The sequence below is a fragment of the Neovison vison genome, chromosome 3 (assembly GCF_020171115.1).
Source record: "Neovison vison isolate M4711 chromosome 3, ASM_NN_V1, whole genome shotgun sequence".
Lineage (NCBI taxonomy): Eukaryota > Metazoa > Chordata > Mammalia > Carnivora > Mustelidae > Neogale > Neogale vison.
Genome location: NC_058093.1, coordinates 170,550,360 through 171,127,075, shown reverse-complemented (window position 1 = coordinate 171,127,075; position 576,716 = coordinate 170,550,360). Strand labels below are relative to the sequence as shown.

Sequence of the window (576,716 nt, the reverse complement as noted above, 5' to 3'; positions counted from 1 at the left end):
AAGTTCAGTGGACCACTCTGAGATCTCTTCGGTAGAACCATTGGTTTCTGAGCCTTCTCTACTTTCTTTTGTTTCCACTGCCAGCCCTAGCAGTTACCATGGAAGGCATTTTCTCTCTCTTTATGTCTCTCTCTCTCTCTCTCTCTCACACACACACACTCACACAGACTCACCAAAGTTCTACCACTTCACAAAAGTCACTGCTGAAGACGGGATGAGTAGCAGCCAATGATGCCTGACGGAGAGGTAGACTCTGGGCAGGGGGCTAGCCCGACTTGCCCACTAAGTGACTTGTACTCCAACCTCACCAGGTGTGAGGTTCAAATTCATGCCTCATCAAAGAGGAAGAACATTCAAAATTCGGAATGATAACACCTGTTCATGTCAAGGGTCCAATCCACTTCCAGTTCTACCGTGGAACAAATAGAAGCCAGTTGTAGCTAAGGGGTCATGGCTGGGTGCCAAGTGTCCTACACGTGGTCACTTAGGGGCAGGATCTGAGAAGTAGAAGGGACTCTCCAAGATCACAGATGGGGGAAACTGTGACCTAGCGATGGAGGCTCCAGGGGCCTGGGACCCTCAGGAGTAAGGAGTAGAACCAAAGCTTTGTCTCCCAGGTCAGCCTTCCCTCATAGCCAGAAACTCAAGAAAGGGCCCCCACCAGCTCCATAAAGCTTATTATTTTTTTTTTTTTAAAAAAGACTTTGTCTTTCAAATAATTGCTACACCCAACGTGGGGCTTGAACTTAAAACCCTGAGATCAAGAGTCGCATGTTCTACTGACTGAGCCAGCCAAGCACCCGTCCATATGGCTTCTTCTGGGGGGAATAAAATCCACCAAAAGCAGGGATTCAAACAGATATTTGCAAACCCGTGTTCATAGCAGCATTATTCACATTAGCCCAAATCTGGAAGCAACCCAAGTATCCATCAATGGATGAATGGAGAAGAAAAATGTGTTGCATACACAATTACGCAGTCTTTGCAAGGAAGGCAAATCAGACCCATGCTGCAACACGGATGGACCTGAAAGACATGACAGTGGGTGAAATAAACCAGATACAGAAAGACAAATAGTGTAAGATTCTACTTTCATCAGGTACCTAGAGTCATCACATTCGTAGAGACAGAAACTAGAATGGAAGCTGCCAGGGATTGTGGGGAATTGGGAGGGGGAGTCGGTGTGAACAGGGATGGAGTTTCAGCGTCAGATGATGAAAAAGTTCCGGTGACAAATGTTAGTGAATGCGTAAACTTTTTTTTTTTTTTTAAAAGCTGTTAAAATGGCTAAAATGTGCTCAAGAAATCGACTTTGAGTTCCTCTTGGAACGTGCCCTTCAAGAGACTTCAGTAGCAGCCCTGCCTAGCAACTGTTGTTCTTGCTTTCCGAAAGCAAGTTTAAAAATACAAATTTTTCCCCCAGAAGAAAGAGTCCTGCGGTCTGAGGAATGTCTCCGTCGCACACACAGATCTGAACAACAAACACCAGGACCAGCCTTGGGCTGAGGGAGGCCAACAACAGCAGAGCTCGGTGCGTCTTGCCGGGCAGCGGGCCTTTGAACTTCCTGGCTTTGTCAGCGGATGTCACAACCTCTGTGTTATTGAAGCAGATTTTGGTATTTAAAGCAGATCAGGCTTGTTTTTTAAACATTCATTCCAATCCTAAGACACATTTTCTGTTTGTCCGAGGGAAGGAGAAAGGGGAATGGTGGGTGGTGGGAACCGGACAGTTGTGCACTGGCGGTGGGGGGAGGGGAGTGGTTGGAGTTGGGCTTATGGTTTGTTACTGCTTTGTGGTTATTGTTGACACACAGACGCCTGAAGAAGAAAGGGAGCGACTACAGCACAGAGAAAAGACCGTGCACTGTTGCTATCCCAGCGACAGCTCACGTCCCTCACTTAAAGGCGCTGTAGTGTCTCTAACACGGTTTCATACCATCTCATTTGCTCAGCAAAGTCCCTCTGCCTGGAACTTCACACAAGTGGCCTCCCCCTACCATTCCTGCTCACTTTGTGAAAATCCACTTCTAGAAAACTTGTACAGCTTTAAAATATAGTTATTTATTTTAGAGAGAGGGATAGTGTGCGCAAATGTGAGGGGGACAGGGTTTGAGGGAGAGGGAGAGAGACTCCTCAGGCAGACTCCCCCTGAGCACGGAGCGGGCACGGGGCTCCATCCCAGGACCCCGAGATCCTGATCTGAGATCAAGAGTCGGACGCTTAACTGACTGAGCCACCCAGGCGCCCCTAGAAAACTATTATGAACCTGAGCCCGCCACCCCAGCCACACATCTGGGTGGATCAGGCACCTCTTCCAGAGGCAGTGCCAAACTACGGAAGTGTGATCTCCCCAAGCAGGACGTCTGTCGTCCCTCTTTGTATGTTCAGGATCTACCGACAGAGACCCACATGCAGTCAGCAGCTGACACACTTTCTAGAACCACACTAGTCATTGGAGCTGGCAAGTCACAATCTTGTTTCTTCTTAAACCCCTTTTCATACATTAGGGGCAGTTGGAAGCCACACTGGAGAACAACAGAGACCCTCTCAGCTCATCTCCTCCTTCCCTCCGCAGGGAGGATTCATGGTTGGCTCACTCCAAGTTTCAAGTTTCAAGTCCAAAAATGTTTCAAGTCCAAAAACATTTCAAGTCCAAAATGTCAGGAAAGATTCTGATTATCTCTTGGACCAAATGACCATGCTGGGAGGGGCAAGGGAGAGAGGGGAGGGGGCAGTGGCCAGAATAATGGAAGAATGTGGACGTTCATCCTTGAACTTCATGGTTGGAATGAAGGAAGAGGCACATTTCCCTGGAGGAAGGAGGGAATGTGCTGGGCAGACAGAAGAACAGATGTCTTGCACGCCCCTGCCATCAACACCACCTGGGAGCCTGCAGAATATGCCCCCCCCCAGATCTATGGAACAACATCTACATTTGAACAGACAGCCAGGTGACTGCTCTCGTATTCACATATGAGGAGCTCTGCTCTACCCCCTCCTACTCCAGCACTATCTCAAGAACTACTCTGTCGGGCAGATATGGGAGGGCTTGGCGGGCCGCATCCCCAAGGAAGGGCAGGCTGCAACTCCTTCCTGGGCCACAGAACAGGAGGCATATGTCAGAGTGTCTTGGAGTCTGTCTGTGTTGTAGACTCACCTATGGATGTTACTAATAGGCCTTTTTAGGGTAAAGAGTAAAACAATAAAAATTTATAAACCGAGAGCAGATTATCTCTTTTTCGCCCAGGACTCATCACTGTAACGGTCACTTATTGCACCATCTTACATTCCCCCCAGCAGAGGGTGGGGATTCCCATTTCTTTGCAAGCTTGATCTGTTTTGGGGGGAGGGGGGCCAGAAGTAGCCAACTTTTATTTCATTTTTAAAAAGATTTATTATTTATTTGAGAGAGAGAGCATGTGTGCGTGTGAGCGAGCGAGTGGGCAGAGGGCGGGGCCAGACAGAGGATCTCAAGGAGACTCCATGCTGAGTGAGGAGCCTGACGTGAGGCTTGATCCCACAACCCATGAGATCATGACTTGAGCTGAAATCACGAGTCCAGTCACATGCTCGATCTTTTTTTTTTTTTTTAAATAGCCATCCTAGTGGGTATAAAGTGGTATCTCCTTGTGGTTTCATTTGCATTTCCCTGAGGGCTATTGATATGCGGTATCTTTCCATGGGGCTTATTCTGTGTCTTCTCTGAAGAATTGTCTATTGGGATCTTTTGCCTCCTTTTAAATTGAGCAATCTGTCTTTTTACTATTGATTGATAAGAGTTCTTTCTATATTCTAGACACAAGTCCCTTATCAGATATGTAATTTATCATGGGTTGTTTTTTCATTTTTTTAAAAAGATTTTATTTATTTATTTCACAGACAGAGATCACAAGTACACAGAGAGGCAGGCAGAGAGAGAGAGGAGGAAGCAAGCTCCCCGCTGAGCAGAGAGCCCGATGTGGGGCTCCATCCCAGGACCCTTGGATCCTGACCTGAGCCGAAGGTAGAGGCTTTAACCCACTGAGCCACCCAGGCACCCCTGTGGTTTCCTTCTTATAGACTCTTTTATTTATTTTACCTTCAAATATTTATATTTTACTTTAGAACATGGTCTATCCAAATTATGTACTACTTTCCTTGATCCATAATGAGTTTTAAATGTGATTTTATGGGGCACCTGGGTGTTTCAGTTGGTAAAGCATGCAACTTCTTCTTTTTTTTTTTTTTAATTTTATTTATTTATTTGAGAGAGGGAGGGAGGGAGAAGCAGATTCCCTGCTGAACAGAGACCCTGACTCAGGGCTCGATCCTAGAACCCCGAGATCAGGACCCAAGAAGAAGGCAGATGCTTAACTGTCTGAGCCACCCAGGCGCCCCAAGCATGCCACTCTTGATCTCAGGGTTGTTGAGTGCAGGCCCCATGCTGGGCACAGAGATTACTTAAAAATAAATAAATAAATGTGATTTTAGAAAAGTTTTGGAGATCAAATAAGCACATACATTTAGTAAGGGTCTAGAAAACTCCACACAGTAAATCTCCAAATACACTCAGTAATTTTGAACAGCTTGGTGATCAGTTCTTTAACAGGAATAGAGGAACAGGACTGCTGAGATTACCATGTCTCTCCCGTAAATTCTGGCACTTTAAAGATGTTATTCCATTGTCTGTTGGCATTCCTAGTATCAGGGGAAATGTCACTTATTTTAAGGTAATGTCTTTTTTTCTGTGGTTGATTTTAAGATTTTCCCTTCACCTCTGGTTATCAACAGTTTGACTAGGATATCCGTAAATATGGTTTTCTTTGTATTTTTTGTTTGAGGTTCGGTGAGCTTCTTGAGGCTCTGATTGATATCTTTTGGCAATTATGGAAACTTCTCAGCCATTACCCTTTCAAATACTGTGTTTGCTCGATCTCTCTCTTCTAGAACTCCAGTGACACATACTTTGAATTTTTTGACAATTTCCATGTCTCTCATGCTTTCTTCTGTTCTCTCCATTTTTTTTTTAAAGATTTTATTTATTTATTTGACAGAGAGAGATCACAAGTAGGCAGAGAGGCAGGCAGAGAGAGAGAGGAGGAAGCAGGCTCCCCGCGGAGCAGAGAGCCCGATGTGGGACTTGATCCCAGGCCCCTGAGATCATGACCTGAGCCGAAGGCAGCGGCTTAACCCACTGAGCCACCCAGGCGCCCCTGTTCTCTCCATTTTTTTAAAAAAAGATTTTATTTATTTATTTGACAGAGAGATCACAAGTAGAAAGAGCTGCAAGCAAAGAGGGAGTGGGAAGCAGACTGCCCGCTGAGCAGACAGCCTGATGCAGGGCTCAATACCAAATCCCTGAAATAATGACCTGAGCCCAAGGCAGAGGCTTAACCCACTGGGCCACCTAGGCACCCTGTTTTCTCTTTTCTTTTCCTCCCTTTATGCCTCACTAATCCTGCTACACTGTGTCCTGTCTGCTCTTCTTGGGCTAGCCAGATCCTTAGGATCTGTAATTATCTATATAATAAATGGAAACCTTTTACTTCAGAGTACAGTGTTGTATGTTGTGACAGGTCAACATTCAACTGAAACAACTAGGGGGAAAAGCAATTAAATTGCAAAATTTGTATTTTTAAAGAAATCAGAGGGGTGCCTAGGTGGCTTAGTCATTTAAGCATCTGACTCTTGATCTCAGCTCAGGTCTTGATCTCAGGGTCATGAATTTAAGTCCTGTGTTGGGTTCCATGCCAGGTGTGGAGTCTACTTAAAAAAAAAAAAAAAAAAAGAAAAGAAAAGAAAAGAAAAAGAAAAATCAGAGACTGGTGAAAGCAATGAGAACCACATAAATAATTTCCAGAGAAGGAATGACCCTTCCTACGTATACTGAGTAACACAAGGTCTTTTCTTTAAGATGGCTGGGGGTGGGAGGAACTTGCTGATTTGGGGTGGGGACTAAGGATCTGGTGCCTCTGGGGGGCGTCTTCCTTTTCTTTCTCTCTGTGGGCATTCCACTTCAGCTCATCCTAAAATACCCGATCAGTCTGACTTTCTATCATATACTATGTTTTTTAAGGAAAAAGGCTATAAAGATGCCAAGCATTGCTTCTTTGCCAAGCAGTATAAAGAGCAAAATACTGTTGTCATCCTTAGAACATCCAGTTGTTGAGATGAACAGGGAATTTGGGATTACCCTACCTTTCTCTCAAACTCCATTCAAAGACCGCCTGCTGTGAAGCCAATAGAGTCTTCATTCTGATACTTTTTCTCAACTTTCTCCATTCCATTGTATTCAGTAAATGTTCTCATCTACTGACAGGCTTACTTTCAAAAAATGATTGGTTTCTGCCAAAGTGATTTTTAAAATTTTGTCCTGCTGACTGAAAAGTTCTATCAGTCTCCCAAGCTAAACAGGGTTCTGTGCTTCTGGAAAGGAAGGGCATGTGGCTAAGGTGTTTAATTTTCTGAGTTGTTTCGATTCACTCAAAGGATAGATCTAATCTCTGCAGTTTATTTTTAGAAATGAAATAAATTTCAGCTCAAAGGAGCTTTTAAATAAAAGCACCACAGTTATATTTACTCGAAGGCCTGAAGATTTTTTTTCATCTCCTTTTTTTCTTTTTTAACTTTTTAAAAGACCTTTAATGCGCTGGTGTTTTAACGAATTCCCATATTTGAGCATTGTCTCTAGGTCTAAGCTTTTTTCAGAAAAAAAACAAAGAAACGCATCCATAATATTTTAAGGTCTCCCACCCAAATTTTCCAAGAAACCTGGGTACTTATTTATTTCAAAGGAGTCAATCCTGCTTCCAAATGAAGAAAGAAAAAGAACCGGATGTCTACCATGTCCAGTTGCCATTGTTTTGCTGTTACCACTTAATCTAATGAGTTTTTATTCATGGCTGTCCCCTTCACTGGTTAGGCAGAGTAACACACTCATGACTTATTAAGCTATGGCTGTGTTTAGCTTACGTGCCTGAGCCTAGCCATTTCATCTCCTTTTGATAGAAGTTCAATTCATGCCATTGTTATCCTGAGTAATAATGGAGGGAAAAGGACAGCTTTGCCAAAAGATATACATCCAACCTCCTGGCAGTGTTTAAGGAAACATAGTGCTCATTTGGTAAAAACCCTTTTGCTGCTTTAAACCTGCCTCTTTCCTTAATCCCAACAATTTCTGGAGAAATAACAGGTGGGAGAAGTTAGGCCATGACGTCAGGGGCTGTGCCTTCTCCAGGTCTGGTCACAGTGGGTTCTGAACAATCTGGGGGTGAGAACTCCTGAGCAAGCTTGCGAGAGCTTCATCCCGACCGCTCAGTTCTGCTTGAGGGATTTACACAAACCATGAAGGCTTTCAGCTCTTGCTCTACAGTTCGGTGCACTCTGCAAAATGTCAGTGAGTCTTCTGCTGTGGACACCCCCTTGCCCCTCCCACCCCCCACCCCCGTCCCCAGTTCATATGTTGAAGCCCTAATGCCCACTGTGATGGTACAGGGAGACGGCACCTTTGGAAGGCAACTGGGGTTAGATGGGGTCATTGGGGGGGGGGGTCCTCACGATGTGCTTTGTGACCTTGTAAGAAGAGAACAAAGAGCTCTCTCTCTCTCTCTGCCATGTGAACAGCTAGAAGGCAGCCATCTGCCACCCAAGGAGAGAGCTCCCTCCAGAAACCAGCCCTGCCAGCAGCTTCCCCATAGACTTGCAGCCTCTAGAACTGAGAGGAATAAATGTCTGTTGCTCCAGCCGCCCAGTGTGTGGTATTTTGTAATGGCAGCACAAGCTAAGACATTATTCCTTGCTCTTTTGGAGAGTTTTTAAAAAGTGAAAGTTAAAAAAAAAAACAACAACAATGACTAACTGTTTCAGAAGAAGCTTTTACCGAATTAGAAGAAAAAGGAAAAAGGGCTTTGAGCTATGGCTAGAATGAAGCAGAGGCCAAATGACATGCACCTCGTACTTCACCAGGTACCAGAGAGGAGAACACGACAGGCCAGCACCTGCCCTCACAGCGCCCTGTGCCGGCTCACTGCTTCTAGAGGCCATCAAGCAAGTCGTTTCCATGGAACATGTTAAGTGCTGAGATTACAGGTATATTCTGGATATTACGAGAATAAGCTCTCCATTAAGATGATGCCCATGTTAATCTTGAACAAATAAGTACTACCAAGTGAGGAAGCTGGGGAAGGGATTTCTAGGTACAAGGAATAAGACCAACAAGTCAGCAAAGTCGAAGCCACTGGGTCTCAACTGGGGAGCACCACACGAGGTGAGTGGCAGCCCATCGTTAACACTGAGAGAAAACTGGGAGACGGAAAACAAAACAATAGTGGGAACCCCTTTTTCCTAGCAAGGTACTGAGAAAAGTCCTATAAGGATTCTATCCCTTAAGGACAGTGGGCAGCTGGTTCCAGGATGACTGGGCACGCGGTGTGATCAGATGCCAGAGGTGGGCCTGCCCTCCGATTCACACGAGCCCAATCTCGTGAGCATCCGCTCTCATGCCCGTGTCTGTGGGAGAGCCGGGCCAGCAGTGTCCTGGGGGTCCTGGGGGTTCCAGATTCCCTGACGGACCTCAGATGGGCCAGTTCCCCTCTCTGGATTTGAGCTTTCCCCTCCATAAGAAAAAAAGAAATCATCTACAAAGTATTTCTCAGGGATTAAATTTTAGTCTCTCACTTAAAAAAATTTTTTTTAAGGGGATGGGAGATTTTATTCATTCCCTGACTTATTCCAGTGAGAATTTTCAAGAAGCTTAAAAAGACAGTGGTTACAGACAAAACATAGGGATTACAAGGAGATGAGAGGAAATGTACACGTGTGTATCTGCCTTCGTTTCTCTTGGGTACTTGCCTGGAGTGGGACCTTGTTTAGCAGCAGTGTTTTCTCACAGACCTCGTCTAGTTGTAGTGTTTTCTAAGCCAGAAATGCTATTCTTTGTCCTCGCCAACACTCGGTATTGTCAGTCTCTACAGTTTTGGCAGCTCTGGTGCGTGTGTGGTTCCACATGAGATTTGATACCACTTCTGTCTCAATGCCCCATTCCCTTACCACTAACTAGTCCAGGCTGAAAGCCGCCGTTTCCCTCTTGAACACCCAGTCAACAATCTTTATTTCATGCCATGGTTGATATCTTTCTTTCTTTTCTTTTTTTCTTTCTTCTTTATATTTTTTAATCAACACCTGTGTAGAACTTCCATGGTAACTTAGATACTCTGAATTCTTTAAAAAATTTAAAAAAGCACTTTGAAACCAGTGGCAGTATCGTAGCCAATGAGGTTTATCCGAGGCGCGATTATTGCTAATTGAAACCTAGGGTGTCACTTGGATCTGGTCATTTTAGATCTCTCTTGACACTAGAGTAGCAAAATGGAACAAACTGGAAGCGAAGGCTCTCAACCCATATCAGCAGCTCTGAAATTGTAGCTGAACCCAAAATGCAAACAACACATCCAACATTTCTCCATCTGCGAAGGAAAAGCTCATTCTTTTCAAGTAATACTATACTAGCCAATGTAAAATACTCAACACACATTATTTCATACAATCCCTGCAACATCTACATGATTCCCATTTTACAGAGAAGAAAGCTGATACATATGGAAGTGAAATAATCTTTCCAAGGTGACACTGCTAGAGGGGAATTCTGATCCACAGCTGGGCTACCAGTCTGTCTTCTCTACTGTCTCCTCACTCTACAAATCTCTGCTGAATGTAACATGTTCCAACAGAGCAACTTGAAAAAAACTGTCAGGAAAAACAAAAACCCCCTAAGAAGCATGAGTATGGAAACCGAGGTAGCCTTACATAATCCGTAGAGCGAACAGTCAATCGCCCCAGTACAAGTCAAGAAAAAGAAGAATAACCATTACTGACCTCACAGAAGATACACCAGGACTTACGGAGATCCCAATGGCTCACGCAGCTGTAGCTCAACTCCAATACCGGGTGGGGGGCGGGAAATACTTTCATGAAGAAGTATGTACTGATCACAGACTATAGCCTCAGCTGTGGGGGACAGAAGACGACACCTAGTCCCACAGTTCCCTGGAGTGAACTCCTTTTCTAACTTCTCGAGCATTCTAGCCATCCATGAAAGATAAAACCGAGGGGCGTCTGGGTGGCTCAGTCGGTGAGGCGTCTGCCTTCGGCTTGGGTCATGATCTCAGGGTCCTGGGATTGAGCCCCACATCAGGCTCCCTGCTCAGTGGGGAGTCTGCTTCTCCCTCTCCCACTCCCCCTGCTGGTGCTCTGGCTCTCTCTCTCTCAAATAAATAAAATCTTAAAAAAAAAAAAAAAAAAAAGACAAAACCAATAAAGCCTACTCTAATGAGAGGTGACACCTTCCCTCCCAAATCCTAACCTTTTAAGGGCATACAGAGAGACGAGGCTCTGAATGTCACAAACACTTGGCAATTTGGGGCAGTAGTGTCACTGATGCTCACAGTACGATTTGTAAGGTGAGGGTTTGTAAGAACACAGGGCCCAACGTCATGAGAACACTCTTACTCACACCTGAAGAAAAGCATTTGTTTTCCCAGGTGAAAATCCCTTGCCGGGGAGAAAGGGCAGTGCAGGGATAACAACCGGTGACGGGATCCTTGCAACCAAAGTGCTCTAACTCCAAGAAGACAAATCGAACAGACTGTGAAAAAAAGAGTAAAACTGTGTTTCTTCTTTTGAGGGGATAGGGTAATCACCGTACAGAAGATGAATTGAGATCTGAAAACAGTGGTCCCTAATTTCATTGTCACTAAAAAAGGTAAGAGGCACTTTCCCAGTGACCAAATCCTTTGCAGTTCAACACCTGTGTCTGGGAACTCATCGACCCTTGAGCATCACTCAGGCCTGTTTATGGGGAGCTGGGCACGCCAGCAGGTGTCGAGGCTATAACCTTGAATAAGATGTCCCTGCCTCCCCTGGGCTCGCAGGCTGACACCCAGGTGGCTGGCTGGGAAGGAGAGACCCAATTATTATGATTTTTCTAATCAGCCTGATCCTTGCTCATATTTTTCTTCTCCTGACATGGAGGTGAGAGGAAGTGGAGGGTATCTTATTTATCAACTCCTGACCAATCACCTACCACGTTCTGGGCCAAACATGGCACGCGCCTGGAAAACTGTGCAGGAAACACACAAAGCCCCAACAAGGGAATAATGAATGGCCCGAGGTGAGGCAGGGAAGAAACAAGATAGAACTTCCCTCGGAGACAGGGGTGGATGGGAGCTGCAACGGGAGCCTGCCCCCAAGCTCCCAGAAGTCACAGGACGAGATGACAGACGTGAGATGTCACCAGGGAGATCGTGTTCCCCTCACCACCTCCCCCCATCAACACCCCTCAGAGAGGCGCAGAAACGATAAAATGAACACACACAGTCTAACGCTCCTTGTGTTTATAAGGTACCAGGAGATTTCTTTGACTGAAAAAAACCGTTCCTTGCCGCTATTTCACTGACTGGCTGGCTCTTCTAGAGTAGTCAAAACACACACAACCTGCTTGTACTTAGCTGCCTGGCCTGGCCGTACAGTCGGTCACACTTGCTTGCGTGTAAGCAAAACATCACTAAATGTCTTTCACATCCACGGCTCATTCCTTTCCATCATGTGTCAAACCTCAGCAACCCCATAATGAATGTCTGCTCCTTGGGATTTCCCAAGATCAGTTTCATTTGATCAGCTCTGATTATGGCAGCTCATTCTCCCTCGGTACAGGCCACTCACTTCTGTCCCCCGCCTGCCCTCTGGTTTGCTCTGGGCAAGGACCGGGTCTGGGGAGCTCTTTGCGGATGACCCTGGGCTTGGCCACACCTTGTGGAACCTGGTTTTAGTGATACAGAGAGAGAGTCTCTGGAGGGCAACAACAAAGACAGATGTGTACCACAAGAATGTTACTGGGGGCGATGGGAGGTACTTGAGAGATACCTGCAGATTTCTATCATTCTCTATGTCTGACGGGGGTGCAGAGACCTGCAAAGATGTGTACAAGATCAGCATACTGAGGCATTCGCTCGGCACTCATTTTCGCGTTTACTATCTTACAGTGAACTAAGCACACATCAGTCTATCCTCCGACAGGCGCCTTGTCAATGTCCCCAGCTAACTGGCCTTTGTGTTGCAAAAATCACTTAATTTTAGTTATTTTAAATTACATATAAGCCTTGGAGCCAGGAAATTTATAGAAATTCAGGGTATTTCCTTAGTAAATGAACTGCTGCAAATTCATTCAGGTCAGAAGTTGTTAAAGCCAGCATTGTTATCATATTTTTGCAGCAGAGAACATTGTGGTGGTCAATGGCACTAAAAATAGCCCAGAAAAGAATTAGGAGTGCTTAATTGGAAACAAGAAAAGAACAAACTTATCCAAAATAGCACAATGTCCGATAGCATCACTCCCTCCCCTATGAATTATTTTGACAATGGGAAATGGAATTTAATTTTTTTTCTTTAATCCACAACTGTAATTCCCCTCCCATGTGCCCTCTGGGAAAACCTTATTCATAAACGAAGAATTCCCAGATAACTAAATTCTTCGCTGACTGTTTCCATACAGCTCAACAATAACAAGGCAGCTCCCGAACTTGCCACTTCAAGTTCCTGTCGCTTCGACAGTGATGTCATGGAAAGACATCCACAGGCTGTTTTTGTTGCCTGGCTAGAGACTGTAAAGGAAATCAGGCGCTGCCCCTAGGTTTTAATTTTCCATGAGAAGCTATTCTCATTGCCATAGTGGCTTAAACTGTGGAAAAGAAAAAGGATTTAATTAGGTCATAGCCATAATTAGACTTTTAAGCACACTCTTTCCACATAAAAGTCACTTTAGAGCAGAGCTTCATTGGGTTTAATCGTTTATTTTCATTGGACCATTCCTGAGGCGTTATGGTGCTGAATAACCACCGAAGAAGGAGGACACAAGGAATACCAACAACCACATGGAAAGTGACCCCTCCACGTGATCTTTCCAAGGTTATGGGAAGACGGGGAGTCTTAGGCTGAGGAGAGAGAAGAAATTCCAATGGTGAACTGAGGGGGTCATGGGGGAGCCTCCACTCCCCCAGATTCCCTTTCCCCAAGCACAAGTGGGAGAAAACAGTGATGGGCTCTCCACGCCCAACAGACAGTGAGGATGACAAGAATGATGAGGATAATAAAGGCAAGGGAGTAACTGTGCCTACTTTGGCAGCATATACACTAAAATTAGAACAATACTGAGGAAATTAGCATGCCCCCCCCCACACAAGGATGTCATGCAAATTCATGAGGCACTCCTTACTTGGCTGTAACTATGTGAGGTGGTGGATGTTAACTGAACTTAATAGAGTGATTGTTTCACAATATATACAAATATCAAATCATTATGCGGTGAGCCTTAAGCTAATTCAATGTTATATGTCAATTACATCTCAATAAAACTGGGGTAGGGGGGAGTAACAGTAGCAACAGAGTAGGAAGGAGAAGGAGGAAGAGAATTAACATCTTGTTCAGCACAGGCGACCTAGTGAGAGCAAAACATGATGGGCACAGTAACTCTACTCCCAGGACTTTCTCATGGTCTGTTCTGTGTGTGTGTGTGTGTGTGTGTGTGTATACACATGCATACCAGACATAGAACCTAGGAAGTCTTGATTCCTGAACCTGAAAGATGTATTCACTTGTTACCTCCTCAGAAGCTCAAGACAGGATTCAGAGCAAGCCTTGAAACTTCTGTACAAACACATCTAAACAATTTAAGTGAAGAATAAAAAAAAATTATGTTATTTAGAAGACATAAAATTTTCATGATTTCATTTTAAAAGACACTAAGGTGCTCCTTCTTCTTTAAAAAAAAAAAAAATTATACCAGAAACAGCAAGAGTTTCATCAACAGTCTTAGAGACGTTTTAAAATTCTAAACATTGAACCCCAACGGTATCTGTTGACAACGCTTTTACAAAATCATCCTCTACGTAAAACAGGCTTAATTTTATCTATTAAACTGACATAGCCAAGACTCCTTGGTTCAGTATCTTGATCAAGAGAAATGTTGACATGTCATCAAAGAAAGAAAGACATTAGGGCGTGCCCCCAAGATCTGGCAAAACAGCCAGAAAGATAGGCAGTCAAGGGGCACCTGGGCAGCTCTGCTGGTTAAGTGTCTGCCTTTGGCTCAGGTCATGATCCCAGGGTCCTGGAATCGAGTTCTGCATCAGGCTCTCTGCTCAGTGGGGAGTCTGCTGCTCCCTCTCTCTCTGCTGCTCCCCCTGCTTGTGCTCTCTCACTAATACTCTCTCAAATAAATAAAATCTTTAAAAAAAGAAAAAGGCAGTCAGAAATCAGAAAACGTCCTACCCGGGGCACCTGGGTGGCTCACTGGTTAAGCCGCTGCCTTCGGCTCAGGTCATGATCTCAGGGTCCTGGGATCGAGCCCCGCATCGGGCTCTCTGCTCGGCGGGGAGCCTGCTTTCTCCTCTCTCTCTGCCTGCTTGTGATCTCTCTCTGTCAAATAAATAAATAAAATCTTAAAAAAAAAAAAAAAAGAAAACGTCCTACCCACTTAAAGAGACCTTCGCAAGGCTAAATCAACTGGAGACCGAAAGTTACCAGCAGAGTCTTCTCACCTCTTTTAAGAGCAACTCTGATGTGGGAAACACAGTTCAGGATGGTGGTCGTGTTACTGCACAAGGAGATGTTGTTTCAGAGACAGCTGTGAAGGCTCCCTGGCAATCCCACCGTATAATTAAGGCGCCATCAGTGAACAGCCAGCACGGTGGTCTCCATGGAAACCAACAAACACACATTTTCACAGGCCTAGCAACTGTTCTGAATCAATGACTCTTTATATAGGTTTAAAAACATTGTGAATGGTGCATCCATTGCTTCTTTTGTTAGACAGTGTCTGATTAAACATGTGTGAGAGGCCCTGTTGTCCTGCCTGCTGAATCCCCAGGAGCGTCTACAGTGGGCTGCCCCCAGCTAAATTCACTTACCTACAACGGCAGAATACAAACGACAGACTCAGACTCCAAAAATCACTGGTTAAGTTGGGGGAAGAATTAAACGAGTAGTTGACAGTGCCAGGGAGGACCTGCCCATGGCCGGCACTCACTCTTTTAGGGCTGTGTCAATATTATTCAGTCCTCTCAGTACAGCACACATTATTATTACATGTGCTTACAGATGAGAAAACGAAGCACTCGTCTAGAAGCTGGCAGACCTGCGCCTCAAAGCTACATCAAAATGAAGTCTTGGTCCAGGTTCATATCACTCTACGTAAAAATGCTCTGTGTTTGCACAGCACATTGTCACTCCCCAGCTACCTTCACATACATTATCTCATATATTCTGTTTTTATCTCAAAACGCTGAGTGTAGTTCTAGAATTTTCTAACTTTGCAATATATTCTTCCTTGATCTTTGTCTGCCTGCCTCACTCTGTGCCCACTACACACTCTAGGCTTCAAGACTTACCTGGGACCATGTCCCTACCCAAACTGGGAAAGAAGCATCTTCCTAAGCAGCAATGGGAAAGGAAACCCCATTGTAGACGCATGGATTTTGACTCAAAACTCTAAACAAAAATGGGGACAAACATTCCAATTAACTATCAGTAGCATTTACACATCATCTTCCATGAGAGAGGCCAGACTTTGCAATGAGGATGGAAGGTCTGATTGCTAAGTGGTTTCCTACTTTATTTTGAATGGATTCCATTAAGGACTAGTAAATGCTTTATTAAGAAGGCATGTTTAATCAATGATCTGGCTCCTGGCACATCATCATTACATATAACCCTACAATTGAATACACATGTCATCAGCATTGAGTCTTTTTTTTTTTTTAAGATTTTATTTATTTATTAGACACACAGAGAGAGAACACAAGTAGGCAGAGAGGCTGCCAGAGAGAGAGGGGGAAGCAGGCCCCCTGCAAGCAGAAAGCTCGATTCGGGCTCAATCCCAGGACCCTGGGATCACGACCTGAGCCGAAGGCAGAGGCTTAACCCACTGAGCCACCCATGCGCCCCAGCATTTAGTCTTAAATATTAGATACACCAACACTGTCAGAACTCACTTGAGTCATAGTATTTCTCATCAACTGGACAAAGCCAAACAGTGAGCGGTCTTTTCTTGTTGCTCTGAAATTCCAATCCCCTACCACACATCTCTTGGGAAAGCCTCATTCCGATCTATCACAGCCCTTCTAACTGCGGCTCCGGAAAAAGGCTGTTTTCTCTGAAGCTAGTCCCTGTCCCCCTCCCATCTCCCACTGAAGCCTGTTCTCCCAACTTCCCTCGTTCTTCAGCATTTCCAAATTTCTGCATATGGTGTGTTCTTTTCTGGTTTCAAGCATGCCTAAGTCCTTGTTTCCCCAGAAAAGAAATTACTTTCACTAAATCTGGTCATCCCCCTGACCACCACCAGTCACAAGCTCCTTCCTGTGTCTTGTGTGTTCTTGGATACTTAGGATCCATTTTCTACCCCGCCCACCCTGCCCTTCTACTAAAGGCTAGTGATGTCCTTGGTCTAGTCTTTTCTCGATCTGGATCTTTCTGATTTCTTGGTGGTGTTTTGTTTTACTCCTTTAAACTCTTCCTGAGACTTCCCCACATGGAACTTTTGGGGCTCCCCTCGGCTATCACTTCTCTCCCCTGGGCTATCACTTCTCTCCCCTGCACATTATTGATCTCTGGCATTTAAGTGTCTCCCAAGCAAAGTCCTAGCCCTTTGCTCTGCTCCACCCAAACCCTCTCACTCCCTCAGTGAGCTCAGCTACTTCTTCAAGCTCCTGATGCCAACTCCACTGCTCTAGGTGAAGCCCAACCAGACACACGAAGCCCTGAGTTCTCCCCTGCATTTCACCTGTTTCCAACGCACAACAGCTGCACTTAGATGTTTTCTCTCCATACCTATCTAAAACACATTTCGCCAGCTTTCCTCCCCAACCATGCTCTTTCATAACCCACCCCACCACCCATTCCTGTCTGTGATGCCATGGATTTCTCATGTCCTGAGCCACAAACTTTGGAGCCGTTTGTGATCGTCCCTAGACCCAGACAATTGTCACACACCCGTCACTGCTTTAACAGATCTGAGTCTTTGTTATCTAATTCCTTAACCAAATCACACATTTATATGATAGATTAAATAATTACAATTTATTTTGCTTCAGACGATCAGTCATCAGTCAAGTTGACCTTTCTTTCACCTTTATTGCCATCACTCATGACCTTGATTCGCCTCCCTTCTAAATGCTTGGAACTCATTTCCAATGTGATTTGCCTTTCATCGTTCTCATTGAGAAGTTCACAGTGGTCTCTGGGGCCTGGCTTTTAGGGCTCCCTAATCCATCTCTTCGAGGCCCAATTTCTCCTCACACCTCTACACCCTCCTCCTCCTCTGGTCAAATGTATTTCCTCACAGTTTCCCTCCTGCATATTCCACCTCGGGGCCCCTGCCATTCGACCTGGAAGGCCATCCCTCCATCTTCCCTTCTCCCAGGCAAGATGGGCTTATAGGGGCCCATCTGATCTCTCCACTGCATCAGTCCACACACAGCTTCCCTTTTCCCAGCTCCTGAAGTCATACCACCCTGTCAGCAATGTCCTCGTAGTCTTATCCTTGTCACTCTTACCTCCTCCTCTGGATCGTAAGATGCCTTTGGCAAGCACGACATATACACTATATACTACATACATACACTACACATACACTAATGTCCTTCTTCCACCCCAGGCTCCAAAGGTTTCTGTAATCAATGTTGACTGGTAGAATCATGTCCAGAAAGAAGGCCAAAGAGAGACCATGCACTTTGATATAAGGCACTCTTCATACCACCCAGAGGGAGATGGCTGACTTGGTCAGTAGCACATGCAACTCTCAATCAAGTATCACCTGAGCTCAAGTCTGACATTGTGTGCAGAGATTAATTAAAAAAAAATTTTTAAAGTTTTCCATTTAGGGGCACCTGGCTGGCTCCGTCCATGGAACATGTGACTCTTCATCTCAGGGTTGTGTTTGAGCCCCATGTTAGGTATAGAGATTGCTTAAAAATAAAATCTTAAAAAACAATACCACCTAAACTCTTTTAAGAATCTAGTGTACCTTAATATCCCATGGAATTAACAGCTGTTTTAGGCAGGCAGTAAATCATGACATGGTGTCAGGGAAGGGACCAGGGGAGGCAAGCAAGGCACCTAGGATGCAACAGGTAAGGAGGCATGTGTTATTCTCGGATGCCGACCCCACACTGCATGGCCTTGAGCGAGGGCTGCCCTCATCCCAGCCCTTGCACATGAAAGCTGAGATTCTGTCAATCAGAAAACCAAACCAATTCAAGAGACACATCCTAGGCAAGTTATAGAAAAATCTTTCCCAGGGCCAGCAGGAGAACAAACTAAGTAAGACTTGGCTTGCTGGTCTACCACTGACTCAGGACAAAATGGCGGCAGCAACTATGGCATTAGCTTAAAGGAAAAAAGCAGTCTTATGGAGGCAGCTTTGAATTGGGGAGTAAACACTGATTCTAAGGACCCTAGAGGGCCAGAGCTGCTATCTGGGAATGTCTCTCCTCTTCTGGCTCATCCTCAACATAAACTCACACTGGCCTCAACCACTTCTTCCCAATGGTTGCTGACAACACCAGCCAGCTTGAAGTTAACAAGGGTGAGACAAGACACTATTTGATCAAGAAAAAATTCTCACACAAGAACTTAAGTTTGTTAGAAAAACCCATTAGCATACCACACCTTCCTTGTATATGTAAACATTTCATTGCTTTCCTCTTAAATTCACTCACTTTTTCTTATACCAATGGCTCACAAGTGGGAAGGGATTCCAAGATTTTATGAAGATGAAGTTAGATTTCACACACCCAAATTTATCAAACTGAAGGGAGGAATATAAAAAGTTGCTAAATATTCTGTTATTTTTAGCTTTTTAGAATGTTTCTTAAATTCACAGATTAAAAAAAAAAAACACAAACAATAATAACAGTGGTAACAATATAAAGTGACTCAGGGGCACTTTTTTCCCACGCTGAGCTTTCTCAAAGAAGATACTAAGATAAGGACTGGAGAGAAGCATGGATGCCTTGGAAGTGATGGAAGTTCATGTGACAACTCCCAAGAAAATACCAGAGAATGGATCCATCTGGAGCAAGGAAGAAGGTACCCTTCTGAATGACCTCTCTTTCTGAGTATCTTTGAGTTTTTCCACGGAATCCAAATTCTCCTCTGGGGCCAATGGAACATCCTTCTGAGTCACTTTCCGAATATGCTGGCACTCAGTAGAGTCACAATGACATCATGGGGAAATGTATTGTATTGCTAAGTACAATTATGTTGTATTTCAAATGTCAGCACATTTTGATGTGTAGGTGGCCCAAGGAAGGGGTAAATATTCTGCCACTGAGGATAACAGACTTATTTTCAAACAGAAAAGAAAAAGGAGAAGGAGGGGAGGGAGAAAAAGAGAGAGAGTGCCTGATATACTGGGGCTGGAAAAGACCTTAGTGGCTCATCTAATCCAATCTTCCACATTTAAGGAAGATTAGCATCAAACCACAGCAGTCAATTAAAAATCTTTCCACTTTTGAATCAACTACAGAGCCATCCGAGTTTAAGAGGAAAAGAAAAAATAAAATAAATAAAAAGGAGGCTCATGAAAGTAGTGGCCAAACAGGCAAAGCCATACACATAGAAAAAATATCCTCCCTAGTCCTAAAAGACAGGATTTAAGCCCTATTCTTTGAGTACTTTGTAGCTTTGAGGGATGGTTCACATGAGGGATGGTTCACATGTCACTGTAAATGTAAAATTCAATGATCTTTAATGAACACATTAAAGAAATTAATTTAAATGATGGTGCAACCATCACCACAACTCAGTTTTACAATATTTCCATTACCTAAAAAAAAACTTCCTTGAGCCTATTTTAGTCAATCTCTGCTCCAAGAAACCATCATTGTGCTCTCTCTCTACATTTGCCTTTTTTGGAAATTTCACAGAAATGGTATCATACTATATGTATTTTTTTGTGACCTGCTTCTTTCATTGGCCATAACGTTCTTGAGATTCATCCGTGGCATACGAATGTATTAACAGCCCATTCCTCTTTATCACCAAATAGTATCCCATTACATGTATGCAGCAAATCCTCTGCACACATTCCCCAGCTAATGGACACTAAGATTGTGTCCAGTTTGGAGCTACTATGAACAAGGCCATTCTGAGTGTTCGTGTTAAAGTCTCTTTGTTTTCATTTCTCTTGGGTAGATTTCTAGGAACAGAACTGCTGAGTTGTAGAGTTGGTTTATGTTTAACATTGTAAGAAACTAGCAAGATGGTTTTCTAAAGTGGCTATACCATTTTACATCCTGATCAGTAATTTGTGAGGGTCCCAGTTTCCCCACATCCTTGTCAGCACTGGATGTCATCTATATTTTTTTATTATAGCCATCCGAGTGAGTATATCGTGGTATCTCGTCATGGTTTTTTAATCTGCATTTTCCTGATAACTAATGACAACAAGCTCCTTTTCATGGACTTGATGAACTGATCAAATATCTTCTTTGGTGAAATGTCTACTCACATCTTTTTTCCTTTTTTTTCTTAAATTTAAGCTTTTTTTAAAGATTCCAATTAGTTACTGTAGAGTGTAATGTTAGTTTCAGATATACAATATAGTGACTCAGCACTTCCGTACATCACCTGGTGCTGATCACAGCACGTTCACTCCTTAATCTCCATCACCTAGTTCACCCAATCCCCTTTCACCTCGCCCCTAGTAACCATCAGTGTGTTCTCTATAGGTAAGAGTCTGTTTCTTGGTTTGCCTTTCTCTCTATTTTCCCATTTTCTCATTTGTTTTCTTAAATTTCATGTATGTGTGAAATCATAAAGATTTCATAGATAATAATCATAGATAAATCATATTGTATCTGTCTTCCTCTTCAGCATCATACTCTCCAGCTCCAACCACATTATTGTAAGTGGCAAGATATCATTTTTTATGCCTGAGTAATATCCCATTACATACATACATACATACATATATATATATATAACAAAAAAGTGGTCAAAGGAGTCAACCTCTTTTGACCATTTTTTTGTTTTTTATTTTTTAAAAAAGATTTATTTATTTGAGAGAGAGAGAAAGAGAATGTGCAGGGAAGAGGGGCAGTGGGAGAAAGGGACTGAGTCTTAAGCAGACTCCAAAATGAGCCTGGTAAGGGGCTCGATCTCATGATCCTGAGATCACAACCTGAGCCGAAACAAAGAACTGGACGTCTAACCAAATGTGCCACCAAGGTGCCCCTGATCATTTTTTAATTGGGTTTTATGTAGTCTCATTAAAGTGTAAAAATTCCTTAGACAGGGGCGCCTGCATGGCTCAGTGGGTTAAAGCCTCTGCCTTCGGCCCGGGTCATGGTTCCAGGGTCCTGGGATTGAGCCCCGCATTGGGCTCTCTGCTCAGCAGGGAGCCTGCTTCCTCGCCTCTCTGCCTGCTTGTGATTTCTGTCAAATGAATAAATAAAATCTTAAAAAAAAAAAAGAATTCTTTAAACATTTCAGAAACAAGTCCTTAATCAGATATATAATTTATAAATCTTTTCTCCTAGGCTATGTCTTTTCATTTTCTTAACAGTGTCTTTTGACCATTAATTTGATTGTAAAATATTTTAATTTCAAAGAAGTCGAATTTATCAATTACTTTGTGGCTTATGCTGTTGGTGTCATATCTAAGAAGTCTTGGCTTAACCCAAGGTCAGTTACATTTCCTGTGTTTTCTTCTAAGAGTTTTCTAGTTTTAGTGCCTACATTTAGGTTCACGATCCATGGCTGAGTTGATGATGTGAGATGAGGGTCTAAGTACCTTTTATTGGCATATAGATATTTGATTTTTCCAGCACCATTTGTTGTAAAGAAAATCCTTTCCCTGTTCAATTGCCTTGGCACCTATATTGAAAGTCAACAGACTGTAAATTCCTCTCCTTATACCAATACCATAATGTCTGGATGATTCTAGCTTTACAGTGAGTTTTCCACCCCAGCTTTTTCTTTTTCAGAACTGTTTTGGCTATTGCATCTCCTAATACACTTTAGGATCAGTTTGTGAATTCATAAAAAAGTGATTTCTGGGATTTTGATAGGAATTACATTGAATCTATTGATCGACTTGGGAAGAACTTCCATCTTACCAGCATTGAGTCTCTCCATTTATTGAGATCTTCTTACATTTCTCTTAGAGATTTTACAGTTTTCAATCTTGAACTTCTTTGTTAAGTCCCTATGTATTATTTGTAATGCTATTATAAGTGGACTTGTTTTCCTAATTCCATTTTTACGAACATGACTGTTCATTACTAATACATAAAACTACAACTGATTTTTGTACATTGATCTTGTATCCTGAGACCTTGATAAATTTTTTATTAGTTCAACTAATGTTTTTCGAATTTCTTAGGATTTTCTACATACAGGAGAATGTCATCTGTAAATATAATTTAATTTCTTTCTTTCTAACCTGGCTGCCCCCCCCCTTTTTTTTTTTGGTCTTATTGCCCTGCTCAATAGAAGTGGTAAGCCCAAACATTCTTGTGCTGTTCCCAATCTTAGAGGGAAAGTCTTTCACCATTTGCTATAATGTTAACTATAGGTTTTTCACATATGCCTTTTATCAGGTTAAGAACATTCCCTTCTATTACTAGTGTGTTCCAAGTTTTTATCATAAATGGACATAGGATTTTATTAAGTGATTTCTCTGCACCTATTGATGTGGCTGCATTTTTAAATCTTTATTCTATAATGTATTATATTAATTTTTATTTGTTAAACCAACTTTGTATTCCTGATAAGTATCACTTGATCATGGTATAAAATTATTTTTATATGTTGTCATATTTGGCTTGTTACTATTTTGTTCAAGATCTGTGTTCATGAAGAATATTGGTCTATAGTTTTCTTATTATTTTCTTTTGTCTGACTTTAGTATCCAGGTAACTCACCTTATAGAATAAATTGGGTGATACTCTCTTTCCTCTGCTTTCTAAAAGAATTTGTAAAGAAAAAATATTTCATAGAATTCATCAGTAAAGCCTATTGGGTCCGAGCTTTTCTTTGTGGAAAGATTTTTAATTCCTACTTACATTTATTTACTTGTTAGAGGAGTTTATTTGGATTTTCTATTTATTCTTGAGTCAATTTTCCTAGTTTGTACCTTTCTAGGAATTTGTCCATTTCTCTAAATTGTCTGATTTGCTGGCATATTGTGAATGAAGAAAGTTACTCATAATAAATAATAAATAATCAATTTTGTTGCTGTTTTCAGGGAACCAACACTGATTTTCCATGTTTTTCAGTTTTGTATTTCAATTATTTCTACTTTTTAATTTTTTTTAAATATTTTTATTTGTTTATTTGACACAGAGAGAGAAATCACAAATAGGCAGAAAGGCAGGCAGAGAGAGGGGGAAGCAGGCTCCCTACTGAGCAGAGAGCCCGATGCGAGGTTCGATCCCAGGACCCTGAGATCATGACCCGAGCCAAAGGCAGAGGCTTAACCCACTGAGCCACACAAGTGTCCCTAATTTCTACTTTAAACTTCCATATATCCTTCCTACTGCTTGCTATGGGTTTAATTTGCTCTTTTTCTAGTTTCTTAAGGTAGAAGCTCAGATTACAATTTGCGACTTTTCTTTTTTCTGATAGGGGTGTTTATAGCTATGAATTTCCCTCTGAGTACTACTTTATAATTGTAGCCCAAAAATTTTGACATATTGTGTGGTTTTATTTTCATTTGGTTCAAAATACTTTTATTTTCCCTTGTGATGTCATCTTTGCCCCATGAGGTATTTAGAGGTATGTTATTTAATTTAATAACATAAATAAATAGGGTATTTTCCTAGATTTTTATTCTGTTGTAAATTTCTGATGTAATTCTACTGTGGCCAAAGAACACAGTCTACATGATTTCAGTCTTTTTAAATTTACTGAGGCTTGTTCTGTGACCCAGCATAACATCTATCCTGAAGAAAGTGTCACATGTGTTTGAGAAGAATGTTCTCTGCAGTCAATGGGTAGAGTAGCATATGTTCGTTATGACAAGCTGGTTGATAGTATTGTTCAAGTCATCTGTAGCTTCTATATCCTTGCTTTTCTACCACCTTTGACAGTGCAGGATTGGCATCTCTATTGTTGTTGAATAATTTATTTCTCCTATCTATTTTGTCATTTTTTGCTTCACATATGTAGGGTGCTGTTAGGTGCATACATTTAGAACTGTCATTTCTTTCTAGTGTACCAATGCTTTTATCATTAATAAATGTCTTTGTTTTTCCCTAGTAATATTTCTTGTCATAAAGTCTATTTTGTCTGATTTTAATATAGTCACTCCAGCTAGCTTGCTAATAAGCTACTGTTTGCATGGTTATGATTTTTTAGCCTTTTACTTTTATCCTATTTATGTCTTTGAATCTAAGGTGTGTCTTTGGCAGACAGCATACAGGTGCATCTTGCTTTTTTAATAAGTCTGACAATCTTCGCTTTTTTGAGTGGGATATTTAGTCTGCTCACATTTAATATAACTACTGATACAGCAGCTAGCAATAAATCTCTTAGTCTTTACCTGGGAATGTCTTTATTTCTCATTCATATTTGTTGTTTTTTTTTAAAGATTTTATTTATTTGACAGACAGAGATTACAAGTAGGCAGAGAGGCAGGCAAAGAGAGAGGAGAAAGCAGGCTCTCCAAGGAGTGAAGAGCCCAATGTGGGGCTCGATCCCGGGACCCTGGGATCATGACCTGAGCTGAAGGCAGAGGCTTTAACCCACTGAGCCACCCAGACCCCCTCTCATTCATATTTGAAGGACAGTTTTGCTGTATGTAGAATTCCTGGTTGACAGATTTTTTCTTTCAGCGTATTGGATATGTTATCCTATTGCCTTTGAGCTTCCATAGTTTTTGATAAGTCAACCACTGATCATATTTTTTTTTCTACATCAGTTTTCTCTTCCTCTGGAACTCTCATAACACATATGTTGATAGGCTTGATGTTGTCTCACACGTCTCTGAACTTCTGTTCGTAATTCTTCAATTACTAAAAAATCTTTGCTCTTAGATTGAAAATTTATTTTGCTCCACATATTCTTGCTTCACATATTTTTCCTTCTGCCATTTAAATCTGTTATTGAGGGTGCCTGGGTGACTCAGTTGTTTAAGCAACTGCCTTTAGCTCAGGTCATGATCCCAGAGTTCCAGGATCAAGTCCCGCATCAGGCTCCCAGCTCCGCAGGGAGTCTGCTTCTCCCTCTGACCTTCTCCCGTCTCATGTTCTCTGTCTCTCTCAAATAAATAAATAAAATATTTAAAAATATATATATTTAAAAAATAAATAAATCTGTTATTGAGTACCTCCACGGACTTTTTCATTTCATTTCATTTTAGTTATTGTATTTCTCAACTCCAGAATTTCTACTTGGGGCTCTCTCTCTCCTTTTTTTTAAAAAATCATCTCTAGCTCTTTATTGAGAGCCTGTATTCATTGAGTCTTTCTTTTAATTTAGATTTCTAAGTGTAAATAATCTGCTTTGCAGTCTTTTTCTGCTAAGTCCTACATCGGAGGACACTTAGACATAGGTCCTATTAACTGCTTTTTTCCTGTGTATGGATCATGCTTTCTTGTTTCTTTGAATGCACCTAACTTTTTTGCTTTTGAATATTGGACATTTTAGATAATACAGGATAGCAACTTTGGATTCTGACTTTTCTCAGTGTATTGTCATTGGTATTATTATTTTGCTTGTTTAGTAATTTCCCTGGACTAAGTCTATGAAATTCGTCTCCCATATAAGGTAGAGTTGCTAATGTCCTTTACTCAGTTTTTTTCCCCTTCTTTTTCTTTTTAAGCTTTTTCTGGCTTTCTAGAAGTCATCCCCATGTCTGCATAGCTTAGTGTTCGAGCAAAGACTAGTCGGAGGTTTTGTTCAAACACTTTCAGCCAGAAAGGCTTCTTCTCTCTGCTTCTGACTGTGTGTGGGCTGGGGAGCACACTCAAACTTCAGGCTGAAGTTTTTCACGTCTGCCCCAGCTTTTGCTGGCTCTCTCCCATCTCCTGCGTGTGCATGCAGGCTCTGCTGGCCAGGGACATGTGGGTGTTTTGGGCACACTCCATCTCTGCCGCTCGTGCACACAGACTACGGTCAATCTGGTACACATGGAGAGCTATCAAACCCCTGCTGGCTGTCTCACCTCTCCCACCTACCTTTTAGTCCTCAGCTAGACCACTGGTCCATTGCTTGCCCCCAAGAGGACTGGAAACTCAAGATGGTGGAGTTACTGGCTCTTCTTACTGAGTTACCACTGACAATGGCAGATTTAACTAAAAATATGCCAAATAGAGTATTCTGGAAGCAGCAGCAGGCTGCTGGTTTTCACAGCCTGCCCCATCTGGTTGAAATATCACACTGACAGAGCTGGGGAGGAGCGAACGGGAGCGACCTGAGAGAAGACCACCACAGGCTCATGTTGTTCCTACCCAAAGTTTTGCAGTTTTCATGAACAAATGCTTGCTTTCTCAGTTTGTTGTATGCCTTTTGTCAATTTTTAGAGAGCTGAAATGGATATTTTTACAATCTTTTTCCAGCTGTCCAGTTACTTTTGGGGAGGAGGATTTGTCAACCTCCTCATTCCGTCATGCTGGAAGTCAGTCTCTCAACCACTCTTAACACTTTACTATAATTAGAATTATTACTGCAGTTAAAAAGCAGATCTATGGAGGTGAGAATATTACTGTGAAATGTTGTTTTTGAAGAAAAATGTTTGGTTTTGTTTTCTGAGGAGAAAAAAAATCAACCAACAAACAGAGATGACTAAAGGTATGACCTTAAATGATTATTTCATTAGGTTAAATTAAGAAATCTCCTTTCTTGGGACACCTGGGTGGCTCAGTCAGTTAAGAGTCTGCCTTTGGCTCAGGTCACGATCCCAGGGTCCTGGGGTGCAGTCCTGCTTCTCTCTCTCCCTCTGCCTTCTGCTCCCCCGGCTTGTGTGTTCTCTCTCTCTCTCCAACAAATAAATAAATTAAATTTAAAAAAAAAAAAAAAAGAAGAAATCTCATTTCTCAGAAGCAGCACATAGGGCTTTGCAACTCAACTCCTTCACAGACATGAGAGAAATGAAATGCTCCGCTAGAAAAAAGTTAGTCCCAAAGCATTTCAGTCACGATTGAGCATCCCACAGGTGCTTTTTCTGCTCCTTATTTTCCCACCTCTCTATCTTATGTCTCAGCCATAATCATCAGATATGCCGCGGGCATTCTTATAATAGTCTGCTGTCCAAAGGCTTCATCAAAGTCCTCCTACCTGGCCATGTGTCTGTTTTCCTTTCTCTACCACCCCTGACAGACTGAGACCTATCAAGCAAACCATATGGGCTCTGGACACCCTCATGGCCCCGAGAAGACCTACCTCATGTATCCAGGAATCCAGTCTCGTAAGAATTGGAGAAGACTTAGAGATTTCTGGGGGCAAAACCTCTCATGTTCAGATGGGGGAAATTAAGGCTCAGGGAAGATAAGGGGATTATCGCTTCCAGGTGTGCAATAAAGATTATGCTGATATAATAGGCAGAGGACCTTGGAAATTGTCATCAGAATGACTAAAGGTTCAGGCTCAGGGCCCATGACTGGAAGTGACTTCACGAAGATCACACATGATGTCACACATGCTCCAAGAACACTGGACATCAAGGCTCCTGAGATCAATCCCCTCCCTCCCCTTCCCTCTTTCTTACCTTAGCAAAGAAAATCCAGGCTGCACACTGCCCTGGGGCCATAAGGCTTTTCAGCTTCACTGTGCTGAGCATGAGAAAGAATCCTAACAATCCACTGGAAGGAGAAAATATTCTTTTGTTAGTGAGACTTGTCTTCCTGTAGCCAACAGCTATTTTCTCTTACATTTTACCAGTTTCTAATTACTACAGAACCTGTATTTCATCTGGGTTTTCTAGTGATCTCTGCATTTAAAAACCCAGGAAGCTCTAATTTTTTAAGGAGCTATGATAAGAGAGTTCCACTGGGTAGTGGGCAGTGGGGGAGGGAGGGAGAGAGTACAGAAACTTGGGAAGTCTCTGACTAAATCATGAAAGAAGAAAAGCGTGGTGGACGATACCTCCTGCTCCTTCCATATTATTTCTGGAGCACAGTGCTTGCCAAGGTAGAGCTTCAACTTTTTTCAAGCAAAGCAAACTGCCAGAAAAAGACTTCCAAAGCGAAACTCACCATATGGGGACAGAGGGTCTGGACTGACTCCTGGGTTCAAGGTAAGAATCTGAAGGGGAGGGCTGGCTCCAGGAGCAAATGTCCCCCAAACCAGGCTAAGCTATGCAGATGTTCTTTTGGGAATGATGCCTAAGCCCATGTGTGTGACCTGAGAGACCATGCCCCATGGGGTGTTCTAGAGATCGGGAGCAGCAAGGCATTGGCGCAGCAGTGGACCAGGAAGTAGTGGCCTGTGCTGGAACCTCTGAATGCATCACTGTGTAGTCAAGGACAAAGCGAAGGGCACTCTAACAGAATGGTCACTCTTCCTTGCATTTGGAGGCTGGGCAATTGGGGAATAGAGTGCAACAGAGAGACACCATGATAGACGTTGACTTCCTGTAAATATATGTACACGGAGGTTTGAGTGTGACTTACTAGAAATCGAAAAGCAAGAGATATGACTGCAGTTGTACCCCAAACCATAGAGGCAGGTCCTATGAGCTATAGGTCATTTGTATCTCAGGGTCTCAAACACCACCCTGTTATCTCACGTTTATTATAGAAACAGCTGTGGGGCCCCACTCAGGTCATAAGCTCTGAGAGGGCAGGACCCAATCTTGGGCTTCTCTGTGTTTTCCCCAACAGAGCCAAACATGGTGCCTTGGCCACAGATGTTTGACATGGTGCCTAGGACACAGATGTTTGGCAGTTGTACTCAGAAGCAGGCTGGATGGAATTAAACACCTGTAAGATCAAATTTCATGGAAATGTGTGCCTTCTCTTCATTACATTAGATTAGTTCATAGCCACATTCCTGGGGCAGGACCAAGGACAGGGATGAGGGCTCCTTTGTGTAAATTTCAGCCTGTTGGGCCCTGATGACCTACAAAGTTGGTTCAGATTTGTGTCTGCCATCATGGGAGGCTGGGCAGCTATGCGCGAAGATGGTCAGTCATTCACACCCGACAGGCAAGGAGGTCTAGTGGGTAAGCAGCAGGCTAAAAACTGAGTAACCTGGACTGTGCCCACTGACCCTCATGACCTTGACTCATCCCTCCCTTCTCCCTTTTTTCTTGCCTCAGGTTCTGTGTTGAAGTAGGAATAAGCAAAGTGGTCCTCATCCTATCTGAGGGAAATCAGACTTTTCAGAACAGAAAGCCTCCCTAGCCTATCAGCATTCAGGTTTCCTGGCTCTTTCAAAGGTTCTCCATGGTGAGAAGGTCCAAACTTCACCGTAAAGATCCGTTCTTGACCCAAAGACAGAGAGTGATGCTGAAGGTGCCCACGGCCACTGGGAGGCTGGCAGTGGAAAATAAGGTGGGCAGCACAGGGCTGCTCCTGCTGGCATCACCCCTGCCCCAAGGAAGGAAACAACTTTGCAGGAAAAGGGATGTGGAATCTTGCCAGAGGAAGGGCAAAATTCCATGTCCCTTTTCCCCTTAGCATAGACTCTGCTAGAACAGAGTCACTCCCATGCCCAACACGCTTGGGAAAGTATCCACGACCCCTTCCCATCCTTTGACTGGTATGTCTGTGAATGATTTCCAAATTACTCAAGGGTCCCTCTCTGTCTCTTTCCACACTCAGCTCTTCTACACCTCACCCAGAGGGCGACCTTAAGAGCAATGGGAGGATCCCAGAAGTAAAAGATTGTGGGCTCCCCATTAATGTATCTCTGGGTCATGGCTACCACCATCCCCCCAGGCCTCCATGACTCCTTCTGAGTTCCTCCAGGGCCTCTGAAGGTGACAACACTTAGTCTGAGATATGGAAGTAGATGAATCATAAGATGACAGGAAAACGGATACATTGTGCAACCGGGTGGGAGTGGGGAGAACATAATAGTTTCATATCAACTCAAGCAAAGATTCCCAAATCTTTTAAGTAAAACCCTGATTGTTCATGCTGGGTTGTAAGGAAGATGCAGATTAAAAGAGGCAGAAATGGGGCCAGACTATCACCCCACAAAGCCAGCATCAACGGCCTAGGAACCGTGTTGCTGTTTCAACGAACCGCATGGCAGTTGCCCTCCTCTCCGTGCTGTGTTTGCTGGAGCTGCCAGAAGACCGGACCCAGATAGAAACAAGTCCACGGACATGGGGGCAGCACGAACACTCACGCCACCTGATTCCAGCTAACAGGCAGCTGACAAGGTCTGACCAACTGATAGCAACTGGGAAGATGAATTGTCAGTATATTCCTGAAAGTTAGCTGAGGATGACAAGTCATTCTGAGGCTCAAAGGCAAAAGCAAACTGTACAATATTGATTTTTGTTACTGTTGTTCTAACACACCCCTATCAGAAACAGGATGCAGCCGCACACCAGCTCCTGGTCTCTGCAAGGAATCACTGTCTCACAAGGTACAGCCTTTTACATGTCAAGTGGTCTAGCTTAGCCGTTGCTCATGGTCTATGGATACTTGAGCTAATTACAGCCAAGCTGAACAGGACAGTAAAAGCCATTGTCTCCCGGGCCAGGCGAGGTGCTGAGGGCTTACTCACCTTATTTAGTATATGTGATCACCTGGAGTGGTACTATCTTTCCACTTTACAGATGAGGAAACTCAGCCAAGGATTCGAAGAATGACAAGCAAACACACTAGCAAGCAGCAAGGCTGGCATCCAACCCAACACTGGGCTTCCCACCCCAGCAGAACCCACACCGCGTGGCTATCCAGCCTTTCCATTTCTCAGCAGGAGAAAGTCAAGCAATATGGGACTCGTGGCAAGAAAGTAGGGAGAGGGCGGGTCTGAACTCCATCTATACGTACCCATCCCACCGGGATATACCTCCCAAGGCCATGTGGTAAGGGTCACTTTGTCGTCTAGATGTCTCCTAGTCACTGGCTTCCAAAACCTGTTCCTCAGGGTCTTAGGATTCAGTCGTTTTGGGGAGGCCGCCCTTTAGGGACAAGGCAAGGGCCACAAAGGAAGCTGAGCGGGTGTAATTCTGGCCCCAAATCCTCCCTTGAACTGAATCTGATGCATCATTTTATACACTGAAGTGCTGTTTAGGAATGGCTTGTGGAGAGAAAAACAGTGCAGGGTTCTCAGCTCTTCTGCAAGTTTGGAAAGCATTGCTCTGGCCAAGGAACTTCCACAGAACACAGGTCCTCCAGGCCCCAATCCGGCCCTGAGCACCTAAGGACGTTGATGACAACCCGTGCATGACTGAGGGGGCTGCTTCCTGCCTGGCCACTGCTCTCTTCTGCCCCTCATCTGGATTACTGGCTGTGACCCTGGACTTGACAAAGATACCACTAGTACAGCCCCTAATTTGTAATTAGACAAATTAACAGGGTCAGGGGGTTATGCGTTAAGCTTACCTGGCACAGCAGCTGCCATGGAATCTGTAGAAATACAGGAACGGGAAGTCTGGGACGCTGAAGAGGTCACCTGAGGGTCACAGCAAGGGTGAGACAATGGCCCCCACACACCCTGCCCCCACTTGCCCCAGGACACACAGGTGAGGTCTTTAGCACAGCAGCCATCGGAGCACTGAGCCGCCCGGCACTGAATTCCCTCTGCCATTCCCAGTGTTTCTGTGTTAATGGCTTAAATCATCTTAAAATAAGAGAATGATGATTGTAATGCCTGTTTAGCATGAGTCTGCCCTGCGTGGGCCCGTACGCTAAAGGCTCTACATACAACATCTTTCAGTCCTTGCAATAACTCTCTGGTGTTCCAGGCTCCCCATTCAGTTGGTGGTCAGAGAAGTTAAGGATGTGTCTAGGACTGCACAACTCTTGAACCGGGAAGCCAGAACGTGCACCCGGTCACTCCCTAGTCTTTGCTAGGGAGTCAAACCCTAGTCTTTGCTCATCACCTGGTGGCCATCCCTGCCCAAGGCAGAGCGTAGGACGGAAAGAATCTTTAAAAAAAAAAAAAAAAAAAAAATTTGGTCTATTCTTTTCTGCCTTATGTCTAAAAAAAGATTAGGAATGCATGCCTCTGACATCTTTTTCTCATTCTGTGTTTAATTACTGCACAGACGGCGGAGGGGCCAGACCAACCGTGCTTACTCATTCGGGTTTAAGGTCTAAAGGGTACATTTATTTCTAGTGAAGTAAGTTCATTCTTTTAGTTCCACTTGGTGCAAGAGGAAATAATCACACATTTTGGCCGCTTCCCTCTCTGGAATGTGAACTTGGTCACAAACAAGAAGTCAGGAGATTAAAAAAGCAGAAAGCCTTCCAAAAATGTCCAGAGAAAAGGAATTAAGCCTTTCCACAGCAGAGAGCCTCATCCTCCCGAAGCTGGAGTTTCTGAGACTCGAGAGGAGCCAGACCTTCAGACCCCCCGTCGTTCAGATTTGGATGGAGCGGAGCAAGAAAGGCGATCTTCCTAAGGACACAGCGCGTTAGGTGCTCAGTGTAACAACTTAGAGACTGTCATTCGTTCCCTGCTGCACTTAAATCAAGAGTTTCAGAACAAGACACAAGGGGCTGCTTCACTTCCTTAGAGACTGAACCGATTTCAAATAATTCAACCACTGCTTGGGAAGGAAAGTCCTGAATTCCGTTTCCCTAGAGGGTTTTGTTTTTGTTTTTGTTTTTTATCACAACTATGGTTTGGTTTGGTTTTGTTTCGTTTGTACATATGTGTGTGTCCTTAACAACAAAGGGGAGGGTCTCCTGGGATCTGGTTTTCGTGCAGCCCAACAAGAGGTTCAGAGCACTCGCTTTCTTCCTGCCACGGCTCCCCTGAAGGCTTCCATGGTCCCCGTGGCTGGCGCTGGTGGAGGGGCTTTGCAAATGACATCATCAGGCTCGGGGCGTGAAGAGCATGATTTCTGTGGGGGTCCTTTTCCACTCAAAAGCGACAGCGAGGCAACTGGGGGTACCCCAGCCCCAGAGGGCGGCCAGAGCATCCCCGTGCAGGCGGGCAAAGGGACAGTCCATGCAGAGCTTCGCTCTCTCTGGCAGCTATGGTTCTTGGCCCCCTTCCAGCTTCCCTTTCAGTGTGAGGGACATGGCAGTGCAGTCGTGTGGTGATGAGGAAGGGCAGAGAGGAGATAAGCTGAGTGCAGGGCCTCAAGACTCCTCGGGGGCTGCTCCTCTTGGCACCCAGGCTCCCATCGGCACAGGGTTCGCTGCGCACTGGCAGCCTGCCCAGCCCCTACTCCCCTCATACCTGTGGTGTTAGGACCAACCCCGGCCTCGGCTGAGTGCTACTGAACCAGCAGCTCATGAAAGCACCCAACTCCCCTTGCTTCCTCTGCAGAGAACGCTCCCCTTTCTAATTGGCTCTGCTGGTCCTTAATTTCAAATGTGCCCCAAATGCTTCCCCTCTGATGCCGTCAGCCTGGCTCCTCCTTTCCCCCAATTCTTCAAAAAGCAGGAGACACACCACCTCCACCCGGCAGAGGTTAATGACCGCGCTACAGAGGCCCTGACGATGAGGCAGTGTGGGGCTGGCCAGCCCAAACTCACGACAACGACCGCCAGGGACCGGGAAAATTGGTAAAGGTGCTCAAAAGACAATGCCCCTGCACCAGCTATCGTGGAAGGCACAATTACAGCATAAATTATGTAGCATATTCATTTCAGGTGGACAGATATTGACCAAACACTTCCAGACACTGCCTGGTGCTCGTCACGGCATGACCCAGTGCTTTTGTGGGCCACGGTTAAAATTCTACTGACCTCAGACTGAGGGAGTGAATTCAATTTCTCTGACGATCAGAGCATGGAACAGCCACAGGGAAAAGTGTGGCCCCATCTTACCACATTCAAGACTAACAGATATTTGAACATCAAGATAACTTCCTCTCACCAGATTTTAGCCCTGGGAACCAGCAGGAAAATGGAAGGTCGGGTCCAAGAAGTAATCAGCACTACTTGCTTTGTCTCGCACATAAGCAATAGGCACACCAGGCAGCAAGATCATTTCTGGGTCCAGTTCCTGTGGGTCTCTCTGCTCTCTGGGCCCTTGAAATCCTCCCTCTTGAACACACAACAGAGGGGGCCTGATACAAAGACGAAATGCAAACTTTCAAACAGAAGAAGAATTTCTCTTCTCCACTAGTGCTTAAAATGGTCCAAGGGGAAGCAAGGATCTTGAAGCCTCTGCGTGAATCATGAGGTTGAATGACAGGAGGGGAAGGTGGATTCCATCCACCAAGGAGCAAACGTAGTACCCGAAGGGGGCAATGTGGCAGGGTCTGCACTGCAGATAAAGAAAACCATCTACCTGATCCTTACCACCGTCTCCCAGTGCACTCGTAAATATGACCCAAATGGCCATCTCTGCAACTACAGAAGCACTTCTCTTTCCAGGCACTCGGGAATGAGTGAGAAGGGCAGCTCGGTCAAGGGCATTATCAAGAGAGCAAGCAGACTAGCTAAAATAAGACTAAACACCAAACATCAGTGACAATGTGGAGGAACTGGAACTCTCCAACACTGCTGAGTAGGAGTGTAAAATGGTAGAAACACTTCAGAAAACTGGCACTCTCTTAAAAGTTAAATGTACATCTATTCTAAGATACAGAAATTCTATTCCTAGGTATTTATCAAAGAGACATGAAAACATAAGTCCACAAAAAAGTCTTGTATAAGAACGTCCATGGGGGAAGGCACCTGGCTGGCTCGGTCGGGAGAATGTGTGACTTGATCTCAGGGTTGTAGGTTCGAGTCCCACGTTGGGTGTACAGATTACTTAAAAATAAAATCTTTAAAAAGAAATTGAAACAAGAATGTTCATGGAAGCTTTATTCATAATAGCCCAAAACTGGAAACTGTGCAAGCGAGCATCAGCAGATAGATGGATAAACAAAAGGCATGCTGTTCACACACTAGCGCCCTCCTCAGTAATAAAAGGGAATCAGTTAGTGAAACGTATACAACCTAGATAAATCTCAGAATGCTACACAGAAGAAAGAGCCAGACACAAAGGAACACTCTCTGTGTGTTTCCATTTATATGAGGCTCCGGGATAAACAGAAATCAGATCCGTGGTGGCTTGGGTGGTGGTAATGAGGAAGGGGCAGGAGGAAACTTTCTATAGTGACAGAAATGCTCTATATCTTCATGGGAGTGTAAGCTACACAGGTGTATACCTTTGTCAAAGTTGATCGACATGAGATAGGTGCATTTCATATACATAAATTATACCTCAATATTTTTTTGAGAGAGACAGTGTGCACATGCAAGCGGGGTGGGGGTTGGGCACAGGAAGAGGTAGAAAGAGAATCTGAAGCTGACTCCATGCTCAGTGTGGAGCCTGACACGGAACTCAATCTCACGACCCTGAGATCATGACCTGAGCTGAAACCAAGAGCTGGACACTTAACCAGCTGAGCCACCCTGGCGCCCCTATACCTCAATTTTTTAATGCTTCAAAAGTACCACTAAATAATTAAGATACAAGTGAAAAAAAGAAGAGGTGAAAAGAAATGGAAAGGAACAAAGCCCTGCTTTAAAATATTAGCAACTGTGGGGCACCAGGCAGGCTCAGAGCATGTAACTCCTGATCTCGGGGTTGTGAACTTGAACTCCACATTGGGTGCAGAGATTACTTAAATAAATAAAACTTTAAAAATTTTTTAAAAATAAAAGTGCCACCAACTGTTAACAGATCCTTCTTAAAAACACTGCACCCACGAGCCCTGAGGGCTTACTGTATCTTAACTGGTGCGGGTGTGGGGACTCAGGGATATGCTTTCCCTGATACTCAGGCCCTGCTGGGGACATTTTAGATGGATAGTGTAATAAGCAAGTGGGAAAGAATAAAGGATCACTCTAACTTAAAAACAGGCCAGACTACCATGGGTCCAATGAGAAAGGTAACAAATTAGAAGGAACTAGAGCTGTCCCACCACAGCAGTCCTTGAGTACTTCTGGAGGCGAGAGGTTTTCCTCCAGTGTTTTATTTGCTTAAACTTTGTAATCAGTTGTATACTGTTATGAGAAAACATTATCAGGACCCATCAAAGAGTTGAGGGTAACTGACCTAGGTTTATAAAGCTGAGAAAATGGACTCCCCAGTACTCTTCTAGATTCTGAGAGTCCATCATCTCAAATTTCTACCTTAATTATCTATCTGCCTTAGTGATCCACTCTACCCAACAAATACAACCATTTTACTATTCCTGAGTGCTTTTTGAAGCAAAAAGCCACTGCTTACAGTTGCTCAGGTTGGGCACTGCACAACCTCAAAGCAGAGCACTATTTAGCTAGACCAAAATTGTTATGTGGCAGCCCTGAGATTTTCTAAAAGTTAAAGTTAATCAAAATCTAGACAGTCTCTTTTCAGGTGGATTTCACAAGTAGCTTCCCTATTCTAGTCAGGATTGTTTTGCTACTCAACATTCCTGATCCAAGCAAGCCCATAAGGACCAGCCCGTTGATAGTAAGGTTTCAAGTCAGTGGCACCCCAATGACCAGAGGCAAAAAGAAAAACACTGATCTATGTCTTTAAGTCCCCTTGGCGTACAATTTCTAGAAGTTCTAAGAAAGCAACAAACGAGATCACAGTGACCACTCGCAGAACACCTTCAAACACAAAAAATAGGTGAAATTTTACAGTGTTTCCTTGGGATCCTCATGGGTTAGAAGCTGGACTTAGTGCTGGGATAGATGGAAATCTTCAGCTTCTTCTGGAAGGCAGACACCAGCTTGTACAGAACCCCACACCCACCTTCACCAGGGCCTCCACTGGACCCTGCTATTGAGGCCTGAAGGCCTCCTGAATCCTCAGCTTTGGGGCATCCTTTCACTGGGAAGCCTCAGCCACCTACAGCAAGAGGCCAAGCAAGAAGCCAAGACCACCTTATCTGTGGCCACCAGAATCACAGCTGGTCTTTCAGGCCAGCAAGATCCTTCTCAGGAGCCCGGCTTTCTTCACCTGCCTGGCCTCTTCAGAGACAATCCCCTCAGCCACCTGAAAAACTGCAACACAGCAAACATCCACATCTAGAAGTCCCTCCAGAGAAGTGTGCCCGGTCTCTCTGATGAATCCCACAGGATTTACAACTCCCTGAGCTGCCCACCACAGACCCATCAATCATTCACCAGACAAGCGACTAAAGCCTGCAGAAGGAACGGGACTAAGCATCTGATGTCCATTTTTTTTTTTTTTTAAATATAATCTGGAGGAAAATTAATCTTTGTAAATATCTTTTTCTGGTATAACTGAATTTCAAACAGGTTCTCAAAATAAGAGTGATTTGTTTTTTAGCCCCTATACATTTTTTTTCTTTTTTTTTTTTTGGAGAGAGAGAAAGAGTGAAGAGGGAGCAGAGAGAGAGAGAAGGAAAGAGAGAATCTTAAGCAGGATCCATGTTCAGCTTGGAGGGCAATGCAGAACTCAATCTCACAACTCTGTGATCATGACCTGAGCCAAAATCAAGAATCAGATCCCTAACCAACAAGTCACACAGGAGCCCCATAACCCACATACATTTTAAAAAATTCAGTGGTTTGGGGGCACCTGGGTGGCTCAGTTGTTGAGGAGCTGCCTTCAGCTCAGGTCATGATCTCAGGGTCCTAGGATCGAGCCCCCCATCAGGCTCCCTACTCAGTGGGAAGCCTGCGTCTCCCTCTCCCACCCTACTGCTTGTCCTTTCTCATGCTGTGTCTCTGTCAAATAAAGAAATAAAATCTTTTTAAAAAATTCAGTAGATTTTAGCATGTTATCCAAGTTGTACAACCATCACCACTACCGAATTCCAGAACATTTCATCACTTCAAAAAGAATCCGGGGCCTATCTTAAATCACTCTTCTGCCCAGGCCATTCTACGACCATAAGCTGTTGACCACTTTGTGTGCCCAGAGAGTATATCCTTGCACTAACCTAAAAGTTCAGCAGTAACTCAAGGTGAAATGTGGAAATGCTGGCCAAACTGTATAAACTATTACTAGCATCCCTACGCTCAGAAACTGGTGGACAAACGCCCCTCAAACCAAGAGAAGCCTGGGGTGGCTCAGTCGGTTAAGTGTCTGATTCTTGATTTCCACTCAGGTTGTGATCTCAGGGTTGTGAGTTCAAGCCCCACACTGGGCTCTGCGCTGAGCCTGGAGCCTGCTTAAGATTCTCTCTCTCCTTCTCCCTCTGCTCCCTGGCCCCTCGCATGTGTGCATGCACAGACATTCTCTCTCTCTCTCAAAAACAGAACAAAGTAAAAACAAAATCCAAGAGAAGCTCTCACAGGAAATTGTTAAAAATCGTATTTAAGTATTCACTCACTCAGGAGACTTTCTAATAAACCACAGGATCCCTGAAAAAAGAAGCATTTAAAAAGAAAAACCTGGGAGAAGGGTCAGGACCTAAATTCCAGCCTTTCTCGGCTACTCGCCTCCCCTGCTCCACCTTGGCCACATCCCTTAACTGCTCCGGGCTCCAAGTTCCCAATTTGCAAAAGAAGGTGGCAACGCAGATAATCACTTAGACTCCTTCCAGCTCTGAGAATCGTGAGTAACAAATGAACGAGCATCACCTCTTAGTCGAAGGGCAGAGTGATTTCTTTAGGTGAGAATTAGTCACCCAAGTCCACCACTAATTCCACAGGGAGCAAACGTGCATGCAGCTCGAGGAGAACCAGCGAACCTTCCAAAGGCTTTGACTAAAACCTCTTTGCAAGGGGGAGGGTCCTCGGGGGCTCATGAGTATCTCTTGGATGGCGAACTCTTGACGGCATGAAAGAATGACAGGAGGCACGCGCCAAGGCATAGAAGCTGTGGCACAGGTGAGGGGAAACGGGTAGCGTTCACATCATGGGTTTCATATGATTTTTGTTTTGCTAAGGATAGGTTTTCAACACGAGTGTGCAGAGGGCACTCAACAGCAAACCTCATAGTCGGGAGACAGCCCCAGGCTGGGCAAATGGGCAGAAAACAGCAGGTGTGCATCACAGTGGGAAAGTATGGAGTAAGGCTCTGAGAAAAGAAATTCAAGGTATCCTCATGAGACACGGGTTCGGATGGGTCAGATACGACCAAGAAACACTGTGTCGCTACTGACAGTTTCCTTGGGAGACTAGCTCAAATAATCTGAAACAGCTAAAGGCACCAGCAGAAAGCTGTCATCGTTTTGGGCACAGCGGGAGCTAGAAAGGGCTTTAGAAATAAGCCAGTTCACCTTTCTCATTTTAACTGAGACTCTGAGAGCTTGGGAAATGCCTTAAGCCCAGCAAACGGCCAACAAACATGGGTTGAAGGAGCCTGACTGATGAAATGTGCATTTCCAGCCATACCGCACGCGGATACTATTTTGTGACATTTGGCATCAACTTCAAAACCTTTCAGAGTAAAAAACCACAATGGAACAGAGTACTGCAGGCGATTCCTGAATCCGGGAAACAATTATAAAATAACCAAGGCAGCCAACAGGGCAAAGGTAAGCTTTAAAATCTGACTTCCTTCATCTGCAATGATGAATATCGTATGATCGCATATGATGAAAATGTACGAAAGGGTGTCAGTCGGCAGTAGGGTGAATCTGAACTTTTCCACCAAATCCTTTCCCACTAGGACTGAGGCAATTCTGGATGTTTGAAGAAGGAACTTTAGAAAAAGAGAACGTGAGCACTAGTTTATCCAGCAGATAACAAGCCTGTCTGGACAGCTGAGGCCGCACCAGATGAAAACACAGACTACAAAATTCAAGAAGGGGTAAGAATAAATTCACGGGTGATGGATCCACAAGGGGTCATTGAGACCAGTTTCCAGCACGTGGGCCATGCCTAACCCCGGGGCTCCCATCCTGGCAGGCAAACCACGCTCTCTCACAGAATCTCCCTCAGAGATACAACCGGGTCACAGCGCTGGGTTGAATGGGCCACAGAAAACAAACAGACTTACCTGTGGGATGAGACGCAAGTCCCAGAAGCACCACGCTGAAAACGGAAGAGCAGAGCAGTAAGAAGTCTCCCCCGAGCACCGAGAAAACAGTAACACACATTTCTGCCCATTCTGCTCAGAAAGAGTGAAATCTGCCTAAAAGCTGATTATCCGCAGAGAATGGTCTCCCTCATCAGTGAGAGGGTGAGATCTCCTGAGATGCCTCGGTTTTGGGCAAGGTGACTGACCGTACCCCGTGATGGGCCAAGGACCCACACCCCACTCCGAGGCCAGCCTTGGGCCGTTATCACCATGCTCACCTAATCTGCCAAGAGTATGTGTAAGCTCAACAAAGCAGACTCTCAATTACAGATTGGCTGCAATGGAAAAACTAGCTGTTGAGCATGAGGTATGTGTGTTTACCATAAAATTAGTTCTGTAGAAGGTAAGCTAGATTTCCCACAGAATGATCCATCCCACCCACCATGTGCCTAGAAACTAACTGGACTGATGGGCAATAGAAGCCGAAAAGGATGAAGAGGAGGAGGAGTGTTCCTCTGACACTGGCCCTATTGGTCCTTGGTATTCTCCCTTCTTCCTCTCTGGAAGCTTCTCCTGTCTCCCAGGAAGGACCTGCCCTCTGCACCTTCACACTTCCCCAGGTCGGGGGGTCACCTTCTTCCATCACAATTCCATGCTGCCCAGCCAGCTATCTGGTTAGAGGTTAGGATTACAACTTTTTATCCAAGGATAGGAGGGAATTTTTAAAAATTTTAATGCCAGATAGCCTACGCTGGTCCTTATGCTGGCTGGACATCAGAATAACCAACACCCTGGCTAGGCTCTCTAAGGGCAAGATCCGGGCATCAGCTGTTTTTCTCCCTGGGTGGAAACTTACCACCTGGGTGCACACAAAGGCACCAGGATGGAGAACCATCAAAGTCTCTAGCTGGTGACATTATAGGCAGTGTGGAGGAAAGTTTGAACAGGGAAGCCACTGTTAGTGTGACAGGGCTGACCCCTCTCTACCCCGGGTTTAACTCCTTGCACCATTTCAGTTTTTCTCAATTTCTTCCTTTGCTCTGCCCCTAAAGTGCAGGTTCTCTGATGGCTCAGAGGAGGGGCGCCATGCGAAGAAGCAGGAGGAGAGGAGGGTCAGGAGAAAGGCAGTGAGAATGCTGGGTCATTCAGAAGTCGTGGGTTTGTTAGACAGGCCTTACACGTAGCTGCAAAAAACACACACACTACAAACAAGACTAGAGACGTTCCGTCCTTCGCTGGCCATCTCTTCTTTCTTTGGCAAACATGGACCCTGTACATACATACTCCGTTATTTTATCTCACTGGATCCCCTTTTGGTTAGAACTCCTATAGCAGGACAGAGGAGGCCCCTTTCCATCCCCAAGTAACTCCCAGGGCTTGCTCTGGTATCCCAAATCCCATCACTGGCATCATCACAAAGGATGTCCCCAAAGTAAAATATTAGGGGACAAAAGTAAGAAGAAATAATTAAATGAAAGAGTTGATCCTCTCATTCCTGTTGGAGTTTGGCAAATCTACTGTCAAACCACTCCTAATTCCTACACTGTGACCTCCTATGGGAAAGAACCACATTTTATTCCTTCTGGATCCCAAGTGCCTAGCAGGACGAGACATACTGCGTATGTTTTTGGAATTGTAGTTATTCACCTTAGGAGTATTCATGGTGGGCATAGGTTATACCTTGAAGCTCCCTATATTTCTAAGACTATATGTGACATGTAAACCTTAAGAAGAAATTATAATCCTGTAAAAGGCATATCATGACAGACAGCAGACTTTTAAAATGCATTCAACAGCTATTTATTGACTGTCCAGTCAGTGCCGGCTACTGTTCTAATTTGGGGATATGGCAATGAGCAAAACAGAAAACCTTCCTCTCTTTCCCATATAGGAAATATAATGGGGAAAGAGGAGAAAAATGTGTTCTCTACAGGTTGAAGTCCAACCAAAGTCATAGCCTGACAGAACCCTTGTCTATTTCCCTCTGACACACACACACACACACACCCAGTTTCATCTGCAAAATGGTGCTTGGCGTGGGGGGGAGTAGAAACAGGGAACATATGATAATTTTATATTTAACATTTAATAATGTTTGTGAAAATGGTGTTGGGCATGCATTCCATAATATTCATTCCTTATAAATTACCTAAATTTCTTAAAATTTCTAGACATTCTGTTTATTTTCAGCCTCAGATCCAACCTCCTCCTTTATTCCTTCCTTCATCCATATGCCATACGGCGGCATGGATAGCTCCAACCTCTGGCTTCTGGCTCGTGGTGAGCTCCCTTCTGTCTCCACCTCAGGCCCATCCCACACACTAGGACACGTACTCGGGTGTGGACAGGTGAGCCTGCAAGTCCACCCTCCACACATACCCTGTCCCCCCACTAATACCCTGTCTTTGGACACTTCTTGGGTCTAGGAATGCGCTGGGAAGATAGAAGGCCTGGGAATCAAGCCCAGCACCACTTGAGCAGGGAATTCTAGGTCCCAGGCTAGAAGGGAGGATGTGGGCCCTAGGAAGAAATGTCCCCTTAGCCTTACAGACTTCAGCACCCATGGGGAAAGGCATGGCCTTCTGAAATCTGGAGCCAGAAAGAGGTACCTCTTGCCTGGTCTACGGATAGAACTACAATTTGGTTTTCTCAACTTCTAGTCATCTCACAAATTATTTAGCTTGCCTCTCTGGTAGGCACCCTGGCTCAGAACTCTCTCATCAAAATATTATTGGGAACTAAAAATACATTAGCTCTAGAAAGACAGGAGTTGTTTCTTGAAAACGTAAGTTATATTTTACCTGAACATATAGTTTAAGTACTGCTGGTCAATGTCGCTAAGGAGTTAGAAAAAAAAAAGAGAGAAAGAGAGATAAGACATGTAAAATAACAGAAGTGTTTTGCATACACAAAAGAGGCATTATATTCTAGTAAATTATATCTATGGTTAAGTTTCTACATTTAAAAATTGTCAATAAATTGTATGAAGTATACTTTATATTCAAAACTTGTTCCTGGCTTGTTTTTAAAAAAACACTTCCTAGTTAATAGTTATCACAAACATTTTCACCTGTGACAGATTATCTCTTACAAGTACATTTTCCACTGCGAAAGGAGAGTCAAGTATCTCAGGCCATTGGGCTGGCTCCCAGGGCCACCATATTTGACTGATAAAAATACAGGGCACCCAAATAAATCTGAATCTCATATAAGGAATCCTGTTCAAGTATACTCCAAATATTGCATGGGCCATAATTACACTAAAAAAAGGACTCACTACTTCCCTGAAATTCAAATTTAACTGGGCATTCTATATTTTATCTGGCAACTTTGCTGGCTTTTTGCTGCAGAAGCCCTTCACTAAAAGAACAAAAGGTGTTCTAAAGACTGAAAGTCACAACCTCTGAGAGTATAATCTTCTCCCAGGGATCCTCTGGTGGCCCCAAAAACCCAGAGACCAGGGGGCCAGTCCGGGGCCTCTGAATCTCCCAGCTGCAGGCCGACCCATGCCAAGACTCCTCTCTCTTTCATTGACATTTGTCTGTTGTCTGCTGTGTTGACTGAGCAACAAAGCTCTCATTTTACCCCAGCACAGAGCTCAGGACTGGGGGAACTTCTGGGTCTGAACGAAGTCAAGCTAGGAAGGGGCTGATGAAACAAGAAAAAAGAGCTGGCCTCTGAGCTGGAAGAAGTAAACTGGGGCCCCAAAGCAGCGGATCACGTAATTTTTATAAAAATGTCATCTGAACAGCTGCCCCTGCAGGAAGAGGCCAGGGGCTCTCCTGCTCTTCACCTACTGATGACGGTGGGTAGGATCAGGTGCTGGTGGTGCCCGCATGCAAGGGCCCAACAGCAGGAGAAATGGCCCTGGGGGCCCCCGACTGCCGTGCAGAGTCCCCAGCTGAACAGAATAGGCTCAGGACACCGTAGGTCTCACCCCCTTTGCTTGAACCGAACAACGCACCACACTGGAAAAGGTTTACCTTAGCGCGCTGGGTTTCCGGACCTTCTGCAATATCTTATATGCCCCTGAAAACGAAGCGGTGCGTGTTACTGGCACAGGACATTCTGCGTAAGGGGCTGCCCGCCCCTGCGGGGAAGCAGGAAAACCACAAGGGCTAGCGAGGGCAGCTCTTCCCGAGAGGGTCACCCCCCACCCCACCGACAGGGGGCGGCACCACCGCTCTGTTGGGGGGAGCCCAGGATGCCAGTACAGTAATCCCCTGTGATGACCGCTCAGTACAGAGAGGGCTGGGCAGGGAGGGCTTGTGATCAGCAGAAGGACACAGTTCACAGGCAGGTTTCAGCTTCCTTTGCAAGGTGCACGGGAGGAAGGGACACGTGGTATTTCTGAACCGTGTGTAGCCAAAGCAGGGCCCTGCTCCCCCTAAGACTCCAGATGGGAAAAGCTGAACGGATGACTAGAAATGAAGTCAGATGGCCCTCTTAGTTCCCCCGCTTCCCTCTCCTCTCCTTGGGTATGCTGCTGAAGGACAGCGTTTCTGACACAAACTTCTGGATCTCTTCTCACCATTTTTAAAGACCAACCGGCGTTTCTCAAGTAGACGTGAGCAAGCAGGCCAGAGCCATGGTGAGTTAATTAACGTTTGTCAAGAAAAAGAGGGGACTATATCAGAAATGGGAACATTTGAGGAAAACTCCCAAACAGGAAAATCAGATAAGAAAATGCCCATTTAAGTTTAACCTTGACGCCTTGTCTGTAATCCTCCTATCGTTCAAGGTCTCCGAAAGTGGGTATATCATAAGGTCTAAATAATAAGCCTCAATGATTTAAGTAAGCGTTCTTTTAAAACTTACCTACGCAGATTAAGTGAATTACAGCCCAGAAATATCCACCGGGATCAAACTGTAACACAGGATTTAAAAAATAATAATAATAAAATGGCTACAAGTAGGGACAAACGGGACCCAGAGTGGCCATCAGAAACCCTAAATGTCAGTGAATGGTGCCAAGCAAGGGTGCCATGATAGGACTCTGGGGCCTTTGGCCAGTCCATCTTCATTTCTCACCTCGATGCCTATGATATCTTCCTAATAGGGCTCTCTGCCTCCAGCACCCCTTTTCCTGTTCTCCACACTGCCTTCACACGGTGTCTCTACAAGGCTAATCAGATGGTGTCACCTACTGCTTAAAATCATTCAGTAGTCCTCCAGTGACTTCAGGATAAAATCCAAACTCATGGCACCCAAGGATCTCTAGGACAAGCCCCTGTCAACCCCACCAGTCCCATCTACTACACACCCTCCAGAGGAAGAACTTGCACCTCCCCGAGCCTGAATGCTTCCCCTACCAACTCAGCTGAGGGGCACTCCCTCTCTTCTTCCCCTCCTTATTTTTCTCTGTCGAAGTTTATCTCACTTACTACACTCTGTTTCACGTATCATCTCTCTCTTTCCCCACCACCCACTAGCCTGTATATTTCAGAAGGGCAGGAATTTACACAGGGGCATGCACATAGTGCTCACTAAAGCTGAATCCTAGAAAGGCAGGACACCCCCACAACGGTGCCCACACCTGATTTCTTCTTCTGGCCATCTGCTCCTCGCCCTCCAAGATTGAGGTCCAGAGAGTAGAGTCCGGCTCTAGCATCAGAAAGATCCCCACTTACTCACTAGCTGGTGACTTGGGGGCCTCGTTACTTTTTAGCTATGCAATGGAGACAGTAAGAGTCCTCCTTGGGCAACTGCGAGATTTTGAATAAAATAAAGCACATGAAGCACTGGCCCACAGCCTGGCACATAGCTGGCTTCCTGTAATCATTAGTTCTTCCCACTTCTCTGGTCCCCCGAGTCTTCTTAGGTGCCGCATGGCATCCCTATCTCCCCACGACAGACCCCTGGCCTCCCCATGCTATAATTATCTGTTTCTTGTCTGTCCTCCTCTCCTTTGCTCTGACTAGACTCTGACTTCTGCCTGGATGAGGACAATTCTTCTTTGTGTCCCCAGAGCCTGGCTCAGTGCCTGACACTTGATGGGGACTTAATAACTGCTGGGGCAGAAAAGAGAGAAGACAGACCCACCACAAGACGACTACCAGGGGGGTGAGGAGGTGGGTCCTCAGGGCCTAATAAGGAAAAATTCGGGGTAACAAAGTGAAAATCACTCTGCAGATGAGGCCCTTGGGATGAAAGGGAAAATCAACATCGCCTCAGAGCACGAGGCTAGGGCAATTTGGGCTAGGACTTGTGGGTCCTCCAAGCACATACAGAGGGCCAGTGGCACCCGCCATGGTCCCCGGAGCCCAGAGCTCCGCCGAGCTGCCACAGCCCTGAAGAAAAGGCGAAGGCCTGCGGAAAAGGTGTTGACCTGGCCTAGAGGCACCTAGCCTTTGCAGAGGCTGGGTTCTTCTGATTCCCCAAGGAAGGACTAGGAAGTTCTGCTCATACCCGGAAGCTTCAGACCATAAAAAAGACACCTGGAAGGCAAAATGAGTGCCCTTGAACTTACCTGGGGGTCATTGAAGGGAAGGCATCCTGCGGCAGCCAGGAGGAAGAGGGCACTGTACAAAGAGAGATGAAACAGGCAGCTTCACTTTTCAGTATCAAAGGGTTGCCCAGAGAGCTTGGGGGCTGAAACACATGGAGTGGAGCAAGCCTGGAGCCGAGCCCCTGTGAGGCTCCGCCCCGTGCCCTTAACTCCTCTGAGAACCCCATTACTTGTGCAGTTTTCCACTGCGTGCCCCCCTGAGGACCAGACAGTTCCCTCCCTGGGGTTCAGCTGGCCTCATCCCCAGACATGGGCACTTAACTTGCAGGACATTTGCAAAACCACAGCTGACTCACTCGAGAAAAACAGGATGCCCGTGAACCAGGTAATAAGAAATTTTCTAAGCCACAGGTCCCCCCCAAATACACAAAAACTGGGTAATCAGACTGCAGTTCTGCCACTTAGGAAAAAGGAAACACCGTGGAATGCATGTTAAAATCTTTTGCGCTTTACCTTCCCCACATGATCAACCTGAACATCTCCAGTGATGGGACGGGTGTGTGCCATATGCCTCCTGATACGACATACCAAGATGGCCACATCACTCCCGTGGCATTCCTGCCAAATATGCAGAATCCACCGCGTGTGGCCAGCGGCCTGGGGCAGGGGAACCAATATGGGGAATCCTCAGAGCTGGGACCTCACGGCCCTGGAAGATGAGCACAACACGGGACACCCTGGAATACAAGGAGGTCCTCCACTCTGGGCTGCCCTCCTTCTACAGGCTCGCCAGCTTTGACGGCTCACACACAAAGGGCCTCCAGAAGACTCCAAGGCAGCAGACTGCCAAGGGACTCTCAGGCAAACGGTGGGATGAATGGAGGGAGGCGGCTGGAAGGGTTTCTGGGACTTCACAGAATTAGGCAGGTTTTAGGTGGGGAGAGGATTGGAGAACTGTAATGGGTTTGGTGTCTACCTACAGCAGAAGGCTTTATAGACTACAGGAAGCTACAGGTTTCCCCATCCACAGGCAATGCATGTTAGAGGTCCCCTTACACAGACAGCCCCTCGGGGCTGAGAGGAGATGGGGAACAGCCAGGTGGAAGACATTGCTTGGTTTCCCACCAAACCTGGCCTTGAGCAACATCTGATTATATCAGATATTAGTGGGTTTTAATGCCTCTCTTTAACACCTGCTAATCTTTTAAACGAGAGGATGAGTCCTGACAGTGTTGTGTTTTTCTTTTTCCAAGTAGCAGCCTGTAATAAAGGCAAAATAAGAGACTGGATGAAAGCCCAGAAATACTTGAAATAAAAAAGTCCTAAATCCATGTGTCAAAGCATTTCTGTTGGTTTTCTATCCTCAGAACTGAGCTTTGGAGCTATAGCCGAGGAGGCCGGAAGCAGTTAGAGAACAGGGTTACAGGTTAGCACATAGCAGGGTGTGGGGACTGGCCCGAGAGTCCAGCCCAGCTCGCGTTTCAGCGGAGGGAACGAGGCACAAAGGGCCATGAAGTCTGCCCTTGGTCGCCTTGCTGTGGCCCAAGACCACGACCCAGATCCCTGATCCTGCAGCCAATGCTTGTCCCACCAAGGGAATCATAAAAACCCAATAAAGTGCAAACATGATTGTAAGCATTTTAAGTCATTTTCCATGTTTTCCATTTTCCTTCTCCCATCAGTATTGCACAACTCTTAGTGAAGTTTTGGGCATCAGTGACTGAAATCAAGCATGGGTTATTTTCCCCTTAGGAACAGAATATTACAAAAAAACCCAAAACAAAACAACAAAAACAGAGAAAGAAAGAGGTAGTAAAATTTAGCATAAGACACAAAACAGGGCTATTTAACTGTTTATAATAAACAGTCAGCTCTCAAAAAGGAATCTCTAATCATTTATCATCATTTAAAATCAGGTTAAATCGTCTACTTTAGAGGGCTGTGGGCTGTTGTTGTTGTGTTAACTTACCTGCAGATCTTTGCAGGAGAAGTTTTCTGTATGAAAATAAAAGAGACATATTTAGTCCGTATAAATCCTCTTTTTCCCCTTAAAAGAAAATATTTAGATCAAGAGGCAAATAAATGTTGAGTAAGCTTAATGGGGGCTTAAGAAATGGCTGCACCGTGGTATTTCTGGTGGCTTTTTCTGCTTGGACCACACAAAGGATGACTCAGAGGTCCAGAGCTGAGTCACTTGGGCAAAGAACTCTGGGTGTGTGGTTTTTCTACCCTCACCCCTGGAACTGGGTTTACTCACAAAACCCCAAAACAAGGCCAGGGCCACGCCTTCAGATACCTTACACACCAAGAAAGGGAGAGAGAGAAATCGATGGAGACCTGTGGAAGAAGAGAAATCAAGCTCTCGTTCAGTTTCTATTCCAGTCTGCCTCCTTACGTTTGCTTTTCATTGATCCAGCCCTGACTCTGAGCAGTGCTGTGAGTTCTCTGGGATGATGTATAAATGAAGAAACAAGAAAAGGGAGAAGGGATAGTTGGCTCCGTCCCTAGAGAGAGAGAAAGGGCAGATTGGGGAAATCTAAACCTGAAGAAATGAAGAAATTCTAATGCAGGCCCTACCTTCATTCTCTCCTTTTTATTAGTCTTTTTAAAAAAATATTTTATTTATTTAGAGAGTGAGAGCATGAGCAGCAGGCGAGGCGGGTGGCAGAGGGAGAGGGAGAGAGAGAATCTCAAGCTGACTCCAAGCCCCGTCCAGAGCCCCATGCAGGGCTCAATCTCACGACCCTGAGATCATGACCTGAGCTGAAACTGAGAGTTGGATCCTCAATCGACTGAATCGCCTAGGCAGTCCATCGTTTTTATTAGTCATTTTATGGGAATTAGTTCTTTGCACTCAGGTATAAAGTTATAGCACGAAGAAGCATAGATGTTTCTATATTTGGTAGAGGAAATAACATTAATTCTGGATTTCCAAAGGATTACTTTGCTAGTTGGGGACAAACTACAGCTTTTTTTTTTTTTTTTTAAGATTTTATTTATGTGACAGAGAGAGATCACAAGTAGGCAGTGAGACAGGCAGAAAGAGAGAGAGGAGGAAGCAGGCTCCCTGCCTAGCAGACAGCCCAACTCGGGACTTGATCCCAGGACCCTGAGATCATGACCTGAGCCGAAGGCAGAGGCTTAACCCACTGAGCCATGCAGGCACCCCCAAACTACAGCTTTTTGACTCTAATTCTTGAAAGGGAAGTATGAATGGGTGGCTCAGTCGTTAAGTGTCTGCCTTCAGCTCAGGTCATGATCCCAGGGTCCTGGGATCGAGCCCTGCATCGGGCTCCCTGCTCCACCGGAAGCCTACTTCTCCCTCTCCCACTCCTCCTGCTTGTGTTCCCTCTCTCACTGTGTCTCTGTCAAGTAAATAAAATCTTTAAAAAAAAAAATAAAAGTGAGGTATGAATATAGTGTTTAAAAATGAAGCAGTCAAAGGATACCTGGGTGGCTCAGTTGATTAAGCATCTGCCTTCAGCTCAGGTCGTGATCCCAGAGTTCTGGGATCAAGTCCCATGTTGGGCTCCTTGCTCAGCAGGGAGCCTGCTTCTCCCTCGGCCTCTACTCCCCCTGCTTGTGCTCTCACTCTCTAACAAATAAATAAAATAAAATCTTTTAAAAAAATAAAAATGAAGCACTCCAAAGGTAAAAACTTCCAGTTACAAAAGACATGCCCCAGTCTTGGGGATGTCATGTACAGCACAGGGACTAGAGTTACTAATACCATACTGCAGATTCACAAGTTGCTAAGAGAGTAGATCTTGAAAGTACTCACCAGAAGAAAACAATTTTTGTAACTACATATGGTGATGGATGCTAACTAGACTTATGGTGATCATGTGCTTATATAAATATCAAGCCATTATGTTGACACCTGAAACAAATATGATGTTATAGGTCAATCGTTATCTTCATTTAAAAAAAAATGCGGAGACTGAAAAGGTAACTTGGTTTGCTATGAAGCCCATATTGTTTCCATGCATTACTAAATAATCCCATTTGCACTGTTTTCATAAATAGATCCCGTTTGTGTGCAAAGCAGTGGCTTGCAGCTCTAACTCCTTTCCTCTCATCGCTGTGGAACCTGCCTCAGCTGGCGGTGCCAACCTTGACTCCACTGCCACCTGGTGGGAGCCCATCCCTACAGTACAGAAAGGATGACCCAAAAGGGTGATCTGGCTCAGGGCACCTGGAGAAGTGCCCCATGGTGGGAAAATGTGTCACTAAAAGATTCTGGGCTAATTTGCGACAACGTGGATGGAACTAGAGGGTATTATGCTGAGCGAAATAAGTCAATCAGAGAAAGACAATTATCATATGATCTCCCTGATATGAGGAAGCTGAGAGGCAACGTGGGGGGCTTGGGGGTAGGAAAGGAATAAATGAAACAAGATGGGATCGGGAGGGAGACAAACCATAAGAGACTCTTAATCTCACAAAACAAACTGAGGGCTGCTGGGGGGAGGGGGGTAGGGAGAGGGTGGGGAGGTTATGGACATCGGGGAAGACATGTGCTATGGTGAGTGCTATGAAGTGTGTAAACCTGGCGATTCACAGACCTGTACCCCTGGGGCTAATAATACATTATATGTTAATTTAAAAATTAAAAATTAAAAAAAATTTAAAAAAATAAAGAATTCTGGGCTAAAGGCAATCAGTATCTCAAGAGCTAGGCAGAAAAGCAGGAACAGACAGGACAGAGCTAAAGAGCAATTCTAGCTGGTCCGTGAGTAGTAACAGGTGCACCCAGCAACCGTCTGGGGGCTTCCGACACCGGGCAGCAGATCAAACAGTGCCCCGTGTGGAAGAGTTCACCCGTTCCACAGAGGAAGGCTGCTTTTTTATTGTAAACACCTCCAGAACCTGAGATACGGAGATGAGAACAAGCATTAAACGCATTACTGAGCTTCACTTCCCGGAGCTCTGAAAACAACTCAGGAGTTAACATGAGGCGTTCACCTTTTGAGGCTCCTCAGTCTGAAAGTCACCCAGGGATAAGTCCTAGTGATATGTCAGTGTTCTGAAGGGTCAGTATAACTTCTCAAGTCACATCAACAAAAATAACAATAAATAACATTCCAGGGAGGTCAGCTAACTTCCTCTGAGGATGACATACTCTGTGCCAGGGTTGTTCTAGGCCCCAACCTGTACTGACTTATTTCATTATGGGTTATTTACGTCTCAGGTTCTATGATACAGAGGCAGACACCAAGGCCAGGGAAGTTTGCAAAGTTGCCCAAGCTCCCAGGGTCTGAGCTTCGGTGATCTAGCCCCAGAGCCTGACCTTTTATGACACTATTCTGCCACTGCCAGCCCGCCAGTCCGGCAGGGACACCCGCCAGCCCTTTCAGACACCTACCTTCACCTGCTGCTTCCTCTGCTTGCCTCGTGCCCTTTCTCCCTGCACTTTGAAAATTCCTACCAGCCGCCGGACTGGGTTCAAATCCTGCCCCTGGCCCTTCTAAGCAGACTTACCCCGGTCCACCCACACCCCTGTTCCAGCCCATTTGGCATTCTATGGACATCACAGTATGTGTTTACGTGTTGGCTCCTCCATTCAGCTGAGTCCTGTGAAGGTGATCAGTGTGCCCTGCAGAGCTCCACAGCCGCAGGCCTAGCCAGAGCCCTGCATCATCTACATAGAGTAGACTTAATAAATGGAGAACAAACGAACAAAAAGATGAACAGCAGCATTCTGATGTTCAGCTGTGACAAGTCTATTTGCAAGGTAGCGAGACTAATTCTATAAGCCCCATATTACCTTAGAGTCAGACCACATGTGCGAGTGTTTGCGCGTGCAAGCACAGAGAGCCATGGATGGTGACCACGAATCACAGCCCCAGACAGAGCTTATCCTTATAACCTGGGAACAAGGTCCCGAGAAGGCCAACCTTACTCTCTGGAGAGGAGCCTGGTGAAACTGACACACCCTGGACAAAACAGGCCAGAAGGTGAGTCACAGGTGAAGTCTAAGAGATGTCAGACAGCTGTGCTCCTGGTAACATCTGGTCACTTTGTTGAGGCTCCAGGCTAAATGATCAGGAACGTGAATCCTATGGGAACAGGTCACAGCCAATCTTCCATCGTCATCACAGAGCAGATTTTAATGCCAAGCTACTAGAAACCACGGGCCAGTCTAGAAACAGGGATTGGCCAACACATCATGTTCCATGTGGAGTGGAATGAGGACATGAATAGAGATTCCTGAGAAATTGATCAGTGGAAAATAGGATATGTTATATCATTTGTGGCAGTATGTCTACCTATGTATGTTGGAAAAAAGTCTGACAGAATAGAGTAGGAAAGAAAGGTGTGTTTTTTAAATTACTAAATAAGTACATAAGAAATGATATTGTTTATAAAGGAAATAACCAACAAAACTAAAAGACAATCTACACAATAGGAGAAGATATTTGCAAGTGACACATCTGACAAAGGGTTAGTATCCAAAATATATAAAGAACTTTTACAACTCAACACCCAAAAAACAAATAATCTGATTAAAAATGGGCAGAAGTCATGGACAGACATTTCTCAAAGAAGACACAGAGATGGCATGAAAAGATGCCCAATGTTCTTGGTATCAGGGAAATGCAAATTAAAACCGTAATAAGATACACCTCACACCTGTCAGAATGACTAGAATCAAGAACACAAGAAACAAGTGCTCGCAAGGATGAGAAAAAGGAGCCCTCATGCTTCTCTGGTGGGAATGCAAACTGGTGCAGCCACTGTGTAAAACAGTACGGAGGTTCCTCAAAACATTAAAAATAGAATTACCGTATGATCCAGTAATTATACTACTGACTATTTACCCAAAGAATATGAAAACATCAACTTGAAAAATATATATTTGCACCTTCATGGTTATTGCAGCATTTTTTTACATTTACATTTATATTGGCATTTACAACAGCCAAATTATGAATGCAGCCCAATATCCATCAACAGACGAATGGATAAAGAAGTGGTGTACGGGCGTCTGGGTGGCTCAGTGGGTTAAAGCCTCTGCCTTCGGCTCAGGTCATGATCTCAGGGTCCTGGGATTGAGCGCCGCATCAGGCTCTCTGCTCAGCAGGGAGCCTGCTTCCTCCTCTCTCTCTCTGCCTGTCTCTCTGCCTACTTGTGATCTGTCAAATAAATAAAATCTTAAAAAAAAAAAAAAGAAGTGGTGTATATACTTACAACTGAATATTACTCAGCCAAAGAGAAGAATGAAATCTTGTCATTTGTGACAGCGTGGATGGAGCTAGAGAGTGCAATTCTAAGTGAAATCCGTCAGAGAAAGACAACTTCCACACGTGTAACTTAAGAAATAAACAAACAAAAACAGAAAAAAAGATAAAGAAAAAACAGACTCTCAGCTATAGAGAACAAACTGGTGGTTACCAGAGGGGAGGGAGGTGGAGGACGGGGGAAATAAGTAAAGGGGATTAAGGTGCACTTATCATAATGAGCCCCGAGTAATGTATAGAATTGCTGAATCACTGTATTGTACACCTGAAACTAATATAACACTGTATGTTAACGGTACTGGAATTAAAATTTTTTTTAAAAAGTGATGTTGTTTAGTGTTAGGGGTGAAATGGAGATGAAGATTCAAAATATTCTGGTTTATCCAGTTTCTTCCAAGGACAGGTCCTCTCAACCTGGAAGACTGGCCCCTGGTCTCTGCCTAATGGAAACACCCCTGAGGACGCTCTGACCTGTCTCCTACACCCAAACTCGCCTATGTGATCTGACTGGTCCATCGGGAAGCGACATCCTGCAGAGATGCCTGGATCTTTTCCCCAGACCAGGTAAATCTTCATTTTCAATTCACAACAAAAGTATTCACTTTGTAGACAGGAAGCATGAGTCCCTCTCCCAGAAGCTGAGCATCTTGGTCAGAAACTCAAGCTGAGTGGCTTGTTCGTGAATGTTCAGCTCGGCAGCGATCCTGGGGCTGGACTCGAGGGCTACAAAGACAACAACCATGTGGTCCCTGCAGAGGAGGGGACTCAGAGGAAGCAGGCAGAGACCCAGGGAAACTCCGACCTCATTGCACTGAACCTCAGATGCCCCGAGTGTAAAATTCCCCATTCTTTATATATTACTAAGAAAGCATTTGACCTGGGCACACCACTGATTGTAGAAGCATCCCGACTGCAGATAGTATTTTTTTAACGTGAGAAAAAGTAGCACATGTTAGAATTAATGAAATACGGAAATCACAAGATGGTGTGATAAGTCAAGTGTTGGAGAGAGGTGCTCATGCTCCTTAAGGTGTCCGAAGTGTCAGGCTCCAACTGCACGCACACCTCAAATACTGAGGGCCTCCCCCGTGAGAACTCGAGAGTTGCCACCGCGCCCCCTCTCACCTCCTGCGGTCCTGCCTCCCCCACCGTAAATCTGATCAGTCCGTCTGGCCTTTCACACCCAACCCCAGTCTCCCACTGCAGGCAGCATATACCCCAAATTCCTTGCTCAGCATCGAAGGCTCGTCTAAGTCTCCAGCCTCATCCTCAGCCCTCCTCTCTCTCTTATCAAACGCCAGCTGCACTGGCCCAGAGTGGCTCCTGCAGAGTCCCTTCCGACATCTGGTCCTCTGCATCTGCCGCTTCCTCTTCCTGGGAGCCCTCCCCTTCGCCCCACCTGCCCGAACTCCTGCTCAGCTTTTGTCCGAGTTTAAATGTCACTTCCCCGTAGGGGACTCTGTGGCCGTACAATCCGGCAGGTGGGTGTCACAATGTGCTCAGCTGATGTTCCCTAAGAACAGCCCAGAGCAGCGAGACCATGCCCCTTGGTCACTACTGGAGACCCAGAGCCTGGCACAGTGGGCGTGTACACAGATATGTAAATATAATTGCAATGAATGAGCAGGTGCTTGAAGAGGTTCTCTGACAGATCACAGAAAAGAACACATCATGACACAGTCTAGGAAAAATGAGAAGTTTTGTTGTGGCTGGATGTTCTAAAACCTGAGAGGTGTATGGAATCTTTGCATGCTTCCATGCAGGTCAGGGGCAGCTCCCACGTACACGGGGGGACATGATCAGATCTGTTTCAGAAGGTCACTTGGGTGCAGTGTGGAGGAAGGGGAGCATGGGGAGAGCAGGGAAACCGGCCAGGCACACAGCACATCCAGCTGGCGAAGGCAGGTGATGGCGTGCACAGAACACAATTAGATAACCATCTAAGCCAGGACCGCTTGCCCCGGGCCCTACTTGGCTGCTCGAGGGCTCAGGGGAGCAAGATCTCATTTGGCCCCTAGCCAGGTAGCCCTAAAATACAGATGAGTGCCTGACCCAAGGTGGGAGCAGAGTGGGAATGGAGATGAGGGGACAGATTCAGAAACAGAGTGTAGGGGGAAGGATGATGAGACCAGGACTCAAAGGGGACCCCTATGTTTCTGACTTGGGCGGTGATGACCAGGATCAAGATCACTAAGAAAGAAGCAGGTCGTGAAAACAGAGCAGTTCCAGTTTGGTCCCTCTGCACTTCCTATGCCCGGGAGACAGCTGCAGGGAGAGCCAGAGGTGGCAGCCATGGGGGTCTGAACTCAAGAGAGGTCTGGGCTAGACATGGGACACAGGAGTCACCAGTGAACTGAGAGGGAGGCTTCCGTGGGTGTGGATGAGGCTGTCCAGAAAGTGTGTTCGTGGGAACAAAGGGCTCCTGACCCCAGCCCTGGGAGACCCTGTAGGGCAGACGAAGGAAGGAGGAGGAGGAGCCATAGACTGGGGGAGAGAACCAGCAGGTCACAGGGGCCTAGAGACTCAAAGGAAGGCAGCAGTGAACCTGGTGATGAACGGTGTAAAAGGCCAACAGAGTCGCAGCAATGCAGGCATCAGGGACATCGGCCAGAGAACTTCAGGGTAATGGTGTGGACAGAATCAGGAGCAGGCTGGAGGCGAGAAGGACACAAGGCCGTAAACAGCTCTGAACCCAACCCTCCCTTGGGCGCTGTGCTAGGGGTGGGCAAGGAAGTGGCAGGGCAGAGGTGGAGGGGTACACAGGCAAGGGAGCCCACTGGTAGGGTTCTAAAAAGAGCCTTCCAGAGCTGGGCTACTGTGAGCGGGTCTCCCAGGGCCTGCTCTGTCCTTGGGGGCCAGAGAACACAGAGTGTCTCGGGGCTGAGGGAAGAAAGGCAGCAGAGAGAGAGAGGTTAGCTCTCAGGGACAGAAGGGGTAGTCCATCCACAGAGCTGCCTGCAAGGAGCAGGCAGGGGCGACAGCGTACATGGGCGTGTGGAGGGGCCTCAGCCATGAGAAGGACACCTCTCTCCCCTGCACACCTGTGAGAAGTGAGCTGCCTGAATGGCCAACTAGCCTCTCTAGGTGAAAAGTTCCAGATCTGTGGGCAAAACCATTTCGAAAGGGCAGATGTTACAAAGAAAGAACTCCCAAAAGAGGAACCAAATTAAAACCACTACTAATAATGTTAATAAATACAGCAAACATGTACAGAGCAGCTACCGCGGGCCAGAAACTGTTGGACGCACTTAACACGGGTGCCTTGCTGTGTCCTCCCAACAACCCTGGGAGCTGGGTGTCACCTGGGAAGCAAAGGGGACTCCCCCAGGGTGGGCCGATGCTCCCAGCACCCTTTGCGAGGAGGCTCTGCCATGTATTTCCTGGCGGCCCTGGGATGCACTGTGGCAGGAAGGCTGCCCTCTGCCCCCACTCCTCCTCCGTCCACAGTAAACTCCTCCTTGCATCCCAGGGTGCTCGCTCTACCACGCAGTGAGTGACACTCAGATCCACAAGCTCCCCACATACATCTGATGAACCAAAGGGATGTCAAAAATGAGGGACAACTGCCAAGCAGACTTGACCACCATCAGGAAACAAATGGCAGGAAAAGGTAGACACTAATTTGGGCCTTAAGAAAAGGTGCATCTTTGGAAAGTTAAAGCAAAGGAAGCGAAACTAGCATTCTGCATTACCATTTACCTCTTTCCGAAAACACTTCTGGTGCCCACAGAGGATAACTTCAGCTACATTATGCAAAGTGAGAAACACAGGAATGGCCTGAAAGAAAACAGAATGTAATAAGCATGAAAATGTTTTCTTTGATCCCATAATTACATAATACTTGATTTCTGCTTAAAAATAACAATCCGTGGGAACTTTTGGCATTTGCATACACAATCCTCCCCAGCGAAAACTCTCTGGCGCAGATTAGGGCTCTCTGTTAATAGTATTACTCTTGGCAAGCTAAGAGGCTCAACGCCTATTTATTAAGCACCTACTATGTGTCAGGCACTGTGCCAGGTGCAGGAAACACCCAGGGTGCATATGTGATCAGGAGACTGTCCCTATCAAGGTCAGAGTTCTCATGGGATACACAAAAGGCATACCAATCCCGCTTGGGGAGAGGAAGCGAAGTCCTTTGGAGAAATGAGAATGGAATGTCAATTGGAGTGAGCCACTCAACAAGAGGCAGAGAGAGGGGCCACCCAGGTGGGAGTGAACCCGCTCCTCCAGGAACACACGTGGGGGTTGGGGTTGCATGGTGGGACATGAAGGGGGAAGCTGGGGAGAAGAACCTAGAGAGGTCGTCAGGCCGTCAAGAGCCAAGGAGCTGCTGAGAGTTTCAAGGCAGTCACAGGATTCGGTCTGCATGGTTAAAGGAACTTGGGCTCCCAGCAGAGGACAAAAGGGATGGGAAAGTCTAGAGGTGTGGCAGACTGGAAAATGGACAACAACAAGGAGTCTTTGCAATTGTGATTAAGTTCGGAACCTTGAGATGGGGAGTTCGCCCTTGGTTATCTGGGGAGGCCTTAAATGCGAACGCACGTTCTTGTAAGAGAAAGAGATTTGACGCACACAGAGGGAGAGACGCTGTGACCACAGAGCCAGGGACTGGAGTGATGCAGTCCCAAGCCAAGAAATGCCAGCAGCTGCCAGAAGCTGCAGGAGCCAAGGCATGGATTCTCCCCCAGAGCCTTTGGACCGTACAGCGGCCCTGCTCCCACACCTTGATTTGGGCACAACAACACTGATTTCGGATGTCTGGCCTCCACAACTGGAAAGAGTAAGTTTCTGCTGTTTTAAGCCACCTGGTATGTGGTCATTTGTTACAGGCATCATAAGAAACTAATATAAGGAATGACAAGATGGCGGCCTGAACTTGGTAGTGGCAGTGACAATGGCGAGTGTCCACATTAAGGGAATATTTAGGAGACTGAGCTGAGGTAAATATTTGAATAACCAGGATCAACTTTGCACCAAAAAAAAAAAAAAGAGGAAGGGAAAACGAAAAAAACCTAACACTCTGGACAGTTATTAAGGTACACAGAGCACCCACTATGTGTTTATAATCGCTGGGCTGTTTGCTAAGAATGGCTATCTCTCCTAATTTGGTGGCTAATCTTAACCCAGTGAGCAAGAAGAATTAAAGGGCATGGGATTTTGTTATTGTCTCTGTTGTTGATGATGATAGCAATATTTCCTGAAAGGCAGAAAAAGACCGAGCATAGGTGAAACCGAGCCTAGGCTAACCTTAGTTTGCTCCTCTGTTTGGGGATAACAATACCTACAACACAGAGCACCTGGGAGGAATGATAGACATAGGTAAACACCCAGATGAGTGGCTCGGGAGCACTGAGTGAAAGGTGGTCAGTATTAACAGGTAGCCTGCCCTCAGCAGCCTCGACAGAGAACCCTGAGCAGGGACATCATTCCAGCTTGGAAAACCCACTTAAGATCATGCCGCTCGCCTACTTCCAGATGGATCTAGTCTTTATCTTTTTGGAGGATATATTTTTACCTTGTTTTTAAAACTCTTATAACTTTGTAGCTCTGCCCTATTTTAGTATTTTGTTCTAACTTGCACTATTTTATTTCTTTTGGAGTTCTGGCCTTCTATTTCCTGCCTTTGTAACATTTCTACTCTTAATTTATCTTTCATTAAAAGTGCAACTCAATCTAGTTTTTTTTCCTTTTAAAATTATACTTTATAAAATTAAAAAACTAATAAAGTCATACTTCAACAATTAAACAATCCAATTAAAAATGGGCAGAAGACATAAACAGACATTTCTCTAAAGAAGATCTACAGATGGCAAAGAGACACATGAAAAGACGCTCGACGTCACTCATCATCAGGGAAATGCAAATCAAAACTACAATGAGATCTCACCTCACACCTGTCAGAATGGCTAAACTCAAGAAGACAAGAAACAACAGGTGTTGGTAAGGAAATGGAGAAAAAGGAACCCTCGTGCACCATTGGTGGGAATGCAGACTGGTGTAGCCACCCTGGTAAACAGTATGTAGGTTCCTCAAAAAGTTAAAAATAGAATTACTCTATGATCCAGCAATCACACTACTGGGTATTTACCCCCAAAATACCAAAACACTAATTCAAAGAGACACATGCACCCCAAATTATAATATCTAAATTATGGAAGCAGTCCAAGTACAGATGAACAGATAAAGAAGAGATGGTACACACACACACACACACACACACACACACACACAAACACACACTGGAATATTACTCAGCCATCAAAAAGAATGAAATCTTGTCATTTTCAACAACATGGGTGGAGCTAGAGAGTAAAATGCTAAGAGAGGTAAGTCAGTCAGAGAAATAAATACCATATGATTTTGCTCACATGCAGAATTTAAGAAACAAAAAAAAGGGAAAATAAGAGACAAATGTAGAAACAGACACTTAAGTACAGAGAACAAACTGACCAGAGGGCACATGGGAATGGGGTAGGGGGTAAGGGAGATAGATGATGGGGATTAAGGAGTGCACCTGTGAGGAGCACCAGGTGATGTAGGAGACTGCTGAATCACTATATTGTCCACCAGAAACAAATGCAACACAGTATGTTGACCACACTGGAATTAAATTTTTTTTTAAAGTGAAGTTAAAAAAAATAATACTTTATTTTTATTATTTCCTAATTTTTCATTTGTTCTTTTGTGCTTCTTTTTATTCCTCTTAAGTTTTTATATTCTGAATTAACTTTTATGCGTTTTAAAGATGGTAAGAGAGATTTTTTTTTAACTGGCTCAATGCATTAGCCCTATGTTTGGCAAACTTAGGGCTTGGTCTTCCAGTTCTTGGCTTTAGAAGATAGAAAAGAAAATCTTGGATGGGCTAATTATGTGTACATGAAAATGAATACAAAAGGGCGACATGGATGCTATTTATTTAAAATTAAACCTTTTAAAAAATCCTTTTGGGGGCGCCTGGGTAGCTCAGTGGGTTAAGCCTCTGCCTTCAGCTCAGGTCACGATTTCCCCCCTCTCTCAGGGAGCCTACCTACTTGTGACCTCTCTGTCAAATAAATAAATACAATCTTTTTAAAAAATGCTTTTGCCTCCTTGACTATAAAACCAGTAAGAAAACGAGATTTAGGAACTCTAGACCCTAACTCTAGACCTCAAGGAGGCTAATTTTCTGAATTTTAATAAACTGTGACTAGGTTTTTCAATCTCCCCAGGCCCTGCTCTCATCACATTCTGGAAAAGGATCTATTGCTACACACAGAATTGATTTTCAAGTACACTAATGAGAGCTACCAACAATGTGTTGGACACAGTGCTAATTATTTTAATTGCATTCTGTTATTTAAATCTCCTTCCAACAACGCAGTTACTGGGTGCTGGTACCTTGATTTATAGACAAGGAAACGAACGCTGTGAAGACGAGCCAACTTGCTGAACGCTCACGGCCGGTTTAGGGCTCCCGTGCAGGCTTCTCTAACCGCAGACCCCATGCTCCTAACCTCAGTGCTATGATACCCGAATGACGGCAAGCCCACCAGGGCAGCCTTCTAGCCCTACAACTGTCTACCAAGTCCAGGAGGACTGGTGGGTTCTAAATCCCACCAGTCTGCTTCCTCCAGTAAGAATCCTGGTATGATCTAAAATTGGTGAACTCAGAGTAAACTCTGTGACAGGTTTTAAAGGATAGCTTCCATTTCTACTTTTTTTTTTTAAGATTTTATTTATTTATTTGACAGAGAGAAATCACAAGTAGATGGAGAGGCAGGCAGAGAGAGAGAGAGGGAAGCAGGCTCCCTGCTGAGCAGAGAGCCCGATGGGGTACTCGATCCCAGGACCCTGAGATCATGACCTGAGCCGAAGGCAGAGACTTAACCCACTGAGCCACCCAGGCGCCCCTTCCATTTCTACTTTAACAAATTTAAATCTGGATTTCTTAAGCCATTTTTCTACTGAGAAGCTAGCAGGCTTTAGAAACAGTCATTCTTCAACTGACCATCTCAGCCTCCATAAAGTTCTATGAAAAACAACGATTAATGCAGTTTGCAAACTTTAATTACTGATTTTCCTTGGCCTCTAACTCTGTACAAGTCCCTGTCTATAAACTGTGCCATCCATTCATGACACCCCAGAGTGAGTGATTCTTTAAGGAAACCTGCCCTTTAAAAACAAAAACAAAAACAAAACAAAACAAAAAAACAAAGAAAGAATGGGGCACCTGGGTGGCTCAGTGGGTTGAGGCCTCTGCCTTCGGCTTGGGTCGTGATTCCAGGGTCCTGGGATTGAGCCCCACATCGGGCTCTCTGCTCAGGAGGGAGCCTGCTTCCCCCTCTCTCTCTGCCTGCCTCTCTGCCTACTTGTGATCTCTCTGTCAAATAAATAAATAAAATCTTAAAAAAAAAAAAAGAAAGAAAGAAAACCTGCCCTTTATTATCTTACTAAGTGAGGTTCAGCAGAACTTATGTTAAATCAGACCAAAGTTCTGAGAAGTTAGGCTAGCCATAATAATAGCTAAGATATACTGAGTGCTTATTATGTGCTAGCTGTTATTCTAACTGCTTCTGCATACTTAGTTGTCATAAGAACTCTACGAGGTAGATACTATTAACATTCCCATTATACAGATGAGAAAATGGAGGAATATACTTCAGTTCTCTTTTTTAACCTGCCTCTTAATAATCTGAAAACCAGGGGCGCCTGGGTGGATCAGTGGGTTAGAGCCTCTGCCTTCAGCTCAGGTAATGATCCCAGGGTCCTGGGATAGAGCCCCACATCGAGCCCCGCATCGGGCTCTCTGCTTGGCAGGGAGTCTGCTTCGCTTCCTCTCTCTCTCTCTGGGTGCTTCTCTGCCTACTTGTGATCTCTATCAAATAAATAAATAAAATCTTTTTTTAAAAATCTGAAAACCACTTTTAGAAAATCTATATACTTGTTTGCTGCTTAAAGAGAACAGAAACGTAAGTATGTTCTTCCATGTTGTATACCCTAAACCACAAAAGGTCCTACCATCTTTCATCAGGAAAAATGGCCAAGATCAACTACTGTAAAGCCCATATCATCATTACAAAATGTAATTAATCAAATTCAACTACACTGCAAGCCAATCATTTAGTTACTTAGGGGCACAGTTTGCAACTAATTTTAGATTCCATTAGCTTAAAATTCAACATCTTATCCATGTCCCATTGGACATTTTTCTCTGGCTGGGAAGAGAAATTGGCATCTATTACTTACAATTTTTCATCATTCCCATGCTTTCCAGAATGGAAAATTCTGAGGCCTTGATTATTATTTGTTCAGGTGTTCGGCCTGAGAACAGTTTTCTATGGAAAATCGTGACCCTGTGCACAGGCACAGCCATAGGTCACTGCAGACGCCGACACCCGCCCCCACCCTTTTCCAAGCAGAGTCCTGGGACTGGCTTCTTAATTTTTGTAAAAGAATGTCAATCCTATCTTCTCTTTGGGTGATTTTTAGATATGTAGGTGTGGGCTTAATCTACAAGCAGAATAACTGCACTCCAGGCAGGGAGTCGTTGGCTACCCAATTTTTATCAGAAGCATGCCACAGGAAACGAGGTTCCCGGAGGGTTGCCTGAGGGCAGTCTGCAAAGGGAGCCAGATAAGCAGGGTATCTGTTTTAGCCCCACACAACTGCTCCTACTGAACTTTTCTATTTCATCATGCACCCAGAAATGCTCTAAGAAACCAGGCAGTCACTGTGTTTTCTTATAAGGGTGTTATCAGAGACCCCGCCTCACTAAGTGGCCCAGCCCACCTTTTTTGAGGACTCAGAACCTGAGAGCAAGGAAGCTTTGCTCTTCTTCAGCAATGACCTCACCCTTGTTTTTCTTGAAACTTTTTAAATCTGAAGATTGTTGACACACAATGTTACATTAGTTTTGGGTGTACAACACAGTGAATCAACACTGCTGTATGTTACACTCTGCATGACAGGTGTAGCGATGACCTCCGCTCTTAGAAGCACTGATGAGAGTCTTGGAACTTTTTTATTTTTTAGTTTTAAAAAGATTTCATTTATTTATTTGAGAGAGACAGAGAGAACATGAGCAGGGGGAGGGGCAGAGGGAGAAGCAGTCTTGTAACTTTATGATTTGGCTAGAGAACGCTGAAAATTGAATTCAGACCCCATCTGCATTTATTTTGTAGGATATTACACCATAAATTTCTATGTGCTAAGTCTCTCCGTGGCCTCATCTAGTTCTTCTATTATTCTGTACCTAGATTTCTTGTAAATTTCTGTTCTTAAAAAATGTCTATTTTGGGGACGTCTGGGTGGCTCAGTCGCTGGGCATAGGCCTTCAGCTCAGGATCAAGCCCCACATCCAGCTCCCTGCTTGGCGGAGAGTTCTCCCTCTCCTGTTCCCCCTGCTTGTGTTCCCTCTCTCACTGTGTCTCTCTCTCTCTGTCAAATAAATTTAAAAAATCTTTTAAAAAATTATCTATTATGGGGTGCCTGGGTGGCTCAGTCAGTCAAGCATCGGCATCTTGATCTCAGCTCAAGTCTTGATCTTGGGGGTGGAGGGCAGTTCAGGCCCTATGTTGGGCTCCATGCTGGGTGTGGGGTCTACATAAAAAAAATGTCTATCTTATTTTAATTTTTCAAGTCACCACCCATCCTTTTTGGAGGATGGTGAGGTATTCAAATAAGTACACCTACGTATCCATGAATATATTCTAAGTTTACTTGTGTGAGTTAAATTTAAGTGTTTATTTACATTAATCTTAGGACTGTCTAAAGGCAAAGCCCCTGAGCGCAGAGGACCAGCCTCCCCTCCTGGCAGTCTATCTCCTGTATGAGTTTGGAGGCCATCTCTGTCGTCATTTGTTCATCACCTCAAGTAGCTGGTCTGTGTCTGATGGGCCTTTACCGTGCAAGAAATTTACATCGTGGGGCACCTGGGTGGCTCAGTGAGTTAAAGCCCCTGCTTAGTGGGTTAAAGTCCTGGGATCGAGCCCCACATCGGGCTCTCTACTCAGCAGGTAGCCTGCTTCCTCCTCTCTCTCTCTGCCTGCCTTTCTGCCTACTTGAGATCTCTGTCAAATAAATAAATAAAATCTATAAAAAAGAAAGAAAGAAACGACATCGTAAATTACCAAGGATTCTTCCACCTTGGTGAGATGCCTGGGGGTAAGAAAAGGCTGAAGGGATGGCAGCGTGTTCCAGCTCATTCACTTGGGGGCACAAACGTACAGGCCAGAACAGAGGGCAGACTCGCCTGCTCTCAGTGAATTGTTATTTTTCTCATACTTTTTACCCGAGTGCATAGAACTGAACGAGTTAAGCCAAATGTGCACATCCTATGGCACCCAAAGGAATTCTGAGCAAAGCAAGTGAGAACCTGCTATCATCCCCTCCTCTTCATATAATCCTTTAAACTGAGGTAAAATTTACACATAAAATGTACTATTTTCAGCATTTTGGGGTACAGGGTTCAGGGGTATTAAGTACATTCACAGTGCTGTGCAATCATCACCGCTCTCTAGCTCCAGAACTCTTTCAACTTGTAAAACTCAAACTCTGTCCCCATTAAATAGTAACCCCTCATTCTCTCCTCCCTCCTGGGCAAGCACCATTCTACTTTTGGTCTCTACGATGTGACCATTCTAAGCACCTCAGAAGAGGGATCATTTAGTATTTGTCCTGTCGTGACTGGCTCGTTTCATTTCACATAATGTCCTCGAAGTTCATCCGCAGTGTTACATGGGTCAGAATCTCCTTCCTTCTTAAGGTTAAATAGTATTCCACGGTCCGCATCGTTCCCACATCCGTGGTCACTTGGGTTGCTTCCAGCTTTTGGCTATTGTAAATAATGCTGCCATTAACACGGGGGTACAAATACCTGTTCAACTCCCTGCTTTCAATTTTTTAGAGTATGAACTCAGAAGTGAAATTGCTGGATCATAGAATAAGTCCATTTTTAATTTTTTGAGGACCATCCTCGTGTTTTCCTGAGCAGCTGTGCCAGTGTACATTCCCAGCAGTGCCCAAGGGTTCCACTTTCTCCACATCTTTCCCAACACCGGTTATTTTCTGGGTTTTTGACGACAGCCATCCTAATGGGTGTGAAGTAGTACCTCATTATCGTTTTGATTTGCATTTCCCTAATGATTAATGACGCTAAGCATCTTTTCCTGGGCTTATTAGCCATCTGTACATCTTCTCTGGGAAAATGTCTATTTAAGTCCTTTGGCCATTTTTGAACTGGGTTGGTTTTCATTGGTGAGTTGAGGACTTCTCTATATTCTGGATAGTAATCCCTGTCAAATGACAGAACTAAAACAATTTAGTAATAAGTCTGATGTCCCTCATTCAAGGGAAAACAATCCTTGAATTAGGGGAGTATGGCACCTCAGAACAAGTGGAGCCCTCTTCCCAAGGGGGGCTGGGAAAGAATGAGCTTTATGAAGCATGAGAAGTGGCAACGGGGAAATGCCATGAATGGCTGGGATGGGGCATCTACTTTATTTAGGACGATCAGGGAACAAGGAGGTATAAAACCCAGAGCTGCCTTGGCGTTTTGGGGACTGGTTGTTTGGATGTATTGTGTTTCCGGTCAAGCGGAGCATTTCCAGGAATGCTGAAGTCTGCTTTGCTGACTTAGCACCCCAGAAAGGAGGAGCTCCACCTTCGGCCTAAAATTTTATTTCCACATCCCTTGGCAGATGATTTGCAAATACTTTCTTCCATTCAGTGCGTTGCCTTTTTAACTCCGCTGACAGTGGCCTTTGACGCACCAAAGTTTTTAATTTTGACGAAGTCCAATGTGTCTATTTTTTCTTTTGTTGCCTGTGTCTTTGGTGCTATACCTGAGAAATCATTGCCAAATCTAAGTTTCCCCCCTCGGAGCCCTGTTTTAGTAAGTGATTTAATATAGGTTACGGAAAACATCATCTTTAAAATTTTATTTATTTATTTATTTATTTAAGAGAAAGAGAGAGAGCGGGGGCGGGGGGGTGGCTGAGGGAGAGAATCCCAAGAGAACTCTCCACTGAGGAACCTCAGTCTCACGACCCTGAGATCATGACCTGAGCCAAAATCAAGAGTCAGATACTTAACTGACTAAACCACCCGGGCACCCTGAGACCATCTCCTTTAGATGGAGCAAGAAGATAACTGAAATCCAGATGGAGCATTTACTATTTTGCCACTGAGCCTACCCCTTAAAAAGTAATCCTTGCAAACGGACTCTGGTGAGTCTGGGAAGAAAACAACAGGAAAGCGAAGGAGAGCTGCCTCAAATGAGCAGTACCAGCGAACGTTAGCAGAAGACTCCATTTTACATCGACAGTGACATTCTTTTCCTTTGCAGATCCAAGTTCCTTCATGTAATTTTCGAGCCAAACAAATGCAGCGGGGACGCACGGGCTCCAGTTTGCTTAACTGATTTGCTCCATATCTGGGTTTATTATCTGTGTGTGTTTCCTCACCAACACCCCAGCCCATCTCCATCACGATGCGTGGGGCGAGCCTCGTGCTCATGGAAGGCAAACCTTGACAACAGTTAGGGAAGGACCAAGATCAAAGGGCTGGGTGAGAACTAAGAGCAGTCCTGTCAAGATGTCTTAACTCAGATTTGCTGAGTCCTGCACTACGGACCCTGGCTTCTCTGAAGCAAGAAAATGACACGGTTCAAACTGCCGGATCACCACCACCAGGATGGCCTCCCGCTGGCAACCTCACTAATGTCTGACTTTGCACATCTGTTCTAAAAAACACTCACCAGCACAGGCTTTGAGGCAATCCTGTCTAGCTGACCTGGCTTTGACTGGGAAATTACAACAAGAGTGTTAATGACTGGTCGAGGTCATACTGACCCTCCGAAGACTGACACTCATGTCATCAGAGCCATCAATCACTGGGACCTTTTTTAGCATAGGACGGCTGGAGAAGCCGACCCAAATGAGCCCAAGTAGAAGGGACAGCCAATACACGGTTCCTCTTCACTCCCCCCAGCCCAGTCCTCATGGGCTGACCTCCCCCAGTGGATATGATTTGGAGGGAGAAGAGGGTAACTTTTGGAAATGAACGGTTGCAATTGGACAGGCTTGGGTTGGCACCTCCGTTTTAACATTTATGTGCTGTTGACCTTTGCCAAATAATTTGGATCTCAGTTTTCTCATCTGTAAGGGGAAGTGATGAAGTCTGACTTCATACATCATGAAGAGGAGCGATGGAAAGTGCCCGGGACATACTAACACCTCAAGGTCAGGAAGCATCTCTTATTTGTCGTTAAGCACCTGGCACACAGTAGATCCCTGATAAATATCTCCTGAATGGATAGCCCCAAGACTAGGCCCCTTCCCTTAACTCGTATGCCATTCGGTTGTGAGACGGAAAAATCAGTAAAGAATTTTCCCTGCTGTGTCTTTCCAGAGTTAAACCTGTTTCCTCTTAGGAGTTGCACATCAGAAGAAAGCTTCAAAATCTTGTCAGATAAAGGAGGGCTTTATGGAGCAGAACTCCCGAGAAAGTGTTCTGCATAACAATACACCCACGGCCTTTAACGGAGCACTTTCCTCCAATTCCTTGTAGATTCATTAAACTGACAGATTGCACCGGCATATTGATGCCTGTTTTTTATCTAACACAAGCTGTATGAGTGCCTTGTGTTTAACCCACTCTATAAATTTGTAAGCAACTATATAAAAACAAAAAACTCAGAAAACAAAGGAAAGATGCTGGGCTGTTATTTCACTCAAAAACAATGACTACCTCTTTTCTGTACTCCTCCCACTCTAATTGGGTATATTGGGGTTTGGGTTGTTTTCCCTTTGCTCAAAGAGTTAGAATTGCAGCAGCTTCTTCTCACCTTTTTTTTTTTTTTTTTAAAGATTTTCTTTATTTATTTGAGAGAGAGCATGAGAGGGGAGAGGGTCAGAGGGAGAAGCAGACACCCCGTGGAGCTGGGAGCCCGACACGTGACTTGATCCCGGATTCAAGGATCGTGACCTAGGCCAAAGGCAGTCGCTTAACCAACTGAGCCACCCAGGTGCCCTTCTTCTCACCCTTTAAAGAGGGCTGTGCCTTAGGCCAGGGTCACTGATGGTACCAGTCCTCCCCCAAAATAAGGAGCTTGAGCCAAAAGGTAAATCAGTGCGCTGCTGCTTCCTTCTTCAAAAAGTCTGGCTATGAAAAAAAAAAATGTCAGCTCAACTACATAGTGTGTTTAGTGCCAAAGCTGATGTACATTCTGGCACAATCTCCTTACGGACAGCTAACAGAGCTCCCAGACTGACACCATGAGTGCATCACATTTCAAGAAGCATAGTTCTTGGTTACAGAACATCCCATCTGCCCGACAATGTACTGGACGGACCTTTACAATGGACTTCTGAGGGATTTTAGGCCACCTAGTATCCTAATCCCTTTTTTGGTGAAGCATCCTGATATCAAGGATCTGCCAGCCCCACTCTCAGGCTATGGGATCCAGGCAGGACCCTGTCGAGCAGGGCTGGCCAAACAGTGCTGTGAGTCTCTGAAGCCACAGTGAGTGGTCCAGGAACACAGGGATCCAGAGCCGACCAATCAGCATAATTCCATCTTCCTGGTGAGCTTTCAGACCTGGGAAGGACTGATGTGTTCAGAGTGAATCCTGAGATTCCTGCAAGAGCTACGAGAAGAGTCTCCTGCCGTCAGACTTCATGTTGTGAGGATGTGAGCCTAGAGTCAACAACACCCGTGAGGGGAGAGCCTGGGTGCGGAATGGAGCAAAGATAGCGCAGAACTGAAAGACAGAGAGACAGGGCGCCTGGGTGGCTCAGTTGGTTGAGCAACTGCCTTCGGCTCAGGTCACGGTCCTGGAGTCCTGGGATCGAGTCCTGCATCGGGATCCCAGCTCTATGGGGAGTCTGCTTCTCCCTCTGACCTTCTCGCCTCTCATGTTCTCTCTCACTGTCTCTCTCTCAAATAAATAAATAAAATCTTTAAAAAAAAAAAAAAGAAAGAAAGAAAGAGAGACAAAACTGGGTTCTGAGAGCGTCACTGGACCCCCTGGATCAAGCCTTGCCTGGTTTACAGCTTTTCAATTCTAGGAACCAGTTCATTTCCTTTTTGCTTAGAATAGTTTATGAGCTTTCTATAACTTGTAACTAAAAGAGTCTAAAGTTACGCCTGACTGCTCTACCATGGGCTATTCTAAAATCCACATACGCTGGCCCTAAAGAGACAAATCTGAAAAGGCAAAAGGTCTGGAGTCAGGGGAGCTGCCACAAGCTGGGGCTAGAGGCAGGTTACCAAGACTTTCCACACCTGAGTTCTTCCTCTGTCAGGTGATTAGCGTCTGCCTCTTCCGCTGCCTGTCAGGTGACTGAGAATCACATAAAAAGGTACAGAGGAAATCACTATGGAAACATACAAAAAAGCACTGTACAAACAAAAAATACTGTTATTATTAGCACAACAATAGTTATTCAAACTTCAAAATTCTGGCATCTGTAACTCTCAGATCCCATATTCAAAGCCTTTGAACAAGAACACATTGTTTTTCAAGTGAACGAACATAGCGGGTGAAAAGAAGAGAGGCAAACCAAGAAACACTCTTCACTATAAAGAAGGCACTGCTGCTTACCCGAGGGGAGGAGCCTGGGGGGACGGGTTATATTGGTGATGGGGATTAAGTAGCGCATCTGTTGTGACGAGCACCAGGCTGTTGTATGAAGTGCTGAATCACTAAATTCTTCACCTGAAACTACTACTACTCTGGATGTTAACTAAGTGGGATTTAAATTAAAACTTTGAAAAAACGCATTGTTTTTATCAACACCTGTGTTCTGCTCTACGAGGGGGTGCGCCCTCTGCAGGCTAGAGGGTGTAAAGCGAGGCCGCAGACAGGGAAGTGGACAGAAAAGAAGGGGCAGCCCAGGCCTCTGGCTCTGGGCTGAGCACAGTTATGTGCCGTGGGTCATTTCTGGGGCCCACCCAGGACGTTTCCCCCCCATGGGATACATCATCCGATGACTCAAGCTTATGAATCACAAAAGAAAAATTATGATTTAATCACCACTAGTCACTCGTTAACCACTATTTTGCAAACTTCGGGGTTGTCCTAACAATAATACTGTTGTGCAGGTAGGCGGATTTGGTGTTTGTTTTAATGTTTCCATATATGAGACCTAAGGGTCCAACATAACAACAGACTTTGCATAAAAAGACTATTGCACAAATTTTGCATTTTTCCAAAAGTCAGAACCCAGTCATTTTCTGATAAAGACAGTATGAGCAGTCAGGGTACAAGACAGAAAGAGGCATTACCGGCTTTTAAACCTCATTCTGAGTCTCTGGTCAATGGCAGTATCAACAGATTCTCTTTTGATAGAAAAAATAACCCAATTTTTGTATTTTCATATAAGGTAACTGGAAGAAGTTTATTCTTTTTTTTAAAATTTTATTTATTTATTTGACAGAGAGAGATCATAAGTAGGCAGAGAGACAGGCAGAGAGAGAGAGGGGGAAGCAGGCTCCCCGCTGAGCAGAGAGCCTGATGTGGGACTCGATCCCAGGACCCTGAGATCATGACCTGAGCTGAAGGCAGAGGCTTAACCTACTGAGCCACCCAGGTGCCCTGGAAGAAGTTGATTCTTTACAGTTCCCTCCCTTGAGGAGCTCAAACCTGGGCAGCTGAGGTGGGAGAACAGGTGGACAGTTGTTTTAATAGTGTCCCCATGGACTGGGTACCAACGCCGTGCCAGGCATGTACAGGGCTACTGAGCCCAGCTCTCTCCAGTCCACGTCACCAGTGGGCAGGGTTACAGTTCCTCAGAAGCAGGGAGCAGGCTGAGCCCACTCTCCCTGCTCCTGAGGACAGCCTGCATCAAGGCAGAGCGGGCTGGCCCTGTGTCAGGCTCCATCAAAATCACCTTCTCTCTCCCTGTGTCTCCATCTACACCTCCTTGTCTTATAAAACAAGTTGGCCCAAGCCTGTTATCTGGTCATCCTCAATTCAGGGAGAGGGGTAAAAGGCCCCACACTGTTCTCCAATCTAGATGTACAATTATGAAAGCTGTTTTGTCCCCTATTGATCCAAGCTGCAAAAAGTTAAAAAGCAAAGGGAAGGAGGAAAGAGAAACTGTCTCTCTAAAAAGTCTCTAACACTTACCAGTTTGGATAGTGCCCTGGAACCAGCATAGATTATACCCACAAACAACACGGAAGCAGGAAGCCACGTCCAAACATCAGATCTGGGAAGAGGGAAAGAGGCCGTCAGATTTCTGTCACTTCCTGTCCGAAAGACCTAGTTGCAAGGCATGACCCTTCGGATGCACCAAATATGACAACGGTCCTTGTCTTAACATCGCTGGGCAACCTGGGAAGTGTGACCCATCCGTGTCCCCTGCGAGTGAGGGAGGCTGACAGAGCTACCCAGCTACCGCATCTGCTTTCCAGCCCCCAACAGGACACAGACAAGCTGGAGATAGAAGATGGCTTCCGGCAGTTTGGGAGAGAGAATAGATCTGATTTTTTTTTTTTTTAAGGGGCAGTGAACATTATTCTTTGGATTTTAAGAAGCTAGAGGCTTTGAACTCATGCCAAAGTATTAAGAATGTAAAAAGACTATTTACCTAGGCAATATACCAAACAGCTCCATGGAACCACAACAAAAGGAAGAAAGTGTCAAAGGACAGAATTCTAAAAATCAAATGCTAGGCCTCAAGCTGGGTGCCCACATGCTGACGCTTTCCACCATTAACCTGGAATCTCTAAGGACCTCTGAAGGGTGCATTTCTTTGATTCAATTGTGGCCACACCCAACACTGCTTTTCTCAGTACAGTTTAGAATCATGCATTCTTCCAAAAAAGCAAAATCCCGGTTTTTGCATAAAGCACCGATCACTTGCTGCCCCCATCCGTCACCAACACGTTCGGTCCGCTAATGCTAGCTCCGTAGTTATTCTAATAATAGAAATAAATGAGACCGATCCAGCAGAATTTAACATAATAACCCCAGGTAACTCAATGAACTGCTCTCCTAGGATGGTCCCTGCTCAAGAAATGTTCTTTGTTAACTTTATTAGCACGGACAGGCACTCTATCTGTGATCAGACCCACTTTTGTATGCTTCCCAGTCAACCTGGTGTTCAAATGTCTCTAGTCTCTAGTGAGGCTTCTGAACCCTACTTCCTGAATATATTCATTCAGCAAATATTGACAGCAACTTGCAAGGTGCTAACAGCACCAGAATTATTGTGAACAGCAGGATCACAGGTAATATTTTTGATCACTTGTTACAAACGAGGCACTACGCTGAGTGTTTTCTATGCTGTGTCTTTAAAAAACCCGCACAACATGGGGTGCCTGGGCGGCTCAGCCAGTTAAGCATCCAACTCATGATCTCAGCTCAGGTCTTGATCTCAGGGTTGTGAGTTCAAGCCTCGTGTTGGGCTCCACAATGGGCGTGGAGCCTACATTAAAATAAATAAATAAATAAAATCTGCACAACCACCTTAGGAAGAAAATGTTGTTATTATTATCCCCCTTGTGCAAATGAGAAAACTGAAGCATAAATAATTTAAATAACGTGCCTGTGGTCAGAAGAGCTGGTAATGGCAAAGACAGAATTTGAAATCAGGTCATCTGACTCTAAAGACCTAGCTTTAAGCCACCCTTTCATTCTCTGCCCTCGAGGAGCTCATAATCTCATGGGAGACACTGACCTATAAATAAATAAGCTGCAAACACAGCATGATTTTGCAGACTGAGCAGCTAATTCCCGAGGAATATTCTCTGTTCTTCCTGGTCCTGCTGCAATAAGAGAGTTCTGCACTTGTACCCAAAAGGGGAACAGAGAAAGGAAGATGCCATTCTCCATCCTCATGTGTCAAGCAGAACATCAAACCAATTGCTATTCTTCTAGGAAATGGCTTTCCCGTTAGATATTAAGATCACAAGGGTCAAGGGAGACAGGTTCCAGGCCCCCGGCCTGTAGTACACCAGAAGGCAGCCCACAGTACACACCGCAGGGAGCACAGGGGAGGTGGGGAAGGGGGCAGTGTGTGACACAGTGGGGTGCCCAGCAGCCACAGGCCCAGTACTCTGGGACCTGAGCTCAGTGACGCCCCAGGTAGTGCTCTGTTCCCTCTTAAAAAAAGAAAATGCCTCCCCAGTCATATGCTCCAAGAGACATCTGGGTATCTGAATGACCATGAATGTGAAAAAGAAAGCACAGCTAGTAGACATCTTATATTTTAACCCTCTATCCTAAAAACAAAGAAATGACTTTAACTGGGGCCCATCGGTGGTTCGGTCAGTTAAGAGTCTGCCTCCACTTCAGGTCATGTTCTCAGGGTCCTGGGATCAAGTCCCACATCGGGCTCTTTGCTCAGTGGGGAGCTTCTCCCTCTGCCTGCCGCTCCCCTGCTTGTGCTCTCTCTCTCTCTCTTGCTCTCTCACAAATAAATAAAATATTAAAAAGAAAGAAATGACTTTAACTATAAAAAATAAACACAGATCTCGTTGGACCAAAGAGACTTCTGGGAAATGTTACAGAGCAGCTGTGTGAGCATTTGGATAGAAGCCTGGCACTGTGACCCAGGCGCTGGGGCTTATGTTCTCCACAGTCCTCTCACTCGGGGCCCACCTCCTAGGTGGACAGAGCCAAAGCAACGTGCACTGATGGCGGAAATTTGGAGACCTGCAGAAGCAGCTGGTTGCCTGACCCTGTCTTGGCCCCCATGAGCTCTTTTCAGAGACAGCTGCCTCCCTCCTCCGCATACCAACAAAAAAGCATAGCTGCTGTAGAGAAGAATGAATACAAATCACTGGGGACGGTGCTGTCGAAACAGACACAGGCAAAACCAGTGTGAAAGGACGGGGTGGTGGGAGAAAAAGAATTAAAAATCGAGAAGAATTCTGCATTCACATTGTTCCAAAGTATCAAAGTTCTCATTCCACTGAAAATCATAGGGTGTACACTGAGTGCAGTTTATACAAGAAAACACTCAAGGGAACCCAGCAGACAATCTCATACACCAAGCAAAAGCCTTCCCATGAGATTAGCAAATGAACGAACATTTATACATCTTAAGTCAAAATAGATTGTTTCATCCAAAAATGTTTTCTTGACTTATCTTTCAATTAACCCATTAATGATCAGAGTCAGATAATATATAACATATACATTATTAACGTGTCTCTCACCTCTCAAATAAACTGCAAGTTTCACAAAGGTGGGAGCCATAAATGTTTTGCTCATATAAATAAACGTCAAATATTACACGGATGAAGGTTTTAAGGAAACTAAAGGACTAAGCTGCACCATACGGGCACCTGATTCAGTGTCATGAGGACAGGGAATCCTTTCTCTAATAAGTGACATTTGAGGTAAAACTCAGAGTTAAAGTGGGCGCAAGGGGTGGGGCAGAGAAGCAGAAGGGATCCAACATTCCCCCCTTGGTCTGTTACTCACAGCAATAAAAGTCTCTTAAGGTTTCGGTTAGGCTTCGTCACAAGTTTGTTCTTCCCTAACTCTTCATTCCCAAATTCTTTGCAACACTGATCTCACTTAATTTACACACCAGCAGGAGAACCAGACAGACTGGCAGTCAAAGACGTGCACACTGCCTCCCTCCCAGAGAGAACCTGCTGAAAGGAGTCTAGGCCGCTGACAGTGAACATCACTTGAAGAACTGTTTGCACTTGCTGCTTCAGAAATCAGACCTGGGCTCTCGGGCTTACAGGGTTCTCCAGGACTAACCACTACTGTGCTACTCTAAGATGGACAGGTCAGACCTTTCAACAGTTACCTGGGGCAAATAAAAGGCAAGGCAACTGAGTTTTCCATGCTTTTCCAAGATGTGCAGAAACAAGGTGGGAACAAGGACTGCAAGGGTGGTGCTTTTTTGTGCTTTTGCCATCTCTTGAAATATTTCTTTTTTAAAGACTTATTTGACAGAGAGAGAGCGTGAGTGCAAGCACAAGAGGGGCAGAAGGAGAATCCCAAGCAGACTCCCAGTGGAGCCCAATGTGGGGCGGGATCCCAGGACCCTGAGATCATGACCTGAGCCAAAATGAAGAGTTGGTCACTCAACTGACTGAGCCACCCAGGGGCCCCTTGAAATAATTTTTTAAAAAAAATATTTCTTCAGGACAAAATTAAACTATAATTTTAAAATCCTAGTTAATGCTGCTAAAATGGAGGACTATTTTCCAGGGAAATAAAGCAGTAAGGATGAAAATCATACCTGGTTCTGGGCACTGAAGAGTATAACCCCGTAACATGCACATGGTAACCCAAATCTTTGGGAATTATAATCAGCTCTCTTTACTGCCAAGGAATGTTCCTGCAGTTAGCTAACATTAGCCAAGAGTTCTAAGGGAGGGACAAACTTCACACATTTCCCTGGGCTGTGCCCTTTCTTCTAGGTGAGGTCCTCTAGGGCTGGACGTATCTTGGGCTTACTAGGTTGACTAGATGTGGGGGCAGAGGAAGGGTGCACAAGTCCATGGCACAACGACACTCAATAAATGTTCTGGATCTTTCTACACATAACCCCAAAGACAGAAACCACTAGGGAAGATTGACAGATCCACCTGCATAAAATGCACTGGTCAGAAATCACTGTAAAGAAAACCAAGAGATGATGAATGACCTAGGAAAAACTCCTGGCAGCATATAAAACAGGCTGGAATTTCATATTCTTAATATGTATAATGAGTGTTCACAATTCAATAAAAAAAATCACAAAAGAAAAATAGTGAGCAAAACCAGGTATTTGGGTGTGTGTGAGTGTGTGTTACACATAAGAAATACAAATAGCTAATTAACATATGAAAAGTTACACATATATACACATATACACTACTTGGCTAAACTTATCAAAAGCTTTAAAAATATGTGTACTAGGGACGCCTGAGTGGCTCAGTTGGTTAAGCGGCTGCCTTTGGCTCAGGTCATGATCCCAGCATCGTGGGATGGAGTCCCACATCGCGTTCCTTGCTCGGCAGGGAGGCTGCTTCTCCCTCTGCCTCTGCCTGCCACTCTGTCTGCTTGTGCTCACTCTCACTCCTCTCTCTCTCTGACAAATAAATAAATAAAATCTTTAAAAAGGAAAATAAAAAATAAAAAAGATAAAAATATGCATACTCTATACAACAGTTAAAATTAGTTAAAGTTACCCACAATGACCTTTTCATTTACAAGGAATATAAAGCTGCATTCTGGCCTCGTTGGTTGTCAAGTGTGCCAAGCACCTCACGGCTGACTATTGCCTCCCGGCCGGGCTCCAGAACCCTGCATGGCTCACTCTCTCTTATACTCAGATCTATGCTCACAAGTCATCTTATCCATGAGTCAAAGAACAACCCCCATTCCCGCCCACTAGAACACACTGAGGCACACACATCCATGCCCACTCCCCCGCCTGGCCTGCCATCTGACACATCAAATACTTCTATTTTCCTTTGTTCCTCATCCGTCTATCTCAACGAGAAGGTAAGCTCTATGAGGGCAAAGATTTTTGTCTGTTTTGTTCATTGGGCACCTACCCCCCTAACCAAGAACAATATCTGATATATATGCTAGACATTCAAATATTTGCTGAAGGAATCATCATGTATTACTCTGTAACTTAAAAAAAAAAGATTTTCCCTCCTTTCTCTAGATGGGTACAAGGCAAAAAACAACAGCCACAAAACAAACCAGGAAACTCCAGACATGACCCTAACTCCCATTTCTTCCCATGTTTTTATGAAGCCCTTCAAAGACTTTGCTCTGAACTGGATTGCTGGTGCTTACAGCTACTAGGTTTTTAAGGGCAGGGATGAAAGTGAAAAATACCTATATATTGCCATTTGCCTCTTTGAAACGGCCCTAATGGGAACTTCTTTTTTTTTTTTTTTTTTAAGATTTTATTTATTTTTGACAGACAGAGATCACAAGTAGGCAGAGAGGCAGGCAGAGAGAGAGAGGGAAACAGGCTCGCCGCCAAGCAGAGAGCCCCATGCGGGGCTCGATCCCAGGACCCTGGGATCATGACCGGAGCCCAAGGCGAGGCTTAACCCACTGAGCCACCCAGGCGACCCCTAATGGGCACTTCTAACAATAAACAGTAAATACCGCTAATAATCAGTTCTAATCTCAAACTGGGACAATGGAAAACTAACTGCAATGAAAAACAAATATGTTTTCTTCAAAAGACATGAACTCCGAAACTTGGCATGGAAGCAGTCATTTTGTTTCCTATAATAATATATCTTGTTTTCTTATTAAAAAGTCGTACTGGGGCACCTGGGTGGCTCAGTCGTTAAGCGTCTGCCTTCGGCTCAGGTCATGATCTCAGGGTCCTGGGATAGAGCCTGCATTGGGCTCTCTACTCAGCGGGAAGCCTGCTTCTCCTTCTCCCACTCCCCCTGCTTGTTTTTCCTCTCTTGCTATCTCTCTCTGTCAAACAAATAAATAAAATCTTTAAAAAAAAAAAAAGTCACACCTATCCATGCTAGAAAATTTTCAAAATACAGATAATCAAGAAAAACATTACAATGACCATCCCACTATTCAAAGATAACCAGTATTACTACCTCGCTAGGTCTCCCTCCAAACAGTGCCCATATGCATGTATATGAACACTGCAGTGAAGACGGGATCCTACTATACGAGTTGTTCCATCATCTGCCTAACATCTTTCCAAAAAATCATCACTAATTGAGTAATATCACTAACTGAATGATAGGCCATTGCTGGAGGTAAAAGTTAATCTTCTTTTTACTATCCTAATGCTGTAATAGTTATCCTTGAATACACTGCCTTTCAGTATTTATCTTTTTGCAGTATCGGGATAAATTTCCTGAAGTGGAATTGCTGTTCAAAGATCCATGCACCCAGGTGCAGGACTGGTTACAAAACTATCTGCCAGAGAACTTACCCTGGCTCTACCCTCTGCTATGGGCTACATGCTCGTGTCTCCCCCGCCCCCAAATTCAGAGGTTGACATCTTAACCCCAGCGTGATGTATTTACAGGTGGGTCTTCTGGGAGGTAATAAGTTCATGAAGGTGGAACCCTCATGATAGGATTAGTGCCCTTTAAGAGACAGACCTTGCTTTTTTTCTCTCTCTCTTTCTCCCTTCCTTCCTCCCTCTTCTCCATCTGAAGGATACAACAAGATAAACAAGAAGAGGTCCTCACCAGAACCTAACCATGCTGGCAACCTGATCTCGGACCTCCCAGCATCTAGAACTGTGAAAAAATCAATGTTTGCTGTTTAAGCCACCCAATCTTCGGTATTTTTGTTATAGCAGCTAAAGGTAAGATTATATATATATTTTTATATTTATATTTATATAAATATATATCTGTATAGAATATGTATTATTGATTATTGATATATGATTGATATCAATATTATTGATATATGACATATATAATCTCCCACTACAACTCTAAGATTCTATAATAGTCAAATACCTGCACATTAGGAACAAACCAAGCACATTTTCTCCATCTACAATTTATAAGGTGGCATCCTCTGGGCCTCCCATGCTGGCTTATTCTTTCCTTATCCTATGTGCCAATAAAGGAGGCAAGATGGAATTAAATCCTGAGGTGGTGCTGGAAGAATCCCAGGTCTCTGTGGTACGGGGACCACTGCAGAGCCAGTGAGCATGTGTATCTGTGCTTGTAGGGAGGGATTGCTGAGCAACTCCTGGGGGAAAGGACTATTTGCCATGGGGTCTGGTTTGAAAACTGTGGTGCTAACATAGTTTTTCTTATATGATTTGTATGCACAAGTATCGCATCTTGTTTGAGTCTTGGGCTTGTTTTTTTTTTTTTTTTTTTTTTTGCTTGTGCACACTCTCTTGTCCCTAAGAAACTTGATGAATATAGCATTTTATAAGAAGCTAACAATAGTCTGTTGCCATGAATTATAAAACTGCTGTTACGGAGATGAAGGCTAATTAAATTAAATCACTTGTTTTTCAAATAGAGCATGCATTATGGAAGGAACATCTGCTCCTTCAAAACACTCAGAAGTTTATCTGTTCATGAGTAACTGAAGGGCTCCTTGAGCCAAGTTCTTGAAAATTCTCTGCATTATGCTGACACCTAGTGGAACTAAAGACATTTTCCAAACATGAAAATACCAAGCCACCCAGGTAGCAACAGGGTTCATGAATTGCCTTAAACCATAATACCTCACAACTATAGTCAATATTTGCTTCATAGTTTACAAGGACTTCTGCATATATTCTACTGCTCCTCTTCTTTTTTCTTCTCCCTCCTCTTCCTCTTTTTCCTCTTCTTCTTCTTTTGACTTCTACATATACTACCTACCTACTTACAGCAGATGCCTAGATGTCATTTTTCGGGTCCATTATTGGTGAATATGGTCATTCAAGAATCTTATTCACTATTCTTCCTCTTTCCTACTATTCTTAGACATTTCCTCCTTCATTCTTATTCTTTCTCTGACTCACAGAGGGTCAATTCCCTTGACAAAGTTCAGCCCTAACATTACTTGAACTCAGGAACTCCACGATGATACTGTTTTTCACAAAGCATAACTCAGAACAGGAGTCCTCGAACTATGGCCCACAGGCCAAATCCCACCTGTACCATATTACCATAATGTATGCTTTAAACATCGTACAATCTTATTGGACAACTATACCTCAATAAAGCTGAAAAAAAAAATCCTGTCATCTACCATCCCTAACCTCGTGGACTCTTGCTGAACTACCATAATCACCACACCAAGACCAATCAGATTTTATTCAATATTATGTCCCTTCAGTAGTTCTCCATGTTTCCTGAGAACCCTTTGAAAGCTGGTTTTGTGATTCCCCAAAACTAATTCCTACATATATATCTAAAGCATTCCCTAGACAACAGGGGGGAAATATCAAAAATACAAAAATTTGAGTGTTAACTTTCCTCAGAGAGCAAAGGCAACTGTTCATAAAACTGTAAGAGTCCCTCAAAATGAAATACGAACACATTAAAACATACTTGAGAAATTCCAACCACCAGAAATTCCAACCACAAGGCAACCAAGATAGCTTACCTTGATGAAGGCAAGCTATCTCACTGAAAAACAAATAATCAAAAATTAAAATTTTTTTAAATTAAAAAAAAATAAAAATAAAAACAAATAATCATAAAAAGAACTATATCCTAAGTGGTTCATAACTGCTCATTTCTCTAGTTAATTTGGAGTTAATTTGGAGGTTTGGGGTGTGTTTTTTTTCAATTTTTTTTTTTTTTTTAGATTTTAAAAAAAATGTATTTATTTGTCAGAGAGAGAGAGAAAGAGCAAGTGAGCACAAACAGGGAGAGCAGCAGAAAGAGAGGGAGGGAGAAGCAGGCTCCCTGCCAAGCAGGGAGCCCGATGTGGGGCTCGGTCCCAGGACCTTGGGATCATGACCTGAGCTGAAGGCAGCCGCTTAACCAACTGAGTCACCCAGGCATCCCTAATTTGGAGGTTTTATCAAAAAAAATTTTTTTTATGGTTCTCCAGCAAAGATTCTCAATGGAAAATAAAGGAGTGAGGCTTTCTTCTTCATCTGTTATAAACCTCTGGTCAGGAACACCTGGGTGGCTCAGTTCGTTAAGTGTCTGCTTTTGGCTCAAGTCATGATCCCAGGGATTCTGGGATTGAGCCCCACATCAGACTCCCTGCTCATCAGGAAGCCTGCTTCTCCCTCCCTCTCTACCTCTTCCCTCTGCTTGTGCTTACTCTCTCTCTCTCTCTCGTCCACACTCTTTCTCAAATAAATAAATCTTTTTTAAAAAACACTTCAAAAATTAAAAAAAAAAAAAGAAACCTCTGGTCACAAAGATATTGCGACATAGAATTATTAACTTAGAACGTCTCATAGTTGGAAAATTGGGAGTTAAAAATTTGCTGTCTTAGGCATAGTGAACAAAAAGTAGTAAGTACATTAAAAAGTACTTTCCAAATGTTTCTATTTAAACGTGTAGTTTGGTAATTAAGGAACCAGAGGCTGGTGTGTAAAGTCTCCAGTGAAATCACACCTGATTCTAGAAGCAATGATTCCAGAATCTAGTAAAGAATGCCATGGTTTCACTGCCAGATGTCCGGTCACAGTGTTCTGGATTACATTTTGGAAACAAAACAGCCTACAGCACAGGACTTCAACAGCTGCTAGAAAAATCACTTCGACATTCTGCAATGGTTTGGCAGTGACAGTAGCTACCATAAAAGGACAGGCTAATGCCTAAAAACCAGTGCTATCTTCCCCAAGACAGAACTCCTCAGGGCATCGTCCAACACTTTGTAATAACTGGTTGCTGAGTAAAACTCCTGAAGAAGATGTATCCCATCGGGTCACTCAATGTAGTCAATATATGATGTGGCCAGGGACTGACCAACACAGCAAATGTGGCATCTCTGCCAAGCAGGAAATATGGTGCCAGTTTCTGTGACTTGTTTTAAGAGGGAATCTGGGAGTCTGCCATGCTCCAGGCTATAAGGAGGCTAAACAAGCTCTCATGGCATATGTTATTAAATACCGATTTGGGGGAGCACCCACCAGCCCCACTGGTACATTCCCGACTCCACGATGATCTCGGCATCTCCAAGCTGTCTGCCTGCTGCTGTTTTCATCTTTAATGGAGTCCAACCTCTGCTATCCCTACCCAAGTGCACAGTCACAGAGCAAAGCTGGTCTTCGGTTCTCTATGAATACAATCAGAAAGCTGAGCCCAGTAGGAAACAGCAACCAGGGCAAACACAAACCTAGCTCAGGTTTGTGGGCTGAGACCATGACCTGAGCAGAAGGCAGAGGCATAACCCACTGAGCCACCTAGGCGCCCTCCACAGAAATTTTTTTAAGTATAAACCAATAACATAGCTTTTAAGAAAACATGGCTAAAGTAATGTATTAGGGGTTTGTTGCTGTTGTTGTTTTAGAGAGACTATTATTAATTTCACAGGCAGAGTTCAGCAATTCATCAGTCTTATATAACACCCAGTGCTCATTATATCATGTGCCCTTCTTTTTTTTTTTTTTAAATATTTTATTTATTTATCTGACAGAGAGAGAGATCACAAGTAGGCAGAGTGGCAGGCAGAGTCAGGAGGAAGCAGGCTCCCCGCCGAGCAGAGAGCCCGACAAGGGCTCGATCCCAGGACCCTGAGATCATGACCCAGTGCCCAACCCACTGAGCCACACAGGTGCCCCTCATGTGCCCTTCTTAATGTCCTCTCCCAGTTACCCCAGTCTCCCAGCTCCTTCCCCTCCAGCAACCCTCAGTTTGTTTCCTATGATTAAGAGTCTCTTATGGCTTGTTTCCCTCTGTGATTTCATCTTGTTTTATTTTTTCCCTCCCTTCCCCTATGATCCTCTGTTTTGTTTCTTAAATTCCACATATCAGGGAAATCATATGACAATTGACTTTCTCTGATTGACTTACTTCACTTAGCATAATACCCTCTAGTTCCATCCATGTCGTGACAAATGGCAAGATTTCATTTTTTTTTTGATGGCTCAGTAGTATTTCATTGAATATATATTCCACATCTTCTTTATCCATTCATCTGTTTAAGGACATCTGGATTCTTTCCATAGTTTGGCTATTGTGGACGTTGCTACTATAAACATGGGGGTGCATGTGTCCCTTTAGATCACTACATTTGTATTAAAGTAATGTTTAAAGTACTATTTTAGGGGCAGATGGGTGGCTCAGTGGGTTAAAGCCTCTGCCTTCAGCTCAGATCATGATCTCAGGGTCCTGGGATCAAGCCCTGCATTGGGCTCTCTGCTCAGCAGGGAGCCTGCTCCCCCCTCTCTCTGCCTGCCTCTCTGCCTGCTTGTGATCTTTCTCTCTCTGTCAAATAAGTAAATAAAATCTTCAAAAAAAATTAAAGACTATTTTATGAAGTATAATTCACATCATAAATTATAAGAAAATTATCAGGAATACTGTAAACAGAGTAGAGGACCCATGTTGATGAGCACCAGTGGACTTCAGTCCCCAATCTGACAGTTCCTTCATTCTAGTCCAGTCTCGTGCCTCTGTGAAGGAATAAATGGAACCATCTGGAATCAGGATGCTTCATTATTTAACTAAATATTAGAACAATCACAGGCCTTGTGAAATCAGGGTACTGTTTTGTTTTGTTTTGTTTTGTTTTGTTTTTTAATTTTTTCAATTTATTTATTTTCAGAAAACAGTATTCATTATTTGTTTAAATGAAGACCCAGTTCCCACTGAACCATTTACCATAACAATGGAGTATAAAGTAAGCCCTCTGCTTAATATCAGATATAAAATCCCAAAAGTATCTTTATTTTATGAAGGTGAGGATGTTATTCCAGTGAAGGTGACTGACCTGATCACTTAGTAGGGCTGTTTGCCTTGTCCATATAAACCTTGACTTTATTTGCTTTTCATTTTGTGCATCATTTCAGGGGAAGTATAATGCTCTGGAAGAATTCTGAGAATTTATCTAGGTGAGGCACGAATGCATAGCCAATTCAGATTTTAATTTTGGCTGAAAAATGATGCCATGGTCTTTGAGATTTCTTTTAAATCTATTCAACAAGTTGTCTTAATAGATTCATAACAACTAATTAAATGTGTGATGTGAAATGGACCCTAGATCAGAATAGCAGGGGGAGGGACATAATAAAGGACATTATTGAGAAAACTGGAAAAATATGAATTTGGTCTGGAGATGAGATACTAGTATGGCATCAATATTAATTTCCTCATTTTGATTACTAAGCTGTAGTCACATAAGAAAACGTCCTTGCTCTTGGAAAATACACATGAAAGGGGCGCCTGGTGGGGGTGCAGTTGGTTGGGTAACACTCCTGGTTTGGCTCAGGTGGTGATCTCGGGTGGTGAGATCAAGCTCCACATTGGGCTTTGCTCTCAGCATGGAGTCTGCTTGGGATTCTCCGTCTCCCTCTCCCTCTGCCTCTCCCCCTTGTGTGCTCATGTGCTCTCTCTCTCTCAAGTAAACAAATCTTTTTTAAAAAAATAAAATACACACTAAAGAATTCAGAAGAAAAGAGGCATTTTACTCTTGAATCTGTAATTTACTCTCCTATAGTTCAGGAAAAAAATATATATATACATATTTCTCTCAAGAGCAAATGGTGGGAGAGGTGAGGTAAAATAATAATTGAGAGACATGAGTAAAGGATACAGACGTTCTTTGTGGCATTTCTTTTTTTCTTTTTTAAGATTTTATTTAATTATTTGACAGAGAGAGAGAGATCACAAGTAGGCAGAGAGGCAGGCAGAGAGAGAGGGGGAAGCAGGCTCCCCGCTGAGCAGAGAGCCCGATGCGGGGCTCGATCCCAGGACCCTGAGATCATGACCCGAGCAAAGGCAGAGGCTTAACCCACTGAGCCACCCAGGCCTCTGTAGTATTTTCTAACTGTTCTGTTAAGTAGTAAATAATTTCAAAATTAAAAATTTACCAAAAAAATTTTAAGTTGATTTAGAAGCTCATTTCCTCACACTCATGATCTACAACAAAGCCCAATTAATACAGTGTTATAAAGTGTGTCTTGATTAATTTTAGTATTATTTAAGTAACTGACCAGGAAAACACTCCTTGAGTTCTATAGGATTATAAAAGCACTAAAATCTCAAGGTTAGATGGGAACTAAGAGATCAAGTAGCTCAAATAAACATACCTGTTTCCCAATGTAACACCAGAAGAAATTAAATAATGTGAAAAGAAGCAGCGTATGAATCATGAATCAAGCAAGAAAAGGTTGTTCTACCTTGAGCTGCTGTTGATCTCGGCCCAGCCCAGCTTCCATGACACATGAAGCAGAAGTCCACCAACTAAGGTCTGCCACCTGAAAAGGATATGAACCCATGTGCATCTGAGAGACTGCTACGGCCTCAAACACAATCCAGCCTCAGCAGACCCATTGGTTCACACAAATACACACACCAAGCCTCCCTCCAACTCTTTTCTCCCACTGTCCCCAACTGGCATCCCAGTTCCCAGACCCCTCCTTCTCAACTTGTTCTACTCTCGAGTCCAGCTGTACCGTTCCGTGCTGACACTGATATTCTTCTTTCTTATTCTAGACTAGTCCCTGACGGATCTCACCCACAGTCCCTGCTTCCTCCATTGCCCTGCACTGATGATTCCCAAATCCCTGTGCTCCCCCGAAGACCACCACCCTGACACCCCAATGATAACCTGCCTATAACATTACCTTGAACTTCCCTCCCCCACCCTGGTCTACCGCCCCTGTCCCTAATCAGCCACACCAAAGCCCAGAAAATCCTGTTGCACGTAATCCCCATCACAGCTCTCAAGGGCCACGCCTTCCCCTCCCCATCCCTTCCGCCTCTGCCTAATGCAGACTCCCATCATGGCACACCCGAACCTAGCATCAGTCCGCTAACAGTGTCCCTATCCCCAGGAATATCCCGCAACACCCATTCTACCCCAAGGCTTGTTCTAGAATGCAAACTTAATGTTGCCACTCGCTCATTTTCAAAACAGTTGATTCTTCCCAGGTGGCTGGCAGCACTCCCAATCTCTTTTCTGACATGACACACAGGGGCCCACAGAGCTCACAGGAGACACACTTCCTCAGCATGCAGAGCCCAGGGGGAGCCCAGGCTGTAAATGACACACCCCTGCCCCTCCCATGACACAAAGCACAGCAAAGTTCAAAATGAGCAAGAGGGTACTAGTGGCGTAACTTCCCCTTGTTTCACTCTATCTTTAGATAAGCTCTCTAGCTGATCTCCTGCTAGCTGAGGTAGTCTCAGCCTGCTACTTCTCCGCCATCTTGACTCCTCCCTCCCTTGTTTCACTCTAATTGCTTTATTTTAGGTGAGTCATTCAAAGACCTCAAAACCTCATTTATGACTTGAGACACCTCACCTCGGAAGTGATTACAACACACCCGTGTCTTATGACGTAATGCGGGAGAATGGCTGGCCTCTAAGATAAAGTCAATTGTGTGTGATACACAAGCCTTCCCAGACTTGCAGCCCCCCCTTTCCAGGACCAGCTTGTCCTGCTACAGGCAGTGACATTCCAGCCATCGGGAAGAGCCCACAGCCTCGGAAATGTGCCAGGCCTTGCCATACTTCTAAGAACTTCCATGTGCTGTCCTCTTGACCCATCAAACGCTCCCATCTCCTTGTGTGTGGGCGAACACCTGTTCATCCTGTAAGATCCCGTTTTTACGCCTCCTTTGTAAAACCTTCACTGACCCAGCCAAGCAGGGCAGACAGTTGTGGGTCATGCCCTCCAACAACGTTATCTAGAGCAGTGGCACTCAACCATATGGTTCTCCCTCCAGGGGACACTCAGCAGTATCTAGAGACATTTTTGGTTGTCACAACTGGGGGTGGGGGAAGGGATGGGTTGCTACTGGGATCTGGTGAGTCATAGCCAGCGATGTTGCCAAACCTCCTACAGCATATGGGACAGCCCCATAACAAAGGATTACCCAGTTCAAAATGTCAAGAGTAATTTGAGAGATGACAGTGGCCTGGGAAGGGGCAATTTGGATGAAGAAGGCAGACAGATTCTAAAGATGTTTAGGAGGTCCTGGTGGTTAATTAGATGTTGGGGATGAAGGAGACAAGGGAATCGACTCCCAGGTTTCTGGGAGTTCTTCAGTCAGGCAACTCGGATGGAATGAACCATCCACTGCAGTAAATTTAAGGGATAGGCAGGAGAGAAAAGAAAGCTGCATGAAGGCGGGGATCTTTGCTTTCCCCACTGAAGTACCTCCTGTGTCTAAAACAGGGCCGGGCACGTAGTATGTACCCAATAAAGATTTGTAGAATGAGTTAGTCCACCCTACGGCGCACCTCCTACATGCCAGGCGTTGTTGTGAGCACTGGGGATACTCCGGTGACAAAAGAGATTTAAAAAAAAATTCTTCCATTTGTAGACCTTACAATCTGTCAGAGGAGGACATTCAGTCGGACCCATCCAGAGATAGGCAAGGGAAAAGGCAATCCAGAGACAGACATCCTCCCTTCCCACCTAAGTTGCCTAAGTCTCTTTTCCTGGAAAGAACTGTCAGACAGGCAGGACCAGAAACTGATTCCCATTCACTAAAAGAGAAAACAACATCCCAGCTTTATTGACTGAAATGCAGTGGCTCCCCTCCCCCCTGACTAGTGGGGGATGCATTTTAAGATCCCCAGAGGATGCCTGGGGATCTTAAACTGCAGATAGAGCTGAACCAAATATGTATTGTGCTTTTTCCTACACATGCGTGCCTATGATGAAGTTTAACTTATAAATTAGGCCCCGTAGGAGATTAACAACAATAACCAATAATAAACTAGAACAATTATAACAATATGCTATAATAAAAGTTATGTGAATGTGGTTTCTCTCTCAAAATCTCCATATTCACCCTTCTCATGATGCTGCAAGAGGATAAATGACTAGATGGTGAGGTGACATGAGGTGAATGATGTAGGCATTCTGATGTACCTGTAGGCTACCATCCACCTCTGACAGCAAGTCAGGGGAGAATCATCTACTTCCAGACAGAACTGACCGTGGGTGACCGAAACTGCAGAAAGAGGAACCATGGATAAGGGGGCTACGGTGTGTGTAATCATAAACAATATTTTTTAAACTTTTATTATGAAATATTTGAGAGAAACCTGACAAAATCATTCTGAAGTTTACCCAAAATAATATATTGGTGAAACCATAAAGAACAAAAATCCAAAAGTATACAAAAACAAGTGTTTGAAAGTCTTCTTCCCTTGCCTGTCCACTCTCTGCACTGTTTCTACCTTTTCCTATGGGTAACTGCCCTGGGTAGTTTCTTCACTTTTTTTTTTTTTTTTTAGGATTTTATTTATTTATTTGACATGGAAAGGAGATCACAAGTAGGCAGAGAGGCAGGCAGAGGGAGAGAGAGGAGGAAGCAGGCTCCCCATTGAGCAGAGAGCCCAACACAGGGCTCCATCCCAGGACCGTGGGATCACGACCTGAGCCGAAGGCAGAGGCTTTAACCCACTGAGCCACCCAGGCGCCTCACTTCACCTATTTTTAAATAAGGAAAACATACACACACACTTCTACACGATGCTATTGTGCTACCCTGTTACAGACTTGCTTCTGTCCCCCATTAAATGTATTTCGAAAATCTTTTCAATACCTGAGTGTCCTTATTATTTTTATCATTTGAGTAGTATTCCATTAAGGATATAATATATTTAATGGGTTCTATAGAGATGAAAATCAGGTTGTTTAAAAAATGCTTGCAGTCGGGGCGCCTGGGTGGCTCAGTGGGTAAAAGCCTCTGCCTTCGGCTCAGGTCATGATCTCAGGTCCTGGGATCGAGCCCCACATCGGGCTCTCTGCTCCGCAGGGATCCTGCTTCCTCCCCTCTCTCTCTCTGCCTACTTGTGATTTCTCTCTCTCTGTCAAATAAAATCTTTAAAAAAAAAAAAAAATGCTTGCAGTCACAGAGCTGCGTATTTCATTTCATACATATTTCATTTACAGAAGTGCAAACAAACCTCTCAGATAAATTCCTGGAAGTAGAACCGTGGAACTGAAAAATTCGGACTGTTGGCAACAGTGTTACACAGTGCCAGAGTGTCACTCACAGATACTGTACCAATTTGCTGTCCCAGATCCATGTAGTAGAGCACCTGTTTTCTACATCTTCATCAGGGCTGTGTTACCAAATTTTGAAATTGTATTTTGCAAATCTTATAGGCAAAATATGATTTTTCAATAGTGTTTTAATTATGTCTTTCTTTTGAGTGAAGAATCATTTATAAATAGAGATTTTTGGTTTCGATATTAAATTCCAGCGTTAGGGGCCCCCAGATGGCTCAGTCAGCTAAACATCTGCCATCAGCTTAGGTCATGATCTTGGGGTCCTGGGATCAAGCCCCGCCTCGGGTTCCCTGCTCAGCAGGGAGTTTGCTTCCCCCACTCCCTCTGCTTCCCCCACTCCCTCTACCCGTCCACACCACTTGTTCTCTCTCTCTCTCTGTCTCTCTCTCTCTCATTCACTCTCTCTCAAATAAATAAATAAAATTTTTAAAAAGAGGGGTACCTGGGTGGCTCTGTGGTTTAAAGCCTCTGCCTTCAGCTCAGGTTATGATCCCAGTGTCCTGGGATTGAGCCCCACATCGGGCTCTCTGCTCAGTAAGGAGTCTGCTTCCCCATCTCTCTCTCTCTCTGTCTGCCTCTCTGCCTGCTTGTGATCTCTGTCTGTCAAATAAGTAAATAAAATCTTTAAACAAAACAAAAAAAATCTTTAAAAAGATAAAATAAAATCTAGCTTTAGGGCACTAAGATTGTATAAGTGTTACTTTGGGCAAGTTATTGCTTGTTTTATTCATAGTGAATATTCCCTGGACATTTGAGAAGAAGGTATAGTCTCTATTTTAAAGATACAGCCTTTGATATTTACCTATTAATTGTATTATTTAGGTTATATATATACATACATACATACGCATGCATGAACACTAGTTTTTTGTTTTTTCAATTGAACTATTATGGGAAAATAGTGGCAAATTTGTTTCCTATTATTTGCATGTTTCTATGTATTCCTGATATTCCTGCCTCATTGTCTGGCTCATAGATATTCATCACTGTTTTATTTTTGTTTTGAACCCCACACTCCTACATGTCTTTTCATGACATCTATAACATGTCTTTTCATTTTGAACTGCATGCTTTAGCATCCAAACACATCTTTAGCATCCTAAAACATCTTCATATGGTTAGTGCTTTTTGTCCTGAACCTTGTCTGGCAAATATCATGACCCCTGTTTTCTTGTTCACATTTGTATAATTTTTTTTTAAAAGAAGAATGAGGGATGTCCTGCTCTATGACATATCTAAATGCTATAATAATTAAAACAATTTAGTACTAGCCCCTTTTCATAAGAATTGACAAATACTCAAAGACAGACCCTAGGAAAATAACTTCAAATATATTAATAACCCAAAGGCAAAAGGAAGGATTATATAATGAAATATAAACTATAGGGCTAGTATATGGGGCTCTTGGCTGGTTCAGTCAGTGGAGTGTGCAACTCTTGATCTTGGGGTTATGAGTTCAAGCCCTCCATCGGCTCCAAGCTGAGCAGAGTCTGCTTGAGATTCTCCCTCCCTCACCCTCTGCTCCTCCCACTCATGCTCTCTATCTCTCTCAAATAAATAAATAAACCTTTTTAAAAATATATTTTATTTATTTATCTGACAGAGAGAGACAGCTATACAAGGAACACAAGCTGGGGAAGACGGGGAAGGAGAAGCAGACTTCCCTCCAAGCAGGGAGACCAATGCGGGGCTTGATCTCAGGACTCTGGGATCATGAGCTGAGCTGAAGGCAGCCACATAATGACTGACCCACCCAGATGTCCCAATAAATAAAATTTTTAAAAAATATAGAGAGCTAACATAAGCAAAAGTAGGGGAGGAATGATTTCCTCACATTATACCACACATTTAAATAAATGAATAATGATTAAAAACTGAATAAAGCTGTAATGAAATGTAGGTAAATATCTACATGAGCTTGAGATGGAGAAAAATAAACATGAAAGTAGTGGTACCAATCAATCACCAATATTTGTCCACTATAAAAATTTAAAAATTTTTAAAAGATTTCATTTATTTATATGGGAGAGAGAGAAAAAGAAAGCAAGCATAAGCAGGGGGAGAGGCAGAGGGAGAGAGAGAAGCAGGCTCCCTACTGAGAAGGGAACCCGATGCGGGGCTCCATCCAAGGACCCTGGGATCATGACCTGAGCCGAGGGCAGATGCTTAACTGACTGAGCTCCCCAGGCACCCTTAGACAATTTCTTTTTAAAGCTTGAGTGGAGGGTGGCACTCCACTAGGTGTGGGTGGCACAGTCAGTTGAGCCTCCAACTCTTGGTTTCAGCTCAGGTCATGATCTCGGGGTTGTAAGATCGAGCCCCGCATCAGGTTTGCCCTCAGCACAGAGTCGGCTTGAGTTTCTCTCTTCTTTTCTCTCCCTCGGTTCCTCTCTCCCAAGCTCACGCTTTCTCTCTCTCTCTCTAAAATAAATAAATCTTAACTAACTAAATTAATTACTTAAAAATCTTGAGTGGGGATGAGGTAAGGAAGGGAAACTTGAGTATCAGAGCACTCCATGCTGCTTCTACCACATCTCCACTGTTGACCTATGTCCACACCCCTTTTTCCTTCTATCTTTTTTCTAAGAATGGCATTCTTCAATCATAAGACCACACACTAGACTTATCTGTAGTTCATTGTTGCTTCCTTCTTATGTCTTTTTTTTTTTAAGATTTTATTTATTTATTTGACAGACAGAGATCACAAGTAGGCAGAGACACAGGCAGAGAGGAGGCAGAGAGGAGGAAGCAGGCCCCCCGCCGAGCAGAGAGCCCGATGCGGGGCTCGATCCCAGGACCCTGAGATCATGACCTGAGCCGAAGGCAGAGAATTAACCCACTGAGCCACCCAGGCGCCCCTCCTTCTTATGTCTTAGCAATAAATTTTCTATGATGGCACTCAAAAATATATTTGAATAATCAAAATAAGTATGAACAAAATGAAAAGCCAAAAGATAAACTGCAAAAAAATGAAATTTATAATAAACATGATGGACAAGTGGTTAGCATTCTTAAAATAAGAAGTCATTAAATTAATAAGAAAAATACTAAAACCCCAGTAAAAACAAAAAGGCAAAAGCACAAATGGACAATTCACTGATAAAAGCGGTACAAGTGGGTAACACACATAAGAAAATGGTCCAATTTGGGGGCACCTGGGTGGCTCAGTGGGTTAAGCCTCTGCCTTCATCTCAGGTCATGATTTCAGGGTCCTGGGATTGAGTCCCTTCATCGGGCTCTCTGCTCAGCAGGGAGTCTGCTTCCCCCATGCCCACCCCCGCTCTCTCTGCCTGCCTCTCTGCCTACCTGTGATCTCTGTCTCTCAAATAAATAAAATCTTAAAAGAAAAGAAAAGAAAATGGTCCAACTTCATGAAAAATGATAAGACAAAACAATGTGATACCATTTGCGGTTCACAAAATCATCAGAGGAGAAAAAAAGTCATGGTTTAAATACAATATTATAGAAACTCCCACAGACAATGCAAATTGGTAACTCATTTCTGGAAAAGAATTTAATATTCAGGAGAGATACTAATAAAGTTCATATTCTTTAACCCAAATTTCTTATATAGGAATGCATCCCAAAGAAATAGCTAGAAATTTGACAGACTGAATATAAAAATCTCTGATAACATTGTTGATTTTATCCCCCCTGAAATAGGACACAATTTAAATGCCCATTAATAGAACAGCTAAACAAATTACAGTATGTCTATTTCATTTAAAAAATCTATGTACTTATTAAGATTTATATCCTTATTTGAGAGAGAGAGAGCATAGGAGCAGGGGAAGGGGGAGTGGGAGAGAAAGAATCTCAAGAAGACTCCCTGCTGAGCATGAAGCCTGCAGTAGGGCTCAATCTCACAATTCTGAGATAATGACCTGGGCAGAAATCAAGAGTCAGAAGCTTAATCTACTGAGCCACAAAGCACTCCTAAAAGTATTTTAAAGAACAGCTAATGATGCTGGTTGGATATGTCCCACAAATGTGTATAAAGAGCACAAAAGATACTCACCCTTGGAATAATGTAGGGTAGGTAAATTTCAAGACAGACAGGACATACTGAAAAAAAAAAAACCAGATTAATGGACATTTTCAAATTATCGAGAGTTGATTGTATAACCAAAGAAATCCCTATTGAAGAAATACAAATATACTCAAGTTTCAAAAAGGCTTTTAACTCCTCCCTCCCCCCGCAAATCACACACTGGGCAAAAATTTTTAAAAAGAAAGACCTTCCAAGCTATAGTAAAAAGACTGGGTCTGTTTTTCCCCAGTATTGTCAGAACCCTGACCACCTCTTGGTGGAGAAATGGAACTGGGACCATCAGCAGATTGGGATGAACAGCAGTTGGGTCTCTGTTGTGGAGGCCCAACCACACAGCCTCTTCCCAGACCTCAGAAGTGCCATGTTGGAATTGCACCAACTGGAGAACACTGGCCGTGTCTCTTTTCTCGGTATCCACGTTATTTACTGTTCAATTTATCTAAAAATCCAAACCCCTTCTCTGTTTCTCTTCAAGCAAGAACTGCATCTTAGTAGTCTTTACTTCCTTCATTTTTCTTTCATTTGGGGGGATTTGGCTTTTGCATTCTAAAGATCTTTTTTTTTTTTTTAAAGTAATTCTGCATCATAATTTTTTCTGTGCTCTCGCATTTTAAGGATTTTGTAAAACCAACCCAACTAAGGTCAACATGTATTTCAATTATGTCTTTTACAATACTTCATGAATGAGGGGGCTGCGTTTTGTTTTCTGGGTATCTCTTCCTATTTTTTCCTACTATTGAACACTAAGAATTTTTGTAAGGTTTAAAAGTCATTAAAGGCTGTAGACAGAGACTCTACTGATTTTTCACATGATCTAGAAAACAGAATGCACTGGTATTGGGCAAATTTACATGCTTATTTTTTCCCATGAATTAACCTACACATAGGCCTCCTCATATGAGCTCCTAAAATGTCACAATCACAGCTAACTGCTGAGCTCTGATCTATATTCACTAGACATGGACTTCCTTCTTCTCTGAAATCAATTTACTCACATAATTCCATATGCTCTGCCCCACCTTTCCCTGAGATTTTCATTTCAAAACAGAGATAGAGAAAGGATAAAGGGACTGTCGAGGCCCTGGGCTCCTCACCCTTGACAACCATCAGGAAGATAGTAAATATTTATTTAGCTTATTGTCTGCTGAGCTTTGTTGTAGATACTGGGGAGTAGATGGGAAAAGGCTGAAGCTCTCACCTCACCTGGCTAAGAAGGAGTGAAGAAAGAAATCTCTGACAAATGGAATCTAAGTCCTAGTATTTATTCATCCAGCAATTCTTCATGTCACTGAAAAGTGTTGCTCAGAAAAACATGCTCTTTGGTGGAATAGCACTGAGCACACCTCCAGGAAAAAGGAGCAATTTGGGAGCCTTTGAAAGGAGAACAGACGTGCACTTTGTCTCCAGGCTGAAGGCTTAATAGCTGTAAGGGGAAGAAGGACCAGCTGCTGCCTGGGCCCTGAACCTGGTTATTGCCAGAACCTCCCAGAGGCCAGAACAACAGGCCACTCAGACTAGGTCAACACTTGCTGTTCAAACTAAAATCAACCATTCATTTAACACTAGAATCGATAAAACTAAAATTGACAAGATTTTTTTGAAAGAATTTTCTTTTTTTAAAGATTTTTATTTATTCATTTGACAGAGAGAGATTACAAGTGGGCAGAGAAGCAGGCAGAGAGAAAGAGAAGGGGGGAAACAGGCTCCCCGCTGAGCAGAGAGCCCGATGCGGGACTTGATCCCAGGACCCTGAGATCATGACCTGAACCGAAGGCAGAGGCTTAACCCACTGAGCCACCCAGGCGTCCCTGAATGAATATTCTTTTTACAGCCACAGAGGGAAATAGTTTGAGAAGGAAACTATACTGAGAAATAGGGAAAACAAAAAACAAAAAACAAACAAAAACACCCCCTAGCATAGAGTCTTCTAAAAACTGGAAGAGGATCCTGTCCTGTAAACACAAAATGATCTACACTAATTCAGAAGAAAATTCATTTGGCAGAGGCTATAGGCTGGGGGTCCACAGCACAGCTGTTTTCTCATTTGGCCCCGACTTGGTCCAAGCCAACCTGCAATGGAGGCCAGAAAGAAGCATGACTGTCCTGGTTGAGACAATGGCATAATCTAAGAGTTACAAACTCCCTACCTGAGTCCCATTGTGAAGGACTACATCTCCACCCCCCACCTGGGCCTCACATCTGCTTTCCTCTACTCTGATTCCACTTCCCTTTTCCCTTTTATACAACCTTACCTCCTCTTCTCTCTCTCTGCCTTCTGCCATTATTCTTCTGCTTTCCATCTACTCAGGCACTCCCAAGAGCTCTGAACCAAAGCACTCCAAACCATCGTGGAAAATGGAGTAGGGTTTACTGTTTAAATTCTGAGGGTCCTTGGGAATCTATGATTTCTATTACTCAGATTAGATATTTCTAGAAACATGACAGTTTGGTTTCTTTTTATCTAGCACCTTGAGGCATGACGCACATGGAAGGTACTGTCTTTATTACACTGATCAGAAAATGGTGCAGGACCCCAATAAATACAAAAATAATGCCACAGATGCAAATGTGAGAGGGTTTACATTTCAGTGAACTAAATGTTGTCTGCCTGCTTAGATACTTTGTTTGACTGTTTGTTGACCAATAATGCCACTGCTCCTGCTCGTGGATTTGCATGAAAGACCTGTCACTCTTTCCCTTCTGATTATAGAGAGATAAAAGAAAGGTCATTCTGTTTTTAAATGAAACATTACCAATACACTCATCAGGTTTACTAGACAGAATAGTTAAATGAAAAGGCCAGGATTTCACAAATTCACTTATTCCAGAACAGGTGCCACAATAAATCTTTTAGTTTAGCTACCTGTCCAATGAGGAAAAGACAAATCCATTAAAAGCTAATAATTAAAAAAAAATTTTAAAAAAAGCTAATAATTATTGTGCCGTATTATAAGCAAAAGATTGTCTCTCCTTCCTTCCGTTTCTCCTAGACTAATTACCACTTACCTTATTTACCATGATTTGAGGCACTTGTCCAACTACCTAACATCATTTCGATTAATCCTCAGAACAACTCTTTGAAGAGGACTTGCTAATCCTTTCTTAAAGGTAAAAAACTTAGGTTTAGAGAAATTAAGGCCTCAAAGACCAGGTTAAGTGAAGTCAGGATGCAAACCCATCACTCCTTCTCAGGAAGGTACTATGTATGGATCTTCAAAGGCCCATCACCAGAACTAAAAATCAATTGGACATGGGGAAGAAGGGTTCTGGCACCTCCTCTGAGTATACTGAAGACAGCCGCTCACATTAAGAGAGAAGGTATTAGGAAATGCTATTTGTTAAGTTTGTTGCTTTTTTTTCCAGGAGCAAGAGGGGTTTGGTGTTTGGGAGACGGTGGAGATCCCACAGTGGGAAAAGGTAGTCCTGGGCCTGGTATTAGCACTTTGTCTTGGTTTCAAGCCCAGTGTCCAGGAGAGGAGGGGATGCCCCACTCTAGCTTACAGGGGTCCAACATTTCCCTGCATGGTACCAAATCCAAGGCCAGTTTGCCCCTCCTAACAAAATAAAAAACATGGTACCGCTGCTTTTCTGCCTTTTCATAAAAAGGGTTTCATAACATTACTTTAAATAAAATTAGCTTTACATTTTACTTTCAAAAATAATTCCACAGAATACTCTTGAATATACTGGAATTGTCTGAGAGATACTGGAAATGTCATTTTTAAAAAGGGTTGGGAATTAGTGGTGTAAGGGAAAGATGGAGATGTAAATGGACTTATCTTTTCTATGTAAAAGCTTCTGGAATCTTGTGGGTTTCTGGGGGCAGGGGTGTGTTTCAGAAAGGAAAACAGGGTTTGTCAGATTTCCTCTACTCTTCCTTCCCCCAGAGAACAAGAGCCAATTGCTCTCTTTCCCTTAAAAGTAGTGTGCACAACCCAAAATTAAGTTCCTGGGAATTTGCCAATCCAAAAAGTCGGTGTCCCAGGAGATGTAAGGGATGCTTTCCAGTGCGGGAAACGGGGCCAGTATAGTCCAGCGAATCCTATTTCTGAACAAGGATTCCATACAGAGTCAGCTTCCTCTCCACCACCATCAGGAAAAATCAGATTCACAGCTGGAGGCTGCATCTGTTCCACGTCCCAAGTGCGCTCATCGCCTCCCCGCGCCCGCCCCCCTCACCTTGTTCGTGAGGTAAGAAGCCAGGTAGCAGGTGCAAAAGGTGAGGCCCACCAGGCACCTCCTCACGGACATCGGTCAGCCCGCGGCCCTTCTAGGGGACCCGCGGGGAAAGCTCGGCGACAGCCTCCGGGAGCCGGGCCACCGCTTCTGCTGCCAGGAGAGCCACGTGGCTCCAAGCTCGGCCAATCCGCGCGGGGACCGCCCCCCCTCCCCGCGCCTGCCTCTTAAAGGGACCCGGCCTGCTGCCCCTCAGCGGCTCTGGGCTGGCCGGAGGAGGTCCAAGGAGACGTAAGGTCAACCAGCGGCAGCAGCGACTGCCCGTGGAGAAAGGGCGGACAGTAAACACCGTAAAAAAAAGTCGAAAATGGTAAACGAGGGAAAATTGCCGTTTACAAAACAGTTCACGACACTCCACCGCCGTTTAAAGAAAAATGTTCATCGCTCTCTGTAAACGGTGGGACCAAAATGATGTTCATGCCCCACTGAATTTTCCCCATGTTCTACAATGAGTCTGTATTACTTTTGCAAACGACACCAAAAAGTTAATGAAAACTATTATTTTAAAAGAAGGAACACTGAGGAGCTAGAATGAGTATAGTTTGTTTGTTTAAGAGAAGTCATTCCCTTGTGTTGAAATTTACATAAAATAAGAAATCCTCCCAAAAGTAGAGTTTCAAGCACTGCCCCTTTGCCCCAGTATATTGGGTGGAAAATTTACCCGGTTAGGCTTCTGGCAAACAGGAGTTAACATACCTGAAACATGTTGATGGACTTTGTCAGGAACTAGAGGTACAAGTGTTCACCACCAGCAGAAACATAGATTTTGGAAATGCACCACATACCCTGAAAACTTCATTTCTTAAATTTTGTATTCCCTGTGTAAAATTGTTTATCAAACTATAATATCCAAGCAAACACTAGATGTATTGCCTCTACATAAAAGATAAATAAACTGGGGCGCCTGGGTGGCTCAGGTCATGATCCCAGGGTCCAGGGATCAAGTGCCACAAGGGCTCCCTGCTCCAGGGGAAGCCTGCTTCTCCCGCTCCCACTTCCCCTGCTTGTGTTCCTTCTTTCACTGACACTCTGCGGAATAGCTAAATAAAATCTTTAAAAAATAAAATAAAATGCAGAAAAACTAAGAAGTAATCTTCCCTTTACATTATTTTAGGAAGCCTATTTCAGAGCTAATAAGAAAGCCTGGGTGGCTCAGTGGGTTGAGCCGCTGCCTTCGGCTCAGGTCATGATCTCGGGGTCCTGGGATCAAGTCCCGCATCGGGCTCTCTGCTCAGCGGGGAGCCTGCTTCCCTCTCTCTCTCTCTGCCTGCCTCTCTGTCTACTTGTAATCTCTCTCTGTCAAATAAATAAATAAAATCTTTAAAAAAAAATTAAAAAAAAAAAAAAAAGAAATAGTCTTACAAAGAAATGTTTTGCCTGGTAGAATTTCTTTGAACTCAATAGCTGGTACTTACTTGATGTTCTCTGAGCAGTTTTAGCACATAAACAAGTTTGGGCCCTATTATTTCCTAGTTATTACCTAACTTATTTTTTTGACAGAATTTGCTTAACAAGCAGGAACAACCAGAACAGTAAAGAACCATGCAAATAAAGCTGTAGCTTTTTTTTTTTTTTGTAGCAAAAGTGCTGATAGATCGTTCCAGAGCCATTGATCGTTCCAGAGCCATTGATTTTTCCAAAGCTGTATTATTCTGTTTCACAAAACAAACTAAACTAAGACTGAATGAAATAAAATCATCAGGTCTTACACTGTCAAACTGTTTGATGTACATGAGATTGAGTTAGACCTAAACACACAAAAAGATTTAACTACCCATGTTGTTAATTGAGATCTTTGAGACCAAAAGATCATAGTTATCAATTTGTTTCTTGATAATGGAGCCAAAAGTGCTAAATACCCGTGGGGGGGGGGAAGCTCAGATATAACAATGCCTTTGGGGGTTTTCCCCCAACAAATCTCTCTTTCTTTCTTTCTTTCTTTTTTTTTTTTTAGCTGTTATTTATTTGACAGAAAGAGAGAGAGAGTGCGAGAGGGAACACAAGCAAGAGGAGTGTGAGAAGGCGAAGGAAGCTCCCCACTGAGCAAGGAGTGTGATGCAGGGCTCCATGCCAGGACCCTGGGATCATGACCTGAGCTGAAAGCAGAGGCTTTAACCCACTGAGCCACCCAGGCGCCCCAACAAATCTTTTTAATAATGAATTTTTTTGACAGCACACATGGAGAATTCTCAAAAGGTGGCAGAAGCAGCAGCATGCTTTTGGAAACACTATAAAACCCACTTTAAGAGTAGACAAGCGGGACACCTGGGTGGCCCAGTTGGCTGAGCAACTGGCTCTTGATTTTGACTCAGGTCGTAATCTCAGGATTGTGGAATTAAGCCCTGCATTGGACTCAGGGCTGGGGATAGAGCCCATTTAGGATTCTCTCTGCCCCTTCCCTACCCTCTCTCTCTTTCTCTAAAAAAAAAAAAGATAATAATAACTAAATAAAAAACAGACAAACACCAATATTGCTTATGAAAATAGATGCAAAATCTTCAACAAACTCTAGGGAAAGGAATCCAGCAACATGTGAAAAAAGTACGCACACCAAGACCAGTGCAATTTTCCCCAGGAATGCAAGATTGGTTTACCACGCAAAAATCAATTCATGTAATACATCATTATCAATAAAATGAAGCCACCACTTAGCCACATTTTCATATTTAAATTCATATTTTGATTGCAATTAAAAAACATAACAAATTCACTATTTTAACCTTTTTAAAAGATTTACTTATTTACTTTAGAGAGAGAGAGCACAAGGGGGAGGAACAGAGGAAGAGGGAGAAAGAATGTCAAGTAGACTCCTCGCTGAGTGTGGGGCCTTCTGGGGTGGGGGGGTGTCTCCTGAGCTGAAACCAAGAGTCAGATGCTTAACCAGCTGTGCCACTGAGGCAACCTGAACCTTTTTTTTTTTTTTAAAGATTTTATTTATTTGTCAGAGAGAGAGACAGAGAGGGTGAGCACACAAGCAGGCAGAGGCAGAGAGAAGCAGGCTCCCTGCAGAGCAAGGAGCCCGATGCAGGACTAGATCTCAGGACCCTGGGATCATGACTTTAGCTGAAGGCGGCAGCTTAACTGACTCAGCCACCCAGGTGTCCCCAACCTTAACCATTTTTAAATGCACACTACAGTAGTGTTAAGTATATGTTGTGCAACATATCTCTAGAACTTTACATGTTGCTAAACTGAAACTCTGTGTCTATTGAATAACTCCTCTTTGCCAGTTTCCCCCCATCCCCCAACAACTACCATTCTACTTTCTGTGTCTAAGAATTTGACCACCTTAGATACCTCTTGTAAATAGAATCAAATACATATTTTTTATTAAATATTATTCTCCTTTCATTGCTCCTTTACAGTCAGAGTACTATACCAATTTTTTATATATTGCGCAGTAAAGGAAGCAAAACAAAGAACTTGTCATTAAAAAGTGCCAGTGGGTGCTCGCTTCGGCAGCACATATACTAAAAAAAAAAGTGCCAGTGGATTGCATAGGGATCAGAATCATTGAGTCCCAGCCAAACCCCACTGAACCATATCTGTAACATTGCATTCTAGCCACCTTTTTTTTTTCTTAAGATTTTATTTTTAGGTAATCTTTATACCTAACATGGAGCTCGAACTCACAACTCCAAGATCAAGAATCTCATGCTCTACTGACTGAGCCAGTCAAGTGCCCCAAGTAATCTTATGAAAATATTGAGTCGTTGCTAAATACACCACAGACTTTCCTGCCCCTCTGCCTTGTCTTACAGCATTCCTTCTCCTGAAGCTAGTGTATAGCTTCTCTCCAAGCTTCACGGCATAATTTGGAGGCACCTCCCTCCTCCATGCATCCTTTCCACATTTCATTAACTGGCTGTGAGTCCTGAAACATCCTGTTCTTCAGCAATGAATCATGCACTCTTTTGAAATAGAAGTGTAGGGCCCCTGGGTGGCTCAGTGGGTTAAAGCCTCTGCCTTCAGCTCAGGTCATGGTCTCAGGGTCCTGGGATCGAGCCCCGCATCGGGCTCTCTGCTTGACAGAGAGCTTGCTTCCTCCCTCTCTCTGCCTGCCTCTCTGCTTACTTGTGATCTCTGTCAGATAAATAAACAAAACCTAAAAAAAAAAGAAAGAAAGAAAAGAAAGTGTTACTGTGTTATTCTGTAATGTCATGTGAATACATTATCTCTCCAGCTGTATCTGACAGTTCTTTGTTTCTCCCACAGGCCTTCAGGAGTATTCTAGGCAGTTAATAAATATTTGTTGATTGTATGAAACAACTATTTGTAAATAGACTCAATCAGTTTCAGTATTAAAGACTAAAGAGTTTTATATCTGTTCTCTTTATTTTTTTAATTATTTTTTTTAAGTAGGCTTCATGCCAACATGGGGCTTGAACTCATGACCTCAACAGTTGCATGCTCTACCAGCTGAGCCAGCCAGATGCCCCTGTTCTCTTTAAAGACCAGAATCTGCTGATTCCATGTGTTTAAGCAGTGCAAATTCTAGAACAGCTTTGTCTCTGTTGAGCACCAGTGAGTTTATCAAGAAATAAATCTGGAGTAAATCTGGAGCTAAATTCATTAAGCATTGTGCTTACTCCATTTCACAGCGATATGGCGGTCACACCACTCAAGGACTGACTAGTAAATAACATAGGACTACATGCCATTGTTTGAAAACCATATTTTTAATATTAATAATACTTATAAATGTGACCTGTGAACTTTTTCAATATTGTAAATTTCATTCTGTCTTCCTTTTAAAGAAGTATACGGTTGGTGGCAACAGGGATATACCTTAAATCATTAAAATCACTTAAATTTTTAAACCACAGGCTGTAGTCTAACCTCGAACTCCATCCCATAGTGAAAAATCTTCCCTTATGACTACAGCCTGCCTTCTCTAAAACTTGAGCTCCCTCCGAGACTGTTCGTCTCGCTTTGGAATAAGGGTCAAAGAATAGGGTCAGCATTCTTTGCTATCTCCAGAAGAACTCCCATGTAATCCTGCATCCAACCCCTCAGGAAAATGGCTCTCCTCTGGCATCTCTGGCCATCCCTCCCTCACTCTGTCTAAGCTTCCTTACCAGCATCTTCTGCAAACCTCTGGGGTATAATCTGCACGTATTTGAGGCTCTGACAGCTGCTTACACTCACCGCACTCCACCCCAAGCCCTGCTGGATCTTGCTGGATAATTTTAAGGTCCATGTGGATCACCCATCCAACATGTTGACCTTTTACTCTGTTCCCTTAAGCTTCTGAACCTTCTCCTCACCATTGCTTCTCCGTGGCTTCGTCTGCACTACCTCTGAAACTCTTAAATAGCGCTCTCTCTCACTTGCTCTCTTTCTGTCTCCTCTGAGGTGAAATTCATCTAACATAAAGTTAACCATTTTATTTTTTTAAGATTCATTTATTCATTTTGGAGAGAAAAAGAGAGAATGAGAATATGAGCAAGTGTGCAAGGGAAGGGTAGGGCCAGAGGGGTAGAGAGAATCTCTCCAGGACCATGAACTGAACCAAAGGCAGACACCTAACAGCCTAACAGAGTGAGTCACCTACGTGCCCAGGTGGTTTCCTTTAAACGCTACTCTCCTTGGCTTATAAGTTGGCCGCCCTCTTGCTGACCCTTCACATGGATGTCTGTCTGTGAGCAGGTACCCTAGATGTCTCTTTCCCATAGGAACACCAATCACACTGGGGGCGCCTGGGTGGCTCAGTGGGTTGGAGCCTCTGCCTTCGGCTCAGGTCGTGATCCCACGGTCCTGGGATCGAGCCCCACGTCGGGCTCTCTGCTCAGCGGGGAGCCTGCTTCCTCCTCTCTCTCTGCCTCTCTCTCTGCCTGTCTCTCTGCCTCCTTGTGATCTCTGTCAGATAAATAAATAAAATCTTTAAAAAAAAAAAAAGAACACCAATCACACTGGATTAGGGCCCCACCTTACTATCATTATTTTACCTTAGTCACCTTGTTGGGACCTTATCTCCAAATAGTCTTACATTCTGAGATACTGGAGGTTGAGATTTCAATGTGTGAGTTTGGGGGGGACATGATTCAATCCATAAAAGTTGATTTTCGTGGCTGAATAATATTCTATTGGGTGTATATACCACATTTTGTTTATCCATTCATCCACTGATGGACATTTCAATTGTTTCTACCTTTTGGCTATCGTGAACAATGGTTTCATGAACATTCAGGTACAAGTATTTGCTGAGTACCTGTTTTTAATTCCCTTGGGTATATACCTAGGAGTGGAATTGGTAGATCATATAATTCTATGTTTAACTTTTTGAGGAACTGCCAAGTTGTTTTCCACAGTAACAGCACCATTTTACATTCCCACCAGCCACATGGGAGAATTCTCCACATCTTCACCAACTCTTGCTATTGAGCCCACTACCTCTTCACTCTTCAGCTCCATTAGGGCATCTCTCCTACCAAATTTCTTCACTCAACTTCATCCACATCTCTTGTCCCTTAACTCCTTACATTCCCCCTAAAAGCTATCTCCATTTTCATTTCTTTCCACAGTTAATATAAACCACATAATTCATCATGTGTGACATTGGCTCCCCAGGTGTCAGTTTTCCAATCTATAAAATGATGATGATAATATTCCTCAGAATTGTTTTAGGAATGAGATGAGCTAGGGGACACCTGGGTGGTTCATCGGTTAAGTGTCTGACTCTTGATTTCAGCTCAGATCATGATCTCAGGATTCTAAGATGGAGCCTTGCTTTGGTCACTGTGTTCAGCAGGGAGTCTCTAGAAATTCTCTCTCTGTCTCTTTCTCCCCCTCTCCCTCTCGTCTTCCCCCCACTTATGTGTGTACACACTCTTTCTCTCTCTCTCTCTCTCTCCCTCTCTCCCAAATAAGCAAATAACTCTAAAAAAAAATAAAATAAAAAAGAACCAAATGAGCTAACTGCTTGAAGTGCTTATTTCAACACATAGTAAGCATTCACTAAATGGTAGCTATGAGAGTGACTATCAGATTTCTTTTTTTTTTTTTCCAATTTATTTATTTTCAGAAAAACAGTATTCATTATTTTTTCACCACACCCAGTGCTCCATGCAAGCTGTGCCCTCTATAATACCCACCACCTGGTACCCCAACCTCCCACCCCCCCACCACTTCAAACCCCTCAGATTGTTTTTCAGAGTCCATAAGTGACTATCAGATTTCTAATTTTGACTTTTACCCTTTCTCATAAACTCCAGGCTGCCCCTGGTCATTTTCAACTGCATCCATTCAGTTCATTTCATTCACAGATATTTATCCGGGCACCCTACTAGGCAATGTTTACAACAGTTAACATAATAAACATGGTCTCTTCTCTCAAAGAGTAAAAAGGAAATAGGCAAATAAGTGTGTGTTTATACATTTGATAGCTGCTATTTTCATAGGCAACTCAAGTTTAACATCAAAATTAACATTATCTGGGGTGCCTGGTTGGCTCAGTGGGTTAAAGTCTCTGCCTTCAGTTCAGGTCATGATCCCAGGTCCTGGGATTGAGCCCCGAATCAGGCTCTCTGCTTAGCAGGGAGCCTGCTTCCTCTTTTATCTCTCTTTGCCTGCCTCTCTGTCTACTTGTGATCTCTGTCAAATAAATAAATAAAATCTTTAAAAATATTAACATTATTTTCCCTCCAAACCAGATGTTCAGACTCCACCATCTACCCAATTAACCAGCTGAAAAATCAGAAATCATTTCAGCTCTTGGAACTTCATTGAGATGCCTTATCTCCCATTCCACGGCTACTCCTATTTGGTACTTACTACCAACATCAAGCACCAAAACCCAAGAATAATATCTTGGGAATAGGAGCAATGAGATAAAAGTTGGGATATTCCAAGTCTCCTTATAGAAATAAATTTCTGAGACCTGAATTAGTCTCAAACTATTAACACATTTAAAGAACGTGTTAGTGGAAGTCCAGGCAACCCTCATCATTAATCACCCCGCAGGTTTTCCAGTCGCCAGCCTCACCTCTCCCCATCCCACCCATCAGACAGCTGTCAGAATTATCTTCCTAGTTAACAAATCTAAAAACATTATTCTTCCCATTTAAAATCTTTTAACGACTATGGTCTAAACTCTGAAGTTCTCAGCATTAAAATCTCTTTGACCTGGCCCTTCCCGCATTCTCCAACCCCATATTTTACTTTGTCCTTTCTGAACTCTGCATTCAAGCTACATCAAACCACTTGCCCTTTTCCAGTGCATGTTGTATATAGTTCCTCCTTCTGTGGAAGCTGTCACTTGCCCTACAGGTTATCTTAGTGGTGCAGGCTTATCTTGCAAGACTGAGTTCAGTGTCATAAACTCTAAGGAATCATTCCTGAATGTCTGAGTAGATCTGACCTCTTTCCTTTATGTCATCCCTGTGTATACTTTGATCATACCATCTTTAACAGTTAATTGTACTGTGTTTATGACTTCAAGGTTCATGAGGATGGCACATATTTTTATTCATATGTCACATCAGTGGTAGGCACTAAAGAGAACACTCAATAAAAATGTGTTGAATAAAGTAATCTAAAACAAATATCCAGATTCTTAGTTCTACTTTTTACTTCTTGTCCTTTTCTGATACGTCCCCCAAAGGCCCCTCACTGGCACATTTTTGTCATGCACTGTGCCTCAGCCTTTCTTTCTGATCTGCTCTTTTCCCTTTCATCTTTTTCTTTAAAAATTCTTGGCTAATTTAATAGGAAACTCCAATAACTTCTCTTGGTTGATTCTCCCTCCTGTTTCTTTCTTATCCAAAATTGAAAGATCCATTTAGTTTTTGGTTACATCCATTTTTCTTCAACCATAATACCCTAGTTATAATTCTTTGAACCTTAAGAGGGAACGTGATTTCTACACACATTCACATATATGAGCAACATTTGCCAAGCATAAATCTGTATCCTACCATATAGTTATAATTTCACTTTATTTTAATTTGAAGTTTTTGGAAGATTCAGAACATGTTCGGATCTGGAATGGCAAACTGTGTGCTAAGGGAAACCATCAAGGTGGATATCCTAGGGATCTGAAGCATAGACAGTCAGGGATCCTGGTTCGGAACTGCAATTTAAGGAGAACAAGGTTATTCAGTGTTTATTACTAGAATGTCTGAAAAGTCAACATGTACATATAGAGCTAGTCCCCTAGCCCAGGATGCCTGGGTTCACCACTCCTTTCTTTTGCCACTCAGCCGTGTGACCTCTAGCCAGGTTACTTCAGCTGTGTGTGCCTACATTCCAGTAAAATTGAGATCATGCTAGAAATAGAATGCCCCTCAGTGAGAATTAATACAGTACTTTGGACAATGCACCAATATAGTAAGTGAAATGTAATGCTTAGCTATTTTTATCTGGTCACTTTATCAGAATCTACAAAACAGCTCATCAAAACATTTATTACGCAGTCCTATTTTTGCTCAATGTTCTGTAACACATTTTACAAATTTTCATTTTCGTGCCCCGCTCCCTAACGACAAACTGCAGTAACAACAAAATCCGACCTCTCCACACCAGCTATTTTCTGCTCCCCGTACCATCCCAGCTCAGAATTAACCCAGAAAATAAAGAATGAAAAGAAGCAGCCTCGTTTGTTTGTTGTTACAAACTGAATAACACGCAGCCTAAGTCAGTTTAACTAGATCCAGATGCTGTCTCGGGCAGCGAGGTAGGGAAGGAAGGGGAAGGCGATGCGGCTACAGGGTACCGCCCGGCCAGAGGAAGCCACACCCGACGCCAGCTTCGCTGGGCACGGGCGACTCCGATCATAACTCTGAGCCAGAGGCCCGGGCAGCCCGGGCCGGGGGCAGCGCCGGAAGTAGGGGGGCGGGGAAAGGAGGCAAAATCGGGAACCCCCGGCGGGCGGCCTATCAGAAGCCACGGTCCCAGCGGGGTGGGCGGAAGAGAAGAGATGTAGTTCCGGACGCTGCCGCGCCGCCATCTGTCACCTTAGCTCCGGCACCAGCAGCTCGTCGCCCCAGCCCCGCCGCCTGTCTCCTCGGCGGAGGCTGCTTCCCGGTCCTGCCACTTGTCTGCCCTGTGTTCGTCGCTGTCTTCTTTTCCAACATGGATCTGGTCGGAGTGGCATCGCCTGAGCCCGGGCCCGCAGCGCCCTGGGGACCCAGCAAGGTGAGTGGTGGTCGGAGCTGACGCACCTGTCTTGATCACCCGGGTTGGTCCTCCCGGAAAGCCCGGAGAAGGTGGCAGGCGCCGAGGCGTCTTCGCAGGCGACTTGGGGGAAGTTCTGAGCGGGACTTTGGCGACCTCGGAAGGTGGGGACAGGTGGCAGGGTTGCCCGGGGTGGGATGGGAAAGGTGGGGAGGGCGGCCGGAGCTGCCAGTGGCCACTCCTGGCGGGTTGGGCTCTCTGCGCCTTGATTTCTGAACCTCCGTAGCAGATATTGGGCAGGGCTGGCTTAGAGACGTTGACGTTTGAGGGAAATCAAGCACGATCTTGTTTTTCACGGGCCAAGTGAGTCAGCCGAATGGAGCCCGACGGGAAGGTCGTTTTGGCAGCTGTTTCCTTAACTTGACAAATGCAGTTATCCGAATGAGGCAGTTTCTTGTTTTTGAAACGGTAAAAGGTAAGTCCAGGCGCACTTTTCTCCCCCAGGCTAATACTCGGGGATACGCTACATATTGTAAAAACAAACAAACAAACAAACCAAAAACGGTTATGAATTCTCATTATCTGCTTGGCTTTAACGTTTAAGCTTTTTCCTGTAATGACCAACTGTTAGGTTTATTTTACATTTGGTTTCTGGTTTTCAGGCTGCTCCTTTGCATGATACTTTCATCAGAAGGATGAAAAGACTTCTGCCGCTGTAGCAAGGGTTTGCTTGAAAGCAAGAGTGCTTCAAGTGGGATGTTGTGTTCCTCAAATTAAGGTTGGAAAGAATCCAACTTTTATGGCTTTCTAATTGTTTTTCACATGCTGTCACGGAACATTTGTTCCGTTTAAAGGATCACTCATTTTATTAGATCTTTAAGCTAGGCCTTAACAGGGAAGAGAGAAATATTTGACTACTAAAAAGGAATTTATGAAAGTTTAATTAAAGTTAATTTTATGAAAGTTCTCATACAACTGTAGGGAGAACTTAAGATAATCCGTTGGGAAATATGGTTATGTCTTCATGTTATTTTGTGTTATTTCTTCTATTAAGCCTTGTTTACAAGGCCAAGATCAGTAGACATAAAAAGACAAAGTCAGTAGCCAGATATTAATAAATGTATGCTTTACATGTTAAATTCCTCCAGTTAAGCACCCCAAAGGATGGTAAAAATGTCAAATGAGACAAACATTGGTCAGAATACCTAATGTCAGAACAAATTTCACTTACAAAGCTAATTCAGTAATAAAATGCTTGTTATTAGTCATATTTTCATTTTAAGTATGCATCATCAGAAATGAAAATGGCATTTTCATCATTCAGCAACAACAACAGAAAATACTGGGGTTTATTGATGTTCTGCTGGGAAGACAGCATTTTCACAGTCCAGACAATTAGATTCTACAAGTATCTCTTAATGTTTTCCTCCTCTAACCTCTTGGAAGACCTAAGTGTTTATCAGAGACTTCATGGATGAGGTGATTTGAAGAAGACCTTGAAAAATGGAAAGAATGTTAAAAGTCCAGCGATTCTTAAAACTTTTTGGTCAGGACTGTTTTAAATTCTTAAAAAAATAATTGAGGACCCCAAATTGTTTATATTGGTTACATCTGTTGATATTTGTCATATCAGAAATTAAAACTGAGCTATTGAAACATTTTTATTTAAGTGATTTAAAAGTCATTATGTGTTAATATAAATAACATTTTCATTTTTAAAGATTTTATTTATATATTTGACAGAGATCACAGGTAGGCAGAGAGGCAGGCAGAGAGAGGAAGGGAAGCAGGTTCCCTGCTGAGCAGAGAGATCCTGACCTGAGCCGAAGGCAGAGGCTTTAACCCACTGAGCCACCCAGGCGCCCCTAAAAAACATTTTTATATGTTAAACATCCCCCATTTTCCAGAATAAAAAAATTAGTGGTGCAGTTTTGTGTTTTTGCAACTGTCTTTAATGTCTGATTTCTTTTAAGATTTACTTTTTTTTTTTTAAATAAACATATAATGTGTTATTTGCCCCAGGGGTACAGGTCTGTGAATCACCAGGTCTACACACTTCACAGCACTCACCATAGCACATACCCTCCCCAATGTCCATAACCCCACCACCCTCTCCCAACCAAGATTTACTTTTTTTGAGAGAGATGAGAGAGAGAGAGAGAGCAAGTGAGAGAGAGCGAGAGCCCACCGCCGCACACAGGAGCGCGTATGAGCCGGGGGAGGGAGAGAGTAGGAGGGAGAAACAAGCTTGGGGATCCATCCCAGGACACCAGGATCATGACCTGAACCAAAGGCAAACACTTAACTCACTGAGCCACCCAGACGCCCCTAATGTCTGATTTAATAGAAGACCTTTTTTCAGCCTGTCGTGGTATGTTTTATTTGAAGTGTATGAAGAAAATCCATCCTCATGGATGCATAGATTATAGCAGATATAATCAAAGATGGCTAATAAAGGCATGGTAGATGTACTGAGAACAAACTGAACTAATCTCTGAGAATGAACATTTATACCCTAAAACTATGACCTTAGAAAATTTTGGAAAATGCGAGAATATTCAAATACACATTCCACAAGCCATCAGAGTGCTGTTATCAGATCTGTTGTAGACTGGAAAACTCCACTCTACACTCTTGAGAGAGCAAGACTGGAAAAGACAGAGACTGTCTTAGTACAAAATAATTTTGGTCTCACAGACACCCTGAAAGGGTTTTGGGGACCCCTTCCCAGAGTCATGGGGTACCAGTTATAAAATGCCAAACTGCTGTTATGGACAAAGAATTTTAGTGGATATTCCAGGAATGGAGGATTGGCAAATTGTGGAAGTGAGGGAATGTGTAGCTCTTTTGGCAAGAGAACTGTAAAAAAATGAATGCGGGGCGCCTGGGTGGCTCAGTGGGTTAAGCCGCTGCCTTCGGCTCGGGTCATGATCTCAGGGTCCTGGGATCGAGTCCCGCATCGGGCTCTCTGCTCAGCGGGGAGCCTGCTTCCTTCTCTCTCTCTGCCTGCCTCTCCATCTACTTGTGATTTCTCTCTGTCAAATAAATAAATAAAATCTTAAAAAAAAAATGAATGCATAGTACTCCTCAAAACTGTCAAGGTCATCACAAAAAAAGTCTGAGAAACTCACAGCCAGAAGGGGCCTAAAGTGGCATGATGACTACAAGTTATATGGTATGCTGGATACATATGATCTAGAAGTAGGGAAAGGACATTGCAGAAAAACCAAGGAAATCTGAATAAAATATGGACTTCGGTTAATAAGAATACTGTATAAATACTGGTTCATTAATTATGGCAAATGTACAGTACCAACACAGGGGAAACTGAGTATAGGATATTTGGGAACTCCGTTACTTTTGCAATTTTTTTTATAAATCTAAAACCAACATTAAAAGTTTTTAAAAAAAAAGATTAGTGTTGTAGACCCAATAGACCCAAATGATGTTTTCCAGAGACCCTTGTCTTGAGAAGTGAAATTACGCACTTAAATATTTTACCCAAAATTATATCTTTTAGTTGTGTGGGCAGAAAAGAGACCTTCCTGTGGGTTGTGATTCTCTTGACTTGCTTCAAGTTGAGGACTGAATTTTTATTATTTTGTGCCTCCTTCATATTTACTGTTTTTTATTTACTTGATTCTTCCCCACAGTTGTTTGCACAATGAGTAGCTAGAGGTGCATCTTTAGGAAATACGAGGAAAGGGAGACAATATCCCTCTAATCTGTAGCCAGCCTGGTGTTGAAGAATGTGGTCGTAGTAAAGAACTCCAAGGAGCAGAGTTCAGTGGTGGATTTTCCAGAGGAGAGAAAAACAAGTCTGATCTCAGACGTCTTCAGCAAACAGGAAAGAAACAATCAGGGAGCTGGCTATGGGCTTCATAGACTTCATTTAAAGCAGAATAACTAACTGGGTAGGACTGTGTTGGGCTTCCCATCAGATCTTGATGACGTGGGGAGTTTATGCTGATGAAGGGAATAGTGGGGAATGACACTGGATAGTGAAGATTATGGAGGGCTTTTTTCCCTATCTCCTTAAATTTATTATTATTGTTTTAACATTTAACAAAGAGTGTTTTTGGTTTATTGAGAAGTTACATGATGATGACAGAGGATTCCTCTATGTGTGTCTTCTGGTGCCCATTCATAGGAAGAGCTCCCAATAAATTTTCTAAGGCCCCCTTGGGATGGTGAACCAGTCATGCCCATAGAGGATTGCACCCTGTCTGGCAGCTGTCTCTCATGTGGCCCAAAAATTTTTATGGAGGGCCTTTGACTGCTATTTTGAGGAATTTATATTTGACTTAGAAGTTTGGAAGTTGGCAGCCTTTGTTACCTTATTTACCTTTACCCATGCAAGTTGCCCTGGTGTGAGTTGGCCCAGCTAAACTGGTCAGCAGAGGTACAAGGTACAGCTCTGGAGTACAAGGCTCCGAGGAGCAAGATCAGTAGGAGCGGATGATGAGGATGTCTTGGACCTCTCTGGTGGTCTCTATGTGTTTCCCTTTCTGGCTCAGTCTGTCTTGGATGTAGGTCAGTCTCTGCCTCAAAAGAACAGTCACTGCTTGTCAATTTTGCCTCTTCTGAGAAGTTGCCAGCTAATACTTTATTTAACATCTTAGTAAAATTGACTGCTAGCAAACAACTAGAAGCAGCATAAGTAGCTGGACAAAGGGGCCGACTTCAAGATAGAGAAAGGGGTGTTAGAATAGTAGGGGTGTAGAAAGGCATCAGACCTCTGCAGCCTGGGAACAGCCTGGCAGTTCCACGAACTATTTCCGGTATTTCTTTTTAGCACATGTTATTCAGTGCCTCTTTATGTCTGAAGCTCTATACTGGGCTCTGAGAATGAGAAGACCTGGCCCTTCAAGGGGCTCATGTTGTATTATAGCTGGTACATTAACTCTAATAGAGTCACTGGTCCCACATGTAAATATATTTGCACAGTGGTTTGGGAGCACAAAGGCAAGGTTCTGATTTCGTCTGATGAAATTGAGAGAGCCTTGGGGAATTGGCAATGCTTAATTGGAGGAAATAGAGGAGGAAGAAAATCCAGAGAGTAAAGCATGTGTAAAGGCATGGAGGGGTGAAAGCATGCCACAATTAGCATATAATTTTTGTTATTAGAGCATAGGGTATGTATGGGCTGAGACTAGAAAGATAAAGTAGGGCAAATTGTGAAAGGCGTTCATTGTTGAAGAATTTGGATTTCATACTGCAGGCAGTGTAAAGGTTTGCTTCTCATGTTCCAGGACAAGATGATTAGGGAAGAAGTATAGCAAAATGCTGAGGGCAGTCCCTAAGTTCTACTGCCTTTGTTCAAATCTAGGCACTACCATCTACAGTGTTATCTTGAGTTAAAAAACCTCTCTGTGTCTCAGTTTCTAAGTCTATAAAATGAGGATGATATTGTACCTATGCAGTGGTTATGGGTCTCAAATAATTTATGTAAATTATCCGTATTAGGCAAATGATTAAAATACAGTGACCCAGTGTTGTCTGTTACTCTGTTGTCATTACAAAATGTGGTTGACATATCTGAGTTAGAGAACACAGCAATTTGCCTTTTGGAACCTGGACTTTGAAACTGATCAGACCAGACATTTCTAGGTAAGGGGTTAGTAATTTGTATTCTACCTAGAGGATTCAGAGGGAAGTCAGCAGAAGTCATTGGCCAAGGGATAGCTGTATTCTCCAGATTACGGAGAACTTCAGGCTTCTAGACCTCAAAATCCTCATCAGGAGAATACTCAGTTGCACTTGAAGATCTAAGTGAATGAAAGTCATACCAGACCTTGAGAAAGCCTGCCTTGTTTTCTCCACATCTGGCTTTCTGTGAGGCTTGAATAATTGTGCAGTAGGCTAGTATAGGTATGTACTGGGGACTGGGTGCATTTCATTAATCTCAGGATGAGACTAGATAAAACTTGATTCTGATTCACTTAGGCATAAATATAGTTATCATTTGTCACCCTTCAGAGTTTCATCCTAACAACCTGAACCAAGTAAATTCCTGAGCCTCAGTGCTGTGGAACCTGAGCAAGGGTGGTAGGCTAGCTAGAGGATCTAAACTTGACTCAAAAGTTTTGTGACTAAAACAGACATCATCATATGCTATATTCTAGATTCTAAATTAGACACTCAGCAATGGTTAAGGAATGAGTTTGAACTTTATCCTAAAGTCAGTGGGAAACATTGAAACAAGCTGTAGGTAAGGAAACCGAACTAATCAAATCTGCATATTATAAAAGCTCTTGTGCTATGGTGTGGAAAATGGAAACAAGCAGAACTAGAAACAGAAAGATTAGTTAGGACTCTCTTATTAGAGTATCCCAGTGATAGGAGGGTGATACCTTGGGGTAGAATCTTAGGAGGGAGAGAGAGAAGGCTGGGTCAGTTCAAGAGAGATTGAGACATATTATTCAATACTAGTGGTCTTAATCACTAAACTATCAAATGTAGTTATTTGCTGCTGCTAAGTAAAGTTTGCCCTCTCAAAAATTAGGAATTGTGAAATTTACAGTTTGTATTTCAAGAGGGCTGAGATCGTGTTGTCATTGAGGAAGGCCAACTGGCCTATCATCCAAGAAGCGTCTCACAGAATATTGCTTTGTTATAGTGGTATTGTTTCAAGACTGTTTCTCAGCTTCTAAAATTCAGAAATGCAGTTTTTGTTGTCATTGTTATTTTTGTTTTAACATATCCCGGATGTCTTGAGAGTGGCTGACATATACTTTACACGTGTAGAAGACTTACTCCTTAAATTAGAATGAGGTGTAAGTTTTAAGTGTGTTTTGAATTGTGCTAGTTGGTGTGATCTGTTCCTAAAAGAGAATCTACAGGGGCATCTGTTGGTGGGGCATGCAACTGGCTCTGTCTGTAGAGCATGCAACTCTTGGTCTCAGGGTGTGAGTTCCAGACCCACATTGGGTAGAGAGATTACTTAGAAATAAAGCATTTGAAAAAAGAAAAAGAATCTACATGGGAAGCCAGATTAAAAGCAGATTATTTTATGAGCATGGAATCAGAACAAGGGTATTACGTGAACTAATCAGGCAGTGGGGTGATGCTGTATATGCACGAGCCTGATGTTCCTCCTCAACTAAGAGACACATCTATCAAACGGGTTATCAGGTTATCAAATGGGTTAGAATGTGCTTTTGACAAATTCAGTGATTTAGTTTACATTTATCTTTGATTAGATGTGAGCTGGGAGATGTTTTTTACTTTTTTTTTAATTTAGAGAATTATTTTTTTATTAGAGAGAGCACAGGAGCACCTGTGTGAGCTGGGATATGGGTGTGGGAGGAAGGAGAGGGAGAGAAATCTCAAGCAGACTCCCCTGCTGAGCATGATGTGGGGCTCAGTCCCATGACCCTGAGATCACAACTTGAGCCGAAATCCGGAGTCAGATGCTTAACTGACTGAGTATTTTTACTTTTCAGTATTTTTACTTCTCAGATAATTTCTCTAAGTTGATAATTATTTATTTGGGGTTGATTTTTTTAATTCTCAAAAGATAGCCTGTTTTCAAGTTTGGAAGGTACTTTAATTTCACGATTATGAATTAACCCCTCCCTTTTCTTTAAATAGTGTCCCTGGGCTACCCCTCAGAACACAGTATCTTGTTCCTTGGCTGATGTGATGAGTGAACAGCTGGCTAAAGAACTGCAGCTAGAAGAGGAAGCTGCCGCTTTCCCTGAAGTTGCGTAAGTAAAATTCGTGAAGAATCGAACAGCATTTTATGAAAGTTTTAGGATCTGATTAGCGATTGTCCTGGCCAATTTTTGATTTTTGATTAAGAAACACATTTTGAGAAATGATGCAGTAGAAAGAGCGCTATACTGGGAGCTCACTGATATTTGAGTTTTGGTCCTGATTCTGTGATTAGTTGTCAGTACTGTCTTGGGAAGACCACTCTGTTCCTCTGGGTTTTAATCACTACAACAGTTGTATCACATGATCCCCAAATTAGCAAATAGTGAAGTAGGATACAGTTTTGAGCAAATGTTTATATTTTATCTTTTCATCCATGTTATCTTTCCAGAACATACAACAAATGAGGTTGAGTCTTAGTTTAGATTAGAGACCCTTTAGCTTTCTTGTGCAGCTCTCTCAATCCTAGTTGGTGCTCTCACAGGTGCCTGACATTGGTCACAGAGCAGCTGGACAGAAGGTAAAGGACATGATCAGGTTTTTCCCATTGCTTCTTCAGCATAATTTGTAACAGTGAAAAGGCACTCCTCTCTCATGGTAGGTAGCATCTGTTTATACAAGAACATTATTTTGGTTGATGTTGCCTTATTTTGAATAGTGTCACTGAAGGACCATTTATTACTGGAGAAAACGTTGACACTTCCAGTGACCTAATGCTGGCTCAGATGCTACAGATGGAATTTGACAGAGAATATGATGCACAGCTTAGGCGTGAAGAAAAAAAATTCAATGGAGATAGCAAAGGTACTATGACCTTATTATGACACCTTCACTGGGTGGCAGGAAATGCTTGTAACATGCTCCTAAATAAATCTTCACCTATCTTTGCCTTTTAAGTTTCCATTTCCTTTGAAAATTATCGCAAAGTGCATCCTTACGAAGATAGTGATAGCTCTGAGGATGAGGTTGACTGGCAAGACACTCGTGACGATCCCTACATACCAGGTATCGGCGCTTTTATTTTCTGGGGTTTGGGGTAGGATAGGGACAGAGGAAGACTAAGTTTTCCAAATGCATCCTTGTATTTTATATTTATCTTTGAATCTCATTTGGTAATTTACTGTTAGGTTCAGATATCTTTTCAGACAATATTGAATGCAGCAGTTTAGTCTTTGCTACTTTTACATTAACTTGTCTTGTCTTGATTGCCTTTAGCAAAACCAGTTCCTACTCCCAAAAAGGGTTTTATTGGAAAAGGAAAAGACATCACCACCAAACATGATGAAGTAGTATGTGGGAGAAAGAATACAGCCAGAATGGAAAATGTAAGTTACAGGATGTATTATCTCCGAATCAAGAGTTTTATTGATATAAGTTAAAAACATGGGATTCTAAATATATCTTACCAACTCTACTTCTGTAAAAAAAAAAAAACTTTAACTAATTAAAAAAATAAATACAATATCTTAAATTTCTAAAAATACCCTTCATAAGGATAGATCTAAAGTTCTTTTAGATGATAATATAACAATAGCATGAAAACTCAGCCACTAATGAGAATGTACTTCAGAATAAAAATCTACAACAGTATTAAGATTTTATTTGGTTTGATTGGTTTGATTTGCATGGATTCTAAAAATTAAATTGTTCTTATGAAAGGTAGAGTATTTATTTTTCAGTATATTACTTTCTTGGGTAGCACCCCTACCCAAGAAACAGATCAGTGGTGACTAGGGGAAAAGAATGGGAGAGAGAAGTACTTTCTACTATATACCTTTTTATATTTGTTGAGGTTTTTAATTCAACAAATTCAAATCTTGTACCTTACCTACTCCTGCAAAATCAGAAATAAAATGTAATTTTAAAAAATTTTTAAAAAGAAAAATTAGCATTCTTCTCCTTTATAAAGCTTGTGGTTAATAGAAAACATTTAGACTTTAGAACACAAATACTTGTTAAGTAAACTTATTTATTTATTTATAATTTTTTTTTTTAATGCTTTATTTTTTAAAGCAGTCTCTACACTCATTGTGGGGCTTGAACTCGTGACCCCAAGATCAAGAGTCATGTGCTCCACTGACTGAGCCAGCCAGGTGTCCCGTAAACTTATTATTAAATTCTAGAAATAGTCGAGATCTGACTCTAGAACAACCTCTCCAGTAGAACTTTGTGTGATAATAGAAATGTTCTGTATTCCATGTTAATTAATAATGACTGTATTTGGCAATTGAGCCCTTGAAATTTGAGTGATGCAATCAAGGAGCTGAATTTTTAATTTGATTTTAATTTATTTAACTTGAAATATCTACATGTGGCTAGTGTCTACCATATTGGACAGTCAGCTCTAGAACGTAATTGTCATGGTGTGGACATAGCTTGTTACATTATTCCACTCCTCAAAAATAATTATAAAATTGTATTTCTTTGGTAAGATTTGGGGTAGTCTTCAAAATATAATGTGTCCTTTGTCTAATGTAAAAGCAAGGTGCAGAGCATATGCTGAAATACCTTAGTTTTTAGATGTGATTCAGTATTTTCTGTGCTTTTCTTAAATAGCCTCGCTCTCCTGTTTGTTTTTTTAGTGAATTATTTTATTTTTTTCTCTGTAATACCTATGGGTTCTGCTTTTGTAGCCTAATCATTGAGTAAAAAACCTGTTCCAAGTTAAGACTGATCTGGTTTTTGTTATTACCATCCCCATTTTAAAGTATTCAGATGCTAATTTTTTTTCTTCTTTTTGGCAGTTTGCACCTGAGTTTCAGGTAGGAGATGGGATCGGAATGGATTTAAAACTATCAAACCACGTCTTCAATGCTTTAAAACAACATGCCTACTCAGAAGAACGTCGAAGTGCCCGCCTCCATGAGAAAAAGGAGCATTCTACTGCAGTAAGTATTCTTACATTTTTTTCTTTGATGGAAAGTTCATATTAGAAAACTTCATATTTGGGCAAAAAACAAAACTTGATGTCAAAACTGACATTTTAGTGGTCATAATTAATATGAATATGAATGTTTTAAGATTTTTAAAAATCATTTCTTGTTACATTACGACATTTATAATAACTTAATTTCTAATGTCTTAAATTAGTAAAGATAGTACTAATATCTTGAGAATAAAGTAATTTTTTAAACTTTAAGAAAAAAAGTCTAATAGTAACTACAGTAGCAAAGCTATTTAAAGTTTGAAGATAAAATAAGATTTTGACTAAGAGCCTGATTTTTAATAGTTCTTTTAGATATTCACTTTCATAGGCATTGGAGTTAGTTATAGAAATGAAATCTATTTTGACAGCAGTCTTTTAAGAGCCTGTTATATATACATCTAGGTAAATTAAATGATAAAGGTAAAAAGTATATATTTTGAATATACTAGATACTAGAAATAGCTAAAAAATTTTTTTGTTATTACCAGTCATTTTCATTTATAGTGCTTTATCTTTTGCAGGAAAAAGCAGTTGATCCTAAAACACGTTTACTTATGTATAAAATGGTCAACTCTGGAATGTTGGAGACAATCACTGGCTGTATTAGTACGGGAAAGGAATCTGTTGTCTTTCATGCATATGGCGGGAGGTAAATGAGCAAAATGCAATACCATTGTGTCAATAATATCTTAACCCCTTCTCCCCATATAAATGGGTTTATGCAGAATCAGTGCTACCTGGCAAGCAGAGTAATTTAAAAAGTGTTGAAGAAAGTCTAGACCGTATAAGGACATATGAAGAAAAACAATCCTCCTAATCTCATCATCCAGAGATAATGATTAATCAATTTGTGTAGACTCCTTCAGTCTTTTTTCTATGCATATATTATTTTCTACATTATTGTAATCCTGTATCATACAGGCTGCTGTGACAGAGCAAAATTTGCAGTTGCGTTTGTCTCAAAACCCATGGTCTTTACACTTTGGGGTCCTTTAGCACGAGGTTGAGGGGGATATGCTTAGATCAGTTACTGATTCTTGTCCTCGTAACTGATCCTTTAAAAAGTACTAACTAAATAATGCTTGCATCATTTATGGAGCATCTTGTAAAGATCTTACGCTGTTTAGATCTTACCTGCTTCATTTTTTTGAAGAGGAGCCTGTTTAGAGAATATGCATAAGCCAGGAATGTGAAATCATCTGGTCATTTGCTATTGAGGTCAACCAGCAAGGCTTACTACCTCAGAGATTCCTTTACCTCAATAATGTTTACAGACAAAAATGTTAAAGTAGATTCCAGAATTATTCTAGCTCTTTTTAGGTTCAGAAGGTATTTACTGTATACTTAAGGGGATTTAGACAATTATTGGTTAAGTTCTTGCCTTTGGTTTTCTTTCTTTTTTTTTTTTTTTAGCCTCTGGTTTTCTTAATTATTTAGTTTCCCTTTCTAAAGCTTTTTTTTTTTTTTTTTTTTTTTTAAGATTTTATTTATTTATTTGAGGGAGAGAATGAGAGAAAGCAAACATGAGAGGGGGAAGGTCAGAGGGAGAAGCAGACCTCCTGCCAAGCAGGCCCTGATGCAGTACTCAATCCCGGGACTCCAGGATCATGACCCGAGCTGAAGGCAGTCACTCAAGCAACTGAGCCACCCAGGCACCGTAGTCTCCCTTTCTAGATGAGACATACATGTGTAAACATATATCGAATTAGACTGTTAAGTTTCTGAAATGAAAAGGATATGAATGTTAGTATAAAATAGGTGAACATTTTTCAAGTTGTGTCATCTGGAGCAATTTACTAAACTTTTTTAAAAAAACTGACCCTTATTACTTCATAGGATTTTGTGGTGATAAATGAGATCATATTTGATAATGACTGGTATATGGAATTTTTTTTTGTATATGGAAATTTTAATAAATATTTATTTTTCCCTTTAAGCTTTAACCTTTTTCCCTTTAACCTTTAAACTCTTCCCAAATTTCTTTTAAGGGTTCCCTAAGACCAGGCAAATATAACTCAGTAGCGCAAATTAAAATGAGAGATTACTCATGGTAGAAATTAAAACTCTACAGAGGGGATTAAAATGGAAAGTAGCCTTTTTATCAACTCTCATCTCACAGATCTTTTCTTCAAAGATAACCACTGTTAACAGTTTTTAGTTTAGTCTCCCCGGGAATTTTTATGCACATATCCCTAAATTTGTTTATACAAAAGAAATGATTCTCTCTGTTCAGCATCTTAGTTTTTCAGTTAATAGATCTTTCCAAGCTTATAGCATCCCATTTTTATAGTAGCATATTATGTTACTGGGCTTATGGCATAGCCAGGAGGAGAACATTATAGCAATAACTGTTATGGTTGATAAAAGATAATTACATAATAGAGTATGCAGCTAAGAATATCCTTGTACATCTACTTTGGTGTGCTTTTGCAAACATACCCTTAAGCTGAATTCTAGCTTTGAAATTACTGGGGCACAGACTCTATATACTCTTTTTCCTTTTTGTTAAACAGTAGAAGGCCTCAATGAATGGAGAGTACCAGCTGGCTGTTGTAGCAAGCAGCATATCTTGTTTTCTTTTATTTATTAAAAATTTGAAAAAAATTTCTTATGTGTCACACCAAAGCTCAAAATCTTTAATTCGTGTTTATCTTTTAATTATAATGGTAGGGCAAATGCAATTTCTCTAGGAGCTAGTCAGATCTCCAGGTTGTTGTGCATTCTATAAATGTCAGTAGATACTGACAAATTGCCCTGTGAGATCTAATTTATGCAGCAGTATGAACCTATTTCCCTCATCCTCATTAATACTTATTAGTATTATCAAACTTAATTTTTTTTTGGTCAGTGTAAAAGGTGAAAAATAACCATTTTGATATTTTGGTGTGTATTTATTTGTGATTAAGGTTTTACATTTTTTTTTATTGGCCATTTGTATTCCTTTTTCTTGTCAACTGCCTTGTTTATCCTTTGTCTATTTCCTGTTAAGCTTAATGTTACTTTGATATAGTGAATGATCTCTCTTTCTTTCTGGTGGAATTGGTATTGTAATCCATACTTGGACATTTGTAATTTAACAAAACTAGAGAGCACTCGGTTTTCTACAAGTTTTTTAAAAGTAAATACTTTAAAAACTTTGCTAGTTTTCTATGCTATATAACAAATTACCACAGACTTAGCAGCTTAAAACAACACTCATTTATTATCTCACAGTTTCTGTTGATTGGAAGTTGTAGTGGGCATTGCTTAGCTTGGCTCTCTGCTCAGGGTCACATGGCTATAGTCTGGGTGTCGTCTGGGTTGCATTCCTTATGGAACTGTCTCTGCTTTCTTGTCGGCTGTCAGGTGGGGCCTGCTCTCAACTTCTAGAGGTCCCTGCAGGTGTTGGTCATGCTGCCCTTTCACACAACAGGTCACTTCAAAACTGGCAGGAGACTCTCTCCCTCCAGTCTGCTAAGACTGAGTCTTAGACATTGGAATATAATCCTGGGAATGACTATACCATCACCTTTGCCATACAGTGTCAGCTACTCGAGGGAGTGTCTGTTCCACCCACACTTGAGGGGAGGGAACTATGCAGAGTGTACATACCAGGGACTGGGACCTTGGGAGCCATCTTGGGACTCTGCCCACCTTAACACTGTCTGGTTTCTATCACTTTCAGGCTGGCCAGGTAATCAACAATTACTGGAATAGTAACTTGTGCTTTATCCCTGAGCTCATAGAATGTACTTCCTCCCCACCCCAGCCACCTTCCAAGACAGTAATAAATAAGCAAAAAACATCAGATATGTGTTATGGTAGTTAAAATATGGTGATGTCATAGCAGCTGGTTCACTGCTTTTTATTAGTAGGACAGGAAAACTTCTCTGAGAAAGTGACATTTAAACTAATATTTGAATGACACATCTAGGGTACAGTGTAAAGATCAGGTGGAACATTCTAGACCAGAAAACAGCTAGTGCTAATGCCTTAAGACAGGCACAAACTTGGTATCTCTGAGAGCCTATAAGAAAGGCAGTACACTGAGAGCACAGTTGTGAAAGGGAGAGAGGAGGCTGGAGAAGTAAGCGGAGCTTAGATCAGTTAGGACTTTAAGCCAGGGTAAGGAACCTGCTTTTTTAACAGTAGTGGGAACCAAAGCTGTGATTTGATTTTTGCTTTGCAAGATTATTCAAACTGCTGTGTGAAAAATGAATTATAGATAAGAGGGATAAGAGAAAAAGCAGTAAAGGTCTATTAAAAAGTTATTGTAGTAGTTTAAATAAGAGAGAACAGTGGCTTGGAATAAGGAGATGTGTGCAAGTGAAGAATAGGAAAGATCATAGGGAAGCAATTTGAAGGTAAGAGTCAACAGTGTGTGCTGTTGGATTGAATGAGTGTGAGAAGTTAACATTCTGGCTAGAGCACCTGGGTGGTGCCATTTACTGAGATGAAAGTGTGAAGAAAGGCAGGTTTAGGGTGCAATTAAAAAGACTTGTTTTGACATGTTAACTTTGAGATGCCTGCTAGGCATCCAAGTGATGTCATGTTAGGGATCAGGTAAATGGGCCTGAAGTTCTGGAATGTTGGGACTGAGGGTAGAAATGTAGGAGTTATCTGTATATAGAGGATACAATTTTTGAAGATTTATTTATTTATTTGAGCAGAGCAGAGAGTGAGTGAGTGTGAGAGAGCATGGGAGGGTGGAGCAGCAGAGGGAGAAGCAGGCTCCCCACTTTAGCCAGGAGCCCAAAGCGGGGCTCGAACCCAGAACCCTGGGATCATGAGCTGAGCTGAAGGCAGACGCTTAACTGACTGAGCCACCTAGGCACCCCTGTATACAAATGATATGTAAAGCCATGGGACTGTGGGGCACCTGGGTATCTCGGTTGATTGAGTGTGCCTTCAGCTCAAGTCATGATCCCGAGTCCTAGGATCAAGCCCCACTTTGGGCTCCTTGCTCACCAGGGATCCTGCTTCTCCCTCTTCCCACCTTCTCATGCTCTTTCTTGCTATCTTTCTCTCTCAAATAAATTCTTTTAAAAAAGTAAATAAGTAAAACCATAGGGCGAAATGAAATTTCCCAGCTAGAGAAGACCCAATAGATTGGAATACTCCAACCTCCTGAGATGAACTGGCAGAAAGTGAAAATATGGTACAGAAGGAAGGGGTTGAGAGTTTGAGTCATATTTTGTCTTCTGGAAATAGAGTTCTTTTCTTTGCCAGACTAACATCCTTTCACATATTTAAAGGGAAATACTTATTCACACTCTCTCCACCATGTTTCAGGCCTTTTCAGTGGCTCACTATTGAGGGAGCATTACATTAGCATCCCAAGTTTGCCCCATACCTCTGAGCTCTTCTGCCCCCTTCTATCCTGATACTATCATTGACTTGATCCTCGTGCTATGTGTCAAGCCCATGATGATTCCTACCACCTTTAGGAATACATCGAGGCTTCTATTCATGTATCTGCCTCCGTCCTGTCCCTTAGCTCTGATTTCTTTCATTTCCCCTTTCCAGCTAGGTCTTAACTATAGTGTTTGTTATTCCTCAGACGTGTCCTGTGGTTTCCAACTCTGCTTTTGTTAATACTGTGCCTGTACTTGTTCATGGCCTACCCATTGTTCTGGCTCTGGTTCAGTTGCCACCTACATCATGAAGCCTTGTCTGGCCTTCCCAATCCAAAGGGACCTGTCCTATTCATGTACTTCTATTCTCTCCTGCCCCTCCTTGCATAAGGGGTCCCTCCTTGACTCACCTTTTTTTTTTTTTTTTAAAGATTTTATTTATTTATTTGACAGAGAGAGAGAGAGAGATCACAAGTAGGCAGAGAGGCAGGCAGAGAGAGGGAGAAGCAGGCTCCCTGTGGAGCAGAGAGCCCGATGCGGGGCTCAATCCCAGGACCCTGGGATCACGACCTGAGCCGAAGGCAGAGGCTTTAACCCACTGAGACACCCAGACACCCCTTTACTCACCTTTTTATCTGTTAGAAGTGAAAGAGACATTTTAAAAAGCTGTTCTATTTTTTGCTTTTATTGAATTTTGCCCATAAACCATCCCAGGTAGATTGTAGCCTATTTTAAAGTATGTGTGTCTTCATTGTTCCTCAGGTTTGATTTGATTGATAGTCATTAAGTGAAGATTATATTATGGATTATTGAAAACTCGTTGACAATTTATTTGAAAGTATTTTATTTAAAAAAACAAATCCTAAGGTTTTATTAAGACCCAAAATTTAAATCTTAAAAAACCACTAAAGCTTGACATTCTTAGAGAAGATAAATCTACTTTTGTATCATAGAAGTTTTATTTTGAAATTGTTTTATTTATAAGCTGGCAACTTACACTGACTTAATTTTCTTTCTTCCACTTAGCATGGAGGATGAAAAGGAAGATAGTAAAGTTATACCTACAGAATGTGCCATCAAGGTATTTAAAACAACACTTAATGAGTTTAAGAATCGTGACAAATATATTAAAGATGATTTCAGGTTTAAAGATCGCTTCAGTAAACTAAATCCACGTAAGATCATCCGCATGTGGGCAGAAAAAGAAATGCACAATCTCACAAGGTAAAGAAAATCATTGTGCTAGAAGTTATCTAGGGTTAAAAAAAAAAAAAGAAAAAGAAGTAATTATTGAGGGTAATTACCTTCTTGTATCTGGCCTACTAGCCAGGCAGAAAAATCCATGCTTTCTTTTAAATTCATTTGTGGAAATTATGGAAGGCCTCGAAATTCTAGTTCAATGAGGCTTTCTATAAGAAAATATTTCCTGGGTATAACGTGAATTTATACCTTTAGGATGAATAAGTCAGTTTCTTTTTTCTTCCCTCAGTAAAGTTTGAGGGTAGCAAAGTCATTTTCTGCCGGAGACATTTTGTCATATGTCTACATGCTGTCATTGTTCAGCTTCCTGTTAAGCTTATTGTAAATTATGATTTGCTTTTTTTGTTTTAGAAAATGTTTATTACATCTTGTGTTGTTAATTTGGTGGGGCAGTCTGACCAGTCAAATTGCATTTTGCTCTAATTCATTAGACTAGGGTCTCAATTCTCTAAGCAGAATTTATCAAGGAATTTATCAACCAAGTAATACAGTATTAATCTTTCTCAATAAACCTTCTGTATCTTAATCTATTAAATGCTTAATTTTTGTTTGTTCTAAAGATGTTTGCTTTCAAATGTAATTATCCATATTTATTAGTTGCAAAATTCTTCTAATTAGTAGGACTTGTAAGTAGAATAGTTTCCTGAGAGGTCTTGCTGCCCTTCAGTCTCTTTTCTGTGCTTTTGAGATTTCATCCCTGCCTTTCTTAAAATTCTTCAACAGCTTCTATAGTCTTTAGTGTGAAGTTCAAAGGCCTTCTCTGATGTGGAGCCCACCTGTCTCTAACCTCAACCTACACTGCCCTTCCTCCAATTTAAGATCCAGCTATGTTAACTGACATACATTTCCCAAATGGACACTCTTGAATGCCTCTGTCCATTTCACAGGCTGCTTCCAGCCCTAGACCAGCATTTCCCCACACTGTCTTAATGTGGCTAATTCCTCTTCACCCTCTTTTTATACTAAGCCTTCCTTGATGCTGTGTGCTCCTGTAGCTCCTGCCCACACCCCTGCCAGTGGGTGTGCCACACCGTGACTGTCTCCTCACCTGTCTGTGCCTACCAGCAGTCCATGGCTCTGTGAGGGCAGAGGCTGGGTTCTACCGGCTCTGCCTCTCCCACCCCCTGGGCGGAACACGGTGCCAGCTCATAGAAGGCGCTTGTTAGCTATTTGTTGAATAAGTGAAATATTCTCTCCTTCTGATTTTTACGTTCTTAATTATTTCTTTCTGTGTAGAATGCAGAGAGCTGGAATTCCTTGTCCAACAGTTGTACTACTCAAGAAACACATTTTAGTTATGTCTTTTATTGGCCATGATCAAGTTCCAGCTCCGAAGTTGAAAGAAGTAAAGCTCAGTAGTGAAGAAATGAAAGAAGCCTACTACCAAACTCTTCATGTAAGTTGCTTTTTAAAGCATTTGTGTACCAACTTTTAAAAAATATGTTGTCTATAAACCTTTTAAAAAAGTCCTAAAATAGTACTATTTTAAGTTAATAAAACAAGGACAAACTGAAGTTGTGACAGAATGTTAACATTGAAGAGTTGTCTTTATATCAATGTGCTACTGTCCTCCGTCACTTAAGAAAAATCATAGAGCTAAGGAGCTCGTGAGGCCTCATTGGTTAGCATTAGTGACATGAAAGCATGAAGCTCTTACTCATGAAACAATCTGTTAAATAAAAATTGACATTTCCACATATGGCAGATGTCCTGCCTCATTAGTTTGTATGCCTTATTGAATGTCCTAGCTCTTAACAGCTAAGAAAATGCCTTTCGTTAGGAAGTTGGTGGGAGCAGATTTAGTCCCATTGTAAGAGTGATGGTAAAAGCTGAAGATGGGAGGGAGTGGTCTCTTGTATGTGCACAGGTCTTAGAGCATGTCAGGAGTCTTGAAGCCATTTATGCTTCGGGACAGCAACTGAATTGCATCTGAGGTCCTTCCAGCTTAAGAAAATGTTTCTAAAACTGTCCTTCTTCTGTAGTTTTGTTTTTGTTTTTTTTTGGGGGGGGTGTTGTTTAAGTAAACTGTACCCCCAACATGGGGCTTGAACTCATGAGCCCAAGATCAAGGGTCACACAGTCACCAAGTGAGCCAGCCAGGGCCCCGCCTCTCTAGTTGTTTTGATTGAATAGCGGAGAAGCCTCTGTATTTTTTACGTGGTCTCTTCATAAAGTGCTCACATTCTGCAGTAGCTTATATGAATATGAAAGTGTTATCCAAATAATTTTTAAAGACATTGCTAGGGAAGTAATCCAACTTCCTCTGCTTCCAATAGGAAAACACTGAAAGGAAAATCAAGTTCATTTTTCTGGCTTCATTGGCCAGTGGGGTGACTGGGGAAGAGATGAAGTAGTGCTGCACTTTTCCGATTTGAGTCTATTTAGGCTGAGAAATAAAACATTAATGCTGATTTCAGCCATAAGAAATCAATAATGAGTATATAATGCCACATAATTTGTAAGACTGTCTTCCCCACTATGTTTGGCAGGAAGTACTTTTTACCTTATATGAAAAGATGAAAAAAATTTTTTCACCCACTTTTATTAAGGGAGAGTGGCTTTTAGATCCTCTGGTGAGTGACCGTAATATGGCTGCTTTCTTACTCTGTGGGGAACCAGGTCTGCCCTTTGGTCTCCTGACCTCACTGTGGTCACATAGACAAAGAAATAGAGTGTCATACTCATCCCCTCCATTGCCTCAGTGTTCCCCCACCCTGCCTGAAAACAAAAAACAAAAAAGAGCTCAGTCTTAGACTGTCCAAAGTAAAGAGGAAATATGTTCTTTAACCTACTTTTGCTTTTTCTGAGAAGTATTGGTGGGCATAGACATTTCAGCTGCATAGGTAAATTGGAATGGTTGCTCACGTCCTAACTGTCTGCCTTGCCTCCTCACAGTTGATGCAGCAGTTATACAATGAATGCACGCTTGTCCATGCCGACCTCAGTGAGTATAACATGCTGTGGCATGCCGGGAAGGTGAGGAGCACATTTTGTTAATGTTCACACACAAAATGACTTGATGTAGATTACTGAATGTATACTGAACGTATGCTCTGTGTTTAAATAGGTCTGGTTGATTGACGTGAGTCAATCTGTAGAACCAACCCATCCTCATGGCCTGGAGTTCTTGTTCCGTGACTGTAGGAATGTCTCCCAGGTGGGCATGTAAACTAATACATTTTTTTTAATAGGATATAACAGATTCAAATATTTTTCTCATCCCTAAGAAAAATAAGATGGTTATATTCTTAGAAATTGAAGGAAGGGTTTGGTTATCAACTGCTTTTGAGATAAAGATACAGAGATCAGTTAGTCAGATTTCATTTTCAACAATAATTTGATTGCATGCCTCACATTTGGGCTATTGAATTTAATTGACAAGGGAGTGAGTTTTTGGCTGCAGATATTTAAGCAGTCAAGTAGACATTTGATACATGCACAGTGCTTCGAGTGAAGCTGGCATTAGCAAGCCGGTGTGCTCACTGCCATTGTTATTACAAATAGTCTTTTAGTGGTGCTGTCTCTGATCACTGATTTCTGTGAGGTAAACAGATGAGGAAAGGTGAAACACATAATCACTGAGTAGGGTCACATTTATTTGTTATTTCTAAATGAAATTGATTGTTTGCAGTAGATTCAGATAAGAATGTTTCTTCTAATGATTGAATAACTTCATATTGGAAATAATTTATGAACCTACTTGAAGATTTTAATTCATGGGATTTAGTGAATATTTGAGTATATATATTCAAAGCAATGCCACCCAGTTTTATAGATACCACTCATTTATAGCTATGGAAGGTGCGTTGTGAGAAATTAAATCCAGAAGGCAGCACACATGTGGACATCTGAAGAAGACAAATAGCAAGTAGAACTTGAGCAGCATAGTTAAACTTGAAATGAGAAAATCTGTGGCTTAAAAATCATGGAAGGAATTCACTGGTATCTTATAACTATACTATTCTCTGTTTTTTTGTTTTCAAGAGAACCTTGCTATAATATCTCCTACTGACTTATATTTCTTTGCTAGTTTTTCCAGAAAGGTGGAGTAAAGGAAGCCCTTGGTGAACGAGAACTCTTTAATGCTGTTTCAGGCTTAAACATTTCAGCAGATAATGAGGCTGATTTCTTAGCTGAGGTAAATTTTATGTGCATTTTACTCACCTTGCTAATGGAGAGCTGGATGGAGTAGTTAGCTGATAACAAAGCGATCACACACGTTCCATGCCTTTCGGTGAACAGAGAAAGTTGGCCGTGGTCATCCTTACAAATGCCTAGTCATTATAATATGGATCTACAGAACCATAAAAAAAAATCTTCCAACAGAAGAGTTCTCTTAAAATTGAACAAAAACGAAAAAGTGAAATAGCAGCTAGTTATTCACAACAGTATACCAAAGCAGAGAATGATTATAGAGTCTGTTCCAGAACTCCTCAGTATGATTTGAATTTGGCCAAGCTGTGGTGGAACCTAAGGGCAGAGGAGAAGTTATAGGAAGATGGTAAATCTGATCTCTAGCACAGTACAGTTGCTCTGTGGGTAAGTGTTACTACTGTTGTTGAACCAATGTTAGAATCTGCTTTTTCTTGTTTCCTGAAAGCTTTATAGGTACATAGTAGGACATGTGATCCTAGTTGCTAGATCAATAAAGGCACTAAATATTGACCTTGATAATACAGTCAAGTAAAAAACATACACGTATGCATCACCTGTAGTACATGTCTGTGAGACACTGTAATGTGTGTCACACACTGTAATTCTAATTTCAGGCCAGCGTCCTTAGGATTGACCTAGTTTTAAGAGCGTAAAAATGCCGGTTCAATCTAAAGTATGGTTTCTATGAACTAAGATTTGGCAAATGGATTCAATGTATTAATTTTATAGATAGAAGCTTTGGAGAAAATGAATGAAGATCATGTTCAGAAGAATGGAAGGAAAGCTGCTTCATTTTTAAAAGATGATGGAGGTCCGCCAGTCCTGTATGATGAATAGCACCAACACCCACTGCTTTCATTGTTAACACAGTGGTGACTGTCAGCTGCCAATGGCAAGTGAAGTTGTGGGAGACTTGAAATACCAAAACAGAAGGAGTGTTCAATGGTGCTTCTGTGCTTTTTTTCCCCTTGTAACCCATATGCCAGATGTGTGGAATTTGTAGCTCAGCGTTGGGAGAATAAAATGTCACTACCTCTCATCTTATGAACAGGATAATATAATTCTTTAACAGCTATAGGTTATCTACCTGAAATCAACCTGGTTTTATAGAATTCGTGGTATAAATTGTTTTGATGAGAATTTTTAAAACTTAGGTAACATTTCCAAACATGGGAGGAAAGGATGGGTGTGTTTACAAGGAAGGCTTTTATTACAACATAGTTGCTTTTTTTCACCTCCCTGTTTTGTGTTACAGCTTTCCTCAAATATTTTATTAGCCTAAAATTAGCCCTTCCTAGTTTTTTTTTTCAGGTTGTGATCATGATTCTAAAGGAAAATCTCTTCTCTTCAGTAGGTGACATAAATGGAAATTTGGTTTTAAAATGACTGACAGAAATAGAAGTTTATTGGTAAATCATGAATATGAAATGAATTTTTCTTTTCCATACTCATATCCAAGACAGGGCATCACAGATCTTTGAAAGAGAGAAATATATAAGAACTTCTTAACTATTGGGGCGCCTGGGTGGCTCAGTGGGTTAAGCCGCTGCCTTCGGCTCAGGTCATGATCTCAGGGTCCTGGGATCGAGTCCCGCATCGGGTTCTCTGCTCAGCAGGGAGCCTGCTTCCCTCTCTCTCTCTGCCTGCCTCTCCATCTACTTGTGATTTCTCTCTGTCAAATAAATACATAAAATCTTTAAAAAAAAAAAAAAAAAAGAACTTCTTAACTATTCAAAGTTTTTAAATTTAACTTTCAGGTTTTCAACATTTAGGTGAAATGGTTAGGATAGAACTCATGGTGCAGCTGCCCTGCATTTATAATGAAAATGTAAATTATCTGGAAGGATGGAATATAATAATCGACCATGTTTGACATATTTTAATGAAGTGAGTGAAGCAAAGTTCAGTTTACATTTCATTCAAACTGTACATTTAATTGATTTTGAGAGAAATAGAACAAGCTAATTAGAAATATTAAATCATCACATGATGAAAAGTATGTATAAAACAACTTGCGTACCAGATGAACCAAGTAATTGGAACTCCTGGCCTCCCTACATAATTTTTAGTACTGGCTGGATATCAGTTCCTTAATAAATCAAGCACTGTAGTGGAAAAGTACATTGGCTTTATTAGGGTTGAAGTTCATCAACAACAATGTAATCATTCCTCCTGTTACTGAAATCAGATGGACGCTAGAGACCCAGGCTTTCTGCGACTAATAACCCATACTTTCTGTCTGGTACTGGAATGTAACAAGCTAAAATCATTTACACTTGAAAGCTTCTTGAACATTATTTTAAAATGCCAAATATGTTCTTTCTAGAAAAATATTTATTTTTGTTTCTGTTATATAGCTTTTAACCGCATTTCAGAGAAGTGTGATTTTGGATAGATACTCATTACATTTCTGAAATGTTTACTACTCTGAAACAAGAATTTAGATGACTGGTGATTATTGGATTTACAGAAATTTCAGAGAACTGATTTTAAAACCATGAACCATTTAAAAAAATTTTTGTTTTGGTTTCTGACATACTCTGTTTGACCAAGAGCAGCAAACCATTGCTGTGTGGCATTCTTGGAGTGTGCTGTGAACATGCTTTTTAAAATATTAAATATGAAGAGAGCATTTTGGAATTAGTTCTTTGTGTGGTTTCTTACTGTTCTTTATGATAACTTACATCCTGGCACCAAGTTACCCTTCTGTATAAAATTAAGTCGTGCTAACTTAAGCAGTTTTTTCCCCATTAAACTTCTCATAGTTAGATTTTAATAAATGACCAGTATATTTCACATTACAAATAGGTTTTTCTCTGTGTATCAGAGAGTAAATATTTCACTTTGGGAAAAAAGTAGGAAGTGTTGGTTTGGTAAGTAAAGATTCAAATAGGAATGAGACAAAACCACAATTTGGAAATAAGGATATTTTGTTTCACTTTATTGGAAGTAGATACATGAATATCTCTAAGTTACAGAAATAAGGATGACTGTAAAGTATTTTTATATCTACAAAATAAGTCTCTGCATTTCCTTCTTATAAAAAATCAAGTTTTCTGCTAAAAAAAGTAAAAGACATGCATGCTCATTTGAATTTATTAGAAATTCAGAAATGCTAAAGTAGAAATCCCTTGTATTCCAGAAAACATTGTTTATAGTGTGACATGCATCCCTGCCAAATTTTTCTCCTTCAATGTATGTTAATATTTTAAAATATCTGAACAGGAAGCAGGATGCAGTGAGGCAGCTGATGGTAAAATGTTGGTCATGGTAGACCCCTAAGGAAGATGAAGGACATGCAGTCCCCAAGATGTTAGAGGCAGGACATTTTTTGCTGCTCAAAAGAGATTGGTGTCGGGCGCCTGGGTGGCTCAGTGGGTTAAGCCGCTGCCTTCGGCTCAGGTCATGATCTCAGGGTCCTGGGATCGAGTCCCGCATCTGGCTTTCTGCTCAGCGGGGAGCCTGCTTCCTCCTCTCTCTCTCTCTCTCTGCCTACTTGTGATCTCTCTCTGTCAAATAAATAAATAAAATCTTTAATAAATAAATAAATAAATAAAGAGATTGGTGTCTGTACCTTCTGAGATTCTGGGCAGTTTTCCAGCATTTTAGAAGTTGGCGGGGGCGTGGAGGGCACCTGGCTGGCTCAGTTGGTAGAGGATGCAGCCATTGATCTCAGTGTCGTGAATTCTTAAAAAGATTGCTTAAAAAAACTTCAAAAAATTTGAGAGTGAAAGCTCATCTGATTGTATTTTCAAATCTTAATACTTATATTTTGAGGATAGCTATTTTTCTGTTGGAGTTTTGTATGGATTACATACAAAATTAAGATTGATTTAAATTTTTTAAGTTTATTTTATGCTTGGAAACCTCAGTTTACTCTTGTTAAAAAAAATTTTTTTTTTAATTTCCTATGTGTTTCTCAATTAAGGAATATTAAAAGGGTACATTTGGGGATAGCATTACTTTTGCTGTCCTAGTCTTTCCAGCTTTTCCCAAACATAGCTAGCTTTTCGAGGATTTAAGATCAAATATAGTAGAAAGATAAAGTAGCAGAAGGAGGGGGAAGGTGGGATATTCATCACAGAATAAAGAATGAGCTACTACTTACAGCTCTGAACTTAATCTTTCTAATGCCTTCTGGGACAGAAAGAACACATAGTCAATAGAATACTTGACACAGAATCATAGGAACAGTATCTGGGTAAAGCATCAAATGAGTCAAAATTTATGAAAACTCTGGAAAACATCAAAAAGCATTTAAAGTTGAATTTGAAGAAGAAACAAGTCCATTGCTCATATTATTAGTATATTGTTACTAACAGAAGCAATCTCAATTACTCATCAACTTCATTTATTTGAATTGTATCATATTTGGAAAATGGTAAAAGAAACATTGGACAGAGGACCCCCCAATTCATATGTTGCCTCCTTAACCCCTAATGTGATAGCTGTCTTTAGAAATAGGGCTTTTCAGGAGATTAAATGAGGCGTTTTAAGGAGGCTTTTAATTCAGTTCAGTGAAGTCATCAAGGTGAGGCTTTAATCCAATAGGACTGATCTCCTTAGAAGAAAGGGAGAGGCACCAGAGATTTCTCCCAACACAAGAAGAGAAGAAAAGCCATGTGAGGACGCTCAGAAGGCAGCTGTCTGCACCCCAAGGAGAGAGGCCTCATCAGACACCCAGCTGTGCTAACATTTTGATCTTGGACTTCCATCCTCCAGAATTGTGAGAAAATTCGTTTCTGTTTTCAGATCATCCAGTCTGTGGTATTTTGTTACGATAGTACAAGTAGGCTGATACAAACTTAAGGTAGATATAAAGATTTTTTTTTAGTGGGCATCCTACTCCTTAAGCTGATATAAAAATTTTGCTTGGACAACAAATACTTGGGAAAATTTCAGGTGAGATTGTGGACACATTGCCTGTGATCAAGGAGGAATCATGGAGAATGGGACGCTATTGGAAATATTGCAGGGGCCACTCCAGGACCACTTTCGAAAAGAAGAAGCTATAAAAAAGTGAGTTGCATATATAGAATTAATTATTAAAACTTTACTATCGCTTGAGCATGCGTGAATTTCTAAAAATCTGTTAAGCAGGCTTCTTTTTTTAAAAGATTTTATTTATTTATTTGACAGAGGTCACAAGTGGGCAGAGCAGCAGGTGGTGGGAGTTGGGGGGTGGGGGGACAGAAGCAGTCTCCCTGCTGAGCAGAGAGACTGATGCAGGGCTCAGTCCCAGGACCCTGAGATCATGACCTGAGCCGAAGGTAGAGGCTTCGGCTGAGCCACCCAGGCGCCCCAAGCAGGCTTACTAAGAATAGGCAAATAGAAGAGGTAGGATTTTGGACTTGTGCTATTCCCTCCCACCCTTACCCAATAAACTAGAAGAATGTAGACAATTGGGGTAACTTTAGATAAGATTAGCTTTTGAGACCTAGTAGCCAATCGTTGTCAAAGATTCAGGTGACTCAAAGACTTTCCAATCAACCCTTGTTTTTTCATTGTTTTTGACAAGAGACTTGATTGATGATATAAAGGATCATCAATATATATATAGATATAGATATAAAGGATCCAGTTATCAGATTTTTGAAATGACAGGAATCTGCAAGTGAATGATGCCAGAGTTTGTTCAGCCGTTCACCCACTAAGAGACATTTGGGGGGTTTCTAGTATCAGGTTGTTGTGAATAAAGCTGCCATGAACATGTGTATCCACAGTTTTGCATGAAGGAAATAGTGCAATTGCTATATGCTAAATGCGTGTTTAATTTTATAGGAAACAAACTGTTTCTTAGAGTGGGCATATCATTTTACACTCCCATCTTCAATGTATGAGTTTCTCCACATTCTTTCTAGCATTTTGTATAATCACTATTTTTCTTTTAATTTTAGCCATTCTAAATAGGTGTGTAGTGATACTTAGTGAGATCAGTAGTAATATTGACATGTGATTTTTTTTTGAAAATACAATGAAATTATCAACGTTTAAAATATCCTTTTAACTCAGTGAACAAATACTTTCCCAATGACCAGTGCATGATGTTACAAAATCATGAGTATTCTCGTTTTTAAAAATAAGTCCACAAATTCTTTGATACCTCTTCTTTCAAAAGATGGAAGCTAATTCCCTTCCGCTTGAATGTGGCCTTGATTCAGTGACTCTAATGAAGAGAACATAGCAGAAGTGCTGATGTGTGACTTCTGTTTAGTTCATAAAAGATATTGTAGCTCTGTCTTGTTCTCTCTGGGATCCCTGGCTCTCAGGGAAGCCAACTGCCATGTATTGAGGACACTCAAGAAGCCTATGGAGTGACTCACTCGTGTGAGGAACGAAGGCCTGATAATAGCCACTGAATGAGGTTAGAAGCAGATCCTCTGTCTTCAAACCTTCAGAGGATGGCAACCCTGGGCGACATCATAACTGCTACTCCTGAGAGACCCCGAGTGAAAACTACCCAGGGAAGTCATGCTCACAGGCACAGAAACTGTTAAAAAAGAAATGTTTGTGATTATAAGCCATTAAGTTGGGGGGGGGAGTAATTTGTATTAGAGCAATAGATAACAAATAAGATCCATTCAAAGTTCAAGAAAGACTAAAAAATTTATTGATAGTTTCAGATGCGACATTGCTACTAACCTTTAAGAGACTACCACTTGGGGGCGCTGGGTGGCTCAGTCAGTTAAGTGTCTGCCTTGGCTCAGGTCCTGCTGGGATGAAGGCTACTTCTCCCTCCCCTCTCCCTCTGCCTGCTGCTCCTCCTGCTTGTGCTTTCTTTCTCCCTCTCTTTCTCTGGCAAACAAATAAATAAAATCTTAAAAAAAAATAAAAATAAAAGGGAGGAGTATTGATACATTTTGAAAACCAAAAGGAATTTTAAAAGTTCTAAGAAGAAAGTGAAAGTCACATGAAAACCTGCCAACCAGTGAGAGCCACTATAAAAAGTGTTGGTGGGGCGCCTGGGTGGCTCAGCGGGCTAAAGCCTCTGCTTTCGGCTCAGGTCATGATCCCAGGGTCCTGGGATCGAGCCCCACATCGGGCTCTCTGCTCCATGAGGAGCCTGCGTCCTCCGCTCTCTCTGCCTGCCTCTCTGCCTACTTGTGATCTCTGTCAAATAAATAAATAAAATCTTTAAAAAAAAAAAAAGTGTTGGTACCAGTCCTTCCAGACATCTGTTATAAAGTCTGAAAAAGAATTAAAAACAAAAAAGAAACACAGAAAACCAGAAAAGCCTGTGTGTGTGTTTAGATTTTAGAAACTGCCAGAAACACTTTTTCAGCCACTGTAGAAGTAAAATAAGCCGGTAAAGTTGGTTATCTAAAACACCAGGAGTTACCCTGGGCTTTGGTGGCTCTGGAAAATGCAGGTCCATAGTAAAACCAGAGGGAAGAAAACTGATTAATGAACTTAGCTACCGACTCACTAACTTTACAGCCAGGAACAGTCAGGGTGGGGCAGGTGACCGCATCTCATCTCATCACCTGGAGTTTCACAGGCTGGAACCTGCACTGCCTTTTTTAATTTCCTTATTCCCAGTAGGGTGCCCTTAAGGAACCCCCTGATGGCCTGGTGGTTCCAGGACTGCTTTCCCAGAGCAGCCCTGAGTGTATCTAAACATACATTTTGCTCAGCTTTTCAGTGTCTCTGATCTTTCCCTTTTCTGCTCAATGTCTCATCCCCCAGTCTTCACTTTCAAAGCAGCAAAATTCATTGTGGAACAAAGTGACAGCAAATGTCAGACTTTGAGGATTGTGGCTTTTCCGGTTCCAGCCGCCTTGGTAGCTCTCCAGCACTTTCATGAAAAGTACAAAAACTGCTTTCACAAAAGAATGAAAACAGGGTGGTTTTTTTTGCTAATTGTTGTCCCAATTTTTAGTGTTTCTAGTCTCAAGAGGAACCAAAAATGTTTGAGGAACCATAAGAAAACCTTTATTTTAATAATTTTAGAGTTCACATTCAGACAGCAATACCATGCATGACTTGCTCTTCCGGTGTCAAACCCAGGGGGCCGTGTGGCGGACTCTGCCACCACATACACAGCCTCGCCAGCTGCCACACTCATTGTCCCCAGCCTCCTGGGTCCCAGACTCAGCTGTGGAAGTGGCACACATATTGCGCAAACAGGCTAACTGTGCAGTAGCTCTTTTATCCATGACATGCAGAAACTAGCCAAGGAAGGTTCCCGTCCACCCTGGATCTGCAGAGTTTTCTAAGTTCGCTCTTACACAAATATAACACACAACTGACAGAGCTGCTACGCCTACCTATCACCCAATATGTCACATTAATAAAAACAACAGGGGCACCTGGGTGGCTCAGTGGGTTAAATCCTCTGCCTTCGGCTCAGGTCATGATCCCAGGGTCCTGGGATCGAGCCGCATGGGGCTTTCTGCTCGGTGGGGAGCCTGCTTCCTCCTCTTTCTCTCTACCTGCCTACTTGTGATCTCTGTCTGTCAAATAAATAAATAAAAATCTTAAAAACAACAACAACATGCAAGCGTTATTTTACCTAAACACTTTAAAACTGAGCGAATTCTAGGACACACCTTGCTTGCACTATTTTATTTTATCTTATTTTATTTAGATTTTATTTATTTGAGAGAGCATGAGTGGGGGAGGGGTAGAGGAGAGGCAGACTACCTGTTGAGCAGGCCCTCAGGATCATGACCTGTGTAGGAGGCAGACCCTTAACCCACCGAGCCATCCAGATGCCCCCCAGTACTTTATTTTTTAAAATGCTATTGGACACCCATAGCAGTTTTAATATGAGTATTTTGACTCAAATGTTAACTCTGAAGAGATCAGACACTGTTCTATGCAAAGCTATTAAGTCACCAAAAGTTATGACATGGCAATAATGTAGCAGTCCTTTCCCATTACCTTTCAATTGTATCCTGAAATACTGCATAGGCAAGCCTGTTTCTTGCTTCCCTACTGTTAGGGTGTACCTGTTGCCACGTGTTCTTCCTGCCTTCATCCCCTGCCTCTGCGCCCTCCAAAATGGCCCCCTCCCGTGTTTGACCACACTGGTCTTCAAGGCAGAGCGAGGCCAATAAGCCCCTGTGGCCTTCTTAGCTCTATTACAGTATTCTATTCCATAGGTTTTTTTGTGTATCACGTATGTGGCATTATAATGCACTTTTTTGGAGCCAGGGTAATAAATGACAAGTTCTCCAAAGAGCTTAAGGAAATGCTGATACAAAGTAGGAGCTTCAGAAATAGGTATTGAAGGGTGTCCGGGTGGCTCAGTCATTAAGCATCTGCCTTTGGCTCAGGTCATGATTCCAGGGTCCTGGGATCGAGCCCTGCATTGGGCTTCTTGCTCCGTGGGAAACCTGCTTCTCCCTCTTCTACTCCCTCTGCTTGTGTTTCCTCATGCTGTGTCTCTCTCTGTCAAATAAATATATAAAGTCTTAAAAAAAGAAATAGGGGTTTATTAAATAATCCCTACAGGAAAAAAAGTTCATATGCAGCTTTGACCTTCACAACTAAATAGTGGTCCCCTCATGTTTGTTTGTGAACAGGTGAAAATCTGCATGCAGATGTTCACTTGAGGAGGTTTACTAAGACAAAGTAACAGTCCTAATGGAGATGGTGTTGGGGGTGCGAATGGTGGAACCTGGGAATCTGAATTTTAAGAAACTGCACAACTAACCTTGGAATGCAATTTTAAAAAAACCTCATTGCTAGTTGCTAATCCAGTACTTATTTACACCACCCCCCCTTACTAAAAACTTACTTTCTACAGGGCATAATGTACCCAGCTGCAAACTACATTTCCCAGACTTGCAGTTAGAGCTGATATCAGAGTTTTGACCAATAAGATGTAAGTAGAAGTTGCTGGGTGTGATCCTCTGGGAAAACTTTTTTTTCAAAGATTTTATTTATTAATTTATTTGAGAGAGAGAAAACGTGTGTGTGTGTGCATGAAAGAGAGCACGAGCAGGGAGGGGGAAGGCAGGGGGCAAGGGAGAGAGAGAATCCCAAGCAGACTCTGTAATGAGCATAGAATCCCGACTTGGGGCCCAATCCCACGACCCTGAGATCCCCACCCTAGCCAAAATCCAGAGTTGGATGTCCAACTGACTGAGACACCCAGGAGCCCCACCTCTGGGAAAACTCTTTTTTTTTTTTTTTAAAGATTTTATTTATTTATTTGACAGAGAGAAATCACAAGTAGGCAGAGAGGCAGGCAGAGAGAGAGAGAGGGAAGCAGGCTCCCTGCTGAGCAGAAAGCCCGATGTGGGACTCGATCCCAGGACCCCGAGATCATGACCTGAGCCGAAGGCAGCGGCTTAACCCACTGAGCCACCCAGGGGCCTCAGTTTTTGGTTTTTTAAAGATTTTTAAATTTATTCATTGCAGAGAGGGAGAGCACAAGCAGGGGGGTGGAGGTCAGAGGGAGAAGCAGACTCCCTGTCGTGGGGCTCGATCCCAGGACCTCAGGATGATGACTTGAGCTGAAGGCTGAGGCCTAACAGACTGAGCCACCCAGGCACCCCTGGGACATTCTTTTTAAGTGCCCAAGTGTAGGGACCAACAATTACATTTACTTTTCTATAGATCCAGTAATTCCACATGGTTCTATGGTAAATATCATGTTTTTTAAAATAATGGTAGTATTTTAATGCTATTACTTTTCAACATTTTGATATAATCCATAGGCTGAATTTATAGTTACAGAATGTAAATGCCTAAAACCTTGACAATAGAAGTTTGGACTCAGGAGCGGAAGCAGAGGAGAGGGGTTGGTATAAACGCCTTCATCTCCCCATCTTCTGGAGTGTAAAGCCACTGGAAACTTCCTAACATTGATGGATCAAAAATGGAGGTCTGGGTATATCATATGAAGTTATGTGAGTAAATACGAGAAGAACTAAAAATAGTATGGGCAACAAAAATTGAGAAGTATTGGGCAGGGGAGTTGAGAGGCGGATCAGTGTGCTAAATTCCTCATGGTTTCATAGCAGAGAAACATGTACTACCTGAAGCTCATAAAATGAGGTAAGTATATGTTATAATGTTATTGTCCCAGGTACAAATAGAATTTGGTAACAGTGGTTTCCTCTGGGTGGTGGCCTTGAGGATTTGGGAGGAGGAGGGATAAGAGAGCTCCTTTGCACATATCTTTCTGTATTATTGAAATTATATTGATTTCCATGTGTGTGTTCTTCCATAATTACAATATAGCATGTTTTTATTTTTAAAAACTTTTTTAAAGATTTTATTTATTTGACAGAGAGAGAGACATGGTGAGAAAGCAAACACAAGCAGGGGGAAGTAGGAGAGGGAGAAGCAGGCTTCTTGCTGAGCAGGGAGCCTGATGAAGGGCTCGATCCCAGGACCCCAGGATCATGACCTGAGCTGAAGGCAGCTCGCTGCTTAATGACTGAGCCACCCAGGTGCCCCTAAAACCTTTTGATTCTGACAACCAACTGGTTTGTGGAACCATTGAATCTTGGGAAATGTCTGAGTTCAAACACCCCTGTGAACTTTTATTCCAATATAGTCATGGGAAAGGATGAGCAAGGTGCCTACTGGTCTATCCTTGGGTTTCAATCTAAAAACAGGCTTTTTGAAAAATTTTGCTCAAATTATTTTCCAAAACAACAAAATTCAGTTAAAAGAACAGTGTTTTGAGATTGTTTAATGAATCATTTAAAAAATGAAACTTTTTAGTCCCAATAAAAGTGAATTTTAAATATAAAACATTTGCATTCCTCTGATCTGTATATAAACTTTTGTCTCTGAAAATCAAATCTAGAGCCGACAAAAAGTGTGGCAGCAAAAAAAGACACTAAAATAGAGGTATAGCTTTGCAACCTTTTGCCAATTTAATGTTAAAGAAGGTGCAGAGATAGGAACTATGAACAGAAATAACTGAAATGAGGAAGGAAACATCTACCTAAGCAACAAAGGGAACCCACAGAAAGAACCTTCTGATAAATGAATTATCAGACTGGATGAGGACACAATGGAAAGAAAATTCTCACCTAATTGTAATTCTGGTCTGTCATTTATGGTGATTCCCAAGCTGGTATCAGGTACTTATGAATTTGAGTCCTGGTAATATTTGTAAACTCAAAATTCTAGAAATTACTGTTGATCCATTTGTATGAACGAGTTTCAGAGTCTTGATGATTACCAAGGAGAAGATAATTCTTTTAAATCTGGGAAGAATAGGGAATTCTACATGGGCATGGGGCGAACAATCAATGTCTTTAGTTGAGCAACTATACAGAAACAAATATGTTTGTGACTAGAAGAGATGGACCATGGAGAGGCAAAGATTTGGTCTGTCCAAGGTAGTTCCAGATCCTCTGGATCCTGTGTGGCTTACAGTGGCTTCTCAGATGCTCTGCATTCCCTGAGCCACAGCCACTGTAAATCTTCGGGGACCTCTCATCAATCACCAGACAGATCTTAATGATGCTTGCAGACCCAAGGCGAGGTGCACAAAAAGTTAGCCGGGCTTTGTTAGGAGCAAAACTTTGCCATAGTTGACTGAACCTAACTCTCTGGGAAGAGGGATAAGATGCCCAGCATCGAAGGAAGCCAAGTTTTTCCTGAACACCTCATCTCATTCCCCCCACCAACAGTGTCCTACTGTCTCACTGCTCTTGGCCAACATTCTTGTGAGGCTCTTGTTCCAGATATGTTTTTCTGTCACCTTGGGTACTCCTCAAGTCTCCAGACTCCCCTTATTGACGACCTATTGGTGTTTGGGCATAGGGGAAGGCTAAGAGAGTGAGAAATGTCCAGGATGACTCCAGCTTCTTGATTTGTGCATTTGGGTGGATGGAGGTGCCATATACAAGGATAGGGGACCCTGGCAGAGGACCTGGGTGGTGAAGGTTAGTAGTGCTGTTTTAGAGATGCTGGTTTCCAAGTGTTCTAAAGTACCCTCGTAGAGGTGAGAAGCAACCCAACTGGAGATAAGGGCCGAGGGACAGACATGAGTACAAAGACAGCACTCCCCTGGATCTCACGTGCAACAGGAACAGATTTAGTTAAGGAATGACAAACATAAATATCAACAAAGTTTCATGAGAATGAAGGAGGGATTAAAAGGTACTGAGTCCTTCTGGGAAATCCATAAAATGACTGAAAAATTTTCATGAACACAGTGATATGGAGCTCCCTGGGGACCTTCATGAGAGCTCTTCTGTTTCCAGCGATGGAGTCAAAGCCAGTCAGGAGTGGGGTAAGGTTGCAGAAGTGAGGGCAGAGCACAACTCCTCGAAGTGTGCTGGGAAGGAGAGAAAGGAGGTCATAGCTGGACACACACAACCGTTTCAAGAAAGTTTTTTGTGTTTGTTTTCAGCTCAGTGGTTGTGTTAATGAGAAGAAGGAGAGCGGCAAAGTGAAAGACCATTTCTAGGTGCCAGGATGTGAGGGGACGTGTGGTAATCCACACCCTAACTTCTCTGAGAAAGTGAGAAATGGCATCCAAAGAGTTCTTGGGCAGGACAGGCATTCTTCTAACACCATGGAGGCTAGGAAGGGTGGAGGGGGCAGCAACGGTGGTCTGGACCATGCATTATGGTCTGACGGCTTTACTTTTCTTAAACAGAGGCCGGGTGTCTGCGAGGAAGGCTTGGCAGTGTCTTTGCAGGGGATGGGAGGAGAGCCAGGCAGGACCAAGGGCCGTCTGTGCTTCTACTGGTGCCAGCTGCCAGGCTGTGTGGCTCCTCCCACCGTGGCAGGTGCAGAGAACCCAGGTGGAGTGCACCTGGACTGAGGCTCTGTCACATGAGTGTGACAAGGACAGAGGAGCAAAGATGTTGAGCGTAACTGGGATAGAGGAAAACGGAATTGCAGCTGGATGAGGAGGGAAGGGAAGGAGGGGCACTAGACTGGGCAGATACAGCAGGACAAAGGTGGGTCTTGGAGGTGGTAAAGAATGGTCATAAGGGAGCCTCTGGAGGGACAGCACTGAGTGGGATGGGTCATCCACAGGTAAGCTCATAGGTGATGGCAGGACATGGGTGGAGGGATTCTTTAATCCTGGACTGGTATGGCCAATGGTAGGAGCCTTACAGGAATAGATTTTTTCTTCTTTTTCATTTTTCTTCCTCCCTCCCTCTCTTCCTTCCTTCCCATTCTTTCTTTTTACTAGAGAAAGGGGAGGAAGGTCCTCAGTTTCCTACACAGAAATCTCCTAGCCTCCTTTCCTGTGGTTACAGAAAAGACCAGCCCCTCCATGTGCACTCTGGGTCCTGCCCCATCTCATCTCACTCGGATATCTGGTCCTCTCTCTATTCCATCGTTACCTCTCTGCTAAACCATTCTCACTCACAAAGATGCCTCGGTCTGCTGTTCTTTATGAATACAATCCTCCAACTCTGTGTCTGAGGTCCCTGGCCTCTGCTGATCCCTGGGCTCCGCAAGATACTTGCAATGCTCTCATGTTCAGTAAAGTATGCCCAGCTGTGCTGCTGCTTCCATTTGAAAAACCTAACTTATTCCTACTTCCTCCCATCCCGGGTCACCTCCATGTCCACTCCTCCCCAGCTCTCAGGGACAAGCTTCTCCAGATCAGTTACTATGGATCTCTTCCTCACCTCCCTTTTTTTTTTTTTTTTAAGATTTTATTTATTTACTTGACAGAGATCATAGGTAGGCAGAGAGGCAGGCGGAGAGAGGAGGAAGCAGGCTCCCCGCTGAGCAGAGCCCGATGTGGGGCTTGATCCCAGGACCCTGAGATCATGACCTGAGCCGAAGGCAAAAGCTTTAACCCACTGAGCCACTCAGGCGTCCCCTCACGTCCCATTCTTACTTCTAACCGGCTGCCTGCCCTGTAGCTCTGCCTCCCAGTCCCTGAGGTAATGGTCCTCCCACGGAAGGATTAGTGTCTTCCCTGGGGTAAAAGCGGGGGACACCTTTCAGCACTCTTGACTTCTCAGCAGGTTTTGTCAAAGCAGACCACACCCCACCTTGGGAAACAGTTCTTCCCTCAGCCCCCAAGACATTCCCCACCCGGAGTTCTGTGTACTTCTCTGGCCGGCTCTGCCCCTTGTCCTTTACTGATTTCTCCGCCTCTACACTTGATTCTTTCTCTACGGCTCTCTGCGAGGCAGTGCCATCCAACTCCATGGCTTCAAACACCATCAGACGTCCAACAACTCGCAGTTACTACCTCCAGCCTTGTCACTCTTGGTGAGCTTCACCCCACCTAACCCATCCATGCGGAGGTCACTTCTCCTCGGATTCACATGTCTAAGGCGCAGCTCGTGATCTTCACCACTTCCCTGCCAAACTTCTCAAGCCTCTTTGTCTTAGAGAACGGTGCTCGAAACCACCCGCTCGAAACCATCCGGCTGAGAATGGCCACCTCGGGGTCATCCGTGATCCCTTCCTTCCTCCGTCCCAACTCCCTTGAATGAGTTCTGCCCACCCCGCCTCAAATGTCAAAGCCACTCAAAAGAGGCTTTCTGACTGCAGTCTAAACTGGGGGCCCCTGTTCCACGCCCACAGCATCCAGGCGCTGGCCGCAGCTCTCCCCTCCTTTGCTAAGTCCCACAGGCAGGTTCAATAAACCTGCCGGAGCGACAGGGTAAACCTTCCCTGGACCAGGGGCAGCCTTGCCCCAGGCGGGCTCCCGGCTGGGCTTAAACCTCCCGGAATGACCTGGGAGCCGGGGCCCGCACTCGCTCGGGAAGACGCAGACACCAGCCGCGGTGCCAACAACCGCCCTCGGCTCCACGCGGCTTCCGGGTCACGCCCCCGCCCCGCGACCCGCGCTGGGACTCCGCCCCCCAAGAAAGGGGAGGAGCCTCTCGCGCCAGGCTGGGCGCGGTCGCGGTCGCTAGGCCCCACAGTTGCCTGTCCGCCGTCGCCGGTTTAAACGCGGAGGCCCGTGGGTCACGTGCCGGACGGGGTGGGGGCGTGGCACCAGGAAGCAGCCTCCGCGCCCGCTCCGATCGCGGTCGCCACCGCCCGGCCCGACTCGCCGCGTCCCGGTGCCGGCGCCGCTTGCCTCGCTCCACGCTGGCGGCCGCCCCCGGACTCCCCGCCGCAGCGGCGGCGCCCGCTATGGGCGAGGAGGACTACTACCTGGAGCTCTGCGACCGGCCGGTGCACTTCGAGAAGGCGAACCCGGTCAACTGCGTCTTTTTCGATGAGGCCAACAAGCAGGTCCGGGCCGGCCCGTGCCCTCCTCCTCGGCGCGGCCTCGACGCGCCCCGCCCGGCGTCCCCGGCGCCTCGGGGGCGTCCCGCGCGCACCCAAGCGGGGTGCCGGGGTGGGGGCCAGGCCTGGGGCCTCCCCTCGGGTCCCGGCGCAGGAGTGGCGCCAGCTCCGGGCTCTTGGGTGGGCCGAGGGACCGGGCGCTACCTCGGCGGGGGCTTTCTTCTCCAAAGTGACAGCTGGGTGGACCCCGAACCTGCGCCGCCCACCCAGCACGCCCTTTGGCCGGTGGGATCAGCTGTTAGCTCGCCAGCCCTTTCGCGGTGCCTTTGTTGTCTTTATATGTCACCAGTTACCCTTGCAGTCGAGGATTTAGACGTTGAGATTACTCTTACTCTCGGAATTTTGGAAAGGGGGGGAAAGCAGTGTGAGGAGTAGCAGGGGGAACTCAAGTGCATCAGGGGCGCCTTTGCCGTTCCGGATTAAAGTGTGTAGCCGCGTGGACCCCTGCCCACTCTCGCACAGTGGACTGCACTGGGAAGGGTATATAACCTTTTTGGTCTCTAAGCTCTTGTCCTTTAAAATTGAGGTGAACACCAGGCATCTGCAGTTTGATAGATACCACGTTAGTTGAGCTGAGCCAGGAGTGGGTGTAGTAGAAGTAATCGCCTGGAGGTGGGTGAATGTGTCTAAAAGTCTTTCAAAGTTCAGGCCATTAACGTTGCTTCTTTTCCCTCCCAGGTTTTTGCAGTTCGATCCGGTGGAGCTACAGGGGTGGTAGTTAAAGGCCCAGATGACAGGAATCCCATCTCATTTCGGTAACTGTTGACATTCACAGAATAATGGTCACACATGCCCATAATGATGTGTTTCTGTTTCTCATTCAGAAGGTGGTTTTAAAAACTTTGTTCCTTGGCTAAAGTGTATACACTCTTGCAAATCCCTGTGTGTAGAGAGATGCAAGCAGACACCTGCTGTGCAGTGTTGCTGGGACCTGTCAGTACTTAGTGTCAAAGTGAGGTGTGTAGAGTAGTTCTCTCTTGATTTGGGAATTAGATGCTCCAACATAGGGAACCCACTTCCTGGCACTTGAAATTAGCAAGTCAATTTACTGATTGCGCTCATTTCTGGCATCCTGACCAAGGAGGGCCTTCATTTCCTCCTCTCACCCCAGTCTTTTCAGGCTGTGTGGGAGGTGGAGGAGATTCCTGGTTAGTGTTTCCTATATAATAATCTATATTAAGGAAATCCCAGCTTCCACTAAAGGTGATTGGCTGTCCCGGTTTATGCAAGTTGAGCCAGTATAATAATGAATCGCACTTCCTTTCACTTTCAGAAGTATCTCGATTTGGTTGATAAATTATCTGGTCTTTAACTCCTGTGATTACGAAAGGGGAAAGTACAGTGTGGGCCCTCAGTTCAGTGGTGACTTACATTTTTTTGCAGGTGGCCTGTGCTAATAGAAAACAGTTTTTGAAGTAGAAAACAGATCACTCATTTGTTGGACAAACACTGATTGTAGCCTGTGTGCTAGGCACCGGGCATGTGCTGCCCGGTGCCCTTTTGCAGAACTCCTCAGTTTAGTGTGGGAGACAAGTGTGTGGACACATTCTGTTGATTGTGCAAAGTGCTGTAATGGCACTCTATTCAGAATTTGGGCGCACAAAAGAGATGAGACATTTATCTTGGGGTAGGCCAGTAAACAGATGGGGAAAGGCCTCCGAGAGGAGGGAGCCTTTGAGCAAAACTTTAAAGCTTGAATGGGATGATTCTACATGGGGAAGAGAGTAGGCCTTCCAGGTGGAAAGAACACTGAGTGTAAAAGCGAGCAAGCATGGTGTCTGGGGGAATTCCAGGTCTGTGTAACTGACATCAGGTGGCCTTGCAGGGAAGAGGAGGTGGCGGTTTGGCCCCTGGCAGGAGTCACCTTGAACCTTATGTATTCTACTATGGAATTAGGGCTTTATTTTCTTACTGAAAATTTGTAAGATGGGGCATGGCATGATCTCAGCAGTGCTTGGAAGGATCATGCTGTTCACAGCATTGAAGCTTTATTATTCGGGAGCATATCAACGTCAGGGATACCACTGAGCAATGATTGCAGTGGTCTGAGCCAGGCATATCAAAGACCAGACTGAAGACAGAGTAGACTGGTATCTCATGGGCACTCAGGAGATGCCTAGGAAAGTCTTGGGTAAGTTTTGATGGTTCTTTGGGTGTGGAAAATGAGAGACTGTGATGATCCAGATTTGGGGTGTTAGTAGAGTTCGAGGAGGAAGATACTGGATTTACCCTCTTTTAAAATTTAATTTTATTGGCAAAAATTTTAGGAATTTTGTGTATATTTAGAAGTTTTATCGTGGTAGAATTAACCGCATATATTTAACATATATAGTTGATGAGTCCTGACATGCATAACCGTCTCCACAATCAAAAGTTGGCTGGCGCTGCTCTGTAATCCATCCCTTGACTTCCCTTTGTAAGGTCTGTTTGAGGTCCTGTAGGTTGGGAAGTAAACAGGAAAGCTTACACTGCTTCTCACACACCGCTCTGGTGGGGTGGGGGGCGGGGGAAGGCGGTAGTGTCTGGAGAAGGTTGCTGTGAGGGTATTATTTATGTCTCAGATGATTCTCCTCAGAGAATCATCTGTTCTCAATTTGTCAGTCCCTTGTTAACCACAAAGCTGTAAAGTTCATCAGCAACTTGTTGCCAGTTGGGTTTTGTTGTTTGAAGACAAGTCCTGGTAGTTTCAGAAACATAATTTTCAACTTAAGATTTGCTGCTTCCTTTGAGTATACAGCTTTGCTCACAGAATGCTAGATGCTAGAATTTGGTTATTAGCTTTAATTCATAACATTTTTTTCCCCCTTAAAGAATGGAAGACAAAGGAGAAGTGAAGTGCATTAAGTTTTCCTTAGAAAATAAGATATTGGCTGTTCAGAGGACCTCAAAGACCGTGGTAAGACATATTTTTACTTACTTATTTCAAGTTTTATTTATTTAAGCAATCTCTACACCCAGCATGGGGCTCGAACCTCTGACTCCGGGATCAAGCCTCACATGCTCTTCCAGCTGAGCCAGCCAGGTGCCCCAGGACATACCTTTAAAGGTAGCACAGAGGAAAGGACATTAGAAGTACATTAGGAAGAGAATGAATTGCAAAAAACAGTGTTAAAGAAAGCCTTTATTATTTTAATGCCATGAAAGTTGTAGTTCCGTTGTATTATATTTCAGTTTAGAATTCTTGAAGAAGGACATTTTAAGGGATAAATACTTATGACCCTAGTTTGTCCTTTTTGACTTCAAAGTTTTTTTTAAAGTAATTTGGAGCCTCAGGCGTCTTTTGTTTTGATAGCTAGCTGCGCAGATGATGTGAGGTGCGAGGTGCGTTTTTGGCAACTTGGTGAATTAGCTTTACCTGGAATAGCTCCATTTACTCACTTCCTGCATCTTTGAATGGCTTGACCCCCAGGAGCAGACGATCAAAGTTGGAGCGCCGTTTGGCCTTTTTGCCTTTATAGGTATTCACCATCGTCATTTGTAAAGTAGAGTAGAAGCTGTTGGGAAGAGGCAGAATCTGATTTTCTTCTGCCAGGTTTCATTGCTGCAAGTTTTGGAAAGCATCTTAGAAGATGCAGCAACACATTTCTCTGAAATCAATTGATTTTCAGTATCAGTTTCTAAACTGATATATTCTAACTGAATATATATATATATATATATATTTTTTTTTTAATTGAGTTGTAAGGAGACGATTGTCCACATTGGTCCTCTTAGTTTTCTTGTCTTCTGTCTTATTTTTTGATGACTTTAAATTTGCCTTTTGGAAAAAAAAAAGAATTTGTCTTTTGTCTTGTTGTCTATCAACGTAGGTTGGCAGTATGCTGCTTGATCTAAATTTTCTCCTTTGTTTTTTTTTCTTTTCCTTCCCCCTTTTTTTTTTTTTTTAAAACTTTTCAGGATTTTTCTAATTTTATCCCGGATAGTTCTCAGCTGGAGTACACTCAGGAGTGCAAGGTATGGGCCTGGATCCTTTCTTGGCTGCCGGCCATTGCCCTGCCCTGTGCCGGTCCCATGGTGGAGAGGCCGCGGGGCGGGGGAATTGCTAGCGCAGGCTTGGAGGCGGGCCATCTGTCACCCTGAGACTTGCTGTGTGTGGGCTCTGGTCTCCGGGTTACAAGCCTATTTCTTCTATGAGATGGAATCGGGAGGACTCAGTGGGTGATGGGATGTTCTGCTCTTCTTGAGGCCCGTGCCCTTCTCCCGGTGCTGGCTGCGCCTCTGGCCAAGACCCTGGATTCCTCTTGGGAGGTTTTAAGAAGAGGAGTTTTCCCCTCTCCTGATGTTTCCTTTCCTTGATTTGGTGTCCCTGTTGTGTCCGTCCTGTTCAGCATTTGCTGAGAACCTTTAGGCCTTTATTCTTTCCCAGTGCCTGTTCTGCTGCGGTTAAGAGAAAGCCAGCTGTCCTTTGATTGCTTAAGGTAGAAGCTGCGGTTGGTTACTGTTTTCCGAAATTTAGTCTTTTCCCTCTGTTCTTGACCGAAGTAATCCAGATCCCGGGGCTTCAGTGAGGTGTTCCAGGTGGAAATCTGGGAACATTGTATTGCTCAAAAGAAAATTTGATTTGTTAGTAATAATCAAATCCGGGTAACTTTTAGTTAAGTGCTAGAGTATTTTAAGCTTTTGAAGAGAGTTACACAAACATTTTTTTATTGAGAAAATTTTTCGTAATCCCTTTTCAGACCAAGAACGCCAACATACTAGGATTCTGTTGGACCAGTTCTACTGAAATTGTCTTCATAACGGATCAAGGAATTGAATTTTACCAGGTATTAGGTTGATTGCTTATGCTCATGGCATGGGAGGTGCCGGGGAAGGTCTGTGATGGCAGTTTGGCAGCCTTTTGAATTCAGTTCTGAATAGATTGAGATTCTAGAGGTTTAGTCTCTTGTTTATTAGGTTTTTATTCTTTTTTTCTAATTACAAGAAATACATGTTTTTTTACGAAACAGTTAAACATTACCAGGATATATGGAAGGTAAAAGTCCCCCCCCATAATCCCTAGAAATAACTGGTATGAAAAGTTCAATATATATTTCTTTTCATACATATGTACAAACTTTTCTATTTTACAAAAACAGGAATGTTGTATGTAAACTTTTGTGGCTGGCTTTTTTTTGCATAGTAGTATGTCTTGGACACGTTGTCCATATTTTATCATTATTTTTTTTAAACAATCTTTGAAGTTTTATTTAAGTAATCTCTCCACCCACCCAACAGGGGGTTGAATTCACGACCTTGGATCAAGAATCACGTGCTTCCCACACTGAGCCAGCTAGGCGCCCTGTCCATATTTTATTCTGACTGAATAGTATCTGGTTGTGTGGGTGTCCTACAGTTTAGTTTATTCCATGTTGATGAACCTCTGGCTTGTTTTTATGTTTTTGTGATTATAAATTCTGCAACAAACATGTTTGCAAACATTTCTTTATGTTCTTGGTTGGGTGAGGCAGTTCTTGGAATTACAGCATAGGCACGAACTTCCAAAAATCTGAACAGATATTGCTAAATTTTTTTTTTTTAATTAAAAACATTTTTTTTAGCCTTTACTTTAAGTAAGCTCGACACTCCCCGGGTGGCTTGAGCTCACAACGCGGAGATCAGGAGTTGCTCCCTCCTTTGAGCCAGCCAGGTGCCCCCATACTTTCAGTTTCAATGTAGGAATCTCCATTTCCCATATTTTTGCCAGAACTGCATATTATCAGTCCATAGACGTATATTCTGGGTATTAACCCTTTATCAGATCGATGGTTTGCAGATGTTTCCCCATTCCTTTTCACTCTGTTGGCTTGACTTTGCAGCTGCTTCATCAGCTCGTAATATGTTCCAACTGCCTGACCTTGAGAAATGCATGAGAGCTTTCAGTGGAGCTAATCTGGAGGGTGTTGGGATTTTCGCGGGGTTGAATTTTGTCGACCTCGTGAATACAGAATAATTTAGAATATAGGGCTGGAGAAAATATGCCTGTGTAAGCAAACTGTGAGATGTTAATGCCACAGGACTTTGCTGTGGGCCCTCATCAGAGCCTTTGTAATGAGCACGGGTCAGAAACCACACAGAGCTGCACACGGGGCTGTATGTATATGGTAGCGCGGAGAGGACAGTCACACGGCTTTCTGTTCTCTGTGGTGGGAGAGTGTATGTTCACATCATCTAGACAGTCTTCAGTTCTTTTTTTTTTTAAGGATTTTATTTATTTATTTGACAGAGAGAGATTACAAGTAGGCAGAGAGGCAGGCAGAGAGAGAGAGAGGAGGAAGCAGGCTCCCTGCAGAGCAGAGAGCCTGATGCGGGACTCGATCCCAGGACCCTGAGATCATGACCTGAGCCGAAGGCAGCGGCTTAACCCACTGAGCCACCCAGGCGCCCTAGACAGTCTTCAGTTCTTTAAGAAATAAGTTAAAAAGAAAGAGGACGCTAGCTCATCCTTATTTTGTTCTACCCAAACTGTCAAGATAGCCGGGCCTGCCGACACTGACTTCCATGTCCGTTCTCGAGCGCAGTGTTCTAGGAGCATTAACGTCTTGGGTCTCTACACCATCTTCCTTAATGTATCAGAATATTTACAGTATATTTGAAACATGCCTTGACTATAAAATATTAGGTTTGCATGCAGCTTCTCACGAACATGATCATTAGCAAAAGGGAGCTGCTTCCGGGCTCAGTGCTAACTGCTAGGTGGAGGCCAGGAGGAAGTCTGGTGCTGCGGGCTGGGCGGTGGCTGATTCCACACGTGGGGCTCTGGGGCCGGTGGGTAGGGGTGGGGGTGGTGGCACGTCTACTCCTTGCCCATTGGTGGATGGCGCCAGAGAGCGAGAGCGTGGAGTCTCGGAATGGTCCTTGTGGTGACCTGGCCTGCCTGGGCTGTAACTGCAGTAACTGGTGTCTGAGCCTCCTTTTCTCCTCGGTCAGGTGTCCGTGGTGCCCATGTCTCAGGGGCATGCTGTGAGTAGATGAGCCAAGATTTGTAAAGCACTGAGCACCTGGATCAATAGCTGTAACAAAATAATAAATAATAATAGCTATTATTTGTTTATTTTAGAGAGAGTGTGAGCTTGGGGGGGGGTAGGGGCAGAGGGAGAGGAGAAGTGGACTCCCCACGGGGCCTGCAGCCCCCACCACTTGCGGCAGAACTCAAGACCCTGAGATCACCACCTGATCAGAAACTGGGAGTTGGACGCTCAGCTGACTGAGCCACCCAGGCGCCCCTGCTTTATATTGTTTTTTTAATTTCCTGTCAGTTGACTTCCATTTTACTGTTTTAAACTACTCTGTTCCCTGAACTTTGCTTCAGGTGTTACCAGAGAAACGAAATCTGAAACTCCTGAAGAGCCAGAATATCAATGTGAATTGGTACATGTACTGCCCCGAGGGGGCTGTGATCCTTCTGTCTACCACAGTGCTCGGGAATGTGCTGCAGCCCTTTTATTTTCGGGTAAGAGAGAGCCTCTCTTTAGGGAAAGTCCCTCCCTCTCCCCACCCCCTTCCTCTAACCTCCTGAGGTGTCAAGTACTTCCAAGGGGCAAGTTCCTCCAACCGGTGAGCTCACCACTTCTGACCACTAGAGGGCACACTCTACCCTCCCGTACCCCAAGAAGGACTCCTTGTGTGGGGAAGGTCCCAGGGAGTAAAGGCCATGGCAGGACTTTGGAAAGGATGGAGAGGCATAGTGTGTGCATAGCCTCACTGGTGTTATGGAAGGAATGCTAGAGCATCAGAGGGGTTTAATCGGCTTTTCCTGATACTTTTATCACCTAAACAGGCTGGCACTATGTCGAAGCTGCCCAAGTTTGAGATTGAATTACCAGCTGTGCCCAAGTCAACCAAGCTGAACCTTTCTGAGAGAGACATCGCGATGGCAACCATGTATGTCTTTTGAGATAATTTCTTCTTGAAATTGCTTTTGGTGATGGAAGTAGTAGAAGTGCATCGTAAGCCCTGTGGGACTGGCCTTTGACACATGCCCAACAGGCCCTCTTGCCCTTTTAGTGCCTAGATTTTATGAATATAGAAAACCTGCCATGGGCCTGGCATTCTTTGCTGATTTTACTAGGTTTGTGATCTTAGGGAAGTTTTTCCACCATCCTAGCCTGATAAAATGAAGACATTGGGCCAGTCTATTTCTTAGGTGTCTTAGTTCTAGAATTTTTTTTTTTTAATTTTGTGAGTAGCTGAAGCTTATCAAGGACTTTCTTTTAGCTGACATATATCCTACTTGCTCTAAAGAAGAACATACTTTTTTTATCTAACAAACATGGAACTGAATTACTTAGGTCAGAAGGTATATCTTCATTTGTAAATGCAGGTTATCTCAATTTTTATACTTCATTATGGAAGTTTTAAACACACAGTTATGGAAACTGATACAAAGAATATCGTATGTACCCCTAACCCTATTCAAAGAGGTCAAAATTTTGTTCCTAAATAACTTCCTAAATAACTTTCTTTGGCCTAAAAGAGTGGCTTTGAAGTTTAACATTTTTTAGCAGTTAGAATGCTTTTTTTTCTTTAAGGCAATCTTCTGTGGCCTTTTAGTTTGGAGAGTAGGTACAATGAGAACAGGCCTTGCCCATGAGCAGCAGGGACCCACTCCCTCCCCTTTGGTCTCATCCCGGTGGCAGACCTAGTGCAGTGCCGGCCTCCGGAATAGTGGTGCGCATGTGGGAACTGCTCGCAGCAGCGGTCGGGCTGTGAGGCTTGCAAATGAAGATGATTCTGTTGCCCTAGTATCAAGGAACATATTTACTACATAAACCTTGGAAGATACTGAAAGTTAGAGAAAACGAAAATGGCCTGAGTTTGTTACTCAAGAATAGCTATTAACACCGTATTGCTTTCTAGTGGTTTTGGACTTTGTGTTTGTATTTCCTTATAAAGGGTTGTGATTGAGTTATATTTCGTTTTGCATTCTCCCATTTTGCTTTATAATTGGCTTTGTTTTCTTCTTTTTTTTTTTAAACTAACTGCACTTTGTAAATATTTTTGTTGGCTGTGAAATACTCCATTAGTGAATTTGTCATAATTAATTCTGATGGCCTCCTACTTCAGCATCTAGAATGGAGGCATTTCAAGTGGCCCGATGTGACATCTGTCTCTCTGTTCTCTAGATATGGACAGCTTTACGTTCTCTTCTTGAGGCATCATTCCCGGACCTCCAATAGTACAGGAGCGGAGGTAGTCCTCTACCACCTACCACGGTATATTTAATGCTGTCCTCGTTCTCCGATTTTAAAATATGAACTAAAGCTTGCCGATCTATTTTTTGACCTTTGTGTTATCCAACAGAGAAGGTGCCTGTAAAAAGATGCACATCTTAAAGTTAAATCGGACGGGGAAGTTTGCCCTCAACGTGGTGGATAACCTGGTGGTGGTTCATCATCAGGACACAGAGGTGAGAGTGGTGTGTGCATTTCTCATCCGTCAAGGTTGCCGAAAAGAGTTGTGAAAATTGACAAAACATTCAGAACGAAGATTAGAAAATGCTTTTCGCGCTAAAGCTTTGGTCTTCCGGATGCAAATGGGTTTTGTATTCTAGATGGTTTAGGAAAAAACAGTGATTCCCTCTCTGTTGATTACAGTGAGTGAAAGACTATTCCAGAAAGTAGCACGTGTGGATATTCGAGTCTGGCCCAGTTATTTGGCTGACTCAGCTAAGCCAGGAACTTACTGCAGATCCACAGTCTTACATGAGCGTGTGAGCTTGGTGCTTCCTGTGTGAGGATAGATGATAATGCTGAGAGATCATAGTTTTGAGGCTCTGTGGCCCAAGAGAAAGACTGGGACCGGTCCTGCTATTTTCTGTGAGGTTGGCTGGATATCTGGTCATAGGCGACTTCTGTCCCACACCTCCTGCAGGTGGTGACCCCCTTCTTTTGACTAGCGAAGGTGTCATGAGTTAAAGTGAAAAAGATCTGGAATCATTTCGAGCTCTTCAGGTTCTGCCTGTCGTCAGCCCCAGGAGTGGGTGTCCGCGAGAGTGTGGGGAGCAGGGTCCCAGAGTAGTGATACCCCAGCGCACCCCCCCATCCTCAGAACCAGCCGGTAGGGGTGTGTTGCGCACAGACTCTACACTGATGGGAATGGCAGGATGCGAGAGAATGGAAGGGGCAGGCTGGGCCCATTGTGGCCCATTTCGGCGTCTTGAGTCTTTCTTTTCTCTCCACTGTAGACATCGGTGATATTTGACATCAAGTTAAGGGGCGAGTTTGACGGCACCGTCACCTTCCATCACCCGGTTCTCCCAGCACGCTCCATTCAGCCCTACCAGATCCCCGTGGCAGGTAAGGCCACCCCCGCCAGGTGGTTGGAATGAGGTGGGCAAGTGAGGGTTCCCAGGTCCGGGTGTTCTGGGGAGGGGTGATTTTATTTTTGTTTTTGTTTTTTTAAAATGAAAATCCTAATAATCATACCAGTAAAATTGTGCTGTTGTGAAAAGCATTTTGTAAGATACATGAATCTTCTTTTGAAGAAAACGGAATGATCTCCCTGAGTTGGTGCCCACTGAGCCAGCCAGGAGCCTACTTGACTCTTTGGGGTCTCGAGTTTGAGCCCTATGTTGGACCTGGCGCCTACTTGAAAAATAAGTAACTAAAACAGTTAGGATTACCTTCTGAAGCTGAGAGATTTTTTTAGTTGTTTAATGATTGAATACGCCCTCCATTTTTCGTTTGCCTGTGCTCTGTAACCCTGAGATTAGAAGTGGCTGCTTCTGGCTTTATTTGAATGTGGGATCACTTTTCCTTGCCTTTCTCCCACATTGTGTGTCATGGCTACCTAGTAAATACGCGTTTTCTTCTCACTGGTTGACCCCGGAAGAGGTTAAGGCTGTGCTGCTTTGAGATCTGCCCTACACGAGGTGGGAGGAGAAGGAAGTCAGGGAAGAGAGGAGGTCAGGATTTCTGTGAAGGGGAAAGAAACAGTTGGGCTCTTATTTTGCCTTTCCCAGTGTAATTGATTTCAAGCTAGATTTCACAGGAATAACATTCAGCTCTCTTTTAAAGGAGATTGGAGGGTAGAGTAAGCTGGTTGAAATTTCAGTGCGCACAGCTAGTCAGAAGGGCACACGTTTGGAGCTTCGGTAGCAATGTTTTCTCCTTAAAAGGGATTTCTTTCAGATAGTATTGTGGGCTTGGGCCCGAGGTGCCTGCAGTCAGGAGGGGCTCACACCTGTCAGGAAGATTCCGGTCTGGCTGCGGCTCAGAGGCCAGCAAGAGCTCCGCTTCCAGTCTGCCTGCCTTGACTTGTGGATCAGCTGGAAGCTTGATAGCTCTCTGGCAGCACTGGGGGAGGAAGAAGCGAGTTCTTATGTTTGATTAAGTCTTTTGGCTCTCTGTATTCCTTCCAGCATCTTCCTTTTCTTGGGTTCATAGTGTTAGCATTAAAAGAGTAGGTTGTATCCAGGCACCTGGATGGCTCAGTTGGTTAAGTGTCCCACCGTTTGGTTTTGGTTCAGGTCATGATCTCAGGGTGGTAAGGGCCAGTCCTGAATTGGGCTCTGAGCTGGGCGTGGAGCCTGCTTAAGATAACCCCCATCCACCCAGCCCCATGCACTCGCTGTCTCTCAAAAAAAAGAAAGAAAATGGGTTGTGTCAGATGTTTATCTTGTATTTGCCGCTTACCTGGCATGAAGGTAACACTGGTGAATTGGAGGGAAGACCACCTCCAGCCATTAAAAACCTCCTGCTCTGTTCAGTGGTTTGGGACCAGTCAGAAGACAGGCAGGTTCTAACTGGCTAGTTACAATCAAATGCCAGGTGTGCTCAAAATAATAGTCCTGACAAAGGTTAATAATTCAAAGGTCCATTGAGTCTTGGGCCTCCGGAGTGTGGGTTGGTAAAGCATCTTTTACAGTTATTGACTGTCTTGTTTTTCCTGCTAGACTGTAAGCCCCTTGCAGGCTTGTAGCATCTTTGTATCTTGCCCGCCCTGTGCGGTTGCAGGGCGTGCTGGCAGGAAGAGCTTGTTAGGCTGTTTTGAAAGAGGACACCGGCAAATTGGGGATGAGCCAGCTGCTGTCATTTCCCGTTCTGTTTTGTTCCACCAGTGGTCTTGTTCCACCAGTGTTGTGGAGCTGACTACACGTTAGGATCACCTGGTTGTGGGGGGCGGTGCTTTAAAAACCAAGGGCATCTGGCTCTCACATGGGAGCAGTTAAGTCCGCATGATTGGAGGCCAACGTTGAGGCCCACATGTAAGACCTTCACCCTCGGGTGCTAGATGCAGGTGTTCTTTGTCTTGGCTTATCTGACCCATGGGCCCTTTCCTCTTTTGGGTGGTCTCTTCCAGGCTGCTGATTAAAACCTATCTTCTGATTGTCCCTGGGTGGTGGGAACAGAACTGGGAATGATGTTTAGTTTGCTGGGCTTTGTGTCTCCGGTTCACCGACGGCTGCCTGCCTGATGCACAGGCAGTGTACCTGGTCGTCATGAGTCCTTGTCATGTGGGATTTGATTTGGAATCATCCAGGGACGTTTCTCAGTTCTTTACTGTGCGTGTGTAAATGATGATGAATCATCTTTAGTTATTACAGAAGAATTATGAAATCTGAATTGTTGATACTTTTCCCCTTCTTGGGAGACATTTTCATGGATTGTTCTCGACTTCTTTCTTCTTCCTTATAGGGGTTATCAGTGGGACAAGAGCGTTCATTCCTTTGTCATTTAACCACAGCTGAATAAACACTTACCGGTGGCTTTAGAAAGTACTGCATTTCACATCCTAAGCACGGGTGTTGACATGATTTTCTGATGGCATCGTTCTTGCCCACTTGTGTTTTTTCCATTTGCAGGTCCTGCTCCTGTGACCAGCCAGTCTCCTGTCCCTTGCAAACTCTGTATCTTTTACAAAGGCTTTGCTGCTGGGCATGGAAGGGAAGCTCTTGCCCCCTTTTATACTGGTGTCTGAGAGAGGTCCTATGGCCTTGGCCTTTTCAGCTGTGGATGATCTAAAGGCTTGGGAGCCCCCAGGGGAGCTTTCCTCACCACCCAGGGCCAAGGAGCCTCTGCAAGTAGGGGGCGGGTGGGCAGTGCCGATCAGAACGGGGGCTTGTCTTTTGTTTTCATCTCTTCCTGGTTTACCATTTCCTATAACACGTAGATTCTTCATCCTGGATTGTCTTTCAACCCGACATCATCATCAGTGCAAGCCAAGGTGGGTCAGAGGGGCGGTCGCTAAGTTAGACAGTACTTGTTGGCTTGGGATGACAGAAGTAGCCAGTGCTGTTTTCGAGGTGAATCTGAGAGATGACCACTCCCTTCAACCCCGAAGTGGGAGAATTTGTCACTTTATACTCTTTATTATTGTTTTATCCTGAGCCTATTGTTTTTAAAATTAATAGCTAAGAATGGCCATTCCCCTGCTTTTGGCCCATTCCACTCTGTCCATTCTGAAAAGCCAAACCCCATAGCATGGTGCACAAGACCCTCCCTGCCCTGTCCTGACCCTCCACCTCCACCTCCACACCCGCGTGTGCCTGAGCCCTTTTCTGTTCTGGCTGCACAGAGAGGTGTGCTCCTGCTTCCCACGGTGCTGGGGAGGCTTCTTTGGGATGCTAGTGGTCTTCCTGGTAGCCCCCGAGCCCCTGTATCTACCATTAGAGGACGTCCTATATCCGTCTTCAGTCATCCGTGAACTCTCCTGTCTCAGCTCCTGGGATTCTCAGGGCGAGAATTAGCCCTGGTGCCCCCGAGAGCCACTTCTCTCGTCTCCCTCTAGCTCTGAGCAGCTGTGGGAGAATCGAGAAGGGGATCGCTCAGATCATATTTAATGCAGTGTTAAATTCTCTCGTGGAACCCCAGTTGAGAAAGGCTGTGTGGATATTTGGGAAAGTCATGGATCGGTGAATGATGAGTTACAAAATTCCCTTGGGAGCCTCCGGAGTTAACTTTTTTTTTTTTTTCCCAATTTATTTATTTTCAGAAAAACAGTATTCATTATTTTTTCACCACACCCAGTGCTCCATGCAAGCTGTGCCCTCTATAATACCCACCACCTGGTACCCCAACCTCCCACCCCCCCGCCACTTCAAACCCCCGGAGTTAACTTTTGACTGAAGAACCACTGTGGGAGGAACCAAAGTGTAGGACCCAGGTTCATGCCACATGTTAACATCTTTTTAAATCTTCAAGGCTAAAAAGGGGGTTAGGTATAGGGATGGAACTGCTCTGAGTCACCCCCACCATTGCCCCCCCACCTCCGTTTTGGGAGCTACACCAGTGATGTGTCAGTGATCAGAGAGGGTCACCTCAGTGTAAGAAGCCATTGAGCATGCAGCTGTAGCGTGGCTGTCAGTCCTTCCGTCAGGTGCAGCCAGTGTCGTAACAGTGCTGTGCAGGATGCCCCCACCCCCGCCATGAATGTTTCAGGGGAACCACTTTTTGGGCTTTTGTTCCGATTTGCATCCTGTATGAACTTTGCTGCCTCTTCCACCCAGGCTACCTCTGGAACCTCCAAGTGAAGCTTCAGCCCATTGTAAACCTCTTACCAGATAAAGGAAGACTGATGGACTTTCTTCTCCAGAGAAAGGAGTGTAAGATGGTCATCCTGTCTGTCTGTTCGCAGAGTAAGTAGACCAGTCCTCCCGCTTAGTCTGGATTTCAGGGATGGGACTGTGCTGCCCACACCTTTCCTTGGGAGCTGGGCCACATTTTTGTGTCTTGTGCACAGCCTGGTCCTTCACTTGAAGGGTGGATCATTTAACCCCCTGGAAAGGTGATGAAATAGCAACGGGACTTATAGTTACTTGGGGATGAAAGCTAGATAGGATGGTGCCAGGTGAGAGCAACCCAGACGCCGCGGGGCATCTGAGGGTTAGGGCTCTGCCATCCCCAGCCTAAAAACAGACATTTTCCAGAATCCAAATCCCTCACTACAGAGATCTCTGAGCACTTTCTGCTGAAACCGTCCATAGCTACTTTTTCTAATCCCTGGGAAGGGCTGGTGAGTGAATTCTAGGCTTCAGGTCTCCGAACAATTCCATTTCTCTGGATGCCCACTGGAGGTAGGTTTGCCCTGGTGGCCCTTTGAGGTTAGTTCTTTCTGTCCCAGCAGCACGTTTGTGTTCCGAGTGGACGTAAACTCGGCTGACCTGTGTGAACGTTCTTTCCAGTGCTGAGTGAGTCCGACAGAGCCACATTACCTGTGATCGCCACGGTTTTTGACAAGCTCAATCACGAGTATAAGAAGTACCTGGATGCGGAGCAGAGCTACACAACGGTAAGCTGTGTGGGCTCCTCTCCGCCCTTCCCCCGTGTTTCCTGAGGAGGAGGCAGGACACCACTGAGGCCTGCGTGCTGAGGGGGCATGTGGCCGCAGTTGGGGGGCAGCTGCTGGTCTGCACGGCTGTGGGAAGCAGGAGAGCTGCTCCCCGTGGGTTTCTGTGCACCCCTGCTCTGGCTCCCAGGCTTCTTCAGCCCTGGCCCTTGCTAGTTGGAGCGTCTCAGGGCCTGCTATAGCTCCACATGACCTGCGCTGGGCAGACTGCCTTAGAGTCAGGTGAAGCAGTGCAGCGTGTCACAAAGCTCTCCCCGTCTGTGGCATTCAGGGAGGGCTTATCACTCGGACATCCAAACAGTTTTATACGTGGTCTTCACGTATAAAGGATCAGGATTTTATTAAAAAAAAAGCAGGACGCCATTCTGTTTTTATTAGGTAACAAACATCAGAAAGTCTGTGATTTGTATAGGGATTTTAGGGTTAAGAAAATGTGTCTCAAGAGGAAGCAGACTTACGCCTTCGCCTTTTAGTTCCATTCACGAACAGTAGCCGGTTTTCAAGACGACCACCTCTGCCTTCCCAAACCCTGCCTTAGCCTGCACGGGAGAAATTGTTTTGTCCAAGTACCATGTGCCACCTTCTGCTCCCATTTGAGGCGCACGGGGTCTAGAAATCGAGGCTTCTGGGCTTATTGAGAAGATGGTTCAGGTCACATTTGCCAATGTGTCCTTCAGGCACTAGAAGCCGGGCAGAGCCGGAGCAGTCCGCTTCTCAGGAGGCCGGTGCGGACGCAGGCGGTGATCGATCAGTCCGACATGTACACCCACGTCCTGTCTGTGTTCACGGAGAAGAAGGTGAGCGACGGGGCCTCTGGAGAGCTTGTTTTGCGGGGAGCTGAGTAAAGGAGTAGAACTCAGAATGCCATTAGACCAACTGGAGGTATCTCCGGTGAAGACCTAGTGCTAGTAGTTTGACTTCCAATACGGCCAGAACGTGACCATGGACGGGGAAGGTTCTGGATCTCTGCAAAACCAGCAAAACAGAACCATGGGCCAGATTCATGTGGAAACGAGGAGTGGAGAAATAAGCTGCAGGCGACCCCCTCGCGAGTCCTCCCTGTTTTTAAGACTTTTTTCTTTTCCTCCGTAGGACATGCCTCATAAGTTCGTGATCGCTGTCCTCATGGAGTATATTCGCTCGCTCAACCAGTTTCAGATCACAGTACAGGTACCTTCCAGTCAGCAGGTGTGGTCCCAAGTTAGAGGAGCAGGGGCCGCACACCAGACCCAGGATGCGGAGTGACTTTCCCGACACTACCGTCTTGTCCTGAGGTGGGAGGAGGGCATTCCGTCAGGTGTCCTGTGGACACACAGGGGACAGAAATCTGTCCCCTTCCTCGTGGAAACACGTACTCAGTCCTTAGAACAGCTCGGGTCCTGGGCCCCGTAGCCTCTCCTCTGGTGCAGGTGGGGGATTGGGAAATGTGCTGTCCTCCCGTCTGTCCTCAGCACTACTTACACGAGCTGGTCATCAAGACGCTGGTCCAGCACAACCTCTTCTACATGCTGCATCAGTTCCTGCAGTACCACGTCCTCAGTGACTCCAAGCCTTTGGTATGCAGCCCCTGTTTCTGTTCGTGGGCTTCAGGACTTCACGTTTAACCTCCTAACGTTTGATGCTGAAGCCGGTTTGAAAATGTGTCTTTCAGGCTTGTTTGCTCTTATCCCTAGAAAGTTTCTACCCTCCTGCCCACCAGCTGTCTCTGGACATGCTGAAGGTAACTCTTGCCACAGCCGTGTTCGGAACCGTGTGCCTATCTGTTCCTGGCTCGGCACTTACAGGTTCTCTCTCCCTCCCTCCCAGCGACTGTCCACCGCCAACGACGAAATCGTGGAGGTGCTTCTTTCCAAACACCAGGTGTTGGCCGCCTTGCGGTTCATCCGGGGCATTGGCGGCCACGACAACATTTCTGCACGAAAATTTTTAGATGCCGCGAAGCAGACTGAAGACAACATGCTTTTCTATACTATATTTCGGTTTTTTGAACAGCGAAACCAGCGTTTGCGAGGGAACCCTAACTTCACACCAGGTGAGGCTGTGGTGGCCGTGAGAGCAGGGAGTGAACAGACTGGCGGTAGCAGGAGCAGGCTGGCGGCCGGGACTTTCTGGGGGCCCTTCTAAGAACTCCTGGGTTAGCTTTCTTAGAAACAAAATGCCATCTGCCCGTGGAATCTGAATCCTGCTCTGGAACTTGCAGCTAATGCACTTCTGGTGTGGCCCATGCCACTGATCTGGGAATGCTGCTTTCTGAGGAAGCAGGGATAAGACAGGAAATGATGACAGGAAACCATGACTAAGGCATGTCACATGGCCTGGGGCTTACCACTGTTGGTCTTAGGAAGCCTAGGCTAATCTTAGCTCTCTGTCTCCCAAGTTATGAAACCTCAGGCATCTAGCTTCTTTAGGATGGGGAAGGAGCATGTGAGGTTGCGTCAGGCCCCCCGGTAACCCGTGTGGGGTGGCACTGCCAGGACAGGCAAGCCACTCGTGTCTCAAAGCAGGTGGCAGTTTGCTGGGGTTGTGAAGGTGCCGAACAGCCCTGGCAGAAGCTGTATAAATAAAAAGGACAACTCAGCAGCTTAGGAAAACAAGTGTTTTATGAAAGAAAATAAGTTAAAACCCCACCGTCCGTATCTATGAGCTGTGAAGCGTTCATTCTCTTGTTTTCCTTTTTGTGCCACATCTGATGAAATCTGTATTTCCTTTATAGGAGAACACTGTGAAGAACATGTTGCTTTTTTCAAACAGGTTTTTGGAGACCAAGCTCTAATGAGGCCTACAACATTCTGAAATCACTTGCTAGTTTTTTTTTTATATATATATATAAAAATGTGTACAAAGTTAATTTATTGCATTAATAAAGCTCTTTAAACTATAAAATGTTATAGTAAAATGTATCTACAACATCCTCAAGTGTTACTAAAAATATGATATAGAACTTGTGTGATGGCTTACTCCAAAAACAAAGGAAAAACATTGCATTGATTGGCCTTTAAAAAGTGTCAGGGAGCAGATCCCACTCAGCCTCACTAGCATCCCCTCCGTCTGCCCAGATGAGGGCTCGTTCCCCGAGACCGTGGAGGGCCCTTTGGCGTCTTGGAGCTGCCTTCGATTAGGTAATACTGCTTCACGTGTCAGCTTGTGGTCCGGAGTTGAAAGCACTAGGGCCGAAGCTGCTGCTGTTAGAGCCTGCTCTCCGCATCCGCCCTGACGACATGGTAACTGTCCCGCAGTAAGCCCACCGACGCACACAGTTCAAAGTCCCCAGGCCTCGCAAGAGGCTAGAAATTCAGGAGCTGTTCTCGCTCTGTACCTTTGTATCGCTCTTGAGTGGCCAAACTTTTGGCTTTATTTATGGATGGGCCTGTGAGGGATTTAAAAAAAAAAAAAAAAGCAAAAACAAACTTCAGAATCGTTTCTTCAGGAGAAACGGCAATCAGGTCGTTGTATTACAGTACAAACTTCCTATCCCCCAGAGATTAATACCCCCTCCCTGCAAATGCCTCAGCTTCTTACAAAGCTCTGAGACAGCCAGTTGGTCCTGCACTCTCCTTCCAGCCCCACCTCATTTACGGAAGCTGAAATGGCCAGAGAAGTAAAAAAATCTTAAGGGCAGTCTTGAAACAAGAGAGAAGCATGGGCAGCCCTCAGCGAGGCCCGAGGGAATGAGAGCTGCTCTACGGCACTGCTGGGGCTTGCCCGGCGGCCGAGTCACTCCGGCCACCCCTCTCCGGCAGCGGGGAGCCCCCAGGGCCGCGGCCATGCAAGCGCCTTCCCCGTCTGACTTCGGGGCCTTGTGCAGCAGCCAAGTGGCGCCTCCAGAAAAAGCATTAGCAGCTTACTAATGAAGCTGTTTGGACCACCATGAAATCCCTAGTCCAGATTTTTTTCCTTTCACATTTTTTTTTTAAGTACCATTTAAGAATGCTTCTAGATCTCTTTTCCTTTAGTCACATGCTTCCTCCATCCACTTATCTCAGAACAAGAATGCTTACCTATGTAGCTGAGTAAGACAGGGAGGAATATCAAGCCATGGGTGGCTCCCAGTAAGACCATAGCCAGATACATCCTGAAGTAGAATATCTGGAAGATCTGAGACTTGGCAAACGCCAGCACCACAATCCCTCCAAATTTTGTTAGTGTGATTCCACTGAACACCTGAAAGAAGAGACAGCATTGGAAAGCGCTTACCAACCTGCTCTAATTCAACACATCCTCACGGCGATTTCTTGATGGGCAAGGCCCAAAGCAATGGGTTGAACCCCCGCTTTTAGTTACTGACAAGCAGGACTACATTCTACCTAAAATTGATTTGCTGTTTACAGACCCGGGGAAAAAAAAGTAGAAGGGTAAAAGCTGTGTATTCTGCATGGACAATGGACTCTGTCTTTAAACAGCTTTCCATACACTTAGATGAAAACTATTAAGGACTTTCTAGAGCAGCAAAAAACTGGCTGAGAGGTGGAAGCAGGCTATGGAGTTGAACTAAGAAGATTCTCCCGGCTCTGAGGGCCCCAGCTCCCTGGGTGCCAACACGTGTGCTCAAATTGAACCTCTCCGTTCTCTTCCTGCTTCACGGTCTGTAAAGGTTTCACTGAAGAGAACGGTTCTAAAGAACTTCAGGATTTAGCTATTCATGAAATGCCTGAAGACGTGTCACTCTTGCGAGCGGCTAAGTAACTCAAATTCTCTTTTCCCTACGGACTTTTCCAGTCCCTGAGAAGTTGACGAGCTGGGCACCCCGTGCAGAAATCTCTGGCCAGGCTACTTACGGAACTGCCCATGTGAGAGAGCGCCTCCTCGGCCCGTTCCACGCGGCTGCCCTTCGTGCTCACTGTGAACGCTCTCGTGATGTGGCTGCAGAACTCCACGGAAATGCCACAGCTCTGAAAGAGAGTCTCCGGTTACGACTGCCCTCTTGTGGCTGAAAATCCTAGCAGCAGGCACTCCTCTCCCAGGATCTGGTATGCCGGGCACAAGTAGCCCAGGAACCCTAAGCATCCCTTTTACCTTGTAACACCGAGCACCCCAGCAGTGCACGCCCACGGAAGGTGCACGGGCAACTTGTGGGACCCTTGAGCACCCAGACGCCACTTCTCTAGAGCAGATCTGCTTGTTTTAGGGGGACTCGTGGAACCCTCATGAGGTTACCCCTACCCCTCAAGAGTCAGCACCCCTCAGATTTGCTTTCGCTGGGCCTCCCTGCCGCTTCCCCCAAAACAGTGTTCATATTGTAAGTACAGACACGCTGCTATTTTAGTAGTTTTTCAAATGCTCCTATCTTCAAGACTATCAAAAAGCACCTGGCAATTGCATGAGAAGTGAAAGGTACTGGTAGTGAATTCCACTGGGAAGAAGCATCTTCTCATTGGGCTACATGTTTTTGCAGACCCTTTGGGACAGAAGTTCCAGGCAAAATACCCCCGTAACACCACGGAGTCACACTTCCATTGTTCTATGTACTATCCAGGTCCCCACTCCATTAGCACTCATCCCACCTTTCCACAAGCAAGAGCTGGCCTTGGTCTTTCACCCCAAGAAACAGTTCACAGAAGTGACACGGGAGGCAGGAGCCAACTGAGCAGGCCAGGACTCACCATAACCAAATTGACCAAGGAAACTGCATTCAGACTGATGCCCCAGAGCCACATGACGCCAAACATGTTGACCAAGATCATGGCGATGGTGACACACATGATCACTGCAGACCACAGTTCACAGCCCAGGAGAACCAGGGTCACCAAGAAGATGGCTCCCAGGGACACGCTGAGGTTAAAGATCGTGTCATCGATAATGGTCAGGTACTGTTCATAGAAGACATAGAACACACTGGAGAAAAGAGCAGAAGGTTCTGTTATAGATCGTACTTGCTTCTGGAAGCTTTTTTTCATCCTGCCACTACTGCAGAATCAACTACTCTGAGTCATCCCTTGCATAAAAACTCCCTGTTTTTGTGAGACTCCTCTATGGTAATTCAAATGAACCTCTGACCACTGACACCCACAAAAGGGCCTAACAATGATCCAAAATGTGTATTTTATATAAAGTTTTTGTTCATAAGCTCAACCTCTTCACTTCATAGGCATTTACAGAGTATTTCATGGAATGTTGAAAATACAAGTCCTGATCTATCCTGAGAATTACCTCAGACCAAATGAGATCTGTGTGGGGCCTGAGGAGAAAAATGCTTTTTTGGCAAAGTTAGTCAGCTCTTCTCAGGAATTAGGACATCCATTCTGAGAACTTCTTCCCCCAAAAAACAGGCTGTCCTCCTGTCAAGAATGGGTCAGAACCCCTCTGAGCAAGATCATAGGGGTGGGGAAAAACCACCTGTTTCTTCTACTTTTTAATAGTTTCCAAATTCGATATCTCCTGAAATACTTTATAGGAGAAAAACCCCAACAAACAAAAATGAAAAACCTCCATAAAGACACCATGTCCCAGGTAACTGGAAGTCAGGGGTGGCGAGCAGCTACTGGCCAGGAACGTCCGCTCTGCCCTCTCAGTGAAGCCTGGTCCCCCGGTACCGCGCCCTCCCACCCAGGGTGCTGCTTTGAAGTGTGTCTTTCTTCGGATGGTGAGCTCTAGCTAGCTCACAGATCAGATTTTGTGCGTGCAGCACTCAGACCTTGGGGGGTGCTGCAGACCCTGGCCTTCCTTGCCCAGATGCTACTTCCCCTGATATTCTTTGCTTCTGCTCATGATGGAGAAGGTGTCAGAATGAAAGCCAAGGATCAGCTTCCCATCAGGAGAGCCCTCAGGCTGTGGGTCCTAACCCAAGACACCTCGTTTATAAAATTCAAACTACCTGTACGGGAACACACGGTAACCGCTTCCTTCGAGGCCCATGGTTTTGGTGATGTTGCCGGCGATAAGGATGGCTTTTCTCATGGCATCAGTAAAGTCAGCAGAGGTCTGAAGCACAGTGTGGTAGGTCATGAAGTAAGTGGCACCGACAGCCGTGTCATTGCCGAGGATGTTAACGGCTGAACTGTAAGCAGCATGTCCCCTATGGGAAGACTCAGTGGTGTCAGGGAGGCCACAGAAAGTCCCTGCAGACCCCGAGCATGCAAGGCGAACTGGAATCACCTGACCCTGGGCTCAGAGGTCAGACCAGCTCTAGATTTCAGGGACAGGGAAGGAAGGCCCCGTGCAAGGGACAGTGAAGGTTTTAGCTTATTCTCTCACTTTTGGTTGTTTTGGTGCAGGGGTGCTCTTGTTTGGGTATCTGTGTTCTGCTCCGGTGTTTGCTCGGCAGTGTTGTGTAACGGGGCGGGAAAGGACAAGGGCCCTGGAGTCCATGGCCGTGGGGCGGGTCTCAGCCCCGCCCCGTATTAGCCATGGAACCCTGGGCGGCGGGACTGAATCTGGGCTGCGGTGTCCTTTGCCACCTCCTCACAAGCTGTGTGGTAAGGGCGGCGACGTGGGTGAGGAGCCTGGCGCACGATGGCACGTAGGAGGCTCCCCGTCAGTGCTGGCTGTTGCTTTCCTACAAGCTGGATATACCTGGTTGGTATTACCCGGGTTTGTTTTATGTAGGCCAAAGCGTTCAGTGGGCAAGCAGACCACGCTGCAAGATTCGCTTTTATCTTTAGGCACAGTCTTTCCTCTGTACCAAGTACAGGTCTCCAAGCACAGCCACGATACACAGGACTGACTGATAGGAGTTTGGTTGAATTACGTGTTAGGAAAAACAGGGAAGTCCAGGGTTTGCCTAACATACATGTGGACACTCTTCTTGCTCCTACAAAAGGTTCTGAATCCTCCCAGCCCCGACTCCCAGCCTTCTTCCCTATTTCTGGGCCCAGATGCCCTGCCTCCACACGGCTAATCAGCTGCCCGGCTAGATGGGGGCGTGCGGCAGCCCTGAACCTCAGAGCCAGACAGGCTGGCAAGATCGGCTGGGCTGCAAGAATCTGAGCCTCGGTCCAGGATGGCGTGACCGAGCAGAGAAGCTGTCCCTGCCCCCAGGACAGATGTGAACACATTCTGAAATGCCACACGTCCCTGCTCCCCTCCTGTCCTGCTAGACGCTGGCACAGCCCTCGGCAGCCATTCATGCAGCCAGGAGAGTCAGGACAGGAGGCCAAGAGGGAGAGACAGACGCTCAAGCCAGGATGAGATCAGCTGGAGAGGCTGAGAAGATCTCCTTATGGGTGTATGAGGTTTTTCCCTTCTCACAGAAGACCCGGTAGTGGGGCGGGTAGGGAGGGGAAGAAAGGGACCCTCCCCATACAGCTGCCCCCACCCCAGCCCTCGGCTAGCTGTCCCGCACAAAATAACCAGAAGTGGGCACGTCTCTGAGCGGCTCCACAGCACTTACCCTTTGCCGCACTTGGGGTTCGGGTTATCAGAAAGGAACATGGGCAGGAATCTCATGAAGTCTTCCCCTTGAGGCCTCTGTTTGCCCTCTGGGGTTAGAGGTCTGCAGCGGCCACAGGCAGGGTCAACCACTAGCACAGATACAGAGGGGCCCAGATGAGAAGAACGAGGTTCCACATGTTATTTGAAAACACTTAAGGATCTAAGGGGAATTTTCCTTGATCTTTTTCCTGACCCTGAAGCTCCAGAGCTTCCAACACACGGGATTTTCAGGGTCTAATCCGTCTGACATTCCATCTTCATCTGAGGCAGGCTGTATAAACTTTCTTCCCTGAAATTGGTGGCCTGCTTGGAGGATGACCCTGGTTGGTATTATCAGAGTCCAAGGCTTCCATGATTTTACCAAGAAAACTCGAGGACAACCTCAACACTCCTAACAAAACTGCAGGGCAACGGTGATAACAATGGGAAGCTCTCCGTGAGATGCAGCCAGATCCCAACCAAGAGATGCTATTAGTGGTGTCGGGAGAAGAGAACCCGGAAGACTCTGAAAACCAGAGTCCCCTGACCGGGGTTCTGTTTGGCCTGCAGCCCTGCGGTGGGGGTCGGAGGGAGGCCGAACAACACGACACCCTTCAGAGAACATGGCGGAGCAGAGAGATGGCAACCAAGGAAGAGGGACTGGTGCCGGTATAAACTGAGGTGAAATGCAAAGGAGTTATAAATTATAATGCCACAAGTCTTCAGAGAAAGGGGAAAAAATCTGGAAAAGGAGATGAAAGTACCTGAGGCATTGCAGAAGCGATCCGTGCCGTTGTAGACTCTACAGCAAGAAGACTGAGGCTTGACCCAATCAAAATAATCATCGATCCAGGACGAGGGGGCAAAGCCTATTCGGGTACTGGTGAGAAGGAGGGAGAAGTTACTGACTTGCTCCGCAGGGGGGAGGTCTCAGATTCAGTCCTTTTTCTCGAAACCTAACTTCGCTTTCTAGATGTTACACTGCTGCCCAAAGGACAGACTTCATCACCGCTTAACGGAAAACCCTTCCAGATAGGAGCTGCTCAATTAGTCCTTTTAAAGCTTTTGCTGAGGTAAAGCTAGAGTTAGCATGATTCTGAGCAACACATTTTCTAAGCAAATCTATCCTGAGTGAGCCATGTCAGGCCCAGGCGGCCGGCGGCCGGGGGCCCCTTCCGGCTGCTTCTGCGGCAGGACCAGAACGCCGGGTGGTACTGACTAGTTGTCCAGCTGAGCCGCGGTGAAGATCTGCTGCACCAGGGAGTCGTTGTTGCAGCCCATGCCCCCGCACACCATGTTCTGCCCTTTCAGGGAGCTGTAGTCGTGCCCTTCCTCCAGGACGAAGTACACAGGTGGGCCCGCATGCAGGTATCTGAGCGACCTGAAGTAACCCAGCACGTAGGAGTCCTGCACGAGCGATCAGAGAACGGGACACAGTGGGAATGTGCTGACGAGCTCAGGTGACGGGACGGCTAAGGATGGAGACAGCACTGGGATGCTGCTGGCTGAGACGGCCCCAACCCGGATGCGGACCATCCCCCCAACCCGAGCCAGCTCCTGGCTTCTCACCCTCCCCGCACCCAAGGTGCTTCTCTGTACCCTCCTCACCCCGAGAGTTCCACATGCTAAGATGGGCCCCATGCGGGCTCCATGGTGGTTCTTGTAACCTGGGGAACCAGCTGCCACATGCATTTAGAAGCAGGCATTCAGCCGGCACAACTGCATGTAAGTTTTGGAAAATGTTATTTGTACCTTTGGCTAAACAAGGTAAAAGAGAAAGCAGCTTACATCGGGCATGGAGAGAGACTGATCCAATCCAATTTCCACTTTATTCAGCACCGCGATACTAAAGGACAGGACACCCACAAATACCGCTATCTGGAATAAAAAGTGAGCTGTAAGGCAGGGACTGCTTCGTGCATGGCAGCTTAAGAACACAAATAAGATCTTCCACACGTGAAACACCGGACTGTCCCCAACCGAAAAGTTTACACGCCATGTTAACGTAGAGAGCAGGGGTCCTGGCTCAGAGGACAGCATCTAGTCAAACTCCCTGGGTTTAAATCCTGGCTCCAGGATTTGAGTGACCCTGGGGAAGTCACTTAACCTCTCTCAGCTTCTACTTCCTCATCAGTAACACAGGAAAAATAAAAGATGTATAACATAAGACGGTTTTGTGGGTTAGGTGAGAAAATCCGCGGACGATCCAGATTCAGCACTGTACCCAATATTCAGTGTTTGTTAAATGTCAAGTGTTACTATTACTGGAGACGAAGTCATGTTCTTTTATTAGAGCAGTGATCGGTCATCGCTGCTGGCTATCCCCAGTGGATCACCTCAGAAAGCTCTCACACTCTTGCTGGGGACTCGGGATGGTGGGTGGTGTGCGGGGGAGGCTTGTGGCACTGTAATGGGGCAGCGTGAGGAGAGAGTTGTGGCAGGACAGCTCCGTGTATCAACTGCCGTGGTGGTCACTGCCACTCTGCATGGGATGAGGGCACTCAGAACTCGACACACACGTGCCCATGTCAAATTCCTGGTTTTGACGCTGAACTATAGTTGCGTAAGACCACAGGAAGAAGCTGGGTTGATGGGTACCTGGGTCATTTCTGTACGATCTTCTTGATTTTCTATGAATCTATAATTACTTCAAAATAAAAACTTGCTTATACTGACTACTAAAAGCTAGCTAGAAAAATATTTTATGTACTTGTATATATTTGCTTTTGCATTTTGTATATATACTTAACAACTGTCAGACTCTCCTTCCCACGCCGGTTTCTTTCTTTTTTGAAGATTTTATTTATTTACTTTAGAAAGAAGCATGTGTGCAAGCAGGGGGGAGGAGTGGAGGGAGAGGGATGAGCAGAATCCGCTCTGAGCACAGAGCCCAACACGGCTCAAACCCATGACCCTGAGATCATGACCCGAGCTGAAATCAAGAGTTGGGTGTTTAACCAGCTGAGCCATGCAGGTGCTTCAACGAAGCTCCTTTCTTAGAAGGCATGTGATAAAACTGTTATTGGAGAAAAATGAGGAAAACCACAGACAAACTCCTACCACAATAGGTCGCATCCAATCCTTAAGCAGAAGTGGAGAATAGGAGTTTTTGAAGAACCGAAACAAGCAGCTTTCTGAGGCCTGGACGCTAGTTCCATCTTCCGAGCCTCTGACACAGCAAAGGACATCCAGACGATGTTTCTGAGAGGACAAAGAGGGACAAAGGTCACACCCTCCTGCTGCTTCACTTGGATTCTAGGCAGTAAACAGACTGCCATCCCGACAATAACTTACCTCTTGACGCTTGATGTCTAACCCCAAGAGACTCACAAAACATGTAATCTGAAGAAGGAAGTCAATGAGGACGGCCATCCCGGCGAACAGGGAGAAAGTGTGAACGGCCGGCATCTTTGACAGCGCCCCTGCAGGGGGAGAGAAGCCGCCCCGTCACGTCCACTTACAGCAGGGGACTCCCTGCGGGTCTCACACTCACGTGTACACACGAACGCAAGGAGCTAGAACAGACTGAAGCCACGAGAAGACCCACGCTTCCCACAACCCCCCGAGGAATGCCACAGAAATATTTTCTCTCTGCTATTAGATCAACACTATTAGTCTCCCACTTCTGACACAGTTAGATGAGGGCGCTCCCAGTCAGAAGTATTGGGTTAACACCCAGAGACTGCAAACTAGCAGCCCACAGGCCAGATTATATCCTGTATGGTCCACATGAGATCAATTCATTTTAGGATGAAAACACATTTCTTTTTTTTTAAAAAAGAAGCCAATGAGACCCAACACAAAAATCTAGATTCACAGCTTCACTTAAAAAAAGAAACTGGACCTAGCAGCACTGGGCCAGCAACACGTAACTGTCCTTTCTAGACCTTTGCCTTCTGCTCCGACAGTTCCCCCAGAGTCACTCCAATCTTGAGGCACAGTGTCAGCTGCTATTATCACCACATTTTCTGATGAGAAAACAAGAGAAAGTAACTTTCTCTGCACCTGTACCCATCAAAAGGAAGTGTAAGGACCACAGGCTTGAAAGCACAGTGCTCTGTGGAAATGAAGACGGCATCCTGGGTCTGTTCTGAAAGACCGCAGCCTTCATGAGCCTACAGCAGCCCCGTGTGAACAGCTCATGGAGGCATTTCCATCTGTGGCCCACGGATCCCATTTCTAATCCAGCTTCCTGCTCTGAAGACGCACTCGGTTGTCTCATCCCACACAGCAGACAAGGGGGCAGACAGCCCTGTGAGTAAGGCTGCATGGTGATTTCTCCACAGGAAAGAAACACAGAAAGCGCTGGTTTTTGTTCCAGCTCATTCTGGCTCCTTGTAGCGAGGGGAGGTCCAAGGACCTCTGCTCATTAACGAGGCTGCTTCCCCGATGGTTTGTGCGGACAAAGAGGAATGTCTACGCCTGTGGATTTTGCTCAGAGTGTGGTGTTGGCCAGGCTCCTGTGGGACGCAGGAATGTCATTTTCAAAGATCCACATTTGCCACAGGTGCCAAAAAGGGGAAGCAGCAGAGAAGTTCAAGGTTATCTGTCTGTCTGGACCCCAACATCAACACTATCGTGAAACAACATGAGAAAGTGTAGGGGTGCTGAGCGGCTCAGCTAGTTAAGCAGCTGACTCTTGATTTCTGCTCAGGTCATGATCTCAGGGTCATGAGATCAGGTGCCGCAACGGGCTCTGCGCTGGGCGTGGAGCCTGAAGATTCAATCTCTCTCCCTCTGCCCCTCCCCCCAACCCCCCAAAAGAAAAGAGGACACTTCCAAAATGATATCCAAGATACTGCCACTGATTTTCCCTGTGGTCCACTCTGATACTTTGATTACAGAATAAGCTTAAACAAGGAACTAACATGATGGGACATAGTCAGATACCCAGCTTCTTCTACCTCCAGGCTCAGAAAACAGTGGGGCTGGTAGAACTCAAAGAGTAATTACCTAAGAAAAACGCTACAGCCTCTGAAAAGGAGGACAGGAACATACTAGGAGCCACTTCTCCTAGGACCCTGCCCAGCTGCTGATCCAGAGTTTCTCCTTGAAGACGTTCATCTCGCTTAAAAAAAAACAGAACACAATACATAGGCCATTAACATTTCTAAATCACAATGCCATCTCTTTGCTTCTTTGTTGCTTTGTGTTAACAGTAAAGACAAATGATTAGGAGCTTCTACTTATTGTAGATAAACTTTGATGGGGGGCCTGCAACTTGCCCCAGCAATCCATTCAGGGTATCACTAAACCCCTGTGCTAGGTAACAAGTGGAAAGCTCAAGGGAAGACTGGATCACCTTATCAGGAAAACACACGGAATGCAGCCTGCAGGTGGCTGGACCATTAAGGGACACTCTTACATGCCACTGAGTCCCCAAGTAAGGCGACCAGGAAAGAAAAATATCATGATTGAGACCATATTCTACATCAGCAGGTCCTATGCTGCCCTATCTTCAGTGGCAGCTCTGACAAGTCTCTGATTCTTCTACACTACTGGAGACTCATTTTAGTAACAGTTGTATCCAAGGGGTGCCTGGGTGGCTCAGTGGGTTAAAGCCTCTGCCTTCAGCTTGGGCCATGATCTCAGTGTCCTAGGATCGAGCCCCATATTGGGATCTCTGCTCAGCGGCAAGCCCGCTTCCTCCTCTCTCCCTCTCTGCCTGCCTATCTGCCTACTTGTGGTCTGTCTGTCAAATAAATAAATAAAATCTTAAAAAAAAAAAAAAAAGAAAAAGCAAAAAAAATAAGAGTTGTATCCAAAATGTTTTCCGCAAGCATGCAAGCCCTTCTTGCACACATATTTAAAACTGAATTCTTAGGACGCCTGGGTTGCTCAGTCAGTTAAATGTGCAATTCCTGGTTTCAGCTCAGGTCATGATCTCAGGGTCCTGGGATATAGCCCTGGGTCTGCCTCTCTCCCTCTGCTCCTCTCCTATGACCTTGCTCTCCCTCTCTCAAATTTAAAAAAAAAAAAAAATCTTTAAAATTCAAGTCTCACTTTATTCCTCCAACCAAGGAGAAGACTGAGCAAGTTATGGACCCCAATCAGCAACACAGAGAACAGGAAACACAGCTACCCCACTTCCATGCTTGCAAGTACTCGGCATGGAGCGGGACAACCATTAACGGAGCTCACTACTTGGTCCGACGGCAAGCTCTGTCAGGCTATGAAAACGCACCTGGTAGGTCTGGACCAGAATGAAGATGTTGTCCACCCCGACAGCCAGCACCAGGAATGGGATGACTTCGATCACAATGAGGGTGAGGGGGATCCCAACGTAGCTGAAGATGCCCAGTGAGCACGCCACTGAGCTCAACACGATGAGGATCCCAGCGATGCCAAGGGAGATTTTAGAATCCACCTGAACCATGCAACAAAGATAAAGAGTCAGACTATCGTCTGTCCTATGACTAAAAGGACCTCATTTTACCTCTTTCTTGGAGTTAAAGGTGCTCTCCGAGAGAAAGATAAAAAAAGATAAAAGATAAGAAATATGTTCTAGATCTTCCCTTAGTAGCATGCTTTACGGGCTTCAATTCTTAGGTGATGGTGTAGTCAAATTAGGAAAAACTAGATTATGAGAAATAAATTGTAAGTTTTAAAATAAACCAAAAATTTGGAACTGAAGAAAATATATGCAGGAAACAGAAAATACTACATACAATGAAAATGGGAATGTAAACCAATTTTGAACATGACTTAGGATTAAGTAAGTAGAAACAGGGGCACCTGGGTCGCTCAGATGGTTAAGCATCTGACTCTTGATTTTGGCTCAGATCATGGTCTCAGGGTCATGAGATCCAATGTCAGGCTCCGGCTGGGCGTGGAGCCTGCTTAGGATTTTCTTTCTCTCTCCCTCTGCCCACCCCCGCTCCAAAAAGTAGAGGCAAAAATAGGACATGATGCTGTGCATCATCATTTTTCTCCAACACACACACACACACACACACTACACACATCCCACTTACTAGAAACCTGCTCCAGCTTTTGATGTGGCCCAAGGCTATGGAAATGTACAGAAACATGACGGCATAGCTGATCAGGACAGTAAAGACATCGCCGTTACTCTCACGATTCAGTTCATCCTCGATGCTTCGCTCAGTCGTGAAAGAAATGGTCAGATTCGGATTCTCGTAGTTTTTCACAAAATTAATAAACCTAAAGGAGAGAACACATTTTATATTTTCAGTTGAAATTTAGTGACAGCTAAGGGAGAAACTTCTTCCCAACCTCTAGGACACAAAAGCCATGTTTATTCAACCTGTACCTTACATGAGGATTTTTTTTTTTAAGGTTTTATTTATTTATTTGACAGAGAGAAATCACAGGTAGATGGAAAGGCAGACAGAGAGAGAGAGAGGGAAGCAGGTTCCCTGCCAAGCAGAGAGCCCGATGCGGGACTCGATCCCAGGACCCCGAGATCATGACCTGAGCCGAAGGCAGCGGCTTAACCCACTGAGCCACCCAGGCGCCCCTACATGAGGATTCTTGATACTGGAGACCAGAAGGGCAACACCCCCAGATTACAAAGTTCCAGACACGCTCATGTTTCTATCACTTGGAACAAGTTTAGGACAAGTTTAAAAGTTGGCTCACAGTGCTGGCTTCAGCAGCACATATACTAAAATCGGAATGATACGGAGATTAGAATGGCTCCTGCGTTAAAGAGGATATGCAAATTCATGAAGCATTCCATTAAAAAAAAGCCTGGCTCATGGTCTCATCTTCTTTTTTTTTACTAAAAAGTATCTCTAACTGAAGCATATCATAACAAAGATATATGCTCATGGAACAAACTTAAAAGTTGATCTACAAATGCAATGCAATCCCTATCAGAATCCCAGCTGACCTCTTCCTTCATAGAAAGAGAACGCTGATTCTAAAATTCACATTTGCAATCAAAAGGGTCCCAAAAGAGCCAAACCCTTCTTTCTCAAGAAGAACAAAGGAAGAGGACACACACTTCTCAATTTCACACTTTCTACAAAATGACCGTAATCAAGAGAGTGTGGTACCAGCATAAGGATGGGCAAAATCAAAGAACACAAGAGTCTTGAAAGAAACCATGTATCTGTGGTCACCTAATTTTCGACAAGCTGGCAAGACTGTCCAATGAAAGAGTGAGTCCCCTTCTCAACAAATGGCCTGGGGTCATCTGGATAGCACACAACATGAAAATAATGAATTCAAGTGGATCAAAGACCTAAACTTGAGAGCTGGAACTCTAAAACCCTCCAAAGATGACACAGTCATAAATCGCCATGTCCTTGGATCAGGCCATAGTTTCACAGACAGGACACTAAAAGTTTGAGCAACAAAAGAAAAAACTAAAAAATTGGACTTTAAAACTACAAACTTGTGCTTCAGCGGGCAGCAGCAAGAAAAACAAAGCAAACATAACAAAGAAACTGGGAGCGAATACCTAGAAATCACGTAGCTGACAGCAGACATGTAGCACACATAAGAAGTCTTATAATTTAATAGTAAAAATACAAATAATCCAGTTAAAAATGCACAAAGGATAGGAAGAGTTATATGGATGGCCAGCACGCCCAAGGAAAGATGCTGGAGATCAGCAGCCATCAGGGAAATGCAAATCAAAACCATAATAAGACACCACATCCCATGCACTAGGATGGCCAGAGCCAAAAGGTCACATAACAAGCGTTCACGAGGTTATGGAGAACTAAGACCCCCCATACAGGCTGGTGGGAATGCACGATGCTGCAGCCATCGTGGAAAACAACCTGGCAGTTCTTCAGAGAGTCACGTATGACCCAGCAATCCTACTCCTAGGTAGATAGCCAAGAGAAATGAAAACATACTTAAATTCACACAAAAACTTGTATGTGAATGTCTACAGAAGCATAATTCGTGATGGCCAAAAGGCTAGAACCACTCAAATGTGCATCAGCTGAAGACTGGATAAAAACGTGGCACAGCCACAGGATGAAACATTATGCAGCCATAAAAAGGAATGAGGCCCTGATAGACGCCGTAACTTGGATGAGCCTTGGAAACATGCCAAGTGAAAGAAGCCAGACACGGAAGTCCCTGTCCGTGCTTTCATTCATGTCAACGGCCAGAATACGGTAACACACGGAGACAGAAAGCAGATGAATAGTTGTGCAGGGCTGGGAGGTGGGAGGATGAGGATGGGGTGTAACAGCTAAAGGAGATTAATCCTTTTGAGATTAAAAAACAAAAAAGATCTCAAATTCACTGTGGTGACAGCTGCATAGCCGCAAATACTCTACAAGCTACTGGATCACACACTTTAATTGGGTGCAATGTCCAGGATGGGATTTATATTCCAACAAAGCTGTCAAAACAAAAAGCAATGAAAGGTATAAAGGGTCAAAATGCCCTGCCCTCCTCGGCCCTCTGTCCTGCTCTCTAGGCTTTACAAACAGTTAACCATCTCCCGGGTCCCGTGCCTAAGATTTTTTCTAGGATGAACAGCATGTACACGAACTTCCCTAGCTGTGTCGATGGCAGCTTTTATGTCCTACATCTGGAGCCATCTGACCATCCATTCCCCTCTCTTTAGTCCCTGCAGGGTTTCCTACTGTGCGTGTCCCTTATTAATGTGCATCCACCTTGCTCCTGGTGGCCTGCTGGGAGAGGTGGGTGCACAGAACATTTCCGCACGTCCGGAGACTTGGGCGTCCCTGTGCAGGGCTATCTACTCACACAATGTTTGTGGATGAACTGCCTTACAGACTCTTTTCTTTGCATTATTAGTACCAAGTGGGGGGAAAAAAATGATTTAGATCTGCTATTGGTTAATTTAGCTGAACAAGGTTTTAGTGCCTTCTATTCGCGCCCAGCTTCCCCCAGAACAAAGAGCAACTCACTCTTTCTCCCAGGCCTGGGCCCTCTGGAGCTTCTCTGTATCATTGTAGTAATTATTGACAGGAAAGGTAATCACAAGGGCTGTAGCGTTATTGTAGTTTTGATCTAGAATGGAAAAAAAAAAATGGGACATCCAGAAGATGAGAAGCATGCAGAAAATTAGACAAACACAAGGGAAAAATCACGAGACAGTAAGGTGACTGATTTTTCATGGGGCTGTAGACTGCTCTAAGAACAAAAACCAGTTTATGGACATCGTGTCTATGCAGCTCAGTTAATGAATAAAAAGGATGCTCTATCTGACATAGGCAGTTTCATTCAGGATGAGTAAATTCTTTTTTTTTTTGGTTTTAACTACAGAGCATGTGCACGGTAAAAATTTCAAGCAGAAAGATCTGTGCAGTCTCTCCTTCCCCAGGCCTCGTTCTATGCTTAGTTCTCATCCCCACCATCTGAAATATTTCCAGAGACACTCCAGGCATGCTCAAGCAAACACCTATATTCTTGCCCTTTCCTTTGTTTTTTTAAAAATATATATACATATATATTAAAAGATTTTATTCATTTATTTGTGAGAGAATGAACGAGCACGCGTGCACAAGCAGGGGGAGCAGCGGGCAGAGGGAGAAGCAGGCTCCCTGCTGAGCAAGGAGCCCAGTACGGGATTCGATTCTGAGATTATGACCTGAGCCAAAGGTAGACGCCCAACCGACTAAGCCACCCGGGCATCCCAACCTTTCTTCTTAATGACACAAATCGCAACACACTGTTCTGCACATTACATTTTTTCATTTATATATTGGAAAGGACTCCATTTTAGGACATAAAGAGCTTCTTTCTTTTTTTCTGCTGTATTGTATTTTCTTGCATAATTTAACCAATCTCCAGTTGATGGACATTTCTGCAATTTTTAGGATTATAAACAAAAGAAAAATCTGATAAATATTTTTCATGTGTAAAGTAGATAGGTGGAGAATCAATTATTACAAGTATAAGCACTGAATCAAAAAGTATGTGCAACTGCAATTTTGATAAATTCGCCTAAACTGCCCTTCAAAGAGGCTATCCTTTTTTTCATTTCTTTAATTTAACAAGACATCTACTGAGACCCTGCTTCATGCCAGGCATTATTTTAGGTACTCTGGATATGTATCAGTGAACACAAGAGAGGAAAATCCCTGCCTGCCTTGAGTTTACATTCTAGGAACCACTTACACTCCCCTAACAATGGGGTCCTACACAGGGTTTATCAGACTCTTAGGTCTTTGACCCTGTGTTGGATAGAAAGACTGAAGTGAGGTACATTTTACTATCCAGGAGTGAGGTTGGGCATTTTCCCCATGTAATGAACAGCCCCATGTATTTTTTCTTTTGCTAAATTTCATATAGCTTTGCCTACTTTTCTCCTGCGTTGCTGATCTTTTCTTTTTTTCATAAGAGACCTTTATATATTAAGGATACACTGTCCATTATGTGTGCTGCTTTTCTTCCCCCTCTTGTTTACTTGCCCTTTTTAATGTTTTTTAACTTTATGATGCTTGTTTTCCACATAGGAATTTAAAATTCTTACGTAGTCAAATTCATCAATGTTTTCTTTTGTGGCTTCTGGGTTTTGTGTCTCACGTAGAAATGTCTTCCCTGTTTTAAAATTATTTAAAAAAATATTCCTCCCATACTTTCTTCTAGATCTTAAATAGCTTCATTTCTTATACATCTGTTTTTGACAAATCTGGAGTTTATGTGGATGGAAGGAATAAGGTAGAAATCAAATTTAATTTTGATGGCTGTGGCTTGCCAGTGGGTGACACCATCTCCACCCATCAGAAGTGCCGCTTTATGAGGCAGAGTAAAATTTAAATATAGATAGGACTTCTCCCCTCCTATAGGGTGAGGAGAACAACATCTAATTGGCCTCTTCCTTGGACTGCAGAAAAACCTGTTGAGCTGCCTATAATCCGGCTTCGGATGCCAAAGGTGTCACCTGAATCATGACCCCGTCATACCTGATACAGTCTGTTCCAGGTGCTATAGGAACCAACCAGCAAAGGGCAAACCCACTGCTCCTTCCTCTAGAGAAGTGTCTCAATTCCTAACCAACTGGTTTGGGAGGAAAACACAGAACAACTTTGTTTCTTCTTCCCTGTATCTCACATATCATCTCTCTCCCATTTTCTTTTTTTAAAGATTTTATTTGAGAGAGAGTAAGAGAGCACATGCAGGGTGAGTAGCAAGCAGAGGGAGAGGGAGAAGCAGGCTCCCCACTGAGCTGGGAGCAGGATGTGGGGCTCAATCCCAGGACCCTGGGATCATGACCTGAGCCGAAGGCAGGCACTTAACAATTGAGCCACCCAGGCACCCCCACAGATATTCCTAACCTGATGTCCACAGACTCCCTAAAGGTTCCTTGAAGTCCTTGAAACTAAACAATGAATTGTGTGGAGGTGTACCATTGCACTATTCCGGGGGAAAGCCCTTGGCTTGTGACAGCTTCCCAAAGTGTGAGATTAAGAAGGCGAACACCATTCACTTCTTTTATGCCCAGAAGACACCCCAAAGCCAAAGCCCAAAGCAAACCCACACTTGGGAGTTAAGAGATGGGGAACTAGGGCGCCTGGGTTGCTCAGTGGGTTAAGCCGCTGCCTTCGGCTCAGGTCATGATCTCAGGATCCTGGGATCGAGTCCCACATCAGGCTCTCTGCTCAGCAGGGAGCCTGCTTCCCTTCCTCTCTCTCTGCCTGCCTCTCTGCTTACTTGTGATCCCTCTCTGTCAAATAAATAAATAAAATCTTAAAAAAAAAAAAAAAAAGAGATGGGGAACTAGAACGACAGCTCACTCCAGGCCATCTCTGTAATTACCACGGACTCTTACTGACAGAACCAAGACTACTTCACCCAGTAGGAAAAGTAGAAGCATCTCTTACTTACCATCATAGCCTCCTAACACAAGCCACGGGAACACTGGCCCACCAAACGTACCCAGGCAAGGGTCATGGAGCAAACTGGTATCATTCAGAGAGGCAGGAGCCCTGCAAAGGAGTGTAGAAAACACCTCCCAGTTAGAACAAGCCCCAAAACATCACAGAGACCTAAACATTTATTTTTTCTCAAGATTTTATTTATTGATCTGAGAGAGAGAATGAGAAAGAGAGGGAGAGCAAGCACAAGAAGGGAAGGTCAGAGAGAGAAGCAGATTCCCCGCCGAGCAAGGACAAGGAGCCCGACGAGGGATTCGATCCCAGGACTCCAGGATCACGACCTGAGCTGAAGGTAGTCGCCTAACCAACTGAGCCACCCAGGCGCCCGAGACCTAAACATTTACACAACAAACATTTGAAGACACCGATGATATCCTAGGTACCATATGGGCCCTGTGGTTCCTTAGGTAATGGGGTACTTGCCTCTGGGAGCTCAGAATCAGCGAGCGAGAGGCAGGCGAACCCAGCATGAGGCAGTCAGTACGGCATGGTGCACACGGGAGGACCCACGCGGTGCATGCCACGGAGCAGGGAGCAGCTAATACACGGGGAAGACTGCCGCCAGAAAGAGGAGGCCTGTACAGAAGCGGGTCTCTGAGGCCAAGGGACGATTCCCCTGATGAGGGGGCTAAGGGTGCTCCCACTACCGCCACATGGGAAGAGTGAGAATGGATGAAGGAGAAGAAAGGAACAAGACAGCCATGTCTGAAGCCACGCAAGTCCTGTTTAGAGCCTGGGGTGCCCACAAACGGGAGGACTTCTGAGGGAAGGGCCAGGGCTGGAAAGGGAAAGGGACAGTGAAAAAAAAGATTAAGTGGCCTGCTGCATGGTTCGGACTATTACACTGCAGGCACTGGGGAATGAGAGGCCCGGGGAAGAAGGATGCCATGAGCTGTTCTAGAAAGGTAACGGAAGGGGGTCTAGAAGTGGAAAGGAAAGGGGCAAAAAGGCCCCCCACAGCCCATCAGGTTTGTGCAAGGGTCCAGGCAAGGATGGTGCCGTGAAGACAGCCAGTGGGGGGACCAGCATTCCAGGACGCATCCTGAGCCAGACCTCTGCCGGGCACTCAGGAAGCTTCTCACTGATGATCCTAAGCTCGGCCCTTCAGAGCCCGTGGCTGATGGGCTCCGGCTGGAGGTCAGGCCACCTGCTTGGGGCAAACAGGCTACAGGGACGAGTCCCTGCCAAGTCCCAGCAGCCCCCACACACGGGACCCTGCCACATCGTGGATCTGAGAGCCCGTCCAGAGGCTAAAATCCATAAGGGAGGGAGGTAAGGATGAGGAAGGATGCGAGACAGAGCCTCAAGGTGGAGTAAGTGGTCGAGGTGGTGCCATCACACCGCATGGGGTGTGCATGGGAAGGAGATCTGTGCTTGGTTCTGGGTACGCCGGGATGGCCATTCCCATAGGACCTCAGGGCTGGGGGGAGGCCCACGAAAAGCTGGGGAGGGAGGTGAGAGCTAGAGACACAGAGGAGCAAAGATCCGCGGGTGGGAGTGACGCGGCCCACCGCACCGTTTCTGCACCGACTGAACTACATTCCCGCCGTGGAAAAAACACTAGTCTCCTGCATTCCTAACTGCCACAATTTTGTTGACCTACATTTTACAAGACAGGAAGCAAATAGCTTTTTCCTTTAAATATGAAAACTAAAGAATATTTCATTTTTGTCAATATTCAAATCTACCCATGGCTGTCCTGTTCCATCTATTCCGTGGAGAATGCTGCTGTAGTCTACACAAGCATGCACTCAGTGTTTTATGGGGAGAGCTCAGATTTTTAGAGGGGGCCTCCTTGAAATAGAGCAACCATAGCCTAACTACCTCAAGATCACGTCCCAGGAATAAAAACAGAACAGAGCTTAAGGCCACCAGGCCAGACCCGACGTCAAGAGTGGCTGTCTCCAGAGACGTGGTTAGCTGACAGCACACTCGAACATGACAAGGCATGGGGCGCTGGGGTGGCTCAGGCAGTTGGGCATCCGACTCTTGGTTTCGGCTCAGGTCATGGTCTCAGGGTCGTGAGATTGCACCCCATGTCTCTCTCCCTCTGCACCTCCCCCGACTCTCGTGCACGCTCTTGCCCTCTCTAAAATAAACAGATCTTTTAAAAAAGTGACAAGAAATAATTTCTCTGTCCCCAAGGTGACCCAACAGCCAGGGTGGTTGTTTGGCTGGCTGAACAATGGTCTCGAGGCCACGTGAGGGCATTCAGGGACAGCAGCCTCCAAGGGCAGGCGGCTCTCCCTGCTACAGGCACAGGCCTGAAGATCACCCCGCAGGTCACCAAGCACTGTGACTAATGTGCATGGTAAGTGCAGCCTGCCCCGCTGGACAGGCCTCCAATGGGAAGCAGCTTCACTGCCCTCCAGTCTAAACTGTGCACCAGTCCTACCCCCACTTCTCAAGGGGACGCCACACATTGTATTTCATTTTATTCTGAGAGAGCAATAGTGAGTGTGCACACACATGCACTGAGGGGGTAGAGGGGAAGGGGAGGGAAAGGAAGAGAATCTCCAGCAGACTCCATGCCTCAGCTGAGATCAAGAGTTGGATGCTTAACCAACTGAGCCACCAAATGCCCCAACATTTTAAAAATAATTTGATATCATGGTATAAATTCTTATCTGAAAGACAAGAAAAAGCACTACAAGCCTCTGTTTTTGTTACTGTGATAGCACTGGTGGTGTGGCAGATGCAACTATGCGTTATCATTCCAGGCATGAGTTAAATGCTGAGTGGTACCTGCCATTCCTTGCTTATATGCCATGAACACTCCCACCCCAGGACCTTTGTATTTGCTGCCCATGTCACTGGAACACGTTCCCCTCCGATATTCACAGGCTCCCTCCTCTCCTCTCCGTGTGAGCCGGTGGCCACCCATCTAAAGCAGCACACCCCACTGCACTCGTCTCCTTGCCGGGCTTAATTTCTCCAAAGCTCTCATCTCTACCCAGCATCAGAGCATCTGTCCTATTTATTTGGTGTTGGCCTCCCTCCACTAGAGCGTGCGCTTCACAGGGAGGGCCATGCTGTGTGCTTGCTGCCTGATCTCTGGCACCAACAACAGCGTGTAGTAAAAGCAAGTGCCCCTAGGTCAGGGGGATGAAGGAATGACCATCTCCCACCACGTACCGTACGCAGTACAGCAAGTGCGTGTGGTAATCTGCGTACACGTAGAAGTCATCGCCTACTTCGTGGTCCAGCATGGAATGGCTGTTCTGGAAGTAATTCAACACGCTCATGATGGTGCAGTTCTTGTTATAGGGTGAAAGCGGGGCTACGCAGATGTCCTGAAGTGTCACTGTCTCGTTGTTGTAAAAGGCAGTGATGTTTTCAATGGCGGTTTGTAAGTCAAGAACCTGAAAGATTTTAAAAACAAAGCCAGAAGCACATCAGATTTCTCTCAGATGGTGACTAATGCCATGACAGGTCAGAAGGTAAAAAGCATTTGGGGAAAATGCTTCCTCATGCAAGGGAGAGGACTAAGACATGCTGTGGGAACATATGTGACGGCACCTGGGGCCCCCTCTTAAAGACGGCCAGCTGGGACAGAAACCCTGCTGAAAGGCGTCCTGAGAGGCGGGAGGGGACACCATCACCAGGACAGAACTCAGTGCCGGACACACAAACAGCCCCCCTTCCACCTCCCTGCAGAGGTCAACCACAGGGCCACAGAGGGAAGATGGGGACAATGCGCCCTGTTCTCCTGACACACTACCCCTTACCGACAAAATGTCCCTACTGCCTCGCTCTGTGCCACCTTCATTCATGTACATTCCCGTACTTTCTAACAGAGAATGCGTTCCTGGAGGTAAACGACTACACTACACATCTTTTGCAACAAGCTGGGGAAAAGCAACAGATAGTCACTGGGCAGAGAAAAGACTGTTCAAGTCTTGAGACCATTCTGATGTTCTTTCCAGATACCACACTTTCTGTTGGCAAGAACCGTATTTAAAGGGAAGATCACGTGATTGTGCAACGTTCATTAAAAAAAAAAAATCTGCAGGATGCCAGTTGTTCAGAGATGGAGTTCTCCTAGGCAAGCGCAACCAGGGGAAGTGGGAAGTTTTGCAGGCGTCTGTGAGAGAGCAGGATGGATCTTGATCCGAGTGCAGCTCTTACCAAATGCAGGCTGGGGCCCACATTCAGGCAAGGATAACTTATTTCCTGCCGGGGGGCTCAGCATAGCTCCTCCCTGGGCCCCCGGCACAGCATAAGAGGCTTCACTCCTTGGGGTCCTGGCATGTTCCTTTTCACTTACCAAGGAAAAAATTTACTAAGGTGAATTATAAATACACTCTGCATCTTGATTTCAAGAAAGAACCCAGCCCTGCTACGTGAAGGAAATACAAAAGCCGTCTACAGTCAAGCTCTCATTAAATTCAACATCCACCATTTGCTTTCTTGAGAAGTAAATGAAAAGCCCCTTTCCTTCCCACTGTTGGGTCTTCAAGCTCTCCCACTATGTTCAGCCCCAACCCCACAGCAGGTGGACCCCTCCGACACAGTCCACGTGGAAAAGCCGGTCAGCACAACCTCGGGCTCCCGGGACTGAAGAGCACGTTACCTGGTGCAAGATCCCTCTGTCGAGCGGGGGTCCAAAGGGCACATCGGAGCCAGAGGGGTACGGCTGGTACGTGTGCGCGCTGGTGTGGGGGGCCTGGATGATGAGCTGCTCCGTGCGGAAGAAGGGCCCAAAATGCGTGTCAAAGTACTCTTTCTCCAGGCGCGCCCGGCTGCCGGGGGCCGACCACAGGTCCACCGGGTTGGTCGTGACCCGGACGAACACCAGGCCTGACGAGCAGGCGGCGATAAAGGCCAGGGAGAAGACGACGATGCAGCCTGGGTTTCGTACGCAGAAGGAGCCCCAGTGGGAGAAGAGCCGCCTCAGCCAGCCCTCGAATGCCGCCCCAAGCGCATCACAGCAGGACGCCTCCCCTGCAAGAGCGGACAGGAAGGGAGGCAGGAGGTTAAGAGCCAAGTGATTCCTGAGAGTAGGAACGACACGGGGACGGGCACTGAGCCTGCACCAGGGGGTGGCAGGAGATCCTGCGCTGCTCCCGACCCCGACCCTCAGCACCTCCCCGTGCAGGAAGCCACCCTCCTGGCCTGCCCATGGTGACAGCCATCCCCACACAGGGGTACGTGCTCTGAGCTCTCTGTCCACAGCGGGGTCCATCTAGCTCTGCGGTTGCCCCTGCACTCCGCACTCTGCCCGCTACGCCAGCTCCTCCAGCTCTTGCCCCGGTACCTAATTACCCTCCTGTAGGTACTCGGTACTTGGTTCCCGTCTGCCAGCCCGACCAGACGGCTACTGCCGCAGAGGCAAGGACTGGTCTGTCGGGATCTCAGCCGTGTCCTTGACACAAGCACAGGGCCTGGCCCAGACCCGATGCATAAATGCTTGCAGGAGACCCCAACGCCCGAGCCCACACGATCCTATCCGTGTAAGTACAGAGCTGCCTACCTTTGTCACTGGCATTTACGGAGAAAGCAATATTGCTGTCAATGGGGGTGTACTCGGAGACAAAATAGCGTTTTCTGAAAAATAAAAGCATGTGAGCAGTATTAGGGGACCTTCATCATATGAGGCTATTTTTCTGACAGTCCTGTAACCCCATTAGAAGCTAACTTCCTCATTCTGTTTTCTTCTTCCCTAACTGCTGGCTTCCCCCACCTGCCGTCCTGCTTCCCTGGTTCTAAGTCCTGCTCACCAGTCTCAGGAGAAAATTTAAGGTTTTTTTTTAGGATTTATTTATTTGAGATAGAGTGGGAGAGCAAAAACACAGAGATGGGGGTGGGGTGGGGGAGGCAGAGGGAGTGAGAAACTTTAGCAGACTCCACACCGAGCGCAGAGCCTGATGCAGGGCTTGATCTCACGACCCTGAGATGATGACCTGAGCTGAAACCAAGCGTCAGACACTTAACCGACTGTGCCACCCAGGCACCCCTTACAAGGTATTTAAAAACAGATTAACAAAGGATAGTTTCACCTTGTAGCCTTCATTTAGGTTTAAGACTTTAGGTCCTTTAAAAGCAGCGGACACAGCGCTGCAGCGGCAATGTGCATTCCTACCACCTAGGGCATCGTTCTCAACATCAGTCTCCAACACAAGGAACCAGGGCTCCCTGCGGAATAGGTGGATTCCAGGCTGGGGCAGGGAAGATACAAGATGAGTCTGGAACATCCTGTGATTCCAGAAACTAAAGACAGGCTTGACAAAGGTGGGGCCAAGGTAAAAACGAAACACAGGAGTCAACCAGAAGGTGCTCTCGATGGTCCAAACTGGAAACATCTGAGCAGCGGGACAAATGGCAGTGTTGAACAGAGCCCACCAAAAAAAAAAAAAAAAAATTCCTGATGTAAATATAATTGAATCAATAATTAATTAGAGCAGGAAGGATAGCTGTCTGTACAGAGTAAGTCCAATTCATAAAGGCGGAAGAGATACAAAACCACCAAAGCACCAAATCACCACCAGGCAAACGCCCCAGCAGTACCCGCTGCAGACAAGAGCCACCAATGGACGCTAGAGTCAGTGGACAGTTTTAGGAGAAACGAGGTATTAACCCAGTTCTGACCCATCTCCCTTCAGATACTGATCAACTCCAGAGGGAGAAGGGGCAACTCTGTAGGAGAGAAACGCAGCAGACACCCTCTCCACCCAGCGACCAAGGTTCATATCACCCGTAGGGAGGTGCCGGGAGATGGTGCGGCACCCAAATGAGATGCTGAGAAAGACTCATCACTTCTGTGATGCTCTTGCCACTGACACACACAGCCTCAATCTGATCACGAGATCAGATCGGAAAAAGATCTATCAGACATTCTACAAAATAACTGTCCAGGACTCATCAGAAGTGTCAAGGCCATAAAAAAACTCCAGAAAATCAGTCACAGACTGGGAGACAGTAGTAAACAGAAAGTGAACGTGGAGTGGGGTCCTAAATAGAACAAGGGCGGCAGAGGAAGGTTTTCGTGGTAGTAGCTGAACCAAGTGTGTGGTTTAGCTAATACAGCTACACCAGCGTTGTTTCTGCAGTCCTGATAAATACATACTACGAGCGCGAGGGAAGTCGTAACATTAGGGGAAGCTGTGTAAAGGATACATATAAACTCTATTTTTGCACCCTCCTGTTCAGTCTAGCATTATTTCAAAATGAAAGTTAAAGAAAATGTACTTCCTCATTGTGAATCTAAAAGGATTGTAGACAGTATTGCATTTGATCAGATTTCAATCAGATTCAGCTAAGACGGGCTGTTAAAGAATGGGTGATTAATGCACAGTGCTTTAAAAATCACTCAGTGATCTGAATAAATCATGAAACCAACTTCAAATGTTTAAATGCCTCAGCAGGCCTCTGACTGCCTACTAATTAAACCCAGGACACACACAATCACAGAGTGTATTCACGTGATACTTGTTTCTTGGTCTCATTAACCAAGAACTGCCAGGCGCAAGCTGGAAGGGCCACCTGGATCACCCCGCTCTTCTCGTCCTGGGGATCACACAGAACTGCTCACCTGTAGCACCACACGGCAAATACTGCTCCAAAGAAGACAAGCAAGAATGCCATGTAGGTGGTCCACATGATGACGTACATGGCGTCCAGGCCCAAGATTCTCCAGGGAGCCGGAGGGGGTGGCGGCTGGGGCCTGGGGCCACACACGGCCGAGCAGTCTTGGCAGCTGCACGGCCCTGTGACCTCGTCCACAGACTCGTCACAGCTCTTGGTGGCGTTGTTCATGGGCTCCATCCCATGGGCCGGAAGATCTGCAGGGGGATGGGCTTGAATGAATATCTCAGGGAAACAAACGACAAATTCTGCATTCGATGATATTGAAACCCAGTGACAAAGCACACAGACGACACATGGACCACCACCGTAAGAGCAAAAAGGACGGGAGGCTTTGTGATTGCATGAGGTTTTACTGCCTTGTCCTGCAGAAGTGTGAGTTTCTGCCAATAACTTCGGGCACAGGTTTGTCCCCGAGGTCGGAGCACCCCACATTCCACGGTACAACTCCATGGAGGAGCGAGTCTACTAGGATCGTGGGGCTCCTTAAAAGTCCTCTGTAATGCTTCGGTTTTTTTGTTTTTTGTTTTAATACAAAACAAAAACCCGGACTCATTCTTTCAACTGGGTAGCAACACCTGAAGGCAATTCCTCCTCCTCCATGCTCCTTGCCAGCCCCCTCAATTAACCAGGGGCGGGGAGAGACTGTTCCACTTAGCTCTCTCACTCCTGGAAAGTCCAGGAACTAGTTACCTGAATTTGTTTATCTTCCTGTTGCAGATTAAGGTTCCTGGGCTTGGGAGTCTACCTGAGAAAATGGGCGTGATGGTAAAAGGCGCCTGGCCGTTGTCCTTATTGAACATGTACTCGATCCAGTTGGTGGCGTTGCAGGCCCCGGCGTCCTTCCCACACAGGAGCCCCAGGGCTTTGTCATTACTGGAGGGGGCCTCCACGTCCCGGCAGGCGTTGTACATGGCTGGCAGAGGAAGGAGGGCAAAGGGCTGAGACACCATGCTGCTTTCGTCAAGGGGTGGGGGGGGGAGATCTTACAAAAGGCACCTCGAATGCGGACCAGCCATCGGCCCTGCACCCAGAAGCCCCTGGCCGGTGGGTGGGACAGTAAACAGCCAGGGCAGGAGTGGAGATTACCCCTGACACAGACTTATCACCCTGCCAGCAACACGCTGGGCTACATTCCAAATAACTTAAACATAAAAAATACACAGGAAAGGCTTTACATGATCCCTGAAGCTCAGGAAGTCTTACTACCACTGCAGAGAAGAATGAGCGGAGGCTGAGGAAGGAGAAGCAAGAGCCCTAGTGTCTATGCAGTCAGTGAAGCTGGTTCCACAAATCTGGGGCAGGAAACCCCACCGCTGAAGAGTTTGGAACTCTGAGGAGGAATTTGGATTTAGGGCAGAGGCCACGTGTGAATGAACCTACTACTGCTCTCTTTTGTCTCTGTTTTAGTGCACATAAAGACAACACTCGAAATGAGGGCAATGTCAATGACCTCTTGCACATAACAAAGCAGCCGTAATGGGTCCGGTATTAACACTCACTTACCAGTGCCCACCACAGAGGCCGCTGGCCACAGGCGGCAGGCTGGAGCAGAGGCCTGCTCCAGGGGCCAGCAGGTGACCCGGCCCCTACCCTCAAGCCCTAAGTGACCAGTGGGGCTACTTTCAACCAGGTCCGGATACCAACAAAGGGAGAGTTCCATACTCCCCATACTGCCTCATCTCCTCCCTTTAAAAGCAGCTCCCAGCCACTGCCTCCTTGCAGACAGCCCCTCTCTCCCCTGCTGTCCAGCCTGCTGCTCCCCCGCTCCCACCGTGCAGACTTCTATCCCCTTTATTCTGCCTTAGGTGATTTTTTTCACTGTCCGTGCCACTGGCTTCCTGCTGGTCCTCGTCCCACACCGGGGGCCCCCATCCGATTGAGAGACACCCCGTTTTAGACAGCACACCTACTTGTTAGAAACATCCCAGGATCTTCTTCTCTAAACTCTAAGGAGAAACTTAATAAATTCATTGTGTTTTACCCTCACTCCTGAAAGGTAGTTTGGGTGGAGTGACCTCCTTAGGAACATGAGGATTCCACTACCTTCCGGCCTCTGTCACTGCTGGTCAGGAAATCTCCAAATGGCATTCTTTTAAAACAATTCCTATCTTTTTTCTACTTCTTTTTAAGAGACTAGTCTTTGGAGTTCTATAGTTTTTCTATGCTATATTTATATATGGATTTTTTAACAGTTTTATTGAAATAGAATTGGCCTACCGTATAGTTCAGCTATCTGAAGTCCCCTGAACCCCTTCCCTATGAATACTTGCCCTTCCTGAAGGTAAACCACAACCTGAATTTGATGTTTCCTATGCACGTTTATGTATTTTCATGGTATGTTGTATCCATAGATATGCAGTACTATTTAATATAAAAAACATGTTACATATATCCTGTAACTTATTTTCAGTTTTTTAGGTCATTCGACTGATACAACTAATTCACACATTTAACAGTTTTAACTATTCTATTATAGACTATGACTATGCTCCAATGTTTATCCATTCCCCTCTGAGTTAGCATTTAGTGCCTCTAATTACTTATTTTTTATGAGATTTTATTTATTTATTTATTTATGAGAGTGTGAGCAAGCATGAGTAGGGGGAGGGGCAGAGGGAGAGGGATAAGCAGATTCCCCACTGAGTGGGGAGCCTGATTCGGGGCTTGATTCCAGGACCCTGAGATCATGGCCTGAGCCCAAGGCAGACATCCAACTGACTGAGCCGCCCAGGTGCCCCTATTTATTTTTTAATGGACTTCTTAAAAAGGAGTTTTAGATGGGGTGCCTGGGTGGCTCGGTTGGGCATCTGCCTTGGGCTCAGGTTGAGCCCCTCATCTGGGTCCCACTCAGCAGTGAGTCTGCTTTTCTGGCTCCCTCTGCCCCTTCCCCTCCCCATTTGTATCTCTGCTCACTCTCTCAAATATTTTTTTTTTTTTAAAGAGGAGTTTTAGGTTCACAGTAAAATTGGGCAGAATTCTCGTATAACTCCTGCTCACAAGCGCAACCTCGCCACCATCAACAGTGCCCAGAGGTGCGTCCGTTACATCTGATAAACCTATGATGACAGACCACTGTTACCCAAAGTCCATAGTCTATTTTGGGGTTCACACTAGGTACAGTACATTCTATGAGTTTTGGCAAATGTATCATGATCGTACCCACTGTCACAGTATTAAACAAGCCTCAATGCCCTTAACAACTTCAACATCAGAACTCTTAGATTTCAATCACTTTCAACAAATGCTAGATGGTCTTTCTCAGACTGTCCTATGATTTCTAGTTGCTGTAGTTCCCTTTCTCCTGCTGTTGTACCTGCTTACTGTCCCTTATGGTAGTGTGTTTCTTCATAGTCAAACCTCCCCTCCTCTACTTTCCCTTCCACACCCTCTCCTCAAGTTTTGCAACAACTCAGAAGTTACATGATTCAAATCCACTAGAAACAAAGTTCTAACGGCTTCTAAAGTGTACAGAAATAAGCTCGCATGCCCTAAAAATTTCTATGTGGAAACTTAGGAAGGAGTTAAGCAAATACTTTAAAGAGATTGTTTTATGGGTTGTAGCTCAAGTCTAGATACACATGAAGCAACACTTCGTGTTTCATGGGCCAACGGAATTAAAAATTATCCCTTTCACATAGCTAACAACCGAAAGGAACAAATAAATCCACTGCCCTGATCAACTATAAAAAAAGGAATAATTAGAAGTTTACTCACCATTGGCAAAACTCTCTCCAACATAGTACTGTAATTCTTTTACGTTTGTTTTCGTCTGGTTTGTAACAGGATCAACATAATCTTCAGTTTCTGTAACATTCAGAAACTGACTTTGCTGGGGGCTACACGTCAGCTCGCAAAACAGGTTCATTAGGTTATAAAAACAGGATGGACATCTAAAGAAAAAGTAAACTATATTTTGTCTGATCTCACAGATAATGGGGCCAGCAAAAACACAATTTACAAGAAGCAAAGACCATTTAAAATTTATAATAAAACGACAAATAAATTACCAAAGGACGTCTTAAACCCAGACATTCTCAACCCAAAATCGGAGGTCTCTTTAAAAACTGCCCCAAGTACTACACATATGTTGTCCAGGTGTAATTTCAGAAAGAGAAAAATGCTTCTGTGCTTTGTAATACATGAGCATGTTTTGTATTGAAGCTAAAGCGACTAGGGAGCGTCACGGTGACAATTCTGATGAAAAAGAAAAACGAGGGAAAAATCAGACTCACACGTTAGAATGTTCACCTTCCTACGTAAAGGGCTTTTTTCGAGCCCCAGGTAATCCCTTGGCCCTCTCTAAACACAAGAGGATTTTCCTGCGGCTTGAGGAGAAGCTGTAAGCACAGCGGAGGCGTTCTCCGACTGTATGCACTGCAGAAGCCATGGGTTTTCATGAGGACTACAGACTGCTCTCCTTCAGGTTCACGGTTGAAGCTCCTAATGTTGACCTGTTGGGCGGCAGAACTGGCTCCCCAGTCGGATTCACTGTTATCTACAGAAACTGCTGCTTCATTACACGGGCATTCTCACAGCACAGCCAAATCGCAGTCACTCTCGACTCCGATCCAGTCCAGGAGCCAAGGACACAGAACGGGGCGGGTGGTCCCAGCCTGCAATGCCCCTGATCTAGTGAGGGAGCAGACATGCCTTCAGGAGTCCCGTGCTTTCCCGTGACAAGCACAGGAACCACAATTACACCATCCTAATGGAAACTGCTCCTGGGGTGCACGGATTTCGACCACGTTCTATGGATTACGAACTCTTGCCATGTTACCACATTTAATCTCTGCAATCATCGATTTTGATAGTTGTACCATATTCCCTATGTTAGGCTTCTCATGATTCGCTATTACAAAGAGAGCTGACAACCGGAGGGACATTTGGTTATCTCTTGATCTTGGTTATCCTTATGTCTGTAGCGCCTGTCTAGAGGGGGTTCTAAATAAATGTATTCTGACTGAATGAGGGCTCCAGCCTCGCTCCATCAACATCCCTTAGCCTTCTGTGGGGTGTGCTGGACTGATGAGATTCTCAACTTTCTGATCTACTCTACGGTAGGCTGCCCTGAAAGGACAGTTTAGGGGTGGTTTTCCACTCCATATTGCCAACTTAAACCTCTGGGAAGAAGCAGGGTTTCCTCAGTGGATGCCAACTGTCCTGTCACCTGCCATGCTATGCGCACAGACGAGGGCTTCCCTTCTTCCCATGTCCCTCCCACCCACCTTTATCAGAGTGCTTCAGGGTAAAAAATTTAGAAAGATACCATGAGGTGCTGTTCTACAGACCCCCCACCAGCTTGCTCTTTTGCACATTTGAGAACCAGTGAGTAAGCTTCAAGAAGAACATCTACCATGCAACCCTTTTCACAGCCCTGGGCATAGAGAACGGCCTGGAGAGTGGACTAATTTTGACAAAACCAGCCAACTCTGCCAGAACAATCCTGTTAACAGGTACCAAAGGCCAGCTCTAAGGATGGCTGGGACTCTAGCATCTCAAGTCACTGCAGGGGGAGAGAGCCCTGTGCCATCCAGGGGCAGGGAGGGGAGGACAGCCACGCAGAGGACCTCGTGGAGGGGGGAATCTCTGGTCACACACATGGCAGGACCACCTGAACCTCTCCTCCTCCGCACATCACCCAGAGGCTCGAGAGTGAAAGGACCCAGTTCACAGTGCAAAGCCCCTTGGGATGGGGCCGTCTCAGAGGAAGCCCACGCCTCTGCTCTGCACGGAACTGGAAAGACCATGAACTCTGGTGACTCTTACTTTATCAAGAATTTATGCTCGATTTCTGAGAAGTCCTAAGGCTACGACTTATATTATTAAAATATATTATATTGAAACAACACAAAAACTAACTTTTAGGAGGAAATCAGAATGCCCCTGGTTAACAAGCGCTTGAAACCCATTGTTGTGTGCATGCTGGGTGGCCAGCCTACCTGGACAGAAACTGCAGGGGCAGCTGCAAGCTATCCTTCAGGGTCCGCAGCTGCTGCACGTCGCAGCACACGCTGACGTTGTCAAAGAAGAAGCCCGGGCAGAGCTCCTTTTGGGTGAGAAAGCACAGTTATCACAGCAGCAAAGTCAAATAAGGATACACATTCCTCAATGAAATAAGACCATTTTATTCACACAGTCCTTTTATTAGGTAAGCAAGATAGCTGTCTGCAAAGTTCTTACAGGATTCTTTTAAAAGGCTTTCAAATTGGGGGCAGCTGGGTGGCTCAGTCAGTTAAGCTTCTGTCTTGGGCCCAAGTCATGATTCCAGGGCACTGGGATTGAGTCCGGGTCAGGCTGGGGCTCAGGCTCCCTGCTCAATGGGGAGTATGTTTCTCCCTCTCCCCCCTACCTGTGTGCATGCACCCTCTCAGTCTCTCTCTCAAATAAATAAGTAAATACAATGTTTAAAACAATAAAAGTCTAACAAAGTTATTATTTATAAAAGAAGGAGTGGCAAAAATAGAGGCAGTAGAAATATTAAAAAAATATTTTTTAAAAGATTCTTATTCATTTATTTGAGAGAGAGCGCTCAAGCGGGAGTGAGAACAGACTCCCTGCTGAGCAGGGAGCCCAATGTGGGGCTCGATCCCAAGGCCCTGAGATCATGACCTGAGCTGAAGGCAGATGCTTAAACCGACTGAGCCCCCCAGGTACTCCTCAAATTTTTTTCTTATTTGGAAGCTCACTCTCCTCCCTTGACAGTCAGTTTTATCTCTTAAGTTTTATGTTTAAGTTTAACCCAAACGCTATTTACTACTTCCACTGGTTATTCCCAGGAAAGTCAGATGTCTTTCATAATTCTGATGAAAGCAGCGTGTAGGTTGAGGAGGCCTGGTGCCCCATGTCAACTTGATTTTACATTACTTAAGGCTCTAGAACCAGTCTTATCCCCTGGATTTTTCTAGTTCTTCTCTAATGTTCCTGTGTATCAGGAATGGTAAGCAGGACAGCAGAGAACAGAATCCTGGTAGCAACCAAAGCTCACAGATTCTGGGTGGAAAATGGAGGAATCACTAAACGGAGGACAAAGGAGTCATAGCCACCTTGCGGCCGTGCTGATTTGAGTCGTGAAACCCAAGAACCAAGGGGGGGGGAAGCAAACTTCTAGTACATTTTCAAGAAGCTGCAAAGAGCCACACTTAGGTACCAAGGTCAGTCCCACAGTAGTAACTTGCTGTGGGGAAACGATGAGAAAGGCATAAAGTCAGCCCCAGGGAAATTCCACCCCAGAATTATGTTATCTTCTGTGCACGGTGCACCCCAGATAAGCGTTTGGGATAAGATTTAAGCCTGTTAGTTTCAGCCCCACCCCACCACCGATATTTATGGGATAATTACAGAGGATCTCCGATTAGCATCTTGTGTTCCCAGTGCCACCGACAGCAAACTTACCTGCATTAAGTCATACCCGTCCTTCGGCAAGGGTTTTGGTGGCCCCGAATATTGGCAGTTGTATCTCTTGTCTCCAGATGCAATTCCACACTCTCCATACCACACACAGGACTGTGCCAACACCTACAGAGTCGACACAAAACTCCATCCATCAGGGTCTCAAAGGCTAAGGGAAATTTCAACAGCGAAACACCAGTACAGAACCTTCCAACGTTACCCATAAATTGAAGTGGCAGCAAGAGGCACTGGTAGTTAATGCTATTTTTTTTTAAATTTTTAAAAAAAATTTATTTGACAGAGATCACATGACCCCAGGACCCTGGGATCATGACCTGAGCTGAAAGCAGAGGCTTTAACCCACTGAGCCACCCAGGCACCCCGGTAGTTAATGTTTTGAAAAATAATTAAAATAGACCAGATGCCCACAATGGGCTTATCAAGACAGTCAGTCAAGGAGGTCCTAGACATTATTTACATGATTTCTACTTCCTGCTAATTTGTTGATGAAAGGAAGCTATACGTCCTGAAAGATCACTAAAAATCCGTGTAGAGGAAAAAAAGCAAGATAGTATGTGAGTCTGCAATTATTAAGGCCCTATTTTTGCACATCTGCATGTGAAACTAGCTCCAAATAACAAAGGAACATTTCCACATATATTTAGGTTAAATAGTATCAGAACATCATGAGTAACATGAAAAGCAAAACCCAGAACACCAACAAAACCTAAGAAAGAATGAGAATAAACATCTTGTCCTCAAGATTTAAGGAGAAAGCAAGGCATGTGCTAACTTTAAGGAAAACCACCTCAGCAATCTTCAAAGAAAAATGTTCAACTCTTCCATGGAGGTTTCTCAAGGGCCACTCATATTCCCCATGTGAGAGTCACAAGGCTGTCAGAAAGCTGGGAAGGGGAGGAGGGTGCAGCGTGAATCAGCATGTCAGCGAGCTTGGCCACGCTGACCAGGGCCACAGGCCTGCACAGGCTTGCAGTCATCTGTCCCACAGGGAAACAAAAGCTATCCAGAAGCAACCATGACTCCCAGGACACCTCACAGAAAAGCCATTAAAAAAAATCTGAATAGAAGTAACAGAGTGAATTCTCTCCAGCATCAGTGGCATATGACCCACACATAGGCAAGGAGGTCAGTCTATTTGCTGGTCTCTGGCATCAAGATACAAATCTTGCCATGGGCTCCTGAAATGCTAAAAACATGAAAAAAAAAAAAAACAGCTCACAGGAGGCTGGGGTGTGTATGTGCAGGGGAATCAAAGGGCTCAGAAAGACTTAATTCATTCTTCAGATATGTTAAGATTTATTTATTTATTTGAGAGAGAGTGCATAAGCGCAGGAAGGTCAGAGGGAGAGGAAGAGAATCCCAAGCAGACTCCCAGCTGACTGTGGAGTCTGCTGTAGGCCTCCATCCCAAGACGCTGAGATCACAACCCAAGCCGAAACCGAGTCAGATGCCTAACCGAGTAAGCCACCCAGTGCCTCTCATTCTCCAGATATTTTATTTTATTTTTAAAAGATTTTATTTATTTATTTGACAGACAGATATCACAAGTGGGCAGAGAGGCAGGCAGAGAGAGAGGAGGAAGCAGGCTCCCTGCAGAGGAGAGAGCCCGACGGGGGGCTCGATCCCAGCACCCTGGGATCATGACCTGAGCCGAATGCAGAGGCTTAACCCACTGAGCCACCCAGGCGCCCCTCCAGATATTTTAAAACAGACACTTACACCTATCAGGACTCATTAAAAGTTATATGTTTACCCACAAGGAAGGGAAATTATACAAAGGAGGAAGTGACAAGTATTCAACAATGCCACATATCAAACCTCTGCCTAGAAGTTGCAAAATTCCACCACCATTTTGATTTAAAAAGAATTGCAGCAATTAGGCCACGAACCTAGTGATTCCAGGGAAAGTACTGCTTTTTCCCAAACTCCAGTTTTACAATTAAAAGGAAATTATCCATCTACTGACATCTGAAAAGGCTTTTTGCCTTTTTTGCAAAGAAGGTGGCATAACTGCTGAGACTGACATTTACATACAAGTGGCCCCTCACCCCCAGACCTGGCAGAATGCTCAACAGACCCAACGGGCAAGCAGGCCCAGGCCTGGGGCACTCTGGCAAGTCACCCACCGGAGTGACAGAAACCCAGTCAACAAACCACAACTCTGGCATGACTAATGGGAGGCGGGTGTGGAGTCTCGGTTCCCTTTCCTCAGCGTTCAGCACTATGGAAGAAAATAAAGGCCCAGGGCACTGTGGTTCGCAGTCATCCTTTATAACCCATAGCTCTTGTTTCAACGCGAAGTTTCCACAGTCTGGCAAAATAGAGGTGGGACAAGGGAGTGGGGGAAGGTCAGGAGCCCCAGGTTCTGATCCTCAGAACCAGGGAGGCTCTTAATCAGCATGCACGCTGAGCCTGATGGTATGTGGGGCGGGTCCCCGGCCTGGGCCCAGCAGTTCTGCTCCCAGCGAATGGCTCATAACGGCTGCCAATCTCACAGGTTTGCTGCAAAGATCAGATACGGGACTATATGTGGAAGTACTTGGTAAACTCAAAAGCACTATACAATCCAACGCAAGGAATGATTACCGTCTTCTAACTGCTGGGACCTCAGTAAAGGACCTAAAGACCTGAAGTAAAACACCTGACATTTCTTTGGGCTCAGGAAAATTGTGCTTGACTCAATCCTTCTAGGTTTGCTTCCCAAGGTTGTGTTGCCTCTAGAAGCATCCCCAACCCGGTGGGGCCCAAAGCCACTTACAAGCCATCTGTTTATGTGTTAGGCCCTGTTGCACTGCTCTTCATATATTAATGCAATTAATCCTGATGAACAAGCTGATGACAGAGGTGCTATCATACCCATTTTACAGATGAGGAAATGGGAGGCACAGAGAAGCTGATTCGTGTAAGAGTGGCAGAGTCACAATTCAAACCAGAACGTTCTAGTTGCAGAAAGAGACTCTGAATAAAGTGTAATCAACTGCATAACTTAGGTCCTCAGTCTAGCACCACACGCCTCCCTGCCCTACCTTGCACGAGGCACAGGCATGGGTGCACTCACTTGCACAGCTGTGCTGGTGGGAAGCCCTCCTTTCCCCCCTCAGCTCTCTCTCGCCTCCCCTCCCTCTGATCACCATGGGCTGAAAACCTGAAAACCAGCTAGTCCGGCATTTCTCAGCCTCCTCAGGGGCCTCCACCACCTGACCCTCTCTTCTACCTTCTAAACTTCATCTCTTCGTGCATCCCTGTGCATCCTTTCGCCTGCTCCTACCGATAAACACCGCTCCTATTTCACCCTCCCTCTTGGTCAAACGACCCCGATGCCTCTCCAGCTGCACTTCTCGTGACCTGCCCCACAATCCCAGGCTTCCAAAGGAAACCAGTCCTTCCTCCACTGCCAATCTCTCCTCCTGGGGAAGCTCCCAGTGCAGGTACCCTTTCCCTGCTGAGCCCACAGCCACCCTTTGTTCCCCTGTGCACTCCTCCCCTGTGGGCCACCGCCCACCCACCCCTACCACCTCCTACACAGCCACCAGCTGGGCTCTTCCTGAGCTGGGGTGCCATAGCTTTCTGATGCTCCGACACCTTCCTGAGGCCTGTGAGACAAGCGCCAGCTGCCCCACCTGACTCCGGTGTGCACGCTCATGTCCCACCCCTCCATACCTTCTGTCCCACACTGAGGGGGACTGGCCCATTCCTGTGCCTTTGTGCCTCCTTCCCCGACACTCCCCATGCTCCTGCTACCCACCAAGGCCACTCCTTGACCACCACCTCCCCTGGGGTCCTGGTGGGCCTGTGGGACCCAGGCAAGCACAGCCCCTCCCCTCCCTGAGCTCCACTGGTCCAGTGGCTCCCTGGAAGGTATGTGGCCGCCTCTCCCAGCATCCAGGCACTGGATCCCTCAATCCTCAGATCTGGGGGGCTGGTACTGGAGCAACACCCTTGTACAGAAGAGCAAACTGCGGGTTACACAGGTAGAGTGACTCATCTGAGGCCACACCTAAAAATGGCCAAGCCAGACCCCACCCAAGTCCTGGCTGCTTCCTGGCTGTTCCGGAAGCCAGAGTTCCTTATGCCACAGGCTCCTCCCAGAGTCACCCCTGGCTGGGCCACGCTCATCTCTCATCTCACCAAGACCCTAGCTGGCGTTGGGATGACTGGATTTCCAGTCTCCAAATGGCCACCGCAGAGCCGGTGGTCAGGACTTTATAGGCCAAGATGACAGGTGCACCTTAGCATCCTCGGGATGCCCAGGCAGCATGAGCTGGCGCTCAGAGCAAGAATGCACCGTGCAACCAGCAGCTCGCACACACAGCACATGCCTCCTTTCTAGGCAAAGCACCTGCTTTTCAAAAGTGAGGTGTGGCTGAACACTGCCTTTACTAGGCTTCGAGAATGCCTGCTGCTGACTTCACATCCGCAAAGCCCACTTGGGGAAGCAACGTGGAAACAAACCTAGCAATGTCTGTGGTCTGCCGGGGCCCAAAGCGCGTCTGACCAAACCTGAGCTCACGGCTGGAGACGGCCGGTGGCTGCACGAACCGGCCGTCCTTCGGGTCACTGAGCTGTCCACCTAAAAGTTGTCCGTTTCATACCCTGTGTGTTTCGCCAGGAGACATGAGCTCAGACGTCCTTCACATGGGAGAAAAGCCCACTGGCAAGGACTGCAGAGAGCAAGCACGCTGTCAGTCACCACATTCAGACGCAGCAGAGAAGCATGACCGACCTCCAGGGCAAACAGAATCAGAAACTCCGGGTCTGACAGCCACGTGACACGTCTCGTTAAGGCGGCGCTCCGGGCCCAGAGATCCGAACCCAAAGGGTAATGATTCTTCACAGTAGGTCTCGTGGACACCGACCAGGCATACAGAGCTATTTATAACCACAAGAACCATCTTACTGAGCATTTTAAAATTTTACCGATTCCTAAAATGTTAAAAATAAACAACTGTGGGATTTATGTCCTCCTCTCCTTATGGACTCCATCCCTGCTCATCATAAATCTGCAACCTCACAGGTATATGCCAAGTAAGCACCCCCTTCTCAGATACAGCCAATGCTACTGTATTAGATCTGGGTCTTGTAGGCTTTTAATTCCTCCCAACAGGTAACCAGTAGAGACAGACAAGTGAAAGTCACTTTGAAACAGCTTTTTCACAAATAAGCCTCAACAACCCTGCACAGGCTGGCTTTCGGCTCAACCCAACTGCCCCACCGTATCCATCGGGCTCTTTCTCGTAGAGGGCCAAACAGGAAATATCGTAGGCTCACGGGCCGAAAGGTCTTTGCGGAGGATACTCAACGAACCTGTTGTAGCTCAAAAACAAGCCCAGACGCCAGGCAAGTGATGGGTGTAGGAGGCAGGGAGCAAACTTTATTCACAATGACAGGCGCTGGCCAGGCCGAACCTGTGGGCTCCTGCCGTGGGATGAAGCAGAATTCACGAGAATTCATTCAACGCCGGGTATGTGGGGAGAGAGGTTCCGAGGGCCGTTTCCGGCTCTCGTGTGGACTCCCTAGGAAGATGGCAGCATCATCAGGCACGGAGCCCGGCTGCTGTGTTTCCTCAGAGACTCTCTGCAGTATCTGCCCCTGCGCTTCCCGAGGCAGGAACCGTCAAGTCTCGCCATGAGCTGAAGGAGTTCAAACAGATGACGTAAGCAGTTCAGAAATGAGAACCACTGCTTGCTCTGGCTCTCCACCCGAATTCGGGAGTTACACGGCTAGACTGAGTCTGCTTGCAAAGGTCAGGTCAGATGACTATTTCACAACATGCTCCGGAGCTTAGCCATCGGGTACGCGACTGGCCAGGGAAGTTTCTTGCAGTAATAACAGGGGTGCAGCAAGTTAAAAAAAAAAAAAAAAGTCCCTTCTGCTACATGTCAGCCACTACAGCAATGGCTAAACAGACCCTGACGGGGAGCTCTACAGAAGCACATGGATTATGGGGAGAGGCTATGGACACCGGCAGCAGAGTACTGCACTCCAGGCGGCCGCAGTAAATCTCAAGGACTAACAAACTCATCAGAAAACGCTTCATGAACATCGGCCGCGTGCTAGACACAAAGTAAGGGGATTCCTTCCTTCCCACCTTGCCTACTTCTCAGATACCCTCTAGCATAGTAGGGCAGCATTTTACAGGTAAGGAAATGGAGGCTCAGGGAGGGCTCTCTGAGGTCACGTGGCTCCTAAGTGACAAAAGCAGTAACGAGAATGAAGATTTGGAAGGCCAAGTAAATTAAACATTCTCTATCCTGTCCCCAGGCCCCACTCCCCAGCTGCTCCAGCTCTGTCTGTACGGATGTCACCTCAGAGTGTCATACAGAGCGTCCCTCTGGGAACAAACGTGTTCACCTGTAGGAATAATGGTACTATTTACATCTTCCTACGGACGACTCTAGGCAGCTGTCAAGTCACATTGGTTACTGCTGAGCATCCTCAGTTGGAAGCCTGCGCTGGCCACCGCTCGGCAGGCAGAGTGCGGGCCCGGGTCCTATCCCTTCTGCCACTGTCCTGGATGGGCAGAGCTCACAGCAGAACCTGGAGCCACACCAGCTCCAGTGCCAGCAAGATGGGTCAGGTCAGGGGTAGGGAGAGGCCTATGAAGGGAGCAGAGAGGCTGGCCTGGCCGGTCAGGACAATGCAGGATGGGATAGAGGGAGAGACAAGGAGCATCCTACCCAGAGAGTAAGCTGCCTGCCATTTCCCTGGAGTCAGGGAGGCAGACTAAACAAATATGGCAGCACATCTGGGGTAGAGGCTGGTCTGGTATGACTTCCATTGATGGAAATCTCTGGATCTCTGTTTCACAGCTACCCTGGGGTGAACAGATCCACACAACAAAGGATACTCTGTGAGAGCACCAGGCATACCTATAAATGGGTGTTTCCTTCATACATTTTTTAGTTAGATGGACTTGGCTCATCTTCACTTTTCAAATTAGCCCTCCAGCTTGCAGTTGAAGGGACTTGCCCAAGGTCATACTACTAGTTGGTATTAGACATTTGCACCCACTGAAAAATAATCCAAAGCCACAAACTAAAACAAAACCATGAAGGTTGATGGGAGTGTATACCATCCACAGGTCTTTTCCTATGGAATGTTCACACAGTGTGGCAGGTGAACAAAGGGACAGGCCAGCAGGATAAAACGATCCCTGATTCATCAGTGGTTTTTGGAGAAGCCAGAATGGAGCTAGGAGCAAGCCCTGACGGAGATGCCCTATTGGCCATCTGGAACAGCTGCTGAACACTCATTCAATTTTGCCTGCTAAACATGAAGAATCTGGTAGCAAGATTTTGAATACATTTAGAGGACAAGTCAGAAGACCGTGGTTCAAGCCCTTAGTCCACCATTTACTAGCTATGTGACTTTGGGACACCACTTGATCCTTAGTATCTGTAATTTCCTGCAAAGCAGGAAACACAGCATCCCATGTGTTTTAGAGGGGTCCTGGAATGTTAAAACGAGACCAGAGTGTCCTTGCAATGGAGTACTACACACAAATTAGGTAACTCTTTTTTTAGTTTCTTGCAATCTAAAACATCGTTTTGAAAAAGTTTTGAGTTAACTTACATACCAAATTGATTGGTTTTTCGTAACAGCTAGATAACTCCCCCCCTATTTTCTCCGGTTTCCCTTTTGTCTACCTGGTTAAGCATTAATTTACCCTTCAAAGGTCAGTTCAAAAACTGCCTGCCCATAACATTTTGTTCTTCCCTTTGTTAGACTACACTTTGCATCATATTGTAATTTTATGTATCCCCCCTTCTTCCAGTCAACTGTGAACAAGCCAAGGGCAGAGGCTACCAACGTTTACACAGTTTATGGACTGCCTTCCGTACAGGGTCTACTTTTGTATCTACACTGTGCCCATAGCAACCACTTTACATTTATGAAACTAGTGAATGACAGGAACTTTGAGTTCCTCTGGCCTAAGGGACAATAAGAAGATAAAGAACAAATTTTAAAATTCCCCTCTCAAGTCCCCCAATAGCACACTTGCATCAGAAACAGGCTTGGGTCAAATATAAAACACAAAACAAATGAGAAACAGTTTTTCTTCTTTTTTCCCCCTCAGTTTTCTTGCCAAAGCAAATATTCCAAACACTGAAAATAAGAGGCAGAGTCCAAGCAAAGAAATTTTGTTGGGCCACAGTTGATTACTGATTATCACCCAGAAAGCCATGCAATTCTGGTTTCTACCACCTCTGAATCCTTCTATCTTATCCCTACACCTAAACCCACGAAGGCCAAATGACCCAGTGACTCAGAAAAGAGACTCTTGGCCATACTGGAAATGGTAAAATACAGTCCTTGCTCTCAAGGAGCCTACAATCTACTACTTCAATGCAAGCAATATTTTGCTCTCTTTCCATGAGAACCGTAAGAAGTAGGCATAGATGTTAACCCGATTTTACAGAGGAAGAAGACAGAGGCTCTAGGGGATCACTGGTTCGCCCAAGATTGCTCTTGGTGAGAGGAAAAGTCCAGACCAACACCCAGGTAAAGGCTGCTGCTGCAGTGTAAACACAGATTGAGAGGCTCAGAGAGAAGGACTTCTAGCTGGGGGACAGGATAACAAATCTCACGGATAATGCAGCATTTGAACTGGGCCTTGGAAGATGGGCAGGATTTCGACAGCAAGTAGTTTATTTGGCTGGAGAGCTGATGCCTTTCACAGAACTACAGGTGACAGGGCAGAAAGGGGCACCCACGATCAGATTAGAGATGGTCTAACCCTGGCTTCTGCAGTAGATAACGTGTCCTCCTTAAAACACCCTGAAAAGCCTCCCTTTGGGGAGGAGTGGAGGGTGGGGAAGGGTTACCCAGGAAAAAGAGAGCATACTGTCTTCACCCCAGAGGGATTCTTTGTTCTGGGTAATATGACAAACACTGAAGCAATACAAAGACCCATTCAGCAAGTCTTTTTCTTTCTGCCCACTCGCTAAAATAAAAACCTCATTTTCCCTTGATTACTTATGTTAATAAGGTATCTGAGCGCAGCATCAAACAAGGAGTAGGAGAGACTGGGAAAAAGTAACCATCTGAAATTGGGGTGAATGTAGATTTTCTTCAATGCTCTTGGGTCAAGAGATTAAACCACTGCTGATCTCTTCAGGAAAAATCATTTTAATGGCTTAAGTCCTACCCATACCTCCCTATGTCCCAAGTTCCTCAAGAAAACACCTGTAAAAATTACAGACAGGAGAGAGACACACGATTTCTCAAAACCACACACGTTATTTGGATGACCAGAAGGTTTACAAACCATGCAGTTTCATGTTCTTTCATCATCTGTAAGAACTAAAAATTAAGAAAGGCAAAAATCCCCCCCAAAATGTCTATCAGACCTTACAAAGGACAGTTAGGTCTGTTAATTCTGTGACAGAACTTCCTGAGTGCCCAGGCTCACCCCAGACAAGGTGCTGTCCCTGTAAGAATTCTAAAAGCAGAACCCCCCCCACACCCCACCCACCAACCACCTCCAGTCTATTCAGGGGTACTGGGAGCCTCTGCCCATGCAAGGGAATTAATTTGTAATATAACAAAGGTATATTTCCAGTTAAGATTTACTGACCTTCCCAGGCATTTTGCAAGTGACTCATGATGAACCTCTGACCTATCTAAAAAGCCCTAGGAGGAGAGGCACTCATTGGCCATCAGTCTTGGATATTATCTTGAGGTGAAAGGATTTCAGAGGCACGTTAAAGCTACTTACCAGTGTAAAGCCCGTCTACCAGATCCTGACCTAAAACTCGAGGCAAACTGAAGAGCTGTATTTTCTTTAAGGCACAGAATTGCTCCTGCTTCTTGAGTTTTACTACAGTGGTAAGGTCTCTCCATAGATCATGTTACCTAATAACCCCAATAATCCTACATGGTATTCTTAGTCTTCAAAACAAAAACAAAACCCTGAGGCTTGACAGAGTAAAAGGCCCACAGCAAGAGCTAGTGAGTCATCTACTCACTGACCCCATTCCAAACCACCCCCTGCTCCTCTGCCTCGCCTCCCAATGAGATGTGCCCTCCCACAAACCCACACAGTTGGGGATCCCCTCTACATACAGAGAGGAGGGAGCCACAGCTCTTCTCTTGGCTCTTGGACCCTTCCTGGGTCAGCAAAACCTACCTGCTTCTAAGAACTACCCAGAAATTTAAGGAGAAGTTTTCCTAATCCAGGGAAAGCCCCGAATCTGCTTTACTACCTCCTCCTCACTGACATGTACAGGAGTGGGCACAAGGACAGAATCCCAGAGCTCCAATCCTGCGTCCTCATCTGGTTTAATCAGCGCTGTATCCTTAGACTTTATCCCCCAACTCTGGTTTTAAAGGAGAAAACTGCAGACGCAGAAAGAGCAGTGAATGCAGCTAAGGGTTTGTCAATTTTCTCTGTACAAAGAGCCGGCTCTTAATTTCATTGATCCTTTCTCTTGTCTTTTCAGTTTCTCTAATTCACTTATTTCTGTTCTGATCTTTTTATTCCCTTCCTTCTACTAATTTGGGGCCTTGTTTCTTCTTTTTCTAGTTCCTTTCAGTATAAAGTTACAGTTACATTATTTGAGATTTTTCTTCTCCCTTGAAGTAGGCTGTATTGCTATGAACTTTGCTCTAAGAACTGCTTTTGCTGCATCCCATATATATCAGTAGGTCATATTTCTGTTTTAATTTGTCTCTAGGTATTTTTTAATTTCTCCTTTGATTTTCTTCAATGACCCACTGGTTGATCAGTAGCATGTAGTTTAATCTCCTCATTTTTGTGGGGTTTCCTCTTGTAATTAATTTGTCATTTCATATAAAGTGGTCAGAAAAGAGCTTGGTAGGATTTCGACCTTCTTGAATTTATTGAGACTTGTTTTGTGACCCGACATGTGATTGATCCTACAGAATGTTCCATGTACACTAGAGGAAAATGTGTATTCTGCTGCTTTTAGAGGGAGTGCTGTCAATATCCATTAAGACCCCCTGGTCTATTGTGTCATTTAACACTGATGTTTCCTTATTGATTTTTCATCCATTGATGAAAGTGGGCTATTAAATTCTCCTACTACTATTGCTTTCAACTTCTCCCTTTAAGTCTTTTAATATGTGTTTTATATATTTTGGTGCTCCAATGTTGGGTGCACGTATCTTTATAAATGTTGTATCTTCTTGCTGGATGGACCTCTTTATCATTACGTAATGAATGCCTTCCTTTGTCTCTTACTACAATCTTTGCTCTAAAGTCTATTTTGTCTGATATGAGTATAGCTACTTCAGTAATCTTTCCATTTCCATTTGTATGGCATGTTTTTTCCATCTCTTCACTTTCAGTCTGTGACTAGGGAAAAAGAGAGAGGGCTCAAAATAAAAAATGAAGAGAAGTGACAACTAAGATCACAGAAATACAAAGGATCATAAGAGACTACTATGAAAAAATTACAAACCAACAAACTGGATAACCTAAAAGAAATAGAGGAATTCCTAGAAATACACAAACTTGCAAGACTGAATGATGAAGAAATAGGAAATATAAAAAGAGTGATTACTAGTAAGGAAGTCTCCTTCAGTAATCAAAAAACTGCCCAACAAACAAAAGTTCAGGGACCAACCAGAAGGCTTCACTGGCAAATTCCACCAAACATTAAAAGGTTTAATACCTATATTCAAAGTCTTCCAAAATACTGAAGAGGAGGAAAAGTTTCCAAACACATTTTATGAGGCCAGCATCACCTGTGTACCAAAACCAGACCAGAGTGTTATTAAAAAAAAAAAGAAGAAAGAAAGAAAAAATTACAGTCCAGTATCCTTTATGAACACAGTTGCAAAAATCCTCAACCAAATATTACCACACCAAATCCAATAATACATTAAAAGGATCACATGCAATGATCAAGTGGGACTGATCCTATGGATTCAAGGATGGTTCAACATCTGTACCTCAATCAGTGTGATACCTCACATCAAAAAGATAACAGATAAAAATTATATGATCATCTTGATAAATGCAGAAAAAGCAGTTGACAAAATTCAACATTCACTTATGATGGATAATCTCAACAAAGTGGATATAGAAGGAACACACCTCAGCGTAATAAAGGCCATCATGACAATCCTACAGCTAAGATCATACTCAATGGGGAAAAGCTGAAAGTTCTTCATCAGAGAACAGGATACCTATTCTTATCCCTTTTGTTCAACATAGTATTAGAAGTCATAGCCATGGCAATTAGGCAAAATAAATTAAGGCATCCAAATCAGAAAGGAAAAAGTTAAACTGTCACAATTTGCAGATGATATGATACATGAATTCAGGAAAATCACAGGATACAAAATCACTACATAAAAATCTGTGGCGTTTCCCCACACCACCAATGAAGCATCATAAAGAGAAATTAAGAAAGTAATTCCATTTCCAATTACATCAAAAAGAAAAAAAAATCTGGAATAAATTTAGCCAACAAGGTGAAAACTGTAAGACACTGATGTAAGAAACTGAAGAAGACACAAAGAAATGGAAAGACAATTCTGTGCTCATGAATTGGAAGAATACTGTTAAAATGTCCATATCACCTAAAGCAATCTACAGATTCAGTAAAATGCCCATCAAAATTCCAAAGGCACACTTCAGAACAGGAACAGATAATTCTAAAATTTATGTGGAACCACAAAGCCAAAAGAATCTTAGAAGAACAAGGCAGGAGATCTCACACTCCCTCATTTCAAACTATGTTACAAAGCTATAGTAATCAAAGTAGCACGGTATTGGTATAAGAAAAGATACACAGATCAATGGAATAGAATTGAGAGTCCAGAAATAAACCCACACAGGTATGGACAATTAATCTACAACAAATGAGCCAAGAACATATGATAGAGAAAGGACAGTCTTTTCAATAACATGTTGGGCAAACTGGACGACTCTCTTACATTCAAAGTGTACTAAAGACTTGACTAGAAGACCTGAAACTATAAGATTCCTAGAAGAAAACAGGTGTTAATCTTCTGGACATCAGTCTTAGTGGAACTGACTCCAAAAACAAGAGAAATGAAAAAAAAAAAAAAAAAAAAAGAAGTGGGACTATACCAAACTGAAAAGCTTCTCCCCAGCAAAGAAAACTAATATCAAAATGAAAAAACAACCTACTGAAAAGAACATATTTGCAAACCATATACCTGATAAAGGGTTGATATCCAAAAATATATAAAGAACCATACAACTCAACATCACCAACAAAAAAACAACCCAATTAAAAAACGGGCAGAAGATCTGAACAGACATTTCCTCAAAGACATACAGATAGCACACAAGACATACAATAGCTACGTGAAAAGATGCTCATGCTCAAGAGCACTATTAGGGAAATGCAAATCAAAATCACAATGAGGGATCACCCTGCACCTGTTACAATGGATATTATCAAAGAGACAAGAAATGACGAGAGTTGGTGAGGGTGTGGAGAAAGGGAAGCACTTGTATACTGTTGGTGGGACTGTAAATTGGTACAACCATGGTGGAAAAGACTATGTGATTCCTCAAAACATTAAGAATAGAAATACCTTATGACCTAGATATTCTACCCCTGAACAGTTACACGAAGAAAATGAAAACACTAATTTGAAAAGATTTATGCACCCCTACATTCACAGCAGCATTATTCACAGTAATCAAGGTACGTAAACAACCTAAATGTCCACTGACAGATGAATGAATAAAGATGTGATATATTTATTTATACAATGGAATACCAATCAGCTATTAAAAAAAAAAAATGAGATCTTGCTATTTGCAACAACACGGATGGACCTTGAGGGGATTATGCTAAGTAAAATAAGTCAGCTAGAGAAAGACAAATACAGGTGATTTCACTGATATGTGGAATCTAACAAACCAAACCAAACCAAACCAAACTCACAGATCCAGTAACAGACTAGAGGGGAAGGGGGTTGGGGAATGGGCAAAATAGGTGAAGGGTCAACTGTATGGTGATGAAAAGTAAGTAGACTGTATGGTGATGAATAGTAAGTAGACTGTGATAACTCTGCAGTGTACACAGATGTTAAATTACAAAGCTGTGCACCTGAAACATGTAATAACAATAAACAGCAGCGAGGCATTCATGCCCTAGGTTACTTGAACCAAGGAAAAGCTGACCCAGGGAGTTGGGCCACTGAGCTCTAGGCCCCATTCTGTAGCTAGCTAATGCTGTGACAAGGAGAAACTCAATTACCCTCTGCTGGGTCCCAGTTTCTAAATTGTAAAAGAGAGTTAATGACAAGTAACTCACGCTGTCAATAAAACCAAGCTGAGTTACTCAGGACTGTTTCAATTTGGTACTTGGCAATTTGTTTCCCTTCTTTACCCTCACACCCCCGCCCCCACCATATCCAAGAGAGAAGAAGGGGAAATAAAGGGGTAGAATATTCTAAACAAATTCAGAAAGAGTTCGTGCGCTTGTAGCCGGATTTTTTTTTTTTACAGGCAGATTAAATAAACAGGATCCCTCCTCCTCTGTACCAGCTTTCGTCCTTCCCCGTGATTGCACATCCTAAACCCAGAAATTAGGTGAGCGCAGCTGGAATGAGCTCCAGAGATCAAGCAGGCTGTTTCCAGTTGCCACCTCTTCCAGACCAGAAAGAAGAGTGCGCGGCCAGGGAAAAAACCCGGAGCAGGGGTGGGGGTAGGGGTGCGCCAGGGGCTCCATCGCTGAACCAACTTCCCCAGGACCAGCTGGACCCGCGCCGGCCCTCGCCGCCTCGCGCCCCCGCCTCGTCCCCCCAGAGCCCTCGCGGGTCGCGGACCTCCGCTCACCTGCGCGGGACAGAGCAGCAGCAGGAGGAGGCCGAGCGCTGGGCCGCGCGCGGTCATGCTGCCGCGGTGCCGGGCTGCGGACAGCGGCGGTACTCGGCTGGGCTCGCCCCGGCTCGGCGCGCAGGGCTGCCTCATGATGCCGTGCCAGCCTAGGGAGGGAGCAGACGCTGGCGGCTGACTACGAGCGTAGAGCAGGAAAGAGGAAGGCGTCGTCGGCTCCTCCCCTTTCTGGGCGGTGCCGCCGACGGGACGCCCGGGACCCGTTCTGGGGCGGGGCCGACCCGGGGAAGGCGGGGAGGGGCGGGGGCGGGGCCTGACTGGGCAGCGCCCCTTTGGCGGGGCTTCCTCTGCAGGGTCAACTCTGCGTTTTGCGGCCCTGCGGTTTTGGGGGTGCGACTTACGGTAGGGATCCCAGACTGGGACAGCCGAACTTCTGGAGTCCGGCTGGGAGGATATTGCTGGAGTTGTGCCGAAAGTGTGTGGCTTTGATGTTTTAACTCTTTTTCCCCTTTTTGTCTTTCCCGGACGAGGGACGGTGGGCGAGAGGGTTTTTAGCAAATGGGAGCGCTTGGAGATTGTTTTCCCAATTCCGATCCCACTCCTCAGCGGAGTAGGTATTGATTTCGGCCCGGGTTAGCACTCCGAGCGAATTCTCCGCCCCAGACTCCGCAGCCAAAAAGGAATCCGTGCCCGGGATTCAGTTACGCCCCGAGCGGTGGCCTGACCGTGTGCTCACCTCGGAGCGCGAGGGGCGGAGCGTGGCGGTGGGCGGTGCTCCCGAGCCAACCAATCTCCGCTGGGTGACCTCGCGGGCGACGCTTGCAAAAGTGCTGGAACTGCGCCACCCTCTGGCGGAGCTGCGCGTAGCGTCGCTTTGGACCAGTCGGTGGGAGGAGACCCCCACCCCAACTGACCCCCCCCCATCTTACCGCAAGGTTGACCCAGAGGCGGGACCAGACTACGTTCTTAATTTCCAGGTGAAGTCGGGTAACACAAAGACAAAGAAGCGTCTTCAGTTTTGAGCCTTGCACATATTTTGTTTTGCTCTGGAGCTTATTTTTTATTATATGCATTTTTAGTAACACTGTCCCTCAGATTTCCATCATTGAGATCGCTCAAAAGCCTCAGTCCTTATCATTTTGAAGTTAAGGAAAGGTAAGTAAGGATCTCTTTTCCCAAGGTGGAAGCCAGTTTACAATGAAAAGACTAAATATCCATCTGTAACAATGATCAAACCCAGTCCTAGGAGGGACCGTGATGCAGGGGATAGTCCCAGCGTCGCTTATAATGCATCTGCTTTCTGTACTGTCTTGCCTCCTCACCTTCTCGGCCCTGGGATGTCCACCAGGCTGGCTGGGCGTTGAGCCTATAGGGATTTCCTCCAGACCTTCAATCCCAGATCCTACGTGAGAGCTTCCTGGCACTCTACCAACTGTGCGCTCTCTCACCCCAGGTGATTCATTTGAGATGAAGTAGTGAGTTCTGCAGGGACTCAAACTGTTGTCACTGAGCAGCAGTATGCGCATCACCTGGGAATTTGTTAGAACTGCCTCGACCCACTGAATCAGAAACCCGGAATGAGCCAGCTCTTTGAGTTTTAATAAGCCTTCCAAGCGGTTCCAATGCACACTCAAATTCTACACTTAACTGCTCTAATGGATTCCTGGGATTCTGGAGGATTAGTTACCCTTCCAATTTTAGCCAAGTCCTAATGGAAAAAAGAAAAAAAAAGTCTTCACTAAATAATTTACTTGAGTGAAGGAAATATGAGGCATTTCTGGGATGGGCAGAAATTTTGAGGTCTCACGCATTATGTTCACTATTCACCAAAACCATAACAAAAAGACCTTTAGCCATTTTTTTTCTAGTTCTTTTGCACGACTTCAAAAATACGCAAACATCTAGGAAATATTTTAAAAATAAACTATCATATATCTAAGAGAAATGTGGTTTTTTTGTTGTCGTCGTTGTTGATAAAGTAATTCATACTTATAGTAGAAACTGAAAATACACAAAAGTTTAGGGACAGAATAAAAACACTTTATAATTCCATCATGGGTAATATTACACTATGGTGTATTTTTTCTTTCTGTAAAAATTGTTTTAACACGGTTGAGATCCTAGAAGAGACTTTTTGTTAGTTTAGGTAATATTTAATACCGCTATCATTATAAACACCATTGAATATTGACTGCATAATAGTAAAAGAGAAAATAAGAGGGGAAATGAAATTATTAGACACACATCTTTATAAATATGCAGAAACATCTTTGGAAGACTCTGCATCTGTAAGTATATATGTGAATATAATATATGGACTTTTAAAATAAGTGGGACATACTGTACACAGTTTGAAGCTTGCTTTATCCCCCCCACATTTAACAATATGCTTTCTCCACCTCACTACCTCTACAAGCTCTGTAGGATTTTATTATGGGTATATAACATTCCTGAACCCAGAGTGATGGAGGGCAGTCTCAGGGCGGTACCTAAGTCAGTAAAATATAGTTCACCAACCAGCAATACTTCAGAATTACTCAAGTCTCAAATTGCCTTTCTGGTATATATGAAGGGTTTGTATGGCACCAGTAATACTGCAAAAATTCACCTTCTTTCTTCTATATGCTTCCTCACATTCCTGAGCGTGTCTGGATTCCACAAAGCTTTGCATCTTTCTGTGTCCACTGCTTTCCTCGTGATACTGTATCACAAAAGTCTAAAAGCTAGTGAACATTTACCATAAGGAGTTAGTTGGAACTCCTTGGAAAAGGAGTTCCAAGTTGGAAAAGTTGACCTCAAGCAAAATTTTCTTTACCTTGCTGATGGAAGGGGAAATCTAGAAATACTCAAGTTAGTAGTTTTGATCTATTACATAATTAATATCCTTTTGGACATTTAGTTTGTCACTTTGGTTACCGGAAACAATAATGCAATGAACATCCTTGTGCCTAAATCCTTGCAATCGTGTACATGTAGGACTGTTGGGAAAAATTATCATTGACTCAAAGGAAATGTTCAATTTTCATTCTGGCTAAATTGCCCTCCAAAGAGATTGCAATTTCTTCCTTTGTTAACAACATGTGGAAGTGCCTGATGCCCACCTCCTTGGCAACCCTTTTCTTTGCCATTCTGATAGGTGAAAAATGGCATTTGTGATTTTACTTATTTTATTTTGTAAAGATTTCATTTATTTGACACAGAGAGAAAGAAAAAGAGCTCAAGAGCAGGAGCTGGGAAGAGGAGCAAAGGGAAAGGGAGAAGCAGCTTCCTGCTGAGCAGGGAGACTGACATGGGGCTGGATCCTAGGACCCTGGGATCATGAACTAGCCGAAGGCACCCCTACTTATTTTATTTCTTATTTTTAAAAGTGGTGATGCTTTAATTTGTATTTTATTAATTATAAGTGAGATTAATAATCTTTGTACACTTGGGGTGGCTGGGTGGCCCAGTGGGTTAAAGCCTTTGCTTTCAACTCAGGTCGTGGTCCTGGGGTCCTGGGGTTCTGGGGTTCTAGGGTCCTGGGATCGAGCCCCGCATTGGGCTCTCTGCTCAGCAGGGAGCCTGCTTCCACCTCTCTCTCTCTGCCTGCATCTCTGCCTACTTGTGATCACTGCCGGTCAAATAAATAAATAAAATCTTTAAAAAAAGGAATCTTTGTACATTTACAAATGATTTCTCTTTGTCTGTTTTTTATTTTCTCTTATTTTCTTTTTCATATTGACTTGTAAAAGTTTTCAATTTACTAAGAAAATTAACCCGTTTACCTAGCATATATGTTGCAGATACTTTTACTTATTTACTAGTTTGTAGCATTAGAAATTATTCCATAGTTTCCTCTGGACCTTTAATAATTCCATGGAAATCATGATCTGGAATTATTTTGCTGTAAGGAGTAATGTAAGGGGCCAGCTCCACTCTTCCCCACAAAGCCTGGATAATCACAGGGATACCTGTTTTCATTAAAGTTATCATTGGTTTTTGTGTTGTCATCTCACTTGACCTCTTAGTGTATTCAACCTAGATGATCACACTGTCCTCCATAAAACATGTTCTTTAACCCTCTTGTGGGTTACCTCATTGACGAAACATCAACTGTACCTCATCTTCTAGACTTGGCATGCACTTTGAACAGGATATTCATGTTAATAAAATTTTATTACAACAAAATGCCTTTGAATCCTTCCAATATAGAAAATTTTGTCCCCCTGCTGATTTGGAAACTTCAAAATAGCCCATGGTATAAGTGGGCAAAGAAAAAAGAATACCTAACGATGGCACAGGTTGCAAATTTGCCTGGTTTCTAATATGAAGAGTGAAGTTCAATAACAGGTAATGAAGACAGAGCTGGGCCTTTGGTGTACCAGGAAGCAACTGACTTCACCTGGGGATATCTGAGCCCACGCTGATGGACCCAGCCCTTCTTTGCTTACTTTATTCACCTTTTCCCTTTGTTTTAGCTCAGGCTGCCAGAACAAAATACCACAGACTGGGCGGCTTAAACACTTATGAATCTGGGGTGGGGGAGCACGATTCAGTCCATAGCACCCCTCCTGTTGCTCCGGACTGTATTACGACTTCTGTGGGTCGTAGGCATCTTCACTTTTGGGTGCCCCTTTCTCCTTCCAAAACAACCAATTAAAAACACATTTTGGCCCCCTGGGCAAATAATACATTATATGTTAGTTTTTTTTAAAAAAGCACATTTTGCAACTGTAGGGTATAAAGACAAATATAATACAGGCTGGCTTCATTATTACATACTTCTATCATTACATTCTTATTTTCTTCTAATTTTAAAAGAAATAGAAATTAGAACATTTCTGTGTGAGCTTAAAAGTATCAGGGACCCTAGGCACTGTGTCTACTGGGCCTGATGGAGAAGTTGGTCCCTTTTTGGAGCTAATGTCAAAGAACTTCCTGTGGCATTCACAGACAGACATTGTAACTTATGCTCATGGACTGCCTTAAAAAAAAAGAGAGAGAAAAAGAAAAGAAAAGAAAAAGAAAAAAAAAAGGAAGGTCCAGGACTAGCAGTTAGCACTGGCTCCAAAAAAAGGAGGAGAGCATAGGAGACCTTCTTGGAGGCAAGTTACCACAGATCCACATAGCCATCACGCAGAGGAAGGCTATAGAACATTTTCAGCAGGGTGCCTGGGTGGCTGGCTCAGTGGGTTAATGCCTCTGCCTTCGGCTCAGGTCATGATCCCAGGGTCCTGGGATCCAGCCCCGCATCGGGCTCTCTGCTCAGCGGGGAGTCTGCTTCTTCCTCTCTCCCTGCCTGCCTCTCTGCCAACATGTTATCTCTGTCTGTCAAATAAATAAATAAAGTTTTTTTTTTTTTTTTAAAAAAAGAACATTTTCAGCACCGCAAAGGCTTCCTTAGGCCTTTTCCCAGTCAACACCATCACCCCTGTCCAGCTAAGAGGTAGCCACTATAAATCATTTTGCCAGCTCTTCAACTTCAAGTCCATGGAATCAGTCTCTGGGTCAGGTTTCTTTCACAGCCTTGTCGGATATGTGGATGTGACACTCATCCCCACTGCTCAGAGCGCTAACTCACCTTTTTTTATTGCTGAGTAGTATTCCATGGTGTAAAAATACCGTGGCAAACATTGGGGGTGTTCCCAATTTAAGCTGTTACATATAAACTGCTTTAAACATGTCTTTTGTTTGAAGTGTGCACTCAGTTGTTTTGGATTCTGCAAGAGCCTTTTAAAGCTCCATTCTCAAGCCCAATTTTATAGACATCCTCATTTAAAACAGCTGACACGACTATCACTCGTGACTTTGATGCCAGTGGTTAGGACTGACTCAGAAATGGGGGGTTACTTACAGTAAAACAGCCTCTCTGGTGAGGTCACTTGAGTGTCCATCCAGCCGTGGGCTGCATGTGACTTCCACTCAGAGAGGTTCCTACCAACGCAGGAGTAACTTGAAACTTGGCCATCACTGTCTCACAGTGGCATTGCCCTCTCTGTAGGATTCAGTCACATGACACAAATCCCTTTGCCTGAGGTATTTGGGGTCTGATCTTTCCTAAAATAGGAGTCCAACTCCTATAAACTGAAGATTTTCTTTCTTTTTAAGATTTTGTTTATTTATTTTAGAGAGAATGAGAGAGAGAAAGAGAGCATGAGGGGAGGGAGGGTCAGAGGGAGAAGCAGACTCCCTCCTGAGCAGGGAGCCTTATGTGGGACTCAGTCCTGGGACTCCAGGATCATGACCTGAGCCAAAAGCAGTCACTTAATCAACCAAGCCACGCAGGTGCCCTGAAGACTTTCTTCCTAGGGCTAGTCTTAAAAGTTCAACCATGGGAAAGTGAGAGCAACAGCAGCATTTCCCTTGTTAAAAATCCGAAGGTGAAATCCTAGTGAAGGGAAGACAGAAGACAGTGGTGAGGGAAGGAGAAATTCTTTCTGTCATCAGAGACAAAGCGGACAAGGCATTCAAGACCCAAGATCTTTCATTAGCTTCCTTCAATTGGTAAAAGCCTGACTTGAGATATATTTTACAATCTTCTTAAAGTATGACTAAAACTAAGGGTGAGGCCACCAGAAAAAGATTCTAAGACTTTCCAGACCCACTAATGCATCAGTTATGTAACTGAGGGCTAAGTCTAGTTGGAGAGCCAGGAGAAACACCTGTCTCAGCTGTGGTTTATCTCACTGTGTTTGGTACGTTAGGTAGACTACAGACACGAGCTGGGCCATCAGCCAGTGGAATGTGGAATACATTTTTCCACTTTTTTTCTAGAGAACACATTACTTGTTTTTTTTTGTTTTTTGTTTTTTGTTGTTCCCCATATTTTGAAGCACAGGTGAGTATAAGAGCCTGAGCTGACATTGGACAAAAGCATGAGAAATCCTAATATGGTTGGCTTATTACAGCAGGGCCCCTCAGGGTTCTATGCACTAATTTTTTTTAGCATCTCCTTACAGTGAAATAACGCTCACCAAACCAACTGACCAGCAGAGATAAATGTAGTTTCTCTCATTTTTCCAGGAATGTAACAAAAACATTAACTCATAGGCCCATCAAGGTTGCAACCACACCCATCTTGCATCTCTAGGGTGTGGCACCAGGTGCAGGAACACCACACTTTATTGTGCTTTGCTTTGTTGTGCTTTGCAGATGCTGCTTTTTTTTTTTTTTTTTTTTTTAAATTGAAGGTCTGTGGCAACCCCACGTCGAGCAAGTCTACCGGCACCATTTTCCCAACAACATTTGCTCACTTCGTGTTGATGAAGTTCTAGAACATAGGTGAGGTTCGGTGGGGTGAGGTCCGGAACCGATGACCAAGAAAGAATTCTTGAGACATCTTTGGTGAAAAATGGTGGTTTATTAAAGCACAGGGACAGGACCCGTGGGCCGGAAGAGCTGCTGCTCCAATATCCTGAGGAGTGGCAGATTATATACACAGGAGTTGGGTAGGTGAGGACAAAGCGGGTGTTCAGAAGGGCTGTCACAGCAAAGAAGACTGTCAGGATACTGGAGGCCTGGTTATTATCAAGCCAAGGTTGTTTTCCTCTAACAAGGCACTAACATGAAGACAGTTGGGAGTTTTCTGGTGTAATGTCATATTCCTCCTATCACACATCCTTGTCAATGAACTTTAGGTTTAGAAGAAATTTAACTTTATTTATATTTTCCTTTCATCTCAGCCTCCTTCAATTTTATGGAGGAGAGGGCGGTGTTAGAGCTTTAGGAACGGAGTTGCTTGCCTCTGGAAGTTAGGCTATTGATAACTTAGCTTCTTTGTTGTTAATCACTAGGACATTTGTAAACCAAGGGAGACTCCTGTCTTGCAGGATTGTGATCTCTGCAAGTTAACTATTTGGTTATCTTTTAGGGCAGCCAGGGGTGCCTGAGGCATGTCACACTGTCACCGAGGTAGTGGGGAGAGGGAGTGTAAGGTACCAGCTTTTGCTTTGTCCTCAGCCAGCCTTCTGCTCCCTCATCAGTGTCTCTGTGTCACAACTTCATAATGCTTGCGATATTTCAAACTCTTGCATTGTTATCCTATCTGTCATGGTGATTTGCAATCAGTGATCTTTGGTGCTGCTATTGTAATTAGGGGCCCCACGAATTGCTCTCTCATATGAGGCAGTGAACTTGACTGATAGCTGTAGTGCGTTCTAGTGTGTTCTGACTCCTCCACACACCTGCCATTCCCCCTCCCACTCCCTCTTCTCGGGCCTCCCTAGTCCCTGAGACACAACAATATTGAAATTAGGCCAATTCATAATCCTACAGTGGCCTCTAAGTGGTTAAGTGAAAGGAAGAGTCGCGTGTCTCTCACTTTAAACCAAAAGCTAGAAATGATTAAACTTAGCAAGGAAGGGATGTTGAAAACCGAGACAGGCTGGAAGTGGGGTCTCTTGCACCAGCTAGCCAAGCTGTGAATGCAAAGGAAAAATTCTCCAAGGAAATAAAAAGCACTACTTCTGTGAACACATGAATGATAAGGAAGTGAAGCCGCCTTATTGCTGATACAGAGAAAGTCTGAGAGGTCTGGATAGAAGATCAAACCAGCCACAACATTCCCTTAAGCCAAAGCCTAATCCAGAGCCAGGCCCTGGCTCTCTTCAGTTCTGGGAAGGCTAAGAGAGGTGAGGAAGCTGCAGGAGAGAAGTCGGAAGCTGGGACAAGGTGGTTCATGAGGTTTAAGAAGCCTCCTCCGTGACGTCAAAGTGCAAGGTGAAGCAGCAAGTGCGGATAGAGAAGCTGCAGAAGATTGAAGGTCATTAACGAAGGTGACTACACTAAATAGATTTTCAATGTAGATGAAACATTCTTATATTAGAAGATGATATCTGGGACTTTGATGGCTAGGCAGGAGCAGTTAATGCCTGGCTTCCAGTCCAAAGGACAGGCTGACTGTCTCAGGGCTATTGCAGCTGGTGACTTTAAAAGTGGAAGCCAGTGTCATTGACCCATTCTGACAATCGTAGGCCTCTAAAGAATTATGCTCAATCATCTGTCTGGGCTCTAGAAATGGAACAGCAAATCCTGGATGACAGCTTGCGTGTTTACAACATAGTTTATTGTATATTTTAAACCTGCTGTTGAGATCTACTGCTCTGAGGAAAAATAAGAAAAAAAAAAAGTTTCCTTTAAAAAATATTACTGTTGGGCGCCTGGCTGGCTCAGTGGGTTAAGCCGCTGCCTTCCACTCAGGTCATGATCTCAGGGTCCTGGGATCGAGTCCCGCATCGGGCTCTCTGCTCAGCAGGGAGCCTGCTTCCTCCTCTCTCTCTCTGCCTGCCTCTCTGCCTACTTGTAATCTCTCTCTGTCAAATAAATAAATAAAATCTTTAAAAAATAAAAATAAAAATATTACTGTTCATCGGCAAATCACCTGGCCCCCAAGACCTCTGACGGACCATGAGATTGTCACTGGCATGACCCATGTTTCCCCCGGACTCAGGAAACTCCTAGAAGCTTCTAACTATCAATTTCATCTTCTAGAAACTAACCAACAAATTGCTGGAACAGGAAGAGAAACATTTGAGCAGATCCCATGCCTGCTCAGATGAATCAGAAAGTGCCCTACCAAGTTACCTCGGCTTTGTCATCTTTATTATAATGTTAAAATCTCCTCTGAATATTCTACCCCTCCCCCCCTCATAAAATGAGTCTGCTCAGCTAGGTTTGGAGAGTCATTCCACATGATCTCCTTGCTTCTATAATTAAAGGTAAGAAGACTTTGTGAGGGAGCCCCACCGGGTGTGGTTTCTGTCTATAACTCACCGAAGAGCGGACGCACCTTGGTTCTGTAACAAGATGAATGTGGTTCACATGCCTGTTAACACAACATCCAATCTGCAGCCCATTGGTTAAGGAGTCATTTTGAGTTTTAAGTCTTATTATTGAAGAAATACATTTCATGAGGCTATACTTTCCACAGATAGTGATTCCCTCTGATGGTTCTGGACGAAGTATTTTGAAAAACTTTTGGAAAGGATTCACCATTCTATTTTTTTGTTGTTATTTTTATTTTTTATTGTTTTTCATTTTAATTCCAGTATAGTTGACATACAGTGTTATGTTGGTTTCAGGTGTACATACCATGAATATTTTATGTATGTATGTATTTATTTATTTTATTGTTAGTTACCATACAAGTACATCGTTAGTTAGGATTCACCATCCTAAATGCTATTAAGAACATTTGTGATTCATGGGAAGAGGTCAAAATATCAACATTAACAAGAGTTTAGAAGAAGTTGACTTCAACCCTAGTGGGTGACTCTGAGGGGTTCCAGACATCCGTGGAGGAAGTCACTGCGAATGTGCTGGAAACAGCAAGAGAAGCAGCATTAGAAGTGGAGCCTGAAGGTGTTGCTGCATGGCTACAAGTTCATGAGGAGTTGGTTCTAATGGATGAGCAGAGTGGTTTCTTGAGGAGAATCTACACAGGATGAAAATGCTGTGGACATCATGGCAATGACAGCAAAGGATTTAGAATGTTACATAAACCTAGTTGATCAAGCAGCAACAGAGTTGGAGAAGACTGACTCCAGTTTTGAAAGAAGTCCCGTTGGTAAAATGCTATCCAACAGCATCACACACTACAGAGAAATCATTCGTGAAAGGAAGCGTCAGAGCAGCAAACATCACTCACTGTCATCTTACTTGAAGAAACTGCTGCAGCCACCCCAACCTCCAGCAACCACCACCCCCATCCACATGGAGGCAAGACTCCCGCCCCCCGCAAGAGCTCAGATGCTGGTTAGCAGTTTTTAATAATAAAGTATATTTTATTTATTTACTTATTTATTTATATTTTTATTATTTATTTGACAGAGAGAGATCACAAGTAGACAGAGAGGCAGGCAGAGAGAGAGAGAGAGAGGGAAGCAGGCCCCCTGCTGAGCAGAGAGCCCTATGTGGGACTCGATCCCAGGACCCTGAGATCATGACCTGAGCTGAAGGCAGCGGCTTAACCCACTGAGCCACCCAGGCGCCCCAATAATAAAGTATATTTTAATTAAGGCACCTACATTGTTTTTAAAGGTATAAAGCTACTGCATCCTTGAGAGACCACTGTGTAATGTAAACATATGTAAACATAGCTTTTATATCCACTGGGAAACAAGACAATTCACGTGACTCGCTTTGCTGTGATACTCACTTTGTCGGCGCGATCTGGAACCAGACCTAAATATCTTTGAGGTATGCCCGTACTTCCTTCCTCGGTGACAAAGTAGAGGCAGTGCTTTCTGATAGATGCCAGCGGTTCCTAGAAAATGTTAGATTTGGCTTCCCAAATATAGTTCTACCTATCACAACTAGAATCATTACTTGACAACCATTTATTTTCATTTAACATCAGCTCCAGGTCCTAACCAGTTGCCATCCTTGTCTTTTCCAACTCAGGGCTAGAGGGCACATAGCTCAGTGGTAGAGCATTTGACTGCATCTCAGGGCTAGAGTTCTGCATGGCTGAACAAGCTCATGAAGGGCAAAGTTGTGGAGCAGGAGTCTGGAATTTGCCAGCCCTTGTGTGATATGGTCACACACCGCTTGGGGTTTGTTGCCCACCCTCCTGGACTTCTTTGACTTCCTCCTCCCTTGATAAGTGTTTCACTTCCTGCTTTTGTCCGTTTCATCTCATTTCCTAGGCGGACTGCCCTTTATCCTTCAAAATCGCGTCTCAGGTTTTTCCCCCTCTCCCCGGAGTCTCCCTGGGGACCTCATTCACCCCCTGACTTTGACCATCACTTCTATATACCTGATGCCTGAATCAGTAGAAACAGTCTTGTCCTAAACATCAAGCTGCTGCTTCCAACTGCCTTCAGGAATCTGTTTCACACATTCTTTAAACTGAACCTGTCCAGACGCTCTCTCTCTGTCCCCACCCCAGTTCTGCTTCCCTCCTTCTCACCAGTTATTGTCACCATCCACCATGTAAGCCTTGGGAGTGGAAGAGAATCAACGTAACAGACCCAAGACTACTAATGTTAGAAAGTTTGCTTACGAGATTGACCATGGGCTGGCATCTGGGGACTTGACAAGTAACGGTTCCCTACACTGACCTAAAAGCCTTCCCTTAATGACAATGGCTTACCGTGCCTAACCTGTTTGTACCCAACAATGTGTTTTATGCTGAATGCCTGTTTTCCTTCTGAAAGTCTGGGATTTTGTTAAATGCTAGACAGAGGATACCTATGTGACCAGCTCCCAGCTGAAAGCCTGGGCAAGTCTTTAATGAGCTTCCCCAGTAGACAACACTTGTCAATGTTGCCATGTCTCATTGTGAGAGGAATTGAGCTCCCCCTGTGAGAATCCACTGGAAGAATCCACTGGAAGACAACTCTTGTGAGATTGCACCTGGTTCCCTCCATCTTCTATTTCTCTTTCCCTTTGCTGATTTTCTTATATATCCTTTTTCTGTAAGCCTAGCCATGAATATGACCCCATGATGAGCCCTGGGAGTCTTTCTAGCAAATCACCCAACCTAGGGAAGGTCCTAGGGTCCCCTGCCACATCTTAGTATAATCCTAACCCTCTTTTCCTTGATCTCTATGTTCAATTAATCACCAATTATCATTAGCTCTACCTCTAAATTTTAATTTTTTTTAAACTAAAAAAACTGTTTTTAAAGTGTTAAAGTAATCTCTATACCCAAAGTGGGGCTCAGATTCAACCCCGAGGTCAAAAGTCACATGTTCTGGGGCGCCTGGGTGGCTCAGTGGGTTAAGCCGCTGCCTTCGGCTCAGGTCATGAACTCAGGGTCCTGGGATCGAGTCCTGCATCGGGCTCTCTGCTCAGCGGGGAGCCTGCTTCCCTCTCTCTCTCTCTGCCTGCCTCTCCATCTACTTGTGATTTCTTTCTGTCAAATAAATAAATAAGATCTTTAAAAAAAAAAAGTCACATGTTCCATGGACTGAGCCAGCTAGGCGTCCCTCTACCTCAAAATATTTTAAAAATATATTAATATATAAACATGTATGTTTATATATTAATATATATGTTTATATATTAATATATATAAATATAATATAATTAATATAATTATTAATTATATATTATATATTATATATTATATAAATATATAAATTATATTTATATATAATAATTAATATAATTATATATTAATTATATAAATATAATATAATATATAATTATATTTATTAATATATATAAATATAATATAATAATAATATAATAAATATATGTTATATTTATATAAATATATTTTATATAAATATATATTTATTTATATAAATATACATATATAAATATAATATAATATATATAAATATAATATAATATAATATATAATATAAATATAATATTTATATATTATGTATATATAATATAATATAAATAAATATAATATAATATAATATATATAAATATAATATATAATATAAATAAATAAAATATAATATATATAAATATAATAAATATATAAATAAATATTATATATATATAATATATATATATATATATATCTCCTGCGTTCACCACCCTCATTGCCTTGAGGTGACAACTGTGACTGCATCTGGCCATTACTCCCCTCACTTTCCTCCACTATAGCAATCAAATCCCCAAGACTGGATGGAGAACAGCTCCAAGCTAATGTTATGAGGAAGTTTTCTCTCAAGGCCAGTTTCCTCAGCTGCAAGATGTAGATAGGATAACGGCTGTTTCGTAGTGTGGCTGTCAGGGGTTAATGAGAAAATGCATATGAACTCTTATGAGATTCTCTTTGTAAAGTGCTTAGCCTGTAACAATCCTTCTGTTTCTATCACTGTTATTCATGATCCGCAGACCACACTGGTCACTATCCCTGAGTGAGGCTCAGTCACTTCTTGCCCTGAAACCATCTTGTGCAATTGGGACCTCAGTGTTCTTACCCCTCTAATCTGCCCACCCCAAAATGCATCTCTGTGGAATCCCAAGTAGACTGCCGTTGGGGCCGGGGGTGCTCTTTTCCTCTGACTAGGTCTCCCGCGTGGGAGACCGATGAGACAAAGCTTTCTTGTGGTTGCCAAGGATGGGGGCAGCAGGGAAGGGAGCCAGAATGGTCACAGAGTTCTCCAGATACATGATGTTACCACGACAAATATTTACGGTTGTACAAAACCATCGGTTACTGCAGACGACAAAGCCACTGCACGGGGCTGAAAAGCCAGCAGCAGCACGGGCAATAAAGATACAAATTAAGACACACACAGGTCAGTATATGAGGTGATGGGTGTGTTAACTAGATGGGGGGAATCCTTCCACAATGCTTACAGATATCGAATCATCACAGTGTACAAGTCAAAGTTTCTGTTTTCAGAGTCTTTCATGACTCTCCCAAGACTTTTTGTCTGACCTTGTGGGATCAATATAAAAGTTCTCCACAGTTAAAACAATGAAATCATATAGCTTAAAGATCTACTCAGGCTTCCAAATATCAATGTATTTATTGACAAAGCAGAATTACTCACTTTGAAATTCCATACTATTAAAAATCACATAGAAATAACTAACTTCTGATTAAAAACAAACAGGAAGGGGCGCCTGGGTGGCTCAGTAGGTTAAGCCGCTGCCTTCGGCTCAGGTCATGATCTCCGGGTCCTGGGATCGAGTCCCGCATCGGGCTCTCTGCTCAGCGGGGAACCTGCTTCCTCCTCCTTCTCTCTCTGCCTGCCTCTCTGCCTACTTGTGATCTCTCTCTGTCAAATAAATAAATAAAATCTTTAAAAAAAACACAAAAACCAAACAGGAACAAGCAGCAAAGGTAAGTTGGGTAGTACATTAACTTTATTTTGAATTATAACATGGAATATGTCATCAACAAATGGATGTAAGGAAAACTTTTACAATTCAGTTAACAAATGATTTGCATAGGAACTGCTAGTTCTGTCTTAAGATGCAGAGCTCTTTGAATTGTGAATTAGATTAATATAAAATAAGAATCATAATAATTAAGAACCATCTACCTGTGTGCCAAATAAATGCAATTTTACTTCAAATAACAGACTTTTTGTTCAATCCCTGGTGAGCAGTTATTATAATCATCTTCCCTGCTATGGATAATGTCATAATCTCATCCAGACCAAATGTGATCCTTCTAAGCTAGAGACCTCTTACCTATAGTAGGAAAACCTCCATTAAGTATTGCTGAAGCTACTAGATTCATTTTTATGGCCCTAAAATTGATCAAGAACATTTCCCACTTAAAACAAAGGTCAAGGACAACATATCTTAGTGAAAACATTGCATTTGTGATTTCAACCCATTTTGTCTTTTGGAACTTTGTTATCAGTGTCCATAATACTGTTTTGATTTATATCAGTGATGAGCAACCAGTTTTGGCCTAAGGGCTAACAAAGGGGGGAAAATAGAAAGCATTTAAGGCCACACTCTCTTCCCCTTCAAAATGAACATAGTTTTATGAAATTCCCATGGGGGAAAGTGTATTTGTATTATTTTGCTAAGTAAAAGGAAGTCAGTGAGGAAACTGGCACTGCTTTTTAGCCACTAAAAGGTTTCTATCCAGGTATTTTAGCAATACAGACAGAACTTTCTAATTTTTTTATTCTGAAATTAGATTGTGGACTTGTTGCATAGTTAGGCTTAGACATGTCTGGGGGCTCTGTGGCTTGCCCATTACTGCCTTTGCTTGTAACATTAATTAAAGTAAGCTGATTTGTGTTGATTGATTATTTTATTGATCATAAAAAACTTTAAGGGACTATCCTCTAATTTCAAGAATTATATTCCGTCATTGACTGACTTAAAGACAACGCTTTTAGTGAGTACCACTGCAAGCTTGTTAAAAAAAAATTGGAGGACTGCATTTCCTTCCATCTTAACATGTCTTTACACAGAACATTGGCTGGAAACCAGAAAAGAATGTGAAAAGAAAACTAAAGAAGTATTTAAATAATAGAAATATCATCAGCGTTTATTATGGTAGATTATAGAAAGATGGTCTAATTTGTGTGTGTGCAATTAGGCACTGACTGAGGCATTTAGACACCATTGATAGTAAAATACATTGAACATAAATTTTGACTCCCCTTCAAGAAATAATTCATTAAAACTTGGGTTTCTTTTTTGAAATCAATCAGCTCAAGAACATGCATAGATGAACATTATTAAATACTAATGACAGTATTTTATTGCTTATACTCCTGCAATAGAATAGCAACATATTGTACTAGCATATGACATTTCATCCAAGGACCTCAAAGTCATTGTGTCAAGCAACAGGATTGCACAGCTTATTAAGGCTACCAAGTTATGGCATGGGGAGCAGACTCCCAACAAGAGAACCAAAATAAAAGTTCAAAAAGACAAAGCCTAAATTTCCTGTAATTTTCTGAGTTTCCAAATTTGCCACATACATCTTACCGTACCTACAATATTGATTCTAGGTAAAAATGATTTTTTTTTTTAATGTGTTAGGAATGAGATGAGGATCACCTCACAAATAAACAATCTGTCTTTTTTATAGTTCAATAGTCCATCTTGGAAAATCACATCATGGAATGTCAGAAGTGGCTCTTTAATGTGAATTTATACATCATTGCTTCCAAATCAACATGGTTACGATCTTTGGGTAGAAGAAAACATTTTACACTGGAATAACATACATCTATGTGTAAAATGCAAGGGAACTATATCTTTTAGCACACTTACAATTAATGCAAAAGCAGAAGTGCTTTGATTCACTGAAGATCAGACTTTCAGTCTTTTAAAGGCTTTTGTCATCTTGTTTAAACCTCTTCCATGGTTTAACTCTAAGAGTTTAACCGAGAGACCCAACTTAGTGTGGTTTAAAATGAGTTTCTGTGGACTCCACGAATCTGCCAGGCCCCACAGCGGTGGGGTTAAAGGCCAGCATGAGAAGTTCATGTGAGGGTAAGGGGTCCCAGAGCCTTTCTGTTCTTGACTCGGGGCACAGAGCCCAGCTCCCCTTGGTCAGGGATCCAGGGTGGATATTCTGGGCATTTCCTTGCTTCAAGGAATTTCCAACACTATTTGAAAAGCAACTTCTTTTTGGACAATGTGATTAGGGTTTCTATCTTTCAGTTGAATATGGAACTAAGTTAGCTCTTCCTATGTCCTTCTTTACTTCGGAGGAGACGCAGTATACGCTCATTTTTGGTTAGTTCTGCTGGAAGTTCATTTGCCTGGAAGAAGATAAGATAGACATTAGTGAATTCGCACAGTTGGGATGGTTTTAGGGTCTCCAAAGCAGGGCCTCTGACTCCACTTACTCCTCTGTTGATGAAAAACCCTACTGGACTCACTCTTATTTTAAGGCCTTAAAGGTCTCCTTTAATCATATAAATATCATCTGTTATTTTCTTATCTCATCATTAGATTTATTTTTCTTTCTAAGCTATATCTCTAGTACACTGATGTCCTGGAGGCCAGCATCCATGTATGATTAATCATCGTATCCTCATTTCCAGCCCAATCCCTGGTACATCTAGTACATGCTCAATAAACACTGGTAATGTTACATTTGATATTTTATATTTCATTAGTATGGGGCAGTGTGTCCACTAAGGACTTGAGACTAAGGACAGGTATCTGTTGAGAAAACAGAGTTAAGAAACATTTAGAGAATAAGAAATACCTGATCAGGAACAACTTCTGTGGCCACCACGTCCCTCCTGACACTAGGTTTTCACTGAATGGCCTTTCTTCTCATCATGCTGTTGAGACACATTCCTTACCCATTTATTTCATGAGTGAATCCTTATCCCATGAAATAAATGTAATGGAGCAGTGGTTCTCAAACTTTTTGGTCTCAGGACCTTTTTACACTCTTAAAAGTTAATGGGGATCCCAATAAGCTTTTGCTTTTAACTTCTTAGAAATGAAAGGAAGAACATTAAAAAAAACTCTTAACTCATTAAAAATCATAAATGCACTACAGAGTGCCATAAATAACATGAAAAAAAATCACATTTTCAAAAACAAAAAAGCTACAGATAAGAGTAGCATTGTTTAATAGATCTGTCTATCTGTTGAATGTGTAGCTTAATAGGAGACATTTGGATTTTCTTATCTGCTTCTGTATCCAAGCTATCGTGATACATTGTTCTGGTTAAAGCATATAAAGAAAATTCAGCTTGGCACAGATAGGTAGTTGGAAAAGGAAGGAAAGATTTTAACAGCCTTTTCAGATCATTGGAGATATTGTTTTTTGATGCTACATTCATACTAAACAAGGGACAGTTTCTTAAAGGAAACTGCAGTGTGGAATCTGAAACCATACCAATGAAGTTTTTACATGAAGAAGCCATACATCCATCTGTCTACAGCTGGTGTTTTCCCTCATGTATGATTTGTAACATCACACACCAGCCAATTGGAAAATATTAGTTCAATGAGTTATGCAGATCTTCTAGATGTGGACACATGGGGTCATACAATCTCCAAAGATCACCTTCATTAATATTAGCGCCGATTCATCAGAAAAGCCTGTGAGTTTAAGAAGCCGTCGGGCTCACATGGTGGATACCAGTGGTTCTTCGAAGTAAAAATGGCGCTCTGTGAAAAGGCACTTGGCTCACTTTGCTATTCTAATGATGTCCCTGAGATAACCATGCACCTGAGTAGAGACCAGGAAGGCCAGATGCATACTTCCCATTGCCTTACATAGAATATTAAAAAGATGTGTAACAAGGGTCCAGATTTAATAAAATTGAAATTGTTCATGGCTTCATCAAAGATGTTCTTAAGTAAAACTGGTATGTGTGTGAAATAATTTACAAAATTTGTAAAGTAACTCACAAGGTTGTGTAAAATAATTTGCTGGTACAGTTTATACCCCTGCTGGCAGGTGTTAGGGGCCCCTAGTTTCAGTCACCGTTAGAGCAAATGTTAGAAGCAACATTTGCTCTAGAAGTTAGAGCAAATGTTAGAAGCACCGTGAGAAGCCAATTTTCACTGTGCTTCTACACCATTAGAGCAAATGTCAGCACAGTGAAAAGGGCAGATGACATCTTTGTATTACTAAGTGTATTGTTTTGACTTCTTAGACCTCATGAAAGGGTCTTACAGGCCCTCAGGGGTCCACAGACCATACTGAGAACTGTTGTTATAGATGAATCACGGGATGTTCTCAGGATTTCAGGGGAGGCAGTTAAAGGGTAGAAAGGCACCCAGAATACAGGAGAGGGCTTGGATGTAGATGTTACTTGTCTCACATACTTTTTCCTCCCAGAGTCACACCTGGAACCCCCTGCTTTATCTGGGACCCTGATCCTAGGTGAAACTCCTGAAGTCCCTTCCTTCTTGGTTGGGTCCTGCTCTTTGGCCCGCACATGCCAGCTGGGACTTCATTTGTCGGGAGTTATGCACAGAGTCACTGGGAATTATGTTTGCCACAAATGATCTGCCGCACAGCGTGTCCTGTGGCTGCCCCCCAACCCACCACAAAGGACCCTTGATGCTGATGCTGTACTGAATCGGGCAGGAGATGACTATGCTGTGTTGCTGTAGACCAGAGGCCCCTCAGGCCTTGGAATTCTACTATTAGTTCCTGCAGGCCTAATGCCTGGCCCTGCACGGAAATGCTCCCAGTAGACAGATGTCAGCACCTTCTAGTCTCGGAGCACACTCAGGAATGACGGGGCTGTTCCACGTGGGTTACTGAAGCTCGGTGAGCAGGCTGCCAGGCAGCCAGAGGATCCTCTATGGTCCGGAAGAGGAGGAGATCTAAGAGGCTGTACTTTATCAATAAGCTTCCTGAGTTATAGTTCCCATGTGTAACCTTTATCACTGAAAAAAACCCTTATATCCTCAAACCGTGTAGTCAACTTTTGATCAATCACATTGCTGTTCTAGTGTCCTCCATATAGTTCTAGAAACCTGATCTCAGGCCTCCTCTCTCCAGGTTGGTCCTCACTGAATTCTCAGGTTGCTGAGGTTGTGTGGACTATTACGATGGCTGGTGCCCCAGGCTAACCCCCAAAGGCCATCTTATTCATTATGGGGCAGGACCACAGGCCCATGTTCATGATACCACAGCATCAAAACGCTCTCCTTCTCGGGGCGCCTGGGTGGCTCAGTGGGTTAAAGCCTTGGCCTTCAGCTCAGGTCATGATCTCAGGGTCCTGGGATTGAGCCCCGCATCGGGCTCTCCGCTCAGCGGGGAGCCTGCTTCTCCCCCTCTGTCTGTCTTCCTCTCTGCCTACTGATGATCTCTGTCAAATAAATAAAAACAAACAAAATCTTTAAAACAAAACAAAACAAAACAAAAAAAAACGTTCTCCTTCTCAACCGCTCTTGGGACACGCTGTGTTCTTAGATCGCTCGGCCATCCTGACGGGACAAGCTGTGTTCTGAATCTTCACTTGGGAGTATTGGGAACACAGGGCCTGCACCCATGGGGACAGCTGCAGTGTGGGGAGTGGCTATCAGGCCCATTGGTTACCCTGTCCTGAGGCATCCATGTCGCAGTCCCAGAGAACTCCACCCCTGCAGCAGAAGATTGCTTCTGTATTAGCTTGGAAGTCATTTCCTCTGGGAAGCTTCTAGTAGCATTTATTACTTCCCTCCTGACAGCTCTTGTCACTGTACTGCAATTTGTCTTTATTCTTCAGTAAACTCTGAGCTCTTTGAAGGCAGAGACAATGGGAACTCCATTCACTGTAGTCTCCCCAGTACACAACACTGCGCGTGGTATCTAGTGGGTCCTCAGTATGTGTTGAATGAATGAAGGCAAAGAATACCCCTTTCAAGAGTCCCGGGTGGCTGCCCGAATCCCAACACCCTTGCTTCTAGAGCTATCTCTAAGAGGCTGGCTTCTTTGGGGTGGCTGCTGGATGGATGGGATGCGGGTAGGACTCCCTGGCAACAACTCCCAGCTCTCTGAGGGCTGCTGGTGTATGAAACTCCAGCATGAGCAGTCGCCCTATATCTCTATATTTTCAAGAGTAGCTTTAGGGACAATCCGAAGTCCAGCATTTTGGTCACTGGAAATTCCCCATAACCATGATTGCTGAAGTCCCGGGAGACAAACAAAGAATTGCACATTGTTTCAGTTTCCATAAGCTACTGGATGGCTTAGTGAGAAAGATCAATCTCTTTAGGAAGTCTGTGTCCAGGGTCTAAAGATAAGTGTACAAGTCTGATTTCAGCTGCCTTATCACACAGCCAGGCCAGCTAATGGAAAACAAAATGGGAGTATCTCAGGAAGAGATAAGCAGAAGCGTTACATCTTCAAGCACTCTAATGGCAAGAACAAGGAAATAATAATGCCACATGCTAAGTAAAATGAAAATAAAAGAGACTCTTGGCATGTTGTCTAATTGTACCTCTTAATGGTTCCTTTCCAAAATGTCATGAAAAAGGTTCTGTGTGTTTGCTTTTATTATTAAAGAAATTAACACAGGACTAGATACTTATAAAAGTTCTAATAGTATAGAAGTATAAAGTGAAAACTGCTTTTCATACCTCCCTTGATGGATAAGCTCTGCTCCTACTTCCTCCTTTAAAAGTTCATAGTTCCATGTTCTCTCAAGACCTGCCCTATGCTGCTCTCCTCTCCCAGGTTCTACACTTGACTGTGCACACAGATGTAGAATAGGAAACAATGGGCATTGAGCATCTTCCCACCTCCATGTTTGACTTAATTGTAAACTAAGGATGTTGGCCTATGAAAGATATGGGTTGGTTTGGAACAGCAGTGCCAAGTCCCATTAACAGTAGAATAGCATTTCCCCCAAGAAGGTGTCAAGATATGCACGTTGGATGTATGCAGGATAGCAATAAACTACCAGAATGGGGACGTTCTTAGGACACTTCTTGGATGACACAACCCCATAACTGTACTCCCCACCCCCTGTCCTGGGAGGGCTGCACCACTGTTAGCCCACAACCACCCCTGCTAGATACAGGATTTTCAGCCTAATTCTCTGGGTCGAGATACACTGCTCGTTCCTACCTACCAACAGCCTCACATGCCCTCACGATGCCCAGGTACGAAGAGAAGGGATGGGGGGGCGGCCTGAGTGATGAGACGCCTGTGAGAGCTTTGCTCTCCTTCACAGTCCCTTTCGAAGGCCCATCAGCATCTAATCATATCCTCAGGTCCGCAGCCCACAGTGAATGGGCCTGTGTAAGTATTGCCAATGGCCCTTTGCAAGTGACACAAATGACATGGGATGGGTTATCGTGGCTTAGGTAGAAACCACCTTATCTCTGCACAGGGGAGTTAAAAGATAAGGAGGGAAAGGCCAGTACCTTGTTTCTCAGGGCTGGGTCCGCCCCTGCTTCCAGGAGCAGTGCGACTGTTTTAATATTCCCACTGAGCACTGCCGCGTGGAGGGCCGACGTCCCATTCTAGGAGAAAACGACAGTGTGTGTCAGGAGTGGGCTCACGGCCATCAGCACCGAGCCTGGCTTTCATCATAGCCCAGCCTAAGTGAGGAGACTAGGGTCGGAGCTTTGCTCTTCCTCACAGTCCCCCACTTGAGGGCACGTCAGCATCTAACAGAGTGTCCTCAAGTCCCCAGCAGATGGTCCAGGCAAACACTGCCAACATCCTCTGGCAAGTGAAACAAGAAATCTTGTCCAGGGTACATGTGACTTCGCGATCAGTCCATCGGTTTTAAACGTATTAGAACTTGCAGCAGCAAAAGTGATAATGCCACATTATTTTATTTTTTCTTCAAGGGCAACATACACAGTTTTCGCACTTCCAGCGAGCCTGGAGAAATGGCTGGTCAACCCAGGGGCTGACCTGTCAGCCCAGCTACCTGCTCTCCATGCACTGAGGTGAGAGGGAGCACCACTGTGGGCTCACAGTCTGTCAGCACGTGCAGTGAGGAAACCCTGAAGCCCCGAGGTAGAGCATTCTTGAGCATGAAAAGGGCCCATTGGTTGGGTTGCTGAAATTTTATTAAATATACTGCAAATATCTACTAAACCAAGGAAGCATCGGTGTGCAGCACATAGCCAGATTCTGGGAGGGGAGAGGAAGAGAATACAACAAGCCTGACATAAGAATGATGGGCAGTCACATGACATCTGTTCCAAAAGATGGATATGTCTACAAGCTATTTATAATAATAATAATAATAATAATAATAAAACTATTTTCTTAATTTATAAAAGAATAAAATATAATGCTTATAGAAAAATTCCAGCAAAGTAGCATTTTCCTTTCTAAAGCAGCATGTTTACTTTTATAACATGTATGACAACTCACTTGTCTGGTGATACTTCACTCATCTAAATCTTCACCAACTTGTCAACTTCATCTATTTGCAACATGGCTAAGAATATAATACCAAGCCAAAAAAGAGCTCTTTGAAACACCACTAGGTATTACAAAGTCCATTTCTGAAGCTCATTTCTTTCATTTGTAGAGCTCCCTTTCACAGACCATTTATTCCTACTTTACAAACAATGTTAATGAATGTATCTTTCCTGCTTCCCAGCTCATGGAAGATTAGAAGTTGGTCACTGGGACAGAGAGAGGGGCCAGCATTCTGACAGGAGGCCTGTATCAGCTGATCAGAGGGATAGAGCCTAAACACATAAAGATTAGATACAGAGTGTCCCAAAGCCTCTGGGATCATTCAAGGACAGGTTGACTATTTTATGTGTCAATAAAGCGAGGGCTAAGTGCTAGCCAGTGCTCCAAGTTTAGAACAGGTTTCTTGTCCTCAATTGAGGAAAACAGTAATGTAAACTAGGGGTCCTCAAACTGCAGCCGGTGGGCCAAATTGACCCTGCCACTTGTTTTTCTATGTCCTGGCCAGCTGAGATTTAAAAAAAAAAAAAGAAAGAAAAGACGAGTACTACATAAAAATATGAAATTCCAGAAACACAATCCATTCAAAAAGTGTGTGTGGAATGCAGCCATCCCTTGCCCCTATGGCTGCTTTCAAGCTACTAGAGCAGAGTCGAACAGTTCCAGCAGAGCCCCTATGGCCCATGAAGCCTAAAATACTTCCTCCCTGGCCCTTTATGAAAAAATTTGCCAAACCCTGGTTTATACTGTAATTTAAAAATATCTTCGTCTCAAACGGATAAATTTAAAAAAGGATTTTGGGGCTCTGCCTCCTGGCAGACCCAGTTCTCCAGGCTGACACACCCTTTAGGGTGTCCAGAGATGTGAGTCTTATTTTCTTTCATCTAAGATAACAATGTGGTTCTTTGCTCCAGATAATGAAGGGAAGAAACATGAGCACCTGTCCCCCAAGTTTCATAGGACACAAATTATGCATTTCATGAGTTGTGGAAGATTTTAGGCCTATGAGATATATATATATATGTATATATATATATACACATATATATATATGTGTATATATATATATACACACACACACACATAGATGTATATATATATATGAAGATAGATATAGATCTATCTATATATATGAAGATAGTTTACTTTCCAAGATAGTGATTTAATTACCACTATTTTTTTCCCCTGGAAAACTAAGTAGCAACAGCCTCTGGTTCACTCTTCTTATCACCCTGCCATTTCAACCAGTGCCCGTGAATCTCCAACATTAAGAAACTGTAGGTAAGTTCTTTCAAGAATGTAACTAACCATGTGAATTATCTCAGCTTCTCCTGCAGGCCTCAGGTATGGGCTTCTTAATTTTCAACTTCTCTTTTATAGATTGGTAAAATTTCTAAGTCTTACCTTCAAAATGCCAAGGGTGGGTGAGAATTTCAGCAGCTCTTCTATAACATCATTATATCCTTTGTTGGCTGCTTTGAGCAATGCTGTTGTACCATCCTTAACAGAGTGGAACAGAAAAGTTGACTTAACATATGTGTGTGTTGGCTAAGAACTAAATGTTAGTTGAGAACCGGGAATACACTTGTCAGAACAGGTGAAAGGGAAAAGGCCATGTCTCTTAATCTGGGAGCATTTTAGAGCATAATCAGTTCTGCATAAAAGAATGCTGGACAAAATATGTGACTTTCTCTTAGAACCCTGCCATTTGGGAATTCAGACTCTTCTAGTCCCTTAGAACACCAGGTAACACTGGAGAGTGGGGGATATCAAGAATATATTTTAGGACATGGATGGACCAAAGAGGTATTGTCTGTAGTTCATGGCTTAGTGGAAATTAATTTTAAACTATTTTTAATGACTTAAATAATTACTGAACTGTATTTACTGTTTTAAAATTTTGAATGTACTTTTCTTTTTGCTTTGTCTAATATACAACTTTGCTCCACTGGGCCTAGGTATCTGTCTGTGGTAGTTGGGGATGGGGAGGTGGTGAGTAGGAAGGGGACAGACTGAAATCTGTTAAAAAGAAATGCAAAAATGCAAAAATTTATATTCAGCTTCTGTCATCACTTTTTGGCTTGGGAAGAGATTTTCCAAATTCCTCCCCCCCACCACCCTGCTTTTACATATCAATTGCTGTATTTGGAGGATTCAGTTCACAGAATTCTGTAGTCAAGGAATTATCCCAGTCTGCTCTAAAGGTTTAATTTATCTAGAATCGGGAAGAAAGAAAATGTGATTAGAGGGTTTTTCTTTTCTGGTTTCAGAGATGTGCGAAGAAGAGATAAAGCGGGAGAGAGGACAGTGAAGTAAGCAGAAATGTGTCTTTACCCCTTCTGGGCTCAGACATGGAGAAGGTAGGTGCGTCACATAAGCAAGGGTAATAGTAAGGGTGAAAAGGCCAGACACTGTAAAAACCAAACCAAACCAAACCCAAAAGGCAAATGGCATAGTGTGGTCAGGCAGCAGGGTCTCCCCAAGCTGCCCTTAGTTCCTATGGGCTACATACAGGGCCTGGTGTGGGGCCCATCGAGGCAGACTTAGGTGACATTAGCATTGCTAGGTGGAGGCCAATGAGGGATTGTGGTGTAGGTGTCCGCAGTTGGGGAAGCCGTGTGAGGTGGAGCCCCAGGAACACTACTGGACCCCAAAACACAGACGCTGAGCCCCCACCTGCACTGCGGTCCAGGGCCAACAGGAGGCGCAGCGCAGCCAGACGCGCTGCAGCTAGGGACACCCCCAAGGACAGCCCCAGGCCCGGGCTCCTACCTCCAGCATTTCTCCCGGGTTCATCCAGGAGTTAGCTCAGGTGGAGGAGGATCCACGATGATTAAACATCTTATCCTTGGGGAGAGTGGGCAGCATTTGCTAAGTTTCAGCTGACTTGGACATTTACTTTGTTTTCTTGCTGAAGAGCGGTGGAGGTTGGGAGAAAACCCGGGGGAGTTACAGACCAAATAAAGGTGCGTTTTCTCCTTGCGTTTGAGCCAGGCTGAATTTTGGAGCTTTGGGGCATACACTACCCATCCCCGTCCCCACAGCCCCCACGTGCCGCAGTTGTGGCTCAGACTCACGTTGCGGGCGGCATCCCGGTCTGCTCCGCGCAACAGCATCACCCTCACCACCTCGCTGTGGCCCATCTGCGACGCGATCCACAGTGGTGCGGTCCCGTCCTGCCGGGGAGGCGAGACGCTTGCTACCACCCAGCAGCCGCCGAGCAGCAAGGCAGTGCCCACAAACAGCACCCCCATCCCCGACACATGAGGACGGAGATGTTAACCCATTTACACTGACGGGCACTTGGCAGTGCCTGGAACACCCGGAATGCGTGATTGCCAACATGGGGGTTTGGGCTTATAATACAGCCATTTTATGGCAGAATCTTTTAGCCCAAAGGAGGGTGAGTAAACCCAGGAAGGAGAGGCCAGCAGTTTATTTTCCCCGGATTCTCTGTTTGCTTTGCTGGTGGGTTCACACAACACACCCTGCTTAGTGGGGGCCTTCGTTTCCACAGGAGAAAGCAGTTTTCTTGGAGGTGATGTGAGAGGGCCAGACAACTAAAGACATTTCTCCCACTCCTCTATTCTAGTGTCTAGAATCCCCCACAGACAGCCATTTTTAGGGACTTCAGTTTCATACAGGATGTGATATGATTTCTTCTGGGAGGAAATGCATACTAGCAAGTTAGAGCAGGGTGACATTTTTGGTAATATTTCCGGAGTATTGTGCCCCCAAAGAGCCTGTTTATGTGAGCGCTGGGCGATGATATGGAGAGATATTGCTCCAGAGAAGAAAAGGTGAACTATCCAAGGGAGGGAAAAGGATTTAATAGGAGGGTTTCTGTGGGAGAGTGGGGGAGATGGAGGTCAGATGTGAGTGTCTGTGTTTTCCTCCTGGCTTGAATCTGGGTTAGGTAAGCACCCAGATAAAGTATGGTGAATTCCAGATGGAAAAGGATTTTCTCCTGTTCTCGGGATGAAACCCAGGGAAATTGCAGGCCTCTTAGAGAATCTCTGCTCCTGGCTGGTGCCTGAGAGAGCGAACAGAAATGGATGAGGGAGTCTGGGCCAATGGGCCCAAAACATCTGCCAGGATCCCTGATTCCCATCAATGAGGCATCTGCACACCCAGGAGTTCCTGTCTGCCTGTGGGAAAGTGGAAGTGCTGGGTAAACAGTGGTCAGGGAAGTTAAAGCCATAGAAGATAGTGATTTCAGGTTGACAGGCCAACAAGTTACCAGCCAGGATACTCACAGACAGGAAAGGCTGGAATGGCACAAGGACCAAACATGAGTGTCCCCACCCCACCTTAACGCCAGGATGATAGCCTGACCTCTGAGAACTTAGGCCAGTTTGGAGGGAAGAGCAAGGAGGAGGGCGGAGGCACTAGAACTCACTAAACATAGGCTCTGACGTAATGAAGACAATACGGTCCCAGGGGACTGTTTTGGTCAGATAAGACTGAATTACTCAACAGTGGGAATGGGGCTGAAGAGCCAGATGATTCCGTTAGAGAACATAAAGCTTCATTTTCTGCTGCAGTATATAATTTCAGCCCCATTCTACTAGTCACAGCAGGCATAGGATTCTTGCCCATTGCTGTCCAGGCAAAGGGATAGAGGACAAAGAGGTCTGAGTGGGGTGGTGGGTGATGTCAAATTAGGAACCTAGAAGGATCCAGGAGTGCTGAGGGGTGGTAGGAGGACACTGGTACTGTGTCTTGGGAGAGGTGGGAAAGAGGTGCTGAGTGAAACAGGGTGGAAAAAAGATGAACACCTAGAGCAGCTTCAAGCTTTTACAAGGACTCTGTAGGAATATTCTTGAATCTGAAGATCATTATTAGCAATAGAAATAATACCTTACTTTGTACTTTCGTTTTACAAAGGATGTCTACATTCATTAGTTAATTTGATTCTCCTAATTTAGAATCATTCATTCCTTCATTCACTCAACCAGTCAGCAATTATTAAGTATCTTCTAAGTCTCTGGCAGAATACTAAAGAAGACATGGTCTCTGGTCTCAAGTCTCAAAGGAACTTAGTCTAGTGGAGATGGGACATGGAAATTTCAAGATGATTACAGTGCTATAGTAAAGTATGGACAAAAGTGCCCAAAATGAGTCAGGAGAGGCACCTGCTTACTGTGTAGAGGTTACGGGGGTCAGTTGGGGTGATATCTGGGCTGGGCCTTAAAGGAAGACTAGGATTTTGCTAGGTGGGGGTGAAGGGGGAGGACATTCCGTGTAGAAGGAAGAGTATTTACAGTCACAGAGGCTTGGACAGGTGTGGATGGTTCAAGCAGAGAAGGAAATCCAGCGGACTGTGGTCCAAGCGGTGTGCGCTGGAATGGAAGGGGGCAGGAGAGGGAGGCAGAGCCCTGGAAACTCTTGTCCCTCCTTGCCTGCTCTGGGCTCACCTGTTCTTTGTCACTATCTCCACCAGAGGGCATGCAAGGAAAGGCAGCCAGCCACAAAGAGGCCCACTGGTGACTTGTTCAATGTGCCTTCCAAAGGCTTGCCTGTTAGTAAAATGATCTTAATTGATACTAACATGTGGAAAGATGTTGAGAGGTGGTATATTGGCAAAAAATATTAATAGCATCAATTCATAACAGTCACGCCAACACTGAACTTTTATCACTTAAATTGCAATAGTCATGGTAGGTGGAAAAAGAAGCCACCACTTCCGGGTTATGAGACCTTAGGCAAATCACCCTGAGCCTGTGTTCTCGTCTGCAAAAATGTAGCCTCCCAGAGATACTCATGGAAACATGCAGGAAGGTGCTGAGCACAGGACCGGCTAGCGCATGCTTAGAAAATACGCAGAATCTGCGTATTGATCATGAAAACAATGAAGAGCCTGAAAAAGCACATGAAAAACAATAATCCCCTTAATTTGTACTTGTGTTTATAAAACACTCCACATTCTTTGTTTCTCTCAGTTTTCCTGTGAGATAACTGAACAGGTGAGAATGGTAAAATGAGATTTGTGGTTAAACCTGGGAAATTGAATGTGAGTTGGAGCATTACTGTCAGATCAAAGCATTTGTTAGTTGATTATCTAGTTTGTGGAGAAAGATTTTCACTTCTTTCTGTACACCTCAGTTCCTGTTTTCTCTTATTTTTTCCTACTATTCTCATGGTCAGAGTCTTCGTTTTAAAGATGACTTCACAATGAAATGACAGAAATTAAGTCAACTTGGCTCCTTTTTGTTGAGTTTTGAGAGAATTGGAGCAGGAAAAACATTTAAAAATTTATATTTTTGTAAATATAGAGTTTTAAAATAAGTTGAATCAAATAAATCACAGTGAAATAAATCACAGGAAGTCAGGATGTCTCTGGTGCCTTTTTAAGAAAAGGAAATAGGACACTCAGCTTGAAGAACATGAGATTCACAGGGTTATGAGAGCTGTCATTTACTATTTGTGCGTAAACCAAGCAGAAAAGGATTTATTTATTTATTTATTTATTTTTAAAGATTTTATTTATTTATTTGACAGAGAGAGATCACAAGTAGGCAGAGAGGCAGGCAGAGAGAGAGAGAGGAGGAAGCAGGCTCCCTGAGGAGCAGAGAGCCCGATGTGGGACTCGATCCCAGGGTCTGAGATCATGACCTGAGCCGAAGGCAGCGGCTTAACCCACTGAGCCACCCAGGCGCCCGCAGAAAAGGATTTAGACCAATTTTGCATACCAAGTGGCATAAAGAGGGCTGATGGGTAAAAGTTACTTGAGATTTTGGCTCAGTGTAAGACAGAGGTGGTGGTGAGGGCTGGTTACAGACTCAATAGCAGTAATGAGTCCCTGCACCTGGACGGGTTCAACAGTGGCTGATTACCACTCAGCAGGATTGTTAAGAGAGGATTCGTGTATCTGATAGATGGTTACACAGGTGACTTGCACAGTTCCTTCTGACTGGGTTATCCCCTCCCTCCATCTGAGATGATATTTTCAAGTATCCTTTTATAACAGTTTTATAGATAGATCATAGCACGAGATGATGCATATGACATCATTTGTTTTAGAAACTAAATGTTAGTTAGTTTTAGTTAGGGTCCTAAAGATTATTTAGCAAATGAATTAAAATTATTTTGTCCATGGGAATGAATATATTTCGCAGCACTAACTTTTTGCTTCTGCTTCTTCTAGTCCTCACGCTTAGGCTACTTCCATCTATAGATTCAAGCCACACACAGGGGTCCCTGCTTGGTGTCTCCAGGCTGGAAAATAGGTCTGTAAAAGTTGATACGAGATGTCTGTCTTGCCCAGCCTGAGCCTATTTCCCCCATCCACAGGTGCTCATACCAAGGGTGGGCAGGCCAGCCAGTCCACTGTGGTCCAGTCAGTAGAGCCCAGTGGCAACCATGACATCGCTATCCCAAGAACTGGGTAGTCTGACCTATAAACTTAGGGACTATATGCAAGATGAGTAGGCAGAGGATGCTAGGAAAAAAGGGAGTAGGAAGACAGAAAGAGAGGCAAGAGGGGACTTTGAGATGACACAGACTACATGGCTCACGAGAGAAAGGGCGCAACCCTGACTTCTGATGGGTTTCTATTCCAGTGAGGCCTGGATGAAATAGAAATCATAACAGCAAAGGCACCATAGTTACCCTCGTTCAATAGATGAAAAAAAAAATCCTGGACTACATAAAAATAAAAAGCTTATATACAGCAAAGGAAATAATCAACAAAACTAAAAGACAACCTACTAAGTGGGAGAAGATATTTTCTTTTCTTTTTTTTAAAGATTTTATTTATTTATTTGACAGAGAGAGATCACATGTAGGCAGAGAGGCAGGCAGAGAGAAAGAGGAGGAAACAGGCTCCCTGCCAAGCAGAGAGCCCGATGCGGGACTCGATCCCAGGACGCTGGGATCATGACCCGAGCTGAAGGCAGTGGATTTACCCACTGAGCCACCCAGGCGTCCTGGGAGAAGATATTTTCAAATAACATACCTAATAAAGGGTTAATATCCAACATATATAAAGAACTGATGCAACACAACACTCCAAAAACCAAGTAATTCAGTTTAAAAGTGGGCAAAAGACATGAACAGACATTTCTCCAAAGAAGGACTATAGATGGCCAACAGATGCATGGAAAGATGTTCAAGATCATTCGTCATCAAGGAAATACAAATCAAAACCACAATGAGATAACACCTCACACCTGTCAGAATGGCTAAAATCAACAACACAAGAAACAACAGGTGTTGGTAAGGATGTGGAGAAAAAGAATTCTCAGGGTGCCTGGGTGGCTCAGTGGGTTAAGCCTTGCCTTCGGCTCAGGTCATGATCTCAGGGTCCTGGGATTGAGCCCCGTATCGGGCTCTCTGCTCAGCAGTGAGCCTGCTTCCCCTCTCTCTCTGCCTGACTCTGCCTTCTTGTGAGCTCTGTCTGTCAAATAAATAATAAATAAAATCTTTAAAAAATAAAAAAGAACTCTCATACTGTTCAGTGGTGGGAATGCAAACTGGTACAGCCAAGGTGGAAAACAGCAAGGAATTTCCTTAAAAAATTAAAAATAGAATTACTATATGATTCAGTAATTCCACTACTGGATATTTACCCAAAGAACATGAAAACACTAACTTGAAAAGATATAGGCACCTCTGTTTATTGCAGCATTACTTATAATAGCCAAGATATGGAAGCAGTTCAAATGTCCATCGATACAGGAATGGATAAGGAAGATGTGGGTGTACACACACACACACACACACACACACGTATATTACTGAGCCATAAAAAAGAATGAAACCCTGCCATTTGCAACAGCATGGATAGACCTAGCAGGTATAATGCTAAGTGCAATAAATCAGTCAGAGAAAGACAAATACCATATGATTCACTCATATGTGGAATTTAAGAAACAAAACAAATGAACAAGGGATTAAAAAAAGAAATACAAGCTAAGAAACAGATTGTTAATTATAGAGAACACACCAATGCTTCCAGAGGGGGTGAGGAGATGAGTGATACAGGTGAAGGATTAAGTGTTCTTACTGTGTTGAGTACTGAGCAATGTATAGAACTGTTGAATCACTCTGTTAAATGCCTGAAACTAATACACACTGAACCTTAACTGTACTAGAATTAAAATAATAAAGGAAACCCAAAGAACCCCTGAAATTCAGGAAATGTAAGTGACTTGCTCAAGGTCATGCAGTCAATAAGCAAAATGGACTGTGTTTCATTTCCTTAAGTTATCTATATCCCCATAACTCACAAGCGATTCTCCACCCAGAGGCGTGGATGTGGCTCCCTAGCTGGGTTTTACAGTTGTCCTGGCACTGGTGCCCAGGCCCTACAGGTGAGCCTTTTTCTAGTTTGCAGCCACTCATCACTATGTCTTCAGCCCTCCAGGCCTCACTGGAGCTCTGCTCGAACCATGGGGTAGCTTCTGGAGACAATATAAGTTTTCAGAGTGCCTACCATGTGCAGAGGGCATGCAAGAATTGGGGCCTCCCTGTTGCTGTATGCTTCCACCCCCAAGCCCTCAGGACACTGCAAAAATCCATTTGCTCCACTTTTTCCCATTGGCCACCACTGGGTTTGCCCCTCCAAGCTTGCAACCTGCGAGGACCAGCACTATCTGGGCCCCAGCATCTCTGCATACAAGTGCAAACCAAGGCCAGAGAAGACACTTTATGAGTGACCTTTCTCTCATGGTTCAAAGAAATCCTGATTAGCACACTGAGAGGGCAAGTTGGAGATGAGTGATCACAGGCCCGACTCAGCCCTGGGTAGACACTCAGACCATTGCCACTCCACGAAAGCACTGTTTCATAAGGGGGATGAGTTGAGTTAGGAAAAGTACACTTCAAAGCATTTTGTTGATAGAAAAACAGACTAAACAGCCATCTTAGCTGGTGATTAAAAAGGCCTGAGTGTATCAACTCTACATGCTGTGGTCACATAGAAAGAACCGAAGATGAATTTTTAGCTTGACTATAGACTACAATGATCTTGGTGACCTTGACCCTCTTTAGGATGAACAAGGCGGAAATATTTTTCAAGTTTCAAATCAAGAGCTTTCCAAAGTCTGCTTATGACTTTGTGATTTGGATTCCTTCTCACAAAAGCCCTAGAAAGGTTTTCAGTTCATCCATGATAGAGTTACAAGGAAAAGCCACTCCTGCCACTGTTCAGATTCCCTGAAGCTCGGTCTGAGGAATAATTTCAGCGCAACTCCGTGACCATGCTGTCCCAGGGGTACCATAAAATGTTGGGACCCCGGAGAATGTCAAGGAAAGAAATCATAAATCCAATTTATCTAAAAACATTAAGAAATGAAATCGGGCAAACATCCTTGCCTTTGTTTTATAAATTCAAGAATTTTCTGACAGGGACTCCATGTGTCAGCTGAGATTTTGGAATACTGCACTGGTTTCCAAATGCCCTGCTGATGTAATAGTCGAGCACTCACAGGCCATTTTAATGGAAACTTTTAGCTACCCTCTTTTTTTTTTTTTTTTAAAGCTCCTCATAACTTGTGACAAAGTCATCCAGGACTACTATCGCTTTTGCCATATTTATGACCCTGCTTGTTTTGTAGGAAGGGAATCAAATATGCAGAGTTTGCTTTTTTTTTGCTTTTTTTTTTTTTTTTTTTTGGTGGAGAGTTTACAGTTTCAAAGAAGACAGGACCTGGGCTAGTCTGACCTGGCTAGATAACCTTTCCTTATCAGCTCATGGCAGGTAATAAAAAGAGTATGGCTTGAAGGTACAGTGGGGTTAATGTACCCTATAAAAGGGAAAAATTCCATTGCTTTTTTCCCTCCAAAGCTATTTTTATTTTATAAAACACCCTTTTTCCTGAATAACAATTTTTTTAGAACTGGACTCATAATTCCACACAATTGCACTGGATGCAGTCTTTGAAGGGCATGTCACTTGCATTTTGATCTGAGGGAGGGGTCCTCCAAACAGCTGGACTAGGTCATCTTTGACCAGATCATCCTCACCATGAGGAATGAAAGCAGGCGTGGGGGTGTGGCCAGCCCCGTACTGTTGGCTCACTCTTTAATTTCTTGGCTTCGGGGTCATCTTATGACTCAACTTAGATTTGAGTGGTCACCATCTGTGCACTATTTGAAATATAATCTTTTTTAAAAAGATTTTATTTATTTATTTGAGGGAGAGAGAGAGAGAGAACAAGAGAAAGAGAGGTCAGCAGGAGAAGGAGACTCCCCGCTGAGCAGGGAGCCCAATATGGGGCTCAGTCCTGGGACTCCAGGATCATGATCTGAGCCGAAGGCAGTCACTTAACCAACTGAGCCACCCATGCACCCTGAAATATAATCTCTTATATCAACTTGTTTTTTATGAATAGTACCTGAGGCATACGGTTAGTACGATTCACTTTACAAATAGATTTGTCAAAGTGCCAGAGACTATTTCAGAAAGATGTACAGATAGAGAAGCCTGGTAATCTTGACAATCTTTCATTTCCAAATTCACGGTGGTACCCTCAATAATGGCCTCCAGATCAAACTTCTGCTATCTAAAAATGACCTTTGGCAAAATGAAGCATCCGATTCAGAATCAATCAAAACTTTTAAAATAAGGAGGACCAACAAGAAAATATTAAGCTCCAATCCCCAAACATCAACTCTGGCAGGGATGGAAGTGCAACTTTTTCAAAGAGCCTCCTCTCCCAAGGGTATTCCTGGGGCCATCTAAATCTAAGACTGTCTTTAAAACTCTAAAAGTTTAATCTTATGTAGCAGTATTTGGCGTACGTTAAGTGCTTAAGAAATATTGATTGAGTTTTGAATAAAACAGTTATTAAAAAGGGGGAGCTTGAAGAGATTCTCAGGGTTATCCTGTCCAGCCTCCTAATTTTCAGATGAAGGAAGAGAAGTCGAGAGATGTTGATTCACTTGTTCCAAACCACACAGCTAGTTATTGGCAAAGCTGGATCTAGAATTCAGGATTCCTGACCTCAAACCCACTTTGCCCAAAGGCCCTTTGTCATCTTAGGTTCCTATGCACTTGGACTTCTAAAGACTGAAGAAGCCTGGGTCCAAGAGCTCAGACCAACTTTCCCTATATAAACATATAAGCATATGTTACATTACATATCAGGTCACATTATTATGGGAATCTGCCTGGGTGTCATTTCCCGGGAAGAAATCAGCTTGACTTTTCCCCGAGAAAACTACCCTTAAAGTTATGTTACTTTAATCTGAAATGTTTTGTTAAAAACTAATTAATTAGTGCAGAAACCATTCCTATATAAGAGAAGCTAATTATAATGCCCTAGATTTGGATGGTTCTTTACCATTCATAAAGTGTGACCTATATTACCTGGTAGTTCTGTTCTTTTAGGTATCAACTGATTTGCTAGATGTTAGCTTGGTTTTGGTAAAGTCAGTCTCAATAGTGTTATAATTGGGAGAGATGAAGGTGTAGAACCTACTAATGATTCCCAGTGGGCTGAAGGGCTCATCTTCTGCGCTAGGGGTAAGAGATAAGACATTGTATCAGCAGAGGGACTGGAGAGGGGCAAGGCTACCTGACTCACCTCTATTTACCTATGTCCCAGGCGAGTGCACTCTCATGACCTCAGCGTAGCCGTAATTTATTTGAACAGGAGGCAGCCGAGTATGTACTTGACCTCAGCCACCAAACACCCAATTTTCAAAAACAGTAAATGGTGAAGTCAGCCCCGTATCACAGGCTTGCTGGTGAGCCCAAATAAAGAATAGGAGAAACCCTAATCCAAGATTAACTTCATCACTGAGGTGAAAGGGTTGAAGGATGCCCAGACTTGACCAGTTATCTCAGGAGCTGCTGCAGGACAGGCAGGCCCTCCCTGCCCCACAGCCCTGCCCACATGGACATTACCTGCCTTGGCTGGTTGACTTTTGCTCCTGAGGACAACAACAGTCGAATCACATCCAAGTAACCACCTTGGGCGGCGAGGAAGAGGGCAGTGGCTCCATCCTGAGAGATATCAGAATGAAAGGGTTCAAATCATCTTTCATGTTTATTTTAAAAGAAATTCAATTAAAAATACATCCATTTAATCCAACTTTCCACTTCTGTCCCCCACTTTGTTTTCATATTCAAGGTTAGTGTTTTATTCTTTGAAGAACAGGTCTAAAATATCACAAGAAGTCAGGTGGAAAGGTAGTGTTTCAAGTAGACTTAAAAGGATACGTTATAACAAATATAGAGACTGTTCGCTCTACACAATCTCGATCATGGAGTCTACCATCCACTCCCTTGGCAGCAGCACCCAGACTGTCCAAATAGCTAGTTATCATTTTTCTCTCATCTGCACAGACCTCTCGTTAGCTGTCACCAGTGTTCTTTGTGGGATCTCAGGGTTATCCCCTTTCGATTAGTTTAACAAATACATACGTTTAATACAGTTTTCCACTTCAATTCTTTGGTCAAGTAAGGGCTCAGTGTTAGTTTAAAGAACAAACACAAAATAAAGTCTATTAATTAAAAAACAATGAACAAGTCCTCCAAACCTGTATGGTATGTTTTTATGAATCAGAAGTTAAAGTGTCCTTTTAATTAGATCTTTCCTACCCCTTCCTCTTTCTTGCCCCATCTCCATATCCACCCCCCAAAATGCCATTTTATTAAGCTTTGAAACAAAAGATGCTTCTAGAAAAACTGCCCTGGTGAACTCCATGAACTCGCTCCCCGACAGCCCAGAAGACACCAACAACACGTATAAAGAATGAAGAAGTCCTGCAGGAAAGCTCAAAGCAAGCGCTTGCTTCCAGTTCCCTTTAGTGTGTTTTCCTTTTAACTGAGTGTCTAGGTCCTCTGGGCATTTCTTTCTTAAAGACCTGTCACTGGTAATGGCAGCGAACACAGCCCTTGGCTCAGAGCATGCCTCCTCCCCAGAGGCTCACCTCCTGTAGACAGCATTCACAGAGTGGGCTGAGCCTCATTATTTCTAGACCGCAGTGGAAAACCCGGGCACAAGCTAGTGGAAAACACCTCGCTCACCCAGTTAATTACCACCCCTCCCATCAGGAACCGTAACCACAAGTTAAAATAAAAAGTGCTTTTCCCTGCCAGTCCAGCCAGGTGGAGGGTGCTAGGTTTCTGGTGGGTAACAGCTGAGCTGCCAGACTCCTCTTCAGGCAATCATTAAAAAATTACTCAGCCTGTATAGATCTTTAAGCAGATGTTTGATATGGGGATGAAATATTCAGCTGCTCCTTACTGTGTGGCCACAGAAAATCCACGGTGCTCTTCGCAGCCGTTAACTTGGACATTCCCTAAAATGCCTGTCTAAGCATTGCAGTTTTTACTGCACACGACACATTTCTGTTCCTAGAAGCTTTCAGGAGTCATTGACTGGGGATCCTCCATGTTTTGATTGTTTTTAGTGGAAACATTCGTATTTGGACAATTTGGGTGAGGGTGAATGTCTTCGCATAAAATGGAAGTTTCAGTGCATGAAATTTCTTTTTTTTTCTTTAATCTTTTATTTATTTAATTGAGAGAGAGAGAGAGAGAAAGAGCATGAGAGGGGAGAAGGTCAGAGGGAGAAGCAGACTCCCCATGGAGCTGGAAGCCCGATGCAGGACTTGATCCTGGGACTCCAGGATCATGACCTGAGCCGAAGGCAGGCGCCTAACCAGCTGAGACACCCAGGTGCCCCAGTGCATGTAATTTCTTGAGTCACTTCACAACAGAGAATAATTTAGTACAGGAATGGGCTCTCCCCAAACTCTGCATTTCTAAGATTATTTGCCACTCTGGGGTGAGCCTTTTGGATGGAATGTTGTCTAACAAGCACAAATCTGCCAGTCCATTTGGATCGCTGACTATGAATGGTAATGGGATGAAAATCACAACTCATTTTCCTTTTCCAAAGACTTGGGTACTTCCTGTTGAACTACACACACACTCTCTCTCTCTCTCTCTCTCATTCATGCTCTCACATATACTTCATTATATGCAGCCAAAGAATTAGCCAAAGCTGTGGACCCGTGTTCTTAGACTTGGCCGCCCATTAGAACCATCTGCTGCCCTAGTTGTGCCCTCAGAGATTCCAGCTCTGTCTGGGATGGGCCTGGAAGTTCTCTCCCCACCCCCAGTTCCCTATTTGGTTCTAATGGCCACCAGAGCTGAGAATCACTCCCTCAGACCCGTATCAAGGAACTCGGTCACTGAAGTCAGAAAGCTGCGGGTTCAAACGGTGTTACAGATTTTGAAGTGCAAAGGGTGGTGTTAGCTGCTATGTGCTTCACAGAGGTCTGTGACGTGCCAGTTCATCGTGTAAACTCAGGGGAGGCTGTTCAAATGGAGAAGTTCCCACGGACACATCTCACTACATGTCTGTGAAGGTGTTGTGTGCGTGCATGTCTGCTGGTGGGATAGCAGACTACTATCTGGGGATAGTAGTAGGAACCCTTCTACTCCTCGTGATGACTCTATCAAGTCACTTCATCTCCTTATATTTTATTTTTGTTATTGTCCAAAGCCAGAATAACAGGAATGACGGCGATGATGGAAAGAGCCTTTGGGCCATGTGCTAATTGTCAGTTAGCTGCAACAGACCCACACTCGCAGCAGGAGCCTCTGGAAGGCCAGTGGTGTGCGTGTTCTTCAGTTCTTCACCCCTACCCCATCTCACTTCTCTTCGAATAACTTGACTTCTCCTTTATGTGTGCTCTTCCTCCCAGATAACTCTACGACAGGAGCATTATTCTGCTTTTCAGCAAGCCCATATGCCGGGCTGGTTATCTTATGGGTAAGTATGTGTCACGTGATTTTTAAGCTCCTGCCCACATACGTTATATGAGCTGCCGCATATGTATGAGAGGTTTAAAGGGTAAAACAAAGGTGGGTAAACAAGGTTATGTGCTTCTCCGTACAAAAAAAAAAAAGCTCATCTGGCTAATTCCAGCTTTTTCTTGGATCGAAGTCCTACCGCTCATTAAAATATTTTTGAAGTGGCATTTCCGGCATCTGAATTTAGACTGCAATGCTGTGGCTGAGGAGGGGGTAGGCAAGCGTCCAACTAACATCCCCGTGAAAACACACTCACGTGGAGTTGGTCGTGGATGTCGGCTCCATGCTTCAGCAGCGTCTCTACCACCCGCTTGTGTCCATACTGGCTGGCAGCCAACAGGGCCGTGCCCCCATCCTGCAAGGTAGTACCATGTTAGAAGGGTGCAGACGTGTCTACTGAGCAGATGCTCCCACAGAGGGAGAGCTTCGGGAAAAACTTCCCTCATAGATGACAACAAACTCACCTTTCCTTTTTCATCTCTTTCTCTTTATAGTCATGACAGGGTTCCTCCTGAAGGCATCACGTCATACATGTGGATGACTTGCTTGGGATACATTACAGTTACTGGACTATGTTATTGTGAGTTGTGGCCCGTGTCAAATGCAGAATTATCTATTTGCATCTCAATAAAGGAAATGAAGACTAGAAAGCCTGTACCAGTCACTTCTGTCTTGGAATTACCTGAAGTCTCCTGTGTCTTCTGTCTAGAGACCCTCTTGACAACTACTGGCTTCTCCCTGTGTTTTCCCCCAGCTGTGGGCCTCGAAGATTAAAGTGATTTATGGAGTAACCATCTGGGGCCATTGTCTTCAGGGGATAAGGTGTGGGTCCATTAAGAGTGGGTAACTGCATGTACCCTGTGAACCTCTCACCATCCTATTTAGCATTTTCCTTTGAACATGTGCCAGTCTGTCCAGATCTTTTAAAATGTGGGCCCTAGAACGACGAATCGGAGCCCAGAAGAGTAGATGTGGTCCGATGGAGAATGGGACATTCCTTTGTTCCATCTATTCAACTTTTATCTTGACAGCCTGAATTAGAACTAGCTTTCATGTCAACCACATCACACTACTGACTCACTGAGTCTGTGGTCAACTGAAACCCTTGATGGTTTTTCTCAGGTGCTGCAGCCAAGGCCATTATCTTTTCCCATCTACATCTGGGGAGCTGTTTGTTTGGCTCTGCGAATTGGTCTGTGGACATCTGTGCTCGTTGTAAATAACGTAAGAACATGTCATCTGGTTCTGAAATACAAATCCCAACTCTAAGAGAGCATGGTTTATAAATCTGGGGTACAGAGTGTTTATGCAGAACGCCGGCTCTCTGACTCCTACCCTCATAGGGTCTGATTTTAGTGAGGCCCAGAAACAGGCTTTCTGACCAGTCGTGTGAGGGGACTGTGGTGTGAGGGTGGCAGGTGGGTCTCACTTGGAGAAACACTGCTCTAAGAGCTCCCTTGTTCACAGGCTGTGTGTGGGGAGTGGGCACTTGAGCTGTGATTTGAAGGGTGGAGAATGGAGGACAGACTGGAGGGCTGAGGCTGCTGGGGGGGGTGGGCCAATGTGGGTGGGGTGCATGGGCAACAAAAATCGCAATAGCACCGAGGAACACCAACATGTCCAACTATTGTTCTGTCAGTTTTTCTCTTTGCCTAATGAGGTAAGAGAATAGATAAAATATGGTGATTGTCATAGAAGAGCTGGTACCTTTTATTTTTGTTATTTTATTTATTTTTTAAGTAGACTCTATACCCAGAGTGGAGTCTAATGCGGGGCTTGAACTCATGACACTGAGGTCGTAACCTCGGCTGAGATCAAGAGTCAGATGCTTAATCCAGGTGCCCCTGTACCTTTTATTTATTTATTTTTAAATAGTTTATTTATTTATTTGAGAGAGAGAGAGAGACAGCATGCATCCATGATTTAGGGGTGAGCAGGGTGTCAGAGGGAGAGATAGAAGCAGATTCCCTCCTGAGCAGGGAGCCTGATGTGGGGCTCGATCCCAGGACCCCAGGATCATGACCTGAGCTGAAGGCAGATGCTTTACTGACTAAGCTACCCAGGTGCCTCTGTACCTTTTATTTTTAAAAACACATTTTGGGGGATATAACTTTAATAATGATGAGAACAACTGTTGAAACAAAGGTAATTTTGATGACAGGATCATATGAAAACTGAACGCCTCTTGACATTCTCTTCTTCCCATGGAAAGTTCTTGGACACCTGCAGGTGACCTAATGGAAACATTTGGAATTGCGCTCCAGGCCCTGTGTTCCATGGATTTCTGGGACAGCAACTGCTGCAGAGACATAGGCTGAAAGCCGGCATTAACTTGTTAACCAAGAAGACTAAAGCAGCCGTATGTATGCGGGGCATGACCATTCTGACTTAGTTCAAAGAGCTGAGATTTACATTTGTAGAACTTTACTTTCTATTTTTAGTTGTATTACTTTTATTATGACAAATAAAATGATAATTAGTATGAAAATACATACAAACATATTTTTTGGATTATCGTATATTATATGCAGCATGTGTGGAGGCATGTGTACCGTCCAACGGCACGTTCGGAACAGACCGATCTTATCTGAAATTCAGATCTACTTAATAGTTAGCATCTTAACAGGAAAAGAAAAAAAAATCCACTGGAAACTCCCCTGACATCCAAATTTCACATACGGTGGTTTAAGAAAGCCTGAAAGATTCCAAGTCAGGCAAATTTCCAGGAATTTTTTGGTTCTGATTAGGCTGGAAATAAGTTGACAATTCCAAAAATGTTAAAGCAGTTCAAATTCTCCTACTATAAACCTAAGTTATCATGTACAATCATATCATAAACACAATACTGATCTTTCTGTAACCTGAGTTTTCTTATCTGTATGTCGCGCATGAAGACTCAATGACTTCTTTAAAGGAAGAACCGCATTTCCTTGCCCAACTATGTAAACTGTATCATGTGTTACATACTTCAGTGAGGGCATCTCAAAAAGTAAACTGCCTGACAGATTGCCCTCCTTAGAAATCTCTCAGATTCCACTAAGAGTGGCTTAAATACTTTGATAGAGCACTGGGATTAATCTTGAAGTGTAAAAAAAAAAAAAAAGCCCACGAAAACAGGGAGTTATAAAGCACCTGCTATTGTATCCATCCTGATAACAAAATTTAGTGTCCCAGAATAGGAAGCTACCAGTGCAAGACAGAACATAAATAATGCCCCATAAAATTAGGAGCCCAGAGGGAAAATGCCATATTTTGAATTGATTCCTTAGGACTACCTCTCAACCATTACAAGTAACTTTGTGAAATCCACCTTCTTAGGCTTGAAAATCTTGTAAAAAGAGTGGGGTGCCTGCGTGGCTCAGTTAGTTAAGTGTCTGCCTTTGGTTCAGGTCATGACCTCAGGGTCCTGGGATGGAGCCCCATGTCAGGCTCCCTGCTCATTGGGGAGTCTGCTTCTCCCTCTGCCCCTCCTCCTGCTTGTGGTCTCTCTCTCTTTATCTCCCTAAAATAAATAAAGTCTTTTTTTTTTTAAAGATTTTATTTATTTACTTGACAGAGATCACAAGTAGGCAGAGAGGCAGGCAGAGAGAGAGAGAAGGAAGCCGGGTTCCCGTGGAGCAGAAAGCCCAATGTGGGGCTCGATCCCAGGACCCTGGGATCATGACCCAAGCCTAAGGCAGAGGCTTTAACCCAGGCTTAAGAAAAAAAAAATAGAAGCACAAATTCATACTATGGATGGAGAGACACGAATAATCATGATTGCTAAAATTCTTCAACGAGGTATGAAATCAAGAAAGTTCTCTTACTTTGGTCCTAAATTCAGTGGATGCTCCAAACTCAAAGAGAAATCTCACAACGTCATTATGTCCTTGCTGGGCAGCAAAGAACAGGGCAGTTGTACCTGACTAGGAGAGAACAAACAATTGGTTTTAAGGCATTTAGTTACATTGCATTTGTTTGTACATTTGCAAACAAAACAAAACAATATCCTTGTATGTAAGCCTTCTAACCTAGGAGAGAGTTACATTTGAACTGATTATCTTCCTTGTTCAGAGAAGTGAGAATATGAAAGGGGAACTTTATTGTTGGTCTAATGGGATGAATGACGGACCCAAAAGATATGTCCTTGTCCTAATTTCTGGAACTTGTGAATATTACCTTCTATGGCATATGATGGGATTAAGTTAAGGATTTTGAAAAAAGGCACTTATCCTGGCTTGTCCTAGGGGGCCCTAAATCCAGTGACAACTGGATAGAGACCCATTTGATATAGAGGAGGGGAAGAGGTAATGTGACCACAGAGGCACAGGGGATGCGGCCACAAGTTCAAGGAATGCCCACAGCTACCAGAAGCTGGAAGAGGTAGAGAAAGGGTTCTCCCCTGGGGCTCTCAAAACGAGTGCAGCCCTGTGGACACACCTTGAATTTTCTGGCCTCCAAAATTGTAAAAGTGTAAATTTCTGTTCTTTGAAGTCACCTAGTAGGTGGTAATTTGCTACAGAGGTCACAAGGAACTAACTACCATGCTTGGTGACATGGGCATTCATTCTTACAGGGAAGAGTTCTGGTAGAGTTCTAGCTACAGAGTTAAGTACCCCACAGTAGAAAGCTACCAGCCCAAGAAGAATCTAAGTAATTCACTCAAACAGACTCAAAATATTCCTCAAAAGAGGACATAGGAAAAAAAAACCAGCCTGGTTCCAAATGTTAAACCAGATCAGGGATACTCGGGAAACACGAGTTTGAGCATCCTCCCTTCCCAGCCATTTCCACAAGCCGACTCAAAGATTGGTAGCCAGATCATTGTGTGATAGGAGCAAATTCATTGTACCACTCTGTGGGCAATATCTATTTTCCATACAAAGATGCTCTTCATTCCAGTGCTTTGAGTAGGGATGAAGCTCACACGTTACACCTTCCCAGGCACAGTGAGGAGAGACACCTTCCACAGCTCACCCGGAAGTCTTAAAGTGGTAGGTTCTCATCCAGGTGGGAGAAGTCAGGAGGAGCAGGCCCTAAGGATTACTGATGACCTTGAAGCATGTTCTTAAGTGTGTGTGTGTGTGTGTGTGTATGAGACAGGGACCAATGAGCCCAACCACTGTGGCAGAACACAAGCCAATACCTTCCCAGTCATGACCTTCTATCTCAGGCTATGCCCCCAACCAGACGCTGCCCTGGGGAGGCACAGGTAATGTGACCATTCCCAGAGCCTTTCTGCCTGCCACACAGGAGTGACTTTCCCCTTGGTTCCCACAGAAACAAGTGGAAGGCATCCTTTCATTGCTTTCCTGCAGTGGAGAACACTGAGTTCCAGAAGCCTGAGGATGTAACCAGGTCTGGATGAAGAAACTTGGCTAGCATAGGAAAATCTTCATCTTCTCAACAGACATTAAATTTCAGAAACTACCAGAGACAATTTCTAGAAATTGTTTCTTCCCTAAGAAAAAGGACTTTTCACTAAGATTTTATGATATATTAATTGAAAAACCATATCTATAGCAGTGTGAATCAATTTTGGAACATACAAGTATCATTCGTTAATCATTGTGCACATGAATGTGGCCATCTGTAGACAGAGGAGCCAGACTTCAGCTGGAATGTGAATAAAGGTCTTAAATGTATGTGCTTTATTACCGTAACCCAGGGCCTCATGAAACTGCACACGCAGTTCCTAACCCTGAAAATTTTAGCTGATATTGCTGGTTCTTTAGAGCAATGATCTCTCTGGATCATTAGCTTCCTGTTCTTGCAAGCTCTGTGTACGTAGACAGCCATCCAAAGACAACGACAGGTACCTTTTCAGGAAACAAGTATTTTGATACGGATTAAATGGAAAAAATGGACTAAGAATGAACCCAGATAGAAGCCTGCTACATGAGTACCTTCCACAGCACTGCTAGGTACTCACCTCATGTGTGAGCTTGGGGCCTCTCTTTGGCAGCTCTGTCACCGGAGGCTGGGGAGGCCTCGGGAAATTCAGGGGACCACTGGGCATTCATGTAGCAACATTATTCGAGCCACAAGTTTACTTCAAAATTGGGCACACTTCAGTAAGTCCTTGAGGGCCATTTTTGTTCAACGCACAATAGTTTTCATACCCAGGAATATTAGTGGAGCGATCGGAATGAAACAGGTAAATATAAACCATAAAAACCATACATTGGCTGGAAAGCAAACAAATGTTTCTCTTCTCTCAGCTTTTCACAGTTGTTCTGAAGATATACTTGTGCGTGTTAAACTTGCCCTTCAGGATAAAGTTTTTTGAGGAGCAGATCTGAATCATATTGTTTTTATTAGAGAGAAGTTTGTCTATTCTTTAAAGCTATAATAAACCAAGACTGTGAAGCATAAAGGAAAAACAAAAAGATTAGGGTAATTTCAAACTATAATTCTAAATGGGCCCAAACATTTTCCTCCCAGAAGGAAATTAGCTGCTGACATGAAAAATGGCTTAAAACAATGCTCCAGTGTTGTGAAAATTGCTCCAAAGAATTTGTCTGTGAGACTGGATTTGCTATGGTCTGTCTGTATGGCTCCTCTTGATAGATCAGGCTTGCTGGCCCAGGCCTATGGAGAGCCAGACTCCAGAGTCTATTCATCAAGTGTCATTCTTCCATGGTCCAGAGCCAAGGTGACACCCAGAAGGGAGAAGGGAAGGACTATAGGTGCCCCACGGAATAGCCAGCCCTCACAGCTCTACTCAGAGGTAGCAGTCCAGGCTGGAAGACGGCGTGTACTGATTGATGAAAGTTTGGTTGATGAATCATCTTTTCTGAAACAACTGTAGGTTAGGCCCTAGGATAAGACTAGACCAAGGAACATCAAATGCTTCAGTTCAGTCTGAAGCTTGCCCCCAGGATTCCATCTTGGGTCTGAGTTACTGTGGACTGAGAGGTCAGATTCACTTTAGGGTTGGCCTATGAAAGGTTAATTTGCAAGGCCCTAGATCAGCTTGGGAATAAATGGATCCCCCTCAGATCTGACTCCCGAAGTATGCTAAAAGGTCCAACCTCCCACTGCTCTTCTACATTGGACCAAGAATGGATTCTCTAGCCAGACTGAACTCCCAAGGTGATCTTTGATGAAGCGTGGGAACAGGCTCACATTTTAGTTCAATGTCCACCACATGGCTTTTTGGGGAGAGCTTATTTAACACGTGGCCAGTCAGAGAAGCCCTTTGAAATCATAGTTTGATGAGGATGACTGAGATAGTCTAGGAAGTGAACCTCATTCAGAACAGGTTGGTGACCCAATCTTTTTAAAAATACAAAAAAATCTCCATGAAAATCCTTTAACTTCTATAGCACCTCTTCCCTAGGGAAGAAGGAAGACCTGATTTAAGCTTGGGAGGAAATGTATGAGTGCTCAGGGAATGTGGTTAGAGATTTGGTTACCTCAGACTATAACACACGCTTGAGAATATTCATTCCACTGATGTACACCCAATGGTCCATTCTAGGGCCTTATTTTAGGCACAGCAAAGTCCACAATCTGGGCATTAATGCCATGCAGGAAAAAAGCAATGATTAATCTGGTCTTCCTTACCAATTTACCACTGTAAAAATTTCGAGTCTCTGTCACCTGGGTCATTCTTATTCAAGTGTAAACCTGACCTACCTCTCTCTGGAGATTGATGTCTGCTCCTTGCAGAACCAGTTCCCTCACACAGTCTATGTGACCAGCATAGGAGGCGACCATGAGGAGCGTGGTGCCATGCTAGATGGAGGACAGACAGAGAGCAGTTACGTATGTTAGAGAGGGTCCTGGAGGAGAGGCTAAAGAGATGTCGGGTCCACTCGAGACACGTCCAAGTGCACAATTTCCCATAGTATTGAGTGTCTCATGAAAAACCTTATAACACAAAGTAGACAGAGAAAAAGCAAAGTGACAAACTGCTGCAGGTGTAATTTTCAATTTAAAAACCCACTTAATAGGGCGCCTGGGTGGCTCAGTTGGTTAAGTGGCTGCCTTTGGCTCAGGTCATGATCCTGGAGTTCTGGGATCAAGTCCTGCATTGGGCTCCCAGCTCTGCAGGGAGTCTGCTTCTCCCTCTGACCTCTCCCCTCTCGTGTTCTCTCACACACTCTCTTTCTAATAAATAAATAAAATCTTAAAAAGAAGAACACCACTTAATCCCATTACCTTCAGAAATGCAGTCCGAAGGAACCATAATCACTGTATGTGAAGGCAGTAGGGATGTAATTGTCTTATTTTATGATTCATATTAAATGATTTCTGGGCCCAAACACTGTTCTTAATGGGTTAGGTGGTACCTGTTGGTTTTCTGAGTTTAGAAGACTTTTTCTTAGAACTGATTCAGGTAAAAATGCAAGGTACCTCAATGATATGGGAGACCAGAGTAGTCAGTAGGAGTCTGGGGGGGTTCACGTCGGCCTCTATCATCGATCAACTGTGTCACTTGGGGGCACATTGCTTTTAATTCCTGGGGTTTAGAGTTTAATTTCCAGTTGTTTTTAAGGGCTTGGAACTGTGAGCTTGACCACTACCTTTGTGTATGCAGCAACCTGCCTTTCTGGGGTGGATAAGAGAAAGATGGTTCTTCACAGGAGGAAGGTACGGGGTGACGAGTGACTCTTACAAGTCTCATTTTAACTTCATGGGTGGGATTTTATAGGAAGGCAGTAGAGTTGACTGGTCCTTGACACTGTGATCTTGGGCTAGTTATAGAACCTTTCCAAGGTTCACCCTCCTTATCTGCAAAATAGGGAATAATAAAAGCATCTGCTGGATTAAATCAAATGGGTAAACGAGATAATGCAGGCAATGTGCTTAGCATAGTAATGTTAGCTATTAATTCAGTAAGTGTTAGCTATTATAATATTATGGTACTTCAGTAAATGTTAAGTCATCATCTGGCTTTTGTTGATTTCTGTGAATCTCAATACTAATTTTGGGAAAGTCTTATTTGCTATGTATGAAAAGTACAGGTAGAGTAAAAAAATAAAAAATAATGGCTTCATGTAAGTGTTCTATATTTTCTCTGCTTCCATGAGACCGTATTTGGTATTTGAATGTTAGACATTCGTTAGGCTGTACCATCCATTATCAAGTTGAACACCTTCCTCTGTATTTCCCAGGATTAGAATGACATGAAGTTGGTATTATTAACTTCCTCCTGAACATGAACAATTTTTATTTAGATTACAGATAGAATAATCTGATTTAAAACCAATCTGGAAGATTGCTGGGATGATAGTGAAGTAGGAGGACCCTAAGCTCACACAGATAGATACGTCTGACAGATGCAGTGGAGTATTGATAGGTATACAATGGGAGTTACAATAGATGATACTCTCATCATTGTAGATAACCTGGAAAACGACCTGAGGACTAGAACCAACTCCATAAGTAAAGGTAGAGAAGAGGTCACACTGAAGAGGGTAGGAAGGGCAGAGATGCATGGGGAGGTAAACAGACCACTGCTGTATGCAGGGTGAGGAGGGTTGGGTGGGGAGGGAGCTGTGAAGAAGGGAGGGAGACAGATTATTACACTGGGGAGCCTGTGCCAGAGACGATGAATCCCCATAATATTTGGTTCTGAAAGAGAGAGGAGCCAAATTTCATGAGTTCTTATAACCAGCAGGACTGAAAGCCTGGAATTTCATTTTTATCTAGTTTTTAAAGGCTTTTATTTTATTTTTAAATTTTATTTATTTATTTATTTATTTTTTGAGAGAGCGTGCGCACACGCTGTGTGTGGGGGGGCGGGGGAGCAGAGGGAGAGGGAGAGAGAGACACCTGGGTGGCTCAGTCAATAAAGCCTCTCTCTTCCTTAGCTCAGGTCATAATCTCAGAGTCCTGGAATCGAGTTCTGTATCGGGTTCCCTGCTCAGCAGGAAGTCTGCTTCTCCCCCTTATGACCCTGAGATCATGACCCAAGCAGAAATCAAGAGTCCAACGGCTAACTGACGGAGGCACCCAGAGGCAACCTAAAATTTTTATTTTTAAGTAATCTCTATTCCCAACGCGGGGCTCAAACTCACAACACAGAGATCAAAAGGTGCATGCTCTACTGACTGACCTAGCCAGGAGTCCTTGGAATTTTAAAAATCAGTGGCTCAGCTCTGGAAGAGGAGGGAGGGCAAGAGGAAACTGGGTCCTCACCCTTAAAGAAACAGCACCACAAACAGCCGACAGAGATACAGCACAGAAGCAGTGGTTTAAAAAATGCCTGGGGTACATGGGAAGGAGATTTGTTTACTAGTCTCAGAAATGGCTGGAGGAGCAGGGATCCTTGGAAGACTTCTCTAGGAGCAAAGGATCTGGTAGGCACCATTTCCTTCTCCTGCTCCCAAGCAAATTCCCATGACCATCTGCAGGGACCAGTGAAGCATGGATATTCACTACCTAACTGGCTGACATGCACTACCCCCTGTGTGGGTTGTGGATCTGCCCCCTCTGGTGTGCTTTTGCCTGGAACCAACTCAAACCAGACCCACAAACTGGGCAGTGTGCAAGCAGCCCCAGCAAGGGTCAGTGCCACTCCAAAGTGACTCCTGTCCTGGGGAGAGGGAGAGATAACCACACAAGCAATCATACTGAGGCCCCAGCAGTGGGCTGGGTGCAGACAGCTGGTCTGACTGCAGGCCCCACCTGCCAGTGAAAGCATCTCACGGACAACACAGGGAAAGCAGCTTGGTGCTACTGCCTGTCTGGCAAACTGGTTTGATTCAACTCAAGACTGGGTTGGCCCCAGACTGGCCCACAAACATCACCAGGACCAAACACTGCCCAAAATAGCAAGGAGAGTCACTGGGCTCTCCTGGGCTGAAGGAAAAAGTGGCTCAGCCATAACAGCAGGGGACACACAACACACAACACACATGGGAGACCCCCCTGCAGTGCCAGGTTCTGGGAACAGGGGACATTGCACTGCAGGATGCTACAGGAGCTCTTTTTCCACAAGGCCACTAGTTTCCAGAGTGGGAGACATAGCTGACTTTCCAAACACAGAAACAGACACAGAGAGCTAGACAAAATGAGGAGACAGAAGAATGTGTCCCAAATGGAAGAACAGGACAAAACCACAGCAACAAATCTAAGTGAAATGGGGATAAGTAACATGCCTGATAGGGAATTTAAAGTAATGGTCCAAAAGATATTGGACTTGAGAATCTCAGGATCCTGAGATCAAGCCCTGTGTCAGGCTCTGCACTGGGCATGGAACCTACTTAAAATTCTCTCTTTCCTTCGCCCTTTGCCCTTCCACTCATGCTTTCTCTCTCTCAAATAAATGAATAATCCTTAAAAAAAAAAACCCCAAATAACAAGACCCATCTATCTGCTGCCTAGAAGGCTCATTTCAGACCAAAAGTCACCTGCGGATTGAAAGTGAGGGGATGGAGAAACATTTATCATGCACATGGATGTCAAAAGAAAGCCTGGGGGACAATACTTATATCAGACAAAATAGACTATGAAAAAAAGACTATAACAAGAGACAAAGAAGGATATCATATAATCATGAGACAGTCCAACAAGAAGATATAATAATTGTAAATATGTATACACCTGGGCAGTGTGCAAGCAGCACATGGGAGCACCCAAATATATAAAAAGGTTAATAACAAACATAAAGGAACTAACTGAGAGTAATAAAATAAGAGTAGGGGACTTTAACACCCCACTTACATTATGGGCAGGTTATCAAAACAGAAAATCAACAAGGAAATGGTAGCTTTGAATGACACATTGGACTGGTTGGGTTTAATAGATATATCCTGAATATTCCATTCTAAAACAGCAGAATACACATTCTTTTCAAGTGTACACATAACATTCTCCAGAATAGATCACATATTACGCCACAAAACAAATACTGACAAATTCAAAAGATTGTAGCCATATTATGCATCTTTTCTGACCAAAATGCTATAAAACTAGAGATCAACCATAAGAAAAAAAAATCTGGAAAGAACACAAATACATGAAGTTAATAACATTCTACTAAATAATGAATGGGTCAATGAAGAAATTAAGGAGAAAAAAAACAAAGAAAAAAATGAAAATGAAAACACAAAGGTCCAAAAGTTTTGGAATATAGCAAAAGTGTTTCTAAGAAGGAAGTATAAGACAATATAGACCTATCTCAGAAAGCAAGAAAAATTTCAAATAAACAACCTAACCTAACATCTAAAGGAGCTAGAAACAAACAAACAAAAAAACAAAAAAAAACCCAAAACCAAAAGGAAGAAAATAATAAGGATTAGAGTAGAGATAGATGATAAAGTAAAAAAAAAAAAAAACCAGATCAATGAAATCAGGAGTTCGTTCTTTGAAAAGATCAACAAAATCGAAAAATTTTCAGCCAGACACATCAAAAAGAAAGGAGAGAGGATTAAAATAAAATCAGAAGTGAAAGAGGAGAAATAACAATGAATACCACTGAAATACAAAGAATTATTTAAATTCCTAGAAACATATATCCTACCAAAACTGAATCAGGAAGAAACAGAAAATCTGTTCTCCTTGAGGAGAACACAGGCAGCAACATCTTCAACCTCAGCTGCAGCAACTTCTTCCTAGAAACATCGCCAAAACCAAGGGAAGTAAGGGCAAAAATGAACTAGTGGGACTTCCTCAAGATCAAAAGATTTTGCACAGCAAAGGAAACAATCAACAAAACCAAAAGACAACCAACAGAATGGGAGGAGATATTTGCAAATGACATATCAGATAAAGGGCTAGTATCCAAAATCTATAAAGAACTTATCAAACACAACACCCAAAGAACAAATAATCCAATCAAGAAATGGGCAGAAGACATGAATAGACATTTCTGCAAAGAAGACATCCAAATGGCCAACAGACACATGAAAAAGTGCTCAACATCAGTTGGCATCAGGGAAATACAAATCAAAACCACAATGAGATACCACCTCACACCAGTCGAAAGGCTCAAATTAACAAGTCAGGAAATGACAGATGCTGGTGAGGATATGGAGAAAGGGGAAACTTCCTACACTGTTGGTGGGAATGCAAGCTGGTGTAACCACTCTGGAAAACAGCATGGAGTTTCCTCAAAAAGTTGAAAACAGAGCTACCCTACAACCCAGCAATTGCACTGCTGGGTATTGGCCCTAAAGATACAAATGTAGTGATCCAAAGTGGCACATGCACCTGAATGTTTATAGCAGCAACATCCACAATAGCCAAACTATGGAAAGAACCTAGAGTCCATCAACAGATGAATGGATAAAGATGTGGTATAAATAAACAATGGAATACTATGCAGCCATCAAAAGAAATGAAATCTTGCCATTTGCAACATCGTAGATGGAACTAGAGGGCATTATGTTGAGTGAAATAAGTCAATCAGAGAAAGACAATTATCATATGATCTCCCTGATATGGGGAATTTGAGAGGCAGGGCAGGAGGTCATGGGGAGTAAGGGGTAAAAATGAAACAAGATGGGATCAGGAGGAAGACAAACCATAAGAGACTCTTAGTCTCATGAAACAAACAGGGTTTCTGGGGTGTAGGGGGTTAGGGAGTGGGTGGCTAGGTTATGGACATTGGGGAGGGTATGTGCTATGGTGAGTGCTGTGAAGTGTGTAAGCCTGATGATTCACAGACCTGTACCCCAGGGCAAATAATACATTATATGTTAAAAAAAAAAAAAAAAGTCCAAGACCGGATGGCTTCACAGGTAAATTCTACCAAACATTTCAAGATAATTCCTATTCTTCCCAAATTATCCAAAAAATATAAGAGGACGGAAAACTTTCAAATTCATTCTGTGAGGCTAGCATTACCCTGATACCAAAACCAGATAAAGACATTACAGAAAAAGTCTTAATGACTACAGGTCATTAAGTCTGATGAACATAGATGCAAAAATCTTCAAAAAATATTATTAAACAGAACCCAACAATACAGTAAAACAATCATTCACTACAATCAAGTGGGCTTTATTCCTGGGATGCAAGGGTGGTTCAGTATTTGCAAATCAATGTGATATGTTATATCAATAAGAGAAATAATAAAAACTACATGAACATTTTAATAGATGCAGAAAAAGCATATGACAAAGTACAACATCCACTCCTGATAAAAAAATCCTCTGCAAAGTAGGAACATAGGGAACATATCTCAACATAATCAAGGCTATATATGAAAAATTCACAGTGCACATCATACTCAATGGGTAAAACCTAGAGCTTTTCCCCCCAGATCAGGAACAACACAAGGATGTCTACTCTCACAACTTTTATTCAGCATAGTACTAGACATCTTAGCCACAGCAATTAGACATAAAAAGGAAATAAAAGGCATCAAATTCATTAGGAAGTAATAAAACTTTCACTATTTGCAAATGACATGCTACTATACATAGAAAATCCTAAAGACTCCAATGAAAAAATACTTTAGAACTGATAAATGAATTTGGTAATTTGCAGGATACAAAATCAATGTACAGAAATCCCTTGCATTTCTATACACTAATAACAAAGTAGCAGAAAGAGAAATTAAGAAAACAGTCCCACTTGCAATTCCACCAAAAATAATAGAATACCTAGGAATAAACCTAACCAAGGATAAGAAAGACCTGTATTCTGAAAATTATAAAACATTGGTGAAAGATATTGAAGAGGACAAAAACAAATAGTAAGACATTCTATGCTCATGGACTGGAAGAAAAAAATGGTTAAAATGTCCATATTTCCCCAAACAATCTATAGACTGAACACAATCTGCATAAAAACATCAAAAGCATTTTCTATAGAACAAATAATCCTAAAATTCATACCGAATCTCAAAAGACCCAGAAGAGCCAAAGCAATCTTGAAAAAGAAAAACAAAGCTGGAAATACCACAATTCCAGATTTCAAGATATATTATAAAGCTGTAGGAATCAAAACAGTATGGTACTGGCACAAAAATAGACACATAAGTCAATGGAACAGAATAGAGAGCCCAGAAAGAAACCCATGGTGTTAGGGTCAATTAATCTTTGACAAAGGAATCAAGAATATGCAATGGGAAAAAGACAGTCTCTTCAACAAATGGTGTTGGGAAAACCAGACAGGGACATGCAAAAGAATGAAACTGGACCACCTTATTTACATCATACCCAGAAATAAACTCAAAATGGATGAAGAACCTAAATATGAGACCTCAAACCACAGAAATTCTAGAAGAGAGCACGGACAGTAGTTTCTGTGACATCAGCCATAACATCTTTCTAGAGATGTCTCCTGAGGCAAGGGAAACAGAAGGAAAAATGAAGCATTGGGACCACATCAAAATAAAATGTTTCTGCACAGCAAAGGAAACAATAGACAAATCTAAAAGCCTACTGAATTGGAAAAGATATTTGCTAATGACAAATCTGATAATGGGTTAGTATCCAAAATGTATAAAGTCATATAACTAAACACCCCAAAATCAAATAATTCAATTTGAAAACAGGCAGAAGACAAGAACAGACATTTCTCCAAAGAAGACATCCAGATGAACAAAAGACACATGAAAAGATGCTCAAATCACTCATCCTCAGGGAAATTCAAATGAAAACCACAATGAGATACCACCTCACTCCTGTCAGTATGGCTAGAATCAAAATCACACACACAAAAAAACAAGTATTGGCGAGGATATGGAGAAAAAGGAACCCTCATGCACTGTTGATAGGAATGCAAATTGGTGTGGCCACTGTAGAAGATAGTATGGAGATTCCTCAAGAAATTGAAAATAGAAATACCCTAGGACCCAGGAATTGCACTACTGGGTACTTGCCCAAAGAATACAAAAACACTCATTTGAAGGGATATATGCACCCATATGTTTATTAAAGCATTATTTACAACAGCCAAGATATGAAAGCAGCCCAAGTGTCCATCAACAGATGAATGGATAAAGAAGATACCTATCAAAAAAAAAGATACTTATCTATACTTTATAGATATATATATCTATACACACACACAGGAATATTATTCAGCTGTAGAAAAGAATGAAACCTTGCCCTTTGCAACAACATGGATTGATCTAGTGAGTATAATGTTAAGCAAAATAAGGCAGTCAGAGAAAGTAAAATACAATATGATTTCACTCATATGTAGAATTTAAGAAATAAAACAAACAGACAAAAGGAAAAAAGGAGACAAACCAAGAAACAGACTCTTAACTACAGAGAACAAACTGATGGTTACCAGAGGACAGATGGTTGGGGGACGGGTGAAATAGGTGGAAGGGATTAAGAGTACACTTATATTGATGAGCACTAAGTAATATATGGACTTGTTGAAGCATTATAGTAGACACCTGAAATTAACTAACACTGCATGTTAATTGCACATTAAATTTTAAAAAGAAATCCAATCTGAATAGAGAGTTATTCATCCTTTCCATGAGAGGTGAGAAAAAGTTTTTATTATAGGTTATACTTCTTTTAATATAGGTTATACTTGCTTCAAAATAAAAATCAATCAGGAGACACAAGGAGTAGAGAGCAACTTAAATTTAAATATTTAAAAAGAAAGATAAAAAATGTTATATGCATCTGCTTTAAAGGAAGGAGCCTTGAATGAAACAAAATATAAAAATACTTTATAGATTGTATTTCAACTTCACATCATGGTCAATTGAGAAAAAGTCAGAGGTTGAGGCAAAGGAGAGAGAATAAAGAACTAGTATCTGTTGATCTATTTACTAAGCTAGACAAAAATGTTTCCTTTATATCCAAAATTATCAGGCTGGGCAAACCATAATTCCCTAAAGGTTAAGGTTAATTTATTTCACTGGCTGATGTTAAAATGTACCTTTTAAAACCAGCTGATTTTGAACATTGGATACAGTAGATATAAATGTGGCAAGGACCACAACAAACACTACAGTGACACATACCTTCGTATATCTCAAAAGGCTAGAGGGAGCTTGCCAGTGCTCATCTGATGGTTAGTGTGCATTAGAGAGATAAAGGAGGCAAAAAATGTAAACATCATGAGGAGACCACTTTAATCTAGGAATGAAGGTGAAATGTTAGCAAATCAAAGATTTGCTGTGTGGTGGGTGGCCTACAGATAATGTATTCATACTTCAAATGTTTTTTGTTGGAAGTTTGAGCATGGCCATGAACTTGAGGTTGAGAGCAGTTCCCAAGAGAGCCCCAGGTCCTTTCCTTGCACTGCATCAGCTCTCCTAGGAGTTCCAGGAGGACCAGATGCGGGGCCCCATTGGCCAGAGCAGGACTAGTCAGAGGTCATTCACCACCAGGGTCATTCTGTAACCCAGACTCTATGTCCAGGTGGCACCTGAAGGAGGTAGAAATCCTCCCAATGAAATTTCAAGGGGAACCAAGTCCTGTATTGTTCCCAAGTATCTTTCTGTCTCTGTTACCGCCAATCTTACATACCCTTTCAAAATCAACAAGCTGTCTGAAATTACCATCTAGACTTGCTCCATTGTTTTTTAAATTTTTTAGATAATTTATTTTTTTAAAGATTTTTTTATTTATTTGACAGAGATCACAAGTAGGCAGAGAGAGGAGGAGGGAGACCCCCCCACTGAGCAGAGAGCCTGATGTGGGGCTTGATCCCAGAACCCTGGGATCATGACCTGAGCTGAAAGCAGAGGCTTTAACCCACTGAGCCACCAGGCGCCCCTAAATAATTTATCTTTTAATGAAAATTTTAGGTAGTTAACATATAGTGCAATATTGGTTTCTGGAGTGGAATTCAGTGATTCATCACTTACATACAACACCCAGTTCTCATCGTAACAAGTGCCCTCCTTAATACACATCGCCCAGAGAGCCTATCCCCCATCAACCCTCAGTTTGTTCTCTACTGCTAAGAGTCTCTTGGGGCACCAGGGAGGTTCAGTTGGTTAAGCGTCTGCCTTCAGCTCAGGTCATGATCCCAGGGTACTGGGATTGAGTCCTGCATCGGGCTCCCAGCTCAGTGGGGAATCTGCTTCTCCCCCTCCCCCTGCCCCTCCTCTCCACTTGTGCTCTCTCTCTCAAATAAATAAATAAAATCTTTTTTAAAAAATTAAAAAAAAATTTTTTTAATTAAAAAAATTAAAAAAAAAAGATTTGCTTATTCATTTTATTTGACAGACAGAGATCAAAAGTAGGCAGAGAGGCAGGCAGGGGATGGGGTGGGGAAGCAGGCTCTTCAACATGGGTCTCGATCCCAGGATGCCGAGACCATGATCTGAGCTGAAGGCAGAGGCTTTAACCCACTGAGCCACCCAGGCACCCAATAAAATCTTTTTTTTTTTTTTAAAGGGTCTATTATGGCTTGTTTCCCTCTCTCCTTTTTCTCTTTTTGCCCTTTCCATATGTTCATCTGTTGTCTTTCTTAAATTCCATATGTGAGTGAGATCAAGATGGTATTTGTCTTTCTCTGATAGACTTATTTCACTTAGCAAAATACACTCTAGCTCCATCCATTCTGTTGCATATATAAGATTTCATTTTTGATGGCTGAGAAATATTCCATTAACATACACACATGTGCTTGTGCACATACCACATCTTCTTTATCCATTCTTCCGTTGAAGGACATTTGAGGTCTCTCCACAGAGAGCTATTGTTGATAATGCTGTTATAAATACTGGGGTGCATGTTTCTCTTTGAATCTGTATTTTTGTATCCTTTGGGTAAATACCTAATAGTGCATGAGAAGATGCTCAACATCACTGGGCATCAGGGAAATACAAATCAAAACCACAATGAGATACCACCTCACACCAGTCAGAATGGTTCAAATTAACAAGTCAGGAAAGACAGATGTTGATGAGGATGGAGAAAAAGTGGAACCCTCCTACACTGTTGGTGGGAATGCAAGCTGGTGCAACCACTCTGGGAAACAGTGTGGAAGTTCCTCAAAAAATAGAGCTATCCTATGACCCAGCAATTAGACTCACTCCTTTGGGTTAAGGAATCATCCTTCCAGAAAGCTGTGAATAAAATGAGTTTGGTTGTGTTTTTGTTTTTTTTTAAAGATTCTATTTATTTGACACACAGAGAGAGATTACAAGTAGGCAGAGAGAAGGGGGGGAAGCAGGCTCCCCGCTGAGCAGAGAGTCCAATGTGGGGCTCGATCCCAGGACCCCGAGACCATGACCTGAGCTGAAGGCAGAGGCTTAACCCAACGAGCCACCCAGGTGCCTAAAATGAGTTTTTATTTCAAATGAGGAAGAGTAAACATATTAGTATCTGTTCATAGAAGCAAAATGTCTGATTGAGATAGCAGACCAAGAGAGACAGAGGATGAGCTCTGAGGGGAATGGAGGTAGCAGGACAAGTCACACACTTTCCAAGGAGGAAAGGGTGCTGGGGAGGCTGAGAGTACGGGGTACTTACTATCTTGGGGGCAGAATGTGTGTGGCACTGAGAGGTGGCCCTTAGGACACTGAAAGTCAGGAAAAAGTTATAGGGGTGACTGAGAAAAGGTGACTTCAAGGAAAAGAGGAAACGTGGTCATCACTGCGATCAGAGGGTGAGGCCCCAATGAAAACCAGAGCTCCTATGCCATTGTGGCCCAGTGTGGCCCTGCTGCCCAGAAGACCCATGTATGACTGGTGTGACAAGTTCACAGATGCCTGACCTCCTATCAGTCTGGGTCCCAGCAAGGAGCAGAGGGCGTAGTCACACTGGGATAGATGGAAGAAAGTTCAGTGATTTTTAAAGCTGTGCCCCGGGCATAGGACACTACGAGAACAATGTTGGACTGGGAGCTAGCGGCAACGGGGCTCCCTTGCCAGCCTAGCCTGAAGGCACAGGGTGGTGGGGGAGGGCAGTGATTCCCAGGACAGAACTAGAACACTGCTGCCAGACAGAGCAGGACCACCAGGTTCCCCGACATCCCTGTCCTCCCGCCCTCCGATTCCTACCAGCGCTCCCACCGGCCACCCCAACTGGAGGCCAGAGGGAAGCAAGTCCACTAGGCCCTCCCTTTCAGGCTCTGGGACACAGAGCCAGCTGAAGAAGGGTCTGGGTGGGTCTGGAGGTGCAGACCCAAGACACTGCACACTGATGCCCCCAGTGGGCAAAATGGAGCCAACCCGGATATCTCAGGGTGCAGCTGATCACACTTACCAAACCTGTGCAATACAAGTTGGAAATGCCACATCCTGTTTTTGGGAAAACTATAAGGCTCCCTTGAAAACATTTTTATCCCTAAAATACAAATACTTGTTCTCTCTCTCTCTCTCTCAGTCTTCCTGATCCCTCAAGATGCATCATCCTGCTGAGTACAGAGGAATCCCTGCTTCTCTCTGGGGAGGGAACATCATTCCCAGATGATGCCTGCCAGTGGGCAGTAATATCCATCTTTATACCCTTACTCGCCAGTGAGTGTACTGATGTTTGCAATGATAATGAAAGGTAAGAGGCTGGGAGGCAGCTTCCGTTCTCAGTTCTCTTCTCCTTGTAGAAAAACCCAACTTACACATTCATGGCAGTCCTCTTCTGCTCTGAATTATCTCCACTTCCCATGGAAGCCGTTGGTTTGAATTCTGTGACTAAAAACGCTTTTCTTCTTGGACCTTGCCAATTCTAATTCCCAGTGAAGTGCCTCTTTCCTTACTGTGGTTGCTTTCCGTTTTAGGCATGTAATGGTTTCCCTAATATGTCTTTAAATTTTTAAAATATGTATTTATTTGAGAGAGGAGAGAATGCGTATGCGTGTAAAGTGTGTGAGTCACGGGGAGAGGCAGAGGGAAAGAATCCCAAGCAGACTCTCCACTGAGCGCAGAGCCTGACTCGGGGTTCAATCTTATACCCCGAAATCACGACCTGAGCAGAAATCAAGAGTTGGACCCTTAACCAACGGAGTCACCCAGTGCCCCCTTGCCCCCAATATGTTTTTACATTCACCAGGGTACCCTGGACTTTATAAAGGATAAAGCAAGCATAGAGAGCGAGTAGGTAAGCACCATAAAGGGCAATGTATTCGGGAGCTGCTCTCATGCCGGCAGGGGAAATGGTGTGCCCTTGGCATGCATATACCGCAGGAATCCATCCGTACACTGTCCCTGCAGTCCACATCCACTCGACCGCTGTTCAGCAACAGCCTAAGCAGGGCCAGGTTGCCTCTCCTTGCTGCCCAGAAGGCGGCGTTGGCAAGTGGAGTTTCCTTCTGCAGAAGCAAAATGAGACAGGATCTTAAACTTGACATCCGTTAATGTGCTTCTACGCAAAGATATGCCATTCAAAAAGCAGAATTTCCAGATGTGTCGTAGCATGGAAAAGACAGCTCCTCCCGTGACGAAGGACTGTAACATACTTGGCTATGGAACACATTCTATTTTGTACCAGATACGGGAGTGCTGTTACAAAGAGCAGCATTGTTGATAATATAGCACTATTAATACCTCATTTCCCACCAGTGCTCTCACTTTCCTGCCTCTGTGTCTTTGTTCACAGTTTCCTTTTTGCTTGAGAGGAGTTTTCCCCCATCTTTCAAGACTAAGGCTCTGCTTAAATGCTATTTCCTCCCTGAAATGTTCCTAAATCCTTCTTCCCCTTTAAGCGGAGAGAAATCTCTCCCAATTCTGACCTCCCCAAACCACACTTTTTCTAAGCCCTCAGCTTTCTATCTGAGTCCAGCTTTCTGGGTCAAGGCCTCCCCTGCGCCCTTCACCTAATTTTCTTTGCTGGAAACTTGCCAGAGGATTCAGTGAAGAATTAGGAACTCTGGGCAGAAAACACTGTTACGTGTCCTCATACAGATCTTTCTTTCCACTGCTGCCTTATTTTAAAGTTGCAAAGTTAATGTTGGAACCATCCTATGGAAGGAATAGAGCTGGCAAACAGCTCTTCAAAAACCAGAGTGGCAGAGTTGACTGAAGTACAGCTGCCTTTCCTAAAACACAGCAGTTTGGGTCTATAGGGAAGAGTCCACGCCAGGGGAGGGTGGGGGGTAGAGGGGAGGCTCTGGAACCAGACACCTCTGGGTTTCAACCCTAGCCCTGGGCAAGTGACTTGGCCTTGGTGAGTCTTACACCACCTGCCTTGAAGTTTTAGGTAAGGATTAAATGATGTAGGTTAATTGGTGAATACAGTATCCAACACATCATAAATGCTTACAGGTACTAGCTTTTTCCCCTCTGTCTACTTTTCTTTAGAACGTTAGAATCAGTAGGCAAAATTAAATTGAGTATTGGTACTATGAAGAATTTTTCTGGCTTCAGGAAATTTTCTAGCATTCAAATTGTTTAATAAAAGCATGTTTTGGATGGGCTTAAAACACCCATCTCACCCCAACCCCTTTTATGTGCTATTATCTGATAAAGTAGTAAAGTATATACTGATAAAGTAGTAAATTTAGTATCTTACTCACCTATGCTAAGTTAAAAAGAAAACACAACAATGTCACCCACAACAAGGAGCCATCTGATAATAAAATTTTTTTTTCTTTTTTAATTTCTAAGTAATGTTCACACCCAGTGCAGGGCTCAAACTCACAACCTTGAGATCAAGAGTCTCATCTACTCACTGAGCCAGCCAGGCGCCTGTCCACAGAGCCATCTAAAGTGAGAGCATTGTGAGAGCACCATGAAGCGGGTATTTGTTGGTATGAGGATTTCTCTTCTGCAGCCCTTCAGCTCACCCACAATTTACTGCTCTCGTGTGTGCTTGGAGGAGAGCGTGGACAAGTAGGGAGTGCTAAGCACGTTGCAAACATACTTTGAATAGTTTCCTGGCTCAGGTAGGAGGAAAACAAAAATCCCTTCAAATTCCAGATGAACAATGTGCTTTCCCTAAAAGCATAAATGTTATGGTCCTAGTTTTCAGGCCAAATTGCAATGGTGACCTTCACACCCAAGGCCGGGTCCCCTGTACCAGGCTGGGTCCCCCATTACAGCTGTCGGTGATTGGCTGAAGTGATGGCCAGCCAGGTCTGACTTGTATCAGAAATCACGAAACAGGGGTGCCTGGGTGGCTCAGTGAGTTAAAGCCTCTGCCTTCGGCTCGGGTCATGACCCCAGGGTCCTGGGATTGAGCCCCACATCGGGTTCCCTGATCAGCTGGAGGTCTGCTTCTCCCTCTGCCTGCTGCTCCCCCTACTTGTGCATGCACTCTCTCTCTCTTTCTCACTATCAAATAAATAAATAAAGTCTTTAAAAAGGAAAAAACAAACAAACAAAAAAAACAAAAAAAAGAAAGAAAGAAAGAAAGAAAAAAAAGAAATCACGAAACAATGCCCTTTCCATAGGGAGATTGCACAAGGCCAAAATGAAGCCTGGAGGGTAAATGAGGAAGAGAACTTAATTCGTACCAGGAGCAGCTCTGCTGGCTTTTCCTGAAACAGGAAGACTTGAGAGTAATAAATTGTAAATCATTTTTAGTGATTTTGTTGTTTCTCTTTAACCTCAAATTATTTTCAAAAACCTCTGGAAACCACAAGCTTCTATTGTCATAATAATTTCTCTGGCCTTTAGGATAGCCTCAGGGCTTTCTCTCCTGTCAGAGCTAGATTCCTTGGTTTTAGAAACTGAGCTTTGTGAAAAGCCAGACAGATTTCATTCTCCTTCAAGTGTCTGATATACTGGGAGGTGGAGGCAAGGAGAGTTGATTTGGGCTAAGAAAGAGCTGAGTTCGAGTCCTGAGCCTGCTACTTCCTAGCTCTGTGACCCGGGGCATGTTATTTAACTTCTCTCTGTCCCACTAAAATGGGACTAATAATGCCAGGAGTAGTGCCTCTGCCATGTGCTGTTGGAGAGTTAAAGGAAAGAATACATGTCAATTCAGTTTGATGACGAACACTCAAGAAATGCTAGCTATAAACGCACAGTCCTCACAGCTCTTTGAAATTCATTTGCTTGGTCACTGGCCTGTATTAGGGACAGTGGTACTGACCAGGGTTTAGGACAAGGGGTATGAGTCAACCTTGATCTCTGCTCTAATGGCTTTACAGCCCAGTAGGGAAGCAAGTCGTGCCAAAAGGCAGCAGATGTAATCCCAGGTACTAGAGCAGGAATGCGGGTTACTTGTGAGAGCAGAGAATGGCTGAGCCTTTATGAAGGAGGTAGCCAGGAATGGCTTCAAAGAGAAGGAATTCTCGAAAACAGTCTCCAAAGATGAACAGGGAGCTGGGTAAAGAGCATCCCAGGCAGACAAGGCAGTGAATCAAAGACATGGAGGCTCACCCCAGTGTGCTGGGAACTGTCCTTAGCTCAGAACAGCTGGACTGAAGGATGGGAGTGGAGAGAGGTCAAGGGACTGATAGCAGCAGGGCCGGATCCTGAAGGATCCTCTGTGCCGTGCTATGGGGTTTGCCTGGGCACTGGGGAGCCAAGGCAGAGCTCTAAGGCGAGGAGATACTATTGGTTTTGTGTTTTAGGAAGATCCCTATGGCAGCCTCAGGGAGAATGGACTGATGCCTGGAGCCGGACTAAGGTTGGTGTCTATGGGGTTAGGGAACTAGTGTATAGACAGGGCAGGAGAAAATGAGGGCCCAAGCTCAAGCAACAATAGTGGGGTGGGAGAATGAGAGAGACTAGAGAAATTTTAAGGAACCAAACTGAACAGTTTTGGTCTGCGACCGAATATGCAGGAGAAGGTGGCAGGAGGCCCCTGGACTGACCCCTGGGGTTCTGGTTTGAGTGCCTGGTTGAGATGGTGCCATTCCCAAGAGTGGGAAATGCTGTAAGAAGGGCAGGCTTTGGGGGAAAATGATGAGATCAGCTGTGAACCTGCTTTCAGTGCCTAAGGGGCCTTGTGGGGAAATGACTACCATAAACATGGCTAAGCTCTCCTACCACGCTGCTAAGGCGGACACAGTTAGTGGAGGGCAGGTATCTTGCACTAAGACTTACTAAGTGCTTATGTGTACCACTTGGTACGTGCTCTGCACATACTACCTCATTGAACCCCCACCAGAGCTCGGTGAGGTGGGCACTGTCGCTTGCCACTGCTCAGGTGAACTAAGGGAAAGACGACAGGCAGGCTTCGGACCTAGGCCGTCTGGTGCTCGGGGCTGCCCTTTTAGCTATCCCACTGGCCGGCCTCTGGAGGAATTCTGTAGAAAGCAAGGAATAAGGCAGCACTGACCCCGATGGCCTCCTTCCCTGTCTCATTCCAAGTCCCCTGACCTCCCTTCTCTTTGGGGTCGATGCACATCACCTTGGCTCGATAATTTCCAAATCTCCTCTGGCCTGAAACGCATATCATCGTAAGTACTGGCGAGTGAAACAGGGGCAAGCCCTTTAGCCTTTGAAGGGGATGATGCACATGGAAATGCTTTACTATTTAACCTCTTTCTTGGTTTTTCTGATCTCTACAATGAGGCCGGTGAGCCTCGCTCAGGCAGGCTTGTAGGTCTCGACATCAGGAGGACAGCAGCTCCAACCAACACTGACATCTTGCTCTGTACTGGGTGTCCTTCCACTGCTCTGATGCATTAATTCCCAGAACAGCCGCATGACATCGGTGTTTTTTTTTATTCTTTCCGTTCTTTTTTTAAAAGATTTTATGTATTTATTTATTTGAGAGAGACATCAAGAGCACAAGCAGGGGAATGGTTAGAGGGAGAGGGAGAAGCAGGCTCCCCGCTGAGCAGGGAGCCCAACATGGGGCTTGATCCCAGGACCCTGGTTTCATGACCCGAGCTAAAGGCAGACATTTAACCAACTGAGCCATCCATGTACACACATAATCCCATTCTTAAGATGAGGTAATGAGGGGCGCCTGGGTGGCTCAGTGGGTTAAGCCTCTGCCTTCAGCTCAGGTCATGATCCCAGGGTCCTGGGATTGAGTCCTGCATCGGGCTCTCTGCTCAGCGGGGAGCCTGCTTCCCCCGCTCTCTCTCTCTGCCTGCCTCTCTGCCTACTTGTGATCTCTCTCTGTCAAATAAATAAGTAAAATCTTTAAAAAAAAAAAAAAAGATGAGGTAGTGAGGCACAGTAACAAATCACTCAAGGTCATAGAGTTAAGAAGTAATAGAAACGGCATTCAAACTCAACTCCAAGTCGAGTCTGAGGTTTTATATCTTATACCCTGGGAGAAAAACTAAGTGTAAACTTCCACATATGCCATATTTTCTTCTCCTTTTCTCCCCTTTACTGCCAGGATTTTGGCTCATGCTCTGTTCATTATTACACTACCAGCAATTAGTCACAGGAAGGATGGGAAGAAGGAACACAGAAGGGAAATTGTTACTTGTACAGAACTGGAATTCTGTTTAAAAGCTAAGAGGGGGTAGAGATTTTAAACCATCAGTTTAAAAAAGGGTTTAGAATACTGTGGGTTTCGATTGTTAATTCCACCAAGAGAACATTAGTAATGAATTTCTTCGATGTTAGCAGCCACATTAAGTAAGGATAGAATGCAGGACTGAGAAGCCATGAGCAAAAGGACACTTGTGCGATGTCACTGTCTATTCTTTTTACGATTTTAAAATTAATTTGAGAGAGTGAGAGCAGGGGTAGGAGCAGAGGGAGAAGGACAAGCAGACTCTATGCTGAGTGAAGAGCCTGATATGGGGCTTGATCTTAGGACCCTGAGACCATGACCTGAGCCGAAACTAAAAGTCAGATGCTTAATGGCCCAAGCCACCCAGGCACCCTGTCACTGGCTATTTTAACACATTGTCCCCTTCATGCTAAGTACTCGAAATTTTCAGAATGCTTGATAAACATTACAGAAGCCTAAATCCTCTGTTGTATTGTTACACTTCTAACGATGATGGGAAACTGGAGAGAAAAAGTACGTGATTTGCGCCAAGCATTCTACCTTAGAGGTCAGTAGCATTTCCAAACTCAGAACTCGAGACCATGTGGAAGGTCTAAGACATGTATGTCAAGAATAGGCTTATCTATAGAGATAGAAAGTAGAGTAGCAGTTATCTATAGCTGGGATGTTTGGAGTGGGGGATAGAGAGTGATTGCTAATGGGCATGTGATTTATTTGGGAGGGGATGATTAAAATATCCTAAAATTGTGCTGATGGTTGCACAACTCTGAATATACTGAAAACCACTGAAATGAACACTTTCCATGGGTGAGTTATATGGTATGTTTCAATAAAATTTATTTTCCTGTAGTTCAAGTAATTTTAGCTGACTGGTAAACTGAAGCCAATTATGAGATGATTTATGCACTTTCAGAACAAGGATGGAAAATACAAGTCCCCCTACTTTTAGCCCAGCCATGAGCAGCTTCTAACACCAAGGTGAAACATGGTATTGAGACACTCTGTCCTCTCCGGGAAGACGTGCTCAAGAAAGATGCAGGCATTGTTTTATCTCTAGCGATGTTTCCTCTGTGGTGGTGACCTCCTTCACCCCCGTGAAGAGTCTCCTTCCTCATTGTGTTAGGTTTTTGGCAACCTCAGGCCTGAAGAGTAAGTCCTGATACAGTCGTTTACAGAGCCACAAGTTGGTAGACTCAAATCTGTGACCTTTATTCCACAAAAAGGCTCAGACCTGCACTCTGAGTTTGCTTTTACTTTAAAAATAATTCCAAACGTGTCTGTTTTCCCAACCAGAACAGAGGAGAACTTGCCAATTTTGAAAGAGGAAGTTTACTGGAGGAAGACGGCGATTGCTGATAGCTTAATGGAGCAAGGAGGAGCTGCAAAAGGGTCTGCGTGGCTCAGAAGCAAAGAGCTCTACGCGCGGTGACTCTAAGTTATCCATACGAGGCTAACTTGTGACTAGTGATGCCCTGTTGGTCCTCCCACAGACTCGGCCAACCGCTTTGGAGACCCAGGGACGAGGGCCTATGAGACTTTCAGAGTCCTGTGAAAATAAAGTTAATCTATGGCTCTAAAATCAACGTGAATGAATAAAAGAGTTAGAAAATGTACCATCTTTGTCAACTCTATTCACTGCTAAATTCGGTATTCATAAAATATTAATGGCACACGAAAATAATTTGTAGGTCTGATTTTCTCTCTGCACAAGAATGATCATATATGGACACTGCAGAAAAATCATGGGCCAATATAAATTAAATGTTACTCATGGCTAAATTGCTTTAATAGCAATATAATAAACACCCTTCCAAAAATGTACAATAAGAAGTCTATCAGCTTGGGCAGAGGGCACATTTTAATATGCTTGATGGTATGCCTGCTAGGGCTAGTGCAGGCTCTGTCAATGGGCGTGCAACTCTGCTTCCCTTGCCCTCAGGCCTTCCCTGTGTGCTGTGTGGAAGTCCACTTCGTGGAAAATCAACTCCGTGTCCTTAACCTAACACAGTGTCTCCTCTGTCTCCCTGCTCTAAGCTCCAGGTGCCTCCCAGCTGTTGAGGACTAAGCCTTCTCCCACACCAGCCCCAGAGTGGAAAATGCCCTTAGGCTCTCCTCACTTGTTTTGGAGATGCCGCCCTTCCGGTTAAGCATACAAACCTCTGCTCCTTCAGGAGGACTCAGGCCATCCCACCTGCTTCTCCTGTGCCTCACCTCACCTAGTAGCTGTCACGTCCTGGTCATTCTCCCTTCATCACGGCAAACTCTGGCATTTTCCTTCCTACCCACCCCAATTCTGATCTCATCCTGGCCTTCACTTTACAAAACATGGATAAGGTTTGCTCAACCTCACCTCCTTTCCTCTAACCCCAACGGAAGAGAGTTTCCTCTCCACCTGTCTGGGGGAACCCCTATAACGAATGAAGCCATGCTCTCACACTCTGCCTCGCCCCCCTCCTGCATGCTTCCTCACTCAGCTCAGCCATCACCTCCATTGAGCCTCCCTATCATCATTTCAAATACTTATTTATTGAGATTCTGATTTACATACTACAAAATTCACCCTTTTAAAGCATATAATTTGGTGGTTTTTAGTGTGTTCCTAAGGTTGCATTACCATCATGATTCCAGAACATTTTCATCACCTCCTACCTATTAACAATCTCTCTCCATCCTCTGATTCTTCCCTAGCCCCAGGGGACCAAGAATCTGCTTTCTGTCTCTATGGATTTGCTTATTCTGATCATTTCATATAAGTGGCATCATATAATATGTGGCCTTTTGGGTCTGGCTTCTTTTACTCAACATAATGGTATCCAGGTTCACCCACATTATAGCATGTGTCACAGCTTCCTTCTTTTTTATGGTGAATGATATTCTATTGTGTGGATACACCATGGTATAAACTGAAGATTTGTGTCCCTCCTTGCCCCCAAACTCATATGTTGAAGCCCTAGTTTCCAATGTGACAGTATTTGGAGGTGAGTCCTTTAGGGAGGTAATTAGGTTAGATGAGATCAAGAGGGTACTGCCCCCATGACGGAATCAGTGTTCTTCCAAGAAAAGGAACAGACACCAGAGATTTCTTTCTCAATAGGAGGATCCAGTGAGAATGTGGCTGTTACCAAGCCAGGAAGAGATCTCTCACCAGACAGCAAATCTCCAGCACCTTGATCTTGGACTTTCCAGCCTTCAAAACTGTGAGAAATTAAATGCCTGCTGTTCAGGTGCCTGGTTGGCTCAGTCATGAAGTGTCTGCCTTCAGGTCAGGTCATGATCCCGGGGTCCTGGGATCGAGCCCCACATTGGGTTCTCTGCTTGTGTTCCTGCTCTCGCTGTCTCTCTCTCTCTCTCTGTCAAATAAATAAATAAAATCTTAAAAAAAAAAAAAAAGCCTGATGTTTAAGCTACCCACTCTATAGTATTTTGTTATGGCAGCTCAAGCTAATACATACATTTTGTTTATTATCAATGATAAACAAAATGATGGGCATTTGGGTTGCTTCTACTTTTTGGAAATTATGAATAGCAAAATGAATATTTGTGTACAAGTTTTTGTGTAAACATGCATTTTCATTTCTTTTGGGTATATATGCAGGAGGGGAATTGCTGGGTCATATGGTAACTCTACGTTTAACTTTTGGAAGAACAACCAGACTGTTTCCTAAGACGACTGCGTTACTTTATACCCCTACCATGGAGATATGAAGACTTGACTTCCTCTACATTCTTGCCAAGACCTGACACTGTTTTGTTGATTATAGTCATCCTAGTGGGTGTGGAGTGATGTCTAATTATGGTTTTGATGTGCATTTCCCTAATGACTAAAGGCATTGAGCGTCTTTTCAGGTGCTTATTGGCCATTTGTATATTTTCTTGGAAGAAATGTCTGTTCATCTCCTTTGCCCGTTTTTTTTTTGAAGATTTTATTTATTTATTTGACAGAGATCACAAGCAGGCAGAGAGGCAGGCAGAGAGAGAGAGAGGGAGGAAGCAGGCTCCCCGCAGAGCAGACAGCCTGATGCTGGGGCTCAGATCCCAGGACCCTGAGATCAGGACCTGAGCCGAAGGCAGAGGCTTTAACCCACTGGGCCACCCAGGCGCCCCTCCTTTGCCCATTTTTAAATTGGGTTATTCTTTTTATTGTTGAGATATTTGTCATCATTTAAAGATGGTCACGTCTCTACCATTTTAAAGCAAACAAACCCTTGGCTAACTCCAAATCCCTACTGTGGCCACTGTTTCTTGCAGAATTTTTTGAAACAGCTCTAGACCCTGGTGGTTCCTACCCACTCTCTTTTGAAGCTATTGCAATCAAGCTCCTGAAGCCAGCATTTCACTAAAACTGCTCAGAACAAGGTTACCAGTGGCTGTTTGTTACTAAACACAATGGACACTTTTTAATTCCCAGCTTGATTTCTCTGTAGTATTTATCACTGAGTTCCTCCCCAACTTTACCAAAGGATTAGAGATCCTTGGCTTACATATCAGCACACGCTTCTGATTGTTCTCATACATTGCTGGCCGCTCTTCAGTTTTCTAAATGGGCTTCTCTTATTCTGCCCATTCTCAAAGTCTGATCTTCAAGATTTTGTCTTCAGTGCTCTGCTTTCCACTTTTACATGGTCTCACGGGGCAATCACATTCATTCTCACGGGTTTAATTACCACCTAACACTACTCACTCCTATATCTCATCTCTACCTCCTGCCTAGACTATACTCCAGGGTTGACTATACTCCGGGGTTCCCAGTTTGTAGATCTGCCTAATCGACATCTCTTTCTGGACTTCCGTCCATCCTTAAACTTTACATGTCCCAAACCAAACGTTTTATCTTAACCTCTCTAGTGTTCCCTAACTTAAGGAAAAACATCAATTACAAATTTCATGGATTAAAAATTTTTTAAGTCACTCACACTTGTTTATTTCCTTCCATTCCAGACACCTGTTCCCTAGTCCCTACCATTTAACAAGACGACCCCAGCTCTGCCTCCCTTCTTCAAACTGTGGCCAGAGATCTTTCTAACATGCAAATCTCAACATATCAGTCCTCTTTATAGGAGTTACTGTAGGAGATGGAAGCCAGACACATTAGGGTTTCAATGTTAAAACCATTCATTTACTGGCTGCAGGACCGTGATGAGTTACTTAACTTTTCCATGTTTTAGTGTTCTTGCTTTAAGGAAAAAAAAAAAAAAGGCGAGACACACACGAAAGTACCATTTCACGGATCTTCCTGAGGATTCAGAAGGTGCGCCCAGATGCCCTTGGCTCAGAGTCAGGCACATTTTAAGTGCTCAACACATTTTAATTATTTTTATTAGGACCTCTCAATAGAGGCAAATCAAGTACCGTTACTTTCATCCTGAAATGTGAGGATTAAATGGAATGACCTGGAACTCTTAAGACTCCTTTGGACACTGAAGCCAGGTAATCAGCGGCAGCTCCATTCTGCTGGGCACTCAGCTTCAGCGTCCAAAAAGTGCTCTGGAGAGGAGGCGACAGGGGTGCCGCTGGCATTCAGAAAGGAGGACCCAGAATTAGGATTGGTGCCGCAGCCCGGGTCTCTCCCCGGGGCGCGGCCACGGGACTCCGCTGACCTCGGGCTTCCTCCCCGCCCCCGCCCGTTACCCCGGCGACAGTCCCCGCCGCCCCTTCGCTCTGCGGCCGCAAGTACCGAAAGCCTTTCAAGCAAAGCCCACACCGCCAAACCACCAACCACAGGAGCCACACCAGCCCGGTGCCTTCCCTGCGTCCCCCGCCAGCATCCAGGGCGGCGCTCACTCCATCCTGCGGGCCCCGCGGCGCCAGCCACCCCGGGAGCTCCCCAGGTGCGGGCCCGCCGCCGGAGGTCTTCCGCCCGGCCCGGCACTCCCTCCCCGAGCCCGCGGCGCTCACCTTGAAGGACATCCTGCACATGTCCGCGGCCACGCCAGCGAGACCGCGGCGCTTCCGGCCCGGGGCGCCCGGGCGCCCGCCCCAGCCCGCCCTCCCCTCCCCGCAGCGTTCCGCAGTGGGGCGGTCTCCCGAGCCGCGCGCTCCCGCCGCCGCCTCAGACCCGGCCGCGCGGGGAGGGCGGGGGCGGGACCACCGAGGGCGGGGCGGGGCGGAGGCGGGGCCGCCGGGGGCCCTGGGGAGTGGGCCTGCTGTGCGGGGCGCGCGCACGCACCCACCCGCTCCGGCCCGCCGCTCACCTACCCCGCACACGCAGTACTCCGCTGGTGTTTTGCGGGCTCTGCACGCACACAAACACAGCACACTGGTCACACATCCGCAGCCTCACACACACACCAGTGTACGCGCCACGCTGCGCACATTCTCCGCGTTCATCACACAAGCGGTCTACACTGGCGTCCACGCACCGGCCCTCTCCACGCGTTTTACGTTCATCCGCATTGCTGTTACACACACACACACACACACACTCACACAATACTCCCACACTCACATCCGCATATACGCACTACGCACCCGCCCCCCTCCCGCACCTCACACATCTTCCAAAAGAGCGCGGTCTGCATCAGAGGACTCCCAACCATCGGTACAGCACAGATGTTGATGATGCGGATGGAACGGGAGGAAAAAATTCACCCATCCTCCCTCCACCCTTCCAAATAGTTATTTTCATTTTTATTTTAGTCGTTTTAGGTTTTCTTTTCTTTCTCTTCCTTTTATTTTCTAATAATGTATTTTTGTTTTGTTTTGTTTGTTACGTTTTCCTCCTGGGAAAGTGCTGGGAAACAAGTTTTTTGACTGAAAGGGTGATATGTGGTATTTTCCTTTTCAAAGGTGGAGGGCAAAATTGGGGATGTTACTCAAGGCCATCCCACTAGGATTACACCAGCCGCCTCCCACTTATGACCTTTTGCCTCAAAGCTGGAAAAGCTCAGGAGCTGTTCCCTCCCTCCTTATGCATATCGCCTTATTGCTCGCCCAGGGATGGTTTGGGGTAAGTAAAAGTGGGAGAATCGCATTTTTTAAGTTAAAAATATATTGTTTTTAAAGTATAAAAAGGCAATAATAGCCTTTTTAGAGAATTCAAATACTAAAGTAAAAGTAGACGTCTCATACGCTCATACTATAAGAATCTACTCATTTTCTGCTCACCTTTCCGTGCCTCTTTCCTTCTTCTCAGTTGAACTGATAATGAATACTTATTTCAAAAGTAGAAAAAATAAAACAACAAAAGTTCAGGATGAAATCAGAATGTTTATCTGTTGTAGATAAATCATATTACTTTGTTCTTAATTTGTTTTAAAGATTTTATTTATTTTTTTGAGAGAGAGAGAAAGAGTGCACAGGCAAGGGGTAGGGGCAGAGGGAGAAGGAGAGGCAGAGAATCTTAAGCAGACTGTGCTGAGCATGGAGGCCAGTGTGGGGCTCCAACCCACCATCCTGAGATCATGACCTGAGCTGAAACCAGAAGTCGGCTGCTTAACCAACTGAGCTACCCAGGCTCCCCGCTTTGTCTTTAATTTTAAAATAAGAACTTTCCAAAATTTGGTAGAGAATTTCAAGTTTTAAATCAAGAAAGACTTGAAACTTTTCCCTGCCTTTGGTGTTAATGGATGAGACAGTTTTGACATTGCCATGCAACATTATTAGATAAGATTGAGCACAGGAGGTTTTGCTTTAAGAGTTTTGTTAAGCAAAAGGAGGGAAGAGAATATATTTTGAGTGCTGTCTGTGGGGTAGGTATTATGCCCATTGCACAGCCTAAAAACTAAGGTTCTGAGAGATGAAGGTATTTGCTAATGAACGATGGTGCTAGACCTTTAATGAAGTTCATCTGGCTCCAAAGCCTGTTTCCTTTTCACTGCCACACTTGTTGCTCGAAGTTGGTTTTGGCAGTGAGTCCCAGCCAGGCTGCTGATGGGATTCTTGTCAAAGTCACAGGAAAGAATGTGCCTGTAGATCAGCCACACACCTGGCTAAGTCCGTTTCACAATAAAGACTCCAAATAGAACAGCACCCTCATTTCTTTTTTAGATTTATTTATTTATTTATTTGTCAGACAGAGATCACAAGTAGGCAGAGAGGCAGGCAGAGAGAGAGGGGGAAGCAGGCTCCCTGCTTAGCAGAGAGCCCAATGCGGGGCTCGATCCCAGGACCCTGGGATCATGACCCGAGCTGAAGGCAGAGGCTTTAACCCACTGAGCCACCCAGGTGCCCCAGAACAGCACCCTCATAATCGTCATCAGGCGACTCCATCTACAGAGACTCTCTCCCAAAACCTAACAGGCCTAACACATGAAATTAAATCCCCATGACCCTGTTCTCTCTATCCAAATAATTTCTCACGACCCACCAGAGTGTCTCCATACTTGTCAGAGCGTCTCTTTGTCATCACCCTCCCTCCCATCCATATGGCTCTCATCTCTCCCCCCTCTTCTGTCTGCCCTAACTCAGACCCTGGCCCTCCCAGGGGTTGCTCCCAGCTCAAGCCCCCCTCCGGCGCCCCGCAGCCATCTCTCTCCCAGCTTTGCTGAGCTCCTGCTTCCGTAGCCTTGGGTGTTGCTCTAGACCCCACTTGGGTTCTTTTTGACTCCTCCAGCAGAGTTGAAATTCTTCAAAGCAGACCCTGGTCTTCTACTGTATCTTTTTATTTTCTTCAGGGGATAGTTCACAGCTGGAGATATGGTCGGTGGCCAACGTTTAGGAACTGTTCAATAGAAGAGTCAAGGGATTGGGTTCTCCATATCTCCATGCTCAGAAATATGCCCAGACATCAGTGTTCATCTCCGATGAGGCCATATTTGTTGTCACTATCTGCTCATACCAGCGCAGACTGTCCTGCATTTGCTCCTGATGGGATACGTCCCAGTTTATGCTCCAGCAGAACTTGCTCTAGACAACACTGTGACATAGGTCAGACTGGTTCTCCTGAGCCCTCTCCCTCCTCTGTTTTGTGATCAGGCCTCTTCACCCCCACGAAGAGTCAGCTCTGGACAACTTGCCTTCTCTGCATTCCCTGTGTGCCTCCCCCAACCACATCTCCCAGCTGGTTAGCTCAGTCTCATCTCTTGGGATTTACAATAGACGAGGCTTCATGCAATCTACAGTGTAGCAACACAGCATTGAATAATCTGCCCTGGCATCCGTGGTTCCTTTCCTTTCCCCTAGCTGAACACTAATTTTGCTCAGGCATCTACCAGATTCCACCTTAGGTTGTACTTCAGGGGGGCCCAGTCCCCTTTGCTGTCCAAAGCTTTCTGATCTAGGCTGGTGGTAGTATCTGGATTAGGTGTAGGCATGTGACAAATCCTGACCTCTGAGACTGAGAGGAGGTGTGCTGGGGGCTTCTAAGAAAGGTTTTCTTACTTCTAAGAGAGAGATCCTGGAGAAGGTCCTCTCTTCCTTGGGACACTCTCCTGCATGGATATGATGCCTAGAATGCTGCAGCCACCTTGTGACCATGAGGGGAGCTATTCCCTGAGGGTGGCAGGACAAAGAGCTGGTGTCACCAAGGTCTGTGTTGACAAATGGGGGCTGCCCTGTCCCTGGACTTCTCACTGTGCAAGGCACTTTCTTTTGTTGTTGTTGTTTTGGTTTTTTTGTGGGGGAGGTTTTGAGTCATCAATATGTTTTTATTAGTCTCACCCATGGCATATATATCATATTACATATGTGCATTGATCATATCTATGCCTTTGTGCTATATATTTATGCACAATATATTTAGTCCTTATTCTGAAATGTAAAATATAAATGAAAAACATTTAATATTATATTCTGGAAAATCATTATAAGTAAATGTAAGCATCTGATTACATCATTATGTCATGTAGTATAGACATGCCTGTGTACCTATATATTGTTTTTTGTTTGTTTGTTTTTAGGTTTGTAAGCCACTTTCTGTTGCAAGTATTCTGATATAGAGTGAGAATGGAAACAAGGGATGGGGACACAAGGGGGCAAGAACGTTTCCCACATTGATCTGTGCTCATTATGTGCTAGCATTTTGAATGTGTCATTGATTTTATTTCTATTCCAACCTCCTTTGAAATTTATTATTGATGATGAAATTGAGACTCAGAGTGGATGCCGAACTTGTTCATGATTACAAGGAATGGAAGTATGGAAAGTGATATTTGAACCCAGGTAAAGGGAGTAGAACTTCTCTCTCCATCATGCTGTTTTACTGCGTTTGTACACAAATGTTTGAGTAAATGTCAGAATGAAGTTTCTGGTGCTGCATTTTGCAACCTTAAGGTTATAGATAATATCCCTCAAAATAAAAGAATTGCTGACAGGGTGCTCTGAGAAGGGACAGGGGCACTGTATACAAGTGATACACATAGATTTTTTTTTAAAGATTTTATTTATTTATTTATTTGACAGAGAGATCACAAGTAGGCAGAGAGGCGGGCAGAGAGAGAGAGAGGAGGAAGCAGGCTCCCTGCTGAGCAGAGAGCCTGATGTGGGGCTCGATCCCAGGACCCTGGGATCATGACCTGAGCTGAAGGCAGAGGCCTAACCCACTGAGCCACCCAGGTACCCTAATATCGCTGCCTTTCACAGGCAATATCCCAACCTATAACTAAATCTTAAATGATGTATATAGATTTTGATTATTGCCTTTGATAGGCAATATCCTTACCTGTCTACTCAATAAATATTCTTAAGGTGGAAGTTTTAGCTAGTCAAATTTTTTCCCAATTACCAGCCCAGAATACAAAAAGGAGGGAGAATAGGAGAAGAAAACAATGACCCATAATACAGTTTCCCAGAGTTATCAGAGGTTAGATACACCCCTGATCTTTTCTTAAGCATGTAGTAACATAACTGGAAGTAAGCGTGCTTGCATTTATTATTATTATTATTATTAAACATGATCATGTGAGCATTTTCCTCTGGCATTAAAAATTCTTAGAAAATTTTACATTTAAAATTAGCTATACTGTAATTTATTTAGCATTTCTCCTATTACAACACCTTTTGGTTCTTTTTCCTATTATAAGACCTTTCTCTTAGTATAAGTTCCTTTTAGTTTTTGTGATTAAAAATAGTGCTAATAATTATTTGATATCTAAATTTTATCCACATTTCTTATTATTTCCTTAGGATACATTTCTGGGATTCCAGAGTCATAGCATATGAAATAATTGTGAAAACTGCTAATTCCTAAGCACAAATTGCTTTTCAGAAATGCCATGCCAATTTTATACTTCCATCAGAATGATTAAATTATTTGAGATTTTTCTCAAAACTCCCAGTGATTCTCTGTAAGCAGACTTTGTAGCCACTAAGCTTCCTATATATCTGTTTGCTGTTTATAACACCGCCAGATATTGAATAAAACAAGGTATTAATAAAATAAGAAATTTTAAAATGGGAAGGAGAAAATTGAAAATGGGAAAGATAACAGAAAGCCAGGAATGAGAGAAAACATAAAAAGGGAAGCAGGAAGGACACACACTTGGCTCTAAGCTTTTTAGCAACCAATGCTGAAGAGGGATAGGATCATTTTTGTGATTCTTCAGTGTCCATAAGATCAAAACTCTCCACTTGCATGACAGAAGGCCAGCTATTGCAGAGAAAAGTGAAACCTATAGAACAATGCACAGTTTCCTCAATAATTTTTTTCCTTCAAATTTTTATTTAAATTCTAGTTATTTAACAAATGGTGCAGTATTGGTTTCAAGGAGTAGAACTCAGTGATTTGTCACTTACATATAAGAACCAGAGCTCATCGGGGCGCCTGGGTGGCTCAGTGGGTTAAGCCGCTGCCTTCGGCTCAGGTCATGATCTCAGAGTCCTGGGATCGAGTCCCGCATCAGGTTCTCTGCTCAGCAGGGAGCCTGCTTCCCCCTCTCTCTCTCTGCCTGCCTCTCTGCCTACTTGTGATTTCTCTCTGTCAAATAAATAAATAAAATTAAAAAAAAAAAAAAAAGAACCAGAGCTCATCACAACAAGTGTCCTCTTTTATACCCATCAGCCATCTTGCCCTCCCCCCGCCCACCTCTGTCCATCAGCCCTCTGTTTGTTCTCTATCTTCAAGAGTCTCTTATGGTTTGTTTCCCTCTCTCTCTCTCTTTTTCTCCATTCTTCCTATGTTCATCTGTTTTGTGTCTTAAATTCTGTATGTGAGTCAAATCATATGGTATTTGTCTTTCTCTGTCTGATTTGTTTTGCTTAGTATAATACACTCCAGCTCCATCCACATCATCGCATATGGCAGGATTTCATCCTTTTTGATGCCTGAGTAATATTCCATTGTGCATATGTACCACATCCTCCTTATCTATTCATCAGTCGATGGACATTTAGGCTCTTTCCATAGTTTGGCTTTTGTTGATAATGCTGTGTAAACACAGGGGTGCATAAATCCTTTCAAATCTGCATTTTTGTATCCTTGGGGCAAATACCTAGTAGTGCAATTGCCAGATCATAGGGTAGTTCTATTTTTAACTTTCTGTTCCTCAATAACATCTTAATGACAAGTGCATCAGTGAATTTCATGGAGCTGTTTTGGGGACAGTCCTTTATATAAACTGACAACCTAACGTCAAAGGACTTCAGGAAACCTCAACATAGTGCAGTTTATGGACTGCATCTGCTGGGCTGGCTTCCAGGAGGATGGGTGCACTCCTGACCCTTGGGTGGTCCTGCCTAACTACTGTTCTCCTTGAGTCATCAAGTGACTCAGTTTGAGGCTTATTCTCCTGCGGGTACCTGGGATGGAGTTAGCTTAAGTGTGAGGTTAAATCATGTAAACAACAGTAGAACAAGGAGTTAGAACTCTCTGCTTATAATAGTTCTGAAGCCTGACATGAACTTAAATACCCTCACATCCAGGAGATAGATAGAGCACAGGAAGAACACATAGCAGGATGCTACTGAGCCCTGGTAGGCAGAGTGCTTGACCATGGACATCAAGTGGCCACATGGCCGGAACTTTCCATCCTGAACTAGGTTCTGTCCTAAGGTTGGTGGGCCCAGAAACGATCTACCATGAGAAGGGAGTGACCTATCTGGGGTCAAGCCTGAGCAGGATCAGAGGACACAAGCAAACCTGCACGAGCAGGTCACCAGCACCTCTCTTTCAGTTCACACTTGCTGTTTGTGGCAAGCCCTTAGGACAATGTGATAGAGAAGGGAAAAGCTAGCGCTTGGTTAGTGGCTTGCCTGTTGCAATGCGGGGGGATAGATACCAGTGTAAGCTGAAACTGGATGGTGGCTACACAATAGTCCCACTTAGGACTTGATGGTGGCTGGAAAAACAGAACTTCAGGTGGAAGACGTGGTCTTCCACTTTGTATAGAAAGAAGTGGCCCAAGGTTAGACTATACATGACTCATGGGCAGAGGGCAGTGGCTTGACCTGTGCTCAGAACTGAGGAAGGAGTTAGACTGGAAAATGTGGGAGAAAGAGCTCTGGGGTAGAGGTCTGTGGATGAACATATTGGAGTAGGCAGAAATGTGAAGAGTTTTGTGTTACATGCTAATTCTCAGTGAAGAGAACTCACCATAAAAGAGGCACTAAATGACCAAATAGACAAAATGACTGAACCAGTTGACATCAACCATCCTCTATCATTGGCCTCCCCAGTGCTGGCATGATGAGCACATGTGTCTAGAGGCATCAGGTGAGAAGATGAGTCACCATCCTGACAGTGATCAAGGTAATTGACCTTGATTATCGGGAGGAGGGAGGCATTATTATGTCATGGGACAGAGGGAATATTTGTAGAAACCAGGTACTGCTCATAGTTGGCCTTATGAATTTTATATTCCTGAACTTTTTCTTATGAACCCTAGGAAGGGAAGAGCAGAACTACTCCAAGACACAAGTACACAATTTTTGTCCCAAAGCATTCAAGTGGGATGTGCCTAAGACCATGATGCCTGTCTTGAACTTGAGCTGGATGTGTTTCAGAGAAGACCAAGGGAAACTAAAATGACATCATCAGTAGTGACAACAGCAAAAACTAACCTGCCAAACCTGGTGCATTGTTACTCTAAATTGAATGACACTTATAACAGAACCCATTAGTTTGTCTTATTTGACATGGAGCCTAGGGGAAGGAAAATAAATAGAAAGAAGTATAAAATGTTACTAGGCATGTCTTAAAAGCATAATGTATAGATGACTAACATCCATCAAAATAAATCCACTCACCCTTGTATTCCTAGAACCTTTCATGATTTCTGGCACATACTACGTGATACTAATGATTGGTAAGAGCAGGAGTTTGGATCTCCTACTAACTTCCTAATCCTGGTAAAGTTTTTGGGTTGAGCTGTAAGAAATTGCCAATTTTCCAGGTCAAAATCATGAAATTGCCATTTAGCACATCAAATTTGGCAAATACCAGCAGTTTTGTATGCTTTACCCTAATGCTAATTTCTCTACACTTTGGTTTCCTCATCTGTAAAATGGAGATAATAATACAATCTTCCTTATTGGATTGTTGTGATGATTAAATTAATGCATATAAAACATGTAGCACTGGGCCCATTAAGTTCTAGGTGCTATTATTGATATTACTATGACTATGTCAAAAGTATTAGTTGAGGGCACCTGGGTGGCTCAGTGGGTTAAGCCGCTGCCTTCAGCTCCGGTCATGATCTCAGGATCCTGAGATTGAGTCCCACATCAGGCTCTCTCCTTGGTGGGGAGCCCGCTTCCTCCTCTCTCTCTCTCTCTCTCTGCCTGCCTCTCTGCTACTTGTGATCTCTCTCTATCAAATAAATAAATAAAAATAAAATCTTAAAAAGTACATTAGTTGAATGAATCAGTGAATGTGTGAATGGAAAATAATCTAAAATCAAGGCCATTTTTCAGTCTACTGAATGGGAGAACATTTTTGCAAGTCATGTATCTGATAAAAGGCTAATATCCAAAGTATATAAAGAACTCATACAACTGAAAATAAAAACCAAACAATCTGATTAAAAAATGGACAGAAGAGGGAAGCCTGGGTGGCTCAGTCAGTTAAGTGGCTGCCTTCGGCTCAGGTCATGATCCCAGGGTCCTGGGACCAAGTCCCAAATTGGGCTCCTTGCTCAGGAGAGCCTGCTTCTTCTTCTCCCTCTGCCCCTCCACACCCTCATCAACTCATGCGTGCTCTCTCTCTCTCACTTACTCTCTATCTCAAATAAATAAATAAAATTTTAAAAAAAATAAAAAATGGGCAGAAGATCTGAATAGACATTTTTCCAAAGAAGACATAGAGCTGGCCAACAGGTACATGAAAAGATGCTCAACATCATTAATCATCAGGGAAATGCAGGTCAAAACCATGATGAGATGTCACCTCACACCCCGTAGAATGGCTGGTATCAAAATGATAAGAAATAATAACTGTTAGTGAGGATGTGGGAAAAAAAAACAAAACGTTGTGCACTTTTGGTGGGAATGTAAATTTGAGAAACCACTGTGAAAAACAATACGGAGGTTTGTCAAAAAATTTAAAATAGAACTACCATATGATCTGGCAATTGCACTTCTGGTATTCATCTGAAGGAAATCAAAACACTAAGTTGGAAACATACATGTGCACCCTGTTTATTGCAGCATTATTTATGATAGCCAAGACATGGAGATCTCCTAAATATCCATCAGCAGGTGAATGGACAAAGAACATATCACACACATGTACACACACACGCTGGAATATTACTTACCCATAAAGAAGAATGAAATCTTGCCATTTGTGTCAACATGAATGAAGCTTGAGGGGATTATTCTCAGTGAAATAAATCAGACAGGGTAAGATAAATACGTATGACCTCACTTATATGTGAAATCTAAAAGCCAACCAACCCAAACCAAACTAAAACCAAGCTCATAGATATATAGATTGGTGGTTGCCAGCAGCTCGGGCGGGTAAAATGGGTGAAGTGGTCCAAAAGGTACAGATTTCCAGTTGTAAAATGAATAAGTCATGGGGATGTAATGTACTGTGTGATGGCTCTAGTTCATAACACTGTACTGCATATTTGGAAGTAGCTAGGAGTAGATCTTCAAAGTTCTCATCAGGAGAAAAAAGATTTGTAACTATGTAAGGTGATGGGTATCAACTGAACTAGTGTGGTAATCATTTTGCAATCTATGCAAATATTGATTCATAACATTGAACACCTGAAATTAATATAAGATTATGTCAATATTATCTTAATTTAAAAAAGGGAAAAAATTAATGCCATTCTTACTCTGATGAAAATAATTTTAAAAATGTTTAGTCTGGGGGTGCCTGGGTGGCTTAATCAGTTAAATGATGGACTCTTGATTTCAGCTAAGGTTGTGATCTCAGGGTTGTGAAACCGAGCCCTGCGTTGGGCTCTGGGCTTAGCTTGGTCTTGCTCTCCCTCTCCCTTTGTTCCTCTCCCTCCTTACTCATTCTCTCTCTCTTTCTCTCTCTCCCCCTCTAAAATGAGTAAATAAATCTTTAAAAAAAATGTTGACTCTGATATTGAAGGATGCCAGGGGTGCTGTTGGTAGGCTGTATCTACGTCGCAGGGTCTTTTCAATGTATTTAACATAATGTAGATACTTCTGTTGATTAAGCTATATTTCCTCTGAATCCATTTCTTAAGAGATTCCGCCTTTGACAATCTATTTTTCTTTATGGTATTTTCTTTTCTTTTCTTTCTTTCTTTTTTTTTTTTTTTTTCTGTCAGAGAGAGTGAGCACAGGCAGACAGAGTGGCAGGCAGAGGCAGAGGGAGAAGCAGGCTCCCTGCCGAGCAAGGAGCCCGATGTGGGACTCGATCCCAGGACGCTGGGATCATGACCTGAGCTGAAGGCAGCTGCTTAACCATCTGAGCCACCCAGGCGTCCCTTCTTTATGGTATTTTCTGAAAAGAATGTTGTTTGGGATCTCATTTGCTAACATTTTTCTAGTGTTTATTGACGAATTAATAAAGTTGTGCCCTGCGTTGTTTCCAAAGCACTCTTTCTCTCCTCCCGCGTGGGGCATCTGAATGTTGCCTTAGGTCGAGTGGTGCTTGGAGTCCTGGTCCTGGCTTGTCTTTGCATGAAGATTCTACTGTACCTCTTTTCCCCAGAGAGAGGAGAGCCACGCTGACATAGAGGAACTTCACAAAATGGCCCCACTTTCCCCCGAGAAGCTGAGAGCCACCCAGGCCGTTTTTATACTTTGCTTTTTGGTACACTCTCACATCTTTGCATTTATTATTCATCATAGTGACATCACAGAATGTTAGGTTTCCCTCCCATCCACGATAGGGTTTGATGATGCTTTCCTGGGGGCCAGTTGCCTTTGGCAGAGTTCCATCAAATACTTGCAGTTAGTTGCATGAGCTAAAATTCATGGTGAACCGTGAGCTCTACAAGGCAGGGAGCCTCCTCTGTGACCCAGTGGACTAAACCCTGTGGTGGAAAGGCCAGCCCCGCAGCTCTCACCCCCTAGCCAGATGCCTAGATTTTTGTCTGAAGTGTTTGGTTTTCATTTGGAGGCTTAGCATGCTTGTGTAACTCTCCCACGTCCCTCGGAGTCTAACATTTATTTAAAGACAGTCAGGTTAATAATTGGAAAGTACCCTCTCACTGATCTGGCCCTGGGGGATAAAAGCTTTTATTATGGATGCACCCAGAAGAAATGCATCCTAACTGGAATTGTTTTTAGCATTCCACTGGGGTTGTGGAGAGGTTGCATGAGAGCGTTGTCTTTTAATGTACCTTTGCTGACTCCTTACGTTTTCTTATCCACTTGCTAAACCCATAAAGGGCAAAAGTGTAGCAGACACATACGCACAGACTTAGTTTCAAATTATTTGCAAAGTTGGCACTTGTTTCGCTTAATCTTTAATTGCACCAAAGCCATTTTAGAGAAGCCCAACAAAGCTGGGTTCAGTCCGTAGGGAAAATGGACTAGAGAACTCCCATGCTATGGACAGTCTATCCCAGCCTTACACGGGAGCGAGACTGGACTTCAAGTTTAATTTGGTTTGCAGAGGAAACAGATTCCCTCCCTCCATGGTTGAAAATGCAGAATATAATGTCTTTTATTCACATTTGGCTTTGGAGGCCCTTGTTTGGCCATTAGATGTCATGTGCCCAACTGTGTCTTAAAAATGGTGCAACTCTCAAGTGTGGCAGGAAGTTCATTATTTTGGCGAGGGTTCCTTGGTGGGCTTCTTACAGCTGAGAGGCAGGATGGCTTATAGGAAATTCAGTGAGACTGAGCGTGAGAGCAGGAGCCACACGGAATCAGAAACTGTGTTTGTCTCATTCTTTTCCCAGTCCAATGCCACATCCACCCCCTAGCACATAGTAGGTACTCACTGAATACTTTTGGATGAATGAATGAATCAATGGTCACAGATTATCTGAGGAACTACAGGCTTCTCAGATATAGAACCAAAGATTCTAGTATTCTTTTTTCTCATGAGATTTGGAGTTAATGGAACCTAAGGCACGTGCTTCTAGTTTATAAAGGAGGCCATTGGACCAGGAACAATCAAGGACAATAAAGGACATTACCTTATTGTCCCATGATGGCCAGCATCATGGCTTCACCAAAAGCAGAGCCTTCCTACCCACTCCCCAAAGACCTCTCATCACTGGGCCCTACATGGGGCTGGAAGGAGCGTGAAGGTCCTAAAAATTACTGCTAAGGGTCTGTGACTCCATTTGTATGTGTGCTTGTATGTATTTTACACCAGTTGGTGCTCCTTGTGTGTATATGTGTGAGGTGTGTGTGTGTGTGTGCGGGTGGGGGGTGGTTCTGGAATTATGATGTTGAATGAGGGACCTTGTCCTTGTACACAGGGTGTCCTCTCCCACTTCCAGCTCCCCAAGAGGTGCAGCTCAAGCTGAGCTTAGATCACAGCCCTTCACTGGACACTGTCAGGTTTGGTGCATTCTGTGCAAGTGTAGGATTCGTAGTTCCCACAACAAACGAAACAAGGCTGAAGAAGGAACCACAAGCAGAAAGTAGAAGGGTATAGGGGTGAAATCCACGTGATTTCTAAAAAGAGAAATGTAAGCAAATTTGCTGGGAAGAGTCACAATCAAGCACGATTTCTAGTCAAAGTGGTTCTTAGACATCTGTCTTTCATCTGGTACCAACATTCTAATACCACGGTGATGTGCCCGGCCCGGGATGGGATCAATGCCCTGAGCTGTTCCATAGTAAGTCCTGTTAGAGCTGGGCTCCGCAGGTGGCCCAAGGGCCAGTCCACTCTGGCTTATTCCTTGGGCTAGTCAGGCTCAGTGAGGGGGAAGGGATCCAGGGAGCTCTCGACAGAAAACAAAGAAGCCTAGAGGCTGGTGCAGTGTCCTGCAGGGCTAGGGGCAGACAGTAGGCGGTAGGCAAGGTAGACCAGCTAACCAGAGGATCTTAGGGCACTGAGAGCTTCTACATTAAGTCCTGACAAGGCCCTCCAAGACCCTGGGGCTCTGGCAAGGCAAAAATTGTGCAGCAGGTAGAAGCAGAAATTCAATTGCTAAGGACTTAGCAAGGACTTAGCAAGAGCAAGGAAGGTTTCCACGTTCTGAGAAACCAGAATCCCAGGGAGGACCCTGGACAGAAATTCAGACAAGACTATTAGTAAAGACTATTTCTAAAATGGGGCATAAAAATAACAATAGCTTGCTAAATTAGAAGCACACTACAAGCTGGCATTGTATTAGACCCTTTGTAATGATGACTTCATCCAATATGCACAAAGCTCATGCCAAGGGTATGATGAAGATGAAGAAACTGAGACTGAGAGGAGTTACAAAGTCACAGGGTCACAGAAGGTAGTAGACGGGGCAGCTGGGACTTAACCCCATGTCTGTAACTCTATGGCCTATGGGTTTAACGCGGGTACACTGCATGGTGGAAGCATGGTCAGGGAGCAGGGACAAGGTGAAGGACAATGATATTGAGCACTAGCTGGGGCTCAGTCCAGCCCTACAGCAGACATGCGCACATACATTGTGTCCTTTAACCTTCATGGTGTCCTTGTCCTCATTTCCTTTTTTGTTTTCCAGATGAGGGATCCAAACACATAGAGACGAAATGGCTGGCCTAAAACCACACAGGAAAAAGGCAATAGCCCAGTTAATGGGACTGCATGTCAGAGCAAAGCCAGGAGCAAGACTGCCCTGAGGCTGACGGGCCACGGGGAAGGAATTCAGGATGTAATTCCTGCTACACATTCAGGCCTCCTTAATCCGAAGGCTGGGCTCCTAAAGGTTCTCTAGGGTAGAGAGCAATTGTGAACCTACATGACTGTCAGGAGTCTGACTTCCTGTTCTAAGTGTAAGGAGTGGGTTTCACCTGATATAACCCAATGATGCAGTTCGTCTCCAAAATGAATGAATCATGGATTTAGTCCTTACGTTGAGTTCAACACCTTACACGCATCTCCCTGCTCAAAGCCAGCTAAATCAGTAGGTGCTATTACAGATTAAGTGAAAGCTAATTTTAACTCCAGCTATGTGTCATTTCTTTTGAGTTCTCTAAACCTGGGCGCAATTATTACTCAGACGAAGCGAAGAGAATTAGGCAGGTTATTTCATGCCCTTTTAAAAAAGACTATGGAACTTTGACTCTTTATATTTTTTTATGTACAGTTGAGTGAACAGTAAAGACAACATAATGTTGGAGAACCAGAGGTTTAGAAATTATCCATCAAGGGATACCTGGGTGGCTTAGTGGATTAAAGCCTCTGCCTTAAGCTCAGGTCATGATCCCAGGGTTCTGGAATGGAACCTTGCATCGGGCTCTCTGCTCAGGGGGGAGCCTGCTTCCCTTCCTCTCTCTCTACCTGCCTCTCTGCCTACTTGTGATCTCTGTCAAATAAATAAACAAAATCTTAAAAAAAAAAAATTACCCATCAAGTAACAATCAGCCAATCAACAAATGTTTTTTGACTGCCCACTCTGGGTCCTGCCCTGTTTTAGGCGTTAGGCTGAGAGGTCATTTAGAGAGGTCATTTAGACTAGTGCCTCTTTAACTATCTGTGAAGAAAGACCATTAAAAAAAATTCTAATCCATTGTTGACCAATATTTCATAATGTACAATGAAACTGGGTTATGAGAAAAATGATCACATAGTTGGAAGTCATGGCAATATCAAATTGCTAAAAAGTTTATAAACATTCTGAATTTTTGTACTTTTTTCATTACAAACAGTTTGTGGACTGGCACTGGTCCACACACCACACTTCGAGTAACACTGGTTTAAACAAGGCTTGACTACTCTGAAGCCATCTCAACAACTGAAAAACTAGTTTTTGCTGCTGTTTCTTTCCATTTTTTTCTTTTTGCTTATCATGTTAGTGGAATATCCAATGCTTGATGACGATTTTTAAAGAAACTCTGTTTCAAGGTAAACTACTCTCTCCCCACCTGAGAGATAGGGGAGAAAGCCTTCCTTCAAAGACCGACCTATGAAAGGTACATAAAGAATGAAAGAAAGAAATATAAAGTATAACACCAAGCTGAGGGGAACAAATGAGGCTACGGTTATGCTTACAAGGAAGGATCATAAATGGTCAGAAAGTTACTTTTAGAGGAAAACTATGACTCACAAGACAGCTACAAAAAGAGTGGCTGGATTCACATAGATACGGAATGCAGAAATCTATTTTTATAGAATTGTCCTTTCTGGCACTGTTCTTGATGCCGTGGCAGAAGGCATATTCACAAGAATTTTTTTTTTTTTTTTAACTTGGAATGAAGTTAACAGAGAATTTTGGCAAGAGTGAAAAACAGGGCATGAAACTCATGAGATCAAATTTTTCTTTTCCCTAGATACTTACCCACAGGCAAAAACCAGAAAAGAAAAAGTAAGAAGAGACTGACTTAATTTATCTTAAAGACACTAACTTCGTAGAAAAATATTCAAAATACAAACGTCACTTTCTAAAATCTCAATTTCCTAGAAGTGTCTTGAAGGAAAAACTTCCTCGCCCTCATTGGAAAGAGTGTTTCTGTATTTCAGTTCAAAAGACCTTTTCAGTATAAAAGACCACTTTAAAATACAGGGACTTGGGGCGCCTGGGTGGCTCAGTTGGTTAAGCCTCTGCCTTTGGCTCTTGTCATGATCCTGGGATCAAGCCCCACATGGGGCTCTCTGCTCAGCGGGGAGCCTGCTCCCCCGCCCCCATCTGCTTCTCTGCCTACTTGTGATCTCTGTCTGTCAAATAAATAAGTAAAATTTTTTAAAAAATACAGGGACTTAAAACAACTACAGATAGTCCCTGACTTACAATGTTTCGACTTACGATTTTTTGACTTTATGATGGCGTGAAAGTGATATGCGTTCAGTAGAAACTGTACTTGGAATTTTGAATTCTGATCTTTTCCAGGGCTAGCGGTGGGCAGGTACCATTCTCTCGTGTGATGCTGGGCAGTGGCAGCGACATCCGCCCAGGCAACCACACCATCGTGAGGGGAAACAAATGATACATTCACAACCATTCTGGACAACCATTCTGTTTCTTACTTTCAGTACAGGATTCAGTAAATTACATTAGCCATTCAACTCTTTATTATAAGACAGGCTCTGTGTCAGCTGATTTTGCCCAACTATTGGCTAACATAAATGTTCTGAGCACGTTTAAGGTACACTAGGCTAAGCTGCGATGTTCAGTACTTTAAGTATATTAAATGCCTTTTTGACTTTATGATGCAGTCACATTGGGATCCAGTCATGTTGTGAGTCAAGGAGGAAATGTATGGCTTTATTCATGATTCAGCAATCTGGGCTGGGATCAGTGAGGTGGTTCTCTTGGTCTTGCCTGGGGTCTCTGATGCACGTGTCTTTATCTGATGGGCTGTAATAACAAAGCTAGCTTCACAGTGTGCCTTGCGTGGTCTCACATCTCTTTCTACATCTCTCCTTTCTCCTGCAGGGCAGTTGTGGCGTGGAATCTGGGTTCCAAGAGGGAGAATTCTAAGATGACAAGTGCTTATCAAATCTCTCCTTGCATCTCCTTGCTACTCTCTCATTTGCCAAAGCCAAGTCACATGATCAAACTCAGAAGCAGTGTAGAAAGGAGCAAGCAACATAAGGGCAGGAATTCTCAGAGGCATGGTTCATGAGGGATCACTAATGTATTCAAGCAGGACATCATCTTAGCTAATTATGTCTGCAATGACCCCATTTCTATTTTCTGAGGGGCTGGGGGTTAGGACTTCAACCTCTGAATTTTGGGAGAGAACACAGTTTAACCAATAACAGTCTTCCCTCTTGTCCTCTCACATGAAAATATATTCATCTCATCCCAATACTCCCCAAAGTCTTATCTCATTCCAGCGTCAACTCTAAACCCCAAATCTCATCTATATCAGGAACTCTTTTCATCTGTGGCCTTGTGAACTCAGACAACAAGTTATCGGCTTCTCAAATACAGTGAGAGAACAAATTTGGATGACATTCCTATTCTAAAAGGGAGAAATTGGATGAAGAAAAAGTGTCACGGGTCCCAAGTGTCTCTGAAAGTTATCAGGGCAAATTCTATTCAGTTTTGAGGCTTAAGAATGATCCTCTTTGGCCTGATGCTTTGTCCTCTCAGGATCTGACATTATTTTATTTAGCTATTATTTTAATAGCTGAATGGACTTTGTCTTTCAGAATCAATAGGAGAATACTTTAAAGAATGTTAAGCATAGAAAAGCACAAGCAGCAGACAAGTGTCTAGTATTATTAGTCCAGCTAAACCCAAATAAACCCAATTCAATATCCCAACATAACTTTAAAATAAAACAATGAGCTTTCTTGGGCTGTGAGTTGAGAAAACTGGAGGGTCGTCAAGATTCATGGCTCAAATAATAGCTTGGTTTTAGGGCCTGGGTTAGCCTCTTACTTCTCAGTGAGCACTGATTACGAAGGTTTTCTTTTTGCTCTCCTCTATAGTAAATTTATTATAACAGTAACAATGCAATCTAAGGTACTAGTTAAGATACTAACTACTTTCCCAGATGCACAGTGTCCCCAACCTTGGTGGCTTAATTTAATGAAAAACCTGTTTCTTATTTACACAACAACCCAACGCAGGGGTGCAGAGTGCAACCTTCCAGGGGGCACCCAGGCTCTTTCCGTGTTGTGGACTGCCATCTCCTAGGGCCTTAGAGTCCTTTGCCTCCAGCCAGGAAGAGATAACGCCTGGGTGGCTCAGTTGGTTAAGCAGCTGCCTTCGGCTCAGGTCGTGATCCCAGTGTCCTGGGATTGAGTCCCACATCGGGCTCCTTGCTCAGCAGGGAGCCTGCTTCTCCCTCTGCCTCTGCCTGCCTCTCTGTCTGCCTATGCTCGCTCTCTCTCCCTCTCTCTGACAAATAAATAAATAAAATCTTTAAAAAAAAAAACATTTAAAAAAATGTAAGAAATTTCGATGGGCCATTTATCCTCAGTTTTCACTGGCTCCAAATCTGCCCTATGACCCCACTTAGATGCATGCACGTAGCATGGGAAATGTATTCCCAGAGCAGGGACCACTTCCCAGAATGACTCTACACCTTGGAAAGCGAGCACCAGTCCTTGGTCGGAAGCTAGTCATTTCCATCACAACAGCGCAGATTATCTTGATAGTGCTCGGGAGTCTGTGGTATATCTTGTCTCTATCTCTTCCTGTTATTTACATAGCACAGACTGTCCCTCTCACCTCTCCTTCCATCTCCTCAGGGCTGCACATGTAGTTTACTCACATTTTCCAGTTGTTTTATAGGCCTGGCTATCTAGCCATTCTTGGAATCCTCTTTGGAATTTATTTCTATGAAAAACACACTCTATGAGATAAGGCAATAACTGGTAAGCCCCATAAACAAAACTAGATCCTCTGTAAATCCACAGTAAAGCTTGATAGAAATGAGCAGGCTGGGTCCACACTGCCTTCTTAAGAAGTACTGAAGTTCACACCCCATTTGTTCTGTGAACTGCCCAGCATTGGTCAGATGGGGCACCTGGGTGGCACGGTTAGTTAAGCAACTGATTTCAGCTCAGGTTGTGATCTCAGGGTCATGGGTCATGGGATGGGGTCCCCCTTCCGGCTCTGCACTCAGCAGGAAGTCTGCTTGCGATTCTCTCTCCCACTGCCCTTCCTTCTTGGGCTTGCTCTCTAAAATAAATAAATAAATCTTTTTTTAAAAAAAAGTATTAAGTGACCATAGATTTGGTTTAAAAATTGTTTGGGGGACCTGGGAGGCTCAATGAGTTGAGCCTCTGCCTTTGGCTCAGAGGGCATTGAGCCCCTGGGATTGAGCCCCACATCAGGCTCTCTGCTTGGCGGGGAGCCTGCTTCCCGCTCCCCCTCTGCCTGCCTCTCTGCCTACTTATGATCGATCTCTTTCTCTCTGTCAAATAAATTTTTTAAAAACTTAAAAAAATTTTTTATTAGACCTATGTTCTAGGGCTCAAGTGAAATGAATTCAGGATTATGACAAATATTTACCTACTTATTGTTCTATAGAGATCTTAAAGACACAAAGAAAAAAGAAGTCCTTGGATTAGCTTTTGTCCTTAAGAGTTATCCTCCTGTCTTGTTACATAGCCCATTTACTGGGTCTGTCTGGCCAGTTCTAACCAAATACACGTCTCTAAAGTGATGTATTTTGAACACAGAAACAAAGTGTATGTAGTGAGCTCAAATACTCGCTGGTGACATATTTTAAACTTCCCAGTAGTGATATTTCCTGTTGTCATAGAGACTATTCAAGTCGTAAAACATAGGGTCACCAATGTAAAAATGATCCAAGAGGGTATATAGAGTCTACTCTCTGATTTTCACTCAAAATCTCTGCCAGATACATTGCTAACTTCATGTCAACAGAATGAAGGTTCCAGTCCTTAAATCTCCACTCAGGCTGGATGGATGGTTTAACTACCCACTAGCTTATTTGTACTCATCAACAAAATGAGAATGATGGTTTCTGGCTTACCTTTCAGGGTTAGCTCTGAGCTGGTAGGGAAGAATTTCATAAAGAAGAGGTACTAATTCTTTTATCCTAGCACTACTGCTTGTAATCATACACACCTGGGGTGGAAAGAAGGCATCTTCCTTAATAACAAATGTATAAAATTACTGGCTCTGCCCAACAGCATATTTCACATAAAGGTCAACCTGGAGTGTGTGAAGGGAGCCCTGGAGTGGAACCTCATGCGATTGGAATGTGAATTCTTCATAGGGTCTTTGGCAGAACTAAGTACCAGGGAGTGCCCTAATGGGAGGTAGCAGTGTCAGGGTTCCAACCAAAGCTGGAATCTGCCTGCAGTGAGCAGAACTGGATACTGAGATCCTGACTCTGGTTTGCTTAATGCTGGGGATTCTGAGCTCAGAGGATGAGCCAGACACAAGCCACATGACGAGGGAGCATGATTATTTCCCGAGGAGCTCTTAGAGCCACATGCCTGGAGCAGGCAGGCCCACAGTGAAGGGAAGTGGGGGTGAGGTGTGCTGGAATCTGGGGCAGGCAGACAGCTGGGTTCTGGAAACCATTTCATGATAATGAGGACATGGGCCACTCCCTGAACCTTGGCTTCTTATCTCAATAAAAAATGGGCAGTGGGGGACGCCTGGGTGGCTCAGTTGGTTAAGCAGCTGCCTTCAGCTCAGGTCATGATCCCAGCGTCCTGGGATCGAGTCCCACATCGGGCTCCTTGCTCAGTAGGGAGCCTGCTTCTCTCTCTGCCTCTGCCTGCCATTGTGTCTGCCTGTGTCGCTCTCTCTCCCTCTCTCTCTCTGATAAATAAATAAAATCCTTAAAAAAAAAATGGGCAGTGGTCCAGCATAGGAAATGCTGTCAATAATATTTTAATAACTTTATATGATGACGGATGGTAACAATACTTGCTGCGGTGAGCATTTCCTAATGTATGTAGGTGTCCAATCACTAAGTTGTACACCTGAAAAAATATAACGTTGTATGTCAACGGTACTTCAATTAAAAATAAAAATACAAAGAAAAGTAAAGATAACAGAAGTACAGTTAGTGAAATTCTTTTAAAGCAGGAGGTCATAAGAAAAGCGTAATAAAAGGGCATACACACATGTATGTGCACACACAGATACATACACATACATATGTATTTTTTTTTAATGATGGGATAGTTGAGTTCATGAGATACTTCCTATCATAGGGTTTGCAATGACATCAACCAGTTGGATGGCAGAACTATCTTCATTATCTAATTGCCCCTGGCTTTTAAGGGGGAGGCCTCACCAGGTGTGTGATATTACAAGAAGTAAGAAATGCCTTTGTTTTCCAGCTTTGTTTGTATTCTTTTCATTGTTATTGGTAATATATATGCCTCTCTTAGCCTAGAATAACACTGCTGTTTTCTCCATGAAGTGATGATGAAAAGGCAAACTACAACCTTCCCCTTAAGCTGAGCCAATACACTTCAATGAAGAATAACAATATTAGACAGGACCCAAGATCTCTGATCCCAGCTCATATTCGTAGGAGGGTTTAGGAAGACAGAAGGACAAAGTTGCCTCATAGGGAAGGGGGGATAAAGGAAGGAGAAGGAGAAAACCCATGCTTTGCTTATGGGAGCATCAGCCCAAATCTGATGTTAGCCCATCCCTGTGCTAAAGGGACATTACTGAGTTTGATGATGCCCTTGGCAAGACACAGGGAGTTTATCACCCTTACATATTTAGGTTCTTGACTCTGGGGAAATTCTTTTCAACAGTGGTGTGGTGAGCTGCATTTCCATCTTAAAATCTGAAGGACTTAACTATGCATGAATCACTTCTGAAGCATTGGGAGGCCAGCCAAACCCCAAATTCACTTGTGTTCTTTTGGGTTTGTTCATAACCAACTATGCATGTCTGTTGCACCCACCCCTGTAGGACTAAGTAGCCCAGCGGCTTCCTTGTGTACCAGCCTTCTATAGCCTTCATGTTTCAGATTGGCCTCCCCTGGGAGCTTTTTCCTTTGTCCTCCCAGAGTCCTTCTAGGAACTTGAACTTGGCATCAGCAATACTATGTCCTGCTCATTAATTCCTACTTTTCATTCTTTCTCTTAAAAAAGAAAAAAAGATTTTATGTATTTATTTGAGAGAGAGCAAGCAGGAGCAGGGGCAGAGGGAGAGGGAGAAACAGACACTCCACTGAGCAGGGAGCCCCATGCAGGGCTCAGTCCCAGGACCCCGGGATAATGACGAATTGAAGGCAGATCTTAACTGACTGAGCCACCCAGATGCCCCTATTCCTACTTTTCTTAAAACATGAACACAACAGGGATGCCCACTCTCACCACTATCTTTCAACATAGTGCGAGAAGTCGTAGCCTCAACAATCAGACAACAAAAAGAAATAAAAGGCATCCAAATCAGCAAAGAAAAAGTCAAACTCTCCCTCTTCACAGATGACATGATACTTCATGTGGAAAATCCTAAAGACTCCGCTCTCAAATTACTAGAACTCATATAGCAATTCAGCAATGTGGCAGGATACTAAGTCAATGCACAGAAATCAGTTGCTTTTCCATACACTAATAAGAGAAAGAGAAACTGTAGAAAGAGAAACTAAGGAATAGATTCCTTTCATAATAGCAACAAAAACCACAAGATAACCAGGAATAAACCTAACCAAAAAGGTAAAGAAACTACAGAACACTTATGAAAGAGATTGAGGAAGACACAAAAAGATGGAAAAACATTCCATGCTCATGGATTGGATGAATAAACATTGTTAAATGTCTATCATGCCCAGAGCAATTTACACTCTCAATGCCATCCATATTAAAATATCATTGGCATTTTCCAAAGAGCTGGAGCAAACAATCCTAAAATTTGTATGGAGCCAGAAAAGACCTTGAATCACTAAGGGAATGATGAAAAAGAAAAACAAAGCTGGGGGCATCGTATTGCCTGACTTGAAGTTCTATTACAAAGTTGTGATCACCAAGACAGCATGGTATTGGCATGAAAACAGACACATAGACCAATAGAACAGAAAAGAGACTCCAGAAATGGACCTTCAACTCTATGGTCAACTAATCTTTGACAAATCGGAAAAAATATCCAATGGAAGAGAAGACAGTGTCTTCAATAAGTGGTGCTGGGAAAATTGGACAGCTACATGTAGAAGAATGAAACTAGACCATTCCCTTACACCATACAAAAAGATAAACTCTAAATGGATGAAGGACCTCAATGTGAGACAGGAATCCATCAAAATCTTAGAGGAGAACATAGGCAGTAACCTATTCGACACTGGCTACAGTAACTTCTTTCAAGACATGTCTCCAAAGGCAAGTGAAACAAAAGCAAAAATGAACTTTGGGACTTCATCAAGATAAAAAGCTTCTGCACAGCAAAGGAAACAGTCAACAAAACTAAAAGGTAGCCCATAGAATGGGAGAAGATATCTGCAAATGACATTATAGATAAAGGGCTGATATCCAAGATATATAAGGAACTTCTCAAACTTAGCACTCAAAAAACAAATAACCTAGTCAAAAAATGGGCAGAAGACATGAACAAACACTTCTCAAAGAAGACATACAAATGGCTAGCAGATACGTGATAAAATGTTTACCGTCACTAGCCATCAGGGAGATATAAATCAAAACCGCAATGAGATATCACATTACACTAATTAGGATGGCAAAATTTAACAAAAGAGGAAACATCAAATGTTGGTAAGGAACCCTCTTACACTGTTGGTGGGAATGCAAGCTGGTACAGCCACTCTGGAAAACCAATATGGATTTTCCTCAAGATGTTAAAAATAGCTACCCTATGACCCAGCAATTGCACTACTGGATATTTACCCCAAAGATACAAATGTAGTAAAAAGAAGGGCCATATGCACCCTAGTGTTCATAGCAGTAATGTCCACAATAGCCAAACTGTGGAAGGAGCTGAGATGCCCTTCAACAGATGAATGGATAAAGAAGATGTGGTACAAACAGACAATGGAATATTATTCAGCCATCAGAAACTATGAATACCCACCATGTGCATCCACATGGATGGAACTGGAGGGGATTATGTTAAGTGAAGTAAGTCAAGCAGAGAAAAACAATTGTCACATGGTTTCAATCTTATGTGAGACATGACCAATAGCGTGGAGAACCATATGGGAAGGGAGGGAAATCTGAAGGGGGAGAAATCAGAGAGAGACAATGCTCCCTCTGAAAGCATTGACCATGAGAGACTATGCTCCCTGGGAAACAAACTGAGGGTTTCAGAGGAGAGAGGGGTGGGGGCAGTGGGTAATAGGGTGATGGGTATTTTTTAAAAAAGATTTTGTTCATTTATTAGACAGAGATCACAAGTAGGCAGAGAGGCAGGCAGAGAGAGAGGAAGGGAAGCAGACTACTCACTGAGCAGAGAGCCCAATGTGGGTCTTGATCCCAGGACCCTGGGATCATGACCTGAGTCAAAGGCAGAGGCTTCAACCCACTGAGCCACCTAGGTTCCCCTAGGGTGATGGGTGTTGAGAAGGGCACGTGTTGTGATGAGCACTGGGTGTTATTGGTAACTAATGAATCATTGAACACTACATCAAAAACTAATGATGTCCTATATGCTGGCTAACTGAACATAATAATAATCATAATAATAATAATAATAAAACCCAGAACTTGATGTGTAATAGATGATGGGAATGATGGTCCAAACTCCTAAAAAGGCCTAGAATTTCTGGGACTGGATTTCTTTTTAAACGACATACCAGTGACAATTTTGCAAATGCCTGTCCCAGATCTCATCAAAGTACTGGGTCATATCCCAGATCTATTTTAGGTGAGTAAAATGTAGCTAATGGAAGATATTTTGTGATCTAATTTATTATAACAAGAAAGAGCTTCTTGAGGCAGAAAGGAAAAAAAAAAAACCACGAACAAGACATTTAATTTTCTCAAGCATCATCTTTCTCCCTTAGAACAGAACAGCCCCATCTTGCCATGAAAACAGTGTGCCTTAAATCTTCTGCTTCGTGTTTACAAGCACTTGCTCGTACATGCCTCCCTTTAAACTCCAGAGCAGCCTCTCTCCCCTACCCCAGCCAAAGTGTCATTAATCTCATCATATCTCCGGTATCTGTGACTGTGAGGGTAGGTGTTCCTGAGATGTTCATTTTGGGTACATAATCTTTTTTTTTTTTTTTAAGATTTTATTTATTTATTTGATAGAGAGAGAGAGAAAGCATGAACACAGAAGGAGCAGAGAGAGATGGAGAAGCAGACTCCCCTCTGAGCAGGGAGCCCCATACAGGGCTCCATTCTAGGACCCCAGGATCATGACTTGAGTTTAAGGCGGTGCCCCTCTGGGGCACCCAGGCATCCCAGATACATAATCTTGAGAAATATAACTAACAAATACAAGCCTCAGATATGTAGGTTTTATTTGGTCATCTTCAAAGCTGTTCTCAGGGGGAAATGCACTGTAATGTTACAAAGTTATTCTTAAACAGCAATGACAATGTAAAGTCAATGATATTATGTATCTTTTGATTGAGGAATGTAATAAAACATATCAAGGAGAACAACTGTCCCTGTAAAAGAAAGAAAATTCGCAAGCCATGCTCTTCACTGTTGCCTTTCATAGGAAAATATGAAGCTCTGTGAGGAAGAAGACTTGATTTGAATCCATAGCTGGTCCATTCTGATGCTGAGGATTCCGAAGGCAGAACATCTCGGTGAAATGGCCAGGGATTGCGGAAGAGTTTCTGACTGGGTGGAGAACAGCTTCTTTAATTTAGATTTTGCTTTACATTTGCATGGTAATACAATAATTTTGGAATCTTTGTCATTTGTTGGATATTTTCCTTTAAGTAATCTTGTGTCCTTTAAGTAATCTTGTATAAAAAGGATGTAAACTCTTTCTCACGTTCTCTCAGTCTTCTTTTGTTGACTAAGATAGGACCATACCACCTTGGGCTGGACCATTCCAGGTAGTACTGGGCATTCATTCAGCTGACTTATTAAAATATGAGAGTTCTTATTAGGGCAAAGCCATACAGGCTCATTATTGGAAGAATGAAAACAAAACAAAACAAAACAAAAAGTCCCTTCTCTCCATCCCATCTATCCATTCTTGAACATTCCGTTGTATAACTTTCAAAATCTCTTTGAGTCTGCATTCACACACACAAGTGCATGTGCACACGTAGGCACACATTCATATGTACATTTTATATTGAAGATATGTTTTGGTTCTGCAAAATTCTTTTAAAATAACAGTCACTTTAAGATATAAATCACAGCAGGGTGGGGTTATGGACATTCGGGAGGGTATGTGTTATGGTGAATGCTGTGAAGTGTGTAAACCTGGCAATTCACAGACCTGTACCCCTGGGGATAAAAATACATTATATGTTTATAAAAAATTAAAAAAATTTTAAAAAATTAAAGTTAAAAATAGAAAAAAAAAGATATAAATCACATACCCTAAATTCACTTTTAAAGTGAGCAATTCAGTGTTTTTTAGCATATTCACAGGGTTGTACATCCATTAGCACTATCTAATTCTAGAACGTTTTTATCATTGTTGTACATCCATTAGCACTATCTGTTAGCAGTTACTCCCCATTCAGTATGTAGACTTTCATGTCGGGCTTCTTTCACCTAGTGTAATGTTTTCAAGGTTCGTCATTTGTGTTTACGACAGAATCATATTCCAATGTATGGATAAACCACATTCTGTTAATTCATTCATCAGTTGGTGAACATTCTGTTGTTTTCACTTTTGGGCCATTATAAACGCAGCTATGGACATCAATGCACAAGTTTTTGTGTGGATGCTCCGTTCTCTTGAGTAGATACTTAGGACTGGAATTGATGGGTCACATGGTAACATCATGTTTAAATTTTTGAGGAACTACCAAAGTGTTTTCTAAAGTGTCTACACCATGTTACATCTCCCCAGCAATGTACGAGGGTTCCACGTTCTCCATAGTTTCACCAACACTAATTATTTGTTTTTTTTTGATGACAGTCATGCTAGTGGGTGTGAAGTGCTCATTGTGGTTTTGATTTGCATTTCTTTGATGACTAATGAGGTTGAGCATCTTTCCATGTGCTTATTGACCAATTTTTATATCTTCTTTGAAGAAATCTCTATTCAAAAAATCTTTTTCAGGGGCGCCTGGGTGGCTCAGTGGGTTAAGCCGCTGCCTTCGGCTCAGGTCATGATCTCAGGGTCCTGGGATTGAGTCCCGCATCGGGCTCTCTGCTCGGCAGGGAGCCTGCTTCCCTCTCTCTCTCTCTGCCTGCCTCTCCGTCTACTTGTGATTTCTCTCTGTCAAATAAATAAATAAAATCTTTAAAAAAAAATCTTTTTCAGTCATCTGATTCTTTTAATGGCTTAGTAGAGTACTTTAATCTAGATAAGACTTTCTTATCAGATATATGATTTTGCAAATATTTTCTTCCACCTTTGGTTGTCTCTACACCTTTTTTGATGGCGTTCTTTGAAGTACAAAAGTTTTTTTTTTTAAGATTTTATTTATTTATTTGACAGCTAGAGATCACAAGTAGGCAGAGAGGCAGGCAGAGAGAGAGGAGGAAGCAGGTTCTCTGCTGAGCAGAGAGCCCAATGTGATGCGGGGCTCGATCCCAGGAGCCCCAGACCATGACCCAAGCCAAAGACAGAGGCTTTAACCCATGGAGCCAACCAGGTGCCCCTGAAGTACAAAAGTTTTAAAATTTGATGAGGTTCATTTAATTTTTTCTTTTGTTGCATGTGCTTTCAATTTCATATCTAAGAAACCATTATCTAATCCAAAACCACAATGATTTACTCTTACGTTTTTGTCTAAGAGTTTTACAGTGTTAGTTCTTACATTTAGGTCTTTGATCCATTTTGAGTTCATTTTTGTATATGGTGTGAGGCAGGCATCCAACTTAGTTCATTTGTCTGTAGATAGCCAGCTGTCCTAGCACCATTTATCAAAAAGATCACTTTTTCCCCATTGAATGGTCTTGGCATTATAAAAATGGTGCAAATCGAGTGGCCATAAATATAAAGGTTTATTTCTGGACTCCCACTTCCATTCCATTGATCTATACGTTTATTCTTATGCCAGTACCACACTCTCTTGATTACTCTAAGTTTGTGTTAAGTTTTGAAATAGAGAAAACGTGAGTCCTCCAATTTTGTTCATCTTTTTCAAGATTGTTTTGGCTATTCTGGGTTCTTCACATTTCCACATGAATTTTAAGATCACTTTGTCAATATGATCTGCAAAAATAGTGCCTGAGATTTTGGCAGGGATTGTGCTGACTCTATAGACTGCTTTAGGAAATACTGCTGTCTTAACCATATTATCTCTCAATCCATGCTACATATGATGTATTTCCATTTCTTTAGATCTTAACTTCTTTCTTTCTTTTTTAAAAGATTTTATTTATTTATCAGAGAGAGAGGGAGCACAGGCAGACAGAATGACAGGCAGAGCAGAGGGAGAAGCAGGCTCCCTGCCGAGCAAGGAGCCCGATGTGGGACTCGATCCCAGGACGCCGGGATCATGACCTGAGCCGAAGGCAGCTGCCCAACCAACTGAGCCACCCAGGCGTCCCTCTTTTTTTTTTTTTTTTTTAAAGATTTTATTTATTTATTTGACAGACAGAGATCACAAGTAGGCATAGAAGCAAGCAGAGAGAGGAGGAAGCAGGCTCCCTGCTGAGCAGAGAGCCTATGTGCCCTGGGATCATGACCTGAGCCAAAGGCAGAGGCTTAACCCACTGACCCACCCAGGCACCCCCATTTAGATTCTTTTAAATTAAAACAAAACAAAACCCCAAAACCTAAAATAACTCTGATACACACTTGCCACTAAAGTTTTGCAAACTTTCTTAATTATTTCCTGGATATAAATGTGCATGGTGTTGTGAGGGCAAAATATATGCACATTGAAGTCATTCTCTAAGTGCTGCAGACACGCTCACCTGAAAAGTTTTGAAGTTTTTACTTCAACCAAGGCTGTGATACTTGATTCGTTAATTCTCTGCTTTACTGTGGTTGTTTTAAAAAAGCTTTCCAGGTTTGATAGGCCAAAGATGAGTCTCCCTGGTACTTTGTTTGCATTGCATTGCAATTCCCAGGAAGGTCAAGAGTTTTTTCATATGTTTATTAGCTTAGAAAAGTTTTTTCCCTCCTGTTAATTATCTTAGGATTCTTAGCCTTGAGTATTCCACTGTTTATAGTTTGGTGAAAACAATTTGTGTATTAATTTATCCTACGCCCTTTATGGTAAACATTTTCTCCTCACGTGTTTGCCATTTGTGTTTAATTTTGGTGCTTTTGGATATACAAAACTTTTAGTTTCTCTGTCAACTTATCAATCTTTGTGGCTTCTCCTTTTTTACACTCACAAATTCCTTTTCCTCTCCTTTTATTTTTGAAGAACAGATGGTTAAATAGGTACACTGCCTTCTTTCTAGCAAATATCCCAGTATTTAATAAATACACTGGTTACTTCTACTCCTTTCAACTGTACCTTTTTTTTTTTTTTGTTATCTCAATCTTTGCTCACGTAATGTTCTCACATCCTCCCTCTTTTTCCCTTCTCCTTCCTTCGGAGTAAGCCCACTTCCTCTGAGGCACTCGGGTCAGTCCTGGCCGGCAGCAGGGGCACGCTCCCTGAAGTGCTCAGAGCACCTAAAACGGCTCGGTTTTAGGGAGACATTGTGCAAAGAAGACCAAATCTCAGCTCCGGTTTGGGCGTACCCTCTGCTCTGACGCCAGCTTGACAGCTCCAGAAATTCGCTCATTATCTCTCAGTTTATCTGTAAAATTTAGCAGATCGGGCATTTAAAGATTCCCCCCCCAAGGTGTTTTGGCAGCTTGGCAAACGACAACCTGCGCTCTTGGCTGTCTTTTAAATGGGTCTGTTCCGCCACTCCCCATTCCCCGTGAGCTCCTTCGATCCCAGACTCTGAGTGCGCTGTAGTGCCACAGATACTGCTGGCGCACAGTGTTTGAGAAATTGACGGGACTTGTCTTTTGACAACTGAGACGTCCGGGAAGCCACGAGGTCTTTGATTTAAGTTCTGCACGCAGTGCCAGTTTGTTCTAATGTCTCACCCAAGCCTTCCCCTTTGTCCGAGGTCCAGGCTGGCTTTCCTGACTGGTCTGAGACCGTGAGCAGCTGGAGAGGAGGACGTTCTGATTTCTGCGCTGGGCGTAGGAAGGTGGGGCGGTCCCGGCCCCCGCCTCTGCCGCCAGGGTGAGAGCCCGGGAACGCCTTTCGCTCTCCCCGCCCGCGAAGTTTGCAGGGCGCAGCGCTGCAGAGACCTGGTCGGCTGGCCCGAGGCTGTGCGCTGTCAGTTCCTGCTTCGTTGGGCGCTCGCTCCAGCCGCCGCAGGCTCCACACCAGAGAAGCCGACTGCACCGCGAGGGCTCCCGGCACGTGGGGCGGGGGCGCGGATTAGCCGCCGCCCACACCCAGGGCTGAGCTCGCTCCTCCCGGGATGATTGCGCGCTGCAGGATGGCGGCGGCCGCGCGGGTTCCAGGCTGGGTATTGAGGCCGGTTCTGCTGCTCCTGCTGCTGCTGCCGCCCGCCGTGAACCCCGCTCGGGAACCCCGTACCGCGGCCCGGCTCAGCCTGCACCCGCCCTACTTCAACCTGGCCGAGGCGGCGAGGATTTGGGCCACCGCCACCTGCGGAGAGCGGGAGCCCGGCGGCGCGCGGCCCGAGCTCTACTGCAAGTTGGTGGGGGGGCCCACCGCCGCGGTTAGCGGCCACACCATCCAGGTACGGTCCCGGGAGTGAATGAGGGCGGGGTGGCGAGGGGCCGGCTCCCTCTCGGCGCTGGCCTGTGGCCCTCAGCAGAAGGAGGGGTCTTTCCCCGTGCGCTAGCGATACCAGGAGACAGGGAAGGGCTCCCTCAGGCCCCGCGCGGGCGGGCGACCCTGGGAGATGGGCTCGGTGCCCCGGAGCGATCCTGCGGGAGCTCCGCCCTTGCCAGTTCGCCTCCCGAGGCCGGGACCAGTAGAGCACTCGAGGTAAGTGAAGGCTGAGGTTAAGTTTGTGGGCGCAGAGGTGAAAGTCCCCTGATGCGCCTCGGGGTGCATGGAACTGTCGCCCCATGCTGCCTCCATCACTCAAGCAGCGCCCGGCCAGGCCATGAGTGCCCCCTCGGCTTCACTGGCGCGCCTCCTTCCAGGCACTTCTGTCTCCCCGACCTTATCGGGAGAAGTTGGTTGCAGTGGGTTTCCGTGGCGGGTTTGGAGAGAACTTTTAGGTTGTATCGGTAGCACCCCTCCCTCTGGTGTCACGAAGATGCACCTCACCGCCCTTCCCGAAGCGTCCGCGTTCAGGTCACTGTGGCGAATGAGAGTGGAACTGGACAGAGATGGACACTGCGCTCAGGGTCCATCAGACTCTTACCGCGAACACCTGGCGTAAATGATAAAGTTGCTGGTGCTTAATCAGCATCTGGGGTGTGCCAGGTCTTCACCCACGGACCCTTACAGCAGCGCAGGGAACCGGAGCGGTTGGACAGGTTAAGAAACGTGCCTGAGTCTTAAAGGAAGGCAGCGGGATTTAAACCCAGTCCTGACTTGAAATCCTCTTTACGCTGAGCCGTAATTCAGAATTGCTCCCCTTGTTCTACTGGGAAATATTGCCGAGGAATGGGAAAGTGCTGCCGGAAGAGGGAGTAATTTCGGAACTTGAGCTCCGCAAGCAAAAGATTACCATTGAGAATCTAGGTCAGGGTTTTAGAAACTCTTGGTTGCGCACTTCCATAAACGACAATAGCTGAACATGCAATGCCAATACGTGCTTATTTACTTGTAAACTATATACATGTATTGCTTTATTAATATACGGTGAGTACTAGAGGACAGGCAAGAATAGAAATAAAAAACTAAAATAACAATGATGAAAATACTTTTTAATTTCCTTTATTAACAGCGCCAAGTAAGTTTGCTTTCTTTAAATATTTAATTTCTTTTTTTTAAAGGCAGGTGGTAACTTTTTTTTAAAGACTTTATTTATTAATTTGACAGGCAGAGATCACAAGTAGGCAGAGGGGGGGTGGGGGGAGCAGGCTCCCTGCTGAGCACAGAGCCCAATGCGGGGCTCCATCCCAGAATGCTGGGATCATGACCTGAGCTGAAGGCAGAGGCTCCCACTGAGCCACCCACTTGCCCCTAAATATTTAATTTCTGATTGTAACTATTTATAAATATACAAGTGTGATTATGTATATCATTATTTTTGGCAAAGTTAGTTTAGCACTTATGATCTGTCAATTCAAGGTCGGTTTTACATTGATAGTTGAAATTAGTAGTTGTCACAGCTGAAAGATAGCTCAAAAATCTGTAGATTCGAGAAGAAGGACCACTGCACTGACCACTGAGTCCCGGAACAAGTCACAGAGCCCGGGGCAAAATGAAAATGTGAGCCCCCTGTTCAAAGATTATGAATTTCAAGATGGTGATAGCAGAGCCTCAAATTAAGTGAGGGGGCCTTTGGGAGCATGGAATTCTGTGTAACTGGGCAGGTCTGATACTGTCTGAATTCTTAAAATCATGGTACTCATATTTCTGCCCATCCTTCAATTATTCTAAAAATTTTTTAAAGTAGACACTTGGCCAGTCAATGTTTGCTTTTCAGATGGCATTCAGTACTTCCTGGTTGGAAGGTGTTATGTTTTAAGGGTTTAAAAAAATAGATTTAAAACTCACTGCAAGTAGTTTTTTGGAAAATATTAAAATACATTACAGAATTCTGCATCCAGGTTTTTAAACTGTGCAAATAGGAGAAATTTTAGGGTACCCCAGTTCTGTCTTTTGAACAACAGAAATATGAAACATTTCCAAATATCTATTTTCCAAAGCACTCTTTTCAAAACGTACATTTCTTTAGAATCTTATTTGCTTTTTCACACATTGTTGATACAATACCTTTACTTTCATAGGTACCTCTATTTTTTTGTAAATATGTATCAGGTAGTATATTACTGGCAGTTCCTTGTCATCCTGGAAAGAGCAAATCTGGAATTTTTTGTGAAAAAAAAAAGTGTGACTCAACTTTAAATTTCAAAGTTTTAAATACTTTAACATGAGATAAACAGTGAATGTGTGTCATTGAAAGAATTTCTTTGTCACTCCTCATTTTAGTACATGGTTGGAACTGTTCTGCTGTCTAGGAGAATAGAACCCACGTGTCTACTTAATCAGGCCCGTGTAAGCTTTGGTGTGTCATGGTCAGATGAGAGCCTGGTGCAACTCCTCCTCCTCTATCCTTGGGCAGACAGACACTCAGGACCATTGTGACCGGCTGACTCGTGGATGGGGTAAAGCCCTAAGCAGAGTGCACACTAAATATTAGTCAAACTGAATTTCTTTATTTTTAAATGAAAAAAACCACATTTTGATATTCCCTTCTGGCACCCCATTGGATTGCCTGGCACACCCAACTTTGCAGAGAGCTGTTCTGACTATGGGAAGACGAAGTGCAAGGGGAAGAAATTTTCAAATATCTCCTCTCCCTGAGATTTGCCTGGGAATGGGCCAACCTTCACTCTCTTCATCTGGCATTTTCTTTTGAACGCTCATAGGTTGATACTATGGTCTTGGAGGTCCAGAAAAGTCATATTTTCTGTGCTGATTGAGTTTCCAGGATAGGTCCTTAAACTTTGGTGCACAGTCCTAGATAGAGTAGGAAGTGGCTTTTCTGAGATCATTCAGCAGACTGTGTTTCTAGGCCAAGCTATAGCCTTTGGAAAAAGAATGCTATCCGGTGTTATACTGTGTTCTTTCTGAGAAATAAGGGGTGAACAAGAGTGCTGCTGAATAGTGCTTTCTGCTTTCACAGTTGAGGGCTTGAGAAGATGTACTGATTGCTGACGTGAGAAGCTCTTATCTAATGAGGACAGAAGTGTGTTGGAGACAAGACAGGGAAGGAGAGTTCTAGAAGTTGGGCTCTCAGATGCTTGCTCTAGCCCCGTGTTGGCAGCCGCAGGTGCAGACCTACCTTTCAGGATACCGAGGGGTGATGGGACTTGGAAGCGTGGGAGATTATGACTGATCAGTTGGTTGTACCCGAATGATGATTATCTTGAATGTGTTTATGCTCAAGATGGGAAATGGAGAGGAGTAACTAAAATAGTTGTTTCTTGAGCTTTCTAAAAATAAACCTTCAGGGCCAGCCAGGATTTAGAATTTCAGGCCAGAAGGATTTTGCAAAAAATGTAAAAAAAAAAAAAAAAGAATAAAAGTTATGTCTTAGAATAAAGCCTGGGTTTATGGTCCTGATTCTATACTAATAATCCTGATTCTTGAATGGTAGCATGTGCCCACAGGGAGGACATTTTAAAAGTCTGAATTTTGTTTATTGTGTGAACAATGCTCACTGTGGTTTCTCTGGATTTAAAACTCATTAAATAAGATTTTATATACTTGTTACTGCTTAGACATTAAGTTTTTGATGTTTGAGAGGTCTTTGATTCAGGGATTTTTGTCTGTTTGGTTCATAGTTGTGTCCTGTGCGTAGCACAAAGCCTGGAACAGTATGTGTGCTCAAAAAATACTAAAGGAAAAGATAGTGGAATGAAGATACAGCTAAGGGCTATAAAGAAGTCAATGTAAAGAATTGACAAGAAAAATGCACAAATTAATTCTATTCTGCTAAGAAGTTAACTACCACTGAAATCTATCACACTTTATGCTTCAATTTTAAATGTTTCCTTACCTGTGAAGTAAAAAAAAACATTATTTACCGGCATCTGATAGAGATGATGATAAAATATAAGTGGGAGGCTGTATTGAAAATGTAACCTTGGGGGCGACTGGGTGGCTCAGTGGGTTAAAGCCTCTGCCTTCGGCTCAGGTCATGTTCCCAGCGTCCTGGGATCAAGCCCAGCATCGAGTCCCGCATCGGGATTTCTGCTCCGCAGGGAGCCTGCTTCCTCCTCTCTCTCTGCCTGCCTCTCTGCCTACTTGTGATCTCTGTCTGTGAAATAAATAAATAAAATCTTAAAAAAGAAAAGAAAAGAAAATGTAACCTTGTGTTTGGTTTAGCTTGGCATAGACATGACAGTCACAAAGAATGAAATGAACATATTTACCACACATGAGATGTTGATTTTGTACATTGACAGTTCAACATGTCTTCTGTTAATATTCCTTCATTACATTATAATTTATGCACAGGAATGTGTATCTAGCCTGAATGACAGTGGTAAAGAAGTTCCCACATGTGAGTTACAGCCAAGAGCAAGAGCGCTTGTCACAAAGCAGTCTGGGTTGTGTGTTTGTGTGACTTGGACTAATGGCCATAAACAGGAAACTCATTTCACTAAGGCTGTTTATAGAACCATTGTGAAAGAGAAACCATTTGTTGGCTTCAACAAGGGACTTTTCCTTTGTGAAACTGATAGGAAAGTGTTGGGCAAGGGCTGAGAAATCAAAGACATTTACTATTCCATTGATATATTTGTAACAGTTCTTAGCAGTGAGTTATTTTAAGACTTCAGACAAATGACTGCAGTAAGCAATTTAAAGATGAATTTTTAAAAATGATTTTCCTAATAGTTCTGTGTGAGTATTAGCCAAAGTTTAGCAATGAAAGTTTGTGTGCAAATCATTCGAACATAAACGTTTTCCTTTGGAGAGCCAGGTTCACTCACCAGCTATGGAACATGGTTCCACACACAGAATGTCAGCAATTTAAATGTTTGCTTCAAGTCACAGATTTTGCTGGAGCTCATGGATCTTCAGGGTTGTAGAAGATGAATACTTGGCAGTGAGAATGTTCAGTCCTTGAATTGTAGGATTTTACTTTGTTCTGAATTACCTGTGCCATTGAGAACGTGGATCATTTAATCTGAGAAAAAGAAGTATATAGTCATAGGGAAAGAGAAGGACAAAGGTGATTAATTTCAGCCCCTCACTTATGAGAAAACTATACTTAAGCCGTTATAGAAAGTTAGCTGTGTGCATTTTACATCTTTAGTGCATATATGAATGTGAAAACTACACATTTTCTTCATAATTTTTTTTACCAAAACTAGATTGAAGTATGTGAGTCATTTTTGACACTCTCATAGAGGCATAATTTAAATAGTATAACATGCATCCATTGTAGGTGTGAATTAAATATTTTTAAATAAATTTATAGAGTTGTACAACAATCACTAGTTTGTTTTAGAACATTTCCACCAGCTCCAAATGTTCTCTTGTGTCTACACACGCAATTTCCACATCTATTTCCACTGCTATGATTTCTGCCTCTAAAAATTTCTCATTTCTGTAAATTTCATATAAATGAAATGACACAACATGTGGTTTTTTGTGTCTAAATTTTTTAAAAAGATTTTATTTGTTTATTTGACAGAGAGAGAGATCACAAGTAGGCAGAGAGGCAGGCAGAGAGGGAGAGGGGGAAGCAGGGTCCCCGCTGAGCAGAAAGCCTGAAGCGGGGCTTGATCCCAGGATTCTGGGATCATGACCTGAGCTGAAGGCAGAGGTTTTAACCCACTGAGCCACCTAGGTGCCCCGTGTCTAATTTTTTTTTCAAGATTTAACTTATTTATTTGACAGAGAGGAAGAGAGAGCAAGAGAGGGAGCACAAGCAGGGGGAGTGGAAGAGGGAGAGGCTGAGCAGGGAGCCCGATGCGGGGCTCAATCCCAGGACCCCAGGATCATGACCTGAGCCAAAGGCAGACACTCAAAAACTGAGCCACTCACATGCCCCAACTTTTTTTTTTTTTTTTTTTTTTTTAAAGAGCGGGAGGGCCTGGTAAGGGCAGAGGGAGAGGAAGAGAGAGAATCTTAAGCAGATTGCCTGCCTATCAAGGAGCTGGACAAGGGGCTTGATCTCACAACCCTGAGACCTAGACATGAGCTGAAGTCAAGAGCATGCTTAACTGACTGAGCCACATGAGCACCCTTTTGTGTCTGACTTCCCTCACCTGGCATAATGATTTTGTGGTTTGTTAATATTGCTGTACGATTTACTAGTTTGCTTTTTATTGCAGAAAATAGTATGTTGTTGTATACTTCATTTCCTTTATCCAAATCATGGACATTTGGACTATTTTTAGGTTTTGGCTATTATAAGTATGCCGCTATGAACATTCACAAACAAATCTTTGCGTGGACATATGTTTTCAGTTTTCTTGGGTTGATTCCTAGGAGTGGAATTGTTGGATCACATAGTAAATTTATGTTTAATTTTTTGAGAAACACCAATTATTGAAATGAAGTCCTGAAGTCTCCAACTAATATTATGGAACTGTTTCTCCCTTCAGTTCTGTCCATTTTTGCTTCATGTATATGTGAGGCTTTTTTGTTTGATATAGATATATTTACATTGTTATATCTTGAAGGATTGGCCCTTCTATCAATGTGTAATGTGTGTCTTTATCTTTTGCAACAATTTGACTTCAAGTTTATTTTGTCTGATGTTAGTATAATCATCACCACTCTCTTTGGATTACTATTTACGCACAAAATCTTTTTCTGTCTTTTAATTTTCAATTCATTTGTGTCTTTGGATCTAAATCTCTTGTAGGTCTGCATTGTGGGTTTTTTTTTATTCCATTAAATCTATTCTGCAAATCTTTGCCTTTTCATTGTTAAGTTGAACCCATTTACATTTAAAGTGATTGCTGATAAGGAGGGCCTTCTGCCATTTTGCTCTTTGTTTTTGTAAGTCTTATATTTTTTGTTTCCTCAGTTCCTCAGTTAGTACTTTCTTTTGTGTTTAGTTTCTTTTCCCAATGAACCATTTTCCTTTCCTCCATTAACTTTTCTGTATTTATTTTCACAGTGGTTACTCTGGGGATTACAGTTAACATCCTAAATTTACAACAGTCCAGTTTCAGCTGACCATCAGCTTAGCTTCAGTAGTATCTAAAACTCGGCTTCTATACAAGTCTGTGCCCCCTTCTTTATGATGCTCTCTTCACAAATTAGATCTTTACACATTGTTGCCCATTGACATAAATATATAATTATTGTTCTATGCATTTGTTTTGTAAATCATATGGGACAAACCAAAATTCCAATAATGCTGGCTTTTGTATTTATTTATTTAGTTAGCTGTACTGGTGGGGTTTTTTTTTTGTTTTTGTTTTTGTTTTTTAAAGATTTACTTATTTGACAGAGAGAGAAACAGCAAGAGATGGAACACAGCAAGGAGAGTAGGAGAGGGAGAGGCAGGCTTCTCCTGGAACAGGAAGCGTGATATGGGGCTTGATGCCAGGACCCTGGGATCATGACCTGAGCTGAAAGCAGATGCTTAATGACTGAGCCACCCAGGTGCCCCTGTTTTGGTGTTTTTTATTTCTTTGTATGGCTTTGATTTATATCCTAGTATCCTTTTATCTCAGCTGAAGGACTACTTTAGCATCTCTAGCCTTTTGGCCTTCAGTTGGGCAGGTCTACCAGCAACAAACTTCTTTCAGCTTTTGTTTATTTGGGAATGTTCTAATTTCTCCCTCATTTTTGAAGGATAATTTTTACCAGGTATGGAATTTTTGACTGACAGTTTTTTCCTTTCAGCATTTTAAATACTTCAACTTGATGCCTTCTGGCTTCCATGGTTTCTGATGGAAAGCAGGCTGTTAATCTTATTGAGGATCCTGTATGTGATAAATTTCTTCTCTTTTGGTGTTTTCAAGATTTTCTCTTTGTCTTTTGAGAGTTTGATTATAATGAGCCTTGGTGGGAATCTCTTTGAGTTTGTCTTGCTTGGAATTTGTTAAGCTTCTTGGATGTGTAGATTCATGTCTTTAATCAAATTTGGGCAGTTTCAACCATTATATCTTCCAGTATACTTTCTGCCTCTTTCTCGCTCTTCTGCTGGGACTCCCAAAATGTGTATGTTGGTCTGTAACAGGTCACAGTCCTATAGGTGCCTTGAGCTTTGTTTATTTTAGTTCATTATTTATTTATTTATTTGACAGAGATCACAAGCAGGCAGAGAGGCAGGCAGAGACAGAGAGAGAGGAGGAAGCAGACTCCCTGCTGAGCAGAGAGCCCAATTCAGGGCTCGATCCCAGGACCCTGGGATCATGACCTGAGCCAAAGGCAGAGGCTCTAACCCACTGAGCCACCCAGGTGCCCCTATTTTTGTTCATTCTTTTTTCTTTGTTATTCTTATGCTAGATCTTTTCAGTCAACTTATCTTTAAGTTCACTGATTATAAGTTGTTGTAGGTTTTCGAACAGATTCCAGAGTTCTGAAAATGTTTGTTTCAGTAGCTTTTTTTGTGAGATTAATTGTTGCTTTAGTGGAGGAACAGATCCTTGAAGCTTTTTCCTCTGCCATTTTTGGTGATATCCTTACATCCTCTTTTTTAGTGCTTCCTTGCTTTCTGGTACCACAACATGTTCCAGGGCATTTTTTTTTCTTTTTTGCTCCTGCCTAGGAACCAACTGGTTTTTCAAGGAGCATTATTTGTTTGTTTGTTTGTTTGCTTATTATGGGTGCAGTGTTTAGAAACTAAGATCTGGATATGAGGTACTGTTTATTAAATGCTCATTGTTATAGTATATCATTGCTTTTAGACACTTTCAGTGGACAGAGCTAGGAAACATATGCTAATTTCTACATGCACATACATCCACACTGGAAATGCAATTGATTTTTGCGTATGGATCTTGTATCCTGTGACCTTGCTGTAGATTTTTTGTAGACTTCAGTATTTTCTACACACAGAACTACATGTGTTTTATTTTTTCCTTTCCAATCTGTAAGCCTTTAATTTCTTTTAATTAATTAATTAATTAATTAATTCACTTATTAAGTGGGTCTTACATGCCAGGCATCATGTTTGATGCTGAGGATGCAAAAATGATCCAGACATGATCTTTCTGTAGATGACTCGTGTTTTTGTGGCCTAATTTTCTTAAAAGACCAGGGAAATTCCTATGAGGGAAAATAGGATATCATCTCATTGTATATATCATCAAATTACTCTCACTTAGAGGTGAATAACTCTGGCTCTACAATCATATAGAGCTGAGTTTGAATTCTAACTCTACAGCTCTTTGACCTTGGAAAATTGCATAACCTCAGTTTCCCCATATATAAGACAGAATTAATATTAGTGTCTATCTCACACATTTATTGGGAGGATAAAAAACACTCAGCATATATTGTGATATTGTGGTACCTCATGTCCAATAAATGTGTTTACAGTGGTGAATGACAACAATGATTTTTCATAATAACCATTTAAAATTTTTGAGTAAGAAATTCTTTTTTTTCTTTTAAAGATCTTATTTATTTAGAGAGAGTGTGTGAGTGAGTGGGGGAAGGGGTAAAGGGAGAGGGAGAGAGAATGCCATGCAGACTCCACAATGAGCATGGAACCCAGTGTGGAACTCAGTCTCACGACCCTGAGATCATGACCTGAGTCAAAATCTAGAGTTAGACACTTAACTGAGTGAACTATCCAGGCACCCCTAAAAAATTATTTTTTAACGAACTGTATGGTGCATTATATACTGAACATATTTGGCATGGGAAATAATCCACAGGCATTTTTGCAGAATAACAGTGTTAAATTTTCTTAGTACTGTGTTAATAACTAGATATTATTTGTTTACAAAGGGACACATTTTTATAGCAATTAGAGAAATATTTTGGGGGGAGAGCAGCCATGGAATTGGACAAGAAGCTGCTGTCCATGCAACCAGCCTTGGAGACAGAAGGGTTACACTTCCTGCATATCCTGCGGAGCACCTCATCCCCCCACCCCCACTAGTCCCTATGGCTGGGACATCACCCACTGAAGGTGTTCAGCTGCATCCTTCTCTCTGTGGTGTTCCAGAAGCTTTCCACTCAGCCGAGGGCCTTGAGGCAGAGGCAACTGAACTGCTATGGAACCTGATGTTGTTGTTAAAGGACAAGAGGCTTTATCAGCTGCTTGTTTCAAAATGGAAGAGGAATTAAATACACAGGGTGGAAAGTATAAGGAAAAACTAAGACAGCTTGAAGAAGAAGAACAACAACAACAAAAAGAGACAGAGCTTGAAATGTGGGACAGCATGCAAGAAGGAAAAGGTATGATGGAAACGTAAGAGAGCCCCCAGAAGAAGACACTGCAGGGCTTTCTACTTCATGTCATTGTGAAATGAAAATCTCACAGACACCATCAGCGACAGGGGCAATTGGTCACACTTTACTAAAGCCAGTGACTGTGTTCATTGATTTCATAGGTAACTGTTAATTGGTAGCTAAAGGCTTCTGGGTGATTAACAGTCTTGATAAAAGAGACCTAGTAACGGTTCTTCAAGTTGAAAGCCCCTACTGGTACAACAGTCTCTGTGATGGGTTGTGCTGAATGATGTCTTCCTTATAAATGGTGAGCCCACCAGTGAGGACTTCTAATGCAGCCAGGTGACAGGGTTGTTTCTACATATTTATTGTTACGTTCAAAACTTTTGAAAAAAGAAACTATTAAAATGCAAAGAACACTTTAAACATCTTTATTAAATTCAAGGAAATTCTTTATGAACTTGAATTTGTCTATCAAACATTAAACAAAATTTAGCATTCCAAAAAGTAACATTTTGGAGGGAGGTTTTCATTCATTAAGGTTAATGTTGGTAGTAATAATATATTCTTCCAAATTGGAAAAAAAAATTTTTTTGTTTGTGGTTTAAGCTTTCATGAAACCTGCATTAACCCTTGCTCAACATTCTGGAACCATTTGCCTGGTGAGGAAAAAGTTTCATTAAATGGTACCTCAGTGGTCTTAGTCAATGGAATTGGCTGTATACATGGGCTCCTGGCCAAGGCACACATAGGGGCTGAAATCCAGTCTGGGCAAAGCTGTGTCTGCTTAGAGGCAGCGAGCCTTTTTTCTGCTTCATTAAAATAAAAAAAAAAAAAGCTTTTTTCATGAGCTAGCAGGGCCTTGATTAGATCCCTCATGCCAACAGGGTGGAAAATGCCTTGGGGAACGCCAACTCATTGAATCTCACATATCCTGCCATTTTTTTCAAAGTCATAAACATATTGTATTTTCTTAGTGGATTTCCCATCCTAGATGCTCATAAGAAAACACATCTGAAATCAATAAATGAACATTAGCTGGAGAGAAATATGGGTTTTAATTTATGCAGAGCTTAATGTTGAGAAGTGGGAAAAAGACTTCTCCACTACTTTCAAGTTATACCCTCTACTGCAGATACTGTGTACAGAAGTGATACCAAACAAAGAGGCAGAAGGGTAGGCAGGGGGAACAGCCTCGTGATCAGGAGACTTACTTCCCTACTCAATGCACGGTGCTAATTACTTACATAACATTTATGGATGCTTGGCACTGTTCTAAAGCACCTAACATGTACTTACGTCTTCATCCTCACAACGGTTGTGGAGGCGATCCTCTTAGTGTGCTCATTTTATAGAGAGAGAACTGAAGTACAGAGAGGTTAAGTGCATTGTTTAAGAGCAGAAAGCTGGTATGTGGTACAGCCAGGGATTCTGGCTGCAGAGTTCATGTTCATACCCACTCTACTAACGACTCCTTCCTCAGAGCCGCAGCCAAACAGGGCACCATCTCGGTAATTCCATTCATTACCCTGGAACCATTTATCTTCATGACTGGTGTCCTTATTAGCTAGATCTGGGGCTCTCTGAGGGTGGGGCCACCATTTTCCTGCTCATGGCTGTCTTCCCTGTGACAGGGTGTCACCCACACGCCGTAGATGCTTTCTGAAGAAACTTTCAAAAAGCAACACCATCATAGAATTTTCCTACTGGAGCAACACCTGGATAGAAGTGCCGTTTGACAAAAAACCAAAAATCGAAAACCTGAATTTCAACACCCTGCCTTTGGAAGGCAGGTGTGGCCCTGATGTGTTGAATTTCAAAGTAGAGATATCTGATATGGGGCCAAGACCAAGAAGCCGTAAGAGGCAAGAAAGGATCCTTCCTCTACGGATTTCAGATGAAGCAGTGCCCTGCCAACACCTCAATTTCAGACTTCTAGCTTCCAGAACCGAGACATGACATTTCTGTTGTTCGCAGCCACCCAATTTATAGTACTTTGGTATGGCCCTGGCAGACGAATATAGTAACTGTTCGTCTTCTGGGCTGCCAAAACAAGATACTATGGATTGGGTAACTTATAAACAACAGAAATTTATTTCTCACTGTTCTCGAGTTTCCTTGGGGAAATCCAAGGTCAAGATGTGGGCAGGTTCAGTGTTTGGTGAAGACCCACTTCCAGTTCATGTTTCTTCGCTGTGTCCAAACAGAGAGGGAGAGATGAGGGGTCTCTCCACGGCCTCTCATAATTATAAGGGTACTAATACCATTCAGCTCATCCTCATCCTATCATCTTGGGGGTTAGGACTTAATGTATGGAATTGTGGGGAGGGGGGACACACAGATATGAAGCCCATTGCAGTAACTTTAAGTCAGATGACCAGTCTCTGTCAGTCAGCACTGCTCACTGAGGTATTCAGCGTGTGAGCTATCTGTGTTTGGGGAGGGGAAGGTGAAGGACACTGCTTGAGGCTCCCTGGGTGGTTCTAGGCTGTCTATTCTTGAGACTCTGCAATCTGGCAACTCACAGTGTAGTCCCTAAATAGAATGGGGATTGCTCTTGGCTGATCAAATATTTAGGAATCACCTACCTTGAGGCATCTTGAAATATGTAGAACATATAAGAAGGGCATAAAGTAAGGACTGACTAATGCAGGTGTGACTCTGGGAGTTTGGGGACGATGGATACATGGCTACCGTGAGCCTTGGATCCCTTTAGCACAGCGGTGGGACGATTCCTTCACTGCTAATGAGAGGGCTGCGGGGCTAGGTCAGGGGAAGGGTGGGGTAGGATCGTGAGATGAAGGTCCCAATTCCCTATGTCCTGGGACTGGCTCCGCATAGACTAAATATGGCAGAGGATTTGTGTGCACAAAAGACCTCAGTGGCAAAGATTCTACGCAAGGTAGTTCGCACAGTGATTTGAAGAGAACAAACATTTCAGACTTTCAAATTTTCATAGTGTCCTCTCTGTTTCTGGGTGGTTTCCCTATTTCATGGTGACAACCTATCATTTAATGTTATCTTTAATGTGATCTTGAATGTTTTTAATGTGCCAGAAAAATTAGCAGAAAATGGTGGAAGACCTCATTTGGGAAATCTCTTATAGGATTGCCATAAACTAATTGAGGTTTTTTTTTTTTTTCCTTTCGTTTAATTTCATTATATTTTGGGTCAACTTAGTAGACTTTTATCTGAGTAAAGATACAGCTATTGAAATCAGTCTGTCTAATGATAATAAAATATTTGTTACCTCTCTCTGAGCACCATGTAAGTCTTTGTCCCTCTCTTGTACTTGGTGTTACCTGCAGTCCTAATTTTCTTTGATCATTTGCTGGCTTCGGTTCTGGGAGTTGTTTTCTCTGGCTGTTCCGTAGAGCAGTTGTACCTTTAGCTTAGGAGGATTGAAGCTGAAACAAATCACTTTAGAACTGCTTGACTAACCACAAGGAAGATGAGGTGGGGGACTTAAGAATCCCAACAGAGATGTTTGTAACCAGTGGTTCTCCGTCTTCACTAACGACAGAATTGAAGAGGATGTGTAATATTGCATCACAAGGGATGGGGATCAGCTCTGGGGAGGAACTTCCCAAAGCAGAGTGTCCTGCATCACTGAAAGGATTTTTAAAGAGGAGGAGAGTCCTTTACTAGGTCAAAATCCCGTGTGTCATCTTTTCAGTCCATCTGTAGACAGTTAGGCTTTGACCAACCAACCTCGTGGGGAAGCTGCCCTCCCCACGCCAAGCCTGTACACAGGAGTATATTGCACTCTTCCACAGGGGGTTGCAGCCAAGGGCTCTGGTCTCCTGACCAGCCACGCTCACACATATCTCTGCATTCCCAGCCCAGGAGCCCCAGTCAGAGGCCCCCAGTGAGGTAACTGGTGCATCCCAGATGCCTCCCCAGAGACTTCCGATGGGCAGCTCTGGCTGAGGCACGTTTCCCCCCATGACTGGGTATTTTTCTACTCCCCCTCTCCTCTTCTCCTTACCTTCCATCCTCTGGGCTCAGAAGAAGGCAGGAGCCTTTTGTTCAGGGTTCCTCGGCGGTGAGATACTTCTGTCATCTGACCCCTGCCTGGTGCTGTTCCTTGGGGAAAAAATGAAACACTGGGATGCTGGTACTTTGTTTCTTGCCTTCACGGTCGTAGTGAATGAATGAAGTCTTGAGTGTTACTTTCAGACTGGCTTGTCCTCATTGACCATCTCAGCACTTGGAAACTCAACTGGAGCTGGTAGAACTTCTGTAAATGATATTTTGAAAAGATTTATTTATTTATTAGGGAGAGAGAAGTGTAGGGGGAGCCAGTACCCGGTGGAGGAGGGGCAGAGGGTGAGAATCTCAAGCAGACTCCCAGCTGAGCACAGAGCCCAATGCAGGGCTTGATCTCATGACCCTGAGATCACAATCTGAGCCGAAATCAACAGTCAGACGCTTTATGGGCTGAGCCACCCAGGTGCCCCGGATGATTCTTAATGTAGATTCTTATCAACGAAGGCAAGAACTGCTACCTGGGGTTGGGTGTAAACACACCCTTGTGTCTGATAGTGGACACCCTTGTGTCCACTCCTGTATTGAACAGATATGATTGACATGTATGTGCTGGGCGTAGAGGAGGAGGATGTAATGGGCTGGGACTACAGATCTGAACAAGGCAAGAAAGGTCTCTACCTGCGTGGAGCTGACATCCTATGGGGAGTTTGCAACCAGTGAGTAAACATACACAGTAATGACTGTGTTTGGGTCCTGGAGAGAAGAAGCAAGATTTTGGTTTTGTAGTTCATGAAGGGAAGCTTCTCCACGTTTGATAGATGGAGAAGCTTTTCTTTCTTTCTTTGTTTTTTTTTTTTTTTAATTTTAATTTTTATTTATTTATTTGACAGAGAGAGAGGGAGAGCACAAGTAGGCAGAGAGGCAGGCACAGAGAGAGGAGGAAGCAGGCTCCCTGCTGAGCAGAGAGCCCGATGCGGGGCTCGATCTCAGGACCCTGAGATCATGACCTGAGCCGAAGGCAGAGGCTTTAACCCGCTGAGCCACCCAGGCGCCCCGGGAAAATGTGTTCTACTCAGAGAGACCAACAGGTACAAGGGCTGTGAGAGGGGAACATGCCTGGCATGTTCTGAGAACTCAGAAAGCCAGGCTGCCCTCATTGTTGTGTGTTTTGAATGTTATGCCCGAGCGAGACCTCTGTATCCTTTCCAGAATTTATAAATGCTTTGTTTTATTTTTGTAGTATTTATACTCTTTCCGGTCCTCAAAAGAATTTAGGTGACTGGTGAAATTTAAAATCTTTGAACAAAAGAGTTGAGGGAATGGGACAATGGGAAAATAAAGCTGTGGAGAGTATAATTACTTCAGAAGGAGATCAATAACTGAAAGGGAATTGATAGGGAAAATCTTGGCTTGAAGAATGAATCAGACTATGTCCTCAAGGATTCTTTCAAGAAGAAACCAGTTGGTTCTAGAATCCCCAAAAGTATAAGAGCATGGGCTTTGGAATTAATAGAGCTTGCTTTGAAAGCATCTCTTCTCAAGATGTGATCCTGAGTGAGTTATGTTACCTCTGTGAGCCTTGGTGTCTTCTGTAAAATGGGGATTCAAATACCATTTAGTCCACAAGGTTATTCTGAAGATTACATGGAGTAAACCATATGCACCCGGGACACAGTTAGTGTTTAACGAATGGTAACTCTAATTAAAGATGGTTGCGGAAGTAGAAATAGGAAGGCCTTGATAAAGAGGCCACATGTGGATTAGGAGAGGGAGACATAGTTCGGGTGAAACCTCTTTTGAATGGAAGGAAATCAGCAAGAAGCCTGTTGTGGCCAGGAGAATGACCATCATTTTCTTTCTTTGCTCTCTGATTTGGACACAGTGGGAAGATGAACAAGGAAAGTCAGTACCTGAGAAGTCTCCCAGTGCCTCTGGGAGAGGCACTATCTAAAGATGGGAGAGCTCAGTTGAGTACGTGTGGGGCTTCCTGGGCAGAGCAGACAGACGAGTGGCCAGACGTTAGGAGTTGGGAATGGGCTCTGGGTGCCCTGAAGGATGAAGCAAGTAGATTTCCATTAGAGGATAAAAAGGTGGTCTAGACTTAGTTACACTGTGCTTTTTTTTTTTTTTTTAAAGATTTTATTTATTATTTGAGAGAGAGAGCATGAGTGAGAGGCAGAGGTAGAAGGAGAAGCAGACTCCCCGCTGAGCCGGGAGCCCTGATACAGGGCTCTATTCTAGGACCCTGAGATCATGACCTGAGCTAAAGGCAGGTGCCCAACCGACTGAGCCAACCAGGAGCCCCTACCTGGTGCTTTCTAGTGAGTTTAGTGACAAGAGTGTAAGTCTGCAATTTCCTGTTATTCTGGAACATCAGGAGTTTAGCTTCTGACATAAAAAGTTAAAATCACACACACACACACACACACACACCCCTTTTCTCCATGTCTGGGATTACTGCTCCTCCTCAGCTCATTAATCACTTTCTAGTATATTTCTTGGAGTAACAAAATAGCGTATGCCATCTTTATTTATTAACTAAATGAACAAATATAAAGTCTTGTGCCAGATACTCTTCTAGGTAGTAAACAAGGTCTTGCGCTCAAGGCACTTACAACAATAATAATAATAAGGATGTGGGGCGCCTGGGTGGCTCAGTGGGTTAAAGCCTCTGCCTTCAGCTCAGGTCATGATCCCAGGGTCCTGGGATCGAGCCACGCATCGGGCTCTCTGCTCAGCAGGGAGCCTGCTTCCTCCTCTCTCTCTGCCTGCTTGTGATCTCTGTCTGTCAAATAAATAAATAAAATATTTAAAATAATAATAATAATAATAATAAGGATGATAGACAGCAAAGCCAGCAAATAAGTGCTTCCAGCTCAGAAGAAAGAGAAAGCAGATAAGACAGTAGAAAGAGATGGCAGAGTGCCACACTGCTTTTGATGGAGTGGACAGGGAAAACCTCTCAGAAATGGGACTTAAGTCTGGGAAAAGCATAATCTCAGGAATGGGAAGAGGAAGTGCAAAGACCCTGTGGCAGGTACCTGCTTGACGTGAGTGAGGAACAGCCAGAGCATCAGTGTGGGTTGAGGTCAGTGAGGGAAGGCAAAGTAGAGGGCTGTTTGTTTGTCTCCTGGTAGGAGTGATCCAGGAGAGAGCTACACTGAGATGCAGGAGAGGGTGTGTGTTTAGGGGGTCTAATGGCAGATGCAAAGCCCTTGAGCAGGCAGGAGGGGCTGATTCAGTGCGTGGAGAGGATGGGGGCTGGCAGGGGGAGACTTTGGAGCACAGTTACCTTCTCCACAGCAATGGGAGGTAAGAGGCATGTGGGAAACATGCAGGGAGCTCTGTGAATCAGGAAGATGAGCAAATTCAGTGACTTCATCTGGAGAAGGGGAGAGGGAGGAGGGGGTTTGAGGAGCATCGAGAATGTGTGAAATAATTATTGGGCAAATAAAAGAGTGTCAATATAGAACAAACACAATTCTCAGTTATCCGGGGATGGAGGAGCCTAAACACATCTTCCTTTACTGGTTGTACCTGACTCCCAGGCAAGGGCCAGCAGGGACATGTTTCTCTGGCCAAGGCCAAATCTCAGGTGCTGGCAGATTTGCACCTGCCCCTCCCCAGGGCTCCTCCTTCCTGCTCCCAACTCCTTCCCCCCGCAGCATCCCTCCCGGGTTTCCTGTCTCCACTACACCACTTCGGTAAGTTGCTTAACCTCTTTGAGATTCTGTCTTCTTATCTGTTTTTGTTTTTTTTAAGATTTTATTTATTTATCTATTTGACACAGAGAGAGAGACCACAAGTAGGCCGAGAAGCAGACTGGGGGCGGGGTGGGGTGGGGGAAGCAGATTCCCTGCTGAGCAGGGAGCCCGATGTGGGGCTCCATCCCAGGACCCTGAGATCATGACCTGAGCCGAAGGCAGAGGCTTAACCCACTGAGCCATCCAGGCGCCCCTCTGTCTCCTTATCTGTAAAAGGGCTAAGTGATTGGACTCATCTTACTAGATTTGTAAAGAACGTCCTGTCACCATGTGCAAAGTGCAAGGTGCCCTGTCTGGCAGGTGGATGTTTCCTTTTGTCATCACCACCATCAGTGCAGCTACTTCTGTGACTGTGGCTGCAAGATGGGTCTCTAGTGGCGTACTCTGCCGTGTCCCTGTCACGGCTGCCTCTGTGGTCCCAGACTGCAGTGGGCGGAAGAGAAAGAATCCGCTGTGGGGCTTGCTAAAAATTCCAATTCTTGGCCCCCCCTACCAGAGACACAGCCTTGATAATAGGGATGCAGCATCTGAAATCTGCATTTTAAACAACCCCCCCCACACCCACCCCGGGGTCCAGTGGTAATCGGTAATTTCCATGGCAGCGCGATTACTTTGTGGATGATGTTTCATTGAATTTTCACAACCACTACATCCAGTTGGAGAATTAGCCCATTTAACAAAGGGAAAAAAGAGCTTAAGAGAGGCTAAATAATTCGACCAATATATAACTTGTAGAGCTAGGATTCAAACGCTCAGATTCTACTCCAAAATGCATCTCTTTGATATGAGTTAAAAGCAAAAAACCTCCAGCATTTGGCTTGGAGGGAAACAATTTTTGAGTAGTAGGTGTAAATTTTGCAGACATCTTCTTATTTGCCTTAAAAAAAAAAAATACCGGGAATCAAGCCTGAGTCCGTTGTTTTATAGATCTCTCCGATCCTTACCTCCAGGAGCGCAGCACAGTAGGATGTGTGCCCCACCCACCGGGGAGTGAAATCTGTTGCCCACCCCTCCTCCCCCAGCTGGTGTGTATCCATATGCTCTTCTCCTGGGCTGTGCAGTCGCCCTTCATCCAACCCCGCAGATGTCCATCTGCAAAAAACACACCCCCGGCCCGTCTTAATCATTGGTAACCACAATGATAGGCTTTTAGCCTCTCAGAAGGGATGACGTTCTGAACAAGGTCCGGGAAGGAGTAATCTTAAGTAATCTAAGTAATCTGGAATGGGTGCATTCCAGAATGTTCTCCACATCAGGGCTCCAGCTGGTTTGGGTTGGGGCCCTTAAGACAGTGCCTTTAAGGCACACGGCCTCCGGAATCTCGGCGAGTGATGTTTGGGAGGAAGGTCGGGGTGCCGTGAATGTGCTGACGCCTCACCGGGCTGTTGGCGGCCGAATGGGGCGCGATGCTGGGTTTTCTGAGCCACGTGCATCCACGTGCCCGTCAGTCGGGGCGCTTTCCTGGGCCGGGATCTCTTTCCCAGGTCATGGGCAGCTGTATGGAAAGTTATGGAAGTGCTGTTTCAGTGTGACATCACCTTCCATCCAAATGTAAGACGGGGCTCTTTGATGGAGCTCGCAGAACATCTGAATCAGAATGACGGCGTTCTGGCTGGGGGTAGGACTCACACACCGATCCTGGCTCCTGAACGTCCTGGCTGTGTGATTTTTTTTTTTTAAGATTTTATTTATTTATTTGACAGACAGAGATCACAAGTAGGCAGAGAAGCAGGCAGAGAGAGAGGAGGAAGTAGGCTTCCTGCCGAGCAGAGAACCCGATGTGGGGCTCCATCCCCCGATCCTGGGATCATGACCTGAGCGGAAGGCAGAGGCTTTAACCTACTGAGCCACCAGGTGCCCTGTGGCTGTGTGATTTGAGGAGAGGCACGCCACCTCTCTGAGTCTTCTCTTTTTTGCCTTTAAGTTTTGAATACCTTGCTGTAAGCCTGAGGGGGTGTGAAGATTAAAAAGTAAATCATGCCTCTCCTGGGTTTAAATATCCCTGGGCTTGCTTGACCCCAGCACCCTTCGGTACTTATGTGGAGTTTGAGCTACTTCTCTTCAAACTTGCTACATTTCTTTAGGGCCAGGGGCCAACTCTTTGGGTTTGTTTGCTTGTTTCTATGCCCGAATCCAAATTAGTGTTCTCCATGTTGTAGGCAATTCTAAGAAGGTGAATGAATGAGTGTTCATGCAATAAAATTCTATTAGGGAGCACTACTGTAATCAACCTTTAGTTTCTTAGGACAATACAGTGTTGTACTATGGATTGAGATGCGAAGCATTGTCTAAGAGATTTCCAGTCAAGGAGAATCATCAATAATGTTAGGAACCAGGAGAGACTTTTTTTCCATCCTTCTGAAAAAGCATAGGTCCTTTCCTGGGTCTCTGAAACATTAGTTCATCTTCCGAAGCCTTCCAACCTTCCATCTCAACTCCGTCTTTTTATTTGTTTGAACAGTTCTGTCCACTTTCCTTCCACACCTTCTGTTAAATTCGCTACTTCCCATATGGCTAGGCTAATAATAGTCTTGATACAATTCAGAGCATGCGTTCCTTGTCCCTGTTTCCAAGATAAGTCCCTTGTCCTTGTCTTTTAGTATTCTTATCTCTGTCTAGAATACGGAGTAGGTGACCAGCACAGGGGTGTCGCATAGATGGGTGAATCATGGAGCACAAGTGTGAGAAGGCTCCTCTGTTCTGTCCTCCTCTGACTTCTCTCACTTCTGGTCCTGCTTTCCTTTATTTATGACTATTTTTAAAATACTGGACATCAGATGCAGAGTTGGATTATGGATGATTCACAATCCTTAGTTTGTGACATGCTTTTATCTTGGGTCCTTGCATGGTCTGCTTTAACATATATGTGGATGGATGGATTTTAAATTATGTAACAAGCATCCATGTACTGGCTACCAAAACCAAAATAGGGCCTCGAAAATAATTTATATCTAACCATATCATTTTCCCACCTCCCATCACTCTGTTTCCCACAGTCTGGGGTAACCATCATTCTGAATCCTTTATTAATTTTTCTTTTGCTTTCATTTTTATATAGTTTTATTGTCTCTATTTTTCTAAAAACTTTTCTCATTTTGGTTGTTCTTAACTTTATATTATACTTCCCCCCACCCCCGTTTGTTATATTGTTAAGATTCATCCGTATTATTTCATGTTGTCAAATATATTCATTTATTCATTTTTGGTTATGAATTCATTCATTGCATGACTATACCATTGTGATTCATTCACATTGATGTGGCTGGGTCGTTAGGTTATACCCAGGATTTTGCTCTTGTGAACAGTGCGTCTATGAATATTCTTGAACATGATGTTGTCAAATTTGTGCAAGAGCTAATGGGTTATAAGCTTGAAGGTAGAATTCCTGGGTCATAGGAAATGTGAATTTTCAACGTTAATGCCAAAATAGTTTTCAAAGTCTCTACACCAATTCATACTCCTACTGTACCCTTTCCAATGCTCGTTATCCTCAAATTTTGAACTTGGACCTGTTGAGTGAATATAAAACAGTATTACCTTGTGGTCCGCCCCGATCACTAATGGTGGTGAGAGTGAACAGTTCTTCAACTGTTTATGGATGTGTGTGTTTCCTGTTCTGTGAAAGGCCTATTCCTACTTTTACCCTTTTTTCTATTGATCTGGTTATACTTTACTTATTGATTTGCAAAAAGTTTGGTATGTCTTTCTGATGAGAATTCCTTGTTAATTTTATGTTCTTTGTTCAGGTATTGATTCTTGTATAACACTACCCCAAACCTTACTGGCTTAAAGGCATAATCTTTTTTTCTCATCGTTCTGAGGGGTCACCAGGCTCAGCCAGGTGGTTCTTCTGCCCCAGGTAGTGTCAGCGGGAATAACTCTTGTGTATTCAGTAGCTCCCTAGGTAGGACTGGACTGGATGGTCTGGTGTCTCCGTGCTCTTCTATGCGCCCTCGCCATTTGTTTAGCGTGCGTTTTCTCATTAATGTGGTCATTTGGGGGCAGTTGGACTTTTTCCCTGGAGGCTGGTTGCAAGAAGCAGCCAGCCCTTTTAAGGCCTCTGCTCGAAAACCTCAGAATGATACTTCTGCAAATAATAAAGTCAGTCTGGATTCAAGAGAAGAGAATAACCTCTAGGGAAAATAGCCTCCACTTCTTGATGTGTGAAGTGGCAGACACACGCAGAGAAGGAATTGCTGGCAGCCATTGTGATACTGTCTGCCGCTTGTATACTACGAATATCTTTCCATTTGTAACTTTACTTTCTACTTCTTTAAGGTGAACCAATTTCTTTTTTTTTTAAGTTATTATTTTTAAATTTTATTTTATTTTATTTCTTTGAGAAAGGGTCTGTGTGTGAGTGGGTGAGGGGCAGAGGGAGAGAGAGAATCTTGAGCAGGCTCCACATCCAGCCTGGAGCCCAATGTGGGGTTCGATCTCACGACCTTGAGATTGTGACCTGAGCTGAAATCAAAAGTCAGACACTTAACCGACTGAGCCACCCAGGTGCCCCTAAGATGAACCAGTGTTTATAATTTTAATCTATCTCTTCTTTTGTAGTCAGTGCTTTCTGAATCTTGTTTAAGAAATCTTCCCTTGTTCCAAATTCTAAAAGATACTCACTGATATTTTGCACTAATTGGTTTTAAAGTTTATTTCTGACATGAAGTCCTTAATTCATTGATGTGGATTTTTGTCTGTGGCTTGAGTAGGAATTTTATTTTATTGTTTTCCATTGGATATAGATTACTTTTCCCACTTACCTGATGTACCACCTCTGTTATATACTAAGGTTTCCCAAATGCGTGGGTTTGTTTTGGGCTCTTTTCTGTCCTGTAAGGCTGTTTGTCTCATCTTGTCTGTTTTAATTATAATAGCTTCATAATAAGCCCTGATACCTTGAAGGACAATTTCTTCCTCCCTGGTCTCCCTATTCAGCAATATCCTGGCTTTTCTCTCAATAGAGCTTCTAATGGAGCATAATAATTCTAAAATTTATATATTATCCTATCCAAGAAAAGAGTCATTTCATTTATTTAGATTTTAGAAATTCTTTTAATAAATTTTTGTTTTTTTCTTAAAATCCTTATATGAGTGAAATCATATGGTATTTGTCTTTCTCTGTCTGACATATTTCACTTAGTATAATATCCTGTAGGTCCATCCATGCTGTTGCAAATGACAAGATCTTATTTTTTTTTAAAGATTTTATTTATTTATTTGACAGAGCTCACAAGTAGGTAGAGAGGCAGGCAGAGTCAGAGGAAGAAGCAGGCTCCCTGCTGAGCAGAAAGCCCAATTTGGGGCTCGATCCCAGGACCCTGAGATCATGACCTGAGCCAAAGGCAGAATAACCCACTGAGCCACCCAGCAGCCCAAGATCTTATTCTTTTTTATGACTGAGAAACATTCCATTTTGTATACATACAACTATTCTGTATCCATTCATCTGTTGATTGATACCAGAGTTATTCCACATCTTGGCTACTGTAAATAATGCTGAAATAAGCTTAGGGATACAAAAATCTTTTCAAATTAGTGTTTTTGTTTTCTTTGAGTAGGCACCCAATAGTGGAATTACTGAATCATATGATAATTCTATTTTTAATTTTTTGAGGAACCTCCATATTGTTTCCCACGATGACTACACCAGTTTGCATTCCCACCAACAGTGCACAAGGGTTCCTTTCTCTGCACGCTCTCATCTACACTTGGATTTGTAGTCTTTTTGAGTGTGGGCATTCTGACGGGTGTGCTGGTGGGTTCATTTGTCTTCATCCCCTCCCCTCCCAGCCTAAATAGCCAGGCACTTTGGGAACCAGTGGGAACACTCTCCACTTATCTTGCCAACACCGTGGGCCCCACCCTTGTGTTCCCCTGCAGATCGGTCCCATCCACACCACCCCATTTGGTACATGTCCCTCCAAAGCTGCTTCTGCCCTGGCACGTCCTGCAAATAGCCCTAGCAGGGACCAACACCTCTCCAAAGTGACTCCTGCCCTGGGGGGAGTGGAAGATAACCACACACACCAGTGCCTCTGAAGTCCCAGCAGCCTCTCCTTGTAACCAGCAGTAGAGGGAGAGCAACCTGCTGGAGATCAGTGTGACTATGGCCCCAGCAGACAGACTGGGGTGGGGTGTGGGGGACAGGCAGCTGGTCTAACTGCCTGCTCTGCCCACCAACACAAACCTCTCAGGGACGTTACAGGAAGAATGCCCTGCGGTTCGGTGTGATGGCAATCCCGGCAGTTGGGCTGAGGGCAAACATCCTGTCTGACTGCTGACACTGCCCAGCTTGGATCCTGAGCATCCCCAGATAGGCCCTTACTGGCACAGGGACCAAACCCTGCCCGGGCATGCCCCCCACAGGTGAAGTCAGCCATTGCAGCTGATGGGACTGAAGACAGTCAGTCTGATGGGAGACACCTCTGCGGCACCTGGGTCTGGGGAAGGGGGTTTGCACTATAGGGCACCACAGAACCTCTTCTTCTTAGACCATTTATAGGAAATAATGTATATTACTGACCATCCACAATGTCTAATAACATGGAGTAGCTGCTAGATGGGGAAGAGAGTTACAGGGTGGTTGGTTCACATACTGTTTCTGGGGCCCTAGGCTTGGGTCCTGGTTCCACTATTTATAGTTGTGTGATTCCTTTCTTTTCTTTTTTTTTTAATTTTTACTTTAATTTATTTATTTGACAGAGAGAGAGCTCAAGGATGGGAGAGCAGCAGACAGAGGGAGAGGGAGAAGCAGGCTCCCGGCTGAGCAGGGAGCCAGATGTGGGATTCTAAATCCCAGGACCCTGGGATCATGACCCAAGCCGAAGGCAGTCGCTTAACCGACTGAGCCACCCAGACACCCCCTATAGCCGTGTGAGTCTTGGGCATATTACTTAACTTAGTCTTGTGTTTCCTCAACTGTAAAATAGAGGTAATAGCCTTAGGGTGCCAAAGTCAAATGCATAATTCCCGGTGCATAATAGGTGCTGTATCAATGTTCACTTTATTTGTTAGTGTAGTTATTTGAAAACTGAGAAGAAGCATCATCTCCATTCCTCATATCTTCACTATGGAGATGGAGATAAATGTAGATCATAAGTATCCCCATCCTTGGAAGAAAGTTGCTTCTAAACTTGGAGGAGCAATAATGTAATTCCCTTATCAAATAATTAAATTAAATAATTGGTAAAATTCTCTCTGGGAAAGAGTGGGAAAAATAAAGATCTTTAAAGGAAAAATATCCATGAATGTTTAGATGTCTTAGCTTAACTATTACTATTTAATTAATATTGTAATTAATTACACTTTTTATTATGATAACAAAATTTTTATAGAAAGAACCTCCCCCCTCCCTTTGTTTTAAGAATTGCTGATGGGCTCATTCCTTTATTGGGCTTCTAGGAGGTGCGAGGCAATGTGCAGGCTGAAGTGTAGTGATGAGCTACATTGCCCAGCTTGGATCCTGAGCATCCCCAGATAGGCCCTTACTGGCACAGGGACCAAACCCTGCCCGGGCATGCCCCCCACAGTGATGAGATTGTGTATGTCCATACACAATCTTTCATCTCAGGAACTCGGCGGGGCTGCCTCGCCTGCCTGAGGTGCTGCTTCTGAGTTATATAAGTATCCTTCTAGAATGTCAAAAGATAAAGTTAAAAAAAAAGATGTACATAATTTATCTCTGCATATGAGAGAATCCTCAGTTACACACTCGATGAAAACATGTGGTCACACCCCAGGATCAAACTTTGAACACTTAAGAATTAACTTTCAAGACGCTGGGCAGGGGTAGAGCTACCCTTGTGTTGCAGAACATTCTGGGAAGGCTGTGGCTCTAAGTTTGCTTCTTTACCCCCCTCCTATATGGTGGTGATGCTCTGAGGTGATTTAACTGGGGAGCAAAGCAGTTCAGTGTGTGAAGCGCACTACTGGTTAAGCATGATCTTTTGACCCAGTGCAAGTGTAATCAATACATGGAAAGGGCCTATGTTCAGCTTTTTAGGCTGTGAAATACTGCATGGCAAGCAAAACAAAACAGAACCAAGAATTTGCCTACCAAGAAGAAGAAGTCAGTAAGAAGATGAGGTCATATCCCTGGTGTCAGAATTTAGTAAAGATGGTAATACCAAGGAGCTATCACTCCAGGTGAAAATGGATTCTCATTTATCTGTGGGCTTATCTCTTGACTTCTCACTTTGGTGTCTTCAGCCCCAGCTGTGATCTCCCCACTTACCTTTCATGCCTTGTCTTCCGTTACTTACGCTCTTGTTAAACTGGACCAACTGGCCTCCATGCCTTTGCTCGCACTGGTTCCTCCTCCTGGAACCCCTTCCCTGTTTGCCGCTCACTGACACTTACCAAAGCCTGGTGCATCCTCACCGGTGACTTAGTCCCACCTCTTCCACCCCGTTCCCTGAGCCCCTGGCCTACGCTTCACCTTGGACCCAGACCACAATACGCTTACCGTACCCCACTTCCCTTATGGTTATTTGTCTCCTTATTGCCTCCGCTGGGACTGCGGATAGGGATTCTCTTTGTATTGTAGAGCCTGACATGGAAATTGCAGAGGAGAATGTAAAGAGCAAAATGAATTTGCTGAAGGAAAACATCTTGGCGTCTCGGGTGCAGCAGGTTCCTCTTAAAATGTCATATAGGACAAGAGAAACATAGCTGTAAAACATGGAAGATAAATATGATATATGTCCAAAAACATTATAAACAGGCATAAACAGATGATATGGTTTAAAATGAAGTGAAAAAGAAAAAGGCGTATTACTGTCTTCAGAATACGTTGCCATCAATTTCACAGCTGACATCCCTAGGCCGAGTGGTCTTTGTTTTACTTACCTCTTTACTAAACTGATAGAAAAAATTACTTGAAAATAACAAGAGCTTTTTTTTTTCCCCCCCTCCAGGGCCAATTCTGTGACTATTGCAATTCTGAGGACCCCAGGAGAGCACATCCAGTCACCAACGCAATTGACGGATCCGAGCGATGGTGGCAAAGCCCTCCTCTGTCCTCAGGCACACAGTACAACAAAGTCAATGTCACCTTGGATCTGGGGCAGGTGAGTAATGCTTCTGACTGGAAAGAGGGAAGCTCATTTGGATTGTCATTTCTACGGTTATTTCTGATAGAATAATAATTATATTAAAAAACAAAAATAGCTTTAATTCTCTAGTCTCTGTGAAGCCTGTGACAGTCATATTTGCATTCCTCCACGCTCAGCCTGTCATGACACAGACACCCATACCTGTGAAGAGTTAAAAATAGTCAAAAATAGTTATATTGGCAAAGATATTACTATTACTATTATTATTTTTGATTATGGCAAAGTACACATGACATAAAATGTACCATCTTAAGATATTTTATTTTTAAAAAATATTTTATTTATTTATTTAAAGAGAGTGCAAGTGAGGGGGAGCAGAGGGAGAGAGAGAATCTCGAAGAGACTACGTGCTGAACGAGGGGCCCCGCTTAGGGCTTGATCCCATGACCCTGAGATCATGGCCTGAACTGAAAGCAAGAGTTGGATGCTTAACCGACTGAGCCATGCAGGCCCTCCCCATCGTAGACGAGTTTAACCGTATGGTTCAGTAGCCTCAAGTTCACATTGTGTGCAACCAGTCACCAGCATTCTTTCTCGTCTTGCAAAACTGGCACTCTGTGCCCAGCCCCAGACTACCACCGTTCTACTGTCTCTGTGGATTGGTCAACCCCAGTCACCTCATAGAGGTAGAATCCTACAGTATCCATCCTTTGTGACTGGCTTACTTCACCTAGCCTACTGTCTCTGGGTTCGTCTGTGTCAGCAGTGTGTGTCTGAATTTGCTTCCTTTTTAAGGCTAAATAATATTCCATTGTATGTATGTCTCACATTTATTTATCCAGTTATCTGTCAAGGGACACCCGAGTTGCTTCCATGTTTTGGCTCTTGTGAGTAATGCTGTTATGAACATGGGGATAACTAAGATATTTTTATAGCATTCTCTTTCCCAGAAATCCTGCTTCTATGACCACTGACTACCATAGTTTTTCACTTTGTTTGGCCAGCTTGTGCACAAGAAAACACAACTTCAGACCTGTCTTCCTTTGGTATGCTAAGAGGGCCCCTAGGATGTCTTCCTCTTGGTGTACATGCCCAGTGTGATCCCCTCTATTTCCAGTGTGGCAGGACTATGATGGAAGTCACTCCCTTGGTAAAGAGACATTATGTGACAAAAACGAAGGGATTTTGAACATGTGTTTAAGGTCCCAAGTCAGTTGATCAAAAGAGAGATTATCTTAGAAGATTCCTCCCTAATTTGGGGAACTCTTAAAAAGGTCTGGGCCCTACCTAAAGGAAGAGATCTGAAGCATGATCAAATTTCCTTCTGAACTTGAAGGGGATGCCATGTTATAAACTATCTTTGGAGATGGCCACATGGCAAGGACCTAAGAATGGTTTCTAGAAGCAGAGAACAGCCTCAGCCAACAGCTGGAAAAAAAAGCTGGAACCTCAGTCCTACAACCTACAACAAACTTGGAAATGGGTCTTTCCAGGCAATCTGGCAAATGCCTGATTGCAGCCACCATGCCCAGACTCCTGAAATATAAGACTGAAAGTTCATAAATGGCTTTGTCTTAAACCGCTAAATTTGTTTTCATTTGTTAAGCAGCAATAGAAAAATGAATGCACCTTCTTTCCTCTTTCAGACTAGGTAGTGCCTCCTATCTGTTTCACCCTGTTCCTTCAACAAGTACTTATTTATTGCCTATTCTATACGTCAGGCACTGTTCTTGGTATTTGCATTACATAAAAGAATGAAGAGATGGAGAGTCCTTCCCTCATGGGAGACAGCCAACAAAAATATATATCGCTAAATATAATACGTTAGAAGCTGATAACAGCTATGGGAAACATAAAAAAGTAGATCAGGGTAAGAGGATCATGAGGCCAGGACAAGAAGGGTTTGCAGTTTTAGGCAGGACCGTCAGGAGAGAGCTTAATGGACAAAGACTAGAAACAGGTGAAGGCATTCATCATGCAGATTTCAGTCACCAAGACAAAGGGAACACCCTGAAAGCCTTTCTAAGGTGGGAGCTTGTCTGGAAGGTATAAGGAGCTGCATGGAGGCCAGGGTGCTTGGACCAAAGTCAGGGAGAGGGCAGTGGTGAGAGAAAAGGCCCGAGAGAGAACAGACAGGGCCAGATCAAGTAGGGTTCCTAGGCCATGATAAGGACATGGGTTCCAATGAGAGATGAGTCATTACAGAGTTTCAAGAAGAAGAATGATCTAATATGATTTAAATTTTAAAAAGATTTCTCTATTTTGTTGAGAATTATCAGGGGGCAAGGGTAGAAGCCAGTGACTGTCACTGTAATCCACAAGAAAGATGCAAGTAGGGGCAGTGGAAGGGGTGTGTCCCAGACCTATTCTGAGACTAGAGGTGCCATGATTTCCTAGTGGATTGAAGGTGAAGTGTGAGAAGAGATGGTTCTGGGATGACTGGAACTGTTGTTTGCAGAGGTGTTGGAGACTCTGGGGGACAGAGGCAGTTAATGTGGACATACAAGCACTGAAATACTGTTTGGACATCGCATTGGAAGTATGGACTAGACACTGGGAGATATGAGTCTGGGAAGCTGGCTGGGCTGGAAGAGAGACTTGTTAAAGATTTCTTTAGGAATTATATTCAGGATCTCTCAGCTTCTTGGATTTGTATATTTATACCTTTCATCACCTTTGGGATATTTTCAAACAAACATCCTTCCTTCCTTTTCTAGCTTTATTGAGGTATCATTGACAAGTAAAATTGTCTGTGTTTTAAAGTGTATAATGTGATGATTCGATAAGCATATAATTTGTGAAATGATCACCATGAGGAGGTTAATTCACACATTCATCACCTCACGTACTTTTTTTGTGAGTGTGTGGTGAGACCACTTGAGATCTTGTCTCTGAGTAAATTTCAGGCATATAATACAGTACTATTAACTATATATACCATGTTGTACATTAGAAACCCAGAACTTATTTATCTTATAGCTGAAAGCTTGTATCCTTTGAGCAGTATCTCCTGATTTCTCCCACTCCCTAGCCCCTGGTAAATACATACCTCTGTTTCCATGAGTTCAGGTTCTCTTTCTTTGGGATATTGATGATATTGTTAGATCTTTTATTATTGTTCCACAGGTCCCTGAGGCTCTGTTCATTTATTTTTTTCAGTTGCATTTCTCTCTTTTTCAGATTAGGTAATTGTTCTATTTTGAAATTCCCTGATTCAAAAAAAAAAAAAAAAAAAAAAGGAATTCCCTGATTCCTTTCTCTTTCATGTTCTCCTCTCTAGCCCATTTAGTGAGTTTTTAATTTTAGTTATTGTATTTTTTCAGTTATTATAATTCCTATAATTGCCACTTAGTTTTTTTATATCTTCTATTTCTTGGATGAGATTTTTAATATTTTAATTTACTTCAAGAATATTTGTACTTACTCACTGAAGCATTTTGATACTTTAAGGGTTTTGTCAGATAATTCTATCATCTGTTTCATCACCTTTTGTTGGGGTCTGTTGATTGTTCTTTCTCATTCACATTGTTATTTTCCTCTGATTTTTGGTATGATGAGTGATTTCCAATTGTGTTCTGGACATTTTAGATATTATATTAGGTGACTCTAAATCCTATTTAAATCTCCCAGCTTAGTAGATGTCACTCTGTTTAGGTTTAATACGTGGGTTCTGGCTTGCTTTTGCAGCCTGTGATTCCAACGAATATTTGGTTTTCAGCTGGTGCATATTATGTAGTCTGCTGTATTCATCTGGTCCCTGGGCTCCTGCTTGGTTCTCATTTGTGCTGCTGCCTCTGGAGCCAGAATGAACTTCTCCTGATTCAGTGACACCTAGTAGGGGTTGAGACACACTGGGCCTTCAGGGCAGAGAGTGCTTCCCCAGTGCATTGGCCAAAGCTGCCTAATGCAGGTGAAGCTCCTGCTGAAATAGACATTTGGAAATCAATGGCATGTAGATTGTGTTAACCCACAAGACTGCATGAGAGTGAAAAGAGAAGAGGATCTAGTGCTGAGCCATAGGCTCTCCAATATTAAGAAGTCCTGGAAAAGAAAAGGAGCCAGTAAAGAAGACTGGTGTGAAATGACAGATGGGAAGAAGATAACTACAAGAGTGTGGTGTCATAAAGCTAAGTGAAGAAAGTATATCAAAAGGGAGGCAGTCTTCCAGCTCTGTAATACGAAGACAAAGAGCCTAATTTTAAAAAATGGGCAAAGGATCTGAATAGGCAGTTTTCTAACCCACTGAGCCACCCAGGCGCCCCGACAGTTTTCTAAAGATACACGAATGGCCAATAAGCATATGAAAAGATGCTCAGCATCATTAGCCATCAGGGAAATGTAAGTTAAAACCACAATGTTTGTCTCTCTCTCAAATAAATAAATAAAATCTTTAAAAAAAAAAAAAACCACAATGTTATGGACATTGGGGAGGGTATGTGCTTTAGTGAGTGCTGTGAAGTGTGTAAACCTGGCGATTCACAGACCTGTACCCCTGGAGATAAAAATATATGTTTATAAAAAATAAAAAATTAAAAAAAAAACCACAATGAGATACCACTTTACACTCAGTTGGGTGACTGTAATCAAAGAAAGAGGTAATAAAGTATTGGTGAGGCTCTGGAGAGATTGGAACGCTAATACATTGTTAGTACCAAAGTAAAGTGGCATAGCTGCTCTGGAAAACAGTTTGGTACTTTCTGGATGGCTTAGTCAATTAAGCATCTGCCTTCAGCTCAGGTCATGATTCCAGGGTCCTGGGACTGAGCTGCTCATCAGGCTCCCTGCTTAACAGGGAACCTGCTTCTCCCTCTCTGCCCCTCCCCCAGCTCTTGTATGCATGCACACGTGCTCTCTCACTCTCTTAAATAAATAAATAAAATGATTAAAAAAAAAAGGTTTGCCATCTTACCCAGCAATTCCACTCCTAGTTATATTTTCAAGAAAAATGGAAACATACATAAACAGAAAACCTTGTTCATTGATGTTCATTATATCATTCTTCGTAATAGCCAAAAAGTGGGGCAATGCAAATTGTCCATCAGTTGATGAATAAATACGCCAAATATCCATATCTACACAATGGAATATTATCCAACAATAAAAAGGAGTGAATTTCTGATTAATGCTGTGACATGGGTAAACCTTAAACACGTGATGCTTGAAAGAAGCCAGTCATAAAAGAGCATGCATCATATGATTCCACATGTAGGAAATATACAGACAGGCCACTCTTTAATTGCAGACCAATCATAGCTTAGTGGCTGCCTAGGGCTGGGGGTTTCGGTGGGAATTGAGGAATGACTTCTGGGAGGTACACCTTGGTTTGGGGGAGACAGATGAAACTGAGTGTGATTGATTGGACAGTTTTGTGAGCACACCAAATGCCTTTAGACTGTACATTTAGATGAGTCAATTGAATGGTGTGTGAGGTACACCTCAGGAGAGATACACATCAACAAAGAGTTTATGGAAAGAGAGTGTTTCAAGGAAGAAAAAAAAAGAGAGAGAGAGTGATCGTGTCAAATGCTGTGTCAAGTAACATGACTTGTAATGACTGAAAATTCTCCATTGGATTTGCTAATGTGGAGGTCCCTGGTGGCTTTGATGAGACAGGATTGAAAGCCTGACTGCAGGGAGGTTAAGAGAGAATGGGAACGGAAAGGAAGCTTGGAGTACAGAAATCTAATCTGAAGAGTTTCAAAGCAATGAGGAGAGAAGAAATGGGGGGAAGAACTTCTGAACGTCAGGTAAAGAAAAGACTGGTAACTGATTCATAATAGGAGATCCACAGCAACATTAGCACAGATACTGGTAAGAGTATTAATACTGATATTTAAGCCAGTCATTCTGCTGGCCATAGTGGTGCACACAGTATGGTTCATACAGGAAATACCGTTTGACCAGATGCCTGCCCTCAGCCCATCTGCCGGGGCTGAGGTTGCATCGATGTGCGAGGTGCTGTCCTTGAGAGGCTTTTCTTGGTGGATGGGGCTGCAGGAACCCTCGTGCACTGTTGGTGGGAATGCAGATTGGAAGGGCCACTCTGGAAAACAGTATGGAGGTTCCTTAAGAAATGAAAAATAGAATTACCATATAATCTGATAATTTCACTTCTGGCCATTTACCCAAAGAAGATGAAAACACTAACTTGAAAACCTATATGCACTGCTAGGTTTATTATAGCTTTATTTATTTATTTATTTGTTTATTCATTTATTTATTCATTTATTTTTAAAGATTTTATTTACCTATTTGAGAGAGAGGCCATAAGAGGGGAGAGGTCAGAGGGAGAAGCAGACTCCCCGCCGAGCAGGGAGCCTCATGTGGGACTCGATCCTGGGACTCCAGGATCATGACCTGAGCTGAAGGCAGTTGCTTAACCAACTGAGCCACCCAGGTGCCCCCATTATTTATTTTTTATTATGTTAGTCACCATACAATACATCGTTAATTTTTGATGTAGTATTCCATCTTTATTGTCTACATATAACACCCAGTGCTCCATTATGTACAATAGTCAAATTATGGAAGCAACCTAAGTGCCCACTGATCCATGATTGGATAAAGAAGATGCCATATATATACAATGGAATATTTTTCAGCCATAAAAAGGATGAAATCTTGCCATTTGCAGAACATGGATGGAGTTAGAGGGTATTGTGCTAAGTGCAATAAGTCAGAGTAGGACAGTACCATATGGTGTCACTCACATGTGGAGTTTAAGAAACAAAACTAATGAACAAAGAAAAAAAGAGACAAACCAAAACACACACTTTTAACTGAAGGGACTGCACTGATAGTTACCAGAGGGGAGGTGGGGGGAGGGATGGGTAAAATAAATGGACCGGGTTAAGAGTACACTTACCGTGATGACCACTGAGTCATGCATTGAATTGTTGAACCCCTATATTGCACACCTGAAACTGATACAACGTTGTATGTTAACTATACGTCAATGAAAAGAAAGAAAAAAATTTATCCTAAAATAGTATCGCTTGAAAGCAATCAAAAAGACAATGGATCACTAGGTGTGGTGAAAAAATAATGATACTGTTATGCTGAAAATAAATAAATGAAAAAAAAATTAAAAAAAAGACAATGCAGTCCACAGACTGGAAATTGAATGATACTGAGATGTCTTCAAAGGAGTGTGTTATGTTCATTTAGGTTGGGGATACTTTGGTGATAGAGCAACTGTCCTTCTCTTCAAATCTTATGTTATATGAACTTACCCCTCTCCTAAGAATATTTTCACTAACAATTTTCATCTGAGATAATTCAGGAAGATCCTTCATGGTTTGAAAGACTCTATGAGTCCAATTTCAACTATGAATTAGTCTTATCCCTCTAATAACTCACATCTGTCATTAACTCACTGGAGATTTTGCCAATAATGACCAGAATTTACCCATTATACCAGTAATTTAGCTGGAGATTTTTGTAGATAGCTGGGAATTTTAACCCATCAAATACCAATGTCTGCTGGATTTACTTTTTTTCCTCAAAGCTACTTAAAAAAAAAAAACAACTTACCTTTTAAAAGGACTCTTTTGATATACTGAAAAATCTTTAAGACAGTTCAATTAAAAAAAATACCAACGTGGGAACAATTTAGTAACTTGCTGGTTGCTGACAGACATTAGCCGTGCCTCCTTCTGCACGAAGATTGTGTTCACCCAACACCTGACCAACTGGGGAGGCTGCTCTGAGTGGGGGGTTGATGGTGGATCCTGGAGTCGGTCTATGCTGTTTTGTGCCCTGGTGCACAGCTTATTTGCTGTGTGACCCTGAGCAACACGCTTGAGTGCTCTGTGCCACAGTTTCCTCCTTTAAAAGGAAAATAATAATTTTACTTACCCTATAGGATTACTTTGAGGTTTGAATGAGTGAACTGCTTCATTTTTAAACCTCTTTAGGCCAGTGGTTCTGAAATAAATTTTTATTTAGTAAAATAAAGTGAATATCAATAAATGCTCTTTATTAAGAGACTCATTACTTCTGCTCCTCTAGCTACAGCATACGGTGCTATAGACTATTAAAAAGCCCAGAAAAGCCTCTGGGCAGGATCTGTATTTTCTTCTTTTTGCTGGAATTAGCCATAAAACTGACACTGAGAGGTTAGCTTTCATAACTAAATAGTGACCTACAGACCTTAGATGTAGGGAAGTGTGAATTTTTTTTTTTTTTGGAAGTATGGTTGGGATGTACACTATAGGCCCTAAACTTATTAGCACGTCACTTTTTTTTTTTCCAGCTACTGAGAACTGGTATTTGAATCGATGCACTGTAGTCTGTTTGACAGCTTTTGTTGTCAGTTTTCTCTATCTGCTTTTGGACTAGTCAGTCAGTGGTTTTCATGGTCATTTTTCTCGGACAATACAGTTTGGCAAATAAAAGCATCACTTTCAGGACTCGGACCTGAAGGACAGTGTCCCCCTTACAAGGCGACAAACAGAGGAAGTTTCAGTGACTCACTGGAGACAGTGGTATTTTCTCAGGCTGTTCAATTTCATTCGATACTTATCAGTTTTAGAATCAGAACATGGTGTTTTATAGGAAACTTTCATCTCATCTGGCTAAATAATGAGTTCAGCTTCCGACCCTGCATATAGACCATTTGGGGCATACAGCATTTAATGTCCCCAGGGCAACCCTCAATCCAGGAGGAACAGAAAAATTGGTGGAAATTCCCCATTTCCCTGCCTCTCCAAGGAACAATTCTTTGGAATGTCTCCATCAGAATTGAGCCCCAGTTGGCCGTGGTAAGAATCTGCCATTAACATATCAGCCACTGGCTTTTTCCCTCCTCTGTGGCCCGCTCGCTTCCCATTTATGCTTCTTGAGATCTATGCACACACGAGCTACCCGCACCCAGTCTTTGTTTCAGAGCTGGATTTAGAGACAAACGAAGACAGGGAAGAAAGGGGGTTTAGGCGGAGACTCTGAGCACCCTACAGATATCCACACAAGCAAACACGAGGAAAAACTTATACAGAATACAGTAAGAAGAAAATTCAAGAAACGGTTCTAATGCTCTCAGATTAAGAGTAACAAAGGAAACAGCATTATAACTTTTAAAGAAAAAATAGGTCACACGGAAATGTACCATCACTTTACTTCATTTTTCATGAACTCAGCATATTTGGTGAGTTCCCCAGCAGCCAGAGGTAAATACAGTATCGAACCATCTGAGAGCGAATTTAGTATGTAAAAGGCCTAGGATCCTCCCCCCACCCCCAACCGGCCTTCTTTTTAACTTTTATGAGACTTCGGCAGATGAATCCAAAACATTCTTTATAGCCCTTGTCAGTTCTGACTCAGACAGGAGGAAGGCCTGGGCTGGTTTCTGTCTCTTCTTGGGCTAAGGTGCTTTGGAGATTAAATTGGTTCTAGGGACGCCTTGCAGAGCATGTCCTTAAAAGTCTGACTCAGTTGTATCCGTGGGTGGATATAGTTCCATCCAAAAAGTGCATGACTCAGATTTGGCCGAAACTTTAGATTCCAGGAATTGCCTATTCAGAAAGGGTCCTTGTCTTATTTAGTTCACTGTGTGGTGTCCTGCTCCCAGCATCTTGCACAGTTTTCAGCACATAGCAGATGCTCAATAAATATATTGAGTGACTGTAGAATGAAACAAGGATAATTCAGGGTCAGTCCGAACTTCCCAGGGTACGGTACTAGTGGAAGTATGTTGCTGTGAGACTAAATCTCTAGGATAGGGTAGACCAGCCTTGGCTCTGTAATTAACTAGATGGTTGGTTCCACTTATGACATTTGTGTTTCCTTGCAACACCATTTAAGTGTTCTATAGCTGTAGCATCATTAGAAGACATAGCTCTTACTCAGAACAAATCTGTAATTTGTAAATATTCTATGAACAGACACATACAATCATGAGACTCAACTTTTGAAAACAAATCATTTTTTAGTGGGTAGAAAAGGGACCAACAAAATCTCCTGGGCTATGGGGGATGCAATTTTATTCTTTATGATAATTTTTTATTCTTTATGTAGTAGCCTACACATTTTTTTTAAAAGATTTTGTTTATTTATTTGACAGAGGGAGAGATCGCAAGTAGGCAGAGCAGCAGGCAGGGTGGCGGGGGGAGCAGGCTCCCTGCTGAGCAGAGAGCCCAATGCTGGGCTTGATCCCAGAACCCTGAGATCATGACCTAAGCTGAAGGCAGAGGCTTAACCTACTGAGCCACCCAGGCACCCCTAGCCTACACATGTTAATTGCCTAGTAACCTAAACATGTTAATTTCCTTTGAAGTGCCTTTTAAGGAGTTTATACATTAGGAAGAGGCTGGCAATCTGGAATTTTCATTTTACATGTGAAAAACTCAAGGAAGTTGAGTCGACCCGAGCAACAGATGGGAATCCCTGAGATGCCAACTTTGTTTGACTCTCTGAATCACTATCTCAAATAGCATGATAACGAATGTAAGAAAATAGGTTCCAAGATATTTAAACACTATTACATAAAATAATGTCTGGGTAATCAGTCCCTTTCCCCTGAGTGTGGGGAGTTCTCACAGCCTATGGCTAGAGACACCTGTGAATGCTGTACATGAACGTACTTTGACCCTGGCAAAGCATGAGACCAATGTGGCATATGCTTATTATTATTATTACTTAGAGAAATCATTATTGATACCCTTGCTTCCCAACTTTTCTGCGCTTCCAAAAAGCTTACACTGCTTTATCTCTTCTGTGCGAGTGAAGTATGTAAATATGTTCACAGTCAAGTTCTGGAAACTCTTTGCTGATGTTCTATCATCCAAGAATGTTTGCGTTGAAAAAAAAAATCCCTATCTATTTTTGTCATGGAACTACTGCTAGGAATTTATCCTAAGGAAACAATGAGATAAATGCTCGAAGTATTTGAGCAAGGGTATTCTTGGGAGCATTGTTCATATAACATAGTTGGGAAACCATCTCACATCTGATAAAAGGGGACTGCTTCCCGCAATGGATCGTCAGCCATCAGAATGATGTCGCTGACGGTATCTTTATGGACATGCTGTGTCTGTGCTAAGTTGTGAAGAAGAGAAATCAAACTTTTATGTCAGCTGTGTGTATCATAGGGTATGACTTCATTTGCTTTGTGTATATAAGCACAGAAAAAAGTAAAAAAAGAATCTAAAATACGAAGAATGCTCTTCTCTGGATGGTGGGATTATTGTTGATTTTGACTTTCCCCTGTAAATCCCATTTGCAGTATAGTACATATTCATGTTCTGGATTATTTCTTAGGTACAAATCTGGCTTCGTGTCTTTCAAGCTGCATGACCCTGGACCCCCTTGTTAATGTCACCAGGGCAGTTTCTTCCTTTGAAATTTGGGAATGAATGTAGTACCACTCTTGTAGGGTTGTTGGGAAGAATTAAGAAGGTGATATAGAAAAAAACTTTTATTTTTTTAAAAAGATTTTATCTATTTAAGAGAGAGAGCACAAACAGGGGCAGCAACAGGCAGAGAGAGAGAGAGAGAGAGAGAGAGAGAAGCAGATTCCCTGCTGAGCAGGGAGCCCGATTCTGGCTCTATCCCAGGACCCTGGGATCATGACCTGAGCTGAAGGAAGATGTTTCATCAACTGAGCCACTCAGGCGCCCCTAGAAGAAAACTTTTAGAATTATGCCTCCCATGCTGTAAGAGCTCAGGCCATGTTAGTTATTATGTCTGTATTTTTTTTTTCAGTGAGCTTGTACATAAAGATAATAGAGTTAATTGAGAAGATACTTCCTTTTTGGGAAAAAAAGAAAAGTTTAGAGAAGACAAAAGGAACAATTATTCCTGGTGAGATTTGAGGTATTGATGGGAAAGCTTACTGGGCATTTTCTTGATGCCCTCTATCCCCCAGTACAGACTTCTGACCACTTCATCCCGGGTGAGGTTGGCCTGCCAGAGATCTTTAAAAGTGAACAGAATCAGAAAAATGCCCAGTAATGGAAATTGATTTTTTTTAAAGAGCCTATTTTATTCCTTAGCTAATCTTGAAAACTATTTTATGTTTCTTCCCTTGTGAAACTTCTGTGATTTCAGGCGTATTTTGGCTTTAAATCATGGCAGTTGTCCTATTACTATTATTGGCAAGCATATTTAAGGAAAAACTGAATTTCACAAATTCTTCACTATGGTTCCAATGAAATCTCGAGTTAAATACAATGTCTCCGGGGAGTCCTTGGGCCCCATGCCCCCTCTCCTCTGCCAGCTGTCTTCTAGCCCTGTAGAGCCCCCAATTCCCTCCTCCTCCCAGGGACTGTGGAGACTGCCCCCCGCCCCATGCAACCAAACAAGCTTCCTTTACTCTTGTCTTCCGGAAGCCCCTTCTTTCCCTGTTCCACTTTCCATGTTTCACCTCACTTTTGGTTTTTGACTTTACATTCTCCCATTGTGTTTCTTTCCTTTAGAGAAAAGCTTAATTATGATCAAACCAGTACCTCTTCTCGTGGTCACTGCTGGCCTTCAGGAGAGGTGCTGTGCGTGTGTGTCCCTGGTGGTGTCCCTGTCCCCACCCAGCCCCAGAGTGATGCCCTATAGAGCCGGTTTGGAAGGTCAGGACTCCCCAAGGAGGCTCAGCTCCACCAAGAGCAGGCTATCTGCCTGGCCGCGGTTGGCCTTCTGGTGCAGGCAGTGTGGATGGTGTACCTCCCCAGGACGGAGGCAGTGCCCTCCAGACCTGAGAGGCCAGCCCACTTTCTCCAGGTCCCAGGGGTCCTTCAGTTCCCACTGTGCTTACACAGGTGGATTCCTTGGCCGAGTAGCCTGTGGACAAGGATGCTTCAGGCTTGTGTCTCTCTGACTCAACAGCCCCTGGGCTGCTTTGACTTCTCTCTTTGACTCTCAAAACACCCGAGTAGCCCTTCTGCAGGTGAGGAGTTCCTGACTCAGTACATTCTCCGTGACATGCTCTGTTCCATAAGTTTCAAGCTTCCTGAGCAATGAGATGGTATGTTTACCTTTGTTGTTTCTCCACCTCGTAGAATAACCGGAGTGGAACATTTGGTTCTCTCCCCTGCCTCTCCCCTGTCCTAGCTCCCAGACTCTCATCCCTCATCCCTCCCACAGGGCCTGTAACAAGCACACAGTGTCCTGAGGTCCAGGAGAGATGGAGGGGATGGGCCTGGGCCAGGGAGCCTGGGGGCTGGGAGAGCCCCCCCCACCACCACTTGTTTTCCTGGCAGAGATCTGAGATCTGAATCTCTAGATGGGGAGGGAATTCAGGTTGGAGTCCCTGCCTGAGGGTACAGGCGGCTGAGCCCTGGGGCAGCTAGCAGGGAGTGAGAACGTGACCGCCAGAGATGAACTGAAGGGCATGGAAGGCTCTTTCTAGTGTCATCATGATCTGGGGAGTGAGGGCAGGGAGACAGGGTGGAGGGCAGCAGTTTTGCAAATTCCTGCATTTCAGGGTGAGGGCATCTCCCTCACAGCTGCTCAGGCCTGGGCAGGGCTGGACCTGAACACCCTGGTGTTTAGGACAGGTGGGTCCGACAACCCGGGCTGCCCCAGCTTGTCCCAGTTAGTGGGGTTGCTATGGCTTTGCACATGCCCTGTCTAAACTCCTTTCCTTACTGTCCTGGCCAGCCAGCCACTCAGTCCCGGGCGCTGCTTTCCTGCCTGCTTTGTCCATCTCTTCCAGTGTATGCGTGCCTCCCTACCCCCACAGTCCCCACGGGGACACAGGACCACTACCCAACCCACCACCTGTTCACATCCCCATTCCTGAAATCTTGCTCATTTTCAGCCTGGGCGGCTCCCCCACTGCTGCTTCCTGAGCCTGCTGACTTTTGATTTCTGCTCAGGCTGTGATCTCAAGGTCTTGAGATTGAGCCCTGCCGCCCCAGGGCTCCGTGCTCAGCACCGAGTCTGCTTGACAGTCTCCCTCTGCCCCTCCCCCTGCTCAAGTGTGCACGTGTTCTCTCTCTCTCTCAAATAAGCAAATAAATAAACAAACAAATAAATAAAAAATTTTTAAAAATCAGATACAAAAGACACCAAATTATTCCTTCAAATTATTAAAAAGGCTTCAAAATGCGTCCTCCGCATTTCCGTCCTCGATTCATTGTGGATGTGTACCAGCCAGACCATGGGACACACTCTAGACCCTGGACTGCAATTTTCCTTCAACGATATTAATGCCCATTGTGCCCCGTCCTGAAAAGTCTGCCTCTCTTTTCTGTGACTTTAAGTTTCTTCCCTGGCTCGGATTTAGTTGTCCTGTTCCAGATACGTTTATTAATTAAGATGTGGCCCCAAGCCCTCTTGTGACCTAGATGGTTCCCTTTCTGCTCCTTCCCCACCACCCCTGGGGGGCAATGACCTTGGTGCGCTGCATCTGCAGGCTCCCCTGCCCTGGAGCTTCTGGCACAGTTTGGCCAGCGAAGGTACACGGGAGTGCTCAGCCGAGAGAGGGGGAGGACACTGAGACTGAGGCATTTATCCCCCAACATTGCGGGATCTGGGTCTTCTATGGAGGCTTTTGGCTCCTGGCTGGTGACTTGCTCTTACAGAGAGAGCCGGATCTTGGCTCTGGGCTCCGCTTCCTCTCCTTGCCCTTGAGATCCATGGTGGGAAGAGCACTCAGATGTCATTTACTCCGAGGGGCTTCACCATCACCCCTGCCCACTCCTTCGCAAGCAGCTGATTGATTAAACTCTCCCGGATTACTTCATTCTGGTACGGTCCTCTGTCTCCAGCTGAGCTCCGAGGGACACCCAGCACTCTGACTTGTGAAGCAGGCTTTTCGAGGGATTGAAATGGACCCAAATCCTTCAGTTGTCATCTCTGAAAGAATGAAAGGGAATTATTGAAGAGGTGACTGAGCAGAAGTTTTTAAACAGTTTTAAAAAAATGCGTGAGAGAGAGAGAGGAAGAGGAAGCTCCCAAGCTGAACTGAATTATGACTATGAAGTAAGGAACAGCGTTCTGTTCCGTTCTGTCGAGAATGCCTGGTGCATCCAAATAATTCAGCGAATGTATGCTTAACGTATGAATGAATTGGGGATGCAGAGAGTTCCATCCCACTGTTTGCCCGATTTACAGATGTCCCTCGGGTACTGAAACAATACGTATGAAATAGACACTAAAACATTTATCACCTGTAATTTGGAGCATATTAAGACATAATGAAGAGCTGGATTCTCAGTCATTTATCATTAGAGTACTCATTTATTTTTTTTTTGAAGATTTTATTTATTTATTTGACAGAGATCACTAGTAGGTAGAGAGGCAGGCAGAGAGAGAGAGAGAGGGAAGCAGGCCTCCTGCTGAGTAGAGAGCCCGATGTGGGGCTCGATTCCAGGACCCTGGGATCATGACCTGAGCCAAAGGCAGAGGCTTTAACCCACTGAGCCACCCAGGTGCCCCTAGATTACTCATTTAAACACTGAGAAAACTAGGTGGGAAGAGGAAGGTATGTTGTTCTTTTCCTTGTGGTGACAGGTCACCTCCTAAGTCTTAGAGAATTCTTCAATGTCTGCTTCAGTAAATGCAGCAAGATGACTAATTTTCAGTAATTTCACAAGATGAACACAAGATGAATAATTTAGAATTTAAATACATTTAACATTAAAAAGCCCAAGTTTTATGGCCACGATAGCATGAATTTAATGGTAATGCACTTATACTAGAAACCGGTTGGAGCACTTTTCGAGTATTAACTCATTTAGTCCTTGCTAGAAACTTACAAGGCAGGTCCTTATTTTCTAGTTCTTCTTTGCTAGAGCCTTACAAGGTCCTTATTTTCTCGAAGCTAAGCGATAGCATGCAGCAGGATGGTGTTAGGTAACTTGTGGCAGCCTGTCACGGGCGAGCACGGGACAGACCCAGGCTTTGCACCCAGCAGCCTGGCCGTGGAGCCAACCTGAGACAGGTTGCCATGGTGATCATGTGACACCCTGGGTCCCTGATGCTCTCAGGGTGCTGTGGGTGTTGGCTTGTAACTGCTGTCCTTTGCTTGGGATGTTGTCTCTCACTTTCCACAGTGTTCCCTTGCGAGGATACATTTGAGAAATCCTTTTAGTCCCCCAAATTGTTGTATTTCTAAGTGGAATTAAAAACTGGAAACAAAGCATATGGACTCTGGGGTCCGGTTTCCCTCTTGACATTGGCTAGTAGAGGCAAAGTTCTCTGGCTGTACTGTGCAAGCACGTAGAACGTAAAGACCTGCATTTTGTGTGCCAAGTTCATTGTGGGCTTAACTGTTCGTCCCTAACAATACTTTTCCTTTTACTCCTTTATGTTTGTTTTTCATTTTTATTAATTTCTTTACATCCTTTAGGAATTAGAGCTTTATAACCCTCCCGGCCTTTTTTTTTTTTTTCTTTTTAGAAAAGATTTTATCTATCTATCATTTTATTTATTTGAGAGAGAGAGAGAGAGAGAGAGAGAGAGAGAGAATTTCAACCAGACTCCACACTGATCATGCCACCCGACTCGGGGCTTGATCTCACAATCCTGAGATCGTGACCCGAGCCGAAATCAAGGGTCAGATGCCTAATCCCACTGATTAGGCATTGAGTCACTCAAGCACACCTCCACCCTTTTTTTTTTTCTTAAACAAAAAGGCTGTAGATGAGTACAAGCAATATATTAATGAAACAGTAAAATAAAACCTGTTTTCAGTCTAGTCATACGTTTGGTTGCCACTTAGAATGAACTGTCAAGACCTATTTCACCTTCCTGAATGATTCTCCAAAGCCTGAAACATTTCTGTGTCCCTATAGAAATGTTTCTTACAGTGCTAAATGATATCTTTGAGTCATTTCGGGAAGTACGCTGCAATTCTGCAGAAACCATTCAAGCTTTGTAAGGTGGTGGGGCTCGATTTTTGAATTTTGTTTCTTTCTAAGTGAAGCGTTCCAGCGATACGCAACATCAAGCAGAATGACCAAGCACCAAGGCCTGTGGAGAGCATGCCAGATTATAATTTCCCTTTTATAATACATAATGGACAAAGAGTCTGCTCTCGCTCAGCTATTTCCTTTTAGTACTGATTTCCTCCCCCGTGCCTTAGGGCAAATATACCTTTTAATTATAAGGTCTCACTAGCTATTGTATTCTTTCATAACCGGATTTTTTTTTTTTTGCACCTAAATGGTTCCAGTGACAGTAGGAAAATAATGGGTGTGTTGATAGCAGAGAGTGGGTTCATTTCTAAATACTTAGGGATTCATCCTAAGCAGTCAGACCATGACTCATAATGTCTCCTCAAGGCATTCTTTCCAAAGACCCCTTGCCACCCACATTCCTGGCCATTATTTCTATTCTTGTTAAGAGTTATTTTTTACTTTGGAGAACATGTGGGGCATAATAGCATGTGATCTATGCTGAAATTTCTTACTCGACATGTTATCCCATAGAAGATAGGCTTGCACAAATAGATGGTAATTTGGCTACTTGAACATACTTATTTTGCTCCCCAAACTGGTCCATAATCATGGCAAGGAAAAAATATATAGTTCATTGCAAGAGAAACACGCTCGGCTTTCTGTAGAGATGGTTTGGCCACCATTGATGTGTCATTCCAGAATGTAGAGCAGGCTGTCCAGCAGGACTGGAATTCCTTTAGCTGGGGATGAAGCTGCTAAAAGATTGATGTTGAGAGAGGAAACAAATACCGACTTAAAATTTGCTTGCAATCAGGTTTCCGTAGGAGAACAGGAACGCTGGCAACGTGCTTATAATGGGAGAAAGGATATATATTATGGGCGGGGCCAGTGCTTCTCAAGTTTTAATGGACATCTGAGTCATCTATTCAAATAACATTCCTGACTCAGAAGGTTGCAGGCATGCCCTTAGGTTCTGCATTTCTGAGATGCTCTCCAGTGATGATGTCCCAGTGGCTGGCCCGTGGGCCACACTCTGAGCAGCAGGGGGCTGGAGGACACCCTGGTCATCATCAGGTCTCCATGGGAGGCCAAGTGAAAGGTGAGGATGGAGCTTTCCAGCTCCGGGCGGGTGGTGGAGAGGATGAAGATGAAGTCTGGGAGGAGCAGGCCAGACCTCCCAGAGGGTCACAATGCCAGGGACACACTGACCCAGAGATGGGGGCAAAGCATCTGGCAGCCAGGTAACTCTTTATACTCCTCTCATTTCCGGCTTTCTGGAGCAAGGTACACACAGGGGCTGAAAAAGCAGCTGTGCAGGAACTTCTGGCAGGGAGAGAACCACCAAGGAGGAGAGCCTTCTCAAAGAAAGGATCAAGCCCCCTGGCTTTAGCCCTCTGGTGCCCTTAGCTGTCCCCAACAGCAGGGTCACCAATTGCATGTAAGTCCAGGTTTTGGAATCAGACAGATGTGGCTCGTCACTTACTCGCTGTGTGACTATAGACATGTTCTGCATCTTCTCCAAACTTCGGTTTCTGCATCTATGAAGCGGAGATAATATTAGTACCGATAGGCCAGGGTTATGGTAAAGGCTACTGAGACATATAAGCACATCTAAATCCTCAGTGAATGCTAGTTTTTCCTCTTCCTTCTCCTTCTTACTATTATTTTAGTGATGCTACTCAACTGATCCTCCTTGAAGGTGGCACCTTTTTTGGTCCTTTCACTTGCTGCTGCAACCACTTGCCGGTTTTTTCTGTTTCTTGACCCTGCATTTCCTCACGCTCAGGGCACTAATCTTAGCAGGGACAGAACTTTGGGTTCTGGGACTAAGCCACAGCCTGGGGAGCGGAGCAAAGGAGCCTGGGGTTTCCAGCTCGGTGAGCTGCACTTGGCTGGCATTGAGCTGGCTTGGAACCCCACTGCCCTCAGGCCCCTGCATCCTACCTGAGCAACTGGGGCCTCTCCATCCCCCTTCCCCTTCCTGGGCATTTGTGATGGGATTTCCAATTCTGACACTGGTTCCAGTGCATGTGGTTTCCCCACACACACCCAAGCAACTCTTGGACACGAGCTGGGCGTCTACAGTTCAACTCAGTTGTGACATAGTCTACCCAGAAACAGCATCAGGTCCCACAGATTAAGGGCTCAGTCCTGCCAGACTCTAACCCACCCCCACTTCGGACCCCAGCACCCCATCTGACTTGTCCCCTATGCTTCTGACCTACCCAGTGATAGAGCGGAAGTCCCTGCAGGGCCCTCTTTGGGTTTGACTAATTTGCCAGATCGGCTCACAGAACTCAGAGAAACATTTTATTTACTAGATGACCAGTTTATTATAAAAGGATGCAACTCAGGATGAAAGAGATGCCTTGGACCAGCTGTGTGGGAAAGGACTTGGAGTTGCTCTGCCTTCTCTGGGTGCTCCACTCTCCCCAGATGCTCATGTGACCCCGACGCTGAAGCTTTCTGAACTCTGTCCTTTGGGGTTTTTACGGAAGCTCTATTACACAGGTGCGATTGATTAAATCATTAGCCATTGGTGATTGATTCAACCTCCAGCCCCTTTTCCCTCTAGGAGGGTCAGGGGGTGGGACCGAAAGTTCCAGCCCTATATTCACTGGGGTGGGTTGCTTGGGCACCCCCCTTGGGTGACCTAGGGGCATTCTGAGAAACTTCATTAATATAACAAAAGGCACACTTGGCACTCTTATCATTTAGGAAATTCCTGGGGTTTTAGGAGCTGTGTGCCAGAAATGGGATGAGACCAAATATACGTTTCCTTTAAATGGCTATACTACAGGCTCTCTCCTTGTCTTCCGAGACTTCATGTTCTTCTCGGGGAGTCAGACGCATGAGTAAAGAACCAGTGTGCAGCCTGATAAATACAGCTGCCATGGACATGGTATCTGCAGGACCAGCCAAGAGGGTCCTTGGCCTTGAGTAGGATGGACTCAAACTGGAGCCAGCAGGAAGTGAGGGTAGAGTTTACTGAAGCTACAGAGAGAGCAGATACAGATGGAGGGAAACTGAAGGACATCCCCAGACAAACCTGAATGGTTGGTCATCCCTACCAGTCCATCAAGATCATCTGTCTGGATATTAGAGTCTTGCTTTCCTTACCAGTTATCTGAGACTTGTAGTCTGTGGTCGGGACCCTGATGTCAAATTCTAGAACACGGAGGGTCTCCTTGCCTGGAGTGGTGCTGGCTGTCAGAGTCTCTACCTTTCTCTTCTATGCTTTGATGTTGGGACCTTTCTTGATGACCTTCTTCTCCTGGAGGCAACTGTCTTTCAGCCAGTGTTTCCCAAAGTTAGTCCTTGAATCCCTGTTCTCAGAAGGAGGAACCCATGACTGGGGCTCAATGCCATCATGAAAGCCTTAATAATGTTATGTTTGAGTTTGTGTTTTGTAATCAAAGTCCAATAGGACAGTGGAGCTTATGCTCCCTCATGAGTTGTTCTCCTCCCTGGATAGGTTCTTGGCCATCTTCTCCCCTAAGCCCTGGTACCTCAATCCATCCATCCTCCCCTTCCGCCCTGCCTCCACCCTGCCACCTTTGGTCCTGGGCTGGGCTCTGAGAGCAGGTGCGTGGGAGTTTAGGTGCATGCACCCAGTGCCGGGGGCGGGGGTGCACGGCAGGGCCACCCCATCTCAAGCCAGTGGAGCCATGGGCAGCTTGACAAGAATGAGCCTCTCACTCATCCCGCCCAGATACCAAGCATGATTCGGTGTGGAGATTCTGATCCCTCAGGAGCTGCCTCCCTGGGTAGGTTGAGGAGGTAGAGCCATAAGAAGGGGAGATGGACCTCTCGCCCCCAGCCAGGGCCAAGTGTGCCATGTTGTATCAACCCAGCAGCTTGAGGGAGGAAGGTCCTGGCATGTATGCAGCTGGGGGCAGGGAGAAGTCCCCTGGTACCCAGGAGGGTCTGCACTCACCCACAGAGAATCCTCTAGCCCAGGGGACTACAACATTAAGTAGCAAATTAGAAAAGCATCATGATTGGCCAAGAAAGAAACTATGGAAGGGAAGGAAAAAGTGTGTCTTCTACAAAGGTTCCTGTGCTTTCATGTCGCTTTAAGATCTGCAAATTTAGTTGTCCCTGTTTCTAGGCCTCATTATTGAATTTTAATTTCTAGACTAGTGGCCTGGGAATCTGCTTTTCAGCCTGCTCCCCAGCTGCCTTGGATGCACCCCTAGTTTGGGAGCGCTGCAGTGTCCTCCTGTCCCCTAGCTTGGCTGAGTGTGCAGAGTCGAATACATCTTCTCTCTGCCTCCGTTGTGTTCTGTGCCCACCATGGGCAATGTGGGTGAGAAAAAAGAGAAGTCAGCGCCTCTGAAATTTCAGCTTCTATGATTGATTTCCAACTTGACAGGGGCAGTGGGACCACACTGGGATGAAATGGGGTCCTCTGAGCATCAGCCCCTCTGCAATTCTAGCTCAATAGGATTCTAGATTCGTTACTCTCCAGGCTCAAAATAGGGTTGCACTTGGCCATGTTTTTGAAGGAAAGTCTGGCCCTGGGACCTGATTTGGTATATAAGGCACCATAGTCCCTTCCTGCCTCAGCAATGTTTCCCATGAGTAGGGGTTCCAACGGTTTGTGTCACTGTGTTAGGGGGGTGCAGAGCCGCGCCCACCATCAGTAGACATGCAGCATGAGTGAGATAGAAATGCAGCCTGTCTATCCTAATAAGACACAGAATCCATTCTAATGAGTATGACTGTGTGTACATAAGTATGAATTTGTTTATATAAATATGTACATACACTTTATATAAACGTGCTGTAACATCTGGTTTGATGTCTTCCATATTCATGCACTTTAGGTTGGGGAAGTTTGTTGATACCATGTGTGTATCCATTTCCTTGCTTCTGACCATGATGGAGTTTGTATTTGTATGGCTGTTAGTGAGATGACCTTTCACTTTGGTTTACTTAATGGAATATTGCCTTGGGAGAAGTCATATATAGGTATAAATGGGTTGTATGCAAAGAAAAATGTTATAGAGAGGACTTCCTAAGTTGTGTCTTAAAAACCCATTTAGTACCTTGTGAAGCTGTGTGAGCTATCATATGCCACATTTGCAGGAGGGAATGGCATCAACATTACGGTGTAATCCGCCCTTTCTGTGTAGCTTTTGGGATATGTGGACAAAAGGGGTCCAGCCCTGGGGAGAGGCTTTGGAAAGGAAGACCAGGAAGTAAGAGAATGGGGGACGGTAGAAATGGGTCCAAGGGAAGTAGGAGAGGGGGTGGGTCATTGTATGGAGGTTGGATGATGGAATTTGAGGCTCCTCCTGTCCTCCAACCCCAGGCCCCCATTTCTAGAATGCCTAGCTGCTCGTCTTATCTACTGTCTTTAGACCCGGACCTTATTCCTGAAAGGTGGCAGATGGTGTTTAGTGGGAGGGTTCCTGTAGGCATGGAAGGTGTCCTCCTCCCCCACCACAGTCCCCTCTCTGCCTGCCAGCAGGGTGGACTGTTGCTGTTCCCACAGCTACCTGGAGCCTGTTAGCTTGGGGCCACTGCCTCCAGTTTCTTGGTTTAACCCCGATCTGTCGGAGTAGACGTGTCTGGTCACCCTGCTCATCCCCGCCGGTTCCACTCTTCCTCCAGTCTGGGGCAGCCTCGAATCCCTGCTCTTTCTCATTCTTGCCAGTGTCTTACCTGGGTCTGGATTTCGAAACTGACCCCAGGTCGCCTGACTCAGGCAGATGCTGAGATATGCGTAGAACCCGCTTTTCCTGATAGCCATCAGGCATGGAGCCCGTCTACACTGCACCTGCTGCCCACCACCCTTTACGCCGTTCCACTCTGACTCTGCAGACCCAGGCCTCCACCTACCTTATGGCTTCACTATTTTCCATACGTTTGTCTGGCTATGAAGGTTCCTGCTGGGGTCCCTAAGAGCAGGGGACTTAGGGGGGAACATTTGGGACACTAGAGATCATCTTACATCTGGGTGTGAGAGCTCAGCCCAGAGGCACCTTTTCATCACAGTGAAAGTGACTTTGAGATGTCCTGTCTTATGCCAGGTAAGTGCAGTCCTTAGGTTTTGGCCCCCTTCCAGCCTCACCCGCATCCAGGCACAGTGCGGGGGCTGTCCTGGCCTTGTACCACACATAGCTAGAGGGTTCCTGTTGCTGGTCATGAGTGTGCAGGAGAGTCAGTCTGTAACCATGAGGCTGTGAGCTCTCCAGCCACGAACATTTACATAATTATCCTGCCAAGTATGTTTTAAAGGAAAGGCAAGGCACTCCAGAAAGCACAGAATACACAGGACTAACCAGAGGGAAGGCTTCGCTGGGCCCCGTGGGGGTTGGGATGAGGCCTCCCCGGGTCCTGTCGATTGAGAAGGGCAGGAGGTGTTTCGGGTGGAGATGAAGCAGATAGCAGTCATGTGGGTCTGAAGCTTCCGTGAACGTCTGGACGAGAGAGAGAAATCAGGAGTCACGGTGTAAGGTGAGGAGAGTGTGGTACAAGGGGGGGGAAGGCTAAGAACCAAAGCCTGGGTGAACTGGGGGACAGGCTAGTGTGAACTCTTGGAAGAAGTGTGTCTGTCAGGGGAGAAGGGGGTTTGGGTGGGCGGAAAGGTTCTTCTTGCCTCCTGGCTGGAAGGAACTTTCAAAGCTGATGGGAAGGGTCCAACAGAAGGCAGGAGCGGGCCCAGAGTGCCCAGGGAGGGATCAGCTTTTGACTCTACCAGTCCAGGGGAAGAAGGAGAGGATGGGTAGTTGCAAATGGCTCTTACGTCTGCAAAGGGAAAGGAAGGTGGTTTCTTCCTGGTAGGTCTGATTTTCTCCGTGAAAGAGACAAAGTCACTTCTGAGGGTGGAAGGGACAGAGGTGGGGTAGTGGGAGGGGGTGCGAGGAGCAGGGAGAATCAGGCTCAGAAAGTGGGCGGAAGCAAAGGTTGTGCACAGTCCAAACCATCGCCTGGTCCGCAAGGACATGGCTGCGGCTGACTGCCACTGACTGGCCCCAGAGTCAGCCTTGAGCATGGGCTCTGGACTCAGGACATCCCTCCTGGGTTGGCTACTGTCCCTAAAAGCCACATGCTGCAGCTTTGTTGCTTAGAAAGAATTCTTCAGTGTCTGGGTCCCTACCTTTTTGCATCACTTGCTCTGGAAGCAAAATCTTGCTTCCAAGATTTTGGAATGTCTTTTCCAAGAGACATCACATTTGCCGAGCCCGGGTCACGGACTCATGTTGCCTTACCTGCCATGGGAGCCAGGAAGCTGGCCTTTTCAGCTGCTCAAGTGGGGTGGTGCATTCTGTTACTAGCAAGATTTATAAGGTGGGAAGGGCATTCAGGCCCTCAAAAGTCTGGTAGACAAAAGACGGTCACCTCTGTCATGGTTCCCTGTCCAGGCATACCCTACATGGTATTGGAATCCCTGGAGACCAGCTTCTCCCCCAGAGCTGGCTATGAGCTTTCTCAGGGTGGAGATGATGCCACTACAGATGCATGGTCTCTCTCCTTATTTGGGTGTGTTATTGTGACAACCAATTAAATGTCTCCTTAAATTTTCCAAACACCCTTAAATGGGACCACCCCCTTGGAGAACTCCACTAGAGGTTTTAGTGTTCAGGAGGGCAAGACCACTTTTGGCCAAAGGATAAATTCCAAGAATATTTCTCATGCAGCCCAGCTGATCTGAAATAACACGTAAGCTTAAAGTTCATTATTTTTTTTTATAAAGTGCTGACTAATAAAATTTAAGTGGCCATCATTATGCCCCACAGACGTGCACAGCTGCTGTTGAAAAGGTCTCTGAAGCTCCTGTCATTAGTAAGGACATTGGATACACAGCCAAAAGGAGCATTTTGGCCCTAGATAAAACTCAGATTAAGCCAGGGTTGGTGAACTTAAGAAAGAAGTAACAGAAGAAAAAGGAAAATAGATATGCCAGTTAAGAGTAGGAAAGGACTCGGGGCGCCTGGTTGGCTCAGGGGTTAAAGCCTCTGCCTTCAGCTCAGGTCATGATCTCAGGGTCCTGGGATCGAGCCCCACGTCGGGCTTTCTGCTCAGCAGGGAGCCTGCTTCCTCCTATCTCTCTGCCTGCTTCTCTGCCTACTCGTGATCTTTCTCTGTCAAATAAATAAATAAAATCTTTAAAAAAAAAAAGTAGGAAAGGACTCTCATGGAGGCAGGCCACAAATGTTACAACTGTTTCAGTAGATAGATACTGGTCAAGAGGAAGAGTCTGGAACCTTATGAAGGGGTGTGGTCTTACTAAAGAGAAATGGCAGTCACATCATTTGGAATCTGATTTGGGACCAGTCACCATCACTGGGAAATATTTTATTGAAGCTTGGTGTAAACCATTTCTAGAAATCAGTCTGTTTTTAGTAATCATTGAGTTGAACCAATTTTGGGTAGATTCAAGGAGGATTTAGATAACTTAGTTGCTGGTTCTTAAAGTTGAGTCAGTGAAGCCCCTTTGCCTCAAAAGAACATGACTGTATGATTTCTCTTGTTCTGTATGGTTTGTCAGACAAATTCTTTGGTGACTTTTCAGTTCAGCGAGTGAACCAAATGTCATAGGCGATTTTCTTATGAATCAGTAAAAAAAAAAGGGTGAATGAGAAAAAGTGTTATGGGAAGGATCAGGGCCTAGACCAAAAAAATTCTCAGGCAGTTAGAACAATGACACAGGGTAGGATAAAATATAAGACATCTTTAGGAAATTGGACTCAGAGTTCTTGGATTATAGTAGACTTTAGCTTATTTTAAAACCACCACCGAATCTATCTGTAAATTGTTAATTGTAGATGAAATGTTCTTGAGTAACATATGCTAGTCTCAAATTCTGCACTTTAAGTCTACTTGGGAATAATGATTGAAGTCTACTAGGACTGAAAACCACGCTCTATGTCCTTAATCATTTTTCCTCCAGAGTTAAGAATTCATCAATAATAAAATATAGTTGCAAGTGTTTCACCTTTTCTCTTTTAGTTTTTTTTCCTTGAAATCTTCCATCTTTAAAAAATAGTGGGCTTGTCATTTTCCAAGCTGTTGGAGTGATCCAAATCTTTAGACTCATTTTGGCCTTAGAGTTTTTATTTCTTAGCCTTTCGTAGTTATTTTTAATGAGAAAACAAGAGACTTTAATTCTCCCCTCCTTTCCACTTTCTATCCTAATCTTCACCTTCAGCTGACTTAAATCTTAACTCCTTAAAAAGAACCTAGGGAGTGGTGTTGGTATTTAAATCCTGGGCAGGCTGTCAAGTGGAATGAAGACTAGAAATCTGTGCTACTCTGAGACAGGGGAGGTGAACCTGAGAAAGTTTTTGACTAAACACCAAGACAACATAATGTCCAGAATGCCTCAGCAATTTCGTGGGTTTCCTCTCAAAAAGAGATTCTTGGGTGAAGGTTCTTAACCTGGGTGAGAAGTTGATCTAGGGACCTCTTGAGTCCCTTCTTTTAAGTTTCTGGAATGATCTACATTCCCTCTTCACAGGTGAGCAGGTACTTCTGGGAGACAGTAAGAGACAGTGAGGGACAAAGTGACTTTCCTCCTGAACACAGTCTTTTTGATGGTGCCAGGGGCTGGGTTTCTCAGCCGAGGGTGGTACATCTATAAGAAAGAAGGATCTTAGCTATGCCATTGGCAGATGTGCTCTTTGGACCAGGATTAAAAGGATCCTTTTTCAGCCCAGCTGAGCTGTATTTCCGTCACTGTGCCTTGATTGTTTTATAGAGATTGTATTTCATTTTGTAAAAAGTTTTCAAACAAGGTTACTAAAATAGAGTTTAATTTCACTCATCTGCATTTTTCCTTCTCTATTAAAAATCTGCTGTAAAATTAGCTCCTTCGTAAGCTTTTCAAATGGGCACCAGGCACAGAAGTTGTTCAGTTGTTTCATTCTGTATTTAGGGACTTATTTTTCATAATTTGTATTTGCATTTTTACATGGATAGTGGGAATGTTTATAATTTAGTTAATGAAAATAAATGTTTCAGAGTGCCTCTCCACAGGTTGCTAATTAATGACCGAGGTAAAAAGGTAACTTAATAATGGGGAAATCTGGTGGGCAACTTTTTGGGCATAGGATCAAACATAGCGTCACTAATTGTGGGACCACCTGGCATCTCGTGCCCCCAGCATGATGCCATGAGAAGAAGGGGTCACGCAGGAAGTAATCTCACCAAGATGCTTATTCTGAATCAGATCATGAGAAAATAATTGGACAAATTCAGACTGTGGAACATTCTGTGATAGAAAGGACCTGGATTTTCTGAATGTCCGTGGCAGGAAAGACAAAATTATGGGGGGACTGATTTAGGTTATAGGAGACAAAAGACTTGACAAGTAAGTGCTTAGCATCATCCTGGATTGGAATCCAGTGGGCGTTATTAGGAGAATCAAGGAAATTTGAATATAGACAGTGTGTTAGGTGAGATTTGTTCAAGTGGTAAAATTTCTTAGGCATCAAAATGTTGAGTTTCTGTAGAAAAGCCCATGCCCTTGGGATATGCCTGCTGAAATATTTAGAGTTGAAGCACAATGATATATGAAACTTACTTTCAAAAACAACCAAAAAAAAGTGCATGCACGCACGTGTGTGCGCAGAGAGAGCATGCGTGAGAGAATATACAAATATGACAAAATGCTAACATTTGGTGAATCTAATGAAAAGTATATAGATATTCATTGTACTGCTGTTTGAGCTCTCCTGTAGGTTTGAAAATGATGCAAAATAAAAAGTCGAAAAAAGTGAATTAGAAAATGCCACTTTGGAAACAATATGTTTATCAAATTATAAAGCAGACGAATCTCACATCATAAACGGAAGACTTTTTGGTAGAGGGTATATTATTTAGTTGGGTAAGAAGCTCATTCTGGATGTGACTTTAAATACATTTGCAAAACATTTTGCAATTTCACGTGTCGCACTTATTAATTTCATTTTAATTCAACCACACTTACTAAGCACCTACTCTGAGGTTACAGGGGTGATTAAAATCCAGATGTGGGAACGACAGATGAACATGAGTATATGCCACAGAGTGTGATAGGTGCTCTTTGAGATGGAGTGCATAGTTTGTGTTTATGTAACATATAGTTTTATGGTCATTTTGTGTTATTATTTTATGGGCAAGGAAATAAGATCTCAGAGTGGTTCATTGAGACACTTAGAGTCATATGACTGGTGGGTGGCTGGGCCAGGATTTACTACAAGGGATTGGTTCTCCTCCAGCCTTAGACGTCCCCACCATGCCTGGGCACCAGACAGGACCACTTGGGGGTTCACCTCTGCCTCCTGAACTTGAAGACAACTACACAACATTAATATTCATCCATCCACCCATCTACCCATCTGTGACATTTACTGAACATGTACTATGCCATCTGGGAAAGCCCTGAAATGATGGGCTGGAATTTCAGAGGTTTCCAAATGGAGAGCATTGGCAGAGAAGCAAGGGACAGGTGATGCCATCTCATCTCACCCACTCACCTTGAAGGCTTTTGAGGTCAAAATGATTCACACTCCACCTATTATGATTGTTATCTGCTTCTTAAAACATCATTTAAAAGATTACTTTGTACCTCTACCTGATTGATCATGAACAAAGTTCAAGCCATCTTCAGCTTAGCTCATCTTCAGCTCAAAAATGATTTCATTTTTGATGGCTGAATAGTATTCCGTTGTGTATGTATGTCTGTGTGTTTGTATCACATTTTCTTTATCCATTCATCTGTTGATGGACATCATCTAGGTTCTTTCCATAGTTTGATCATTGTGGACATTGCTGCTATAAACATTGAGGTGCACGCCCCCCCTTTGGATCGCTACATTTGTATCTTTAGGGTAAATACCCAGTAGTGCTATTGTTGGGTCATAGGGTAGCTCTATTTTCAACTTTTTCAGGAACCTCCATACTGTTTTCCAGAGTGGCTGCACCAGCTTGCATTCCCAACAAGGGTTCTCCTTTCTCTGCATCCTCACCAACATCTGTTTCCTGTTTTCTGACTTGTTAATTTTAGCTGTTCTGACTGGTGTGGGGTGGTATCTCATTGTGGTTTTGATTTGTATATCCCTGATGCCAGGTGATGTGGAGTATTTTTTCATGTGTCTGTTGGCTATTTGGATGTTTTCTTTGCAGAAATGTCTGTTCATGTTTTCTGCCCATTTCTTGATTGGATTATTTGTTCTTTGGGTGTTGAGTTTGATAAGTTCTTTATAGATTTTGGATACTAGCCCTTTATCTGATATGTCATTTGCAAATATCTTCTCTCATTCTGTTGGTTGTCTTTTGATTTTGTTGACTGTTTCCTTTGCCCTGCAAAAGATTTTCATTTTGATGAAGTCCCAATAGTTCATTTTTACCCTTGCTTCCCTTGCCTTTGGCAATGTTTCTAGGAAAAAGTTGCTGTGGCTGGGGTCGAAGAGGTTGTTGCCTATGTTCTCCTCAAGGATTTTGATGGATTCCTGTCTCACATTGTCTTTCATCCATTTTTTAGTCTATTTTAGTGTGTTGTGTAATGAAATTGTCCAGTTTCATTATTCTGCATATGGCTGTCCAATTTTCCCTACAAAATTTGTTGAAGAGACTGTCTTTTTTCCACTGGACATTCTTTCCTGCTTTGTTGAAGATTAGTTGACCATAGAGTTGAGAGTCCATTTCTGGGCTCTCTATTCTGTTCCACTGATTTGTGTGTTCGTTTTTGTGCCAGTACCATACTGTCTTGATGATGACAGCTTTGTAATAGGCCTTGAAGTCTGGAATTGTGATGTTGCCAACTTTGGTTTTCTTTTTCAACATTCCTCTGGCTATTCAGGGTCTTTTCTGGTTCCATATAAATTTTAAGATAATTTTTCCATTTCTTTGAAAAAACTGATGGTATTTTGTTAGGGATTGCATTAAATGTGTAGATTGCTTTAGGTAGCATAGGTTTTTTTCACAGTATTTGTTCTTCCAATCCATGAGCATAGGACATTTTTCCATTTCTTTGTGCCTTCCTCAATTTCTTTCATGAGTACTTTATAGTTTTCTGAGTACAGATTCTTTGCCTCTTTGGTTAGGTTTCTTCCTAGGTATCTTATGGTTTTGCGTGCAGTTGTAAATGGGATTGACTCCTTAATTTCTCTTTCTTCTGTCTGGCTGTTAGTGTATAGAAAGGCAACTGATTTCTGTACATTGATTTTATATCCTGACACTTTACTAAATTCCTGTATGAGTTCTAGCCGTGGAGTGGAGTCTTGGGTTTTCCACATAAAGTATCATACCATCTGCAAAGAGTGAGAGTTTGACTTCCTTGTTGATTCAGATGCCTTTTATTTCTTTTTGTAGTCTGATTGCCGAGGCTAGGACTTCTAGTACTATGTTGAATAGCAGTGGTGATAGTAGACATCCCTGTCGTGTTCCTGACCTTAGGAGAAAAGCTCTCAGTTTTTTCCCATTAAGAATGATATTCGCTGTGGGTTTTTCATAAATGCCTTTGATGATATTAAGGTATGTATGCTCTATCCCTACACTGTGGAGAGTTTTGATCAAGAAAGGGTGCTGCACTTTGTCAAATGGTTTTTCAGCATCTACTGAGAGTATCATATGGTTCTTGTTTTTTCTTTTATTAATGTATTATATCATATTGATTGATTTGTGGATGTTGAGCCAACCCTGCAGCCCAGGAATAAATCTCACTTGGTCCTAGTGAATAATCCTTTTGATGTACTGTTGGATCCTATTGGCTAGTATTTTGGTGAGAATTTTTGCATCTGTGTTCATCAAGGATATTGCTCTGTAATTCTCCTTTTTGTTGGGGTCTTTGTCTGGTTTTGGGATCAAGGTAATGCTGGCCTCATAAAATGAGTTTGAAGGTTTTCCTTCCATTTCTATTTTTTGGAACAGTTTCAGGAGAATAGGTATTAATTCTTCTTTAAATGTTTGGTAGAATTCCCCTGGGAAGCTATCTGGCCCTGGGCTCTTGTTTGTTGGGAGATTTTTGATGACTGCTTCAATCACCTTACTGGTTATGGGACTGTTCAGGTTTTCTATTTCTTCCTGGTTCAGTTTTGGTAGTTTATACATCTCTAGGAATGCATCCATTTCTTCCAGATTGACTAATTTGCTGGTATATAGTTGCTCATAATATGTTCTTATAATTGTTTTTATTTCTTTGATGTTGGTTGTGATCTCTCCTCTTTCATTCATGATTTTATTAATTTGGGTCCTTTCTCTTTTCTTTTTGATAAGTCTGACCAGGGTCTTAATCAATCTCATTAATTCTTTCAATGAACCAACTCCTGGTTTCATTGATCTGTTCTACTGTTCTTTTAGTTTCTATTTCATTGATTTCTGCTCTGATCTTTATTATTTCTCTTCTGGGTTTAGGCTTTCTTTGCTGTTCTTTCTCCAGTGCCTTTAGGTGTAGGGTTAGGTTGTGTACTTGAGACCTTTCTTGTTTGTTTGTTTCTTTCTTTCTTTCTTTGACAGAGATCACAAGTAGGCAGAGAGGCAGGCAGAGAGAGAGAGAGGGAAGCAGGCTCTCTGCTGAGCAGAGAGCCTGACGCAGGGCTTGATCCCAGGTCCTCGTGATCATGACCTGAGCCAAAGGCAGAGGCTTAACGCACTGAGCCACCCAGGATCCCCGCTTTCTTGTTTTTTGAGAAAGGCTTGTATTGCTATCTATTTTCCTGTCAGGACCACCTTTGCTGTGTCCCAAAGATTTTGAATAGTTGTGTTTTCATTTGTTTCCTTGAATTTTTTCAATTCTTCTTTGATTTCCTGGATGACCCATTCATTCTTTAGTAGGATGCTCTTTAGCCCCCATGTATTTGAATGTTTTTTTTCTATTTTTTTTTTAAGATTTTATTTATTTATTTATTTCACAGAGAGAGACAGAGAGAGAGAGAGAGATATCACAAGTAGGCAGAGAGGCAGGCAGAGAGAGAGGAGGAAGCAGGCTCCCCGCAGAGCAGAGACCCCAATGCAGGGCTCAATCCCAGGACACTGAGATCATGACCTGAGCTGAAGGCAGAGGCTTAGTCCACTGAGCCACCCAGGTGCCCCAGCCTCCATGTATTTGAGTTCTTTCCAACTTTACTCTTGTGATTGAGTTCTAATTTCAAAGCATTGTGGTCTGAAAAAATGCAGGGAATGATCCCAATCTTTTGGTACCAGTTGAGACCCGATTTGTGACCCAGGATGTGATCTATTCTGGAGAATGTTCCATGTGCACTAGAGAAGAATGTGCATTCTGTTGCTTTGGAATGGAATGTTTGAAATATATCTGTGATGTCCATGTGGTCCAGTGTGTCATTTAAACCCTTTATTTCCTTGTTGATCTTTTTGCTTGGATGATCTGTCCATTTCAGTGAGGGGGTTGTTAATGTTCCCTACTATTACTATATTATAGTAAATGTGTTTCTTTGATTTTATTATTAATTGGTTTATATAATTGGCTACTCCCATGTTAGGGGCATAGATATTTAAAATTGTTAGATCCCTTTGTTGGACAGACCCTTTAAGTATGATATAGTGTCCTTCCTCATCTTTGGCTTAAAATCTAATTTATCTGATATAAGAATTGCCACCCCAGTTTTCTTTTGATGTCCATTAGCATGGTAAATTGTTTTCCACCCCTCACTTTAAATCTGGAGGTGTCTTTGGATCTAAAATGAGTTTCTTGTAGACTGTATATTGACGGCTCTTGTTTTTTTATCCATTCTGATACCCTGTGTCTTTTGATTGGGGGCATTTAGCCCATTTACATTCAGGGTAACTATTGAAAGATATGAATTTAGTGCCATTGTATTGCCTGTAAGGTGACTGTTACTGTATATTGTCTCTGTTCCTTTCTGGTAAATGTTACTTTTAGGCTCTCTTTTTGCTTGTCAATATTTCCTGTAGGCTGGTTTGGTGTTTGCAAGTTCTTTCAGTTTTTGATTGTCCTGGAAGCTTTTTATTGCTCCTATTTTCAGTGACAGCCTAGCTGGATATAGTATTCTTGGATGCATATTTTTCTCAATTAGTGCTGTGCTCTGAATATTTCATGCCAGTCCTTTCTGGCCTGCCAGGTCTCTCTTGGTAAGTCTACTGCCAATCTAATATTTCTACTGTTGTATGTTACAGACCTCTTTGTCCCAAGCTGCTTTTAGGATTTTCTCTTTGTCACTGAGACTTGTAAGTTTTACTTAGATGACAGAGTGTGGATCTATTTTTATTGATTTTGAGGCAGGTTCTCTGTGCCTCCTGGATTTTGATGCTTGTTCCCTTCTCCAATTTAGGGAAATCTTCTGCTATAATTTGCTACAATATACCTTCTTCCCCTCTCTCTCTTTCTTCTTCTTCTGGGATTCCCAATTATTCTAAATTGTTTTGTCCTATGGTATCACTTATCTCTTGAATTCACCCCTCATGGTCCAGTAGTTGTTTGTCTCTTTTTCTCAGCTTCTTTATTCTCTATCATTTGGTCTTCTATATCACTAATTCTCTCTTCTGCCTCATTTATCTTAGCAGTAAGAACCTCCATTTTGATTGTACCTCATTAATCGCTTTTTTATTTCAACTTGGTTAGATTTTAGTTCTTTTATTTCTCCAGGAAGGGATTTTATTTCTCCAGAAAGGGATTCTCTAGTAAGGGTTTCTCCAAAAAGGGATTCTCATGATTTTTCAATTCCAGCTAACACCTTGGTAATAATCATCATTCTGAACCTAGTTCTGATATATTACTAATGTCTGTATTGATTAGGTCCCTAGCCGTTGGGACTGCCTCTTGTTTTTTTTTTCTTTTTCTTTCTTTTTTTTTTTTTGTGGTGAGTTTTTCTGCCTTGTCATTTTATCCAGAAAAAAAAAAAGGATGAATGAGAGAACAAAATACTAAAAGGGGAGCAATGACCCCAGAAAGATATACACTAACCAAATCAGAAGAGATCTGAAACAAAAGGGAGAAGAAAGGAGGAAAAAAGAAAAAAATTAACAAATATATATATTAGGCTGGTGAGACATGTACCAGATCAGGTGGAGATAACAGAGCCCAGAATACAAGGACTTTTTAGAGCAAAGAGTAACCTCTATGACCAAGAGCACTAGTTCTCAGTGTGTGGTTGAGAACCCACTGAGGTCCCCAAGACCTTTCAGGAGGTCCACAAGCTTTGAGATCCTCCTTTTCCTCATAATAGATCTATGTGATGCCAGTATTTAAAGAAATACTTTAACCAAAACAATATGTTACAACAAATTAAATGTAGAAGCAGATAGGAGAATCCAGATGTCTTCTATCAATGTACACATTAAAAGAAACTTTAAAAATGTAAAGTAAAGCCACTATTCTCTGTATAATTTTTAAGTTTTGGAAAATAATCATGATTTTTCACAAAAATTTGGTGTTTATGTCTAAACATGCAGTAGGTTTATTACTATTTGAAGTGAATTAGTGATATATATTTTTAAATTTTCTCAACCTTTATATTTAATATAGGTACATACCAATAGATATAGTCCACATAAACAAAAGCTTTTTGAGGTTCTCAGTCACTATTAAAAGTGTGAAGGGGTCCTGAGGCTAAAATTTGAGAATCATTGTCCCAGAGATTTTGACTTCTAGTACCAAGTTCGGAACATTTATAAGTAGCTACTGGTTCTCAGAATTCAGTTTTTAAAGTATATAATTCTTACCATATTACAGTGTGAAAAAAAATATGAAGGGGAAACTCCCTTATTTTTTTCCCCAAGAAATGAAAGGATCTCACAGAATCTGAGTACTGCCTCTCTCTCTAACTAGATGTGCTCATCATTCAAATGGCTCGACTGGGCTACTTAATAGCTTGGGGAGTCCTCTTCTGAAAGTCACTGTTGGATCTGTTACTTAGGGTCCGGGAATGTGAGAGGTGTTGAGCATGTGGGGTAGAGATAATGCTCTTTCATTAACACATTTAACGCCTGTATTTGTTGTCAAACCAGAACTTGAGGAAATATACAGACTCACAGGGTCCTTTAGGAAAATATAGGAATTTAGGAAATATACAGACTCTCAGGGTCCAAAATACAAGCCAGATAAGTTTTGGGGGAAGAGGTAGGAGTAGAGCTGCAAGGCCTCCTGGGGTCCCCTGTGGGAGACATGCTGGGATTCATGAGTGGGAGGGGAAGAAAAGACCGAAGTCTCCCCTTGTCTCTTCCATTCTTCTGCACTGTCCTGGCCATGGGTAAAAGAGTGATGAGGATGAATGAGAAAATTAAAAAGAGGGAGAATAATTAGGATGAAAGGAGACAGTGGAGATGGTGCAGGGGAAGGAGCTGCTATCACTCTATCAAACAGACTCTCTGCTCTCCGTTCTGAAGCTGTTAGCTCTCTAAGACCTGGAACCAACCAAAGGCCATGACACTCCAGGAGACATGCTTGGCTCTTGGTCCTGGGAAGGTTTAGCACATGATGCTTGTTGCTCGAAATCTGATTTCTTGAAGGTACAGACTTTAAGAGGCTCTGTAAGTTGGTTAAAAATCAAGGGTATAATGATTAAGAAGTGACAAAATTACTGAATAGATCTGGAGGAGAAAGAAAAGTGATTATTTGGTTTTGAACATGGTAAGCTTAAGAGCTTGTGCCCAGATAGAGTTGTCTAATGGGCGGTTAGAAATAGAATCTGGATCTTAGGAGAGGGTAGCTAGATGCTTGTTGCCTTTGGACAGCATCCTATAAAGATGGTCAAGGTTGCAGGTAGATGCGGTGACTGAATAACTGTATCTCCTTTGCTTTATCAGCTTTTCCATGTGGCCTATCTTATCATCAAATTTGCAAATTCTCCTCGCCCTGATCTTTGGGTCTTGGAAAGATCAGTAGACTTTGGAAGCACCTACTCACCCTGGCAATATTTTGCTCGTAAGTAATCTTGCTTATTGTGTTATGTAGGATATTAATTATTTGTAACAGATCAACACTAGATTTAACTGGAAAATGAGTCTCTTGGTTTGGCTAATTAAGGACTGGCCAGTTTGTTTGCTTTTTTTAAAAAAAATATTTAGAATTTTTATTGTGGTAAAATATACATAACATAAAATTTACCATTTTAACAATTTTCTTTTTTTTTGTTTTTGTTTTTGTTTTTTTTCCAATTTATTTATTTTCAGAAAAACATTATTCATTATTTTCTCACCACACCCAGTGCTCCATGCAAGCCGTGCCCTCTATAATACCCACCACCTGGTACCCCAACCTCCCACCCCCCCGCCACTTCAAACCCCTCAGATTGTTTTTCAGAGTCCATAGTCTCTCATGGTTCACCTCCCCTTCCAATTTACCCAAATTCCCTACTCTTCTCTAATGCCCCTTGTCCTCCATGCTATTTGTTATGCTCCACAAATAAGTGAAACCATATGATAATTGACTCTCTCTGCTTGACTTACTTCACTCAGCATAATCTCTTCCAGTCCCGTCCATGTTGCTACAAAAGTTGGGTATTCATCCTTTCTGATGGAGGCATAATACTCCATAGTGTATATGGACCACATCTTCCTTATCCATTCATCCGTTGAAGGGCATCTTGGTTCTTTCCATAGTTTGGCGACCGTGGCCATTGCTGCTATAAACATTGGGGTACAGATGGCCCTTCTTTCACGACATCTGTATCTTGGGGGTAAATACCCAGGAGTGCAATTGCAGGGTCATAGGGAAGCTCTATTTTTAATTTCTTGAGAAATCTCCACACTGTTCTCCAAAGAGGCTGCACCAACTTGCATTCCCACCAACAGTGGAAGAGGGTTCCCCTTTCTCCACATCCTCTCCAACACATGTTGTTTCCTGTTTTGTTCATTTTGGCCATTCTAACTGGTGTAAGGTGATATCTCAATGTGGTTTTAATTTGAATCTCCCTGAGGGCTAATGATGATGATCATTTTTTCATGTGTCTGATAGCCATTTGTATGTCTTGATTGGAGAAGTGTCTGTTCATATCATCTGCCCATTTTTTAACAATTTTCAAGTGTGCATCTCAGCCTTAATCAAGTCTATTCACAATGTTGTACAAACATCACCACCATCTACTTCTAGAACTTTTTCTTCTTCCCCAACTGAAATTTTGTACTCTTTAAATGATAACTCCCCTTTACTTCCTCCCTCAGTTTCTGGTAACCACTGTTCTACTTTCTGTCTTTATAAAATTGACTATTCTAGGTATCTAATATAAATGGAATCATATAATATTTGTCTTTTTGTGTCTGGCTTATTTCATCTGGTATAATTTCTTCAAGGTTCATCCATGTTGTAGCATGGAATTTCATTTTTTTTGCATGTATATACCACATTTTTAAAAATTACTGTATAATGTATTATTTATTTCAGGGGTACAGGTTGGCAAGTCATCAGTCTTACACAATTCACAGCTCTCACCATAGCACATACCCTCCCCAGTGAAGGACTGGCCAGTTTTCACTCTCTGGGTTGCTCTCAGGATGTCCCTATTTCTCAAGCATGTGTGCACTAATTCCAAGGATACACATGCAGGACTGAAGTTGAACTGCCTTTTATGATAACAGTTTTTGCCACTATTTAGGAAGAAGTGATGTACCTATAACTTATATACCTATAAGGAGCAATGTAGCTCCAGTCCTTTTTCTTTTATATAGAATAAGGGACTAAGTTCCATGTTCATGGTTCCTGCATTTCACATTATTTACCTTGACCATGTCATCTTCAACTAATGAAGAATGTTAGTGTCTCTGAACCCTATGATGAATTGAGGTGATGGGAGTTTTGCTCACAAAGGCACTGGGCTTTCCATGAATGCTCCTTCGAGGGAAAAGTGCCTAATGAAGGGTGAGGCATTAGAACCACATCTCCAAACATTGCTATTAAAAGGAAGTGGCCTAAAATGTCTTGGTATTTTCTTTCATGAATTAAAACTTTATTCTAATATTTTGCCTGAAAATTTTAAATGCTTCTCTGTTCTTTCCTCCTGATGTATTTTCTTAAGGAAACATAAGATTCCTTAAGAGATTTATGATAAGATGATAATATTTTACTTTATAGTATTGAAATGTTTTCTTCCTAGACTCTAAAGTAGATTGTTTGGAACAATTTGGGCAGGAGCCAAATATGGCTATCACCCAAGATGACGATGTACTTTGTACTACTGAATATTCCCGGATTGTACCTTTGGAAAATGGTGAGGTACGTTGAAATGGGGAAAAGGGAGAGTTGAGATTCAAAATCAACACGAGGATATAATATTTTGTATAATTGTGAAACTTGCACTTTCAAAATCTAAAATAAAATAGATCACAATGGAAACTAGAACTTGGAACTAACGAGTAAAGGAATCACATTGAAGACTCCCAGAATGAGTTGGGTTGGAAATGATTTTAAATTTTTAATTAAAAATATTTTTTAATTAATTAATTTTTTAAAATTGAGGCATAATTGACATTGGAAATTCTTTTGAGCTCTCAACTTCTATTCTGGAAGTCAAGATTCTGGATTCAAGGCCCACAGGTCTTGAACTATCTTTTCTGTTGGAATGTTTAGAAAGTTGGTTGCTGGTGATTGAGGTGATGACCCCTCCCACTGCTTCACAAATACATATCCCCCAAAAGAGTGAGGGGATGAGGGGAAGGTGATAGCACAAATCCCTGGTCCCTCCGGACAGGGTGGGCACCATCTGTAAAGGAGAAAAGAATTGCCGTCCTTTTGGCATTGCATTGGTCCTGGTAAAGTCAGCTAGGCTATTGTTATGCAACATGAGAAAAAATAGAATGGAGAAAATCAGAGAAGAATTCCATGGAAATTGTGAGGCCATCGTGAACATGAAGTGAGTTTCAAATGGACATTTTTAAGGGTGTCGGTGTCCTGTTTTAGGTGAGGAGAACTTTCTTGAGCAGTGCTAGCCAGTACCTTCCAGTGACTGATGAGTGTCCCTAATTGTTGGCACTTAGACTTCATCACTTAAAGCTTTAAAATGAAAACTGTGTTTTATATAGTTTTTTTTTCTTTTTTTGTCCTCTCCACAGTCAACTCTATATGCAAAGACTTCTTTTCTTCAACTTTATTTAGGTTTTTAGATAACTTTCGCTTTGTTTCTTTGATGTAACCAAAAGTTGTTTTCTTATATTTATAGATTTTAACATTATATTTTCAGCATTTCATAGGACTTCCACCCCATAACACCCTCTTCCCCCTCCTCCTCCTCCGATAACTATACTGATAGAACAAAAGGTATGAAAAAGAAATGATAACATTTTTTGAGAGCCCAGGTCTTAGGGAGAGATTGCCAGAGTTTGGAACTAGGAACAAGAAGGGAAGACCGAATTAGCAGGGATATTTTTAGACATAAACAAGATCCAAGACCACCAACAAACATCTAATGGCTCAGAGAAACCAAGTGCTTTGGGACATGTGAGTTATTTTTAGTTACTCGTGGCTATATTTTCATGAAGGGACTTTTTCCCCCCTGTGTGTGTTGTGTGGTTTTTAGGTTGTGGTGTCCTTGATAAATGGTCGACCAGGTGCAAAAAATTTCACCTTCTCTCACACCCTGAGGGAGTTCACTAAGGCTACAAACATCCGCCTGTGTTTTCTGCGAACCAATACCCTTCTTGGACACCTCATCTCCAAAGCACAGAGAGATCCAACGGTTACTCGGCGGGTAAGTAGTGTTTCTACGTGTACACAGAGCAGTTTTTGTTACCTATTTTTGCTTATCAAATTAATTACCTTTCAAGTAATCTTTACAGCCAATAATAGTGTAGGCACAGGAGTTGTTCTTGTATGAAATACTAGATGTGATTTTGAAGATCAGTTGTTGTAGAAAAATCACAATATTCAAAGAGGATGAAAGACAAAGATCAGTAGGTCTGCTATTATAACAAATAACCCCCAAGTCTCAGAGGCTTAACAAAATAAAGATTAATTTCTCACTCATGTCACAGTTCATTGTGGGTCAGTAGGTGGGATCAGCTCCATGTGGTCATTCAGGGAACCAGGCTCTTTCTATCTAGAGGTGCAGCCATCCTGTAGGGCCTCAAAGTCCTCCTCTACATCCCCTGCACATGGTCAGTAGATGAGGAAAGAGTAGAACTTAGAGAAAACCCACTGGCTCCTGACCACACAGGTCACCTCCATTGGCAGGAATTGGTGGTGTAGCAGGAGGCTGGGTAATGAAATGTTGCCACAGTGGAGGAGACATTTTGGTGAGCACCAGTGCTGTCTACTGCATTAGGTGAACATCTATCACTCTGGGTCAGTACAGTACCCGAGTCTCCTGGGCAGAAGGGGAGCCATCAGACTAAGTATCTTGAGCTCACTCTTCTCCTACCTTTTGATGTCCTACTGGTGTCTCCCATTGGCCAAACCCAATGTGAAGCCAGTGGGCAAGACATCCTTGTTGCAGCCCATAAAGTTCAGGCCATGAGGAAAAGATAGAAAGAGAAAGATAAAGGGGTTCCTAGAGAGTGGACCTGGAAGGGTGAATAGAAGGTGCCCAGTGTACCTTGTAGAGTTTGGCTTCCTCTGTAGGGGTATCAGAGAGTTGGAAGAGGAAGGCAAACAGAAAAGTAGATTTTGCTACAGTTTTGAGCATTTTCCAGAAAGGCCACTCATCTTGGGTATAGGTAGCCTGTCCTCTGCATTTTCTGCCCCCTTAGCTCTTGTGGAGCTGCTGTAGGTAGTAACTACCTTGGATCCCAGAATGAGAAAGCTGGGCTTTCTGGTAAGCTGTAGCTGGACAGGGTTTCCAAAACCCAGATGTTTTGGAACCTTGCCACGTATGTGCCTCACCGCCTTCCCCGCCCCCCTTCATTGTTTTTCTGGGGGGGGGGTTATAAGATTTGTATTTGTATGTATATTTTCCATTTAGGTGGACGTTGTCTTCTCTGTAAAGTAAGTTTTTATGGGGCTCATCTCACATATAATCTGGAGACCCCTCATCCCAATCTAGGTTGTTTCTTTAAGTGAAGAAACAGCATACCAGCTATCCTGTCACACCCTCATTGTGCTTTGGGATGAAGTGTGGGTGCTTCTCTCTCTTGCTGCTGCTGCCCTTAACACATGCACAGAGAGAAAATTCTATGGTGATTAGCATGAGAGCTTTTGTGTTAACTTGACATACAAAGTCCTCTAATACTGAATTTATCCCTATTAACAAGAGGGTTTGTTGGGTGCCTGGGTGGCTCAGTCAGTTAAGTGTCTGCCTTTGGCCCAGGTCATGATCCCAGGGTCCTGGGATAGAGCCCTGCATAAGGCTTCCTGCTCAGTGGGGAATCTGCTTTTCCCTCTCCCCTCTGCCTGTGCAAGCTCTTTTTTTCTCTCTCAAATAAATAAATAAATAATTTCTTTAACAAGAGGGGTTTTTAGTGTCTTCAGACTAAATAAGATGTTGCCAGGACGCTTAGACTCTAACAGTTCTTAGTGTGGAAATCAGAACAGAACCCTTACATTGAGTGAACAGAGTGCTTTAAGGTGACAGATTGCAGCAGCAGCAACAACTAAAAGATATAAAAACCTTTTGCCTTGTGAGGTCAAAGACCTCCTCACTGACAGGTGTTCTTCTCATTGGTAGCATGACCTCACGAGAAAGAACCTTCTGTGCCCTCCAGATTTCTCTCTGGGTTCTGCGCATTTGCCAGGTCTGGGAAGTAAGGGAGCTGGTGGACACTGCCACCTATTGTTGCTAGCAGGCAGGGCTCTGATGGTCTGGAGATGTGCCTGCTGATGACATGGTTTCCCAGAGCTGTGGCTGGTGTAGGGACTGTTCCTCAGCTGAGTTTGAAGCTTGCTCTGTCTGGCCCTTTGGAACTTGCACTCTGCCTTTTGTCTTATTAACCTTGAGCTAGCAAGGCTTCTACAACTGCTGGTGAGCCCTGCCAGTGTCAGCCTTGTATCTGCTCCCTCATTGTAAATATTTTTCCCTTCCTGGAGCCTGCCTGTAGTAGGTGCAAAATTTGATTTTAAAAATTAGTTTTGGTAAAAAAAAATTATTTTTGGATTTATGGAACCCAGATTTACATTTAAAAAAGTAATCTGGTGCTGGCGAGGATGCGGAGAAAGGGGAACCCTCCTACACTGTTGGTGGGAATGCAAGCTGGTGCAACCACTCTGGAAAACAGCATGGAAGTTCCTCAAAATGTTGAAAATAGAACTACTCTATGACCCAGCAATTGCACTACGGGTTATTTACCCTAAAGATACAAACGTAGTGATCTGAAGGGGCACGTGCACCCGAATGTTTATAGCAGCAATGTCTACAATAGCCAAACTATGGAAAGAACCTAGATGTCCATCAACAGATGAATGGATCAAGAAGATGTGGTATATATACACAATGGAATACTATGCAGCCATCAAAAGAAACGAAATCTTGCCATTTGCGACAACATGGATGGAACTAGAGGGTATCATGCTTAGCGAAATAAGTCAATCGGAGAAAGACAACTATCATATCATCTCCCTGATATGAGGAAGTGGAGATGCAACATGGGGGGTTAAGGGGGTAGGAGAAGAATAAATGAAAGAAGATGAGATTGGGAGGGAGGCAAACCATAAGTGACTCTTAATCTCACAAAACAAACTGAGGGTTGCTGGGGGGAGGGGGGTTGGGAGAAGGGGGGTGGGGTTATGGACATTGGGGAGGGTATGTGCTATGGTGAGTTCTGTGAAGTGTGTAAACCTGGCGATTCACAGACCTGTACCCCTGGGGATAAAAATATATTATATGTTTATAAAAAATTAAAAATAAAAAAAAAGTAATCTGGGGACCACTTAACCCTTTTCCAAAGACTATAGGGCTTGCCTGTTTTCCAAGCAATTTCCTTCCATGCATTTAAAGCATTTGACTTTTAAAAATGCACAAGCTTGGTAGTATGAGATTACATTTGATTAAGGAATGCATTTACTTTGTAAGAGAAGTTGCATCCAAATGTGTTAAGTTATGCCCAAGAATACAGGATGAAAGGGAAGAGGGTCAGTACAGACGTGCATTACAGGTTAGTAAAGCAGAGTTTGTTGCTCTTCAGTAAAACTAACATTTCCATCTTCTGTTACATAGTATTATTACAGCATAAAAGATATCAGCATCGGTGGGAGGTGTGTTTGCAATGGCCATGCCCAAGACTGCAACGCAAACAATCCTGAAAAATTGTAAGTACATTGTACACATTTTTTAGCCTTGCTGTGAATAAGTCTCATTGTTTTAGTAGAGGTTTTCATCCCATTAAATATCTCTAAGTTCTTGCCCTCACTAGAAATGTTTCACTGTCAACAAATAAACAGCATGTATGTATCTCCCCTCCTCTGGCCCTGCCCTTGGTTCTACATGCTCCATCCAGCCTGGAGCAGGCATGGCTAATCAATCAGTGCTCAGTGGATGATCTAGGATACAGCCACCAGATCCTCCCTGCCCCCCATCCCCAGACTGTGCCCCTGGCAACCAGAAGTAATTGATTAGATTTGGCAAGAGGGGGGGGGACTTGTTTGTCATCCCTGGTCTAATAAAACCAAAGGGTATACATTTTCAATATTTTTTTTCATTGTGGTAAAATGCACATGATATAAAGTTTACTAAGTTAGCCATTTTTAAGTGGTAGTGGTTTAAATTCAGTAGGGTTAAGTACATTCTTATTGTTGTGCAAACTCTCTCCAGAACTCATTTCATCTTGCAAAATTAAAACTCTAGTCCGGTTGAACAGCAGCTCCCCACTCTTTTCCTTTCCCAGCTCCTGGCAACCACCATCTCTTTTCTCTCTCAATTTGACTACTCTAGGTGTTTCATAGAAGTGGAAACACATGATATTTGTCTTTGTCAACTGGTTTCTTTCATTTAACATAATGTTCTCAAGGTTCATCTACATTGTAGCATGTGTTAGAATCTCCTTTTTTAAGGCTGAGTAATATTTTATTATGTATATACCATATTGCTTATCCATTCATTGGTGGATGGACTTTTAGGTTCCTGTCACCTTTTGGTTATAGTGAAGGATGCTGCTATGAACACTGGGTGTACCTATTTTTGTTTTTAATTATATTCAGAAAGTAGCTTACTCTTCTTTTTTTTTTTTTTAAAGATTTTATTTATTTATTTGACAGAGAGAGATCACAAGTAGACAGAGAGGCAGGCAGAGAGAGAGATAGAGGGAAGCAGGCTTTCTGCTGAGCAGAAAGCCCGATGTGGGACTCGATCCCAGGACCCTGAGATCATGACCTGAGCCGAAGGCAGCAGCTTAACCCACTGAGCCACCCAGGTGCCCCGGGTGTACCTATTTTTGTTTTTTATTGAGGTCTATTTTACATACAATAAGATGCACTGATATTAACTAGTAAGTGTTCAGCAACCGTATACACTCGTGTGATCAACACAAGAGGGACCTCTTGTGGCTGGAGATGACTGGGTGAGAGATACAGCAGTAATCTCTCAATGTCTTGTTTAGAGTCTATGATTCCCCAAGTGCAGCATCGATGGGAGATGTTTTACTGTTAACCGGATGAGGTTTGTACATTATTGGGCCTCACGTTCAGGCACAGGGGCCAGCTACCAACTTACATAGTGTGGAGCCCAGTCCCCGACCAGCAGCAGTCCCTAATGTCATCAGCCCTCCTTCGGGGGGTCGGGCCATGCTGGGATAGCATCATGAATCCAACAGCAGACTAGCCTTTAACTGGAAGCACTAGTTTATTCATGATTAATCTGTCATCTCCTGGAGGGCAGGGCCTTAAGATCAGAGAAGTCCTGAGCTGGAGAGAGACGGGGCAAAAGAGGTCCGTCTAATGTCCCTTAGCCTGAGACAAAATGGCACCATGTGGGAGAGAAGTTGAAGTCATTGGAGAAGGTCTGAGCTTCCTGCATAGCAGGCCTGGCATTCCCTGTTGATCTTGGCAGACCTGGAGGGGTTCCATACTGGGTGGTACAGAGTGAGAAACCACAGTGAGTAGAGAAACTCTACTCTCCTCTTGTCTCAGTTTAGAAACTGTCTCCTCTTGTCTCAGTTTACACCAACACAACAGCCTTGCCTCCCACAGCTTGCTGGTTCGCTTCTGCCCAACAGGTTTATTCATGCAAATGCTAAGGAAATCCACACCCACGAGTAGGAAAAAAAAATCTTAAAATTTTTAAAAAATTTGTTTCAAAGGTAGAATTTCGTGACTCATCAGTTGCATATAACACCCCATCCTCATTACATCAAGTGCCGCCTTAATGCCCATCACCCAATTATCCCTTCTCCCCATCCCTCTCTGCTCTAGCAGCGCTCAGTGTGTTTGCTAGAGTTCAGTGCTTCTTATGGTTTGCCTCCCTCTCAATTTTCATCTTCTTTTTTTTCTTCCCTTCCTCTGCTCATCTGTTTTGGTTTCTTAAATTCTACACATGAGTGAATCATATGGTATTTGTCTTTCTCTGACTGACTTATTTCACCTAGCATAATACCCTCAGCTCCACCCACCTCATTGCAAATGGCAAGATTTCATTCTTTGTGATGGCTGAGTAATATTCCATTGCATATACATATACCACATCTTCTTTATCCATTCATCTGTCGATGGATGTCTGGGCTCTTTCTATATTTAGGCTATTGTGGACAACGCTGATATAAATATTGGGGTGCAGGTACCCCTTTGATTCACTGTGTTCATATCCTTTGGATAAATACTAAGTAGTACAATTGCTGGGTTACAGGTAGCTCTATTTCCAACTTTTTGAGGGACCTCCATACTGTTGTCCAGAGTGGCTGCACCAGCTTGCATTCCCACCAACAGTGTAGGAGGGTTCTTCTTTCTCCACATCCTCACCAACATCTGTTATTTCCTGTCTTGTTAATTTTAGCCATTCTGACAGGTGTGAGGTGGTATCTTATTGTGGTTTTGATTTGTATTTCCCTGATGCCAAGTGATGTTGAGCATCTTTTCAAGTGTCTGTTGGCCATTTATATATCTTCTTTGGAGAAATGTCTGTTCTTGTCTTCTGCTCATTTCAGAATGGGATTGTTTTGGTTTTTTGGGTGTTGAGTTTGATAAATTCTTTATTGGTTATGGATACCAGCCCTTTATCTGATAAGATATTTGCAAATATCTTTTCCCATTCTGTAGGTTGCCTTTTAGTTTTGTGGACTATTTCCTTTGCTATGCAAAATCTTTTTATTTTGATGAGGTCCCAATAGTTCATTTTTGCTTTTGTTTCTCTTGCCTTTGGAGCCATGTCTAGCAAGAAGTTGTTGGGCCAAGGTCAAAGGAAAAAAATCTTATACTTAAGGGGATGCAGTGACTTAATGGAGGGAGCAAAGCCTGGCAATCAGAAAATTCAGTTGCTAATCAAGTAGAACCCATGAAGATGCAGAAGAGGGCTTGAATTAAGCATGTCTACCGTGATGACTTGGTTCATGGAAACATGGATGGATCACAGATTTAATTCTGAGCTTCCTAGCAGTGAACTCAAAAGGGGAAACCTGCCTACTTTCTTATTTCACCATACTCATAATCTCAAAAGTGATCAGTTGTTTAGGAGCATGACTGTTGACACTAGGATCAGGTAAGAAATTTCTCTGGGAGTGCTGTGAGGTGATCACCAGGAAGTGGATTCTCTAGTCAGCAACTTCTTCAATAACATCCTTACAGCAGAGGCAAGGATGAGTTTTCTTTTCTTTCTTTAAAGATTTTATTTATTTATTTGACAGAGAGATAGAGAGCCCAAGTAAGCAGAGTGGCAGGCAGAGGGAGAGAGAGAATCAGGCTCTCCACTGAGCAGTGAGCCCGATGCGGGGCTTGATCCCAGGACCCTAGAATCATGACCCAAGCCGAAGGCAGAAGCTTAACCAACTGAGCCACCCAAGCATCCCAAGGATGAGTTTTCTGTTTCAACTATCAGCCTAGACTGAGAACGAATCAGAAAAAGCAATTATTTGTGGGTGATACCAGTATAATTCAAACTGGTACCCATCTTTCTTTTTCTGCCTTCAATTTTAATCATTCTGTGAGAGTAGCTAGACCCTATGTTCTTCAAGCAAATTCCCTAAATAATTATTTCAGTTCAGTTTATGCATATGCTTTGTTGGCAACAAGCTGAAGTAGTCTCTCTGACCAAAGTCCATTTGGATGGCAGCTGTTCTGTGCTCTCAGTAAAATCTGTGTCTGTTTGCCTTAACAGGCAGCTGAGCTGGGAGACGTGACACCTTCCCTTTGGAGTGTAACTGAATATATGCCATCCTCCCAATCCCCCTTAGAAGAGTTGATCAAATCACCACCGACACAGCCTTAGACAACTGTTTTGAATCCTCTTTTAAAAAAGCACAGATAAGTGAGAGCTCAGCACTTGGGGGTTCTAACCCAGTGTCATGGCAACGGTTTCATTTTAACCTGGAATGGCTTTAGTGCAGATGTATAATTGCAGGTAGATTTTTGTATTGTTCCCTCTCTGCCTAGCTGAATAATCTGGTTTTGGCCTTGCAAGGAACTGTTTGTTGGAGCTGGGGCAGCGTCCTGGAGCAGGGTGCTCTGAGATCTTGTTAGGAACTGGCTCTCGGGTTTGGTGAATCTGTGCATGACCCCAGGCTGAGAGCAAGAGACCTGAGCAGACCTTCCTCACAGGACTGCTCCAGATCTTCATGAAGACGTGATACCCAGCACTTCCCAGTAAACTCAGCACTTGCTTGCTCCTGTGTTCATTTTCCTGTTATGGAAGGTGGTAGAGAATAAAGATCTGGAACTCTGGAACTCTGGAGTCAAGACAAACTTAGGTTTGAAGTCTGGCTCTCCACTTACCAACACCTGCCTTTGGCAGATGTTTTTGTGTCTTGGAATTTCAATGTCAGCATCTACACAATAGAGACACTAAGCAGGATGAGAGGGAGACTTGGACTAATAATGTATGCAAAGTGCTTTGTTCTCATAATTGCTCCATGAATGGTGCCTTTGACTGTCAGTGTCTCACCCAGGAACAAATGATCTTAATCAAAACTTTTGAATAACTGAGATGTGCTTGGCCACATGCCCAGGTTTCAGTGTGAGTGCCAGCACCATACCTGTGGGAAGACGTGTGACCGCTGTTGTGCCGGGTACAACCAGAGGCGCTGGCGACCCGCCACGTGGGAGCAGAGCAATGAGTGCGAAGGTGAGCGCTGGGGGAGGAGCGCCTGCCACTGAGGCCCCGCCCACGCTTCCCCTCCATTCTCCCTGACCAGGAGGGAGGGGGTGGGGTCCTGTTAGGGACTCAGGTGTGTCTATTGTAAAGAAAAACTCACAGCCTGGAGGTAAAAGGGCCCCATTCTAAATTTCAGCTACAAATAGAAGAACAAAAATAACAGCAGTAATAATCACTAATGTATTAAGCATTCACTTAATGCTGGCCTCTTTTTAGTAGTCTAAAATATCATGTAGCCACTATTAAATTGTAAACCCTTACCATTTATTACGAGGTGATACTGGATCAGAATCCTAACTCTTGTGAGGAGGGAGGCGCGGAGAAGGTTTTGAGATCCGTGTCTGAAGAGAGAGCTGGAAGCATTGATGTGGGGGGTGGGGAGGGGATACTGCAGTGGGATTGAGTTGGCTGTAGGGTAGAGGGGACCCGAGAAAGAAGGAACAAAGGTGAGAGGCCGCTTTTAATTATGGTGTAATATAAAATAAGAAGACTGTTATTTTTAAACGGATAAGCCCTAAGAGATCTAACTGAAGATTCCCTTGTAAAACTTTCCCATTTTTACAAGGAAATCTTCTTAGGAAGCCACATATTTACTCCAGTTGCTGAAAATACTTTTGTTTTAGTTATTGGCTTTGGAGACTGCAGCCTATTTTTTCCAAATAATTTGGAGAGGGATTTACTTTCTTTAAACAACCAAAATATTATTTGGATGCACATTTGTTGAACTAGGTGACATAAGAAGGAATCTCTGTTTAACACTTGTTGACCAAATGGTTTTGTAACTCAGAGATGAGACTGATATGATTTCTGTGACTAGCAAACACTCAAAAGGATTTTTACTGAGGAGTTCCAAGGGCGCTTAGATTCTGACACTGTCTCAAGGTGTTGATGTTGCCCGAGCTGAATGGTCAGGTATATCTCTAGGTCCAGGGGTGTTGGCTGTTTGACTGTTCTCACTTTATAGTCATAGCTAAAAGGTTCTTTCTCAGGGACTTCCCCATCCCTCCCCCAGTAGAATGGGACCAGAAAGAAGGAAAGGTAATAATCAGGAATTATTTTTCCAGTGCTTTTGAGTACCCGTTTAGGCTATTTTGATTGAATGAGTGTTATCACATGAACTCCAACATTAGCAATTTGGTTAGTTTTCCAGGTTAGTGGAAATTTTCAGTGACTGACATGTTTAACTCCAGCACATAGGAAAATTTTAAAAATTACCTTTCATTAGCATTAAGCTTTTTGCACTTGTCAAAGTGATTACAAATGACAAAAAAAACCCAGCATATGGTAATCAGACCCATTAAGATGCATTTGTTAAGTGCTTTCTCAATTCCATTTGAATTAGCACAATTTAAAAAATGAATGTGTTTCTTGAGAAATAACCAATGTAGTTAATATAAATGCCTTGAATTTTTTAAAATCATGACACCACACTGGAGAAATGAAAATAGGAAGGTGCTCAGCCTGTTACAAAAAGAGCAAATTGAAATTCTAACTCACTCTTCTTGCCTAATAGATTTATCTGGGAATTTGATTATAAAACATACAAATTACTAGAAAGATCTGGAAATTTTGATCTGCATGGAATGCAATGAATATATGTTCTCTCTAAAAGAGAATAAGAATTTTACTCATGTTAGATCTTTTTCATCTTGGTAATGATGAAAATCTTAGATGGCTTTTAAATTTTATTTTCAAATGTTTAATTATTATGCCTTGTTTGTAGATAACTTGGACATTATTTTAAAAAAGTAGAGTGGTGCCTGGGTGGCTCAGTGGGTTAAAACCTCTGCCTTTGGCTCAGGTCATGATCCCAGGGTCCTGGGATTGAGCCTCACATGGGGCTCTCTGCTCATCAGGGAGCCTGCTTCCTCCTCTCTCTCTGCCTGCCTCTCTGGCTACTTGTGATCTCTGTCTGTCAAATAAATAAAATATGTAAAAATAAAAAAATTCTTTAGAAAAAGTAGAACCACCAGTAATTTTGTTATCCAAAGAGAACCACTAATATTTTGTTAGGCATTTTAGTGTTTTCTTCTTGTATACTCTAATATTATTATTTAATATATATTAGATTATTTACATAATTACTTGTGCAATTATTTATACAATTTTATATCCTGTTCTTTTTCACTTGATATTTTAGATATTTTCCCATTTTATTAAAACCCCTTTAGCATCCTTTTTGATGGCATGGTGTAGTCATTCTGTGGAATCAAGGGTATCCAGCAAGTGTTTGCTGAGTGTTCACTATGTGCTGGGGACTGGGTTCTACTGCAAACAAGACACAAGCTCCTCCTGCCTTCATAGAACTGACAGTCAAGCAAAGATGCTGTTGTTTGCTTACCATTTCTCTAGTATCAGACATTGGGATTATTTCCAGGTTTTTAAAAAGATTTTATTTATTTATCTGAGAGAGAGAAAGCATGGCGGGGAGGGTCAGAGGGAGGAACAGATTCCCCGCTGAGCAGGGAGCCCAATGTGGGACTCGATCCTAGGGCTCTGGGATCATGACCTGAGCCCAACCAACTGAGCCACCCAGGCCCCTGATTATTTCCAGTTTATCGCTATTGTAAATAGAGCTGAGATAAAAACAAAAACAAAAACAAAAACAAAACTTGGAGTGTTAGCTGAGAGAATTGGTTTTGGAGTTAAATATAAGTCAGGATTCTGCCTTTCTTACTAGAGACATGCTTTAACCTCTCGAAGCCTCAGTCTCCCCATTTGGGCTCTGGGGAATAATAGTACCTATGTTAGAGACTTGTTACATGGATTCAATGAGATAATGCACAGAAAACACTTTTCACAGTGTACCAAGAGCTCAATTATTCTTGTTAATAATAGTAATAACAGTAGAAGTAATATTCTCATTGCGCATGAAGTCTAATGGGGATTTTGGTATATCTTAATTTGCTGTTAAAAAGAAAAGAAATAGGGGCGCCTGGGTGGCTCAGTGGTTTAAGCCTCTGCCTTCAGCTCAGGTCATGATCTCAAGGTCCTAGGATAGAGCCCCACATCGGGCTCTCTGCTCAGTGGGGAGCCTGCTTCCCCCTCTCTCTCTGCCCGCCTCTCTGCCTACTTGTGATCTCTCTCTGTCTATCAAATAAATAAAAATCTTTAAAAAAAAAAAAGAAAAAGAAATACACACACACATATATGTTGTAATTATAGATATGTATTTAAAGAGAAACCTCTCCCATTTATTATCAGATGAAAGAAGTTGTTAATCACATATTATTATAGATGAATCTTTGTGTAAAAATCCCTAAAATTTTCCACTGAGAATATGGTGTTCCACAATACACTTAATAAAGTGGCACAATGAATGGTAATACTCTCTGGGGGAATTTGCAAAATGTCTCATAGTAATGATGGAATATTAACTTAGAATGCCTTTTTCAGCATGCAACTGCCACGGTCATGCCCTTGACTGTTACTATGACCCAGATGTTGAGAGGCAGCAGGCCAGCTTGAATATCCACGGCATCTATGCAGGTGGAGGGGTCTGCATTAATTGTCAGGTGAGTCACTATTTAGGTCAAAGTGAATATGTCATTGTATGGAAAAGAGCATTCATTAAGCCAAGCTCCCAGGGAGATGTTAATAAAGTGATATGCAATTGAGAGTATTTCTGTAAATATTTCTCTACTTTTGTACACAAAAGTCCTTGTTAGCTGGGTATAAAAATGGACTGAGACATCTTTGTCTAGATTTTGTTTGATTAGCTTCTTCATTTAGGTCTTTGCCTAAATAGGGAGGAGAGTCCCTCACTGTCACTCAGGTTGCTATTTATCTTGTAGTAAAAGGGTCTAAGATAGTAGGGCAAATAAGTGTCAACTTTGGTGCTGATCCTAAATCCTGTTTTCAGACAGATTCTGAATCTAGACTCCATGAGGAGGTACATCATGATCAATTAATGAAGTCTGCCATTGACATTTAGTAAGAAACACTGATTTTTCATCCCTTCTGTAGAACAGTTAGGTTCACTAGAAATTAGTCAAGAGGAATGTATGATAGAGGAAGAATGTATGATAGAGGAAGATGTAACGCTCATGACTTTGGTTGTGTGCCCTCAGAGTGATGTTTTGTTAATGTTACCATTAAAAAGGTGCTCTTTTCAAGAGTTGCCCATTTATATGGAAGCACCATTGAAAAGCTCTTTTCAGGAGATGCCCATTTATATGGAATAGCTTCAAATTCTTAGAGACCCACCATCTTCCACCTTTCTTCCACTCCATTTTGTATCATTTGTCAATGCATGTAATTAAACTACAGGTAAAATAGAAGTCATAAATTCCTTACAAATGACAGATTTCATGCACAAATGAAAGATCCCAGGATCTTAAGACTGTGCTCTTTAAGATCCTCAGGTGATTCATAGGCATGTTTAAGTTGCAGAAGCACTGGGCTGGAATGTGTAGGTAGAATCCTTTCTCCAGATGAAAGAGTAAGCCACTTCAATGTATCTTTAAAATATCTTGTTCCTCCTCTTCCTTCTCTCAGAGATACTCTGTTTTATACCTTGCTGTTCCTGAAAAGCATCAATATAGTCCTTTTTTGCATAGTGGCTCTGTGAAAGCTTTTTTTTTTTTTTTTTTGCTTAGGAAATTACTGAAATTTGTTTAGGTTCATTGCATTTTTTTCCAACTTAAAGTGCCTTGTTTAGTTAACTTAAATTTTTTTATTGTGGTGAAATATACATAACATAAAATCTACCATTGTAGCCATTTTAAGTGTATATCTCTGCATAATTAACTGTTATATTATATTCATAATCCATGAATAAGTAGAGAATTCTGCCTCTGTTATGGCTTAGGACCTCCAACTGGATCCAAACTTTCCACAAATAATAACTATAGACTATAGACAAAATACAAAACAAAAAAGCAGGAAGTCCCCTTTCCCCCAACCAATGATCTGAAGGCACTGGGGAGTACATATGGACAGGAAGGTTCTGGAGGGAAGCTGCTGCTTGGCAAAAAGGATTAATGTAGGGTGAGCTACATGTGTTTTTGACTTTTAGCCAGAGGACAGACCAAAGTTGGTGCCTCGTGGTATAACTAAGATTCCTCTAGAAAATCTAGGGTCTTTCTGCCATGAAGTACAAGAGTTTAGACCTTGCATGGAACAACCACAACTTTTGGAGAGTGACTAGGGAGTCCAGGAAAAAAGAAATCAAAAGAGAAAAAAAATCCCTAATTCTGTGCATAAAATCTTTCCAAGTTTCTTGCTGACCCCTGAGCCATCTACTCACAATTGGCAAAGGTAAAATAATTTATATGAAATTTAAATTAGCACACAGAGTTACAGTTTTCAGTTTGGGTAAAGTCAAGTTAATTATGTCATAAAATTAAACAAATCCAATATTCTTTAGAAGAATATTACAGAACATAATACTTATTATGTCTCTACAGCATAACATTTATTATGTCCAGGATATAAGCCAAAATTTTTTGACAATTGAAGAACTAAAAATTGTGACCCATTATCAAGAAAAAAGATAATCAATAGAGGCAATCCTAAAATTACCTAGGTGTTGAAATAAGCAGTTAAGGATATCATAACTTTGCTTGAGAATATAAATAAAAATATGTTCACAATAAATGAAAATATAAGAAATATCAGGAGAAAACTAGAAATTATAAAAGACTTAATGAAAATTCTAGTACAAAATACATTATGTTAGATTATGGATGGAATATTAGAATGGAAGTAATAGAAGAAAGATTCAGTAAATTTGAAGATATATCAACAGAAATTATCCAGTCTTAAGAAAAAAAAGAAAAAGATTAAAAAAAATTAACAGAAACTTGCAAACTTGTGGGACAATAGCAGAAGACCTAACATACATGTAATTGGGGTCCCAGAAGAGAGGAGAGAGAATGTGGCAAAAAAAGGAGGTGAAGGAGGAAAGAGGAGGAGGAGCCAGAGAAGCAGAAGCAGAAGCAGCAGGGGTGTTGGTAGCAACAATGGCAAGAAATTTATCAAATTTTTCAGTAGATTAGAATTCAAGAAACTTAGTAACTCCCAAGCCAGATAAATACAAGGAAAACCACGCCTGGGCCTAGCAGGGTCAATCTAGCAGGGTCAAAGAAAAAGTGAAAATCTTGAAAGTAGAGAAAAACTCTACTGTGAACTATGAACTTATTAGAAACTATGAACTTATTAGAAACTGCGGAGGCCACAAGACAGGAGAAAATACCTTAAATGTGCTAAATAAAAAGAAAGAACAGACTATTAACCAAGATTTCTATATTTAGCAAAAATAGCCTTTGACAAGGAAAGCAAAAGGACAAATGTTTCTGATAAAATCAAACTGAGAGAATGCATTACCCAAGATATTTGCACTACCAGAAATGGCAAAGGAAGTTCTTCAGGTTATAGAGAAATGATATCCCATGGAAATTCTGACCTTAAGCCATATAGCATAAGGATAGTATATTAAGATGAGTAAGGTTTACCCCAGGAAAGCAAGGTTGATTGAACATTTGAAAATCAATCAGCAGGCTGAGGAAAATGGTGGAGTAGGAGGACCCTAGCCTCACCTCAGAGCACAGATATAGCCAGAGAAGACCAACAGCAGTATAAGTAACTCAGAAAGCAAACTGAAGACTGGCAGAATAAACTCCACAACTAAGTGTAGAGACAAGGTCGCACTGGAAAGGGTAGGAAGGGCAGAAACAGGAAGGTAAATGGACTCACAGGACTGTCAGTTGTGGGGGGGGGGTGTGGTAAGGACATCTGAATCCCTTCTAACATTTGGCTTTGAAAACCAGAGGGGTTGGATTTTGTGAGTTCTTACAATCAGCAGGACTTAAAGCCTGGAATTTAAAAAAAAAAAAATCAGTAGGTTCTGTTCTGGGAGTGCCAAGGGCAAGAGGAAACTGAATCCCTGCCCTTAAAGAGCACAACAGTCTGTGGAGATGCAGCATAGAAGCAGCAGTCTGAGAAGAGCCTAGGGCATATGGGAGGGAGAGTGGTTTACTCATCTCAGAGCCTGTCCAGGAGGCTGACAGAAATCACTGGGGAACTCCTTCATGAACAAAGAAATTGGCAGGTGCCATTTTTCTCCCTTGGCCCCCAGTGTAAACACATAGGCCCCCGAGGGACTGGCTACCTAACTTGCTAGTATTGCTACCCCCACCCTGCCCCCCCGCCATGCTGTGTTTCCATCAGTCCATCCCTCTGGACAGCCCACCTCAGTCTGGCATGGTAGGGCCCCTCTTGCATTAGCTGGGGATGAAAGGCTTTTTGGCCCCACCACCTGGTTGCCACACCCACCCTGTACTGTGTTTCCAAGGATCCACCCCTTTGGATGTGCCTCAATCCCAGTGCTGCAGGGCTCCTCCTATAGAGGACAGGGGAGCACAAAGCTTACTGTCACTGTATCCCCCACCCCACACTTGGCTTCCATGGAGCCAGATGGGCTGCTTTAGTCCTGATGCCGCAGGGCCCCTCTCATGGCATGCAAGGCTTGCTAGCACTGCTCCACACTGTGCTTTGGGGGCTCTGCCCCCTCCAATACACTTTTGGCCAGAGCCCCTATAGGATATAGGCTTGGCAGTAGGCAAGCAGCATCTACGATGGCCAGCAACACTCCAGAATAACTCTTACCCTGGAGAGAGGGAAAGATAACTACACACATCAGTGAGATGGAGGCCCCAGCAATGGCCTGCTGTGACTGCAGGCCCTGCTTACCAGTGGAAGCTTCTCACGGGGCAACACAGGGATTTGGTGCTATTGCATCTCTGGCAAATTCCTGGTCTTACTCAACTAGCTCAGGGTGGTCCCAGACTGGCCCAATAACACCACCAGGACCAAACACTGCCCAAAACAGCAAAGAGAGCCTTATTGCAGATGCCTGGGCTGAAGAATAAAGCAACACAGCCACAAAAACAGGGCACATGCATCACAAATAGGAGATAACCCTGAAGTGCCAGGTTCAGGTGAAAGGGGGATACTGCACTGCAGGGCAGTACAGAACCTCTTCTTCATAAGGCCATTACTTTCAAGTGTAGGAGAAGTAGCTGACTTTCCTAATACACAGAAATAGACAGAGTTTGATGAAATGAAGGGACAGAGGAATATGTCCTAAATGAAAGAATAGGACAAAAATACACAGGAAGAGACCTAAGCAAAATGGATATAAGTAATATGGTGAATAGAGAATTCAAAGCAATGATCATAAAGATGCTCATAGGACTTGAGAAAAGAGTAGAAGACATCAGTGAGACCTTTAACAAAGAGATGGAAGAAATTAAAAAGAATCAATCAGGGATGAAGAACACAATAAATGAGATTAAAAATACACTAGATGGAACAAATAGCAGACTTGAGGAAGCAGAGGAATGAATTAATGGTCTGGGAGACAGAGTAATGGAAATTAATCAAGTTAAGCAAATGAGAGAAATGAGAATTATGCAAAGTGAGGATAGACCTAGGGAACTCAGTGACTCCATCAAGCATAATAACATTTGCATTGTAGGGATCCCAGAAGACGAAACAGAAAAGAGGGCAGAAAATTTATCTGAAAAACAATAGCTGAAAAAATCCCAAATCTGGGGAAGGAAACAGATATCCAGATCCAGGAAGCATAGAGATCCGCCAATAAAATCAACCCAAGGAGGTCCACACCAAGACACATGGTAATTAAAATGGGAAAAAAAATAGTTATAAAGAGAGAATTTTAAAAGCAGCAAGAGAAAAGAAGGGAGTTACATATGAGACATTCCATAAGGCTTGCAGTGGGTTTTTCAGCAGAAACCTTGCAGGCCATCGGAAAGTGGCATGATATATTCAAAGTGCTAAAAGAGAAAAATCTGCAGCCTGCAAGGCTATCATTCAGAATAGGAGAGAGAGTTTCTCAGACAAACAAAAACTAAAGGAGTTCATAATTTACAAGAAATATTAAAGAAGGCTCTTTGAGTAGAAAGGAAAGACCATAAATGAGAGTATGAAAAATAAATATATTTGTAAAAGTCAGTCAAGGGATTCACAAAATAAAAGTATGTAAAATATGATTCCATAAATCTGAAATGTGGAGAAGGGGAGAGGAGGAAAGAATGGGTTCAAACTTAAGGACCATTGGCTACATGTAAACTACTATATGCAGAGGATGTTATATACAAACCTAATGGTAACGACAAATTAAAAACCAGTAATAAATATGCGAAGAATAAAGAGAAAGGAATTCATGTATGTCACCAAAGAAAGTCAGCAAACCATGAAAGAGAGCAAGGAAAAAAGGATCAGAGAAAAACTGTAGAAATGACCCAAGAAAAGTAACAAAATGGCAATAAATATAAAACTATCAATAATCACTTTCAATGTAAATGGACTAATGCTCCAATCAGAACACATAGGGTGACAGAGTGAATAAAGAAGCAGGACCCACCCATGTGCTGCCTACATGAGACTCATTTCGAATCAAAAGACACCTGCAGATTAAAAATGAGGGGATAGAGAAACATCTGTCTATCATGCAAATGAATATCAAAAGAAACCCTGGGAGACAATACTTATATCAGACAAAATAGACTATAACGATACAAAGAAGGACACTATATAATAATAAAGGGACAGTCCAGTAAGATGATATACTAATTATAAATATTTATGCACCCAACATGGAAGCACTCAAATACATAAAACAGATAATAACAAACATTAAGGAACCAATTGATAATAATGCAGTAATAGTAAGAGACTTTTCTGCCCTACTTACTTACATCAATGGATATATCATCCAGACAGAAAACCAACAAGGAATGACATTGGACCAAATTGATTTAATGGATATATTCAGAACATTCCATTGTAAAGCAGCAGAATACACATCTTTTTGAGTGCACATGGAACATTATCTAGATAGATCACATGGTAGGCCGTAAAACAAGTCTCAACAAATTAAAAAAGCTTGAGGTCATGTCGTGTATCTTTTCTCACCACAATGCTATGAAACTAGAAATCAACCACAAGAAAAAATCTGGAAAGAACACAAATACACAGAGATTAAATAATACACTACTAAACAATGAATGGGTCAACCAAGAAATCAAAGAATAAATAAAAAATTACGTAGAAACAAATAAAAATGAAAAGACAAAGTTCCAACGTCTTTGGGATGCAGCAAAAGCTGTTCTAAGATGAGGGCCTACATCAAGAAGCAAAAAAAAGGCCAATTAAACAACTAAGACTTACACTTAACAGAGCTAGAAAAAGAACAACAAAACTCAAAACTAGAAGAAGGAAGGAAATAATAAAGACTGGAGAATAAATAAATGATATAGAAACTAAAACTAACAAAACAAATAGAACAGATCAATGAAACCAGGAATTGGTTCTTTTGAAAAAAAATAATAAATTTTGACTTGTACGCAGACACACACACACACATTCATTCTAATATTTCTAGCCAGACTCATTAAAAAAAGGGAAAAGAAAAAGAAAAAAAGAAAAAGGACTCACATAAACAGAATCACAAATGAGAGAGGAGAAATAACAACCAACACCACAGAATTTGTTTATAACAAATGATGTTAGGAAAACTGGACAGCTACATGCAAAAGAATGAAACTGGACACTTTTTAACACCATACACAAAAATAAACTCAAAATGAATTAAAAAACCTAAATGTGAGACCTGAAACCAATAAAAGCTCTAAGAGAGAGTGCAGGTATTAATTTCTTTAACATTGATTGTAGCAACGTGTGTGCATGTGTGTGTGTGTGTGAGAGAGAGAGAGAGAAAAGGAGCATGAGCAGCGGGAGGGCAGAGGGAGAGGGAGAATCTTAAGCAGGCTTCATGCCCATCATGGAGCCTGATGTGGGGCTTGATCTCATGACACTGAGTTCATGACCTGCGTTGAAATCAAGAGTCAGATGCTCAACCCCTTGAGCCACCCAGGTGCCCTCAGTAACAAAATTTTTATAGATATGTCTTCTGAAAGGTAAATAAAGGCAAAAATAAAGGATTCAGTCTACATGTAAATAAAAAACTTTTGCACAACAAAGGAAACAGTCAACAAAACTGAAAGGGAGACTACAGAATGGGAGAAAGTATTTGTAAGTGACATATCTGATAAAGGGCTTATATGTAAAATATATAAAAAATTCATACAACTCAGCACCCAAAAAACAAATAATATAATTGAAAAATGCAAGGGATACCTGGGTGGCTCAGTCGGTTAAGCATCTGCCTTGAGCTCAGGTCACGATCTCATGGTCCTGGGATCAATCCTTGCATCAGGTTCCCCACTCAGCAGGGAGTCTGCTTCTCTCTCTCTCCTTTTGCCCCTCCTTCCTGCTTATTCTCTCTTTCAAATAAATAACTAAAATCTTTAAAAAAAAAAAAAAAAGAGAAATGGGCAGAAGGAATGAATAGACATTTCTCCAAAGAAGACCTACAGATGGCCATACACACATGAAAAGATGCTCAACATCACTCATCCTCAGGGAAATGCAGATCAAAACCCAATGAGATATCCCCTCACACCTGTCAGACTTGTTAAAATCAACAACACAAGAAACAAGTATTGGTGAGGATGTGGAAAAAAGAATTCTCTTACACTGTTGGTGGGAATGCCAACTTGTGTAGCCACTATGGAAGACAGTATGGAGGTTCCTCAAAAAGTTAAAAATGGACCTAACCTACAATCCAGTAATCTTGCTACTGGGTTTTTATCCTCCCCAATACAAAAAAATTAATTCAAAGGGATACACGGCCCTGACATTTATAGCAGTATTTAAAATAGCTGAGATATGGGAGCAGTCCAAGTGTCCATCAATAGAGAAATGGATAAAGAAGTGATATGTACATACAGTAGAATATTATTTGCCATAAAAATATGAAATCTTGCTGTTTGCAATGATATGATGAAGCTAGAGAGTATAGTGCTAAACGAAGTAAGTCAGAGAAAGACAAATACCATATGATCTCACTTGTGGAATCTAAGAAACAAAACAAATGAATTTAAAAGAGAAAGAGAGAGGAAAAACCAAGAAACAGACTCTTAACTGTAGAGAACAAACTCCTAGTTACAGACGTGATGTGAGTGGGAAGGTGGGTACAATAAGGGACAGGGATTAAGGAGACCACGAATTGTGATGAGCACTGGGTGATGTATGGAAGTGCTGAATCACTGTATGTACACTTGAAACTAATATTACATTGTATGTTAACTATATTGGAATTAAAATAAAAACTTAATAAATTGAAAAATCAGTCTGCTTGATCATCATAGTAGCAGAATAAAAGAGAAGGGTCCTGTGAAATACCACTAGACAAAACCATAACCATTTTACAATAAAAGCTCTTAGCAAACCAGAAATAGAAGTGAAACTGTAATCTATAAATGGCATTTGTGAAAAACATGCAACTAACAAAATATTAGAGGTAAAATATTGAACTATTTCCTTCTGAAGATTAGAAATAAGACAAGGATGCTTGCTTTTCATTAATTCTACCAAACAGTGTGCCCTGGAGGTCCTGAACATTGCATATCTTAATCAAAAAGAAATAAAAAGCATTACTATTGGGAAGAAAGAGTAGAACTGCCTGTATTTGCAGATGACATACTATTTATGTAAAAAATCTTAGGCAATGTACATAATAACTGCTAGAACTAATAAGTGAATTTAGTAAGGTTGTGGAATACAGGATGATATATAAAAATTAACTTGATTTTTACATTCTAGCAGCAATCAGTAGGAAAATGAAATATGAACTCAATTTCTTTATTTTTAAAGATTTTATTTACTTATTTGACAAAGATCACAAGTAGGCAGAAAGACAGGCAGAGAGAGTGAGGGAAGCAGGCTCCCTGTTGAGCAGAGAGCCCGATGCAGGGCTCAATCCCAGGACCTGGGATCAGGACCCTGGGATCATGACCTGAGCTGAAGGCAGAGGCTTTAAACCACTGAGCCACCCAGGTGCCCCATACAAACTCAATTTAAAATCACATCAAAAGCAAAAAAGCTTAGGAATATATTTAACAAATGGCATGCAAAACCTCTGTACTAAAGCTAAGAAAACATTGCTGAGAAAAATTTAGAAAAAAAAAATGGAAAGTTATAACGTATTCCCAATATTATAAGATATCAACTCTCCCCAAATTGATCTAAAGCTCAAATGCAGGTTTTTGGGGTAGAAATTGCCACGCAGATTCTAAAGTTTATATTAAAACTTATGGTAACATACATGACCTAGAATATACAAAGCCATTTGAAGAAGCAGAATAAAGTGAGAGGACTTCATTATCCTACTTTTTATAAAGATTTAATTTATTTTTTTATTTAAGAGAGAGAGAGCACATGCGTGTGCAGGGGGAGGAGCAGAAGGAGAAGGAGAGAGAGAATTGGGAGCAGACTTGTTGCTGAGTGCAGAACCTGATGTGGGGCTTGATCTCATGACCCTGAGATCATGACCTGAGTGGAAATTAAGAATTGGAGGCTTAACTGACTGAGGCACCCAGGTGCCCCTGTGTTATTTTACTTTATGACTAAGTATAAAGTTATAGTTATCACAACAGTGTGATATCAACATAAGGATAGATAAATAGATCAGTGTAACAGAATAGGGAGTACAGAAACAGACCCACACTTATATGGACATTTATTTAATTTTTGATAAGATACCAAAGCAGTCCAATGAGTGGGGGGGTAGGGGTAGGAGAGAAATTCCTTTTAACAAATGGCTCTGGAATAACTGGGTATTTCTATGGGAAAAAATAAACTTGATCACTACCTCAAATCTTACCTAAAAGCTAAATCAGTATGGGTCAGACTAAAGTAAAGTAAAAACTGCATTGCTTCAGAGAAAAATAGAGGAGAATATCTTTGTGATTGAGAACATGAGCAAAATTTGTTTAGGTCACAGAAAGCAATAACCATGAAAAATTGACAAATTCAACTCCATCAAAATTGAAAACTTCTACTCACAAAAGACACCATTAAGAAAACAAATAGGCTAGCCACAGATATGGAGAAAATATTCATAAAACATAAATCTGACAAACAGGTTGGTATTCAGGATATGTAAAGAATGCCCACAGCTCAATAATAAAAAGACAAGTAGCCCAATAAAATATTTTTAGATTTGGTTAAGATTTGGATAGCCACTTCATGAAGTAGACTTATGACTGGCCAATATGTGCACAACAAAGAGCTTAGTATCATTAGTGATCTGAGAAATGCAAATTACAATTATGATGACTCACCATCAATTTCAGTGAGGAGGTGGAGCTACCATACCTCTCATGCATTGTAGGTCAGAATGAAAAATGGTGCAACCACTCTGGGGAAAGGTCCGGCAATTTTTAAAAAAGAAAATTAACCATATACCTATCCCATGACTCACAAATTCCGCTCTTAGGCATTTATCCGTTAGAAATGGAAACACATCTACAAAAAATTTATGGCAGGTTTATGCACAATAGCCTCAAACTGGAAATTGCCTAGGTGTTCATTAACAGAATGAACAACGAGGCATAATTATACAATGGAATACCAGTGAGTAATTGTGAGCAACAAACTATCAATTCATGCAACAAATTGCAACAATTTTTTAAAAAGATTTTATTGATTTATTTGACAGAGAGCACAAGCAGGGGGAACAGCAGAGAGAGAGGAGAAGCAGACTCCCTGCTGAGCAGGGAACCCAAAGCAGGATTCAATCCCAGGACTCTGAGATCATGACCTGAGCCAAAGGCAGACGCTTAACCAACTGAGCCACCCAGGCGCCCCAAAATGCAAGAATTTTAACAATATCATACTAAGTGAAAGGAGACTTATAGGAAAGAATACACATAGTATGACAGCCATTTAAATGAAATTCTGGAGCAGGGAAAACTAATCAGTAGTGGGAAAAATCAGAACTGTGGTTGACTCTGGGGAGTTGGTGATGGAGCAATTAAGTGGAAAGGGTCATGGAGAACTTTCTGAGGTGACAGTAGTGTCCTACATCTAGATAGGGGTTTGGATTTCACAGATGTATTCATTTGTCATAACTCAGTGAATGCACAATTAAGAGTTTTATACTTTTATATAAATTTTATACCTACAGAAAAGAAAACTAAATAAACATTGAACTCCAGTTAATTATATACATGCTGAAGTTGTAGAGGACAGTGACTGTGATCTGCATTGTATTTTGAAATGCACAAAAAATAAGATGGATTAGTGGATAGAGGAATGAATATATGGATAATTATGAGATACAAATAAAGTGTCAGGGATAAACTCTACCCAGGGCATGTAGAGATATTCACTGTAAAATTTGAATTCTTTTTTAATGAAATATTGGGGAGAAAGAGCAACAAAAGAAGGCAAGGGACACAACATTTTGGTGGTTGACTCCTTGATTTCTTTTATTTGATGAAAATATTGATGTTCTTATTCCAGTTGAAGATTACCCATATTGTTTCAGAGGATGCTTGAAAGATACCTTCTCTGCACTAAATAAATCAGAGTCTTTAGCTTCTTCTGTGAAGATATGACTTATGTTCTAAGTCTTGAGCCTACTCTAGCTGTTGTTCCTGATGTGTTGGTTGCAACTGTTTCTACATTGTTTGTCTCCTCCACATACATCCACCCCATAAAGCTAAGAGATGAGATCAAGAACTAGAGCATGTATGGCCACATTCCCTCCTGTGCCAAATCCCTACAATATGACAGAAAAGATGGTAAACAAGCAAAATAGCCTCTCCTGGGAACTATGGTAGCATGGAAAGTAAGAAAAAGTGTCAGCATCAGACCAGGAGTTGTTGGAGATTCCAGAAAGATTCAAAAGAGAAACACATCCATGCAGGAGAGCATAGCTCCAATGGATGGAATGGTTTGGAAATATTCTAAGAAACAACAGAAGAATTAACTGTGGGGCTGCGTCCAAACCTATGAAGCCTTATTGGAGTGTATAAAAGAAGACCTATACAGAGAGGCGTTGTGCGTTTCCAGATTCAATATATAAATGTGCCATTTCTTCAAAGCCAACCTATAAATTCAGTGCAACTGTTACCAGAATTCCTACAGGATTTTTATTATGAAGATTGACAGAGTGATTCTAAAGTTCTTATCAATAAAAGAATATGAGAGGATAGAAAAAAGATGAAGAGTTCTGGGGGAAATTTATCTTCCAAGATAGCAAAAACACTCTAGTAGAGAATCTAGAAACACATTCATGTAGATGTTTAAATTTGGTTTACAGTATAATTCGTATTTTTTTTTTAAGATTTTATTTATTTATTTGACGGACAGATTACAAGTAGGCAGAGAGGCAGGCAGAGAGAGAGGAGGAAGCAGGCTCCCCACTGAGCTGAGAGCCGGATGTGGGGCTCAATCCTAGGCCCCTGGGATCATGACCTGAGCCCAAGGCAGAGGCTTTAACCCACTGAGCCACCCAGGTGCCCCATAATTCATGTTTCTAATGAAAGATCAAGATGCTGGCAGATCCAGTGTCCGGTAAGGGCCCACTTTCTGGTTCACAAATAGCTGCCTTCTCGTATCCTCTCGTGGTGGAGAGAGATCATCTCTTCTTTGAAGGGCATTCATCCCAAGGTCGGGGCTCCACCCGCGTGATCTGATTATCTCCCAAAGGCTTCATCTTCACATACCATCATCTATTGGAGATTAGGCTTCAGCATATGCAGTTTCGGGAGGGGGACACCAACATTCAGTCCATGGTACCAGCTAACCTGGCTGTCTCCCACCTTTCCTATGGAGTGCTGGTAATGGCAGAATGAGAAAAGCCACCATCAGCCCTGGGCTGTGCCTGGAGACGCTCAGGTGGCCAATCAGCACATAAGAGAGCAATCAGTTGGCCAATCAGACAGCACATAAGAGAACCAGGTCATTGTCCTGTGTCAGAGATGACCACTTCTTTTTTTTTTTTTTTAAAGAGTTTATTTATTTATTTGACAGAGAGAGATCGCAAATAGGCAGAGAGGCAGGCAGAGAGAGAGGAAGGAAAGCAGGCTCCCTGCTGAGCAGAGAGCCCGATGAGGGGGCTCGATCCCAGGACCCTGAGATCATGACCTGAGCCGAAGGCAGAGGCTTTAACCCACTGAGCCACCCAGGTGCCCCTGGCCACTTTTTTTTTTTTTTTTAATGTTATTGATTTTATTTTTATTTCTTGGGTTTAGTATTTTAAGTGTTGGTTTGGGGTATGTGAAGTTTTAAATTAGGGTGACCAGTTCCCTAGGATGTGGTATTGGAGTAAAGACCTCAAAGAAGCCAGAGAATGAGTCAGGCATCTGTCCAGGGGAGGGCATTCCAGGCAGAGGGGATGGCAGGACAAAAGCCCTGGGAGGGAGCAGGGGGCTGTGTGGCTGGAGGGCAGTGAGCAGGGATAGACAGGTCAGAGAGGTCACAGAAGCCAGATCCTGTTGGCCTTCAGAAGGAAAATCAGGTAGGGGGCTTCCCAGAGAGTGTGGCCAGTGAGTAGGCTAATAGTCTCCATGTGCTTGGGCTTCACAGGAATGGAAGCCAGCAACAGTGTGGTAGATGGTGGACAAGGAATTGAGAGGAAAAGAGAGAATGGGGTTTACCTGAAAATGGAAAACATTTTAGAAAAGTTATGCTTGGAGGAATTAGATTATTGTCCATTTTCAGAGCCTGGGCTTTCTAGGTGAGCATTGTGTAGAAAGCCTCTCTATGTGATGCTGAAGGAAGAGGTGGGGGTGGGGGTGGGGGTAGGCTTATCTCCTGCGTGGATTCCATCAGCACCCACCTCACTCCTTGGCTTGAGGTTTTCTCAGCTTGTGTGAAGCATCAGGCAAATGCAAATTCAGGCACCTGTTCCTCCCAGTGAGTTGCTTCTCCAGCACCTCCATTATAGAAATATAAAACAACCACTGTCCTCAGGTCCTCCTTGGTCCAACCATGGCCATAGCATTGGTGGGTGAAGTGGTGTATCATTGCCCTCAGGGGAAAGCAAGGGTCCTAGAGAATACCCAGGATTTGGAGGTAAACTACAGGCATTATTCCATCATTTGCTGCTGTTCTTTGTGTCTTAAAAATGGGGAAAATTTGGGAGCCTGGGTCAACCTGATGTCCTATTGTAAGTCACAGTGGCAAGCGGAAGAGTTGAGAGGTCAATTGGCATTCGGTGGAAGGGAGGTGGACCACAGCTGTTTCTTATTTGCCCAAATGTTTACGCATGCGAATGTTTAGTCAGAGAAGTGGCCAGTGCGGTTTTCGACCTCAACGTTAAAGTGAATTCAGATTTTAGCCCACAGGATAAGGAGTGGTAATAAATAAAAATCTGTAATTAATAAAATCATCTAAAATAGGGGAGAGGATTCAGAAAAGGGTCTTTGTTCTCCACTCTGATTCTATGCAGACTCTTTTCGGATCAAAGTGTTTGCTCTTTGTTTTTAACTTCCTATTGCCTCCCTTTGCATTAATGAGAGAACGCTGTCCTTCTAACTGTTTCCAAGTTAGGGAGCACAAGAGGCAGACTTGAGTTAGATCCATGGTGTGCAGTTCTTGGAAACTGGTGATGCACGTTGGGCAATTTGATTTGTGACAATCAACCGTGAAATATAAAAACCCGCCTAGTATTGTACTTTAAAATGAGCTCTGAGCATGAGACTCTCACCTACATTTCCCTTCATATAACAGAAGTGTCTGGAATGGTTTCAGGACTAAAGCACAGATAAAATCAGGATGACAAGAGGATCTGTGTGTGTGATCTCTTCCAAAATCGGGGAAGATAAAAATACACACATGGCCCTTTATTCCCTGGGTTAAACCTAAGGGTGATTTGTTATCGACTCACTCCTTCTGATTGAAACTAGGAAGAATAGTGCTCTTGAGTCTTTTCTCACTGAAATGTCAGGTGCTTCCTGGGGCAAATTCTGTGGTAGAGAGGAAAACCCGAGCTGACTAGTTCATGGAACTGACCCTCATTTTCTCTTTCAGTGGGGGAAAAAAAAAATCCAGAGTCACCTGTAGGCCAATGCCCTGTGGTAAATCTTGGAGACACAAAGTCAAGATAAACGCTTATATTTTTGACTTTGAAATTATAATCATATATGACAGAATGGTTTCGCCAGATGAATAGCACAAGGTATGGCCTGTTCCGGTACTCTTCTTTCTAAATTTCTTTCATTTCTTTCTAGCATAACACAGCTGGTATAAACTGTGAAAACTGTGCTAAAGGTTATTACCGCCCTTATGGTGTTCCAGTCGACGCCCCCCACGGCTGCATCCGTAAGTTTCCTTTTGACTTGGGGTGTCTTAGACTGTCTCTACTGTACTGTTTCGGAGTGGCCATCGGACTAAACTCTGATGGGCTGGTCCTTCCCTTTCTTCCCTCTTTCTTCACACTGTTGATTCTGCTCCTTCCAGCTGTGGGACGCCACGCAACTACAAATCTCCCTGGGCTTCCGATTCCTTGTATACAGATGGGAGTGATAATGTGAAGATAGTGTGATTTGATTCCAGACCACCGTGATAAAGCATTTCTTGCAATAAAGTGGGTCAACTGAAGGTTTCGGTTTCCCAGTGTGTATCAAAGTTATGTTGACGCGATGCCATTGTCTAAGAAATGGCATTATGTCTAAAAAAAAATGTATGTACCTTAATTAAAAATATTTTGTTGCCAAAAAATGCTAGCCGCCCTCTGAGCTTTCAGCGAGCTGTCCTCACGGGCCACAGATCACCGTAACAAATATGAGAATGGAGAAGGTGGAAATAGTGTGAGAGTTATCAAAATGGGACAGGGACACAAAGTGAGCAGAAGCTGTTGGAAAAAGTGTGCTGGTAGACTTGGCTCATCGGAGGGCTGCCACCAACCTTCAGTTTGTTAAAAAAAACATAATATCTGCGAAGCACGATGGAAAAAGCACAGTAAAACGAGGTGTGCCTGCATATTCCGTAAGATGGAATGATATGCCATCAGAAGCACCTAGGAGGACATCAAGCTTTGGGCGTGTCACAGACCAGCTTTCTAACAAATGATAGCTCCTCCGTTTTCTGTTGTTTTCACATGCTTCTATGATCTCCGATAATTTCAGATTTTTGTATTAGCATCCAGACAGTATAGTAATGATTTCACAAGGATTTGATAGTGGTCATGATATCTAAAACAGCTGTGATTTATTGGGTACTTCCTAGAGCCGTTAAGTGGTAGCTTCAGGTACAGGTCCAATCTGTCTGCCGACTTTGTGCCATATGGTAGCCGTGATACTGCAGAACGCCACTGGGTTTTCCCCAGGGAAATTTAGGTCGTAGGTCAGACTATGGACTTTGCCCTACATGTGTCATCTCTTTTATGCTCTCTGGTTGTCACCATTGGAAAACAGTTCAGGCCTCTAGTTGGCTGCTGTGCCCACTGCCCCCCTCCCGCAATTCACTCATCATGTCATTAACATCAGAGGGCATCCAAGTCCAAAGAATGTATGAACTCTGATTTGCCTCTCTGTTGGGCATTTGTGTTTGTTCAAAGAGTGTTCCCGTTTCCCCTCCCTCTCCCACATCATCACGTGAGGTATGTCCATCACTTTTCTTGGGCCCACGAAGAACAGGCCTTAGCAAAGGAGACCAGGACATCGCAAATGCATGGCGAATCCCTTCCCCGGAATCACTGTTCTTTGTGATTCTCAGCTCCCCATCGCTGTTCTAGGTTCTTTCTTCATCACTGAAGTGGTCTTGCAGCCGCAGTCTCACAAGGATGTTACAGGCAGAGCGTAAAGAATCTGTCCTAAGCAAGTTAAGCAAAGGACACCAGATGAAGCCAGTCCCGGGGGAATGCTTGCTGCCCACAGCTCCTCCAACTTTCCAGTTCCTTACGGGGCATGTGTTTAGCTGGGTCCTGACAGTGTTTTTGCTGTCTATGGTCAGGACTTGCCAGGTGAAGCGAAACTCCCAAGGGAGGAGTCAAGTTCATACCTCTTGAACCCCAGGTATGTCTGTCTGGAATGCAGACCTAATAGTCCTGTTGGTTGCACAACTGCCTTCAAGAAGTCGTGTCACTGGAATCTAACATTTGGATTGTGGGTGTGTCAATAGACATGTCTGTGACAATGTCTAATGTCATGCCTAATGTCTAATGACATGTCTGTGTCAATAGACACAGTTGGCTTATGGCAGTGGAGGTGGGGGGTTGTTCTCAACAGACCTTCCAGGGGCTGCAGCATACCCCCTCCCCCGCCCCTCTGATTGGAGCCTGTGCAGACCTTGCCTCTGATGCACCAGCCACACAGTGCTCAGGGTAATAAACTATATTCTTGAGAACTCAGCACAAGTGTCTTCTAAATAAGCTTATCTCTGAGGGTTCCTAGGGTTTGGTCGATGTACCCGATTAAGCAGGTAGGAAGTGGAGAACAGGCTGTGCCCTTTCAAGAATAACCGGGGGCGAAAGTGACGTAGTAAACACTGCAGGCGAGGTGCTGGGGACAGAGCCGCCTTCCTGAGCGCACTGGCCTGCTGAGCCTCTGAAAGCCGGCGTTTCCCATAGCTTGCAGCTGTAACCCCCACACGTTTCCCGTAGCTTGCAGCTGTAACCCCCCACACGTTTCCCGTAGCTTGCAGCTGTAACCCCGCACACGCGGATGACTGTGAGCCGGGCTCAGGCCGCTGCACTTGCAAGCCGAATTTCCAAGGAGACAACTGTGAGAAGTGTGCCGTTGGATACTATCGCTTCCCCTTCTGCCTGAGTAAGTAGCTGGGGCAGGTGGAGGGTCGTCCTTTCCAAGCAAGTAGCTGGTGCGTTCACAGCTGGGGGCGCGGTGGGCAGGGTGGAGGCACCGCAGACATGGGGTGGGGCGAGCACGTAGGTTGTGTTCACGTGAAAGTGTTTGCAAAAGTTCAGAGCACGTTTATGGGAGTACTTTTTGTAGTCTTATTTATGCCCAGTGATTATAGACACTACCATCCCAGTCGGTCAGAAAGGTCCCATCCTGGCAATCTCAACTCAACAGGATCCATGGGTGTGATTTTTCTTCACAAAAGAACTTGGAAGAAGTGTCAAGGGTTCCAGATGTTCATGGGCACACACACAGTGTGTGTCAGCATTCTGGCTGGCTGGAGGATGTGTTGTCCCTTTCCCATGGTAACCCCGGCCAGGTGACCGCCATCTCCCACCTCCCCCACCGCAGTGATCAAAGGGAATGTCTCAGCATCTTGGAGAGAGAAAATATATATCTGGTAGAAACACCACAGAACAGGAAACAGGAGATCATGAAATCAGCCCTGCAAATTGTAACGCGAGCCATGGTTCTTTTTGTTCCACTGAAGGGTGAAAACTGCACTTCTGTGTTAGGACAGAGAAACACTGTCTTGACCCTCCTCCGCACCCCGCTTGCTGCATTGGTTCTTGTATTCCCGGCTTTGCGGGGCAGTGAAAGCATAGTGTGGTGTGGGGACATGGGGAGAAGGACATATACGAATGGGGTGGCTCTATGTCCCGGCTCACACCTGCTGTCCCAGGAGAATCATTAAACTAGCTCCCACTTTCCACATCTAGTAGCCCAGTCTGGATGATGAATTATATGATCATTTTATATTGAAAGAAGTCAATTTTTAAAGCAGCAGTATTCAGTAACACTGTATTTAGAATCTAATTATTAGATACAAGCTAAGCAGAAACAGCACTTGCCTTTTTAGTGACAGAAAGAAACCCCACACAATTTTATGGCATACACCAAATTTTAGGGGGGAAAATTTAAAAAAAATTAAAAGAAAAAACCGTTCTCAATTTTACATTTAAAAAGCCAATAAAGATGCTAAGGAAAACTAGCTTATCCCTGCTTAGATGGAGGCATAGCTATTGTGAGCACAAAATATCCATTTCTGTTCATTTAATATACAAATCAGAATGTCTGGCCAGTCTGGTTTCAGCTGCATACTCAGTACAGCAGTATTACCTGTCTCTAAATTAGGCTCCGCATGGTACTTTTCATCAAGTTAGAAGGGCTTCTTTCTGGTTTGTGCAGTTTAGTATTTTACTTGACTGTCTCCTTAATCTTTCTCTATTTTTTTTTAAAAACGGCTTTTCTAGGAATTCCCATTTTCCCCATTTCTACTCCAAGTCCTGAAGATCCCATAGCTGGAGATATAAAAGGCAAGTACTCTCTCTTTTGGTTTAACTTCAATGGAAGTCTTGTGCTCCGTATTTTTTTTTTCTACTTCCTATACCCACTACTCTGCCTAGGTTCAAGTAGTCCTTACTGGAGCCTGGCAGGTGCCCTGCAGGTGTCTCCAATCTCAGTTCCTCACCACCCATCATTTTCTATGCCAGTCTGTCTTTTGCAGGATGCTCCCTGATTAAGGAGACTAAACAGAGCTTGAATTGTATGTCTCTTGCTTGCTTGGAAACTTCCAGTGGCAGTCAGTTGCCTACTGCCTTGTTTGGGTCTACATATAGAGACCCCGAGAAAGGATTTGAGTCCACGCTGTTGATTCTGGAGATGATCCCAGAAGACATCAGTAAGGGAATGAGTCAGGGAGTGAAGGGAGCTGTTATGAAGATGCATTAGCAAGCTAGGTCCTCCTACAGAACCTGGAACTTCATCCCTCTAGACAACTCTAGGAGACAGCCTAGAACTCGCTCAGCATTATTCCAGCTGACGGGATAACCTCCGTTACCTGCCACCAATGGAGGGCTGCTTCTGGGACTCGGTGTGCTGGGAGGCTGAGCAGCTCCTGCAACCAGATGGATACCCCTGGGCAGGGAGTGTGGAGATGTGCAGGGAGCAGCCCCTGGGTAAGAGAGGTGCCTGCTGAGAGGGCGTGGGTGCCCCGCCCACCACATCAATCATTGTGCATCTATTTTAGGATCCCCTGTTATGTGTCCAGCACCATTCTGGCTGCTGGGGACTTACCAGTGAACAGAACAGGGAAAAATCTGCTCTCCTACAGGTTATATTCCAGTGGAGGGACTCATATGATAACAAAAGTAATATACAAACTAAACAAATGAAATCTCTAATACGTTCGATTATGATATGCAGGGTTGTGTCCTGTACAAGGGGGCTACTTTTAAGGGGGGGGGGACACAAACTAACGCATACGAGGAATATTCTAGGTCTTGAGGTTTGATTCTGGAGCTGGGGGCAGTGTCCTAGGTAAGCCCACTATAGCTCACACAGGGACACACCCACTCAGGAAGGCCCCCTGCTCCAGCATCTGGGCACACCACATGCACACAGCCCATGACTGTGCCCCATCTGGACCATGCCCACCTCACCCACTGCGCTTGCTTCTCTGATGATCTCATGCTCCTCTCACCAGTGGGGCGGGGGGTGGAGGTAGTACCAGGGGTGTGTGAGCACATGTGCCCCTCCTCCTAGTGTGTGCAGGGTGTAGGTGGGCAGAGAGGGGGCACTTGGGACCAGACAAGAAGATGGTCTCTGGAGAGCCCTTTTCTGCTGCAGATTTCCATTTCTGCAACAATACAGCAGCTCAGGGGGTATGCTGCCGGTGGCCTTGGCCATGAGTGCTGTGTAGAACTTAAGTCCCGGAGAGAAGGGAGGGAATGTGAGGTTTACATATTTCAATAGGGTTGTTGGGGGGACCTCACTGAGGAGATAAGCAAGGACCTGAGGGGGTGAGGAGTGAGCTCTGCAGGTGTCTGGGGACAAGCAGCAGCCAGAGCCAGGAAAGAGCCAGTGTGAAGTCCTTGGGACGCATGCTGGGGTGTTCACTGAACAAACAAGAGACCAGAGTGTGAAAGCAGAGACCAGATGGCAGGCCCCTGTCGGCCCCTGCGAAGACTTACCCTTCTACTCTCCATGAGAGAGGAGCCATGGACCATTTGCACAGAGAAATGGTATCGCATGAGGCGCTCTGTGGCTACTGTGTTGAAAACCAGTTGCAGGAGGAGAAAAGAGGAAGCAGGGAGATGCCATGGAAAGCCATAGGGATAAGCTATAAGGGAGAGATGATGGTGGCTTGGACCCAGGAGGTGTTGGTGGAAGCGACAAGAAGCGGACAGAGTGTGGGTATGATCTGAAGCTAGAACCAACAGGACCTGCCAGGGGGTGGCTGGCCTGGAAGGGGGATATGAGAAGAAGAGAGGCCACTGGGTGACTCCAAGACTCTGAGCAAACAGGAGAAGAGGTGCCATTTGTTGAGGCGGGAAAGGCTGCAGAAGATAAGTCAAGGCGGGGCTGGGAGAGGGCAGGTGGGCGGGCGGGGGATGGGAACGGAGCGATCCTCTCTCCTGGCTGTTCCTTTTTTTTCTCTGTGAAATAAGAATCAGGGTCAGGGCAGGAGGTGAGGTTGGGAAGGAAGCTCCGGCTTGAGGAGATGGAAGTTATGCGTCATCCCAGGATGCAGGAGAGAGAATGGGCTTGGGAAATGTCCTAGGATTGGGGGGCACCCCAGAGGGCACTCCTCAAGCCAGGTAATGTGATCCAGCTTACCTTCTGAATTTCTTTCCTGCTTGTGCCCTATGCACCCCAGCTCCTCGGACCAAACCACGGTGCTGTGCATCATTCACCGAGTATTATCAAAGCCTTCACCAGACACTTGGTCCCTGGAGGAGGGCAACCATGCTTCTCCTTCCGGCAGTACCCGCTCTGCCCGTAGCGGGTGGGGTCCTGTCCGCAGTGGCCGTCTGCTAATGCTTCCTTAATGTTTGTTCATTGACTAGAGTGGAACTCAGCCTTTAAGCCTTGATTACTCCACACATCTTGGGTTTTCTTCCGCAAGAATGTTTTAGAACTCCCATTTACCGTCTGTTTCCAGTAATCCTTTTGTTATTCAATTCCTTTTTATCCCCAAGCAGACTGGTGGTGACTTTGGGGAAAAGAAATTTAATTGAACTTGAAGGGATGGTCTGACATTTGTTACAAAAATACAAGGGAAGCCTTCGAACACGGCCTCAAGGAAAAGAAGTTTCAAGGAACCGTAGTGAGATCTGTTCGGGAATTTGAATGCACAGATATTGTTTCAATTTGGTCTTTTATTATTGCATTTTAAAAACACCCACTTTGGGGCGCCTGTGTGGCTCAGTGGGTTAAGACTCTGCCTTCGACTCTGGTCATAATCTCAGGGTCCTGGGAACGAGCCCCACATCGGGCTCTCTGCTCAGCAGGGAGCCTGCTTCCACCCCTTCCTGCCCTCCCACCCCCACTTGCCTCTCTGCCTACTTGTGATCTCTCTGAAATAAATAAATAAATCTTAAAAAACAAACAAACAAACAAACAAACACAACACTCAGTTTGGGGTCTGACTCCTAGTGTGAACATTAGAAGCCCAAACATCTTGGGACACCTGGGTGGCTCAGTTGGTTGAAACCAAACTTTTTGGTTTCAGCTCAGGTCATGGTCTCAGGGTCCTGAGATCGAGCTCCACCTCAGGCTGCCTGCTCAGCGGGGAGTCTCCTTGAGATTCTCTCTCCCTCTGCTCCTCCTACTCATGCTCTCTCTCTCTCAAAAATACATAAATACGTCTTTAAAAAAAGCTCAAACATCTTAACTGTCAGAAGATGCAAAACACTGGGTAATAGTGGGAACACCTCTACCTCTGAGAAGTTTAATTCATTAAGGCCCATTGGTGTTTCATGTTTCCACATTTTCTAGTACAGTGGTTCTTAAACAGGGCTGTGTTTTAGAATGCCTTGCTTTTACAAAGTAGGAATTCCTCTGCAACACCCCAGATCCTAATCTAGCTTTCCTAGGAAGAAGACCAGGCTTGCATTTTGAACAAGTTTTCCAGATGATTCTGATACATGTCTCTTGTTCAGAACCACTGTTCTCATTCCTGGAAATCCCACTTAGTGGTTGGCAAATTGTTTCCCCCAAATGGTCAGATGGTAAATACTTTTCAATTATGTAGACGAAGTTGCAAATACTTGATGTTGTACCAGGAAAGCGACAGTGGACAACATGTATGTGAAAGATCTTGGCTGTGTCCCTGTAAAACTTTTTTCTTTTAAGATTTTATTTATTTATTTGACAGAGAAAGATCCCAAGTAGGCAGAGGCTAGCAGAGAGAGAGGGGGTGGGAATCAGGCTTCCTGCTGAGCAGAGAGCCCAATGCAGGGCTCGATCCTAGGACCCTGAGACCATGACCTGAGCTGAAGGCAGAGGCTTAACCCACTGAGCCACCCAGGCGCCCCACCTGTAAAACCTTCTTTACCAAAATAGGATGGATTTGGTTCTCAGGCCATCATTTACAGATTGTGGGATTATAACAGAATTTCTGGGTTTAGGATTCTATACCCAGGCAATTGTATTTTACCAGGAGATTCCAACACAGCCAAGACTGAGAACCACTTTACTGGATACCCCATACGGTCAGTTCCAGACGGGTTGACTTGAAGCAGAAGAACAGAGCAGTTTTGCAGATCAGAATGTTTTCGTTTTATTTCATGACCTTGGATATCATCAAGGTTTTCTGGGTCCAAGGGATCATTTATACCCACTTAAGATTTATTTCCAGGAAGCCAGTGTATCATCAACACATCTTCAAGGGCTCCTTTTGAAAAATGACAGCGTATGCAAAACACACTCTAGAGAGACACCAGCCTGCAGTGCAGACACCTGCCTCTGAGTTCAAACAAAGAATGGGGGACCAGCAAACAACGGAGCATTTGCCCTAGGAGACTGAGGCCATGTGGGCATGATTATGTAAAGTTGCCCTGTGGCCTGAAGACATGGGTGCCTGGGAGGTTTCTTGACAAATGTCATGAAAAGGGTTTGAGTCCCCTGTCACTTTGTAATTAGCTACTTACCTTTGCCAGAGCTTTGAGGTCACTGTGGTTGGGGCTGGAGGACATGCTCACGATGGGAACTCAGAGACTGGGGTGAGAGCTGCTAAGACGTGCTTTCCTGGCTGTGTCTTTCCCTGGGCCCAGGCATGTCATCTTCTTGGCAGGGTGGGCCAATCAGTCTTGTCATGGAGACCTGTCAGATGAGGCTTAAAAGGGGGACAATTCTGCTGTCTCCGTTCGAAGGCTCTGCGTGGATGCCCATAAAATAGAACTCAAGGAATGGTGTTTACTAAAAAGAATTGAAGGTATCCAAGAGTATATTTAGTGTTTTCTTCCTTCCTTATCCCAAGCACCTCCTCTGTACACACACAGGGCACAGTCCTTGCTCCCTGGAAGGTTCCAGTCCTAGGGGAAGACACAGGAAGGTAAACCGTTACAACAGCAGGAGCTAATGCTACAGCTGAGTGAGCACTCAAAGCTTGGGGAAGCCTGCAGGAGGGGCATCCATATAGAATGAAGGGAGGGAGGGAGGCAGGTGGGAAGGAGGAAGGTAGGAGCTGTGGGAGGGCTTCCTCAGAGCCGGAGAAGGAGGTGAGTTGTGGAGCATGGGAGTTAGCTAGCCAGAGGGAGAGCTGAGGGAAGGCATGGAGACAGGAGCAGAGATGGCAGGAAGGTCACTGGGGCTGATTCAGGGAGAGGGGGAAAAGTTCAGGGGGAAGAGAGGATTAGGGGGGATGAGAGCCAACAGCCTAGAAGATTTTGAAGGCTTACTATGTCATGCATGTCAAAGACATTGGCCTGTGTCTTGGAGGCATTGTGTCACCTTTGAGGAATTTAAGTTTGAAAATGATATGAGAAGTTTGGTGGTTTAGAAAGATCACTCCTGACACCAGTATGGGAAGCAGACAGCCTGGTAAGGAGGCTCTCAAAATAATCTAGGCCAATGAGGATGAAGCCCTGAACGAAGGCTCTGGAACTCTGGAAACAGGAGAAGATTCCAGAGACTTTGCTGAGCTCTAATCCTATGACCTGATGATGAGGGGTGGGGAGATGAGGGTCAGGGAGACGTGAGGGCAGCCTCCAGGTTCTGACTGTGTGGGAAGATTTACTAGGTAGGAAGAAGAAACGTTGAAAGGTGAATTTCAGAAACAACTTAAAAAATGCTTATGTACTAGAGGCTTTCTTTTTTGTTTATAGGTGGTTGTAAATCAGGATTCTTTGGGCCTTGGAGCCAAAGTACATTACTGTATCAAGTATCTTCCTGAGTTCCAGTGGTTGGTTTTAGTGCCCAGACTGTAACCGACAGTAGGACTTTCCCTTCCCTGTGGACTCACATGGTGGTCTCAGAGTTCCTGGAGGGTGAGAATGGAAACCACAAAACCTGTCATGGCCTGGGCTCAGAAGTCACACCAGAGCACTTTCACTTCCTTCTAGGTGCCAAAGCATAAGTCATGAGACCATTAAGTGATTTCAATAATTTACGTGTTGTGAAAGGGGAGCCTGGGTGGCTCAGTCAGTGAAGCGTCTGATTGTTGATTTCAGCTCAGATCACGATCTCAGGGTCCTGGGATCAAGCCCCACATGGGGGCTCACACTGAGCATGGAGTCTGCTTGAGATTCTTTCTCTCTCCCTCTGCCTCTGCTCATGCTCTCTCTCAAAATAAATAAATAAAATCTTAAAAAGATACATAAAGTGAAAGACCAGCACAGCTAAGATAGAGAAGAAGAGAAGAAAAGAGGAAGCCTATTGGTGCAGATGGGTTGGAGAAGACCTTCCTAGGAGTTGACTCTGAGCTAAGAAATACAGGGAGAGGGAACAGCTAGAGCAAAGGTCCTGAGGCAAGTGTTGGTTGAAGGGATCGGAAGGAGCTTGGCTGCTGGGAATGCTTTGTGCCTAGGTTAAGAGAGATGACCCAAGTGTGGCCCCCCAAATCCACGGCAGGCACATAGTAGGGCTGAATTTATGTTGGTTTCTTTTCTTCTAAAAAATGGAGGTAGAAATACGTTAAATTCAAGATGGTCATTAGATAGGAATCTATTAAATTGAAGTTTTATTGCACAAGGCTCAGATTTGGAAAAAAACAAAAGCAAAGTGTTTCCCCAGAGCTAGGTGTTGAAAGATTGTAGCTGCTTTGCGAAGGAGTGCCTACCCTAGATGTTTCTTAATGGCATCTCTGATCTTTCCTTCACATTTGTTTATTTCCCGTTCATCAGTAGTGTTCTAGGTCAAGAATGTCTAGAAGCCATAGGTAACTCTTTATGTTTCCAGGGCAGAAACCCGAGGGAAGGCAGGAATTGAGAAAGGAAGGAGGCTGGAGGCCCCCCTCTGAGAAACCCTTTTCCTTGCAGGGTGTGACTGTGACTTGGAAGGCGTTCTCCCCGAAATATGTGATGCCTATGGAAGGTGCCTTTGCCGCCCTGGGGTTGAGGGCCGTCGGTGTGACGCCTGCCGCTTGGGTTTCTACTCATTTCCTATTTGCCAAGGTAAGGGTGCAGCACACAGCCCCGTGATGGTCCATACCCTGAGGTCAGTTAAGGTGGCAGCACACAGCCCAGTGATCGTCCATCCTGTGAGGTCAGCTCCCTGCTGAGGAGATGCAGAGGCACTTTTACTGGCACAGCTGTGTAACCTGCAGGTTAGCAAGTGAGCCCCTGGCTTATAGATAGGAGTGGCAGGTGACTGTCCCCCTACCTGGGTCATGTCACCTCCCTTCTTTTGTCTTTCCTATCCTACCCTTCCTCCTCCCCAGTGGTCAGCGTGTGGGCTCTGGAGCTGCTCAGGTACGAATCCTGACTCCGGAAGGGACGTGGTAGCTGAGTGTTTAGGAGGCTGCTGAGCAGACGGGGAGAGGAGGCGGACATGCCAGGGAGAGGGGCCAGCAAGCATGAAACCACAAACTTCTCCCCACCATGTGTTCTGTGTCCTAGCAAGAGTTTCCGAAGGGGACGGAGGGTGGGAAGAGGAGGTGTCTGACCCAGTCCCTAGAGCAAAAGAGGAACGTCTTGAGTGTTGGGTGAATGAGTGAATGAATGAATGGGTTTGCCCAAGTGCTCCGCTGTCTCCCCAACCACTGCCCACTGGCATTCTTCCCCCAGCAGGAGAGGGAAGAGAAGAGAGTATTATCAGTTGGGGCTCAAGGCTGTAACTGAACCCCTGCCCCCCCCTGCCCCGGGTGTTATCAACAGACAGGGACTTGTACTCTGTCCTTAGGTGCTCAGCCCCACTATTAGGGCTGGAGGGAGGCTCCAGGCAGGGCTTCCAAAGAGGCTCCTGATAGAGGGGCTGAGCCTTAAACCAGATTGCGGTAGGTAGCCCAGCTCCAGGACAGAAGGTCTGCCGTCCTGCTGCATTGAGAGCCATTGCTTGGTCCCGGGGAAGCCAGATGGGGCTCAGCTGCGGGAATGCACGGTAGATGTGGGAAGGCACCCTTCTCCTTACTCCCCGCTTTCTGATCTTGTTCGAGTACTAATTATTTGCAAAACCAAGTTGGCATCCAGACATCCAGAACCCAGCTCCAGGAGAATCTGGAAAGTGCTGTTTGGAGCTTGCCAGCCCCAGAGCACATTGGAGGCTGCAGTCTGTCTTTAGCAATCTCATCCCCCAGGTCAGCCGCTGGAAAACCACGGAGGCAGATGCAGGCAGGGCCCACCGTCCCCACTCCCAGAGCTGGAGGCTGAAGTGGTGAAGCTCCAGGCTCATACTAGGTGTCCCTTGCGGCAAGTATCTTACCCTGTCTGCTTCTTGGTTGCCTCGTAATCCTACAGGTTACAGACGCACTGACTGCGATGCTCTTATAGCCCGGGAAGCACTCACTTGTATGGAAAAGAAAATGCTTCCTTTTCCTCTTGGTCCCCCTGCACACCCCGCTCACAGACCTCTATCCTCTGCCTCACTGTCTCAGCCTTTGCCCCTGGGAGTCACAGAAGCTCCTCCTCAACCAGAGAACTTCAGGATTAGCAGTTGGAATGCCCAGTGTGCTTCCAGTGGAAACATCCTTTTTCAGGTGATGCTCATGGTCACATCATGTGAATCATACTGGAGGTAAATTCTGTTCAACGGCCTCCAGGGTCTTGCATGGCAACCTCGTCTTTGCTCCTGACATAGTTTCTGTGGAAATATATCCCAGATCATGAAGTTGCACACACAAGTTGAGGATGATTACATTTCGATTTTAAGCTGGAGACCCCGTGTGAGGAGTCAGTGGGAGGCAGAGAGAGTGGAGACCCTCCATTGCAGACGTCCGCGAGGGCCCAAGCCTAGAGGAGCTGATGGTGGGAGAAGGCAAGGTGGTTGAAGATAAGGTCTTTTCACCAAAAGCAGGGGAATGCTTGGGAAGCCAGGCTGTGTAGCTCACTCCCCTCCTGTAACAGGCAAGAATTTTCTCGTGGCTCTTTGTTTTGTTGACGCTCCCCCAATTATAGCGTAGATGTAAGCTGTTTGGGGGCAAGGTGTGGACAGGATGTCGTGTTAATTTCCCCATAATCTGATGACATCCAGGTTGGTTCTGCTTCAGCTGCCATGCTTGTGATTGAAAGTATCCCAAAGGTTTTCTTTTCCCCGCTGCTTACCATCCCCAACGCCAGACTCATTCTGCTAGAATGAATCACAAATATTCCAACCTAGTCATTCCCTTGGGCAAGGCTGTCAGATTGTGCCTTTGTGTCTGTGGATATAAAGGTGAAAAATAATGCAATATCTTAAGAATGCCCTTTTCCCCACACTGCTTCACTACTAGAACGAATTCATTTTAAGGCAGGTGGAAAATACAAAGAAGTATTCATGACAGAGCAGAGGGAGGTAGGACTTTGAGAATGGCTGAGTAGGGAGCTCAGTGGGACTCTCTCTCCAACAAAACAAAACTTTGGCTGGTAAAGAATTTTTAATAATCATTTAAAATCTCTGGAAATTGTCCTAAGAGCAAATGAAGAAACATTTATTTAAGAAAATCTAAATACCAGTAAGATCAAGTCTGATTAAGATCCAGCTCTGTTATCCCCGCCACCCCAACTGTGTGTTTTAGAAGCTCTACCCTGGGCATGGACAGCCAAGAAGACGGGGGTTCACTTTCTTCTAAATTCATGTTCTGGGGCTCCAGTGTCACCTGGGGATAAGTAGGCATTTCTCATTACCCCCTGGCTTGTGTTGGACAAGCTGTATTCCAGGCAGGCTCAGCAGAGAGGACCCTATCTTCTTTCTCTGCCCAGCCCTACCATTATGGTGGAGATTACACCAAGTCCTGCGGGCTGAAGATACCAGAACCAGATCACTCACACCTCAGCTGGCTCACAGAGCAGGGGTCCCAAGCTAGGCGAGGCAAACTGAGACAACCACTCCTGTGCCCAGTGCCTGCTCATAGAGCAGAGGTGTCACAGGAAAAGTGGGTCCTCATTTTCAAGTGTGGTGGTCTGGGGGCTCTGAACAGCCAGGAGGACAGGGAGGTCATAAAGATAAAGAGGGAATTATTTTAAAGGAGCGGGGCAGAGGGTGTTGTAGAAAGCAATATAGATCTTGGTGCGGAGCAGTAACAAGGAAGCTGGTAACTCACAGCGGCAGAGCAAGGGGAAGTTTAGTAGAGAGAATCAGAGGAAATTCATCCAAGAAGAGCCCTTCTGATGACACAGTTAAGTCTGCAGGTTGAGAAGGTTGTGTGCGGGCGCTGGATCGCACCTCTTCAGGAGGAGTCCCGTCAGATGGGGGGAAGACTCAGAAGCATCCCCAAGCCGCACACAAATCCCTTATCAGAGGGTCATAGCCACACCGGCAGAAGGGGTTTAAAAGTTGACCAAATAAGCTGCTCGGACACAGGGTAACTCCTAAGGTGAGGAGAGGGTTACTCCATGAGAGCATAGTCATGGCGGGTTATCTAGAACTGTGTGGTGCCCAAGGCTCCTCCCTCTCAGGGGCCTCAGAGAGGACGAATCCAAACTAGTGGTCCCTTGCTGAATTTTCCAAACTGCTGTAGCCACCTCCAAGCTATGTGCATATGCAATGGGACAGGGTAAAAATGACCGGCCAAGCAGGTTCAAGCACAGTGTTCAGCCAAAAGGTTGTACGTATGGACCCAGGGGTGCCGCCGGCAAAGCAGGTTAAAAAATTGTCCAGAAGATAAACACAAGGGTCAATGTCTGAGTGGGAACGTCAGAGGCTGGACATTGGAGGGGGAAGCAGACCTTGCAGATCTATTTCAGCCACGTCATTAAACAACAAACCAACCAAGCCAAGAACAATCCTAGTGTTGCTACAATATGTTACCTAGAATGTCCCATTTAAAAAAAAAAATGAGATGCAAAGAATTAGGGAAGTATGACCCATATGGAGGTAAATAGCAGCCCATAGAAACAGCTTTTAAATGGGCTCAGGTGGTAGATTGGCATGTGTGTGTGTACATGCGTGTGTGTTGTGTGTTTATTGGGTCACCGCATACTATTTATTTCTTACAGTGGATGTAGCTATAAAAATCTGAAAGCTACCTATGTTAAATAATCCTGGAGGATTTTGTCTATGATTCTGAGTAGCTGGTCTCTTTTCCTTCATTCTACTCTTTGGTATTGTGGTTTCAGATGCTCAAATACTTATTGTCTGAAAATCATGGAGTGTTTGGGTGAATTTAGGATTCCTCTTTCACTGGAAACTGTTGCCCAGCAGATCGAAGCGATCTCCTGATAACCCCGTTGCACCTGGGCCAGTTTACATTGCATAATTCCCTCCTAAACCTGTTCAGGGGGCAGCCAGCCACTCTCTTACGCTTTACACATTATCTACCGGACAGGAGTAAGAACCAAAGGGCATGAGGAGCTCATCTGAGATGCACACCCGTTTCATCTTTCATCCATAGTCTTGCCTTTACTCTTCTGCCTTAAACCCAACAAGAAGGACGAGAGATTTGACCTTAAACTGGGTTTTGACTTAATGATTGCTCTCTTACCTAAGAGAGTTCGGAAAAGCCCTAGAACTTACTAGCATGTTCATGTAGGTACAGGGTGACATTCACCAGCCCTGAGTGAAGTTGAAAAGAACCACGAGTTTAGTTAAAACAGGAGCTGTGTTTTTTCAATACACGAATTATATGACACTCCGTCTCACCTTTATGTGGTTTAATTTGTACAGTTTCCTTAAAGGGGTACCATGATTCTGATTGGCTTATAGGAGCTTATAGGAACTCTGCCCATTGAAACCTGGATTTCTATAATAAACCTCAAACTCTGGTCATTTTTTCCACTTAAAAATGACTGTTTTATAAGTATATGCCCTCATTCTTTGAACTGTAGAGCAGTATTACTCCATCTAGTTGGAATTTGGTTATCTGGCTCATGTATCTGGAGCAAAAATGAGAGAACCAGGCAGTAAGACCCCTCAACCCCTATTGCCTCTGTAAAGTGAAAAAGGACAGTTTCAAAGTTCTGCACTAAAATCCATGCATTTCACTACAGGAAGATCCCGTAGGCCCTCTCTTACCTATGTCTTTTTTTTTCTTTTTAATAATTGTGCCAAGTTTGGTTGTTTTCTAAGCCACACGCATAGTGAATTAGAAACAAGGAAGAGTGGGGAGGACTGCTAAGACAACACACTGACTATAAGGGAGGAAACAGAAAAGCAGGCATGAAACTGAGGAAGTGTAACTGCTTGGGACCATTTGGTGAGAAGCAGATAGTCCTCCTCAACTCAGGAGGTACTGAGGATGTCACTGTTAGAATTAGGAAATGAATACCATAATAATGGCTCTTGGTCATGATGTAGCGGTGAAATTATATCCGAAAACACATTTCAGGAGGATGGAAGATACCTAATACATTTTGGTAAGAGCACTATTTTGTAAGAGTACTTTTTAAATGAGAATATCTTGGTGATTGAAGAGTCCATTTTGACTCTATAGTTTCATGTGCCAGAAAACGTAACCTGAACTGACTTAAGGCACAAAGAATTTATTGGCTGTAATTGAATAGTTCAGGCAGTGTTGGTTTCAGGAACAGGTTGATCCAGGGGCTCAAAAGATGTTGGCAGGGTCTGTTTTTCTCCATCTTGCAAGCCTGTTCTTTTGTAGATTGGCTTCATTTTGAGGTCTCAGGTGGTGGTAAGATGGTAGCTGACACTTCTCAGACATCCGTTGCTATAGACTGAATTGAGTGCCCTTTAAATTCATATGTTGAAGCCCTAACCTCCAAGGTGACTGTATTTGGAATAAGGAAGTAATCAAGGTAAGTAATTGATCTGATAGGATTAGTGTCATTCTAAAAAGAGACACCAGTGAGCTTTTAAATATACTCTCTCTGCCATGTGAGGGCACAGCAGGAAGACAGCTATCCGAAAGCCAAGAAGACAGTACCCAGAGACCTCAAGTCTGCTGGCACCTTGATCTTGGACTAACCAACCTCTAGAACAGCAAGAAGTCTGTTGTTCAAGCCGCTCCGTGGTATTTTGTTACAGCAGCCTGAGCAAACGGACGTCCATCCTTCAGGTTCAAGTCTAGGGAAAAGAGCATGCACTCCTCCAGGCCTGGTTCTGATTGAATCATGTGCCCATTTCTGAACCACAGCCGGTGGCCGTGGAATGCCGTGCTCTGACTGGCCAAGCCCGAGTCTCCCCACATCCAGGGAACCACAGTGAAGTCCACAGGCTGAACAGCGTGGGTGGAGTAAGGGGAAGAGCTGCCCCCCCACCCCTGGCCCCGCCCCCGCAGACTCAGGATGCTGTAACCAAACAGGCTGGCGGAACTGTGTGTTGCTGAAATCCACAGCTCTCCGAGAAAACCCCAAAGTGACCAGTCCTATAAGAGATTCGAAAGACCTATGAGGTTTAATTGCAGCATCTTTTTTTCCTAAGATGTCCCCTGACATGAAAACTCTTTAATCAGCCACTGTGCATAATGCAATGTTCCTTGTTTAAATTATAGAGTCTGGGTTTTTCAAAAAAATAAGAAGATATCTTCTCATTTATATTTTTGGTACAGTTGGTGTAGAGCTCTGCTTCCAAAGCCAAATGAAGTCCTCTGAGCTCACCACAGAAACACGAAACTGAGAAGGTGTGCCAAGGGGCTGCAGAAAGGAGCCGGAGGCGGGGTGGGGGGGGAGAGCAGCAGGTGCTCCCTGGCCTCCCAGGTGAATGTGTGTAGCCAGCCTCTGCTGGGTTCTGTCTGGTTCAAAGTCGTATGCCTGGGACAGGCATATTGTGCCCTTGCGGGAGAAAGTATAGTTCAGGCTTTGGAATTCAAGCAGCGGGGTCGGGGGAGCAGATCACCTCAAGTCCTGTCTCGGTGGACCCTGCCAGACCACATCCAGCCCCAGAGGAGCCCACCACCACTGTTTTCCAAGTTTTGCAGGAGAAGCACCATCCGCCGTATTCCTGGCATGGTGTGGGCGTGCACCTTGAAGCTTGTGTTCCATTTGGATTGCTAGGTTCTGGAGGAATTCTGTCTGTGATAATCTCTCTTCTCTTGCTGTTTCCTTTATCCAACAGCTTTTGTGATCTTTTTAAGATTTTTCCCTTGGGGGTGGTTTTGAGGCTAGTGCCCAAGGCTCAGACTCACTGAAATCTGAGCTTTGTCTAGCAATGACGTCCAACCCAGTATTTTAACTTGTGATTTTTTTTTCCTTAAGATGAAACTGATGGCTTGACCACTGAATTTTAGAATAAAATCAGCATGACCCCAAATGCTACATCAGATGGTCCAGTAGAGTCTAGCCAAAAAAACGTTCTTATGGCTTTGCCCTATATTGTGTCAAAGATTTAAAAAGTCTTCTTGAGGAGAAACTTTAAAACCCTTCTAAGTTGTTCTTGCCAACGGCGTCCGGCATTCATGTTTCGCATTAACTTAATTTGCTCCAGACTTCCCTAAGTACAATGCCGTATTCTTCTCATTTTAGTTTCCACTCACGCAAATGCTCTGCAGTTTTCTTTTTCATACGTGAAAGTCAAATCGTAGATAGGAGACCCCGGTGGAGAACTGTCTATATGTATTTAGAACTTGTGTTTACTTTGATATTTGGTGTACGTCTTTATCCTCAATGACACCATATAACTGTAATTCAGTTAACTTGGTCATTTGGGGGATTACTCCCCCCTTTTCCTCCTCCCACCCCCCCCTTTTTCTCTCCCCTCCATTCCTCATTCCTGCTTTCCTCTCCTTCATGTTCTCCTCCTCCTTCTCCCCTCCTTCCCTGGTGCAGCACCGGGTCAGCCCTTAGAACAGCGGCTAGGAGGGAGTGGGCTGTGGAGACAAGTGGTTCTCCCATGAGTAGGAACCGAAGGGGGGCCAAGTACAGCTGTTCCCCAGCCTCAACGACACTCACCTGACCCGGGGCCAGGAACTGTCCCCGTTGGAGTTTGCTATAGTTCTTGGGTTGTGGTGACAGGTCTTTCCTTACAAAACCAGAAAAAGGTCACCAGACCAAGATTAACCTCCTTCCAACTGTCAGCACAGTCCCATGAATCAGACAAAATGGCCAAGAGAAGAGGCCACATGGCCCCCACTAATGACAATGGCACTGCAGGGAAGGTTTCTGGCTCAGGACGGTCCTGGAAGACCCTCACCCCCGCTTTTCCAAGAGGGGAGACAAAACCCTAGGGCTGGGCATAGGGGGGAGTCTGAAGGCATGTTCGGTGCAAATGGGTCTTGAACTGGCCCTTCACGTTGAGTTCAGTTTTTGTCTAGGAGAACATTGAGGGGGTTGGTTGGAAGAACCCCGAGGATCTTCTGTAGATTGAGTCTGCTGTAGGCCAGGTTAACCTGAGAGGTGGGGGAGGAGCAAGTGCCGTGCTACCGACTGTTGGCTTTGTGGCTCTGGCTGGAGAAGGTGCCGGCCTGCGTTTCCAACAGAAGGCAAAGCTCCAAAGTCATGGGCAGTATCAGCGTCCTGGAAGCAATAAGTAACATTTACCTTGCGAGGTGCATGGTGTCGGTAGGGCCTCACCCCACCCGATGGGCTTATTAACTGTTGGAGAAGAGGACGGCGTTACTCATACAATACCTGTCTCTTGGCAGTGCTGCAGGGCTCAGTGAGGGAGTGCATGCCAAGAACCTGCACAGGGTGGGCGGAAGGAAGATTCTAGTCACTCTTTATTCTTTCAGTGAGCAAGAGTCTATTTGGCGTATACTGGGACCGGGGCTGCCTGTGATGCTGGAAGACACGGGGGAGTGTAACAGACACACTCTTTGTCCCTTTGGAGCTCTTCTGTCCTTAGTGTTTATGCTCTTTGGGGTTTATAAAAATGTCTGTGTTAAAGCTGAAACGAGGAGGAACGAGAGGTAAAAATACTCCAGAAACTTCAAAGGACTGGGACCAGCACATAGAGTCGCATGGAAGTGTTTGCAAGACATTACAGTATTTCCAAGAGGGAGGAGGGGTTGCCAGTGTTGAGGGTTTGGGTTAGGAATCTGGCAGCTGTCACTGCTAGTTGGGTTGAAGTGATTCGTGTGATGCCAGATGGAGTAATCCGTGCTTTAAAACAACGTACGTGCCTTTAAGGCTGGGTCTTTGTTTTCCTCTCTGAAGGGTAACTGTTTCCTGAGGTTCCCTGGACATCCTCTATGCTCCTAGGAGTCAGGGGCCATGTCCCTCACATTACGCTGGTTGGAATTGCATCCGCTGGGCGGCCCTAGCTGCCTGCTAGTGGTTTTTTTTGTTTGTTTGGTTGGGGTTTTTTTTGTTTTTTTTGTTTTTTTTTTGCATTTGCTATCCTTTAAGACAGAAATAGCAGAAAGAGCTTATGTTAATCAGGATTCTCCAGAGAAACAGAACCAGTAGGATGTAGGTGTGTGTGTATATATGGAGAGAGATTTATTTTAAGGAATTGGCTTGCATGATTGTGGGGGCTGGTGAGTCTAAAATCCGCAGGGTAGGCTGGTGGGCTGGATACCCAGGGAAGAATTGTTGTGGCACCTTAGATCCCATGGGCAGGGTTTCTTCTTCCTCCCGACCCTCTGTCTTTCTCTTAAGGCTTTCAACTGATTGGATGAGGTCTTCTCCTCACTGTGGAAGGTCGCCGGCTCTACTCAAGGTCAACTGATTGAAATATTAATTACATCTTTAAAAAAACCAACCTTCCCAGCAATACCTAGATTGCTGCTGGCCAAACATCTGAGCTTCATAGTGTAGCTGAGTTGGCATTATAAAAAGTAACCCTCCCAGAGCCCAAGAACGTTTCCTCAGTAATGTGCCCCTTGGTAGGGCCATGATCTCCTCAGACAGGCCCAGGGGGAACAAGGGGCTGTGGAAGAACGCTGAGCCAGAAGGCAGTAGGAGATCAGAGTCCTTGGCCTGCTGTCTGCCAAGAGCGGGCTGAGTAGCACTGGGCACGTGTCTTCATTTCTCTTACCGTTTCTTGGCAGTGGTGGGTGTGAGGGTGGGGGAGGTGCTTTGAACTGTGTTGGTAGCTCCCTGGCCCCATTCCTGGATTTTGAGCTCTCCAAGGTCAGCAAATGCGTGTTTTTCCTAATTACCTCTACCCCCACATAGCGGGAATTTGCATTTGGGTCTCCCTGGCCCACCTCCAGGCTCTATCCAGGCCCCACACCATGCTGCCCTGGGTCTGACTGATGTCTTTTTCTCCAGCCTGCCAGTGTTCGGTCCTTGGCTCCTACCAGACGCCCTGCAACCCGGTGACGGGACAGTGTGAATGCCTTCCGGGGGTTACAGGACAGCGATGTGACAGGTGTCTCTCAGGAGCCTATGATTTCCCTCACTGCCAAGGTAGGGAAGACGTCGGAATGCCCGAGGGCGTCCCCTTTCCGAAATGTGTGCACCCAGACTCCCAGACAAGCCCAGATGACCCACCACTCGTCGCCTGGACACACTTGACCCTCATTGGCCTGGTTCCTCCCCAGTTCAAGTCCATTGCAGATGCATGTATCAGACAATGCGCCCTCAAAGGAAATCAGAAATGATTCATTCTTTAAAAAACATTTTAAATTATTTAAATTAAATATATTAAATAAATAATTATTTAAATTAAATAATTTTAAAATTTTAAATTATTTAAATTAAGTCTGTTATAAATTTATATTTCTTGATTTGCATGTCAATTCCTATGTATAACAGTGTGGTCCAGGGGAACCCTTGGAGCTACACCAAGTGTTCCTTGACCCCCTTCCTTCTTCCCAAGGCGTCCTGGCTTCTCTCTGGTTCCAGGCTCACAGCACGGATGCTGACTGCTCTGTAATCCCCTGAGGGGTGACTCGAGCAGGTCTCCTTGCTAGCGGGCAGAGCGGGACCTATGCTGTGTTTCTGCCCCTCTCTCCTCGCTGCCCTTGGCCTCCTGGGGGCATTGTTCTCCCACAGCACAGGTGCCAGGGGAGGGGGGTGACCTCGAGTCAATCTGGGAGAAACACTGTCACTGTCTTGGGCCATCCTCACTACTTATCCCCTCATCCCCCCCACCCCCAGATGGTGGGAGACTCTGAGACTTTGCCATGCTCTGTGGCAGGGGGCCCAGAAATAAGCTGCCCATCTCCCCACGCTCCTGGGGCCTTGTAGCCTCCAGTGGCAAGGGTTTCTGGCAGCGGCTCTAGGGGCCCCTTTCCCTGTTGAGAAGAGGTATTTGAGGAAGGCTGCAGTGGACTTTCTGCTTGGAGGTTTTGATTTTCTCTGACTCCTTCCTGCTCTCGGGAGCGCTCTGAGCTCTGCATTCCCAGCTGTCTGAAGACAGGGCCACAGCACCTACCTGATTGCCCAGAATCCGACTCACCAGAATCCTCAAGACACCGGGTTTTCTTGCTGGTAGAAATTGTAGCCTGTGTTCAGAGGGGCAGTTGGCTTTCGAGAAGGCTCAAAGGTCCCCAGGGTGCAGGGCTTGTCCAGGGTGTGTCCGCTCACCTCCAGGGGGTCAGGAAGGAAGGAAGCATGGTGGCTTCTGGGCAGAGGGCTGGGACAGCCACCATAATTCCTCCAGAGCCAGATGGCCACAGTGGTCAGCCTGGGCAGGAGCCAGAGGCCGGGCATGGCCAGGTTGAAAAACAGTAAAGAGGCGGAAGGATGTGTTCACTCTTACAGAAGAAAGAATGTGAGGGAACATCCAAGCAGAGAAGGAGAGACACATGCAATCATCAAGGGACAAGCTGAAAACAGAGGCGACAAAGGCAAAAGGTCTACACAATAACTTACAAGAAAACAAGATCCTATTATGAGGTTATTTATATTATTGGAAAAACCAGGCTCGGGCAGGCTTACCCAAACCCTCTTCCTTTCTAACCGTCATACTGCTCTTAGAATGGGGATGCTGAGACATTGCAGGATCCCACTGTATTGAAGAGAGATTCTCTTGGGCTTGTAATACCATATTGACGAAGGTAGGAGAACAAACTCATTCATTGTAGAAATAATTGTAGGACAGGTGGGGAACAAGAGGATTGTGATAATTAAGGAATTAAGTCTTGGTTGACTAAAAAAAATTGTGCTTTCAGAATCCTGTAGCTTCTAGTCACTGGGCGATTAAAAAGTTTCTTGGTATAATATCGCCCTCTTCTGGACAGTCCTAAAGATGTTCAAAATTCTGGCGTGTTCTTTCCCCCATCTCCATCCTCAGTCCGAAATGAACTTCATAGCAGTAGGCAGGGGATGGAGTTAAGTGGCCAAAGGGGCTGATTTGGGGATGAAAGACCCTAAAGGTTATTCAGGGTGTGCCTTTTCCTGAATTATACGCAAAATCCTTGCCACCCATCTATCAAGAAATACAAATGTAGGTGCATAGTTTTTCAAAACAAATAAAACTTTTTAAAATGTGAAAATTCAAAACAAACCAAGAGACAGACATAAAAACAGCAGGCATTTAAAATATTTCTAAATCATGTTCAGACTTCACAGGTCGTTGTGACCCAGACGGTACCCTGGACTCCAATTTGGTAAGTAGAGGATTATAAAAGGGATACAATTCTTTTTTTTTTTTTAATTTAAAATTTTTAAAAAATTTGACAGAGAGAGAGATCACAGGTAGGCAGAGAGGCAGGCAAAGAGAGAGTTTGGGGGGAAGCCGGCTTCCCACTGAGCAGAGAGCCTGATGTGGACCTTGATCCCAGGACTCTGAGACCATGACCTGAGCCAAAGGCAGAGGCTTAATTAACCCACTGAGTCACCTAGGTGCCCCAGGCATACAATTCTAACTGATGTATTTGGGTACATATTAGAGACTAACAACGCACTGGGGAGCATCCCAGAATTAAAAGTAAATTCAAATAAGACCCAAAGCCAAATTGTGAAAGAGGTCATTGTTCTTGTTCAGAGTGCATATGTGATATTGTGAATACCATGGTATTCTGATGAGGTTTCTAAGTCTATTAGAAATGATCTGTCTTCTTAGCTTCCAAGCCTGGAGGTGGTGCCCCTAACCAGGCATTCAAGGGACAGAGGGAGAGAGGTTCTGCATCCTAACAATGAGAGAGTGACCCTTGCATCTTACAAAAGTACTTTCAGATAAACATCACTGTCTACTGATCCTCAACATGTTAAATATTCAAATACCTTTCCATTTAAAGGAATCTGTCCCAGAATCAACAGATAAGACAGTATTAACAATGAAAGTGATTTTTAAATGTTTCTTTTTCTGCAACATCAGAAATGAAAAATGAAAATGTCTCATTTTGTTTTAACCACAAATATGGACTTTGTGTAAAAAAATAAGTGAAGAATAAAACAAAAGCCTTGCGCTGTCTGTTGAAATCAACACAGTACTTTTCCCCCCTCTGGTTATACTTAATTACTTACCCAAAATATAATTCTGTGACAAGCTTTGTTCAGAACGTATGTTTGAAAACATGTCTTAATTGTGAGATGTCAAGTGTTAGTTTGCTTTTCTTTCAAAGGGACATTGCCAGTGCAAGGCTCATGTGGAAAGTCCTTCTTGTAGCATCTGCAAACCATTATATTGGAATCTGGCCAAAGAAAACCCCAATGGATGTTCAGGTGAAGTTTTTACACATAATAATTTATGATATTGCAAATTCCTCTTAATTTTCCCTACTTCAGTGACTAACCCACGGAAGAGCTATTTATTTAATAAGTTCAATTTGTCTGAAATTTTGTGTAAATGTTTTGATGTTTTTTTGCCCTGCTTTTGGCAGAACTTCTGTTGTTTTGAAAATCTCAGCAAGGGATTTATATCCCATTTCCATATGTATTTTGGTGTTTGCAAAGGCAGCTACTTGATAAGTGGTTTATACTGCCTTTTTTATACTGCCCTTTCAGGTTTGGTTTTATTTTCATTTTATGCTTAGATTGAAGCCAGGACAGGAACTTCAAATCACCAAGCTAAAGGTGGCTAAGTGGAGTGGATATGTCTAAGTAGAATGTCTTTCTTTCCTTCTTTCTTTCTTTTCTTTCCTAAGATTTTATTTATTTCAGAGAATGCGAGCACACGAGCAGAGGGGAGGGGCAGAGGGAGAAGTAGAACCAGACTCCCTACTGAGCAGGGAGCCTGACGTGGGGCTCGATGTGGGGTTTGATCCCAGGACCCCGGGATCATGACCTGAGCTGAAAGCTGACGATTAATCGACTGAGTGTCCCAGGTGCCCCTCGAGTATGTTTTCATGTAAGCATATCAGTAATGACCTTGACATTAGAATCATTTAAAAATCCCAAGCTGTTGCAACCTTTGTCTTAGAGTGGTCATTAAGTAGCCATTACTCCTTATACGTGGGTGCTGTTGATCAGGTGGTTCTGCTGATCCCAGAAAATTGTCCCATTTTAGGCTTCAGTGGCAAACCGAAATTCTGGTGAGGTTTGCCTGACAGGGACCACACATGCCGCATGGCTGCTGTGTCACATTTCCAGCAGCCTTGGTCCAAGGATGCTCTCTTCTCTTCACAGAATGCCAGTGCCATGTGGCGGGAACGGTGAGCGGAATTGGAGAGTGTGGACAGGTAACACAGCCCATTGTCCCTAAACCAGTGCGACGTTGGAGCAGAAGATATTGGGGTGTCTGTGGGAGGGGGTTAGTGCCTCTGTGATTGTAGGGGGCGTGCTAACCTCCCTGGACATTTTCAGACCCTCGCTAACTGCTTCATCTTATAATACAGCGAGTCAATTTTAAATCTTGAAGACTAGCAAATTGTGCGATCTTACCAAACTTTGTCATCCGGCTTATTCCGCAGCGAGATGGTGACTGTCACTGCAAGTCCCACGTCAGTGGCGATTCCTGTGACACGTGTGAAGATGGATATTTTGCTTTGGAAAAGAGCAATTACTTTGGGTGTCAAGGTAAATAGTTCCAGTGGGTCCTGAGGAAGGTCAGTGTTGATGGGCGAAGACCGGCAGGAGAACCTCTCTTCTGAGTTCCCTTGTCTTCATGCAATCTTCCTGATGGGATGGGACTAAAAAATTCTGTTCCAGGGAGTTTGGCCAAATACTCAGTTGAAATGAATAATAAACTGTAGTTGGGGCTGCCTCTATTTCTCTTCTCCCAGCACATGGTTGGTTTAATTAGAGAAAACATCATTGGGATGGAGGGGGAGGCGTCTGTTTATTTCGTAAATAACATCAAGACCATCATTTGGAAGATGTATTTTGTATTATCAGATCAGCTCGCACCAGATCTTAGAGCTAACGCTGTGTTAAATACACCTGCAGGCGTGTGGCCCCACAAGGCTGCTGTTGCCTCCTCCCCACAGACTCTCAGTAGCAGATGTCGGTTACGAGAGCGCCACCTGCTAAATTGTGGTTCGCTCCTGGGCTCCTGGTCCCCTTGTGCTGGACAGCAGTGTTGGGGCTGACCTCCAAGAGCACCTCCAGCTCACACGTGGGCCTTGGGGGGCACCTCCCATGTCGCTCTGGGAGGTCCCTACGTATTTCTAACATCCGCAGGCTATGAGATGTGGCAGGAGTAAGAAGCAGCCCCGTCCTTCCTGGTTTCGGCATCTCCATTTCTCCATGGAGATGCTTTGATGGGTCACTGCCGTTGTTCTCTGACCTTCAGGGTGTCAGTGTGACGTGGGTGGAGCCATCAGCCCCCTGTGCAGCGGGCCCTCGGGAGGATGCCGGTGCCGAGAGCATGTCATGGGGACGGCGTGCCAGCGGTGAGTCTCCAGGGCGGGCCCCTCGCGTACTGCTGGGCTGGAAGACTCACGGAGTCCTGGCTGTGCCGACGGTTCTGGTGAGGAGACGAGAGGGCAGAGGAGGATGTACTGTCCTGGGAGATCTGGACACGGGTCAGTGGGCCCAGTTAAAGCAGGAGGTAAAGTTGCCCTAAAGACATCCGGCTCCCTGGAAAGTTCCCACAGGTACGAAAAGCCAGGTGGACAGGACTAGAGCTGGACGCTTGAGGGGGTTCCCGTGGCCGAACCTCTGTGTGAAATTCAGAGCTGGGAGGGGCCTGGCGAATGGGCAGGCTCCCGGGCCCCGTTGTTTCAGGCTCAGCTTCTCCCGTGTCCTGTCCTATTTAACAATTTCTAGATTTTAAAAAACATTTCAATTCCAGTATAATTAACATACAATGTTACATGAGTTTCACATGTAAAATACAGTGATTGAACAATCTTATACATTACTCTGCTCGTCACGATGAGTTCACTCTTCATCTCTTTCACCTGTTTTACCCATCCCCCACCCATCTCCCCTCTGGTCACCACCCGTTTCTTGTCTGTAGTTAACAGTCTGTTGTTTAGGGGGTTTTTTGTTTGTTTGTTTGTTTTTTAGTTTGTCTCTTTTCCTTTGTTTCTTGGTCTTGTTTTTTAAATTCCACATATATATAAAATCATACAGTATTTATCTTTTTCTGACTGACGTATTTCACTTAGTGTTGTATCTTATCCTCCAGATCTGTCCATGTTGTAGCAAATGGCAAGATTTCATTCTTTTTTTTTAATGGCTGAATAATATTGACCATATGCATATACATATACACATACCACATTTTAATGTGTTCATCTATCAATGGGCACTTGGGCTGCTTCCGTCACTTCTTTATTGTAAATAATGCTGCTATAAACTTAGGGGTGCATGTGTCTTTTCAGGTTAATATTTTCTTTTTTTTTTCTTTCATTTATTTATTTTCAGCATAACAGTATCATTATTTTTTTACCATACCCAGTGCTCCATGCAATCTGTGCCCTCGATAATACCCACCACCTGGTACCCCAACCTCCCACCCCCCGCCACTTCAAACCCCTCAGATTGTTTTTCAGAGTCCATAGTCTCTCATGATTCACCTCCCCTTCCAATTTACCCCAACTCCCTTCTCCTCTCTAACTCCCCTTGTCCTCCATGATATTTGTTATGCTCCACAAATAAGTGAAATCATATGATAATTGACTCTCTCTGCTTGACTTATTTCACTCAGCATAATCTCTTCCAGTCCCATCCATGTTGCTACAAAAGTTGGGTATTCATCCTTTCTGATGCAGGCATAATACTCCATAGTGTATATGGACCACATCTTCCTTATCCATTCATCCGTTGAAGGGCATCTTGGTTCTTTCCACAGTTTGGTTAATATTTTCTTATTTTGGGGATAAATAGCCAGAAGTGGAATTACTGCCTTATATGGTAATTCTATTTTGAATTTTTCAAGGAACCTCCATACTGTTTTCCATAGTGGCAGCTCCAGTTTTCCCACCAACGGTGCCAGAAGGTTCCTTTTTCTCCACATCCTGGCCAACACTTGTTGCTTCTTATGTTGCTGATTTTAGCCATTCTAACAGGTGTGCTTCTTGCTGTGGTTTTGATTTGCATTTTCCTGGTGATGAGTGATGTTGAGCATCTTTTCATGTGTCTGTTGGCTGTCTGCAGGTGTTCTTGGAGGAATATCTGTTCATCTCTTCTTCCTATTTTTTAAATTGGATTATGTGTTTTTTTGGTGTGGAGTTGTATACGTTATTTATAAATTTTGGATGCTAGCTGTTGATAAGATACCTCATTTTCCAATATCTTCTCCCATTCCACAGGTTGAATTTTAGTTTTGTTGATTGCTTCCCCTGCCTTGCAGAAGCTTTTTATTTTGATGTAGTCCCAGTAGTTTATTTTGGCTTTTGTTTCCCTTGCCTCAGGAGACATGTCTAGACAAATTGCTATGGCCAATGTCAGAGAAATTACTGCCTGTGCCCTCTTCAAGGATTTTGATGTTTTCAGGTCTCACATTTAGGCCCTTAATTCATTTTGAGTTTATTTTTGTATATGGTATAAGAAAGTGGTCCAGTTTCATTCTTTTGCATGTAGGTGTCCTGTTTCCCCAACACCGTTTGTTAGATAATTTTTCCCCATTGCATTCTTGCCTCCTTTGTTGAAGACTAATTGACCACATAATTGCGGGTTTATTTCTGGACTCTCTATTATGTTCTGTTGATCTATGTGTCTGTTTTTGTGCCAGTACCAGTGTTTTTGATGACTACAGCTCTGTAGTGTATGTTGAAATCTCGGATCATGATACCTCCAGTTTTGTTCTTTTTCAAGATTGCTTTGGCAATTTGGGGTCTTTTGTGGTTCCATACACATTTTAGGATTATTTGTTTTCGTTTTGTGAAAAATACTGTTGGTATTTTGATAGGGATTGCCTTAAATGTGTAGGTTGCTTTGGGTAATATGGACATTTTAATAGTATTTGTTTTTTCAATCCATGGGCATGGAATGTCTTCCATTTCTCTGTGTCCTCTTCAGTTTCTTTCATCAATGTTTTCTAGTTTTCAGAGTATAGGTCTTTATCTCTTTGGTTAAGGTTATTCTTACATACTTTATTGTTTTTGGTATAATTACAAATGGGACTGTTTTCTTAATTTCTGTTTCTGCTACTTCATTATTAGTGTATAGAAATGCAATGCAACTTTATCAAATTCATTTATTAGTTCTAGTAGTTTTGGGTGAAGTTTTTTGGGGTTTCTGTGTATAGTACCATGTCATCCGCAAATAGTGAAAGTTTTTACTTCTTCCTTACAAATGTGGATACCTTTTAGTCCATTTTGTTGTCTGATTGCTGCAGCTAGGACTTCCAGTACTATGTTGAATAAAACTAGTAAGAGTGGACATCCTTGTCTTGTTCCTGAGCTTAGGGAGAAAGTGTTTTTCTCCATTAAGTATGATGTTTGCTGTGGGTTTTTCATGTAAGGCCTTTATATGTTGAGGTATGTTCCCTATAAACCTGCTCTGTTAAAATTTTTTATCATGAGTGAATGTCCTACTTTGTCAGATGTTTTTTCTGCATCTGTTGAAATGATGATATGGTTTTTATCCTTTCTGTTATTGATGTGATATATCACATTGATTGATTTGCAAATATTGAACCACCTTCACATCCCAGGAATAAATCCCACTTGATTGTGCTGAATGGCTGTTTTAATGTGTTGCTGGATTCTGTTTGCTAATATTTTATTGAGGATTTTTGCATCAGTGTTCATCAGAGATCTTGGCTTGTGGTTGTGTGTGTGTGTGTGTGTGTCTGTCTGTCTTTCTGTCTGTCTAGTTTCTTTACCTGGTTTTGGTATCAGGGTAATGCTGAATTCATAGAATGAATTTGAAAGCTTTCCTTCCTCTTTCATTTTTTGGAATGGTTTGAGAATAGGCATTAACTCTTCTTTAAATGTTTGGTGGACTTCATCTGTGAATTCATCTGGTCCTGGATATTTCTTTGTTGGGAGTTTACTTTGATTACTGATTCAGTTTCGTTGCTGGTAATCAGTCTGTTCAAATTTTCTATTTCTTCCTGTTTCTGTTTTAAAAGGCTATATGTTTCTAGGAATGTATCCATTTCTTCTAGGTTGTCCAATTCTTTGGCATATGATTTTTCACAATATTCTCATATAATCCTTTGTATTTCAGTGGCATTTGTTGTTTTTCTCCTCTTTTTTCTCCTCTTTGATTTCTGATTTTGTTTATTTGACTCTGTCTCTCTCTCCAGTAATTCTTTTTAAGGTTGATCAGTTTCATTGCTCTTTTCAAAGAACAAGCTCCTGGTTTCGTTGTTCTGTCCTATTGGTATTTTTGTTTCTATTTCATTTATTTCTGTTCTGATCTTCAGTATTTCCTTCCTTTTGCTGGGTTTGGGTTTTGTTTGTTCTCCTTTTTCTAGCTTCTTTAGGTGTAACATTTGGTTGTTTATTGGAGATTTTTCTTGCATCTTGAGGTAGGCCTGTGTTGCTGTAAGCTTCCTTCCTAGAACAGCTTTTGCTGGATCCCAAAGATTTTGGAACTTTGTGTTTTTATTTTCTTTTGTCTCCATGAAATATTTTATTTGTTCTTTGATTTCTTAAGTGACCCATTCATTGTTTAGTAGCATGTTAATTAACCTCTATGTATTTGTGTTCTTTCCAGATTTTTTTCTTGTGGTTGCTCTCTAGTTTCATAGTGCTGTGGTCAGAAAAGGTGCATGGTATGACTTCAATCTTTTTGAATTTGTTGAGGCTTGTGTTGTGGCCTGATATGTGATCTGTTCTGGAGACTGTTCTATGTGCACTTGAAAAGATTGTGTATTCTGCTGTTTTAGGCTAGAATGTCCTGAATATGTCTGCTAGATCAATATAGATTTTTTTGGAAAGCCTGATCCCTCATAATTTTCTCTTGAAAGAAAAAACTAATTTTTAATATTCTGGCATTTAATTATACACTGGAAACTGTGAAATGCAACTTCTAAATTGCAAGTATCTTCACTACTTCTGCATTATCAATAGAATAATGAAGAAATAATGAAGAAATAGTTAAAGTAAATTTTCTGTATTTCGTTAGTACAGCATTTCTCTCCTTTCCCTTGATGTTTTCAGCATTTGAATTATAAAAGTCAGAGCAATCCAGCTGAGCTTTCTTCAGTCATTTCTAACTGGCAGTCACTGCTGGGTCGCATAATAAAGGGTCTGTGAAGGAGGAGGACACATCTGTGGGTATGTTTCCCTGCAGACTAAGGAGGCACATGATGGACCAGAGGAATTTTGTAAATAGGTTCAGAAACATTTTCCACCCATGTTTTATCTTTTTTCCACCTCCCTGTTGATCAAGTGAGCTTTCCCCCACTTAACCAGCTAAGTTTCCTTCCACCTATGTAGGCAATTGGCTATTTTTCAGGTAAAAATAATGCAACCGAATTAGAATTAAATTACAGAAATTTACTGATTTTTTTACATTACAGCCAATACATACATATGAAATTTAGGACATGTCCTTTGATCTAGTGGTAAGTTGTAACTAGGTTATAAGGATAGCAAACCAGCATCAAAGATGCCATACTGGCTTTTCTCCGGGTTGGTAAACCTTTTGTCTTTTTGTACTAAATTCCTGCCAAATATTTGTTTTTTATATTATCTGAACATTGTTCATTTTTCTTACAAGTTTAGAAGGTATTCACTTTCACTTTGTTTTCCAAATAATTTTTGTGGTAATAAATATATGGTCATTGTAAAGTTTTAGTAAGTACCTAAAAATAAAAGGAAAAAAAGACCTACCTATTCCACCACCCAGAAATAACTCCTTTTAATAATTTTTTGTATATTTTTTTCTAGGCTTTTTCTGTGAATACAAATTAGTATATTTGCTTCATAAAATTGGTATCCATTTCTTCACTTCACATGTTATTGCAGACATTTTCCATTATTATTAGTCTTCAGAAATATTAATGGTTACATAGTATTTCATAATTTTTAAATTATTTCATAATTGTATATTTATATTGTTTCTAAGTTTTTACTATTATAAATGTTCTTTTATGTTAATTTTTTGACACTATATATAAAATTGTTCTTTAGAATGCATTCCTGGAAGTAGAATTACTGGGTCAATGGGTAAGAACATTTTTAAGGACCTTTGTATATCACTTCCAGAGAAATTGTAAGCATTTATAATTCTGCTTGTAATGTAGGGCCATGACCTTTTATTTCCTTTGACTAAATGATCTTTATGGCTTTAAATCTACTAACTGCTGTTAGTTTGTTACTGGATTGTCAAAATATGTCATTTTGAAGAACTTCAAATTATTTGATTGTAAAATGTCACATAAACAGTGTAGTGTTTCTGATCATTCTCTGGGATTGCCATTATTGGACTCTTGAAAAGAATCCATATATAGACCTATGATTTAAGAAAATTCAAGGCATAAAAAAGTCATCATAATGATTACTGTATATATATAGTTTATATATATATAGTTTAATACATATATTTAATATATTAAATGTTATACATATATTTATATATAAATATATTTTTATAAGTCTACAAGTTAGATACATTTATATATATTTAATATATTAAGTATTATTTATATTATATACAAATATATAATATAATATTTAAAATATATTAAATATTATTTAATATATTTAAAACATTAAATTGATATTTTAATAAATTATATTATTAAATATACATCACATATACTTATATGTTATATATTTAATATATTCAAATATATCATATAATATATTTAAATATATTAAATATATAAATATAAATAAATAGATAAAATAAAAATTAAATATATATAATATATTTGAATATATTAAATATATATACATAAATGTAACTAACTTGTAAACTTAACATATAAAATATTTTATGTCACATTCACTATTGCATATATGGTACTTAGCAACAGTGCCTGGCACATATATATATATATATTAATATTTGTGTCATGAGTGAATATGAGTACATAAATGAATGAATGGATGGATGGATGGATTTATAGTAAATAACCTAATTTGATTTTGGTAAGTTGTTGGCAACCATTTAGAACATATTAAAGGTTGCCACCATTGTGGGTTGTGCTAAGTGAGTTTCTCATTTTATTGCTTAGACTGATAGGTGTTGGGTGTGTTTTATGAGTGTTTGCATGAATGAAAGCAATAATTTAAAGAAAAAGCAGGGGGATTTCTCTTTTATTTCTTTTTATTTATTGTATTCTGTCGATTTGGTAGGAGTTTTTAGCAGTAGCTATTGAGATGAAAGAATATTTGGATTATTGGTGAACTTAACTTGCTGTATCCATGTTTTATTTGCAAAAGCCCTGAGAACAACTACTATTTCCCGGATTTACATCATATGAAGTATGAGATTGAAGATGGTACCACACCTAATGGAAGAGAACTTAGGTTTGGATTTGATCCCCTGGAGTTCCCTGAGTTTAGCTGGAGAGGATATGCTCAGATGACCTCGGTGCAGGTATGTAGCCAGCAGAAATTGCTTTGTGGCAGGGTGAGGCATATACGTAGCCAAAACACTCTCAGTGAGTCCTCCCAAAAGGTGAGCTGTCCCCAAAACTGACTCCAGGATTCTCTTTCTCCAGACTATGGATAGGGCTTGGGGTAAGATTGGATTTTAACTGATATGTATATGTATCAGTCACAGTTTACTGTTAATTTAATTTGGTCACCAAATCAGACAAAGAAGGGGTTAAAGAAAACTAGTGTTTATCTCTAGAGATTTTTTTAATAAGCACTTGTTTTCCAAGTGGGATTCATCTATATTTTAGCATAAGAGACAAGGTTCTTTAAAAACATTTGTAGAGAATAAAAATGAATTGGATTAAATAATTCTAATAGTGTGTGTGTGGTTGATATTTGACCAGCCCTGGTTGTTGTTTTTTTGTTGTTGTTGTTTTGTTTTTTTAAATTTTTTATTTCTTTTCAGAGTAACAGTATTCATTGTTTTTGCACCACACCCAGTGCTCCATGCAATCCGTGCCCTCCCTAATACCCACCACCTGGTTCCCCCAACCTCCCACCCCCCCCCCCTTCAAAACCCTCAGATGCCGGTTGTTTTGTTTTGTTTTGCTTTGCTTTTTAAAACTCTGAATTACTCTATGAAAAGAAACTAAGATCAACGAGGAATTTAATGCTATTTAATTTTCCTTTCCTGTATTTCTCCTTTCCTTCATTCTTCTCTACAGTATCCATCGCTCTCGGTTTCCTGTTGGAATAGTTAGGGAATTTACAAATTTTCTCATTACAATTACAAATTTTCTTATTTAGAGCTTATGCAATATTTACAACCAAGAATTTCTGAAAAGTTTTGTTCTCAGGATTTCTCTTTGAGGTTGGTCTCTTGCAATTGTGTTTCTCAGTGGAGAAATTCAGAATATAAGGGGTAAATTGGTGACCATGGTGACCCAATATTTGTCCTTAGCAGATCCTATACTTGTTATGTTTACATAAGTCACCCCTTAGAGGAACAGGGACAGGGTCACAGTTCTCTTGGAGCCATCATTGGTTCTAAAGTTGCTTCTTGCCTGATCAGGGTCCCCCATCAGGATCCTTTCTCAAACAGTGCCTAGGATCCATTTTTTAAAAAATTTATTTATTTTAGAGAGAGACAGAGAGAGTGCACGTGAGTGGGAAGGGAGGGGGGGAGGGAGGAGAGAGAGAGAGAGAGAATTTCAAGCAGGCTCTGTGCTGTGCATGGAGCCCCAGCTCAGGGCTCAGTCTCACAGCCCTGAGCTCAAGACCCAAGCAGAAACCAAGAGTCGGATGCTTAACTGACTGAGCCACCCAGGCGCCCCAACAGTACGTAAGATCATAAGATCTCACTTCTTTCTCCTTTTCCCCAATATAAAATTCAGTTTCCTTAGTATTCCAATCTTCATGATTCAGAAAAAAGCAGTGGAGTCCATTAAATCAGAATAGGATGTGAGTGACTGAGATTCCTGTCAAGATGGATACCTTCTCCCAGTGATTACAGTTTGAAAGAATGACTAGTTAACACCAAGGAAGTGAAATTTTTTTTTTTTTTTTTTAGATTTTATTTATTTACTTGAGAGAGAGAGAACACAAGTGGTGGGAGGGACAGAGGGAGAGGGAGAAGCAGGCTCTCTGCTGAGCAGGGAACATGACATGGGGCTGGCTCCCAGGGCTCTGGGATCATGACCTGAGCCAGAGGCAGACACTCAACTGACTGAGCCACCCAGGTGCCCTGCAAAGGAAATGAATTTCAAATGATGGAGTTTCTCTGCCAAATCACCCCTAACTTTGCTCCTTATACATTTTTGCATTTTTATTTTCCCATATGGAACTAACCCTTAGAGATGGATTCTGCCAAGTTAAAAAGCCCACATTGAGTGCAGTCTTTAGGGTTTTCTATATATGTTATCATGTCATTTGTAAATAGTGAGAGTTTCACTTCTCCCTTGCCGATTTGGATGCCTTTTATTTCTCTGTGTTATCTGATTGGCGTGGCTAGGACTTCCAGTGCTATGCTGAATAAAGGTGGTGAGAGGGTGGGAGTGGACATCCTTGTCTTATTCTGACCTTAGGAGAAAGGCTCTCAGTTTTTCACCATTGAATATGATGTTGACTGTTTTTCAAATAAAGCCTTTATTATGTTGAGATATGTTCCCTCTAGACCTATTCTGCAGATGGTTTTTATCATGGGTGGATGTTGTACCTTGTCAAATACTTTTACTGCATCTATTGAAAGGATCATATTGATGTGACATATCACATTGATTGATTTGCGAATATTGGACCCCCCTTGCAGCCCAGGAATAAATCCCACTTGATCATGCTGAATGATTTTTTTAAATGTACTGTTGGATTCTGTTTGCTAATATTTTAATGAGGATTTTTTCATCTCTGTTCATCGGAGATATTGGCCTGTAGTTCTCTTTTTGTAGTGTTTGATCTGGTTTTAGGATCAGGGTGATACTGGCCTCATAGGATGCATTTGGAAGTTTTCCTTCCTCTTCTATATTTTGGAATAGTTTGAGAAGCATAGGTATTAACTGTTCTTGAAATGTTTGGTAGAATTCGCCTGTGAAGCCATCTGGTCCTATAGACTTTAGCTTTTGGGGTTTTTTTGATTACCGATTCAGTTTTATTGCTAGCAATTTGTTCAAAACTTCTATTCTTGCTTTCATTTTGGTAGGTTATATGTTTCTAGGAATTTATCCATTTCCTCTAAGCTGCCCAATTTTTTGGCATATAGTTTTTCACAACATTCTGTTACAACTGTTTGTATTTCTGTTGTGTTTGTTATTACTTCTCTTTTGTTAGTGATTTTGTTTATTGGGCTCTTTCCCTCTCTTATTTTTTGATGAGTCTGGCTAGAGAGTTAACCAATTTTGTTGATCTTTTTAAAAAAATCAGCTCCTGGTTTCATTGGTCTGTTTGATTATTTTTTTGTTTTTTGTTTATTTGTTTAGTTTCTGTATCATTTATTTCTGCTCTGATCTTTAGTATTTCCTTCCTTTTGCTGGGTTTGGGTTTTGTTTGTTTTTCTTTTTCTAGCTTCTTTAGGTGTAACATTAGGTTGTTTGTTGGAGATTTTTCTTGCCTCTTGAGGTAGGCCTGTGTTGCTATAAGCTTTCTTCTTAGAACAGCTTTTGCTGGATCCCAAAGATTTTGAAACTTTGTGTTTTTATTTTCTTTTGTCTCCATGTAATATTTTATTTCTTCTTTGAGTTCTTGAGTGACCCACTCATTGTTTAGTAGCATGTTAGTTAACCTCTATGTATTTGCGTTCTTTCCCGATTTTTTCTTGTGGTTGCTCTCTAGTTTCATAGTGCTGTGGTCAGAAAGGCGCATGGTATGGCTTCGATCTTATGAATTTGTTGAGGCTTGTGTTGTGGCCTGATATGTGATCTGTTCTGGAGACTGTTTTATGTGCACTTGAAAAGATTGTGTATTCTGCTGTTTTAGGGTAGAATGTTCTGAATATGTCTATTAAATCCATGTCATTCAAAACCAGTTTCCTTGTTGCTTTTCTGTTTGGATGATCTGTTCATCAGTGTAAATGGTGTGTTAAAGTCCCCAGTTACTGTATTACTATTGATTATTTCCGCTGTGCTTGTTAATAACTGTTTCATTTATTTGCATACTCCCATATTGGGTGCATAAATATTTACAATTGTTACATCCTTCTGTAGGATTGTCCCCTTTATCATTGGAATGGAATATTATTCAGCCATAAAAAGAATGAAATCTTGTCATTTGTAACAATGTGGGTGGATCTAGAGAGTATAATACTAAGCAAAATAAGACAGTGAATGACAAATACCATATGATGTCACTTATATGTGGAATTTAAGAAACAAAGCAAATAAGCAAAGGAAACAAGAGAGAGACAGACAGACCGACAGGCAGAGAGAAACCAAGAAACAGCCTCCTAACTATAAAACAATCTGGTGGTTACCAGAGGTGAGGTCAGTGAGGGGGGTGGGTGAAATAGAGTTGAAAGAGTACACTCATCACAATGAAAAAAAAAAAAAATTTTTTTTTAAAAAGCCTACATTCTCTTTGGATAGAGGCTGAGAACAATTCCATATGACTTGGGCATATTTTAGTTACATCTAGATTTTATCACTAATGTGTTTGGAGTATTTTAACCTTTGCTCAGCCAACATACGTTTCTGTGACCATTTAGAATTTTAGGTATGTGAATCGGACCCCGGAGCGGTCCCTCTACTGGGGTGGTGGTGTCCAATAACACTGTCCTTTCCTTCTCTGCTGCCTCTTTGTTTCTCCCAACTGATGGTTGCCCCTGTCACTATGGCTTTCCTTACACTAGTCCAGCTAATATTCACTCTGTCTGCCTGATTCCAGAAGGGTCCAAAGGGGATCCCAGTTGCTGAGGAAACAGGTTTTCACTATAACTTTAAGTGTTTTTAATTTATCGCTGGGTCTGCCTATTTTCGTCTTCTACAGAGTTAGTTATTTGGTGCTTGCTGAGTAGGAGAGTGGTTGAGTGAGAGAGAGGGAGAGAGAGAGTGGGCATGTGTATACAATACAGGTCCACTAGTGAGACCTGAATGGAGTGTAGTCACTGTTTGGCTAGCATTGACTACACTCTATCCAGGTTTCTCTAGTGGACACTGGTCCACTAGTTAGACACTTTTAGCCACTTGTCTCTTGGCGCTTTGGTGTTTTTCAGAATGAAGTGAGGATCATGCTTAATGTGGGGAAGTCAAGTCACTCTTTGTTTCGTGTTATTCTGAAATACGTTAACCCTGGAACGGAAGCCGTATCTGGTCATGTGACAATTTATCCATACGGGGCTGAAGCAGGTAGGTGAATTTTTAAGCCTCTTTTGGATTAGGAAGTGACTGATTAGTGAAACATTCTCTCCAATTTTCACAGAGTTACCTTCTGAGAAGAGTTGAAGTCGGATGCAGAGTCTGACTTGGGTGGTGCCCTAGTGCCCTGTCCTTTGCTACTTTTTCAATCTCTAAACATCCTGCTTATTCAAATTTTGCTGTTAAGTTTATCATTAACTGTCTTTTTAAAAACTTGGCGTAACAACCTGTGTGTTTTGGTTGAATCCCAGGGGTTATGATATCACCACAGGGTAAAGCTAATTCATCACCCATTCATGGTAGAGTGGGTGTCACCTCTGGGGTGGTATTGGAGGGATCTTGGCCTACTGCCCTAAATTTTCCCATTGTTTCAGGCACCCCAAATAGGCCAAGGAGAAATGGGTGAGGGGAGGAATTTTAAGGTGAATGCTGTGTAAAGCATGAAGCCCAAGAGAGCTCCAGAGAGGAACATGCAAACGTCACTGAAGGGTGAGGGAGTCCTGAGGGCAGAAGATTAGCCAGTCAGAGGATGGATCTTGTCAGAGCATGAGGCCTGGAAGTCTGTTCTGCAAGAGTTAGAGCATCTACCTTTCCTGGCAGCTGATTCCAGGAAGCGGTAGGAATCCCACATGGGTACAAAATGGCACTTGTAGAAATCCAATTTAAGGTTGAAATTAAAGGGTCTCTGCCTCCTCCCAAATATGACTGTCCACTCTGTGCTGAATTATCCTGTTTTCTGACCTGTAATCCCTCACCTTTCTCGTCCCATCGTTGAGGAGCAAAGGGCACATTGGCTGTGGGGCACTGCCTCCTGTCCCGAACCTGGATCTAGGAGATGTTGGCAGAGAAAATGCAAGGGTTTGGAGCAAATGTTTCTTCTGAAGAAAAAGGCTTGGGTGGGCTCAGCTCAGATTAAGCAGTTTGGTTTGTTTCTGAACCTCTATAGGAGGTCCTCTGTGTGTTCCATGCAGAAGAAAACCTCTGTATTCCAAAAACAGACAGAAAACCACAACTTTTTCTTATTTCAGAACAAACACATGTTCTTCCATAGAAAATAAAAGAACAACATAATTTAATATCAAATGTAATGACTGGAACAGTTACTCTGTGCCATGAACTTCTCTAAGCTGTTTACATGTATTAATATACTTAATCACTTAACAAATTTAAATGGTACTTACAATCCCAGGACACCTAATCACTGTCCACATCAATATCTTTCTAGTCTGTCTTAAACTTTTTCAGATGTAAATGGAATGTTTAAAGCTGAGTATCCAAAATCCTAGCAGTCACTGCTAGAAAAGCGCCTCAGGTGGTTCTTTTTATTTCTGATAGGTGCTGCTCAAAGCAAAGAAGTCATCTTCCTGCCGAGAAAGGAGCCAGCCTTTGTCACTGTCCCAGGAAATGGTGTGGCAGAACAATTTTCAATTACACCAGGAACGTGGATTGCTTGTATCAAATCAGAGGGAGTCCTCCTGGTAAGAGACCCTTTTCCGTAGAGAGTTCTGTGGGATTTTTCCCCGTCCTCCAGCATGGTCCCACCCACACTGACCCGCAGTGACCATAAGATATCAAAATCACAGGCAGCTCCCCTTTTAGACATAGGGAAACTATGGTGACATTTGCCCTCAAATGACCTAGAAGTCAACTTAAAATATTTTTTTTTAAAAGCATTTATTTGAGAGAGAGAGAGAGAGAAAGAGCCCGAGGGGGTGGAAGGAGAAGCAGGCTTCCCGCTGAGCAGGGAGCCTGATGTGGGGCTCCATCCCAGGACCCTGAGATCATGACCTGAGCTGAAGGCAGAGGCTTAACCGACCGAGCCACCCAGGCGCCCCTAAAATGTCTTTTGTATTCTTCAGCCAGCTTCTCTCAGACAAAAACAACTAAACCAACTATAACTCATAATGACTCAAAGTTACCAGAATAAATGCAAAATCTGAATGTGTATATGTCCCCACCCTTCAAAAGCTTCTTTGGGATTTTTTGTTGTGAATCAGAAGGACGTCTTAGAAAATCAGTCCCTCTGGGAATCGTGTGGAATGAATCAGAAGAAGCTACAAGAAGAGCAGATCCTAATATCAGTGAAGTTGGTGGTGGCAGAAAGAGAACGGAGGACCTGTGCTTCTCTGACATGCCCGCCTTCTTCTACCTCAAACACAGGCAATGGTCTCACCGCACAGATGGCCTTGGACAAAGAACCCAGAATCAAGGGCAAAGCTCTGTCCTTGCATGCTAATAGAAGCTGTGGGAAATAAAAGGATGAAATTTCTATCTGAGATATTGATATCTTATAAAAAGTCTTCTGAAAATAAAGTCTTTGGCCAAAGCTTGTTTTCAGCCAGTCAGAGTGGAAAAGAGCAAGCTTTTCCTTCTGGCACTATCCTTTTGATTTACTACATTAGCAGATCTTAGGCAAGTTCTTTAACTCCAAGACTGCCCTAGTTACCTCTTACTTGTAATAGGGATGTGTTTATCTAGGTCCTTTCCAAGTCGGGATCTTATGAGAATAATGTGACAGTTTATGCTATTCGTTCAGTCCCTTTTTTTCTTGCATCTTCTTGGTAGAAAGCTTTGCTGCTTTACAAAAGTTCTAGAGTTCTTCAAAGACTTTAGAAATGAGGCCAAGGAAAATCCCATTGGTACCAATAATGGGTACAAAGTTGGTTTCATGGAAAGAAGGTCATTATGTTACTCCACAGACATGGAAGATGCTTGATGACATGTAGTTAGTGCCGCGGTATAGCTTCTCATATATATGCTTCCATGTTGTGATCCCGTTTTCTCTAGAGCTATCTTATTGAACACCTACTATCAACCCTTACTGTTCTTAGATCTATGGGACAATAAAACAATGAGGAGCTATGTTCCCATCCTGAGGAACCTCAGTAAGAGAATAATAACCACTGTTAAATTAAAGCCCACTGGGATAGTGAGACCCCCGTGGTAGACCACGGAGCCCCTGGGCCACCACCTCCTACTTTTCCTCTCCATGCATATCTCCTCTTCTCCATTACAGACAAATAAAGGGCCCTGAAGAGAGAAATAGCTTTATGGTCAGCATATGAGTCTCTTCACAGTTGTGGCAGACATCCCCCCTCCTTCCCTCTGCTCATAGCCAGTGGTGCCAGCATCCTTCTGAAGCTGTCAGACCATTGGCGTCTGAGAAACCTGGAGGTCTGCTCTTTCCTGAAGAGCTGTTTAGCTGAATTTACGCTGTGGGATTCATTTGGCACATTCTGTGGAACACAATCTTCCTCTCATCTCCTAGGACAGGCAGTCAGCCAGTTTCAGCCTGTGATTCACCAGGATCACAAAACATCAGGTTTTTTTTTTTTTAATACCATGCCAGGCGAACGTCGCTTTGGTGAAGGGATAAAAAGTTGAAATACCCGATCCACAATTCGGTGTTCCGATGTGTGGTGATGAAAGCAACCGGTATTTCAAAGGACCAGATTATCAGTTGAGGGTTTATTATCTTTGTTTATTTTTGAACTGATACCAGCCCAGAAGAGGGGGTAAAATCTTCCCCCTGAGTTGTGAATACAAACACGTTCACCCTGAGACGCTTATCTCCCCTGCTTGGAGCACCTGTGACACATTGCTTTGTGTGTTTTGGGGAGTCAGGGAGGGAAACAAAGCAGCTGCTGGGGACAGTTTAACTTAGCGAGCTTCACCTAGTTATTATTAACCTCGTCAACCTAATCAAACCATGCCTGATAGTTTTATTACTCAGGAAGGGCCACCATCATCTGAGTAATTGTCCTCTTGGTCTTCATTTCCTAGGACTACCTGGTCCTGCTTCCCAGAGACTACTATGAGGCCTCCTCCCTGCAACTGCCAGTCACCCAGCCGTGCGCTGACTCAGGACCACTCCAAGAAAAGTTAGTAGGGTGCGGTGTCATTGGGGTCCTCTGAATTAGGCACCTTTGGTGCAAGGATTTGAGAGAGGTCTCAGCTTCACAACCGCAGCAAGTTGCATGGGATAATTGTTTAATGGTGGTCTTTCTCTGAGGGCGTTGACTGTCTTAGATGCAAGAGTCACAGAACGCTTTGAACCCTGTAGTTGGCATTTAGAGGGACGCCCACCCTCTAGCCTGTGGAAATACGGATGCCTGACCAAGTAATACCTTCAAGATCGAGCATCTGATGAGGGGGGAGGGCTTAAAATAGAATCTGGGTTTATGGACCTTTCTGTTTTTATTCTTCACACAGATGACAGTTTACCACCCGATTCCCACAGTAGGCACGTGATAGGAGTTTGTGGAAGGAACGATGAGTGAATGGAAGGGGGCAAGTTCTTTGGGGATGTACTTTGATTTTGTGTTTTGTTCTCAGTTGTAACTGTTATTTTGTTGTTGTTGTCATTGTTGTTGAAGTTGCTTGCTCTACCAGCATTTGCCAGTGACCCGATTCCCCTGTGCCCTGGCTTGTGAGGCCAGACACTTCCTGCTTGATGGGGAGCCAAGAGCCTTGGCAGTGAGGCAGCCCACCCCCGCACACCCAGTCATGGCGGACCTCAGCGGGAGAGAGGTGGGGCAGCCTTTTATTTACTGTCAAAGCTATTACTACCTCCCCGTCTGTGTCTGCTGAAAACCCTTGGCCGCAGCTGCTTCTCAAATTCAGAGGAACCTGGAAAGATTTCTCAGAGGTGTTAATTATAGGTATACTGAGTTCTCTGATCCAGGCTGTGGCTGGGCAGTATGCACCGCGGAACACAGTACGGTTTGTCTTTGAGCACTTTCTAGACAGGGCAGGGAACGTGGGCAATCACAGAATCCTCTCCTTTTTAATTCCCCAGACATAAGGGTGTGTCTTGCTCTACCTGATTCGGGGCAAGATCTTTCTAAACAGCCTTCAGAAACTACACAGCTTACCCTAAAAGGATGCGCTGCTCGCTGACTGTTCAGCCCCTCAGGCTAAGCAGTTTATAAGGGCTGATTTCTTTGAGCTCAGAAATCTGGAACCCCTGCATCCCAAGGCCCCTCCCTTGTGGCTTAGAGGACAGGTCACTACAGGTTTGGGCATTGCTTTTCTTCCTGGAGTTTGTAAACCTCAAAACAATTTAAGACTCTACTGATTTAAGATTTGGGTTAGAAGTCCTGTACATCAACACTAAGAAAACAGTGCAACACCTCAAAATAAAGACACTGAAAACAAAACAAAACAAAACACAACTTCCTTTATTGTATTTCCATTCCTGACTTTTTATAACATTCTCTGTTTTGTACCTTTTGAGGCCAATGTTCATGCTTGAATGTGTAGACTGATAACATATATGGTATTAATTCTCACTGAATATTTCGATGTATACCTTTTTGTAAACTATATTGCTAACATTTCTAGGGTAGTTGTTATAGGATTTTAAGGATATTTCTTTAGTCTTCATTTCATTTTGAGTTTTTGTTTTGCAAAAAGTTTATATGTGTGTGTACTTGTTGTAACAAGTAAAGCAATATAGATATGCATAAAGAAAAGCTAATGATCTCATTCCCACTGCATTCTAACAATCTGCTGTATCCCTCCCAACCCATCTGTACACACACACACATACACACACACATACATACATACATACATACACACGCACACAATATGTACATATATAATACATACATACCTAAATATGCACACACGCATACAGTGTGTGTGTTCCCCAGACAGCAGGGAGGTGCTGTTGAAGTGGGCCAGCCTCCAGGATATGATGCTAATGACTCATCAGGAAGTGTCTTTGCCTCTGATTCAGCCCAGAGCCACGGCACTGAGGGGTTGGGCAAGGCCATATTTGCACGATGCATAAAAGTAAGCCCTGGGCTGTCCAGTTTTATTTAACAGTCTGTTTTACCATTGTATCTAAATGCTTACAGATATGGGCTGTCTAGTACAGCAATGACTAGCCCATGTGCTTTCCATAATTTTAAATTAATGAAAGCTAAGTAGAGCTTAGCTTTCATTTCAATCACAGATGTCCAGTGGCCACCTTAACGGAAAACACAGATTATAGGATATTTTTGCTATCACAAAAAGTTCTGTTGCACAGTGCTGTAGTGGATCATTGTGCTAAAATTCAAAGACTAATGGCTTTAGAAGAGGTCATAGAAATCATTTGATTTCCTTTCCTGTGAAGGAATCCTTTCTAAATTATCTTTATTAAACATTCACTTAGCCTCTGTTGAATACTTGGAATCGATGGAGGATTCATTTCTTCTAGAGGTAGGCTAATTTTTGGTTGTCATTAGCCACCTGGAGCAATGCAGAGTAATTCCTCTGGAAACCATATGTCATGGTCAAGATGGTTCTGGAGTGAAACTGCCTGCTTTCATGTCTTAGGTCATCAGTAACTAGCTGTAAAATCTCTCTAGGCCTGAATTTACTAGTATACAAAATGGGGATAAGAATAGTATCTACCTCATGGTTACTATTAAATAAATAATCCATGAGGGGCTCTTGTTGTGATCAAGTGATCACTCAGTAACCATTAGCCATACTGCTATAACATGTTCTAGTCAGCACCGTGGGTCAAAAGAGCAACCCACTAAGAAGTCTAGTTCATATGAATAGTTTTTCCTCTTCTAGGATACAGAGAGGTCTGGCAGAATTCCAGGGGAAGGAACTGAGTACATTCAGGTCTCTCAGAAACCTTCGAGGGACAGAACTACCTGGCTCTCACAGAAGCCTTCCCTTCTCTTCATGTGTTTTCCTATTTACCTCTCCTTCTATGAAATGACTTCTTTTTCTTTTTTTAATAAAGTTTTTTTTGTTTTGTTTTGTTTTTTAAAGATTTTATTTATTTATTTGACAGATCACAAGTAGGCAGAGAGGCAGGCAGAGAGAGAGAGAGAGAGAGGAGGAAGCAGGCTCCCTGCTGAGCAGAGAACCCAATGCGGGGCTCGATCCCAGGACCCTGGGATCATGACCTGAGCCAAAGGCAGAGGCTTTAACCCACTGAGCCACCCAGGCACCCCATATGAAATGACTTCTTTTGTTTACTCATAGCTCTTTGTCTCATGCACATGCCATGAAGTCTGCTCTGGTCCCAATTCTTTGTTAACTCCTAGCTCTGACACTTACTGCCACCTGAGTCTCCCATCTTTATTCTTTCTGAGAAAGGTAATCTGGACAGCTCATCTTTTTTTTTTTAAGATTTTTATTTATTTATTGGACAGAGAGAGAGATCACAAGTAGGCAGAGAGGCAGGCAGAGAGAGAGGAGGAAGCAGGCTCCTCGCTGGGCAGAGGGCCCGATGTGGGGCTCGATCCCAGCACCCTGGGATCATGACCTGAGCCGAAGGCAGAGGCTTAACCCACTGAGCCACCCAGGCGCCCCTGGAAAGCTCATCTTTTAAAGTCAGATCACACTGTTGTACACCAAGACTCTGTCTCTTATAAAAAAATTCATTCATTCATATATATATATATATATATATTATATATATAATTAATTTCAATTTGATCATCTCTGTTTCACAATGTGATTTTAATCCATTTATATTTATTGTGATTTCAGACATATTTGGACTTTTATCATTTTATTTATTTTATTAGCTCTTTAAAATCCAATTTAGTTAACATATACTGTATTTTTAGTTTCAGAGATAGAATTTAGTGATTTATCAGTTACATATAACACCCAGTGTTCATTCCATTAAGTGCCCTTCTTAATGCCATCACCCAATTATCCCTCCCCCACCCCCCCGTGACCCTGTTTGTTTCCTATAGTTAAGAGTCTCTTATAGTTTGCTTCCCTCTCTGTTTTCATTTTATTTTATTTTTCCTTTCCTCCTCCTATGTTCATTTATTTTGTTTCTAAATTCCACATATTAGTGAAATCATATAGTATTTGTCTTTCTCTGACTGACTTATTTTACTTAACATAATACCCTCTAGTTCCTTCAACATTGTGTGCACACACACACACACCACATCTTCTTTATCCATTTATCTGTCGATGAACATCTGGGCTCTTTCCATATTTAGGCTATTGTGGACATTGCTGTTTTAAACATTGGGGTACATATGCCCTCTTCAGATCACTATGTTTATATACTTTGGATAAATACTTAGTAGTGCAGTTGCCAGTACTAGCTGAGTAGCTCTGTTTTTAACTTTTTGAGGAGCCTCTATACTGTTTTCTAGAGCAGCCATACCTGTTTATTAGCTTTTAATTTATGTTTTTAAAAATAATTTTCCCACTTCTGATTTTTTGTTTTTGTTTGTTTGCTTGTTTTTAAGTAAGATCTGGGGTCAACATGGGACTTGAACTCATGACCCCAAGATCAAGAGTAACATGCTCTACTGACTGAGCCAGCTGAGCACCCTCTTCTTCTGTTTGATTAAGAGTTTTCTCTATCTTTCTGCTTGTTTGATAGGTACAGATTGTTTTCTAATATTTTAGTGGTTATCCTTAATATGTTAAAATATGTTCTTAAGTATATATTTTCCAACAAGGTCTAAAGTTACTCAGTAATTCTGATCTCTTCTTTTGTACAACGTAGCCTTTAGAATGCTTATTTATCCATTGTAAACCAATCTCCTACTTATTGTTTTTGTCTAGAAATTTTATTTTTACCCTTTTCCCTGACTTTCAGATAGATTGTAAGTTTCATCTTAATTCAAATACACCACATACCAACCCTCCCTCTCTTCTCCTTTCCTTTCTTCTTTTTTTCTCTTCTCCATTTCTTCTTGGAGGTATCTTCCCTGGAATCTTTCATCTCTCTTCTTGACCCTGGAATATAGTCTCTGAGTCTGAGACATAGCTCTTTCATGAAATTTTTCATCACCACCATCACCCACCATTCTAGATATTCTCTTTTTTATCTTCATTGTATTGAATCTTCTTTTTTCTGACTGTTGGAACTTCTTTCAACTTCTTTTCTTTTTTCTTTTTTTGCTTCCTCATTTTGGTAGATTATATCCTCCAGAGGCTTCCTCTGAAAGGCCACACAGGAGCTACTTTTCTTGTAGCTGAGAACTTGCATATCTGAAACTATCTTTAGTCTACTCTCAATCCTGATTTTTTTACTTTGGTTAGATGTAGGATTTTAGATTAGAAATCATTTCTTCCCAGAATTTGATAATGTTTCCTCATTGACATCTAGCTTCAAGTCCTGTTCTTGAGAAGTTACATTGTGGTTCCCAGGGCTTTGATTGCAATCTGGTTTTCCTTTCTTAAAGCCTTTGAGATCATTTTTTTTGTTGTTTCTTATGTTCTGATATGTCACAAGGATGTGCCTTAACATAGATAGTGTTTCAGCCAATGTGCCAGGTTCTCAGACTTTTAGCCTGGAAACTTTTATCCATTATTCTGGGAAACTTTCTTGAGTTATTTCTTTGAAACTTTATTTCTTTATCTTTAATCAACATTTACAATCTCTTGATCTTGTTTTATGCTTTGGGAGATTTCTTCAATCTTTTCTTCCAACTCTCACCCCAGCTCTACACACACACAGACACTTAGGTTTCAGCTTTCTCTGGTCTAATTAGTTGACATTCATCTGCTTTCCAGCTTCCAAAATTTTGTTGATTTCTCTGGTCTGTTGGGTTTTTATTTCTCTTTCCTATTCTCTTTCTCTTTGTGTGTTTATGATTTTTAAAATCCTGACTCTAATTTTTTGTTTAGTTCTGAGAGGGAAGATCAGTAAATATACATGCTTAATCCACCACGTTTAACCAGAAATTCTGGGATGGACTTTTATTTGTGACATTCTAAAGTTTCATTATGGTGTGTTTAGGTGTAGATTTGTTTTTCTTTATCTGTTTAGTCCTCAGGTACACTTTCAGAATGAAGATTCATGTCTTTCATCCTGGGAAATTCTCATATATTATCACTTCAAGTATAATTTTGGTGCCATTCCTTACATTTTTCTTTTCTGGAAATTAGTTTGGATGAGTCTTGGAGCCTCACAATCTATCTCCAAACTGCTCTTTCATATTTTTATATCTCTTGTCTCTTTAGCTACTTGGTGGGTTAATTACTCAAGACTTCCTCAGAATACATGAATGTTTCACTCTCTCCAGTCTAGATTTTACCTAGCCTATTGATTCAGTTTAATTTATACTGTTAATCTCAAAGATTTCTAACTGGCTCTTACTCATATTTATTTTTACTTGCTTTATTTCTGTCAATTTAGCTTCATAACTTTGTTTACTTTTTAGGATTATTTATTTATTTGACAGACAGAGATCACAAGCAGGCAGAGAGGCAGACAGAGAGAAGGGAGGGGAAACAGGCTCCCTGCTGAGCAGAGAGCTCCATTTGTGGCTCCATCCCAGGACCCTGGGATCATGACCTGAGCTGAAGGCAGAGGCTTTAACCCACTGAGCCACCCAAGTGCCCCAACTTTGTTTACTTTTTAAAGAGATTACTCTTTCATTTATATTTTTTAGTATCTTAATGCCCTTGGAGGCAGGTATGTTTCAGAATTAAGAATTTTTAAGATTCTCTACACACACACACACACACACACAAACACACAATCTCCAGGAGGGTCCTGGCCAACACCCTATAACCAAACATGTTAATATTTCTCCAGTGGAAAGCATGAATAGGCACTCCAAGAGAAATACATGAAGACCATATACGTGAACTTAGTTCAAGTTATATTTTGCCACCAAGTGTTGATTGGTTAGGTGAGATTAGCTTTTGCCACCAAACAAAATCCAAAATAATTTCCTTTTTCAAGTTTGAAGATTTCAGATTAAGGACGAGTATATTCATTTCAAAGCCTTTATCAGACTGTCCTATAAAATTCATTTCATCTGAAGTAAACTCATCTGATTGATGATATCATTGCCTATTTCTGATATTAGATTTCTTTTTGTGTTTTGGAAGCTTATCTTGTTTGCAGGCTTATTGGCTTGTTTTGAATGGAAGGTTTTAATCATCTCCCTTTATATCTGTCTCAGCTTCATAGTTTTGCAATGTCTTACCAGTCCGCTGGACCCTTAGCTCAGAGGCAAGCATTACAATGTGCCACTTCTATTGCTGTGATACTAGTGTGAGCACAGATTCAGACACTGAGTCAGTGGGTGGCTTAAATCCGTTCTTGGTCATGAGGCTCCATCTTTGATATTTGATCCCTGAATTCAACAGCTTCTTATAATGCTGAGATCTAAGTGGCAGATTGTCAGCAACTTTTTCAGCTTTTCATGATTTGAGGGAACCCTTACCTGTGCCTTCAGAAAATGAGCCTGAATCTAACCACTGTCTCATGAGGCATTTTTGTTTTCTTTACTCTGCATGAGCTGAACTGCTGACCAAAACAACATACTTCCAGACCTGGAGGACAACAGGCTCTGGGCTTCAGCCCTAGTGCATTCTGAGTTTTTCTTTTACTTATATTCCATCACTTTTAATTTCAAACATATCTTTTTGTTTTCCTTTCAAAACATTTTGTCCATAGTTGCTGTCTCTTGGAGCAGAAGGGGTGCAGAAAATGTGAATTCATTATGCCATCTGAACTGGAAGTCGCTGTCACCTTTTAAAGATGCTAAATTCTATCTTCCTTTTTATTAAAACCCGCCTTTCTCTTCCCACAGCCCCTCAGCCATAATGCTTCCCTCCTTCACAACCAAACTTCTCCAGCAAGTTAGACAATTCTACACTGTTTCTAATTCTTTCACTTCCATTCATACCTCAACCCACACCAGTCTGGTTGGCTTCCTTCCTTCCTTCCTTCCTTCCTTCCTTCCTTCCTTCCTATATTTTCTTTCTTTCCCAGGGTTTCCAATTATGTTCTTTTTACTAAGTCCAACAGATAGTTTTCATTCCTCGCCTATTCACTTATTTAACTTCTCAAAAGCTTTCAGTACTTGTTGAATACCCCTCACATCTTAAAATACTCTCACACCTTGTTTTTCATAATTTAGGAGTGGTCTGGATCTCTTCCTACCTCTCTGGCTGCTTCCTCAGAATATCATTTACAGACTCAACCTCTCTTTAGCCATTGGATATTAGAATTTGTTTAGGCTCAATCTTGGCCTTTGTCTTTTTACTTTATATTCTCTCCCTAAGCAGCCTCCTCCATGCCTGTTGTGATAGATACCAACTCTACGCAGAAAACTACCTAATTGGTATGTCTAGTCATACTTGTGCTTTTAGGTGCAGAAGAGCATAGCCAACTTCCTTCCTGAGGTTACCTCTTAGGTGTCTCAGAGGGATCTCAAATTACATTTTAATGTCCCTACCTAAGTAAATGGTACCACCATCCATCTAATTGTATAAATCAGAATCCTTAGGGTCAACCATGACTTCCTCTGCTCTCCCCCTCACCAAAGACAACCCATCTCTGAGTGTCCATCCCAACCTTTTCTTAAGTGTTTCTACTCCTCTCCATGTATCCTTCTTGCCCAGTATATGATATCTTTCATAAGGATCTCGGCAGTAACCAAATTAGCTCACTCACATCAACTCTTGCTGTTGCATCTCCCAATATTGACTCCATACAATTGTCCTCATACTCATGTTGATAGAAATAGCCAGTCATCCCTGACCCTCTCACCCCATCCTTATCCATACACAACTGGGAAATTTCAATAACATCCCATTGATTTTAGGATAGAGACAAAACATTTTAACAATCTCTAAGGCTACCCCTCTTACCTCCCAGTTTTATCATAGCTCTTCTTATTCTCTGCTCCCGGTCACGGTGGCCTGCCTGCAGTCTCTTGGACTGCATATCTGCTACCCTACAGCAGGTATGTGACAGGGTAGCCTCCTACTGCAGCTTGTTCCCTCTGCCTGAATGCTCCTCCCTCCCTTTGGGCCCTGTTCCTCATCCTCCAGCACTCCGCTAAGTTGTTTCTTCAGGAAGTCTCCCTCCTTCCCTAGTCTTCCTGGCCTTCTCAGGCAGCCCCCTGTCCACCTTGTCAGAACATTTGTCATACATGTAATTTCATACTGTGTTGATCTAATAATCTAAGTATTTGACTGAAGTCTGTCTGAGGATAGAGACCAAGTCTGTCTTGTTTCCCATCATATAAGCCCATCAGGGGAGCTGACATACAATAGGTGTTTAATAAGAGGTTGACCAAATCATTTTGAAGACTCATTTTGACATCAGATGTGTTAATCATCCCTTTTAGCTTTGTGTAAGCATCAGATTTGATATGCCCACCTTTTATGTCTTTATCTTGAAACACTCATAACTAGGTAAGGGCAGTTCTATGCCATAAAACCAAAAGGAACCTTCCGGCTCGGCACTGAACTTCCCTTTTACTAGGAATATAGAAATAACTGATAACAAACAGCAACTAGTAAAATTTCCATTTGCCATCATTTGTCTTTTATCTGAGTTTCTCAAAGCCTACTTTTACCAACAGATGTATTCAAAAGCCTTCCTACAAGTCTTCCAAAAAGTCAATCTATAGGACTTAGAGTGGAAAGAAAAATAGAAATTTATAATAGAGTGCTGTGATAAAACTGGAAGCCAATAATAACTTCTGGGAGAAAAGTGAATATATCATTGGCCTGTGTGTGCTTTATGGTGGGTGAAAACAGACAAGCTCTTGTCTGGAGATGCCCAGGGGAGAAACGCTGGTAATAACCTCTGAACATGGACCCATATTTCACTCTGCAACAGAGTGGAAAAGTGGTGTGGATAATCCACTTTTTTTTTCCCCCTGAGGGAAGTCTTTCTATTATATAAGTGATAGAAAAATCACTGTGGAAAATATTAGTTGTGTGGTTCAGGGCTGTGCAGAGAGAACAGTAAATGTGAATTTCCTGAAGGCAAGGGGCAGGAGGATTTTAATTAAGTGTGGTAAAGCCTGGCTAGTCCTGAGCTTACAGACTGAAGAGAGTTAAACTGTATAGAATGTAGTTTTTTTTTTTTTTTTAAGATTTTATTCATTTATTTGACAGAGATCACAAGTAGCAGAGAGGCAGGCAGAGAGAGAGGGGAAAGCAGGCTCCCTGCTGAGCAGAGAGCCCGATGCGGGGCTCGATCCCAGGACCCTGGGATCATGACCTGAGCCGAAGGCAGAGGCCTTAACCCACTGAGCCACCCAGGCGCCCCTAGAATGTAGTTTTAATATTGGCTCAGACATTCAATATGCACCTATTCTTTGACTCAGCAATTTTACTCCTAGGAATCTTACAGAAATACTAGCCTAAGGATATGCATATATATATATTTTTCCCCCATGTAACATATAAAGCTATATGATGATATATACATAGATACATCTATATAAATTATATAATTTATAATAAACATACATACACATATAAATTATATATTGCATATAAATAAATTATATAATTTATAATATGTATTTATTATAATATATAAATTACATAATTTATGTATAATATAATAGATTATAGTAATATCTCATAAACTTATATAATTTATATATTTTATTTATGATTTATTAAATTTATATTATATAAATTATATAATTTATAATAATATATATTACATATCTCTCTAATATATACATTAGAGGCAACCTAAGTGTCCATCAATTGGGGATTAGTTAAATAAATCACTTTATGATCATACTATATGGAATGGTAGGAAGCCATTAAGAAAATGAAGTTTATCTGCATGTACCTGCTATAAACAGAGAAAATACTATTGAGTAAAAAAAGCAAGTCATGGCAAAAGGCAATAATTACAATTATAATCATCAGTGTTTATTTAGTATTTGTGACATGCTACATACATTTCTGAGAGTTCTTCCCATATTACTTCATTTAATCCTCATGATAATCTTAAAAGGTGGATACTATTGTTATCTTCATTTGTACACTGGAGAATACTGAGGCATATAGACATTAAGTAACTTGTTCACAGTCACGCAGCTGGAGGCAGTATGATTCCAGACTCCAAGCTCCTAACAAGGCATGGGCATTTTTTTTTGTTTTTGGGTGAAAGGCCAGATAGTAAATATTTTTAGCTTTGAGAGTCATATGGACTCTGTCAGAGCTACTTGGCTCTGCTGTGATGTACAAAAGCATCCATGATTGCCTATTATAAGCAGTATTTCTTTTAAAAAAAGAAAAGTACATGCATGTGCATTTACAGACATGGACAATGGTTTGGAAGTACGAAAACCAAACTGTAATTAGCTATCGTCCCAGAAGCGGGGTGCATGTATCACTTCTCATTATCTGCAACCACAAAGTTTTAAGTTCATTTTTTAAATTGAAGAACAGCAAAAGAGCCTCAAGGCAGACTTCCATTCCTTTTAACATCTGCTGGAGATACCTTTTTACCTCAAGTTTTAGGGTGTCTTTTGCTTTAAGAAACAAGGCAAATATATAGGTGAAAGAGTAGAAGCCCCTATAAGTAGGGTTGCCAGATTTAGAAAATAAAGATACAAATGCCCCATTCAATTTAACGTGCAAACAATAGTTACGTGTATTGTGTATCTGCATTTCAAATTTAGTGGCACATCCTGTATTTTATCTGGCATTCCTACCTAGCAGACCACGTTTCTTACTGTGATGACCTATGACACTACTTCCAGGTGTCTGCTCAGCCCTGGTTTCACTGTTGCTATGTAAACGCGTCCAGTGCATTTCACATCCACGTGCTCGGGCTCTCTGACAGGTGGAGCTGCACCTGCGGCTTCGGGTACCGCAGGTCGGCAACTACGTGGTCGTGCTCCAGTATTCCACGGAAGTAGACCAGTTGTCCGTTGTTGATGTGCACATGGAGAGCCCGGGGTCTGTCCTGGCAGGTCAGGTGAACATCTACAGCTGCAAGTACAGGTAACCAATCCTGTCCTGGGGGATTCCTTTGTCCTGGAGTGATCGGGAGGTCAGCCTTGGGAACTCTGGTTTTTATCTGGATTGGGAAGTTGTTTCCTTTTTGAGGCCGATCTTGAAGCCAAGCAGGAGACTATGCTCTCAGGTTTCACCCCCAGTGTGGTATTGGGTTGCTTCTCTGTGGACAGCTTGAAAACGTTGCATCTTCTTGAAAAGCTGTGTGTTCCGCTCGCTACTTTGGCTCAGATTCCCATGAAGCCACCACAGTCCTGGGCAGTGCAGGGAGCTCAGTGCTCTTGCCTCAAATGCTGGGTAGAGCACATGGGGGCACAGGAAAGAGGAAAGACTCTATCACAACTGCCTTCACAACACACCCTGCAGAAACTGGGAATAATTAATGTTTGATGATCATCAGGTGAAAAATAATTAACCAAAGATTTAAAAATTCACCCTGATTTAGTTACTCTCTTCCAAGAACTTTGACAAAGATTTATTAAAAATTGTTTTCTTTGCATACTATTTCAAGATCCATGCAAATGTCCATAATATGCTTTATTTTAAAAAAAATATTTTATTTATTTATTTGACAGAGATCACAAGTAGGCAGAGAGAGAGGAGGAAGCAGACTCCCCATGGAGCAGAGAGCCCCATGTGGGACTCGACCCTGGGATCATGACCTGAGCCAAAGACAGAGGCTTTAACCCACTGAGCCACCCAGGTGCCCCCATAATATGCTTTAATTAAAGAATCTGTGCAAGGGGTGCTTTCAACATGAAATTAATTTTATAATAAATAGCTCCAGGAGTCAATCTCTTCAGACAGCAAGTAGGGAACTACAGTGAACCCACCCAGTTCTTGGCCAAGGCCTTACACATTTTGTTTCCATGACTTGCCTATGGCTTTTCGTCAAACTCCGAATGACCTGATGTAGTTGGACATTTTCCCCTGTTTTGCAAATCAAAGAAGTTATGAAAAGAGTTACTTTTAGAAGCTCAGAATGGAAACTTTTATGAGACTTAATGAAATGGTTATTGAATTAACATCATGCTCTTAGAGACCCTAAAAAGGAAACTGTGAGGGCTTCTTTTAAGAATCTTTAAAAAAAAAATATCTAGTCAGCTCTTCTCTGTGTGTGTGTGTATGTACACACACACACACACACACACACACACACACATATATTTGGATTTTTAATGGTGCAAAAAATTTCCCCAAAATATTCTGTCATTATCTGAAAATGTTAGTTTCGTCTGTGGATGACATCAGCAACCACTGGAATGTACACTCCCAGGCAAGTGGGTCACCTCACCGTCCGAGTCCTGGAGATTTTTGGCCACAGGGCTGGGGCAGGGCTTCTCCAGTTTCTGTGCACCCTCTGGTTCAGCCCTCTGACTCCTTCCACCTTCCAAATTATGTCGCTTGATCTATTCTCCACAGGATACAAGGTGGTGATGGCTAAGGGCCCAGGAGGAAACACTCAATGTCCCTGGTGGCTCTCTGACCCATCCCAGAAGAGGCTGAGAATATCTAGACCAAGCAGAGGAGTGGTTTCAAAGCTAAAGAAAGAAAGGGCACTGTTCCAGGATTCTATAAGCCATAAGCCCGGTTTTATGACGTCTGTCCAAATGGCATTTGGGGCAAACAACTGTGCAGTATTCTGGAGATCACTTTGACTCTGGACATGACAGCACCAAGTTCTTCTTTATCAGGGACATTAGAATACCAAGACAGGGTTGTATTAGACTAGGACTCCCTTTTATTGTATTTAACTATTTCCAGGAATGTCCATGATATGGTTTCACTAGTCTAAAATATTTCCTCCATCTCTACTTTGGCTGTCATGTGGACAAGTGAACATGAACAGGCTGTAAGTACTGTGGTCCAAAAATGTGGTGCAATTGGAAAATATTTGACCCATCAAAGCCTATTTCAAATGACAGCCCCTTTCAACATTGCAGCTTCTCCTGCTGAGGGTTGAATCTTTCCCAGCATTTTTCGAGTGAGTTCTAATGGAGTTATATTAAAAAATATCCCAACAGAAGAGTAGTGGTGCTAATTAAAGTACCTCTTTCAAAACAGTGTTGTGATAAATCTGATCGCCCTTCTGGGAGAGAAGTTCACTCGGATTAATTCAATCCAGTTATTATCATTAGTCTTTTCTTAGTAAGAATTTTAAAAGGATATGGATAAAACTAAATCCAAGTCAATCACCTAATATATTTAACTCCCAGGATTGTGCTTGAACCAAAAGGAATGCATTTTAATTTCATGCAGACACACACACACACACACACACACACACACACACACAAGTGCTCAAAAGGAAAAAGAAAACAGCTGTTCTTTGAGTTTCTAACTATGGCTCTTTATAATACTATCTCATTTTAATCCTTACCCAAAAGACATTGCATAAATTATTTCAAATATTTCCCAGAGATGGTCATTTCTTTTAGTTTGCCTCCAAACTAGTTTCCAAATTGCATTTACAGACAGAAAAGTGGCTATAGAATATGAAGTCAGAAACATTCCTCCAAAAATACTTCTTCAGTGGGTTTTACCATGAGAGTCTATTCTTTGGTTTCAAACCGTGAACTTTTAAATGTTCCTGAACTCCGTATTTCACCTGATGGGATAGAAGGAAGGAGTGCAGCTGGTACAACGAGGAAGGAAGCATGAGAGGAGCAGACTGAGCTTCCAATGGCAAATTCTGGTTAGCCATGACTGGAGTAAGGCCAGCCCCAACGCTGACGGGGTGTGGGATATCGTCAATTGTTGTGAGGCTGATAGACAACTTTAGTCACCAACAGTACTAAGAATATCGATAAGTCTCCATGAAGGCTGTATCTTGGAGATCAGATATTATTTTTTTTTAACTTTATTTATGTATTTGAGAGAGAGAGAGAGTAAGAGAGAGCAAGAGAGGGTAGAAGGTCAGAGGGAACAGCAGACTCCCTGCAGAGCTGGGAGCCCGATGCGGGACTCAGTCCCCAGACTCCAGGGTTATCACCTGAGCTGAAGGCAGTCACTTAACCAACTGAGCCATGCAGGCACCCAAGATCAGACATTATTGACCCTGGGGCTTTTTCTCCCAATGACTAGACCAAGTATTGCATAAAGCTGGGTGGAAAAAGTGAGCAAGGCCTTTAGCCCTGAGATGAGCCACAGTCAGAAGGGTCTTTTTCTTGTATTGATTGTGGACTGCATCTCTCTAGAATGCATTGTGCCAGAAAATTCACTGTCAGTGACCTAGTTATAAACAGGAGAAACAGAAGAGCCATCAGCTACCCCGTAGGGAGGCACAAGGTCAGGGAGACCAGAGGAGTCAGGCTAAGAACACTCTTTCCTCTCACAGTGTCCTCTGCCGGAGTGTCGTGACTGATGGCAGGAGTCGCCTCGCCGTCTATGAGCTGTTGGCAGATGCGGGCATTCGGCTCAGAGCACGCAGGGCCCGATTCCTTCTGGTAACGCTGTCTGTTTTGCCCTTTGAATTTTAGAAGCATTTTGGTGATATCTCTATATTTTAAAACTTAGAGAAATTTTGGTGGGGTTTGTATTCCACCTACAAAGTGAGTATGTTAAGAGTTGCTAGTTTTATGATGTGTTTTATTTGCTTCTAGAACTCTGATTTGCCTCTTCATTTGAGCCTTTTTTTTATAGCACTGGTAAAGTTTGCTTGTCAAGTTTGAACACAGCTCACAAAACTCTATTTCATGAATTTTTATTCATTGTTACTATTATGAATGAAATCTCTTTTGTCATTATAGTTCCTAGTTTGTTTTTATGCTGGTGTATAGAAATGCCATTATTTACTGTTTATTTTCTTGCCCATTTTACTATTTAATCATGTCTATTAGTTTTTTGGCAAATTCCTTCAGAATTTTCAATGTTGCAACTACCTGGTATTTCCTTTCCAGAATATTGTAACTCTATCTCAAAAAACATATTATTCAGATAATTAGATATATACAATTAAGAGTTAAAAATACTAAGTTTAGATACCTTCATGCCTCCCTTTTAATAGCACAACTTAAATATTAAGAATTATGATAAACATGGACAGTGGGACTGGGTTAGGAAAGGATGGCCAGATTTCTAATAAATGCCTCAGAGAATAGAAGATAATCTAAGTATGAAGCAACTTTCTGTCACTGCTGATATTAAGCACAAATCACACTCTGGGAAATGCTAGGCCAGCATGTTCTAATGTGTTTTTAAATATTCATGCTGGACAATATTAAAAACTTTGAGCCTTCTCTTCAGAATTATCTGGAATTGGGTTTTTAGAAGTTATTACATAAATTATATAATAGCTTAAGGCTTTCTTTTTAAAATTGTGACTATCTTTTTAAACATAACAATCTGAGCAAATCTAACCTCTTCATCTTTGGGAATTATAACAGGCTGGGTCTTCATCTTTTAAGCATAAGTTTGCCCTTATTGAAATAGTCTGATGTCATTTGGACATCTAACGAGGATATAAGCTCCATGAGAGCAGGGGTATTCGCCATCCTGGTCTTCTAGGATCCCTTAGTCTCAGTACCTGGCCTATAGTAGGTGTTCAATGAAAAGTTTTGTTGTTACTGAATAGGTTTGTGATCAAGTTGATAATACAGTTTGGATTAAAATAAAATGTATTGATAAGTTGATAACTGAGTCTCTTGTGTGACTCAAAAACTAGTTCTGGAGACACTTCCTTTAATGAAGTTCAAATGTGCACGAGAATCAGGTCATCCTCTATTCAGAAAGATTGTTTATAGCAGGAGTTACAGACAACAGGCTCTGAACAGCAGGCTCCCTAGCTGCCTGCCACATCCGCCTCTCCCTGCCAGTGGGTCTGAAGAACCAGCATCAGCCCAGGGCAGGAGAGGAAAGCAAGCACCTGAAGTCACAGACAAAGAGTTGTTTTTGAACATCATAATTTCATTTATTCATGTGACTATCCCAAGAACATTCAGGCAGCGATCCTGTGTAATGCTAAAAAGGGTTGTTGCACATAAGGATGCCATAGGGAGTGCCATTCTGCAGTTTTTTTCTACTTTAAAATAGCAATTGTAATTTCTTTACTTAACGGCTTTTTAAAGAATATGTTTGACCGTTACCGTTGACTTTGGTGATAACCGTGATGTTACCTTTTTGCACTGTATTTGCTCAACAGCATCAAATTTGTATCATACCCATTGAAGAATTCTCAACTGAATATTTGAGACCTCAAGTCAAATGCATTGCCAGCTACGGGGGTTATGTTAACCAAAGGTAATGGGTGTCCTTTCCTTTCTTCCTTGTTTGTGCTCTGAGTGGTACTACAATGCTTGTAAGGCTGTGACTTTATGCTTAACTTCAGAAGGGATCGTAGGCCAAGGTACTAAAGGCTGATGATGGGTTAAAATAAAAAATGAGCTAAATCACTGCCCCCAGCCGTCTTTCCAGGATTCCATTAATGTCAGGAAGCTGATGCTGTAGCCACTGGGCAGAATGGGTAAGCTTTGCCCTCAAGAGAAGTTCCTGCAGGCTGTTCTGAAACCCCGCAAAGACTTACCTTGTTCCAATCCTTTAATCGCAGTGTCTGAGACTCCTCATTTAAAAAACCATGGAAATAATGACCCACCTCACTGCTGTGTTATGAGGATTAGCTGATGATTGATTATTGGGGTTTCAGGAGGGTTTTTTTGTTGTAGATCCAAAAATAATTTGTAGACACAGTCGTAAAATCTTAGGCATATAGTTAAGGCTATAGAAGCCACCAAGACAGTGACATCTGGCCTAAAAGAAATCTGTGCCTAAGAGAAATGATGTGCACTTGCCTTCTTTGTTTTTATATGATTTTATGGCAACATTTATGTTTAGAAATGAATAATAATGTTTCATGGCATTGACCTCATTTAACATGAATTATAGTTCTTAGAAGGGAAGGTGTCTGTAAGTTTCTGTCTGGTTTCTATCACAATTAAGATTTTCTTTCTGCTTTGGCTCATTGCATTGAGTGGGTTTGCCGAATACACTTGGCAGTTGACTACACTGAGTGTCCTTGTATAAAGATCCCTCCACAGTCCATGGTTCTCCCGAGACTAGGTCCTGTCGATGTTGCACAGTCTTGTGCTTACAGTTGCTATTTTCACCAATGGACAGTTCTTCCATTTTTGGTTGTTTTTTAATATTCTTTTTCTTTTCTTTTTTTTTTTCAGTGCCTCTTGTGTTTCTCTGGTCCCTGAAACTCCTCCAACAGCCTTGATTTTGGATGTCCCGAGGGGTGAGCCTTCCCCTTTCCTGCCCCAGGATCCTCTGTCTTCTGCTGATGTTACTGGAGTCATCTTGAAGGCGCCGCAGGTGGGACTCTGCTCAAGTGTGTTGTTTCTGAATTATGGTTCTCAAAGCGTGGCCCTTACCAGAAGCATCCACATCACCTGGGAACTTGTTAGACATATATGTTTACAAGTCCACCCCAGAACTACTGGATCAAAAACTCTGGAGGCGGGGCCCAGGAGTCTGTGTTTTAATAAACCTCCCAAGGGATTTGGATGTCCCTGAAGTTTGGGGACATCTGCTCTCAACTGTGGAGAATCCCAAATATGAGGCATCTGGCTATTCCTGTCTATGACTGCCCCATCCTGATGTTCTCTTTTCTTTCTGTGTCTCTGTCTACACAGTCATTCAGCAACTTTCCGTGGCCCGTTTTGTGATAGGTCATACTTTCATGGGCTACTGCTGTGTAACATTGTAACAGTGTAACATTGTTGAGATGATCACTTGTCTTCCCAAGGTGGCATGTAAGCACTTGCGAAAGCTGTGCTGGCTAATTGATTTTTGCATCCCCAACTATACCAGCAAAATGCTTTGGAGGCAAGAAATTCTCAATAAACATTTATTAATTAATAATCGATAGCATGAAGATGAAATATAGTAAGGGACTGACTGAATTTCTTTCACTATAAACTATGAAATTGCAGGAATTAGCATTTGTCTTGATGATATGGTGTCCTTTCAGTCCTAGAGGATGGCTCGTGTCCGTTCCCATTGCATCAAGTTAGAAAATTAACAGGATCTGAGAGAGAAAATTTAATAAGAGCCTCTGTGGGGAAGTCCACCCAGATTCATAGGAGGAGATGAACTGAAATCATGACAAAGGAGTTCTAGCTCTGGCTTTGCTCTTAAATTAGAGCATGGCCTTTCTCATATTATTTGCCTTCTTCAAGTCACGGTTCTCGTCAGAAAGATGAGGATAATCTTTTATTGCTGCTGTTTTTCTTTTTCCTTTTCTTTTTCTTTCTTCTTCTTCTTCTTTTTTTTTTTTTTTTGAACATTTGAAAAGACATAGCTCACAGTAAAGTTTCCTAGAGAGAGCAGGGCTCACACTCAAGCTTGAGCAAAAGTGGGGGCACAACTCTGATTTTCACTGTGGTTGGGCAGGGGTGAGGGAAGGTGGAGGAGGGCAAGAGGAGGACCCCCTTCCCAGGGGCTAGAATTAGTGTGGCTTGAACTTCCTCCCTGTGCCAACGGATGGGCTCCTGGGCCTTCTTACTGGCTTGTGCAGGTGTGGGGCAGAAGATTAAAGATGAGCGATGGGGCTTGACACCTGTCAGTCAAACATCCAAAATGGAGTCTGACTCTTTCTCTCTTGGTTATTCCAAGTGATAAATAAGTGCTGGGAACAGTCTGGGAACAGCCTTTTGGCAAACGTTATGCATTTCTGTTGGGCATGTACCTAAGAGTACAATTGCTCAGTGACATGTCTGACTTCGGTAAAAGCCACCAGTTTACCGAAATGACTGTACCAAATTACACTCCCTCCATCCAGCATCATTAACGACTGACCACAGTGTTGGTTCATCTGAGCTGCAGGTCATTTGGTTTGTTTCCAGTATTTCTGATTATAAAAGAGTGTCACTGTAAACATTCAAGGGAAAGTTTTATGTGACCATAGGTGTTCACTTCCCTTGGGGAAATATCTAGAGGGTTTTTGTTTTCAAACTCTAAATGTTCATAGCTCTGCAACTTGAGAAGTTTTCCTTATCCTCTTTTTTTCTACCCAGAACCAAGTGACCCTGCGAGGACTTGTACCACGCCTAGGCCGATATGTCATTGTCATCCACTTTTATCAACCAGCACACCCAGCATTTCCCACACAGGTCTTTGTGGACGGAGGGCGGCCATGGCCCGGTGAGTGTCAGGGAGCAGGGGCCATAGCTGCCAGCGGGCTGGGCCTCCTGGGACCATGACAGTTGCTCCTGTCTGGCTCTGCCTGCAGGTGTCTTCCATGCCTCTTTTTGCCCGCATGTGCTTGGCTGCCGGGACCAAGTCATTGCTGAAGATCAAGTTGAGTTGGACATCTCCAAACCAGAGGTGGCTGTGACCGTGAAGGTTCCAGAAGGAAAGTCCCTAGTATTGGTACGGTCTGCTCCTCCCTCAGCTTGCTCTTCATGTGTTTGCTTTGGTCAGCTGTTCTGGGTGCCTGTTTGGCTCGTGACAATAATTCTTCCAAGGAATTGAAGTCTTATAGAAAAATGTTTAAATTTCATAGCTACCTTTTGCAAAAAAAAAAAAAAAAAAAAAAAGCAGGTGACAATTAAGGTCAAGGGAAATTGGAATAATGGGTAAGTGAATAAGAAGGAAAAACTCCCTGGTAGGAAGCTTTGGTGAACAAGGGTCTCACTCTGCTTCAGCCCCTCTTCACTCCTCACCTGACTGGTCTCTTTCTAAAGCATTTACTCTTCCTTTGCTCTTGAAACTTTCCTTTTTGGGCTTCCATAGCTGCTTTCTCTCATTCTGTTCCCGCTTTTCTCTAGTGCTTCTTCACTGATTTCTTTTTCCTTTTGTCCACATATGATGGCATTCCCTCGGGTGTGACCCTAAGCCCCCTTATTCTGTCATTTCTCTTTGGATAACATCCTCTGTACCCACTGGTTCTGTTCTCTCTTGTGGTGGGAATGACACCACATTGCTGAATTCATCTCTGATATTTTCTGAGCTCTGGAACCACTATGGGAACATTTAATGCATATCTGCCCAGCTAGGGCCCTCATGAGACCCTCAAACATGAGCCTGTTACCTGCACAAGGTATCCCCTACCCTGTTTGTTACCTTGATTAATGGAATCATGGTCACTCGATGCCAGTAAAGCCTGTCAGGGAAACAGGTAGCATTGTCCAAGCCCTGCTGTGTGACCCTCTAGTCTCTTGCTCAAGCTTCATTCTCTCTCCGAGGAGGCCATATTCCTAGGGACAGAGGCCTGACTTTATGTATTTTGTATCTCTTGTGCCTAGGATACTACCTGGCACACAGTGCTTGGCAAATGCTTACTGATTGAATAACATGAGAGCAGTGAGCTCTCTGTAAGCTGTACGTTGGTGACTCATTGACAAAGACATTTGAAATTTCCTATAGCATTTGTTACTGGAAGAGTCTGATTGAAACAGGCACAGAGAGCTGAGCAGTTCTTTTAAAGACTAGGGATGCAGTTATTCATAACAGAGTATCTGACAGGATGTAAGCTTCAAGGCAAGCCATGACGTGAGTTTCCTCCATTGGTCCCACCATTTTGGTTTGTTCACCTTTAAAAATACAAAATGTGACCTGTGGTGATCCAGGGTCACCCCAGGCATAGATCACATGGGGCCCTGGCCCTCTAATAGGCCCCTGATTACCCCTTAGATGTCCTGTCCCCACTGAGCACTTGAGGCTGCAGCTTCTCTGAGCAGGTGCTCCAAGGGGTCCGCCCCGGCACATGCCATTTCTAACAGAGGAACATGGGTTGAATCTTTAACACTGGCTTAGGGGAGTTCTTGGGATTCTTTTCTCATAAGACCTGTTTCATGTGGTCTTGGGCTTCACAACAGAGAACACTGCTCGTAGTGAAGAGAAAGTAAATGAATAGCCATAGGTGTGCCCTGCTGTTGGAAATCCAAAGCCATGCTGACAGGTTTCCTTTAGGTCCGTGTTCTAGTGGTGCCTGCCGAGGATTACGACTACCAAATACTTCACAAAAAATCAGTGGACAAGTCATTTGAGTTTATCAACAGTTGTGGAAGAAACAGTTTTTATATTGAGTAAGTATCACTTTGTGGAGCTTCCTCAGGCTCTCCCACATTCACACTCAGAGCGAGACCCAAGGTGGGGCTGGCCCCCAGGTCTGTCTTCTTCCTCCTGGGGCCCGTCCTCGGGGGTGGCAATGCATCCTGGGTCTGGGGAGGGAGATGCTTTTCTTCTGCATACACCATCCTACCCCAGACCTTGTGCTGCCCATTTGGGCAAGATTATTATTCTTAGCCTGATCCCGCCAGATGTTCACCCTCCGAGCTGGGATTCATGGGTTGCCTCGGTGTTTCTTGGCCTCTCTGCTGCATCCTATTGTCCAACTCAGGTTCCTAAAAGGTCTCATGTGGGGTGCCTTCCACCAGGAAGCACATCAGCCTGGATTCTCCCTCTCCTTTGCCATCTGATCGAGTGGGGAGTATCACAGAGAGGCGGACCTCCCTGTCCCCTCCCCCTGGATCCTCGAATGCCAAGAGCTAAGGACAGTCCTGAGTATGGGCTCCTGCTCTTCTCTTCTGGAGACCCACCCTGCCCTGTTGCAGGTTTCCTGAGGGACCCAGGAGCTCCAGGGGACATCAGGGGCCAGAAGTCTCCTGTATAGAAAATATTAAGAGTAAAGTATCTGAAGTCCAACAGCTATGGGTTTGAATGTCTGCTTGGCCACTCGGTAGCTCTGAAGCCTTGGACATATCACTTAACTTCTAACCAAACTTAACCAAACCTAACCAAAACTTAACTTCTAGAAGCCTTATCTATGAGATGAGGCTTAGGCCTAACTTGTTGGGTGGTTGTGAGGTTAAGTGAGATATAGGCAAAACTTCTAGCACAACAACATTCAATAGAAGTAGACATTTTGCCACTGCCTCCTCCCATTGTTATTATTATTGGTGCATACACCTCTAGGTATAATTTTTTTGTAACCACTTTATTGAGTTATAATTCACATACCATAGAATTCATCCTATAGGTGAATTTTCACCCTTTTATTTCAGCCACCAAAAGTTCCCACCCACCGGTCCTGGGATGTGTTCTGGAGTGGATGGGTAGAAGGAAGGTTGGCTGTCACTAGCTGTGAATCCAGGGGTAGGGTAGTCTCTCATTTCTTCCCAGACTTCACAGCCAGAGCCCCTCCCCCAAAACACCAGTTGGCAGAGCAAGTGGGAAGGAGAAGGTTGGGATTTATCGCCTCCCGGGATAATGCCATGAGCTGTTTTTGTCTTCACAGCCCCCAAACAGCCTCTGGATTCTGTAAGAACTCCGCCAGGTCCCTGGTGGCCCTCTACCACAAGGGAGCACTGCCTTGTGAGTGCCACCCCACCGGGGCCATTGGCCATCACTGCAGCCCAGAGGGTGGGCAGTGCCCATGCCGGCCCAGTGTCATTGGGCGGCAGTGTACCCGCTGTCGAACGGGCTATTATGGATTCCCACATTGCAAACGTAAGAGCACATCGGGGGCATCCAAGGTTGTCTCTGGTCCCAGGTGGCTGCCGCTCATCTAGGGCAGGCCTTCTTGAATTTCACTCTGCTGGACACTCACCTGGGGATCTTATGAAAATGCAGGTTCTGACTCTAGAGTGCTTGGTGGGGGCCTCAGAGTCTGCATTTCTCTTAAGCACTCAGATGATGCCCATGCCAGGGGTCCATGGAGTACAGTCTGAGTAGGTAGGTTCTAGAAGATAAACATTTGTGTTTCCCATGCTATGTGACTCAAGTGCTTGGCAAAACAGGTGAGTTTAAAGAACCGTAAGCATCAAACTATTAGCCCCACCCCTCTTCCTCGGGGAAGCCCCTTCAATTTTTCCAGCCTAACCAAAACTCGGTTGAAAAAGGAGGAGAGCCAAGGTCACAGGCACCTAGTGGTTTCTGAATGGGAAGCCTGGGGACCTTTATCGAAGACCCAGCCTGTGGCCTGAGACACAGGGTCAGTATATGCCCTGGGGTGGCAGTGAGGGGCACGTGTGTGGTGCAAACAGAGTCTTCATCTGGAGACCAGCCCTTGCCTAACGAGGGTCCTGCTGCTGCTTTGTGCCCTGACCTAGAGCTCCATCACACTAAGGTGACATGGAGCCCCTTCAGGGAGCCCGTATGGAGAGGCCCCCCTGACAGATGAGAGGTGTCTCATTAGAATGGCGTGTAACTATGGCTGGGTGAGTTCCTGGAAGCTCCTGTCTTGGTGCCAGTGGGTCCAGCTGCGGCGTCAGTCAACGTTCCCACACTCTGGGTGCCGTGAGCATTTGGTATAGTTGGTCCGGGCCCCAAGAAAGATACCTTTCAGATCAGCTGCACTCAGTAATGCCATAATGAAGAAAAAGCAAGACGTTTCTCCCAGGCCCCTTGGAAACTTCTGGAAATGCGTGGGTGAAATCTGCTAGAGGCCAGGTGGCATCTCTCCCTTATACCGTGTCTCTTTATTCTCTGGCCAGCTTGCAACTGTGGCCCACGCCTCTGTGAAGAGATGACAGGGAAGTGCCTCTGCCCTCCCCGCACCGTCAGGCCCCAGTGTGAGGCGTGTGATATGCATTCCTTCAGCTTCCACCCCCTGGCTGGCTGTGAAGGTTGCAACTGTTCCAGGGGAGGCACAGTTGGGGTCACCACCCCAGAGTGCGACAGGGACCACGGGCAGTGCAGGTGAGCCTGGGGGATTAACCTGTTAGGTCCTATTATGGGAAGGGAAGGTGTCCTCTGCACATACCAGTCACCATTCCTTCCTGTGTCTCACAGGTCCAAAGATGGCACCGTGCTCACCTCAGGGTGGAGCTCCCCACCCTGGATGGGCTCTGGTGTGTGGGGTAACTGGGCCCCTCAGGCTCAGGGTAGCCTGGCAGAGCCCGGGCAAGCGGACGCCAGGCACCTGAGGCCATAAACTGCCTTCCCAGACTCTGTAGCATTGTTCTCGGGGTGTCCGATACGTATGCATAATTAAGTTTTCCTTTCTTCTACTGTGTCACTGTGTGGCAAGCACCTATCCATTGGTATTTAGGTTTGGGCTCCAAGTCTTCACTTGAGGGTAAGCTGGCGTTTTTGTTGAGGACGGTGTGTGACAAAGTCCAAGGGCCTCAGGCCTGCTGCCCTCAGACAGGCAAACTCAAAGGGGTGCTAGGGCCTTGGCGGGGGGTGGAGGGACAGGCGAGGGAGGAGGGTAGACGCTGGAGAGCCTGACCTGAGAGAGAGGCTGCCCTTGGGACTGACTGAGAGGCCCAGTGCACTACTGGTAAGGGGCAGTGGCAAATGTTAGCTCCCACAAACACTGCGTTGCTAAGAGCTTTGGCTCCGTGGGTTGAGCTCTGTGTTGGGGGCTAGAGGCCAGTGTCATGTGATTGCAGGTACTGAGCCTGATCTCAGCAGGACTGGGGAATGGCCCCGGGGGATGCCAGATGGATCCATTCTTCTAGAAGTGGCTGGAAAGAGTCAGGAGGGGGTTATGGGGGCGGAACACTGAGCCAGAGCTTTCACATCCCTGGTGGTATGGCAGTGTGCAGGAGCGCCTGTAGGGCTCACTGCCCACCCTACGCTCCCCCACCTATGGGGAGTAGATGTTTTGGGGTCTGTGCGGGTGATCTGGGTGTGACAGCTGCGGGTGGGTGGGTGGGTGGGGACAGCGGCAGGCATCTGTGACCCCAGCTCAAGGGCGGCTGTCTTCATTTCCTGTGGCTCTGTAACAAATTACCACAAACAGGGTGACTTCAAGCAATAGAAATTTATTTTCTCATAGTCCTAAAGGCCGAAAACCTGAAACCAAGGGGTTGACAGCGCTGTGCCCTTTCTCACATCTCTGGGAGAGAATCTGTTCCGTGCTTTTCTCTTACCTTCTCGTTTTCCCAGCAATCCTTGGAGTTGCTTGGCTTGTGGACGCGTCACTCTAATCTCTGCTCCGCCGCCACAGGGATGCGCCTGGCGTGTCTCGGTCTTTACATGGCGCCCTCCTCTCTGTGTGCGCCTCTTCTCATAAGGACACGAGTTGGACTGGATCGGGACCCACCTTAGGCCAGCATGACCTCATCGTCGCTTGATTCTATCTGCAAACACCCTCTTCCCAAATCAGATCACCTTCTCAGGTACTGGAGATTAGAACTTGAACATATCTTTCTGGGGACCAAGCTCAACTCTCTGTGATGGCAACGATCACTTTTCCTAAGGAAGGACCCTTCCCCATCCTTTGATTGCTGCCCGGGGGCCTCCCAGCCCCTTTGTGCCACAGGAAAGGAAGCAGAGTGACAACGTGAGTCATGAAACATTCCGAGTCTTTCAAACCACAGCTGTGAGCGCGCCCTGAGTCAGCTCCGTTGCTCACCCCACTCAGACTGTGAGCGGACGCCAAAGGCGATTTGCAGGAAGGATTTTGAGGTGATGTCCAGAGTTGTTTCATCACCACAAGTTCACATACACTAGGTTCTGTTCCGTCCGTTGCTTAAGCTATTCTCTGAACGGAAGTCAGGCTCTTAGTTCATTACTGGAGATCCTGCACTGGGTCTGGAAGGCGACCATGGGCCCATGGAAACCTCTAGTTTATTCCCGAGGACAGTGACACCTGGGCCCAGAGCACAGATGTGCAGGAGTGCGTAAGCTCAGAGCTGCACCGGGCCCGAGCGGATGCTCATAGGCTCCTGGCCCTAGAGGCGGGAGGAGCTCGGGAAGCGAAGAGACCCTGTCTGTGCCAATCTTGATGTAATCAACTTTACAGAAGGAAGAGAGAACGACAAGATGTGTGTGATCCTGTGACTCCGTGGCTGACCTAGGTTTGTCTCCCCAGGGAAAATTGCCTCCATTCCCTCTCTTTGAACCCTTGGTCTAAAACAGTAGCTGGACAAATACCAGAATCTCGTCGATTTGGTCAATCACACCGCCACACGGCCTCAGTTCAATGGGACTGTTTGGTATTCCTCTCGACATCTCCTCTCCTGACCTCTTCATTCCACAGAGCTGTCTTTTTTCCTTCTGTTCTTTCAGTGGTGGGTATCACTTTCTGTCTGGAGGCTAATAGCCCCATTATGATTTCCATTTTGTTCTTTTCTATCTGTACCAGAGCCTTCCTCCCTCAAATAGGGAATGTACACTATTATTTGCCGTCACTCCCTTACCACTGACCTCTCCCTTTTCATGTTCCCAGCGATGCCAGTCTCCCTTTCTGGAAAACCAGAACTCTCTTAGAGACAGACCACTGGTAGCCAGTCATAAACATTTGACACCAGAGCTCCAGCATATTTGTGAATAAAATGTGTGGCTCTCAAAGGAAACATCCACAAGGATAAGGAGGATGGAATATTTCTCTCCAGGAAGCCAAGACGGCAACACCAACAAGGTCCGCCATCTTGGGTTTAAAAAGGTGATCAAGGGAGAGTTAGAACAACAGTTGAAAGACAGTCAGTCAAGCTGTCTGTTGCTGTTGAAACATGTCAGCAGTACCGCTGTCTAAAACACACACAAACAGGCAGCTCCTGGGTGGCTCAGTCAGTTGAGCATCTGCCTTTTTTTTTTTTTTTAAAGATTTTATTTATTTATTTGACAGACAGAGATCACAAGTAGGCAGAGAGAGAGAGAGGGAAGCAGAGAGCCCAATTCGGGGTTCGATCCCAGGACCCTGGGATCCTGACCTGAGCTAAAGGCAGAGGCTTAACCCACAGAGCCACCCAGGTGCCCCAAGCATCTGCCTTTGACTCAGGTCATGATCTCAGGTTCTGGGATCGAGCCCTGCATCATACTCCCTACTCACTGGGGAGTCCACTTCTCCCTCTCTTTCTGCCCCTCCCTCTCCTGCTCGTGCACCCTCTCTCTCCCTCCCTCTCAAATAAATACAATCTAAAAAAAAAAGAGAGAAAAGGCCAAAAGAACAGGTTCCATTTGAACAGCAGAATAAGCAATGCATCAGTCACCTGGAGGATGAGAAACCCTGGCAAGAGCAGGAGTGGAGGCCCAGAAGCAGGACCGGCAAGCGCGCATGGAAAGGTTACGCGGGCCCGGGAGTCCTGGCAGAGGCTGGAGCACAGAATTCCGTAGTGGCCCAATCACATCTGCCATGAAGCAACTTAAAGCCCTAAATACTGAAAACATTACAGCACTCCCATATATAATTAAAAGAAACACAAAGCCATAAAAATAAGGGCACAGCAGACCGGCAGAGCGCTGTTTTTCCGTAACGTCTACTTCGGTTTTTCTTTTACAAGCAGAACATACAAGTGAAGAGCTTGGGGCTGGAGTGGAAGTTTGGGACTCAGTTAGAGTGAGGAGGACCCCCAGGAGGAGGCATGGACACACAGGAGGAAACAGCTGCTGTGCGTTCTGCGGGGGTACCTTCCTTTAACTGTGGGAAGCAGAGAAGCCAAGGAGATGGAGACGCAGTTTTCAAGGGGGGGATAGAGAGGGATTCTCTGCCTGAGAAATAATGGGAGAGTTTTAAGAGGGAGTAACTGGTCAACAGAATAAGTTGCTGCAGACACAACCTCACCCGTGGTTTCCAAATGCTGTTGCCACAGAAAAGGGAAATCAAGAATGCATTAAAGGGCACCTGGGTGGCCCAGTGGGTTAAGCCTCCACCTTCGGCTCAGGTCATGATATCAGGGTCCTGGGATTGAGCCCTGCATCGCGCTCTCTGCTTAGCAGGGAACCTGCTTCCCCCCTCTCTCTGCCTGCCTCTCTGCCTACTTGTGCTCTTTCTCTGTGTGTCATATAAATAAACAAAATCTTAAAAAAAAAAAAAAAAGAAAGCATTGAAAATTTAAAAAATGCTTCGAGGCACCATCTGTGATAGATGAATAGGTTTACTATAGTATCTTAGGTAGAAATTATAAGGGGCATTTAACAAACTTTCACTGGCCAATGACAATTTTTCCCCATTTTTCAAAATTTAAATTCGGTTAGCCAACATGTAGTACATCATTAGTTTTTTGCATAGTGTTCAATGATTCATTAGTTGCATAGAACAATGACAATTCACTTGACTGGAAAAACCCTAACTCAGGTCCAAGGCATGCTGTGCAGTTTTGCCCAAACCCAAGGAAACACCAACAGGAATGGAGTCTCATTGGCCTGTATCACACCCAAACCAAAAGGTGAAATTATTTATCTTGACGTTACCAAAGAGACTGTAATAACCTAACGGGATGACTTATCTTTCCATGATCAAAGTAGATTTGTCATGAAAGGGCTTTTAACAGATAATCTCAGAAAAATTTTCAGTTTATGATGGCTATAAATACACAGATTGCTCATGTTAATTCCACTGTTGATGCTGAAAAGGCTTTTGATTACCCAAAAGATTATTACTTTAGAAAATATTAGAAGAAAGAATGTCCTTCTTCCACCCCCAAATGAAATTTCCTAATGAAAATGAAGAATGTGTTTGGAGGAACCTAAAGTTCACAGGAAAGAAATGATCAAAGAAACCTGGAACTTGCAACAAGAAGAAAAATACATCCTTTTTCAGTGATAAAACAGACTCTCTTGCAGGTGTACATATTGTCACAGATCACAAAGCTTAAAGATTGGACTTTTCAAATTTTATTTCACTGTTTATAGGTATTCAAGTTTGTCATATTAAAAGAAAATGAAACTATTAAAAATATTAATCTACCTTAAAATAAGTTATAAAAATAATTGTAGCAATCTCTACCTTATTCAATCTCTACCTTATTAAAACTGGTATAATTTTAGAAGCAATTGGGAGTAAATTAGGTTGGAGCCATAAAACAGAGTCCTCGACTCACCTTTGTCATAAACTAGCTAGAAGACTGAGGAAGTTACTCTGCCTTCCTGGCTCTCAGTTTCCTAAGCTATTAAACATTTGGTAAAATTATCTCTACCTTCCTACCTAAATTTAAAATCCTGTTCTATTTCCTCTTCAATCTCTGATTGTAACATGCAAAATATTGCAAAATTATATTGCACAAATGCCAAGAAGTCCATTATTTTCTCTGGTGCTAGATCGAGGTCCTAAAGATGCTTATATTGATCAAGATTTTGTTTTTAATAGCAACACTAATTCAATCTGATAGAAAGCCAATGAAAATGTATCTTTGCCTTGCTTTTAATAATGGAAGGTTATGTCATCAGATTCTGTGAACAAACAAAAGGGTTAGAATATCCTTGGAAGATTTTGTCAGTCATTGACAGATACAAAAAGCCAGGCATCACTGCTTTAAAAAACTAGCATGATGCTGACCCCTTTCAGGCTTTTTTTTTTTTTTTTTAAGATTTTGTTTATTTATTTGACAGAGATCACAAGTAGGCAGAGAGGCAGGCAGAGAGAGAGAGGGGGGAAGCAGACTCCCTGCTGAGCAGAGAGCCCGATGCAGGGCTTGATCCTAGGACCCGAGATCATGACCTGAGCTGAAGGCAGAGGCTTTAACCCACGGAGCCACCCAGGCATCCCCCTTTGGCTATTTTGAGATCAACTAGAGGAGATGGTGCTCCATCAGGATCTTTCAGTAAAGCCACGTGTACAAATGTGTATTTTCAGAATAGCAGTAGCAAAAGGAATGCCTTTTGTGGGGGAGGGACCCCTATCTCCACGAATCCCCACAGATTTACTCGATGTTTGTGTTAGATGGAAAAATAAAATACCCGAAAAGGTCGTAGACTTGGCCTTCTTGGGACAAAGTGCTTCCAGCTACAGGCATAGTTCCATCAGCCGTACCAACTTGGAGAAGCAATTCTTTGGATGCACATCATTGATTAATAGGAACGGTAAATTCCAGGCAGCTGGGAGGGGGACAGGGAACACTGGGCCTTGGTGGTGAACAGGGTGGATGGGGTCCTGCCACAGGGATAGAGCTCAGAATTCTTACCTCCATTTTCTTTGTCTTCCTTCATCTTCTGTAATACCAGTGTCTTTCTCCATGTCTCTCTGAATTATTGCTCTGTGGCTTTGTCCCTGGTTCCATCTCCCGCAGAGAGAGATGTGTGGTGTGAGTTTGCACAGGCTTCATATGGAATGGGCCCCGCCCATTCTCCTGGCTTCAGTCACCCCCACTCCAGATCCAGAGCTCTGGTCCTGACCCTCGATGGCTAGCTTATCCCACCTTCATTGCAAATCAATTCAACCTCTGTGCTTTTATTGGCTTTACTTAAGGGACCTCGGACAAGTCCCCTAAACTCTTTGAACACCTGTCCCCTCATATGTATAATGAAGTATTTGATGAACTTGAAGGGGCCTTACAACTCCAAAATTCTGATTCCATAGTTGAAACCCATGTCATTGTCTTGCCTTCAAACCATTTCTCTTTTTGACTCTTTCTTTCTTTCTTTCTTTCTTTCTTCCTTTCTTTCTTTCTTTCTTTTTTAATTCTGCTTACTGGTGACAGTCCCTTCCCAGTCCCCAAAGCCTGAAATCCCAGTATCATCTAAGAATCTACCCCTTTTCCCTACAGTTGATCAGGTGTCAGCTTCTGGCCGGGTATGTATTCTCTCCTTCCTTTCCATGTCTCTCTGCTCTCTGCTGCTACCTTGGTTAAAGTTCTTTGACCCTCTCATCTTTGAATGATTTCATGCTCTCCTAACTGGCCTTCTTTTCCTGGTTTACTCATGCACTCATTCTTCATTTGTTGCCCCCCCCCTTTTTTTGGCTCCTTACTTGAAAGGGAATATGCCAAGTACACAATTACCCTGGGATTTAAAAATCTGTTTTCCCCATAATTTTGGCGTTAACACATGGAACTATTAATCTAGTCTACAGAACTTGAAGCAATGTTGATAAATGTATATAGGCTTATGATTTTATCTTCTTGGTGTTTTTTTTAGCTAGGATGAAACATTTTTCTCAGTTACTGTGATTTTTTATTTTTGCCAAATTTTATTTTGGCAAAATTTTATTTTTATTATTTAACAAAAAAATTTTGTTTTGTTAGATACCAATCTATCTTATTGCTCAAACTATGTAACTATAAGCACTGACTCTAGCTTGGGTGCTGTGCCTCATGTATCAGGGGTCACGGTCTGACAGGGGAAGCTGTACGAACCACTAATGGCAATGTGGCGTGGCAGGCGCCATGTTGTGTGTCAGTCTCCCAGGTGCCACTTCCATCACATTACTCTGCACAAGAGCCTGTCTCAGCTCCCTGACAGGATAAAGACCAGCTTTCATGGTCATATGGCCCCCCACTACCCTAACTTAAGCCTTTTTGCAGCTTTCTTCTCTGGTTTGGTTTTCTTACTTTCTCTAAACACTTTACATATGTTCAGTTCTCCAGGCATCAGTTCTCCTCCTCACTCTACTGTTTCCCCCACATTCTGTGTATCCTTTAAGGATCATGTGTGGAAAGTACAGACCCCAAGAAGGCACGAAGACTTCTGTGAGTCCACAAGCACATCCTCAACATCTCAGTGCCTCAAGCTAGCCATCCCAGTTCTCACGTGATTACCTCACTTTTGGCATCTCCATGTCCTGTGTTCTCAGTGGAAATGTGCCAAGGTCAAGACCGACTTACTCTACTTTTTCCCCTCCCCCCTGCATCCCCTACCACTCTTGATGATTATTGAGTAAATCAATGAAGGCAGAAGGTAGACTTTGGATTCTAGATAACAACTAGAGTCGATCGGAGTGTGATATTAAGAGACCCACCATTCGTAATGAACAAAGGGTAGAGCTCCCTCTAACACCTGACTTTCTAGTTGTCTGTGCCACATGGAGAGCACCCACACATGCGCACATGTTATTACGTAAGCCTTGGCCATGAGCCCATTGCCTTGGAGATGAATCCTCTTGACCCACACCCCCGGCGCTGCTGTTCCGCTCCTACAGGCAGCTTCTGCGGGAGGCTCCTTGCCTTTTCAGGGAGGGCAGCTCTTCGGGCAGCAGAGTATCTCTCTGGAGAAATGTGCCAAGGTCAGGCTGACTTTAGCTAGTTTCTAAGAGATATTCAGCCAGACTTTACAGAAGAAGTTTCCTTTTTATTCCCTGTTGTCATGACACCTCCAAAAAGTCCTCTGGTTGCTTGTTTTTGTCCAGGATTCATATGCTCAGTGCTCAGGAATCCTGATGTTACAGTCTCCGTGTTTTGGTTAACCCTTCCTTGTCAGTCCCACCTGGGGCCCTTGGGGTCAGCTCACAGGTCCCTGCTCTTCGCACTCTGCCCAGTTTCTTGCTTTTTCTCATCCACTCTCAGGCATTCAGCTGCTGCTTGTGTGCGGAGTGTGGTCCAGAGCTTTGCCTCACGTCACCGACATGGCCACACGCCCTCAGCCCACCTGTCCCCGCCACCACCATCTCACAGCCTTCTGAAATAAGGAGGCAAGGAAGGATTTTGCTTCCATTTCTCCTTGTCTCCACAAGCAGCTTCCACAGCTGCCCTCCCTGCAAAATGCTCCAGTTCCTTTTCTTTTTCCCTCAAGTGAAAATATAAAAAAATAGGCTCCTGTCTGCCTGTCCTTGCCTTCCAGGCCCGGGTCCAGGTCATTTGCTGCAGGGGCCCCTCTTAGCCTTGTCCATGCATGGCATTCCGTATGTGAGCGGCTACTGTGGCACCAGTGTTCAGTTAAGGCACCTGTAAGCCAGAAGCCCTGCGTGTTTGCTAAAAGAAACATGGGCTTTGGTTCAACAAGCTGCCCAACTGCCAGTGTGTGACAGTAGCACCGTCTCTGCACAGGGTCCTTTCCTCCTGGCCGGGTGAGGGGAGCAGAGCCTGCCCTGCGCATGTAAGTCAGGCCATCTCCCAGCTCCATTCCTGATCGAGGGCTCCTCTTTCTGACCATTTTGCTTGGGCGGGGCTGTCTGTCTCTACTCTCTTCACTCCCCTCTCTGGACCACCAGAGCCTTGTGCTCCACCCTTGCCGCTCCCTCCAGAAATAGAGAGTCATCTGGCAACAGCCATTTTTTTTTTTTTTTTTTTTTGGGCTGGACTGTCTGATTGCCTTTAGTCTGAGATTCACAAGAAGAGAGCAAATAGTATCAGTCAGAGTCTAAGAACCCTCTGAGAGTGGATACAAATTTGTGTGTGTTGGAGAGACAGGGAGAGAATGAATGAATGAATGAATGAATGAACGAATGAAATCTGTGAGTGGTCCACAGTTTATCCAGCTTCCCAGAAGAGTCTCTGACCCCTTTCCAAAGTTTCCATCCCCCACACGGGAGTGATCTCTTTAAGCAGAACGTTGACACTTTCCATCTACCTTGCCATAGGTGTGATTTGGAGAACTTTCGCTTCCTTACAAAAAGAATTTCTGCAGGGATTGGGTGGGGAGGAATATAAGGGGGATGGGGCTGGAACTGAAATGACATTTGACCTGCCAGCAGGTCTTGGGGGGAAAACTGAGTCTATCTTTTTGGTTGTGCGGAGTGGGAGAAAGGGAGTCCTATTCGCTCCCCTTAGCTAATGCTATAGCAAGAATAGTAATAGCAGATTCTTGTAGCTGTGCATGGCCCTGCTCTAAGGCTTTTCCATGTATTATTTTAGTTAATGTTTGCAATAATCCTACAAAGTCAGTATTATGATCTCCATTTTAGGGGTAAGTAAATTCAGCTACAAAGAGGTTCATTTGCTCAAGGTTCTATACCTGGTAAGTAGCAGAGCTGGGATTCAAAGGTAGGCTGACTGGTCTCGAGTATGTGTACTTAATCAAACACAAAATTCTGTTTTTGGTTATAAGCAGATATTTACCAAAGACAGACTTAGTGGGAAATCAAGTTGGATTTCTCTTTTTCAGAATGGTCCCCTGGGTAAGATATTTTAACAGGTATTGGTAGCAAGTTAATGATAAAATATTTTGGATCAGATTCTACTCCCATGTTCTAATATAAAGCACATTTCCTAGTACTTTCTTTAGACCCACAAAGAAGAGATCAGCGTGTGGGTCCCACCAGATGTCAGCTTGGGCTCCAAGATCAGGCTACAGGAGGCTGGTACCCACTTCTTCCTTCTCTCCTCAACCCTTGTGGTGGTGGTCTTCGGTTCTGCTGGCAGCAGCTGCTCTTCTGTCAGCTTCTGTGCTCTCCCCTCCTCTCTTGTGGCTCACATGCTCAGACATGTGGATCACTCCATGCTCCCCACAGAGCCTTCCTTGGAGCCCAGGCACAGCCTCCCCGCCAGCCCTGCCCACACCAGCACCCACTCTGGTGCTCAGGCTGGATGACCGAGGGTCTTCCTTGCCTTCCCCTCTTCTGTCCCCTCATCCAGAATAGCACAAGCCCCAGCAACCTCACCCCAAAATAGCTTGGAACCCCTCCCTCCTCTCCAGCCCCAGCGTGTTTGGCCTACTTCAGCCCCTTCTTCCTTCTGACTCAACACGCAGCTGCAGAGATGGTCATCTTGACTGCATCCACACACTCTTAGCCGACCACACTCTTTCCTACTTAAAATTTCTCAAGATGGCGATTCCTTTCTGAGAGCCATGTTCCAGGCACAGCCTCGTCTGTCTCCACAGCAGTCCTGGGAGGCAGCAGCTAGCAATTTTCCCCTTTCACAGATGAGAATATGAAGCCTTGGTGAGTTATTAAGATACTCCGTTGGGTGCCAGAGCTGATCAGTACTCCGGCCAGAGGGCCCTCGGCGCCCAGGGCTCAGCTACCTCGTTCCATTGCCACTGGACAGGGTCACAACAGCCAGCATCTCCGTCCCCATGAGATGCCTCCTGCCTTCCTCTTCAGTTCATGGGTCAGCTTTCTCCACTCATCCATGTGCCTCCTGCACACACCAGGCAGTTCTCCTCTCTTCCGTCTGGAACACCCACCCCCATGACGCTTGTCCTTTTAGGCTCCCCCAGGGAAGCACGGTCAGAGCTGCTCTGCAGCAGCGCAGGCGGACTTGAGAACTGTGTGGAGACGGTGATGAAAACTGGTGCCTCCTTTGCTTTGAATATAGGTGCAAGCCCAGAGTCACGGGGCGGCCGTGCGACCGCTGCGCTTCTGGGTTTTATCACTTCCCCGAGTGCCTTCCCTGCCACTGCAACAGGGATGGGACTGAGCCAGGAGTCTGTGACCCGGGGACCGGAGCTTGCCTCTGCAAGGTAAGACAGAATGTCCAGTTCTGTCACGTCAGCCACTGGTCAGTGAGGAAGTTCTTCAAGTCGAGTCAACATAGCAAAATAAATGGGACGTAGGACTGACCTGTAACCGATTTCTACAATGCATGTAGCATTTAATAGTTATTAGCTCGTTTGATAGAAACAGAAGGGAAGACCCCCTCTTATCCTTTGGAGAATCACAAGGCAGGTACAGACCCTTTCCAGAAAAGTTGCCACAAACCTTAGTCCACAATTTTAGGAGGTTCATAGATTCCCTGGAAGCTTTATTCCCAGCTCATAGACCCCAGGTTAATAATGTGCTCCAGGGCATTCTGTCAGGTGGTAAGAGAGCTTCTTAGTCCCAGCAGATGTTTTGAGGTGGTAGGAAGTGGGGTGAACCAAGACCCCCATATTGTGAATCCTCATGTTGCCATTTATCTACCTTCAGGATGCCAAGGGGCATCTTGTGAGATCCAGAAGATTCTCTCTTTCACTTGGGTATGGTAGAAGATTTTAAACAAGTAATATGACAGAAAAGCTTCACAACGATGTAAATTTCATGTTTTGTTAGCATCCATGTTCTAACATCTTGTATTGGCAATAAATTTGGGAAAGTGATGAACTGAAATCAGAGAAGCTTTAGAGGAAATGATCTCTCATTTTGTGTTTTGTTTCAATAGGAGAATGTGGCAGGTACAGAATGTAACGTGTGTCGAGAAGGATCGTTCTACTTGGACCCAACAAATCCCAAGGGCTGTACCCGCTGCTTCTGTTTTGGAATAAGTAATCATTGTCACAGTACACATAAAAGAAGAGCTAAGGTATGCAAGGAAGTCAAAGTTTGGTTTTTCGTTAGTACTTCCAAGTGGGGAAGAAGTGGGTTGTCCTGAAGCATGCAGGGCTGGTGGAGATTTTATGTATTACTTTGTTGAAGCGTTAAACTTCGCCCTCGGCATCCCTCAGCTTGCAGAGCTGTTCCCACAGATGTTCTCATGCTCAGTGCCCCAGTTTGTCAGGTGGGCTCAAACGTCTCCTGCTCAGAGGGGCCTTCCCTCAGCACTCCCTATGAAGTAGCTCACCCTTCTTAGTGTACTCTAGCATTTATCCCTCCCTGACATACTATACAGTTTAGTTTTAAAATTTGTTTATTATATATCTTCCTCCAACACTAGCATTTAAACTCCTTATGCATTCCTGGGGCCCAACACTGGATCCAGAATATAGTAGGTGCTCAATAAACACTACACTCATAGGCTAAATGGAGTTGGTCACTCTTTTCCCTTGCTTCTTCTTACCTGCTTATTTTCTTTCCGTTTTACTTTCTGTCTCAATTACTTTATATGAACATTTAAGTTAAATTTTTAAAGTTATTTATGTGAGTTTTTGAATTAACTCCATGAAACTGAAACTTTTGTTGCCTCCACTATTCCATGAACCAGTAGGCTCATGGTTGCTTTCTTTGTATGAGTGATGTCTTACATCCAACAGATAACTCAAGTACAGGTTATTTTATATATGTCATTCCCAAAAGGAATGTAGGCTCGTAGTTGAGGAAAAAAAATTAGTTTGTTTTTTTTTAAGATTTTATTTATTTATTTGACAGACAGAGATCACAAGTAGGCAGAGAGGCAGGCAGAGAGAGAGGGAGGAAGCAGGCTCCCTGCTGAGCAGAGATCCCGATGTGGGGCGCGATCCCAGGACCCTGAGATCATGACCCGAGCCAAAGGCAGAGGCTTTAACCCACTGAACCACCCAGGTGCCCCCAAAAATTAGTTTATAAATCCACAGAAGTTTTCTATCTTCAGGGGAGCCCGGAAACATTATTCCTCATCAATGTCTTATTAATTCCTCCCCTCCCCCCATCATTTAACTCTTGGCTTCCTGTCTGATCAGGGAAATATGTCATTATGAGGATTTATTTAGAGGTAAGTAATGAGAGCAGGCCACTGTGTTCCACCTCACATTTGCTCTCTAAGGAACTCACCATTAAAATGTGCCCATAGTCCTAGTTATTATTCCCACACTTATTTATATATTACTCAGACATTTATTGAACACCTGCTAAATGTCAAGAACCCAGGATGTATGCTGGGATACAAAGAGCAATCCCACATACATATGATCACCGTTGTCTGAGAACTCCTAGTCCTCTCAGGGCAGTGGGAGGCAGTGCTGGGTGAGAGTTCTGTGCAAGCTCAGGAAGGGGCATATACAGGAAGCCTCCAGAACAAGATGGCCACCCCATGGTTTTTTCTACTGCGCATAATTCACCCATCACCAGAGAAGCTGAAGGCACATGTTTCCACCCTTTGCTCTTGTGTTCTAGTTTGTGGATATGATGGGTTGGCGCCTGGAGACGGCAGACGGAACAGACATCCCTGTCTCCTTCAACCCGGGCAGCAGCAGCGTGGTCGCGGACCTCCAGGAGCTGCCCTCCACAGTCCACAGTGCGTCCTGGGTCGCACCTCTTTCCTACCTAGGAGACAAGGTAAGGACGTCCTGAGCCCTCACCGGGCCCCCTCCATCACGGCGTGAGCATCATTTCCTGTCTGGAAGGAAGCATCAGGAAGTCCAGGTTACTAAAACTAAAGAAATTAGATGAGCTACAAACACTGGAAAGACGCTGCCCTCCCCTGGGAGGGGCTGAGTGTACCCGACATGTGTTCGCTCCCCAGCAAAGGAAATCATGTACCACGGCTTTTCTCCGGTTTTACTTAACCATTTAAATAATATCTGTTGCAAATGGGGCATGTGTGCTTTTCAAAGCCAGTGCTAAAATTCTTTGTTTTAAAGCAGAAGAAAGGCTCCTTGTCAGGAAAACAAAAGCTGAAAAGTGACTCACGAGCTTATTAAAAGAAGCACAGGATCCGGGGGCAGCTTGGCTGTCATTAGCAGAATTGCAGGCAGTTAGTGAGACGCTCCTGTTCCTCTGGGAGCTTGTAAACAAGTTGCTCTTCCTTTGCTGCACAAATTGGCATAGCTTGGTCCCCTACACTTGTTTCAGAGGACGGAAGTGTGGGCTTCCTGTAGAAACATCATCCGGTAATGTATGCACTGGGTAGCAGAGGGTAGAATGTTCTAGAAGGTGTAGATGTCACAGGGCCCAGCTCAGGAGGCAGTATATTCTCTTAGAATCATTAAATATGAGGGCCTTGTCAGCCGGAGATCTACAATTCTGACTTCTGGTTGAAGGACTTTGGATTTTGTCCTTTGAGTGTGGGCAATGTAGCTTCTCTCTTATAACCCCTCTCCTTCCTCATTTAATGCTCATCTTTGCCTTCACATGGCAATCCCATGTAGAGCTCCTCTATTACTCTGCAAACAATTACCCCAAAACTGTGCAGCTTAAAGCAGCAGTCCTCTTGCCCAGTTTCTGGGGATCAGGAATTCAGGAGTAGATGGTTCAAGGTTTCTCACAGAGTTATGGGCAAGATGTAAGCCAGGCCTGGCTCCAGACCTGGAGGGTCCACCTCTGGGCTCAGTCATGTGGTTGTCATAAGCCTCTGTTCCTCACTGGCTACTGAGGGGAGCACTCATCCCAGGAGTCCCCCGGGTGCTACCTAAGACTCCCCCTGACAGGGCACCTGGCTTCTCCTAAAATAACCAATAGAAAGAGAGAGGTGGCGGGGGAGGGAGAGAGAGAGAGAGAGATGGAGAGAAAGAGAGAGAGGGAGGGAAACTCAGAATAGAAACCGCAGTCTTTTTATGACCTAATTTCAGAAATAACGTACCCTTACTTCTGCCATATTCCGTTCATTAGAAGCCAGTCCTAAGTCCAGTCCAACTTCAAGGAGGAGATTTAAGCTCCACCTCCTGAAGACAAAAGTATCAGAATCTGTGGCCATATTTCAAAAACCACCTTAGCCCATCAGAAAGTAACAGTATTTAATCTCCGTGGGGTGATTTAAATTATTAGCCTGGAATACTTCCAGACTCTACGATCATAGCTCTGTGATTTGGTTAGGTTGCAGATTCTAGGGGACTTCGGTGAATTGGGGCCCAGAAATGCTGTTCCCTCTCCCCTGCTCCAAATTATATGTGTGTCTCAAGAAGGGTGTTCTGTGCTGCTCCACTCTGAGGTGATGCTGCCTCTTGCTTTTCTCTCTTAATTACTCCTTTCTTGACTGGTTTTTACCTTATGGGTGGGAAGTGACAGGACCGGAGGTGAAGTAGCCATCCCCAAACTATGATCTTAAACCTCCACCATGATCGTGCTACTAGGTGGCATTGAGAAAAGGTCCTTAGACCCACTGGAGCAGTCTGGCATGGCTTATGTGTGATTGTGTGGGAAATGCTCACCATCTGCTCTCAGGAGAAGTTTTTTAAAAAATTATTTCTAGAGGTTCATTTTGTAACTGATAAATATTAACCAATTCTCTCAGTGATATAAGAAGCCAATGGCCTCGATTTCTTAGAGTAGCTATAGATTAAACGGACATTAGTTTAGACATCATCAAGAATAGAAAGATCTTACTTCTTTCTGTGTGACTAGTATCTTTCTTTCCTTTTAAGATTTTATTTATTTATTTGAGACAGAGAGAGAGAGGAGGAGAGAGCGAGCACACACAAGGAAGGGCAGAGGGAGAAGCAGACTCCCCACTGAGCAGGGAGCCTGATGCGGGGCTCAGTCCCAGGACCTTGAGATCATGACCCGTGCCAAAGGCAGATGCTTAACTGACTGAGCAACCCAGGTGCTCCACTAGTATATTTTTAAGAGAAGCATCTCCTTGCTTGCAAAACAATCATGTTCACGCCAAACATTTTAAATAATATAAAATGGTACAAAGTAGAGAGCTAAAATACCACCTTCAATTCTTCATGCCCAAAATGACCACTAACAGGTAGATGGTATCTTTCCAGATCTCATGTGCCTATGTGGTTTTTATGCGATTAGTGTTTCCATGGGCTCTTCTAATGCTTGTGCTCTTGATCCTATCATTACAATTTTAGGTTTCTTCATACGGAGGCTACTTCACCTACCAAATCAAGTCCTTTGGCCTTCCTGGTGACATGGTTCTTCTAGAAAAGATGCCAGATGTGCAGTTGACTGTAGGTATCAGAACACAACCCAAGTGGCTGGAAATAGTAGTTGCCATTGGTTGCTGATCCAACTTTAGGGCATCTTGATAAAGAGCCTATAAACCAATTGGATTAAGTCATCTCCAATATTTTGTAGAGATCGAGAGGGACATTGAACATAGGAAAGCCCCTTCTCAGGATCCTGCTTCCCCTCCCCATCCAGCCCTTGTTTCTGCTCCCAAGGAACATAACAGTATCTCACGCTTGCTTCTAAATAATTACTTCATGTTAAATTTTTTTAAATGTCTCTATCTTTCAATTTTGTCTCACCAGTGTTTTTGAGACACTCAGAACATTGTTTTGGCCTTCCTGTTGGCAAGGCCACTTTGCTGGGCTCATAAAGGACAGCTGATCCCTGTCCTTCACTCAAGTGTGAGCTAAGAGGGGAGATGGAAGAAATAGACACGTAGCTACAACCCACTGAACAAAACATATTTGAGGTGCAGTTCAAACAAGACCCTGAGAATTGGGGTCTGAGTGGGGGCTTATGTGGTTGAGAAACCTCCAGAAGGCTTCATGGAAAGGGTTAATTTTGAGCCAGACCTTTCAGCAGAGGATTGACAGGAGAAGCGCCCTTCCAGAGGCAAAGAAAAAAATAAACCAAGGCAGAGGGGCAGTGCCCAAGGGGTGACCTGTCCCACTTGGCTGTATTTTCAGTGATTCCAGAGTCATAGAAAACAAGCGGAAGGGTAGGAAAGAGGATATCTAGTGCTACGCTAAGGAATATGAGTTCATTTTGACAGTAGGGAGCCACTTTGGTTTTCTTGAGAAGAGAAGTGACATCGGTACACCGTGTACCAGCCACATGATCTAGAACTGCAATCTAGAAATTCCTGGAGGGCAGGGTTCATGTCACATTCTGCTCTGAACCTGTAGACATCCAGGGCCCAGTATCTTGAACACAGGTTGAGGTGTCTGAGCCTGAAATGGATTCTGTTTCTGGTTTTAGTGCTGTGGTTAAGGCAGTGCAATTACAACTTCCTGAAGGTTTTTGTTTGTGTGTCATTCACCGTAAGACAGGGACTAGCAAGTCTCACACATCTTGTCGCAGCTGAGAGCCTGGCATTCTGGTAGGTTTTTGTGTTTAGGCGCTGCTGTGTTGTGTTTTGTTTTTATTGGCACCCAAATTTGTTGAACTGTTGTTTTAAAAACTACGAGGAACCTTTGTCAGACATCTTGAAAATGAAACACCAGAGATTTTAGAGGGAAAAGAGCTCCACCATAGAAATACCAGCCTGGCAGTGCTGTAGTTCAGTTTCCTACTTTTTTGTTTCAGAATACCCTCAGCTCGGGCCATTAGTATACCAGTACTTATTGTCAAAGAGTTTATTGTACAAACAGTTGGAATTCACAGAACGCGATGACCAGAATTTCTCCTGAATTTTACCTCCGAACATGGAAAATAATTAAGGCTCCTGAAACCTTCACTCTGCTTTGTTCCAAACCACTGTAATTAAAAGCCTGTGGGGCATGTTTCTTAAATGAAGGTTTTCAGTGATTTGGGATGGCAGAGAATGGTCTTTTTTCTGAAACACCAGCGCTAGCGTGTGGAACACTTTTGGGCTTGGGGCTGTAACAGAAAAGCTAGGGGTTTTGTGTACAGGTTTGGGGTGGAGATGCTGATGGGGAGTGTTGACCTTCCCATTATGCCCTGTTAGGAGTCCTTAAAGAGCCCCTTTTATGGAGAGGGGGATTCAGAGGCCAAGAGTGAACAAGGCTGGCTCTCACGGGGAGTGGGCTGCAGGGCTCTCCCTCTTGCCTGTGGCAGCTCCACGGCTCACCATTTACACAGCCTGCCAGCCCCTACTGCCGCCCTGTCCTCCTCATGAACTCACCCACCGAAGAAGCAGTTTCTTGCTACCAAAGCCTGGTCCTGTCAGCAGCAATGGAAATGCACCTTATACATTGATTGTGAAGCATGGTTTTTGTAAAACAGGAATAATAATAATCCATCTTTTTAGCCACTTTCCGTCAAGGGAATTTTCCTGGTTTCTGTTTGTGAACATGCACTATATTAGGTATTATTTACCTGTTTCCATTGACTAATCCTTTTGCCAGTCTGTTCATTTCACTATTTATTAGAATTGAGTATTCCATATAATGCAGTCACAGAAATTTGTTCTTATGGATTATAAACCTCAGACTATCTCAACCATGGCACTGATGTTTTTCTTTACACAGGGTCAGCGCATGTCCATCGTCTACAAGGAACCAAGTAACCCACGACCAGACCGGCTGTATCATGTGCGTGTACAGGTGGTGGAGGTAAAAGAAACACATACAAAAAAATCATTCCTTTTTTTAAAGATTTTATTTATTTATTTGACAGAGAAAGAGAGAGAGAGAGAGAGAGCACAAGAGGGTAAGTAGTAGACAGAAGGGGAGGGAGAAGCAGGCTCCCCAGAGAGCAGGTGAGCCCAATGTGGGACTAGATCCCAGGACGCTGAGATCTCGACCTAAGTTGAAGGCCATTGCTTAACTGACTGAGCTACCCAGGTGCCCCCCCAAAATCGTTCTTGATGATCCTCTTTTGTTCTACGCCTTAGTTCTTTCAAGCAATTATGATTTTTTTATGTTATGAATTTAAAATGTTAATTATACTTATGTATATATAATTTGTATATATGCATTTAAAATATAAGTTATATAAAATATACAGAGTTTCATCCCCAGAGGGCTTTGTTTATACTATCTCTATGGCACTTAGCACAGTCTCCCCTGTCTTAGAGGTAACTATCCTTGTCTTACAAACCCCGTGAGCTTGTAAATGCTATGAGGTAGCCCCCTGTCATCCTCATGCCTTCCTCAGTGGCCAAAAAATGCTTGGGATGAATGTATTGAAGAGCATGTCATTCTGTTTCTATGAGAGTGGCCATGCCAGCAAAAATGGTGGGGTGGGAACATCCACTAAATTCTCTCCTTCAGTAAAGCAATGAGAATATTGGCAAAAATGGTTAGAATCGACTATCTAGAGCTCTGGAAATTGACCATAGGCTCACAGCAATCTGAAAAGTGTTTAATCAAGAAAACTGGCTGAATCTTGGTAAGAACCTCAGGCTCTGTGGCAGTCAGTTTGCTCTGTTCCCATTTCCCAACCATATCTTCACAGTAGCCTTGAAAAGCAGTAGCCCACCAGCAAGGTGAAAACAAGTAGCCCATCAGCTGCCAAGGGAGACAGAGTGGCATTGGAGCTTATGCAAAGCCTCACTCCCAGAGAACTGTCATAATTTGACCCATTGAAGATTTTCTGAAAGATGATCCTTCCAAGGCTGTCTTTGTTTGATCTGACTTTTGTAGCTTTCCCGAAATGAAAAGCATTTCCCTTAGTGCTGTCATTGAAAACATTTAGAGGTAGCTCCTTAACTTCAGAGCTGACTGAGGTGATAGGTTAGAGCTGGAGATAATAATAGGCTAATCACAAAGCTTAAAATAAAAGGCTGGGAACAAGACATACATAGGGGCTTTGCAAATCTCCAGCACAATCTTAGAAAGGTAGAAGGCCACACATACCCAGGAGTGTGAGCATGCTCAGGAAAGGCCCTAATCCCTCACCTCTGACTCACCTGACAAGACCCTAAGCCCTCACCCCTGACTCACCTTGAGGCTCTGAGCAAGCAGGAAGTGAAGGCTAAAGCAGAGTTGTAAGCTGCCTGAATGAGTGTTGAGAGGTCCCTCAACATACCCACAGAACACTTTTGCAATGACTGGGGACTTTGGTTTTAGGCATTTGAAGAAATCTGTGTCCAGCCACTAGCTGACCACTAAGCTAACCAAGCAGAGACTTGAGCGGCCATATATGACAAAGAATACAGACTTTACAGAATTCATTCAGAAAAGTCATTAAGCAAAGATACCACCAACAACAGTAAACACTAATAGCAACAAATTCTGGGGAGGGGAATAAGTATGATTTCCTGAGTTGCCACATTACATTATGTTAAATGCCCAGCTGTCATAAATAAATAAATAAATAAATAAATAAATAAATTTTTTTTTGAGATGTATAAAAGAAATAGGAAAGCATGGTCCATACATGGGGTAAATGGCAATAACCATAAACTGTCTCTGAGGAAGCCAAGACACTGGACCTATACAGAAAGACTTTAAATCTATATACATCAAATACAACTAAAGAATACCACGTCTAAAGAACTAAAGGAAAATAAGAGAACAATGTCTCACCAAATTGAAAATAACAGTATTGAAATAGAAATTATTAAAAAGAACCAAATAGAAATTCTGAGGTTGAAAATTGCAATAAATGAAGATTTCCCTAAAAAGGCTGCTATGGACTGAATTGTGTCCTCTCCAAATGATCTCTAGTTTGAGTATATTTGGAACAAAGAAATCATTAAGGTTAAATAAGATCATGAGGGTAGAACCATGATCCGATAGAATCAATGTCCTTGTAAGAGGAGATCCTGGAAAACTCTCTGTCAACTAAGTAAGACAGTGAGTTGACAACCATCTGTAAGCTAGCAAGAGAGTTCTGACCAGGGACGAAACTGGTTGGCATCTTGATCTGGGACTTCTAGCTTCCAGAATTGTGAGAAAATAGATTTCTCATGTTTAAGCCATTAAGTCTATGGTATTTTCCTATGGCAGCCAGAGCTAGGACGAGGGCTCAACAACAGAGTTGAGCAGGCAAAAGAAAGAGCAGCAAATTTGAAGGTCAACTGAGATTAGTCTGAAGAACAGAAAGTACAAAGAATGAGGAAAAACAAAGACTCTGAAAGGCATGTGAGACAGAGTCAAGTGCACAGCATATGCATAATTGGAGTATCAGAAGAAGAGGAGACAGAGAGAAAGGAAGAGAAACAATATTTAAAGAAATAATGGCTGAAATTTTCTCAGATTTGATGAAAATCATTAATCTATACAACCAAGCTCAACAATCTCCAAGTAGGATAAATGCAAGAGATCCACACACAGAAACATCATAGTAAAGGGTCTGAAAGACAAAGAAAGAATCTTAAAAGCAGTGGGAGAGAAGCAATGCACATCCAAGGTTCTCAATAAGGTTGACCACTGACCATTCACTGGAACCCATGGAAATCAGAAGACAATGGGATGGCATTCAATGTGCTAGAAGAAACACACTGACAACAAAGAACTACATATACAACAAAATGCCCTTCAAAGATGGAGGAGAAAGTAAGATATTACATTATAAACAAAACCAAGAGAATTCATAATCCAACCCTCCTTGTAAGAAATACTAATGGGACTCTTTAGACTGAAATGAAAAGACACTAATAGACAATGGCTTTAATACATATTAGAAATGAAGAACATTAGTAAAGGTAACAACATAAGTAAATATAAGGGGCAGTAAAAATATATCTTTCGTTTGTAACTTTTTTTCCTTCTGATTTAAAAGACAACTGCAATATAGCAGGGATGAAATGAAGCGAATAAAAGCAAAGTATTTGTGGACCATTGAAATCCAGTCCATATTTACATAAATGGTCCATCATGGGCAAATATATAAGGGCTGAATATAGATAATGGTTGTTTGGGACTCTAGGTGGGAATAGGTAGTAACTACAAATGGGCACAAAGGTTCTTTTTCAAGGGGGTAAAAATATGAAACTGTATTGTGATGATTATATACTTTTATAAATTTACTAAAAATTGTGTACTTAAGATAAGGGACTATTACTATATGTAAATCATATCTCAAACTGTTAAAAATTTAAACTAAACTCCTGTTCCTATCATATTTATATGTAAATAACAATAGTTACCATTTATTGAATGTCAACTACATGCTAGGCACTGGGATGAACACATTATATACACTATATTATTTAATTTGCTTTACTCTTCATCATAGTCCTGAGAGATTAGGTATTACTATGTCCATTAAAGAGATGTGGAAACCTAATTTAAAGGAGGCAGCAGAATATAAAGATTATATATGAAATGATGTTCAATATCACTAATCATTAGAGAAATGCAAATCAAAGCCACAATGAGATACTACCTTATAGTCATCAAAATGGATCCTATTTAAAAAAACAAAAACAAAAAACAGAGAATAACAGGTGTTGGGGAGAGTGTGCAGAAATCGGAACACCTGTGCACTGTTGGTGAGGCTCTAAGACAGTGGAAACACTGTGGAAAACCGTATTGAGGCTCCTCAAAAATTTAAAGGTCGAATGACCATATGGTTCAGCAATCTTCCTTCTGGATGTATAGCCACAAGAACTGGAAACAGGGCTCTGAAGTGCTATTTGTGCGCCCATGTTCACCGCAGCACTGTTTGCAGTAGGTCAGAGGTAGAAACAACTGAAATGTCTATTGGCAGATGAATGGATAAAGCAAATATGGTATATACATCTATTGGGACACTATGTAAGCCTGTCACATGCTGGCATATGATAGTTCTAGCTAGCTAGATGCTAGGGCGTAAGGGGATGACATTATGCCAAGCGAAATAAGCCAGTCACAAAAAGACAAATACTGCACGAGTCCACTTAGATGAGGTATTTGAAGCAGTCAGATTCATAAAATCAGAAAGTGGAATGGTGGTTGCCAGGAAGGGGGGGAGGAGGAAATGGGAGTTATTACTTAATAGGTACAGAGTTTCTGTTTTGCCAGATGATAAAGTTCTGGAGATCAGTTGTACAACAATGTGAATATAATTAACACCATTACCCTTAAAAATACACTTCAAAATGGTTGAGATGGTGAATTTTATATTGTGTGTTTTTTACCATTGTAAGAGTAAAATAAAATAACATAAATGTGTGTGTGCAAGAAAAAATTGAGTTTCCTGTCCCAACTATGTGTGTTTAATGAGTGATCTAACTGCATGACCCAGTGGCCTTCCATTTGCCTCTTTCCTATATCATTCTCGCTCAGTGTTTGCACACACAGAAGTACATTTTAAAATAAGGATAACACTAGGAAGTCTCATTTCATTTTATTCATTATTTCCTGCTTTCATTTTTCCCCTTTCATGTGGTACTCTCTTCTTGGGAATAACCCAGGGCACCTAACTTCTGAATTACAAATCCACTATCTTTCACTTATTTATTTTATTTTTTCTTATTTATTTAATTTTATTTTTGTCTATTCTAGTCTATTCTCCCATATGCCCTGAAAACGTCTTCCCTTTGACTTGTGCTGGGTGTCTGTCTCTCTGAAACCTCGCAGAAGTGAGCCTGCCGAGGGGAAACCTTGTCTCTCTGTTTTCACTTGTAGGGAAACTTCAGACACGCCAGCAGCGGCGGCCCGGTGACCCGGGAAGAGCTGATGATGGTTCTGTCCAGCCTGGAAGACATGCGCCTCCGAGGCCTCTACTTCAAGGAGACGCAGCGGCTCTCTCTGAGCGGGGTGGGGCTGGAAGAGGCCTCGGACACAGGAAGTGGGCGCAGAGCACACAACGTCGAGATGTGTTCCTGCCCCCCTCACTACACTGGTGACTCATGCCAGGTAGGAAGCTCTCCTTCCCCGTAAGACTCCCCCACGGGACTGCCGTGGCTGGCCCTCCTGTCTGCCGCCCGGCACTGCTGCCCAGATGGTCCGCAGCACTCTGCCCGGCAGACAGGTGTCCACTGGGCTCAAGCTTCTGTCTTCCCGGGACCACCTCCAGGTATTAAATAGGAAAAAGAAATCACAAACATCTCGAATTCCACAGGAAAGCCACAGGCACTCGAGCGATCCTGAGAGTTGTTGAAATCAGGACTTTCTGGGAACTCGAAAGGAGCGTCCCAGGATTTGAGACACTGCCTTCCCGTTGGGTGACCTGGGGTTCTCAGGCTGTTCTTGAACAGAGAGTTCCCTGCGACACCCGCTGCCGATAGACTTAGAGCCCAGAGAATGTCCTGATTCTTCCAGGAGAAGTTGCGGCCCGATTTCCTAGCTCCCAGCAGACCTTCCTTCATGGGAGGTCCAGCCAGTCTGACTTGTCCTCCGATGATTAAAAGGTGCCGTAAAATGAAACCGTTTCATATCTCAAGCTGTAAGTGTGGGAGGGAGAGAAAGCACAATGTTTGGTGCAGTTATTAGGAAATAGCAAACATTGTCACTCGGCGTATTCCCTGCACCCCGCGTGTGTGCATTCCACAACATCCTTCCCTTTCTGTCCTCACCCCTCAGAAGCAGAAAGCCCCCAGGGGATCTGAACTCCAGTTCCTTTTTTAACCTGCAAACATCACCTGTGCTGGTTTTCTGGAGACTTCTGTCTTGTTACAGGTAGTCCACAGGTGGCTGCTACCTTCTTCTCCCCCCCACCCCCCTTCCTCCTATCTCATTTCTGGCCCACCTAAATAAAATCATAGCCCCAGGGAAGGAGTGGAACCTCTCCATTACCAACCTCCTGCCCAGGGCGTGTTCTCTGCACATGACTCAGCCTATGATTTGCAGCTGCTCTGATGGGCCAGTGCCGTCTGCGGGGTGAGGTGGGTAGAAGGTGGTGCGTGCCCCACCTCGCAGGAATTACAGAGCGGCGTGCTTCCCTGTGGGACTGTTATGTGTGCTCTCTCACAGGCTGACTCATGGGTGAAGTTTACAGGTGGGGCCTCCTGCCGCAGACAGCCTGCCTCACCTGAGTCAGGCGGGCCTGGGCGCTGAGCAGGAAGCGCAGGTATAAGAGGAAGAGGCAGGCTTGTGTGCAGGCAGCAGGACGCCCAAGGACCAGAATGCCCCCAGCAGTGAGGTGGTCAGCCAGGAGCGCCGGGTGGCTGTGGATCTTGGGGGCAGCCCTGGGGCAATGTCTGGGATATAATTCACAGCAGCAGAGGCTGGCCTTTCTTCAGCCTCCAGGTCAAAGTCATCTGCAAGCAAGTCATACGGACTTTAAACCCAGCCAGGTAACATCATTCCCTTTTACGTTCTGGTTTGGGATGGGGAAGGGTTCTTAGCTTTGTGACATTTGAAGTGAAGGGGATGAATGAATTCTGGGTGGGCTGGGGGAGGGGCCCAGAGCCTCCCTGTCCCATTGACTGACAGTGTTTATTAGGGTGCCTGACAGATTGCTCTCCGGAGCTGTTAACCGCAAACCCTGTAAACATCAGCCCGCCTGGAAATGCCCAGGCAGCTCAGAGTCTGAACATTTGTGGGACGTTAGTACCCTATGAAATTTTGCCTTTTGAGAGTAACCCAACCCCTAAGACAAAAAAAGTCCAAAGCCTGTAGACCTCCAGATTCTTCTTGGAAGAAAATTTACCTAAAAAGCAAACCACAAGAATCAGTGAAATCGTGTTTACGAAAAGTGATGAGATCAAGTTTGTATAATACCTAACAAGACATGCTTCAATTTGCCAGGCATTAAACACTCATAAATTCTGTGCACTCACTCTCTCTCTCTAAACTTTCTGGATATTTACATGTCTACTCAGAGACCTAGATCCTATGTCTACTCAAATAACCCTGAAAACCTGATAGGGACATAATTTTCTCATTTGTACTGGTAAAGTTTATTGGAAAAGTTATCCTGAAAAGTTGTCCTTAAAAAAATAGTTGCTAAACCATTTGACTGGAATAGTATATTAGGATACATTCATTTTCATGTAGGGTAAGTCTTCAGTACAATCTGTGAGCTTTACAGAGGTGAGAAAATGATTATATTTCAGTAACTGACAAATGTTCTCCCTAAGACTCACGTGATAGTTACAGAACTCTCGCAGGGGACTTTTTCTGTTTCTAATCCAAAGCAAATTAGGGTGGGTGGTTTAGTTTTAATCAGGTTGGACTATTTTTTCTCCAAAGCATGTTTAATTAAGGCTTTTTACTCAGGCATGTTGTCATAAATGAACCACATATATTTATTTATTTATTTGGATAATTTGTTCCTTACCAAATATGATTGTTTCATAAGCATGTAACATGATATATGGTGGTAATTAAGAGGTACTTAGTAACAAAGAATATTTGCTTGTAGATATGATCACACCACCAGTGGCTGACTTTTGTTCGAACGTATCTCTCAGTCATGTTTTCAATTAAAGAACATTCCTTTCATACTTCGATTCTCCTGTAGACAAGCCTATTCATATAACACATAAAGCAATCTCATTTTTTGCAATAGCTTCTTTTGCCTAAACATGGTTTCTAATAGCTGAAGGGAAAAATATATTGGGAATTATAGTCTTACTGTGTACGACGTGTAGTAATTGGTAATTTGGGGAGAGGCTCCAATCAAAAACTGAGATATTCCACTCTGGGGAGTACATGAGGCTTTTTTTCTCCAGCCCTATCAGGTTAGCTGCTTCCTCTTTCCCACCTGATCAGGTAGAAACTTGGAATAAATGAGAATGGACAGTTCATTCAAAAATTTCCCTTGAGTGTAGCTTCAGAGTCTTACAGACTTAGTGCTGTTTAAAGAGGATTAGATAAAAGATGTTTTATCTTGGGGCGCCTGGGTGGCTCAGTGGGTTAAAGCCTCTGCCTTCGGCTCAGGTCATGATCTCAGGGTCCTGGGATTGAGCCCCGCATCGGGCTCTCTGCTCGGCAGGGAGCCTGCTTCTTCCCTCTCTCTCTGCCCGCCTCTCTGCCTACTTGTGATCTCTCTCTATCAAATAAATAAATAAAATATTTTTAAAAAATTTTTTAAAAAAGATGTTTTATCTTGAAATATTATTTTTCTGGATATTTTAGATAGGGCATATGAGGAGGTCATTAAAGAAACTGGGGATAGCATTTGATTTTAATCAGTGTACTGATTCAATCTGCCAAAATAAGCAAAATGTCTATGACTCTCTTTAAAGACAGAAATCTAAATAATTTTTAGTGGCTGGTGTTGGAAGAGTTGTTTCTTTTTCTATTGGGGACATTCTTAACTAGAATTTTTTTTTTAATATCAGTTCATCAAAAGGAAACAGTAATTCCTTTTGTCCATATGAAAAATATTAACTCATCCTGGAAAGAGACAATGTGTAGAGATAGAAATATTCAAAGGAGTATTGAACTAGAGAAGAAGACCAGCCCAATGGGATTCCCTCCAGCTGGGTCTTCATGTGTCCTATCAGAACTGAACCCCTGCAGGGTTCTGTAGAGAACGCGTGTTCCTCTCCCCAGGGTTCCCTGTTGTCCCTAGACCAGTGCATGGCAGTGACGTGAATCCTGTTCTGTCATTACCACGTCAATCCAAATGAAGACTTATTAATCCTTCCTTCCCACACTGCCTCCCCCTCCAGTCTAAACCCACCCTTGGAGGGCGAATGCCTACCAAAAGAGAACTTGCACTTGAAGGGATTTTCTTAGAGACCCTCCTGCTAAAGACTGAGATCCTGACCCTATTTACCCTGCCATCCCTCCTCCCCTCCATTCACCCTCAATCAGCTGAAGGAAAGAAAGCCATTTCCAGTTTGAAGTGGGGGGGGGTGGGTGGGAGGTTGGGGTACCAGGTGGTGGGTATTATAGAGGGCACAGCTTGCATGGAGCACTGGGTGTGGTGAAAAAATAATGAATACTGTTTTTCTGAAAATAAATAAATTGGGAAAAAAAAAAAAAAAAAAGAAAGCCATTTCCACACTCCTCCCCTTTCTCTGACATCCCCCTACATGTCTCCCGCTCTGGCACAAGCACACACTCCTGCCGTGGTGTGGAAACAAGGTAACACCTGACATAGCAAGCCAGTGGACCAGCCAGTGTTTGAAAGTAGAAATCTACACACCATCTAAGGGACAAAAGACTGAATTAGGGAACGCTTGACAGTCAGAATTGTCACATGCTTTGGATAATAATTCTTTCTTTATATTGACTAAATGCTTTGTTTGAAAAATAGGGTTGTAGCCCTGGATACTATCGGGTTAACGAAGGGCCGTATACCAGACGATGTGCTCCCTGCAATTGCAACGGACATTCCAGTCGATGTCAGGATGGCTCGGGAATATGTATTGTGAGTAAACTGATAGTCTAGAGGTACTCACAGGCAGTCTGTGTCTCTCTATCCCCTCCCCTCCCACTGCCACTCCCCTTGGCCCTGAGACATCAAATGTCCCATTTGCCACTAAACAGAGGTTGCTCTGTAAACATAGGAGGCTCCAGTGTGATCAGGCTGAAATAGTTCATACTCTACTGTTTCCTCTATTTTCACACATGCCATCAGAGAAGTCGTTCTGTGAACAGGGAAATTACACGTTAGCCTATCAGTCTCTGCTTCATTGAGTGTTGTAGTGGGTGCATCCTGAGACTTCATTCTTGCTGGAAGATAGCAAAGCAGAGCCACCACTTTGGGCCCCCATTTGGTGGGAGTGGCAGGAAGTAGCAGGAGCCGTCAAAAGAGCCGTAGACCCAAGTATATAATGGGGGAGAAGATGCTAAGATGAAAAGGCTTAAGGGGCATTCAGAGTCACTCAAACACCGATCTTCTACGGGTGCCAAGACAAAGCGGGCTTACATAGGAAGACAGGTGAAGGGAGTCCTTGCTGTCTATGGCTTATCGCCTGGAGAACGATCTTCTTTGAGAATATTTTTTTAAAAATATTTCCTATTCAAAATTAGATTCTCAGGAAATTTTTCTTTTGTACCCTTTTTAGACATTGTTTATTCTGCCTTCCTCTCTTTCATCCCTGGGAGTCAGGGCCTCCCTACCTTGAAGGAGAATGGACAGTGACAGAGAAAGGAGAGAGAATCAGTACCCCCAGACACACAAGCCCCTACTTATGGGGTGCTCTTTGGAAATACATTCTTCTGGCACAGATTTCCTTTGCATTGTGTAATGCATCGAGAGTGTGTTTCAACTCCTTGAGTTCCTAGACTGTATTAAGCCAAGTTCAGCATGTCCCAGGGAACTGTTTCCTTTGCAAGATGGGACAGGCCAGGACAGGACGTTGTTGCAAAGAGCCTGATAGGATATTCCATAGGACTTTAACTTTGTAAATTCAGAAGGAATAAAAGACATTGGGAAAGATGATTTTTCAGCTCCTAAGTATTCTTTTATGATAGTTTATGCTTCGTACTGTATGCTGTGTGTAACACAGGTAGGTGCTTTAATTTAAAATAAATATTTATCTTGTTACCAAACCGTCGTTAGATGTCGAGTCCACTTGATAAAAGCTGCCAAAGAACAAAGCAGGCATTCTGTGTAGCCCATTCACCCAGTGAAAAGATCACTGGTGAGTCATAATTCCTCTGTTTTAATCAAACAGGGAGATTTTCTTTCCCATTTCCTTTCTTTGTAGCTCTGTCTTCACTTGTCCCTAATGGCCATATGGTCTCTAGAAAGAATTCATTCAGGAAACCTTTACTGAGCATTTGCTATTGTGGGAGGTACTGAGCTAAATGCTGTGGTTAAAACCATACAACATAATCCCCACTCTCCCGAGGCCTGCTGTCCGGTGGGGAATGTGCCCGCCCACACACACACACACACACACACAGGCTACTGCTAGTGGCAGGCACTGAGTGCTGCCACTGCTCTGGGGGGGTGGAGTGGAGGATGCGCATTGCATGGGAGCCAAGGATGCAGCCCTCCTTCTCAAAGAGCAGTAATGATGAGATCAAGTGCTTGTCACCGTCAAATAGACTGGTTCCTCTGCAGACTGGCCTTCACCATTCAGCATCCAAAGTCAGTTTCTAAAATCTGGGACCTTCACACACACACACACACACACACACACACACACACACCTCCGTGTCATTTCAAGAATAAACTTTGAAGTCTGAGAGAAAGTTGCCGGGGTCCTTGCCGATAAAGCCTCGTGTGTCCAGGAGCAGCAAGCCATGGTTGCGTGGGCACTGTCAGCCCAAAGGACCTGCAGGGACAGGCCCCTTCTCTTTGCTGAGGCCCTGCCTCTCCCTCTTCTCCTTGCCAGCTTTCTCCCTGTGTCTCTACCTCTCCCCAACTCCCCTCACCTTTCACTGTCTCCATCACACCTCATCTACTTCACTGTTCCCATGTTCTTTCCTTCCTCTGCCTTTGGTTTTCTTTCATTTTTTACTCTCTGCCTCTTGAGCCCCCAGCATGACTTATCTGAAGCTCACAGCCGACATGGGGCTCTCCCGAGGCTCCCGGCCAGACTCCCACATCCTGGGTGTGTGCTGTGTCCAGCTACGTCTGCTCCACTTTGCCCTTCACCCTCCAGAATACCAGTGGCTTCATGTTGCCTGTATACCCTGCCAGGCTCCTGCAACACTGAACTGCTGTGTCCACAGTTCCCCATGCCCGGTGGGCCCTCCCTTCATTTCTCTACCCAGCCAACTCCTCTCCCTTTCTCCTCCACACAGGAGGCATCATCACCTCCAGAAGCTCTTCCTGGAGGTCCCTCTTGCTCTTGTGAGATGCTGGCACATGGTGATCATCGTATTTTCCACATTATATTGAACATGTCCTCTCATAGGGTTCTGTCTGCTCCCTGGTCAGGGTGCTGATCCATCTTTGCAACCTGAGTACTTAGCATGGATGGACACAGAGTAAATGCCCAATGGATTTTTGGTGTTAGATGGAGCTAGGAGAGCACGTGCTGTGGGAGTAGATGTAGACTCATTCATTCATTCATCCATTCACTCATTGATTTATTTGCAGTGAACCACAAGGAAACTTGATAGGCAGATGTCTGCAGTTTGCATACTGAGAAGGACACCTTCCAGGGTAGATGCTCTTGGTTGAGGGTGGGGCTATCTCAGACATTCTTAAGGGACCTTATCAAGCAACACAGGTTCTCACCCCTTCTACAATCTTCTCCCCACTTCCTAGGAGGACCAGAGTCTGGGGCGTTTTCAGTAGGACACAGATGGCCCTGTTGCAATTCTTGTTTCTCTACTTCCTTGCTTCCCAGTGTTTTCAGATCAGATCAGGATACAGGATTAACATGTATCGATTCAGAAGCTCTGTTCTTCTTTAAGATCGCCATTTTGAGTTTAAAAAGGAAGGAAACGAAAGGGGAGAGGTAAATAATTAGTTCAATAGAATGACTTTTGTGAGGGAGGCAGAACAGTGGACAAGGGAAAGGTGAAGGAGAGACAGGTCTGTGGGTCCGATAACCCTCAGCGTGGATTTGTTCCCAGCCTCCAGGCCTGTGGGAGAAGCCTCCATGGTGGTCACATGTGGGAGAAGAGGGAAGGATTCAGGGCCAGGATGAGTTTTCTGGAGATGATCCCATGTTAACATGTGAACAGCCTCCTTTGTGTATCTAGTGCGATTTCATATCTGGAAAAAATAACCAAAGATGTCTTAACATCTTAGTGGCTTGTGTAATTGGCCATTATTCAAAGGTTTGTGAAGGATGGATCTGTTTAAGCTGAAGAAACAGATGACGTGATGAGGAAGGGACATTATAGCTCACATTCTGAGCAGGACCACGCCCACTTAGGATATACATGTGGGTTGTTTCTCATAACCCGGCTTCAGATATTCTTGAAAACTCACATCCATTAAAGTTTCCTACCAAGCCCCATCTCTGCATACAGAGGTAAGATTTGTGAGCAATTTTTAAAATATTATCCTTATTCCAGGCCATATAATTAACACAAGAGTATCTCTGTGTAATTCAGAGTATCTCTGAATTATCAATTGCCCACAATAAGGGGAGTTTTCCTGGATAGTTTTGTTCATTCAGATATTTGTTACTAGAGTAAAACCAAGAAATGTCACAGGGGGCTAAAAATTCCACAAAATAAACAACTTTGATACAGTTCTCTAGGATTTGTCTCATTGGACTGCTTAGTTGGAAAGTTGTCTCATCTCAATGCTTTACTGAAGGATAGCTTTCCATAGACATTGACTTTGACATGAAAATAATTGGATTTATATAAACACACTACATAGATAAACTTTTCTTGCTTATTTGAGATGCTGGAATTAAACTGAGGGCTTTCTTCTGATATGGGGCAGCTTTTTTGTTTTAACAAATTCCACATGTTAAACTTATTATGACTATATTCCTCTTTAGTATATGGTCATTACGTGATTTACGAAGCAATATCAAGTTAATTTACATAGAAGCTGTTCTTAGGGGAAGAGGGGTTGACATTTTGCTGAGGCTGTTTTTACAATCCTCCCAGCAAATAATACCCTTGGAAAGTGGGTATTATTTCAATGATATATCTTAAGAGAACTAGAATGTGTATAAATCATTCATTCAATAAAACTGATTTGTAAAAAACAGGGAGGCTCAGAGGTGAAGTTTCTTGCTCAAGACAGTACAGCTATGAAACATTAGAGTGAGTCTGGATGCAACTGTTCTTCCTCCTTTTCTACTTCCAAATGCAAGCCCCAAAGAGTGGATGGAAGGATACTTACATTTTTTTTTTTTTTAGTACCAACAATAATTGGATTGGTGGGAAAAATATACCATTTGTGGACTGATAGGACCTGAGTTATAATTGTGTGAGGAATGAAGGTGGTAGTGATCTTAATAAGAATCAGTGTGATCGGCTGCTGTTAATTGCATGTTCCTCTGTCCCAAGAACTGCCAGCACAACACCGCGGGAGAACACTGTGAGCACTGCAAGGAGGGTCACTATGGGAACGCCATCCAGGGGTCCTGTAGCGTCTGCCCGTGTCCTCACTCAAACAGGTACTGGGAGAGCTTGAAAATAACCTGTAGAGATAGGAAGTGGTTTGTTGTTTGCCTGGGAATGGGGGTGGGGTGGGGAGTCGGGGGACATGGGAAGTGACGGCGAAGGGGGCGGGATTTCTTTTGGGGATGATGGCGATATTTTAAAATCGATCATGCCGGATAGTTTGTGCAACTCTGTGAATCTGCTAAACACCGTGGAGTTGTATACTCGAAATGGGCGAGTGGTATGGTATGTGAATTATAGCTCAGTAGAGCAGTTATATTTTAAAAAGAACACACGAAAGTGCAAAACAAAAGCAAAACAAACAAAACAGTTTTCCAAGTATACACTTGGGCGTTTTTCCATTTCCTCATTTCCTCTTTCCTTTTACTCTTCGTTTAATGGCCAAACATTATTTACTGAGCGCCTAATACACGGCTAGGAGCCAGTGTTCTCTAGGTGCTGGGGTGATTACAGTAAAGCAGACTGGCAAAGTTTCCTGTCTCACGAGGCTTCACCTGGAGAATGTGGGCAGGGGCAGTTGTCACACTCAGGAAATAAATGCACAAATAAATAAGCATAATTTCAGATTGAGATGGGCTATGCAGTTGATAACAGGGTTACGTGATTGGTAGTGAGTGAGCAGACTCTTTACAGAGGAGTAGGAGGGTTTTCTGGGCAAGGAGCAGGGAACAATGAAATGGAGTAAGTTGGGTAGTGTCTCAGCAATGAAGGTCTAAGGCAAGGAAAAGACTAGACAGCCTCTGTGATGATGTGTTGGGCGAGTAAGGCGGCAGCTGGAGTGCATTGCAGGAGAAACGGCTAGGAGGCAAGTTGGGTGGGGCCCCCAGGGTTCAGACCCCATTGGACCTTGCAGGCTCTAGTAAGGCACTGGATTTATCCTCAGTGTGTTGGAAGCCACAAGCCAGTCCTGACCCACGGAAGGATGTGACCTGTCATTCAGACTCCAGCAGGGCAGATCCATTACATAGGTGGCAAGCTGACACTTGTATTCCATGGTAACTCATATTCCATTTGGGCTTGGTACCTTATCCTATTCTTGCCCATTGGGACACGTTTGCGGTGGGTCCAAGCAAAATAGAACACAGCAACAAAGCAAGAGTTGATTGGAAAATCAGGAAGATGCCACTAACAGTGTAGGCAGCGCGCCCACTCAGGAACAAGTGCAGACCACTAGGCTGATTAATATCAGACCAGTATCTGAGAAATTGGCCACGTTAGCAGAAGTCGCTGCCCAGCTGTGGCTTTCCTGAAGATGTATGTTAGAAATGGGCATCCTGTTTTGCTCCCTGGGTATTTGATACTCCTAAACCGGTCCAGTCCTGTGGCTTGATTTGCAAAGGGATTTATCACTTGATACTTGCCTAGACTTGTTGGAACAGAAGCTAGAGGGAGTGGATTTTCACCGGGTACTTGGGGAAAACTTTTCATCTTTGGTTGCAAAGCATATTGTTATCACGAAGGCCAGCTTCTGGCTTTCATGCAGCTGAAGTAATGCATGGTTCCTCAGATTTATCAATGAAACACTGTTTTTATCTAATTCTCCCTCCAGTGATATTCATGCTGTTGACAAATTTCTAACTGTCCCTCTAGAAGTATAATTCTATCCATCTATTAGGCCAAGAGAAGCTTCCTAGATAAGAATTCTCTTATCAGCAAGTGATAAATGGAGTTACTTTCCCTCAGACTTACTAGGGTATAATGTTCATAGACATTCCTCAAGGCAACAGAGTTTTTTCATGATCTGCTCACTTAATTTAAAAAAAAAAAAAAAAAAAAAAAAGCTTCTCAAATATGCCCTAGTTCAGGACAAAAAGGAGAATCAGAATGCCACAACTTGATTTCAGAAATGTAAAGATCACCAATGATTGTGCCCACAGAACTATCTAGATGGGCAAGATTGCTCTGTACCTTGGTCCCTCTGGCCTGGCACCTTTTCTCCTTGGGAGATAATGTGCCCAATATGAAGGAACTAGAATAAACAAGGAGGAAAATTTTTTGAAGAATCAGAACTCTCTGTTCTTTTTTTCTGCCTAGACTTGTTTTATTCCTTCTTTGTTATTCCTGGAAAAATGCTGTTGTAATCATCTCTTTCAAAGTGAGTTACTTTGCTCTGTCTCGAGTGAAGGAATGTATTTCTCTAAGCCAAAAATAAAACCAAATAAATGCCTTCAGTCCTTATTTACCAAGATATGCCCAGTGTGAGCTGAAATAGTTCATCATTACCTATACACGTCTTAATGGACACATTTTCCTTCACATAAAAAGCAACCAGAGTCTTGGTGTCTGTTTCCATTTAACGCAAGTCAGTGCGTTGTGGAAAAAAAAAAAAAAGAGAGAGCACAAGGACTATCGATTTATATTTTCACTGAGGCTTTTTTCTGTCTTCCTTTAAGCTTTGCCACTGGCTGTGTTGTGAATGGGGGAAACGTAAGATGCTTCTGCAAACCCGGATACACAGGCACACAGTGCGAAAGGTGGGTGCTACCCCTCCCCCACTTCCACTCTGCCCCTTCCCCAACGCCCTCTCCCAGCCTGCAGGGAGGGTGGGCTCTGCAGTCAGGCCGCAGCAGGCATGGCTGTGGGTGGGGCTGTGCTGGGTTGTGGCTCAGAGCTGGGTGGGGCTGTCGGTTTCACCAAGGCTAGAAAAAGGTCCCTAGGGAAAAATACAAGACTGCTCACTTAATAAATCATTAACCTCCTTCTCTTTCTTGTTTTTCACATGTTTCAGAAATTTGAGAATGAGATCCAACATATCACAGCCCCATGGACCCCCCCAACACATACTCCTACATACACCTATCACCCTGCACGCTCACTGGTACCCCTCCCCCTATGTATTGCTACCTGCCCCTCCCCCTCCACAACGCTACAGACTTATACCCCCTACCTGTCCTTACTTACTCCTACCTCCATATAAATCCTTCCTTACGTACTCCTACCCCACTGTACATATCCCACCCACCATACACGTATCCTTATACATCCCTTCCTCGTACACATAACCCTCCCTATCCCTAGCTTTCGTTTAACTCATCCCTACATACTCCTCACCCTACAGATCCATCCCTATGTACCCCACCCCACGTACATCCCTACTTGCCTGGACACACACATACAACTCAACATACTCCTATATGCACAAACACATATCCACAGCCCTAAATATTCCTCCACACTCAAACCCCTATCCCTACACATTATCCCCTCTCTATCCTCACCCATTATGAACACCTGCCGGACAGTGTATGCCATTCATTTCTGAGTCACTACTGCCTATGGTGGGACTGTTCCTGTAATAGGTGTTCAGTAATGAAACAAAAGAAAAAATGTTGCAAGATGGAAACTATGAGCTTAATTATGAAGGGCTGTAGAGCCAAGCTTTCGTTATTCGGAAGCAAATTTTCATGATTAGCTACCACACACAGGGCACTGCCAAGCCTTATAAAGGCCATAAGAGGTATTCACAGTCTTCCTGGGAGGATAGCACATACATATTTGAAAAAGTAACAGTACAGCATTTGAATCATATGGACAACATATTTTTAAATTTAAAATAACTTTATCATAAAATCAATACATACCTATAAAAATGATGTAATACAGGTGAGCAAAGAACCAACGATGCCCACTACACGTCTCTGTAGCTCAACATACTCGTGCAGGCTCATATAATCCTACTTATAATCGTCTTATTTACAGAAAACCCCAGTTAAAACTTGTATGTTCTTACTAATCAATCTGTGTGCACAGATGTTTTCTTGAAAACAAGAGTCGATTGTTGTTTCACTCTCTGTTTCAACTGGCTTTCTCATCTAGTGGAAGGTTAGAACTATCTTTCCATATCAATAAGTACTCACTGATAACATTGTGTCAGAACCAAGAGGTCCTGGAATCTGCTGCTGGCCCTTGAGATAGTTCTACTGTTTTCATTCAAAGTGGTGCTAAAAGTAAATCCTTGCAGCTAATTATTCGAATTACTCGTGCACAGGAATCCTCAAGGTGTAATTAATAGAAGTGGGTCCTTTGGATGGAAGGATAGGTGTGTTTTTCAGGCTTTTGACACATTTTGCCCAATTGCCCTCCAGAAAAGTCATCCTTGTTTTTATTCCTATCAGGAGCAAAAGAGCAAGTGCCCTAGGCTTTGATACCAGAAATGATCAAATTTAAAATATTTGCCAGTTTGTTGGGGCCAAGTGTTTATCATTTTAATTTGTATTTCTTTGTTTAATAATTAGATTGGATTTTTTTTTCATGTGCTTACTGACCATTTGTAGATTTTATTTTTTGGATTGCTTTTTGGGTCTTTTACTCTCTCTCTCTCTTTTTTTTTTCTAGTGGAATGTTCTTTTTTTTTTTTGGTTTGTACAAATTCTTTGGAAAGAAATGAACCTTTTGTACTACATGTTGCAGATATTTTTCTCAGTTTGTTTTTTGTTTGTATGGTTTTTTTGGCTTTGTGTTTTATTATATGTATCTATTCTTGTAGTCTTCCGGTGGTCAGCCACTGGGGTCATGCTTAGGGAGGTTATAAAAATGTTTATGCCTTCTTTGACTACTTTTATAGTTATATTTCTTCCTGTTGGTGAGAAATTGGAAGCTAGACTTTTGGTGGTGTCATGGCGTCTCACATGGCAGGTAGAGACTTAGGGTCAAACGTGCAGCTACAAGGGTCCAAGTAACTCTGACTACCCCAGGATCACATCTCCGTGACCTGGGGCCCATGCTGCAGGAAACACACATAGTAATTAGCTGTATCCCAGAGCCACACTCAGTAGGGTGAGACGTTCACACTAGGGGAGGCACAAGGAAAATAGGCCAGTAAGGGGCCTGGCAGATTCCCATCCCTCATGCCCTACTCACTGTGGGATATGTGCTCACGGAGTGAATGGGAGCTTTTCCTTCTCTTCCTCTCATGCTATCACACTCCTGTTCTCTCCCCTACCTCTCTCGCTTTTGTCAAGTACTTGTAGTTGAATTCACTAAAGGTCAATGTGCATTTACAAAATTTCTACGTAAACTTAGACTCGTTTCTGTACATTTTATTTGGTCTTTATGCCGTTATCATTTCCGTGTCATTTCCGAAAGCATAAAATGCTTTTTGATATTTGGTTGAGCAAGGCTTCCCACATAACTGTTATTTAAAATGTTTTCCTTAGCCATTCTGGCACCTTATTTTCCTGGATACACTTTAGAAAGAGTTTTACCTTATTTCAATAACCAGAAAATGTATTCAGCTGGATTTCATAGGAGGAAGGCAGGGCCACTCTAGACTGATGTTATCTGAGATCTTTGATGGACAGGGTGGGACCTGGGTAGGTCTAAGGGATGACAAGAGTCCGGTGGGGCTGGAAGGTGGCTCAAGTCAGGGAAGTAATGCAAGAAAACCCAAGGGCCTTGAGGATATTTGCCATGGGAGGAAAGTACAAGACTTAGTAGGGGGTCCTTGAGCATCAGCTAAGGGGCTGGACACTGTCCTGTGGTAAAAAGAAGCAATTTTAAGGTTCTTCTATTTTCCATTTCCACAGGAGGAACATTGCCCACAATCACCTCACATCTATTTTTCATTCTTTCTTTCAATGAAAAATGTATGGAGATCCTAGTATATGCCTGGCACTGGGCTAAACACTAGGGACCCGTTAGTAGCTGGAGAAGAGGCTGTACCCTCAGGGTGTTCCGATCTAGTGGTGGGCAGATATACAAACCAGCTGCTGGAACAGTGACCGAGAACACAACGGGGCTGGGTTCCGCCACTGTGGGAGGGACCTCCAACTAGCCTCAGCCTCCCTGGTGAGGGACAGAAGGGGCTGCTACATGAAGCAGGAAGGATGGTGGGATGGGAAATAGGAAGTTTCTTCAGACTCTGTGGTTGAAAAGCTGTGAGACTCCCACCTGGGAGAGGCATCCTAGTGTAATCCTCCTCACGGTTCTTCACAAACAATGAAGCAGAAAACAGCAACAGACTGTCTGAGGCATCCATTTGGCAGGCAGCAGATCTGAAAAGAGAAATTCTTAATTAACAGTTCTCACAGATTGTGTTTGTGAACATTTGCTGTCTCAGGAAAGCAAACGAGGGTTTCTCAAATTTTTTTTTCTAAAACTTTTCCACAGGTAAATGCCATATTAATGTCAATTTTTTTCATTTGTTAAACATTTACTGAGGACCCCCTCTGGGCCAGGCATCATTCTGGCTCTAGCTGTCAGCGACACAGTGGTAGCTACAAGGACAAGACAGGGTAAAAGGAAAATATAAGCAGGAGCCACTGGGCTGCGGGCAGCCAATGTGAGCACTTAGGGTAGGAAAGGCTTCCCAGCTTGTACTGTGCTCTGAGGCACGCTTCTCCCTCGGCCGCTCAGAGCCACAGATGACAAATATGTTCTCTGCTCTTTATTTGTTGTCCCAATGCCATCTATGATATCAGGAAGTTTTACTTCAATCCATTGTGTTTGGACACTAACTTAAAATGAGAATAAGAGGGGCACCTGGGTGGCTCAGTGGGTTAAGCCGCTGCCTTCAGCTCAGGTCATGATCTCAGGGTCCTGGGATCGAGCCCCACATCGGGCTCTCTGCTCGGCAGGGAACCTGCTTCCTCCTCTCTCTGCCTGCTGCTCTGCCTACTTGTGATTTCTCTCTGTCAAATAAATAAATAAAATCTAAAAAAAAAAAATGAGAATAAGGGAACCAGTTATTTCTGTAATGGCTAATTAATGCCTTTTACCAGAGTAAGGAAGAAGTGGAGTCCAACTTCCTGAATATTTATGTGACTTTAACATGAAGTATTTTGTAATTATGTATCTTTTACATGGAAAATTTAGATATAGTGAGCCATCTAAAAATAACGTATTTAGAACATAGATCTTTGGGCACCTGGGTGGCTCAGTCAGTTAAGCATCTGCCTTCTGCTCAGGTCATGATCCCAGGGTCCTGGGATTGAGCCACAGGTCAGGCTCTCTGCCCTGTGAGGCAAGTCCTCTTCTTCCTCTCCCTCTGCCCCTCCCCCCACCCTCAGGCCATCTTCTCGCTCTTTCTCAAATAAATAAAATCTTTAAAAAACATAGATCTTTTGCATAATATGGTTTATGAAGTAGAATATGAGGCCTGTCACATCAAGTAAAGCCTTATGCCAACTTACACTTAGTGGACTTAGATAAGCCACCTCTGCGTAGTTACCTTCTTGATAATTAGGGAGTGCATGGGTTTTCTGCTTCCTCTCTGCTTTCTGAAATGTAATCATTCCAAATGATACCAATTATACATAGATGCATATTTACAGGAATAGTTCATCGTGTCTTAAAATGGTAGCTACTTTTTATTGAGTATCTATTATGTGCAGGCATTGTATTAGATTCTTCACTACATTTTAATCTCATATTCATCCATCCAAACAGGCATTGTTAGTGCAATCATTCACTTATTCCTTCTGCATATACTTAAATGGCACTTGATATGGGCACGGGCACTTACCCAGGAGCTAGCCATGTACCAGCCAGAGAACCCAGGCCCCTGTGGAGTTCACACTTTCATGACAGGAGTAGATGAGGGAACCAAAGCTTGAAGGGTTAAGATAACAGCCCACAGTTACACAGCACACAGTGGAGGCAGGGATCCAGCCAGATCTTCCCGATCGAAAGCCCATGTCCTTTGCACTGTATCACCAGTATATCCAGTGTCCTTTGCACTGTATCACCAGTATATCCATTGGTGAAGCCTATAAAAATTACCTAACAGTTCTTAGATGCAAAGCTTAAATTTGGGAAAGAGAGTCAAATACCACATTCTCTTGATTCTATCAATTCTGTTGATGAAAAGACAGCACACACACACATCGAGTTAATGACAGTTTTGGTGGGGGGGGTACAGAGTTGTGGAACTTTGTTTTTTTTTTTTTTTTTTTTGGAACTTTGTTAATAGACAGAAGTGTTTTAGTTTCCAGCCTAATTCCAGAAAATTAATATGTGTCTGTTTTGTTTTTTAAGACCTTATTTATTTATGAGAGAGAGAGTGAGAGAGCACGAGTGTGGGGAGGGGCAGAAGGAGAGGGAGAAGCAGACTTCCCACTGAGCGGGGAGTCTGACGCAGGGCTGGATCCCAGGACCCCGAGATCATGACCTGAGCCAAAGGCAGACCCTTAAGGGTCTGAGCCAGGCAGCCATCCCTGTTTGTTTTTGTTTTTGTTTTTTAACAGAAACTTGGTATCAAGGAAGTGTCTTTTAATGTAAAAAAGGAATTGAGTTCTCATCCCTAAATTATGTGGAATAATAAAGGGTCCAAGCCGGGGTAGTCACTATAACTGCTCTCAGTCGTTTAAGGTCATTAAATACAGAACTCCAGCAATTAGTGCAAATATGAATTATGCAGGTTTGAAATAGTCCAATAGGAAATATTAATAAAAATTAATAAAATATTAATAAAATTTTTGAACACATTTTGAAATTATATGAATTTTACTTTAAAATTTTCTTTGAGGAAATTAGCCATAAAATAAGCAACATTTCATTGTGTGGTATCTTCAGGAACATAACTATTGCATAAAATTCACCCACCCCTGATTTCCATATTGGTCAAACCACTGGATCCTGTATGCATTTTGTTCATTTGCCCTTTGACTCTAGAAGTGATTAAGGATTTTGTTTCCTGGTATCAAGGAGGAGAGACTAAGTTCTGGCCATCTTCCACATCCTCTGTTCTCATTCTCTGTATTGAGACACATTTAATCCTGCAAATCAATGTCTGCCTTCCTATTATACGGTTACAGTGTCCCAAATAGGGAGTTAGAAGGAGAAAAAAGATTGGGTGGAACAAATGATGAGTTTTTTGGATGTTTCTCCTTTTCTTCTTTATTTTGAGTAGGTGTGCACCAGGATATTTTGGGAATCCCCAGAAGCTTGGAGGTAGCTGCCAACCATGCAATTGTAACAGCAATGGCCATCCAGGCAGTTGTCACCCCCTGACTGGAGGTAAGATGGACTCACACCTTTGTTAACCTGCATTTATCAATCTGGTATAAAATAGTAGTAGGCAAAGAACCCTGGCAAATATTTTCAGGAACCATAATACACAAGTCCAGTGAACAAATGATCTCCTTCTTTTGACAACCTTGGGAATGAATGCTTAGGCAGTATTTACAGTTTGGTAAATAATTTACTCCAAGTCAACTTTTTTAAAAAAGATGAATTGTTTTAAAACTCAACTAATTAGAGCCAAGCTAACGTCAGCTCCTACTTTGGTGATTTTGTTAAGCTCTCCCTCGGCGTTATAAGGTTATCATCACATCAGTTTTCTTCATGTGTGTAACTGAAGAAGTCAACATAGTTTTTCTAGGATAGCAATAAATGTCTGGGATGTGGGTGGTATAGCTGGGATGGATTTCACATGCCAAGGAAAAGACAATTACTAGGATTTAGTTTAGGTTCATTAGGAACAACTTGGAAGAGAAGGGAAAATGGTTTTCTTCTTTCTTTGATGGAGAATATTAAGATGATTTACCAAGAAAATATCATGGGTATATGTAGTGCCAAATCTTAGATAAAATCTCTTATTTTATAATTATGGACAAGATGAAGAACTAAACCCAGATTGTGTGGGCTTAGATCTGGTCAAGTGACTGCTCCAAAGGAATGTAGAGTAAATAGATTATTATTGGTCTAGAGTGGGTATCTGTTGTTGTGTGCTGGGGCTTAATCCTTGGCTCCATCTTGTTCAACACTGTTGACCTGAATGGAATTATAAAAGGCATGCCCACCCACTTATCAGATGACACAAAGTTGGGAGAAATAGAAAATGTCTCCTGTGACACATTTAGAATAACTCAAGGGACTCAACAGCCTGGAAGGATGGACCAAGTCTAACAAGACAACATTATGTTAGGGATAAGCACATGGTCTTATAGTTGAATGGCATAAAAATAAGTATGTGACAAGGGAGATGTGAGCCAGTAGCAATAGGAGAAAAAGACTGAGGTCTTAGTCAGCCCCAAGTTCAATATGGCTCAGGAAAGTAAGGTGGCCCTTGGAATGCCTCATATAATCTTCAGTGAGTTCCAGAGTCTAAAACCAGGTGGTCTGCCATTCTCTGGTATGCTGCTCATGTAAGTCCTCATGTGAAGCTTATCTTTCTAGAAGATATTAAAGAAGCTACAGTGTGTTCAGAAGAAGTGTTAAGACTTTGAAAAAACTCAAAGCCAGGTCACATGAAGGGTTGACAACCAGGACTGTGAAAAGAAGACTTGGAAAGGACGTATTTGAAAGGCTGATGTGTGGGAGAAGGGTTGGTTTTGTTCTATGTGGCATAAGAGGGAGAACCCAAGAAGTGGAAAGTTTATTATAAATAAACTTTTATAAATAAAGGAAAGAGGGAGATCTACTTTAAATCATCCTAAGGAAGATGTTTCAGGGTTTTAAAGATGAAAAGGACTGTTGTGGAAAAAAGTGAGTTTCTACTGTGACTAGATATTCAAGGAGAAGCTTCAGCACCACACACAGCATATTCATGAGATTAATATCTTTTCAACCTTCTTTGTCTCCTACTCTAACAACAACAACCACAATAACAAAGCAGCCTGATGTGAGGATGGTAATTGTGTGTTCCCCAAATGGAACAAAATGCTCACACATGAGACTTTCTGTTCCTGTGAGCTTTTTTTTTTTTTCCCTTGTGAGTCTTATTTCCCCCCCCCTTTTTCATTCTATTTTTTTCTTTTAAATAATAACCCACAGATTCCTTGGTGGTCAAAATTCAAACTTGTTGAAAAAACTGCCCTGATAAATCAATCCTCCACATGAGCCAAGTCCTCCCTAGACAGTTTGAGATGCTATGAGAGATTGTAAAGAAAATAAAACCATGTTTCTTGGCCCTAAGGCATTTATAGTCTAATTGAGAAAATGAAAGTGATGTAATGATGCATACACATAAGAATGAGTTTTAAAAAAAGGATAAGAACAATCTATGATTACATATATAATAAACTAGAATGTCTACAGATATATAGAAAGGAAACATTGTCTTTGAGTGGTGGGATCAGGGATGATGTCTTTACATTATTTTTCTGATTTTCCCAAATTTTCCATAGTGAACTTCATTATTTATTTTATAATTAAAGTAAATGTAGTTTAAAATATATGTATATACACAGAAAGTGAGGATTATTGTCTGCTGCTGAGAAGACAAAACATAAAAGCCTCCTCGTAGCATGTCTAGGAAAATTTCGAGCTTTATGACTTCCTGTGGTGAGGTTAGATTATTTTTCTAGAGGGAAGGAGAGGGCATTTCATTGTAACAATGCACGGTATGGGGAAAAGAGGAGAAATGGAAAGAGTAAAGAATGTCCAGGGATGACTAGTAGGCTTTCCTGACTATAGTTGAGAAACTCAAAATCTAGCTTGTGTCTGTGGTAGTTAGCAGTGCTGGTCCACTAACATTAGTGCCTCTCTCTCTCTCAGCATCTGTCACACTGTTGTGTCATTTATCTGCCTCTCCCATGGGACCAGGGGACTACAGAACAGCAGGGATTTTTGACTTAGTAGCTTTGTATTTCCTGTATGTGGCACAATGCCATAGCACACCGTGGACACCCAAAGGTGCTTAATCGATGTTTTTTTAATGTTCTTGAATGACACTGGAGGAGATATCAACAATTATATAGGAAGCTGTCAAGTGAAGAAAGCCTTAACACTAATGATTAGGGTTTTGTTGTTGTTGTTGTTGTTTTGGTTTTTTAAAAGTTTTATTTATTTATTTGACAGAGATCACAAGTAGGCAGAGAAGCAGGCAGAGAGAGAGAAGCTCCCTGCTGAGCTGAGAGCCGGATGTGGGACTCGATCCCAGGACCCTGAGATCATGACCTGTGCCGAAGGCAGCGGCTTAACCCACTGAGCCACCCAGGCGCCCCAGGGGTTTTAATTAGATAAAAATATCATGACACTTTATAGAGAAGAAACTGAATAGACAGGGAAGTCACGAGAGCTGTTCCTACAGCAAGACTGGTGGGAGACAGGAAAGCTCCCCAAACAATGGCTTGGGTAAAGAAGAGAAAAGAGAAGAGTCAGTGATGTAGGATAGTTGGGTGACTAAAATCTTCCCAAGTAGCTTTTCTGAAAGCCAAGTTAAAAAGCAGATGAAGAGAAAGTTTAACAATAGTATTTTCTTTGGTTATGCCTCTTTTCAGACTGCCTAAACCAAGAGCCCAAAGATGGTGGCCCTGGAGAAGAATGTGATGGTGAGAAAAGAAAGTCCCCCTCCCCCTTTCTGACTTGTGGGGTTCAGTTAAGAAATGCAAGCCTCGTGCTGGGAAAGCAATGGTGGGAGGAAGTCGAGGGAGGATTTCCTAGGGTCAAGTCCAGCCTCTGTCAACTCATAGCTGTATGATTTTGGGCAAGTGGCCTGATTTCTTCAAGTCTCACTTTCATCATTTGTAAAATGGCCGTAATAACTATATGTACCTCATAGATTCACTGGGAAAATGTTGGTAAATCTCTTATCGCAATATCTGGTAAATAGCAAGCTCTCAATAAATAAAAGCTCCTTTTTATTATTTTTCCACATACAAAATAATGAACATGTTGCATAGAATCACCATGTTTCCCAGTTTTATTGAGATAAAATTGACATGCAACATTGGGTTAAAGTGCGCCACATAATAAATTTGATATCTGTATATGTTGTGAAATGTTATTCACAGGAAGTTTCGTTAATAACCTCACAAAGTTACAAACTTGTTTTATGGTAAGGAGGACTTTTAAGACAGTCTTGGCAACTTCAAAATACATAATACATTGTTGTTGATGATAGTCTCCATGTTGTACATTTTACATCCCCAGAACTTAGTTATCTTATAACTGGAAGTTTGTACCTTTTGACTCCTTTCCCCTGTTTCCCCCCACTCTACCACTTCTTTTTAAGATGATCCCTGTCTAAAGATCTCTTTTGCAGAATCTGCATCCCTCCCGAGAAGTCCAGGATTGTGATTTTTGCCTGTGATGTCCTAATGTGCATATTAACCGGGCTCTATGGCCCTTGTATTCTGTTTCCATTCCTGTGGCACATTTGCCTTTGACTGTGGCTCTTACAGACTGTGACAGCTGTGTGATGACACTCTTGAATGACCTGGCCGCCATGGGCAATGAGCTCCACCTAGTCAAGTCTCAGCTGCACGGCCTGAGCACCAGCACCGGGTCTCTGGAGCAGATGAAGCACTTGGAGATCCAGATCAAGGAGCTGAGGGTAAATACCAGCAGAATGCCCGGCCCAGAATAGCTCCTTGGTGGGTAGATGCTGCATGCGGGGCTACCCCTCAAGCAGAAGATAGGGAAATGCTTTGGTTAAGGCTCAGAGGGCTTTCCTCCCTCTGATCCAAAAGACGACTAGATTTTTACGGCAGGAAAGTACTAGTGAACACACAAAACTGATACTTCTAAGTGAACGTTCTTTACTGACTGCATGTTTCTGGGTTAATTTTTCTTCTAGAACACTTAGCTAAGTATCTTGCATTCAGAAGAATCAAAAACAGATTTGCATTACATTGGTATTAATTCTTTAAATGTTCGATGGCATTTTCCAATGAAACCATGTGGGCCTGAGATTTTCTTTGTTGGAAGATTTTTTCTGTTTTGGGTTTTTTTTTTTTTCAATACACCATAAGTTTAATCTTTAAAAACTAGATATGGGACTATTGGGGTTATATATTTCTTCTTGAGTGACATTTGGTAATTTGTGCCTTTCAAATAATTTTTTCATTTCATCTAAATTATCAAGTGTATTGACATAAAATTGCTCATACTTTTTCTATTTTATTCTTTTAATATCTGTAAAATCTGTAGAAATACCCTCTCATGGATTCCTGATATTGATAATTTATGTCTTAGCTCTTTTTCTTAATTATTCTGGCTAGAGGTTTATTAGGGTTTTTGGGTTTTTTTTTTTTAGATTTTATTCACTTATTTAACAGACAGAGATGACAAGCAGGCAGAGAGACAGGCAGAGAGAGAGGAGGAAGCAGGCTCCCTGCTGAGCAGAGAGCCTGATGTGGGGCTTGATCCCAGGACTCTGGGACCATGACCTGAGCCGAAGGCAGGGGCTTTAAACCACTGAGCCACCCAGGTGCCCCAGGTTTATTAGTTTTAATGATATTCTTATTTCATTGATTTTCTCCATATATGTATTTTTACTTTCTTCTTGCTTTGGGTTTAATTGGCTATTCATTTTCTAGTTTCTTAAGATGAAAGTTTATCTTACTGATTTAAACCTTTCTTGTTTCTATTATAAGCATTTAATGCTATGAATTTCCCCCAAAGCACTACCCCAGCTGTATTCTACACATTTTGAAAAGCTGTGTTTTCATTTTTGTTCAATTCAAAAGATTTTCTAATTTCCTTATGTCTTTAACCCCTGAATTATTTGGAAATGTGTTAATTTCCAAATTACCTGGATATCTTCCAGGTAACTTTTTGTTATCGATTTCTAATTTATTTCTGTTGTGGTCAAAGAACATACTTTAAATATGATACCAGTTTTAAAAAAACGTGTTGAGATCTCTTTCATAGCCCAGGATTTGGTTCATCTGGGACTATATTCTATGTGCACTTGGAAAGAAGGTGGCCCAGAGGATATCCAAGAGAAGAATAAGGCCTCAAGTGTCCCACAGAGTCAGAGTCGGACTTCCTGGGGGGAAACAAAGGGCACTTCTGCCCATGAATGGAGGCTTAAAAAAAAAAACAACCTTGAAACTGCTCAGTGTTCAGTGTTGAACAATGAGTACAGGTGAAACTAGACCCTGATTCACAAACCAGGGTCCGTACTGGAATGTGACATCCTCAACATCACCATAACGTACAAGACACAAGCTGCCAATGTAAGATCTGGTTCTGGCCTTGGGGATCTAGGGTGGGAGTGACCATAAGGTCATTGGTCAGGACACAGCACAGAGAGAAAGGGAGACAATATTTACCTGCAGACATTGGAGTAGACAAATATCAACACAAAAGACATCCAGTAGAAACCACCATTAAGAGATGAGTTCCCTCTATAGAAAATGAAAATCCTAAGACAATCAGAAAATTATTTTGAGGAATTAACAATTCTACCGAAAGAACAAGAAATTAGAAAATTGTTAAAAACACTAGAAACGAAATAAGAGGGGTAGATATGAAAAGATCCAGTTGAAAATCATGGAAATGAAAAGAAAATTTACTCATTGAAGTAGAAGAATTCAGTAGAGGAGATAAACCCTAAACTAGTAAAAAGAGACTTTGGGGAAAGTTGACTCTTGAACAGTGTGGGGGTTAGGGGCACTGACCCTCATAGTTGAAAATCTGCATATAACTCTGATTCCTCAGAAACTTAACTAATAGTAGCCTACTGTCGACCAGAAGCCTTACCAACAGCAAAAATAGTTAACACATTTTTTTGTGTAGGTATTGTATACTGTATTCTTACAATAATACCTAACTTTTTCTAATTTTTCTAGGCTACATGGTTCACCTGTAAGTTTTTTCAAATTGTTACAAATATCCAAAAAATTTTCCAAAATATTTGTTGAAAATAAGGTCTATGTATAAGTGGACATAGGCAGTTCAAACCTATTTTGTTCAAGGGTGAACTTTGTGTAGCAAAAAATCATGCTAGAAAAATGACTCTTTTCCATCCTATTAGGGTAAATTTTAGTTCATGATTAGTTCAGACTTAATATAGAGAGGAAAAAGCCATTATGTTTGGAGAGAAAAAGAAGCCACTGGAGGGGCGCCTGGGTGGCTCAGTGTGTTAAGCCGCTGCCTTCGGCTCAGGTCATGATCTCGGGATCCTGGGATCGAGTCCCGCATCGGGCTCTCTGCTCAGCAGGGAGCCTGCTTTCCTTCCTCTCTCTCTGTCTGCCTCTCTGCCTACTTGTGATCTCTCTCTGTCAAGTAAATAAATATATAAATCTTTAAAAAAAAAAAAAAAAAAAAGAAGCCACTGGAGTCACTTTGCTGTCATCAATATAACCTACACTGCACTTCTTCAACAAAGGGCAGGGACCCAGCAATTTAGTACTGGCCTTAAGAGCCAGACTCTGTGGTAAGTGCTTTATTTAATTCTCACAATGTCCTATGAGGAAAATAGTATTATCTTCATTTACCAGTCATGTTAAAGCTAAGTAACTTGGTGGTTACTAGGTGGTTCTAGAATTCAAACCAAGATCAAATTCCAAAGACCACGCTTTACTCCCCACTCTACTTAGCTAGGTATTCTGCTAACATTCTGTAGGATGATATGCCTCAGCTTTCCCACATTAGAATTAAAAGAGTTCTATTTTAGATCACACATACCCTGAAAATTCACTAGGAATAAGCGTGAGAAGGGGAATGACATTTTTGAAGGTTGATGTTATGCGACACTTCAGAACATCATCTAAACAACCTGGCAGTGTAATATTATACTCCCCGATTTACCGATGAAGGAGATAAAACTCAGTGAGGCTTATCTACAAAGTGGCAGACCTCGGGTTTGGACCTAAGCTGTAAAGCCTGTGTTCCCTCCAACACTGGCTCTCTCGCATTGCAAGTGGAGGTGATAATGTTGCTTTTTCCTGTACATTTCTTCAAGGGATTAACAAGTTTTTTTCCAAAAAAATGAAAATGATCACCAGTCTAGACATTATGCGCAGCAATGTCACCCTCTCAAAGTAATGAGACAGGGACGCCTGGGTGGCGCAGTTGGTTGGACGACTGCCTTCGGCTCAGGGCGTGATCCTGGAGTCCCGGGATCGAGTCCCACATCCGGCTTCCAGCTCCATGGGGAGTCGGCTTCGCTCTCTGACCTTCTCCTCGCTAATGCTCTCTCTCACTGTCTCTCTCTCTCAAATAAATAAAAAAATAAAATCTTTAAAAAAAATAAAATAAAATAAATAAAAGTAATGAGACAGTTTAGTACCCAAAATGACTGGATTCTGGTCCTTAAGCAATCAGTGGTCAGCTCGACAGCTGTGGCATGGATAAGTCACTCAACTTCTTTGGGCTTCCATTTTCTCATTTGTAATGTGAGAGCGTTCATTTAAATGAGCTCTCAATTCCCTTCCTGCCATCAGATTCTTTGAATCTAGTGGGTCCTTCACTAAAGTAGCCTTCGGCACTGCTTTTAATATTGTTAAATATAGCGTAAGGGGCACCTGGGTGGCTCAGTGGGTTAAAGCCTCTGCCTTCAGGTCAGGTCATGGTCTCTGGATCCTGGGACTGGCCCCCTTCAGGCTCTCTGCTTGGCAGGGGGTCTGCCTCCCCGCCTCTCTCTGCCTGCCTCTCTGCCTACTTGTGATCTCTGTCTGTCAAATAAATAAATAAAATCTTAAAATAAATAAATAAAAGTTAAAAGCAACACAGTGTATTACAGTCTAAAATGTAATACACCAGGTAGGTGGTACCATCCTCATTTCTTTAAGGTTAGGTCACTAATTCAAGTAAAGTATATCTGATCTCTTCATGTTTTTAAGTTTACTTTAGAGCCTTGTCACAACTTACGTCATAAAATAGATTCTTGGGGCACCTGATTGGCTCAGTCTGTGGGCATCTGACTCTTGATTTCAGCTCAGGTCATATCTCAGGATCGTGAGATGGAGCCCCCTGTGGGGCTCCACGCTTAGCACTGAGTCTGCTTAAGATTCTCTCTCTCCCTCTCCCTCTGCCCCTCCCCATACTCTCTTATCTCTAAATACATACATACATACATACATAAAATCTTTAAAAAAGAGAGAGAGAGAGTAGAGTCTTCAAGTAGCCGATTTCAAAGAACCCAACCTTTTCCTGTGGACCTATATTGGGCTTGCTAAATGAATCTTTCTGTATCATTACCAGGATTACCAAGTTGATAGGACTTACTCCAAAATTCTGCTCTAATGTGAGATTAACTTTGCATGTTACTTTCAGAATCAGTTACTCACCTACCGGTCTGCCATTTCAAATCACGGATTAAAAATGGATGGTCTAGAAAAGGAACTGGGTAGTTTGAATCATGAATTTGAAACTTTGCAAGAAAAGGTAAGATGTTACGTCAATAATGTTAACTTTTTATTGTGATTGTCCCCAAAATATTGATAGCTCTGCCTCCCAAAAATGGTTTGTTGCTAATGAATTTATTTTCATATAGGTTCAAGTAAATTCCAGAAAAGCACAAGCATTACATAACAATGTCGATCAGACCATCCAAAGTGCGAAAGAGCTGGACACAAAGATTAAAAATGTCATCCAGAATGTGCACAGTAAGGAGTTACTCAATCCAATTAAATTTTTTTTTAATTACATAGCTTGTTCTGTGCCCTGAAAGAATTTCTCCTAAAGAGTTCAACATTATGGAAGGGAACCTATAGTGACACTACAAAACTAATATGAACCCTCCATAAAAATCTCTGTGCTTTTTCTTGTTTGTTTGTATTTTAGTAGTCGACCAGAGTGCAGAATTCCCAATTTAATAAACTACTCGATGTTTTCTAGTTCTCTTGAAGCAGATCTCTGGGACTAATGGGGAAGGCAACAACCTGCCTCCAGGGGATTTTTCCAGAGAGTGGGCTGAAGCAGAGCGCATGATGAGAGAGCTACGGAACCGCGACTTTGGAAAGCAACTGAAAAAAGCAGAAGCTGATAAGAGAGAGTCTCGGCTCTGTAAGGACCTTCCCAGAGCCTTGCATGCTGTCCATTCTAGTGGGCTTGAAATATAGTGTGCAAAGTACAACAAAGTCAGGTCCCTGGGTACATGTGGAGAGACTTGTCATTTCACTGTACAGGATTTTTTTTTAAGGTTTATTTATTTATTTTAGAGGGGTGGGGGAAGGGCAAAGAGAGAGGGAGAAAATCTCCAGCAGACTCTGTGCTGAGCCAAAATCAGAGTTAGCGCTTCAGTGGACTGAGTGTCCCAGGCACCCCAACATACACGACTTTTAGAGCAGCATGTGAACCTGGGTAGCCTTTCTGAACTACCAAGAGGTGGTAAGAACATAACATCTTACCGTCATGCAAAAAAAAAAAAAAAGAGAGAGAGAGAGAGAAAGAGATTCTTCTCCTAAGACGTTAGATACTGAGACCTCCTTTTCCTTCTCAACAACATTTTTCTTCATTCAACTCCACCCAGCTTTCTCATGGTATCATTTTTTGATGGTCACCTCACCACCATCGGGGTTGGGAATCGCAAATTGATATTAGCACTACTATTGTGGAAACCAAAAACTGGGTGTAGATATTGAATATATCTAAAGGCTCTGGTGAGGGACAATGCCTCATTAGTTCAAAACTGAGAAACAGGAGTCTGGTGCATAGTTTTTCAAAGAGTGATCTTTCTTCTCTAATAAAATGGTACGTCAGTGGCTAATATACAGATGGTAACAGTTTTCTTTTACCCTTTGTGGTGTTCAGATTTAATAGTAGTGTTTGCTTTTGACGGAGGGGACAGTGTTAGTTTGCAGTTAGTAGTCGGTCGTAGTAGTAGTAGTAGTGTTAGTTGGTAGTGTTAGTAGTACTGTTTGGAGTATGCACTTTACCCTCTGCAGGTCTTGTTCAAGTGCCAAGACTGGCCATGAAACTTGGGATCAGTCCCCTAGTTTCTCGGCCCGTCCTTTTCCATATCTAAAACATGAGACTGATATTACTGTTTTCATGTGGGTTACATATGCACACATAGCCATGCACACAGCAGGTGCTGCATAAATGTTAGTTTCCTTTCCTGTTCCCTTACAAGTTCAAAGAAAACCAGGAAGTGAGTGGAAACTCGGTTCTTCTGTAGTCTTTATAGTTTAGCTTCAAGGTACTCATGTCTCAAGTGAAAAACAAAATGTAATGTATTCCAGTGCTGACTCGGATTAAGAGCTGGCTGGAACAGCACCAAGGCGAGAACAGCGCCCTTGTTAAGAGTCTACGGGATTCTTTGCATGACTACGAAGCCAAACTCAGCGACCTCCGTGCCATGCTACAGAAGGCAGCTGCCCAAGCAAAGCAGGCCACTGGCCTCAACCAAGAAAATGAGAAAGCTTTGGAATCCATCAAGGTGGGTCCACAGTTAGCATCTGCACGCTTTCATTAATGATGAGGCAGAGGAAGCAGGTATCTTTAACAAAGTGGCCTGGCTGGGCACCTGTCCACACATCTAGTCTGTGTGTGTCTGTCTGTATATATAGCAGATGCTCATCAAACAGGAATTGGGAATTAAATGCAAAACCAAAGTCATTCCTACTTCTCAGTCACCAGAAAAGATTGTGAACTCAAACCACAGAGAAAGTGGAGCAAATGGCTTTAACCCCGCCCTGGGCTGACGGAGTACTGGAGGAATAATGTTGCCAAGTAGATGAGAAATGAAACCAATATTGCTATAATTAAATCCAAGGATATAATATATGTTTTAAATAAGCGACTTTTTGTGTCAGCTGGGTAAACCTCATTATCATAATCATCGGCAAAGGCATTTTAAGCCATTATCTGCATTACAGGAAATAGATTAAATACAGGCCTCGCACAGGAGCTGCAGAGACAGGGTTTGGAGCGCAAGATTTCATAGTACTTGTGTTTTTTCAGTGGTGCACGTTGTATGCTGAGACAGCAACATGAGCTTGTGGCCTTAAAAAATGACAGAAAGGTCAGAGGGAAGTAACACAGGACTGAGCCCCATCAAGAAGAATTTGGTAAAAGAAAATAAATAATATCTTAGTAGATGGCAATCCGCTTAACTCCAGAAAACTCTTTAGGCTGACTTTGCTGTTGGAAGTCACTGATGACTCCAGGGTCACAGATGATGATGGAGCATGATCCAATTTTGTCTTGGAGCTTTGGTGGCTGCTCCTGTATGCTCTCTTGTTGAGGACTTTGAAGCACCTGTGTGTCCTCATGGGGCCTGGTGCATAGAGGATGGTGATGGTTGGTGCTGATTTGTTTAGTGAAAATCCCTGATTCTGCTTCACAAAGCAGAGCTGACTCACCTCATTGGCCCAGTCACTGCCGGGATAGGAAGCTTCTTCCCCAGCGTTAACTGTTGTTTTCCTGGCATGGAGTTTGAGGAAACCATGACAACACACCCACACAGCAAAGGGAACTGATTTCCCCTCACTCTGTAGTTAGTTGCCTAGATGATCTTTAAGTTCAAGAGAAGCTCCAGGCTCTGAAATTACTTCTCTGCTGCAGTCCCAATGACTGTGCCTTTGCCTTCTGATAACATATCATGTCGTTCAAGCAGATATTCTTTTTTTCTCTCCAGACACAAATCCAACAAACGAATTCCCTGCGGAGTGATTTGTCCAAGTACCTAGCCACGGCGGACTCTTCCTTACTGCAGACCAACGTGCTCTTGCAGCAGATGAGGGAAAGCCAGGAGGTAGAGACAAACTGCTTCTCCAGAAAACTGGAAAAACATTCAGATCGTATACGAGGAATCTAGAATATGGGCTAATCTGTGTTTTTTCTGCAATAGATGTCTTTTAGATAGAAGGAAATAAACCAAAATGTTTGCCGTGCTGCCCCTTTGGGGTGCCGCGGTGCGAATGATGGGTCTTCCCTCTGTCAAGTTCTATTGCCTAATTAGCCCACAGCAAGCAAAGGTTGCTTTTGTGAAAACGAAACGAAATTGGAATGCTGTTTTTAAAATATCAAGCCTACTTTTACTATTAGCGGGGCCTATCTAGGACTGATCAAAGATTGACCCCTTTAGCTGCCCAATGGGTATTTGGGAAATATCTTTTATAATCGCTACTTTCAAATCAGAAAAAAGGGTTTGGTTTAGTACAACTTTACGCTAATGATAACAGTGTGCTTTTATAAAACTTACCAAAGTGGGTATGGAGTTCAAGAAAATGGCATATGCATTGTTTGCTTCAATTGACACTGTCTCTGTTTACCTGGACACATAGGAATATGAAAAGTTAGCTGCCACTATAAAGGAAGAAAGACACAGGCTAAATGACAAAGTGAGAGAACTCTCCCGGTCCACCAGCAAAGCGTCCCTGGTGGCGGAGGCAGAAGCGCATGCGCAGTCTTTGCAAGAGCTGGCGAAGCAGCTGGAGGAGTGAGTGAGCCCCGAGGTCTCACTGAACGGGGAGCTGGAGCCTAGTGTGCAAGCCTGCCCGACAACTGGGTCTCCAGAACAGGGTGGAGGGTGGGACCCAGGGCCCTGGACCCAATCCCACCTGCAACAGGGGTTTGATTTCCAGCTGCGTGCACGCCGCCTCTGGTCTTCCATTTGCCCAATGAATCTGGGAAGCTGGGGGAAGAGGCGGGTGGAGAGGGCCTCCGCTGCAAGCAGTGGGGACTGCTGGAGCCCTTCGCCCGCACTGTCTTCCAGGATCAAGAGGAACACCAGCGGGAACGAGCTGGTGCGCTGTGCAGTGGACGCCGCCACGGCCTATGAGAACATTCTCAACGCCATCAAAGCAGCTGAGGACGCCGCCAACAAGGCCACCAGCGCGTCCGAGTCTGCACTCCAGGTGGGCACCTGCGCTGGGACCCTTTCTTTTTGTATGCACTGAGAAATATAAACAAGCATTATTGTAAATCAGAATTCGTTGTATAGAATAGACGTGAACTTGCTCTAGATGCGGACCATTTCTGTATTTCACTTGATGGTCTTGATCTGTGCTGCACTGCTGAAAAAACCATTTGTAAAGCCAAATGGAAATTACACTGATTGTCAGTGTTGAACCAAGATGGGTGATATATCCTGCCCCTTTCTAGGGACGATTTAGGCTGTGATTAAATATTGACATTTCCCAAGGAAGAGAAAGATTTTATGTACAGTGTGGTGATCATTTATTTCCCGTATTTGTCTTCACACCTAGGCATGTCTTAGCGTCCTATGGGGCCTTCTCTGCACCATATAATATTCCTATACCTAAAAATAAAGAACAGAATATTAGACATCAGAGAATTAGGAGACAGGCCTTCTTGGAAGGTTAAAGACACTTTTCTCCCAAATATTGAACACCCAAAAGCAATTCAGCCCTGTCTCAGTTATTGAAGAGGGTATTGTGCGGACAGAGAGAAAAATGTAATAGATGTTACGTAAGTTGTCAGTCGGTCACCAGGGAAAGGTCTGCTTCGCTAAGCCTCGAGTTCTCTATCTTCCTACAGCCCTAACTGTATCTTTTAAGAAACAGTTTTTTTTTTTTTAAACCTCCTTCCCACCTTTGAACTCATCCTTTAAAGACTGAAGATAAGACTTTTCAGAGTAGGATGAAAATCTCCCTCTGCGTTTCCTACCGTGTGCCACATACTGGGGGCTGACGAATGCTTTGCTTTCAGACAGTGATAAAGGAAGATCTTCCTGGAAAAGCGAAAACCCTGAGTTCTGACAGTGATAAACTCTTGAAGCAAGCCAAGATAACAGAGAAGCAGCTGCGGCAAGGTATTAGGGTTGGTGGGTAGGGGGTGGCTGGGATAGCCAAGGGCTTGAGAAGGACCTGTAAGACCAGGAGAAATAGCAAATTCTAGAAGCAGTTGCCCTCCTGGAATCTCAGTGTCAAAGCAGATGATACCTTGTAAATCCAAGGTCTATTTTATAGATTTGAAGTTTCTACCCAATATTCTCACATGTACTAAAATAACAAGAACCTCATGAGTAGTATGCATAAATCTTAAAGGTGACAGGTCTCTTTGGGCCAGGACATGAGGGCCTATTTCATTTAATCCAGAGGTGACCATGACATTGGAGATGTACACAACATGCAGGACTAGTTTCTCATTGAAGGCCCAGATAATAATTGCCGGTCACTGGGGCTTCAGAGTTTCTTAAGTCCTAGAGTCTTAGTAGGTAAAAGTACCCAAATTATTACCACTCTGAAGCATGAAATTTTTGAATCATAAATTTTATCTTCGAAAAGTCCCCATTTGCTTATTTTTTTTTTTACAAAACAATTAAACCCATCTCAATCTCACCAAATTCCAGTTTTCTGAAAATGCTGTCTCTTGATTTTTCTCTGGTCTCTCTTGTTCCTTCATGGCCAAGAAGTCATCTTAGTCCATTTAGTGATTAGATGCCTTCTGACAATAAATAAATGTATTTATCTTTTTTTTTTAATTTAAAAAAACCCCAATACATGAAAAATTACATCAAAAAAATATGCAGTGACATAGAATGACTTGCTTCGCACATTGCAGGAATTAAGATTTCCTGGTATAACATCTCTTCCCTTTACAAAATCTGAGCTAAGAGGTGAGGTTTGGTTATAAATAGGATTGGGATACTAAGACATCGGTATTTTTTCTTTTGTTTTCTACCAAGCTTGATTGCTTCTTTTTACCTTTTGATCCCCTTCACCCATTTTCCCCAACCCCACCCCCAGGTACAGACAGCCCCTAATATGTTCCCTGTATCTGAGAGCTTGTTGTTTTTGTTTTGAGGGTGTTTCTAGAGTCCACATACAAGAGAGATTGTGTGGTATTTGTCTACATTGTTATTTAAATCAGTCCTAGAATCACAATTTAAACCATATATCATCACATGGTTCTTCAAGCATTCATTGGTCATTTCCCATGACCCCAAATGGCAATATTATCAGCTAGGAATGTCTGTGAACTCCTCCCTTTCACTAAATGGTTTTAAATGTGTCAGTCTGGAAACAAACAGAAACAAACAAAGCCTACTTTGTGTGTCTATTTGCTTGGAAAGGCTCTCTCAATGGCACTTCTTTATTTTATTCTAACGGAAGAGGCATTCTTTCTGCATTATTCATTCATTCATTCATTCAATAAGTATGCCCTAATATCAAGCTCCAACTACTGCCAGACAATGCACTGTGACACAGCAGTGAAGAGAACAGTCACCTCTTTTTCTTACACTAAGCAGAGACATTTGCCCTGAGCAGAGGGGAAGTTAAACCTCCCCTAAAAGATTAAGCCTCTCCATTTCTTCTGAGGAGCCTGATACCACAGGCTTGGGAATGCTCCTGGCCTCTGTAACCAGAGTCCCCTGGAGCTGTGGGTCTAGGCATCTACAGTGGGTATCTCTGAGATGCACATCTGCTCACTGCTCTGCCAATGCTAACTACTTCAGGCGCCACCAATACCAGTGGAAGATCAAAAACCATAGGTAATTGCCTCCTGATGCTTTGTTTGATTGTAGAAATCAGCCCTGCTCTCAACAACCTACAACAGACTCTGAAAGTTATAACAGTTCAGAAAGGGTTGATTGACACCAATATCACCGCCATTCGTGATGATCTTCGTGGGATACGGAGAGGTCAGCATCTCCCTACCCCCACCCCCACCCCTGTCCTTGGCTTCTTTTTTTCGACCATTTCAGATCCTTAAACCTCCCTCTGTGTGTGCATTAGATGACATCAGTGGTATGATCAGTAGTGCAAAGAGCATGGTCAGAAATGCCAACGACATCACAAATGAGGTGCTAGATGGGCTCAGCCCCATTCAGACAGATGTGACAAGAATTAAAGATACGTATGGGAGCACACAGCGTGAAGACTTCAACAAGGCGCTCACTGATGCGGATAACTCAGGTATCAGGAGTCCTTTGGCTAGGACATCTTATCCATTTTGTGCATTGTTATATGCTTTGGTCGATTTATTTAAATTCTTCCCTGGTAAAGCCCAAAATTAGAAATTTAAAATAATAGAAAGTGGAGCACCTGGGTGGCTCAGTGGGTCAAGCCTCTGCCTTTGGCTCGGGTCATGGTCTCAGGGTCCTGGGATCGCGCCCCACGTTGGGCTCTCTGCTTGGCGGGGAGTCCTCTTCCCCTTCTCTCTCTCTGCCTTCCTCTCTGCTGTGATCTCTGTCAAGTAAATAAATTAAATCTTTTTAAAAATATTAGAAAATAGTTTCACATAATACATTAAAAAATATGGGTATTCTATTAATTAGACTAGGTAAGATTTTTTTAATTCATTAACATTGTTATTGATTTTCCATTTTATAGAGTGGAGATACAGATCCCTTAATCATGAGGTATTAAGTTATAATTGATACTAAGGATCAAAAAACAGAGGTTTAGGGGCGCCTGGGTGGCTCAGTGGGTTGGGCCTCTGCCTTCGGCTCAGGTCATGGTCCTGGGGCCCTGAGATGGAGCCCTGCATGGGGCTCTCTGCTTGGCGGGGAGCCTGCTTCCCCCCACCCCACCTGCCTACTTGTGACCTCTGTCTGTCAAATAAATAGATAAAAATCTTAAAAAAAAAAAAAACAGAGTTTATTTTCTTCTGTAGTGGTCAAGAAAGATGATTTGATAACTAGATTGTAGGTAAAAATCCATGATGTATTTAGGGAAGGTATTACCTGACTCTGAGTCATCCTACCCAATATTTGGGGACCAATCATAACTCTTGACAAATATTGTCAATGAGAAAATCCTATTTAACCTTTTCTCAACTCACATTTATAAATTTGTTTTGTCATCTCACCAACAGTAAAGAAATTAACCAATAAACTGCCTGATCTTTTGAGCAAGATTGAGAGTATCAACCAACAGCTGTTGCCACTAGGCAACATCTCTGATAATGTGGACCGTATCCGGGAGCTAATTCAGCAGGCCAGAGATGCTGCAAATAAGGTAGGTGTGTCCCACATCGTCATGCACCAAGCCTCGGTCTTTGAGAAGTTACCGCATTCACCAAGAAAGGGAAGACGTTTGTTTACACATGAAATGGTTGTCTTTCCTCTAATTCTTTGGTGGTTTGGAAAGTGAAAGATGACTTTCTTCTGTCAACCTTCAAAAGCACACATTACCTTCATGCCCTAAATGATCTGGTATGTCAGAGACCTGAAGCGGTTTCTTCCCCACTGAGTTTATGCAGGCGGGATGAAGTGTTTTCCAGAGCCCACTGGTGAAGTGTTATTGCAAGTTCAAGTAAGGGTTCTATCATCAGAATATGCTGATATGATACTGCACAGATCCTACTTTCTTATTATAAGTTGAAAGTTGTAGAATCCACCTTTACTGAGGACAGAGGATGATAGCAGATTTTCTTCACTGGAACACAAACTCATCAGCCTTTCTCGTTTAAACCTGACAGTATTTACCTGAATTCCTGATACTTCTCTCTCAAGAATTTGTTTTGTCCTAAAACAATATTAATGAAACAGCTTGCAATTTTCATCCACCCCCTTGTGAGATATTTGGAGACAGAAGGTCGAGAAACCAAGTCAGAATATCACTGCCCTAAGGACACTGTGGTTGATTCCAAGCCTCACTATTACTTCTTTTGAGTCTTAACGTTTGGGAAAAGATAAGAACTCCCAGCGTAAAACCTTTAGCAGGGGGGTTCTTGGGTGGATCAGTAGGTTAAGTGTCTGCCTTTGGCTCAGGTCATGATCCCGGGGTCCTGGGATGGAGCCCCACATCAGGCTCTGCACTCCTCAGGGACCCTGCTTCTCCCTCTCCCTCTGCCTGCCACTCCTCCTGCTTGTGCTCTCCCCCTCTCTGTCGAATAAATGAATAAAGTCTTAAAAAACAAAACAAAAGAAAAACCTCTAGTAGAGAAAGAGCATAAGGCGCAGTTGGAAGACACCACTTTTTCATACCCATTCATGCTTTATAAAAACCAAAATGAGAAATAGTATGTTTCTAGCTTTTGCCCTTCTATATTCATTCACTAATTTGTCCAACAAAATTTGAAACATATAATACCGTGGTTAAGAACTTGTTAACCAAACCAGAGTGCCTTGGTTTTGATCCTAGCTCTGTCACTTATGAGCTGTAGGACCTTGGGCCAGCCACTTCACCTCTCTGTGTCTCATTTTGTTCATATGTAGAGGAGGGTACATAATAAGATGGCCCCCAAGAGATTTTTAAGATTAAACTATGTAATGTAGAATATGTCCTGGCTAATAGTACCATGTAAGTGGGAAATAATAAAATACAACTTAAAAATAAGCCAGCACTTTTGAGCACCTGGGTTTTGTGGCGCTTTCCTGGGTACCCAGGACAGAGAGATTAGGAAGCCATAGTCCTGGCCTCAGGTTACTCACCAGCTGCTAAGTGCTGCAGCTGGTAAGCAGGCTAAGAAGCTGGATAAAGCTGTGTTGAGAAGGTCTTGACAATACTCACTTCTACCTGGAGAGTTTCAGAATGGTACTAAAGGACATGTAGAAGAATGTTCAATGTGACACAGCTTGTCATCACAAAAAATAATTGGAAAAAAAAGCCAAATGTTCATCAATAGGAGATGGCTAAAACTGTGATAAATGTATACAAATGTATACAATGTATACAATGTGATCAATGTATGCATGCCACAATAAACGTAAATGAGCTGGAGCCAATAGGTATGTCAACATAGATAAATCTACAAACAGAGAGAGGCCAAGAAAACAAGTTGTAGATGAGTGTGTAGAGATACCATTTATATTAAAATATTTAAGACATGAGAAATAAGACTAATTAAAGTTTATAAATAGATGCATTTTGGTGAAAATAGTGCAACATTAGATTTCTATGCATAGGAATCTAAATTCAGGTTCTGAAGGCCTCTGAGGTGGGAGAGAGGAACGGGGACAAGGTGAGATTTGCAAGGAGCTTCAGTTATACAACTTATGTGTAGTTTATTAAGAATGTAGTGAATATACAGGTATATTCTACATCGTTTTATGTATACATGAGATGGTTTCTTAATTTAAAAAAATTTAAAAGACTGAGAGTTTTCCAGGTGACAAAGGGCATGCCAGGAAAGACTCATGTTGTGGTTGGGTAGACTGGAGGGCAGAGGGGAGGAGACATAGAGGCATCAAATGAGCCTGTAAAGTGGGTGAGGGGTGCTCAGTCACAGCATGTTTGAGAAATGACAGCCCACACTACTGCTGAGTACACCATTCCAACATAATACCTTGCATAAACCAGGTTTTCCATAAATATTTAAATGCTTGATAGACAAGATATACTTGGTGCAGGTATCATTCCAGGAGTCATTCTTTAGATTATTAAGGAATATTTATTTTCTGTATTTGAATGCCATCTACCCAAGCTGGTCCACAGACCAGCACTCATCAGAGAAATTAGAAATTTTGTTATTGGTCCATTATATATAAATATAAAGCTGAAGGTATATGTCTAAAAACTTTTAATAATTTGAATTGCCTCAAAATTCAAGCTTGGGATAGGAGATATGTATTTTGCATACCTTCTTTATTTCATTTCTCTAATAATTTCATTTTTAATATATTTACAAAAGTATTGTTCCAGGGCAGATTAGAGAGGGGGGAAAAAAATGATCCTTCACCAACTGAATTTGAGAAGCACTGTTTTTAGAGAGCCCTGATGCATTCATTTTTAAGGAGTGAATGCCTATAATAAATGCAACTGTAACATGTAATATATTAATGGGGAATGATTCCTTAAAGAATTTATTTAAAAAATATTTTTGATGTGTTATATATCTACAGCACACCAGGCACCATGCTAAGTGCTTCCATACGTGCTAGGTCATCTGTACAAAACCTTCTAGGGCTGCAGCATAATTATATTATGATTATAATAAGGATTATCATTTCTGGTGCAGAGAACTCTACGATGCACTTCTCAAAGACCCCTGACTGGCAAACAGGAAGAACATGAATGCCTTGTTACCCAGCTCCTGAAACACCTTCATGAGTGTATAAGCCAGATCTAAGAGATGTGCACACCCCTTTGCCCTTTATCATAACAACTGGGAAATGCTGGTGTAGAGCTGAAAGGAGTCGTGGCAGAGTCCCAGGCTGGCTCTCTGAGCATACCCCCTTCCCTCACAGAAGAATCTTTAATGACATAGATCTTTTCCCTCACAGGTCGCTATCCCCATGAGGTTCAATGGTAAATCTGGAGTTGAAGTCCGGGTGCCAAATGACCTAGAAGACTTGAAAGGATACACATCTCTTTCTTTGTTTCTCCAAAGACCTGACTCAAGAGAATATGGGAGGACGGAGAATATGTTTGTGATGTACCTCGGAAATAAAGATGTAAGTATTCCTTCAACATTTCTCTTGTTTTTAGAACAATATGGCCTGAGGATTTTTTTTTTAATATTGGTTATATATTTGCTGCATGACCACCAAATTTAGTGGCCCAAAGCAACAGTAAAAATTTATTATTTCACACTTTCTATGGTATGATGTTCAAGAATGGCTTAGCCAGATGGCTTCATTCAGGGGCTCTCATGAGGTGTCTCGCAAGGTGTGGGCTGGGGCAGCAGTCATCTAAAGGCTTGACGGGGGCTGGAGATTAGCTTTCAGTTTGGCTCCCTCACATGCCTTGTGAGTTAGCTCTGGCTGTTGGTAGGAGGGATTTTTCATGCCACATAGTCCTCTCCATAGGGCTGTTAAGTGTCCACACGACACAGCAGAAGGCTTCCCCTGGAATGTTGCTGGGTGACCATGCCACCATCACCAACCCACCATCATCTTTGTGGGTTGAATTGTGGCCCAAAAGAATATGGTTTTTGAGACACATGTCTCAAACGTGTCATTGCCATGTGCACAGCAGGAAGAAATCCCACTGGTATGTCAACAGACTCCACCCTCTCTGATGGCATCACAAGGGGCAGATTGTTATCTGTTGGCCTTATCTGATGGAGATAAAATGTTTAAAACATGAGAAATAAGACTAATTACAGTTTATAGATAGATGCATTTTGGTAAAAATAGTGCAACATGCCCAGTGGGCTCAGCACATGACATATGTGTGTATACACGTGAGCACATGCACACTAGGGGTTAAAGTTCGCACCCCTCCCTAAACAACCAGGGCAATAATATCAAGGCTTCATGGAAACCAGCAGTGGTTCTTCCTCACAAAATCGTGACCCTGCCCTCCCCCTCAGAATGCCCAGATGCAGACCCTTCCCCAAGTGGGCAGGGGTTGGATCATCTGTAGATGAGGGTTGAAGTGGAATGAAGCCTTTGCTGCCTCATTAATAAGGCATGTAGTTGCCCTACTCTTTCTCATTCTCAATTATTCAAACCACTACTGTTACAGGCATTGTGAACACTTCCTTTTTTTTTTTTCCTGAGAGAGAGAGAGAGTGAGCAGGGGAGTGGGGAAGAGGGAGAGGGAGAGAAAATCTTAAGCAGGCTCCACTCCCAGTGCAGAGCGTAACACAGGGCCTGCATCTCACGACCCTGAGGTCATGACCTGAGTCAAAACCAAGAGTTCAATGCTCAACCGACTGAGCCTGACCTAGGCACCAGTTCATTCGACCAGTTGATTGTAGCCTTTAATTCCCCTCTTAAAATACATTTCTTCAACTTAAGTGTCAGAGGAAAAGGTAATTGCTAGCTGCATTAAGATATAATGGGTAAGAAAAAGAAAATGTCTGAAACGTGGTTCTGGAAAATTCTGGCCAATTAGGAAGTAATTGGCTATCATTTGTGTATGTGGGTGTTAAAGATTCCTAAAATTGACACTATTATTAATCACTCTCTAATGCTTTAAAGTGTTGGTTCTTTATTTGTCGCTTTCTTGGGACATGACTTTCTGCTGTGTATTTTGACAAAATGCACATTACTTTATTCCTTCAACAAATTTATACCATCTCCCTGCAGGGCACCCCATCCTGTATTTATGATAAACAGAAACTTATTTCTTGAATGTCAATTTCATGTTATGTATATTTTACCACAACTTTAAAACTCCATGTGTACCTTCAGGTGCTAGTATTCTAACAGAGAAGAAAGATACATACGTAATTGACCTCACGTGGTAACAGATGGTTCTAGGTGTTTTAACAGAAGCATGCACAAAGTGTTAAGAGATCATTATGTGGTACAGGGAGAACAAAAATGGCTTATTTCTGGACTAAAATCTAATGGAGACCTGAGTCTATATTTGGTTCATCTTAATGGCAAGTGCTTGGCAAATATTTGCAGATTGAGCGAAAGGGGGAGTGAATCTGAGTGCAATCATCTGGGAGCAAAGACAGTGCAGACATTATTAATTAAGTGTTTTGTCTGTATTATTCTGTACAAAGAGGTACCTCATTCATTCTGTCTGGCCAAGGCATACTGTGGAAAACCCTTTAGTTATTTGAAATGCGCTCTCTTGGGATGAGAAATTGAGAGGAACCGTGTGTTTGCGAAGTGTTCTGAGGTGGCCTTGATGTCCCCAGGCCTCCAAGGACTACATCGGCATGGCAGTTATAGACGGCAAGCTCTCCTGTGTCTACAACCTGGGGGAGCAGGAGTCGGAACTCCAGGTGGACCAGAGCGTGACCAAGAGCGAAACTCAGGAGGCGGTTATGGACCGGGTGAAATTTCAGAGGTACGACTCCCATGGCCTACTGCTGTTTATTAATCTGACCCATACTCACGGAACTCCCAGTGTATGTACTGCTGAACCCCGTTTTCAGTATCTTGACTTTGACTTCTTCCGTGTTTCTATAACTTTTACATATAATTTTAACTTATTTTTAAACAGAATTTATCAGTTTGCAAGTCTAAATTACACCAAAAAAGCCACATCCATTAAACCCGGAACATCCCAATTCCATGAAATGGGTGGTGGAAGCAGCCACACGCTCCTCAATCTGGATCCTGAAAATGTTGTATTTTATGTTGGAGGTTACCCACCTGACTTCAGAGTAAGTGTAAATGTTTTTTCACTGAGCAAAAATATTTACATTGCACTTTGGCATAAGGACCTCAGGTCTCTATTTCAATTATCCATTATATATAAAATGGATTTCACTATATATTCTTAAAGCATATCTAGTGGTAAAAGCTAACCGTTTTTGAGTACTTCCTGTGTGCTCTGATCTAGACTTAAGTCTATGAATTTAAATAGGCATCATTACCGTTCCATTTCGTGGATGAAGAAACTGAAACAGAGTAGTTTAATAACTTGTCCAATGTCAGACAGCTGGTAAATAACAAAACCAGGGCCTCTGGCTTCAGGGTCCCCATTCTTTTTTTTTTTTTAAGATTTTATTTATTTAACAGAGAGAAAGCACAAGTAGGCAGAGAGGCAAGCAGAGAGAGAGAGAAAGGAGGAAGCAGGCTCCCAGCTGAGCAGAGAGCCCAATGCAGGGCTTGATCCCAGAACCCCGAGATCATGACCTGAGCTGAAGACAGAGGCTTAACCCACTGAGCCACCCAGGTGCTCCCCAGGGTCCCCATTCTTAACCCTGTGTTACAATGGCAGTTAAAAGTGATGGGTTCATACTATTTCTTGCCCAACCTGATCATTGTCCTTAGTTGAATTCGATTTTTTGTTTCTTTTTTTTTTTTCAGCTTCCTGCTAGACTGAGGTTCCCTCCATACAAAGGTTGTATTGAGTTAGATGACCTCAATGAAAATGTTCTGAGCTTGTACAACTTCAAACAAACTTTCAATCTCAACACAACGGAAGTAGAGCCTTGTAGAAGGTAAAACAAACAAACAAACAACAACAACAAAACAACCAGGAACTAGCGTCTCTGTAACTATGATTTTTGGTAACTTGCAGTTATATTACGTGCAATAAAGGAATGAGCCAATGAGATTGCTTTTGATGTCACGGATAGCTTTGGGCCAGTAGTTCTTAAATTATAACTGCATGCAATACTACTAGCCCACCCCTAAAATTTCCTCATTTGCATAAAATATTAGATTGATAGAGTTTTCCCAATTTTTGATTTTTTTTAAAAAAACCAATCCTTCTTAAATTTTTGGTGCCTCCTACCACAAAATATTCAATATTAGATGGCACCTGATTCAGGCACAAATTACATATTTACTGTAAGTTTCAGAAAAAAAAATTAGTCCACATAGTACACCATGACTTTCTAGGTACGCTGACACCTGAAACTATTTGGAAATTGCTATCTTAAGCTCCTGACCTTCCCTATAGTTAAAAGGATTTGGGCAAACTGCGACTCCAAATAAAATTATATTTCAAGTTAATAATTTTTTACATCTCACAGTCTTCAGCTGCTAGGCCACATCTTCCTAAGAAGATATTTTCAAAGGGGATTTCTAACTGTTATGTTTTTCGAGCTAGGTTTGATTACCATAGAGCCTAAGCGCATACCCAGGAGAAACAGTTGGCTATTTTCCTGTTCTAAAGATGTTTCTTCTTGAACAAAATCATGACAGCTACATTGCATGGGTTTTGCTCGGTTTTCAGAGAGCACACTTGAGTGGTGGGCCTTTGCTGCTGTGTTGTAATGTATGGTCATTGATGTTGACAGGAGAAAGGAAGAGTCAGACAGAAATTACTTTGAAGGTACAGGCTATGCTCGAGTTCCAACTCAACCAAACGCTCCCATCCCAACCTTTGGACAGGTGATTCAGACCACCATGGATAGAGGACTGCTGTTCTTTGCAGAAAACAAGGTATTCTATAACAAACATCCAAATAACCAAGTATGTCCACTCAATTAAGCAAGTTTGGGATAACTGGGTTATTATAAGTAACTAACTAGATCTGAAAAAGCGTGCAAATGTTAGCTGCATCTTTTCTCCTGGCCTAATTCTGCTTTCTTTGGCCACGGGAGTGTGTGCTTTAATGAGGCAAGTAATTGGGAATTTGAGAACATGCTACCAAACATGCCATAGTCACTTGTATTCTTCGAAAACCACGGTCCGCCTGATAATCTACTTAGTCTGCCTGAAATCACATGACAACCTTCCAGGGTGTTTGAGAGACTGACTTTCTGCTGTTTGCATCTTGGTCCAACTCTTGCCAGGCTCTGTGGAATTATGTCTTTTCAGCCTGACCCTCGGCTTTCCAAGACCTGGAAGCTTTTCTGTTTTTTTGTTTGTCTGTTTGTTTTTAAAGATTTTATTTATTTATTTGAGAAAGAGAGAGTGAGAGAGAGCTTGAGAGGAGAGAAGGTCAGAGGGAGAAGCAGACTCCCAATGGAACTGGGAGCCCGATGCGGGACTCGATCCCAGAACTCAAGGATCGTGACCTGGGCCAAAGGCAATCACTTAATCAACTGAGCCACCCAGGTGCCCAGCGCTTCTGTTTTAAGCCACTGAAGTTTCTGGAGGCCATTCTTGGGTCTAGTTTGGGAAATCCAAAGTGTATAAGTGACGAACAGCGCCATCTGCTCAGAGATGGGTCTGAAGTGACTGGTCCTAGCAGTAGGGCCTTCTGTGGTTGCTCTCCAGGGAGCATTTCTGGAGAAATGTGCATCAGCCCATGGGATCTCTGTGAACATGGGATTGATAAGGAGCTTGGGATTTGACCAGCCCCTTCTGCCTGCAGGGTGGGGACACAGACCTGATCCAACTCTCCTCTCTGAGGCTGGTCTTGACCCTCTGGGAGATTCTAAGGCTGAACCAGTTCTGAGGGTTTGGGAAGGTCCTGACCTGCCAATAGAATTCAAGGAGCTGAGAAGTCACACAGCATCTTCAGGGCCAGATGGTTGTTTCCTAAAACGGTCTTCTTTGTACTACCTTTTGAAGTTCTCAGAGACCAAGAGCCAGAAGTACCACTCATATTAGAAGAAAATTTATGGCGCCTTTAGTAACCAAATAAGGGAAAAATGATTGTGAGCAATGCTGTTGAGCAGAGTGGCTCATTACTCAACTGACGTGACTCAGCAGTTGTCGAGTGTGATGAATGCTAACTGGTTCCCAAAAACAAGATGTGGGGTCCAGATAAGAACTGATGTTAGTTTTGTTTTTTTTTTTAAGATTTTTTAAAAAATTTATTTGACAGATAAAGATAGACAGAGAGGCAGGCAGAGAAAGAGAGAGGAGGAAGCAGGCTCCCCGCTGAGCAGAGAGCCTGATGTGAAGCTCCATCCCAGGACCCTGGGATCATGATTGGAGCCGAAGGCAGAGGCTTTAACCCACTGAGCCACCCAGGTGCCCCATGGACTGATGTTACTTTTATGTAAGGACTCTGTCCGAAGACATCAAAGAGAACCCTTGTTATCCAGGGACTGTGGAAGAATAAACATTTAAGCCCTACATCACAAACTCCTCAGCATATCTTTCTAAGGAAAGGGCTGCTTCAATATGTGCTTTACGCAGGAATAAGGATGCAGGAGCTGCCTTCAGGAACCTTCTATTCTAGGGGCACCTGGGTGGCTCAGTGGGTTAAAGCCTCTGCCTTCAGCTCAGGTCATGGTCCCAGGGTCCTGGGATCAAGCCCCACATAGGGCTCTCTGCTCGGTGGGGAGCCTGCTTCCTCCAATCTCTCTCTCTGCCTACTTGTGACTTCTGTCTGTCAAATAAATAAATAAATAAAAATTTAAAAAAAAAAAAGAACCTTCTATTCTAGAGGGGAAAGAAATACTTAACAAAGCTGTACTCATTAATTGATTAATTCAGTCATCACAATGGCCATGAGCGGTATAGAGGAAAAGTCTGAGGTGAATGAAGATGTATAAAAGACAAAAGGATGGGTACTCTGAGACCTGGAGGGAAGAGAAGACAGCATTTGGAGGGGAAAGGCAGACAGGTGATCCCTCTGGGGAGAGGGACATAAAGAAGGCCTGGAGGTGGGAAGGGCAGGGAGTGCTCAGGGACAAAATGGTGGCCCATGTGGCTGGAGCAAAGAGAGGCAGAAGAAACTGAAGGAGAGATTGGGGCTTCACAACATGTGCTGGGGAGTCGGAGCTTCCCCCAAGAGCAAAGGAGGGTAATATAATGTGCTCACGCTGGCATTTCCCAAGGAGCGCTCTGGCTGTAGAGTGACAAGTGGGTTCACGAAGGGACAGAGTGGACGTGGGGAGGATGGGACATTATTGCTGGGTAGTCTGGCTAGTCAAGTATGACTGACCCTGGGTGGCATGAAACGGAGAGACAGTTAAGAAATGGGGGGAACTGACAAGATTTGACAGGAAGGGAGGGGGGAATGTTAAAGAGTGACGCCTAGTAGGCTCGTGGCTGGCTTAGCAGGGTTCTTACTGGTTAGAGAGAGAAAGGAAGAGAGAGCAGTGGGAAGGATGGAGAGAAAGGCTTGACTGCCGAGAGGCATGTAGACCAAAAGCTCTGCTTGTGGGATTCAAATTTGAGGGATCCAGGAGTCACGTGCAGTAACAATAAGGTTACCCGATGTGTGGACCTGGCCAGGAGAAGACAAGTCTAGGCTAGAGAGAAGCATCTGGGCTTCGTGGGCCCACACCTGGGTTGGGCCTGCAAAAGTGACTATGACTTTGAGGCAAAGAGAGGGTGGCAGGGGAGAAGAGCTCCTCTGTGGACCCTCGAGGAACCCCTCACATTCAGATGGAAGGAGGGGGGCTGGAGGGAGATGAGGCAGCAAATGAGGTTGAGACCGCGAGCCGCCAGCGAACAGAGGGTGGCCAAGAGTGGGGGTTTCACTAAGACCATACCGCTCTCCAATATGTGGCGGCCATCTTTTCAAATGGTATTAATGACCTGTGTCATTTTCCCTTCCCATTTGTGCTTGCTGGTTAGGGATCACATGAAACAAAATCGTGATCATAGTTGCATGTATTACACCTTTCCCGTGTGCCGCTACTGGGCACAATGTGGAACACGACTTAGAACCTGTCATGCCCATCCTGGCAGCTGGATATTACAGCACTGTTGTTCCTGTTAACTGAGGAGGGGGCTGCGGCTGAGAGTAACTGGAGTTCCAGCCCTCTAGGTCTTCTTCTGTGGAATCTTCTGGTAAATGTACATTGTCTCTGTGCCCTAGGATCGCTTCATATCTCTAGATATAGAAGATGGCAAGCTCCTGGTGCGATACAAACTGAATTCAGAGCCACCGAAAGAAAAAGAAGTTACACAGGTTGTCAACAATGGAAAAGACCATTCGGTACATCTTTTCATTCTTTTCACGTGAATTATTAAATGTCCTCAGTCCTTTAAAATTAAGTCAGCACCCAGAACATTTTTCTATTACCAGACTAACTTATTAAAAGAGGAGGGACACCTCCTTTCAAAATCTGAGTACCTGGGCATGAAATATGTATATGGGATCTAGAAGACATGATTAATTTCAAATGAAACATTTCTATTAAAATATTTCAATGTTATATTTTTATCCATAAATGCTGCTACTCAAAGTCTTCCTACCACGTGTATAATCAATCTGAAGGAAATAAAAACGTAATACCCCTGACCCATGTTGAATAGGATTCCTTAATTCCCCATTGCTTACTGACTCATCTCTCTTTCATTTTAGATACAGATCATAATTGGAAAAACCCAAAAACTTATGAGGATAAATGTGGATTTGGTTGGAAGCCTAATTCACGGTGACATATTTGATTTCAGCACATATTATCTGGGAGGAATTCCAATTTCAATCAGGGAAAGGTAAGATGATGTTTCTTTAAAAAAAAAAAACAAAGATGCAGTTTACCTCTCTGAGTGGTTATGGTTATGATTGCTACCAGTTAGTTTGCCGTTTTAAAGTCTAGCAAGAAACAAATACAAAAAGTTTAACTTTTCAATATTCACAATGTTAACCAACAGAGTCAAACAGATTATAAACACTGGATTACGGGACTGGCCACTGAAAGAAGGAGAGTGAAGGAGCCATGGGTCACCCCTAAGTGTAATTCTCAGGGAGAGAGAAACCATAGGGGTTATGGTTGGTGTTGACAATGCTGCCATTAAGAACAGAGGCTGTGGCCCTGGGGTCCCTAACGGTAGCATAGGAGAGTGCGGCAGTTCCATGGCCTGAAAAGCAGCACTAGGCACTGAAAGTTGGGGTTGCTGCCTTCAGGAAGTGTCTCTAAAATGTAAGGCGTGTCTGTATGACCTGCCCCTTATGTGTTATCAACAGAACAGATGCATAACTGCTTCCTGGATAATGAATACACGAATGAATTAAGTTAATTGGAAAGGAAGTAAAGCTTAATCTGAATGAGAAAAAAACAACACTACTTCGAGAATGCACTTTAAAATAACTTTTACATGTAAATTTGTTTGTATCCTCCAAAAAGGGTTTGTTTGGTTTTTTTTTAAGATTTTATTTGTTTATTTGACAGACAGAGATCACAAGTAGGCAGAGAGGCAGGCAGAGAGAGATGGGGAGGCAGGCTTCCTGCTGAGCAGACAGCCCAATGCGGGGCTTGATCCCAGGACTCTGGGATCATGCCCTGAGCTGAAGGCAGAGGCTTTAACCCACTGAGCCCACCCAGGCACCCCTCCAAAAAGGCTTTTAAACAGCTTATGTTAATGTGTGGGAAGAAGATTTTCTGGAAGGGTTAGTACAGACTCGTGACTGAGTGAAGAGCCTTTTCACCTTATTTGATTGTGATCATTCATATATGAGATCTGAGGCTAGTTAACCCTTCTTCTAATTTATAAATCAGTTGGAAGGAGTACTAGATGTGATTTACAAGGTGTTGTACAAAGGTAGTTTGTCTTCAAGAATCCTTATATATTTGGGCATCTGTCCATCTATAGTAAAGACAAACTAATATTGTTTTAAAGTTCTTGAGATTGCCCTCAGAGACAAAAATGCAGGTGAGAAAGCTCGGCGCTTGAATTTGGGCATGAAGTCCTGAGATATTTTTGAACTAGGAAGGACCTTGCATGGAACATAACCTCTGAATTTGATAGATAAAGAAATTGAGAACCAAAGAGGTGGTATCCATGTTTAATATCATCGATCTCATACCAGTTCAACCATGAATTGCTATGATAAATGAGCAATAATCTTGATTTTATTCAATTGGGTGTGATGTGACTTGAGGAAATCAGCACTCCTGTGCCCACCTGAGATTCCTGTTTATTTACTCATGACACAGATACTCATAGTGTTGAGTGACATCAGGCAGCGTGGCAGGTGTGGGGAAGGCAACAGTGAGCAGGCCAGAACCTCGAGCATAGCAGGAGGGGGACCAAAGAGTGTGGTGGGTGCCACGGGAGGGAAGCTCAGGGCCCAATGGGGCCCCGGGAAGGACTTTAATCCAGCGGGGGCATGGGGAAGGTGGCCTCTGGCTTGGCCCTGAAAGGCAGGAACAATCAACATATGGGAAGCACCAAGAGCTGGAGACCTTCCAAGGAACTTCAGGACACCGGGGAGGCCACCCAGGGCTGGTGTAGAAAGCAGGGGCCAGAACACAGAGGATCTTGATAATCACAGTAAGGTGACTCTCGGTGGACACCAGCGGAGAAAGGACGTTATCAAATTCAACTGGTGCAGCACAGAGATTCAATTCAAGAGGGAAAAGGCAGAGGCAAGTAGAGTGGTTGGAAGATGAGCACAGAGGCAGGAGATGAAGGCAGCCACCGGGAAACGGCAGTGCAGGTTACAAAGGGAGCAGATTCTCAATCTGTTTAGGACAGCGGCTAGGTAGTATTGAGAGATTGCTTGCATTTGGGGAGGAAAATAGAAAGTGCTTAAGGGTAACACCCAGGTTTTGCTCCAGCACTTGGGCAAGTGGACAGTACCCGCAGGCTGAGACCGGCTGAGTTCCTGGAGCCCGAGAGATTGCAGGTGGAGATGCGGGAGAGAGGTGGGATGAAGGGCTTGGTCCTCTGCAGAGAAGTTCAGGCTGGAGAAAGGGTGACTACAGCTCAGGTACAGGTACTTGTCAAGGTTCTGGGGCAGGAGGGCTCACGCAGACTGCTGAGGAATTCCCGGAGGCAACAAGGAAGCCCCTGGCTGGTGGTTTGCATTTGCACAGTGTTAGCACAAGACCCCCGGATAGACATGCGGGTGCCCGCCAGCCAGGGCTTCCTAGAAAAGGGTAGTCAGTAAGAACCAAAAGAAGTCGTCCTAGTTTTGACTCAGCTGCCAAAGAGCTATGTGACCTTGAGTTAAGTCAGCACTCAGGCTTGCTTTCTCTTTCCCTTATCATCCCTATCCATTTAAGAAATAGGTACATAGGTCTAGTTATGCATATGCAAATAGATGTCCATACAGAATTTTCCTAGTCATCTAGAAGTCCTAGAGTCTTCCAAACAAGGGATTACTCCTTTTTCTGGACAAGCTTGTACCTTGATTTTTTTTTATTAAAATCATAACATGGAAAATGTAGGAGGTAGCAGCCAGTCAAAAGATTTCACTGGCCTTTTACTCCCTTGCAAATAAAATGCTAAGCAGTATTGGCTGTTTCTGGCCCTGCTGCAGCCCTCTGGCGACATCTTTGATGAAACTCCCTCTGACATGGGTCAGCAGGGGGCGGGTGGGCAGAGAGGAGTCCTACTGATGATCAGTCATAACCAAGGTCTGAGGAGCAAGTGAGCAGTTCTTCCAAAGGAGGCAGGTGTTCTGACCCCAGCCTGAGGAGAAGGCCCTCGCAGACAGTAGCCCTTAAGCCTACTCGGGAGCAAAGCCAGCCAGCATGATCTCGAAAGCACCGAGAGATGTTGTGGACGCTCTGTTTTCTCCTCTTCCACTATCGTGTGTCTTCTAGGAATGGGGGCCCAGATCTGGGAATGACTTTTTCAGGATTCCAATCAGAAATCAGAATCTATTAATCCTATCTGCTTCCCATGAGATGAGAGAATCATCCCAATAACTCCAGAGGCTCTCAAACCAGTGGGGAATCTTTCCAGAGGAGCTACAACATTGTATCAGTGTAATAATAAACCATTAAAATGAAAATAATTCAAAAAGTAAAAATCAGCCACGGATCTGTTGCACATTTGCTCAGTTCAGGATTACCTTCTGCTCCTATGGCTCTGAAATCTGCCCACTGCAGGCGTGGACCATGGAGGCCTTCGTGAATGTCCTGGCCCCCAGTGTGCATCCACCCGCCAGCGTGCTAACCCTCCGATACAGCAGCCTGCACCCCTACACAACCACATCCCTCTAGCAAATGTATTCAGCCCTTGCCTCCTGGAGCAAATGTGGAAGTCTAGGCCCTCCAATGAGCCAAAGTAACCAAAACACCCCAGAAGAGTAGAAATAGATCTCCGTCTTAACATCCCTGCTGGAGATAACTGTTCCCCCATGGGAAAGACTCATAACGCTTCCAAGCACCATGGGGACACAGACTGTGTAAGTATGAAGTGCAGGGATTTGAGTCGCCCTCGTTGGTAGGACACGCTGACCACTCAGATCCCAGAGCTGCCATTTCCTTGCCACATGAGCTTAGACAAGTTGCTAAGGTTGCTAAGTCTCCCCACACCTCCCCATGCAACCTCGGGGACATGGTCAGAGTAGCTCCCCATCTCTCAGGGTCCTGTGATGATTCAAAGCGAGTCAAGGAGTTAGGGCAGTGCCAGCATGTGGTAAGAGCTCGGTGAATGTTGGAGAGGAAAATACCTCCCTGGAAAGGTCATGGTGAGGCTAGAATAACAGTGCCTTATACAGAATAGGGCTCCATAAGGATCTTCCAGCTGCCTTTCCTCCCCGCTCTGCTTCTCTTCTACCTTTGACCCAGACTATACGGAAAGAAGGACCTCAGGGGATGGCGAGGGGTCCGAACCCCATGGAAACCCAAGAGAGAATGGATGTTAAAATATGTGTAAATAGATGAGCTCCAGCAGTTAATAGGAATTTTCCTTCTTTTCTGAGGCATAAAGCCATCTTCATAAAATAATTACGCTCAAGCTGCCATGCCCGTGAGGATTCATTTCTTCCTTTTCCTTCTAATGAAATTTAATTTAATGCACATTACCTGTAGCTCAACTATTTATAATGATTTGAATAAAAATGAATGCAGATACTTTTCCATTTAGAAAGGTAAGCCACCTTGGGGATTTATAAGAAAAGCAGCTTTGTGTTTTCTTCCGTACATCATTTGTTTAAGAAACACAAATATTTGCCTGGACTCCAGTCAGTTCATCTGTGTTAATGTTTTATGTGAAGTCAGCTCCAGACAGATCCAAGTCAAATCAAAGGGGAAATGTCAAAAAAAAAAAAAAAAAAAAAAAGGTGGGGGGCAGAATGCCAAGGTAGTCACAAAGGCAGAGTTGCTGTAGAAAGAAATTATTCTCTCTCTGAGGACTCTCCTCATAAGGAGGGAGTTCCTACCCCGCCACCCCACATGGGGTCCTCACTCTGTCCCAGGCACCATCTTAACTCCCGTCTAAATTCACGACAACCCCATGAGACAGATGAACACATTCCCGTTGTAGGAAGGAGGAAACAGTCACAGGTTACGTCACCAGAATGGGGCTTGAACCCAGGCAGTGGGTGCAGAGCCCTGAGCTCTCGGAAACAGCCCTTGAGCAGTCACAGTCACACGCAGTGCCAAGAATTCCTGTGTATTAACTTGTTTAATCCTCACAATGCTTTCCATTGTTCCAACGTGGCATGGATGAAATACCAAGACACATTTTTTCATCACTGACTAGAACCAAAATGCAACCGTTTGTTTCTACGGAGTTAACAGTAACTAACTTAAAAGTGGACAGAAAAAAAGCAAAGTCTTTTCTAGGGCATTCTTGGCTCTAATAAATAAGGTGCTTATTAATATGTATTTATCTAATGTTTGTGGTCTGTTCATTTGTTGATACACTTCCTAGTCACCCGTATCACCACGAACTCTGGAAGGAGAGCAGGGAGCAATTCTAGACATCTACCTTTTCTGTCTCTGTACTTTTTGAAGACACTGGCCATTCTTCCGTCAACACTATTACCTTCATTTTTAAAGCTGAGAATGCGGGATCGTGGAGAAAGGAAGTCAATTTTCTCAGCTTCACGAAATAAATAGTGTTATAGAAATCCTGTGAGAACAGGTACCCACAAAACACATACTCGTTTGTGGGTGAGAAGGACCAGATGGTGAGGAGAGTTTCAGCTCCAGTTCTCAGACAAGCCTGGTCTGGTACATCTCTTTCTTTTTTGTACCCCAAATCAGGTTTAACATTTCTACACCTGCTTTCCGAGGCTGCATGAAAAATCTGAAGAAAACCACTGGTGTTGTTAGGTTGAATGACACTGTGGGAGTCACCAAAAAATGCTCAGAAGACTGGAAGGTAAGAATTCAAAACCTTGCAAGGCAGCGCGGCTCCCCAGACAGCCCATCTTGTACTCATTTACAGCCCTGTATTCATTTACAGACCAACTTTTGAGTTTTTGTGGTAGCACACAGTATTATGGTGAACTGATTCATGTCTACATCCCCCATGTTTGCAAGACATAGAAGAACCCCTCCGGTCTGCATATTACCTTTGTAGGAAGGAAGAAATATCAACTTGACACACAAAACTCATGCAGAAAAGCAAACTGTGTTTCTTTCTAAGGCAACGGAAACCACATTAGATAGGTCAGGTGAAGTGATACAGGATAAGATCCTGAATGTCAGCCATCAAACCATTCCATGCCAGTAATTTATTCCACATTTGCATTTCAGCTCGTGCGATCTGCCTCATTCTCCAGGGGTGGACAGTTGAGGTTCACCAATTTGGACCTTCCTTTGCCCAACGAATTCCAGGCCTCCTTTGGGTTTCAGACCTTTCAACCCAGTGGCATGTTGTTTAATCTCCAGGCACAGGTATTAAATATTGTATGAATACTGAATAAGATTTAAACCTGAATCAAGTTTGATGTCAAAAACAATAGAGAGATTTTGAAGGTAAACTAGTTGGGCATTTCATCCATCATCACACGGTAAATGACATTGCCTGTTTCAACCATGGAGGTTACTTCTCATCGTGGGGCAAGTCCTAAAAGAAATAAGGCCAAGAAAGTACATTAGAGTTTACAGACTTGAATTTGTATGTATTCATGGACTCGTTTTCATTCTTCCTGGGTTTATTTCATGAGTTAAGGTGAATTATAACTGTTAAAAGTAATAATGGAGCCTGAAGTTTTTGATAGAAGAAAAAATCCAAATGCCCCCCTACTATTCCTTTTTTTTTTTTTTAAAGATTTTATTTTATTTATTTGACAGAGAGAGATCACAAGCAGGCAGAGAGGCAGGCAGAGAGAGAGGAGGAAGCAGGCTCCCCGCTGAGCAGAGAGCCCGATGTGGGCCTCGATCCCAGGACCCTGAGATCATGACCTGAGCCGAAGGCAGCGGCTTAACCCACTGAGCCACCCAGGCGCCCCCTACTATTCCTTTTTGATTCCACAGAAGATAGCTCTTCAGATTCCTTTCTTGCAGCAGTAGCTGGTTGGACAATATTTATGTCTGGGAAATGAGAGAAGATAGGGTCCTTGGCTTTTTGTTCATGTACTACACAGTGACAAGATGGTACCCTCTGCAGCTTCATAAGATTTTCCTTGCGCCGTTATGTAGGTATAAGTGTCAACTAATGTTTAGAAATCCCCTTGTGGAATGAAGCAGATTTTAGCATAGAAGTAGAATATTGACGTTCTTGGCTTTATTTCTTTAGGATTGTCTGCACAACAAACATTAGTATTTGTCAGAAGGAAGAATGGTAGCAGATTCTGTGGTGATGTCATATTAAAAGTCCTCATCTCTCTTGATATATATTTGCTCATCAGCCTTTAGAGATGTTTTTAATTAATTATTTTTATTAACATATAATGTATTATTTGCCCCAGGGGTACAGGTCTGTGAATTGTCAGGCTTACACACTTCCCAGCACTCACCATAGCACATACCCTCCCCAGTGTCCATAACCCAACCACCCTCTCCCTCCCCCCTCCCCCACCAGCAACCCTCAGTTTATTTTGTGAGATAAGAATCTCTTATGGTTTGTCTCCCTCCCGATCCCAACTTGTTTCATTTTTTTCTGTCTCTACCCTCCAAGCCCCCCACTCTGCTAGAGATTTTTTTTTTTTTAACTACCCCCTGAGGAAGCACGTGCCAGCACTTTGACTGCAAGAGTGCCCTTCCTATCAAAGTAGGGTGTTTCAACCTAGCTCTTTTGATGTCTAGTGCTTGTTTCCCCTGCCAAGGGTAGGGACTCGGAGTACACAATATACAAAATGGTCAAAGGCTGGCAGAAGAGTTGACTTAGCAAAAGAGGGGATCACTCCTCGACAATGGAGGGATCCTAGAGATATCCCAGGAACACTGCCCGCAACTCCTAGTGGGTGAGCTAAGGCATGCATATAAACTGGCGTTTATCCAGTTCATAATGAAAATTACCAACTGAAAAAATAAAAATAAAACTGACAGTGGTGCCAACCACACACGGTAAAATTGTTCTATTTTTTTTTTAAGATTTCTTTATTTGGGGGGGGGGAGGGGCAGAAGGAGAAAAAGAGAGAGAGAATCCCCAAGAAGGCTCACTGCTGAGTGCAAAGCCCAGTGTGGGGTGTGATCCCAGGACCCTGAGATTGTGACATGAGCTGAAATCAAGAGTCGTATCTGTGATACTTAACCCACTGAGCCATTCAGCGACCCCCATAAAAATTGTTTTGGATTAAAAGCTCACTGAATGATGACATCTTGTTGAAAACTGGAAAAATTGTACTTGATAGAAAAAAAATCAACAAAATTAAAATGACAACTGCAAAAATGACACATATTTTTTTATTAAGAGTTGACAGAACCAAATCATCATGCCAAAATTTCAATCTGTAGAGTCTGACATTAGAAAATTGAACTTCCTAGAAATTATGACCAGAAAATTAAAAATTCATAATAACTAAAGAGAAGATATCATTGCTATAATCATATATTTTAAGAAAGGGATGAATCAAGCCTTCATCTCAAAATTGATTCAGAAAAGAATTGATCCTAATGAAAATAACTTCAGAAAAAAAAAGCAAAAACGAAACCAAAAAAACTGTTTTGTATCATTGATGGAGAAGTTAAATGGGAAAAAGAAAAAAACAAGGTGAGGGAGCCTGGGTGGCACAGTCAGTTGAGTGTTTGCCTTCAGCTCCGGTCATGATCCCAGGGTCCTAGGATCGAGCCCTGCATTGGACTCCCTGCTCAGTGGGGAGCCTGCTTCTCCCTCTTCCTCCATCTACTGCTCTGCCTCCTTGTGCTTTCTTTCTCTATCAAATAAATAAAACCTTTTAAAAAAAATTATTTTATGGACATAGGTCCATAAGAGGCTTTTGACAGATTCATCAGTGTTGAAATAATCTGCATAAGACTTTTATTTTCATAAACATAGAGTCAGAATATTCCAAAATAATCTTTAAACTGAAATAGTGAAGTCAAAACATCCTGACTGTCTTATCCATAGTGTTGACCATAACTTCAGTATTGATATCACCATAATCTTTCAGTGGAAATTAATGACATTGATGGGTATATTCTATGATGGTTTCAGACCGGGAACCTGCAGATCTCCCTGGAAGAAGGTCACATTGAACTCAACACCAGGGATAGCAACAGACCAATTTTTAAATCTCCGCAGACATACACGGATGGTTCACTGCATTACGTATCTGTGATAAGTGACCACTCTGGGTGAGTGCAACAGCACTTTTGCCAGATTCCTAAGACTTTTATTTAGTTTGATGGAATTTTCTAGCATCTTTTTTGTGAAGTATGTGTCTTGATGCTAACACTATACTACCACTATACTACCATGAGTAAGTCTTAGCCTTCTTCCTGGTTCTCTATCAATGTCCTTCTTTAAAAAGTGCTTGGATAAAAATCCATCAGCCAAAAGGGGGTTGGATCAGCGAACTGTGGTCTATTCAGATGGTGGGAATGAAACCGAGTAGTGAGCACAGAAGACCTCCAACTGTATGATGTGCATGAACGTGGCAGCATCCTGCTGAGTCAAAGAGGCTGCACATAGAAGAATTCATTTCCTGTGATTTCATTGATATAAAATTTTAAAACAGGCAAAGTTAATTTCTTTTATCAGAATTCAGGCTTCGAGGGTTATACCCTCTGACGGGGAAAAGGGAGCACATGGCTGGGTTCCTGAGTGCGGGTCGCTTCTGCTTCTTTGGCTGGGCGCTGGTGTCACTGCTGTAGTCACATGGCAAAAATTCCACTGAACACACAGGATATGTGCACTTTCTGTATGTATAGAATAATAAAAATGTAATTAAAAAAAGAAATACATGAAAAACAATTTCAGTGCTCTTTAAAAATAAACCTCATTGAACAAGTTATTTTAGGTTAAAGACATAGAGTCTGAGTTGAAGACCCTAAGTCGGCGTTGGGGTGAGAAACTTTCCCTCCCTGCCATTCTCACTCTTGTTTTGCCTTCTTCCTCTTCCAGACTCCGGCTTCTCATTGACGACCAGGCTCTGAAAAGCAACCAAAGGCTACAAGACTTGTCAGGTTCCCAGTATCCCCTGTATCTGGGCGGGAGTCACTTCGAGGGTTGTATCAGCAATGTTTTCATCCGGAGGTGAGTGCCCTTTACAGTGTGTGGCTGACGAGCGGGACCTGACGAGCAGGAGGGCATCTCCTTGCTCTAGTAGTGAAGTTGGGTTTCTCACCACGTGCTGCATGGGGCTCTCATGGCATCAACTTTCAAACACCTTCTTAGACAAGATACACACATTAGAAACAAACCACCTCCCATAAACTCCTGCCTGGGGCCCAGCCTCCTTTTGTAGGAGCAGCTTTGGCGCAGAACGTTAGAAAAGGTCTACTGAAAGTTACCTTTCAGAGTATGGCCCTGAAGATTTTCCATACTGAAATTTTACTCCATTTTAATCAAGGCCATGCAGTTTGCTTTCATCAGCGCTCCCCTGTTTTGGGGAGGCTGAGGACTTAACATGGGCCAGCACTGCTCGGAAACCAGATCACCACGTGTTGAACCTGACCGTGACTTTTCATAGAGAGAGGAGCCTGGTGCTTGCAGGCAAATGTTCAGCTGTTCTTGAAGGAAGGCCCAGGACTGATCAGGAACCTTGGCAACCTTTGGGGGCACTTGGGGGCTCCTACTGTCCATCAAGGCTCAGATATGAGACAAGCAGTTTTATCTGTGAGACTCCCTTGCTCAAATGAAGCAAGCTCAACCCGTCTGCAAACTCACCTCTAAGGTTTCCTGATGCTCACCATCATCCTAGGTCATTAGCGCCCACTTTTCTCCTCTGTGTATAGTTCATTTTCACATTTCTAAATGACACCTGTTTCAAAGAACACACTATCATCCTCTGGCTTTGCCCCAGCCCTAACCGTTCAAGCCAATGAAATTTCTTAAGCCTTCCCATGAGCAAGGCAAGGTGCTGGGAATTTTAGGGATTGCAGAAATGTTTCACAGCACATCAGCCTCCTCTCTGAGCCCGGGATCTCCTTTAGATATAATGTGCAGGTAGGAAGTGAAAGTTTGCCTAAAGCCCGACAGTAAGAATGTGTGGCTTTGAAGCAAGCTCTATCTGCCAGCATATCTTCCTTGAGATTTCAGAGTTGGACAGTGGTTTTCTTCTCCACCCTCATTCCAGGCAATCAGAGAGTCCTGCGGTCCTGGACTTGACCAGTAAAACTTTCAAGAGAGACGTGTCCCTGGGAGGCTGCAGTTTAAACCCACCGCCTTTCCTCCTGTTGCTTAGAGGTTCTACAAGGCTTAACAAATCCCACACTTTCAATATCAACCAGGTAAGGGTCTGTAACACTGGCTTTGCTTCTCCCCCTGCACCGAGGATTCTCAGAAGCAAATCCTGCCTCATGTGAGATGTTGGGGAAGGGGTGGGAGTGAAGTGAGGGGTATAAATCGCCTGATCCCTTGGTGGTCGGGGCCCCCAGGAAGTAGGATTGATGAGTCGACAATAGTTGGATTATATCAAAATATTTAAAAAAAAAAAAAAAAGGTTTCCTCTCTTTTACTTTGTACCTTGGTGAAAATTGGGCAATTTTTGCTGACAGAACAAATTGAATCTGAAGTTTCTCAAGTCCTACAGAGGATGTCTTGCTCTTTTGACACTTCTGTTGTGTCTCCAGTGGGTACAATATATGCAGGAGTCATGACCCTTCCCTGCCCACAGACAGCCCTCCACCCCGCCTCTCATGACATCTATGCACACCCCCAGGCCTTACCAAGACCAGTGTGGTTTGACCTTGACTGCCCATTAGAAACAGCTGGGGGGCTTTTAAAAGCCTAAGGCTCAGGTTCAGTCCCCACCCCCATCAGGTCAGATGCTGTTGACCCAGGGTGGGGGGCGGGAGTGGCAGGAGCTTGTAAAGCTTCCAGGTGATTCTAATGTACAGTGCTAAGAGAGTCAGGAAGGAGTACAATTTGTGATTTGAAGGAGCAGAAGCATTGTAATGAATTGGAAACAGGGTTAGGACTTAAAGAATTCCTTGCTGTGCCCGAGGTCAACAGTCTGACCTCCCCACGTCCGGAGGTTACAATTAAAACGATTAATGGGTAACGCTGAGTACCTCCTTTGTGCCAGCCATCGCGCTAAGCCCTTTAAGTGGCTTTTCTTACTAAATCTGCAAGTAACCTTGTGTGGGAAATAGTATTACTAAGCTTCTAAACTTCCGTATCACCATCCTAAAGTAATAGTAGCCAGGGAGTCTGTGACTAGCCACATGTTAACAGAAGAAAATGCTGCAGGGTAGAAAGGTAAGCAGTTGGCCCAGGTTCCCACAGATAGAAGGCGGGGTTGGAATTCAAAACCAGACAGCTCCCCTACCCCAGCCCATGCCCTCTTAATATGAACACGCTTCTCTTCAACACACTTTTCACCATGCCCTATCAGCCCCATGCCGCTCGCCTGCCAGTGTTTTCCCTGTGGCACAGTGACTTGGAAGAGTTGAATAGACAGCACATCGTCCGAAATGTTCTATGCTATTAAGAAGAAATACAGTTGGTAGAGGGGAGTCATTTTACTCTTAGGAGAAGAACATTTTTAGGATGGCCCCGTCAGGAATGAGATCATGTGTTCCCTCTTTCACTGGAAGGCTGAAGGTTATGGAGAGACTGAATTAACCCAGAGATGGTGGAGATGGAGAGAAGGAAATGGATCCAAAGCTATTGAGAAGATAGAATGTACGGGACCTCAATAATAATTGAATGTGGGTGGTAAGGGAGAGGCAGGAGTTAATGTCAATCCAAGGCATCTAGTCCGGCTTATTGGATGGTTGGAGGTGCCGCTCATGGAGATAGGAGAAGGACAAGTATTTGGAGGAAGAGACTGAGGGGAGTGTGTTTTATGTTGAGTGACAGGAGCCCGCAGGACATCTCCAGGGAGAAAGCTGGCTGGCCCTGTCAGGTATTTCTGAGGGGGCCTCAGCAGATGGCGGGGGCAGGGGCTGGAGCCCTCCGTGTGGGAGCCTCCAGCGAATATACTGTATGAACATACTGTATCGAATTGTGCCCCTGTTCTGTGCAAGCCCCCAGATTAGGTGGAATAAGACGTTAGTTCTGCCTCCGAAAGCTCACTGACAGAACGAAAGCTAACAAGCAACAAAGCTTTGTGGTTAAGGACTAGACTTTGGGGTCAGACTTGCTGGGTTTGCATCAGGCTTTATCACTTACTAAGTGTGTGACCTTGGGTGATTATACAAACTCTCTGTGGGTCTATTTCCTGCAACATAATGAGGATATATAAACTAATATCTCATAGTGGTGCTGTGAGAGTTAAATGGGGGTAATAAACACAAACCATGTAGCAAAGTGTCTGGCACCCGGTGAGCATCAGCTGTGGTCATTATACACTGTAACAACTAAGTGAAAGGCACAAAACATGCACCAGACCTGGGGTGGCAGAGATTTTCCTGCCCCAGAGATCAGGAGGTGACACACCAGCTGGGTCTGGAGAATGGGCTGGATTTAGACACGTGAGTGGTACCACGTGTGAGCAGAAGCCCAAAGCCAGAGGCAGGATGGCTGCATAGTATTCCATTGTATATATATATATGTATATATATATACCACATCTTCTTTATCCATTCATCTGTTGATGGGCATCTAGGTTCTTTCCAGAGTTTGGCTATTATGGACATTGTTGCTATAAACATTCGAGTGCACATGCCCCTTCCCTTCGCTAGATTTGTATCTTCAGGGTAAATACGGAAAACCTGATCTTGAAGGAATTTAAATTTGTTGGGAAGCTTTTAGCTATTAGCTCCAAGTGTAAAATGGCTTAAACAGTAAGAGGAGCTATGAAGTCAAGTAATAGACAGTTCGGGAGCAAGTAGGGCTTGAGGCCTGGCCCGGCTAAGCTCATCCCAGCTCCATCCTGTGTAGCTCAGGGCTTCCTATCCTCCCCCAGGCAGCGCCCAGCACTACATCCAAGGATCCGCTGGGCTTTATTAGTAAAGAAGTATTTCTCAGAGGCCCCGCCCTTTACTCCCCTTCCAAGTTCACTGGCTAAGAGGGAGGTCACATGTTCATCCCTCAACCAACCAGTCCCTGGCACAGGGAATTCATGCCCTCCGCCTTGAACAAACAGAGAGGCCAGCTGAGCCCTGGGTCTTGGGGGAGTCGTGGGCACAGGATCAAAATCTGGGCTCCCCCTAGCCAGGAAAAGGGGAGGAACAGCTGGAGAGGCTCAGTTTCTAACATTTTTTCTCCTCCTACTTGATATTTATTACAGTTGTTTTTGAGCATTAAAACTTTGTTCTGTTCAAAAGCTCATTGCATCGTCTAGCTCAGGATGCACTTCTGTGTATGGTTTAATTCTGATTAAAGTGAAGACAGCCTGCTCCTACCCCCATGCCCTGCCCCTTCTCTCTCTCACACACTCACCCCTTCTGGTTCCTGCTCTCTGTTTTTGCACTGCCCTGCTGCAGAAACCCAAGGGAATGGCTGGCTCCAAGATGGGTAGCGGGTCGTCGGCTCCATGTCCCTCTGACGGACTGTGCAGGCTCATGCCGCTGGCCAAATGCTGGCTCTCTCAAGGATGCCATGATTTTCCCACAGCTCCATGGTGGGGAGGGGCTCTGGATACCCACTGGCCTCAGGGGGGGCCGCTTGTCAGGAAAGAGTCCAGACTTGTGTCGAGGATGGGAAGAACATGCATCGTCCCCAAGGATGAATCCATCTCTATTGAGTTAATCCCCTAGGATCAGAGTAAAAACTGAGCGAGGCACTTAGCAAGATAAGTATTCTTTACTCTTTCCCCTTGATACTGAGCTCTCCTAAGTTTTTGCTTTTCTGCCTTGCAGCCATTGCAGGACACACCAGTGGCCTCCCCACGGAGAATGGAGATATGGCGAAAGGCCCAGTCTTGCCTACCACCTCCTGGGGCCCAGGCCAGTCATGGAGCCCTCAGGTTTGGGGACAGGCCCACCAGCCACTTGTTGTTCACGATTCCCCAGGAGTTGGTGACAAACAGGTATTTTGACTCAGAACCCGACCCCGCATTTGTACCCCAGAGCAGGTCAGCCAGTAGGACACCACGTTCCTGTCACTAATGAAGTGGCAACACCACTTTTGGGGAAAGGGGGGCTGGCCCACGCAGGGCACAGCCTGTGACTGCGTGAGTGTGCTCTGTCCCCGCAGCTGGAAGGCACACATGACATGTGCTGCTCAGGGCTGAAACAGTCTGCTGGGCTCTGGTGTAGAATTGACGGCATTCTAAAATACGACTGATACTTCCTTTCAAAGCTGCTATTTATTTCTATGATAAATCACCTTTCTTCTCGACATTCTATAGTCAGAGAGAAATAATTCTTGTAAGTAGACTCAATGCCACATAGATCATTTTTAGAGAGCCCTTTTGGATTTCTTGTGCTAACAAGTTGCATCTCTTCTGGGGAGGAGGGAGTGAACAGAGATATTAATTATGTCAGGGAAAAAAAGTAAGAAAACAAGGCTTGTCATTTTCGTGTGATTTGGAGACATAAATAACAAGGTGCCAAAATTCCTTTATGATTTATGTACAGAAGCAGAGTTTCCTGGGGTCAAAATGGCCTGGCTTTAAAACCCAGCTTTCAGTCCCCACTCAGCCACTCGCTGGCTGTGTGACCTCAGGCCACTTGCCAGGTGGGTCTTCTGGGATGCAGATGTCAAGATGTGATTAGACGTTGCAAGAGATGTTCTGTTCCTGTGGGAGATAAAGGTGGAGGGAGCAGGGGCTGGTGGGAAGAACCTTCCCCTGAGGCAGGGGCCCCCCCGCACCTGTGAATGATGGAGCTCCCACAAGCGAGGGTCACCCTTTAGAAGAGTCCAATGTTGGGCATCAATGGCCTGGGTCTAGTTTTGCTGTTGAGCTCGGTCCTTGGCTGGGAGTCACCCATATGCCATTGCAGGTCGAAGGCACGGGGGCTGGGGCCTGCCACCCACAGTGCCCTACACCAGTTCACTCAAAGGGGGTTTGGAGCAGCAAGTTGATGGGTACCATAGGCTGTTGTTCAACTTTTCTAAGCCTCAGCTTTCTCTCCATGAACTTGGCAACAACGTTGTTTTTGCAAGTTGCTACATCTCTTTGCACCACAGTTTTCTCATCACTTAAATGGAGCTGATAATGCTTTCCTTGTAGGGAGGGATGCAGTAGCTTACAAGGAGTGGGCCCTTGGAGGCCCACTCAGTAAGCCAAGTGCATGATTCACGGGCAGCTGTGAAGGCTGGAAAGGGGAAGGGTGGAGTTTGGAAGGAGAACTCTATGCCAGCAGCTCCCCATCTCCATCTGTGCCACGGAAAGGCAGGTGATCCCTGACTTGTCAATGGAGACTGAGAAATGAGGTCCCACCCAGTTATTAGCCCTTCCTGGGGCTACCCTTTGGGAGGAAGGCCTACTCCCCATCACTGTGTTCTTGTTCAAGTTGACCTTAGGGACAGCAGTCTCTTGCATATGCTGCCCAGTCTCCCCACCTTCCCGCCTGGGCTCTGGCTGTCCTCCACCAGCGCTGCCCTCCCCCTCCCTGCAAAGCCCCTTCCTGTCTCACATCTCCTCCCGGAGCATGCTCAGTGTGGCGAGTTCTCTGGCTTCTGATGATTCAACCCCAGCACCTTCCCCTGTCACACGACGGGATATGTAATCAATGGGGAAGTGGTAAATATATGGTTAATATATTTTGGTTATAATATATGGTTGATACTCCTTTGCATGGTATATAGATGAGCATATTTTCAGGGTCATGCAAGTCCCGAATATGGACTATTCCATTGCTCTCCTTCGAATTTATATTCTAGCAATCCGTTGCCTCTCCTTTGAAATACTGCACCACTATTTTCTCCTGCTGATGAATGTATAAAAAAGCCACTTCACTCTCTGCCTGACTCTCCCATCCACCAGCAATGAAGCATCTGAGCTACAGCATCGTACCCGGGGATTTGAATCCACTGGAGTCTTTTTTGGGTGTTAGTCAGTTAGCCTTTTATGAAAGAGAGCTGCTTTAGGAAATAACTCTGGAAAGCAAATGTCAAGCCTGATAACCAAGCCCACATATGTAAAATACTTTAATTCTGTAGCAGGTTCGAATATCCTCCTTAAATTGGCTAACCCTCATCCTCTAAACCTCCGCACGCAGCTCCACCAAGAGAAATATTGAGCAGTGTCACCATCTGGTTGGTTTAATTTAACAAATATAGATTTCCCTTCCATTTTGAAGAACACCGTCCTCAAGGAAACTCCCTCATCTAAAAAATTCAAGTGTCTCCGTGTTTGCTCAGCTTCACGGTATTAAAAAGCAAAGAGAAGTGACAGTGTCGTTTTCTCTTCCACTTCCTGATTCTGCCTCCAAGCTTTCCATTGTCATTTAATTCAACTATTCCATTATTTAATTCCACTCAACTGTTTGTCAAGTGCCTGCTGTGTATGAGGCACCCAGTGGGGATACAGCTTTTAGCAGGAGAGACCAAGTTTCTGCCTTCTGTCACCCAAGGAGTGGGTGGTAACAGCCTGCTGATACTGGCATCCCCCACCACCTTTGCATGCTGCCGTTTAGGCACCGCTGTAAGTGCACCTGTACACCAGAAACACCTAAGAGCAAAACCTCCATCTCTGCATTCCCAGCGCTCACCACAGTGCCTTTACACATGCTACATACTCATTCAGTATTTGTTGAATGCATGGGTAGGTGGGTAAAAGAGTGAACGTAAGTTCTCATGCAAAGTCCATCTTGCTCAGCCAGATGTGCATACACTATGTAACCACCATGCAAAGGATTTCATTTTCTTCTTTTACTGCATGATGCTTGCTCAATTCCTGTTCTATCCTAGGTGGGGTCTTAAGGTCCAAGAAATAGAAAGGTGGGTGGGAGAAAGTGGCTCCATACTTTTCTCCTCTGTGTTAAATATGTCTCACAGGAAGAAAATGCTTACCTGATGCTTAAATCAAATCCTTGTTGGTCCAGATGCCCCCTCACCCCCTGCACACACATACAGCTTTTGTAAATTCTCAAAGAGATCAGTCATTTAATCAGCACATGCCTTGGTTTGTTCATTTGAATAATGAGGGTTGGGGTGTTTGCGCCTCACCCTCTCTTCCAGCTTCAGGGACTCAGGAAAACACTAAAAACCTCTCTTTCTTTCTTTGCCTGTTGCTTTATTTTCCCGACAGGTCATGGTTTGCTGTGGATGTGCAGACGGCTTCTTCCAGAGGCCTCGTGTTCTTCACGGGCACTCAGAACTCCTATATGGCTCTTTACCTCTCAAAGGGACGGCTGGTCTTTGTCTTGGGGGCAGACGGGAAGAAACTGAAGCTCAAAAGCAAGGAGAAATGCAACGATGGGCAGTGGCACACGGTAAGCGCCGGGGCTGCGGAGGCTGTGTGAGAAGCTCCCATTGCCATGGAGCTCCCTGTGGAGAACCCGGACAGGCGTCTCAGCCGCCTACCAGCTGCAGAGCTCAGCACAGACAGAGCTTGTGTGCTCAGAGGTATCAAGCACCCTAGCACCTTGACAATGAAGACCATTGTATACACCGTGCAAGGATCTTGTGCATCAATGTCTCGATGCCAAGATAGGGGACTGCTTCTTCAGTCCCCACCATGCCTCCCTGGCTCTGTCCCCTCCCCCTCCCACCCCTGCTGCCTGGACCATTTCTCTCTGTCAAGATAATGTCCAGGTCTCTGGGGCCCCTTTCTGAGCTCAGAATATCTTCTGCATAACACAAGCTTCAAGACCCACATCCCTAGCTTTTCAGATCTTGCCTGAAGGCATCCCAGATGGCAAGAGACACAGGATAAGAAAGGATAAGAGCTGGGATTCAAGAGAGAGGCAGGGCCCGGATCATACAAGTGTTGCAGTCAAGGTGAGGACTTGGATTTTATTCCAAGTATCTCTGAAGCTTCTGAAGACTCTTCAACTAAATAACGAGCATTGCATGAACAGGTGGATATTTTCAAAGCTGTCTTTAACTGAAAAGCTGAAATGGGGATGAGTGGCCAGATGGATGCCACTGCCTTTGCTTCAAGAGGCCACAGGGAACACGGACAGAATTACCCTGTCTAGCATCTGCACCCCAAACCGAGAGGGCTTGCTGAAGGATCTTGCATGTAGAGCGTGAAGAAAGAGGGGTCCATATCAAGTCCTGTGATTTGGGACCAGCAATTGGGACAATAGAGGGACTGCTACTGAGACACAGAAAATGGGGAATAGGGGCATGTGGGCTGGGAAGGAGAAGTTTAGAGCTGGGCAAGAGTCAGGGTTCTGCTGTGAACCTCCTAGGGTTGAGTTGCCTACCAGACATTCAAGCCCACCGCTCTAGAGAGTAAAGGGCAGAGGTCTCAGCTGGGAGTACAAGTTGGGGAGTCATTAGTGAACAGTCTCATAGCCGTGAGATGGCAGAATGTACTGTAGAGCCCAGCGGTCTTGACTTTTAGCAAAGAGTTGAAAATATGTGCTCCCTTATTAGTTAAGAAGTAGCCACTGGCCCCTTGCTCCAGGAGCCCTGCCAAAGGATTTTTTAAAAAAATATTGTATCCATCTATATGGGAGGAGAAGGAGGGGGAGATGTACAAGCAGACTCCATACTGAACGTGGAGCCCAAAGTGGGGCTCAATCCCAGGACCCTGAGACCATGACCTGAGCCAAAACCCAGAGTCCGGTGCTCAACCGAGCCACCCGGGCACACTGAGGAATCCTTGTAAAACTCACTTTTCTGGGGGTGCCTGGATAGCTCAGTGGGTTAAAGCCTCTGCCTTCAGCTCAGGTTATGATCCCAGGGTCCTGGGATGGAGCCCCACATCGGGCTCCCGGCTCAGCGGAGAGCCTGCTTCCTCCCCCCCAACCCCAACTGCCTGCTTCTGTGCCTCCTTGTGATCTCTCTCTCACTCTCTGTCAAATAAATAAATAAAGTCTTAAAAAAAAAAAAAAAGCTCACTTTTCTAGCTTCCTCTATTCAGTATCTAATATGATCTCACAAAATCGTGATGACGATGACAACAGTAAGAAGAAAATTTTCTGATTTTTTTTAAAGATTTTTAAAATTTATTTGACAGAGACACAGAGAGAGAGAACACAAGCAGGGGGAGTGGGAGAGGGAGAAGCAGGCTTCCCACTGAGCAGGGAGCCCAATGCAGGCCTTGATCCCAGGATCCTGGGATCATGACCTGAGCCAAAGGCAGACACTTAATGGCTGAGCCCCCAAATTTCTGACTTTTTAAAGTTCCTTGAAGAAACAGAAAAACATTGTTTAAAAAAAATGTCCTGTGATCAGTAATGAAATACATCACCAATTGTCAAAGATAAAACATGTTAATATATTTTCTTTACTCTTAAGGTGGTGTTTGGGCAAGATGGAGAGAAGGGGCACTTGGTTGTGAATGGTCTGAGGGCCCGGGAGGGAAGTTTGCCTGGAAATTCCACCATCAGCCTCAGAGCACCTGTTTACCTGGGATCCTCTCCCTCAGGGAAGCCAAAGGTAAGTAGTTATGCTTCACGGACACACAAAAACATGCTCAGCATCACTAATCGTGAGGGAAATCCAAATCAAAAGCACCAGGAAAGAGCACCTCACTGCTGTCAGAATGGCTTTTATTAAAAGGACAAGAAATAACAAGTGTTGGCGAAGATGTGAGGACAAGGGAGCCATTATGACCTGATCATGGGAATGTAAATTGGTACAGCTGCTGTGGAAAGCAGTCTGGAGTTTCCTCAGAAACTTAAGAATAGGAATTCCATACAATCCAGTAATTCCACGGGTGAGAGTTTACCCAAAGAAAATGAAGAAAGACCCTAATTCAAAAAGATATATACACTCCTGTGTTTACTGTAGCAGTATTCACAGTAGCCAAGACATAATAGCAACCCAAGTGTCCGCTGATAGAGAAATGGATAAAGATGTGAAGATGTGATACACACACACATACACACACAGAGGAACATTAGTCATAAAAAAGAATGAGATCTTGCCATTCATGGCAAGAGAGATGGACATAGAGGCTATTTTGCCAGATGAAATAAGTCAGAAAAATACCATATGATTTTACTCATATGTAGACTCTAAAAAACAAAACATATGCGGGGCGCCTGGGTGGCTCAGTGGGTTAAAGCCTCTGCCTTCGGCTCAGGTCATGATCCCAGGGTCCTGGGATCGAGCCTACCATTGGGCTCTCTGCTCAACAGGGAGCCTGCTTCCCCCCCTCCCTCTGCCTGCCTCTCTGCCTACCTGTGATCTCTGTCTGTCAAATAAATAAAATCTTCAAAAATATATATATATGAACAAGCAAGCAAAAGAACAAAGAGACTCATAAATACAGAGAACAAACTGGAGGTTGGCAGAAGGAGAGGTGCAGGATGGACCAAATAAGAGAAAGGGATTAAGAGATACAGATTTCCAGTTGTAGAATAAATAGGTCATAGGGATGAAAAGTACAGCAGGTCTGTGGTCAATGATACTGTAATAACTGTGTGGTGACGGGTCATTGCTACACTTAGCATGGGGAGCATTTGGTGTAAAAAAGTAGTTATGCTTTAGAATCATATAGAAAAATAATTCACCTTATAATAAAATTATGAAGGTGGTAGAAAGGCACAAACTTCAGTTACAAAACAATTAAGTCCTGGGGATATAATGTATGGCACGGTGACCATAGTTAATAATAATAATAATACTGTATTATATATTTGAAAGTTGCAAAGAAAGTCGATCAAAGAAAGTTGCAAAGAAAGTTCTCATCTCAAGAAGAAAGGGACTTGTAACTTTGTGTAGAGATGGATGTTAACTAAACTTATTGTGGTGATCATACCACTATATACATATACATAAATACGTATATTTATATATATATATAGAGAGAGAGAGAGAATATCACTATGCTTTTACACTTGAAAATATTATATGTCATTTACGTCTCACATTTTAATCATTATAATTACATAAAGTATTCAAGAATCTCAAAATATTTTAAATAATTTTTAAAATCCTTAATTGAGGGGCGCCTGGGTGGCTCAGTGGGTTAAGCCTCTGCCTTCGGCTCAGGTCGTGATCTCAGGGTCCTGGGATCGAGTCCCACATCGGGCTCTCTGCTCAGCGAAGAGCCTGCTTCCCCCTCTCTCTCTGCCTGCCTCTCTGCCTACTTGTGATCTCTCTCTCTCTGTCAAATAAATAATAAATAAAATCTTTAAAAAAGAAAGTCCCTAATTGATGTCTAAAGCCCACAGAGAATATTGCCCCTTCCAACCCTTCACTTTTTAAAGAAAAAAAGATTCTATTTATTTATCTGACACAGAGAGATAGTGAGAGAGAAAGAAAGAGAGAGAGAGAGCACAGCAGGAGGAGCAGCAGTCAGAGGGAGAGGGAGAAGCAGGCGCCCTGCTGATCAAGGAGCCCAGTACAGGGCTCCATGCAGGACTCAATCCCAGGACTCTGGGATCATGACGTGGCTGAAAGCAGACACTGAACCAACTGAGCCACCTAGGCGCCCTCCCAACCCTTCACTTTCAAGGTTCAGCTTGACACACTGGCCTGAAGGAATGAATCTAGGGCTTCTCCGTGGCTTTATAAATGTGAATCTGTCGGTTTCTCTTCCAGGAAATGCACAAACATAAGTTTTAGATTATAGATGGAGATTTTTGATTAAGATATTGTTTTCCAGGGGCGCCTGGGTGGCTCAGTGGGTTAAGCCGCTGCCTTCGGCTCAGGTCATGATCTCAGGGTCCTGGGATCGAGTCCCACATCGGGCTCTCTGCTCAGCAGGGAGCCTGCTTCCCTCTCTCTCTCTCTCGCTCTGCCTGCCTCTCTGTCTACTTGTGATCTCTGTCTGTCAAATAAACAAATAAAATCTTTAAAAAAAAAAAAAAGATATTGTTTTCCAAACTTTAGCAATTTGTGTCACATTCAGCATCTTTGCCAAACAGAAGTAAAAAAAAAAATTATTTCATAGCTTGCTCTTGGTCAGCTCACAAGTTGTGTTGATTTTATTTTTTTAACATGTGCTGTTGTGGGGAGGGGCAGAGAAGGGATCTTCAGCAGGCTCCCCATTCAGCACAGAGCCAGAGGTAGGGGTTAATCTCACAATCCTGAGATCCTGACCTGAGCTGAAATTGAGAGTGGGACACTTAATCAGCTGAGCCACCCACAACCCCCAAAGTTAAGTTTATTTAAAACATATTTTTGTCTCCCCATGCATGGAAACCCAGTATTTTTTGCCATAAAGAGTAGGTAACCACAAAATAATGGTATTAATAATATAATATAACATTATTATGTATATTAATATACATTTGTATATTTATATTAGATATATTAATATAAAATAAAATATATCGTAATATATACTTATATATTAATATATAGTAATAATATAATAGTGATTTTTTAAAAATATTTTATTTATTTATTTGACAGAGATCACAAGTAGGCAGAGGGGTGTGGGGAAGCAGGCTACCCACTGAGCAGAAAGTCCAATGTGGGGCTTGATCCCAGAACCCTGAGATCATGATCTGATCCAAAGCCAGAGGCTTAACTCACTGAGCCACCCAGGCACCCCAATAATAGTGATTTTAAACACAAAATAGTGTTATTAAAGTCTGGCCAGATAGTGTGGCTATGCTCCCTTCATTTGGAGAAAAAAGAGTTTGACAACTGATCAATACATCTTGCATAATTACAAGTGGCATTTAAGACATAGTCATGCAAAAATAGAATGTGTTCCTTGTCTTAATCAGAAGGTTAGAAAGGGAAGTGAAAATGGACAAACTTGGTAAGTAAATAATGTTATTTGGTACCTGAAATAAAATTATCTCAAGAACCAAATTTAGGAAAACTTGAGGCTAAGGGAAAGAGACAAGTCCGTTTGTCCAGGGAAGCAGGGATGTGTGCGATGTTTGTCAAGGGCAAAGGTTTCGAGGTGGCCCTGGCTCCAGGGCTGAGCTTGGTGGACACCCTGCTGCTCCTCTCTCCTCCCACACCAGCAGAGCCCCCATTACATCTGCATTACTTGGGGTACCACACCCAGCTGTCTGTCTTCTCCCTGATTTGCCTCTTGCTCCCACACAGTGAAGTAAGGTGGCCATCTGCACAGTTCAGGCCTAGAACCGCCCTCCCCTGAACATGCTGCCCCAGCTCAGCCCCTCTTGCCCCTTCCCTCGGGGCTGCTGTCCTATTCTGCCGTGATGTTTGCTTGCAGTGCGGGAGGAAGGCCCAAGACCCAAATCTGTGCCTGGAAATGGACCTAATTAGAAGAGGAAATTTCAGGCAACTTGGATTCTAGGCGGTCAGGCTGACCTCGCTTTGGCCACAGTGTCTCAGCCTGGGCATAGGCTCAGCCTGGTCCACTTGAGTTTTGCACTGGGGTTTGGGCCAAAGCCCCAGCAAGTCATAAAATATTGTTTTGCTCTATTTCCTATTATACATTTAATATACATATATATTTATAACATATAATATAGTTATATATAATCAGTTTATATTAATACTGCATGTAACTATACATGTGAATTATATATAATGGATATTATATAATACTGTGTAATATATATGTGATATAGCATATAGTGCATATATAATAGAAAACATTAATTGCCAAAGAGAACCCTCAATGTTAATGTTTGCTTTTCTGTAACCTCTGTACCCATTTCCCTCTCATAGAGGTCACAGGTTGGGATAGCTATTCCGAAGCACAATATGGGCACTCTTTTGTCCTGGGTACGTCACACTCAGGATCCTAATATAAGGCACAACCCATAGTACTCCATTGCATCACCCTTACAAACCAAGTTGCTCCTTGCAGGATTCCTTCCGCTTGAGGCGGCAAACCAACGCTTACTCTCTCCTCCATATCCTTTCAGAGGGCGGGCGACATCCAATCACCGTCTCCTCTGAACACCAAAATCTGCAGTCGGCGGTGAGGGCGTCAGTGTTAGGTGATGACCTCCCCTGGACGGTCTGAGCTTGGTTTCAGAGACAGGCTCTTCATTGGATTAGGTGGTAAATCTTAAGACACTAAATCTTCATTGTGAGTCCAATGGGTAGTTTACCGTTGATACTGACACTGTCTCTAATACGCGTCTCTAACGTCACCATATCTTAAAACTGGCCTATCCTGCATCTGTTGTGTAGGATTCCAGGGTCCTAAAAGCACTTATTCTGGAAGGAAGTTTAAGGATTTTATTCAGTGAGTCCACCATTTCTTTTTGAAAACTTCTTGAAAGTTACAGTCTTTCTCCCCAGAAAAATGTGCAGAGAACATCCGGTATGTAACTTAAGGGATCACAGAATCCCCAGAGGTACATCCTTGGGCCCTCCAGTCTGGATAGGCTGCTCGAGGTGCTGTCCGCATCCCCCGATGCTGGGCCTCGTGTCTTCCTTTAACTCCACAGCATTCATGATTTGTTGGTGGTGCACTGAGCCCAACAACGTAGGAAGCTTTTTTACACTTTATTATTTTTGGAATGTTTTGGCCTCTTTTTCAGTCAGCTGCTCTGCATTAAGCAATCACATAGGCTCACGAAACTATCAGAAGGGGTTTGCACCTGCAAAGAGACGGTGAGATGTGGACACCATAAGGCAAGGTTCCCCTCTTGTAGCCCTGTCTGCAGACCTGGGTCAGGTCACTGACCAGCACTGGCCAGCAGCCTCCACCACCCCTGCCTCCTGCACGCAGGTGACCCCTCAGACTTCAGCCACCCACTGGACAGCTGGTGTGCAGCCTTTTCTTGGCAGTGACGACAGGAAGCCAAATGAAACCGTCAGGCCCACCTGACTCAGGGAGGATGGTTGAATCCCCCTACCTGTCCCCTTCTGCAGACAGGTGTCCTGCCCTTAACCTTGGCTGCCCCTGTGTCTCTGGGAAGTGTGGCTTAACTTAATGAAGCTTGCTTTTCTCTTCTTGCAGAGTCTCCCCCAAAACAGCTTTGTGGGATGCCTGAGGAACTTTCAGTTGGATCAGAAACCCCTGGACACCCCTTCTCTGAGTGTTGGTGTGTCCCCCTGCTTGGGTGGCTCTTTGGAGAAAGGCATTTATTTCTCCCAGGAAGGAGGACATGTTGTTCTAGGTAAGGGGCAGTTGTGAAGAGTTTAGGTCTTGGAGTTTGAAGAACTCGATCCTTTTTTCTTGAATTATGATATTTTAACTAATTTTTTTTCTTTCCTTTTGAAAGCTAACTCTGTGCTGTTGGGGCCCGAATTTAAGCTGGTCTTCAGCATTCGCCCAAGAAGCCTTACTGGCATCCTAATACACGTCGGGAGTCGGCCGGGGAGGCACTTATGTGTTTATCTGGAGGCTGGAAAGGTGCGCACGTGTGAGGATAGGGTCTGTGGGTTTCATTGCTGGAGACCACAGTGGGGGGGCATTGTGAGGGAGCGGGATTCCATCTTGTTTTAAGAGACCTGATTTCGGGGCTAACTTAATGTTTTCCTTTAGCAAATCATTTGGTCATGTTTCCTGTTCATCATCTTTAATGATGACTCAAACAAGCTGGGCCAAATTCTACCTGCTGCACTAAGTTACATGGCCCTAGGGAAGCTACTTAACTTACTTCAGACTCACTTTCTTTATCTTTAAAATGTGGGTAATAATGCTGATATCTTAGGGCTTTTGTCAAGAGAATAGAAACTGTCATATAGTCAATAAATGTCCATTTTTCTCTCCTCCCCTTCACCCTTGTCACATCTCCACTTTTCCTCATAAGGGCAGTACCAGGAGTCATGGAATAGATGTTCCCAACAACTATCTACACCGTGTCATGCCCATGCCCATGCCCATGGCCTGGTGTCCACTGAGTCAGTTTTGGATTTCCCTTATGGTCCCTACACCACCCACCCACCTCTGCGGCCCCCACAGCCAGGGTGGCCCCTCGGTCTGCCCCCCAGGCTTCCTTTGGGCTGACCTGGACTCCTCTTTCCGCGTAGGCTTCTACTGCTCCCTCCTGCCCATCCCTCATGGGCCTGGTCAATACCCTATTCTCACCACCAGGTTCTACCTCTTTCCTTTTCAAAAACTCTTTAAAAAAAAAAAAATCCTTCCAGGAAGACCTCAAGGCAAAGAGCAAATCATGATAATGTTAAAGAGCAAAAATTCAACTGAGTGAATTCGAAGATCTTGTTGACCTTACTCGAGTCATGAATCAGGCAGCATCCCATCTAGCAAGCAGAGGGGAGCTCTGAGGAGTTGTACAGAAGTAGCGAGGGTGGGACAAGGCAGTCATAAGCAAAGGAAAAGAAAAGATTCTTCCAGGCAAGGTCACCTTCCATTAGGGGAAGGGCAGGGGGTCTAAGTGGATGGATTACCTCACCTAACTTTTGGGGTGGGATTTGGGGAGGGCAGGGAATGAAGAAGACCCATATGACAGATTATAATATCATGGGTGCTATTCAGAAAATTCCTGACTGATCTATTAAGACTCCATTTCTGGGGGGAGTTTGAAAGGTCACTTAGGTTAGGTATTCAGCCCTGGTCTGGTAACGGGGTTTAGGGGGCTCCAATTGGAGCCTGTGTTTTTCTATTTAGCCTGTGTTTTTCTATTTAGCCATAATATGCCATTTTCCTTCACCTCTACCCTTCCACGGCTTATTAACCATGAGGGGTAAACTCCCAGAAGAAGATAAAACAGTCCAAACTCCTGGAACACTTTGTATTTGTGATGTGGCATTTAAGTGTGAGCAAGGCCTCAGATAGGCCAGAGGCACAAGCAGCCCCTTGCTGGCTGGCCTGGAGAGAAGGCTGGCTTTTCAGGGGAGCGGGAGGGGCTCCAGGAGGCCTTCTAGAGGGGAAATCATCACACACACAAACACTGAGACCTGATGACCTCCATAAGGGCAGTGACGTTGTTTAGCTGGAAAATTGCCTGAGAATTGGCAGCACGATCTAGCTACATGCAAATTAAATGCAAATTAGTTACCAACTTGCTGATTTTAGTCCTCGCCTTCCTTCACCTTGCTTCAGCCCTTGGCCCTGGCCCAGAATTCAGGGGGAATTCAGGATTCTATATGATAGCATGAGGACCTGACCCCTGATGCATGCCCAGTACAAATGCAATCCATGAGCTTGCTGAATTCGTTGAACAAGAGCCCCGTGTAAGGCGTGCATTCATGGAATTATTATCATTGTCGGGGCCTTGCAGCAGGGTATACGCCTCAGCCAGCATTTTTGCCTTCCAAATTTCACATCCTTCTAAACAGCCACTGTCACATGCTAACAGCCGAGAAGGCTCTACCATGCTACCCAGTGCTCTCTGAGTGGAGCCTGCCAGAGGAGGGGTTTGGACTGGGAGGACAGGGCTCGTGGCTTTTGGCAGCGACATCAGGCTGGGCCCCGGGTTTGCAGCTTGCTCGCCTGGGAGGGGTGCAGCAGAGAGATTCTTGCAAAGCTGGCCCCCATATCATCTCCCGGTGTGGGAGGGGGTTACGTCTAAAGTGCTTCGGGCTGGCGGGGTGACAGGGGCTGGGAAGGCAGGAAGCCTGGGAAGTTGGCTCCACCAGCCCTTCTGAAGGCCATAGGAAAATGCCTGTGTGTTCCAGGTCACGGCCTCGGTGGACAGTGAGGCAGGGGGCATCTTGGCATCGGTCACACCAAAGCGGTCTCTGTGTGATGGACGGTGGCACTCCGTGACAGGTATGATGGCCCGTAGCCTGTTGTTCACACCCTGAAGCTGTCTCCCTTTCCATCTGGACTTGAATGTCCCTGAGGCCTCGTCAGCTCCTCAATCCCTTCGAGTCTGGCTGAGCTCAGCCACACCCCCCACCCCCTTCCAGGTTCACAGTGCGAACACCGCCATCCTCAACCCACCCCAGCAGTGAGGACGCAGTTCAGGGTGACTGCAACCCGTGCTCTGTCCTCTGTCCTCTGTCGCCTACAGAGAAGTTTCTTCTTTTTTCTTTTTCTTCTTTTTTTTTTTGAGCTTGGAAAACTGATAAGCTGTTTGTTTTCAAGGCAGTATAACATTGTGATTTAGATTTTGGCTCTGAAAGAAAAAAGAACAAAGAGGAAATCTTAGTTTGGGCCTTTACCTAAGTGACCTTGAACAAGCTACTTAATTGCTCTTTATCTTCCGTTTCCTCCTCTGCACAATGGAGGTTAAAAAAAAAGTAACCTCCGCCTCCCAGGGTGAAAATTAATGTATGCAAAGTGCCCCACAGGGTCCAATATGTCGCAAGGGCCCAGTAAGTATTTGCTCTTACTATTGTTAAAGTTTATTGTTGGGCTGGGTTTTTTTTTTAACACCATTTAACGTTACTGCAGGGGACTTAGACATACCACTGGGTGGAGAAGGGCCTGGCCTCCCGCAGCCAATCTGCTGTTTTATGAGTAACCTGTGTGCGTGAGCTTGGAGATACATTAAAGCACATTGGCTAAAATGTCTTTTGTAAAAAAGCTAGTGTCTGCCTGTCTAATTGGAATGCTAACTCCACAGCGATTAGGGACGACTGTTAACGATGGAGGAATTTTATCTGGAGGGTCAAAAAGCGACTCAGGTTTCAGAAGTCAGCGTCTCCCGGAAAGAAGCTAAGATCACATGAAATAAACATGACCTCTGGAGACGGGGCTCGGAATCCCAACCCATTCAACTTGTAACTGTCCTGTCAGGCTCCTCAGTGCCTTGAGAGTCATAGTCTTTTCTCTCTGAAAGAAGAGTGAGATCTCTTCCTCACAGATGCATTTAAGGATTGAATTCTGTAATGTATGCAGAATACCTAAATACCCCCTTGGCATTGAGAAATTAGTTGGATTTGAGTCTAGGTCGACTGAATTCCTACCAGCCGCGCTCCCACGGAATGAGTTGAGCAGAAGCTAGTGGTGACACACTAGCGTAGACTTTAAATATCGGGCAGGGCTCTTCTTGGGTGACTGACCTGACCAGCTTCCTTTCACCCCAGTCACCATCAAACAGCACATCCTGCACCTGGAGCTGGACGCAGAGAACAGCTACACAGCTGGACGGCTCCCCTTCCCACCTGCCGACACTCAAGAGCCACTACACATTGGAGGTGTCCCAGGTAACTCTGGTCTTGGCTTCTCCTACACCCATGTTGCCCCACGTCAGCTCTTAACATAGCCGTCTTAGCCCAGCAAATCCAACGCCCCAGCCCAGGGGTCGTTAGCTGAGCAGCAGTTGGCTGGACAGTGGAGTGAAGCCCTTTGCTCCAACACATGGGAAAACTCAATTGCTAGCAATGGGCATATTGTATAGCCCAGGCCACATTCCTGCTGCTGCTTCTGTCCCAGACCTATCACTTATAATAAGCCCCTCTTACAAGGCTGTGTTAACCTGGAAGTCTGGTATCAGCAAAGAATCAGGAAAGGGGCTAAGAAATTGGTCTCTTCTCATAAGTTGCTTAGTTTTCCTGGTGAGTTATTAAGCTCTGGGGGACCAGAATGGGAGGAGCAAGCAGGTTCTGGAATTCTGCCTGGAAGGAGCTTTGTCATTCTTCCTTCTTTTATGTTCCTCTAAATAGTTTGTTAATTTTATGGGTCTTCCATGACCCATAAAAAGCACCGGAGTTCAGAGTTATTATCTATTGATTTGGGCTATGGAATCAGCTTCTTAGAAGAACTCAAAGAATAGCCTTGTTGTTGACTGATCATAGCAGGTGGGGGTGTGGGGTACCAGCTCAAAGGAGGAGGCCACCAGGTGGCCCAAGTCCCTCGGTCCCTTGACCTCTAAGAAGACTCTTTTTTAAATTGGGTACATTCACTTGACAGAATGAATTACCCACTGAATGCCTCTTCTTTTCTCTTGAAGCTGGTTTGAAGACCCTGAAGCTCCCAGTGTGGGAATCATTTTTTGGCTGTCTGAAGAACATTCAAGTCAACCACGTTCCCATCCCTGTCACGGAAGCCCTGGACATCCAGGGGACTGTCAATCTGAGTGGCTGTCCTCACCACTAACTCAAACCCATCACACAACAGGGGAAGCCACGCACTAGACCTCCAAGAGCACAGCTCCCCAACACACTTCCCTCTCTCCCCACAGGATCATTCTTGACTTAAGACACCTTCTAGATGAGGTTGCTAGCAAGTCTCATTTTGAATTCTGACCACACGTACTCATCATTTGGGCACTCAGTGCCCTATGTGTATTTTATATAAAAATCCCGTTTCTCACAGATGTTGAACAAATTGTTACACGCTTTTGGTAATCTCCTCTTCCACTAAAAATGAAATGTCTTTTAAAGAACTTTATCTTCCACCTGGTTAAAAAAAAATAAATATCTTTTAAAGCACTTTAAAAACACCCAAATTGTACATGTGTTAAGGGCTTATAACTTATGGGGTTAAATAAAGGCAGTGTATTCTTTAAATGATGATGTTTTATTAGCATTAAACCGATGGCTTGATGGGCATTGTTAATCATACTAATTCTTCAGCACATGTTCAGCATGCTACCTACAACATAATTTTCTGCAGATAATCATGAAGCACATAGTAATGAGGTACTTTGTGTTCCCAATGTTGGACATATGATCAGGCACAAGAAGTAAATCCTGCCCTGAATGAGTACGCAGTCCAACTGGGGAGACACGCAATATTCGTAACTGACGAACCGAATTAATGAACCTCTATTTCCCTTTGGTTTCCCACGTATAGTCTGCTACCAACCAAGTCTCAATTATGATTATCAATTCCTTGAGGACAAAGACTCTCTCGGAGGAGAACTGAGATGGCTCTACATCCTGTAATTAAAGCTTTGCATGGCAAGCTAACAGAAGTTAGTAGGAAGGAGGACCTGCTTCTGGTTTTATCTACAAAATAATGAGCCATGTACGAGGTCAATAATATTACACAGCACCACTCTTCCTAACGAAGAAGACTAAGTAAGCATTTTTGTGTCTTCTACATGGTATTTGTCCCTCAGAAGAAAAAGAACAAATAATTCTGAAATTTGGACATAGTAATCCTATATGGTATCCTCGTTGCTCCCTGCTCTCTCTCTC

General features: G+C 43.5%; 6 protein-coding genes, 2 non-coding genes and 2 pseudogenes across 14 annotated transcripts; 7 read left to right on the top strand and 3 right to left on the bottom strand.

Moving 5' to 3' along the window:
• The first annotated feature begins 9,219 nt into the window (after window positions 1–9,219).
• LOC122903771 lies at window positions 9,220–9,338 on the top strand (annotated as a pseudogene).
• Window positions 9,339–9,655: 317 nt separating this feature from the next.
• TMEM241 (transmembrane protein 241) lies at window positions 9,656–97,652 on the bottom strand. The gene is given in 17 exon segments (XM_044243278.1): window positions 9,656–9,777; window positions 9,780–9,966; window positions 9,968–9,984; window positions 10,492–10,621; window positions 27,740–27,833; window positions 31,536–31,605; window positions 40,012–40,046; window positions 42,834–42,869; window positions 44,016–44,061; window positions 44,851–44,899; window positions 46,502–46,553; window positions 48,450–48,475; window positions 57,421–57,498; window positions 71,834–71,915; window positions 85,431–85,508; window positions 93,303–93,349; window positions 97,515–97,652. Coding segments are annotated over 17 exon segments (1,221 nt in total). The 5' UTR covers window positions 97,587–97,652.
• Window positions 13,141–13,250, top strand: LOC122903853. The gene has a single exon (XR_006384063.1). It is a non-coding gene; the product is annotated as a U6 spliceosomal RNA (small nuclear RNA).
• Window positions 97,653–107,468: 9,816 nt separating the features above from the next.
• Window positions 107,469–130,298, top strand: RIOK3 (RIO kinase 3). Of its 2 annotated transcripts, none has more exons than XM_044243275.1 (13): window positions 107,469–107,705; window positions 115,278–115,393; window positions 115,999–116,144; window positions 116,238–116,345; window positions 116,556–116,665; window positions 118,085–118,228; window positions 118,788–118,915; window positions 124,626–124,823; window positions 126,096–126,255; window positions 127,755–127,835; window positions 127,927–128,016; window positions 128,890–128,997; window positions 129,744–130,298. In XM_044243275.1, exons 1-13 carry the CDS (start codon window positions 107,643–107,645, stop codon window positions 129,849–129,851), a joined length of 1,560 nt encoding a protein of 519 aa, XP_044099210.1. In that variant the 5' UTR covers window positions 107,469–107,642; the 3' UTR covers window positions 129,852–130,298. The 2 variants fall into 2 exon arrangements, with proteins under 2 accessions (XP_044099210.1, XP_044099212.1); XM_044243277.1 differs by lacking the exon at window positions 107,469–107,705 and adding an exon at window positions 108,066–108,159.
• Window positions 130,299–144,947: 14,649 nt separating this feature from the next.
• Window positions 144,948–163,358, top strand: RMC1 (regulator of MON1-CCZ1). 2 transcript variants are annotated; one of them, XM_044243273.1, is made up of 20 exons: window positions 144,950–145,154; window positions 145,887–145,963; window positions 148,020–148,104; window positions 149,106–149,162; window positions 149,888–149,974; window positions 152,500–152,640; window positions 152,968–153,071; window positions 154,313–154,402; window positions 154,491–154,596; window positions 155,374–155,485; window positions 157,993–158,037; window positions 158,301–158,354; window positions 159,637–159,765; window positions 160,312–160,418; window positions 161,153–161,272; window positions 161,568–161,645; window positions 161,927–162,031; window positions 162,127–162,195; window positions 162,282–162,507; window positions 163,189–163,358. In XM_044243273.1, exons 1-20 carry the CDS (start codon window positions 145,053–145,055, stop codon window positions 163,266–163,268), a joined length of 1,974 nt encoding a protein of 657 aa, XP_044099208.1. In that variant the 5' UTR covers window positions 144,950–145,052; the 3' UTR covers window positions 163,269–163,358. The 2 variants fall into 2 exon arrangements, with proteins under 2 accessions (XP_044099209.1, XP_044099208.1); XM_044243274.1 differs by lacking the exon at window positions 163,189–163,358 and having other exon boundaries at window positions 144,948–145,154; window positions 162,149–162,195; window positions 162,282–162,372.
• On the bottom strand, window positions 163,058–212,366 carry NPC1 (NPC intracellular cholesterol transporter 1). The gene is made up of 26 exons (XM_044244395.1): window positions 212,179–212,366; window positions 211,443–212,040; window positions 196,637–196,759; window positions 195,184–195,290; window positions 192,959–193,134; window positions 189,990–190,157; window positions 189,189–189,438; window positions 187,131–187,204; window positions 186,231–186,601; window positions 184,793–185,019; window positions 181,608–181,708; window positions 178,685–178,787; window positions 175,796–175,985; window positions 175,006–175,188; window positions 173,775–173,889; window positions 172,116–172,243; window positions 171,882–172,022; window positions 170,610–170,699; window positions 170,041–170,228; window positions 169,586–169,701; window positions 168,802–168,931; window positions 167,287–167,487; window positions 166,076–166,307; window positions 165,251–165,364; window positions 164,474–164,636; window positions 163,058–163,842 (listed from the first exon to the last, which is right to left on the bottom strand). Exons 1-26 carry the CDS (start codon window positions 212,364–212,366, stop codon window positions 163,760–163,762), a joined length of 4,560 nt encoding a protein of 1,519 aa, XP_044100330.1. The 3' UTR covers window positions 163,058–163,759.
• Window positions 176,425–176,529, top strand: LOC122903858. The gene has a single exon (XR_006384066.1). It is a non-coding gene; the product is annotated as a U6 spliceosomal RNA (small nuclear RNA).
• Window positions 212,367–226,180: 13,814 nt separating the features above from the next.
• ANKRD29 (ankyrin repeat domain 29) lies at window positions 226,181–282,828 on the bottom strand. Of its 3 annotated transcripts, none has more exons than XM_044243271.1 (10): window positions 282,808–282,828; window positions 271,426–271,555; window positions 258,062–258,160; window positions 254,248–254,346; window positions 250,698–250,796; window positions 247,520–247,618; window positions 237,744–237,842; window positions 236,071–236,166; window positions 233,652–233,750; window positions 226,181–228,580 (listed from the first exon to the last, which is right to left on the bottom strand). In XM_044243271.1, exons 2-10 carry the CDS (start codon window positions 271,462–271,464, stop codon window positions 228,497–228,499), a joined length of 813 nt encoding a protein of 270 aa, XP_044099206.1. In that variant the 5' UTR covers window positions 271,465–271,555; window positions 282,808–282,828; the 3' UTR covers window positions 226,181–228,496. The 3 variants fall into 3 exon arrangements, with proteins under 3 accessions (XP_044099206.1, XP_044099205.1, XP_044099207.1); XM_044243270.1 differs by lacking the exon at window positions 282,808–282,828 and adding an exon at window positions 282,508–282,571 and having other exon boundaries at window positions 271,445–271,555; XM_044243272.1 differs by lacking the exons at window positions 233,652–233,750; window positions 282,808–282,828 and adding an exon at window positions 282,508–282,571 and having other exon boundaries at window positions 271,445–271,555.
• Window positions 282,829–312,889: 30,061 nt separating this feature from the next.
• Window positions 312,890–576,086, top strand: LAMA3 (laminin subunit alpha 3). Of its 3 annotated transcripts, XM_044243267.1 has the most exons (75): window positions 312,890–313,222; window positions 340,160–340,312; window positions 375,844–375,961; window positions 378,129–378,247; window positions 379,548–379,718; window positions 383,115–383,206; window positions 388,045–388,160; window positions 391,587–391,705; window positions 407,300–407,390; window positions 409,706–409,837; window positions 411,181–411,243; window positions 418,189–418,323; window positions 428,389–428,526; window positions 430,627–430,673; window positions 431,631–431,730; window positions 432,634–432,686; window positions 432,918–433,023; window positions 433,739–433,838; window positions 440,739–440,895; window positions 445,597–445,729; window positions 447,074–447,216; window positions 449,522–449,619; window positions 450,115–450,268; window positions 461,295–461,455; window positions 464,805–464,913; window positions 466,608–466,705; window positions 467,635–467,776; window positions 469,480–469,606; window positions 469,695–469,834; window positions 471,377–471,492; window positions 472,704–472,915; window positions 473,902–474,106; window positions 485,266–485,410; window positions 486,088–486,228; window positions 487,734–487,895; window positions 490,358–490,456; window positions 492,668–492,751; window positions 497,696–497,926; window positions 502,221–502,334; window positions 506,846–506,955; window positions 509,356–509,436; window positions 515,811–515,917; window positions 519,124–519,174; window positions 520,027–520,178; window positions 524,849–524,959; window positions 525,069–525,180; window positions 525,413–525,580; window positions 526,759–526,955; window positions 528,156–528,272; window positions 528,805–528,959; window positions 529,236–529,377; window positions 530,192–530,294; window positions 532,011–532,127; window positions 532,222–532,401; window positions 533,303–533,445; window positions 536,655–536,825; window positions 538,970–539,121; window positions 539,278–539,440; window positions 540,090–540,223; window positions 541,028–541,172; window positions 544,456–544,575; window positions 544,945–545,078; window positions 550,529–550,646; window positions 551,024–551,164; window positions 553,869–554,008; window positions 554,778–554,909; window positions 555,952–556,105; window positions 559,622–559,791; window positions 562,960–563,143; window positions 565,122–565,262; window positions 570,679–570,838; window positions 570,944–571,074; window positions 573,303–573,396; window positions 574,659–574,778; window positions 575,525–576,086. In XM_044243267.1, the coding sequence occupies exons 1-75, from the start codon at window positions 312,938–312,940 to the stop codon at window positions 575,668–575,670; spliced, it is 10,005 nt and encodes a 3,334-aa protein (XP_044099202.1). In that variant the 5' UTR covers window positions 312,890–312,937; the 3' UTR covers window positions 575,671–576,086. The 3 variants fall into 3 exon arrangements, with proteins under 3 accessions (XP_044099202.1, XP_044099203.1, XP_044099204.1); XM_044243268.1 differs by lacking the exons at window positions 312,890–313,222; window positions 340,160–340,312; window positions 375,844–375,961; ... (8 more) ...; window positions 418,189–418,323; window positions 430,627–430,673 and having other exon boundaries at window positions 428,416–428,526; window positions 575,525–576,014; XM_044243269.1 differs by lacking the exons at window positions 312,890–313,222; window positions 340,160–340,312; window positions 375,844–375,961; ... (33 more) ...; window positions 492,668–492,751; window positions 497,696–497,926 and adding an exon at window positions 498,851–499,305 and having other exon boundaries at window positions 575,525–576,014.
• LOC122902090 lies at window positions 323,090–328,197 on the top strand (annotated as a pseudogene).
• Window positions 576,087–576,716: the final 630 nt, after the last annotated feature.

Excerpts from the sequence above, each read along its gene's own strand:
- ANKRD29 (XM_044243270.1), bottom strand. The coding sequence starts at position 282,528 with ATGTGCAGGATGTCCTTCAAG. Across the intron at positions 236,167-237,743 it reads ACCGGGATGCCGCCCGCAAC|GATGGTACAACAGCATTGCT; the intron begins GTGAGTCTGAGC and ends CACTCTGTTAAG. Across the intron at positions 233,751-236,070 it reads CCACCCTTGGCATTTTGAAG|AATGGGACGTCGGCCCTCCA; the intron begins GTAAGACTTAGA and ends GTTTTCTCCTAG.
- RIOK3 (XM_044243275.1), top strand. The coding sequence starts at position 107,643 with ATGGATCTGGTCGGAGTGGCATCGCCTGAGCCCGGGCCCGCAGCGCCC. Across the intron at positions 116,666-118,084 it reads ATACAGCCAGAATGGAAAAT|TTTGCACCTGAGTTTCAGGT; the intron begins GTAAGTTACAGG and ends TCTTTTTGGCAG. Across the intron at positions 127,836-127,926 it reads TGCTGTGGCATGCCGGGAAG|GTCTGGTTGATTGACGTGAG; the intron begins GTGAGGAGCACA and ends GTGTTTAAATAG.
- LAMA3 (XM_044243267.1), top strand. The coding sequence starts at position 312,938 with ATGATTGCGCGCTGCAGGATGGCGGCGGCCGCGCGGGTTCCAGGCTGG. Across the intron at positions 466,706-467,634 it reads GGGGGTTATGTTAACCAAAG|TGCCTCTTGTGTTTCTCTGG; the intron begins GTAATGGGTGTC and ends TTTTTTTTTCAG. Across the intron at positions 532,402-533,302 it reads CACTGATGCGGATAACTCAG|TAAAGAAATTAACCAATAAA; the intron begins GTATCAGGAGTC and ends TCTCACCAACAG.
- NPC1 (XM_044244395.1), bottom strand. The coding sequence starts at position 212,366 with ATGGGGGGGGGTCAGTTGGGGTGGGGGTCTCCTCCCACCGACTGGTCC. Across the intron at positions 212,041-212,178 it reads TCCGCCCCTCGCGCTCCGAG|TGGGATCGGAATTGGGAAAA; the intron begins GTGAGCACACGG and ends TCCGCTGAGGAG. Across the intron at positions 164,637-165,250 it reads TCTCTCACATGGGCAGTTCC|GTGTTCAGTGGAATCACACT; the intron begins GTAAGTAGCCTG and ends CTCTTCTTTCAG.
- RMC1 (XM_044243273.1), top strand. The coding sequence starts at position 145,053 with ATGGGCGAGGAGGACTACTACCTGGAGCTCTGCGACCGGCCGGTGCAC. Across the intron at positions 149,975-152,499 it reads AAGGAATTGAATTTTACCAG|GTGTTACCAGAGAAACGAAA; the intron begins GTATTAGGTTGA and ends ACTTTGCTTCAG. Across the intron at positions 160,419-161,152 it reads CGGAGCAGAGCTACACAACG|GCACTAGAAGCCGGGCAGAG; the intron begins GTAAGCTGTGTG and ends TGTGTCCTTCAG.